Genomic DNA, 481,562 nt, shown 5'->3' on the forward strand with positions numbered 1-481,562 from the left:
ATAAAATTTCATCAATGCAATCGACTGGGAATATAGTTATTACATGAGGACGGACGAACGAACGAACAGACGGATGAATATAAAATAACAATTGTCGCTTTATGCATTTACGCTAACGCACCTAAAAAAAGTTTAGCCAATATGCAATGTGTGCACTGAGTTACGCATTAGCATTAGCAAAGGCATATGATGCAATAAAGCAAGCTTATACTGCATCAGCCAAAAAAAAAAAAAAAAAACCTCCCATTCCACCTATCCATTCTCTCCAAAAGTTTATCCATTTTTCCCTTGAATTTATTTAAGCTATCAACTTCCACAACGACAGATGGAAGTTTGTTCCAGCAATCAACTACCCGCTGGCTAAAGGCAAATTTCCGTATATCTATTCGACAACTCTCTTTCCTCAATTTCAGTTTATGCACCCTCAGGTTTGTAATCTGAGCAAGAGGAAGAATCCCACCAGCACTAAGCCTGCTCAATCTATTCAAGGCCTTATATGCCTCAATCTGATCACCTCGCAGGTACCTAGTCTCCAGACGCTGCAGTTTGCAGAACTTAATAAGTATTTCTTAGTTAAGAGCACCCCTTTGTTTCTCTCACCAATCTTGCTGCCCTTTTCTGTACTCGTTCTACAAACTCTACATCCTTTCTAAAATGAGGCCTCCAGATCTGTACGCAGTACTCAAGGTGTGGCCTGACCAAAGCCTCATACAAGGGGATAATCACCTCCTTATCCCTGCTAGAAAAATTGCTGTATATCATTGACAAGAGTCCATGACCTGCTATGGCAGCACCTGTCTGCACTGCTCAGAAAACTTCATATCTGACTGTACAATTACCACAGGTCTTTTTCATTCTCCACTACCCTGAGTGTAGTACCAAACAGTTGGTACATTTCTCTGGGGTTACTGCTACTCATATGCATATGCAGTACTTTGCATTTGTTAATGTTAAACTTCAGATGATGCCACTTCTCAGCCCATCTGCCCAACTTTTCTAGATACCGTTGTAGTAGCATACTGTCATTAACAACCCTGCCAACCTTTGTATCATCTGCAAACTTCGACATGAAGCCTGATATACCTTCATCAATATCATTGATAAATATACAAAACAACAATGGGCCCAACGCCGAACCCTGGGGAACACAATTAATACTATTAGTCCACGAAGAGTGTTCACTGATTACCAATCTCTGTCTTTTTGCCATCCTCTCCCACTCAACCATCACTTGTGTTCCTGCCCCCTCGTATGTAATGTACTGTAACTAATAGTCTATACAGGACCGACAATACGAGCGAGAGAAGAAGGAATCTCCCAAGGGTGCAAACACATCTATGGTCGACTATCAGCATCAGCGAAACCTAGGGAAGCCCCTAGCCTGTAGCACAGTGGCAAAACTGCCCTACCGCCATGTTGGCCACGCAGCAGGGAGAAGACGTTCGAGTACGCCGTGAGAACCTCAAATTTGTAATTTAACTTCTTCCGTAATGTAATTTAGGTTAACGCCGATCTCGCATATACATGATTAGTAATAAAGAATATTTACCTAATATATATGATCTTTTAGTACTATGTTACGTAGATATAATATCTATGGTCTTAAAATAAATAAATGAACACTTCTTCCTGCGTTAAAATAGATTTGTGCTTTGTTTCCGAAGAAATATGTATATAACATACGTTTCGTGGCATGATTCTCTACCACTACTTCAGTGTCTTATTGCTGTCTTTATGTTCACCCAGTCTGAATTAGTTTGTAAGTGAAGGTAGAGGTAGAACCAGATACTGAAGAAGTGGTAGAGAATCATACCACGAAACAGTTTTTGTGTATATTTCTTCGAAAATAAAATACAAATTTGTTCTAAAGCTGAAAGAAGCTTTGTTTGTTTGTTTGATTTGGATTTTATTGGCGTATTAGCATCTAAGGCTATAATGCGCCAAGACCAGGTAATATATAAAAATTTATTCTCTCAGTGACCTAAGTAGTTAGGCCACCATGTCCAGATATATAATAAAAAGTATATCAATAAAAGAAATAACAATAACGTATAAATAAACCTTTATTGATTTAAAAAAGCTAAAAACAGCAGACACATTGTCATTGTTGCATAAAATCTGAGTGTATACGGTTCAGTCAGATGCTTAAAAGCGGTAAAACAGATATTGCTAAAATCTGGACAGTCAAATAAAATGTGTCTTATTGTTAAAATTGTGCCACAGGACTCACACATAGGAGGGTCATCAGCCCTTAGCAAAAACGAATGAGTCAAATGACTATGTCCTATACGGGTCCGGGCAAGAACAACTTCCTCCTTACGATTCCTGCGCAGACTAGACTGCCACTGAAAAAAGCACACGTTGTCTTAACTGCAAGACATTATTTATTTCAGGCCCGTTCGATTATTGATTAAAAATCCCATTCGGCTAGGGCTATGAAGCATTAGTATATTTTGCTGGTATTTGCATGCTCTTCGGTTGGTTTGCCTATTTGCTGGAAGAAAAAAAAAAAAAAAACTCGAGTTTCGGGAGGGGAACCATACAACTTACCACAGCTGAGACCGCCGAATTCGACCATAAAAAAAAAAAAAAAAAAAAAGTATAAGAATTCCTTCTTTCTCGATGGGATCGAATCCAGTCAAAGAACAATGATCGTAACTGTATCAGCCATTAGGGCAACATTTGCCTTCAATAGAAAATTCAGTCTTCTTCAAGGCCCAAAAAAGCAAGATAACCTCGATGAAACGTGGAGATCATGTTCCTCGTATATTTTTGACTCACAGGATTTGTTCATTATGAATCTGTCCAGAAAGGTCAAACAGTGGACCAGAAATAATACAAAACAGGTCTATGGAGACTGCACGATGTTTTTCGAAGAAAACTACCGGAAAAGTAAGCTTCATGGAATTGGCATTTGCATCATGACAACACCCCTTCACACTCAGCACTTACCAATCAGAATTTCTTGTGAAGCACTCCATTACTCTGGTGCCTATCTGCCAAACTCATCTGATTTAGCTCTGTGATTTAAAAGAAATCTGTCAGGAATACTTCAAGAAGTTGTAAGCTTTGGAATTGGTTGTATAGTGGGTTGTATAGTGCCAAGGAGATTACTTCGAAGTAGATTTTTCTACGTTTTTATTTATTTATTATTATTATTATTATTATTTTTTTTTGGCAGATGCAGAAAAAGTTTGTTTCTTTGCATCATTTAGCCGTTCTAATTCTGATACCCTCCTTTGAACTTAATGAGTGAGAGGTAATTAAACGCAGTTCCTGCTTGTAGTAGTTTAGAAAACAAAGTACGTTTCGTCATCGATGATCCAAACCACATTTCACATACCTTAAGACAAAGATGTGTGATTGAGCGTGACGTTAGAAATTAAGGCATCATTATCTTGGTAGCGGGAGTATTTGAAGAAGGGCGAGGCAATCATGGACCGGTCCTTCCGTAGGAGAATTATGTTTACCAGCCTTTTTTGACGCTAAACTATTCGCAGATTTAATCGGGTAATCCCAGGGAAAAAAAAAAAAAAAAAAAAAAGGCTAGGGATGTTGAATAAGTAGTGGTCTTTGCTCTGGGATAACACCAGACAGCCTGTTACATTTGTGGCACGAGAGGCTAATGGCCACTGGAAGTTGTAATAGGGTTTTAGGAGCATAAGCAACTAAGGTCATATTGCTCCATGTCTGTAAATTGCGTGTGTTCTGTGGTCAATTTTCTGTCTTTTCCACCCGGTGTGGAGAGGATAGCGATTCTACCCACGAGGGTCCACTGGAAGTACACCACTAAAACATATATCCTATAGTTAGATCTTGCCTGATTCGATTTATAGACGTTCCTATCCTTAAAACATGAGCTAAAGGACACAGATTTGGTAGCAATATGGGGGTAAACGTGTTTAAGGGGTGGCTAGAACATTATAAAAAATATAACACACGTGAAGGCCACTATTTACAAAGAGCAAAAATTCATAAAACTCCAGACAGTTCGAACTCTGAATTCTGATTCTTTTCAAAGTTGGGCAGTTCCGTTTCTTCAATCACTGCATGTTTACAAAGTTCCAGACAGTTCCGATTCTTTTATCTGTGAATGCTAACAATACCAGACAGTTCCGATGCTGAATCCAGAAAGTTCCGGATATATCCGATGCTTTTCAACAGTTCCGATCCATAAGTTACAATAATTCCTCTTTATTCTAATTTTATCAAGCATCTAATATAACAAGTAAATGACCAAATTTCACTCACAGAATTTAATAAACCAACCTTATTTATAAAAATACGACCTGACTTAAAGATGCTAATCACAATGAGTTTACTCTCCATTGAGCTTATTGTTTATACCCTATCAAAAAGGTTTTTTTGTTTCGATGTTCTGAAAATGTAATGAGATATTGAGAGAACATCAAGATTGTTTGTCCGTCAGGGAATTACTCCATTAGGGTAAACTTTATTGCAGTACATTAAACAGGTCATAATAAATCCGCAGCTGCGATGAACCTCATCAATATTGTTAAAGGTTATTTTCGTACTTTTAACAATGTTGAGACGTGTCTTCGAGAAAAAGATATAGTAGGATTAAGCATGTCTGTGTCAGCTAATTTATCACGAAACACTGGCGTAGAGAAAGATTTCACCTTGTACAAACTAATCTTGTGAAGACAGTCATGCTTTCTTATTTTATTTATAACCTTCCAGTACGAAGAAATCGAATGATATAGTTTAAAATATTGCATAAGTAACTACTAATATCAAATTCAAATGAGAGTAACAGCTATTAAAATACATATAACTGCCAAAATATATACACTACTCGACAAAATTAACAGAACAAAATGTTTTTCATGAATATTTTATTGTGAACAGTCGCCGAATGCGAATATTTGATATAATAGGCATCGTGGCATGCAAATTCCGAGTATCCAATAGAAATCGATCTACTACTTTACATAGCAGCACATTGTGCAAATTATTCATGCCTATAAAAACACGGGTTGTGACCACATCACTTCATTCCCGTTTTTTTGGCTTGCCCAGTGACAGCTCCAGTACTCAGGATGGCAAGTCTTCGTCGTTTAGATGATTTTTTGAGATGGCGGGTCGTTGGACGACTTGAATCTGGGCAGTCGCAGGCAGAGGTGGCACATTGGCTTAATATGTCAAGCAGTGTCGTCTCGGCACTGTGGAAGCAGTTACCCACGGAACATTCTAATAGGGACAGCAAATGTCCCGTGTATTGTAGTAAAGGGAACATACCAAATGAGATTCGACTATGGCAGCACGCCTTAGACCGTTCCACTTAAGCAGAGTAAACTTCATACAGCTAAACGCTCAACGTTCTAAAGCAGTTGCCGCACAGCTTACCAAAAAGGCAAATGAAGAAAACCTGGACATCTTCCTTATCCAGGAACCGTATGTATACAACAGAGAGGTCAGGGGATATCCCCTGGCCTATAAGATTGTTCAGGACAGCAGTGAGACACCTTGGGCCTGCATTCTAGTGAGGAATCCCAGTATCACCACGACAAAAATCTCCAATTACTGCACGCCATTGGCTATTTGTGCCCACATCTCTGGGAGATTTCTATGCAGTTTCGATATATTGTCGCCAGGGAGAGGATATCTTACCTGGAACAAGATACCTGCAAAGCTTATATATTGACTTCCCGAATAGTAAGATCATGGTGGGAGCGGATGTCAACTGTCGGTCCCCACGTAGTTCAGCGAGATCCAGGAGAGACGTGGAGAACACAATGGACTGCGACTGGAGAACTAACTGGCAAGTAGCCCATACATAATACTAAACCAGCCAAATAACTCAACCACCTTTTCCAGCTCGATGTGGGAGTCTACTATTGATGTCTCCCTGGCCTCAAGATCTATTGCTGGACACCTAACCTCTTGGACCGTCCAAGAATACTGGACCACATCAGACCATAGGGGAATTACATTCGAGCTCAGACGGTCTCTGACCCGACAGCCTGCGATTAGATATATCCAACCTAGATACCCTGTTGATAAGGCGGACTGGCCTCTATTCCAAACCTCCCTGACCTCTGCAGCCCAATCCCTATGTGTTGCTAGACTAACTCCGGATCAGCACCAGATTTCAGTGGTTGACCTCATCACGGCAGCTGCAAACAACTCTGTTAAAAGGAAAAATATTTCCCCGGAAGCTGTTCCCTGGTGGTCCCCAGACCTACAACGCCTGAGGAAAGAAGTCATTAGGACAAGACAACTCTTGCAGCGAGCGCGGCGCTCCTGGCCAGCAGCTGAGATAGAGGCACTGAGACAAAACTTCCGCGCGGCCAGAAATCAGTACACCACCACTATCCGCCAGCGCAAACAACATTCCTGGGAGAACTTTGTACCTGCAACTGGAAACGTTGATCCCTGGGGTGTTGTCTACAGGGTAACTACAAACAAACTCCCCAGGGGTGAAGCTATCCCTGCTACAAAAACGTCGCAGGGAACTTATACCCGAACTTGGCAAGATTCTGTGACAAACATCCTGGATACTCTGTTTTTGGAATCCCTAGCTCCTTCCAGTCAGGAACAGAAAATCCTATGTCAGGATAATGACACCTATCACACAACTACCTACCAAGAACCCCTCACCAAAATAGAACTGGACATAGCAGCACTGAAGATCAAGAACCAGGAAGTCTCCTGGCATTGACCACCTAGAGCCAGAGATCATTAAAAGGGCCGTCGAAGCCATTCCAGAGGTGATACTCAATCTGTTCAATCACTGCCTTAGGGAGGGCCTCTTTCCGCAGGCTTGGAAAACTTCAAACCTACGTCTCATTCTCAAAAATCCCAATAAGAAACAGACCTTCCGGAGTCATACAAACCAATCGCACTCCTTTCCGTACTGAGCAAGCTGTTCGAAAAACTTCTGAAAAATCGGATTGAAACTCATTACAATGCAGCGGGATTACAGTCGCAAAATCAGTTTGGCTTTAAGAAAAGCTGTACAACCCTAAATGTCCTCGAAAACATCAACGAAGCTGTAACCTCAACAAATCGCAAATATTTCCTTGTTATTGCAATAGACTTTGCCAGGGCGTTTGACACCTTATGGTAGCCAAGCGTCCTCGGCCGGCTCCGGAAGGTCAACCTTCCAAAAAAACCTGTTCCAACTTATGGAATCATACTTATCTAACAAATATGTAACTGTTCGAGCTCCATACTCTTCCGTGACAAAAGAGGTGCTCAGAGACTGCCCACAGGGAACATGGTTCTCGACGGCTTCCTGAACCTTGATCTCGGCGACGTCTATGGCCTATGCGGATGACTTGGTTCTGGAGCTTCCTGGGGATTCCAGAGCCCAACTGGATACTACCGCTACTCTAGCAATTGACACCCTTGAGAATTGGGGTGCCAGCAATAATTTAAAAATTTCATCACAGAAAACAAGATCCATTCTGCTCAGAGGAACATTGGATATCAGAAGACCGCCCCAAATCAGGATTCAGGGTGTAACTATCAAGATGACTACTGAATTGAAGCACCTCGGAGTGATTCTTGATAAAAAATCTATCGTATACACCACATATCAAGAATATACACAAGAAAATCAGTCTACTCTGCACTGTTTACAAGAATAGCACGCAAGGACTGGGGTCTGAGGAGAAAAAACCCCCAGACTCTATTATAAAGCCATCTTTCTACCGGTAATATCGTAGGCAGCTGGAATCTGGTTCCACAAGGCCACAACAGCTGTAAACAGGAGAAAGCTGGAGACAATACAAAGGTGTATATTACTAACCGCCTCAAGAGCTTGTAACACAGTCAGTACTCACGCACACCAAGCCCTTACAGGATCCCTCCCCATGGACCTGGAGATCGTCCAATGTGGACTACTTTATCATCTGGCAAAAGGCCGGGTGGCCACTTGCCTTGACTTTACGATCAACTCTTCGTTTGTTTGTTTGTTGTTTGTTATTTGGTTTTTAGCAGCATTAGTAACTAAGCCATATTGCTCCGGGAATATGCGGTGGTCATTCCCAGACCTTTCCGCATCCTCCGTATTTGGTGGTGAAGGGCACGAACCCCGGTCTAATCAAGAAGCGTGTGCTACGCACTTCTGCTCCTTCCCACCTGGCTACGGAGGCTCCCATCAACCCTTCAAATGATCTTAAAAATGAAAGGAAACGCTTCTCTGCTCACCTCCAGCTGACCTGGCAAGCCCGCTGGGAAGCATCCAACAAAGGAAAAATCACTCGCAAATTTCTGCCTACAATCCAAATGGTATATCCTAAATACCCATCATGGCTCGCCCCTGGGCTCTATACCACCTTTAGAGACAAGCTTCAGGGTTTTGGACTAGCAATACCGCACTGTGTCACTGTGGCTCCCGAGAAACGTCAGAACATTTACTTTACACCTGCCCTCTCTATGATGAGCATCTGCACCTCAGGCTAATCACTAGGATCTGTCTCTCCCTCCGAGACCAGGAGCATTTTGTAATAACAGAGGAGGACACATACTGAGCATTTGCTCAGTTTGCTAAATATCTCTTTGAAAGGAGAAGGACATTCCCGCAACCTCAACTGCAGCAGTGACCAAAAGATTGAAACCTTCCATCAAGAAACGCAAACGTGGAAACATCAACTAGATCTGGTAGCAACAAAACTCAAATGTGACAAATCACCTAATCCTAACATCAAGGAATGCAAAACCGTGAAATGCACTTTCTGGACACGTCCCTGCATATCATTGAGACCATCTCAACGCAAGAAAACTGAAACATGACTAAAACCTAATCACCTCAAATATAAATGAAATCTATGAGAGGATTGCTGTATACAACAGCCCACGCATTGACGCTATTGTACCATCACCAGGAGCTAGACAAAGTACCATCCTAGAGCAAGAAAAACGGAACGTGACAAACTAGGACCGAACTGGACTAATACTTGACCACGACTGCAGCAGTCGGCTGTCACCAAGCCATTAGGTGACCCAAGGCTGAACATTAGCATTAGTAGAGGCATATGATGCAAGAAAGCAAGCTTATGCAGCATCAGCCAAAAAAAAAAAAAAAAAAAACACACTCCCATTTCACCCCTCTGTTCGATCGAAATACCTATCCAGCTGAGCCTTAAATTTATTTAGGCTATCAACTTCCACAAGGGATGGAAGTCTGTTCCATCAACCAACTACCCGCTGGCTAAAGGCAAATTTCCGGACATCTATCCTACATCTATCTTTCCGCAATTAGAATTTATGCCCTCTCAGGCGATTATTCTGAGCAAGAGGAAGAATCCCATCGGCATTGGGCATGTTCAAACCATTCAAGGCTTTATACACCTCTATCAGATCACCTCGCCGGTGCCTAGTCTCCAGACACTGTAATTTGCAAAACTTAAGCCTTTCTTCGAGCAACCCTTTGTTCCATTCACTAATCTTGTTGCCCTTCTCTGTACTCGTTCCAGCAGCTCTACATCCTTCTTGAAATGAGGCCTCCAGACCTGTATACAGTAATCAAGGTGTGGCCTGACCATTGCCTTATACAAGGAAATAATCACATCCTTATCCCTGCTAGAAAAAGTACTGTATATCATTGACAAGACACCATGAGCTGCTCTTGCAGCCCGTCTGCACTGCTCAGAGAACTTCATATCTGCCTGCACAATTACCCCCAGGTCCTTTTCATTCTCCACCACTGTCAGTGTAGTACCACAGAGTTGATACGTTGCTCTGGGGTTACTGTTTCCCATATGTAGTACTTTACATTTGTCAATGTTAAACTTCATTTGCCACCTCTCAGTCCATCTGCTCAACCTTTCCAGATCCTGTTGTAGCAGCATAGCTTCAGTAGAGTCCCTAACAACCCTGCCAACCTTTGTATCGTCTGCAAACTTGGAGATTAAGCTTGATATACCATAATCAATATCATTTACAAATACAGAAAACAATAATGGACCCAACACTGAACCCTAAGGGACTCCTCTAATAACATTAGTCCACAATGAGCAATGTCCATTGATTACCACTCTCTGTCTTCTCCCCCTCAACCATCCTTTTATCCATAGCAGCAATTTGCCTCCAATGCCACACTGTTCCAATTTGTGCAGCAGTCTTCCATGTGCAACAGTATCAAAAGCCTTTCTAAGATCCAAATATATAATATCAAAGTTATTCCTAGCATCCAGTTCTTTTGTGACTGCATCATAGTATTCAATCAAATTGGTCAGGCAAGACTTTCCCTTAACAAAACCACGCTGTGTCCGAGCTATAACTGAAGTCTTGTCAAGATGATCCTGCAGTGCTTCTTTAACCAGTGCCTCCATTAATTTTCCGGGAACAGAAATTAAACTCACACGTCTATAATTACTTGTGTCAGCCTTTGATCCTCCTTTGTGAATTGGGGTCACATTTGCACATCTCCAGTCTATGGTTACCTCCCCTGAGTCCAAAGAAGTTTTCAAAATTATGGCTAAACGTTTGCTTACTTCCTTTGCTGCCTCCTTTAGTATAACTGGGTAGATCCCATTCATCCCGGGTGCCTTTTTTATGTTATTCTCAACAATTTCTCCTCCACTTTACTCTCAGTTATTACAAAATCATCTAGCTCAGTGCCACAGTTTACTTCACTCTGGCATTCCCCTTCCTGAATAACTCCTCATGTGTGAATGCAGATGCAAAATACTCGTTTAGTTTGTTAGCCACCTGAGCAGGATCCTCAACTGTTGAACCATCAATATCCAGTGGACCAATCTGATTCATCCCTTTCCTTCTAGAGTTTACATAGGTAAAGAACTCTTCTCTGATTTTCTTTGCATCCTTTGCCAAGGATTTCTCATAATCTGCCTTTGCCTGCCTAATCTCCTTTGTGACTTGGTTACAGACCAGCTTATATCTATCACAGGCTTCCATATCACCCATTAATTTATATGTGTCCCATGCATTTTTCTTCTCTGCCATATATCTCATTAGTTCATCTAGCATCCATTTAGGCCTAAACCTTGAACAATATTTCTTAGTTGATATGTAAAGCCCAGTAGCTTCCAAGATAAGTTCTTTGAATGCTTCCCATTTTGAATTTGTTGTTGGTAACATCATCAGTTGGTCCCACTGTATAGAATTTAAATACTGTCTCAGACCATCGTAGTCGCCTTTACGAAAGCAATAACACTTCCCTTAACCCCTGATGGTAGTTACCTCTTTGAGTAAATCCCACTTCAGCACACTGTGATCACTGCCACCTAGTGGTTCCTTTATCTGCAGATTTTTAATGCATGAAGAATCACTACTGATAATCAGATCAAGAGTATTACTCACTCTAGTTGCCTCACGAACATGCTGATGTAGAAAACAATCATCCAATAAATAAATCCACAAAAGCCTTGCTAGTGTGTGAGTGACAAACCCACAAATTCCAGTCAATATCTGGGAAATTAAAATCCTCCATTATAAGACTCTGATTTACTGGCCCACTCTATTTCCCTGTACAGTTTCTTATTATACTCATCAGAGTCATTAGGCCTATAGCACACTCCTACTCTCAATTTTGATCTCCCAATGCTTATGTCACACCAAACTGACTCGACACGGCACTGTACAGCGATGTCGACTGGCTTCACTTCCTTTGATTTTACGTGTTTCTTAAATAATAGCATAACCCCTCCACCCTTCCTATCCTGTCTATCCTTTCTGTACACATTGTACTCCCCAAATTCCATTTCTGCATTCCTTATATCTGTGTGACACCACGTCTCTGATATCCCAACAATATCTGCCGTTGATGTTTTGAGAAATACCTCAAATTCATCAAATTTATTTACCAAATGCCTAGCATTGATGTACACGCAAGTATACATGCACCTGTTCCTATTCTTAGCTACCCTAACACAACCCATGTGTTTATTTGTACTGCAATGACTCCCAGCAGTCTCTGAACTATCCTGCATCTTGTTTTCCAGGCTTCTGCTCATTCCAATAGAAGCAGTGCAAGAATCACTTTCACCTCTGCCAGTGGCTACTGTCAATCTATTAGTCCTTGTATCCCCCCAAGCTAGCAGTTTTCCGACCCACCTAACACTGCCTCCATAGCATCAGCACATATTCTTGCACCCTTTCTATTTAAGCATATCCCATCCCTGTAGAAGCAGTCTCTCCTGTTAACAAGTACAGACCAGGCTGAAAAATATTCTACCCCTTGAACCTTGCACAATCTTTCCAGGGCCGAATTGATCGACAAGGTTCTCATCTGGCTCAGCCTGCTTTTACTCCTTTCCCTGGCAGGGGGAGGTGACATTTTGCTGTCTCCTCCCCTACTGCCAATACCCACGCCCCACTTTTCCTTCTGGTGGGGCATGGGCTTGCCCCACTACCTCATTGGGGTCTTCTTCTATCGACCCCTTTCTTCTGTTTTCCTACCCCCCCAGCCTTCCGCCTCCCCTCCCAACACTTTCTCCTTACACAGTGTATTGCCCCACGAGTCTAAATTTAAATAACATCAAAATTCCTGCCCAACCTTATAGGCTCTTAGAATTTATCATTTTAGCGTACAAACAACGACCGCAATCATTTTATCTTTATTTTATTTTATTTAGGTCCTAGCCACCGAAATCTCAGGAAAATAGGTGGCGTGAACTGCCAGAGTAATATATTGACAACTGGTACACCTGGCTAGCCTCCCCGTGGCAAAATATGGAAACGCTGGTTCCCACTAGGGGCCCGGCAGCTAATAAGTCAGGCGAACAATGGGCACAGCATACTACACAACACATGATCCACACACTTTTAAATCTCTGGCTTTGATAGCGTACTGTCCTCGATACAATGAACATACGCGGAGATGGGAGAAGTCCCTGGTGCCGAAGCTACTTCATACTTCATACTTATGGAAGCAGTTTCAGACAGGAACCATTACAAGAGCTGACAAGGTCGCCTAAACGTCAACCAGAACAGACCGCTGTCTGGCTCTAACAGCAAGATGGAACCGTACGAAGTCCTGTCATCTGCTGTCTTTTGAGATTGCTGCGACTACAGGTGAAAACATTTCCAACCAGATTGTATTAAAAAAGCTCAATTCAAGTGGACCCTACGCAAGGAAGCCAGTGGTTTGTATCCCATTAACCCCAAACCACCGCGACATGATTTGGAGCCCTGAGAAATGGGGTACAGTTCCGTTTTCTGATGAATCTCGTTTTAGCCTACAAACAAATTCTAGAAGCTTTTCATCTGGAGAGGAATGCGGTACCATCCCTCCAACAGCAGAGAAAAGGACATTTACGGTGGAGGGGGTGCCTCCACCGTAAGCGCCCCTCTTCATGTTTTTTATAGGGGTAAAGTAACTGCGCAGAGGTATAGAGATCCTCGAACCCTAAGTGCGATTTTTTATGGGTGCTGTTGGCCTAGGTTTTCTTTGCATGCACGACAATGCTACTACACATAGAGCTCAAGTAGTGGAGGAATGTCTTGAAACTGAACATATAAACTGAAAACTGCTGCAGTGGCCAGCAGAATCAGACTTAAATCCGATCGAACATGCATGGGACGCCCTTGGGCGTCGCATTCCATGCCGACAGCCAACTCCTCGATTACTTGGTGAGCTAAGGTCTGTGCTGGTGGAAGAAATGGATTTGTTGCCACAGGATTTTATTGACACTCATATATCGAGCATGGTTCATCGTTGTCAGGCCTGTTTAGCCGTTGTGACCATATTATCGAGCATCTTGTATCGACTTCTGTAATGTGACTTTTTTGGTTATTCTTATTCAAACCCTATGAATGTCCCTAATACCTGTCCTTTATTTCAGAACTGAACAGGCTTCAACAAATGGACAAGCTATTCCCCAATTCTGCACTTCTACTAATTAATCAACTCAGAATCGACTGATACAACTTTGTCTCAGCAAATCGTACAGAAAAGAGATAGCCAAACTGATTAAAAAATTGCAGAAGGCTCACCAGTCCAATGCTACAGAAGTGTGTGCAAATGCAACTGAGGACTGCGTGCCAAAGTTTTCTAATTCGTAATCAGTTTATTGCAAATAACTTGCAAAAATTTATTTGCAATTTATTGCTTCTGTAAATTTTGTTCATGCCTGCCCCTAGCCATAGGGCTGTGATAGGCCTGCCTGTATTTTTGGCAATAAATGATTTTATTTATTATCATTTATATGCAGTGCAGTAAAATTTCTGTGAAGTGAAGATTCCCGTGTCTGAACCAGGAACAGAAAACTTTGCAAACTCGATGCAGCACCGAATGAAACATGAAAAGGAAGTTAATTACTTCTCCAGTGGCACAATGACTGTGGATGTCATATTGACAAATTAAATAAAATTTAATTTAAATAAAAAATTCTTCTTTTCATTTTGTAACATGTAAAATTATTTTGAATGGTCCATAGATAGAATTTTTCCATATAACTTATTAACTCCAAGGCTTATCCTTTGCAGTTCACAACTGAATAAATCTTCATTTTTCAGTCTTCAGGCCCGAACGTAACCCAGTGATCAGAGTAGAAGTCCCGAGTTAGGCGTGTCGAATGAACCCACATGTGACACACAAAATACAACAATAATCTTGTAAACTTCTCTGTCTATATGGGAATGCCTTTGAATGTAAACAGAAAATTTATTTATTCATGTCGTCCACGTACAAAACTATTTTAATCAATAAATTAAAAAAAAAAAAAAACGGCCCAACGCCGATCCTCGAGGGACTCCTTAAAAAAGAAGGCTGAGACTGAATTCAGTTTACCAAAACTATACTCTACATTCTATTACTTAAATAGCTTTTTATCTAAGCTAACAGTAAGTTTCTAAGCTCATGAGCAAATAATTTTTATTTTTCGATCGATTTTTGAATTAATAACTCGTACAATATGGAATCAAAGGCCTTTATTATTTTTATGCACACCAACAAAAATTTTCGCCAGAATGCAAATAACGGCTCAAATTTGTCATACAATGGAACCCCCCATACGGACTCCTCGTATTACCTATGAACTCAGCATATTATTAAAAAAATTCAATAATAATTCAAATACTACCTGCTTAGTAGTAGTAAAGCCATGTGATGCAAGAAAGCAAGCTTATGTAGCATAAGCCAAAATTAAAAAAAATAAAAAAATATTTCACACATCCATTCCCCCTAAAAGTTTGTCCAGTTCCTCCTTGAATTTATTTAAGCTATCAACTTCCACAACGATAGATGGAAGTTTGTTATAGCAACCAACAACTCGATGGCTAAAGGCAAGTTTCCGTACATACTTATATTCTACAACCGTCTTTCCTTAATTTGAATTTATGCCCCCCTCATGTTCGTAATCTGAGCAAGAGAAAGAATCCGATCTGAATTGAGCCTGCTCAAACCATTCAAGGCCTTATACACCTCAATCAGATCACCTCGCAGGTGCCTAGTCTCCAGACGCTGCAATTTGCAGCACTTAAGCCTTTCTTGGTAAGTGGACCCCTTCGTTCCCCTCACCAATCTTGTTGCCCTTCTCTGTACTCGCTCAAACAACTCTACATCCTTTTCGCTCAAGCATCACCTCCTTTTCCCAACTAGCAAAATTCTTATTTATCATTGACAATACCCCATAACCTGTTCTGGCAGCACCTGTCTGCACTACACAGAAAACTCGATATCTGACTCCCAGGTTTTTTTAATTTTCTAGCACCATAAGCGTAGTACCACACCGTTGGTACACTTCTCTGAGGTCACTTCTGCCCATAGAAGTACTTTACACTTGTCAAAGTTAAACTTCGGTTTCCACTTCTCAGCCCATCTGCCCAACTTTTCTAGATCCTGTTGCAGTAGCTCACTGACATTACTGTCATTAACAACCTTGCCAACCTTTGTATCATCTGCATACTTGGACAAATATTTCAAATACTTTCACTAATATACTGAAGGACATAATAGATGTATAAATAAAGGCATATTCTCTTGTCCCTTCCTTATAAACAGGATACAAAAACCGTGCCCCTACATTATCAGGACATATCTCAGAAGATAAAGATTTAATATAAGAGCAAAAAGTCGGAGACAGACATTGCTTTGTCCTTCCCTCCATGGAAACCTCTCGTGGGTAGCACAGTTGGTAGGATCGCCGTCCTCCCCACACCGGGTGGAAAGACCTGAATTCGAGTCCCATCGATGATATGAGGAATTTTTACTGACCTTTTTCACAACGTGGCTGAGTTAGTCGGTCTCAAGCGAGGGTAGCATAGTTTTTTTCTCTCCCAGAAACTCGGGTTTTTCTCCAGCAAACAGAAATTCAACCACAGTATACACGCAATTTACAGAAATATACACGGAGCAATATGGTCTTAGTCCCTGATGCTCTTGAAACCCTACTACAACAACATGGAAACCTGAGTTTTTCATTCCTAAAACTGATAAATTAACCAAGAAGACGCAATTTACAGAATCTCCTGATGCCTGTAGTTGCCCCAGTGCTTATTCTAGAATCCAGATAACCCAAAATAACTCTTTTACTTCTTTTTGATGCTTCATGATAGAAACTTAAATCATGTCAGTATTCTTGTGAGTATCACTGGCTCCTGAAAATGCAGATGATTGCCAAGCAGGCAATTGTGATGTAGCCGAGAGGTCAGGGGCAAGAAAGCAGAATCCCACGCTCTTTGTGTGGAGCTTCGTGGTTCAATTCCCCGTGACTGCTATTAACGATTGTGTTCGTGATTTATAGAAAACTCCTCTGACCTGCTCGTAGTCCAGCCAGATTATAAACAAGAACATAAAACTTAAAGGATCGTTAAAATATAAATTTTACATTGCCAATTGTTGTGATTTGGATCTTTTTTTCTTTCTTTCTTTCTTTTCTTTTTTAATGAATTCGGTTCTTTTGAAAATATAAAGTGATAATCGGTAAAGCTTGCTCATCAAAAGTTCAGACAAAGTTAACTATATATTGTCCATGACTGTTATCTGTTTTTCATGGGCAGTGATGTCCTCGACAAATATTACACATGGGCAAGAGAGCGTGGTCCTTTTTAAGCGCTGCGCTTTCTAAAACTATCGTTACTAAGGGATACAGGAATGTAAAAATAACATTTTTTCTGCATTCACCAAAACAAGTATTCAACATTTAGTTTGATTGAATATTTCAACCGGAATGAAACTTCTCAGTCATTCCAACATATTCTGGACATCATCATCACTGTAATCTAAAAACTGATACTGGCTACTGAGTTAGACGGTTCTTTTGAAAATATAAAACGTCATCACGTTGTGACATCCAGGCTTGTCAAGATAATTCTAATTTCCTCGACTGTAGAGTCACTGGAGATGAGTGTTGGGTGTTTCAGTATTTCAGAGAATGATGCATCTGAGCATGCAGTGTACCTGAAGGGGAGAGAGAGAGAGAGAGAGAGAGAGAGAGAGAGAGAGAGAGAGAGAGAGAGAGAGAGAGAGAGAGAGAGAGAGAAGAGAGAGAGAGTCAATGCTGTGTTTTACGTACTGGTGTGTCACAGACTATTTGAAGCGCATTTCTGAGACTAGTTGAGGCGCAATTTTGAACAGACTAGTTGAGGCGCAATTTTGAGAGAAAGTCATCTGGTGCTCGTTGCACTACAATGTCCCCGCCCCTTCTGCACTTGTTGTGAAGACATTTCTGACGAAACATGGAATTATACAGTTCAACCAACCACCTTGCTCTCCCCCGATCTAGCACCAGTGGACTCCCTCTTTACAAATGTGAAAAGAGATTTCAAGAGGACAGTTTGAAATATCTTTACTCAAAGGAAAGAGATTTCAAGACATAAAGGACATAAAGAAAAACGTAACCGACGAACTGAACATCTCTTTGGGCTCCTTCGCTGACTCTTTTCAGAAACGGCAAGACAAATTGCACATACTACGCCACCTTTTCAAGGTACAAAGTTAGTTACAGAACTTTCTGATCCCACCTTATGTCCTAAAGCCAGTTTGATTCCAAGATGAAAAAAATCCACAAAAATCATTCTTTTGTGTATCAAAAACGGGAAAATTTAATTGAATGACTCGACCACATAATAACCTGATATTATAAGTTCACTCCGTTTGCACAGCCATCGCAGAGAAACTTCTGCTTGTTTAACTTAGACAGATTCGACATATTAAGTGGTACAAATTTTCCTCTTTGGTCTAATCCAAAAATGCCTCGAGTTTATTTAGATGAATCAGCAATTCACAATGGCTAATGTATTCATATACGTAAGGATTAGCTTACAGTTAATTATGTTACATCTAGCAAAACGTGGCTAAGATTTATCCACACATTTGCTAGATGTAATATAATGCGATATAATTTAGTCATTCCCATCGTAAGTGGTAAAAATGAATCTGAAGTTTTCCCAACAGGGAATTCTATGGTTAATAGTATCTGCTGCCATATAATTGTCCCATTGCAGCAACCAATTGTTCTCCGCGTAAATATTCATATTGCGGTTGCCTTGAAGTGCTAATTACAACGACCACCGTTATCCCGAGGTCATTAGACAACGGTAATCGAAGCATTAGCACCATTTGTTGCATTGGGAAATGGATAGCAGCAGAAATGACAAAGAATAATGACACCAAACACTAACCAAGTGTGGAAAGTGCCTGCCCATTATTATACCAGAACTGCATGTGAGATTATACTAACTAAAAAAAAATGTCCTTGTTAATAAATCAGCAAATTACTTCGGAATAATAGGCTCTCTTCTCACGGCGATGAGAAAGATATTACAAGAGAGACACCTCATTGTCATTCATCAACTATTCCAATGCTGCAGCCATCGCGAGTGGCACAGTTGGTAGAATCGCTTTCCTCCCCAAAACCGGATGGAAAAGACTGGGTTCGAATCCCGTTGATGATGCGAGGAACTTCTCTGGACCTTGTAGGCCTTTTTTCACAACGTGACTAAGTTAGTTGGTCTCAGGCGAGGGTTGCATGGTTTTTCCCCCTCCCGGAATCTCGGGTTTTTCGTCCAGCAAATCGACCATTGAACACACACACAATTTATAGTCTAAGTCGCTGAATCGCCCAAAATTCAATAAAAATAAATAAAAGCGCGAAGGAAGTCAGGAAGCTTGCGACGATTGGTATGGTATGCATGATTCAGAAATCTCGTAAAGAGAGTCCAGGATGAGTAAAAGCCTCTGCAATCAATGTCCAAGGCTTCATTAAAAAAAAATAATAATAAATAAATAAGTGATCGTTTTATAATTGCGCAAAACCTAGCCACAAGATTTGGAATTAACAGATAATTATTTATTTACTTTGCATAATCTCTCGAGCATAATGTGAATGGATGAATATGTTGTTTTTCAAATGGACGTTGTTTTGAGGTTACGAAATAGGTTGTTTAATTTGCATTTTCTTTGTGTTCATCCCAAGATTATGGGAATATCTGTTGCTTGCATCCAATTATTAGTAATTCACGAGGACATTCAGTTCAGTTACATGCAAATACATCAATTACACTAAAAGGTTTGTGAAACTGGTCTAGCTACGAAGTCTAACGTTAGGTCCATTTTCGCGTCTCATTAAGGATAGTGGTTTAGAAGAACAAGCAAATGTATACGACGCTTGGCAGCTGCTAAAGTATTTTCCTATGATAGAGGGATTTTCTTTTTTTTTTTTACGCTGTCACTAAACAAAGACAACGTCCATATATTTATAGATAGTTGAATTAGATGTGCTGTTACTAGCTACAAGAAACAGAAAGAGGATTACATGGGTTGCGCTTTTCAACAAAAACATAAACTACGCGTCTGAAAATTAATCAGACAAAAATTCTAAAAAAAAAGCAGATATTCAGAAAAAGAACCTAACACAAAATAGTCCCAGTGGTACTCTATAGCTTAGTTACACCTCTATTTTAATCTTAGAAAGCATTCTCGAAATAACTATTGGCACACCCAGGGTCCTGAGCTGGATATCATCATTCTTCTCTTTCTTGGTGATTCCCTGCAACTTCTCCATCCCTCTCTCTCTCAGGGTAACTCAGAATTTTTTTTTTTTTTTTGGCTGGTGCAGCATCTGGCTTCTTTGCACAATATGGCTAATAATAATAATAATAGGTCACATTCTTTTAGATGTGAAATTGTTTCCCTTTCGCCTTCATATTTATAATCAGAAAGAGCAAAAAAAAACACAAAGCAGCCAAATTTTCAAATCAGAACATTTGTCTGCTTTGTTTTATCTGCCAAAAACAAGAAGGCATGGCTGTACAAATCAGGAGCTGATTTGCATAAATATGTAAATCGACTTCTGAACGCACAACGAAAGCTAATTAGAGAACATACGCAATATTCAGACTACATACTGTGAGTGGATGGCTCTAAGTTGGAGAATCCCCTAATACAAAATGTTTTTTTTTTTTTTTATAAACACAAGAGTCCAAAATTGGCGGAACTTGAAATCCATAAGGAGGCCATCTTTGTTCAAGATAGTTGTTTCTAACAATATCTTTGTTAGAACATTGCAGAAAATCAACCTTCCGAAAAAAAGGACTGTAAGTTTGTTTCGGTTGGAATGTAAAGTACCAACTAAACTCACCCACTAAACAAAAGTCCAAAAAAAAAAAAATCAGAAACTTTTATTCAATATCCAGTAAAGCCACCTTTTTCCCAAATTACGGAATGGATTCCGTTGGGTGTCTAACGGGCGTCTAGCTCAAGATTTGACCATTCTTCCATGTTTGTCAGCTGTTGTATTAGAGTCGGTAAAGAACAGCAAAGAACAAGTTCCCTTTCATCATATTCCAGAAATTCTTAGCTGTATTCAGATCTAGAGAATTAGGCAACCAGGGTAGATATTGGAAGTTTTGGGAATATTTCTCGAACTATTTAGATAGTTTTTGCAGGGACAGTTGCATTGTCATATTGAAGGAATCAATCGAAATCTGGGCAAAAATAAACAACTGCAAGGTGACGTTGGTCCAATACGACAGGAAGCTATTCATTGGAGCTAATGCAATCTTCTAAAGGTATGAGCAGACCAGTTCGTATCTCGTACCGTGATACTGCTAAAGTGGTGGACACGAGACAGTCTGGATGCATGGCTTCATGAGGTTCACGCCACACTTTCACCCTGCCATTGGTGCAAAAAAAGTGTAAACCGAGACTCGTTAGATCACGATCTTTTCACTCCAGTCGAACCTTTCGATTTTTTACAGAAAGAAGTGACTTTCGTATGGGCACCCGACTACCAAATCCCAGATTTTTCAATTCCCTTCACATAGTTCAATAATATACTTTTCACATGGATTCTTTTGATACACAAGTGATTTATTTTGTTTTCTCAATTGTGGCTCCTGCTAAACGTGTTCCAACAACAATAACTTTCTGAAAGATCACCTGTCTTTCCCATGAGTGGACTGATTAGGAAGCCCCAAGAAAGTGTATAGTATTTATCTAATACCAAGGAACTTGCGATCATATCACGCCAATTGCAAAACGTTTTTTAATTTCCTGGCCAGTGAGTGTAATTAAAAAAATAACACACGACTGAGGACCAACTGTACGTTTTGATTTGTTTATTGGATGAAAAACATTTAACGACTGAAACGCCCACTGGTGTACTTGTAAGGAATGAAGTTTTTCCAAAATCAATTCTCGTGCACTTTAAAATAATAAGAAAATAAAATAACCGGAGTGCAGGTCCTCATCATAAAGGGCGAACTTCAACTGCAAGTTTGCGCCTATTCTTCTTTTCTTTTTTCTCAGTTTATTGCTAGTGAACATCCAGTATACGCAAGCGTATTGTTAGTGAGATCTAAGAAGTTTTCGCAAATTTTATTTTGCCTCTTCCGAATCAGACACATTCGCTTCTCTTTTGTCCACAAGACTCTCAATAAACACTTAAAATGTGTACATCTGCGATGAATAGTAGAATGTAGCATCGAACGTCCTTCGGGCAAAAAGCTATTGTTTTTCTCTGGTTGTGTCAAGAAAATTGCTCGCCTACACAGAAAACCCTCTCTTTATTTCTTTTTTTTTTTTTTTTTCTTTTTGCGTGTGCTTCCTCTTCCAACTGTTTTCAAAACAGAAATATACGTTGCATTAAGGGGTGAGAAGTAAATACTTCGGTTCTGGTAACTAAAATGTAAGGGCCACTACTCACTTTTCAATCCCCAAAGAAAACTGAAGACTAATAATAATTTATTATTATTATTATGACTTTTTTCCTTTTGGGATTTTTTTAACTCCGTGACGGGTGCTGGTACTAAGTGCCTGGGTTATTGGTGGTGTCCGGTTACTATTATTAATAACTATTAATACTGTAATGGTAACTGGACACTAATAATTATAATAATAATCAGAGACTAAATAGATGACTTCCAATGCATGGCTCACGAGTGGGAAGCTCTCCCCCGAGAAAGAAGGATTCATGTTCGCAATCCAAGGCTAGGTAATCAACAACTAGAAAATAAATCGCCAAAGGACCTCTGGTATCAGATGACACGTGTCGACGATGCTACGTAGATCTGGCTACGTGGCCCTAGAAACAATCCGACACATTACTGCGGGAGGTGAATCACCCAGACGGAGCACACGACCACGTCGCCAGGATTAGCACTAAAATACCAGCTGATCAAAGAAAATGTAACGTATTATATGTACAAACCCCAGGCTGTACTAGAGCCACCAACCCAGAAGATGTACTGGGACCGCGCCATAATAAAGGATAAAACGATCCCACACATCAGACCAGACATCGACAAGAAAACAGCTACCTACCTGATCGACATAGAGGTGTCAAACACCAGTAACCTCCAGTACACTACGAGGAAAAGATTAAGAAGTACACAGACATAAGACAGGAAGTCAAAGAATTGTAGCATAGGGAACAAGTAATGACCATCCCGATCACCGTGTGAACCACCGACATGGTACCAAAGAGCCACCATAAGGACCTAGCAGCAATAGGCCTACAAGAGTACACTTACATAGAACTCCAGAAAGCCGTGATTCTGAACACCTGCACCTGTAAGATAGTAGGGAATTCCTCCACAATACTACTAATAATATTAATAGTAACCGGTTACAATCAACCACCCCATGCACTTGGCACCAGTATCCGTCATTGGGTGATGAAATCCCATAATCAGAAGTAAAAAAAAAACAAATAATAATAATATACATTGGTCTTTCAAAACTTAAGCAACAGACTTGAAAGACTCATAAAGGGCTTCACATACAGGTCTAGGATGTCATCTTTAAACTTCTGTGTAACCATTATGCTTATTGAAAGCACATACTGGATGGTACGTCCAGGGCGCCCGTCAATCGAGGGAGCCATCAAAGTCTCAGCATAAATAAAGGAGGCCCCTTAACCCCTTTTTTCCCCAAGTACCTTTGCACGGCCCTGCTATATTGTATTCTTAACTAATCACTTTCGCTGCCAGCTTTTCCGACCGCAGTTTCGAAAGCCGGGATTGAGTCTATCTGGATTGAAATGGGCAGAAACATTTTTGGGCTTTCTTGACACTTTGACTGAATTAATCAGCATCCAATTAAGGCTGCTTGACAAAAATATCCGGTTTTTCTTCTTCTAAATTGGAAGAAAAAGTCCTAAAAGTAAGATGGTTTCCCTCCAATTGGATTAAAATCCGATATTTGCGTACAAGAAGCAGTGAACACGACACACTGGCAACCTTTTCGCGGCTGATGGATCAACAAATTACAGGAAAATGAGGGAAAAGCTTACTTTTCTGTCGTTTCTGAAGAGACTACGTCAGGGAATTGGCGTTATCTTTTGCAGAACCGCAACCAGACGCTCACACTAAAGGGGGGGGGGGGTGCAAACTCATATTGATGTGTATATCTGTCATATTAATTTAATTATTAAGTCGTTCCTTTTTCTTTTTTTTTTTTTTTTTTTTGAAAATCTTAACTTGGACAATGATTAAATTACCAGTAGGGCGTTTTTAATAATTTGAAGTGACAATAGTAAAATAAATGAATATCTTTAGGTAGTATAACCTCCCCCCCCCCTTCCTTCGGTTGCACTACTGCTGTTTGGGAATGTAATGATCCGTTCATTGTACGCTCTCAATATACGTTACACAGTGAGGTGTGTTCGCAAGTTTTGAAAACCAGTGTATATGCTTATTCTAAAATATTCAAACATAGCCGGTTTTAAATCTGCTGCTGTTAGCTTTCAGTGCGGCATCCTTTCCCAACTGCACCACGATGAGCAGTCCGTTAACTGCACAGAATTCTAATGATGGAAGACATCATGAATGCCTTTTCGATTTTCAATTAACTGCTCAGAATTCTAACTCTGGAAGACGTCATGAATACCGATTTTCATCTCAACCTTTTCAACACTTCAAAAACTAAGTTGGGCTGTTATTGACATAAGTCATGGCTTACCGAATGACATGGAAGCTAAAATTTCTTTCAATGAATGGATTTTTTTATTCATATTGCAAAACGATCAACAGGCTAGTTAGATTTCCAGCAAAATAATCAGAATTTTTGAAAAGTTCTGGTTGTAAACTCATTTAAATACTAACATAAATAATGGATTTCTAAAATTTATATATTATATAATTATTATATATATAGTTGTCTTTATTGTTTCCCTTTTTTAAAATTAATTATAGCACGCCTAATATTTAAATAAACATTTCATGATGAATAATACAATGTCTTCAGTTTTTTTATTATTAAATACAGTATAACAATTTTAATTCTAAAATATTAGACATTACAGTAAACATAAATCCCACAGCGCCTACCAAGTGCGGTAACACCCTTTAGAAATAAAATTATTGTACACATAAGTAGTTAAATTAGTAAATGTACTTACCTAACTCATTCGAGAAATTATTGTAGATATACATTAACCCAATTCATAATTTTTAATAGATTCCATTACTGTCTATCACGCGCCATTACGATTATTAATAACTGTATTAATCATGGTTATATAAATGTACTCCAGATGGCACTCCTGGAACCTTTAAATTTAGATTTGTGTAATCTCAACTTTAATAAATCTTTCAAGAAATAAAATCTAATTTCACTTTAAAGAAAGAAATAAATACAACCGGTGGATAATTAACAGATCTAAATTTTCTAACATCTTTATGATTTCATCGTGAACTTTACCGTTGGATGGCGCTTATACGCACACAATTTCTTACTTAAATTTATCTGAAAAATAATTCGGCCAGACTTACAAGAATCATTCTACGTACTGATATCACTCGCACGCAACATCATGAATGATCAGTAGTAGATGTACGTACAACACGCATTATATTTCACGAAGGCGCCATCTAACAAAGCTTACGAGATAAAGGAGCTACTTTTTTTTTTTTACATTCTTAATGGTTTAAATAAAACTTGGTTGAAGAAATGTCAGCAAATGTTATCTGAAAAAAGAAATGCAACGTCAGCATGCTCTTTTATATCCCACTTTGACGAGATTTTGTCGATAATTACAGTAGCGACTGAAACATAAAACTGCATGGCGGCTGCAACAAAAAAAAAAAAAAAAAAAGAAGAAGCCTTCGGTGGTGGATGAATTATTAACATTGCTTAGTACAAGGCAAGTAGCTACACTATGGGTAAGATGAATTGACCAATTTGTCTTTTTTCTAGCAGCGAAACATTGCAACTTACATAGTAATGCCGTACTTTGGACTGGATAACCAATTGTCATTCTAAGAAGATGTAGTTAATTTGTCTTGAAGGATCAGAAGGTCCCCAGCAACTCATCAATTGTATTGCGGACTCAAACAATGATCTGAACAGTTCAGCAAAATAAAACCAGCCTTTTGAAAGCCTTGAGAGGACCACGTCATTGTAGAAAATCGTGAGGCTGTTAGCGTAGAAGAATCGATTTAGAAGCTAAATTGCAATGTGCAGCTAGCGATTTAAACACCTGTTGTTTAAAGTTACGAAATGGAACGAGTAAATAGCTCAGAAACTATAAAATATGTTTACAAGGAACAGGCGTAATATTAAATCGACGTTAGATTTTATTTCATTGTTTATTAAGATTTATATTCAAAATCAGTAATGAATGGAGAGTGATTTATACTGGAAAAAAATGACATATAATTCGATTCAATTCTAAGAGGGATTAAAATATTTTACGAATATTCTGCCCTGCCAGAATATTTGAGAATACAACTAATAACTAGTTGCACCTCCTTTGGAAGAAATGACAGCAGTGATACTACTTGGCATTAAACAACAGGGTGCGCAGGAGATTTTGATCATTAACGGTCAAAATCCTTAGCGTTAGCCGATGTGGGCTTACACCAGTAAAGACGTGATTACACTAAAGAAGGCGTTGTTTGTTAGTGTAGGCTTTTAGTTGAAAGCAATTGGTTACAGACCCTTCACAGTCAAAAGCAAAACAAATGTCACATCCTCTGCTGCTTAGGGACAGTCCCATTGCATGGACACGACAATCATGGATCTCGTGTGCTATCAAGTTCACATAATTGAAATTCATTATTAGTAAAGTGCAGGAGCGGACTGGTAGTTACAATGGAACCCAGGAAATGGTTTGAGGAAGCCACAACGTCTTTTTAACTACGAGTATCCCTTAACAATCGTGAAGATTACGGACTGACAAATCCTTGATTAGCAAATTCTTCTAACCACGTAAGGAAATAAAAGATACGGAAAGACAATTTTAAAATATAAATAGGAAAAAATTGTAATATGAATTATACATACAAAAATGCCCTCGTGGTTGGCATAGTTGGTATAATCACCGTCCGCCCCACACCAGGTGGAAAAGACCCGAGTTAGAATCTCGTCGATGACACGAGGCATTTTTATCGGTCTTTTTCACAATGTGGCTGAGTTAATTAGTTTCAGACGAGGATAGCAGGGTTTTTTCTCCCTGAAACTCAGGTTTTTCTTCCAAAAACCAGCAAATCGACCACAGAACACACGAAATTTACAGATATGTTATATACCGCGCAATACAGCCTAAGTTGCTGATGCGCCTAAAATATGTTTATTGATTGATTTACACCAGTAAATCAATCAATAAACATACAAAAATGTACTAGTTACATGTTAGATTGATTTATCAGTAACCCAAAGAATACCGTACATCAGACTTGACATGCATGATAGGAGCAATTTGTTGATGAAAGAACTCATGCAAAGGAAGTAAACTCAGTGGAGCTTGATGACAAAGGAGGTAAAAACCGGCTTCAAGAATTGTGTGGATTATTCTTTAATCCACACAGTTCCTGACAATTCGGAGAGTACGAAAATTTGGTGTACGCGCGAAGTTTGGTGTATCCAACAGAGATCAGAACTTAACAAAATTAATGAATGAAAAGTTTTCTTTAGTCGCTTCCGGATTTTCATTCACATTGGCTATAACACACATGTGTGCAAATAATGCACGATTTTTTTTTATAGATTTAAGAATAACATAAGAGACGAAGTTCAAAAATAGTGTGACTATATACAGTGAAACTTCTCCTAACGGACACCTCTCGTTAACGGACATCTCTCTACAACGGACATTTTCAAATTCCCCAACTCACCTCTATTGGTTTTAACGTGTTTGTAGCTTATGTCTAGCGGACATTCCCTGTAACGGACGCGGACAGGCAATCTGCACTGTTTCGTTTAGATTAGCACTTAATTTGATCGCCCCATAACGGACAGCGGGCGAGCTCACGGCCCTTTTGCTAGGAACGTTTCTTCTACATATTGCCTCAATTGTGTGTTTATTTGCTATTTCCGATTCTCTGAATTTTATCAAGGTTTACGTCGCGGTTCTAAACCCTTTTTCAAGAATTTTAAGGCACGTGTAAAACTTCTGATGAATTCGGTGTGTGCAGGGGAGGGGGAATATGGTCGGCCTTTCGTCTTTTCAGTTTCAGTTTTCAGTTTTGTTCAGTGTCGTGTGAAGTGCACAATGTCTTCTCGTAAACATTTAACTTTAAAAATGAGTGGAACTCATTAATGCGTATGATCGGCAAAAAAAATAGTGTTCGCAATCTCGCTGCAAAATTCAAAATCGGGAAGACGCAGGTAAGCGACATCCAAAAGAAAAAAAAAAACATGAACTGCTCAAACAATTTTGGCAACACGGAAATGATCAGGTTCAAAAATCATTCCCGAAAACTGTTGGACTTCAAATTGACAATGTTACGTATAAGTGGTTTTGTCGCGAACGTGCTAAAAAAATTCCCATTAATGGGCCTATTATTAGGGAAAAGGGGAGTAAATGAGTTCAAAGCTTCTGTGGGATGGCTAGACAAGTTCAAAACTCGGCATAAAATTTCTTGGAAAACCGTAAGTGGTGAAGGTGGATCTGTTGCTACTGGGGTTCTAACAGAGTGGACCGTCAAATTGGAAGATTTATGTCGTGATTTTGAAGCTAAGGATATTTACAACTGTGACGAAACAGGGTTGTTTTTTAAAGCTGTTCCTGAAAAAACAATGAGTCTAAAAAACGAAAAGTGCCAGGGCGGAAAAATTTCTAAGGAACGATTGACTGTACTATTGTGTACAAATATGCTGGGAGACTTTGAACAACCTCTTGTTATAGGAAAACCACAAAATCCTCGTTGATTCAAGGGCATAAAGTTGAATCTTTTGAATGTTGACTGGAAGTCTAATAAAAAAGCGTGGATGACACGAGATATCATGAGCGAATGGATAAGTCACTTTAACCAAAACATGATTCGTCAAAACAGAAAAATTATTCTTTTCATGGATAATGCTGCATCTCACCCGCACATTGAATTGTCCAACAATCAAATCGTTTTTCTGCCACCAAACACATCTGCAGAGTGTCAGCCCTTGGATCAAGGGATAATAAAAAAATTTAAACTTCACTACAGAAAACATGTTTTAAGACATCTCATTGCAAACATGAATGATGTAACATGTGCGAGTGACCTTGCAAAGAAAAATCAGCATCCTAGATGCGATTCAATGGATTTCCTCTTCAGTAAACGCAATTAGAAAACAAACTGTCGTGAACTGTTTTGTAAAGTCTGGCTTCTCAAACGCAAAAATTGAAGTTGTGAACAGCAATGTGGAGCACCAAGAAGAACAAGAACTTCAACATCTATTGATAATGTACGATATTTCAGCTACAAATGACCCTGGCTACAAAGATATAGACTCGAACCTCACTACAGAAGATGGTGCTATAGATCTCAACGACATTATCATCGATTTTTTTTAAGAAGTTCCTCATGAGGATGAAGAAATGGAAGGAGGTCGTTCTGTCGAAGAACATATTAACGACGAACCACCGATGAAAATAAAAGAAACGCTCATACAAATCAATCGTTTAAAAATGTTTTTCGCCGCTGAAGAAGATACTGAAGGACTTTCGATGGTTTCTTCACTCCAAACAAATGTTGAAAACAAAATTATCGGCCGGAAGAAGGTGCAGAAGAAAATAAGTGATTACTGTATGTATTTTTCTTAAGATAAAGTCATAATATGCATAGCACAATTGTATGTATATTATTTACAAAAATATTGTGCAAAATCTGTATATATTTTAATTTAATTTTACATTAAACGTTTAACGATTTTTCTTTATCTCTTGTGTATGTAATTGTATATTATTTACAAAAATATTGTTCAAAATCTGTATATATTTTAATTTAATTTTACATTAAACGTTTAACGATTTTTCTTTCTTTCTTTTTTTTTTTTCTCCCTCAGACTTCTTGTTAGCGGACACCTCTCTAACGGACGCATTTTCGTTCCCCATGGCTGTACGTTAAAGGGAAGTTTCACTGCATTCGATAGGTCTTCCTGCTTGGTGCTCACGGGCAGAAGCTCCAACGGGAAATAGGCTAATCATATACTGTATCATCATCGTCATTATCTTCAGCCATTGTCGATCCACTGCAGGATGAAGGCCTCCTCGACACGTTTGCAGCAACTACGTTCTTGTGCTTTCTGTTGCCATTTACACAAGTTCATCGCTCCACCTCATCTTTGGTCTTTTTCTTGTGCTTTTAAAGCCAATGGGTATTCATTCCAAATTTCGTTTGGCCCATCTATCATCAGTTGGAATATACCGTATTCCAAAATACAGCTGCAATATACGGTATATTGCAGCTGAAGCACTAGATATCATGTTCGTTGCCGTGCGTTGATTAATGGTTGGTGGTTGGCTGGTTGTTGTAGGGTTTTAGGCGCATCAGCAACTTAGACCGTATTGCGTCGTATATAATATGTCACTAAACTAGGTCCATGTCACTATTTTTCAAGACAATTTGTTGTACGACAGTTCTGTGTACGAGACAATTTGCTGAATGACATTTCGCTGTACACTGCCCTACCATTAATATCCGGACACCTGCCTTTAGCCAAAAAAAAAAAAAAAAAGAGATTTTATTGTGTCATTTAATATTTTGTGCTGAAACCTTTTGCTTTTACGACGGCCTTCAATCTTCGGGTCATACTCTCAACCAGCTTTTTATAAACGTCTGGTGGTGTGTTCCTCCACTCAGCCTTTAACGCAGCCGCCAGTTCGGCCTTGTTCTTTGGGCGATATCGACGTGCACGTATCCGACGATCTAATACATCCCAAAGATGCTCGATAGGGTTAAGATCACCCCTCTGTGGGCTGGCCAATCCAACTTTTCCACGTCCATGTCCTCAAACCACTCTGTTACGACCCGAGCAGTATGGCATGGCGCGTTGTCTTGCTGATTCAGGTATGAGCCTTCCCCGAAGTATTACCATAATGTTGGAAGTGTATAATTGTCCAGGCTGTCCTGGTATTGCACAGCATTCATGATTTTGTCGATAACAACTAATGGGCCCAAGCCAAACCACGAAAGGAATCCCATAACATGACACTGCCGCCACAAACTTCATTGTTGGGATGATACAATCAGGAAAGAACTGTTCCCCCTGGCATTCGCCACACTTAGGAACGGTCATCAGACTGGTAGAGTGCGAATCTCGACTCGTCTGTCCATAGGACTGTTTTCCACTGCTCTACAGTCCAGGATTCGCGCACCTTACACCATGTTAATCGGCGTCATTCATTTTTTGAGGTGATCAATTCTGTTGAACTGTTGAGAGAATTCTTGCATGCCCACTTTTGCAATTGTCTGTTCGAAGCCCAGTCTGCATATTTATAGCAGGGTTCTGTGAAGTGTTGCACGCATAGGATCTGTTTCCTTATCCATGGAGAGGTGTCCGGATATGTAGGGCAGTGTTTGTAACAATTTGGTGAAAGGCAATTAGTAGGTGGCTACGATAATTCGACCAGTACAACAATTTGATGTATGTATAACAGTTCGGTGTGTATTCCACAGAGATCAGAAATTAACAAAATCAATGAAGTAAAAGGTTCAGGAAAGAAGAGAGATTTTGGCGACTTAGAAAGTAGGAATGCAGAAATTTAGAAAAAAGAAAATAACATATTTTTTATCCATTTATTTTGTACAAAAGGATTTTCCGATCCTTCTCATAGGCCGGTCAAAAAGTGGGAATCGGATTACAATTCCGACCCCTACACAATCTCCAGAGAGGTTTACCCGCCTTCTTTTAACCCATCCACAGTGCTAGCCTACTATTAACTTCTTTCAATAAAAACTACAGTCGGGGTTGCGAGCCAAATTTCAGAAGATGCGCATTATCCAGCGAGCATCCATTAATGATCTCTACTTTTGGTGTCTGGAGCAACCCCCAGCCCATGCGTATTTCCTAAAAAATGTAACTTACAGTAGTGAAAGTAAAGTGCGATTCAATTTTTTTTTTTTGCGATTCAAACAAGGTTCAATTGTATCCCAAAATTTAACCTGTCCGTCGAACTTTTTATTAGGATCTCCTAAAAAAAGTAGAATGTGGATTAAAAAACGTGGACAGTACAATCCATCAAAAATAAAAAATATCAAGGACGGTGTCGTGATCGCTGAATTATGATTATTATTCGAATATGGTGCAAGGAAACCTAAGGCTTATGCTGCACTTCACCATTTACAGAACGGCATATTAAAAGTATGCGTTTTATCTTGCTTTGCCATACGCCGAATTCTCCCAGAGAATTCACCGAATTGTCGTACCACCAATTGTGTTTCACCAAAATTGTCTCATACACCAAACTGTCATGCACAAAATTTCCAATTTACAAATTGTCGTGGACGTAATCCCGTCTAAATTGCGGGTGTTCTCTGGTCTGTTTGCTGTTTTCTGGATGAAAACCCATGTTGCTGCGAGAAAAACCCAAACTACTCTCGCCTGAGACCGACTAATTCAGCCACTTTGCAAAAAAGCCAATAAAAATTCCTTGTATCATTTGATGGGATTCGAACTTGGGTCTTTTTTTCAGCCGGTGTGGAGAGGACGGTGATTTTAACAAGAGCGCTACCCAAGAGGGTTTGATTGTTGGAATGAATGGACAAATGTAAGGAGATAGGCAGAAAACAAATGTGCTCCATAAAAAGTCGTTCGTTTTGCTCGTTTTTTTTTTTTTTTAATTTTCAATTATTGCTAACTTGTTTATTTATTTACGCAATGTGTCACCGTCGTGGGTAGTGAGGATGGTAGGATCGCCCTGCTTCCCACACTGGGTGGAAAAGAGAGTTGAGTTCGAGTCCATCGAAGACGCGAAGAATTTTTATGAGCCTTTTTTACAACGTTGCTGAGTTAGTCGATCTCAGGGAGAGTAGCATGTTTTTTTTTTTTCTCGAAATTCATGTTCTTTGTCCAGTGAACAGAAATTCGACCTCAGAATACTCATTGATGCTCCTAAAACTTTTCTATAACAATGTCATTGTGTTTTAACCTTAACTTTTCAGCCATTAGTTTATACCGCAAAATAAATCTTCAATAATTCCATTTTAATGATCCCAGAAATCAGCAATGAAACCAAGCTAATACGTAAAGTAACTGATGTCAGTCTCCTTGGTATTACGTTCTCTTCTCTTAGGTTTATCTATAATAAATATGTCATAACACGGTAAGAAGACTGGCAGATTTAGTTAGACTTTATATGTGTCCCTGCTGAGTTCGCATTTATTTTAAAGGCCGAAGAGCCGACATTTATTTGACATGGACCTGCATTGTATGAAGAGAAAATTATTGAATTGCCACCAAGTCAGAAAATGGCAGTAGTAAAAAGACAAGTAACTGGCGCTAATCTCTCACTCTTTTTTTGTGGTAAAATTCATTCTTTTGTGATGAAATTTTCAGTTAAGTTATCTGAAGTTCTAAAACTTTTCTCTTTTATGTAAGTCACGTTTTCTTAGTGGAAGCGCCTTACGTGTTTTCAGGCACTTTACGTAGAAGCACGCCTCTTGTTCATAGTGGTAACCATTACAAGCACGGATGTATTTGGAAAATGGATAAAATGCTTCTAGTTTATGCAAGCCATGGAAAACAAAGTTGTTTGTATGTCTAACATTATGTGCAGAGTTAGTAGGGTGGTTCTTTCGAATAATCAGAAAGAATTAAGGTTATTAAGTCTTAACAAATGGTGTATGCAAAGTGTGTGTGTGTATGTGTTCGTTATTGGTTTGCTTGCTTTGGGGAATGAAAAAAAACCAAAAAAAAAAAACAAAAAAAAAAACAGAGTTTCCTGAAGAGAAATCTACGCAGTCTCTTTCCTAAAAATATCTTCACTTTGAATAAACTCGTTAAGTAGCTGAACTATATGTGCAGGAGCATTATTGTCCATGAAAATGAATTCAGAGGATGATGGTAATTCTCAGAAGACTTACATAAGACTCAGAGATCTTGCCCAGGGCGCGAAACTTCCTGCCCTTGGTGGGTAAAACAGTTGGTAGGATTGATGTCCTCCCTACACCCGATGGAAAAGACCTGAATTCGAGTCCCGTCGATGACAGGAGGAATACTTATGGGCCTTTTTCACAACGTTGCTAAGTTCGTCAGGCTCAAGCGAGAATAGCATGGTTTTTTTCTCTCGGAAACTCTGGTTTTTCATCCAGCAAACAAAAAATCGACCTAGAACACAGACAATATACAAGGAGCAATATGGCCTTAGTCACTGATGCTCCTGAAACCCTACTACAAAAATAACAATAGCGAAACTTCCTCTCCATACCTTCCACTTGCTTTTCCATTCATTATACTCTATTAGTTAAGAGAAAGAAAATGCTTAGTGTTCAGAGTTAAATTTCCAGAAATTACCTTTCTTTCTCTTACTAGTCATAATAAGCTTAGTGCCGTTCTCGTTTAAAATACATTTCATGATTTTAATTTATGGAACACTGTGAACCTCCCCGCCATGATATTCTTCAAGATTCAAGAATCCCTGGAAATGCAACCCATTGGATGAAAGTTATTGTGGTATTAACCTATCGTATAACGTTACATACTAGTTTCCTTTCTTGATATCTCAGATGTAGTTATAATGATTTTAACAACAACAAAAACCAAATAACAACAACAATGGCGAGGTGGGTGGAGGAGGTCAAACCTTCAGGTTTATAGATTAGGCTATTCTTTATTTTTTCATTGGCTTAGGTAATAGAGCGTTTAATATTATCTTAACATCTATACTACTCTCCAAAGTAGGATGCATCTGTGATACTGTGGTGTGTGTTAGTGTCCGGTCACTTCGCCACCAGGGAGCAGCCAATACAAGGGTAGCCGCTGCCTGGCGCCCGACCCCTGACACGAGGAGCTGGGCCCGGGTCTACTATCTCGTCTGTGATACTGACGAATAAGGTTCATCTCATCGGATAAAAAGCAGAAACAGCTGTAAAAGTGCCAATGAAGCACCACAAATGTCAGTAGCAGCCAGCGTGAGTAACAGTGTAGGAGTAGGAAATAGATTTGTTTATTGGATGGCATATCTGTACAACTTACAGGAAAAATACCATAATGAACATTACGTTTAGGGGTAATCGTATTAGGAATAGGTACATAGTGTAGTGTGTATCTGTCAGCGATACCAGAAGTCTCCCACAAAACCGCGTAAAAGTGTCACTGTGAAGTAGTAAAATCTTCCAAGACCAGATGAGGGTGTGAGTAGTGTGCGTATCGTCGATATGGTACAAAAAAGCAGGAACAGTAGTAAATAAAAGACACCTGGACACAATCCAGCGTAGCAGCAGCCGCCGTAGCCTAGTGGTTAGGCGCGTGGGTGCATAAGTACACGTGCCTTGAGTGACCGGGGTTCAAGCCCGTGACTACTGAATACGGTGCTGTTTCTTGTATTCTGTCTATCTTGTGAACTCCTCTGACCGTTTGGTCGTCCCGGAGTATAAACAGAAAATTTATTTATTCATTATGCTCATCATCTCTCGTGCATGCAGAACAGTGAGCACGCACGCCCTCCAGGTCTTGACAGGAGTCCTCCCACTGGACCTGGAGGTGACTCGCTGCGGGCTCATGTACCACCTGTCTAAGGTAACACCCACTACAATCTATGGACTCACCCTAAAACCAAATAACAACCGCAAAGCAGAAAAGCATAGAATCGTGGCTCACCTGCTACAGCTGTGGCAGGACAGATGGACAGCATCAAACAAAGGCGAAGTGATGAAGAGATTCATACCATTGGTTGCCAAGACGTATCCAAACGCCCCCCACCCGTGGTTTAACCCGGGGTTAAATGCAACGTACTTACTAACGGGCCATGGCCCATTCAAGGCAAAATTGAACAAGCTGGGTATAACGGAGGAGCTAACTTGCACCTGTGGTGAGCCTGAAACATGGCATCATATAATGCACGACTGTGAGTGCTATGAGGAACACAGAAGCGTGCTATTAACTAAAATACAGTACATACCAAAAAACAAAGAACACTATCTCTTGGACACAGAAGACGACTACGCGGCTTTCAGCCAATTTGCACGAGAAGTCTTCGACCGAAGAAGAACGGAAATTGCCATCCACAATATATGAAAGTAAATTACATACTCGAAGAAAATCGACCACCCCACAAGACTGCAAAGAGTAAGAGGAAATCAAAATGAGCGTGAAAGAAGACAACCCCGACCAAAGTGAGGCCACAAACGGATCAAAGGACCCAACAGGATCCTACAAAGATCAAGAAAATAGCAAAGTGACAAGGAACCTGGTCAGACACAGCCACAGGAACTAACTGACGAAGATGAGTACATGCAAACAAGCCAAGTGACAAAAAGCCCGGACTGGACATAAATGCAGGAACTACTTGCATTACGCCATATGGCGATCTGAATAGGACTCCCTAGTCCTATTCATCTTTAATTCCCAATCCCCAGGCAGGGGGAGGCGGTTTCCTGTTTCTCCCCCTGACACTCCCCGCTTCTGTACCTCTGGTGGGGCATGGGCCTGCCCCACTGCTTTTGGGGACACCTACTCTATTGTCCCCATACTCCTGGCTTTTCCCCCCCGTCTTTAGCCTCCCTTCCCTACTCTGTCTATACACCAGCGCAGGTCCCACACAATGTTAAAAATTAAAATATGTCCAAATTCAAACCGCGCACGCAAAACTCTTTCGGCTTAAACCTTTTTCAGCGATTATTTTATTTTATTTTATTATTTTATTTTTTTAAGGCCTTAGCCACTGAAATCTCAGGAAACTAGGTGGCAGGGCCTGCCAGAATAAAATATCAACTACTGGGTACCTGGTCTGCCTCCATGAGGCTAAGTGTGGACAACGTTGGGCCCCAGCACGGGTCTAGCGGCTAAATGGCCAGAAGAACAATACACAACACTACACTTACAAAATCCATACACTTTTAAATCTCTGGCCTTTACAGTGAACTGTTACACCTACAATGAAAGCAACGCGGAGTTGGGGGAAACCTCCGGTGCCGCTAGACACGAATACACTTTACACTTTGTGCGTATCGTGAATATAGTGTTTTTGTTTTTTAAGTGTTGTTCATCTGGCCACTTAATTACTGTAACTCCCCCTCACCAGGAAGGGGCATTCTAGCATCCGTCCACGGCACGAGGAGCCGGGCCAGGTCAGTAGAGGAAAGCCTGTCAGGGTCTACCCCTCCTGCCAAGGAAGGAAGGAGATGATGCAAAGAATGAACTAAGGATAGAGGGAAGGGGAATAAAAAGTGTTGAGAAATGGTGGGAACCACGCGAAGAGGGTCCTTCAGGCGAGCAGGAGATCAGAAGCTGCTAATGGGAAAACACCCTTGAGAAGAAAGTAAGGACAGCAAGAGTCCAAGTTGATGACAGAGACAGAAACAGGAGTGAGCGCCGAGAGATCGACAGAGAAGGCACTCCTTCCTAAAAGTTGGAAAGTGCAGGCACAGAGAAGGCCTGCACAGAAACATCCCACACCAACACAGTGATCTGCGACGAAATCCTAACCCAAAGTGTTTGCAATGATCTCGAGGTTTAATGCCTGATTGTGCAAAAGTTTAGGAATAGGCGCCATACCATTTGTGGTTTGCCTAATTGTTCCAAGTGGTACGCGAATTCATAAGAAAAAAAATTGACAGTTAATTACAAAATAAAAGCGCTTATAATTTATGGTGGTACAAGAACTTTCTATTTTTTCTAAGTACAGCAAGAGTCCTAATTCTAATTATTCTAAGTATTCTAATCCAACAAGAGAAATAATTTCAACTACAAATAAAAGTCAAAAATGCTCCCAGATGTAAGAGCCTTGTAGATATTTTTCAGAAAGCCTCTGAAACATTGGTAGAAGATATTCTAAGTTCTGTTTTATTAGACTACAACTGTCAATTTCTCGAATACCGACATCCATTCTCTTGACAAACGGTATTCGAATACTTCTGAGAGTATACTGTACATTGACTGAGAAATTTGGATAAATAGAATCACCTCTGGTGCCATAATACTAAACCATGTAATTGTTTAACCTTTTTTAACATGTGGTGTGAAAATATATTTCGGACAGATTGTAAAAATTTTCTTTCATTATATTCCATCGGAAATAACTCTCCGCGGTAGCTTAGTCAGTGTTTTAATGTCGCTGTTGTTGTTGTTGTTGTTGTAGGGTTTTAGGAGCATCAGCGACTAAGGCCATATTGTTACGTGTATAGTCTCTAAATTGTGTGTTCTGAGGTTATTTTCTGTTTGTTGGACGAAACACCCGAATTTCAAGGAGTAAAAGCCATGCTACCCTCGCCTGAGACCGACTAATTCAGCCGCGTTGTGAAAAAGGCCCATAAAAATTCCTTCCGTCATCGACGGAACTCGAACTCAGGTCTTTTCCAACCGGTGTGGGGAAGACGGTGATTCTATAAACTATGCTAACCACGAGGGCTCTTATTTCTCATTCGCAAAGCGAAAATCATACAGGATTCCACTCAACGATGTTTCCGTTTTTAGATTTCAGATATCCAGAATATGTTGGAATGACTGAGAAGTTTCTTCGTTTCCATTCGGTGTGGGGAGGACGTCTAGGCCAGAATCATCAACCAGAATCCGTTAACTGCGAAAAACATTCTGTAAATCTTAATACACAGTTTTTTTTCACCTACTCCAAGAAACACTGTGTTTTTACTTATAATTTTACATAATTTACTTATGTATTTTTATATATATCTTCTAGCGGAAGATTGAATCTTCCGCTAGAAGTTTCTGGTGGATGGGTTAAAGCCTCCTTCCAGACGATCGTATTCTCTCAAAATTCGTTGCTAGCTGCCTTTATTGCATGATGACCAATACAAAAATTGTTGTTTGGGCCGTTATGGCAAATTGGCCATATTATACGAATGTAAAAAGGTACCAAGAATGTTATTGTTATTTGGTTTTTAGGAGCATTAGCAACTAAGGCCATATTGCTCTGTGAATATGCGGTGGTCATTCCTGACCTTTCCGCATCCTCCGTATTTGGTGGTGATGGGCTCGAACCCCAGTCTAATCAAGAAGCGTGTGCTATGCACTGCTGCTCCTTCCCACCTGGCTACAGAGGCGCCTAAAAAGGTACCTCATACTTTATATTACCATGCGAGATTATGAGAATAATTATTTTAGGCAGTCCATAGAAAAAAAAATGAAGCTATAATTGGTCACTACCATTAATGACCAAGTTTAATCGTAAAAATACTAAAAAAATTTCAGAGGTTTAAAGAATTTCATTTCGATTCACTTCTAAAACGAGTGGCATTATTTCGTGGTTGGCAATCGTGTATCCGACTATTAATTTGGTATCATAAGTAGCAACCGTCGTCCCATGTAGTCTAGTGGTTAGGATACCTGGCTTTCACCCAGGAGGCCCGGGTTCGATTCCCGGCATGGGAAGTAATTATTTTTCCTTCTGCATTCACTTATTCTGCACATCTACTGAGCTAACCCCAGTGAATTATTTTCTCCATATACTGCATAATGAACTTCGATTAATAAGTACTGTATTTATGACATTCCAGAACTATTACTTTCGTTCCTTCCGTTTTGAATTCCAAACTGTGCCGATGGAACAATTTAATTCTAAATTTTATTCTTGGTCAATGACCAAGAATAAATCAGAGTTGATATAGTTAGCCAAAATGATGTCTTGCTGAATGACAGATTTGAAAGTGGAAACGAGGTGCTTTGTTTTTTAAATCATTTGCTGATTGGGATTACAAAAAGTAAGAAGATAGCGATCACAGAATTTGCCTTTAGCCAGCGGGTGGTTAATTGCTGGAACAAACTTCCATCTGTCGTTGTGGAAGTTGATAGGTTGAATAAATTTAAGGAGGAACTGGACAGGCATTTGGAGGGAATGGTGTGATTTTTTATTTATTTATTTTTTTTTTTTTTGGCTGATGCTGCATAAGCTCATACACTTGTTTTCTTGCATCACATGCCACTACTACTACTACTACTACTACAGAAGTTAAATTTATCTACAAGTCTGAACTTGTAAAAGTACTTAATATTTCCTCTGGAAGCATTTTAACAAAAATGCACGAGTATTAGAAAATGTCCAAAGTTTATGCAAGATGGGTTCCCAGAGATCTTTTCGATCATAACAAACGTGGGGAGTTGGATTAATCAAAAGATAATTCAAAATTATTTCTACGTAGTCTAGATAGATTTTTATCCCGCTTGATGACTGGTGATAAAAATTGGCTACATTTTTATGATCTTGAATCTCAATTAGAAATACGGTCTCAGGCGGGGGCAGCATTGTTTTTCCTCCCGGAAACTCTGGTTTTTACTCTAAAAAACAGCAAATCGACCACAGAACACATACAATTTACAGACATATGCAGCGCAATATGGCCTAAATTGCTGATGCGCCTAAAGCCCTACAACAACCGATCTGGAAGACAAAAGAATTGTTGTTAAATACCTTCACCAAAACTCACAATAACGGGAGAATATTAGGTTAGCTTTATGCCAGAATTAAAAGCTGCAATCCGGAAGAATAAAGGATGAAGAAATTTGAGTCGTTTTGCTTCCCCATGCACAAAATCCCGGTTTTAGAGGTTAAATTTCATGAATGTGGATTTGTAGAAATAAATCGCCTCCGTGTAGTTGTGATCAGACCCCAAATGATTGTTATTTGTTTAGAAACCTCAAGTTTCTAACTTTGAGTTCATCTTCGGAACTCATTTTAAAGATGATCAAGAGCTAAGAGCAACTGTGGAAGCCTGGTGTGATGCCCAACTAGAACCTTTTCTCTTTTAAGGATTAAACTCTTTACTGATTAAATACTATAAGGGTATTGAACTTCGGCGTAAATCTGTTGGGAAAAAAAACAGAATTTTGTACTTATTTCTTTTATACTCTGTTATCATGACTTTTTGGTCAACCATTGCAGAAGTGTAGAAAAATTCAAACATTCCTATTTCGTCTCCCTCAGACTGACTAAGTACAGCCTCGATTAAAGAGGACTGTAGAAATTCCTCCTGAAGGGAATCGAAACCAGACCTCTCCAAATGAGTGACAAGTGGTGAAACCATTATACTCTCACGGAGGAGGAAAAAACGAAAGAAAAAGGGGTGAGAGAGAATGAAAGTGCGAAGAGCACTAATAAGAGAGCATGAAAGAGAAAGACAAAGTGATAGGAAGAGAGAGAGAGAGAAAATAATATAAATAAAGAGATAGGTAAAAAGAAAGGGAAGAGAAGATGTTTTTATAAAATAATAATCATTAATACCTCTTTTTTCACGTCTCGTCGGCTGTACAAGTAACTTGAGAACGCTGCTTTTAAATGCCAAGAATTTTCTTTCTCCTTCAGTTCTGAAGAGGAAGTTTCTCATAAGTACTTGAATGAGGGAAAATTGTTATCCCTCTTTCCAGGAAAACTGATTGCAAACGAAGAGCTTTTTGTACTCTGTTCACGCGAATAAATCCACTCTGTATTTGCTGTTACATTGAACAGCGAAGTGCGTTATTAGTGCATCGTCCAAATATTGACGAAACTGATAGCGTTAGTGGAAGGAACAGCCGAAGACACCGCCCTGTCACAAAAAAAAAAAAAAAAAAAAAAGAGAAGCACAGAGCCGTATAATCACTGCTGGACAAGTCCAGTCGAATCTGAATGAGTTCCACAGACCACATAACATTATTCAAGATAAAATCTCAGATCCAGAAATAAATCTGCCACCATTCCAAAATAAAAAAAGATTTTTCTTAAAATTCCAGCCGAATATTAAGATCAGTCCATCGTCTGTTTAAGTACTACAGTCCATTCTGAGCATGCGCCTTATTAATAATGCAAATGGCATATTACATTTTGGTTTGACCTTCAGCACGCAGGCTCATAAGAAAGCCTTTTGAATAAATGCAATTGCCTGAAGAAAGTCATTTACAATGTTGCAGTGCGGGGACAATATTACACTCACTGGCTAAATAATTAGAAACATTTTGTAATTTAGCGCCAACAGATAATTAAACGCACAGTATGCAAATATAAGTTGTCACGTGGTATGATCACAAGTTCCTTAGTATCAGATAAATGTCATTTCCTGGGGCTTCTTAGACGATTGGGTCTTTCTTGGGAAAGACAGGTGATTTATACGATTTTCAGAAAGGCGTTTTTTGCTGGAGCACGTTTAACACTAGCCACAATTGAGAAAACAAACAGCACACAAAGGAAATCACTGGTGTGTCGAAAGTAACCATCTCAAAAGTACACAATGAGTAGAAGATGAAAGGAGAATGCAGCTCTGAAAGGAAGAAATGCAGCAGAGATTCGGTACTTCAAGAACCAGACGGCATGAATTTCAAACAGAGGTTTTTCATCCAGGCAAATCAACCACAGAATATGTGTAATTTACGGATACTGTATACTAATGCCTCACAACCTTAGTTACTTTGCCACTTAACACACACACACGGACTTAAAACCAGGTAAGGGATATGAAAACACTGTTAAGACACATTTTATTAATACAACGTGCGGATAAAAAGAAACGAGAAATATTTTTAAAATCATTTATCATTTTAAATACAACAATTTCAATGTTTATTCCCTTCAAAGTACTCTCCAGTTGCGCCTGTGCAACTTTCCATTTGCGATTTGAAGGATCTAAAACAGCAGCAGAAATCCTCGGAAGACAGCGCATTTAATTGCTGCGTTGTCTTCTTCTGAATGTCTAGTGAGAACTCAAAGACCCTCTAGTTAGACCCTCGTTTTCCTTTGAGATGGATTTCAATTTTTCAGGAACAGAAAAAAAAGTCGCACGGCACCAGATCTAGCAAATAAGGCGGGTACTCCAATGACATGTTTGTCATGGTGCAAAAACCATTTGTCCGGCCTTAAATTGAACCGTGTCTTTCGATTTTTTTCACGAAAGCTTCCTAAAATGTCAATGTAGAGTGCATGATTTGGCGGGACAAATTCATGATTAACAATCAATTAAAGAAAACGTCAAGCATGGACCTGATCTTCGATCGAGACATCCTTGCTTTCTTTAAACGGGGAAGAGAGAGAGTTTGCCACTGTATGCTTTGACGCTTGGTTTGAGGATTATACTGAAAGACCGGGATTTATCTTCTGTTATCACTGGATCCAAAGAGTCGAAAGTTTCATGTTTTTCCAAAATTTACACTGAAACAATGAAATAAAAAATAAAAAAATAGAAATAGTACAAATCTCCTGAACGAAATGCGACATGTGAAACTGCGTAGTGCGCATGCGAATCTCAAACACATGATTGCCATCTAAGTTATTTTATAAACGTACAGGTCTATCACAAATGACACCATATCATGACAAAAGTTGCTACTGTGCGGTACAAACCTTTCTCTGGAGATAAACGTGAAACAAGTAAACATTATGTTATTATTATTATTGTTTTATTTAGATACAATATTCTATGGAATAACCGGTGATGGGTTAACAAAAATCTTCATCTCATCATTTAACATGAAAAGGATGCTAAGATGATAACTCTAATAAGTTTAATAAGAGAGAGAGAGAGAGATCTAGCACCAGCGGAGTTCAACCTCTGTCCTAAGGTGAAAACTGCCCTCAAAAGAAAGAGATTCCAGGATGTTGAGGACATAAAGAAAAACGTAACCGCCGAACTGAACATCATCTCTTTGGACCTTCGCTGATCCTTTTCAGAACGGTGTAAAAAGTGCATTCAATCAGGTGGTGATTACTTTAAATAAAAATAAGACCATTTTTGAGCTCTTTCACTTTGTGTTCTTTTTATCGCAGCAGTCCGGGAAATTTATTGCCACACCTCGTATGTCTGTAAATAGGGTGTGGCCTATGATCGATTTGTCCTTTTTTGCTAAAAAAACCCCCAAGAGTTCCCGGGAGAAAACTATACTTCCCTCCCCTGAGACCAAGTAACTCAGCCATGTTGTGAAAAAGACCCATAAAAGTTTTTTGCGTTATTGGCAGGATTCGAACTCAGGTCTTTTCCACACTGGGGAGGTGGGGGGGGGGGAGTGGTTATACTAACTGTGCTCTCCCCGAGGGTAAACGTGTACAAATATTACGTCGGGAGGTATATGCAGATCATCGTAGTCATGGAAACAAATCCATGACAAGCCAGTTGCTTTCATGGACTACAATTGCTTATCTTTCTCTATCTGTTTTCCCTTTTTTTCTGTCTTAATTGTTTTGTTATTAAACACCAAAGCAACTAAGTCTATGAGGCACCGGTATGTTGTGTGCATTCTTTGATCGGTTTACTGGATGAAAAACATCATTAATCGGGAGAAAACTGTGCTATCCTCGCGTCATTGCCAGGATTCGAACTCAGAATTCAATGGGTCTGTATTGGCTTGGGAGTGTTGATTGTTGGTGCTTAGGAAGAGGCCGGATGGAATACCTGTTCCACTGTGGTGGAAAGTAATGATCTTCAAGGCGGAAACAATTATCTTCATATATTTTTAGTTAGTCAGTAATTAACTAAACAAGATAATTAGTTATCCAATATTGCTAATTAATTTAAGACCTAAAGCACCTGAAATGCAACGCATTACGCTGCATTTCAGACACGTCTAACTAACTAAACGATTGATCTGTTTAATCGATTAGTTCCCACGACTTTTTAATCGTTAGTTCCTAAGTATTTATGCACTGCGTTTTTCTAAAATCAACCACAACAACAACAATTTCCTTTTAAAAAAACAAATCTGTGGTCCGTGTAATTGAACTGACCCTCTCATAATTTTAATTAAAGAAAAAGCACAAAACTGCTTCTTAAAATAACGATTTGTTTATTCCTGCAAATGCTGTTATATAATGGCTAGCTCTCCTAGGACACAAACATGAAACCATTTTTTCCCTTTTAATTACGGTTGTCATGGAAACAGCATGTTTCCATTTTCTGTGGAATTATGAGATAACACCTGATACACAGATTTCTGACGGTAGGCGGCGCTGAAAGAGAACCAAGACGTCGATCAGAATTTTACAACCGATGAAAAATACGGTACTGGCGTCTTTTTGACTTTTCTGGCTCTACAGTTTTCATCATTATTTTGCATTCTTTTTAATTATTAAGATAGTTTAATATTACTCTATGCCTAAATATAAATCCATGGAAATATGAAAATTTAGATTTTATTTTAACTTATGTACTATAAATTACAAAAAGCTTTGTATAAATACATCTAACATGCTAAAAGGGTTTAAAAAATTTAAAACTTTTAAACTATAAAAAGGTATCAATCTATTTGGGTTCACTATCAAACTATTTTACTCAAAGGGTTCGCAGAAATAAACTATTACTTAAAATAAATATACATTAAATGGACATTGAAATAGGAACCCCTTCCATCCGATCGCAGTCATGGAAACAAATCCATGACAAGCAACTTGCTTTCATGGACTACTATTGTTTTTCTCTCTCTCTCTCTGTTTTCCCTCTTTTTTTTTTGTCTTAATTGTTTTGTTATTAAACACCAAAGCAAAGTCTATAAGGTACCGGTAAGTTATATGCATTCTTTGATTGGTTTACTGGATGAAAAATTCAGTTACCGGAAGAAAAACCCTGCTATCCTCGCGTCATTGCCAGAATTCGAACTCAATCCGTTTCCATGTGACGTTGATGGCGAATCTAACCACTGTAATACTTACTACGGCGATTTATTGACTAATTTTCGTAATAGACTTTGTAATACAGTACTAAGTTTCGTAAAAAAAATCACTGTTCGAATCCCGTCAATTACGCGAGAACCTTTTATGGGCTTTTTTCACACCGTGGCTGAGTTAGTTGGTCTCAGGCGAGGATAGCAAGATTCTTTCCCCCTTTACTGGAAACTCGGGGTTTTTTGTCTGGTGGTTCTAATAAACTTTTTTCGTTTTAAATTTATATATATATTTTTTTTATGAAAACCCCATATATAATTTAAAATATAATTTTAAATTATATATGGGGTTTTCATGGGTATATATAATTTAACATTTATAATTAGATGTTTTGAGGTGTAATCAGCATAATCGCTTCTGCTCATTTATCAGTAATATATGGTAAAAATATGGTAGTATTCGTATTATATGGTAAAAATAAAGAATAATTACACTGAAAGGAAAATGAAATACGATCATCTACCCAGCGGTTCCCAACCAGTGGTTCGTGAACCCCTGGGGGTTCGCGAAAGTGTTCCAGGGGGTTCGCAATAAAAATTCTGTAATGGTGTCTGCTCAGATTTACATAGGTATATTATTGTAAACTACAAAATATAACTAATAATAGACAATACAATAAAATAAAATTAAATTAAAAGTAAAAATTGCCAAAGAAAGAAACCACATCTCCCATAATAATTAGTTTACTATCTTACAGTATATCATATTAAATAAATATGTTTTCCATACTAATTTTTTTTTTTCATTCTCAAGGATCATTGTTATGCATAGGTACTTTTTTTTCCTTTTTTTTTTTAAGAACCTATAGTACTTAGTATCGTGAATGGGTTGAAAAGTTGAAAGAAAATCCTTGTTGACATTAAACCTGAACTTCTGTAGATTGTAATTTTCAGGAAATACATATGAAGGAAGGTGGTTCCAGAAAACAGAAGTTGAATGAATAAATGAGGAAGAAGAAAAGTTGGTTCTGTGAGTTTCAATTTGGACAGTAAATGGATGTTGGCTGGTTGCCGCACGTGTTTGGATTGCTTTGAAAGAGAGAGGAGGAATTATAGAAGCCAATTCAGAAGAACAGTGCCCGTGGGAGTATCTATAGAAAAGGCATGCAACAGAAACAGAAAGTCTATGAGACAGAGAGTGCAGAGACTCTGTTAGAGATGAGATATTAATTAACCTTCGTGGACTAATGTTATTAGTGGAGTCCCAGAGGGTTCGGCGTTGGGTCCACTGTTGTTTTGTATATTTATCAATGATATTGATGAAAGTATATCAGACTTAATGTCGAAGTTTGCAGATGATACAAAGGTTGGCAGGGTTGTTATTGACAGTAATGGCAGTGTGCTACTGCAATAGGATCTAGATAATTTGGGCAGATGGGATAAGAAGTGGCAACTGAAGTTTAACCTTGACAAATGCAAAGTACTGCATATGGGTAGAAGTAACCCCAGAGAAACGTACCAACTGTGTGTTACTACACTTAAGGTGGTAGAAAATGAAAAAGACCTGGGAGCAATTGTGCAGGTATATATGAAGTTTTCTGAGCAATGCAGACAGGTGCCAGGGCAGGTCATGGGGTTTTGTCAATGATATATAGGAATTTTGCTAGCAGGGAAAAGGAGGTGATTATCCCTCTGTATAAGGCAATGGTCAGGCCACGCCTTGAGTACTGCGTACAGGTCTGGAAGCCTCATTTTAGGAAGGATGTAGATTTACTTCAGCGTGTACAGAGAAGGGAAACAAGATTGGTGAGGGGAATGAAGGGATCCTCTTACCAAGAGAGGCTTAAGTTCTGCAAATTGCAGTGGCTGGAGACTAGGCACCTGCGCGGTGATCTGATTGAGGTGTATAAGGCCTTAAATGGGTTGAGCACGCTGAATTCTGATGAGATCCTTCCACTTGTTCGGATTACGAACCTAAGGGGGCATAAATTCAAATTAAGAAAAGACAGATGTAGAATAGATGTGCGGAAATTTGCCTTTAGCCAGCGGGTGGTTAATTGCTGGAGCAAACTTTCATCTGTCGTTGTGGGAGTTGATAGGTTGAATAAATTTAAGGAGGAACTGGACAGGCATTTGGAGGGAATGGTGTGATTTTTTTTTTTTTTGGCTGATGCTGCATAAGCTCATACACATTCTTTCTTGCATCACATGCCACAGCTACTACTACTACTACTACCTAACTGCCCTCTTCTGAATGGAATCTAGAAGCCTGAGAGATTTTGGGGGCCCCGCCCCAGATGTGGGAACAATATTCCATGGTAGGGCGGATTTGCGATTTGTACAGAGTCAATAACAGTTGGAAGAAAAGTAACGTCGAGAACGAAAGAGAAAACCCAGTTAATTAGATGCAGAGGAAGCAATATTCGTAATGTACTTTATGCCAAGAGAGATTAGTCAAGGTAATCCCCAAGCTCTTGCCTAGAAATCGGAGTGTCATCGAAGATAAGCATAGGAGCAAAAGAATCCTTTTTGCGAGATATAAGACAGCACTGAGTTTTAGAAGTATTGAAATTAAGTTATCTTTTCCCCACTGGAGAATTATTTGGAGATCAGCATTTAAGGATTTGGCAGTGGATACTCGAGAAGTTGAAGCTGTTTGAGCAGGGCGAGATTTCTCAAACTGGAAGGCGGAATGCAATGTGCTATCGTCAGCAAAACTATGGATAGGATTTCCAGTCAATGGAAGAAGGTCATTAATATACAAGAGGAAAAGAGTGGGAGAAAGAACTGAACCTTGGGGAACACCAGCATTAGTGGACAAGTTAGAAGACAGAGAGCCGTCTACCATCATCTGCAGTGAGCGGTTAGAGAGAAAACTGGATACCCCGTTACAAAGAACAGCTGGAAAATCATAGGATGGAAGCTTATTTAGAAGCCCTTTATGCCAAATGCGACCAAAAGCCTTTGAAACAAAAGAAATAGGTTTGAGTTTCACCAAACGTTTCCATTGATTTTGTCTATAGATGGCTAACATAAGCCAGAATATCACCAGTGGAACGACACTGACGTTATCCATACTGGCGATCGTTAATCATATGAAAGATTTCCAGATTGTTTTAAGAGTTGGCGGTTAATTGATTTCTCCATTACTTTGGAAAGAGTAGAAGTCATCGCAATGGGACGATAATTGGATGGAAGGAATTTGTCACCCTTTTTAGGAACTATCTGGATATGAGCAAATTTCCAAGCAGAAGAAAAAACACCCTTAAAATAAGAAAGTGAAAAAAGACGGACGACACAAAACAGGAGTAAGCTCAGGAGAGCAGATTTAGAGAACAAGTGGAGAAATACCATCAGGACATGGAGTTTTCTAAACATCAGATTCATCAAAATCCTTCTGACATCCTTTTGACGGAAGCCCCCAGGAGGCATTGAATGGAGTGTGCTGGGAATGGTTTGAGGTGATTTACCAAGATCATCAATACATGAGTTGGAAGAAAAATAGGATGCTAGTAGGTCATCCTCATCTTTGGCTGATGTAGCAACAGAACCATCTGATTTTGTCAGAGGTGGGAAAAGAGATGGGCAAAAATTGCGGCCAATAGCTTTGGCAAGAGACGAGAATGCTTGGCTACTATTTGGACTAAAAGCTAGTTTTCTACCTCTTAGCCTGTTCGAAATCTAGTTTGCATTTATTAATAACCGCCTTACAAAGTTGTGGATAAATAATACTTAATAATAATTTTTATTATTATGCAATGTCGCTTATAAAAACGTAGTACTGGAAATATTTTATAATAAAAATTCAGAAATATTATACGATTTCAGAGAATATAAGCTTAGTGGTTCGCGATAAAAAAATATTACATTGAAAGGAGTTCGCGAGTCAAAAAAAGTTGGGAACCGCTGAGTCCTACACTAATGGAGTAAGTGGCCCACACGACGGGAATAAAAGATCGGCTGGTTCTAAACGGTCAAGAGTTGATGCGTGGGTATGTATACAGCTAACACATGGTTTTAAATGTGACGAGCATGAGCTGAAGCCGCAATGTGACAAACTTACTACGAGGCATGATTGTTCGAGCATAGCGTCAACTGTTATACGAGCGTACTCGGAGTGACGGCTAATTGCGAAAGCAAGGGCAATTACAAGAGGCAATGGGACTCACACATGGTGCACACAGCGCATGCTAGTGGAAATGGTGTTCTAGTCTAGTGAATGTTTTACTCGGATACCCTAGGTCCTCTGGTACGTATAAAGGATTTGACTGCAGAGACCTATCGCATCAGCATTGCCAACCATGTTGGTGTCTTTCTGTTTCCTGTTGGGATGGCGTCCTCCTGCAGGATAATACACTGGCTGGAACCCTTCCACTCGACCTGGAAGTGGCCAGAATCGGAATCCTCTATGAATTATCTAAGGGGAACGCCTGCATCTTCATGGGCTTCAATGCAGTTCCCACTGCTAACCGAGTGACCGAAAACAAAAGACTCACTGCCCACCTCACGCAAATATGGCAATCTAGATGGGACAACTCTTCCAAGGGAGAGATCACTAGGAAATTCCTCCCCAACGTGAAGAATTTACATCTGAAGGCCCCGCTGTGGTTCTCACCGGGCCTCGGTGAATGCTCAAATGGCATTCAAGGCAAACTCACAGCTCTGGGCATCACAGATGAAGTAACGTCTAGAATCTGTATGTAGGCTAAAACGGGATTCATAAGAGAAAAGAACCGTTCCCCATTTGCCAGAGCTCCAAGCCACATGTTCTTGGCATCAGTTTCGACGAGCTGTGCGGTGGTTTGGGATTAATGGGATACAAACCACGCTTCCATGCGTAGAGTCCACTTGAAGTGAACATTTTTAACACAGTCCGGTTGGAAATGTTTCATCTCGGGCGACCTTGACCAGCTGTTCTTGTAATGGTTATTGTCTCCTGAAACGGCTGCCGTAAGTGTAAAGTGTATTTAGTGTCAAACGGCACCAGGGGTTCCCCCCGTCTCCACGTTGCTTTCATTATGGGTGTACCAGTTCGCTGGAAAGGCCAAAGATTTAAAAGTGAAGTGCATGGGTTTTGTATATGTGTAGTGTCGTGTACCGTTGTGCTTCTGACCGTTTAGCCGCTGGACCCCTGCTGAGACCCAACGTTGCCCACACTTCGTCCCGTGGAGGCAAACCAGGTACACCAGTATTTTATCTGGGTCGTCCCGGAGTATAAACAGAAAATTTATTTATTTATTACTGTTGCAGGTCCTGCCACCTAATTTCCTGAGATTTCAGTGGCTAGGACCAGTATCAAGACGACACTGGGTCACACATTAAGCCGCCCGGCTTCAAGTCGTCCAACGGCTCGCCATCTCAAAGAATAATCTAAATGACAATGATTTGCCATCCTGAGTACTGGATTTGTGGCTGTCCCACTCAGCAAGCTAAAAAAAAAAATAAAAAGGGAGTGAAGTGATTTGGTCGCAACCCGTCTTATCAACTGTTTCAAAACAGTTGTTCGAGACCGAAACTCCAGTTGCAATGGGAAAATCTATTTAAAATTGACTTCGAGTCTTTCAGCTAAACATCTACGATGTGAATTGAGGCTTCCCTGCATTTGTTAAAAAACATAGCATAATCTGATCATATACATTTTTTAACTAGAATTTATCCTTTAAAGCATAGCTGACTGAAAATACAATACTATTCATCGTACTGAGTACTGGACAGCCATAAGGAAAACATTAGGTAAACATAAACATGATTGCCTCTTTGCAATGATCATCGTTTGAATGATAGTAATTGCTACCACCAACCAGTGCGTCTGTAGTATCCGGTAACCCGGCAAGCTGATAAATTAGTTCCACTATAAATCATAATAATGTTTATCGGAAATATGAAGCTAAAATCACAGATATCGGGTTCTTTCAGAAATCAATTAATTTCTGAAAAAAGCACAACAAAGAAATGAAATTAAAAAACCAATTTTACTAAATTTAGGAATCACAATTTACTACCTGTATAAAGAAAAATAATTAATGTTCAAATATCTTAGATGGCGTTGCTAGCAATAGAAGTAATGGATATTTACAAATGAAATGTTGAGTTGTACAAGATCCAGTAAACCGAGGAAATTCAAGATTTAAACGAATAATATACAAATATATCGTTCATCGATGTACTTCAGATGGAGGTTAGCGAAGAATTTAATGAGTTTTTTTTATTGGAATTGCAGAAGCATTATTAATACATGAGAAGACACGGAAGATAATGAAATCGGAATGAATAATAAGAATACGTCTGTAAAATGGCATTTTAAAGCAGGAAGGTAGAAGAAATTGGCTTCATAAATTATCTAGGTGAGTTTGATTTTTTATTTAAGAAATCGTTGATAAAAACATTGATAAGAAAATAAGTTCGACTATGTTAAAGGCGTTCCTTTTTAAATAGTTTTTTTTTTTTTTTAGAAAATGGCTGCTTTCTAATGTAATTGGAAAATGTAACTATTATAAGTATTTAAATAATAAGATAGCAAATTTGAAACATTAATTTATAAAAGTACAAGGACCGTTTACAAAAGTAAGGGAATGATAAATCGTCGATTTTTTTTTTGCTCTAAATTATAAATGTAAGGCTTTTGATAATACATTCAGGTAATGCATAAAATTTTGTCTTCTGTTTGCCTAACATTGTATTAAATTCACTTTTAGACAAATTCTGAATGAAAATACGTATACTGTTTCTTAATATTTAAAAAAGGCGTTTAATGCATTATTTATATCTATAATAGTATATAAATGAAGAAAATTAATAAAAACGTAACTGTTTTGTTGATCATCGAGGGAATTGAAATGGGAAAGATAATACGTTGCATGAAAAGGCATAAACCTAAATAGGAAGTTTGCTGTATTATGTACAATACTGGAATTTTGTGATAATGTGATTTCACTTTAATAGTATCTTTCAAATAGGTCTCAGTTGCTGTTTCGGCAAAAATTAAAAATCACCACATCAATCACAGTCAATATATTGAAATCCTCTTGTGCCCAGCCATTCATTGACTAGACTGACTAGCCAGTCTAGTCAGTTCTAGTGATGAGTTAATCGAGAGGTCATAATCGATTATTTCGGTTGTAATATATCATTCGATTACTTGATTATTTCGATTGTAGTAAATTTTATTATTATTATTATTATTCATTCGATTATTTGATTATTTCGATTACACTCATATCATTCGATTATGGAAGAATATTCGAATGATGTACAGTAATTCAATTATATCATTGGAATGGTATAATCCAGGAGTATTCAACCGCCGTCCACTCCTTCACATTGTGCAGTCCGCGGCCGTGTAGGCAGTCATCAAGTGTTGTGTCCTCCGAGTTTAAAACTAGAGCGTCACAAAATATAGTTTCCAAATTAACCTTTGAAAATATCCCTTTTAAATAATATTCGATTATTCTATATTTTGCTTTCTCATGTTTTATATATCTCAGAATTTATCAATACTATTATAACCACATAATAGTATGTTATTTCGAAATTAGTGGTAAGGAATTGATCTTGCTGCCCGAAAACAGCTTACCGCTACAATCCATGCGGTCTTTAGCAGTTTATACGTTTTGGCCCCCTAGTCTAGAAAAGGTTGGACGCCCTATAATAGCATTATATCATTCGATAATTTCAATGGATTATATCATTTAAATGATATTATTATTATTATTATTAGCTATATGGTGCAAGGAAACCTGAGGCTTTTACTGCACCAGCCAAAAAAAAAAAAAAAATCCTGAGTTACCCAGAGAGAGAGAGAGAGAGAGAGAGTCAGAAGTAGAAGGGAATCACCAAAAAAGGAAAGAAAAGAGAAGAATGATATGATGATATCCAGCTCAGGACCATGGGTGTGCCAAGCCCATACTCACCAGACATGCGCCCCAGGGGTAATATAATCTAATGATCAGTAGTTAATATCTATTAATCATTCGATTATTTCAATTATTAAAATATCTTGATTACTAATTATTCGATTATGCCTATCACTAGTCACTTCTGTCTCTTATCCCTTTCCTTTTAACCTCCATTTCAATATAACTTTATAGGTATCTCTTTTACATAAGAAATTTATTTAGGATCAATAATATGTATATTTACAAAAACACACCATAACTGTATCTGGTCCACCGAATAATTTAACTTATTTGCTTATTGTCAATGAGATCTTATCAGATTAATTAGAGAAATTATTGATCATCGATTTGGGTAGAATTTGTCAAACGCATTATTCCTGAACAATAATGATTTCTTCTTTATGGAAAACATAAAGAAGAAATTATTATTTTATATGCCATGAATAGTTATTCGCTACTTAAATATGAAACATCTGTTTACAGTTCTATCGTAGTATCCCGAGGCTTTTCCTGAGATATAAACAAAATCCTGTTTGGATTCTTCTGCCTATATCCGGGATTTGAGTAGCACGGCGAATGGCATTAAGTACGATAAGTCATAACTCCTGATGTTATTTTTGTTAGCTGTCGTTGTGTTTGGTCCATCATCATCAAATACGAAAAAAAATCATTTTTCTTCTTTCTCTCCTTTCCCTTCCGCCTTTTCCCTCTTCTGCAAGAGTTGTTTCTGTCCTTAGTTTTCTACACAATCTGTTGATCTAGGAGGAAGCAGCACTGTCTAGAACAAACAACGGGAAGCAATTGGCTCTGTTTCTGTAATAGTGGTTGGATGTTCTGGTGGTGTGTAGCCGCCAGATAAATTCGACAAATGCTGTTTCTGTTAATGGCACATGCTGTATTTCTGAAGCTGGGTTTTTGGAACCCTCTGTTATTGCAGTATATCTATATATACTGCATGAAAGAAAAACATGAGTAATTTATTCTAGATTAAAAATATCATATTTCGGTTGTGGATTTGAAGTCTAGCTTTTGTCTAGAGGACAACGCAATGACGTGTACTAAACACTTTTTCAAACAGTTTGTCTGGTCGTTTCTGTAAGTAATTTCGTATTACAATATAGTCATTGAATAAGTTTTGCAATAACCTAGTGAAATTTTTTGTAAATTTGTTCACACTTTCCCAAACTGCAAAATTTATAAAATTTCATTTTACAAAACTTTCAAGGGATCTTCGGGGAATTTTTAAATATGCCACGAATAGTTCTTGTACTTGAATTTGGGCGAAACGACTAAGGCTACGAGGCTTCAGTTTATCGTCTCTGTAAATTGTGAGTGTTCTGTGGTCGGTTTGCTTTTGCTGGATGAAAAAAAATCCCAGTTTCCGAGAGAGAAAACGGCTGAGCCAATTGCTGGAGACCAACTGACTTGGCCAGTGTGAAAAATTATTATAATATTTTTTATAACAGATATAACAAGGAATCATATACGTTCTTCAACTTCAAACATATATATATTTTAATGAAGGACTTACTTCTATTCAAAAATTTTTCAGGACAATTTATATGGACTTGCGGTGCTTTCTATAAAAAAAGAGAACTTTACGAATCACTTGGTTTTACAGAACCGATACTGGATTTTATATAAATATGAATTTTGTATAATGGAAGTGAAGAGACCATTATAAGTAATGAACTCATGATTATTTATTATTTTATGATAAGTATGTTCTTAATTCTTAGACGAAAGTTTTCTAAAAAAGCTATAATTAATTAATTTTAATGACTATTCTAGAATATTTTAAATTATTATTTATATACACTGATGGAGTCTGTCACAATACTATCATATAAAGTTATGATGATGTTAGGTTTACGCCTGATGAGATTAGCTATTCGACTAGGCCCCACCCCAGCTTAAGGCTGATTATGAATTTGAATTACTCAGGCGAAATGACGTCTTAAGCAGAATCCTCTTAAACATTTTAATTGAGACTAAATGGAACAGAAGAATGTTAGCTAATTTCAGGTAAAGGCAAATTTTCCTGATTTTAAAGAATAAATAAATTAAATTCGGTTGTGGATTCGTTCTGTGATCACCAAATGGATTAAAATATTAGCACACTAGCATTATTAACTATCATTTCGGAATCTCATTGAAAGCACAGACAAATTTTCTGGTAAACTTTCACATTTTCCTTGGGATTTTCTGTAAGTAAGAAATATGTAAGCTTTCAAATCATGGAAATATTCAGTTGTTGTGGTCATATTCATTGAACATTCTCTATAATACACATCTTGAATCCAGCCTTCAGTTCCACTGGGCATTCCTAAAACAAGAACATTTCTCCGTCAATTCCTTGGTTAATTTGCAAAAACAATTTTCATTGTTTTTGCATTCTGTCTATCAAGTGAAAAAAATAATATATCAGATGTGTACTGCAGGAGGTCCGGAAATGATGTAACACCAGCCACCACTTTCATTGATGAAGAATCTTATCACAGGAGAGTTTAGGATGCAACCAATTTTCTTAAAACTCAAGCTCAAAACTGATGTATTCAAAATACGCAAGGGGGAAGATAAATGCTAAACCCTAGCAACACGATAAAATCTCATTTGCACAAGTGCACAGGACATTGGTGTAGATTAATAAAAGAAAATACAGAAATAATTGTTATTAACATTTCAATAGGATCAAAATAAATAATGTGGTTTTACCTGTTTATTGAATAGTAACTGCAACACTCTGCCATGTCGCCCTCGCTGGTAGCGCAGTGATTATAATCACCACCTGAGTTTGAAACTTGTGGCGTGAGAAATTTTTACGAGGTTTTTTAATAACGTGGTTGAGTTAGTCGATCTCTGGGGAGGGTAGCACGGTTTTTCTTCCGGAAACTGTTTGCTGGCCAAAATTGCAAACACACACACACCTAACCTTAAAAAAATTACATTTATTCTGTCACATCTCTTTTATAAGGGAAGGAAAGGTTGTTAACATTTATATGAAGGTTGAATCGATTTCTAATACATTATAAAAATCTGCAGTTGGCTATATAATGATTGTTGTAAAAAAAAAAAAAAAAAAAGTTAAACGTCTCCAAGGGTGGGGTCAACATCTTAAAACCAAGTGCTCCTTGAAATATCCAATAGACCATTAATATTCACGTTGTACTATTTTTACTGTATCAAGAATAAGGAAAAGTATGTAATTATTATTAATAGCACTGATTTTAAATACCTGAAATCCTGGTTTCTGTGGACTACAATGGAGAAAGGTTGGGGCTTTTTTTCATTTCAAAGAATTACAGTTTATGAATTGAGAAAAGTTTATTCGTAAATTAAAAAGGCATATGGATCATGTGGTTTTGGCTGTATATACAGACGTAAAGATCATTAGCGTAACCAGGATTTTTCTTTGAGAGGGACTGAGCATCACATTGAGAAAATTATTCGATTTTATATTTTTTCGTTTTGCTCGAGTTCCTTTGTGCTGAAGACTACCAGTCACTACCACCTTGTTCGCTTCCCAGGAAAAATTTATTTCCGAAAAAAGTGATCTTCCGGAGACAAAATGGTCAGCATGGCCTGCGATATCTCCACTGCTGACTTCTTATAGCTTATAAATTATGTTGGGAAAGGGAGAATTCTAAAAGAAAGCCTTTATCTGAATAAACCTTAGCACTGTAGAAGCTGAAAGTTAGCATGCGATCTCTTATATAAAAACAAAGTTTTAATTAAGCGAAATTGCAGAAAAATTATGGATAGTGTTCTTCTAAGATCGAAACAATATGTTGAGGCTAACGATGAACATTAAATGACCTTACGTTTAATAAGTAGCCATAAATAACATCCTTTAAAATTTGCTAATTCTCAAAATATGCTCCGATTTGTCAAAGCCTAAGGGAGGTTTTCATTTATTTTGTTTATAATTTTTGCTTCATCGTGTAGGTATAAACATTTTAAGGAAAATTTGAGTAACTCTTATTTTATTGCAAATCTATAATAAGGCTCAAGTTTAATATTTTCAATTAAAACGCAGAGTGAAGTTATATAATTGTTATGGAAAAAAATAATGTTCGTTTTACTTTTAAAATACTTAGCATCATTAGCAATAATTTCACCGTATAAATTTATGAATCCTCTTTTAAAAATGTATTGTAGCAATGTAAAAAAAATTCAGATAAATCTTCAAGTACATTCTTTTGTAAAACTCTCATCCCATTTATAAACTCAAACGTTCCATCGCTGGAGGCTAAAGGAACCGAAAACGTGGTTGAAATATAGTGATAGATTGAAACATTGAAGGGAACGGAACATGCCAAAAATTGACCTCCGTTCCTGAGCGTTGTACGGCAGTCTATTATTTTCATAACGGTTATTGACTTTTTCAATTCTTTGCTTACAGCAGACAATGCGCAGTCAACATTTATACTTGTAAAACCGTAGCCTATAGCTGATCTACGGCCATTTAATAAACGATGGTGTGCCCAATGCAGTATATATCAGGCCTTGTCAATACTGAAGAATTCCAAAATTGTAAACCCAAAACGTATAAGGAATAGAAATGTTATTGGCTATCTAAAATAATAATAAGTATCCCGGATGTATACAATAAGAAAGGAAGAGCAACGGAGATGTCTTTTCATCCACATGAACTAGATTTATAGTGACGAGAGAGAATTTCCTGCCATTCGACACAGATAAAATCCTTAGCGAAAGGCCATTCCTAAGTTGCAGATAAACTGCTTATTGGACCAGAAACAACTTAGAATAAATAAATAAAAAGATGGCGTTTTTGTATTTTTACAGAGGTTAAAACGACACAAAAAAGACGATTTATTTATGTAATAAAATTAGGAGAATACAAAGATTTTTCTTTCGATTCTAGCATGTGTAATATTTTATATTTTATATTCTATATTTTATTTCGTTTTATATTTTATTTTCCAAGTATTTCATCTCTGCTGTAAAAGACATTTCTCTTTAGTTTCTGTAATCGTAAATAATTCGCTATTAAGAATTTGCCACTAGAGGGAGACAAACGTACATTATTAGACAACGTTTAAAAAAAAAAAAAAAAAAAAAATGTAGCATTAAAAGCGCAATTACTTTGAACGAGAAACAGCTTAAACTGCAGCTGTCTCCTTTAGCCTATACAGCTAACGAATGCGCATCATTTACTGAGAGTCTAACGAGATTTGCACAAAAATTGCTATTATTATAAAATACAGATTCGTTATTATGCATTTTATAGAGTTTTCAAAGTTTAAAGTGGAGAAAATGTTATTTTTCTTCATTAATAAAACAAAAGAAAAAAGGAAAAATTGGAAAACTGCAGAGGAAAAATTGGTATCTTTTCCCTGAATATTTGAGTCGATTCGTGCATTCGTAATCTGCATAGAAATTACAAACGAATATGTGAATATTCTTATAAAGATAAATGTAAGAAGCAACTATTTGAATAGAACCTAATTTTGTTATTTTTTGCTCTGCTATTGGGCGCCCTCGTTCGATCATTTAAATTTGAAAATGATTAGAAGAAAACATTTGAAAAATAAAATAATTAAAATAATTTGTTCTATCATAGACGTAACTTAAAAGACATATTTATAAAAACACGAAGGAAAGTTATTATTATTATAAAAACATTATTATAAAAATATTATAAAAAAGATATATCGAAAACATGAATAAAATTAATTAAAGCTGATGTTTGAACGCATATTTAATATACAATTAAGTAATTCGTATTTAGAATAAAAATAATTACAAATCATATAATTCAAATAAATATTACTGATTTTAATTAAACTTAAGGATTTGTAATTCTTAAAAATCTAGTCTATAATTATAATTTCATTGTAATAATTAAAAGAACTGTAAGTTGTTGCGACAGACAGTATGTACACGATGTTTGGAACAAAATTATCACGGATTCCAGCCTTTATATTAGAGAGCCTTGGAATTTGCTTTATGATTCTTCTGCAGCTTTAAGATTGCGCCAGACAAAGTGGTGACGTCTAAAACTTTTGAATTAATGATGCGTCCTACAGCTTTCCTTTCATTCCTAGTAAAAAGCAAAATTTCATATAGCTGAACTTTGCAAATATTGTGTAATAGTCTAATCCATTTAATCCATTTTGTGTCAGCTATACATACACTGTATTTTGCTTAATTCCCACAATGCCTTGCGCCGGTTTAATTAGGGTTGCAGACAGAAAACGGAAAGATAGGGGGGAAGCGAAATCTGTTAGCTCGTCTGCAGTAGTCTTTAGTTTAAGTGCTTTTTGGTGGGGTGTCGCTCAAGATAACATAAGATTTTAGGTTGCTATAAGTAAAGGTTAGAACAATATAATATTGCTTTACGCTTATCTGAATAATTTCTATCAAACATCTGGATACAATAATCGGAATAAAACAGTGGAGCAATAAAATTTTTGCAATATGCCCATGAAGCACTGAAAGTGAAACATGAGTCAGAAGAAACGTTATTGGTTATAAGCCAGACATAGAGGGCGTAAACATTGTCATGTTACATAATCAGCTTGACTTCTTCCCAAGAGCATTGCTGCTAGGAGTAAATGAAATGGTGTGTGTTGCTGTAAAAGTGAGCGTTACAAGAAAGATTAAATTGGATAAAACCGATTTATTTGAAAAAATAAACCGGTAGTCAGTTTTAGTAGACTAAAATGTGGAACATGGTAGACTCAATGGAATGGGGGGTTGCTTTGAATTGGTTATCCCAAGGAAGGCAATAACCAGTTATAAAATGGGAAAATTACCAGTAAATATTAAAAAAATAAATGAATAAGGGGGAGAGTGAGAGAAGATAAAGCAACAACAATAATAACAAAGAAAAAACAGTCCATCAATTTAAAGATAATAACGAACGTTCAGATGCAATGAAGTTTATATGTTAATTAAGTTGCAGTGTTCACTAACTACAGATGTAGTTTGTTTTACTGGAAAAATATATCAGAATAGAAAGACAATAAAAATAATATTGACTGTGCTGTCTGAAAGGGGTTAATAATATTATGTCTGATGTCTGAAAGGGGTTAATAATATTACGTCCGATGTCTGAGAGGGATTAGTAATAATATTGGGTCTGCTGTCTGAAAGACAAAATATTCGTTTTGAGTTTGTTTTTTTTATTATTATTTTTTATTTTCTTAGCTCTAGATCAGGACAGTTTTCCTAGCGTTCGCCCTTAATGGAAGGACAACACGGGCGATTACCCAAGGCGACGAAGCAGCAGGACGTCATTTTAGGGGCGCCTCTCTGCCCGTTTGTTACTTAAATGCTGTTATTTTGTAACATATCTTAAAAAGAAAAGGGGGAAAAAAAAGGACATTTTACTGACATACGTTTCCGTTAGCTTCGAAAGATATACTTCAGTGAAGACTACATATGTAGCTTTACGAACCTAACTTAACTACAACACCGTTTTTAGTTATAGCTGAAAAGTGCCATTTGGTAAGAAACGTTTGCATAAATCTGCGTTTACTAAATGTTAAAATTAAGAAAATAATCTTAAATTTAATTATACAAATTAACTTAAATAATTAAAACTTTATTTTGTGCTGCACCCTCGAAGTACGCATTTGAGCCGTACTACCAAAACTCCTAACAATGCATAATTGCTGCAATTATGCCTTGTTAGGGGCATTTGCGAAGTCCCTGTTTTGTAATTTCAATTTTCTTGGAACTCCAAAACTTCATGAAATTCATTTGAGCCAAATTTTAGTTTAGAGAATGAGATGAATTCACGTATCTGAAGATTTTTTTTTTTTTTTTTTTTTTGTAATAATCTTTGTCTAGAGATTAGTGCACATCTAGGCTGGGGTGAGCATTGTGGTGACAAAAATCTCCAGCGTCATTTTTCAGGACGCTTTCGTCCCAAATGCTCCTTTACACAGTGAAAAATTTCTTTACACAAATGCTAATTGACGATTTTTGACTGAATTTAAAATTCTTTATGGATGATCCTATGATGGGGGGGGAAACACCACTAACATGCTCTTGACATTCGAGCGAACCTGCCTAGCCTTCTTTAGATGTGGTAATGATAAACTCGTTTTGGTCCAATGATCCTTGCTCATTTCTGGACTGTTCTCGTAAACACAAGTTTCATCACCGGTAATGATCTTGGAAAGAAAATGCAGGTCATTCTGTACTGCAGAGGTTCCTAAACTTTCTCGGTTCGCGGCGCTCTTAGTGACTCAGTAATTTTTTTATGGCGTCTCTAGGCCAAAAGAAATAACTAACAGTTCAGTTTATTAAGTAGTTATGTCCAAACAACTTAATAAGTAATGTTGAAATTGTGAACTACCTCGAGCTAGTAGTTCGCGCGGTGTCCGACAGATGTCGAGTATCTCTGTGTTTTCCTCGAAATTTTAAAATATCCTGCGGCGCTCCTGTGAGTTCACTGCGGCGTCCTAAGGCGCCGCGGCTCACGTTTTTTAAACGCTGCTGTACTGGTTTCTGAAAATCCCAACACAACACCCGATTCTTTTGTCTTAATTAGTATGAGACTCAGATTTCTCTTAGCTTCTTTTGGGTCAGTCACATGTTCGGAACTGGAATCTCGATGCTTTGGCATCAGTCTGTGCTCTTCTGCATAGCACAGTTGATAGGATCGCCGTCCTCCCCCACGCTGTGTGGAAAAGTCCTTAGTTTGAGGTCCCGTCAATGACGGGAGGATTTTTTATGGGCCTTTAACACAACGTGGCTCAAGCGAGGGCAGTATGGTTTTTTCTCCCGGAAATTCGGGGTTTTCATCCAGCAAACAGAAAATCGACCTCATAACACACGCAGTTTACAGACAATACAATATACATCAAGAAAAATGGCTTTAGTCGCTGATGATCCTAAAACCCAACTATAACACCATCAACAACAGTCAGCTTTGTGGGAGCCTGACGAATATTACTCCTTCGGATGGACTGGATGTACCGAAATTGGTGTACTGGATAACGCTACTTCCGGTAATGCATAGAGGAACTAATATTGAAGAATCAAAACTTAAGATAAGCATCGCACCTACACAGAGAATAAAATCACCCCTATATGTGACACTGTAAGATATATCTAAAGAGACAGAATAAATTCTTAAAAGCTGGAATTTACAATTTAAGTTCTATTGTTTATATTTTAATTTAGCCGATCCGAAAAAAAATAATAAAAAAAATAAAGTACCGTTAATTGATATACGCTATTTATGGCTTTTTTTACGCAATTTATAATTTAATGTATGTAATTATAAATTGAATTTTATGATTTAATTATTATAAATTGAGTTTTGTTATTTAATAATTATAAATTGAGTTTCTGATGCGAAAACATCTAAAGCGGAACCTAACAATGGAATGTAACGGAAGTGTAACGAAAATGTAACGGAAATGCAAATATTGTAGTCAAATACGAGGGGGTATTTTCTGTCTGCTGTTTGCTGTTTTTGGATGAAAAACCCGAATTTCCGGGAGAAAAAACCATACTGCCCTCGCAAAAAGAAGTTCGTACCGTGACCTAGATAAAATATCAGTAGGAAGATGCCGTTTTTAATATAAGTTGATTACATATTCAATAATTAACATGTGAAATTTCCTTCCCGTACACCAGAGGTGGAGTCCGGAATCTGAGGAAGGACGCTATGGTTGAGAAAGTGGAGTATCGAGCAGTGATCAAGTTCCTGCATTTTCAGGACAAGAAAGCTCAGGAAATTAACGAAGAAATGAAAGCTGTGTACGGGCAGAATTGTCCATCCTATGACATTGTAAAAAAGTGGAAACGGGAGTTCCGGTGCGGTCGTACAAGTGTCTTTGACGAGCCAAGAGAAGGAAGACCATGAGCATCCACAGACAGTGAGACGGTTGCAAAGCAGCTGGTGCTGAGTGACAGATGTGTTACAATTAATTTCATCGCAAATGCAGTGGGAATTAGTTATGGGTCTGCCACAGCACATGTCTAAGGAATCCGCACGATGGGTTCCAAGATTGCTGACGCCTTTGCAAAGCAATGTCGAATGCAGTATTCTCACCAACTGTTGGATTTGTGTAATGTAGATGCTGAGAACTTTTTTGATCGGTTGGTGACAAATGACGAATGCTGGGTGTACCAGTATGATCCGGAGATTAAAGACATGTCAAATCAGTGGAAGCACACCTACTTCCAACCTCCCAAAAAGGCAAAGACCACTCCATCTGCAAAGAAGGTGATGCTCTCCGTGTTTTGGGACAGAAAATGTGTTATCCTGACAGATTACCTACTTCGTGGTTCTACACTTACCGGAGAATACTAAAAAAAACTTTTGAAAAAGTTACGCGATGTTTTGAAGGTGAAAAGGCGTGGAATATTAACAAAGGTGTCCGTCTTCTGTCAAACAAGACTTCGAACTACTGCAGCACCCACCCTATTTACCAGACCTAGCACCGTCAGACTTCTTGTTTCGAGAAATGAAGAAACCATTGCGTAGACGCCGCTTTGATTCATCTCAGGAAGTCATCGATGAAGTGGAATCGTAGTTTCAGGCAAAAAGTGCGGATTTTTTGTTCAAGGCATCAAACAACTGATCATAGATGGGAGAAATGTGTTACTATACATGGAGAGGATATAGGAAAGGATTAAAGTTCCTGTGAAGTTTCACTTTCTGGGGCTATTATTTCTAGGTAAGGGTACGAACTTTTTGATACCCCCTCGTATTTGTATTGTTGCAATCATACTATTCTACAAATGGATTTCACTAGCCTCTTCCAAGCCAAGGATGTTTTCCCATAAAAGTCTTTCATGCGTACAGGATACACACGCTTTAATATGGAGGAAGCATTTTTTAAAAAATATATTCTAAAATGTGCATTATTTAATAGTAACAAATAAAGTTTTATTATTTATGAATATTTTATTTATAAATAAGGTCAAAAAATCATCTGCAGTTCTTATAAATATAAGTACCGCAGTGTCACATTTAAGATTGCTCTTATCAGGAGGCGATGTTCCATTTTCTTACTATAAATGAGATTTTACATTTGGTCTCCTAGCAACGCACACTAATGGCGGAAGCTGTTAAACGTTTGCACGCTCTTCAAATTTTCAGTGCTGAAAGCGGAGTGCACTTTCTTTTTTTTTTTTTTTTTATCCTCAGGTTTTTTAAATCCCACTTTACTTCGGAATGACTCCTCTATATTGATATAAATTTACACTTGTCTGTAACTGTAAACAGAGAAGCAGTTTTTCTTTCTATCCTGCACGACAGTTTAAACCTAGATTTATTATTCGTGTTAGATTGTGAGAGAACTACAGGAAATTAGAAAATTACCGAACTGCTGAAAGGAGAAAAAAAAAAAAAAAAAAACCAGTCATAACTCTAGAAAAGAAACTACGGATTCAAAAATAAAACTTTTACCATATCAATGAAAACAAAAAATATAAATAATGGAATGCGGAAGAAAATTAAAAAAAAAAAAGAAAAAGGAAAGTGGGAGAGAATAAGGAGTATAAAGCATTTAGAAGAATTATAACGAAAATAGTAAAGTGTTTTTCTTTTATAATATAACATGTATTAATAATTAATTAGTACACGTTTTTAATATTAATTTTTAATTAATTATTAATTAAAATTATTTATTTATATAACACGTGTTATTGTTGATTTATATTTCCAGGGTCGGATATTGGTATCAGAAAATGGCGGTTGCAACTCTCGTTTTGATTTTTAAAACTTTCTAATTTCAAAAATAATTAATTATAGTTGTTAGTATAGTTAATGTTTGTGAATTTAAAACTAACCTACATGCCCAAAGCTGCTATAATGACATGATTCGTCCATAAGCAAATCTGATGAATTTTGCAGCTGTACTTCTATGAATTTTGTTAGACACATTTTTAACAAAATTCACTGAGGTACAGCTGTTCTGGCACCCAACAGAACTATAAGACCGCATGCTGCTGCTGCTGTTGTTGTTGTTGTAACAGGGTTTAGGAGCATTAGCGACTAGCTGCATATGTTCTGTGATCGATTTTCTGTTTTCTCAATGAAAAACCCGAGAAAAAACCATTCTACCATAGCCTGAGATCGATTAATCAGACATGTTGTGAAAAAGGCCCATAAAAATTCCTCACCCCCATCGACGGGACCCAAACTCAGGTCTTTTCCACCCGGGCCCTCGTGGGTAGTACAGTTGGAAGCATCGCCGTCTTTTCCCCCCACGGGGTGGAACAGACCTGAGTTCGAGTCCCGTCGACAATGACATGAGGAATTTTTATGGACCTTTTTTCACAACGTGACAGAGTTAGTCAGTCTCAGGAAAGGATAGCATGATTTTTTCTATCGGAAAGTCGGGTTTTTCGTGCAGTAAACAGAAAATTGACCACGGAACACACCCGATTTACAGGTACTATACACAGAGCAATGGCCTTAGTCGCTGATGCTCTCAAACCCTACAACAACAACTTTAGTCTTTTTATCATTGTATCAAAATAATAATTCTGTATTTATTATTTTACAGCAAAATATTTAAATTCGCCTAAACTAATATTTTGCTTATAGTCTGATTAAAGCCGTATGTGGCCTAGTTTGCTAAAAAGGAAAGACTAGTCTAGACTTTCTCTCTTTTTAGGTTTCCATGATGCTAGTACTTGGGTGACATTGATGAATGTCCTGTAACAAAACTTCCAGTAAGTTATTACTGCAAGCACACCCTGAATTTTCTGGCTGAAGGATTTTAGAAAAGCCTGGAGTTGTTTTGGACACCATACCGTTCCTTTAACTTAAATAACAGTAAAATGGAATTTTGACAACAAAATTCACTACTGCATGTATTCAAAACTCCCTTTTCGAAACTGTAGACAACCAAATTATGAAAAATAGGATTTATTGATTTCAGTCGTACATATATAAATTGCGTTCGTTTTTCTAACCACCTTAAAAAAAGGGGGGACTGCAAAGTATGTGACAGCGATCCACACAGCAGAAAACTCAACATGACATTAACTGCATGAATAAGTCTCTCCTGAGGTAGCTGTCATAACTCGCGTCTACCGGTAGTTAATATCGATGTCTGTCACAAGTTCTGCCATGAATAAAGAAGTCTTCAATTTCCTTGGATAGAATCGCCGTCCTCCCCACACCGGGTGGAAAATGCCGGAGTTCGATTTCTGTCGATGGTATGAGGAATTTTTATGGACCTTTTTCACAACGTGGCTGAGTTAGTCAGTCTCAGGCGACGGTAGCATGGTTTTTCTCCCGGAAACTCCAAGTTTTTGTCCAGAAAACCGACCACATAACACGCAATTTACAGAAAGTATATATGGAGCAATATGGCTTTAGTCGCTGATGCTCCTAAAACCCTACTACAACAACTTCGAAGCTGGCGATAAGTGTAAGTTGGCTGCCCACATAGGAGAGCATTTAAAAAATATATGTATTACGCTAATAGAGACTTTCATTATTGACTTATACAAACATAATTTAGTACATTATCAAATGGGCTAATTTGCAAAATGGTTTCTTTCTTTCTTTTTTTTTTTTTTTTTTACTCGCTATCGCTATTGGACTATGAGGATGAATCAGCGTACTCGGTTTCGAAATTGAGACCTTCCTGATCAGTAAACATATACAGAAAGCAACGAAGATCCTTCCATTGCTGCTGAGTTTTTTTAGAATTTCCGCCGAGGCAATTGAGGGTGTGAGGCTTCAATATATGACGTTTGTAAATTGTGTATTCGATGACTGGATTATCTGTTTGCGGGATAATCCAGGTGTGTGTACCCCGATACCGGAATACACACACATGTAAACCCTTAGAATGGATATATTGAGAATGTATATAAAATTGTATATAAATTTTGTATAAATCATGTATATAAATTAACTGTATGTTTATTTTGGAAATGAAAAGTTCCTAACGTACCTAAACAATGTTATTGAAAAAAAAAAGTGATTTAATTATTAGACTTAATTTAGGTTTAACAGCCTAAATTAAGTTGGGTTTTAGGCGCCTCAACGACCTAGGCCTGCGCCGTATTGCGCCATGTAATGATATTATACTTATAATGATATTTTAAAATAAAAGTAAAAAAACTGCTTTACAGAGAATATACTGCTCGAAATTTCTCCATCCTACCGAAAAAGAATGCATGCTTTGAACTCAAAACAAGTGGAGTGATAGATATTAATGTAGACAATAATTGATTTTTAAGCTTGTCAATCAGCAGTACCGTCCTTTTAATGTATATGTTTTTCTAATTATGTTTTTATAATTTTGTGTACACCCTTCTAGCCAACCAACTGTACACGGGTGAATTAAAACTTAATAAACTGAATAATAATAATAATTGCTTACAAAAATACGTTTGTACATCAATATGAAATATGGCAATAATAAACAGCAATGCAAGCTGCCAAACGTCGCTGAATGGTGGTGGATACCATTTTGTCGAACAGTAAGCCAAGCTTCTCAAATTTGAACAGTGGAATCGGGATGAGAGGTGGCAGTCAGCAAACGTTCCCCCATATCTCAGACTTGTTCGATGAGCAACAGGTCTGATGAATGTGAAGGCCAAAGAAGCATTTCCACATCATGTAGGCACTGTCGACATAGGAGAGCTGTATGTGGATGGGCATTACCAATGCTTTTGGGACGGAGCATATAAAGGGCAGAAGCGCACTGAACTTAAAATGGTTTCAGAATAATGTCTTGCCATTAACGTGGCAACAGTAACGACCAGAGATGGACGGCGATTGTAAGTGATGTTTCTCAGTTGCTGGATCCAAAACAGAAAGGTAATTGGTTACTAAAGACCACACGATATCATTCTCTTCTCCAAGTGGCTCTCTTCCTGCACCACTGCAGATGCTAACGACAATGAAATGGTGTTAGAGGCAGACGAGACAACGGATAGGGAGAATGCAGTCCCACTTCTCGTAGTTGTCTGCTAGTCGTGCTACTAGACACAGGCATAGACAGGAATGATCTCACGACGTCGAAAATCTGGGGGGGGGGGGTATTGTGACGGATCTGTTTCTTATCGCCAGTCAGTAGATCTGTCGATCCATACATTCTGACTTCTTTTAATGTCACCAGAACTCTAGCGACGGGTACGAGTACTTTCCTATACACATTGTTATCAACAGCAGCCAGCCGTTTAAGCATCACGACCCACACGAAAGACGTTTTGCCATGTTCACTATACAATTTCTGACAATCTAGTGATTCGATTCCTTTCAAAGTCCGTCAGCTGCACAGACCATCGCCGCGTTCTAAAGGCATTTTCGCACGCTTAGATGCCGTTCACTCACCTTTTTGTTCGCATGCCAACGTTTACAAAGCTTTTTTATAGCACCTTCAGATTTCTGTGTTAGGCCGGCTGATAGAGCTGACTAGCTTGTCATGCTAATCGTTTGCATCCATGTACTTCACAGTTATGTATGCAAATTTTCAGGTAAATCCGCCCATTCTCTCTCTCTCTCTCTCTCTCTAGATGAAGAAATATCGTTGATGAGCAGTAGATTTAATACTGCGCCTAAAGAATATAAATATGTTCAGATACTTTTTTTTGTTGTTTTACATCATTTAACATCGTGGTCCAATCAGGCGTACCAATGCGTAATGACCTGATTTTCCTCTACGCAAATTCTAAGCAATCCAACTTAGTGGTCATCATGGTACCATATATGAACATTATGTGTTCATACATGGTACGTGAAGTGATACAGAAATAATGTACGAGGGAAGGTTGAAAACTTTCATTTCATAGAAGGAATGTTGGAAAATTGTGAAAACCCATTTATTTTTCAACATAGTCCCGAGAAAGTTAAAACACTTTCTGGCACGATCCACTAACTTTCATAACCTGCTCGAATAAAATTCAGATTTTGACTCTTTTTTTTTTTTTTTTTTTTTTTTTTTTGTTAGTTGTTGGGGCATCAGCTTCTGAGCCATTAATGCACCTTCCAAAGTTTTTGCATTTACTCTGAACCAAACCCGAGGCGGGATTCGAACCCACCTGGCAGGCACTTTACTCACCCGGATAGTCCGGTCGGCAAAGATTTTGACTGAAACCAGTCGTTGATTACATCAATCAGCATTTTCACTGTCGAATTTCTATTCTTTCAAGTTCTCTTTTGAGATTTGGAAATAGAAAATAGTCTGATAGAGCCAAATCCTCTGAGTGGGGCGGATGCTCTAATAGGTCGAACCCACAGTCACAAAAGCTGTGTGCACCGGTGCATTGTCTTGATGAAAAATGATTCCGTTGGCCAATTTTCCACGGCTCTTGAGCTTCAATTCCTCGCTGAAACGTCTCAGTAGGTTAGAATACTCTGCACTGATAGTGGCACTTCGTTTCAGAATATCAAACATGATCACGTCTGCCATGAGTTTCCCAGGCGACCTGTGTACTCAAAACTTTTTAGGAGGGGGAGAAGAGGGATACTGCCACTGTTTCGATTGGTCTTTCATTTCAGGTCGAATTAGTGCACCCATGTTTCGTTCATAGTGACATATCACCCCCAAAACAACTTCATTAGCTTCAAAATGCTGCACAATCTCATGACAGCACCTCACTCTTTCCCGCTTTTGATCTACACTCAGAGCTTTAGGGACCCACCTCGAAGAAACCTTCATTCCTAAAACATTCCCTATAATATCGTGAGTTTGTTCATGGGAGATGATGAATGTTGTTTCAATATGCTTCAGTATTATTCTGTGGTTTTACACGATCAGGTCATGAATGGTATCCACATTTGCAGGTGTTGACACTGTAACAGTCCTCCCACTGCGGGGTGCATATTGAACACTGTCCCGTCCTTAAATTTTGCTACCTAGTTTTTGACCGTGGCGTAAATGAAGGACAAGGTTCCTAATGTTTGCTGCATGTGTTCATGACTTTCTTTCTGCAACATTCCCTTTGAATGAAGTACTTAATGACTGCACGGTGCTTGATTCTCCCAACAGTCTCCATCTTCGTTTACCTTCCACACTTCAACGCTTTCTGTAAAGGAGAAGAATATAGTCACAACACTAAAATTTTCTGTGAACACAAGAAGAGTCAAAGCACAGACTAGCAATATTGTCTTTCACGAAAACCTTTGCGATTTATATTGGGCTAAAAACTTTTCATCCCCCTCGTATTAATGTTACTTAAATAAATCCTGCAATAAATTAATACATTTTATTATTTTAATAACTCGATAAAAATGATATAGACAAATAACTAAATCCAACGAAAATATGGAGTGGCTTAATCCATATAAATTTTAATAATAAATTAGAAATTTTAAAATTATAAATAATTTTAAATATAATAATATATAAATATATTAGAATTACTTTTACCTGTAGTTTGAAGCACTAACTTTATATATTTATTATTTTTTTTTGTCCTAAAAGAAGTTGTTACAAGTAGAGGGCGTGACGGTGCACTCACTTTGTGTAATCATCAAGGTTGTATTTGTACTGCGTATAATAAGGCATATTTCTGACGATATTAACTCTTTTTATGAGCTTACAAACCTGATTTTGAAATTCAAGGAAAAGCATTGAAACAAATGACGAAGGTTAGTTTATTATTTTCTTTTTGCTTCCTGGAAATGAAGCTTAATGAACACAGAAAATTGATGTGGTGGGCACTCAAAATAAGGGGGGGGGGGAAATCATAGTAAAGATATGTTTTTTATTACAACAGTGATTGCAGTGAAAGTAATTATATAATAATAAAACCCCGACAACGATAATGTTTTACGCATTCATATTTCCTGGATATGGCAAGAAAACATATCATACACTCATATCATTCATGGTAAAAAGTGGCTATCTTATTCATTTCCTTTATATATTTCTTTCTTTTGTCATGGTTTTCTCCCATGCAGTAAACTGACAAGCAATGAGTGCTCCGTTGGATTCGCCCATTAAAAGTGAAATATGATGTTGCGTTTCCTTCATCTCTGTATTGAATAGAAACCAGACCTTGAGATTATCAAATTTCTTTTGTGCATAATATCTATTTTTCTAAACAACCTATGATTAAAACCCCATAGATGCATTTATCGTTAAAAGAAGCTTAAAAAAAAAGTGACCCAGTTGTATATTTATAAACAACGTGATTATAACCGTGATATATGTTATTTATTAATAATAAAGGAGGTATAAACGCACATTTCTACAAATATGAAAATAAAGCAGGTGTTAAAAATAATTAGAAAAAAATTGGTAACTGGATATTCACGTCTATGGAGGGGCCAATGGAGGCTAACAAAGCTTGTACAGGGTAACAGAAAGGCTACTTTCGCATTTCTGAAGTATGTGAAATGGGAGATCGATCAATAATGTCTGACCATAGGAGTTTATAACTTGATTATGATTGTGACTGCATTATTTCAGTCATTAAACCAGAACAAAACAGTTAAAAAGTAGCTGGAGATTTTTATTGCTTCGTACAGGCTAAACTCGCAATGTTCTTACACGTACGGGTACTCCAGCACAACAGCCAACCCCTTTTATTTTATTTTTTATTTTTTTTTTTTCACACAGAAGGTCCATCAGATAAATTCTCCCAGTTAAAGTGCTTTGGAGAATAATTACAGATTATAGAGCTAATTAGCAATAAGTAATTAAGTATTTAGTGGTACACACAATGTGACAAAATACATAAAGCTTTTTTGATGTATTTGATTATCCATGTTTACCAGACATTTTCAATATAGGTTTGTCTTCTGAGGCCATTCCAACAGGAATACAATTCGGATACTTGATTAAGAGTCATTATTGTAAACCAAAGCTACTTTTGTGTTTAATTAATTTCCACGACTGAGAGAATTTCTTTCGTTTTAGTATTTGCATTATGCATAATCAATATGGCGATTGGTTGTTGTAGGGTTGTTTTAGGCGCATCACCCACTTAGGTCATATTGCTCCATACACAATATGTCTGTAAATTGCGTGATTCTGTGATCAGTTTTCTGGATGAAAAACCCCAATTTCTCGCGACGGTAGCTCGCCTAAGACCGACTAACTCAACTACGTTGTGAAAAAGACCCATAAAAATTCCTCACATACTCAGGTCTTTTCCACTCGATGTGGGGAAGATGGTGATAATACCAACTGTGCTACCCAGAGGGCCACGTGGCAATTTATAAATAAAAAGAACTGATTAATTTCCAGTGGGATCTATTACAGAATTCATAAAATTTTCTGGCATATCAGAAATAATGGTAACCAAAGAATAGATAACTGTTTATTGAAATAACCTTTCAAACCACACTGGTGCTAAGGAACTGATTAGTAATCAGTTCCTTAGCACCTAAGAAAAAACAAAGGAAGAATCACAGAAAGGTAAATATATTGAAAACCTTTTATTATACTATGACAAAACATTTGTAAGACGTTTGTTTTGATGTCTTCATATGCACAAAGGGCTGACAAAGTTCGATTTGAAATTACAGTCATGCAAACAATAGCATGAGCAGCTGTAAATGGTAAGTCCATAATCCATGAAGATCACATGCTAATAAGGCATGCGATCTCCATGGGTAGCAGTACATGCTTGAAACGGACTCCTTACGATGATTACCAGGCATTAGTGTTTACTTTTTAATTCCTATTATTGAGTATGGGCTGACGCAAGCTCAGGTAGGTTACTCGGAGGAGAAGTCCGTGACTAGCAACCTTTCAGCCTAGACCATCCCAGGCATACTTTATTGGACTGAGATTTAGAGTTTCTTGCTGGCCGTTTCACATGAAGTTATACCTTCGGTATGAAGGAATTGATTCACCAGGAGAGCTCTCTGAGACTATGCGTTGTTGCTCATTAAAAGAACGTGTGGAATACTTTCACCTGCAAAGGGACAAATATAATTGATCGCTAGACGTTTCTGGTGTCCACGAACAACGGAATTTACTACCTCTCCTCGGAAATTATTTCCTTCCTGAATGTCCCCGATTTTTATGATGTGCCTCGGGATAGATAATTAACAAGAAATGTAAATTATCAATTACTTTGAAACCTCTTGCCTGTAGTTTTATACTGATGGACTTTTCAATAATAATTTAATTTTATAATAAATAATATTATAATTAATTAATTAAAACTGCTAATTAATATTATATAACTGTAATTTAGTTTTTTAAATTATTAATTAAATAAACCCACAGTTTCGTTTATTTAATAATAATAATAATAATAATAATAATTGTTATTATTTAATTCTGTTTCAGAAAATGCAGTATAGTATATACACTGAAAGGACAGAATTCATGGGATACCTGCTTTTCTGGGCAACGCAGCGCTGTCACCCCTCTCGCTAGTGGACGAACCCACCGCTTGGCAGGTATAGAGGTACACTGCATCACGGCAGTCACGTAGACAGTAATTCGATGTAAGTATGGATAAACGTCGTGCGTTAACCAACTGAAAGAGGGATGACAGTGGGTGCCCGACTATGGGGCACTCTATCGCGGAGTGGTACAGAAATTGCACTATTCCCGTTCGACGTTATCAAGAGTGTATCGGGAATACGTACGCAATTTCAGGAATAACATCTCATCGTGGACATTGCTGTGTGTCTTAGGCATCTGCCCATCTCCACCTAGTTCGCATTTAACAGATCAACTGTAAAATGGGCTTGACGTGATAGAAAGAGAAATAGGAATTTCAAAACAAGAAAATTTTGTCTAATTAAAGTTAATTTTAATAATCACATATTTTTGAACAGGAAAGTATAAATCTTGTGTTGAAGGAGTGTTTGTGAGCGTAGTGTGTTGTTAGTGCCATGCCACTTAACCACTACGGAGCAGCCGACACCTGGGCAGCTGCTACCTGATGTTCGGCCCTGGCGTGAGGAGCCGGGCCTATATCTACATCTACAAACTGTCGTGAAAAAAAGCACAAATCTAAATAGGTTATGGGAGCCGCCGACCCACCAGAGTCCCATTGCTAACACCATGACAGAGGACTCTACGCCTCAAGGAACATCTGCACTGGACCTTGGATGATTGGAGACGGATCTCCTGGTCCGACGAGATGGGACCTCTAGTACGTCTAGACGCATCTCTGAACGCTCCGAGTTACGTGTCCATTCTTGCAGACCAGCTGCATCCCTTTATAGTTATCGTGCACCCACAGGGCAATGGACTCTTCCAGCAAGACAGTGCACCTCCCCACTTAACTGTGGCGACTAGAACATGGTTGAAGAGCATTTCGCAGATTTTACCACCATGGAATGGCCTCCTCGTTCATTGGACATGAACCCTATGGTGCACTTTTGGGATGCTGTGGAAAGGTCTGCTCGAGCTTTGGATCCTCCACCCAGAAACGCGACGGGCAGCAAGCATGGATGGAAATAACGCTTTCGTGAAATAGTGAACTCAATGCCTCGGCGTGTGACTGCCCTTATTCGAGAAAAAGGTGGGCCTACTCGTTACTAGGTAGGTATCCCATGATATTTGTCCACTCAGTGTGTATTCAAAAAATGTATTCCTATTGATAAATTGAAAAATATATATTCAAAAAATGTATTCCTAATTTGTTGCTTCATTTTTGAGCACCAGTTCAGATAAATAAATGCAGTACTGCATTTATTTATCATTTAATTTCTCTATCTATATTTTAATTTATTTATGTATTTAATTATCTATCGCGCATCATTAATCACTCGATAGATAATTATTACTAAAGCCTCACACTTGTGGAGGCTTTAGTAATTGGGAGATTTAATCTTGAAAAATTAATAATTACACGTTGCAGGCATAAAGTGGCACTCACCGACAATCTCTCTCTCTCTCTCTCTCATCTAAAGTGCGATATTTTATCTACTATAGAGAATTAGTCAATGGGTTCTTCAATGACACATTTATCATACGACCTATTTATCTTACATTCAATTTATTAGTTGGAATATTTACTGTATAAAGATGGCAATCTAGTTATTATTCGCAATTTTTATTTTCCTCTAACCTTAAAGCAGTCTTTTCTGACTTTATTTTTATTTATTTTTTTGATACAGTGAAATAAATGTTTTTCTTTTTACCTTACACGATGACATTTTAACGTAATGACTCAGCAGACGACGCTAAAACAGCGACACCTGAGAAGTAGCGATACCACGAAAATCGATTAATTAATTATAATTCATTTTCACGCAACCATAATTAATTTCCATGAAGTAATTGTGTTCATGTGATCGCATGAGGTATCTATTCGTAAAATGGGGCCTCCGGCTTCGCTGAACAAGATAAAGGGTTAGGCTCTCGTGAATGAACTTATGCCCTTTGCTTACCGACAATGGGGAAATTATATTTCTGAAGTATATGGGTTTACCAAAATTGGTACTTAAAATACTATTTCGGTAAAATTAGCATTTTACAAAATAAATATTATTAGAATAAAATTCATTTTCATTTTTAAGAGTTGTAAAATTGGCGATTCCCCTGTTTGAAATTTAAAAATCTCAGCGAACTAATAAATTAATAAATTACATTTTAGTATATTATCATCCAAAAGTTAAGGAACAAATGTATTGTATCAGTAATTCCATAACAAATTAAAATAAAAATAATAAAACTCACTGTACATTCAAAAAAATATACTGAATATAAGATTGGATCAATCATATTATAATTATTGTAGGCTTCGTTGTCTAGACCATTTCTAGGAGTGCTGTTTGCTTTGCCAGCAGTGTGTTCAGTGATGTTTCAAGCGATCTGGTAAATTTTAAATACAAAAGGAAATAATTCTTCCTTTCATTTTTCTCACGTGCTGTCACTGAAGCAGGATAAAAGATTATCCGCTCTGCGGGTGATCTTTCATCCTGTCAGGTTTGAATTGCTAGCAAAAATAAATGGTCTCAACACCTGGTTTTATCGGATCTGTATTTTTATTTAATTATTTCGTTTCTGTTTTGGTGATCCTCTTTGGGGGTATCTGTCTGATTGTTGTATCATACTTTTCTATCCGTTTTCTAAAATGTATTGTTAAAAATACATTTTTAACGATATCTTTTTTCATCTCCATCACTTCCCTCAGTATTTTTATCCTATAAGACAGTTTCGTGTGGAAACGTGCATTTTATCGGAGAATATTAGAAGAAGAAGAACTCTTTATTGCATACACACAAGATAAAAAATACACTCAGTAGCCACTTCATTAGGTACGCCTACTGTTTTAATCAAATGGAACAGCCCTTTCAGTAACGGCATCACGTGGGATATAAAGTAAGTGGGCAGATACTTAGAAATATTGTATATGTTTAATTCAGTGCGAGATTGAGCAGGACGAAAGGTTTAAATGACTTTGAATGTGGCACCGTAGTCGACGCCAGATGCGCCGGTACGAGTATTTCAGAAATTCCAACCGTGTTCAGTAGGCCCACAGAAGCTGACAAGACTTGTTCAGGGTAACAAAAAGGCTACAGTTAATCAAATAACAACCCAGGACAACAGTGGTAACCAAAGAAACATTTCAGAACGCACAACTCTTTATACCTTATCAAGGATGGGACATCTCAGCCGACGACCGAATTGCATCTCACTTCTGTCGGGAAAAAAACTTGCGTACAATTATAGAAGGCTCAGGAACACCAACACTGGACAGTAGAGGGATGGAAAAACGATGCCTGGTCTGACGACCCTCGGTTCCTGCAGTTTCACGCTGATGGGTAGACTAGAATATAACGAAATCAGCATGAATCCATGGACACATCTTGCCTGATGTGTCCATGATCTCAGCAATGCAAGCTGTGTAATGGTGTTAGCAGTGTTTTCGTAGTGCACATTGGGACGCCTTGATACCAGTGGATCAACGTTTGGAAACTACAGGTTATCTAGAAATTGTTTGAATAGGCGCATCCGTTCATGGCTGCAGCGTATCCATCCGTGAATGCGTTCTTCCAACAGGATAATGCGACATGCCACAAGGACAGAATTGTATAGAACTGGTGCTAGGAATGTGAGAGTGAATTCTGCCTACTGCAGGGCGCACCAGATTCAATTGAACAACTATACAATGAGATGGAAAGAGCTCTTCGAAGTAGAGATTCACAACTATCTAATTTGGGTTAATTGTGGGAAGCAATTGATTCAACATGGACTAGCATTCCGGCGGCACGCTTTCGACACCTTGTTGAGTCCATACCACGACGAATGCAAACTATTCTGAGGAATAAAGGGGAACCTACTTGCTATTAGGTAGTTGTACTTAATAAAGTGACCACTCAGTGTATAGAGGCGATATTAAAATATTTGATTTCGAATATCTAATTCGGTCATACTACTGATGTTCTTTGCCTTAATATTTTTGTTCCAAAGAGTCATTGTGAGCGAATTATTGTCACTGAGTTCTTTATGCTGTTTTTAAGAAATGTTTTATTGAAGAACTCGATCTGTCGTATGCCCCACCAAAATATTAAACGGTGCAGTTAACAGCTTCAACGTCTTCAATGGAGATCAAAGCGCTAATTCTACATGGTATGAACAGGTACTGCCGGGAACGGGAGACCTGAAAAGCATGCTCTGACATCCCCAGGAGTACACGTGCCGTTATTCCTCACGATACGGCTTTCCAAATGTATCACAAGTTCTTCAATGGATTCAAGTGCAAGGACTTGGGTGAGGGGGATTAAGGATGAGTCCCATATTTGGTGTGATTTTCAGACCAATTTTTGAATAATCCTTGCGATTGCGCATTTACACCATCGCCCTGAAATATTTCATTATGTTTGAATAGAACAGGAAGAACCTGGTTCACTGTAAATCGGGTATACCCAAAAGGGTAGCACAATTGGTATAATCACCGTCCTCCCCACACCGGATGGCAGAGACCTGAGTTCGAATGACGCAAGGAATTTTTATAGGCCTTTTTCACGACGTAGCCGAGTTAGTTGGTCTCAGGAGAGGGTAAACGTGTTTTTCTCCCAGAAACTCGGGGTTTTCGTCCAGTAAACAACAAATCGACTACAGAACACACAATTTACAGATATATTATGTATGGCGCAATATGGCTAGGTTGTTGGTGCGCCTAAATCCCTACAACAACCGAAAAGTTAACGAGCCTTCAGATGATGAGAGGACCTCTACCGCGTCAAAAAAATTACCTACACACTTTTTTTTTTTCTGGTTGTTGGCGCATCGGCTTCTGTGGCCATAATGCGCTTCCCACGGTTTCTGCAGTACTTTGATCCAAGCCCGAAGCTGGATTCGAACCCGCGACCTTCGGGTTGCCAGGCAGGCACTTTAACCACCCGGCTAGCCCAGTTGGCTCTATACACCGTATTCGAATTATTCTATCTCGCACGAGGGTTGCATGGTTAATTTTTTTTTCTTCTAGAAACTCAGGATTTTCATCAAAAGGAAATCGACATGGAAAACATGCAGTATACCATTATGGATATACTGATGCCTCATTACCTTATTTGCCTTGGCGTACATTTCAAACAACCAAACCGAACTCCATTTAAATTGGACATGAGACACTTACAAATAGGGATACCTAATAGTATTTTTGTATGACAGTGCACCAGTACATTTACGAAAACTAGTGAAATATTATTTGCAAAATTAGTAAATGAAATTTTGAATTAGTAATAATAAATAATTTAAAATAATTGGAAATATATCAATCCATTTTATTTCATTATCAATAGCGAAATTTATTATTGATAATCAGATTGATGAAATGGATAATTCATAATGTTATTGGTAATAAAGATATTCATTATTCTGTTATTAATGAGACCCTTTTGGAGCCCACGTTGGAATATCTTTCATCCCGGTTTATGCTTATTGATCAGTCCAGATTATCGCTGAATTTTTTAACCGATTGCTACACGAGTTCATGATAATTTCTGAACAGTAATACATAATAATATTGCATTTCTTTTAAATTCAATATATCTACTTCTATATTATTTAGAAATAAATAATTATTTATTTATTATATAAATAAATAATATACAAGCAGATAAATGTGAGGGACTTTGCTTTATATTTGAACTCTTCTGCAAACTACCATACATGGCCACAAGATGTCACTAGAGTTGCACTATCTTGTGTATAAAAAAACACCAGTGAACTCTAAACTAGGTGATAACACAGTTAACAGCATTTCGTTGGAGTGTTTGTTGGCACTAGAAAAGAAGCGCTTTTTGGTTTCTTTTTATTACTAAAACAACAACAAAAAGTGTCCAGGTGACAAATTACAATCTGATTATGTGTTTTTTTTCTTGAGTCTAAGTAAAGAATACTTGTTGGAGTATCTGATAAAGTTAAATTAAATAAGTAGGTCGAGATAATTGACAAAAACGAAAAGGGAAGTAGTACAGTACATAGTACAAAGTTTCAGAAATTTGGGCATGAATACGTCAAAATCAAATTACTTTCTACTATCCATATTTAATAATTTCTTCTAGCTTCTTGCCAAAGAATCAAGCAGAACTTGTGTTATTTCACATCCTTTCATTTTAACTTTAGGATTTATGAAGTTTAATAAATAGTTTGAATAAAAATTTCTGAACAAAACTTCTTCCAGCATTCTCCAATATCAAACTATTTCATCTTAATTTTCGTTTTGTTCATGGAAGTTTTCTTTCACATAGCTAAACAGAAAAAAAAAAAAAGAAAAAAAAAAGACGAGAATTTTACTAACTATTTAGAATAAGTATCCACTATCCAGTCAAAACGTTATGACTGCTCCCTTGTTTTAGTAATCGGCCGTTCCGCTCTGCATGGTGGCACACGCATCGCGTTGAGAACCGGTAATGATATTGCAGGTTTGTGGCAAGTGGTCTCTACGAAGTACTTAATCGACATGGGCAAGGGACGTGATCAAGGACTTCGAAAAATGGATGATTGTAGGGTAACGGTTGAAGGGTAGCAGTATTACGGAAAGTGCAAATCTTCTTAGCTGTTCGTGAAGTGCTGTAGTCAAATTGTTCCAAGAGTGGATGGATAGTGTGCAGAGCAGCAGTCGCTGGGCGAATGGCGGGCGGCCACGCCTCGTGGACGGTCGTGGTGAATGTAGGCTGTTCTGCCTTGTGCGAGCCGATAGATGGAAAACGGTGGAACGGCTGACCATGGACTTTTTATAGAGTTGTTCATTGTTCAATTAACATGGATACGAGGCGGATTTGAACGGAATTTCTAGGTGCCACCCTTACATATACACTTGTCCACATGACTATGGACTTCCTCAGGCCGGTTATGCAGTTTCTACAGCAACAATAACTCAGGTTACCAAGGTGAAAATGGGCTTATGTCTGGGAGCCACCCCGATACAAGAAAATACACACTTACACGTGACCATGGAAGTGTATTACTTCCATAAATTGCTCATATTCTCTGGTCGATCTGCCTGTTTTGATGAACGAAAAACCCTAGTTTCGGGGGGGGGGGTGAGATCTTGTTTTTCACGCCTGAGACCGACTAACTCGGCCAATTAGTGAAAAAAGCTCATAAAAGTTCCTTGCGTCTTAACTGGATTCGAACCCGGGTTCTTTCCACCTGGTGTGGGGAAGACGATGACGATACCACTGTGCTATCCGCGCAGACAACTTACACTGGTATTGCACTACTTTCTGTGGGTGCCGTATTCGTGCAATATGCGCATACAACGATAGTAAACCAAGGCCCAGTTTACACTTTTATTCTAAATAATCCTGCCGGTTATGCAGTTTCTACAACAACACTAACACAGGTTACCAAGGTGAAGATGAGTTTATGCCTGGGAGCCATCCAGTACAAGGAAATACACACACACACTTGACCATGGACTCGAACCCGGGCTCTTTCCAGTCCAGTTAACGACGCAAGGAACTTTTACGAGCTTTTTTTTTTCATCCTTGGCTGTTAGTCGATCTCAGGCGTGGAAATCAAGGCCCCCTTCTTCCCTCCACGGAAACTAGGGTTTTTCGTCCATCAAAACAGGCAGGTCGACCAGAGAACACGAGCAATTTATGGAAGTAATACATATGAACATATAAGTAAGTTCTTGGGTGACCATGACATAACAGTTTTTTGACCATGGACTTTAGGACCAGCGGTTTCTTGGAAACACCTGGAAACAGCCATCCATTGAACCTCCTTCGTATGAGGTGCCTGATCAAGGTAGTACTACTAATGCTTACGGCTGCCCAACGGAAACGACGCTTTAAGTTTGCATCTGAACGGCATCACTGGACACATCATTGTTGATGTAAAAAAAGTTGCCTTTTCCGATGAATCATGTGTCCTCTATGCCTTGTGGACGGTAGATGGAGGATACGGCGATAAACTATGGCGAGGAATCACTCCAATGCCCTGGTCCAACTGAAAGAGGTAGGTGGTGGCAGTGATTTTGTATGGGGGTGATTTCTTGAGAATATCTTGGAACCTCATGCCCCGTAATCATGTAATTTATGGTTCTCTGATTAAGCAGCTTGATCATTTAGATGAAGTTTAAAAGTTCGAATAAAAGTGTGAACTAGGAATCATGCTAAGATTTGAACTGCAGTTAACTCTTTTGATAACTGTAATTCTTTTTATCTTTGTTTCATGTTGAATGTTGTTAATTGCAATTTTAATTATCGTGATTACCTAGGATTTATAACATGAATGCAAGAGAAAATTGCAGAGTAGAGGAGAGATGCAACTAGTCATTGGACAATAATTACTCGACGAGCGGTTCTACATAGGAGGAAGTTGTCACGAAATAAAAAGATATCGTCATCAGGCTTCAAGTGAAAACAGTGAATTAAGAGCTTCTACAAAACATAAATAAATCATTATTACAGCAGTGGACTTTATTCCCTAAGCCTCACAGAAACAGTTCCTTTGCGCCTTACGTAGTTCCAGCAAGATTGAACACTCTGCTAGTTCAAAAGACATGCGGCTTTTGAACTAGCAGAGTGTTTAATCTTGCAGTGTTCAATGGACATATTGCCGGATGGTGAGCGAAGGACATTTTAAAGAATGGCCAAGTTCCCGTTTCCTGCCTATTTGATTTTATTACACCAGTTTTTACTTTTCGTAGTCTTCTATAAAATTCATTCTTACTGAAGTTTGAGAAAAATCGACAGCTCAAGGTCACCCACTTGGTTTCACTCCGCACTAATATTGTGGGGAGGAAAGGCTAGTGAGTGACTTTGAGCAGCTCTAGCTAAGAACTTACCACAGTGAATGTTCCGATACGATGCATTGTGATCAGATTAAATAAGATAAAAAAAAAAAAAAAAAACTTGCGCAGTGTAATCTTCGTAAAGTCCATGGTAACGCAAATACGTTCTACAAAATGCTAATGCCCAAATATTGTTCATGCGCGCATTTTGCATCATTTATCCCGCTTGAATTAACTCCATAAAAATTCTTCTTTAGTAGAGAAAACAATTGGATGTAGTGTGGGTAATTCCACCTGAAGAATTCTGTTGCGTTGTGGGATTATAATCTTAAAAAGAAATGCTTCGCTAATTGGAAATAACTGATGACTTGAAAGGCAGCAATTAGTGCACTCCAAATGGGCGGGTCTATTCTGCAGAAGTTTCGAATCTTTTCATTCCTTAATCCCTGTTTTTGAATATATAAAAGAAAACGTATTTCTAAACGATTCCGATAAGTATCCTAATTTTCTGGTTTATTTACGTAGCAGGTAATTGAGTACTAATTATTTGCAAATGTTATGAAGTTTAAAAACGCACAATTATTTGAAGATAATAATCTCTTTCCTCTGTTGAGATTTTCTGTAGCTTTTTGTTTTTACATATTTTTTTTACGATTCTAAAACCGGCAGATAGAAAATACTGTAATTCAAATAATTGTTTTTAGTAATCTCTAAGACAAACACAGCACCACCTGAAGGCGAAAACAGAAAACGAATTAACGTTCTTGGAAAAGTAAATGTTTATTCATTTTTTAAAAATCATGATTTGTAGGAGTTTTAACGGTTTGAAAGAAAATGCTTTGCACGTAATGAGTGAATTAGTGAGAAATTTTTCAGTACTGAAATAGAATCGCTTAAATCTCATCTACCAAATAAAACGGCTCACCAAACATATTAATACAAACAAATTAACGTTATTTTAATTACGAAAGTGATTTAGGGAATTTTTGTTTCATTTCAGTAAATATGCCAAAAAGATTATTTGAAAATAAAAATTTTAAATTAATTTTAAAAGTAGAGGTAATGGGGGACCAAGGTATGTTCCAGAAATTGGTATGGTTAACTTCATATGCATTGATTGTCTTTGAATACATTTCCTTAAAGTGCCACATTGTAGGATTTTTTAAACTGGGTATTTTTTGTATCATTTATCTCAGATTAATATTGGTCTGGGTCAGGAGGTAAGGAACAATTGGACTTGAAGGAGAACGGGTTTTTTTTTTTTTTTTTTTTTTGTAGTGGATCTTCAGTTTGAAGATACTGGAACATAATTTGATTTGGTGTTCCACGAACTCAATTCAAAGACTCATTATTGTGTCTTTGAATTGGATTGTGGTCTGTCTCCTAAAAATGATGAATATTATTAAGTCTATCGATTCTTCGCTGAGTGACGTTCCTTTGGAGTTCCTCTAGTCTTATTATGGCTAGTTTTCTTCCCCACCATCTGTGTTTCGGTTGTTCTTATTATTGGGCTTTAGGAGTATTAGCGACTAAGGCCATATTGCTCCGTATATACTGTCTGTAAATTGCGTGTGTTCTGTGGTCGATTTTATGTTTGCTGGACGAAAAACAAGAGTTTTCGGGAGAAAAAAACCATGCTAGCCTCGCTTGAGAACGACTAACTTAGCCACGTTGTGAAAAAAGCTGGATAAAAATTCCTCTCGTCATTAAATGGACTCGAACCCAGGTCTTTTCCACCGGGTGTAGGGAGGACGGCGATTCTACCAACTGTACTACCCACGAGGGCTTGTGTTTCCGTCCATATTCACATTGAATTTCGTAAATTCCTCTTTCCTTGCTAATGGTAATTCAAATTGAGGAAGGATGGTTGCAGAACAAATGTGCGGAAATTTGCCTTTAACCAACGGGTGGTTGCTGGAATAGTCGTCTTGTCTATTGACTCCATATTTCTGCCTGTCTCTCCCCCAACTCTGTCTATAAGCAAGCGAACGCTCTACACTCTCCAACAGGCTTGACGTAGCTAAGTGGTCAGGAGCGCGAATGTAGTAACACACGCTCTTTGAGTGGACCGGAGTTCAAGCCCGTGACTACTAAATACAATTAACATTTGTATTGACTAATTTATTGTAAATTCCACTGACGACGTGCCGGAGTGTAAACAAATCTAAGTTATCGATCTTTTAATCCTAGCGCTATCCTCACTACCCGAAATTATTATTAATTTTTTTTTTTTTTTTTAGGTTCTTGCCACTAAAATCTCGGGAAATTAGGTGGCAGTACTGCCAGAGTACGTTACAAACTACTGGGTATCTGGTCTGCCTCCAAGGGGTGAAGTGCGCGCAACGTCGGGCCTCAGCAGAGGCCTGGCGGCTAAATGGCCAGAGGAACAGCGGTACGCGACACTACAATATCCATACTCTTTTAAATCTCTGGCCTTTACAGCGTACTGTACCACATCACAATGTAAACTACGCGGAGATGGGGGAAACCGGTGGTGCCGTTTGACCCTAAACACACTTTACACTTGTAAAAACACTGAGCAAACTATTTGAACATCTACTCCACAACAGAATAGAAACGCACTACCTGGAAGCGGGGCTCTCACCCCCTAAACAGTTTGGCTTTCGATGAGGTTGCTCCACCGTAGACGCTTTGAAACGCATAATAACCGCAGCTACCAACTGAAACCGCAAATACTTCCTGATCATCTCTGTCGACTTCGCCGGGCCATTTGACTCACTTTGGTGGCCAAGTGTCCTCAGCAGACTCCCGGAGGCGAACCTCCCCAACAACCTGCACCACTGTATCCAAACCTATTTATCCGAACAGAAGGATCTCAGTAAGTGCTCCTTACACTCAAATTGCTCAGCCTGTCTTCGGGGGTGCTCACAGGTTCAGTCCTTTAGCTATTCCTCTGGAACCTGGTGATGGACGGCTTCCTCAATCAGAATATCAATGGGGCAAATGCGCAAGCTTTTGTGGACGACTTGGTCCTGATGCTGGAAGCGGACAGCCGAGCGCAACTGGAAACCACTGCAAATCGAGCTATTGACACTCCGAAAACATGGGCACAACATCCTAAGGATATCACCGACCAAAACATCCTCAATACTCCCCAGAGACTCCCTCGACACCAGAAGGCCACCACAAATCAAAATAGAAGGAACCACGATCAAACTAACTACAGAACTAAAATACCTCGCAATCGTTCTCGATAAAAACTTATCATTTACCACACACCTTGCCTATCTCCAGAAAAATATCAGGAATTACTTAGCCCTCATAGAATGAGTCACACGAAAAGATTGGGGCCTAGGGAATAGGACCCTGTCCCTCTTTTACAAGGCGTTTTTCATCACGGACGTCTCCTACGCTGCAGGGATCTAGTATAACAAAGCAACCACGGCTGTTAACAAAAGAAAATTAGAATCAATACAACGTAGCATCTTACTCACCATCACTAGAGCGTGCTGCACTGTCAGCTCACAGGCGCTGCAGGCACTGCGGGATCTCTCTCCCTGGCCGTGGAAATTGTCCATTGCGGCTTGCCTTTTCAACTATCAAGGAGAAAAGCTTAATTTGTATCGGCTTCACTACCGATCTATCTGCGCGGGTAGCACAGTGGTATTGTCACCGTCCTCCCCACACCGGGTGGAATAGGCCGGGGTTCGAATCCCGTCGATGACGCAAGGAACTTTAATGCGCTTTTTTCACTCCGTGGCTGAGTTAGTCGGTCTCAGGAGTAGATAGCAGGTTTTTACCCCAGAAACTGGGGTTTTTCGTCCAGCAAACAGGCAAATCGACCATAGAACACATGCAATTAACAGACATAAGACACAGCACGGCAGATGAATTTAATTATTCGGGAGGCCTAAATATAAGAATAGTTCAGTACCGATCTAACCAACAATAGCAACATACAGAAAAAGCGTCTTATCAACCATCTCCGGCAAACCTGGCAGTCCCAATGGGCAGAATCAACTAAAGGCGTCATAACCCGGAAATTCATCCTGGATGTTACCCAAGTCTAACCCCAATAGCCCCACCGAGGCTCTACACCACTTTTCTTCTAACTGGGCACGGCTCCTTTAACGCCAAACGTGGCCTTCGGCATCATAGAATTACCACTATGCTATTGCGGTGTAAACCAGACATGGACACACTTTATGCATGAATGTCCCCTCTTCGAGGATATAAGATGCCATCTAATAACCAAAATATGCTTCAAACCGAAAGGTCGGGAGCACCTTGTGCTGCCGGAGGAGGAGCATTACAGAGCCCTCCAAACTTTGCACACGAGTTGTTCACTAGACTTCGAGCACTACCGCAACTTTCCTAGACTTGACACTGTAACTATAACTGACAACTGGAAGTCACAACCGGAACAAACAAACAACCACGACTACGACTCTATTGGACGGAACACAGGTCCAATGAGTGACACCATCCTACACTGATATCCTGACAATTTGACCAGTAGGATGGGATTTCATCCCAAGAATGCCTACCTTACAGATAGGATCACAAGGCATCACGGTCGGGACGCTGTCTCGACCGTGATGCCTTGTGACTTTGGCGAGGAGACGGTCCCGCGGTCTCCTCGCCACCTCTGGTGGGGCATGGACATGTCCCATTGACATCCGTCTTCCCTATTGATCTCATTCTTCTGTCTTTATCCCCCCACTTTGCACACGGGTCTACCTCTATCTGCACGTAAAGTGAATACCCCACACGTCAAAAATAACCATATTTAAATTACACCGTTCGCCCACCATTTTGGCCTTTCCAATCCTAGCGCAGTCTCCCCCAACGCCATATATATATTTTTTTTAGGTCCTAGTGGCTGAAATCTCAGGAAATTAGGTGACAGAGTAATCAAACTACTCTTTACCTGGCCTGCCTCCACGGGGCGGAGTGTGGGCAACTTGGGCCTCAGCAGGGGTCCAGTGGCTAAATGGCCAGAAGAACAACGGTACATAACACTACCTATTTACATGATCCACACACTTTTAAATCTCTGGCCTTCACAGGGAACGGGTGCACTCACAATGAAAGCAATGCGGAGATGGAGGAAACCCCTGGTGCCATTAGACGCTGAACACACTTTACTTGTAAAAGCACAAACATAGTATATTCTTGTCTTGACTCCTGGTAGAACAGTGTACATTGCTGTAAGAGAGACGAGCAAATTCGCCTCCCTCTTCCGAATGAAATATTTGTGTACGGCGCTATTTCACGATGTAAATACTCAAAGAAAAATCACAAAACATAACAAAATCATAAAAAGAACTTGAGCAAGATGTCACCATAGAAACAAGGTCTCAGTTTTCTCCTTATCGTTTCGCCAGCTTTTTAAAAAATTACAAATCCAGGAAACAGTCAATAAATATCAAATCCGAATGGATTAATATAAGCAAAAACGTTTTGGAATGTATTTTGTGTATAAACCTGCTCATCTCTGAAGTTTCAAAAATTCAAATTTTTGATATCTATCCCAATATTACATTAAGCCGAATCACCAAAAAAAAAAAAAAAAAAAAAAAAAAAAGACTCACTAATTTCTGTAGGAGATTTCATTATAACGTCGCGACTACTTTGTTCTTATTTGTTTTTCTTCGACAATCTATGGACCAGTCAATACGCACACCGTCGTTTGTAGTACAGTTGGTATAATAACCGTCCTAGCCACACTGGCTGGAAAATACCCGAGTCCGAATCCCTTCAGTAATGCCAGGAATTTTTGTGGGTCTTTTCACAACGTGGCTGAGTTAGTTGGCCTCAAAAACGAGGGTAGCATAGTTTTTCTCATGGAAACGCGTGTTTTTCGTCCATCAAACAGAAAATCGACCGCAGAACATACGTAATTTACAGGCATATTATATAAGGCGCAATATGGCTTAAGTTTCTGATTAAAAATGGATTTTAAACTATGCCTCCAATAAGAAATATAAATTAATAAGCCGTTTTAATAAGCCCACACTGCTTATAAGCCTAACTTATAGGTAGTGTGGGCTTGTTAAAAGGGATACTTACAGGTTCAGGGACCTTAAATTTTTACTTCTCTTAGTGAAAGATTTGGTCTTACCTTTAACACAATTTGCTTACCCTGTCTGGTCTCTGTATAGAAAATGTCCATCAATATGCTTGAAATTCATCCAGCATCTCACCTTTCGAAACACCACACTCTACAAATCTATATTTTATCAAGAGCTTGGTGCCCTCGTGCGTAGCACAGTTGATATAACCACCCGCCTCCGCATCTCCCGTGGGTTCGAATTCTGTTAATTACGCGTGGAATTTTTATGGGTTTTTCTCGCAACGCAGCTGAGTTAGGCGAGGGTAGTATGGTTTTCCTCTCGGAAACTTTGGTTTTAACTCCATCAAACAGCAAATCGTTCACAGAACACATGCAATTTATGGACATATACGGCGGAATATGGCCTAAGTTGCTGATACGCCTAAACTCCTACAACAACTAACCAAGCGCTTGGAAATTATTTTCACCTCCGACCCTTCACCACAGCAGATAAACTTCTGATATCAAAGTCACAAGATCATTTTTCATCACTCACAAGACAGAAGCTTACATTTTAACATTGGATATCAAGGATAACATTGGATATCAAGAAATTCTCTTTATTACCAGAATATCTGCCTTCGTCAAGACGCAACACCTGGATATCTCTCTCTCTGAAAACTTCTGCCAGCTGTCCAAAGGATTTCTGTCTGCAGCAGAATGACTGATGTCTTGCGCAATTCATTGTAGTTAGGGTAGAGGCTCTGTGGATGCCTCTAACCTAACTGAATTTTAATTTTATTTTGAAATAAAGCAATAGAAATTTTGTCCTTTCAGGAAAATCCTAGTTAACAATGTTAATTAAAGTCAAGGTTGAAATTATAATTACCACGATTGTTTTTTTGTATTTAAATTTTAATTATAATGATTGCTTTCTTAAAATGTATTAAAATTTAATATCCACTTTTAATATTTAAAATTAATATCCACTTAAACAATTTAATAATAATAATGAATCCAGAGCGCACAGGCCTCTTTAATCATATTAAAATTTTAATTACTATGGTGTGTTGTGGAGTCGAGACGTTCGACAGGGTAAATAAGATGGCACTCCAGATGATAAAAGAGTGTTTTGACGTATAGTGGGGATGGACGTTGAGTGTGAGACAGAAGAGTCGTATAAGAGCTGTGGGGATGGTTGGTTTATGACGGAGTCTGCGTGTGTTTCATCTTGAAAGAGTTCGGAATGAGACCATCATGGAGAGATCGAATGTGATGGATCGCTTGGATTGTCGATCTTTGCAGTAGTATGGGCACGCACAATGGATGTCCCAGGAGAGATGGCCTATGAGTGTTATGAATTGGTCGCTGCCGGAAGACGGAAAAATGGACGGTCTCGACTTACGTGGAGAGGAGTTGTGGAGGCGATGCGAACTAGAGGGTTGCACGAGGGATCCTGGGTCAAACGTTCACAATGGAGAAGGGGATTACAAGGCAACCACTAAGCAGTGGAGATTAAAAGTAAGTAAATATTAATTACCATGGATTGGAATTTTAATTACACTGGTTATATAATAGAGAAAAAAATCACATTTATGTTTCTTCCTGCTATATACATTTTGATTTTAATAAATAAACAAATAATAACAATTTTTTTTACTGTTCATAAAGCAATTGTAAATGTATTCGTACTTAACTGATCTTTTATCACTTAAATGATTTATTTTCAGATAATTAGTTAAGTTAATTCGCCAGTTAAAAGTAACATTAGATAACGACCGGAAGTCATTTCTCTGGGCATGCATATTTAAGTAAATTCACTAATTAATTAAACATAGATCAATATAAAGTTATTTAATGGATTTATTGTGCAATGCATAGAAATTTGAAGAAAGCTTAGACAGTTGGACTTCCTGTATAACGTACATTTTCAAACGCCAAAAATATGGATACAATTGCTGATAATTAAATGTCCATTTAGGGTAATGAGATCTAAATATGTTATCTACGAAATTTAGCGGAAACCTTTCATCTTTGCTTTCATTCAGCACTGGAAATCCGTTATTTAAAACGCCATAACACAGATGACATAGAAAACAGCTTTGAATGTAATTTTGCTCCATAAATGAATGCTGTTTGCTAATTAGGTACGTATTCATGTGAACGTCAAACGTGAAATTGTCTACGTTATTTAAAAATAAGTAAAGTGCATCGTCTGATTATGTAAAAATAAGTGACGTACATCGTCTGCATCAGTTTCTCAAATATGGTACCATTTAAAACAGGGCGGACCAAGCTAGGTTTAAGAGAATTACAGTGATTTTAATTCACTTCGAACTATGATACAATTTCATGAATCACATAGGAAAAGTACGAATTTAAGAAATATATATATCTTATTTTATTGTGAATTTTTTGACTGCCTTCGTTGTGCTCCTTGCATATTTTCTGTAAATTGCGTGTGTTCTGTGGTTGATTTTGTTTTGATGGATTAAAAACCCGAGTTTCCGGGAGAAAAAAACCATGCTACCCTCGCCTGAGACTAACTCAGCTACGTTGCGAAAGAAAACCATAAAAATTCTTCCCGTCATCGACGAGATTCGAACTCAGATCGTTTCCACCCGGTGTGAGAGTAGGGCGAACCTTCAACTGTGCTACACACGACAGCGTGCCGTTTGGTTGGACTATTCTGACTAGCAGGCTAAAGAGAGATTTTCATCCAGTTCATACACAAAAGAGGGCGATACATAATAAATAAAACACAATAGTATATATAACTATATATACACTTACTGCATTTATGTTTAAATACGTTATTATGAATTAAATATGATCCCATCGTCCTTGAAGAGTAGACCAATGGAAAGCTGTCTTTGAGTTACAGTACATGGTTACTAGAGTGATTGTTGTGCCCGGAAAAGGCTATCTATCGGACTGTATCGTTCCAAAAATGAAGGTTTTGTGAGGCAGTGTGATGGTCTGGGGCTGTTTCTCATGATTTTGCCTCGAACTATTGGTTATTTTGGGCAAATATATGAATTCTGAGGTCTATCTACATTTCCTAGATTTGGGGTATTACATCGGAAAAGGCTCATTGGTGTATCAACAGGACAACGCGCCATGTCACACTGCTCGCGTTGTGACGAACTGGTTTTAGGACATTCGCGTCGAAAAATTCGACTGGCCAGCTCAGAGCCCTGACCTCAAGTCTATAGAGAACTTCTGGGATGAATTGGATCGTCGGGTGCATGTGAGGAGATACTGCCCAAAAATAAAGCTGAAACGGTCGCCGCTTTGAAGGTGAAATTACAGAAAATATCAGAAGGACATTTACAATAAACTGGTGGAGGGCATTCCATGGAGGCTAGAAGCTGTTATAAAGCTAAAGGTTTCGGCACACATTATTAGATTTCCTGTTAAAAGTTATTTGTAGATATGCAGGTTGGTTGTTTTGGGTTTTATTGGCGCATAAGCGACTAAGCCTATAATGCGCAGATATGCAAGATGCAGGTCTCCGGATATTAATGGGTGGCCTAACAACTAAGGGGTGTCCTACTTTGGTGGCCGCCACAGTCACCAGATCTCAATATAGTGGGATGAGGCGGAACAATCTCTTTGCAGTAGAGACCCCCAACCATCCAATTTATCAAAAATGTGGTAGCAATTGAGTCAACATGGACCAGCGCTCCAATAACACGCTTTCAACATCTCATTGAATCCATATCACGAACGAATTTCCAGGCTGTTAGCGGAAGGACGACCTACTCGCTATTAAATAGATGGTTCCCCCAGAAACAGCAAACAGACAAATCGACCATAGAACACACGCAATTAACAGACATTAGACACAGCACGGCAGATGAATTTAATTATTCGGGCGGCCTAAATATAATAGTTTCGTTTTTTTTAATAAATAGATGGTCAAGGAGCAGATGAAAACCTTAAAGATCAAAAGAATAAGAAAAACCAGGATGCCTGGTGTTATCATCGAAACGGATACTACGGATGAAGCAATTACTATACTAAAGAATTCAGAAATCCCCAACATACGACTGAAGGCGGAAACTCCAAAACGAAAAGGACCTTCCATTATCTTCTTCGGTCTGGACAAGAGTACTACTCCTGAAAAGCTAAAGGAGGAGATATACTATAAAAACCTTAGCGCACATACAGCAGAGGGCAACGTTGATGCTTACATTATACCGAAGCATATCACAAAGTTTAAGTCAGCTGCTACAGTTAGCATTAGCATTAGTAGAGGCATATGATGCAAGAAAGCAAGCTTATGCAGCATCAGCCAAAAAAAAAAAAAACCACTCCCATTTCACCCCTCCGTTCGTTCGAAATACCTGTCCAGCTGAGCCTTAAATTCATTTAGGCTATCAACTTCCACAACAAGGGATGGAAGTATGTTCCATCAACCAACTACGCGCTGGCTAAAGGCAAATTTCCGCACATCTATCCTACATCTGTCTTTCCTCAATTTGAATTTATGCCCTCTCAGGTGATTATTCTGAGCAAGAGGCAGAATCCCATCAGCATTGAGCATGCTCAAACCATTCAAGGCTTTATACACCTCTATCAGATCACCTCGCCGGTGCCTAGTCTCCAGACACTGTAATTTGCAAAACTTAAGCCTTTCTTCGTAAGAGCACCCCTTTGTTCCATTCACTAATCTTGTTGCCCTTCTCTGTACTCGTTCCAGCAGCTCTACATCCTTCTTGAAATGAGGCCTCCAGACCTGTATACAGTACTCACGGTGTGGCCTGACCATTGCCTTATACAAGGGAATAATCACCTCCTTATCCCTGCTAGAAAAATTCCTGTAAATCATTGATAAGACACCATGAGCTACTCTTACAGCCCGTCTGCACTGCTCAGAGAAATTCATATTTGCCACCACAATTACCCCCAGGTCCTTTTCATTCTCTACCACTGTCAGTGTAGTACCACAGAGTTGATACGTTGCTCTGGGGTTGCTGTTTCCCATATGTAGTACTTTACATTTGTCAATGTTAAACTTCATTTGCCACCTCTCAGCCCATCTGCTCAACCTTTCCAGATCCTGTTGCAGCAGCATAGCGTCAGTAGTGTCCTTAACAACCCTGCCAATCTTTGTATCGTCTGCAAACTTGGATATTAAGCTGATATACCATCATCAATATAATTTATAAATGCAGAAAACAATAATGGACCCAACACTGAAGCCTGAGGGACTCCACTAATAACATTAGTTCACGATGGTCAGTGTCCATTGATTACCACTCTCTTCTTCTCCACCTCAACCGTCCCTTTATCCATAGCAGCAATTTGCCTCCAATGCCACACTGCTCCAATTTGTGCAGCAGTCTTCCATGTGCAACAGTATCAAAAGCCTTTCTAAGATCCAAATATATAATATCAAAGTTATTCCCTGCGTCCAGTTCTTTTGTGACTGCATCATAGTATCCAATCGAATTGGTCAGGCAAGACTTTCCCTTAACAAAACCACGCTGTGTCCGAGCTATAACTGAAGTCTTGTCAAGATTATCCTGCAGTGCTTCTTTAACCAGTGCCTCCATTAATTTTCCTGCAACAGAAATTAAACTCACAGGTCTATAATTACTTTTGTCAGCCTTTGATCCTCCTTTGTGAATTGGGGTCACATTTGCACATCTCCAGTCTATGGGTATCTCCCCTGAGTCCAAAGAAGCTCTCATATTTATGGCTAAGGGTTTGCTTACATCCTTTGCTGCCTCCTTTAATATAACTGGATAGATCCCATCCATCCTGGGTGCCTTTTTTATGTTTATCCTCAACAATTACTCCTCCACTTTCCTCTCAGTTATTACAAAATCATCTGGCTCAGTGCCAGAGTTTACTTCGCCTCTGGCAATCCCCTTCCTGAATAACTCCTCATGTGTGAATGTAGACGCAAAATACTCGTTTAGTTTGTTAGCCACCTGAGGATGATCCTCAACTGTTGGACCATCAATATCCAGTGGACCAGTTTGATTCATCCCTTTCCTTCTAGAGTTTACATAGGTAAAGAACTCTTTTCTGTTTTTCTTGCATCCTTTGCCAAGGATTGCTCATAATCTGCCTTTGCCTGCCTAATCTCCATTGTGACCTGGTTACAGACCAGCTTATATCTATCATGGGCTTCCATGTCACCCATTAATTTATACGTATCCCTTGCATTTTTCTTCTCTGCCATATGTCTAGTTCATCTGACATCCATTTAGGCCTAAACCTTGAACAATATGTCTTAGTTGGTATATAAAGCCTAGTAGCTTCCAAGATAAGTTCTTTGAATGCTTCCCATTTTGAATTTGCTGTTGGTAAGATCATCAGTGGTCCCACTCTATAGTTTAGTGTGGTTGCGTGTTTGTGATATATCTGACGGGCTTCTTAGCAACTATTCAGCTACAGTCACCAGTGGAGTTGCTGATTGGTTCTGTCCATGGCATGAGGAGGCGGACCGTCTACTGTACTGTGCAAAGAACCGCTAATGGATCTACCTGTACGCTTGCGTCAACAAGAGTGCAGGTAAGTCCTTGCAAAAAAGCAAAGGGAGATTAATAGTAGGAAGTGCATGACAATGTACCAAATCGTAGTAGTAGTAGTTCCCCCCCCCTAACTCGCCACGCTGTAGTTAGGGGGGGGAACAATAAACGTTCTTCGCGTCATTGACGGAATTCTAACTCAGGCCGTTTTCCAGCTGGACAATATTTATAATCACTGTATTACTACAAATATAACCCTTGACAGTACACTATTGCATCCATTTCACTGTTTGTTGCATCAGAAACTTAGGCCATTTGCGTCGTACATATGTCTGTAAATTTCGCGTGTTCTGTGATCAATTTGTTGTTTTTCGTACGAAAAACTCGAGTGTTCTAGAGAAAAAAAACATGCCTGGACTGAGACCGATTAACTCAGCCAAGCTGTAAAAAGGCCTATAAAAATTCCTCGCATAATCGACGGGATTCCAAATCAGGTCTTTTCAATCCGGTGTGGAGAGCCCGGCGATTTTACCAACTGTGCCATCGACGAGGGCATTACAAGGAGAAGGACTATGACCATTATGAAGATCCTACTGACTGGTTATATACAGGGGATTCTAAAAGGTTGAAATCGAGTTGTTAGGGGAGAATTTAATCCTCCACTCCAATAATCATTGACAGTTTAATGAGATCTACGTGGATTTTTCTTGTAACAGTGATTACGCCTTTGATAAAAAAAAAACAAAAAAAAAAAACACAAAACCGGTATCCTAAGTAAGTATCTCTTTAGAGAATTTTTCCCTTTTGAAAGTTTTCTTTCTCCTAACTAAAGAGTTTTCAAGAAGTGAATGAAGTAATTTCGGCATCATTCATTAATTTTAAACCATAACCTATATAAAAACAATTTGTTAAAAAAAAAATTTTTTTTTTTCGTAGCTAAAAGGAAAGGTGGATTGCCATCAGTTTTTCTTTTCTCCTGGGGAAAGCCTCTGGTCAAAAGAAAATTCAGTAGAAATGATTCTGTGGACTCCCAGCGGATAACAAAATGTTTCTCTAACTTTTTATCTTTTGTTCGGAAGGTTTCTTTGATCATCCCCAGAAAAAAATCATTCAAGTTGAAAACAAGTTACATTGTTAACGATGTTATTCCTAAACTTCACAGCAATATTTCTTTCGCTGTCACTGTTATTTAAGCTATGAAATGATTTTGTTTTACAGAAAACATGAATACCCTCGGGGACGAAAAAAAAAATTGTTTTGGAACCCAATATAAAATCCGTAATTTCCAGAGAAGGTATGTAGAAAAACAGACATTGATTTTATTTTTCAATCTATTTATTTAATATATAAAGAATTAATGGAAGTATTTTTTTTAATTCTTATAAAATTCATTCGTGTTCTTAAAGTGATTCGTGAATTATGGAATACTAATTTAATTTTTTAATGTTTGTAGTTACCAAAAGCAACTCGTTGTAGGATCGCCGTCCTCCCGAAGTCGGGTATAAAATACCTGAGTTCTAATCCAGTCGATAACGGGAAGGATATTTATGGGTCTTTTACACAACGTGGCTGAGTTAGTCGGTCTCAGGCGAAGGTAGAATGGTTTTTCTCCCGGAAACTCGAGTTTTTCATCCACCAAACAGAAAATCTACCTCAGAACATACGCAATTCACAGACAATGTACATCAGCAACATGGCCACAGTCGCTGATACTCCTAAAACCCAATAATAACAATAACAACCAACAGCAAATTTATTTGTAGAACTTTTTGTTTCATAAGGTGGTGCCTTGTAATTACCAACAAGAATGCCCTCGAGAGTGGCGCATTTCGTAGAATGGCCATCTTCCCTCACCGGGTGGAAAAGACCTGAATTCGAGTCTTGTCGAAGACGTGAGGAATTTTATGGGCCTTTTTCACAACGTGACTGAGTTAGTCGGTCTCAGGCGAGAGCAGCATTTTTTTTCTCCCGGAAACTCGGGTTTTTCGTCCAGCAAACAGAAAATCGACCACAGAACACGCAATTTACAGACAGTAATACGGACCAATATGGCCTTAGTCGCTGATGCTCCTAAAACCCTACAACATCAACAACCACCACCACCAATAAGAATTCTTACGAAAAACAGTTATAGAAGCGAACGTTTTCAAGAAATGTTTGAAGTGTTATTTATTTTAAAGTGGTGTTTATTTTATAGTATTACTTATTTTAAAGTGGTGTTTATTTAAAAGATTTCACAGCTACGAAGTTCAGCTGAGTTGTTTTTTTACTGACACCTTACCATGACAGATCTCTGGCAACGAGTTAGGTCGGCATTGCACTTCGTCTAGATGTATATTTAGTTGCCATGAAAGTAGATGGTGGAAGGGTAGTTTCCACCGAAAGTTTTTTTGTTTAATATCTACGAGTTTTTAAGTTGTACGATTCTTATAATAACTTTTGGTCACCAATAAACCATTAAAATTTACAATATGGTTTTCGGATTATCAAAATCAGTGTTTGATTTTTAAAATTCTCAAAGATTAACATTTATCGAGTGCATTCGTTAGAAGCTCCAGATATGAATGGTGTTCCAGCAACACACATTCGTAAGTAGCATTATAGCCGAAGTATATCGCTAAATGGCACTCTTATTTTCGTTTTTTTTTTTTTTCTTTTTTGCATTAAAATAAAATTTGACAAATTTGTGTTTCAAAAATTCATTTGTTTTGTTCCGAACTACCTTTTTAGGCGCATTAGGATATATATATAAAGCGCCTATTATTTTCACCATGACTGTCTGTTCGTCCACATGAAACTACTGGATTCCAGTGGATGGATTTTCATGAAATTTTATATTTGGATCTTTTATAAAGATTAGTCAAATCAGTCCAAATTTCATTAAAATAGGACCAACAAAAATCAGTTATTTTTTTTTTCATATTTCTATCCATATATCGTATTTTGTAGTTTAAGTAGAGGTTATTAGGTTTGTGGGCATGCGCTGATTGCAGGAAAAATGGCCAAAATGCACAGAAACAAAATATTTTTTGTTTCTGTGCATTTTATCTTAGTTTGCATATAAAAGTGGTTGCATTTTTGCCGTTTTTTTTTTTTTATCAGTTTACTAAATGTATGTCATGATTTAATATTATTTACTTATTATGTTAATTCCAGAAATGTTAAACACCTGTTATATTAAAATTGAGGAAGAAGTAAACTGCATTACGAAAGCGGTGCCAGTATACAATTGTTTTTTTTTTATTAAATTGATTAATTGTATTTCACGCGGTGCTGATTATGAAGTACTGTATTACAAAACGTGGAGTGAACACGTCAGGTATCTGCAGTAAAGTGAAAATTTCTTTTATATAAGTTAACCAATTAGTAATTAACTGGTAACAAGATAATGTTATTTAATTTTGATATCTATTATTCATAGAAAAATAAAAAATCAATTACTGTAATTTCAGAAATAATAAACTAATGCGTCTGAAATGTGTTTACAATGATTTACAATTCTGACGTATTGTAAATCATCCATTTAAGTTAATAATGGCAGTAGCTAAAAAACCCGTTATAACGCGGTCGCGTTATGACAAGACTGCATTTCTATATTTTTTTTCTTTTTCAGGATACAATAGATCATCGATTATCCGAGGATGGATTAACCTTTATAAATATAAATACAGTAAATTCATGAAATTTTATAAATTAACGAAAACTTATGAATACGTGAATTTACGAATACAGTAAATTTACGAAAATTTTTGAATGCAGTAAACTTGATTATGAATAATACAGTATTTACATGGTAGTAGTAAATAAACTTAAATAAATTTACGTTTCTGTTATGTTTACGATTTTTTTTAATTTTGCGAATTATCAGGACAAATTTATTTCCCAGCCATTCCGAATAATCGGTAGTCTACTGTATGTATTTTGTGTACGCTAGTAATGGAGACAAAATTAAGCAACGTAAATTGAATACAGGCGATATGTATTTAAATATACGTGAGTCTGCTACAAAAAAACTAAATTTTAAATATCAGTTGAAAAAAAAATAATAAACATTTAAAAAAAAAGAAATAAAAAGAACAGGAGAAATTAAAGCAAAAATATCCAACAGAATTATGACATATCCGCTGGTGAATAAACTCCTCTAAGCCTATGTGATCGTTTCGAAATATAAACAGAAATGCATTTATCTATTTTATTTATGTACTTTTTTATGTTAGTAAAGGACGATCTTATTGTTTAGAGAATACGGTAATAAATGCAATTTCTTTTGGATTTTTCGTGATGGTAGGTTCTTCAAGTGACATTAAGCTTTTGGTTTTAGGAAGCCATTAAATTGCAATTTAACCTTCACTAACCGGTGTTTAAAGCAAAAAAAAGTTTATTTCCGACCACTAAATCTGGGAGAAGGGAAAACAAAATTACGCAAAAATAGCACTTAAACGTCACCACGTTACTTAAAGTTGTTTTATCAGTACGACATCAATACTGTTTTTTGTAACGATGTATGCTGGGAAATGGATTGACTACTGTTTACGAAGCAGTCAACCCATTTCCTATGGCTTACAACGACTTGCCACTTTCTTATACTGTAAGAAGAATTGGCGAGCCGACTTAAGTTAGACGTATAAAAACCAGAAAGGCGCCATTGGTCTGCGTTCGCGTCTCTGTCATTAGTCTAAAACAGTTTAAGTCTTCGAAGTAAACATGTACAAAGATTACTGTGGTAGTTCCCAGATTCTGCACTTTTCGTTTAATCCCAAATAAACACATTGAAATAAAATGACATAGGTCGATAATGCTTTCATTTTAGAAGTAAAGTAAAGCTTAATAAGTATATATATATATAAAACTTTAAAAAAATATGAACAGTTTTTAACGCCATATGAATAATCTTCTTGTGCGTAATTGTTTTACATATAATCTATTTTTCATGTATACAGCGCTCTCTACTGACGAAGTGCTTTATAATCCGACTCCGAAACGTTTTTATTTACTGCATGTTATTTTCTTGTAGTCAGCAGGTGAACGGATGGGGGAATAGTATTAATGTTCACACTAAAAAAATGTTCTTTTTATAATCCAGCATGACCACGTAGGTCAGAGGAGTCTGTAATTACTTATTTGGGGAGGATATTATCATTAATGTATTTAGCAGTTATGTGGACTCAAACCAAACGCGTGTGCTACTATTGACCTCTCGCGTTGTTGCCATTCGACTGCTCCAGGACAGTTTTCACTAGAAGAGGTGGGAATTCTCCCATCGAGAAAAGTGAGGCGAATTTTAAAAAAATTAAAGTAAACAGATAATAGAGAAGAATGTATCCCATAAGAACAAAGGTTAGGCAAATGACTTCAGAAATAGTGTGATCACTTAATCCCCTAAATTTTTTTTAAGGTGGTGCTCGTTAATATAATTGGGAAAAAAAGAAACTGCACCACGTCAAAGGCGATTCATGAAATTTTAAGTTTTTACTCTGTGTTTTTACTAAAGACATTTATAGAAAAAAAAAGAAATGGCACAATGAAGACACATTAAACTTACCACTCTTCAACGTAACCACCCGTCACACTGAGGCACTTTTCCACCATGTAACTAGAAGAGTGGTTATACTGTTGTCACAATTCAAGGACGTGCCCATTCAACCAAATTTCAATGCATTGTCTAACTAACAGAACATCGTCATCACTGAATTGGTTTCCTGCCATATGGTGTTTAAAAACTCCGAACACTTCAAAGTTAAGAAGCAGCAAGATTGGAGTATGTTCAGTAATAAGACGAAAAGAAAAGTTACGTATCACTCGACGTTCCACTATTGGAATATACACAGCCCTGCCATTAATATCGAGACACCTGCCTTTAGACAAAAAAAGAGCTTTTATTGTGTCATTTAATATTTTGTGCCTAAACCTTTTGCTTTGATGACTGCCTTCAATCTTCGCGGCCTACTCTCAACCAGCTTTTTATAAATGTCAGGTGATATGTTCCCCGACTCGGCCTTTAACGCAACCACCAGTTCGGCCTTGCTCTTTGGGCGATCTCGAAGTCCACGTACCCGGCGATCCAATACATCCCAAAGATGCTCGATAAGGTTCAGATCACCCCTCTCTGGGCTGGCCAATCCAACTTTTCCACGCCCATGTCCTCAAACCACTCTGTTACGACTCGAGCAGTATGGCATGGCGCGTTGTCTTCTGATACAGGTATAAGTGTATAATTGTCCAGGATGTCCTTGTATTGCACAGCATTCACGGTTTTGTCGATAATGACTAATGGGCCCAAGCCAAACTACGAAAGGAGCCCCTATACCATGACACAGCCGCCAAACTTCATTGTTGGAAGGATAGAATCAGGAAGGAACTGTTCTCCTGGCACTCGCCACACCCAGGAACGACTATCAAACTGGTAGAGTGCGAACCTCGACTCTTCTGCCCATAGGACTGTTTTCCACTGCTCTACAGTCCAGAATTCGCGCTCCTTACACCATGTTAATCGGCGTCTAGCATTTGTTGAGGTGATTCTGTTGGACTTGTCATCTTCATGCCCACTTTTGCAATTGTCTGTTCGAAGCCCAGTGTGCATATTTATAGCAGGTTCTGTGACCTGTTGCATGCATAGGATCAGTTTCTCCATCCATGGAGGGGTGTCCGGATATTAATGGTAGGGCAGTGTACATAAATATACACTGACTGGCCAAAAAAATTGAAACCTTTTGCAACTGTCGTCAACAGATAATTAAACGTACAGTATGCAAATGTAATTTGTTACGTGGTGACCATAGGTTCCTTGATATCAGATAAATACTGTACGCTTTCCAGGTACGTACTAGTCAACAGGTGATCTAACAGGTCACCTGTTGACAACAGGTTCATGGGAAAAACAGGTGATCTTTCACATTTTCTGACAGGTGTTATTGTTGGAGCATGTTTAGTATCAACAACTGAGAAAACAAAGGAAATCAATGGTGTGTCGAAAGCAACCATCTCAAAAGTGAAAGACGAAAGAAGAATGCAGTTCTAAAAGGAGAAATGTGTCAGAAAGTCAGATATCCAAGACGAGACCGCAGGAATTTAAAGCGAATTGTGTGCGTCAGAATAGAAGCTCCAGTGTGCAAATTTCAGTTTAGGCAAAAAAAGACCCATTTCCAACTGAAATATGCGGCAGGAGTCGAAGAATCCGGGATTCGATAGTCGTGTACCAATACAAATGCCACTTCTTTCTATAAAAAATCAAAAGATTCGACTGGAGTGGGTGCCACTAAGGCCAAGCCTGGACTGTGAAACAATACAAAAAGATCATGTGGTCTGACGAATCTCTATTTATACTTTTTTTGAAACAATGGTAGGATGAAAGTGTAGCGTGAACCTCATGAAGCCATGCATTCAGACTGTCTCGTGTCCACAACTCAAGCGGTTGGAGGTGATATTATGGTATGTGATACGGACTGGGTCTGTTCATATAAAGAGAAGGTTGTGTTACCTCTAATGAATATCTTTTTCTCGAATCGAACCAACTTCACCCTGCTGTGATGGATTCCTTCAAGATGACGAACTATCCACCGTACAAAAATCGTATCTGAATAGTCCGAGGAACATTCCCAAGATTTCCAACATATACTCTGGACTCATTCTCCAGATCTGAATCCAGTTGAGACTGTCTGGGATACCTTGGAAAAGGCAGTTCTGCTTCGCAGTTCTCTATCGACCACAATACAGCAGCTCACAAATATCATCTGATGGAAATATAACCTTTTATGATTGATTTTTAAATCAAAAATCGCAAATGAATATATGAAATCCTTTGTATGATGTTCAATTATTCATTTTCCCAATCCACGAATAATTTCAATCCAATTTTTAATTAGAAAATTAAGCTGAACGGGAACTTGCAAAACAAGCCGATATAAAACAAGCAAATATTTTAAAATGATCACAGTCATTACTGTCTATTTAAATTTCCTCTTTGAATAATTTAACGTGACTTATGTTATTATTATTTTAACCAAAATGCCCAAAAAAATTCCATTTGTAATTACCAAAATTAGTAAGGAAAAAAAAAAAGTAAAAATATGATGTATTACCAATCGATTGACTAAGACGTTACTTAGATATAAGATGCGTTCTAAGTTTTAGCTGTCAGATCTGCTATCTATAGTAATTTCTGTAAAATAATTTGGATTATTCGCTTTGCTCAAATTTCCCTTAGCAAGTTCAGTTTGAATTAATCTACCAGTTTTAAACTTTAAAATTGAAAAACCAAACACAAAAAACCAAAATAGTTTGCTAAAGAAACGAAGACATGAAATGCAACTTAAAAAAATACAATTCCTTGTTTTCTTTCTTTCATTCCTTTCTTTTAAACATGTGCAACCATTACTCATGATATGACAAATATGACATACGATATATCATCCTTGCATTTGAGGAAATTGATCTCACAGATAATCCATTAAACTACTGGGGTTCTTATCGACTACTTTGAAGCTTCATCACTGAAACAGAAATTTATTATCCGAAATATCTAAAGGAAGGTCGTGTAAAAACAAAACAGCTGGTTGTGACCATTCTTGTATAGCTAAAATACCAGACTTACTATCTAGTAAGAGAAATTACGAATCTAATTTCCCTTCAAATTCCCCACATGGGATTAAAATCCATTGTAATTTAATCGTAATTTGAATGCTTCCTTTCATCTGAATTGCATTTGATAGTCGAGTAATATAAGTGGGATCACCGGGGTATTCCACAGAGGAAAATAAATAGCTACTGCTATTTGGGCATTTCTTCTTGGCATCTGCTTGTAGCTCCTCTGCATTTCTCCGTTTATGTAATAAACCTCAGTTAATTTCGTTTTCCAAGATCAGATCCGTTTAGTAATACTAACGAGATGACACAAAACAAAAAAATTCTGTTTATTGTAGCGCTGAAGTCTTCATATTAACCTCTTGGGTAAACATTTATATCATTTAGAAGGGTAATGCAAATTAATTCTTTTGGATTTTTCATTAAATTCTCAGTTGGTCATTTAATTACACTATATTATCAAACAGGAAATTGAGATTCTTTAACTTCTTTGTGGATCCAAGAAGTTAAAGAATCAGTTTAAAGAAAAGAAGAAAAATAAATTTTTGGAGAATAAGTCTAATAAATCCTTACTGCGATTTAAAGAAATGTGCAATTGATTCAAGATATATGTGATGAGGCTAAAAGACAAATATTGCGGAGATTTTGAGAAATATATGGGAAACAATTAACAATTATCAGGAAGGTAGGAAAACATTTTGATGTTTTGTTAAAAATCTCAGAACAAGGAGAAAAACCATGACCAGGTATTCACAATGATTACCTTACACTCCATACTTTTTTGATTTCACTGAAGAAGAGTAAAAGATTGAAATCGAGAAAATTTTGGCTTCTATTTCTATTACTGAGGTAGGACAGTTCATAGAAAATTCAAAATAAAGTATCGAAAGGCAGCAGGTATAGATGAAATTTTACTTGAAGTGATCAAAGTTGAAGGAAAAATAGTGTCACAGTTGTTACATCAACACATTTCCCAGAGATCCTTTTCGAAGAACAAGTTCCAGAATACTAGATCGAAGTATCAGTTGTATCAATATGCACCCAGTGATTATTGAATTATGACCACCCCATCCGTAATGGACGATGCTGCTTAGCTCGCAGTATAAAAAGCCGAACAGATTCGTTCGCACAGCAGTGGTAATTTGCATCTGGTCGTGCAAGTCCAAGCGGGAAAGTAGCAGCTGTGGGACGTAGTAAAGATATCACGGAGTTTCAGAAGGGTATGATTGTGGGAGTTTTTTTCGTCGGATGCTTCCATATCGGAAATAGCACGTCTTGTAGGTTTCTCACGGCCTATGACTAAAGTGTAACAGAGAATAGTGTGGAACAGGTAAAACCACTTCCCGCCGACGGAACTGTAAAGGATTATTATATTAGGGTTACCCGTAATTGAATACACGAATCCGTATTTGTGTCTGTAAATTGCGTGTGTTCTCTGGTCGATTTGCCTGTTTTTCTGGACGTAAAAACCCAAATTTCTGGGAGGGGGGAACCTTGCTATCTACGCTTGAGACCAACTAACTCAGCCACGGAGTGAAAAAAAACCCATTAAAGTTTCTCGCGTCATCGACGTGATTCGAACCCTGGCTTTTTCCACCCGGTGTGGGGAAGACGGTGACGATACCACTGTGCTATCCGCTCAGACACTGCAAAGGATTAAACAAGGTGGATGTTCGTGGTAAGCGAAGGGTGCAACGTGTTGTACGCCAAAGAACAGATTGATGTAGTATTTTTAGACATTAAATCTGCTTTCGATAATGTCTCAATCAATTCCTTGATGACAATACTTGAAAGGCATTTCAGAATACAGGGAGGCTTATTAAAAGTCATCGTTTCCATTCTCAAACAAAGGCATTTGAGAGTAGAACATAGAACCTTCCAATCGAACCACGTCGTCTACAGAGGAGTCCCCCAAGGTGGCGTCCTTTCCGCACTATTTTTTGCTGCCGCTTTGGACCCCTTCCTCTCTACGCATCGTGACTGCAGCTCTTACGCAGATGATATGAAACTCTTCATCTCGTCAAAACACGCTGACAAATCTGAAGCAATCACCGCCCATGCCACTGCCCTAATAGAAGAACTTGACCATTATCTTGAGAATATTGGCCTATCCATAAATCCGACCAAGTCAGCACAAATGTCATTCACCAACTTGAAGAAGAAGATGAACATAGACATGTACATAAATGGTATTAGAGTCCAAAAGGTTTCTCATCCCACTGATCTAGGGCTCACCTGGGATGAAGGCCTGACCTTCCAACAGCACTTCGCCAACACTAAAGCAAAAACTCTGTCAGCAATGTGGGCGATAAGACAGGAACTTACTGGTGTAAACAACCAAAAACTTGCCACTCACTACATACAAACATGTCTTGTCCCGATTCCCATGTATGCCTCGACGATCTGGTCCTCTGCTTCCCTCACTAACATCAAAAAATTCATGGGTATCGAATACTGGATTTTAAGGTGGTTGAACCGTGTTAATGGCCACCCTTTCACCATCTCGAGATCAGTCATGTATGCTAACCTTGGTTGCAGCCCTTGGAATCAGTTGCTCATCACAGGAAATTTGCGTGATCTCTGCCAACTCCTCACCGATCGCTTTGACGCTCCAAATGTCCATAATCTTGTTGCAGGCCCTAGGCTTTCCCGCGTCCTTTGCAATAGTTCATGGATTCCCCTAAGAAGCTTAGTACAGAATTTAACTATGCTTAGAAGATGTTTTCCGTCTAACATCCTCGAAACGTACAACACCCTGAAGATTGATCCCCACAAGTTCTGTGATGAGAAAGCGTACAGATCTGAGAAGATACAGGACATGTACCACCACATACAACTGTAGAAGTTTCCTTATTATCTCCTTCAGGATGGAATCTCCCATGAACTCTACTTGACTGATGAATTAATTTGTTTTAAATCGATGTGTGTTTTGTAGGTACAGATGTATTAGCTGTAAATGCATATATTAGGACGCGTATGTGTTTATATGTCTCTGTCTTTTGCTTGTGTCACTGTATATATTTGTATCTGCTTTATTTGCTCACTTTAGATGTACGATTTCTATGTTTGCTCTCTAACTTATAATGTATAAATGTATATAGGCACCCTCCAAGCTGAAGGCTGTTCAGGGGTGAAGCATATGTAATAAAATGAATAAGTAATAATAATAATTGTATGGGCTCAAAGGCAGGTCACTGCGTGACAGTTGACATCGCAATACAAAATGGGAATGCTAGAACAATGCCCTAAATGACGATGCGCTGCACACTCAGATGTATGGGGTTCCACAGCAGACGATCCAAGAAACACCCTCTCCTGACCGCTGATCATCGTCGACGGTGAATGCTGTAGTGTGGACAACACGCTGGTTGGACAGTGCTGGAAACGAGTGTGCTTGTCGGATGACAAGCACACTCGCACAAGCTACACGATTCCATGGATCCATCGTGAATGGTGCCCACTGTCCAGGCAGGGGGCGGTGGTTGCTTAATGTGAAGCATGTTTTGCTTGCAAGATCTAGTACCCCTGTAGCGTATGGACCAACGTTTCACTGGTGAAGCCTACCGGCAGCTCTGAGGAGACCATATGCACCCTGCCGCGTTGCATTTTTTTCCCAGACAGTAACGGGGTCTTCCAAGACGATAATACGCCGTGTCATCAAGCCCGCACTGTGCACAAGTGGTTCGAGAAACACAGTGAAGATATCATCCATCTTGATTCGCCTGACCTCAATCCAATTGAACACCTCCAGGATATTTTGGAACGGGAAGTGAGGCGTATAGACACGCAACCGTCATCTCTACCGACACTGTGGAAAGCTTGTAGGCAGCATGGCTGCAGATCTTGACATATGATGGAGTTAATGCTTAGGAGAATAGCGGCTGTTATCTGCGCGAACGGTAGCCCGACACGGTATTAGGTAGGTAGTGATAATTCAGTGATCACTGAGTGTATAACACGACAAAAAAGCTGAATATGAAAATTAGAGGATTTTCGCTCTTTGGTGTACCAGGTAAAATATATTCACGTATCTTAGAGAAGAGGAATAAATAGGAAGTCAGGTTTTAGGTTCAACAGGAGAATCAAAAATCAAATATACTATATTGCCAAAAAAGTAACCAGAAACTTAATGTTTTAAGGAATTATTGACACTATATTTAATAAAGTTTTGGTCTGTATTCTTGTCGGTAGGCTCCGAACTAATTTTTGTAACAGGAAGGCAGTATTTTGGTATTTTTCTCCTTCAAAGCAGCGGTCAATTCAGCCACTGATAGCAGCCGTGTTGGCCTGACCCGAAGCAGACGTTTCAATTCATCCCAAAGATGTTCAGTGGGGTTAAGATCGACGTACTGGCCAAACAGTAGAACTTTTGCTCGCCGCGTCTTCAAATCAAGCTATTCCAGGCTGTACAGTATTACATGATGCATTCTCATGATGAAACAGAAAAGGATTCTCCCACACTGCTGCCAAAATGTAGGAAGAGAGAAATCGTTGTTCTAAGAACAACGTCCAATGGTCCAAACCCACACCAGGGAGACTCCAGATGGTGACAGTACCGCTAAATTTCAGTTGGAAGCCCTGCATTGTATCCAAGTATCATCGTAAGGGGGAGCGGCAGTGTTTTTTTTTTAGATAGACCTAGGAACACTTATAGGCATGGTTAAGGGGGGCATATGCCCCTCTGCTCCTCCCTGAATACGATCCTGGGCATCCCTGAGACCCCAACACGCCATCAGATTGGAAAACCGTGTACCATGATTCATCACTCCATAACACAGCATTCGGGAGACCAATTGCGATATAACAGAATAGTATATTATACCTTGCGATCAAATTCTTAAATGTGTAAATTGATTTGATGAATACTTTAATAATTCCTAAAATTACTTTGGAATTAAAAACTTCGTCAAAGTTTTTTTTATTGTTTTTTTTTTAAATATATTTTTATGAAACTTGATGAAACGTTTTCAGGGTTATGGATTATGACACAATCAGTGAAATTTATCGTGCAGTGTAAATCGGTAACCAGGAAGGCACACAGAGCCCTGTTTATGATTTATAAGACCTCTGCAAGCAGGGAGGATATCACTGTCTCTCTGTAATGAAGATGGTTAGTTCTCACTTAGAATACTATATTCGGGGGAAGCTGCATCTGAAAAAAAAAGAACTTCTAAGAGAGATCAAAGGCAGAACCATTAATTTTTGTCCCTGTGAGGTGCTCAGGAGGTGCGACCTTAAAGCATCGCAACTAGACATCTTAAGGGAGGGCTTTATACATCACAATCTAGTTTTGATGTATAAGACCCCTTAAGGGATAAGTAAAATGAATGAGTGGGGCTATATCCTCTTTTATATTTGCATTAGCAAGTATAAAATATTAGGAATAATTTTGAAATCTAAACTGATGACGGCATTAGCAGATACTGTCTCCGCCCTGTGAGTAGGAAAGCCGACTAGCCCCTTTGGGAACCTCATATTCTCGAGTTCACAGTTCCCCAATAATATGACATGTTTGTGTGCGAGAGTACTAAATTAAAAGCAGATGATGAGTTTATTTTAAGGAAGGGCAGTAGATAATTTACGATACGTCAACATCCTGACGAGATGCTTTTTATCCATCTACGTTACTTACAACCCTGCTATCTTTCCTGCAAGAAAACGTCACTGTCTGAATTTTCAATTTAACAACTCTCTGGTCTGCACTTTTACCGTATAATACCGATCGATCATGTGCAGTTGTCCTTGATCACATCTGGGACATTATTCTGATAGTCTCACTTTCGTCAAGAGTGAATTGCAACCTTCCTCCAAACTTCGATAGTTTGTCACGTGAATTCCGTGGGTGATAGTGTGGTCCATCTTATATCACTTATCTTTGAAAATAAACCTGCTAGTTGATAGAAACAATTTCATCCATTTCCGTAATGACATAATCGAAAATTAAACTAGTTTTCTTTCTGGTCTGGACATCTGTTTACGTTTCCGAAGTTCCAGGTTGCGTTGTACGCGTTAAATATCCGATGAAATTCAATTACAAGTCAAAATAAAATCGATTTGTTACTAATAAAAGCAACTTAACCATATTAGTCGACTTAATTGATTATTTCGTAAACAAGTGGCATATTTGCTCAGCGTATAATGTAGGTTTATTCAAAAAAATAAATAAAATAATGGATTCTTTTCTTTACAATTTCTTTTTAACTCTATAAATTTTCCAGAGCTAAGAATGACGTCAGTGAGTTAGTTGAAAAGTGTATTTTTTTCTTTCTTTTTTTTGTAAGAATCTTTCGCAATTGATAATTTCAGTTGCTATGACAACTGGAATTGCTACATGAAAAAAATGTTTTGTTGGAATATTTGGATTGAATCTACTGACCTTTTGCCACTTGTCACATGAAATAAAAAGGTACACGTATTTTTAAATTACGTTTCTCGAGACAATACAATTTATGTAGATACTAGAGCTTGTCATTAGAAACACTGCGGTAGCTGGGAGAGGGGGGGGGGAGATAGCAATTCAAAAAGCAGTCGAGCGTTTCAAAAAATTAAAGCACATACTTCCGGTAGTAGTAGTACGAGTCGTAATTATGTCCATTAGTACATAATTGCATATCTTAATTGGGATTATGGAATGGAAGTTTAACTACATTATTTACCTTCATTTAAATTGCAGAATGTACAATCACATAATAGAGATACTTAGCTGAGAATTAGCAGCAGTCATTTGGCAAAACTTTTTTCTTTCTGAAAATAAACCTATAGCATTTTAATCACAGAAATCGTAAATTTTGTAATATACGTTACATTTAAAAAGGCTTACCGAATTTTTATTGCAAATAATTAACCGGTTATTATTTAAAATCAATTTACTAAATGTGCACTACGAATTAACATTTTATGCATTTACTTAATCTGAATAATCTCGTTCTCAAATCCTTGCTCTCTTCGACCTCTCGTGTTATGATTACAAAATAGTTTGCTTCAGTAAGATATTTTTAATCCGTTGTATTTATTTTACTAATAGCTCCCAAAGATTAAGTATTTTTAAGCAATTAAGCATTTAGTAATTAGTTAATGCAAGGTAATTGCAGTTCATGCTCCACAATGTTTATTAATCGTCTTAAACCACGTTTGTTAATCTTCGTGGTATTTTTGATCCAACTACTCAGCCGCTTTATTCGTAATTGCAAGGAAAATTTGCTATCAGTAGTTTAAAAGGGCAAAACGATTCAAGGAAATAAAGTATCTTTAAGTCTAGAGAAATTGTAGATTTAAAGAGAGATTAAATAAATATTCCACAAGACGAGCTATTAACTTTTTGTTCCACCAGCCGATGACACCTTGACCAAAAGCAAATTTTCTTTCCTTAATTTGTATCTATGTCCTTTTGTATGCATCATCTTAGAAAGAGAAAATATGCACCCATCTTTAAGTTTACCTTAAACCCTTAGTCATTTCCTCAACGATGATACATACAAACTGTAAAATTTGAAAACTAGGCATCTATCTTACCTAACTGGAGCTCCTAAGCCCTTGTCAACTTCAGCAGTATTGATGTGTTGCCTTCAGTTTTATCCAGTTGCAGGACGTTACATTTACTAGCATTGAGTTTAATTGCTGTTATTGGACCAGCTGAATGATTTGTGAAAATTTTAGTATAGCAACATTCTTTGAATTTCGCTGTTTGCAGGTGCATGAGTACATGTGCCTTGAGTGACCGGGGTTCAAGCCCGTGACTACTGAATACGGTGCTGTTTCTTGTATTCTGGCTATCTTGTGAACTCCTCTGACCGTTTGGTCGTCCAGGAGTATAAACAGAAAATTTATTTATTTATTTATCATCATCGGCAAACGGTACCCCGGGAAAAGTGTACTTTAGGCATTCTGTACGAATCCTATTGGTATAATAGTACTGGAGTCAAGTATAAGATAAGAACAACATATAACATGAAGTAGTTTTAATGTTTATTGTAAGAATGCAAATTAAACATACACTAAGTGATCACTGAATTATGACCACCTACATAATATTTCCCTCAGCATGAATTGTTGAGGAGGCTTCCATCCTGCAGTGGGTGGATAATGGCTGCAGTTTACTTTACTTTAGCTAATACTTCGTAGGTCCTCCTTTTGCCCTCAGTACAGCAGCTATTCGACGTGGCATTGATTCAACAAGATGTCGGAAGCGTTCGGGAGGTATGGCCAACCAGACTGTGTGTAATGCGGTCAGAAATGCAGGTATGGAGGTGATTAGTGTATCCGGATTCCTAATATGCCTTTGCATAGTGTCCCACAAATGCTATGGGATTGATATCGGGGGAGTTCGGAGCCCAATCGATATGCTGGAAGTCAGAACTGTGTTCCTCAAACCATTCCTGCACAACAAGTGCCCGATGGCTCGGCGCATTGTTATCTTGGAAGACACCATAGCCATTCGGAAAAAAAGTGTAGCATAGCGGGGTGTACACAGTCAGCAAGCAGTTGACGATAGCGGAAACCACTGATGCGTGTTCCACATGCACCAAGGGTCCAAGTTCCTGCCAGTGAAACATTCCCCACACCATACAACCGCCCCACCGGCCTGCACTTTTGATACCATGCTTGATGGATCAAGAGCCTCATGTTGTTGACGCCAAATCCGTACACGACCATCCACGGTGTGGAGTAAATAACGTGACTCATCCGACCAGCACACCTTCTTCCAGTCTTCTAACGTCCAACTTGCATGCTCTTTGCACCAGGCTAGTCTTTTACGCTGATGAACCTTGGTTAGGATAGGATGCTGTAGGGGTCGTCTGCTGGTATAGCCTATACGTGCGAGCGTGCGACTCATGGCCATGCCAGATATTGTTCCGGGTTAGCCCATGTTGTATTGGGTAGACAAGTCTTCAACAGTGCTGCGCCTGCTCGCCTGTACGAGTCGTCGGACCCAGCACTCACCTCTAACATCAACGTTTCGCCGACCTTTGCAGTTTTGTCGTCGGGTCGTTGTTTGACCATTTTGACGGCAGTCCTGGTACACTTTAACTATGGCGGCTCTCGAACACCCCACCAATTCAGCCGTTTGGGAAATCGAGGCACCAGCTCGTCGAGCACCCACAATCTGTCCTTTATCAAAGTCCGATAAATCCTTTCTTTTACCCATCGCGCTCGGAATTTTACTACCTACTGAGCCACTGACACCTTATCTATGCTACGTAGGTCGACTAACTGCGCACTCTCGTATCTCACGTGGTCAACGGGGCGCATTCAATTTTTATAGGCGTGGTCATAATTCAGTGATCACTCAGTATATATAAAACACTATATATATATATGATTGATCTATACAATGCCATGTTTCATCAGAAATATCTTCACAACAAGTCTTCACTTAATGAAATCCCCTCCTCCCTTAAGGCATCTAGTTGCTAAACTCAGCAGACCACACATTCTAAGTCTTTCTTGCAGGAGTAATGCATACCGCTCGTCACCAATCTGGTAGACCTTCTTTGCACCTCCTTTAGAATTTTGTATTTTTCCTTAGATTTCGCTTCCAGGTTTGGACACGATATTCCAAATGTGGTTTTACTATCGTCTTATAGAGAGAGATAATGACCTTCACTGCTTCCACAATTCCGATAAACCATAGATAGATCGCCACGTGCTCTTTTTTTTGTATAGAGTACACTGTTCCAGGGTTGCTATTCCCAAAGTACAATACCTTGCATGAAGCAGCAGCATTAAACTTTAGCTGCCATTTTTACTATGCTTTCAGTTGGTCCTTTTGAAGCAGCAAACTTTAAGTCGTCAGAAAACTTTGATAGCTTTCCGCGTATTTCATCATCAGTACCCTTTAGGAAGATAAGAAACTAGAAGTGAGAAATACTTATTTATGACTCTCTCTCTCTCTCTCTCTCTCTCTCTCTCTTCCTCTCCGAGGAGTGGAACAGTCCTACTTCCAGTCACTGACGCGAGGATGTTTTATGATTTCTTTTCTCTCCAGTCTGTCTCAGGCGTGGACAGCAAGGATTTTCCCCCAGTAACTCGGTCTATCGTCCAGACAGAAAACCAGACAGATTGAACACAGAACACTCAATTTATGGACATAAAACACATGGGCAAGTTAGGCCTTGTGTGGCTGTAATATGACAGGTTTTTTCTTGCCATTTCAAGCAACCCATAATATGGCAACCCTTCCTGTTATCCTGACCTGCTCTATGTTGTTGTCTTAGCATTTGCTTTATGCATAATGAAAATGGCGATAGGATGGTTGGTTGTTGTCCGTTTTTAGGCATATCAGCAAGTTATGCCATTTTGCGCCGTATATAATGTCTATAAATTATGTGTGTTCTGTGATCGATTTGCTGTTTGCTTTACGAAGAACTAGAGTTTGCCGGAGAAATGCTATCCTCGTCTGAGACCGACTAACTCCACCACATTGTGAAAAGACTGACGCATCATTGATGGGATTCGAACTCAGGTCTTTTTCGCCTGGTGTTGGGAGGAGAGTGATTACACTAACTGTCTACCAAGGAGGGCGACCTGCTCTAATGGATACAATTACATCTCATAAGGACCCATACAAAAAAATCGACGTTGGCTCCATGGAGCCGAACCGTGAATAATGTCATGTGAAATGAAAAAAAATAATAATAAAAAATAAATAAAAAAATACAATTTAAGCTTAATAAAATCAGTTTTATTTTATTCTGTATTTTAATTTACAATCAACAATAAAGGTTTGTGGTAACCTTTTTTGTTGCATGTTTGCACTGTTCTTTTTGATGGCCGGACATCTGTTTCTAATTGATCTTGCTCGCGTTTACACTTACGACTCTCTCTCTCTCTCTCTCTCTCTCTCTCTCTCTCTCTCTCTCTCTCTCTCTCTCTCTCTCTCTCTCCCTTGCGTTCCGCCGCCGACTTTGGTGCTTGCTTTTCAACGTTAGATTTGTAATTTTGTCGAAATATTTGAACACGTTTAGTTGATGTAACCTTCGTCATCGTCACAACTTAACTAAATGAAACACAACCGCACTGCTCGACAAATGCGAAATAACTGAACGAAGTAGTTACTTTAACGAGTTGTTCAACTCTCGAAAACTAAAAACAATTTGAAATCTAGTTATATATCCTTGTAGAGTCTCAAATGGCAACAATTTTGTTGCTTACTGTTTTTGTCTAACATTTATAGTTTTTAAGATATTGCGAAAACAAACTTGAAAATGCTCGAAATTTTCAACTCTCTCAACTTTGCAACGCTATTACTCAGAACCATAAGAGCTACATCAAAACTATTTATAGATGTAAAAACTACGTTTCCTACTGAACAATTTTGTCCCTTACTGTTTATGTCTATCTATCATAGTTTAGAAGTTATTGAAAGTGAAAGTAACCAAGGCAATGGCAAATGACCAAAATGTGGCCTTTTTAGTTTTTTCGAAAAAAATTATATTAAATATCATATTTTCTAATTTTTCTTGTATATTCGTCGACGGCATTATATACCCGAAAAAATAAGTATAAATTGTTTCTACTATTGTCTATTAATTTCAGAGATATAACAGCGGTTAGACGTTTGACTTTCCGTGACAGCCTGAGCGCCGTAGGGACCCCCAACATCTTCTAAAATCGAAATATATGTCAAAGTTGTTTTTTGCTTCCAACTGCTTTATATCTTCATCATAGTAAATTACCACATTTGAATTACAAGATCTGTGTTCTTGCTGTGCATTTTTTTAAATAACGCAATCCAATCTGATATGTTTTCAAATTCGGACTAACCATCACGTTGCATTACTGAAAGACAAAATGCTGTATAATTTTATAAAGAAATGAGAACCAATTATAATTAAGTATTCAGCTGAAAAGTTTGATTTCCTTGTTTAAAAGAATGGATATGATGATAAGTCAGAACAGCAAACAGCTGATATCAGTTTGTAGTTCGCCCCGTGGCAATTTTTAAGTGCCTGCGAGGACGAATGGATCTGGGTCGAGATCTTTCCGATTTCCTACATGGAATGATTGTGTGGGCAAGACGTGCAGATGCCAGTATCTTGAAAACCCCACATGTGGTTAAGTGCTCCCGTTCTGTGGTGTCACCAGTCTACTGGATCAACAGCGGTCGAACAACCAGTCTAAGGTTAATTGTTCAACCACATGTGGTAGTCCCACGTTTTGTCTACGCCTGTAGAGAGTACCATGTCTCGTCTAGTTGCACAGCAACAACGCAGCACAGTGGTCCAGCTAACGACCCAGTACAACGTAGGAACAGCAAAACCAATATTCACATGGACTCTGCACCGGATATTAGCTTGTATAGGATATAGCAGTCGATACTGCGCCTTGCATGGGCACGTCAACACCAACACTGGACCGCCGACATCTAGAAATCTCTCGCATGGTCAGATGAATCCCGTTTCCAACTCTATTATGCTGATAGGCGTATTGGCATCTGGAGAGAGCAACACCAAGCTATGGCACTTGATGCCCTGTTGCTGGTCGGCGGGCTGTGTTATGGTTCGGGGACTTTTCTTGGCATGTCCTGGGTCCTCTGATCACCGTTAATCAACTGCTCGTTGCATTGTTAACAGCTACCTTTCTATCGTCGCCGACCAAGTACACCTCTTCATAATGACAGTGTATCCAGACAATTCCGGCATCTATGAACAAGACAACGCACCATGTCGCAAGGCCCAGCAGTTTGTTAACTGGTTTTTGGAACATAGCAGTAAATTCTCCGTTCTCGAATGGCCTACAAACTCATATAATATCAACCAAATTGAGTATGTTTGGGACCTACTGGAAAGGGACATTCGATGCCACGTCCATTCTCATGGCAATGTGCGGGCATTATTGGACACATTGTACAACATATGAGCAGCAGTTCCACCGAACAGCCTGCAACATCCTGTGAATCTATGGCAAGACTTGTACAGGTTGTATTATAGACCAAAGGTGACTCCACGAGATATTAGGTAGGTGTTTCTGTGAAGTCAATTCGGTGTGTGTATGTATGTGTGCACACTGAGGCTGTTAAGTGTTTATACTTTATACGTTGTTCCTGTAAATTGCTATAACTGCTGTGGTCGGTTTGCCTGTTTTATGGATGGAAAACCAAGTTTCTGTGAGAAAAACCATGGTACCCTGGCATGAGTACAACAAACTCATCCATTCTGTTCAAAAGCCCATAAAAATTCCCTACATTATTGATGGGATTCGAACTCCGTTCTTTTCCACCCGGTGTGCGAGGACGGTGATTATATCAAGTGTGAGGCAACAAAAGCATGGAACCTTTCACCACAGTTGCTACATATTCACACAGTATATCCAGTAATGGACATTAGCAGTTCTCAATGCCCAAATGAGAATTTTCTAAGCACCGAACTTTGCATAAAATAGGAATTCTGTGATGATCTGTCATTGATAACCTATCGTGAAATTTAATGCACAACAATGAGTGCAGAGGTCAGTTTCTATGAGGATGACTTCTGGAGAAATGGAAAAGGATTTACTGGAATGATGAATACTACTGTATTCCCTTTCTATTGGACAGAAGAATTTGTTTATGGCATGATTCCAGAGAACGTTTAAAAATGACTGGAATCATTACTACGGAGGCAGTCAGATAATTTGGTATTGTGCTATTTATTGATGATTATGTACAGGAGAAATATTATGAACCCTTGACAATTTCATCCTTCCAACAATGATGCAGTGTTATTAGACAAGACCTTACGTGTTTAGAAGACAATGATCTGTGTGACATTATTTGATGTGTGTGATTACCTGGGTTTGAAAAAATAAAGTTACCGATGACATAAAGAAAACGATGAAAAGAATTCTCTCAATTGGCTTACTCTGAGCCAAATAAATAGACTGTAGGACAAGAAGCAGAATTGGTATGAGGTATTTCTCCGCCCGAGATATGTACTTGGATGTGGCCTCCTCTTCTTTCTCTCCACCAAATTAGAACACGGTAATGTTATTGTATTTCTACCTCTTATTTCTTACTGATGAAATAATCAAAATGATGAAAAGAATGTTCCACCCCACTGACCTAATGTGGTCATTAGATAGCAGCATCATTTAAACAAACAGCCTTCTAGTTATTAAATTTCCGAAAAAAAAACCTTATATTCTCCGGGCCGATTGCAATTTCGAGCACACTACTAATGACTATTAATCACTGTGTTAAATTACCTCAAGCAAAAAGAATTATTACATAATGTACACTGCCCTACCATTAATGTCCTGGCATATCTACAAATAACCTCAATTTACAGGAAAGCTGATAACCTCGGCTGAAACCTTTATCTTTTATAACAGCCTCTATTCTTCATGCTACACATTCCACAAGTTAAAACCCATGGTCAACCCCTGGTAACCTACTGTGATGAGAATAGAGATTATTTAAGTTTTTTTTGCAAATGTCTTCCGATATTTTATACCATTCGCGCTTCAAAGCTAGGTGCCAGACAATATCATTCCATTGTTGGACTGTCTGGCATGTAGCTTTCTCCAGGCATCTGCCATATACAGGCAAGACCACTAGACTGGTAGCGACCAGTTCAGTTCTCTTTTTGGGTAGTCTCTCCTCACACGAACTCAACGATTCAGTTCAACCCAGAAGTTCTCTGCATTATTGTGGTGAGGGTTCTGGGCTGCCCAGTCTAACTTTTCGATAGTCATGTTCCCAAGTCAGTTCATCAATGCAAGCAGTATGATATGGAGCATTGTTCTGCTTATAATGTATGGGTGTTCGCCGAAGTGCTGCCAACGCAGGTAACGTATAATTGTCCATGACGTCTAGATCGACCTCACCATTTACGGTTTTGTCCAAAACAATCAATGACCTTAGGTCAAACCATGAAAAACAGCCACAGACCATTAAGTTGCTTCTGCCATTCTTCATCGTTATAATGATACTGTTTGGCATGTAGTTTTCTCCAGACATCTTCCACGCGCAGGCAAGTCCATCAGACTGGCAGGCCATGAGCCATGACTCGTTACTCGAATGCACAGCTTTCGATTGGTCTATGGTTCAGCAACTGCGGGGCTACACCAAGCTAGATGGTTTGTGGACGGTAGCAGAGCAGTAGTAACCCATATCATGTAGCATGCTGTACACTTTACTGGTGCTGACATGTGTCTCAATTGTCTCACTGAAGACCTGCGAGTTCTGTGACTACGTCAACCTGCGTTCTAAGCAGATAATTCATTGCAGTGGTCTCCTGTCACGTTCCGTCAGCTTCGGTGGTGGTTTTTCTGGTAGTTTCGAGACCGTTTCACACTACTCGGGTGGTTAATTGCTGGAACAAACTTCCATCTGTCGTTGTGGAAGTTGATAGGTTAAATAAATTTAAGGAGGAACTGGACAGGCATTTGGAGGGAATGGTGTGATTTTTTTTTTTTTTTCTTTTTTTTGGCTGATACACTTGCTTTCTTGCATCACATGCCACTACTACTACTACTACTACTCCGCATCCATTTGCAAACCACATCACCTCAAGTTGTCGACCCAGGGCTATCTTCAATGCCGTTGAAATGTCATATATAGACTGATTACTTAGGTGGCACTGTATTATCATTCCTCGCAGGAAGTTTGTTAACTCCAACGATTGCGGCATCTTTCATTCCATTCGTACTACTGCGTTCGCGAAAGCCTCTGAGCATGGAGCTTAGGTGCAGATACATCCATTTTTCTATAATTTATGGCCTTGTACTTTCATATTCATACCTTTCAATATGGTTGTGCTCCAGTCCAATCTTTGCAGTGACTAATGCAGATGATTTTTTGAAGTTTACTTCATTTTATTGCGCAGACTGGCCAAAAAAATACGAACCTTTATTGAATCGGGCTGCCTCTGTTTGGAATAACAGCAAGTGTGCGGCCGGCATGGATTCTATAAGGTGTTTTAGTGCGTTTTGGTCTAATTGTAACCATTCTTCCAGCAAAATTGAAGGAATTCGACTTCCTGGCCGATTAGCTCTCTCCAGCTCATCCCACACATTTTAAGTAGGATAGATCAAGTGATGTAGAGGTCAGGGAAGATGGCGTAAATTGGTGTCACGTTCTCTAAACCATTCGTGCACGATTCTGGTACGATGCACTGTTGCATTGTCATCCATGAATTGCGCATCACACTTTTAGCAGGGATCCAGCGACTAAATGGCCAGAGGAACAAAGATACACAACACTATACTTACAAGATCCACACACTTTTAAATCTCTGGCCTTCCCAGTGAACTGATACACCTACAATGAAAGCAAGGCGGAGATGGGGAGAACCCCTGGTGCCGTTTGACACTCTACACACTTAGAGATAAAGTTAAAATTGCAGAGTGCAGTAGATTTGATACAAAATTCAGATACTCTCTGGATGACATTCGACCTGCTCACCGGCATTAACCCACCCAATCCTTGCCAACAAAACGTTCCCAATACCATGTACCACCTTCATATGTGTGGGCTGTCTTAACAAGACAAGCAGGGTTCGTGGCTCCATGAGGTTCTCCCCTTCTGCCTACCATCAGTGCATAACAAAGTGTATCGTGATTAGTCTGGCCACATGAATTTCTTCCAATATTCCACTCTCCAATTACAACGACCTCGACACCACTAGAAGCAGAATTTTCTGTTGTTCTCTGAAACAAGTGGCTTTCGAATATTCAGGTGACTGCCAATACCCGATTCCTTCGATTCTCTGCGCATGGTACTGGTTGAAATAGGGCATTTCTAGGCTTGGTTGAATGCAGATATTATTTGCTGGACACTGGATGTCTTATTTCTTCGTACTTAGAGCATACGAGACTTCGCTTTTGAAGTATTGTTTTTATGCCACATTTACGCCTTTGAGAGGTGGAAGAACTTCTTGCTTTCCACTCATTAAAAAACCTTTGAGATGAATGCTTTTGAGAAACCAGTTATGTCTTTCATTTCTTGAATCGTGGCTCTTGCTAAGCATGCACTCACGATAAGACCTTTCTCAAAGTCTGATAGATCACGAGTTTTCCCTTTCTGGCTTCACATTACTGCTGTCGAACAGCTTGTGCAGTCTTTATACTCAACTAGTTAAAACGTCATCATCCCACGTCACACTTTGCTTTGGGTCTGTTTGGATTTATTCGGATTTCTTCTGTCTGACTGTCTTGATATAAAGGTTCGAATTTTTTAGGCCAGTGTGTAATATTACGTTAGAGAATTAAAATTATGGTACCAACTTACGTTTTACTGATCCAGCTTCAAGAGATCTGTTAATACATACTCTCATGGATACACTTGCACTGTGTGACAAAAATTTCTCTTCGAACTTCTTTGGCGTCGTTATCTCACTTCCAGAAACTAGCAAATGATTGTTTTCAGTTCCTCTAAAAGACCTAACTGGGAAAGCAGAACGTGAACCAGAACCGTTCAATTGAATTGAACCCTTGTTAAATAATAGACCTCAAACAAAAAACACTCCCAAAGACCAAACGAATTTAGAAAAACAAAAAAAGAAACAATAAATTGGATGTTGAACTGGATAACCTTCATCCCTTGTGTCATTTTTTTTAATTGCATCATCGAACACTTTCTTCAGATTGATTTCGATTATCCTAAAGGCTGACATGTATTTTCTTTGTGAAGAGTAGCTTCGACCACAACTACTACAAATTTAGAAATGTATGACATGGTGAGACTTTATGCCAATGCATGTGATGAGGCCCCAAATTGTGTAATTATACCGTAAATTTTTCTCCTTACAAAAGGAAACGGTGAGGCATCAAGCCGTGGCTTATGCATAAATCCATCTCTTCTCCATCTCATTACCTTTGGGTGCGTCGCTAGTGTATGCACGCAGATGGTAAAGAAATTTGTTATTCTTTCCATACCTAAAGTTCTTGCAGTGTGCCAAGTTCACTTCTAGATACGGTTGATTATAATAAAAAAGCAGGTTACTTTTTATTCTTCAATATATTATTCATATTAGCTAATTAAAGACATGGAATAAATTTTTGTCATTGAGGTCGTTCTGAAAGAGCAGACTTGCATAACTTCTAATAACCCACTTTTAATTCCGAGATATTGACCCACTCTGTTATGACATTACTCCTCCAGTGACAATTGGTCAAACTGAAATACAGTATATATTAACCATGGTGACATACTGCGCCATCTACCTTAGTGTGCTATAGTTAAAAATCCAGAAAATGAAAGTTGCGTACAAGTATTTTGTCATGCGTGTATTTATCTTTATGAGTGTATAATGCCGGTACGTGTTTCAAAATTCTCTACTTGTGATACAGAAGCATGTGATGAAAAGCAAAGAAATTCAAATATACTAAAGTAACGTTTGAAAGTTGACAGCCAATCATCGGTCTTCTCTTAGCGACCTTCAGTGTTATCCAAGATTGAAGGATTTATTTCTTAATGTTATGTTATGAAGCTTGTCTTGTGATGCGGTGTAGAAAGTTTCAGGAATAAACACTTATTGTTTTGTGTGTTTAATGAATCGTCGTTTTTGATGAAAATTATTTATGTAAGGTTATTCGAATGATCTTGACAGTGCTTAATTTAGGGCCAGTTTCGTTCATCGGCCTTCAACCGGTAATACGACAAACCGCGGTAAAACTAAAACTGGATATACAAATATTTAGGGTTAAGTCCTATGTCTAGACATTGCTCTGGCTAGGACGAACTCGAGCTATGGCTTCATCAACTAAAAGAGCATGGAAATTGCGTAAGTGTAAATGTTCAATTTTTGATGAAAATAATTAGTTGAATAATTGCACATTGCTGGGTTGTTACTGTAGTTTAATGTCATGAAGGATGCTGTAAGGTTGCCTACCTGTTCAATGTGTACCAGTGCACCATAAACAAGAAATGGCTTCTTGTCACGTTGATATTTATACTTGTGGAGATGTAACTCGTATTAAAAGTTTTATTTCATGATATATTTTGATCGCTCACATGCATAGGGTGTATACATAATGACATATTGAATAATTCAATATAAACGGTATTATTCTTTTTAAATTTTTGTTAGTCCGTTGTAGTTGTTTTGTAAATGAGTACCACGCTGTGTTTATTAATGCCATTTAAACACAAATAATTATACAAAATAATAGAATTTATAGGAAGTTATAGGAGGGTGAGATTAATTTATATATGTATAAAACGAAAGGCCTAAACTGGAAAAATGAGCGGTACGAGCTTGCAAGTTCGTGCATCATTTATTTTAGTAATACAGGTTATTTATTTTTTTTAATTAGTCAGCTGATTTTACTGCAGTAGTTATTTTTTAATTTTTCCAGAAACTTTAAGTGTTCATTTTGAACTTGATTATCTATATTTTCATTTATTTCATAATTTAGAATCCTAGTCATTTTTCAGAAATTATTATATAGACTTTTTAAGCAAAAATGCACTCTTTTATAGTGTATCCCTGTTACTATAGTAGCTTTGTTTTATTGAATGCCTCCCCCCCCCTAGTATTTGAAAAGGTTTTTTTTTTTTTTTTTTTTTAGCAGGGAGATTGGTAATGCTAAAACAGTATGTTATTTGGGGCACTGCACAATTCTTGTGGATTTATTGTTAAAAAGTGTTGGGGGTTGAGCATACTGAAGCAGTTTTATCCTGTTTATGGCTAGTTATTTTATCACACATTTCAATAGTTGGTTTGTATTAAAGTGGTTTTCCATTTCTATATCTTCAGCCAGTATTTTTCCTATACATCATTTCAAAGGAAAATGGAATGACTCACTATCATTCCGAAATCTTTATTTGGTTAAATTTCCTGCCTTCTGTCTGGGAAATATGTGAAGCCAAATGAATAAATAAAATGAATAATTGGAAAATAAAATAATATTAAAATAAAAGTTATTCTGGTCATTTCTCTTAATATCTATTTGAACATCGCAGTTTAAGTGTTTTATTTTTTATTGACATTATTTACCTTTTTAGTTTTTGCTTCTTGTTTCTTGAAATTGTTATTGTTAGCATACACTACATAATCTTACTAAGGCTACGTGTTATTTTTGGGCAACAGGGACTCCTAAATTTGAAGTGGGGGAGGGGGTCTTAAATTGTTTCATTCTATTTTGTAATTACAGTAAGTGAAAAATTTTCCTTGTCCGCCCCCATTTAATTGTTATTTTATTATCTGTGAATTGTCCAACATTATTGTTATCCACTGTTAGTGGATGGTAATTAACAGTGCTATACTGCCTTAGATTTTATAACAGCTATAATCGAAGTCATATATTAGTGAAAAGCCAAGAATAATTCTGAATATAAGTGGGTAATTTTGTTATCTGGAATAACATCATGATTATTTTCTATTCATTTTGTTGTACTATCGGATGTTATTTATTTTTGATGCTTTGATCAAATGTTGCTTTGGTATGGTAACATTTCTGAAGCAGTAATATCTTGTGTAGAATTCCTAATCTATTGCCATTGGCTTGTTTCTAAAATAGGGGTTGGCAACTTTTTACCATAATTCGAGCTACGATAAAGATAAACAAGGTCTCAAGATTGGTCTAACTCAGTTGTTTTTACGTTTTTTTTTCTCAGTCTACTTTTTACTAACAAAAAAATTGTAAATAACATTTTATAACTATACTTATAAAAATATATTTAAATATAAGTATATGTTCTTGTATATTTAATATTAATATACAAGAAATTTTTGTAATACTTACCAAAGCTTTTATATTAATTTTTAGTGGAATGTTTAGCTTGTTTTTAGGTGTAGTATATTTTTGTTTTATGCACTTTAATCAACCAGTTGCTGGTCTCTGCTCTAAAATGTTTGTGAATTAAGTTGTTCTTTATAGCAAGATATATTAAACTTATACCTTCCTTTTTTTTTTTTTAAACTTGTTTTTGAGATACCCAAAGGCAGTCAGGATTTTCTAGAGGGGTAAGGAGCTAAAGTAATTTTGGGGTGGGGGGGGGGTGCTAAAACAGCATTCCAGGAAATCATTAAGCTTTAATCGTCATCTAGCAGTAGAAAAATACACATCCACCTGGAGAACATTACATCTCTGCTCTTTCTTTCTTTCTTTCTTTTTTTTTTTTCTTTTTTTTTATAATGAGAACCCCAAGTATTTAGTACTTGGGGTTCTCATTATAAAAGGTTGAGAAGATGAAAGAAAATATTTGTTGACATTAGACTTGAATTTCTGTAAATTGTAATTTTTAGGAAATGTGTGTGAAGGGAGCTTATTCCAGAAAACTGAAGTTTTTAATGAATAAATGAGGAAAAATAAAATTTGGTTCTGTGAGTTTGAAGTTCAATAATAAAAGGATGACTGGTTGTGGCACATGTTTGGACTGATTTGGAAGAGAGAGTGGGAGTTATAGAAGACAATTCAGAAGACAGTGCCTGTGGAAGTACTATAGAAAAGGCATGCAGAAGAAACAATGTCTGTGAGACAAAGAGTGGAGAGACTTTGTTAGCGATGAGTCATTAATTAACCTAACCGGCCACTTTTGAATGGAATCTAGAAGCCTGAGAGAGGTTTGGGGGTGGGGGTCACTGCCCCAGATGTGGGAACAATATTCTATGGTAGGGTGGATTTACGATTTGTACAGAGTGAACAGCTGTTTGGAAGAAAAGTAATGCCGATAGTGAAAGAGAAAACCCAGTTTTTTAGATGCAGAGGAAGCAATATTTGTAATGTGCTTATGCCTGCTTGTGTATTTTGCACATTAAGGTGTTATCTTCTAGAATGCACTTTAAAATACATATTAGTGTTAGATATTAGTGATAAAGTACAGTTTAATAAATCAAATAATCTAATACAATAATGTATCTAAGATTTATTCGCTTTCAACTTTTGCTTTTAAATACCTTCATGCAGTCCTACAGTGTTCAAGTAGAAGTAGCAGCCTTAACTCAGAATAAAAAAAAAGGTAAAGTGCAGCCATTATCAACCCACTGCAGGATGGAAGCCTCCTTAACAATTCATGCTGAGGGAAATGGACCATAATCTGCCACGCTGGTCTAGTGCGGGTTGGCAGATCGACCGTATTCAGCAGTCAGGGGCTTGAACCCCAGTCTACTCAAAGAGCGTGCGTTACTGCACACCCGCTCCTGACCACTCGGCTACGGAGACAATCTGTAGCCGACAACTCAGAATACCTAGACCCAATTTTATTTTTTTATACTTTTATTAATTACTTGATTAGCTGCTCATTTAAAAGCATTAAAGAAGGAAACAAAAAAAAAAAAAAAAAAAAAAAAAGCTTCCAATTCATTTCCCTTTCAGCAGTGTGAAGCCATTATGATAGTATTGTCCTGATTTGTGTGTGTGTGTGTGTGTTTTCAGTAGTTAAACAGTGATAGCCAACTGTTGTAGATTTGAATTTGATAGGACCTGTATGGGATATAGCTTACCTCATTTGAAATAACAAGATAGTTACATTTTAGAAAATATAAATATCATATTTTACAAAAGTTTTAGACATTAAAAAAAGCTAAGGAAGTATTGATGTGTGTGCTCTATAAATTACTGGGTCATTTGCAAAAGGCATGTTATCTACCTGTACACATACAATACCATTTACAATACAATATCACACAGTTCCATTTTCTGGCTTGTATCTATTTGAATGAATTGGACTGCACCTTTTAGAAATTAAATTAGACTGCACTTTTTTACTGTATTAAAGTGTACATATTTAAATTAACTTATAAAAATATCATGTTAATTTGAAAGTGCATTAAATTATCCTCCAGGTGAACACTGTTCATGAATATTTAACAGATATGCTGTGTATGATTGCAGATTAGCTACACCAACTTATAATATCAATGTGGTTTGCTCTTGAGGCAGTGATAGCATATTGTTGGCAAGCTCTTTCCATTGCATTTTGTGAATAGTGTTTACCCTCATCATGGACATGGCTTTGATATTTTAATAGAATGAAATTAGCTCTAATAATAAACCAAAAATTTATAGACGTAACTTCATCTTTTCATTTGTTTAGGTTCTGTTTTTATTCTTAATGTAAACCGTTATCATTGATGTCTCCAGCTGTTTTAAAAAATCTTCAGATTGAATCTGTACATAATAATACTTTTAATCATATGTTGCTTATGTGATGTAGCGGTTTCAGGCAAAATAAATAAGCCGCAAACTTAGATATAGCTTTATCATTATTTTTACTTCTGGCACAGAAATTTGAAACAGTAATTATTTCAGCTTGGAGTCATATTGACTTAAATTCCATGAGACTTTCCTCTGCAACATGAAAAACTGACTTGTTTGCCCTTTAAATGTAGTACAATAAGGCTAGAGAAGATAGTTTAGCTTTCATTTTCTGTGTAACTTCAAGTTTCTAGTTTTTTTTTTAAATATATATAATTAGTGTATTTAAATTTACTAAATAATATGCATCCATTAGTCATTAAAAGGATTAGTTCTAGAATATTTATGTAGCCATTTCAGAATATTGCAAATATGTAATAACTCTTACAATGTTTCATAATTTGAGAATTTAGACAGTTATTGGTGTAAAAATTCCTGTCAGTAGTTGAAATATAAATAGAATTGAATAAGATTCAAAATGTTTAAAACAGTTATGAAGAATATCTTTAATTCATAATAAATGTTATGAGAATAATAGTATGCTGTCTTTCTAGTACACTTTGAAGAAGTGGATTTGGATCTCATCTGTGAAGCTTCAGTGTTTTTTTATTGAATGGTTTGAGCAAGCCCAATACTGATGGGATTCTTCCTCTTGCTCAGCTTATACACCCAAGAGGACATAAATTCAAACTGAGGAAAGACAGTTGTAGAATAGATGTGTGTAAATTTGCCTTTAGCCAGCAGGTGGTTAATTGCCGGAACAAACTTCCATCATTCATTTGGAAGTTGATAGTTTAAATTCGAGGAACAACTGGACAAAATTTTGTAGCGAATGGATAGGTGAAATGGGACTTTTTTCTTTTTTTTTTTTTTTGCTGATGCTGTGTAAGTTTGCTTTTTTGCATCCCATGCCTCTACTAACACGATCATATTGTTTCAACTTTCTGTATCTAGAACTGGAATAAACATTAATTTTTCACTACTTGCAGGTTGTGCTTATTTAATTAGCCTTTGAGTTTGTACAGCAGAGATCTTCCAGTCTCTTAGTAGTAGTATTGGCGACTGATGCAAGAAAGCAAGCTTATATGGCATCATCCCAAAAAAAAAAAAAAAAAGCAAAACACAGTTCACCCATTTGTACCCCCCAAGAATTTGTCTAGTTCCCCCTTAAATTTATTCAACCCTCCACTTCCACAAAAACAGATGGAAGCATGTTCCTACAATCAACCACCTGCTGGCTGAAGGCAAACTTTGCACATCTATCTTGCAACCATCCTTCCTCAACTTGAATTTATGTTCCTTCATGTGTGTAGTCTCAGCAAGTGGAAGAATACCATTAACATTCGGCTTACTGAATCTATTCAAGGTTTTAAACAGCTCAGTGAGATCTCCCTGTAGGTGCCTGGTCTCGAGACACTGCAGTTTGTAGAACTGAAGCTTTCTAGGAAAGAGCACCCTTTTATTCATTTCACCAATCTGGTTGCCCTTCTCTGCACCAATTCCAACAGATCTACATCCTTCCTAAAGTGAGTGCTCCGGACCTGTATACAGTACTCAAGATGTGGCCTAACCATGGCCCTATACAAAGGGATAATCACCTCCTTATCCCTGCTAGCGAAGTTTCTGTATATCATTGACAAAACACCATGAGCTGTCCTGGCAGCATGTCTGCACTGCTCAGAGAATTTCATGTCTGACTGCATAATTACCCATTAGTTGCTAATGATCCTAAAAACCAAATAACAAAAATAACAGCATAATTACCCACAGGTCTTTTCATTTTTCACTCCCCTGAGTGTAGTACCACACACTTGATAAGTTACTCTGGGGTTATTAGTACCCATGTGCAGTACCTTGCATTTGTCAATGATAAACTGCAGCTGCCATCAAGTCATAATTAATAGAATACTGTTTTCAGTTCAGTAAAAAGCTAAAATTTATTTTTTTTTTTTATAAGTAAAACAAAACAGGGATTAAATAGATGCCATGCAAGTGGCATTGTTACAAGTGAGGGTGCGAGTGAGTGAAGGTTAAGGTAAGTGATTAACAGCAGCTTTGCTTTTATAAAATACTAATTCATTCATTTACTATCATAAAAGGTTTTGGATCAAATTTTGCAGACTTCACCCATTTTGTTATTCTGAAATATACAAGATCAGGCAGAATCAGCTAGCCCCTTAAAACACATCTAATATTGACTTATATATGGATCAATACTTTTTCTGACTTCCTAATGTCCCAAACTAGCAGTTAGTTTATCATCAGTCTACTTGTACTCAAGTATCTACAGTAAACATTAATAGGATAAGTGGCCAGTTAAGTGTCTCCGAATTTAGGGAACCTCAAGATTACTATATGTATGGCAACAACATTCAGATATTCACATAAAATATATTTAATACCTGATTTGAATCATTTAACAAAATCTTTTTGTTATGCATTCTATAGGTAAAATATACTAAGGTGATTATTTTTCATAAAGCATGAGACTGTGTAAGATTCACTATTAAACGGGTTAGTGCCATTGCATCATGTTTTGCTCACAGTGAACTGCTGAAGTAGATTATTGGCATCATTTTAATTGTATCTCATAGTATTGTGAATACCTTCACTATGATATGCCATGGTATTGCGCTTCCTCAAATAAGTAACACTTCACCAATGGAGAAGATTAATGTTACTTATTCTCTGCGGATACTACTTCCCACATAGCACCGTTTCAAGGCTTGTTGGCCTCTCCTTGGTGGGCGTGTAGGGACCCTGGTGTTTTAATCATGACAATCCAATTATGAAGTATAACTACACAATATGAGAGATGCCCAATGGTGTGTAGTAGTATAAACTAAGGTGATTATTTCGCATAAAGCATGAGACTATGCGTAAGATTGGGGTTTAACAGTGATAAATGCAATGTATTGCATTATCACTGTTAAACCTCAATTGCCATTATCCAGCCAATCTGTTTTATTTATCATTTTAGTTTCTGTTTTAGGCAAAATTGCACAATTGCTGATGCCTGCCAAATACTCTATAGAATATTTATAACCTATAAGTATTTAGTTTGGGCACTACAGTCTGGCTGTGGTCCTAGTGTAGTGTATACAGGATCTCTTGTGTGTATAATGTGAGTTTAAATCTGTATGCTGACACACACACACACACTGCAGCTTATTGTTAACTGTGGTGCTGACTGTCCTTAAGTAGGTACAATGAATTTGTAAACACTTGTGGCCATTGGTATGATGTTAAAAATAAATTTATATTTCATGTGTTAGAATGCATAATTATAACAATAAGTGGCATGTTATTCACTGTTTTGCTGTTCTTTTGCATATTTCTGTATTGTCAAAGAATGTAATAAGGATCCTCTGTGACAGTAATAGTAGGTCCTTCATTTTTTACTTATTTGGAGAGCTTCAGGTTTAAATCCATTCAGAGACTGGAGGAATTCTTAAAGGTCTCTTCAACTGAAGCTCCACAGAGGGAGTTGGATTTCTCTGTGAATTATTCTAGGTTTTTTACCCTGGGAACATATACTTGTATAGCTAATACACAAAAACTATATGAACTGGTGCACTGTGACCAAAGTAGTCTGTGTCAAAAAGTACTCAAACAGCAGAAGTAAGCCTCTTTGAAATATGGTAGTTATTGTTCATATACATAATAAATTCTGTATCTCTGTTATAAATTGTGTGGTTTCCTGTTACTATAAGAGTTTTGGAGCTAACACATGGCTAGCTCACTACTGTTTTGTCCCCTCTGTAGTGGGTAATTGTCAATTTTTTTTATGTGCATCCTTAGGATGTGATTATTGCTTTTGGATCAGAGGTCCCAAACTTTTATACCATGATCGCCTCCCTTGATTTTTATAAATTTAATGTGCCCCCCACCCAAATTTCAGACAAGTGCAAAAAAAACAATTTGACCTAAACTTTACATACTTTTTAAAATCGATATCTATATTTCAATATATTTAATCTCAAAGAAATAAACAAAAAATGCTTCATACCTGGATTAGTAGGATGATTTGTTCATATTTTATTAACGTGCTTCATGAAAACAAGCTTCCCCCTCAGGGTGGCATGCCCCATACTTTGGGAACTTCTCTTTTGCAGTAAAAAATGGAGTTTTGCTATATAGGGGAAAACACAGCTTGAGCTGTGAAAGCCATATATACGGTGTGAGTTAAGAATCCTGAGGTGGGTGTCCCAGATACTACCCCCCCCCCCCCCCCGCCTTCTTCCTCAACAAAAAAGATAGAAAGATAGAAGTCACTCTTTAGACTAGAACAGAGCACATTAGTTATCTCCAGAATTACTGTGTGTGATGAAGTAAAGGTAATATATTTTCTAACTTTAAATGCTTGGGAAGCAGGTAGGCAAAAAAAATGTTTCACTTAGAAAATTTTAAAGCATGTTTTTATTAGTATAGGAACATTATTTCAAAAATGCTTATCTCCAAAATTTAAAAAAAGTATGAATTAAAAACACATAGCAATGTAGTTTGCGTATACTGCAGGAAAAAAGCTGACTACAAGATAAGTAGTAGTGACGAAAACTGTTCTTATAGAAAAATGCTCTGTGTTTTTCCATAAGAATAGTTTCTTAATTTGCCTAGAACTAGATCCCATAGTTGCCTAGCAAGTCCTCAGAGCATTTCAGTAGAAACTGTCTTATGTTTTTTCACTTAGTAAATGAATTCCTTTAGGTTTCCTGTAGTACACTGAGTGCATTGCTTATGCACCCCCTGTTTAATTTTCCCCCCTTCTGGAATGGTTTTGAAGGAATGGTAATTTTTTAAGAAACTGTTTTGGGCTAATTAGGACATACTTTATAATTTAATTGTAATTTTTTTTTTTTTTTTTTTTTTGTCTATTTCTCAAGATTTCAAAGAATTTAAACTAATTTTTGTGGCCATCCTAGATCAGTGATACCCTTTTTCCTTTAAGCAGAAAAGCAAAATAAAACCAGAAACTGGTTAGTACTGTTAAGTTGTGAGTTAAAAGATACAACCACTGTTGATTTTGCTTCGCAAAACAGAATTATGGAAATTATTTATTCATTTTTGCAGTACTGTTTCACATAACTTTTAGTTGTCATTCTTGAGTGAACAGGTAATTTTGCAAAATTGACTATTGATTTGCTGCCATTAAAGCTGCATGCCTGTGTTGTAGGCAAAAATAACGTACGTTTTTGTGATCTCTTGCTAATTCGTGGATATTGCTAATTCTAGAATAGTGTTTGAAAAACACTATTCTAGAATTAGCAATATTCACGAACACTATTCAAACATTAACACTATTTTAGAATAGTATTTGAAAAATACTATTCTAGAATTAGCAATATGAGCAATCTAGAGTGGTCTCTAGAATAGTTGTTTTTTTGGATACTGTTCTAGAGGCCACTCAAATTTGGTACTCCTATTAGTGCAGATGGTTATTTTCAACCCTTTTTATTTTATTTCAGTGGGAATCTAATATAGGGCACCTCCGTAGCCAGGTGGGCAGGAGCAGCAGTGCATAGCACACGCTTCTTGATTAGACCGGGGTTCGAGCCCGTGACCACCAAATATGGAGGATGCGGAAAGGTCAGGGAATGACCACCGCATATCCCCGGAGCAATATGGCCTTAGTTGCTAATGCTCCTAAAAAACCAAATAACAACAATCTAATATAGATTATAAACCTCTTCCTCTGTGTTGTTATTCGAGTATAATCAGTTTCCTTTATTGAATAATTATGTGGCTTAGCATTACATCTACAAGCTTACTTCACCACAATCACTGCTGCATTCTGCAATTATTGTAAAATTTTTACAGTGACTGTAGAATGGCTTTGACCTTTCTGACTTTTCACTTGGTGATATTTTTTTTTTACACAAAGAAAAAAAATTTAGTTGTGTGGCTTATTTGCAGATTTAATCTGAACCTTGAGATTTTTCCTAAAGCTATGGTAAACAAATAAAATTGTTGTTCTTTTATTAAGTTCAGAATTTTTATTTGCCTATCTGGGCATAGTTTAAAAGGAATGTATTATTTATTACCGATATTTATTAAAATGCAACTTGGAAGGTTGCTGTGCATAAAAAGTTAATTTCTTTCAGAAGTGAATATTTTTATGTTCTATCAATGTGTGTATGATTCATTCAGATATCATGATAATGTGATTTTTGATAGAAATGAATAGCTAACAAGACCAATATTGTTTATTGCTGGAAGTGAAAGGCACCTTCCCTTACCCATTACAGAAATTGCCTCTCTCACTTTCTTTCTAATTTTGGTGGGTACCCTTTATTAGTTAATGTACTATGTTTTATGGACCATGCAGCACACTTTTTTTTTTTCCTGGAAAATGTTTAAAATTTTGCTTTGCCTTGTGGTCCGAAGTTGTACTTATTGCAGGCAGTGATATATATATAACATAGTACAGTATATATATATTTTGATAAGATTGTAAGTTGGTATTGCCTAGCTTATATGAGTGAAGACTTGTGCATGCTTGTTAGAACCCTTTCTTTGTTCCCCAGAAAAAGATCAGTGAATCCTACTTCCTTCTTGAAACTGGGTCTTTCAAGAAATGTGGAACCCTTGATAGCAATGAAGAAGATGCATTTTTTGAAGAAAGTGAAAGTTCAAATCATAATATTGATAGTGAGGAATATGACAATAGGAAATTTTTGGGATTCTGCAATGAGTAAATTTCTTCCACACTGATTTTTTTAGTAAGCACGTGAATTTGTGTTTCAGATATGCGCAGAAAAATATTTTTTCACAAAATTCAACTTCAGAAAATTGGATGCATCTTACAGTCTGGACAATATAGTTAATTGTTGACAGTCCAGATTTATTGAGGTGCAGTGGTGCACACTCCAGAATCCTAAGGTGACAGAGGACTAGACCAGTAGGATGATCATTGGCTTGAGGGCTCTAAAATTGTGCACAATGGTCCCAGACTAGCTATGTCATTATATGATTATTAGTAGTGGCATATGATGCAAGAAAGCAAACTTTTAAAGCAGCAGCTTTAAAAAAACATTAAAAAAAAAATCCTCCTACATCACCCATCCATCCCCTCCAGTAATTTATTTAATTCTTCTTTGAATTTATTTAGAGTATCCACTTCCACAACAACAGATGCAAGTTTGTTCCAACAATCACCCACCTGCTGGCTGAAGGAAAACCTCTGCACATCTATCTTTTGACCCTCTGTAAGGCATTGTGTGTATGTTCATGAATACTTGTAAAATAATAAGAGGAATTTACCTCAATATAGTACGTAGAACACTTCCGTATGATACTCCCCAGAAATTAAAACGAAAAAATCGACAACTTACATTAGAGTAAAATATAAATAATTAAAAACCAATTTAACACAATTCAAATCAATTTAACGCAATTAAAAAGAATCTAATGAAAATATTCAAAACGATTTTCAATATCAACGTAGAACATATTGAGTTGTTGTTGTTGTTATTTGGTTTTTAGGAGCATTAGCAACTAAGGCCATATTGCTCCGGGATATGCGGTGGTCATTCCCTGACCTTTCCGCGTCCTTCGTATTTGGTGGTGACGGGCTCGAACCCCGGTCTAATCAAGAAGCGTGTGCTACGCACTGCTGCTCCTTCCCACCTGGCTACGGAGACACCACATATTGAGTATTACAACTCTGATTCATACTATCTAGTTCATGAATACTAAAGGTATGCAGTTATGATCTTTCAGAAATAGGGAAAAACTTGAAAATAAAATCAAGAGGCAGAGAAAAAAAATCAACTTGTTCTGTTGAGCAGCTTGTAGAAAATAAATTCACATTATTTTATTTTATTTTTTCTATATATTAAAAAATAACATGAACTGGTTATCCAGGGACATTGGGTATTCTAGAAAATATAGTATTCATTTAGGTGATATGTAGCTTCATTCTCTTTCCTTCAGTTGAACTAGTGTTTTAAATCCGAGCCTGCTTGCTTTGATCATATCACTAAAACTCATTATTCCTCACTTCACCTTCTACTCATGAACTCTAGATGAACTCTGGTTTTATAGCAAATGTACCAAGGATGTTTAGATTAAAAAAACAAATTGTTCATGCCTCAGGATGGCCACATAGAAAGAAGAGTATTAATAACTTCATGTGGCACTTGTTTAATATTGGACTACATGTTTTTTGCAGAAGCATGCAGATTTGAACAAACAGTGTATTTATCTGTAATAAATACAGAATCATGGCCAGCCTCAAGAATAAAGCATATCACAACTAGTCTCCATCAGCACTGGAAAGCAGTCATTAGTAAATCCAGTCCTTGGTTTCACAAGTTGAGAATAGAAAACTTGTCCAAATGGAAGTTGGGTTTCTTCTTTCTTGCTTAAACCATTTCCTGTGATTTTTTTTAATCATCTGAACTTCCACTTTTGTTACATCCTAATGTTGTCTTCATTTAAAGATAAAGCAACTTATTAGCAGTGTATGTTTCTTCAAACTCCTGTATAACTATCTTGTGGTAAATATCCTTTTGTCATGCTTAACACACCCTACTGAATACCTTTTATCTTTTGGCAGAAAGATGTTAGAAGAATCTAGATCCTGATAGCATTCTTTCAGTAAAACCACTGCTACAGATTTAATTTCTGTTTTGTGTTGCTGTTTTTAAAAATTCTCTTAGATAAAGATAACATATTATATTTGTATGTATTTTAATGTTTAAAGTTAAGTGCTGGCTTATCCTTTCAATTTTTCAACTTTTTTATTACGTTATTACGTGTTTAGTACTAACTATTTAGTAGTAACTAGTTGTTTTTTTTTTTTTTTTTTTGTTGTAGGTAGTTAACGAGTGTCACATTTAACATTTTGTTAAAAAAAAATTTTTTTTTGCTCGGTCTTATTTTGGGTTTCTGTTATTACTACACTTAATAGTAATATGATCTGCATATGTTATGAATGGGAAGAATTGTGCATATAAATAAATCAGATCAGATCGGTGTCTATCTGATTTAATTTGATCAGTTTATACCCTCATATTATGATCATTAATTGTTAATTAATATATGTTTATTGTTCTCTTTGTTATACTAGTTATTGTTAACTATTTTGTGGCAGCCAGAGAGGCAGTAAACATCCTTCAAAAACATATGGCAGAGAGAGTTTCTGTACCCAGTACTATAATTCCTATGTATTCAGAGGTATCAAAAAGTATATTTAGATTCTCTTATTCTACTGGTTATTTATTTTTTTTTCTGCATGGAAATTTAAAATATGCAACTTTATACTATCTTTAAAACCTTCCTTTGCATTATCATCAGTGGATTCCATTATTTTTAATTTACAGGAAATCTCTTAGGTTGTGCTATTTCCTTTGGATCATTCTTGGTAGTTGTAAGTGTATGTCTTTTACTATATCTTGAATATGGAGAATCCAAAACCAATATGATGACTGCTACTTTTGTATGGTGAATATATTGAAGTTTTAAAAAAGTCTGTGGTGTATCCCAATGTGCAATCTTCTGTTGCTCTGGTACCATACCAGGAAGACCTGTCAATTCCAATTCACCCTCCAAAGGAGTCATCAGAATTGGATGAGGATGATTGAGGTTACACCTCAGAAGCCTGTTCAGGTAAGGTGCCACATTTCCCTAATTAGCAAGAATTGGATGACTTACTGAGAGACCTGGATCTATCCAAATCCACTGCACAGATCTCATTTAAAAGAGCAGAATCTGCTAAATTCCAGATGCAAGACTTGTATATACAGAAAATACATGTCATTTGTGCACATTTTTATGCTGTTGAAGAATCCCTACACAACTGTTTTTGTTGATTGGTCTTTATGAAGAAATCAGTATTAGTCACAATCCAGAAGAGTGGCACCTTTTGATGGCTAATTTGAGTAAAAGTTTGAAAGAATGTTTAATGTGAATGTACACCCATCAATTCCTGTTGTGCACTCTGTTTTTATTAAAGAAGAATATGGAAGTGTGAAGCACATGTTAGAGAAGATCAAATACAACGAATATAAATGAGAACTTCAAATGCTGGGGTTCCTTCTGGGTTTGCAAGGTGGTTTCAATACTTTCTCTGCCTGTAGGACAGCAGGGCAGTAGATCAGCGCTATAGGTAAAGAGAATGGTCTGCCAGAATTGAGTTGCAACCTGGCACATACACACTGTAGTAAACAACCTTGGTTACAAGAAAAGTCTTGCTTCTGCCACTCCATATTAAGCTGGGTATGGTCAAACAATTTGCTAATGTTGATCAAAGTGATGCCTTCAAGCATATATGCAGTATGTTTTCAAAATTGTCTGATGCAAAAGTGAAAGATAGGTATATTTACTGGTACACAACTGAAGCAGATGTTAGCTTCACAAGAACTAGAAGACAAAATGGCTAATGCTGAGTAAAGTGCCTGCCAGTTGTTTTTCCTTGCAGTTAATAGCTTTATTGTTAACATTGGGTGTGAATACCTTGGCTATGTTAGTGAAGAGCACGGGAAGAGATTCCAGTAAGACATAAAGTCAGTAGAGAAGAGGTACCAAGGAAGGCGGGATGAAGCTATGATGGGTAACTGTATTTGATTCTTTGTTTGGGATGATTACACTGATGACAAGAGACTTTCAAATGTAGTTTTTTCTTTTTGTTATTTGAGGAGGGTTCGTACTTTTTCATTTTTATTTTAGCTTGTTTACTTGCAACAAAGATTAATACTCCACTCGAGCATTTCTCAAAGTGTGGTCCATGACCCAGTACCAGTCCTTGAAAAAAATAATACCAGTCTTTAGAAGATATACAAATAATTGCCTGAACCTTTTGTCACTGTTATACTTTTATGAATGAGAGAGAACTGATCATAAGTTTTGACATTTAAATTGACCCAGTTTTGATTTGGGTTAGTTTATCCAGTACCTTCCAAATTTTTGGTGCTTCTGTTAAAGTGGATTATGAACAAACCATCTATGTTCATTATTTTATTCTGGATAACTGATAATATTCTAGATCAGTGATTCTCAACTAGAGGATGTTGAAGGATTTTCTCTACAGGATGGCCGAGGTTTAAGAGGTAGAAAGAGAGCATGTTGAATTGTGACCAGAGTTTTTGCCCATCTTTCATTGAAAGAATAGTTCTTTTTTTTCACTTAAAGTGCCCCCCCATCCTGTACTGTGCACAATACAGTAAATGAATCTACTATACTCTTTTTTTTTTTTTTTTTTTTTATTAATTATCAGATGTATAGGTTATAACTCATGTTTTACTTCACAGTTCAGTCCAACTTCTTAAATGCTTGTTTACTCACTGCAACATTCAGATCAGCAGTTCTCAAATATAACGGACCTTAAAGGGCTTAGGCGCCTCCGTAGCCAGGTGGGAAGGAGCAGCAGTGCGTAGCACACGCTTCTTGATTAGACCGGGGTTCGAGCCCATCACCACCAAATACGGAGGATGCGGAAAGGTCAGGGAATGACCACCGCGTATCCCAGAGCAATATGGCCTTAGTTACTAATGCTCCTAAAAAACAAAACAAACAAACAAACTTAAAGAGCTTGCAAACGTAATGTCCTTAAGGACTGTTAAACTTAAGCATTCTCAAACATAAGCTTATAAATGTTTCTGTGGCTTTTTTAATCTTAAATGAGTCTGTGAATCCCTATGCTTAACAATATCCTTTTTATTCTCTGAATTTTGTCAATTTTTAAATATTGATAACAAATTTTGGACTCTATTTTTGGACCCCATGGGTTTGCAGACCACACATTTAGAAATGCTGATCTAGATGATTTAAATGTGCATTTGTGACAGTTCATTTTAAACTATAGCTAGTATTGGAAATACAAGAAATCGTCTATATGGAATTTTTTATTGTTAGATATAAAAAAAAGTAAGTGTCAGCAAAGTGGCAACTTCTAAGTAATAAATGTAGAGTAGATATATTGATAGAACTGAACTGAAACCTTGTGTTTCGTGTAGTGAAGGATAAAAATATAATACAGTATATCAAAACTCTGATCTCTTCTCTGCTCACTTTCGATTGTGACAAAAGGATTGTAAGACAGCATGAACTGCCAGTGTTGCGATATGGATATGGGCAATCAGATGAGATACTGACACTTAAACAAGTTCTTTGCTTTATTTCATCATCATAAAATGGTGTTCCACTAGTCGGTGTGTATTTCGGAAATGCTAATACTTCTGGTAGTTGAGAGCATGAACTAACTTGAAAGATCTTGTTTGTTTTTGTTCACGTTACTTAGAATATCTTAGCTAAGCATTTGTTTGACAAAACCATTACACTTGTGGATGAACGGTTACACTTCAAGAAGTAAAGTGAACCCCATGCTACCTGTTTTATGGTGGCAATCGCAGAGTGCGGGGGGATTGATTATAAATCGATACGAAATAATTGTGTTAAAAATATGTTCATTAATGAACTCCTTGATGTGATGGAATGTCTGTCAGCATTTGCCACAAAACCATATAATTTTTGTTTATTTTACAAACAGGATATATTGCAACAGCCAGTCTTCAGATATTAGTATTTATGAAGGTCAAAAGATATAAGAAAAGTAGGCTTTTTGCTGCAAAAAAAAAAAACCTTTTGTCTGTATAACCTCTATCCATCTTATCATACTCTTCCCACTACCAGAAAGTTGATCCAGCTGCCCTTTAAAGATTGGAAACTGCCCAGGAAGGCAGTTTATTCCAGTGGTCAGCAACACTTTTCCTGAATGTAAATTTACTGAGGTCCAGTGTGTTGGTTCCTCCCAATTGTGTGTGTGCCCTGTTTTTTTTTTTTTTTTTTTGTTGCATTTCAATGTGAAAATGCTGTCAATCCCCCTCCACCCCCCAAATTAGGTTAGATTATACATCAGAATCTCCTCTCATGCCTGTTTTTTGTGTCTTTCCTTGAACCCTTTCAAGAGGCTGTCTTTTTTTTAAGTGACCTCTGAATCTGAACACAGTATTCCATGTGTTGTCTCTTCATTGACTTATAACAGAACTGCAACTCTCTACTCCCCAGATATAAAAATAAAGGCGCACAGTGTGTTATCTTATCAATAGTTTGATTGTCAAATACTAGTCTTTTCTCATATACTCCTTTCAGCTGAAAACCTCACCTCATATATGTTATTCTTGGGTTATTATTTCCCAAATGTAGAACATTTAGCAGCATTAAAATGTAACTTCCGTTTCTCTCACCATCTGTGAATCATGTCAGATTATTCAGAAACTCAGCCTAACTTGTATCAATAAAATGATAAAATAAATCAACAAAGTAAATCAATAAAATGATACTACCCTCTCAATCTTCATATCATCTGTAAGTTTCAACATTGCACCCTTTATTTCCTCTGCTATACCATTCAGGAAGATTAGAAAGAGGAGTGGCTCTAGCACTGAACCTTTAGGACCAAGCTTACAGCCTTGGTCCTCTAAAGAATAATCATGTGGTCTCCTGTCATTTGTTATCAGGATCTGCCCGTGACAAGATCTTCAGATCAAATGACACTGATCCTTCCATATGGAACCATCTCAGATGCTTTGCCAAAGTCTAAGTATACAATGTCAAAACAGTTTTTTTTTACACCTAACACCTCAAACCATATCATAGTTGTTTATCAGGTTTGTCACATAAGATTTTCCCTTTATAAAGCTATGTTGTGTTCCATTTAAAGTTAAACTTTTCATGATGATCTTGTATTTCATCTTTGACCATCTTCTTCTTTACCTTCCTTGCTGATGAGGCTAATTTTTAATGGGATTCTTCACTCTACCTTGTGTGTTGGCAAGACATTGATACTTCTCCAGTCCAATAGGATTACACCTGAAGTCAACAGTGATTTCTTAATTAACCCTAAAGGCTTGGTGCATTCCTTTTGCAGCTGCTTTAAGTATGATTGGGTAAATACCATCAGTTCTTCAGGCCATGTAATAATATTGCATGTTCTACAGTGCTCAGGTACGTATAGTATCCTCCATCCCAAAGGGGATTTTGACTGTAAAGATCGATACAAAATATCCATTTGCTTACTAGCAAGACCTGCTGGATTATCCATGATTCTGCCATTTCTGTAAAGCAAAGGTCATATATCTGGTTCATTCTTTTCTTCTTTGTATTTATGAATTGCATATATTTTTGAATGCCATTCAAAAACACAAGTTAAGTAGGTCCAGAATTTAATATTTCATAATTGTACACCGTAGTGTAAAAACTAATAAATAGGCAAGGCATCCAGTGTTTATTCACATGAATTACTTTTATCATTAGGCAAATGTTTGCCAATTCAAACTCTGTAATCATTTTGTGATCCCACACGGGTAATAGTAAGCCTAGTTTCCTTCTTTGGTTGAGGCTCCGTTTTGCATTTTTAATTTATTATGACATGTTGCAATCCTTGGGTTACTCTGGGGGGGGGTCAAACCGCTAGGTCAGATTAATACATACAGTCACAGGATGATAGTTTTATGGAAGGTGTTCATTCCATCTTATTCAATGTACTGTACTGCTGCTATATCTCAGCTTTGTAGGTGACGTGGAACTTTCTACAAAGTGGAACTTAATTGGTGCTCTATGGGAAGTTGTCTGCACCAGAAGAGTATCTGATGCATGCTTTGCACAATTTCTTAAATCTATGCTTGTAATAAGTCTTAATTACAAGTGTATTAGTTCTGTTTTGAATGATTTTTATTAAAATTGTTAAAATGCTGTAGCTTTAACAAAAAATTTTTGAAACACTCTAAATAAAATTTGTCTTCTTTATGGTTTTTTTTCATAACATACCAAAATATAAAACAGTGTTTTCCGTTGTCATTTTAGCTCAGTTGAACTTAAGGATAGTTGATAACAATACATATCAGATAAAAAGAATCCTCTTCTAGTCTTCAAATGGGATCAGAAAAATGGAATTGTACTCTAAATTCAATGTCTGATTTTTAATTTGTAATATTAGGAAGAAGGGTTGTAAACTATAACTTTGAATGAACACATTTAGAGTTATAGTTCATAACTTACACATTTTTTTTTTTTTAGGTTATTGAACATCGAGCCGTAATGAAATAATCTCTACAAAAAAGGGTGTTCAATCAAAGAAATCCGTTGTTCAAAGACATTCATTAGGAGAATTTGCTGAACTTAAACATGGCAGAAGCAGCATCGAAGATGTATAGCGACAATAGACTCCCTCAACGGCATCCACTCCAGAAAACATCCAAGTTCATGGCTTGGTGTGATAGATAAACAGCGAGTAACTGTAAGAGAAATAGTAGAGGCTACAGTCATCTCTGCTGAAGGGATGCAAAACATTTTCTCTAATGAATCGGTTAGTGACAAAGGTTACTGCACGATCGGTTCCTCACAATTTGACACTCGATCAGAAACGTCTTCGATTCAAAAAAAACTTTAAAGCAACTTTTTCTATAGTGGTTTCAACAATATGAGCATTCTGATCCAACATTTCCAAAGAAGGCAAAGTCAGTCCCAGTGGCAGTCAAGGTCATGTCACCTCTCTTCTCGGATTCAAAAGAGATAAAGAATAATTGTTGTCATTGTACTGTAGGGTTTTGGGCTCATTAGCAAGTTTAGGCCATAATGCACCGTGTGTATTAATATGTCTGTAAATTGCGTGTGTTCTGAGGTCGGTTGCTCAGCGGAAAACCCGTTTCCGGAAGGGCGGAAAGAAAACATGCTACCCTCGCCTGAAACCGACTAATCAGCCAAGTTGTGAAAAAGACCCATAAAAATTCTTCGCATCATTGATGGGATTCAAACTTATGTCTTTTCTACCCTGCGTTTGGATCGCGGTGATTATACCAAATGTGCGACTCACGAGAGCAGAATGATAGTAGATTATCTTCCAAAGAGACAAACAAACGGACAGTACTATGCTAACTTAGTAATTAAAATACGGGATGCAATCAAGTCAAGAAAAGAGGCCCGGAAAGCTGTAGTCCTAGAGAAACAGAGCACTAAAGGTGTTCTGCTTCACTAGGACAACACACCTGTTCATGCTGTTAACATGGATACAATTCAACAGGCTGGCAGTGAATTGTTGAATATGCCTCACCATACTCTTCGTGTTTAGCTCCATCAGATCCGTCCGTTCTCAAAACTAAAACCAACTTGCGTGGAAGGAAATTTGGGACAGATGATGAAGTGATAGTGGCCACACTTATTTTTTTCGGAGGACTTTCAAGAAAGCGACTACAAAACTGGAATTGTGGATTTTGTGCATCGCTGGAAAAAGTGCATTGAGTTACAAGAAGACTACATCAAAAATACTCAGCATCAGATAATAAATGAAGCCCATGCCAGGCTAGAAGCTTATCAAACAACCCTCGTAGTTGTGTAAACCAGTGATTTTCAACTTTTCTACCGGGGTGACCCACCATATGAACTGTTGCATCAGTGGTAACCAACTGTTATTATTATTATTATTTTTTTGTTTATTTTAGATTGGTCTTTCGAGCACTGAAGCTGCTTTTTGGATTTATGTTCTTTTTTCTGGAATAAATTTTCTCTCCCCTCCCTAAATGGATGATATCATTTCACATAAGATCAACCCTTGACTGTATAGGCTAAACCATGACGCAGCAAACAAGATTTGTAATTACAAATGCAACGTTTGGATAAGCATATTCTGGTTATAATTTTTTTCGAAACTTTAAAGGTGATTCATAGGTGTGATTTTGCACATTTCACGCCTTTATCTCAGCATTTTTTTTTTTTTTTTTTTTTTTTTTTTCGGCTTGTTTTCAGCGTGTCTGTCCATCCACTCGTCTCTTGGTGACTCAGCTTTTCAAGAAATATTAAATTTGGTCTTTTATTTTATTCATTTCATGGTATATTTCTTTCATGGTTATAGGCCTAATGGGAGTGATTCCAATTTAAATAAACCAACGATGCATGAAGTTTTAATTTTCTCTTATTATGACATCATTTATGTAAAATAGTCAATGCCGCATCTTTTTCTAGTGCTGCATTACTCTCTAACAAATGTATAAATTTTTATTTTTATATATATTTAAATTTTACTAAATTTTTTTCAAGGAACGCATCTATCATTTTTAACAAGTTAGCACATGTGAAATTACTATTCACTTATCGTTTATTTGCTTAACGACGTTTTCGAGGAACCCGACCATGACGTTAAGCTAGGTATAGCGGTTCAGTTTCATTAATCAGTGTTTTTGCAGTTAGGCCACTGTTAAATATAATCTTTAAAATAGAATTATTTTATATTTGGGACTTTTAAAAAGATTTGATGAACTATTCGAAATTTCATAATTTTTTTATTTATTTATTTTTTTTTTTCGCCCTCATGTAATAATTCAACTTTCAATAGTTGGAGTTTTATGAAATTTTATGTACATACATGTATTTTAGCCTTTTAGTAAGATTTATTGAGCTATCCCGAATTTCATTAAACTGTGATCATTAAAAATTAGACAATTATTATTTTGTCTTTCCATCTGCATGAATAACTCGAATTCCAATGGATGAATTTTTATTAAATTTTATATTTCGCGATGTTAGAACGATTGCCGACACTTCCCATATTTCATTAAAATCGGACTAATAGAAATTCGGTAATTATTTATTTTTTTCATTGCATGCTCTTTTTTTATTATTATTATTTTTTTTATTAAAAATCATGAATTATTACTGTTTGATAACGCTCCTGAAATGTAACTTGCTGCCTAAATTAACAAAGTTGATATTGGTACAAGGTGCGACTGAAAAGAAATCAGAAATATTTTTAAAATCATTTATTATTTTAATACGTACAATTTCAATGTTTATTCCGTTCAAAGCGCTCTCCAGCCGCGCCTATCAACGCTCCATTCGCGATTTCCGGGATCTAAAACAGAAGCGGAAGTCCTCCGAAGATACCGCCTTTAATTACAACATTGCCTTTAATTACTACTTTTATTAACATGGTATTCTTCTGAAAATAATCAATGTTCCTTTTGAGGTGAATTTTAATTTTCGTAAACAGAAAAAAGTCGCACGACGTCAGATGTGAGAATAAGGCGGGTGCACCAATGTTGTGATCTTGTTTTTGGTTAAAAACTCTAGACAGAGGAATGACACTGCGCATTGTCATGATGCAAAACCATTTGCTTGGCCATAAATTGGGATGTCTTTTGAATTTTTTCAGGAAATCTTCCTAAAATCTTCATGTAAAGAGTCTGATTTAGCTGGAAAAATTCATGATGAACAACACCACGACAATCAAAGTAATCGAAAAGCATGTACTTGATCGGGACATCCTTGTTTTTTTTTTTTTTTTTTAAACGGGGAGGAAAGGAAGTTTGCCACTGCATGTTTTGACGCTTCGTTTGTGGATCATACTGAAAGATCCAGGATTCATCTCCTGTTATCACTGAATCCAAAAAGTCGAAATTTTTACGGATTTTATCAAAATCTTCAACCTTCCACACGTCTGTCAGGACGCGCGGAACCATCCGCGCGCACACCTTTCTCGTGCTCAACTGCTCTGTCAAAATTATTCTTCCTGTTTCTTTGTCAATGTATAACTATTCTGCGATTAGCGGAATGCTCATCGCGTGGTCTTGGCGCACGATCTCTCGAATGTTTTCAAGATTCTCTCGTCTTTCGTTGAAATTGGAAGTCTCTTGTCGTCGTGGACATCATCCCGCCCCTCTCTGAACAGTTTATGCTAGGGATTGGCATAAATGACGGGTCAGATCTATAAATGGCGAGCCAAATAAAATGTCTGTGTAGTTCATGCGGGCCGTTTTGCTGTATAATGAAAAAATTGGCAAAGTTATGTCATTTATTGTAATATTTATTACAATAAATACTTATACTTATAATTAATTTTATTAATAAGAAAAGCGAAATACAAATTCAAGATAAAAATACAATTATAGTAACAAAATACAAACAGTTTCAGTAACAAAAATTGCAATATTTTATTTTTATAATATTTAATGAGAGATTTGATACTGTTTATTTTTATCAGTGAATCGATATCTGGATCGATATTTGTAGTAGTAGTAGTACAGGCATGTGATGCAAGAAAACAAGCTTATGTAGCATCAGCCAAAAAAAAAAACCATTTCACACATTCAAAAAACTGGACAAACTCAAAAAGTTTGGCCAGTTCTTCCTTGAATTTATTTAAGCCATCAACTTCCACCACAGATGGAAGTTTGTTCCAGCAATCAACTACACGCAGCAAGGCAAATTTCCGCACATCTGTTCCACAACTGTCTTTCCTCGATTTGAATTTATGCCCCCTCCGGTTCGTAATCTGAGGAAGAATCCCATCAGAATTGAGCTCGCTCAACGCATTCAAGGCCTTATACACCTCAATCAGATCACCTCACAGGTGCCTACTCTCCAGACGCTGCAATTTGCAGAATTTAAGCCTTTCTTGGTAAGAGTACCCCATCGTTCCCCTCACAAATCTTGTATCCATTCATACACACGTGAGTGACTCAGTTTCGCCACCGTGCGTTTTTGTACCATTTTTATCCAGTTTCAATAAAAATTTAATAACAATTCTTTGCTCTAAATTACGATCTAAAAGAGACAAGTTCAATCAAAACTTTGAGGATTGCAACGAAACGAAACCTGATCTGTACAGGAAAAAAAACGTAAAACAAGCTACAGAACGATATGAATGTTGTTGACATGCGCAGTAGTAAGTCTCTGGTAAGCAACGATTCTCGTTTCATTTTAGTCGCTTATGTATGATAATTTTAACTTGTATGTATGATAATTTTGTGTAATTATTATTATTATTAGTCAGTATGGTGCAAGGAAGCCTGAGGGTTATGCTGCGCCAGCCAAAAAAAAAAAAAAAAATTTCTGAATTACCCTGAGAGAGAGAGAAGGGAATCACCAAGAAAGAGAAGAATGATGATATCCAGCTCAGGACCCTGGGTGTGCCAAGCCCATACAAGTTTATCCTTAATAGAAGCAGACTGCATTGAACAAAATTTTGGTCAGCTGTGTACACCAGTGATTCTTCCCAATATTTTGTCACTGAAATCACACTTTAAGTTAAAAGACGAATATTATCGGCACACTGAAACAGTGGTCGCCATTGAACTCAATGGAATTTTTCCTAATCTCGCGGCACACCGGTTAGGAACCACTAGTGTACATGATTAGAATACATGATTAATATTGTAGCATGACTTGAGTGTTACTAGTATATGGTCGATTTTGCCTTTATGTACAGTACAAAGGAGTTATTTTGCTCTATTAAAATCACGTGTTTCGTCTAAGTTTACATTATTGAATGAGTTGCTGTTTATAGCAGTTTTTATTTCTCTTATTTTTATTTTTCGCAGTGTGCGCGCTAGTTGAAATACAGTACTGTATATAGTTGCTGCTGGGTACTCTGACAGCAGGGTTGCTATGGAAACGGCTGACCTGCTTTGGTGCATTTTCTTGCATTCATGATTTGCAATTTATAGTTTACTTTTCGAAGCAGTTGTAAGATTTTGGATGTACTGAACAATTTTTGCTGAATTATTTTTTTATTTTTTTTTTTTTTGTAAACTAGATGATATGTTAAGGTTTTAGAAATTCTTTACCATCTGTGTTGATAGTTTGGTGAAATTTCCCGCACTGTGAGGGTTATATTCCAGAAGCAATCGATGTTGGCAGATCTATAGGATTTGGTTCAAGATCGAAAATACACTGAAATGGAATTTTGTGTACAATGACAAATAAAAATGCAACGTAGGTTATCCTCATAATGTAATTAGCTTAGAGCTGAAAAATTCTATATTTAGCACTGCGCATATAAAGTGTTGCATTTTTGAGTTCATGTGTTCGTTATTAATTTACTACATATATAAATGAATTATTACTGTTTTTTATTCTGTTAGTCACCACAGATCATGAAATATATCTTATTTTAAATTTATTAAAATTCAGGAGGAAATAAAATGTCACAAAAAGTTGATTGCATATTACCTTGTGAGGTACTGTTGCTTGTTTGTTTTATTAAATCACTAAAAATTTAATTAATTAAAAACAATTAATTAAAAAACAAGCCTGTGATAAAGAATGAAGCTGCAGCATAACGACGCATGTATTCTGAAAAGAATTTATTTACAAATTAAAAATAAATAAAATTAAAATAATATAAAATAAATAAATAAATATATATGCGTTTAAATTATATCCGACTGTGTACACGTTTTTGCCTGAACACAGGCTATTTTTAAAAATAAATAAATAAATAAAAAAGCCACCACACAGGCGAGCTTCTCTTAATTTTAATGACTCCCCCCCCACAAACTATGCAGGTATTGCAACTTATATTATTAGTACCGTGCATAGGCTGAAGGAATCGGTGGTGGATATTTGAGAAATTGAGGCTGTCTGTGCACGGCAAGGTTTCGCAAACTGAAAAGTGGAACATAGTGCGCTATCATCAGCTAAAAACTATGGATAGGATTTCCAGTCAATAGAAGATGATAATTTACAAGAGGAAAAAGGAGGGAGTAAGAACTGAATATTGGTGAACACCAGCTTAGTGGAGAAGTTAGAAGACAGAGAGAAAACAACACCGGCAGTGCGTGGTCAGAGAGAGAGAGTAAACTGCACACCCAGTTGCAAAAAACAGTGGGAAATCCATTAGATGGAGTTTCGAAACCTTTATGGCAAACATGGTCACAAGCCTTAAAAGCGTCAATGCTTGAGTTTCATTACACGTTTTCATCGAATTTGTCCAAAAATTAATAACATAAACCAATATATTATCAGCAGATCGATGCTGACGGAATCCAGATTACTGATCACTGATCAGAGGGAAGGTTTCGTGATAATTTAAGAGTGGATAATGGATGGATTTCTCCATTACTTTGGAAAGAGTTTAGATAAGTGCAGTGGGACGCGTTAATTGGATGGGAGGGATTTGTCACCCTTTTTAGGCACAGCTAGATGTGAGCACATTTACAAGCAGAAAGAACAATACCAGTGAAATAAGAAAGTTTAAAAAGGCTAATAGAACAGGAATGTGCTTAGGGAGCACAGGTTAGAACAAGTGAAAATTATGTCATCACGACCTGGAGCTTTCTTGGCATCAATATTTATCAGAATTCTGTCGAAAGACCTTCCTACCATACCCAAACACTCCACTGAGTGGAATGTTTGGGTATGGTAGTAAGTTTATCTAGATAATTGATGCAGAAATTAGAATTAAAGTAGGATGCTAGTAAATCGGCTTTATCTTTAGCTGAGGTTGCAACAGAACCAATTCTATTAAAAATTTAATATTTTTAATAGAATTGGGAGTATTGATGGACAGAAGTGGCTACCAGTAGCTTTGGCAAGAGACCAGAATATTCAACTGCCATTTTGACAAGAAACAAGTTTTATACTGTTAGCCTGTTTATAATGGAGTTTGGATTGATTAATAACTGTTTTATAATTGTTGAGAGGTTTAGTTTAGGCAGAAAATTAAACTGGAGATTTTGGAAACAAGCCAATTGAGGTATGTTTACATTCTTATTTGAAAAGTCTTAGCACATTCATTGGAAAACTGAGGTTTGGATAAAGGAGATTTTAGGGTGGAAAGCAGAATACTAATTTTAATCTCTTCAAGAATACTTACACTGACATGATTTGAGCAAATATTATGAAAAGAGAAAAGATTTAAAACATTAATCCACCAAGAAAAAGAAGAATAGAAATGAAATTAGCCATGGGAGAGAGGTGTTATTGAAGAAGAGACGGTCACCACGTTGTGATTTGCGGTCCTTAGACGGCCACTCATTACATTAACTGTGTACTTGAGTGTCCCAGGTGAGTTGAGCCATTAATCAGGAAAATTATCTCTCTTGATTGCCTTGTATTCTGATGGGCGAATGAAAAGCTGCGTGAGGCCCTTAGTAATTGCATCACGATCAACCCAGCCCGTGTAACTGTAATACTGATGCCAGGTGGAGTTGAGCATTAAAATCAAGGAAAATTATCTCTCTGTTAGGAAAGTTACATTAGTGAAAGTTGTTTCAAAGAAAGAATTTTCGAGCGATTGTAATGATTAATGTAATTATTCTTCTGTTGATTGAAGGACATCATGCGATTCTTCATAAATGATTAAGGGTTAGAGTTTACCGATAGAATTTAAAATTCCCACGAAACAGTTGACGATTTCTGTATTCTTTGTTGAATGCTGTCATCGGACCCACTCAAGAAAAAGGAAATTTTGGAGCAATAGGGGAGAAAACTACTCCTCCCTTCAGAAAAAAATGTTTTATTTCATGTCTATTATTCCACTTTTTTCTTTTCTTTTCTTTTTTTTTTTTTTTTAGTATCGTTAAACTGCAACCCCTTTCCCCCAATAAAGTTAACTTTATAACAACTCACGTGATTTAATTATTGCCATCCATCTTTCATACTACGTGTAATCAAATATCTGAAACTTGAGGGATCAGCCGAACACATAATGAATTCGTAGGTAATATTCTTATAATCTCTTGTAAACTTCTGATTTTGTGGTCGTTCCATGAAAAGAAAATGGTGGGTGTTGTGACGGAAAAAGGGTTAAGAACCGCTGCTGCTTTTACTTCTTTCAAAACATCTTGATTTTAGTTAAGATTAAAAATAAGGATTTCGTATCCTTGGGGCGATTTGTTTATTAGGCGGGCATCGCACTAAACGGGTTCGAGATGGCTAATGGTTTGAGGTTATTGGCATATGTAACGAGCTGATGATTTATTGATGATGTATAACGAGCACATTGATTTATGTGTATAGGATGGTTGGATGAATTATTTAATTCTGCAAGGAAAATTCTGATCAAAATTTGAGACTATAGATTAGTTTGCTACTTTAATAGCCTGTTTACTGAAAACCAGATGGAATGCACAATGTCTTTTATGAACTTAGACCCTTGAAGGCCTTGGCTATTTCATAGTGAAATACGAATTGTTCTGAAAGCTAAATGCGAAAGGAGCCGAAGAAAGTTTTATCCAGGTGCAGGGTCGTACCTAGCTAATTTAGCACCCGGAACGAGAAGGTTCATACTCCGTCCCCTACAACTTAAAATGTGTTTCATTTTTGCGCACCTAGCAGAAATTCCAGTGTTTTTTTAGCTAGGTCTTACTGAAATGCTCTGCATATTTCCATAAATGGATTCCAATAGTTATTGTACTTGATATTATTTGGTTAGTACCTGATATTATCATCTTTATGATAATTAAAGACGTTAATTTTCTTCAATTTCTGCTTCCTCACTGTCTTCTGTTTTTGAAGAAACCTTTTACTTCTTTCTGCCTTCGTCTTGTAGATTTAAGCCATTTTTCATCAACGACACGAATTCTTATTGCCCCTCTCTTTTAAGTAAGGTTTGTCCATTGCCCTACTTAAGTAAGTAGGACAGTGAATAAGCCCACTGTTTTAAACCAGTATTTCGCTAAATTCTCAATTTGCGGAATATTGTCCAGCGAAAATTAACCCACAAAAAACTAGTTCTGTACTTAATGATGTACGATGTAAATTTACTTAAATGGTTGAACAAAGGAATTATTCTTAAGGGGAACCTTAATTTTTTAAATGCCATTTTGTACATCTTTTTATAACGAGAGAATGGTTGACTCAGACTGCAATATGTTTGTGACGTACTGTCGCTGCTGTTAGGAAACCTTTACAGAAAAAAAAAAAAAATCCTTGGAAATGTCACTTGTGGGCTAAACGTTCAATATTTATGACTGTAAGTGTACAATCGAAGAAAAGGCAAACGTATTAGTTTCTCTGAAAGTCAATCCGGGAACTTTTCTGGTATTGCATCTCTATCATTACTTTTTTTTTTTTTTTTTTTGTATGTCAGGATGAAAAGAATTTTCAGAACGTGGTGAGGTAATAATTAGGTTTCCAGATAGTACAATCCATTATGCACTAGTGGCAAGAGGAGAAAGCTAATTTTGTGCCTGGGACCCTCATTAATTCAGTAGAGGGTCTCCAGTGATATTCTCTATTGTACAAAGCGTGAGTAGTTCCCCATAATTTTTATCCATCAGTGGATAATGAATTTCGTTTCCTATGTGGTTTGAAAGTCTGCATTTTTGAACTCTGTCTGATAAAATTTGCAATTATCCTTTGAGAAGACTGCAAAGAATGCAGTCTGTACCGAACTTCTGTTTCGTTAATACTGTAGTTATAAACACACATATGCACACGAATTTCATTTTTCCCTTGATGGAAATGGTGTAACTGCACTATACTTTGGGGGATAGGTCTGTGGGGAGGAAGAGAATTTCGTAATTAAACTTTAACCAGACTGCACTGTTTCATAGAATAAATACTGACTTTTCAACTTTCTTTTGTCTTAGTGTGATTTCTTATTCCACCTTGTTATTGGTTGTTTGATATATACTAACCCCTAAAATGTATTGGGACGCTAAGCGTAAAAACATCTGGTTGGGGGGAGAAAAAAAAGAAAACTTTTAGTATCAGTTATGGCCGCCACTGAGTTTAATGCATCGCTACTTGAACGTCTTGTTCTGGCTGTTGTTGTTTCAAAATATTCGAAATTTTAGTTTTTTAAATTTTATTCTTATACAAGATATACATTACAGAGGAAACTCCAGTAACAATGCATATATAAATCTTTATTTGTCGTACCAAATTTAAATATAGGTTTACATTGGTAAGTGACAAATTCCCTTCACGGCAGAAAATGCCAGGGGATATAGTAGTGGGTAATAGTAAATATAAATAAAATTATAAATTTAAAAGCATAAAAATATGTTTTTGTTTGGTTTTTAGGAGAATCAGCGGCTTAGATCATATTGCTCCATTGTATTGTCTGTACAAGTGTATGTTCACGTAGCAGTTTGCACATTGCGCAGGTTGAAAAAACCTTATAGAAACTTTGTCTTCTGCCCGACATTGGCTAACTACAATCCTGATTGAAGAGTCCATTAAAATTTTCCTCAGTCATTGACGAGATTTGAACTCAGACCTTCCAAACGAGTGACAAGAGGCGAAATCACTATACTGTCACGGAGAACTCGTACGTGTTCTACTGGATTGAGATCTGGGCTCTGAACTGTAGGTGGCAGGGTTCACCACATTATTCTCTGTACGGTGGTGAACCCGCCATTTCCAGTTCAGATTGATTGTTTAGTTTCGTTATAGACAACTGCATTCTTGGGTTCATTGATGACAACCAGCGGACCAAGCCTACTCCACTTAAAACAGGATTATACCATCACGCTGCCTCTACCAAATTTCACCTTGGGATGCAGTTTGGATGAAGCCGTTCTTTGGGCATATACCACACCCAGGTACGTCCATCTGATTCTGACTGTGTAATGCGATTCATCATTCCGCATCATATTCTGCCACTGTTGTAATGTCCAATGCTTCTCTTCCATGCATCATGATTAGGCGCGACGTACGTTGTTGAGAGACAGATTGGGATTACAAGCTAATGCACTACTATGTAATCCATAAATTGAAGTGTTTTTCTGATTGTTTTTGTCCCACACTTATCCCAATTCTACCAACTGTCTTTCGAGTCAGGTGATTATGGGTGCTTTTACGATTTCCGCTCACTATCCGTTTCAACTCTCGGCATGCTCTAGGGATTATTAGTAGTGATCTACGTGGCTTGGAATGATTAATCCCGTTACCTTCTGTCTTCTATTGCATTCATTGTTTTCTAACAGTTGATTTTGGGTACTCCATTGTTTCTACCGTGTGACTACATAATATCGCACCTCTTATGAAGTGATAATATCAAATTGTGTTACTCTGTACAATGGTGGTGGAAGTGGGCCTCCAGTTATTTCCGGGACTTTCGTTGATAACTTTCGCCGGCAGGCCTAGAATTTGTATCCATTTACTTCACTGGGTTGATGGAAGGAGGAAATATATACGGTTCTAACCCGATAATGATTTAGTACATACTGTAATTATTCATTGCATTTTACGATTACGGAATAAACAAGTTTTCTGTTTAATGATGAGCGGTGGTCAAGGTAAATAGAATCAAATTTCCACATTGCTGTAATAATCTTTCGTAGTAATTAAGGGGGAGGTTGATAACCTCACCGAAACCTGTGCATTCCCTACTAGTAAGTTATTTTCTTGATAAATGTTATTAGAGACCTGTTACAGAATCCTGTACCTCTTAATTGGTCAGCATGATGATGATAATTACAATAGACATTGAGAGCGTGCGGATGGAAAACTTTTACTGGTAATGAATGTTTTCGTAATGTTCTCGGCGTTTTGAGTTACAAAAGGAAACAATTATGTAGCCTTGTCGAAATGCGTGCAACCTGTTTATTTGGATGTCGAGTCAAGTTTTTGTATTAAATATCAGGGCAAAGGGGATGCAGGTCTCTTCCTGCTGGCTAAATTACAGTCAGTTGGATTTTAATTACTTTTAAAGAAATAGAAATTTCTCCTCATTTCAAAATGAGTAGTTATTCGCCAAGAAATTTGCATTATTTTATTTTCTCTGGAAAATTCCGAAGCGAGTTGGAGGTTGGTTGGAATGTACACCAGCATGTTTAGCGTGTATTGCGCACGAAGAATCCTTTGTCGACAGGATTTGAGGGAAATCAAGAACGGCTTCACTTGTTTTCTTATTTACGAGTTGAGGGATTTCACACAGGGCCCGTAATTGTCAATTAAGCCGAGTCTGGATGCCCTCATAGATAGTACAGTTGTCCCTAAGGATGTTTTATAACTTGTGCGCCGTACTTTCAGGATCGATTCTATATAGAGTGACTATCAGTCTATTCAGGATCTGAATCGAGTTGAAATCGAAGCCTTTCAGAATTAGATGCATACCGTGTACAAATAACCGAAATGTTTATTTAGGCCGCCGTAGCCTAGTGGTCAGGCGCGCAGGTGCATAAGTAGACGTGCCTTGTGTGACCGGGGTTCAAGCCCGTGACTGTTGAATACGGTGGTTTCTTGTATTCTGTGTATCTTGTAAACTCCTCTGACCCGTTTGGTCGTCCCGGAGTATAAACAGAAAATTTATTTATTTATTATTTATTGTTTTTCGATACTTTGGCCGTATTGTTATTATGGCTTTCGCAAATTAAGACGCAGTGATTTACAAGCAAACACAGAAGCAGTTGTGTTATCCAATAAATTGTTATAAGAGTCGCAGACCTAGCCGATGATGGCATTCATCATTGGATCGGGTGCTTGCATATGTAAATCGAGATCATGGGACACACACGCACGTCAACGTCTCTCTCTCTCTCTCTCTCTCTCTCTACCCGTACATTATACATCAAGTGTCAGTGTAGCATGATTTGCTGCTTGACGGGTTAAAAACTGGTCCAGTTTTAAATTTGGACGACTGTCAAATGTCGCCAGCCGTCGTTAGCGAACTGTGGAATTTGGTTCCAGTTTGTAAGGACGTTTTGTCGGACCATTCGGTCCGACAAAACGTCTCGAGACAATCGTTATCTGACCCAGTTGACTATTTCACCTTGCGCAACTTCTTGGGCTGTTTCCTATAAAAAGTACCCTTTAAATTCCAAACAGATCCATGAGATGGTCGTATGTATGACTAGTGCAGATATACGCCCAGAAGCGTGATTTTGGACAAATATTTCATTTATTTTAACGATTGATAAATGAAGAATTACAAGACGTAACTCACATGCAGTAACAGTTGTCATTCTCTTTCATTTTTTCTCATTCATTCATTCATTCTTTCTGGTGATTTGTCTACTGAGTGACAGCGGGCCATAATTTTACTCCGAAAAATAAAACTCAATAGTGTTTTGGAAGTCTAGCAATGTTGCAAAAAGAAAAAAATAATTTTTTAGTTTACAGTTAGCGGAGATTTGGACTATTGCCAGAAAATAAGTGGGTTAGTTGATAAAAGCCAGCTCAACGAAGCCGTCGGAAGGGCTAGCATTGAGGAAATGAAGAAAGACAACAGAGAAAGTGCTCTATTCAAAGGAGTCAGCAACAGCGCCTTGGTTAATACATCGTATGGTATTAAGTCTTAGATACTTTGGCTCATTTGAATAATGTACAAAATGATTACTTAAATCATTTTTTTCCACATACCAGCAGTATCAAAGTGGTTCATACTTTCAACACGAAAGAGCTGTATCATTGTGGAAAACAAAGTTGTAAATATCTGACGAAGTCTAGTTTTCAATCCCAGTAGCACAGAGAATCATCCGAATTTCCAACTCTAAGTTGGAAACAATCGTAAAATGTCCAAACTAAAGAAAGAGAACAAGTTCGGCTGAGGGTCACAGTAAAACCCAGAGGAGGTCAACTCCGACTTTTGCTACTCCAACGAGTTAACGTTTGGTGTGGAATTTCAGCTAATGGACCATGCGACATTGGCAATGGTAAACATGAATTGAGAGAAGGTAACTGGCAGTGTTCTTATAAAAGTTCAAAATGATGTTAAATGACATCATTTTGTATTAGTCTTTCAGCAGATATGAGTTGCTGATTCAGAAAATGGCAGTTCATCTGAATCCCAGTGTGCCATTATTATTTATTTATTTAGAAATAAAATGGATTTAGGACTTCTGTGCCTTCTGTAAAACTTCAGATAAACCTAAGAAAAAACAAAAAAACCCCATTACTCTAAGGATATCATTAGCTTTGCTGCAATCATTTTTCAAATTCAATACATATATGGGCGCCTCCGTAGCCATGGTGGAGTTCTAATTAGGAATACTTAAAAAAAATTACGCTAAAAATCAATTCGTTATAATTTTGACCAGTTGCTATAAGTTGAGAAAAAAAAGTTTTGTCCCATATTTCCGTTAATTTCTGCAAATTTTATTCTAGATACAGTAAGGCTCAGAGCTACTACCTGTCCAAAAAATTAGAAGCCTTTTGCAGTTAGCGTCATCAGTACGGTATGCAAATATTAGTGGTCACGGGATATGATCACAAGTTCTTTGGTGCCAAATAAATACTGTGCTCTGCCCTGGGGCTTCATAGTCGATCCGGTCATTGGGAAAACGGGCGGATCACTGGTGTGTCGAAAGCAACTATCTCAAAAGTATACAGTGAGTGGAAAACGAAAGGAGAATGTAGCAGAAAGTCAAAGTCCGTACTCCAAGAACAAGCCCGCAGGAATTGAAAGCGAATTGTGCGTCAAAATAGAAAGTCCAGTTTGCAGCAAATGACTGAAAGATTCAATTTAGGCAAAGAAAATCCACTGAACTGTGTGCCGGAAGTTGAAGAATCTCGGGTTTCAGTCGTGCGTCATTACGGAAGCCATTTCTTTCAGTAAAAAATCGAAATAATCAATTGGACTGGTGGAACAGTGGAAAAAGATTATATGGTCTGACGACTGTTGATTTGCACTTTTTATGCGCCAGTAGTAGGATGAAAGTGGGATGTAAGCTCATCAAGCCATTCATCCAGACTTGAGTGGCGCATATTTGTCCGCTACTCAAGCGGCTTGTAGGTGGTATCTTGGTTTAGTATTTTCTGTTGGTACGAACTGAGTCCGCTCATATCGTTAAAAGGTCGTGTTACCTCCAGTGAATATCTTTGTGTCGAATCAGACCAACCTGCAACGCTTCCTTTTTATTCGGATTGCGATGGATTCTTTCAAGACGACAACACAACTATCCACCGTGTAGAAATTGTATCCGAATGATTCGAGGAACATTTCCAAGAATTTCAACATAACCCCGGCTGCCAGTTCTTCCGATCTGAATCCAATTAAGAATGTGTGGGCTATATTGGAAACGACATTTCGGTTTCTCAGTTATCTACCGATCAGAATACAGCAGCTGACAAATGTTCTAATAGAAGAATAGTCAAATCTGGAGATAGACTACCCCTAACGCCTATTAGAATCCACGCCACGTGTACTGACTAACTCCTTTAGAGCTGCGTGATCCGTGCTGGCTCCAGTATGGTTGTTTGACTAATTTGGTTCTATACTGCATTTCTGGCTATTACGGCTAGCGTATAGAAAACCTTTGCGTCCGAATCTGGGGCACAAAGATGTGAGTTTTTTTTTTTTGTTTTTTTTTCTGGAACCTGCCAAGTCAGTCAGTCAGTCTTGAGCTTGTTCCTACCCCCCCCCCCCCCCCCCGATACTTTGGTTTGTCATAAAGCAGTCAAACTAATCGTAGAAAATACATGCAGTTCAGGACATACTACGTTGATACCTTATAGCCTTAGTTGCATTTGTACAACAGAAAGAATACAAAAAATTTGGATTGTAATTTGGTGGCAGGGGTTAGTAATCAAGTTAACACAACAAAGATAAAGGTAAATTTCATATTAAATGAGATCCTAGATTTTTTTTTTTTAAATCAAGTTGTTTATTTTTTTCTTAGTGGCTCTTAAAAATATATTTATTCTAATATTAGTCCATTACACGATATGGGTTTTTATGATCAGTTGTAGATAACAGGGAAACGCTAGTCTTACTTTGCCCTTTCTAGTACATATTTCAGACATGCTTTGGTGTTGTTTGGTACGTTATCAAGGAGTGGCCATAAAGATTCATTCATTCATCACTGAGATACTGCAATGTCTCTATTAACTGATAACCCTGGCTACAAGATGTATGAAGTAAAAACTAATTTGCTCGCGTTTAGAGCTTATTCACTCATCTCCTGCAAAGTATGAACATTAATTATGGCGAACAAGAAAGCTTTAGACAAGCCTAGCTGACATCTTTTTTGTGTGGCATAATTAATGTTGTCCTGACCCTTGTTTTATTTTAGTCTTGTTTTCAAGCGTTTAATGAAGAGTGGGAAGTGTAAATATTGTAGAGCACTAAGTGAGATAGCAAATTTATCAGTAAATGTTTACGTTCTGATGTTGAAGACAGCTTTATAGGAATCTCTTTTCTTGATAACTTGCATTTCTGGACCACGCGGTCATTTAATAGTTTAACCCTTGAAAGAGAATTAAATTTATAATTATTTACGTTTTCCGATTGATAAACTAGACTTATAAATAGCGTTATTATTAGTATTGATGGTCGCAAATGATGCAAGGAAATAAGCTTATATACGCAGAATAATAAAGAAAGAAAGAAACTTAACGCCCCTTTCCTATCTGCCCATCCTCTGTAATAATTTATATAATGCTTCCTTATATACACTCCACAACACCAGATGGAGGTTTGTTCCAAAAATCGCTTTGGTGGAAGCAAATTTTCGAATATCTATCCGCGAACAACAAACATAAGGACAAACTGAAAAGTTTGTCCTTATGTTTGTTGTTCGCGGAAGAGTAAAGGATGCCATCAGCATCTAGTTTAATCGACTCATTTAAAGCCTTAAATACTTCAGTGAGGTCTCCTGCACGTGCTTGGTTTCCAAACGCGTCACTTTTCAGAACTAGTCTTTTGACAAGAGAACCATTTTGGGTCCTTAACTAATATAGTTGTTCTCTGCACCTCTTCCAAAAGATTCGCGTCCTTAAAGTGAGGGGTCTTCCATACCTGTATGTGGTACTCACGATGTGGCTTAACCATTCATTGCCTTATACAATGAGAAAATCGAATCTTTGTCTCCATTGGCAGAGTGCCTTTATATCATTAACAAAACTCCACCAGCTCTCCTGGCAGTCTGTCTGCACTATTCAGAGAGCTTCATGTAGGACTGTACAATTACCCCCTCGTCTAAATGGTATATTATTCTGGAATTATTGCTGCCCATATGCAGTGCCTTGCATTTATCAATGTTAAACCCAAATTGCCTCTTCTCAGGCCATCTACGTAATTTTTATAGGTTTTGTTGCAGTAGTACGCCTTAATTCCTGTTATTATCCTCCCTTCCTACGTTTTTATCATCTGCAAGTCTAGACGGTAAGCTTGATATGCCAACAGCAGGATCGTTGGTAAATATTGAAAATAGCAAGGGGCCCAACACCAAACCCTGAGGCACTCCACTAATGGGGGATGGGAACGCCTCCCTGCGGTTCGCCTTGCCTTGCTTATACTGCTACGATTTCAGTTGATTGCGCTTTCTTTTATATTAACATTTTACTTCTCAGTAAACCTGATCCAGTTATTTCATATTATTGTATATTGAATCGTTACACACTGAAATATTCCATCATTTGAGAGCTACCTGTTAGTTATCATATAATGGGAAGCCTCCCATTTTAAAGAGTTAAATAATCTTGAGGCTTAAGTAATACCTACTTAGTGTTCCTGAGTAGTTAAATTAATCGAATTCTTATGTATTGTCATGTATTTGTTTAAGTATAAAACATATTTATCAACATTTGCTCTTTCAAGTTATGCCATTAATGATAAATAAAAGGACTTCGGTGTAACAATAAACTGGTGATTTCAGATAGGCAAGATATTACGTGAATATTACGTTTCAGATATTACGTGAATAAACAAGTTCTTCGATCATTGTCCCTGCTCTCCACCTTATGAAAAGACTACTAAAACGAAATTATCTGTATAAAAATAATGGCCATTAGCTTCAGGCGTAAAATCCTACTGAGGAAGCTTTCTGTAAAGCCGAGAGACAATTATGAGATACCCTGTGATACCTGTCTCTGTGTAAGGATGTGGAACAACGGAGATGCTTGAAATGTTATGTAGCGACATCTGCCGTCACGAAATTGCAAACTTGGACGTGTATAAGAATTTTTAAAAAGGAAATTCGTTTTGGTTTATCTTACAACCAGTTTTTTTTTTTTTTTTTTTTTATTTAGAGTGATGAAAAAAAAAAAAAAGTTCCTCCACCCCGAAATGGTCAACATTTTATATTTAACCTTTGTATAGTAGAAAAGAATGAATTTTATTTATTTATTATTGCTTAAATTTTTAAAATTATTTCATTTTTATATTTTTACTTTTTATTATTAATCTATACTGATTAATAAATAATAATGTTATAAAGCTTGGAGCTTTCGATAGTCGCCAAATTCAGTAAGCAGTGCGCTACGAGTTTTCGCTCTAGTTATCTTGTTATGGCCATGAGACCCATCGATTTCTCTGCCAAGGGAATGCTTATCAATAAGTGCATACTTGGGTTTAATTAACAAAGACTATAATCAGTGCACTTCAACTCGTCAACTATTCATTGTCTTAAAAGCCAATAGAGGAGGTTTTTCATTTTCATGCTTACGTGACGTTGGTTAATGTCATAACAACGTTCACTGTCGCCGTAATCTGCGAAGGTTGATGTCTAGGAGACATTTCGGGGAAGTTGCTTTTATCAAGGCATTCATCAAGTCGTGTCACTTTTGTGGATGTGGTTGCGTGTATTTTCTGTTGTTTCAACCGCAGTTCAGCTTGTGAGTTAGTAAGACCGATTTCGACATCAGCAAGTAATTATTAACGAGGTGATTTTTGCCTCCGTAGCCGAGTGGGCAGGAGCGGGAGTGCAGTAGCACACGCTCTTTGAGTAGACCGGGGTTCAAGCCCCTGACTGCTGAATACGGTCGGTCTGCCAACCCGCACTGGACCAGCGTGGCAGATTATGGTCCATTTCCCTCAACATGAATTGTTGAGGAGGCTTCCATCCTGCAGTGGGTTGATAATGGCTGCACTTTACTTTTTTTGCTTCTGTACACCTTCACATCCATGTCGAAAATCACTTTATTAATAGAAGTTATGGCAAAATTTGTTTTCATGATTGACAATCATTTTCATAATGGAAATATTAATAATTTTCATGGAAATATTAATAATTATCATCCTTCCTCTTGGGAAGGATGATAATAATTATTATCCTTCCCAATTAGAGCCTACAACCTATTACTCTTTCAGTTCTCGTTACCACGGTGTCATGGTTATATTGCAACTAATATCCATATGGCCAATTAAGACCTTTCACATTTTGCATGAGTTTACCTAGTGTTTAAGATTTTGGCATACTCACTTGACCCAAGAAAGTTAAACGATACGTAGATCTTCTGAAAGTGGACAAAATTGACACATTTTCAAAATGTGGAAGGATCACGACCCGAAATATTTTTTTTAAAATTGAAGCTTCGTAATAATATTGTCAGGTGGTGCTGAAGCGCATGACCTCAGCAGCTGATATGCGCTGTGATTTTTTTTTTTCATTTTTCCTTGTGAAATTAAAAACTCCAGAAGGCTCATATGACAGGATTGTTAAAATCCTCATTGTTATGGCCAGTCCTCGACAAATTTGGTCAGTATCTAGGTGCCATCTGTGAAAAGATGGTCGCATTAAGGGGGGTTAAGCTGCATAAAAATGTCGTTTATCGTTACATAGTAAACTCTCTTCAAGTCATTGGATGAATAAAAATATCTTTCCTAAAGCAGTGTCTGTCAGTCAAATTTCATGCTATTTTTAGTCTGGAAAAGGTGATCAGCGGTTGCCTGGAATTAATTTAAAATAATCCTGTGGTAAAAGATTCATCTAAGATTTGATTCTTATCAAAGTTTTAAATGGTAAAAATAAGTAACAAATTCTGTAAAAAAAAAAAAAAATTGAAAAAAAGAATGGATTCGATCACTGGAAGGCAAGAAATGTCTGTAGTTGGTTTGGGGTTGCACACCTCTAATATAGGGCACAGTCGGTACTTGGGGGAGAGTGGATTCAGTGGAAGACAGCTCCAAATCCCAACAAATTTCTTCTCTCAATTCATGCAAGGATAACTTGTTGCTGTTCTTTTCCCTAAAATTAATTCTAAGACTGGCCCATGTATATGGTACGTTTCTGTAAGATTATATACACACTGGCCAAAATACTATGAACCTTTATCCAGTGTCGAACCGGGCCGCCTTCGTTTCGAATGACAGCAAGGATGCGGTGCGGCATGGATTCTAAAGGTGTTTTAGTGCATTTTGGTCTAATTGTAACCATTCTTCCAGCAAACTATCGCGTAGCTGATAAAGTTGAAAGAAGAGGACTCATTTACCTTATCTCAATATGATTGAGATAAGGTAAATATGGGGACCAAGGAAGATGGTGGAAATTCATGTCATGTTCTCCGAACCATTCTTGCATGATGCTGTGTTGTATTGTCATCCAAAGTCGCCATCACTTTCGGGATGAAATTGCAGGGTGCAGTAGATCTGATACAAAATTCAGATACTCGCCAGATGACATTCGACTTTCACACTAGCATCAATGGACCCAGTCGGTGCCAACAAAACATTCCTCATACCATGATACCGCCTTCATATGCTTGGTTTCTCTTTTTGATGGTCCATTGTTCCGTGAGGTTCTCGCCACGCTCTGTCTACCATTAATTCAAAACAAAGTGTGTCGTGATTCGTCTGACTACATGACTTTCTTCTGTTGTTCCACTGTCCGATCACAACGTTCTCGGCACCACTGCAAGCAGATTTTTTTTTTTTTTTCCCTGGAACAACTGGCTTCCTAATAGGCAGGCGATTGCCAGTACCCAATTTCAATTCCCTCTGCATGGTACGGTTTGAAATTGTGTATTTCTGGGCTTGGTTGAATTCAGATGTTATTTGTTGCACATTGAATGTTCTATTTTTTCGTACTGCACTCTTTATAGTAAGAGGCTTCGCTCTTGAAGTACTGTATTGTTTTTATGCCACATTTACTCCGTTGAGATGTGGAAGAACCACTTGCTCTCCTGTCATTAAAACCTTTGAGATGGATGCTTTTTGAGAAACCAGTTATGTCTTTTGTTTCTTGAATCGTGGCTCCAGCTAAACATGCACCCACGACAAGAACTTTTTCAAAGTCTAATAGATCACTAGTTTTCCCCGTTCTAGCTTCAGATTATTGCAGTCGAACAGCCTGTGCAGTCTACTCAACGAGGCAACACATCACATCATACGTCACATCTTTCTTTATATCTATATATTCATTTATTCGTATTTCTTCTGTGTGCTTGACTGTCTTAATACAAAGGTTCGTATATTTTTTTTTTTTTTTGGCCAGTATGTAGTTCGGCAGTATTACACATGATTACGAGAGTCATAAGTCCAATGTAATTTACCATTTCGTAACCTTCGCTGCGTACTGGAGGTTTTTTCGCGACCTAAGATAAAATTGTTCCCAACACGATACCTCTGTAGTTGTAAGGTGGTCAGTCCAGTTATTACCAATTTGTCATGGGGTTGTCAACTAAAGACGCTCACAATGAGATGTCAGTTCGAGTATTTCATTTTCCCTGTCACGATTGCTACTTATTGAACCAGAAACTGGCCCCGTTAACCATAGTTTGCCCTAGCCAATTTAGCGGAATCGGTGTGAGCACTTCGCTGTGTCGCAGATTTGGAACTGGTGTGCTGCTCTTTATCTCTTGTACTTTATCAATTGAGGAAATGGGTGCACTCGCAGCATACTGTGATAAATACGTTCTCTGGCTGAAATTTAACCTATAAAGTATTAATGGAATTGAAATGAGGTCTTAGTTGACCCCAAATAATTATTTTCAGAGGTTTCTTATTTTAACAAACGCGGTTCTAGAAGATTTTAACTATTGCTCCGAACTTATGGATAACTATTTTTCCACCATGGATGGGAAATGAAGAGTTCTAATTAAGACCAACCAGATAATTTAAATTAATAATTGACCAATTAGAATATCATTAGTTGTTATGCTTCGAAAGGATTTCAGCTGCATTTTATGTGGAGATTTTCCTCAGCAACCAAACTTTCAGATATTCTTTCTAGTGGTTAGGAATATTATAAATATTTTAATATAATATATATCAAAAGTAAACTTAATATTTTCCAGCAAGTCGATCAAACTAAATAAGTTTTATTTTATTGATTAATGTTAATCAGTGATTTGTTTCGGGTGGCTATTTTATTAGATATACTTATCCATTTTCATGAAATTGAGCTATTGTCCGATGAAAGAATCGCTCACTCCCGATTCGTACCATGGGATAGAAAGCAGACGAATAGAAAAAATATTTAAATGAGTTTGAACGTGCCATGGTAGTCAGCTGCAGTATCTCGGAAACTGTGCCCTTCTGGGTAGTACAGGCGGTAGAATCCCAGTCTTCCCTTGGCGCATTATAGCCTTAGTAGCTAATGCGCCAATAAAACCAACCAACCAACCAACCCAGTCTTCCCACACTGGTTGGAAAAGACCCGAGTTCGAATCCCGTCGCTGACATGGAGGAATTTTTATAGGCATTGGCTGAGTTTTCGGTCTCATGTAAGGGTAAAATGTTTTTTTTGTTTTTTTTTTTTTTTTCCCCCGGAAACTGGGATTTTTCGACCGGCAAACAGAAAGTCAACCACAGAACACTTGCAATCAGAAACAGCTCGTTGATACTAGAGGTTGAAGGAGGCTGATAAGACTTGTGCAGGGTAACCGAATGGCTAGTCAGTCAGTCAAATAGCCAACTAATACGACTGTGATAACAAAGTCATTTCAGAATGCAAAACTCGTCGTGCCTTGTCACAAATGGAGTATTGCAGCCAAATACCGAATTGAATTCCACTCATGCCAGTAAAAAAGAAGATACTGTTACCGTGGGCTCAAGAACAGCAGCTGTAGAAGGAAGGAGAATTGGAAAATGGTGCCTAGTCTGTCGAATTCCGGTTCCTGCTATTTCACTTTAATGGGACGACCACAATATGATGAAAGCAGAATGTACTCACCCTGCCAGGTGTTAACAATGCGGGCTAGTGGTGCAGTGCAATAGTGTGGGTAGATTTCGTGGAGCAGTAACGCCCCCCCCCAATAACCTGTGGTATCCAAACGTTGGTTCATTGGTATCTGGAAATTATTTCTAACCAATTGCATCCCTTCATAGCTGCAGTGTATTCATCTGCAAATGGGCCCCTCTAACAGCATAATACGATATAAAATAAATAAATAAATTTTCTGTTTATACTCGGGGACGACCAAACGGTCAGAGGAGTTCACAAGATAAACAGAATACAAGAAACAGCACCGTATTCAGCAGTCACGGGCTTGAACTCCGGTCACTCAAGGCATGTGTTTTGTTACATAGCCAGAATTAAACAGAACTGGTTCCAGGAACATAACAGTGATTTTTTTTTTTTTTTTTTTTTTTTTGCTGCAGTGGTTTTCCCATTCAACAAAGAAAAGCGTCTAACATGGTATGGACATGTAAAACGGATGCAAGAAAACAGATATCCAAAGGCTATCCTGGAATGGATACCTCCTGGAAGAAGGAGAAGAGGAAGACCTAGGAGGACATGGATGGATGGATGGAGTACGGGAGTGCATGACAGCCCGAGGCTTAACCGACCAAGACACCTTGAACCGCACTTTATGGCGGGAAAAAATTTCTAACAAGAAATAACTTGTAGGCTGAGGAAAACCCATTGTAAATGGAAACACTCCACTTGAAGAAGAAGGAACGAGCTCTTTGGAGTAGAGATCAGCAGCCATCCATGCAACGACCTTACGAAGCAGTTGAGTCAACATGGATCATTATCTCTGTGGCACAGTTTTCGACACCTGTTGAATCCATACCCACGACTAATCCACTCAGATTATGTTCAATATATGCTAATAAACTCCATAAATATGATTATTATGAATACTCAGAATATTCATATGCTTTAACTGCTTTTTTAAAATTTCTTTAATTACTTAGTTTTTTCTGTTAAACATTTTGGGACTTCGAAGTCTGGTTTACTTTGCTTCTTTCATGAGAGAAATCTCCTGTTTTCAGTTGATTGAAAAACTCAGCCATAATTCTGTTCTGGTTTAATATCTTGCATAAACGGACGTTGCATTCGTACATTGATACAGCTATTCTCTTTAAGGTTCCTTCTAGATTCTAACACTACGTTTTCAAAAGTGTCTCCATGTTCGATTTATTAATTACCATCCTACATCTATATGGTCATACGCTCCTTTCAGGAGGTTTGGTTCTGATGTTTCTAAGAACAGTTGTAGTCTATGTATTATTTCAAACTAATTTCATTCACTGATATGAAAAAATGGTGTTGTACCAAGCAGTTTTGGAGATGTGAAATGCTGACTTGCACATAAGAGGTCCGATAAGTAAGTTGGAGAGTCCTAAAATTTTCTCTTTTTGATGGGAGAACTGTCTAAAGCTACTGATACTAGCTTAGAGAGATGGTAAAAAGAATGGTGTGTTATTGGTAATTTCGGGTTCCGTAAATTTTGGGTTTAGTTGACGTTATTGTGTTTTCTTTCTTTTTCTTTTTAGAAATTATGAAACTTTGGACTTCTCTTCTTCGCTCATGTTTTTGTGGTCAGTAGGATATGAACTGTCTAGTAAATACGATGGTCCTACACTCACGGCAGAACGAACCTCACTTTACTACGAGTTGCCTTGATATTGTGCTACGTTTTAGCAATCACATCGCAAAAAGTTTAAATTCCCTCATTTAAAAGCCGAGACTTCACTCTGATAGCCTCTTTGGGGAGTTATTGGTCTACCATCGCATTTACTAGGAAATTTAAATCCTGTCGTCCATAAAACACAAGAGAGAACGAGAAAACCATCTTACTTTTTGGCATTTTCCTAATTTTGAAAATGCCAAGATAACCTTAGCTATTTTATATAGAATTTCTAAATTGATATACGCATGTAATAAATTCATCATCGCTGAGTAAGTGAACCAGGGTAAAATTGATTCGCTGATACTTTTACGTCTTTCTTTTCCGTTCCACGAACGTTTTGCTTGCTTTGTCTAGTGTCTATAAGAAGTTGAGTTTATACAATCCAAAATTGAACAGGCTGTTTTCATTCTTTAAATAAATGGCAACGTAATCTTTTGGTGATGCCATTTGTTTAAAAGTAGCTCAGTAGCAAAGCAACTCATGGTAAAGTGAAGTTTATTCTCTTGAAGCAACAGAAACACGAGTAAGCCCTCCTAACGTTTCATAATTTAGGATACCATGTTGTGGAGCCCCATATAATCCATTAAACGGCAAATTTGAATTTTTTTTTTTTTTTTTTAACCGCATATTTGAATTCTTTATGATACGTAATACTTTTCTGTTGTATAGCAATAACCCTGAATTCACACCTGTGCTCATCATTTGGGATTGTTAATCTCACTGATTTCCATTGGTAAACAGCTTGACATACTTAAGAAAGAAAAACACCTCCACGTTTTTGAGGTCAACTTTGGTGACCGTGTGTTTGCCCACACAACTGGGTCCAACCCAGCCAATCCATCTTGGCAGGAAGATATTTCCAACGAAGCCACTCCTTTTCTAGCTAAGGGTTGGACGCTCTGAATGATCGAAAGCGCGTTATATTATCTTCTATGGACAATGACAGAATATAAAATGCATCTAGTTTTAAAATCTTCCACGGACTGCTGTTGTAGGAATTCCGAAATTATATTTCAGAAATAATAAGAAGTAATTTTTTCTTTTATTTTTTCTAATACTTTCTTATAATATTTCAATTATCTTGATAATCGGTATATTGTATTGTTAGGACCAGCCTGACAAAATATTCTCGAAATTCTTTTGCAATCAGGCATAAAAGCTCTTAATCTTATCAATGCACACAAAAGCTGCAGTAATAGGATTGAAATTTAATCTCCTTTTTTTAATCATTTAATTAGGAGTATCCACCTTTGATCACAGTTAATGCAACTTGTAATGATGACCATACGGTGGGTGTGTGGGCATTTTTACCTCCGTCAGCGGTTTCCCCTGTGCAGTAAAGAAGTTTGTCTGATTTTGTTTTGGTTACATCGTGTTAGTAAGGAAGTAACTAATACTTGTAATTCGAGCGTAGTCTTATATTTTTGCTATTTTTCTCTCTTTAGAAAGTGTATAAAGATTCATTTCAGTGTAATTGCACATTGTCTAATCACACTCTTATCATCCACATCCAATCGTCCATTCACATTATAATGTGAATTACAGCCCTTATTAATATAACACTTTAAAATAAACGTAAAAGTAACCGATCAGTTGATCGGGTTACGTTTATTTTCTTAATGGCGAGGAAAAAAAAAAAAAAAAAGAACAAAAAGCAATGACTTTTATGTTTTCGGTTATATGCGCGGCAAAAAAATGATATCCAAAATTTGAGAAGGGTCAACAAATCGGTCTAACAAAGCCAAATATAAAAATTCATGAAATTCCATCCATTGAGACCCGAGTTATTACGTGCGGCAGGATGGACAAAGGGATAATAATTGCCAGGTTTCTGTTGGTTTAAATTCAGGACAGTGCGACAAATCTTTCGAAATGAGACAAATCTAAAATTTCATCAAAACCCATTGAGTAGAAGTGGAGTTGTTACATGTGGACGGACAGACGGACATGGTAAAGACAATTGGCCCTTTATGCATATATGCTAACGCGCCTAAAAAAAAAAAACAACATTTTACAATAAGAAAGTTGGCCGGCACTCGTATCAGTGAACTCATTTGTATTTTAAGAATCCATACAAAAAAAAAAAAAAAAAAAAAAAAAATATGTGACATTTCTGTGTTTATAAAGTGTTGCCGGACTATCTGGTTCTTAAATCTGAATTTGTGGCCAGAAGGATTTATACTGCATAGATAATTAATATTATCTTTATTATTATTAATAAATGTAATAATATAAGATAATTTTATCTTATAGTATTAATGTTATCTGTATTACAACTTTGAAAACTGATTTCATCACATCGAACAACTGTTTTGTCTGAGTATTGCCACTAGAGACCACCACCAATGTGATTGACGGACCACTTAGCCATGAAACATGCTGTCACTGCAGTCTCATCTTTTAAACAAATGGCTAGTCCACTGTTTGGTGAGGCCATTTGTTTGAAAGTAGTTGCAGTACCGCTGGTTACAGTTGTTAGTTCTTTTGTGAGAATTAAGACCAATACTTAACTGGACAAGATAGTCGTGCAGACATCTTAATTTCTCCGAGGCTCTATGGCTTTAGCTGTATTATAACTTTGAAAATTTCCTTTTAGTGCTCTCCCCTATCAGAGTTCAGCATTAGTATAGTAGAGTTTTTCTCAGTTGTTTCTACAGTGCCAAGTGGCATTGTAGCATAGCCATAGGATATTATGTTTATTGCCGTGAGCTAATTGGAGGAATGAATGGGCAATACGGCAGATATTTCTCATTCGCACAGAAACGAAATGTTCTTGGTTCGCGCATAAAAGTCGTTGCTTTTTGCTCTTTTTTTTTTTGTTTATCAGTTTACTAAATACATAAATCATGGATTATTACGTTAAAGAAACGTTAAATACGTATTATATTTAAATTGTTATTAAAATCCAGGAATAAATAAGTAAAGTGGATTACGAAAGCGTTGACAGTATACTACGATTAATTTATTAAATCACACAGCCTGAAATACGTGGAGTGAATATTACGTTGAGGTATGTGCAATGAATGGAAAACAATTAATTTTTTTATTAGTTAATCAACTGGTAACAAGATAATTAGTTACTTTTCGTTTCTATTAATTTCGGAAACAGTTTAAGAAATAAAATGTAACACACTTGTAATTAAATAACTTGTTACTAGCATGCAATTGTTATTTTATTCTTTTTATTTCTTTAAAGCATTTGATACTCGTAAGTACATCTTTTACATTTACATATAAAACTAAATATATTATAGTACATAAATTCAGAGTCAAAATCATAAGCAATTAACCATATACAACTCAGAACGTATCATTACAGATTAAAATGTTCTTTGGTAGTTGTGACGTAGCTTAAATCAGTTGCTCTGCGGGTGCATATTCACCCCCCCCCTCCTTTTTTTGAACTACGAGAGGGGTTATGCCCTCTCGTCGTTCAACGTCCTTAATTTCGAGAACTATTAACCTGCACGAAGAAGTAATAGAGATTATCACCCTTCCATCTGAAGTGAAAATAGTAGATTTTGATCTAGTTAAGAAATTGTGCGTGCGAAACACACATTGGAAGAGTGTTGCGACCTTCCTTTATCTGTCGACTGATATCACATGTGCTTATTTATAACGAAAATTGCACCAGGTAGGTCGGTGCAACGGTCTGGTGCAACTAGTGTATGGTGCTGTTGTGTTGGCGGTTGATTATAATAGACTTCTGTCGAATTTTTGTTCTGGCCTTCGGCTATATATAGTTGACATATCTTTTCATTTAGCGTTTCTAGCTATAATATATTCCTGTGTCCTTTCTGTATTGTTTAGATGTGTTTACCTGATTCCATGAAGTCGGTTCTTTTGCTTGTCTTCCCCCTTTCCTCCTTTGTTCTGTTTTGTATTGCGTGCGCGTCTAAACAGAGTAAATTCATCCTGCAAGATTACATTTTATGCTCATGGCTTTTGAAAGACTGTACACGTGGTTTTTGAGAAAGGGTCTTAAGGAATAATCCTTAAGTCTTCGCAGTCGAACTGACCTTAGCTTTTTTTTTTTTTTTTGGTCTTTTTAAATTGTTGGTGTGTGGTGTCTGTTATACAGCTGTTAAGTACTCTTCTGGAATGGTTTTAAAGTTTTGTAAATAAGACTCGTGAAAAGTTTCAAGTCTTACTACCCATCCGTAAAAATTTTCAGAAACTGACGAACTCGCATTTACAAATTCTGCTTCAAAAGCTTTCACCTTGGCGAAGTAGATTTTTTGTTATGCTAAAAAAAAAAAAAAAAAGATAAAGGGTTTCAAAGTTACAATATAACAGGATTTTAACGTACTACACTCACTAGCCAAAAAAAATTAGAAACTTTTATTCAGTATCTAGTACGGCCACCCTTTGCCCGATTTACAGAACTTACACGTTGAGGCATTGGATTCTATTAGGTATTATGGCGATCTAGCTCCAGATTTCACCATTATTCCATCAGCATATTTGTTAGCTGCTATATTGTGGATGGGTACAATTGCAAAACCAAATTGCCGTTTTCGACATTTCTCAGACCTCAATTACATTCGCATCTGGAGAATTAGGCGGCCAGAGTAAATGTTAGAAATCTTGGTAGTGTTTCTGGAACCATTAGGATGCAATTTTTGCATGGCGAATAGTTGCGTTGTCTTCTTGGAAAATAATCCATCGCAATTTACAGAATCAATTCAGGATAGTCTACTTACTCACAGAGATATTAAACCATTCTGGAATTTCATGAAGCATAAGGATATAACCAGTAAAAAGTTACAACTGCATAATGCAGGTGGAATCCTCTTATCGGGCGAATTCAGTATTGCTCAAGAGTTTGCCAAACATTTTTCCAGAATCAAAACAAACGATACATTGAAACCTGCCTCATTCACAGGTGTGAATGAGGCAGGTGTGAATTCACACCTGTTAAAGATGATATTCTCATCAACATCTTTATCACAGATGAAGATTTAAAGTCAGCATTAAAAAGCACGAGAAATGACTATACTAGAGGTCCAGATAACATTCCTGGCTTATTAAGGTAGCGATAGTCATTTGGAAAATGACTGTCGCTACCTTAAACCCCTCATATTGCGGATCTTCAACTTGTCTCTCAGGCAAGGGAAGTATCCTAAGCACTTTAAGCAGGTCAATATAGTTTCAATTTTCAAGAAAGGCGATAAAAATGATGCAACTGATTACAAACCCATATCGTTGCAAAACAGTCTGGCTAAACTCTTTGACACAGCAGTACACAAACATCTCTTCGAATTCTTCAGGCCTTTCATTGATCAGAACCAACATGGTTTCTGCAGTGGCAAGTCAGTAGTCACAAATTTGCTTCCCTTCTGGCAATACACCTCTGAAGTCCTTAATAACCACCTTCAAGTTGCAGTCTACACAGATATATCTAAGGCATTTGATAAAGTCCTGCACGAACAACTTATGGAAAAACTTAAGCTATATGGTTTCCATGACCCTTTGCTCTCATGGCTACGCAGCTATATTACGCATCGTTCCTTGAGCGTTCTCATCAATCAAGTGAACTCAGACCGTTTTATACCACTAAGTGGAGTACCTCAAGCCTCTCCCCTAAGTCCTCTGCTTTCATTGTTTTCATAAATGATCTTCCTTCTTTCATCTGCACCTCCAATATTCAAGTTGCTCTCTGTGCAGATGATCTTAAGATCTACTCAGTAGTGAAGGAGACAACGGATTCTCAACAGCTTCAATGCGCCCTCAATAAATTCTCCCTGTGGCTATCTCTGAATGCATTGTCTGCTAACCCCTCGAAGTGCAAAGTAATCTCTTTCTCATCCTGCAGATCTCCACAACTAATAAATACGGAGTACACTATTAACTCTGTGATCATCGAAAGGTGTGACCAGTTTAACGACTTGGGGATTCTCTTCTCCAGCAGTGCTAAATTTGATGCCCATGTCCTTAAAATCACCAGCAAAGCATTGAAAACACTGGGATTTATCAAACGGAATACCTACAAGTTCAAAAACTACAGATATGCTGTCATTCTTTATAAAACTATAGGTCTCCCAATTCTTGAATTCAGCTCACCCATCTGGAACCCTCACACGAAAACTTTAATTAACAAAATTGAAGCAGTCCAAAAAAATTTTGCCCGTTACCTTACGCTCAGTAATCCTCTATTTTATCACAGTGTACTATGAATCGCTGTGTGATTATTTTCATCTGAGGCCTCTGTGCACTAGAAGAGTTATTGCTGACATCACCCTTCTAGCCAAAGTAATCACTAGAACTTATGAAGCATTGAATATCCTTAGTAAAATAAACTCCAGTGCTCCTTGTAGACAAGTTAGGAACTTTACACTGTTTCGCCTTGACTCTGCCACTACGGACTTTATGAAGTTCAGTCCACTGAACAGAATCAGCAAATGACTCTCATTGACTTCTTTGACAACTCCCAATCACTGATGAACTCCATCCACAAGTTTGCCTCTTCTCTTCAAATACAAAATGACTAGCTCTCATCTAATTATTGTAGTTTATTATTATTATTTTTTAAATTATTTTTCTATTCGCTAACTAATTAATTAATTTATTGTTTATTTTACCGGTAACTTAACTAAATGCAATCCTCTTTTGTACATACGATTTTAATTTTTAAATCGATATCAATGTTCATCTTCCTGTTGGATTTCATATTATTATTATCAATTGTGTTCATTATTCTGCTCTCAGATACACTGTTAATGGTTACCTGTTCTGTATCTTGTTGTTAATAAAATAAAATATGGCTAAAAATGAAGCATTGCAGGGTGGTTTTGTTCTGATCCTACAGAAAGATATTCATTGCTGTAACACTACCTTCTAACGGTATGAGCAGATGCAACCCGTACCAACGGGCGCCTCAGTAGCCAGGTGGGCAGGAGCAGCAGTGCGTAGCACACGCTTATTGATTAGACCGGGGTTCGAGTCCGTGATCCACCAAAGACGGAGGAGGCGGAAAGGTCAGGGAATGACCACCGCATATCCCTGGAGCAATATGGCCTTAGTTGCTAATGCTCCTAAAAACCAAATAACAACAACCGTACCAACGGAGCATACCCCCCATTCAGTGATACCTCCTCTAGCCTCTTGAGTGGTGGACAAGAGACAATCTGAATGCAGTTTATGCCACCCTTTCGTCCTAGCATTGATGCAAAGAAGCGTAAACCGAGACTCGTCAAACCACATGATCTTTGTCCACTGTTCCATAGTCCTGTCTTTGCGTTGGCAGCAATACTCCAGTTGAGTATTTCGATTTTTCAGAAACGGCTTTCGTATGTCATACGACTACTAAATTCCAGATACTTTTAACTGCTGCTGCATAGTTCGGTTGAAAATGGACCTTTCTCTGCCTAAATTGAATTTTTAAATTGTTTTCTGCGCACTGCATCTTCTGTTCTAATGCACGGTTCGCTTTAAATTCATGCTATCTCGTTTCTTGGTATACTGACTTTCTGCCGTATTTCTTCCTTTTAGAGCTGAATTCTCATTTCGTCTTGCAGTCATTGTATATTCTGAGATGGTTGTTTTCGACACATCAAAAATTTCCTTTTTTTTTTCTCAGTTAGCACTTCTGCTAAATGCTCTCCAACGATTGCGCCTTTCTAAATATCGGAAAGATCACCTGTTTTCCCCATGATCAGATCGAATAAGAAGTCCCAGTAAAGCGTACAGTATTTATGTGATACCAAGAATCTTATGATCATGCTACGCGACAACTTCTATTTGCATACCTTACGTCTAAGTATCTGTTGACGCCCTTTGAAAAAGGTTCTTAATTTTTTGTTCAGTCTCAGAAGTTAAGAAATTTGCAGGATATGTTGTCCTTTCATGTGTTTTTGAAGCCAGTTGGATTTGAACGCTAATGCAATGGTCGTAATGTGAGTTTGTTCTGCTCATGGTAGAACACATATGGTCTGCGATGAGTTTCCATGGTATTATTAGGCTACTTTCAGACAAGCAACTGCACCGAATGGTTATTGTATTACTTTCAAAAGGATTGAAAGTAGTACAATACCAAGGCAACTTGTTGTAGAGACGAAATTTATTCTGCTGTGAGCATTCAGATCTTTGCATCGTCTAAGCATTTTAAATCCTGGTGGCTGCAGAAACATAAAAGGACAATATAGTCTTAAAAACTTCTTACAAGAATAAAAGGGACGACACGAGAGCAATGTCGAATAATATTTTAACATAGAAAAAGTGTTTAAATTTTAGTTGACTATCTGGGGATAATTCTACGTATGTTTTGTGTGTTATAATTTATTTTAAAATCATAATTTTAAAATAAATTATAAGACATATAAAACATACGTATGTCTTTACAGGGTACGTGGTGTGATCAAAAAGTTCCCTAATCGTATTAAAAAAAAAAAGAAAAAAAGTTAATTTGATAGAGCAATTCAGTCAACGTCCCAGTTATTTTCCGAGCCCTTGTTTTTAATTTATAGTACGACTGTCGTTTTTTCTTGATCTCTACCGCTTGAGTATTGCTTAGGTTTTGGGAACAAGGAGAAATCGCAGCGATCACAATCAAGTTCATCTACTGTTTGTGGTAAAAAGGGACTAAGGCCAAAGGCAATTCATGAGGATATGGTTACAATATTAGGGGAGGATGCCCCTTTCTATTCCATGGTTAAGAAGTGGGCAGCAGAATTTAAACGAGGGAAAGAGAACCTGGCAGATGACCAACGCTGTAGAAGAACTGCAACGCCCATTACTCCAGAAGTTGGCAACGTGCATGATCTGGTGATAAGTGATCGACGAGTGGCAGTTCGATACATTGCCATCGTCTTCGGTATCTCATTTGAACGTGTGTACCAATAATAACAGAGGTTCTCGCTATGAAAAATATTTCAGCATGATGGATCCCAAAGTTGTTGACAGCATATCAAAAACGCACAAGAGTTGTAAAGTCAAGTGAACATTTGCATTGTTTTCAAGCAGATCCAACAAATTTCCTTGCAAGGTGGAGTCTATGGTGTAGATCTAGGTACATCATTTTCAGCCAGAGACAAAGGAAGAGTGCAAACAGCTCTTCTCCCCCTTCAAAGAAAGCCAAGTCGATTCCTTCTGTTGGAAAGGTGATGACTTTGGGTGCTGATGGAGTGTTGGTAGTGAATTCACTAGCCTTCAGAAAGGCCAGGCAGTCACGACGACATATTATGCAGACCTTGCGAGGCGTATGCATGAAAATATCAAACGCTGAGGGAAACCGAGCAAACGAATCTTGATCCACCAGTACAACGCGCCTGCTCACAAGTCTGCCATTACGATGCCTGCACTGCATGAATGTGGTTTTGAAATCTTGGATCTAGCACCATTTGACTTTCACTTATTTCCTTATTTGAAAAAATACGTGCCTGGCATCCATTTTCCCACCGACAGACCTCATTGCCGTAGTGGATGCATTCCTGGAGGCTAAGAGAAAACTTTCTTAACGGCTACACTGAGCATCGGAGGCAAAAGTGTATTAATTCCTATGTTAAAGTAACATGTTACCAGTCTCCTCACATAAAATCTTCATTCTCAGTTCACGAACTTTTCAAACTCCTGTCGTATCTGTGATCTCTCATTCTATTTCACAATGATTTCTCCTTTTACTCAAATTCGAATATACAGTTGGACATTTTGCTTTTTTTAAGGCAGTCAGAGAACTTTTCAATCTCCCCTCTTATAATAAAGAAGCAACACCGTCTTAGGCTTCTGTGGGCAATCTCTGCACTGGCCAAACTGCAATAATGGTGACCCATTAATGTTTTGGTGGGCTTAAATGGATCGAAATGCAACTGGTTTTAGATTATCAAGACCATTCATTCTGTGTAGGTATTGGCGTTATAACAGTCCATCTTATTGTGAAGTAAGGTTGACCTTATTTAAAAGTAGGGCATAGCCTATTTATGTAAGTAGCAGCGAGCAAACTAGGTTTGCTATGCATCGATCTCATATTGTGGAGGACATTTTCCATTAGATTTCCTGGTATTGTACAGCTTTTTAGCAGTATTATGAAAAAATGTCTTTCTATCTACAAAAGCAAGTTTTTTTCTGCTGTGAGAATTAAGACCATCGTTATTATCTATGCAGTTTAAATCTGGCCACAAACAAATGAAAAGACAAGGTGGTCCTGCAAACCACTTATTTCTCTGAAGCCATGTAGCTTTACCTATAGTAAGACCACATTTGGAATACTGTGGTCAAGTATGGAGACCTCATCTGAAAAAAGACATTGAGCTTAAAGGATCCAAAGATGTGCAACTCGCATGGTGAGATCGGCAAAAGGGCGACCATATGAGGAACGAATATGTTGGCTACAGAGCTTGGAAACCAGGCACCTCAGAGGTGACCTGATTGAGGTTTAAGAGGCTCTGAGAGGGATTAGTAAAATGAATGAAGGCGGAATTTTCACTGTTATAGAGAATTCCATAACTCGGGGGCATAAATTAAAATTACACGTAAAGAGGTTTAGACTAGACTGTAGGAAGTTATCTTTTAGCCAACGAATCGTTGATTACATACATACATACGTTTAAGATTCCACTAATGCTAAAGGTCGCAGCCTATCCGTGGCTATCAACTACAATGTTGTGTTGTTAACTGAATCGGAGTAGTTTACAGTGGATTGGTATAGACAATGAAAAGAGCTCAATACATAATTTCCTTTCTTATTTTTGTTTTTGAACTTTCAAATTGGCCACTAGGCCCCAAGTGAGAAAAATCGACTTTATACTTCCTATCTGTAAATTTTAATCAGGTGGATTCCTGTCCCTTCTACGAGGAGGTGGGCCGCCACTATCTCGCATTAGTCATTAAAATATGCAAATAGGCGACGATCTGTGAACAGAACCCAGAGTCGCTCTTTCTCTAAAATACGAACTGATGTTTCTAATTTAGATCTGACATTCAAATAACAATGACAATCCAGCATAACATGTTCAGATGTTTCCGGTTCACCACAGACATGACCCCCTGCTCACGTAATCTTAACAATGACAATTTATATGTCAATCCATGTTCAGTAATGAAGCTTGTGGCATGAAAACCAAATTGAAGCCATGGTTTTAGCTTTGGATTGATAATTTTATTGTTGGGAAATAGCAAAGGTCTGACGGCCTTTTTCTGGATTTCCCCAATCATCTTGCCACATGTCCATTATTTGCAAGGCAATTGCTTGCTGGAACAGGTGCCTTCACAGGTAGTTGAGGCTGGCAGTTTGAATAAATTGAAAGGTCAACTGTATGTGGCCAGTCATACAGCGCTTGAGTGAGCTTGTGACCAATTTTGTCACTTTAGAATATCTGAGCTTGAAGAGAGATAGAAAATGTACAGTGTAGTTACAGCTATAAAAATGTATGCTTAATTAAATTTATGGTTATCTCTTCGATAAACAGCTACTTACTGATGCGTACAAATATTAGATTCAATTTGAGACAACCAAAACTTTCGCCGCCATTATAACTAGTCATAGAGTTAGTCAGCTGTATGGCGCAAGCAGAGAAAGACCATGGGGGAAACCAAGTCAGTGATCAGGTCACTTGTCTAGAAATCTGAGTGTAGTCAAAGATAAGCATAGGAGCAGAAGAATCCTTTTTGCGTGATATAAGTCAGGACTGAATTTTAGAAGGATTGAAGTTAACTAAGTTATCTTTACCGCATTGGAGAATTACGTGGAATTGGTAGCGGATATTTGAGAAGTTGAAGCTGTTTGTGCAGGGCAAGGTTTCTCAAACTGGAAAGTGGAATCAATGTCGTCAGCAAAACTACGGATGAATTTATAGTTAATGGAAGAATGCCATTATTATACACGAGGAGAAGTTTCTGAACCTTGGGGAACACCAGCGTTAGTGGAGAAGTTACAAGATAGCGCAGGCGCCTCCGTAGCCAGGTGGGAAGGAGCAGCAGTGCCTAGCACACGCTTCTTGATTAGACCGGGATTCGAGCCCGTCACCACCAAATACTGAGGATGCGGAAAGGTCAGGGAATGACCACCGCATATTCACGGAGCAATATGGCCTTAGTTGCTAATGCTTCTAAAAACCAAATAACAAACAAACAAGATAGCGCCATCTGCCACCATCCGCAGTGAGCGATCAGAGAGAAAACTGGATATCCAATTACAAAAAAGTTGCAAACCATAATTTGTAAGTTTATTTAGGTCTTTACGCTAAACGTGCTAAAAAGCCTTTGGAATGTCAAGAGCAACTGCTTATAATGGCAACAGAAGCGAAACTTAGCGATCTTTGCATGCGAAAAATTGATTGAATTTCTCCACAGTACATCAATAAAATTAAAATGTCACTTAAAAGATCGCACATACATCATTATAATTATTTCTTAAGAATAATAGTAAATTTTATTTTACTTTCCCAATACGAACATATTTTTACTCTGAAGCATATTGATAATCCTCTCTGATACTGTACCAAGCATGCATTTAAAATTAGCATTACAGTACATCACATTTCCTGTAACTATATTTATTTTAATTTTTTCACAAAATTGAACTGTAATTTAAATTTTTAATCACCATCATTACCTTTTTTTTTTAGACATAAATGTTTACAGGTGTAAACATTTGTGGCCTCACTTGGGAAATACACTTCAGTAATCTTTTAAGCACCTGTATGTTCAGTTTTTAATGCTTAATATTGATTGAAATGTGCATCTCCGAAACTAATCAACCACTACGTATACTGTACTTCTCTAACATCCGACTCTTCTGAGTCCCCAAGGATGCTTGATTTTAAAATGTTTTAAAGTATATACGAGGTGGCAGTAAAGTTCCCGGCCTTGTGCAATAAAAAGAACACGAAGTGAAGAATTTCAAAAATGTTATTATTATTTTTTTAAGTAATCGCCACCTGATTGAATGCACTTATTACACCTTTCTAAAAGTTTCTGTAAAGAATCTTTTTCGTCTTCCAGCAAAACAGCAATTTACAGAATACATGCAGTTTACTGACATGTTATATACGGCGCAATATGGCTTAAGGTGCTGTGCGCCTGAAACCCTACAAGAGGAACATCAACTGAAAAGAGTCAGCGAAGGCGTCCAAAGAGCTGACATTCAGTTCGGTGGTTACATTTTTCATTATGCCCTCAACATCCTGAAATCGCTTTTCTTTGAAAGATTTTTATTTTTTAACCTTAGGAAAGAGGAAGCCCACCGGTGCTAGATCGGGAGAGTAGGGTGGATGCTTGATGTGTGTGCAGTGAAATGTTTCGTCAGAAATGTCACAAGTGCAGGAATGGCATCGTCATGCACCAAGAACCAGATGCCTTATGTCACGAAATTGCGGCATCATCTGGGAAATACGCTTCACTAATCTTTGAAGCACCTGTATGTAGAACGCAGCATTGACTCTAATCTTTTCCCTTCAGGTATAGATTCCTTGTTAATCACACCCAGTTCGTTGAAAAACATGATCACCATTAGCTTGATCCTCGACTTCTGTAAACAAAACTTTGGACCTTGTGATGATTTTGAAAACCACTGCATTCTCTGATTCTTCTTCTCTGGGTTCTACTGAAACATCGAACACTCATCGCTAGTAACAATACAGTCGAGGGAAATTAGAATTGTCTTGATAAATCTGGGCCAAGTCTTCGCATGATGACACTCTTCGTTGCTTCTGCTCAATCGAAAGGCACACATTTTGCGCAGACCCTCCTTTTCCTTAACCCTTCATGCAGAATTTGAATCATCTCCTTATTCATATCCAACTCATCAGCCATCATTCTGAGGATCAAGCGACGACCCTTGCCACGATTTCCCGAACTTTTGCAGCTCTGTCCTCATTTCGAGAGGTTGACGAACGCCCACTTCTTGGATCATTGCGAACATCCTCACGTCTGTCTTTGAACTGCTTGTACCATTCAAGCACATTGGTACGACTTAACGTTTCATCACCATAAAAATTTTTTAACATTTCGTACGCTTCTGTCGTAGATTTTCTTAGTTAAAAGCAGGCAAACTTTGATATTCGTTTTGCTCCATTGCAAAATCGTGACACAATGTTAACGCTACTGACGAAATGGGTTGTTGCTTGCAACCTGTTAGCTTACTGACAATCTCTGTACCACCATCTGTTGGAGGAAGATGGTTGTATAGAGATTGTTGTACCACCAAATGCAGCTTACCACTTCCGTTTATTTTCAAACTCTTCGAAGGTGACAGCACCAGTCCGGGAATTTTGAGATGTCTGTATAGACAGTGACTGTCCACAGAAAGTTATACGGTATATTTATTTCAGAAAAAACAAGTTTTAATGTAGATAGTGCATAACTTAAAAGAAAGAAAAATAATAAAAATAAAACAGCTACTTTTATGCACGAATCGAAAAAATTTCGTTCCTGTTCATCCATTGCCATACTGCCTATTCATTCTGTTCAATCCTCCAACCAGCGTTTTTCAACAAGTATATCAAGCGGTTCAGCTACAATATATGGTATGTATTGCTGATGCGATATACAGTGGCTCACAAAAAAACTGCATCACTTGTGAATTTTGCAAATAATGTTTTGTGCTGCATTGTGGGTTGCAGAAATGTTTGAAATGCATTTCTTAGATGGGATATACATCTCTGTGAATGAAATCCAATAAAAAAATACTCCACCTGATATACTAATTGCCATAAATATCTTCCCGAAGGGTAAAATGAGTAATTAATATGAGAAGTCATGACAACCAGGCATACAATTTAATGCATTTACGTGTTTAAGTTAACGCAATAGTATTGTGTACTGTAAATCAGCAAAATAAGTCCTCAATATTTTGTTGTTCCTCCTCGAACTGCAATTACAGTCTTACAACGATCTGGCAATCAACTTCTGGATATACGGTTGCCCAATTTCGTGGTACCACACCCTTACAATGCTCTCCTGCAGCTGAATCTTATACTTGTTGGCTTCTTCTGAGCAATTTTAGACGACATTACGTACCAGCAATTTTCAGTAGGGTTCAAATCTACACTGTTGCCGGACCAGCCCAATACTGTAATGTCAGCATTTCTGAGGTATGACTGCAACTTAAGGGAGAAAAACGAGGTAAAACATTGGTATGTGTGTTTTAAGCCTTGTGAACAAGAAGACAAACTCATCATTAAATCTAAATAGCATAAAACTTACCAATTTTGCTGTGTGGCAAGGTGCTGAGTCCTGTTGGAAAATACAGTTTTGGACGTCTGTGTGGTGATCCCTAATAACAGATTTCAGGCACTTCTCCAAGATAGCAATGTAGGTTTATGCATTCACCGTTCCGTTAATAAACTTAATTCGCCCCACCCCTTTGCTTGTTATGCATCCCTAGACCATCTGACCGGCGGGGAACTTTACATTCGGTGTTACGCAGTCAGGATGGTATGCCTCCGATTTGCGTCTTCTGACATATCGCTTCCTGTCTGAGCCATGCAGGTTGAATTTCGATTAATCGGAAAAGATGACGGTGTCCCATTACTCTTTTTGGCCATGAAACGTGCGTTTTAGCCTAAGCAAGTCGCTTCTTCCTCATTTGTTGGGTCAACAAAGGCTTCTTCTTGGGCCGATAGGCATGCACACCACATTCCGAAAGTCGTCTTTCGATAGTTCGTGCACAGAGGCCATCTCAAAGTCCACTAGCATGGCGATTACGAAGGCATTAGCCGTTTCAAATATCGATCTTGGGAAGGCGTAGTCACTCTCTTGCAGCCTGATCCAGGTCTTCTCTTTATTTGCTCTTCTCCTCTCCTCGCCTCCTCATATTTTCAGTCTCGTGGGGCATGGGCATGCCCCACTGAAAATGGGGATCACCTTCGTATCTGACCCCTCTTCTTCCTATTTCATCCCCCCCCGTCTTCACCCTCTCTCCCATCACTTTCTCTTGTAAAGCGACTGCCCCACATGTCCAAATTTAAAACCCCATCAAATTTTGCCCTACCCTTTAGGCTCTCCAGAAATAGTTCTTTCAGTGTAAAACCCCACGCAGCGCTTTCTAAATGCAATTTTACTTAATTCGACCGCGATAGCTCCTACCTTTATTTTAGGCCCTAGTCACCCTAGTCACCTAAGTCCCAGGAAAGTAAGTGGCAGGACCTGCCAGAGTATAATTAGTCTCTTGGTACACCCGGCCGGCGTACCCGTCGCTAGGTATGGTAACGCCGGGTCCCACTGGGAGCCCGGCGGCCAACAGGCCGGATGAACAATGGGCACAACAAACTACATACCACATGACCCATACATTATTTTTAAACCTCTGGCATAGACAGGGTACTGTCACTCGATACATAGAATATACGCGGAAATGGGAGAAATCCCCGGAGCCGTCAGACCCTCAACATATCTATACCTACCTATCGCTGGTTTCACACTTTAATTTCAGCACCAGGTATCTGGTGGCCGCCTATTTTATCAGCGGTAGTACGCGCAGAAAGCCCATCCTGGGACAGGGCAACAGCTACGCTTTTTTTTTTTTTTTTTTTTCTTGGTGTCAACTGAACATATGGATCCATGCCTTCACCTCCGCAAAGCTGGATACTAATGGGCTTGTGTACCCTTCCAACGCCGTATTTATAGAAACGGCTGATGCAATAGAAGCGTTATCTGACGCAATACCTTTGCAAATTAAAGAATGCAACCAACTGGTCACTTTTTGCTGGATTCCAGCCCATTCCGGTATTTTAGGCAATGAACTGGCCGATAAAGCTGCAAAAAATCCAACTACCTTAGATTTAACCAACATCCCTGTTCCAGCATCAGATTATGCACTAACCGTTCATGCTACTTGCCTATCACAATGGACAGCATTCTGGCACTCTCAGACTAATAATAAACTCCTTCAGTTTAAACATGATCCGAAAATTTGGCGCTCCAGTATCCGTACATCGAGACGAGAAGAAGTAGTCCTTTCAAGGGCAAGAATAGCACATACCCATCTGACCCACCTTCATTTACTCACAGGAGATGATCCACCCCTATGTACACATTGTTCTAACAATTTGACTGTAAAACATATTCTTATTGGCTGCCTCTATTATAAACAAGCCAGAACTTCATCCTTGATCTCACTGGTTAATCTTCATAAACCAATAACTCTTGAAAATCTCATTGGTGATAAGGCAAATATTTCTGAATTTTTTGACTTTCTCAGGCAGACTGGGCTTTTTAATTATTCCTGATTTATGGAAAACTCATGTTTTAATATAATAAGTGAATAGGCACATTATAGCCTTAGCAGCTTATGTTCCATTAAGCCCCCAGAACAACAGCAACAACAATACCTTTGCTTTGCGACAAACAAAATTACTGTAATCAAACAATATCTTTTACGTTTCACTACAAATGTTACTTTTTTTAAGGTGATGCAGTTTTTTGTCCGCCACTGTATATGAAAAAAAAAAAAAAAAGAAGAAGAAATAATAATTATTGGAATTTAATGAAATTTGAGAAGACTGGACAAATATTTTTAGAATGCCTGAATATAAAATTTCATGAAAATATCGATCTTGAAGTGGAGTATATAATATAACCTATTGTCCGTCTGCATATCCACTGGGAGTGTATAATGCTAACACTCCTAAAAAGGGATGCACGGTAGGCTACTATGCATATAACTAGGATTCTTCTTCAGGTTCCGTGTTCAATTTGAACGTTGGAGACGAACATTTTCCAGCAAACTCTGGCTCTTGCTTTGTGAAATAGTTCTTGTGTCGTAAAACCTCCTGCCCATTCTTTGATATTATCAAGCCACGTTCTTCTTTGTTTTTCTTTTGCCTTTAATCTTCCCTTGCAGGATTAGTCTCTGCAGGTCGTATTGTAGGCCTCTTATAATATGCCCGAGGTAGGCAGTCTTTCTCTTTGCAATTGTAGTTAGTAGTGTCCTTGTCCTCTTAAGGATCTACTCATTGGTGACCCGATCTGTCCACGGAATTTTGAGCATTCTTCTGAGCGTCCACATCTCGAAGGCTTCCAGTTTCCTGATTTCTGCCTTCCGCATGACCCCAGGTCTCATATCCATATAGGAGAGTGCTCCATGTGTAGCATTTGGCCATTCGATATATTTTCTGAAAATCCAGTTTCGTGTCAGAGAGGAAGTTCTTAAGATTCTTAACTCGGATTAGCCAATCATATTAAATGTCACCATGATGCTGCTAATTTTCACGTTCTTGTGGAAACTGGGCCATCACATTAACAGCGGATTGAACGGGGTTATTTTCAACACTACTTTTATTTCCTATAAAATGATTCCAGTAAGTTATTACTAAATTATCTTATCTAAATATGTGTATTAAAAAAAAAACTTACAAAACTTACTGTAGCAAATTTTCTTTCCTTTCCTAATCTTAGACTTGTAGTTTCCACACTTCAGGGGATGCAGTTTAAGTCGCCTGAGGTATTAGACATGATATTAAACCTGAAGTATTAGTGAAATTTTCGAAACGACGAAGTGCATTTCTGTTTCGCCCAACTTTTCGCAGTATCGGCTTTTGCTTATTTTATTTTTTTCCCCCTCGACATTCTATACTCAGTTACTCCCAGTTTGATGATCCAGGTGTGCATAGTCGGATGTTGTTAATAGGATCACGGAAAGTGCACCATAAGGAAGCTTCAACAGGTTCTTGTGAATACACCAGAGAGAGGAAACTAAAAATCGATCCCGCTTTGAAATTGCAGAAAAAGCAATAAGTCATTTTGTATGGAGAAAAGGAATTCAGTTATTGATAGGCCTGTTGAGGGAAAGTGCGCTCTGCCTACAGACATACCGGAACTTCATGCATAATGGATCTATCTTGAGTGGTCGTTGAGAGAGAGAGAGAGAGAGAGAGAGCCTGGGTAAACACCTGCTCACAATGGGAGTAAGTGAGAGGAAATAGTGAATGGGCGAAGTACAGGTGAGGAGGGGAATTTCCTGCGCCTACTGAAATGTTTATAGAAACGTGCATTTTTCTGTATTTGGATAGGATATTTATAGGAAAGATTAAGGTTGACATAAAGTAGACATTGATCAAACTTGCATGTGGAAGACATAGACCCACATTTCATGCCCCTTGAAATTTGACGTTTTGTGTATATTATGGGAACTGTAATATGCATCAAACACGTCTCCTTAATTGTTTAAAACCATCCATTCTGTTGTTTGATTCTTATTTTAGTTATAAGCAATTATCGTAGTCAGGTAACTTCATTTTTTATGAAATTTGAAAATGTCAAGCCGTATTCGCAGGTAGTCTTAAAACTGAAATGTTTTAAGACTACCAAGTCTTAAAACATTTCAGTTTCTAAAATGCCTAAATATTCACTTCAAACATTGACTTGGATTGTATTCACTTGAAACCAACCGCTGGTCAGTTCTTCTGAGTGACGGCCATCCATCCATGTTCCTTTTCTTTATTGTAGTGTGCCCATTCAAAACTTCAAGTACGGTTGTGGAAGGATTTGCTTGACAGAAAAAGGGGGAAGTTTTTAAAAGTTGCTGTAAAAAAATGCATTATCATGCCCTTTACTAAGTTTTCTATTTTTCTGACTGATTATGCCTTTTTTTTTTTTTTTTTTACGCTTTAGCATATATGCATAAGCTAATATATGCATTTATTGTCTCACCATGCCCATTCGTCTCTTCGCATGTAACAACTCCACTCTCACTGGACCGATTTTCATGAAATTTTATATTTGGACCTTTTAGACCCAAATTTAATTAAAATCAGACCAATAGAAATTCTGCAATTATTATTTGTCTGCCCGTCTGGCTTTCCGCATGTAATAATTCGACTCCCATTAGATGGATTTCCGTGAAATTTCATATTTCGCTTTTTAGAGCGATTTGTCGAGCTATCCCAGTTTTAATTAAAATTCGGCAATTATTATTTATTTATTTTTCATACATCTCAACTAGTTTGAGGAATAAATGTGTTGTTTTTTTCATAAGTCATTTTTTTTTGTTATAAATCATGAATTATTTCCATTTGCGCTGAGATGTAAACTGTGTCCATTAATTTTTAAAATTTTTTTTTTTTTTTTTTTACTCCTGATGTACCCACATTCTTGATTGCACTAATATTACAATTTTGTATTAATGCGGAAAAAAACAAAGAAAAGCAAACACAGTTTATTATGATGACTCTTGAAATACCGTATATTTCGGCGTATAAGTCTACCTTTTGAAAGAATAAAAATAATCGCCTAACATTTTGAGGCCGACTTATACGCAAGTATAAATTCATGGAATTCTTCGAAAGTTAAATTTTTAGTTTGAGTTCTCGAAAAGAGATGGTTAATATATAATAGTAAATTCGCTTCCGTATTGAGGCGTTGTTTACAGAGAAACCTGTTTGATCTCTCTGTGAACAATTAAAGCCAATGTATGCGTAGTGAGCGAAGTCACGTTGTCACCTATGCCTGCAGGTTTGGTTTCGTGACTTGCTACATTTAAGAGCAATGTATACGCTTATTATTTTCTGTACAGTATACTGTGCAGTGTAATAAAATGACGTTACAATTTGGACTTTCAAAGTAAACTAGAAATAATTTAATTACAAATAAGAGAGTGATTCTTTGTGCAGTTGATTCGCATCGAGGACTGACTAGAAAATAAGAGAAGGTCGACCTTTCTTCGTGGAACACTCTCCACCAATTTTTTATTATATTGTCCGTCGATATTTTCCGTCATTGGATGTTCAAAATGGCAACCAGCCCAGTCAGAGGCGGATTTAACGGCGGGCGCACCGGGCGCGCGCCCTGGGCCCCGACTTCTGAAGGGCCCACGCAAAACCCCAACAAATTAGTTGAACATATTAGTTCAAAACTTTGTGATTATTATTATGCTATTATTAATTATATTATACATATATTATATTCAAATTTTATTGGAAATAAAACATTAATAGTACATAATATTTTTATTTTCCCTGTCTCTCTCTTTTTTTTTAAGGGGCCCAATATTTTCTTCTGCGCCCGGGGCCTCAACCGACCTTAATCCGCTCCTGAGCCCAGTTCTGTTTTTTGGGCAGTCTCTCCTTAAACGCACCCGATGATTCAATTCATCCTAAAGATTCTCTGTGGGGTTGAGGTCAGCGTTCTGGGCTGGCCAGTCCAACATTTCGACCGGAATGGCCTCAAATTGACCAGTCCGCCACAACTCGAGCAATACGACTTGGAGTTGTCCTGTTGATATAGGTATGAGAATTCCTCGACGTGCTACCACAATGTAGGTAACGTATTATTGTGTAGGACGTCTAGCTAGATCTCAGAATTCATAGGTTTGCCCAAAACAACCAATAGTCCTGAGCGAAATCATGAAGATCGATCAATATGAATGTCAATATGTTTGGACGATCCAGTCTGGCAGGCAGCGTTTTCTGGGCAACCGTCCCACCATGATCGTCAGACTAGTAGACCATGTATTGTAAGTCGTCACTCAAAAGCACAGCTTTCCACTGGTCTGTGGTCCAAGGATGGCAGGCCTTATGCCAAGCTAGACGGTGTCTAACATTACTCGAAGTGCTAAGTGGCTTGTGGGCGGCAGCGCTAACGTGATAACCCATATCATGCAGCGTGCTGTGCACTCTACTGATATATTTCCCAGTCGTCTCATTGAGAGCCTGTGTGTGTGCGCGCGCGCTGCGACAACGTTAACCTGCCTTTCGTGCGAACGATTCTTTACAAGGCTCTGCTGTCACCTTCCCTCAGCTTTGGAGGTTTTCCGAGTTGCTTTGATGGTTTCAGCACCAGTCCACTTAGTGGTAGGCCAATGTATGGCTAAGCACGAGTTTTCAAGGTGAATACGAAGGGTCCACTTATAAGCCGGAATATACGGTAAAAATTAAGCGATGTTTATTAGAACAAAATTTCGGTACAACAAAGTGATTCAGGCATCCCAGAAATGTTCGCTATAGCGGGACTTTGCTGTACTTACTTACCAAGCTTCTCATAAGGTTTTCTTGTTCGTATGGTTTTTATTGCGTCTGGACGAGTGTGTCTTTTATCCACTGAATTTTGACCACTTTTATTTTTGCGGATCACTGTAAGTAAAAAATGCATTTATTGACAAATTTATGGATAATTACTTGTGATGGAGATGAATATGTTTACTTTCTCTGATATGTTTTCCGGATATCATTTCCGTGGTTTTACCAATTCCTGTTTCAGACTTGTTACTGCCTGGGATTGAGTGTTGTTAACTGGTGGTCACGTAGTTACTAATGGACACTATCTCTTATGAAAATAAACTAACGATCTCGTAAACCACTTTCTCGGGTCATCTCAGTCAGTGTTCTGAATGCCTCCTTTTCTTTTTACTCTCTTAAAAAAAATTGTGGGGCAGCCAAAGTAGACAGGTGATTTGCAGGTAAACATATTGTCGACGCTTTCGTGCTGTGTCAGTTGCAAATGTCATCCAGGTATAACAGCCTTGGGGGAATCCAAAGTACTGCTGTCGTTACGCTATTGGAAATGGTGTGGTCATTTCCGGTACCATTGTGTAACAGAAACGCTACTGGTCTTTATTGATTATGGCAAGTCCTTGGGGCCACTTTTATGACCTACTTACAAGGAGACGTGATAGTGGTGTGTTGATGCTTTCCGACATCACCTTCGGAAAAGCAATACTTCAACCATTTTTGTTCCCGCCCCATACTTAATCGTAATGATATTCCCTAGGATACTAATAACCAGGTTCTTAATAATAGGATTGTAGAGTATCCTTTATCTTCATCTGAACAATTAAGTTCATATTTCAATCTGTCCCCCTCTCTTTTCAAAAGACTTCTTTTTTGAAAAGGTAGATGCGATATAGGGCGTGGCTATCTGTTGACTTGAGAACAGATCCCGCCTGGCATGCAGTTATTAAAGAATAATTACAAATTGTAAACTGGAAATTGAGAGGAGAGGATCTGAGTGGTTCTATTTGTGCAACGCAGTTACAACCATGTCAATTCTTGTAATCCTTGCCTGTAAATGCGAGTGTTCTAAGGCCAGTTTGTATGTTTTGCAGATTTTAAAAGAAATGGAGGGATGGGGTTAAAAAACCTGTACGTCCATGATAAGTTCTTTGCGTAATGAACTGCATTCGAATTGCGGTTCGAGAGAGAGAGAGAGAGATTTGTGTTTACTGATCATAAGTTCGCACATTTTGAATCAAGTGGAGCGTAAAAATCACAGAATCACCGGCTGTCTATTGGAGAAAGGGTTTTTTACTTAATGTTGTTATTCGTAAAGAGAGTGAGATGCAAAAAAATCTGCACTTGGTATTATTGAAGGTTCCTTTATGTGCAGTAAAATTTGAAACGTTTCCCATCTGTTATCTGAAATATTTATAAATAATCTCCTTGGGCAATTTGGAGGTCGTTCCTATATAAATGACATCCATAAATGATGTTACGATTTTAATCTGTTTTGTAGAGCACGTTTAATAGATGGTTACGAAATGCAAGCCATCTGAAATACCAACCTCGAAAGTGTATGACAAAAGAATGAAGTTCAGTATGGTTTGCACAATGCCAACCGATATTCAACCCCCTGCTGCACTTCCTGGGACGTAGCATGGTTCTCGTTGTGTCTGGAGCTCTTCGGCAATAATTGTATGTAGACATCATTTTTAACAAAATCACCAGGAAAATAAAAGAGAGAGAGAGAGAGAGAGAGAGGAGTGTCGCTTCGCTGGTATAGTCTTTTCACCCGATCCAAATTTCCTTCCAGACAAGTTGGTGTTTAGTTTCGAGAACGTGAGATTAGGGTACCATTTCATGCCGACCTGATGAATTTTAATGATGGCAGAAGTAAGTGTGAACAAGTGCATTGTTCTGGTGAGATAAAACACCTTTAGTCAGTTTTACTGGTCTCTTTGACTTGATTGCATCTCGTATTTAGTTACTAAGCATAGTATTGTTTGATTTTTCCTTTGGAAAATAACCTACTATTATTTATCCCTTTGGAATTCCAGAAGACATGTTATGACCTTGCATGCCTTTTGAACTGATTTAGCATTCTTTGCAGGTGATGGAACGGCATGCTTCCATTGTTCTTTATCCATAGTTACATATCTGGCCAGAAAGTTTTGAGTGGATGACATTTTTGATCAGGTGTCAAAATGCCGCTGAGCAGAAACATTTGTTATACATAATTTATCTTATAGATTTAACGCTTTGCATCTATGCAGTTGAGCGATGTCTGTAACGTCTACTGTGTCTCTGACGGTTACTCTCCGATTGACCATCACCAACTCATGAACTTTATTGATGTTTTCTGGAGTCGTTGCTGTTGATTTATGTTCATTGCTGGTTCTGCCGTCTTTAAATTTAGCCACCCAATTTTTGAGAGTTGCATATGATGAGGGTAGATTCTTGTAATGCATTTATCGTGTCTTCTTGAAAACCCTTGCTCGATAACCGCTTTTTATTAAGCACGTCGATGAAGTTCTAGATTATTACTTATTTATTTTTACTTTAGAAGAAAGCAATATGCCCTACCGCATCCAAGAGTTTTTTGCCTTGTCGATACCAAATTCCAAAAAAAATTTGTTGGTTTTCAAACTGAATCTACAAACGTAGCAGGACCGGCTATATTATTTTACTAGTCCTCTTGGATTATTCAGTATATTAGAATATGGTGTTATGTAACCAGCTTGAAATAAATACAAAAGGCGAACAATGCATTTGGTATTAATAATTCTTCTATCAACATTTTTTTTTATTTATATTATGGTTTAGTGTTCAAACAGGTTCAATTTTTTTTCGCTTACGCTAGCTCGAACTTTAATAACCTAATGAAAAAAAAAAACAGATTGTAAGTTAAATTTTTGCATGCGCTCATATAAAGATTCAAAATATTGGGGGGGGGGGGAAGAACTATGCATTAAAAATACATTTCCATTTTGTGAGTTGCTGGAAACTTTTCAGTCAAGCCTCGTATAGAAGTGTTTTTTTCTTTTCAAAGGGAAATTTTTAATTTATATAGCAACTTATATTTTAATTCATTTAAACATTCTGTTGAATGGACCACGTCTAATTCTAATAAAAGTAATCGTTTCATTTTGCATTAAATACATAAGAACTATGCATTAAAAATACATTTCCATTTTGTGAGTTGCTGGAAACTTTTCAGTCAAGCCTCGTATAGAAGTGTTTTTTTCTTTTCAAAGGGGAATTTTTAATTTATATAGCAACTTATATTTTAATTCATTTAAACATTCTGTTGAATGGACCACGTCTAATTTAATAAAAGTAATCGTTTCATTTTAAGAACTATTCAAGTGGTAAATAGAATTTGTTACTGAATCCCGTTCAAAATTTATTTCGTTTTCTGTTTAACTTTCGCTTGACATCACTGTCATTAGCTACTGTTTTAAAGACTGAAATTTTAGAGTATTAATCGTGGTGTGCTTTAAAGAAGATATAATTTCAGAATCATTGAATGTCCAGGGTCTTCATCAAAGAGAGAAATTTACGTAAAAAATGGGCGTCTCCGTAGCCAGGTTGGCAGGAGCAGCACTGCGTAGCACACGCTTCTTGATTATACCTGGGTTCGAGCCCGTGCCCACCAAATACGGAGGATGCGGAAAGGTCAGGGAATGACCACCGCATATCCCCGGAGCAATATGGCCTTAGTTGCTAATGCTCCTAAAAACCAAATAACAACAACGTAAGAAATAAAGACAGAACAGTGTTATAGGAATGCATGGATATTTCAACGCAATAGCTTAAATGAAATCAGAATTCGTAAACGTTAACCAACTTTTATTTCGGTCACGGAGAAATATTCAGTTCTCAGAAGGCCGTGTATTTGACCTTTTGACTTATGTTCAACTTAGAGCCAAATACGATTATCCACCAAATGTCCATCAAAAAATTTGACAACCCTACAGATGGGTAGTACTTGTGCAGAATATTCCTTATCACCTGTTAAAAAATGTATGAAATGAACCTATTCTTCAAGGAATTTTTCATCGGAGGGCCTATTCAGTAAAATTCCACGAACTATTTTTTTTTTTTTATTGTGTATGGTGGAAGGGGGGTGTTTTCGTTCGTAGTAGTTTCGAAACTGCTCTGGTATTGCTTTTATTTTTTGTCACTGCGCGCCTACCACGACATGTGGTTTACATTTAAAATATCCTGAGCCCTTATGGCCTTAGTTGCATCTGCATAAATTCTGAACAACTCGGGCCTAATTAGTGTGAAAAAATCTCAGATATATAGAACATGTTTTGAATCCAACTATTTTTTGGGGTTTGGCCGGTTGTGCCAAAGTTCGTCGGGCCGGGTAGGATAAAATTCGAAGATTTCAGTCCCCGTGCAGACATCTGCTCCATATCTAAGATCACACTAGCTGCTATTGCTGAGTCGGTTTCTTTAAATTCCTTGGTCGATTGCTTGGCCCGGTTCGTCACTGGTTCTGACATTATCTTGATGCAACTGCTAATTAAACTCTGCGTCATACAAAAATTGGCAGCATGGAATTATTGAAAGTTAAAACATTTTAACAAAATTAAAACAAAAAAGAAGAATCTATCCATTTGAAGATAGCAGCTATCATCCTGAACATTTAAGCCACAAGCGATTTAATAAGGTCATAACGTATACCACACAGCGGGTGAAATCTCATATGGGAGAACATTTTTTCATTAATGCAGAAGACTTTGTTCAGTCCTCCAAATTAGCATATCGTATCATGTTGGCGGTGGGTGTAAGAGTTGAAGTTCATAAAGGAAATGAAGTAATTAAATATTAGGAACAACACTTTATATCTGAGTAATTGAGGTCTGAATCTTTAGGATGGGTTTATTGTGTAACCGCGAGGTCGCTGTTAGAAATTGCAGTGCTCAGAAATTCTCGACAGGACTATCTCTTCTAGTACAATATACCCATAACTGTTGCCTCACCACTAAACCAATGTACTTTTTAAGGCTAAAACACCTGCCATGTCTTAAACGCGAAGGCGCAGTATTTCAAAAGGTTAGAATGACTGTATGCGTCAGGATACCATGAAGTGGGTGCTGAAGGTAGTTATTTTCATCTTAGGCATTCCTAGCTTTGCCTACGATGAAATATCTCAGCCCATAAACGGGCGTATTATGTTCCGGATCATCTTCGCTGTGATTAGATCTCAAGTACTACCATTTCTCGTTTACACGCGTGTAGTAAAGAAAGTTTCATATTTTAAATATTTCTTTTGTTGCTTCTTCGAATCTTCTGTATTCATGCATAAGGGTTTTCATATACCAGACCTTTTTTTTTAATTGAAAACAATAACAAAACCGCATTCTCTTATCTCTGGAAAAGTTTACCGAAGCAGATAACTCATTCACCTGTATTTGTAAGATGTACTCTCACTTTCAAAAACTGAACTTTCCAGCTAGTGTTGGTTGCTTTAAATCTGTCAAGCAAGTTTTTCTGAGGAATTTGCAGAGGCGTGGTGTAGGATGGCCCAGCGACATTTTGCGTAGGTATTGATGGTTAGGCAACCACCTGCAAAATAACCTTTGGCGGTTGATCTCTGTACCCTTTTCGAGGCAATACCTTCGTCTTATAATCTTTTTAAAAACTATATTAAAATTTTTCCTTGCAGTGGTAAAATTGTATTCTGTCGTATTTTATAAAAAAAAATTCCTTCGATTGGATTTCTTGCTTCCTTCAACGAAATACCTTGAATTATATTGAAATGGTTGAGAGTTGTTTGGAATTTTTATCTCACGAAATTCCCGAAATTAAGAAAGTGTTTGTTTTTTAATATAAATAAAGCTTATTTCATTGAATCATAACGTGCATCATATTGCAACCTGGTTATGACGTCTTGGTTGCTACAAGGTCACCATTAGGTACGCTATAGTGCATACATAATGTTCCTTTTGACCGTGACAGATAGATAATACGTCATTACTATTCAAGAGACATTCCAAAGAATTACAGACCTTCGGACGGATCTGACATGCAGAGGTGGTCCTGTGTTTTATGTACCGGTTAGTGATAACCGGTTGGAATAGCTAAAGCGATGAAAATGTTATATACAGTATATGAATTGTGCTTAACGACATTGCATCTTATTATTTTGAGGACATGTATCGATTCTGGGCAAATGTAGTTTAAGAACAGAACTAGTATGGGTTTTCCGCCTAAATAGTCCACGTTTTGAACTCAAAAATCGAAAAACCAACCTATAGAACACAGACTTCTCCAAACAGTTAGACGTACCATCATTGCAAGGAGGTAATTATTGCATAAGGCGAAAGAAATGTCTTAATTTTATTGCGTACACTTCTTACGGGGGCAGTTTTTTTTCCCCCTCCTTCTTTCCAGGAGCCTTTTAAATTTTGTTCGAAAGATGCAGCCAGAAGAAATAATTCTAATAGAGAACCTTTTCTGCAAACTGAGTAGTGTGATTTTTATCCTATTAGGAATGGCCAAAACATACTCTGCTCCACCATTAAACCCAACAATTTCAAGAAATTTGAAAGTGCCCAGAATATGGAATATTCTGGGCACTTTCTAGAAGTGGTAGTTCACTAATTATATCAAGCCCTGAATGATTATTAATCTTGACCATATGATGAATTTGCTGTTACTCTTATTCAGAATATTGAGAAGGATGAATTTTGGACTAATAAGACAATGGAAGGAACACTGGAATAATGAATTTGAATTCATCTGAATGGATTCAGATGAATTCAGATGGCTTTCCATTCAGATGAATGGAAAGCCTTTTCAGTTGAATATCAAACTGAATGGCAGGTTAAATTATCATAATTTTGTTTATTGGACACATCTAATTCTTATGTACAAATTTAAAGTCAGTTAAATGCCTCTGGGATTGGTTGTGTTTGCAGGGTGAATCTGTTCTGGACTAGTTGGAGCTTTTTTTTTTTTTTTTTTTTTTTACGGCGTTTTCACTTCATCTTGCAAAATTACAGGAATATTACACATTGCTACACATTATTCTCATATTGTAAGAGAATTTTTTTAAAGCAAAATTCTCCAGCAAATGGATGGATTTCCGCAAACCATTGAGTGACCGTCAAGGTCTATCGATTGATTTTTCTCCCTGGGGATATTTACAAAATTGAACAGTGTTGGAAAACATTTGTTTCCTTGCAGTTTTGTTCTTTTTGTTGTTTAATAGCCGAGTGGTTAGGAACGAGGGTGCATAAATATACGTGCTTTGATTGACCAGGATTCAAATCGTGACTGCTAAATACGGTGCTATTTCTTGTATTCTCTCTATCTTATGAACTCCTCTGACCTGTATCATCCCGTGTGGTCGTCCTGAAGTATGAACAGAAAATTTATTTTTAATCAGTGATATGCAAGCTAGTTTTCATTATTTCTTTTGAAGTATTGAAATCAGTGTTACGTCACTTAAGACTCTTCCCATTCTATGTAGAAGAGGTCAGAGTTCAGTTTCGTAGAGATGGCGAGAACTTTGTTTGAGCTTCTTTTTATTTATTTATTTATTTTATTTTATTTTTTTTTATTTTTTTATTTTTTTTGAAGAAACTAAGTCCTTTTTAGCTAAACCTACAGTTGCGGTTCCCCTGCCCATATTAGTTTATTTTCTTTTGCCCAAGTTTGCAGTTCGTCCAAGGGCAAGGAAGTATTGGACGACCTGCAGACGTGGGCAAAAGAAAATAAACTAAAAATATCTGAAACGAAGGCAAAACTGTGATTTTTAACCACCAGTTGGACTACCGTCGACCTCCAACTGTTAAAACAAGCGACGTTCAGATCCCTTATATAGTAGAAAATAAATACTTGTGAATGACCATTGCTGACACAGGCTATTATTTTTACCACATGTGAAAAAAATTGAAAGATAAGATTATGCGTTTTATGGCGAATGTAATAAAACTGACAAGATCTGATTGGGGTTTAAAGCTAAACACCCTGGCTTTATGCTATATGACTGTATTTCTGCCTATTGTTTCCTATGCAGCCGGAGTGTGGTTTTTAAGCTTTACCCATGTTAAAGTTGTCCAAGCTGTCCTTGCAACGAGCGATGCTATTAACCACACATCGTTGCTGTCGCACTACCTCGACGAATGCTCTACTAGATTCCACTAGATTTATATACTGTATAACATACAAAGGTATGCTCCATCATCTCAAGAAAGGAGTATCTACCAAAATTATGGACATTGAGAGTAATCCTGTTATGAACCTGAAGAAAGAAAAGTTAAATCTTTGGGCAAAGTTTAATGAGATTTTTGCAGGCCAGATGGCTGGAAAGTGAGACTGGAAAAACTACAAAGAAATTTATTGGAAATGCTATGTTTGCACAAGACAAGAAGAGGATAGCATGGTTCTATCCTTCAATGACTACCTCCTTCATTATAACTGGTCATGGGTCCCTAAATGAAAAATTTTTCAACTTTTTATTGGTGGCCATTCCCTTCTGCTTTTGTGTAGAAAGAAGATTGGCAGCACGTACTGTTTTATTGTCCAGCCTATCATGAAGAAAGGGCTGATTTATTTAGTTCCTTCCGGAGTGTCAGTGAAGAAAATGCTTTTGTAATTGTTGAGATTGTCGAACACTTTGAAGCTTTGCAGAGATTTTCTGATAAAGTGTTTAAGAAGAGATGGACGTTTGTGGTTAATAGTACCTGACACGCAAACTGCCTTAGATGACCTGAACTGTAGCAATATTTACTGGTTATTATGGCCGAGTATATGTATTGTCACGGCCTTTGACCAGCATTTACTCACTGAGTTGGATGAGTTTAAACCTTTGTAAGATACAGTTAATATTTGCTGAATTATATGGTATAATTATATAAAAATGATATTATTTTTTTCTCAATTTTAAAGTATTAAAGTATTTGTCAGTTCTAACTGAATATATTTGTATATTGACTAATTATAACATCTAAGATTGGCGTTGTGCTGGCTCTAGTTGGAGAATGTTCCTGCTAAAGATATATTTTCTTTTGTCCTGTGCTGGGTTAACTTTGTGGCCTAATTTATTTGTCTATAAGCAGAAACAGAGTATTTCTGAATATTTTAATTATGCCCTCAAGCGGGAACTTTAGAAACTACAGAAATTCAGTTTTGGGGGTTATATTACTCCTTTAACAAAGTACCAACTCTGCTAAGTCGGCCACAGGTTCTAAATCCTAAATTTTATGTGCAGTTAGAAATAATGATTCCAGAGCCTACAACTACCTGCCTGAGGTTAGAAGATTGATGACAGTCACACTTTTGATATTTTAGGCGTCAGTAGGCGCTTGTATGTACAAGCTTCAATGAAAGCATGAGAATACGTTCTAGGTGAATACCTTGAACGGTGAATACAAGTTTGATAAAACACTTTAATCTCAGACCTTTTAGATCATAAATTGATCGGTTTTGTCTCAGTTTTTAGCAGGGATCTCCGGAGCCGTCGCACTTGTTGAATTTTAATGTTTTTTTTTTTTTTTTTTTTAAATCCTAGTGTATATTATTTATAAATTTTGGATTAACAGGACGTAGTAATAGAGGCATGTGATGTAAGAAAGCAAGCGTATGACCTTATGTAGCATCAGCCAAAAAAATTCACACAACTATTCTCTCTAAAAGTTTGTCCAGTCCTTCCTTGAATTTACTTACGCTATTAACTTTCACAACGACAAATGGAAGTTTATTCCAGCAATTTACCACCCGCTGGCTAAAGGCATAATTTCGCCCATCTATTCTACAATTGTCTTTCCTCAATTTGAATTTATGCCTCCTCTGGTTCGTAATCTGAGCAAGCGGAAGTATCCCATCAGAATTCAGCGTGCTCAACCCATTCAAGACGTTATACATCTCAGTCAGATCACCTCGCAGGTGCCTAGTCTCCAGCCGCTGTAATTTGCAGAACTTATGCCTCTCTTGGTAAGAGGATCCCTTCATTCCCCTCACCAGTCTTGTTGCCCTTCCCTGTACACGCTCAAGCAAATTAACATCATTCCTAGAATGAGGCCTCCAGACTTGTACGCAGTACTCAAGGCGTGACCTGACCATTGTCTTATACCAAGGGATAATCACCTCATTTTCCCTGCTAGCAAAATTCCTATATATCATTGACAAAATCCCATGACCTGCTCTTGCAGCCTGACTGCACAATTACTCCCAGTTTTTTTTATTTTCTACCACTCTAAGTGTAGTACCACACAGTTGGTACGTTCCTCTGAGGTTACTTCTATCCATATGCAGTACTTTGCATTTGTCAATGTTAAACTTCAGTTGCCTCTTCTCAGCCCATCTGCCCAAATTTTCTAGATCCTGTTGCAGTAGCACACTGCCATTACTGTCATTAAAAACCTGCCAATCTTTGTATCATCTACAAACTTCGGCACTAAGCCTCATATACCTTCATGAATATATATTTTTTGTCCTCGCCTTTTTCCCATTATATATATGAGGTCAGCGTTTTTACTGTTTTGGCGTGAAATTTTTACGGCCGGATGCCCTTCCTGATGCCAACCCACACCCTTTATCCGGGCTGGGGACTTCATCAATATCATTGATAAATATACAAAACAACAGTGGGCCCAACACCGAACCCTGTTGGACTTCACTAATAACATTAGTCCACGAAGAGCAGCGTCCATTGATTACCATCCTCTGTCTTCTCCCACTCAACCACCCTTTTATCCATCGTAGCAACTTACCCTTAATACCATTCTGTTCCAATTTCATGGAGTGTATAGTGAACACCTTTGGGACTATTAAGGTTATGGCTGATTTTAGAAATTTAATGGTTTGAATTTAAATATATTATTGGGTAAAAGTAAGTCTTCAGGGTTTTGGGTTAGTCCTTCAAGTTTCTTTGTTGCATATTTAAATCTAATCTTTGTTTGTACTTTGATGTTCCTCCCTTGAAGCTAAGGGAACGATTTTATTGCAACTCATATTTTGATAAGTAATGTCTTGCATATTACACTGGTGTGCAAAACTTAAGGACCAGTCATGTTTTCACCTGTAGCTTCTCATAGGAGTGGTCTGGATATGGGAAAAGCATACCAAAGGAAGCTCGTGAGGAACGGAAATGATGAAGGAAACAAAACCGACACAACATCGGAAACAAAACGGTACTGAGGGACTTTATTCAAAAATGGCAACATAGACTGGCTGTCACGATACCCATGCGTCACTGCTAAAGATGGAACAAAGGGAAGAGGTGGTCCTCAGTAGGAGATATGGCCACCCATAGTGACGATGCAGGCTTTGCATCCCCTGTCCATACTTAGAACAATGTTGTTAAGTTTTTGAGGTAACATCATCCATTCCTCTGTCAGCGCCATCTTCAGCTGGTGAATATTTTCTACTGGGAGTGGACGTGCCGCTAGGCATCTCCTCAGAGCGTTCCATACGTGTTCGATGGGATTTAGAATGAGGGAACGGGAAGGCCAATCCATACGAACAATGTCCTCACTTTCCAAAAGCATATCAACAGCTGCAGTGCGATGGGGTGTGGCGTTATCATCCGTAAACACGAAATCGGGGAAAATGGCACCTCGGAACAGAAGCACATGAGGAAGGATTACCTCAGAACAGTAGCGTGTATCTGTTACAGTATCGCCTTCCGGTATCTGGCATTGTGTACGTCGATCCAAGATAACGCCTTCCCAGACGAGAACACATCGACCACCATATCGATCCCTTTCAGTGATGTTTGCGGAGTGATACCGTGTGCCAACCTCTCGCTAGATTAGCTAACGTCCAGAATCGCTGCTGAGACTGAATCTACTCTCATCAGTAAAGGGTACCTTAACCTCATTGCGCTGCTGTCCAGTCCTTGTGTTCGATGCACCAGTGTAAACGGTGTCTCCGACGAGCAGGTGTTAAAGGGACACAGCGTACTGGCCGTCGCGCAAACAGTCCACTTTTGTGCAGTTGCCTGGCCACAGTAAACCGCGATATCCTGCGTCCTATGCTCCTGTTCAGCTGGTTTGCAATGAATCCATTTGCTACCATGTAGGAAGGCAAGGCAATTTCCTCCGGGCCGGGGGGCCCGGCGTTTTTGGCTGTCTCCTGTTTTTGCAATTTTCATTATTATTTATTTTATTTTATTTTTTTATGTAAACCCCAAACATTAGAGGTATTAGAACCTATAGTACTTAGTACCGTGCTTGGGTTGGAGTTTGAGAAGACGAAATAAGATATTTGTTGACATTGAACTTGAACTTCTGTAGACTGTAATTTTCAGGAAATACGTATGAAGGAAGGTTGTTCCAGAAAACGGCAGTTGAATGAATAAACGAGGAAGATGAAAAGTTGGTTCTGTGAGTTTGAAGTTGGACAGTAAATGGACGTTGGCTGGTGGCGGCACGTGTTCGGACTGTTTTGAATGAGAGAGCGGGAATTATAGAAGCCAATTCAGAAGAACAGTGCCCATGGAAGTATCTGTAGAAGAGGCATGCAGCAGAAACAGTACGTCTATGAGACAGCGAGTGGAGAGACTCTGTTAGAGATGAATCATTAATTAACCTTACTGCCCTCTTCTGAATGGCATCAAGAAGCCTGAGAGAGGTTTAGGGGTCACCACCCCAGATGTGGGAACAATATTCCATGGCAGGGCGGATTTGCGATTTATAGAGAGTGAGCAACTGTTTGGAAGAAAAGTAACTCCGAGAGCGAAGAGAGAAAACCAAGTTTTTTAGATGGAGAGGAAGCAATATTTGTAGTGTGCTTGTGCCAAGAGAGATTAGAAGTCAGGGTAATCCCCAAAAGAGATATATCATTTTGCCTAGAAATCGGAGTGTCACTGAAGGTAAGCATAAGAGCAGAAGAATCCTTTTTTGCGAGATATAAGACAAGACTGAGTTTTAGAAGGGTTAAAATCAACTAAGTTGTCTTTGCCCCACTGGAGAATTACCTGAAGATCGGCATTAAGGAATTGGTAGCAGATTTTCGAGAAGTTGAAGCTGATTGAACAGGGCAAGGTTTCTCAAAGTGGAATGCAATGTGCTATCATCGGTAAAACTATGGATAGGATTTCCAGTCAATGGAAGAAGGTCATTAATATACAAGAGAAAAAGAGTGGAGGAAAGAACTGAACCTTGGGGGACACCGGGATTAGTGGAGAAGTTAAAAGACAGAGAGCTATCTACCATCACCCTCAGTGAGCGATCAGAGAGAAAACTGGGTAACCAGTTACTAAAAACAGTTGACAAACCATAAGATGGAAGCTTGTTTAGAAGACCTTTACGCCAAACACGATCGAAAGCCTTTGAGATGTCAAGAGCAGCTACTTGTGTTTCACCGAACCTTTCCATTGAATTAGTCCATAAATGGGTAACATGAGCCAGTGGATCGACACTGACGGAATCCATACTGGCGGTCGTTGATCAGACGGAAGGTTTCTAGGTATTTTAAGATTGGCAGTTAATTGATTTCTCCCTTGCTTTAGAAAGAGTAGAAGTAATTGCAACGTGACGATAATTGGATGGGAGGGATTTGTCACCCTTTTTCGGAAGTGGCTGGATATGAGCAAATTTCGAAGCAGAAGGAAAAACACCTTTGGAATAAGAAAGTGAAAAAAGGCGGCAAAGAATAGGAGTAAGTTCAGGAGCACAGGTTTTGAGAACAAGTGGAGAAATTCCATCGGGACCTGGAGCTTTCTTAGCATCAAGATTCGTCAAAATCCTTCTGACATCCTTTTGATGGAAGACCACAGGAGGCATTGAATGGAGCGTGTTGGGAATGGTGGGAGGTGTTTTACCAAGATCATTAATATATGAGTTGGAAGGAAAATGGGATGCTAGCAGGTCAGCTTTATCCTTGGCTGAAGTGACAGCAGAACCATCTGGTTTGGATAGAAGGTGGGAGCAGAGATGGGCAAAAGTTGCGGCCAATAGCTTTGGCTAGGGACCACAATGCTCGGCTACCATTAGGGCAAGAAGCAAGTTTTAAACTCTTAGCCTGTTCAAACTCTAGTTTGGACTGATTAATAACTGCTTTACAATTGTTGCGAGCTTTGGTGTAAGCAGAAAATGAAACTGAAGAATTAGAAACAAGCCAATTACGATATGCAACATTCTTCTCTTGAACAGCCTTAGCACATTTATTGGAAAACCAAGGTTTAGATAAAGGACGAGATTTTAAAGTGGAGTGTTGGATAAAGGATTCCATTCCTGCAAGAATAATTTCCCTGACACGATCTGAGCAAACGTTGACATCAGAAGTTTTGAAACAGTAATCCGACCAAGGAAAAGAAGAAAATAAATCTCGCAGGTCATCCCATTTTGCATTCTTGTAATGCCAAACAACACGAGGTTGGGAACAGCCATGAGATAAAGGCTCCATTGGAGAAGAGACAATCACCAAGTTGTGATCTGAAGTGCCTAAAGGACCTCTCACTTCGACCGTGTACTTAGAAGTGTTGTTTGAGAGAAAAAGATCAAGCGTGTTGGCTGTATGATTAGGATCGTCCGGTATTCTTGTAGGTAAATGAACAATCTGTGTGAGGTCATTAGTAATTGCAAAAGCCTCAGCATCTCGACCTGCTGGGTCGGTGTGACTAGAAAACGGAAGCCAGCTGGTGTTGTGAACATTAAAATCAACAAGAAAATACCTCACTGTTAGGAAAGTTGGACTGGAGGAAGTCAAGTTGGAAAGAGAGGAAGTCAAAGAGCTCCAAGTGATTAGTGGAGTTGGGAGAACGGTAGAGACAACAGATGAATTTTACACAATGAGGTAGAGAGATTTTAAGCCAGAGAAGATCAAAGAGAGTAGATTCCAAATTGTCAAGTCTCTGACAGGGAATATCAGAACGAGCATATACAGAAGTACCACCTTTGAGGCGAAAGGAATCATACAGCGAATAATTTGGGCATCTGAGATGAGCAACAGTTGAATCAACCGATAACTGAAATTCTGTCAGAAAAAGTACATGGGGTTTGGCAGACTGCAAGTGGAAATGGACATCGTTAAGATTAGAATTGCGACCACATATATTTGTGAAATGAATTAGGAAGTGCTTAATTAAGTAGGAGTCCGAACATGTTCTTTGCCTCCGGGCCCGAAAAAGGGTAGCTACGCTAGTGCCTGTATGAGTATATAGCGGTCTTCATTGGGCGTTGTTTTTCGTGGACGACCACCACTGGTCCTTTGAACGGCTGTACCTGTTGTTTTGAAGGCCGACCACGCACGTAAGACGATGCTATGGGCAATATTGAACTCTGCAGCCGCACTTCGAGCTTCCCAATTATTCGACCCGTGTAAAGTCATCCAGATGTTGTCTGCTGGCCATTTCGTTGTCTGTAGCACTGTATGAAACCAATCGAACGTCTGTAACAATCTTGGTCACTATTCGGTAATTTTCACATAACTGCTGAACTTTTATCTGTTTATGTGAGCTCTCTCGTCACGATTCAAATTTTTGCATGTGCACCAGCTTTCTACTGAACGGCCACAGTTATGCAAATCGCCACGGCTGTTTCGTTTGATTTTGTGGTTTTAACCTTTAGAAATAGCGATGTTTTAAGTCCTTAAGTTTTGCACACTTAAAACTGATGTATTAAAACTGGAATTATCTTGAAAAAAAAAAAAAAAAAAAAAAATATATATATATATATATATATATATATATATATATATATATATATTATTTTTATTTTTTGAAATTATGTTAGTTTCAGTTTAAATACGTATATCTCAAGCTGTTTCAGACAGAGACTGGGGTTGTCTTGGCCTCCCCTGGGTTCTGGGGATGATATTGCTGTTTATTGTAATAATGTATAGGACTTGCTATTGATAGGTGTGTATTGTGTAGAGATGTTCTAACACTAGCTTTTTTTTTTTTTAATTAATTTATTTATTTTATTATTATTCTTTTTAATTTTTTTTTTTTTTTTTTTTAATTCTGCAGACTGAGCAGCCTGTGGAAGTAATTGCATCCATTGGTATTGCACTACGTCCAAATGGATGCATTCACTTGTGCACTTGATAGTAAAATCGGCTTAGGGATGGGCGCCAGGAAGCGATTGCTCAAGAGCCAGCCGCTCCCTGGTGGCGTACAGGCCTGAAACAAATATGTACTTAAACAATACACAAAAGAAGAAAATCTTTATTGTACAGTAAAAATACAATAATGTGTCCGCCACAGCCAGGAGGCCAGGGGCTTGACAATGATATAGGGTAATATAAAAATATGTACAGTATAAAAGATAACATAACAATTAAAAACGTAGCATTAACCATTCAATAGATATGGGTATGTACATAGTTGTGAGGTAGACAGTACACCAAGGTATGTACACGTTCATATGTACAAAGCACATATTTAAGCATATTCACACAAGTCAGAATATTTCACAGTGCCAAATTGATGTTCAGTATAGCATTTTCTTGTGAAACAGTTCATCGATTTGCCTGCGACGTGCCGTTCTGCGTTTCATAGCAGGTGGAGGTATCGGTATGAGTCGACATCAGGGGCCAAACAAAAGGGGAACAAGTTCGGCCAACGAGCGCCTGTAATTGCAATCAGAAGCGAATTTCTGGAGGTCAACTCCGATCATTAGCAGGGCTTGTACTGTAGGAAGTACTTGGCCAGGTAGAAATCATCTGTCACTGGTCTTCAGCCTGTTCCGTTGTAGCTGAAGAAGAGGGGTGGCTCGTAAGAAAGGAAGTGGAACATGCCACTGGCATATATCCCAGAAGTCAGGGGAGTTGATTTTGCCGACCAGCATTTTGACTGTGGTCACAGTTCTCCTCATGCTGATTATTTGAGGCAGCCGCGGGATTTGGAGTTGGTCGGCCATGCTGATGGTCCTCTGCTGGGGGGGGAGTCGATGTTTGTGGGTTGCCCACTTCAATATCCAGTATTCACTGGCGAGGATGGGCTTCATGAGAGAAGGTACTGCGGATGCCTTTTGACAGAATACTGTTTTCACCACAGTTTTGCAAGGTGGAGCATGACTTACGCCTTAGGTGCCACACAAAACAAAAAATTTATACATACGTAATTTTATTTACATGTTTGTTCTGCATTGAGATAGTCTTATCACACAGTATTATGGGGTAAAACTGTATGTAATATGTGATGCCAATTAAGCAAATTATTAATTAAATAAATAAAAAATTTTAAAAAATCTAAATATCTAATTTCTATCTATATAAAATTTTTTGTATCTGAAATACATAATGCAAATGTAATCTTGTTAACCCCCAATATGTATGTCAGTTCCTGCGTATATCTCAACGTGTTTTATATTTTTGATATTTCTTATATCTTGAGAATGTATAATATTATATGTTTAAATAAATAATGAAATGAAGTACCCTTCCCTAAAAGTGTGACCTTAACTAGTGATGAGCATAATCGTGAGGTTGCAATAGATTATAGCAAATCATTCGATTGCAGAAAATCATTTGATCAACACATAATTATTCGAATGATTCATTCCGTTATTTCATTCGAATGTTTCATTTGAAAGATGCTCCTTAATCTCACTGGTCTTCAGACGGAGTCAGGTTGCGACTTCACAGCAATTTGTCGTATTATTTTGGTTATTTAATTGGCAGACAATCATACTTGTAAACCACTTGCGAGACATCCCCGAAATTTTCGTTTAAATTTTACTCGCCGGTTAATTGGAAACCTCTGGTCTAGGTGGGATCAGTTTTCTCAGTTCATAAACGGAAGCCGAAACATTTCTTTGGATAAACCGTGTCCAGAGAAGCTACTGTTAATAGCTTTGATAGTGGTGGGAGGGCATCCGCAATCTTCTGACATACTCTTAGTACGTCGATGAAGTTCTAGATTATTATTTATTTATTTTTATTGTTTTACGTTAGGAGAAAGCAATATGCCCTACCACATCCAAGAGTTTTGCACTGTCGATACCAAATCCCAAAAAAATTCTGTCGATTTTCAAACTAAATCTACCAAACGTAGCAGGACCGGCTATATTATTTTACTAGTCCTCTCGGATTATTCGGTATATTAGAATCTGCTGTTGTGTGGCCAGCTTGAAATAAATACAAAAGGCAAACAATGCATTTGGTATTATTAATTCTTCTATCAACATTTTTTTTTTTTTTTTTAATATGACCAATTATTTCTGCTTCATGGTGATCAGCCGTATGATGCGCTGAGAAAATATCCATCATTCAAACAGTGTCTTTTGCGCTTGGCTTCCACTAAACTGCAGTAATTCTATGCGCACGACCTACCAATTATTCAGGGGCACACCAAATATACTTAAAGGGCTTTTGTTTAAATTTGTCACGTTTCCCTTTAAAAATAGTTATCAGCCGTGAATATCAAACATTGCCGATGGGAAAACAAGAAAATTCAGTAATACAATAGGATGATCTTTTGCGAGTTTAGGATAGCGCATGTTTATGTACATATAATTTCATTTGTATACAGCAGAATCCCGGTTATCCGGGACCGAGGGTATTTTGCATAGCCCATTTTAAATGCACTGTGTGTACAGTATAAAAGGGCTAAATGCTCTGTCACTAGCTTTGTGTAATGATATTAAAATGTCGAACAATTTATTACCTCACATCGAATTTTAAGAACAAGGCGTATCAAAAAGGTTTCTTCTAAATTTAAAAAAAAAATGCACTGAAAAGTTTGCCTGAAAAAAAAAAAAAAATTTCAAACAGGCAAAAAAAAAAAAAAAAACGTTTTCTCAGAAAAGGGCGTGTCTGAATTTTTTCTAATGCTCATTTCAAAAATGACTTTCGCTTGTTTCTATCATGTCAGGTTTCTTCAAAAATCGAAAAAAAATTTGATTTTTCGCAAATTTTTATTAATTTTGGCAGAATTTGTGCACTGAAATTATAACAAAATGAAAATGCAGCTTCTACTAGACTTTTTCTTACTAGACTTTTCTATTATTTAAATGCGTTTTGAAAACTATTAAAAAGGGCAGTGTGGTAAGAAGTCCACTAGACACTCAGCTCATTTTATAAACTGATCTACAATGGGTTGAATTTTTTTCTTTGATTTTCTTGTAGATCCTTCTACTTTACGTGTCCCTCTTCAGCATCCAGCAGTAGTCGGCCATCATGTTGACCTTCCACTTCCCCTGGTAACTCATCTCCATGTCTTTAATGCTTTGGTGAAACTTCTCGCCCTGTTCTTCACGAACACTTTCTAAATTTTCTGGGAAGTAGTCGATGTGGGAGTGTAAAAATTGTTCCTTGACACTCATGTAGCAGCCCAGTTTCTTGAAATTTGTCAACATATTTTCAACCCTTCTTTTATTCTTATATTCTTTTATTCATCAGTTTGCGAATTTGAGGTCCAACAAAAAATACCTTGTTTTAGCTTCTCTTGGGTGATCGATGGAAATTAGTACAAAAGTGGTTGAAGCAAGCACCTTCCTGAGATAAAGCTTTCACAAGCTGTTTCATGAAACCCAGTTTGATGTGCAAGGAGCACAGTTTTGGAGTCTACGAGTGGTTTATGAATTATGTTCTTTGATCCAAGCAACAAACTTCCCCTCTTTGGCCAGACCTTGACATCCTAGTGCTTACTGTTTGCCCGCCAAATCATAGAAATTACAAATCACAGCCTTCTTTTTACCAATTTCTCACAATTTCAGTGCTTCAATACAGGTTCGACAAACTTTATGTGGAGTTCATTGTTCATCTTGGTCACTCCAAAGTTTCACTCCAAAATAAACACAATAAGCTTTTTTTACAAATTCCTTAATATTTGTTTTTGCTTGAGGACTACATAACTTCTACAAATATAACAAAATAAGTTCGGATTGTTCAAACGCTCGCGTGAAGGCATTTCATTCACTTTTCAATATAAGTTTTACAAGGTAGCCTCAAAAATAAATGAGCTCACACACAGGTAAACGCTGCTGCACGGAGCTCTCAAGGTCAAGAAACAAATGACTGAAGGCAGTGGTGCCAACATGTGACGATTTAGTTCACAAATTCCCAGCATTTACTCCTAACTTAAGATATTCAGTAATACAACTGCTGACACCGACTTAAGTGATTTGTGAAAAATACGGTACGTGTTGGGGGGGTGACGAATAACATTTCTGAAACCAGTTTAAAAAACTTGGTTAAAAACAGCTATTAGTTTATAAACACCGAAACCATGCAGAGTAGTGTTATCCATGTCACTTTCGTATAATACCAACTACATTCATGGGATCTGTAAAAAATAAATTTTAATAATTTTTTTTTTATATTTTCAGAAATATGTGTAATGGTGAATTTGTTAGATTTTTATTATCAGCATGTATCCTTAGGGTGCATGCCATAAGGACACATGCTGATAATAAAAAGCTAACAAGTAACCTTTTGGGAGACATGGCCTAAAGGTTTTCAGCATCTTATGAACTAGAAATAACTTGGTATTATACAGAAATTATATGGATGAAATGTTCTCTTATTGCTTCATTCATAATGATTTATGTACACCGAGTGGCTACTCTATTAGACACGCCTGTTCATTTCCTGAAATAATGCTTCTTCAGGAATAGCAACACGTGTTCGAACTATACCATGTAAATCATATGGGCAGACATACCGATGAGCCAAAACATTATGATCACCTACCTAATGTGATGGTGGTCCTCCACGTGCAGCCAAAACAGCTCGTACCCGTCGAGGTATGGACGCGAAGATCTTTTTGCCATGAAAGGGTGCACCTGGTCAGCAATGATGTTTAGGTAAAAGTGTAAAGTGTATTTAGGGTCAAACGGCTCCAGGGGTTTCCCCCCATCTCCGCGTAGTTTGCATTGTAAGGTGATACAGTACGCTGTAAAGGCCAGAGATTTAAAAGTGTATGGATAATATTTTAAGTGTGGTGTTTTGTACCGTTGTTCCTCTGGCCATTTAGCCGCCAGACCAAAAAAAAAATATATATATATATATATATATATATATATATATATATATATATATATATATATATATATATATATATATATATATATATATGTGTGTGTGTGTGTTCTACGCGTGCAGTTTATGTTCGATTGCGGGGTGCAGTGCTAGGTATAAAGGAGGCCGAGTAGTTGGCGAAAATTTGGTTTTGGGCTAAATTTTGACGTGTGGGGGTTGGTATGCTAGTTTGCAGGTAGAGAGGGGGGGAGACTGAAGACTTGGGGAAGAATGGGGTGAGTAGTGGAAACGACCCCAGTGGAAATCAGTAGGGCATGGCCATCCCCGCCCCACCAGAGGGAAAAATAAGGGGGGGACTGTCGTCGGGTGGGAAGAAAGTGGTGAGCCTAGCAAGGGAGCTGGCTCAAGAGGTCGCTAATATGGCACAAAGCAGCATGTATACTGCAGGTCGCATCAAAAATGGTGAATGTTATTCTTCACGGCTGCCATTTGTGGAGAGTAATCTTTTCATGGTAGCTTGATCAGTTGTTGCCAGGCAGGGTATAGATTCTGCTCTTGACTGTTGTCATACACAGTTTTGTGAGGTGGTTATGTCATTTTCAGCAGGGTTCGATGTATTGTGTAAAGTGTATTGATGTCTAACGGCACCAGGGGTTTCCCCCATCTCTGCGTTGCTTTCATTGTAGGTGAACCAGTTCACTGGGAAGGCCAGAGATTTAAAAGTGTGTGGATTTTGTATATGGGTAGTGTTGTGTGTCGTTGTTCATCTGGCCGTTTAGCTGCTGGACCCCTACTGACGCCCAACGTTGCCCACATTTGGCCTCGTGGAGGCAGACCAGGTACACAAAATGAAATTTTTACTCTGGCAGGCCCTGCCACCTAGTTTCCTGAGATTTCAGTGGCTAGGGACACGTTACTCTCGTTACCAGCGAGTTGCACCACAGTTGCCCTTCTGTTGCCACGTACCATCCGGGAGAGCCTTCGCTCACCGCGAACATCGATGAACCATGGTCGTCCAACAGTTCGCCGGCGGTTCGTGGGTTCCCCCTCCTCGGACCACTTTCGGTAAGTACTAACCACGGCTGACCGCGAGCATCCCACCCGCCGTGCCGTTTCGGATATGATCTGACCCAGTCGTCTGGTCATTACAATTTGGCCTTTGTCAAACTCGCTTAAGTCTACTGCCTTTCCCATCTGAAGAACAAGAGTAACACTGATTAACGGAGCTCAGTATCAGGTGTTTTTTTATACCGTGTCCCAACCCGCGCACGCGCCGTAGTTCACCTGCAGTACCGAAGTAGCACAAATAATTTTTTGGCTCATCGGTGTATGTAGGGATACTGTATGTGTGAAATCCAGTTAAAAATTAGAGAGATGCCTAAATGCTGCAGCAAAACAAAGCCATCGACAATATTTCTCGAAAATATTGGAAATTACACGTAAGTAGTAAATTAGTGATGTTAACTGCTTTTGTAAAAGCCAAATTTTTGAACTGCAGTAAAGCACAAGGTGTGATCAAGAAATTCGGGAATTGACTTTGTATCTTTGGTGGCCACTTATTTCTATATGTTTGGTGACCATCTAGAAATAGCAATGCATGAATCTCCGGTTGTTCTGTAGTCGGTGTGAATTACTGCTGATTTAATTGTAGTTATGAGTTTCATCACATTATAAAATAGGTGATTTTACTGTAAGATATGATACAGCAAATTTGTTTCAAAATAGCAAAAATGCAACAGAAACATTACAAAACGGAGAGGTAGCATGCGTTGTTTGAAGACTTCTCAATGGTTTGCAAAAATTTAAAGAGTGGCGCTTGTCCATTCAATTTTAACACAAGATTTAAGAATGCGACACGTTTCAGCCAATTTGTGTTTTCCATCCTCCCTAATAATAACAGAGAGCGCCTTGTCCTTGCGCGTCAGGATCTTTGTCGACGTGCTGCCTCTTACTATATGTCCCTTCCATTATTTACTATTGATTGACGAATGTCTATGACCCGTAAATAAATACCCAGCCGTCTCAGTGAAAGACTTCTCCAAAGCCCAGAAAAGCAAGACGGTCTCGATCAAATGTGAAGGTCATGCTTATTGTATTTTATTTATTATTATTATTATTTATTATTATTATTTTTTTTTTTTTTTGACTCACGCGGAATTGTTCATTATGAATTTGTCCGCCTAGGTCAAACTTGGGAACCAGGAATACTACAAAACAGTGCTAGGCCATTGTACTATTCTCTTTGGAGAAAAAAAAAAAAAAAAAAAAAACGGAAAAGTGGGCTTCAGGAGATTGCCACTTGTATCTTGCGAAACAGTCTATTACTGTGGACTCCATCTGCCATACTCATCGGATTTAGCTCACTGTGATATTTTTTTTATTTTCCAAACTAAAAACACTACTTTAAAGACTTTAAAGGACACAGATTTGCAGGAACTTTTGCAGTTACAAAAGAAGTCCGTCAGGAATGCTTTCAGAAGTTGCAGAGGCGTTCCATGTGTATGTTATGGAAACTACTTCGAAGGAGATGCATCTGAAGAGCCGGTAAGTTTCATCTTTTCCCAAGTATTCAGTGCCCGAACGTTTTGATCACATCTCACAACTTTCTGAAAACACCCTGGCCATTACTGAATACTTAATCTTCCACAATGTACGTGTAATGTGTACTATTAATATTTCTTAATCCGATGATTGTGAATTCGTGAATCATAACTATAAGCAAGGCACTGTATTAGCTTTGTAGTTGGGATAGGAGTAAATAATCTTAAATTCCCCGTAGATTTGCAGTTTTGTTAGATTTTATATGTACAGTATTAGTAACGACTTTCAAAAGTAAATAAATTTAGACTGTGCTTCTCACAGATTTATTTTAATTTTTTTTTTTTTTTTTTCCTATTTGTGTCGGTGTGTTATCCTTAGAAAGCATTTTCTGGCGTAGTCTCTGTTAATGTGGTAGTGTGTGTTTAATAGAAATGAAGCGCGAATTCATTAACAAGATCGTGCTTGCGCAACCTAATAGAAATCCTTTCTACATAAATTGATTTAATGGAATGTACAGCGATGAATACCAATTACATGAGGGAATATCTGAGATTGAAAGTAGCATTTTGAAGCGGTGAATTTAGGCCCTCGTGGGTAGCACGTTGGTAGGATCGCCGTTCTCTCCAAACAGGGTGGAAAAGACCTGAGTTCGAATCCTATCGATGACAGTAGGAATCTTTATGGGTATTTTTCACAACGCGGCTGAGTTAGTCGGTGCGAGGGCAGCATGGTTTTTCTCCCGAAAACTCGGGTTTTTTGTTCAGCAAACTGAAAATCGACCTCAGAACACATGCAATTTACAGACAATATACACAGATCAATATGGCCTTAGTCGCTGATGCTCCTAAAACCCAACAACAACAATATTCAATTTGGTGTTAGTTAATTTTTGTTTTTTTTTACAATTTAGTTTTTCGTTAAGGAGTGTAAACGAGTTCTGTGAAGCGAAATCCTTCAAGGCCCCACAAAGTAGAATTAGTGGAGCCTTGACGGATCGAAAAACACTTCTATGAAGGGTACCTTAAGTCTTTCAAGGTGTGGCTAGAAAGTTGTTTCAGAAATTACTTTATAAGTAAGTTAAAACTGAACTTGTTATTGTCTCCTTCAACGCGTACACTACCTATCGTTATCTCGGAATTCGCCTCAAACTTGTACACCGAACGATGAGCCTTTCAATCCTTTAAAACTCAGTCCTGTCACATCTCAAAAAAAAAAGTCTCCTGCTCTTATGTTTATCTACGATGACGCTCAGGTTTCTAGACAAGATAATATATTCCTATCTCTAATAGGGATTACCTTGACTTCTAATCTCTCATGGTATAAGCACAGAACAAATATTGCTTACTCTGCATCTAACGAATTGGGTTTTCTCATTCGCTCTCGGCGTTATTCTTCTTCTAAACAACTACCCACTCTATGCAAATCCCAAATCGGTCCTGCCATGGAACATTGTTCCCACATCTGAGTGTTGCCCTCAAAATCTCTCTGAGGCTTATAGATTCCATTTAAAAGAGGGCGGTCAGATTAATTAATGACTTGTCTCATAGACAGTTTCTGCTACATATATTTACTATAGATGCTTAAATTAGCATCTGTAATTCCTCCGCTCTCTTCCAAACCACCGCAAACATGTGCGACAACCGATCCGCATCCATTTACTGTCGAACTAAGTAGATGGTTAGCAGAGTGCTTAAAAATTGAAGTTCAGAAGTGACACCGAGCCTAAGAAAAGAATATGTAATCGTAAAATACTGACTGACATAAACCGGCTAGACTTGAGATGGCTAATTCATTGATCAGACCTACTTCACTGAATCTGGGAAGCTGCATTATCTGAATTTTCACGGAGATATCCATAAGCTTATGATAACAAAAACTGTTGGTTGGCATGGTGGAAGGCACACCGAACCTACACTATGGATCAGTGTAAATCAGGCTTGTTGTGCGACGAGTCACGCTATGCGTTTTTCCGGTCTTATCGAAGTGCTTCGGTTTGGAGGATGCCTTACGAACGCTTGCTACCTGAGTGTATTCTTGGGAGGTGTCATTGTGTGTGTGTGTATGTGTGGGTGGGTAGGTAGTTTAGGCCCATCTGTCTCATCATTGGGACCACAAATACTGCACCTTGCATGGACAGTTCCGGACAATTCTGTATTTCCAGAATTATGAAAATTTTATGAATGTTGACTTCAGAAAGTAAGGATTGCGGATGCGTGGTTTGAAGAGACTAGCGTTGGAACATTGCACCTGGGATGAATTTGAATGCAGAATTGGGGGAAGGCCGAGACGATCCTATTCGTTAGTGGGGCTCGCGAATGTTTTAAACGAGTAGAGCACAGTACCACCAGATATTAGTAGTCTTCCACGATACGATACATCGAAGCAGTTATTATGGTTTGAAGGTGGGCAAATATCTCTGCATAAAGTTATTCTCTTCTGCTGTTACCGGAAGATTTTCTGGAACTCGTTTATAGTTATACGCTTCTGGACTTATTCCAAAGATCCAAAATATGTCCATTTCAGCCAAAGTATTGGCACTAAGGAATAGAACGAAGTTCGATGGGGCAGTTTCTGACAAAATTAATTCTTTAGATGGAACATCGACTCTTTTTTCCTATTTCTATGATTTGGCGTCATCTGACTTTCTGTTCCCAAATATCAAAATCTCCCTAAAAGAAACGGAGTTTGGAGAAAATCCAAACTCTTCCAAAGTACGTCTAGGGTATCAGTAATGGAGTGGCAAAAGATCGGCAACCTGCGGCTCTTTAACTTTTAGCCTACATATACTACAGAGGACGTATTTCCGCGAGCAAATATTTTCGAACGTGAACTATATTAAAAATAAATCAAGAAACCGTCTGAAAACAATGCGAATCTCTCAGCATGTTTAAAGATGAAAATTACGGCATACTCGCATGATGTTGAGAGACTCGCTCAAGTAGGTGGTAGATGACTTTCATCAACCGGTGAAATACCACCACTTTGCTTATTGGAGGCTTGAAGTGGTGAAACCCATGTTAGTCTCTAGAGCAAAGTTTCCGGCATCACCTTCCCCCCATACTTCTCCTTCAACCCATGCACGGTACTAAGTACTATAGGTTTTGATACCTTTCGTGTTTGGGGTTTTCATTAAAAAAAAAAAAAAAGAAGAAGTTCAGTAGCAAAAGTCATATTAATTCGTACCTAATTGGATATTTGTTACGCTTTTTCCGTATCAATAAATAATATTTCAAAAAATATGTTTTTTAGCAGAACACCTTCCCGCATATTCCATTTGACAAAAAAAAATTCCCCCTCCCCTTATCCCAGCTTGAGCTGAGGTGCGGCTTTTCGGATTTTTTTTTTTTTTTAATTAAATCAAAAATTGCTCTTCACTCAAAAAAAGATTGCCAACCCCTGCCCTAAGGGAATTAATTTGAAAGATTCCAAAACAAACAACAGCAATTTTTGTTTTAAGTTGCTTATAAATTCATTTCTGAAACTTTCTAGCCCCACCTAACATATGTCCTTTAAATTTGGTTTTAATCGGCACCGAGAACAGGAGTTATTGGGTGGGCAGACAACATGATCTCATGTGCTCACGCTTTCATTTTTTACAAAGGCTGTAAAAGTATAAAATTTTATGAAGCGTAGGCTAATAATGAAATCACATTACACGAACCCATGCAGACTGTGCCATAAATTTCATATGGTCGTTCTTTTTGAATATTACTCCTAAAAAGTCCAGGACATACGTAATGCTGACTTAACCACACAACGGACTCTTTTTAATACGGTTAAGTAATACACGTAATTCACAAATAATAGCTCATAAAAACTCACTTAGCTCTCGTATTTAATGTTTACCCCAGCATGGTAACACAAGTGAGAAACCAATTTGCCTTTTATTTTGTTTTAATGGAAAAACTTTTGCTTGTGTAGGTATATTTGCGCTTCTAAAGGTCGACCAGGAAAAGTCTCATTCTTCTTATAACACCATTTCCCCATTAAACTTCAATTTATATGTTTTGTCTGGTCGAAGATTCCGCGAATTTTTCCTTGGAGACTGAAGCAAGTGTATTGTATGCTTTCAAAGGTGAATGCAGTTAGCTAGTGCATTAGAGAGTTTCCGGTAGTGGTTTTCTATTATCTGACGCTTTCCTATTTTAGGTCGACTTGCTTTCATCTATAAACCAAGTTCTTGAAACACTTAGTGCTGTTTATTTTGTTATATTAACCGGTGAAGTCCGTCATACTCTGCTTCAAACAGCTAGTTGGCTTTTAATTGCTACCTGCTCTTTTGTAAGTACGTGTCATTGGATTCTCTTGTTGATTCTGAGAGGTGCGTGTTTCCCATATATTTGCATTTAAAAAGAGTTTCTTTTATGCTGCGAAATTTACTTTAGCGTAATTTGATATATGCGATCATTTTCTCCGTTGTCTTACACTGCAGTGAAATCCTTTATTACCTTTTTTTCATACTATCGAGACAATTCACCAAATGATTTTATCCAACTCGGAACAGAAATTTGTTTGTTTTTTGTTTTGGAAACCAAATTGGAAATGTATTTGAAAGTTGGTTATATTTGTTTAGATTAACATACATTTAAATTCAGACAATGAGGCATCAATATATTATGCAATATATTTATTATGTAAATTAGGCGCGTTCTGAAGGTAAGTTTATTTGTTTTTGGCGATAGAAAAGTCCCGGAGTATAAACAGATTATTTATTTATTTATTTATTTATTTATTTATTTAATGGGAAAATGATAAATTCATAATTTTTTTCTTAGCTTTGCATACTAGGCTGTCTCCAAAATAATGTGTTTGAATAACGCAGTTGAACGTTTTAGGCGCTTTAGCGTATATGCCTAATGCGCCTATTTGTCTGGCTGTCCATCCGTCCGCATGTAACAACTCGACTTTCATTGAACGGACGGATTTCCATGAAATTTTATATTTGCCTTTTAAAAAATATTTACTGGTATAAAGGATTTCAAAATTAGGAGCTATAAATTCAAATTACGGGAAAAAGGGAGGAGGACTGGACGGAGGAAGTTTTTATTTAGCCATCGAGTTGTTAATATTCGATTAAGTTGCCTCCATGGGTTTTTTAAGTATACTTTTTTTTTGTATATTGCCGAACGTTTTGTCGATTTATGTGGGTGATGGCTAATTTGTGTGTTCAAGGCCCTAATTGTTTAATGATAAGACCTTAAAATGATCAAAATAAATCGAAAGGAGCTTAGGATGTAAGATATTGCTCCCGGCTTGATAAATTGTTTCAGGGGACGAATCATGAAGTATGTAACAAGGACCAGCCACGACCCGGTCCTTGTGGCAGGTAATTGAGGTGTTCGGAAATGTAGAAAGCAATGTGTATCCTGCCATGTATTTTTTCTTCTTGCACAGAAACGAGATCTTCCAAGAAGATAGATAGTGCGCCTTGTATCGAGCCCGCACTGTGTAAGAGTGGTTCGAGGAACACAGGAAACATATCATCCATCTTGATTGGCCTCTAAATTCGCCTGACCTCAATCGAATTGAAAATCTGTGGGATGTTTTGGAGCGGGAAGTGAGACATAGGGACAACCGTCTCTGTTCCGACACTGTGGAAAGCCTTGCAGGTAGCGTGGCTGGAGATTCCTACTGACGTCTTCACAGACCTAGTGCAATCAGTGTCTGGACGAATAGTAGTTTTATCCCTGCGAACGGTGGTTCAACACAGTATTAGGTAGGTGGTCGTAATTCAATGATCACTGAGTGCATAGTCTAAGTCGCTGATACACGCTCAAACAAAGAGTTCAAAGTTGCGATTAACATTTTCGTACCAGTTAGAGTGCGCCTATCCTGAAGCAATTAAATGATCTTTTCAGTCGGTCAAGAACTTAACAGTATACTTAATAAATATTCGATTTATTGTTATAGAGGGGTGGGCAAAATAATGAAAACATCTGTGGTAAGAGGTACAGGTATGCACTAATACGGTGTTGGGCCACAATTTGCTTTTAAAACATCTTGTAGTCTACGTGGAACACATTCAAATAAATCTTGAACTGTGTTTAAGAGGAACATTGAACCATTTTTTTTTATGTAGGAATGCAGGAACATTTCAAGCTCCTTGAGTGTTGAAGGTGGAAGAAATCTGCTTTTCACTGTCCTCTAAATATGCCCACAGTGACTCAACGTTTAAATCTGGTGCAGGCAATGGGAGATACTTAGCCTCAGTTTCATACTCCTACAATCAAGATTGGACTCATCTTGCTGTAGGTATTGGAACATCTTCTTTCAGTCACATGGCTCCCTGAGGAGCTGTTGTGGCCACCAACAAATTCCTCCAACTGCGTCGATCGTGTGCTATACGAGCAGCATCGCAAAGTGTCATGCCCAGAAGTTCACTGATCCCATCCTTCCACCTAGTTGCAGGTCTTCCTCTGCTCCTCTTCCCCTCGGTTTTTCCTTCCATCATATTCTTCAACAAACTTATGACCAAAAAACTTGAGTTTTCTTTTGTTGATGCTATGAAGAAGAATTTTAGGCCTGCCAATTTTATTCAATACCCACTCATTTGTTCTTCGATCTAAGTAAGAAATACGCAGTATTTTCCTGTAATACCACATTTCAAATGCTTCAATTTTCTTCCTGTCAACTCTTTTCATATTCCATCCTTCACATCCATAAGTGGCAACTGGAAAAATTAACGAATCAATGATTCTCAGCTTCGTCTTTAGGGGCAAATCATGATCTCTCCATGATCAGATCAGCGACCAGCGTTTTATTAATTGCCTGTCGTCTCTTTACATTGTTTGAGCAGTCACTATTTTTATTTATTCTTAACCCTAAGTAAGTAATCAAATTCATCAACTTCTTCGATATATTGCCCATTAACCTTCACTTTACTGGAATCAAGATAATCACCATAATTTTAGTTTTACACACATTCAGAAACAATCCTTTTTCTTACTTGCTTCACATACTCTCCTCAGAGTTTCTTTAAGATGATCCTTAGAATTACAAATTAGCACAGTATCATCTGCATAACGAATGTTGTTTATCTTCAGTCCTTCAATTTTGATGCCAGTCTCTAAATCTTCCAAAGCTTCATGCATGATATCTTCGGCATAAAGATTAAAAAGGTGAGGTGACAAAATACAGCCCTGCCTGACACCGTTACCTGTTGTGAAAAAGTCCGTGTTTCCCATGTTCGTTCTCACAGTTCCTTCCTGTTCCTGGTACAATAGCTTAATCAGCTGAATTATGTGGATTGGGAAACCCATAATAGTCATCGTTTCTCATGTTGAACACAATCAAATGCTTTTGCATAATCTATAAAATACAAAACGACTGGAACATTGAATTCTTTGCATTTTTCAGTAATCAGTCGTAGGCTTAAGATCTGATCTCTGCTTCTTTCAGAAGGTGTAGAGGTTGAAATATGGCATCGTTTGTGGGAAACAATGTTTTCACCATAGGATGAACTTTGTCACTCAGAATATACTGTTTTCTATAGCAGTATGTTAGAGGCAACAAGAAGAAGCAACTCTTGATCTGATTATCAGCAGCAATTCTTTATTGCATTAAGAATCTTCAGGTAAAAGACCCACTGGATGGCAGTGATCAGTGTACTGATGCGTGATTTACTCAAGAGTAAAGGGAAGAGCTTTTGTTTTCATAAGGGTGACTACAGTGGTCTCCGACAGTTTTAAATTTCATACAGTGGGACCATCTGACGTTATTAACAGCATATTCTAAATGGGAAGCATTCAGGAGAGTAATCGTAGAGCTACTAGGCTTTTCACACCAACCAAGAAATACCGTTCCAGTCTTAGACCTAAATGAATGTGAGATGATCTAATGATACATGTTGCAGAGAAGAAAATTGCATGAGATGCATATAAATTATCAAGTGATACAGAAGCCTATGTTAGATATAAAGTAGTCTGTGATCAGGTCACAAAGGAGGTTAGGCAAGTGAAGGAAGTTGACACGACGTTTCTTGCAAAGAAAAGCAGCAGAGATTTCTTTATTTATACTAATAGTAGAAGGAAGCGGTTCAATTTCATTGATCCACTTGATGTCGATTGTTCAACTGTTAATTATCCTGCTCGGGTTGCTGAAAAACTGAATGGGCATTTTTCATCTACATTCATAGATGAGGAATTCCTTAGAGAAGGAAATCAAACTCTGAGGAGCTAAATTACTTTGTGATAACTGAAATTGTTGAGGATGGACATAAAAAAGGTACCTGGGGCAGGTGGAATCTATTCAATTTTATTAAGGGAGGCAGCAAAGGAGGTAAACAAACACTTAGCCATAATCATGAGAACACCCTTGGATTCAAGACGGGTCCCGATTGAATGATGACGGTATATTAGGCTTAATGATGAGCAGTGATGAAGGTATATCAGGCTTAATGTCTAAGTTTGCAGATGATACAAACGTCGGCAGTGTGGTGAACGACAGCGAACAGGGTAAGCTACTGCAACAAAATCTATAAAAATTGTACAGATATCCTGAGGAATGTCAGTTGAACTTTTAAGAATGACAAATGCAAGGTACTGCATATGAGTAGCAGTAATCTCAGATTAACATACCAACTTTGCGGTACTATGCTCAAGGTGGAAAATTAAAAAGACGTGGGGTAATTATGCAGTAAGATATGAGGCGCCTCCGTAGCCAGGTGGGTAGGAGCAGCAGTGCGTAGCACATGCTTCTTGATCAGACGGGGGTTCGAGCCCGTGATCTACCAAATACGGAGAATGCGGAAAGGTCAGGTAATTACCACCGCATATCCCCGGAGCAATATGGCCTTAGTTGCTAATGCTACTAAAAACCAAATAACAACATCAGTAAGATACGAAGTTCTCTGAGCAGTGCAGATTGGCTGCCAGGACAGCTCATGGGATTATGCCAGTGATATATACAGGAACTTTGCTAGCAGGTATATGGTAGTAATTATCTCATTGTACAAGGCATTGGTTATGCTGCACCTTGAGTACCGTATACAGGTCTGGAGGCCTCATTTTAGGAAGGACGTGGCCAAAAAAGGCTTCGGTTCTGTCTTCAAATTTCTGCGTCTGGAGACTAAGCACCTGCTAGGTGATCTGATTCAGGTGTTTAAGGCTTTGAATGGATTGATCAAGTTCAGGGCTGATGGTATTCTTCCTCTTGCTCAGACTACAAACGTGAGGGGACAGAAATTCAAATTGAGGAAAGGTGTGCGGAAGTTTGCCTTCAGCCAGCGAGTGGTTGATTATTTGAACAAACTTCCTTCCGTTGTGTGAAAGTGCGTAGTGTGAATAAATTCAAGGAAGAACTAGAAAAATTATTGGAGGTGAAGTGTTTTTTTTTTTTTTTGCTGATGCTTATAAAATTTCTTTCTGACATCATTTGCTACTACTAATACTAATATGAAGATAATCAGTGACAGTAATTCTCCAGTTCGGTATGATGATATGACTTAAAGAATACCAAAATATTGCTGCCCAAACCATTGTAGATCCTCCTAAATGTTTGATGTTTATTACAAGGCAATCCGGATGTTTAAAAAAGTATGGTTGATGATTTGCCTGAAAATGTTTCTAATCATAAAGTGTCCATTTTTGTTCTCCTTGCGCCATTGCATACTCTTTCTAGTATTATCATCAGTAACGAGTGGCTTGGTAATAGGGGCTCTGCCATAAATTTCAGCCTTAAGAAATTCTTGCCGAACTATTTTGCTAGAATCTGCATTGTTGATTCTCCCATTGAATTCTGCAGTTCTTCTTGAGGCAGTAGTTTTATGTTTCCGGGCTATAGACCTTTTTCAGTGTCCGGGGGGTCACTTTCAGTCAACATCAATTTTTTTCCACAATTCGTCCTATCAGATTTTGTTTTTCCCATACTTGAATGCTGACATCACTTTCGATACATTAAACAAATCAGCAGTTTTAGTCACCGATGTGACTAAAACTGCATTCTAAACGTGCACTAGCAATTTTACCTCTTTGGAAAACAGGTCGGTAATTTTATTCATGTATATTTTTATGCTGCCCCTAAATAAACAATCTTTTATCGTCTTTCCTTCACAGTACTACTGCAAAAAATAAAAAATAAATAAATCATTGCCCGTTCATAAAATAAGACAGTACAAAAACTACTGCCAGGTTTTTCCATTATTTTGTCCACTCCTATATTAAATATCAACATATTGGTTGCGATATATCGCTAGTACATGGTTTTCGTTTTTCATAGGATCCCTATATCGATTTTTTAAATTATTTTTTATGATCCCTACTTCCAACCAGTGTCAGTTGATAACTTTAGCATTGAAGGATTAGATCTCTGCTGTTTAATCCTGCCCCTGAGATTTCTACAAGGATAACCAATATGTCGATATTTGACATATATTAATACATCTAACATTTATGTATTATACTGTTTAAGTTCTTGACCGACACGCAAGGTCACTTATTGCTTCAGAGTATGTGCAAGACAGAGTAGTAATTCTCTGTGGTGCAAGACGTGACACTCTTACTGAAGGAATAGTCCATTTCATGAAAAGGAAAGGCGTACCTAATGAAGTGGCCACTCAATGAAGATTAAGAGGTGGTTCCCTACAAAACTTGAAGCTCTAACTATCGTCATTAACTTTCCTTTAAAGCATGTTTCGGGTTACCTTAATTATACTTTCATTAATTTTATAACACATCCATTTAAATGCCACAAAAATAATTAAATAAAAGTAATTGAAAAATACCGTATTGTTAATTGAAGACATGGGAAAAAATTAAAATGCTCCGGAATTGTACTGTAATGGGAACGGTAACGCCGGATTCCAATATTAATTAATTTCTCTAATTGCCATCTAGTAGGTAGTGTATCAAGATACAGCAATTAAGCGTATAATAGTGTGTGTGTGTGTGTTTGTTTTTTTTTTCCCCTTCAGATAGCGAGTCTTTAATTTTCCTTAAATTTAACGTTGAATTCACTGTTCTTTGCATGAAGCCACGAGATGTTTTTTGAGGAAGTGCACAAGCACCCAAACGTGTCATATCCTTTCCTCATGTTTACCATAATGGAGCTCTTTATTTGCTAAATGAAATCGCGTTGTAAAACGGTAAGCGGAATTCGTCCTTGCCATCTCTTTAAAAGTGTACAATTTCCTCTTATGTCCTTCCGTATTTGCTTTTTGTATTATTGCTGTGCTTTCGTGGATAGTCGTTAGAGGGCACGCCACGCTAAGTTTCCTAGGTAACGGTTTCTGGGTGTTTTAGTGTCGTTGTGAGAAAGCATGGGTAGCAGAGCGCATTGTGCCTTCTAGGCAGTTTAGCCTTGACATCACAGGGAGAGAGAGAAGAGAGACTGTTGAAACATGTGACCATGTACATTAGTTAGACTGCCTCTTTGTGAAGGTGGCGCCGACTTTTTTTTTTTTTTTTTTTTCACGTGGTACATTATATGGATAAAAGTTAATCTGTTTAGTTTGTAAATAGCGTTCTTTATGACGGAAAGGATGAGATATGTGTCGCCCTCGTCCGTGTTTTTCAGTGTCCAGCGCTCCCTACAGCAGAACGTGGAACTGGATATCAAAGAGTCACCGTACTCAGTACGATGGGGTAATGTACCATCTGTTAATTCTTCCCTTGTCCCTTCATTTATCCGACAATAAAATTGACCCCCGTTGTGAACTTTGTTTATCATTAGTTGTAAGAAAGCTGTTTTCCATTTCTTAAACTTTTAAATGAGTTAATACTTTTGTTTTATCGGGCGGCGATTTAAGCTTGCGCATGAGTCGCAGATCATTAACCCTAAGCGACATTACTTTTACGGCGTTATGAACAACCGTGGAGGTTTCATTATATTTTTTTATTATTATTTTTTTAATGCTCAGAGGTTTTATGAAAAGTTGTGTGTACGATCCAGAAGAACCGAATAAAACAGTTCGTTTAAGTTCAAAAGTGCTTGTGAATAATCCCGGCCAATTTCATCAATTCTTTAGGTGTACAAGTAATATCATTTATCACGAAGTTGAAACACAATCTGATGTCATGTTGTAAATTTGCAGATAATTAGGAGCTATTTTAGATCAAGTAGCTTCAAGTTTGGACTGTGCATGATACACGATCTTTATTCATTGAAACTAAAATGTCGGCATAAGATCTTATTTGGACCAGCGGGGGAACTTTAGTTACTGTGAAAATAACTTTCAACTTATTTGGTAACTGAATATTGCCCGTGAACTTCTAACATGGTTTCCTCACGTTATGGGGTAACCAAACCCTGAGCGATGCTGATCTTTGTTGCTGTGCTATGAATAATGTGTGGTGTTTGAATTTCAAGGGACTTGGTGCAGGTGGCAATATGTAGCCGGCTAATGCAAGCCGAAATAAAAATTAGTAACATTTATACCATAGGATCAGAGAATTTCACAAGATGGAGCTATTGTTTCGTGCCAACGAAAGTAGTAATGTAGTGATGATAATCGATATAATTTAATGATGCTATTTCATAGCGTCTTTTTAGTAAAATTGTTATTTTAATAAAATTAAGACTACATAAATTTCTTTTAGATAGTTACAAAAATAGACAATTAGTAATTGTATTCAAATTTGTAACCGTTTCTATTTTTGTTCCCCAACAGCTCGGTCTGAGGATGGGTATCGGTAAGATACCTGAAACTTTACCTTAATGCATAGTAGTTTCGGCGAATAGCTTAATAAACTATATTATTAATTTCACTTGGTATAAGGGTAGTACATATAGTAATAATCTCAAGACAATTAGAAAATTTTACAGCGAGTAAAATTGTCTGTTTTCGCCTACAGCGGAAGGCGTTGCTTTACAACAATCTGAAAACTCCATTTACTTATTTATATGGTTTTCTTAAATGAGATGGACTATTTATTGTATCTGTGATAAATCGTATCTGTAAGTACATTGAAGGTTTTTTTTTTAACTAGAATACCCGTGGCGAATATCTAGTTAAAAAATTATCAAATTGCAATTTGATAATTTTTTACATGTATGATTATATCGGCCTTTTAAAATAATTACAATTATTGCACAAAAATTAACTGGACCTAGAAATTGCTGCATAAAGTTTTCCATCAGAAAAACAGGCAACTTTGTTGAAAACAATAATTAGACAAACTAGTCAAGCAAGCAAACAATAATTAGTCAAACTAGACAACTTTGAAAGTCTGACCTGAGATTTGTTGATTGTGATGATAAAATCTAAGAAATTGTCTTCTCTTCAAAGTAAATGGCAAGTTAGTTTCACTGGGAGCTAAATCAATTCATGGGATTTGAAAATCGGACAAAGTTTTTTGGATTTTTTTTTTTCTCAATTTTACTACTAAATAAAAGTTATTGCAAAAGGAATCAGCTCAAAAGCCTGTTTAGTCTTTGAGTTATTCAAGTTCAAAGTGCCTTCTGGATGGAGGAACATAAACAAATTATTATATAGATAAAAAATACAATTTTCAAGCAACCATTATTTTCTTAATTGCAAGCACTTTTTTAGAAAGAAAGTGTATGAATAAATTTTGATTTAGTAACTGCTAAAATTAATAAGGTATTGTACATTATTTATGTTATTATTCACAATGAACTTAAAGAATTCAAAGGGTTTTTATAAATAAAAATCATTAGATAGTAAAAGCAGCATTGATTTTTATTAACAACTTTACACTGTAGCATGGCATTGCATCTCCAAGAATTGAAAAACAAAGGAGAGAGAGAAGGGGGGTGTGCAAGCAAGGGTGATGAAGATATTTGATAATAGTGTTGTAACACTCATTTTCCAGATTCATAATACCATATCAGTAAAACTGATAATTGGAATTTGGAGGGGGGGGGGACTTTTTACCTCAAAGGATTTTGCATACAAAACTTTTATTAAAAGAAAAGCAGTGAAAGTGTTGTCTATTTAAATGGTATACTCATCTGAGGGGCATTCGAAAAGTTGTTTCCTGAGTATGAAGGATTTATTTAAGGAGTCTGGTAACATGTTACTTTTCAGCATACTCTCCTTGCTGCAATGTGTTAATTCCAGCTACGAAGAAAGTTTTCTCTTGGGTTTTTTCTCACTGCTGCAGTGACATCACTGTCAGTGAGGAAACAGATGCCAGCCTGGTATTTTTTCAAATTAGGAAATAGATGAAAGTCTGATGATTCTAGGTCTGGTGAAAATGGGAGATGGTCCAAGATTTCAAAGCTACACTCATGCATTGTAGCCATGGCAATGACAGCCTTGTGAGCAGGCACGTTGTCCTGTTGGAACAAGACTCCTTTGCTGAGTTTCCCTCAGTGTTTGTCTTTGATGTTTTCATGCAAATGGCTCACAAGGTGATATGCCCTGTGATTGTCTGGCCTTTTTGGTGTAACCTACTAGTAAACTCCATCAGCATCCAAAAAAACCAATGCCATTACTTTGCCAGCAGAAGGAATGGACGGTTTTCTTTGCAGAAGAGAAGAGCTATATTTCTATTGTTTGCACTGCTCTGTTGTCTGGCTGAAAGTGATGGACTCACCTCTCATCCATGGTCACAAACTTTGCAAGAAAATTTGGATCTGCTTGAAAATGATTCAAATGTATGCTTAACTTCAACTCTTGTGCATTTTTAATATGCTGTCAACAACTTTGGGAGCTATCATGCTGAGACATTTTTCATAACAAGAAACTCTATTATTATGTGGTTCAGATGAGATGCCCAAGACACTGGCAATGTAGCAAACTGTCACTCATTGATCACTCATTACCGAATCATGCACATTGAGAAAAACTTCTGGAGCTACAGGTCTTCCACACTATGGGTCATCTTCCAGGCTGCTCTCCCTACCTTATTTAAATTTAGCTGCATATTTCTTAACCATGCACTAGGAAGGGGTATCATTCCCTGATGTTGTAACCTTATCCTCACAAATTGCCTTTAGTGTTAGCAACTTTTTCCCCCCCCCCAAATATTGGATGACTGCCCAGCAATTAACTTTGTCCATATTTTCTCATTCACACAACTTTGTTGACTTCAGGACCTGTAATTAAAAAAAAGACATTGAAGCTGCATGAAACTGCATGACTAAGCTATGGGGGGGGTCAGATGGTATAAGAATCAAGCAATAACATATAAGTTATAAGGCATATGAAATTATAAAAAAAAAATAAAATGAGAAAAGTGAAAAAATAATAGATTATAAATAAATAATAAAAAAATGAAATAAAACTACAGTTCTGTGTAGTGTAGCATTATGTTTCTACATTGTTGTGAAATGAACCATTTAAAGAATTTTGAAAATGTTAAAAGTCTCATTGATCTATAATTGATCAGTTTCATCCTAGCATTTTATTCTTGGGCGCCTCCGTAGTCATGTGGGCAGGAGCAGCAGTGCATAACACACACACTTCTTGATTAGACTGGGGTTCGAGCCTGTGACCACCAAGTACGGAGGATGTGGAAAGGCCAAGGAATGACCACCGCATATTCCCAGAGCAATATGGCCTTAATTGTTAATGCTCCTAAAAACCAAATAACAACAACTTTATTCTTAGGTTTTTCTTTTCATATAATTTTTTTTTATTTAAAAAATATATATATGTTTTTTGAAGAATCGTGCCCCCTCCTCCCAACAACCTTCATTTTTTTTTTGTGTTGGCAAGGTTATATCCCCTCTCTATCCTAATCAGCTTTCTGTGTTTTTTTTTTTACCTTTCTGTTACCTTACTGCATTTTCTCCTTCCCCCTCTACTTTCTGCATTGTTGTTAATTTCCCATTTTTTTGTATATATGACTCTGCTTCTTTATACAGCAGGGGTTTCAGATTTTCATCCTGCATGTGGCCCAAATGATGGAAACTCTTTCAGGTTCATAATGTTAAAATAAAAAAGACGTGCGAAATTTTATGAAATTTCAATAAAAATTCTTAAATTACATTAATCTTCATATGCACCAGTGTTGTTTTTCCACTTGTCACTCATTTGGAGAGGTGTGAGTTTGATTTACGATGACAACATCTGAAGGAATTTTTCAAGTCCTCTTCGGTCAAATTTAGTTAACCAATTGCAGGCAGAGTGATGGAGTAGAGTTTTCCTATGAACTATTCTGGGTTTTTGCCCATGAACATGTACTTATACGGACATGATGCAGAGTGGTGCAGTATATATAGAGTAAGTCACTGATGCACCTAAAACCCGATGACAGACATGCTTGCTATTTAGTATTACTGGTTTTATTTCTGTCCTACACATTTTGGATATTAATTTTAGCAGTACTCTTTTGTCTCAACTTGTCACCCTTCTCTCCCTTTCCCCTTTCTCCACTTTAGGTTCTAAATCATCTTCCCAGTTAATTAAAGACTCTTTTGTTATTTAAATTCAAACAATATTTAAACCAAAATGCTTTTGTGAATCTATTAATTTAAACATAAACCTTATTTCTGTTGCTTCTCTTGTAGGCTATATTTTAAAATTTAGTTTTATGAAAGAATGAATATATTTTTGAATATTTTTATAGTATTTGCCACATATTGCAAAGAAGCCAGTCTTTCGCTGCACTGGCAAAAACAAAACAAAAGAAAAGGGGGGAAAAAAAAGAAAAAAAAAAAAAGATAGATAGATAAGAAGACAAATTATATTCTTCCCTCCTCATATAGGTCACTATCCAGTTGACCTTTGAATTTATTCAAACTGTCAGCCTCAACTATGTGTGAGGGAATTTTTTCTAACAATCAATGACTCGTTAGCTGAAAGAAAATTTCCCACAATTTAATCTAACCTCAACCCCTGTAATTTGAATTTATGCTCCTGAGTTCTGGAATTCTCTATAACAGTGGAAATTCCACCTTCATTCAATTTACTAACCCCTCTAAGAGGCTTATAAACCTCAATCAGGTCACCTCTGAGGTGCCTGGTTGCCAAGCTCTGTAGCCCATATAATTGGAGTCTTTCCTCATATGGTCGCCCTTTTGCTGATCTCGCTGTTCAAGTTGCCCTTTTTTTTTTTTTTTTTTTTTTTTTTTCAGATGAGGTCTCTATACTTGAATATAGTATTCTAAATGTGGTCTTATATTGGATCACTGACCTTTTACATTTGGTTCTTTCATTCATTTTTGCATTTTAATCTTTGCTGCTAAAGAAACCTTTGCACTAGATACTCACTTATTTTTTCATTCCTTTATGTGTATTATATACTTATTTAATTTTGATTTTTTTTCCCTTTTCCTCTTTCCAGAGGAATTTGTTGCCCATGGTGCCAGTGTTACATGTCTGGCCCTGGGCAGAAAGTCTGGCAGGGTGATAGTTACTGGTGGAGAGGACAAGAAGGTCAACCTATGGGCAGTAGGAAAACCCAACTGTATAATGGTGAGTAGTGTTGTTTGTGAACTATTTTTTGAAGCAAGAAAAAATATTGAATTAAAAAAATATTGGATTGAGAGTTATTAGATATTACACACTGCTGTTTATGTTGTTAATGCCATTTATAAACTCATCATTGAGGTAAAAAAAATACAGCACCCACTGCATAATAGAATCACTTTTTAAAATTCTTTTTGATTGTATTAAACAGGGATTCTATTAACTGAAAATCATGGAAGTGCCTTGTTTAATGCAACTATGTAATTTGCACAAAGCTAGTGCAAATTGCATATAGTTCCATATCTTTCAAAACATATGTCTGTAATAATATAACGAATAAAGTTTTATCATATCATATTTTAAGAAAGTCAGAGTTCTATGGGAAAAGAACTGTGCCATGCAACTTGTGAAAAATTACCTGAGCTTCAGTATGAAAATGGCACACTGAAAACAGCAGTTGGAAATGTTGGTGCAGAGATATTACAATTCCCCCCCCCCATCCTACACACTCTTAACGTGACACCATGTGATTTCTTATTTCTGAGGTTGAAGGACTACTGTATAGACAAAGAAGTTCAGGGTATCACAGTCACAATGCTAAATTGTATATTGTATGGCTTGTAGAATACATTTAATGATTAGGTATGACAACAGCAAAAATGCATGCAGGACAAGCATTTTGAGAAGCAAAAAGCAGCTGCTGGCCTTGAAAATAACAATTGTATGGTATCTTCAGTCTTCAGATTAAAGGATCAGCTGTCTTTACGTTCTAAAAAGCAGAGGTCTGCATTAGAATTCTGCATGGTGTGATTAATTTTTTTTAAAATTAAAACTCACTGTAGACTTGTCAGAGAGCAAATGCAAATTTAAAAACCCCACCCTTCAACTTACTTTGATTTGAGGAGAGCACATCACTCACAGCAATGCTCACTACATGAAATGTGAAGTGTATGCATAAATAGTTTGATTCGAGATGATGCATCAATGTCATGAAGCCAGAGAGCATTACTGATTGGAGGAAAGTGTGTGGCAGTAAAGCGAAATTACTATCTATAGCTGTTCATGACACGTGAATCAACAGATGCATGTAATTAGGTTTAACTTAATCATGAATTTTTATTAATTGTTGATAATTAACAGAATTTTCTCCAACCAATTCAAAGAAACCATTTTCAACAACAGGTATTAGGAGTTTCAGCGGCGTTGATGGAATAGATGAAGCACAAATCGCTTTTAATCGTGCACAGAGGCAGACTGGCCATAAGACTTATTGGGGAAACCCCAGTGGGCTGGAGGCCAATGTGATTTTCAATATTACACTCTGACCTCTGATACATTTTGTTTTCTCCTGTAAGAATTTTTGACCCGGTCTGCCTCTGATCGTGCAGGGTCAATTTGATGTTGTATGACAAATTTGGGGTTAAGTTTTGCTGGAGTTTGCCTAATGCTAACTCCAGCCAGTCTTAACCCCAATACTATAATAATGATGCATTAGGCATCATTATTATGGCATCTTATATTGTGAAATCCTTCACAAGTTGTCTTTTTCTGTTAAGTTGAGTACCATCACCCACCCAGTTGGCTGTTTTGAAGTCATTAGGCTTCTCATCAGTGGGCAGATAAGTGCCAAGAGGTATAAGAGATGACCCAATTGTCACAAATTTTAGAGTAGAAAGCTACAAACTATAAAAAATTCAGGCTCTAACATTGTTTAGTGCATTTGCACCATTACTACATAGTTGAATTCTAAGACAAACTGAAGTTTGTACATTATGCATCATTAGTATGATTCCTCATATTATGAAATGCTTTGCAGTGCATGCCTTTTGGCATCTCTCAGATTATATAAAGGCATCACATCTGCATCATGAGCTCTTACACTTCTGGGTGACCTACCCATGTGCTGATAATTTTTAATTTTGATAACTTTTTCTTTTTTTTTGTTTTGTACAATACAATTTCACTAATTTGGATTAGAAGTGGAAGTGTGCATTAGTGAAAATTCCAAATGATCAAATATAATTTTATGTAAATAATTTAAAGTTGTAATTCATAAAAGCAAGCATATTTCCTTAATCATGACTCAAAAAAAAGTTGTGATTAAGGAAAAACTGCTATTACTCCATGATTATTGCCTTTGTTAACAACTCTAATATACTGGAGAAGGATGTTATGTGGTGGTTTTCCATGAAATTTAGTTTTTATAATGACCACTCTTATACCACGTGAATATTCAGATAGTTTATTTAGCTAATAATTAAATCCCTATACATTAAGGTAACATTTTGGGAACCTTGCCAGAACCCATCCTGAGACCATACATACATAATCATCTGCAGACCATACATACATAATCATCTGCAGACCATACATACACACACACACAAACAGGAGGCTGTTGCCAGCCTTCTGTTTATGTATGATCTGAGGATGGGTTCTGACAAGGTTCCTGAAACATTACCTTAATATATAGGGGTTTAGTTATTAGCTAAATAAACTATTTGAATATTCATGTGGTATAAGAGTGGTCATTATAGAAAACTAGATTTGTTAAGAGCATCATGTTCTGGTACCTTGCCAGTCCCTTTGTCACATGCACCTCTGCTCTCCTGAATGCTTCACAATTGCACACCTTTTGGCATCTCTCATATTGTATAAGTATGTCACAACTGGGTCATCAGCTCTTACACTTCTGGGATACCTACTCTCCCACTGATGAGAAGAGCTTTGAAATGGTGTTTTCTTGGGTGGTGGTACTCAACTGAGAATAAGTAACACCAGACTTCATTAATGGGGAAGTGTTACTTATTTTAAGTATAAGAGGAAGGAAACTCGTTATGACAGGGTCAGGTCCAAGTGCAGGAATTAATGTTAGGGATCACTAACCTTAATAATAAGGCTTGGTCTTATTCTCGGCTTACATACTGTTATTCATAGTTCCGTCTTAGTTGCTAATAACCTTTTAACGTGTATTGCATCACCTGAACAGATGAATTTGTTATTCAATGAGCTTCAGCTGTTGGGTGGACTCTATTAGCAAACTTAGGCTGAAGCTATTCAGCTTCGGAATAAGTTTGCTCATAGAGTAATTCAGCTTCGGCATACGTTTACTAACAGTGATATTTTTCTCGCAGTCTAACATAAGCCCAAATGCCTTACTCTTACCCAGTCTTCAGTGGAAACAGAATGATTCCATGATCGAAAACCAAATGCATAAAGTGTAGGAATTTCGTTTCATTCCAGCCGCTGCGTCAAAATATCCCCCTGTATAATCCTTTTAGATTAGTGATATGTTCATTTTGCCTTCATTTGATGGCTTTTATTTTCCAAGAGTTGTGTTTATTGGTAACATGTTTCCTACTAATTCATTCCATTTCATTTGTTTTCTAAGACCGTTGGTTGTGTCCTTGATTCTTGGCTTTCGTGTGATTAGATTCTTGGTTATATCCCATGTTTTTTTTTTTTTTTTAAAAAGAGATTAGTTTGGCCAGTATAGTAATGCTGCTGTGTGCACACTTTCGTTCGGTTTCTAAACCAAATGTGTATCTAAAGATGGTTGGACCGAACCCTGTTGGGATCTGTTGTCATTAATAATGACAACGGATTCAATAATGACTCATTATGTACTTCAGGATCTACTACATAATGACAACGGACTTCTCCATATGACATTTTCTCCATTTAAATAACATTTAGAATTTTATGTTGAGATAAACGCTAGATATGAATTACATATTTTTTTTTGTTTTTGGTTAGACCATTACGCGGTTAATCACACATAATTACTTCCTTAAAAAGATCAAAAATTGGTTCTGTATTTCAACTGACTAAAATTTACTAGGTAACTAATTAGTTGAAATTTTAACTATCCAGAATAATCACGATTAGAGATAAGGTAATTGTTAAGCGCAAAACCATTATGCGACCTGAATAGCGACACGTTTGTCTTGGCTGTATCGCATTTCTCATATCTGGTTGACTTCAGACCGTTAAAGTATTGGTTCGGTGTTTAACTTGCTTCTATTATTATTATTTATTTTTTATAAGTTGTTCTGGAACATTACCAAGGTAGCGTCTGTGTGCTAGGTATGTGAATTTGGTGGATTCTAAGGCAGTTTATCAGTTTACGGGATGAAAAGCTCCGCCATTTTGCCTCCACATTAAGTGGGCTCCTTGGAACGGATTCAGGGAAGTTATTGAGTGATCAGTGTGAAAGAATAGTGCTGTTATTCTTCCACGGAAGCCTTTTCTAGGTATAGATAAGATTACTTGTCTAAATGAGATAGGCAACGATCCATCTGTTAATCAGCCTTTTGCAATCCGTTCTACAGCATCACCATGCATCAAAATTTTGTCTCTTAATCGCATCTACGTATTCCAGTATCAAGTTCCATACATAGGAGAACCCTGAAGTGCACACTTCCATCCCGGTCGTGTTTCGGGGAATGGCGTTTGTAATGCGATGATGCGTTGGCCACAAGGCGCATTTTCTGTGGCAGTAACTGTACGTTCAGCAATGTTTCTGCTCTGATAAACCCATACGACCGAGAACCATAATCCTTTTGTTACGGTGACCATTTGATTCCTTTGTTGCGTACAGGGTTCATTGACCTTAGCCACTTTCCTGGAACCTTTGTAACTGTACTTGCCACTTGGTTTTATCCAGGTGCTCCGCCTACTAGCTTCCGATCATGCGTTGTATGAGACATAACTGTTGGAAGAAGCGTTTCGGTCGTAGAACTACAGTTTTGGCTAATGACTCCCATCGATTTGTCCGTTGCTAAGTTACTTGTTAACCGTACTGCTGAATAATAGTGGTGTTTCACAGTAGTGCCATTGCCCTTGACGTTTTCTGTGGCTACTTCGAAAAATCTACTCTGCTCAAAGTGGTTATCAATGCAAGAATTTGCTTACATATTTTCCTCCGATGTTGAGTAGCGATACAGAATATTTTCCCTGGAGATCTGCCTCAGTAGCAGCCGAGACTGTGCGACCAGTTGTTACGTGACATGCGTTTTAAATTTCAAACATCTAACCCTCCTGGCACATAAGGAACTCGCACAGCTGTGACCGAGAAGTGTCGCATGGGAAAGTGGCGTTTCACTTTCCAGACAGACGCACAGTAAATGGGACGAGCACATCTTCAGGAAAACGACTTCTCATTATACCACTGGTGTCTTAGTTCTAAAAGAGAAAGTACCATAATTTAATTGGGCCATTCATTTATCGGTTGAATGTATCCAGACACTTGAAAGAACATGCAGATTAAAAAAAAAAAAAAAAAAAAAGAAAGAAAAGAAAATTCATCCAACTATTGATGCGCAATCTCTTTTACTCAAATCGGTCTTTTATGGCCATATTTTATGATTCTGATAATTTTCATAGCCCAAGATAATTTTAATATTTTTCCGAATCGGTGCGTTGTATCACAGGTTGGATACACACAGAGAGAAAGAAGCAGGTGGGGAGGGGCGTAAATCATCTGAACCCACGTTCCTTTCCAGGTGGATATTAGATTTGAAACACTGCTGCAGCAGGCTCTAAGTAGATTTCAGGTTGATGGCACAGCATACAACATTCTGTTTACTTCAAATAGTAACCTGTTGTTAATGATGATGAAGTTCATATATGTGTGGCTGTCTCTCGAGAGGCGAGTTAATGCAGAGTTGGAAAACCATGGGCGTTGCTGTTAAAATTCTGTTTACGGTAATCACAGGTGTTGAAGCGTAACCTGTTTTTTCCAATCTTTCCAATGTTACTTCAAAACAAATTACCGTATATTTCGTCGTATAAGTCGACTCGTTTTTTGTTTTTTTTTTTAATCACCTTTGCATCTCGCATAGTGTTGTATTACAGTAACTGTTAACTTTTTAATCCAGTTAGTTTGCTTTTTAAGTTTCTGACTGGGATTTTTGCTAACTTTCACAAGAAAGGTGGTAGATGAAAGAGCTGTTTTTTCGTAACTCTTTGAAGGCCACAGTGTTTCGCAATATCAAATGAGAATGCTTTCTAGGAGGATAGTTGATATTTTTTTTGTATGTATACCTTTCCTGATCTATGTTTATATATTTTTCCCTTTTGGATTAACGACCTTATCATCATTTATATGATAAAGTCGGTTTATTTTTATATATTTTATTTCTGTACGAGTTGCGTTTGAAAAGTTCGTGGCCTTAATATGAAAGGATGGCAGTACAGTGTTAAAAATTTCTGTACTTGAAAGAATAACACTCAAATAGTAAGCCACCAAGTTTCATCCAGTTTAAGTTACATCTATTTTTTAATTACAGGCCCTGGAGTCGACAAAATTTGTGTTAATAAGGAAAGAGGAACAAAATCATTCACCGCGCAGTCATTCAATATTTGGACAAATGGGACTAACGCCAAAGCCAATTCATGAGGATATGATTACAACATTTGGGGAATTCTGTTGGCTTTTCCATGGTTAAGAAGTGGGCAGCAGAATTTAAACGAGGGAGGGAGAGTCTGGTGATGATGAGTGATCGATAAGTGACAGTTGGGTACATTGCCAGTATCTTGGGCGTCTGAACGTGTGTGCCACATTAACAGAGGTTCCTGCTATGGAAAGGGTCAGCACGATGGGTCCCAAGAAAAAACGTTGTCAAGTTAAGTGAACATTTGCTTTGTTTTCAAGCATATCCAGCAAATTTCTTTGCAAGGTTTGTGACCATGGATGAGATGTGGGTCCATCGCTTTCAGCCGTAGACAAAGGAGCAGTCTAAAGAGTGGAAAGAGTTCTTCTTCCCAAGGTGATGGTATAGTGTTTTTTTTTTTTTTTTTTTTTTTTTTGGGATGCAGATGGAGTGTTGCTAGTGGATTACTTTCAGAAAGGCCAGAGAGTTACAGGGACATATTACGCAGACTTTGTGAGCCGTTTACATGAAAACATCAAAAACAAACTCGGGGGAAAACCCAGCAAAGGAGTCTTGTTGCACCAGAACAAGTCTGTTATTTGTCATGGCTGTGCTGCTTTGAAATCTTGGACCATCCCCCATATTCATAAAATCGAGCATCATCGTACTTTCACCTATTTCTTTATTTGAAAAAATAACTGGTTGGCATCCATTTTCTCACTGATAGTGACGTCATTACTGCAGGGGATGCGTTCCTGGAGACTGAATAGAAAACTGTTCTCAGATTGAATCAACGCATTGCAGCATCGGTGGCGAAAGTGTATTGACCCCAAAGGGGACTATGTCGAAAAGTAACATGCTGCCAAATCCTGAAATAAATCCTTCATACAGGCCACGAACTTTTTAAATACCCTTGGTATTTTTTGCTTTTCTCCAAACCTATTTTTTCTGGTAGGTTAGTCTTGCCCAAAGCGGTACTTTTTAGGAACGTATTTCCTGCTAGCCCCCTTACTTTATTTATTTATTTATTTATTTATTTTTAAATATAATATAACGGCGTTTCCCGAACTGCGGTATGAAGATCCCTGAAGGCGTTTTGATATATTCAAGGAGAACCGAAATGTGTTGAAACATGCTTAAGCAATATTTCATTGCGATTCATTTGGGTCTGCGAAAAATTTTTTTAAGCTGAAGGTCACTAAAAGGTCCCTTATGTCACTAAAATTTGCGAACTACTGTAATATAATATGTACAAGTCAGTGATGCACATCAGAACGAAAGTGAAAATAAAAATGAGAAGAGAGCCCCATCTATAAGTTACTCCAGTTAGAACACAAACGCATGTTTGTGTTTTAAGCATATCGTATTGGCCTCTGAAATACATTTTGTGTGACAGGAAAGAGGCGTGGTTATTGATAGTCCGTCTCTAAAATGCGTAAAAAAACAGAAATTTTCTTGACGATTACAAAGCTTTGGACATAGCTTATGAGAGAATTAACGTTGGTAGTAACTCTTTATTTCTTTGCTGATAAATCCCGAAAAGCGTAAATTATTTGAATAAACTCCACAAGGATTACTGTTGTCGATTTTTAGGTTGATCAGCCACTTAGGCCATATTGTACAAGTGTGTGCTAACCATACTTCCAAGGGTGGGTATCATACTTCCTCCTCCTGGGATTGGCTAACTGTAACTCCGATTGAAGCTTTTAAAAATCTTCCATAACTCGATTTCGGACATTTTTAAATAAACAAGTGGCGAAACCACTATGTTTAAAGTAGCCATCCGTGCTGCCACAGAGGGCTACTTAATATAAAGTTTGCTACCTGGGTGTGCAGTTTGTACCTCTGTACCAGCTGACGACAGGTAGTCAGTAATACAAAGGGTACTAGGAAAGTTTTGCAATATGACGCAACAATGAATCACAGGAAGCTGCTTGTTGCTGCATGTTGAGACATGTTCATACGTGCATAGTAGCCGCCGCGCCAAGTCGATGGGCTCAGTTATTCATTAGTAGTGAGAGTGTAAAGTGCTTGCGATGGCATCGTGGTCACGAAATGAGATAAGGACAGTTTTGCGGTATAATTTCGTGCGTGGTTTAACCATAGACCAGTGCTTAGAAGAAATGACTCTTGCACTAGATGATGATTGTCCACATCGTACAACGATATTCAGGTGGTATAGAGAATTCCAAAGGGGAAATTTCACTCTGGAGGATTCTGAGAGGCCGGGAAGGCCACGAACGTCAGTTACGGAGGAAAACGTTACTGCTGTGAGGAAAATGCTTGACGAAAACAGGCGAGTGACCTACCAACAGATAGAGGATACTTTGGGCCTAAATGCACCAGCAATTCGTTCGATTCTGCAAGATCATTTGCACGTGAAGAAACTTTGTTCTCTCTGGGTGCCGCATCAACTGACTGAAGAGCAGATGACACGACGTGTGACTTGGTGCCGGGAGATGTTAAAAAAGTTTGATAAGGGACAATCTCGGTATGTGAACAACATCGTGACAGGTGACGAGACTTGGCTGTACTATTACGATCTGCCGACCAAGGCTCAAAACAAAGTTTGGGTCTTTGATGATGACGACACACCCTAATTGTCAGAAAATCCCGATCTGTAAAGAAGAAAATGATAGCTGTATTTTTCAAATCGAGTGGAATTGTGGAATGTGTCGTTTTGGACACGCAGAAGACAGTCACAGCTAAGTGGTATACTGAACAATGCCTGCCTAAAGTCATTGGATCTATGAAGAACCTGCGGCCAAAGTCAAGAATGGACACCTGGTACCTCCATCACGAAAATGCTCCAGCTCACCGCGCCAAAGCCTGCACCGAATATTTGACCACGACAGGACTGAAACTTCTGGAGCACCCTCCCTACAGTCCAGACCTTGCTCCCTGCGACTTTACACTGTTCCCGCATGTGAAAATGAAGCTAAAAGGGAGGCGGTTTTCCAGTGATGAGGACCTTCTACGGGCTTGGGACAACAAGTGTGCTTTACTCCCTAGTGAAACTTGGCATAACTGGTTTAAAGATTGGTTTCGGAGGATGGAGAGGTGTATTGAATGTAGAGGAAATTACTTTGAAAAAATTAAATAAACAAAGCTGTATTGCAAAACTTTCCTAGTACCCTTTGTATATCCAGGAATCTAAGTTTCTTAAAACGTGTATTTGGAGTTGGAGATCTTCGTAATGCGTTTTTCTCTCACCAAAAGTTTCAGGCCTTCTCACACTCAAGTTCAAAACGTTTTGATCGAAGGATCCAAATAGAACTTAGTTAAAAATATCGTTTAGTGTTTTTTTTTTTTTTTTTTTTTATAGAAATTCGTGTGGTGGTGCATTGGTTGCCGTTTTTAATTTATTGAAAAGCCAGTGTGGAGCTTGGATGTTCTCTTTTGTTCATATGAATAGTTTTTTGGTATATAGCTGTTCTGAGCTGCACGAGTACTGCAAGGGCATCTAATTTATGTAATTTTGCCAGTAAAGTACGTGTGTCTGAAATGGAGAATAAAACCGGAAGAAAATGTTACGACCAAGGTCTGAGACCGACCATTTCCTGTTCGAGAAAAAAGAAAAAGAAATAAAAGTCCCATAAAACATTAATTTGCATTTGTTAAGTTAGCGAGCCGATATCGTCGAAATTGTAATACATAGGAAAGGCAGGTTTTCTGATAGTTTTATTCTTTAACGGTATTTGGAACAAGTTTTTAAATTGCAATAATTTTAAACTAGTCAGTTTTTATTTATATTGATCTACAGATTGATATATACGAAGTGATCGCCTGACTCAAACAAGCAGGTTTGTAGCGAACAAACGTTTACAACGTTTTGGGGGCGTACACCGAACATGAGACTACTTCCGCGTGCCTTTCCAGTCATACTGGTTTTGTTTTATTTCTTCAGCTGGTGAGCAACTGAAAAAACGGTCACTCTGATTGTTCCCGGCAACAGGCATAACCACAAATCCTGTTTGATGCTTCAAACTGGAATCAACTCGATGGCGTAGTTTCCTCATATCAGGTCATGATTGACTGCTCACCTTCGAACTCGGTTTCACATGTTTTCAGCTTTTCATATTTACTAGGACCAACTTGTTAGCAATGTTATCGGTGATCCGATGGGTTAGCTTTTGTCTGGTGCTGGTATTTCTAAAATGCATCTCGAAGTTAGATTAATAATAACTCATCGTTTGTGTGACAGTTTCGCATGGATCGGTGGCTGGTTCGGAGCACGAGATGCGTATCTAAGTGGCATAGCGAATGTTTGTGTAAGATTTGTTACGCATCGTGCTCGAATTAAGCCATTCGCCCCAGACTAGTGCATTGATTGATAAACCCGTGCCGTTGGTCCTTTTAATTACGCAGTAGGTCAGTGCTATTCCTCGAAGTTCGAACCTCCCACAGTTATTTAAAGACTGGGACGACATGTTATCGATTCTTGGTAGTCAGTTGTTCGCTTGCCAAGTATAAAGGTAGTTTGGCAGAAAATCCCGAATCATCAGAACTAGACGACCTTCGTGAAGTTCTCACTAACGACAAAGAACTTTTTTCCCTCCTTGATCGCTCATTAAAAATTAATCGCCAGACAGCTGATTTACTTTCATATCTGCAGTCACGCTTGTGTTGGTTACTATTCACCAGCATTGCGTTGGTTAGCCATGTGCGGCACGGATAAACCGGAGCAACCCTCTTGTCTTACAGAGGCGATAGGTTATTCAGTACTTTGGCCTTTAATGTGAGGAACTGACGAAGGAGTTTGTCAAGATAAGATTTACCCACGAAGTTTTGCGGATTATTGTATTCCTCTTTATTGGAAGACCAGCACAATATAAAGCTTTTCATTGTTGTCCGTGACACTAAGTGATTTCAAAGTACCTCGTGGAGTTGAAAGTTGTGTATGTGTCTACTTTGTCCACTATTGCATTTCGTGTCACGTACAAACTTGTTGTCCTCCACTGCTGTATAGTGGTTTCGTTGTTTTCGCTACCCTTTTAGAAAAGTCTGGGTCGGGGTCTCGTCAGTTGCAGGAAAGTTTTTGTTCTGTTCCTCAGTACGGCCAAATGGTCTGTTGTCCTTGACTGGAGTTCTTACATCCTGCTGGTTGAAGGATATTATGACGAGAAAGTTGTCAACATAACTGCAGTCAGAATTTTCTCCTAGCAGCCACTGTTTTACTTTAAAGACAACATAGGCATCGATGAGAGCTTAGTTGGTGTCTGGATAGGAATATACAGGAGGATTAGGGATTCACCAATACGAAGAAATTTTTAAGATCGACTCCCATTTATTTTAAATGTCTGGGTTTGTTGATTTTTAATAGCCCTCCCCACATTGAATCGCCTTCTCGCTATATCATTAACTCTGTTCTGGTTTTTCTATAATTCTGTGAACCTTCCGATTCGGGCATTTTTTTAAGAAAATTGGCACACCCGGAAAATCACTCTAGAATCGACAAATTGAATTCTTGAATTGCCGCTCTTCCATTTGGCGCTTCGGAACTTTCGCATCAGTTGAAACTGTGTTACTCAGTTTTTGCCTTTCGATTTTTGTTCGAGTTGCGAGCAGTCAGTCCTAATGGGGAAGCACTTTATTTTGGCCTACTTTGTGCTTATTGAGCCACTATTTATAAACACTTAGTCTGTACCAATGCATGCTGCTTTCTTTGTTGTCCCTAGAGATGCCCCGATGCACTGGAAACAATCAATCACATTAGTCAGGGTTTATTTTAGTAATTATATGGTAGGTTTTAATATGAAGTTTGAATTAGTATTATTGATATGCTTTATCTTCACTGGATACGCTGTTTGTGGTATTTGAGTTGGCGCGTTTTCCATTCATTTTTACAGCTACGGATGCTTCGCATGTCAGGGATCTACCACTACGTTCTTTCTTCACCCGCTCTTCCTTGTAGTTTACTTGCGGAAATGGGCATTAGGGATTGAATTTTATTTTATTTCTTCCTGGGTAATTTCATTTTCTTTTATACACTGAGTGGCCGCTTCATTATGTACACCTAACTAGTGACGAGTAGGTACCCATCCCCCCCCCCCCCAGCCCTCAGAAGAACTTATATTAGCCATGGTATGAACTCAACGTGGTGTTGAAATTGCACTATAGGGAGGCTGAACCATGTTGACTCCTAAACCTGTTGCAGCCCATAGTTTTTCCAAATTGGAGTTGTGGATCTCTACTTAAAACCATCGCGGTAGCATAGTTGGTAGAATCTCCGTACTCCCCACACTGGGTGGAAAAGACCCGAGTTCGGATGCCGTCGATGATGTGATTAATTTTTATTGGTCTCAAGCGAGGATACACTTAGTTTTTAATCAAGGAAATGCGGGTTTTTCCTCCATTAAAGACAAATCGACCACAGAACACGCGTAATTTAAGGACAATATGACCTAAATCGCTAATGCGCCTAAAAATTCTACAACAAATAACAACTCTACTTTGAGGAGCTCGTTCGATCTCATCCCACAGGTGCACAACTGGATTGAGATCTGGTGATTGGGGAAATCACCTCTTTAACTGAATTTTCGTGTTCGTGGAACGAGTTCTGTACAATGCTGGCCTTGTGACATAGTGCATTATCCTGTTGGAAGAACCCATTCGCAGATGGATACATGAAGGGATGCTCCTGGTAGGAAAAAAATTCCAGGTAACCTGTGGTATCAAAAGTTACACCACTGTCTTAATACTAGTGTTCCTGAGCCTGTCGTGACTTCACTTTCTTGGTTTTTTTTTTACACGAGTTGAACCCAGTTCGGTTGTCGGCTGCGATATCCCGTCGGTGCCCAGGTACGAGGAATTGCACATTCTGAAATGCCCCGCTTTGGATATCACTTTTGCACTTAGTTGTTACTTAACTGACTGTAACCTTTTATGTTACCCTGCACAAATTTGTCAACCTCCGTTGGCCTCTCTTATGAATAGGCTGTTTCCGATCGCCATTGGCTAGATGTTATTTGGTTGTTGGACCAATCTCGATACGCCCGGGGCTCAGTCGTACGCGAAAGCCCCCAACAAAGTTGCACTTTCCGAGATACTCATACCGGTTCATCTTGCGCCAGCTACCACGCCACATTGAATGTTATTGAAATCTTTGGTCTTGCTCATTCTCGCACTGACTTGTACACATAATTACAACCCTACACATGCATTCAACTGCTGTATATCTCTATTTCATAAAAAGGTAGGTATACCTAGTAAAGTGGCCACTTAATATACATGTACGGTGCACAGCTGCCATCAATATTTTATTAGGCAGATTTTTTTCTCTCGAAATGTAGCATTTGGAGTTTTTCGCCTCTGAAATTTCTTTTTAGAAATTCTTCCGTGTTCTAGTCACTTCTGTTTTGTCGGTAGTTGAAAGACTTTACCCACTTATCTTACTCCCGACCTTTCTTTCTGTATTTCAATAACTTTGAGAGGGGAAAAAAAAATAATAATAAAATAAAATAATGGATCCTTTCCGATTTGCTCTCGTGCTTAAGCGAACCTTTCCTTCTTTTTTTTGAGTGATTTATTTTCATGTGTAAAAGTTTAAGTGTTTGTGATTTCATCAAACAGCACAGCAATGATAGCATATTTACATGAGAGAGAGAGAGAGAGAGAGAGAGAGAGAGAGAGAGAGAGAGAGAGAGAGAGAGAGAGAGAGAGAATTAACAAGTAATATGCACAGTCATGTTTATGTATGGAGTACTTGTAGAGCTGAAGGAAAGTTTTTAAACTATGCCTTTCGTGCATTCGCTGCCCTTGAAGTAAAGATTAATTTCTATACCTTTCCTTATTTGAATATATTTATTGATTTATAGACCAACTGTACTTCAAACACATTTCTATTACGAAATATAATCTGACATGTTTTTCCACTTAAAAAACATAGGCATGCGCTCACAATTTGAGTTTAGTGCTCAGCGATTGTATCTCGGGAGAGCATTGGAGAAATATGTAACACCACGCTTTAAATGGACTCGTCTTACCGTTCTTTCTCAGTGACACCCTATGCCCTACTTTCTGAATCTCCTGATTCGTGCTTCATTCTTCTCTTTAATTACAGGTACATAATCTCTGTTTCTTGTTGAAAATTCCGACTTATCTAAGTGCAAGTCTTTCTCGCCCAGTCGTTATCATAAATAAGCGATAACTTTCTCGAGCGTATTTTGTATTTCATTTGTATAAGAGAAAATTAAATTTGCGAGTCCGAAGATAGTTTAATATTATATGCGATCTTCTTGATGAAGCCGTGTTGTTTGATTTGGGAAGTTAATACGATTCTGAGGCCAATAAAAGATAGCTTGCATCAATCGTTAGGACAAAAACCCTCGTCTACATTCATGTTCAGAAATTCTACTAGAATTTATTAATGAAATACGCCCTAGTTATTACTGGACTGATAGAAATGGGGCCCTCGAGGATAGCGAAGTGGAGATAATCACCATCCTCCCCACACCGGATGGAAAATGATCGTGTTCGAATCCCCTCACTGATGTGATGGATTTTTTTATGTGTTTGTTTTCACAACCTGATTAAGTCAGTCTCAATCAGGAGGAATTTTTCTCTCTTGGAAACTCGAGTTTTAGAGTTTCCAAGAGAGAAATAGGCAAATCGACGACAGAATACATGCAATTTACAGACATAATATATTGTTGCCACATAGTCTTAGTTGCTTTAGCGTTTAACACACACTCGCGTGCGCTAGAAGCAGTTTTTAATCGATGTGGGTCGTAACTTATACGTGATAAGATGGGGGACGTCTTGATTCCATTGGCTTATAAACTACGTTCATTGGTCAAAAAATTAGAAAAATATCTAGCAGAGCCACCTTTTACCAGAATTATAGGTCGCATGGATCTCACTAGGTCCAAATTTGACCATTATTCTATAAGGATATTTGTCAGCTGCTGTATTGTGGTCGGTAGAGAACTGCGAGACCAAACTGCCCTTTCAAACATATCTCAGACATTCTCGATTCGGTTGAGATCGGCAGAATTGTGTGGCCAGGGTAAATGTTGGAAATCTTGAGAATGTCCCTTGAACCATTCGGATGCAGTGGATACTTGTGTTGTCATCTTTAAAGAATATGTCGCAATCCGGGAAAAAATGAATCATTGAAGGATGATATTATTTCGATAGGACAGAAAGATATTAATTGGAGGTAATAGAATATACCTCATACCATGATACCACCTCCAGCCGCTTGAGTGGTGGACAAGAAACAGTCTGAATGCGTGGATTCTTGAGGAACATGCAGCACTTTCGCCCAGCCGTTGATGCAAAAAGTTTAAATCGAGACTCATCCAACTATGTGATATTTTTCCATTGTCACAGTCAAATCTTGCAGCTAACGGCACCTCTCCAGTTGAATTTTTTACAGAAAGAAGTGATATCGTATAGTTACACGACTACCAAATCACAATTCTTAAAATCCTGCCGCATAGTTGGTTGGAAATCGATCTTTGATTAAATTGAATTTTTCAGTCATTTGCTGCATACTGGACCTATTCTGTCTCGCAATTCGCTTTGAATTCCTGTTGTACTTTTCTTATACCGACTTTCTGTCGCATTTCTTCCTTTTAGAGCGCTATTCTCATTTCGTATTCCACTCATAGTATACTTTTGGGATAGTTCCTTTCGACACTAGCGATTTCCGTTTTATCAGTTGTGGCTCCTGCTAAAAGGGCTGCAATAATAACACTTTTCGGAAAATCAGAAAGATCACTTGTCCTCCCCATGACCTCATCGACTATTACGCCTTACTCGCAACATCTCTCTTAATCAGTTGGATCAACTCTTTTGCAGAATTTGCCAATTCCAAACTTGTAAGGATCTCATCAAGATCGAGAGCCTGGTGGAACTCAAGCCTTACTGTCTTGTTTACACTAAAGCAAACTCTGCACAGAAAATGGAAACTGTCAAATGATACACAACAGAATTAACTACTCATTGGCCAGAGCAATATTTAATAGGAAAAAATCTAAAGCAACTCTAAATCTTAACCGCCACATGAAAGATACACTTGATAAGGGAAAGCTATCCAGATGCAGGCATAAGAATGACACATATCAGCGAATTGACAGTGAAGCTTGGATGGACCACATCAGTAGATTCCCCAATATGCATCATCAGTCACAAGTCATGGAGTTTGAGTCGGTTTCGTTGATTGGTAATGAGCTGGAGTTTGTTATTATCACAAAAGAAGCACTGATACAGAATATTAACTCCCTCAGGGCCATTAAGACAGCTGGAGTTGATCGGGTTACTCACTTCATGGTAAAATGTCTCAGCTCATATCGCCGTAGCCTATTGGTCAGGCGCGCGGGTGCATAAGTACACGTGCCTTGAGTGACCTGGGTTCAAGCTCGTGACTGCTGAATACGGTACTGTTTATTGTATTCTGTCTATCTTGTGAACTTCTCTGACCGGTTGTTCGTCCCGGAGTATAAACAGAAAATTTAATTTAATTGAACCACTGAAAGCTATTTATAATTTTCCTTGCTAACATAGTTTCCTCTGAAAAGTGGAATAAGTATGCTATAATCCCTATGCCAAAAATTACAAACCCTAACCTCATGGAGCACTATAGGACTATATCTACTGCATTTATACTCTTGAAAATACTGGAGAAAGCTCTACTGCCAGAGTTGGCGGATTAGATCCTGGCCAGTCAGCCTCAACAAATTCATTATGCAATATCTAGTAATCAGCAATTACCAACCTCCTTACAGTGCAAACCGCGATACTGAACGTTTTCCAGGCCGAAAATGAAGTGCAATAATATGCTGATATAAAGGCCGCCTTCGATAGACTTGAACGTACATTCCCTACTGCATATGCTGCAACACGCCTTCCAAATAAAAGGAAACCTGTTAAAGTTCCTGCAGTCCCTAGTAACTTGTCGCTCCATTTATTTGCATACAGACAGTCAGATCCTCCAACGACCAGTCCATGCAGGAGTTCCACAAGGTGGGCTCTTATAAATAAATAAATAAATAAATTTTCTGTTTATACTCCGGGACGACCAAACGGTCAGAGGAGTTCACAAGATAGATAGAATACAAGAAACAGCACCGTATTCAGTAGTCACGGGCTTGAACCCCGGTCACTCAAGGCAAGTGTACTTATGCACCCGCGCGCCTGACCACTAGGCTACGGCAGCCTCCTCTTTACCGCCATGATGATCTCGTTCTGCAAGGATAGGGATGATGTATGTACGTATGCACGCAGATGTTATTAAGATTCTAACGACCATCCAACCGGCGCCTCTGTATCCAGGTGAGCAGGAGCAGCAGTGCGTAGCACACGCTTCTTGATTAGACCGGGGTTCGAGCCCGTGACCACCAAATACGGAGGATGCGGAAAAGTCAGGGAATGACCACCGCATATCCCCGGAGCAATATGGCCTTAGTTGCTAATGCTCCTAAAAACCAAATAACAAACAAACCGTCCAACCGTCTTTGACTAATAGTGCATTGTGTGACAAGGTAAATCATAAACTCCTGGGGTTATATATGTACATAAATAAATTCGGCCTCTCCCTAAATCTACAGAAGACTGCAATGATGGTGTACTCTCAAAAATTACCTACTCTTGTACATCCAAAACTAAATAGAATGCCTATCCCAATTGTCAGAACTCATAGAGATTTGGGAATAATATTTGACACTAAACTTACGTTCACGTCGCATTTTGACTTGTTTGTAAAGAGAATGAAGCATCTACAGTGACAGCCAAATACCTCTTGCACGTGAAACAAACTGCGACAACCGCACGATATTTAACAACCACAGTGTATTCGGTCATATTGTATGCTGCTGAATTGTGGGCGCAAGCCACCCCCTACCCACATTAGGAGAATATATGCGACTGAATTCTGGCTGCTGAAGTGGGTCAACAATAAACACCATCTTCCCCATCAGTTAAGGACTACGCAGCTTGCTAAACAGCTGAAGCTACAGCGTTTACCAGACATCAACTTTTTCCTTCATTCATTCATTACACACAATTTACAATTTCAAGATTATATACATCAATTTATATACATGATTTATTATCCATATATATTAATATGCTCTCTGTACAAATCTTAGTTCATGAATGTGTATTTTCTTGTATCGGGGTGGCTCCCAAGCATAAGCTCATCTTCACTTTGGTAATCTTTGTTGTAGAAACTATATAACCGTCCTGAGGATTATTTAGAATAAATGTGTAAGCTGGGCCCTGGTTTACTTTCACTGTATGTGCATATTGCACGAATACCGCATCCACAGGAAGTAGTGCAATGCTAGTGGGTGCCTGCAATCTCGCTCTCTGGCCACCAGACGTCAACCGGAAACGACTGATAACTACGATCAAGATGATGACTGGCGTGATATTATCACCGTGGCAGCTTTGTGAGTGGCACATCCCGCCATCCGCCTTAAGAGGCAGGAAATCCCTGAGGATGGAAAGCCAACAGACTGAAGATGGCCGATAAGTTCATACCAGCCAGGGCGTTGGAATCAATCCACAGCTTATCTCAAATTGGAATTGACCTTGAAAGGCCAATAGAAGATCCGAACTACAGGAAAGAAACCGCTACGTGTCTCGCTCAGGCTACTGTCGCCTAACAGTTCTGTGCATTTTTTGAACAACTGCATGTACTCAATGGTGAGCTTATGTGAACAACTGTACCAAGTCTTCAGTGTATTCACTGTGGTGGTATACTGAGCAATTTGTACGTTAATTGCCAGGACTCTAGACAGAAATGCAGTGTAAATCTAATTACAGTACAGTACTGTATATTTTGTATTCCTGTATATGTTATGTGTGAATCATGTGGCATTTGCTGCCACTCACCGTTGTAACACTATTTAATTTGGTAGGACAAATAAAGATTTATGAATTTTCAGAAAGCGACTTCGTCGACTATGAATTCTCAGGAAAGCATACAGTATTTATTTTATACTAAGGAACTTGTGATCATGTCATGTGACAACTAACATTTGTGTACCCTGCGTTTAGTTATCTGTTGACGCCAATTGCAAAAGGTTTCTAATTGATTTTGGCCAGTGAGTGTACGAGTCAGCAGCTGTTAATTTTTAAAATGGGGATTTTAATGCCCGCTGTGCTTGTTACAAGAAATGTGTGTTATGGAAGCATTGTTAGATTTGCTGAATGTTACTCTTTGAGATATTCTGGTTAATATAGAGAATGAAAACATGGATCCAGGGCTGGCTTTTGGACGGGAGCTGAAGCGACCTCCCCGGGCGCTAAGTGATTGGGGTTAGTTAATAGGTTGATGAGTTAGTATTTAGTATTAGTATTAGTAACGGCCGTATGGTGCAAGAAAGCCTATGGCTTATGCTGCACCAGCCAAAAAAAAAAAAAAAAAAAATCCGAACAAAACAATGATAAAAACAAAAAATAAATAACTAAATAATAATAATTAATAAATAAAAAATAATAATAAAATAAAAAATAAATAAAAAGGAAATGAATCCTATCATCCTATGCGCTTCCCTACCCGAAAGTACTATCCAGATGACCTTTGAATTTCCCCAAACTGTCGGCCTCTACCACCCATGAAGGCAACTTATTCCAGTAATTTATAACTCGCTGGCTAAAATAAAACTTCCTGCAGTCCAATCTAAACATTTCCCCCCGTAACTTGAATTTATGCCCCCTAGTTCTAGCATCATTTATAATCTTGAAAATTTCGTCCTCATTCATTTTACTGATGCCTTTCAGAGCCTTAAACACCTCAATCAAATCTCCTCTAAGGTGTCTAGTTTCCAAACTCTGCAACCCACATATTCGAAGTCTTTCTTCATAAGGACGCCCTTTTGCCGATCTCACCAGGCGAGTTACCCTTCGTTGCACCCTTTCAAGAAGCTCGATGTCTTTCTTTAGGTGCGGTCTCCATACTTGAACACAGTATTCCAAGTGTGGTCTAACATAAGCCTTATATAATGGGATTATCACGTCCCTATCTCTACTTGCAAAAGTTCGATAGATCATCGATAGGACACCATGGGCCTTCCTTGCAACCTGTTTACAATGCTCAGAGAATTTCATGTCTGACCGTATCGTAACACCCAAGTCCCTTTCCTCCAGTACTGGGTTTAGTTGAACTCCACCAAGTGAATACGTTATTTTATATACGTTAAACGATTAATGTCGTTTATGAAAATTAAAAACAACAGTGGCCCTAATACTGATCCTTGGGGAACCCCACTTCTTACATCAACCCAATCTGAGGAATAGCCATTTATCACAACCCTCTGCCTCCTGCCCTGAAGCCATCCTTCTATCCATCTAAGGATTTTCCCAGTGATTCCAACCTGTTCCAGCTTATAAAGCAACCGCTCATGTGGGACTGAGTCAAAAGCTTTGCTGAAATCTAAATAAACAATGTCGAAATTATTCCCTAAATCCAGCTCGTGAGTGACCCTTTCGAAATAGCGAACCAGATTTGTTAAACATGATTTTCCCTTTACAAAACCATGCTGAGTATCCTTGAGAATTTCAAGTCGATCCAAATGATCCTGAATTCCACCCTTGATCATTGCCTCCATGATTTTCCCTACTACTGAAGTCAGACTGACAGGTCGATAATTTCCCACTTCACTTTTAGAGCCACCCTTATGTATGGGAGATACATTTGCACTTTTCCAATCCAAGGGAATCTCCCCAGAGTCTAGTGATGCTCGCATAATTAGCCTCAATGGTTTAATGCACTCGCTTGCCGCCTCTCTTAAGATTATAGGGTATATTCCATCAACTCCAGGAGCCTTACTGGTCTGTAGGCTCGAAAGTTTTTTCATTAAATAATCTTGCGAAATTTCAATATCATTAATTACATATTTTTTAACTTCGCTCCCACAATTTCCTATTGCCACAAAAGGCTTTTCATTTGTAAATATCGATGCAAAATAACTGTTGAGTTCATCTGCAACGGCAGCTGGTGTATTTATTACTATCCCCTTTCCCTTACGTAAAGGTCCGATCTGGTTTGTCCTGCTCTTCTTGACATTTATATATGTGAAGAATTCTTTGTCCCCCCTCTTTGCTCTGTTTGCTAGTGATTTCTCATAAACTGCCTTTGCCAGTCGAACCTTTTTCCTGTGTTTTTCCTGTGTATTGCCTTCACATTTCCTTGATGTGTTGTGATGAAATCTCTTGAGACATTCTGCTTTCTTGGGTTTTTTTCCCTTTCAAGATACCGCTTAAAGAAACAACCAAGAACTTTATGTATTGGTTTTCCTAGTAGAGGACTGATTTCCTGATAGAACTCTGCTATCATTAAAATGTTGTATATTCACTTTTAAGCTTCCTTTATTTATAATTTATTCATATGTGGAGTACTACTCTTCTGTACTGGAAATATGGATTGGATTATAAAGAGACACTAATTCAAGAGGATTATAATGCTTCAGTAATTAAGGAGTTGTCAGAAGAAGCTCTCGGCACAATGATATCACATGGTGAAAAGTGACGTAGTTGGCAGTTTCCGCTGACACAAACCTCACTGTAATGATTTCTTATCACAGCGACGCATATTCCTTACGTAGGGCAGTACCTGCTTAGGAAAACTAGGCCAGCGTTCGTACTCTTTGAAAATGCATGTTGTGCTCGTGTAAACGCTTTCTCCCTAGGCCACTTCTTTTCGAAGCCAGGCCTTAAAAAGACACTTCGGCTATTGAAATCGTCTCGTTATTTAATAGCCCGAGGTTAAAGGTGTGTTGGGAGCCTTATATGGCTAGTAAGGAAAGTATGTCGTATGGACACGAACGTTGTTTATGGGAGGGCTGAGAAAGTTCGTTTCTCAAGGTCTCCTAAATGTGTTAATGAGTTTAATTGGGAAGTAATTTTCATCCTATTAAGCATGACATTTCACAAAGGAGATTGCCACTAATAAACTAATTGCCTTTGAGAAGATGCCTGTGTAGCCAGTTTACTCTCGCTTTTAGGATTGTTTATTAAATTTCTTTTTAGAATCATTCTACAGTAGAACGAGATGTCCAAATATAATAATCGGAAATGACAGAGAAGTAATATTTATTTCAATTGCAGAAGATATGGATGCTATTAATTTCGAGGTTACGATAGGGCCAGGAGTTAAAATCCCCCAACTCTGTAGGATTCGTGATCATTAATGAAAATTTAAATTTATAAAATCGTAAACAAACAAACAAAAAAAATAATAAATCAATAAATAAAATAAAACTCTCATGGAAAGGAGGTCTGATGGAAGTGACCACATCAAGGTGAAGAGCTCTACTCAGGAAGGAGAAGCTGATTTGAAGAAACACAATCAAGTCACCTGTATGAGACTCTGAACAGGTTACCGAAGGTTATGTGCAGTTATATTCCAAGTGCAGCAGCCTTGCTTTCGCCCTGTTCCTGAGAGATAGTACACTGGCTGGTCTTTTTTTGGCGGTCTGAAGCCTTGTTTCAGGTGAATTACAGGAGATTGGACCTGTCATTGAGAATCTTTCTTCTGCAACTTCGATCACCAGCGAATCGCTTTAGGCCAGCATCAAGGTTCTTTGTTTTATTGACCATTTGATAAGGTTTTTTTGAAACTAATTTGAAAGATGGAGCCTTGTTGAACGCGGGTACACTCGGGATTGGTCCTTGTAGGTAGTACAGTTGGTATTGCTGTTCTCCGCATACCATGTGGAAAAGACCACAGTTCGAATCCAGTCAATGACGCGAGATATTTTATAAGCCTTTTTTTCACAACGTGGCTGAGTTAGTTGGTCTCAGGCTAGAGTAACATGGTTTTTCATCCTGGAACTCGCATTTTTCGTCCAGCAAACAGCAAATCGACCACAGAACACACGCAATATGTCATAAGTTGCCGATGCTCCTAAACCCTACAACAACTAACCAACTCGGGATTGACTCCTTAGGGGAGTGAGAGGAATCATCTAGCCACAAGTCTACCAGAATGAGATTATGCCCGTTATCATCTTAACTGCCACTAGGAGACGTTAGGCATCAGAATGGTCGGGAGCCGTTGGAAACCCCAGAGTGTTAGCGAGCTCTGTGATGCGTATTTGAGCAGGAAAGTTGTCATTCAAAACGTATTGAGATGCATTTTGATTGCGTGATATTTGAGCCAGTTGAAAAGGGGCCCGTACTCTTGATAGGAGATACGATGTTGATCATTGACATTTTGTGACTGCTTCCATACAAATAATATTTTTGTCGACATCTGCCAGACAGGAAATGTGACTTAAATTTTTTTTTAAAAAATAGTAAAATAAAGTCCGCTGCGCTTATATAGAAGAAAGGAAATAATAAGAACAATTTTTATTTTACTACTTAAGATTTAAAATGTTGAGTAGCAATTTATTTTACCACTTAATTTTTTTTTAAAGCTAGATTTCCTCTCTGGTCGGTACTGACAAAAATATTATTTGTATTTCACTCCCGATCTTTAAAAGGAGGTGTATTATAGACTGATTTTATGTTCTGTAGATCTGTTGTATCAGCTTGAAACTCATTTGAAGTCCAAATTCCACTAGGGTCTTAGTGCCTGGAGTTGATCGTTATTCTTGTAGAAGCAGAGTATTTGACAACCGTGTTGATTCAGTTTTTGAGAAAATTCAGCTAATTTCGGGTCACAGTTCCCTACCACCTCTCAAAGGATGAAGTGAGAGGGGCTAGTAATTTCAAATTAAAAAAAAAAAAAATTGAAATAGTTGCCAGCACTCAGGTTATTCATAACTTGGGTTTTGGTAGTAAGCTAGCACTTGTATTGGCTCGTGATCTGATTCAAATGAAGTTTCTGCTAATCGAGAGTGCAACGGGCAGAGCCATGGACGAGCTCTAAGAAGTTATTCTCCTTGATTGATATTTCATTAGTGTTTTAAGTCAATGCAGCGAAGGTGTGTAAGAAGATTCTTTTTCCAGTGAGAGCGCTCTGGAACCAGATTTAAATTCATCAAAGATCGAGTTGGAAGCCGTGCAGTGTAACTGATTGATTATCCATTTGGAGATTTCATTGATTGTTTCTTGAGGCGTTGGAATGTAGATCTGTAACTAAAAGTTGCTGGAGCACAGGGCAGTTGTCTTCTAATGGGACGAGCCAGTCGCTGGATTTAGTATTCAGTAGCTTGAATGCCTAGTTTTAAAAAATTGCGATGCTGCCCACCTCATGTACTATGTTGATTGACCACAATTTTTGTTTGTCGATTGCTGCTTAGTGATTTAAATAAGATATCACTATTCCGATGACTGAGAATATGTGGGCGAAGGATCTTAGTTTCATCTCCAAAGTTTGGCTTCTCGACTACTTTATAGTGTTGGCGCAAAGTATTCGCTTACAGAAATAAATAAGTTGTCAAATATTGTATTAAAATGGCTAAATTAATGACTTTTGTTGTTAGATTTTAGATACATCATTAACCTAAACTATATTGCGCCTTTTAGTGTTGTGTATGTTCACGGCTCGATTTGCATGTTCTGCTGATTGAAAAGACCAAAAATAACATGGGGAAACCTCATTCCTCCCTCCTGAGATCGGCTAATTACATTCCTGATTGAAGAGGCCTTTAGAAATTCCTTCAGTCATTGACAGGACTCGAGACAAATTTGTTCAAATGATTGATAAGTAACGACAAGAAATGATCAAAAGATTTGTATTCAGTACGGAAGCCAGCATGTATCAGTAAAAAGTATAACCATAACTGGTAGCAGTGCAAGCTGTTAATGCATTTTAACACCGATTCAGAAAGGTATGTAATATTCTCTTGAAGAATGTCCATCTCTGTTTGCTTGGGTTGATTAACCCCTTAATCCTATCGACGTTGCCGAGAAGCTACCGGGCACAATTAACATTATGGAGGAACATTGTTCTGTTCCTGTTAGAATAAAGGATTATGCAACTGTTGAGGTGGTTAAAAAAAAAAAAAAAAAAAAAAAAAAACAACCCATGTTAGGGCAAACCGAGGATTACCTCGTCTACTCGTATGTATTATGTCTGAAAGCCTGATTTGCTGGGCGAAACCCGAGTTTTCAGAAAAAAAACTTGGCTGTTTCAGAAAAAAAACTCGCCTGAGACCGGCTACCTCAGCCACAGATTAAAAGGGGGGGGGGAGCCAATAAAAGTTCCTCTCATCATTGACAGGATTCGGGCCTTTTCTGCCCGGTGTAAGAAGGATGGTGGTTATAACCACAATGATACCCGCGAAGACTGAGTGGCAAAAGGATAGGCTTATTCAGCTTGATATCGAGCTGAGAGATTACTTTGAACAAAAGCACTTCACAGCTGTCATAAGAGAAGGTATTCGATTTGTATTCCTTTGTTGAATAGAGGTAGATATATACCTTTTTCATTAAGACGTCACCACACCTGTGCCCTTCTGTCGTCGCATCCCCAAACAGAACCTTGATCCATCACTAAAGAAAATCGGATACTATTCTTCATTCGAAATGGCTCTATCTTTGCATCGCTGAAGACAATTCACGCAATGCTTCCTTGAATGCAGTCTTCTCTTTGCCAGTTATCTACCAGTGGTCTTCTTGCTGTCTAATGCTCTGAAAAACAAATCTGTCTGCTATAGCCTTCTGCCAAATTATTCAGTACTAACGGTTGGTTGGTTGGTGTAGGTAGGGTTTTAGGAGCATAAGCAACTTAGGTCATATTGCGCCGTATATATTGTCTGTAAATTGCATGTGTTCTATAGTCGATTTGCTGTTTATTATACGAAAAACCCGAGTTTCCTGGAGAAGAAACCATGACTGAAACACTAATTCAGCCACGTTGTGCAAAAGACCCATAAATTCCTCTTGTTAATAGAACCTGGACAGTGGTTCTATTTTCCACTAATTCCAGCATGAAATAGCTGTCATGGGGATCTCGTCCTAATATGAACAGCAATTGCCGGGTGTTTTCTCGTCTATTTTATGGCCGATATAAATCATCGTGATATGCTGATCTTCAAACAGTTCCAGATGATAGTTTTCTCTTCCTCACAGTTCTGTTTTTATCCTGATCTAACCAGTAAAAATTATTCAGCCAATGCCAAAGTTTTCTCACACTGAACGGATGTTTTGTTACTCTTTTTTTGCAATGCTTCCATCTGAAATTCGAAGCTACCTTAGCAACAGAGGCGGATTTAACGGCAGGCGCACCGGGCGCGCGCCCTGGGCCCCAACTTCTGAAGGGCCCATGCAAAACCCCAACAAATTAGTTGAATATATTAGTTCAAAACTTTGTGATTATTATTATGCTATTATTAATTATATTATACATATATTATATTCAAATTTTATTGGAAATAAAACATTAATATTACATAATATTTTTTATTTATTTTAAAAAATGGTTAACATGTATTTTTATTTTCCCTATCTCTCTCTTTTTTTTAAGGGGCCCAATATTTTCTTCTGCGCCCGGGGCCTCAATCGACCTTAATCCGCTCCTGCTTAGCAACTAATGATATCACGAACTGTTTCTTACATTCCGCCCCTGCAAACATGAATTCAATTTCTAGAACACGCAAGTGTGACGATAAAAATAATAATAAAATAAGCACGATACAGTGCATGCTTGTTCATTATTATTATTATTATTATTATTTTTTTTTTTTTGCAAGCCAGAAGTTTTTGCGCGGAAGAGGAGGTGTTATTGAGGTTCATTAACATATCAAAGTGTATACTTTTTTATTATTAGTTGCCTAAGAGTAAACTTTTTTTTATACCCTTTTTTATATGTATGAAGTGTAACGAATTTTCAGATTGCAGAACATCTTGGCAGCTGCGAATCGTGCAAAGAGGTATCTGTTGTTGGAGCAATCGATACAGTGTAATTTCCTGTACACACCGTTCAAGAACTGCTGTAAGCTCAGTACGAACATTGATTGTATCCTCCAGAGAGTAGTATCATCATTTTTCTAGCGAAAGTGGGTTTGAAGTTTTTAGAACAGGAAACATGACGAAGGCAAGACGCCATTAAACTGAATCATGTGACGTTAGTATGGAAATTACTGACCCATAGCAAGCCGCGCGTTTCGCAGAAATTTTATTTTTCCATTACACGTAATTCACTGTCTTCTTTGCTAACTGCCATTTGCCTTTGGAGTAGATTATCAGAATGTAAGTTGCTGTATGTACTGTAAAGTTTTCTGAATCGCTTTTAACCAGAATATCTTAAGTAACTTGATATATTGGACATGCGTGACGGAAGCTTATGCAGCTTTATTTTGTCACCTGACGTACTAATATTAGAGTTGAGCGCGTAATTCATTAGATTATCAGGGATAATGAACACTTCGGCACGCACATTGAAAATAAAGTTACAAGAAACTTTGTTACCGAAATTTGTTTATAAAACTAAAAATTTTAATAACTTAAAGAAAACTGCTCTCTGGATTAACGTAGATTGGATTGACAAAGAAAAGCAAGTAACTGTTGTAGCATTGTACAAAAGAGGGCAGTCCTCATCCCACAAATCAAGTTGCTCCACCCATTAGGAATTAGCAGACAGTTTGTCTACCATGCCTTTAAAAGATTCAGTTGACACCCAAAGAATAATTACTAGTAATTATATCTGTGGGTGGTTATTATGTTCTATTTTGTGTTCCTCTTGTTCATCTGGTTGTTCACACGCTGCCAGAACTCCGGAGACGATTGAGGAGGTTTTGCAACCGAATGTGACAATCCTTATCTTGAACAAAAGGTGATGGAAATAGGAATAATTCATCAAACCATGTCAAGATTAATTAAATCAGATCTGTGATTTGCTAAAATCTTCTATCTGGTGGGGGGGAGACACCATAAAAACGAAGGTGGTGATCATATTTGCATAATTTGTGACACATAGTTTTAAAGTCCGATGTCATTAACTTAAGACTGCCTATGTGGCCTGGGTCGCACAATACGAAGAAATGGGCTGCAGATTGTCCATCGCTGAGTCAAATATTCTGCATAGTGCTTTTCAGTTATTTCAATGACCATAATGGAGTGGAGGTCATCGAACTTTTCAGCGGGATTCGGTTTCTACTCTTAAGGCTAGGACTCCACAAGCAGGACATGCCCCCGTTTCATCACGTTTTTAAAATGGGTCTTCTGATAGTACCAACCTGAATTTGCTGTATTACAGAGTTAGTCCATAACATGGTTTCACCACTTATCGCTCGTTGGAGAGATCCGGGTTCGAATCCCTGCTACTCCGTTGGCACTCGACCAATTGGCCTATCATGACTCTTGTTCTTCTATCGGCTGCCAAAGCCTTCTTTCCCATGCTGGCAGCTCCTTTTTTTCGTTTATTTTGCTGCTGTTCTCTCGTTTCTCTTCGATTGATCCTGGTAGCTACTACGGCACACTACGGATGGCCTCCGACCTCGCTTCGTTGTTATTGAAGTGATTTGGTATTATTTGCTGATGGAGGTGGTCTGTGGATTGCCACGAGATTCTATTTAATTACAATATTAACAATGTTGATGTTCTTTGTTCCCGTATGGCTTGAGTCTTTGTGGGGTCCATTTCTTCGAATTATGTCAGGGCCTTCTTCCTCTCTCCTATGGTAGATATCATGGCTCTTTCTGTTTCCACTTCATCTGCTTTTGGTTGTATTTATTCTTGCTGTTTCTTGTCTGTTTCGATATTGTCCATATTCTTTGTTTATTGTAATTGGTCTTCCACATCCTGCTTGTTTTTTTTTTTTTTCTTTTTTCTTTTTTACGATTTGAGGAGCTGTCGGGTTCTACGTGACGATGGGCCTTCTCTGGTCTGCTATTTGCCGTTCCTTGGCCTAAACAGTCGGGAATCTTTCCAACCACTGGGTATGTAGTCTTGTCCTGTACATTGCCATATTGGTCTCTAGCTTAGTTACATCGTAGTATGTTCGCATGATGAACGTGTTCATTTCATGCGATGGCGTTTCTTCTCATCCTGGTGGTTACTGGCGGAGTTACTCTGAAAGCACTTCCAGAGTAACTGCGCTAGCATTGTTTAACCTTTTACTTAATAAAGGGAATTTGTTAAAATAAAAAAAATTGGTTGGGCGGGATGGTTTTTCCCTTTCCTTGTGGTACCCGTAATGCCTTCACAACGAGTTGCCATAGTATTGTACTACATCGAATAAATAACACTTCACCAGTGGAGAAGACTACTGTTATTTATTCTCAGCGGATACTGCAACAGTAAATAACTGTAGTAAATAACAGTAGTCTTCTCCACTGGTGAAGTGTTATTTATTCGAGGTAGTACAATACCATGGCAACTCGTTGTGAAGGCATTCACAATATGAGATATAACCAAAACGATGCGAATTATTTAATTAATTAAACTACTTTGGTAGATGGTTACGTTAAAATGATGCTTTTGCCCTTAAATATTTTATAGTCTACAACATGTGTGCTTAACCTGAAAGATATTTACATTGTTATTTACATACTTGTTGTTCCAGTTTTAGGGCTATCGAAGTATCAAAAATTCAGTTTCATATATAATTTTATCTAATCTTGTACTGCACAGTAATATGAATTGTTGCATTTTATTTCCAATTATCTTTCTATACATTGAAATAATTTTACTTCAAGTGATTTTTATTCAGCCAATGAGAGAAGAGGGATGCGGATTACGTGGTAATACGTAACAAATACTAAAATAGGTAACAGAAGCTTTTACTGTGGTAAAACAAGCTTCTATTTTAGCGTGGTCATGCTAGATAAACCTCGTCTTGAATGTTTTCTGTGGTTCGTTTTGTAGTTCATGGCGCAAAATGTATGAGACAGATATTCGAATGTGCGTGCATTTTTATTTCATTACTAAAAGAGTATTGCAGCGAAAAACAAAAAAAAAAAAAAGTAAAAGACGTGTTCCTAAATATGTTACACAAGGTTTTAGCCACTAGTAACTAACTGACCGTTTAGTTTCCAGTGTTGCAAATACATATTAAGCCTTACGTGCAGTAGTTATCTGACTTGGAACATTACTGTGATATAGTATTTCTTAGAGCAAATAAATACTTGGAAGAAATTCTCGACAAGAAACCAAAATTGAGGTTAATGAAAAATGTCCAGACAACCCTTTCCATACCGGCAAGCAATTGCCCTACAAAATCTCTATTTCTGGGATTTGCGTAGAACTGCATCAGTAAATTGATAAGCATTTGAACTAACCTTTCATGACCAAATTTATTATTTCCGAAATTACGTAGAGAAGTCATTATTCTTATACAGAGGCTGGACAAAATAATGAAAATACCTGATATGAAAGTAGTAGGTTTTGTACTGCCTGATATTTATGAACATTCAATTTTTTTTTTTCCCCCTTTCAAGTAGTACTAGACAATAAAAGGTGATGTTTATTTAAACTTGATATAAAAAAGGTACATGAATAAAATAACCGATCTGTCGAATTCCAAAGAGGCCAAATTGTTGGTGCACGTTTAGCAGGGTCATCGGTGACTGAAACTGCTTATTTGTTTAATGTATCCCGAGCATCTATCGAAAAAAAAATTATCATATTAGGCCACCCGAATATTTATTCATCTGCCGTGCATTGTGTATTATGTCTGTAAATTGCATGTCTTCTGTGGTCGATTTGCCTGTTTTGCTGGACGAAAAAACTCGAGTAGCCGGTGGGAAAAACCCTGTAGCACAGTGACGTAATTCGAACTTGGGCCTTTTCCACCCGATGTGGGGAGGACTGTGACGATAGCACTGTGCTACCCGCGCAGACAGCAACCATCGAAAGTGATGTCTGAATTCACCAAGTATGGAAGAATAAAATCTGATAGGACGAATTGTGGCAGAAAATCGGAGCTGACTGAAAGAATCCACCAGACGGTGAAAAGGATTATAGCCCGCTAACATCTCCCCTGGCCTGCACAATCACCAAACTTAAACGTTGCTGAGCCACTTGTGGCCATATTTGGAGAGGAGAGTGAGAAGCAGATTTCTTCCACCTTCATCACTCAAGGAGTTTGAAATGTTCCTCCGTGAAGAATGCGCCAATATTCCTCTTAAGACTGTTCAAGATTTATTTTACTGTATTCCATGTAGAATACAAGCAGCTTTAAAAGCAAAGGGAGGCCCAGTATCATATTAGTTCATACCTGTAAATCTTAAACACTGGTGTTTCCATTATTTTGTTCACCCTTGTGCATCTTTCATATTGATTTCATTTGTATCTCTTTTATGTACTTATGTTTTTATTTTTATCATTAAGCGATGTTACTGCACTATGTAAGACTTGAGAAACTTGAGCGCAGTGGTTAAGGTATATTTCTTTTTGAAAACTAGTTTAAAATAATTTCCTTGTAATTATTGCCATTAAAATTGCAACGCCTATTGATATCTTGTGATTTAAATTCGTCATCGGGTTAACAAGTGGGAAGCAGTAGTGCCTGGCCTTCAAACAAGCAGTGAGTCAGATGCAATTACTTTCTGTGAATAGCTATAACTGTCCTGTCAAATTTGAATAACCAATTAAGCCAGAGTTAAAATTCCATAGAAATGCCAAACAGTATGGGGGGGGGGGAAATACATAAAGGAAATCCCGCAGAACATGTTATTAGGTCTAGGAAGTTCAGAAATATACTAAGAGATATTCCAGAACATTTCTCAAGGGTAAACAGCTTAGTTTAATGCGTAGCTGGCAACTTTTCTTCCCAGTCCCCTCCGGAAAGGGCCCTCGTGGGTAGCACAGTTGGTATACTCACCGTCCTCTCTACATCCCTACACTGGGTGGAAAAGACTTCAGTTCGAATCCCATTAATGACGCTACAAATTTTTGTAGGCCTTTTTCGCAACGTGGCTGAGTTAGTCGATCTCAGGCTAGGGTAACATGGTGTGCCCCCCCGGAAACTCAGGTTTTCCGTCCAGAATACAGCAAGTCGACCACAAGAACATGCACAGTATAGCCTTTTTTTCTAATGCGCCTGAAACCCTACAATAACAACAATAATAATTCTCCGGAAAGTTTTTTTTTTTTGAGAAATGCATATCTTTTCTGAATTATCAGAAATAAATTCATGATTTAAATTAAAAAAAAAAAAAAAAGCAATTTATACGCGAACTAATAACATTTCGTTTCTGTGGATCCACAATATTGCCCATTCGTTCCTTCAAACAGCGCATGGCAACAAACGTAATATCCAGTGCTTCAGCTACAGTGTCACCTAGGCTGTCCATTATATGGATTTATATTCATCGGATTTAAGTGAAATTTGGGAATGCTGGACAGATCGTTATAAATGAGGAATTATAAAAATTTCTTGAAGATCCATCCTCTGGGAGTCGGGAATTACATGTGAACCTACTGATAAAAAAATAATAATAGATCTGGTAGTCTGATTTTAATGACTCGGCAAATCTTTTAAAAAGGCGCAAATATAAAATTTAATGAAAAGCTGTGCACTGGGAGTCGAGTTGTTACTTTGGACGGACATAGTGAAGACGATAGGTGTATTATTCATACATGCCCACATATGTAAACATCAGAGAGAAAGAAACTTGTTAGGCAAGTCAGTATATATAGTCTGTCCCCAACGTACGTAAGAGATACGTTCCAGGACTTCTTATGTAAGTCGATTTTTACGTAACACGGGAATGTCTAATAAAATATTGCTGCTATATCCCTGATATGCCAAAATTACAAAAACTATATAATATCCTCAGAAGAATAAAGAAAAATAGTTGTATGCAATTAAAAACTTTATCTGAGGATAGCGGTGAAGTAACTGGAGTGGAATATAAGAAAGGAAAACAAAAGATTAAAAAAAAACAAAAAAAAACCGCACGTTATTGTACGGTTAAAACTGATATGTATTTTATACGCTGTGTAGGTTTTATAAGGGCTACTAAGAGAATCAAAACCAAAGTGTACATATTTAAGAAAATTGGTCTAAACCGCACAATGAATCAAAGTCACCTGAAGTATACTTCAGGTGATGAACTGAAGGTAACTTAAAACGAACCTGAAGCATTAATAAGTCACGTTAATCACAGGGCGTTGGGGCTGAGTAGAGATTAGGGAGGTAGTACGTGATATGAACTCGGCGATCTTCATCTGTTTTGTATGTTTTTTTTTTTTTTTTTTTCTCTCCATAAATTTCGCGATAAGCAATCTTGAACTTTTTTTTTTTTTTTTCTATTTTCAAGAAACGTTCGGTGTTTCCATCCATTCCATCAAACATAGATCTTCCTGAAAGCTTCTGTCATTTCCTTTAATTTGAAGTGCTTCTTGGGTTGCTCCGATTCCTCTAGGCCTTCTGTTGTTAAATTTCTTTGGTAACAGAAGACATCAGCTCATCTTTGTTGAAGCCTTCGTTGTTAAGCTCAGATGTTTTAGAAGTTTTTTTTCCCCAAATTCCGCTCATACAAGTTGTTGTCACATCATTCCAGGCTCTTGAAATGTTGCGTGTTCTATCAGGGACGTTAAACGTCTTCCAAAATTTCCGCAGATTCATCTTCTCTTGCTCTGTTGCATTTACAGTCTCAGAAAATGTAGCCTGTATGTAATAAGCTTTGAATGCCCGGATAACTCCCTGATCCACTGGTTGAATCAAAGCAGTTGTATTTGGAGGGAAATATACCACCTTGACGTTGTCGTGCAGATCATCTAGATATTTAGGATGACCTGGAGGGTTGTCAAGAAGCATTAATATCTTAAAAGGCACTGACATTTGTAAGCAATATTTTTCAACTTCAGGGACAAACACATTTAGAAACCATTCTTCGAACATGGTTATTGTCACCCAGGCCTTTGAGTTAGCCCTGAAGTGCACAGGAAGCGATTTCTTGTCAATGCCGTATAAAGCCCGCTGGTTTTCTGGGTGATAAACCACTAAAGGTTTAAGTCTATAACCCGCTATGTTACCCACCACTAAGAGCGTTACCCTATCTTTGGCAGCTGTAAACCCAGACATCGACTTTTCTTCAATAGAAATATAAGTTCTACTAGGAATTTTTCCCAAGAAAGGCTAGTCTCATCCACATTAAATATTTGTTGCGGAAAATAACCATTTTTTGTAATCTCGTCCAATTTGTCCTTGAATTTTTCGGCAGCCTCACCATCTGCACTTGCTGCTTCACTACTTATGGCGACGTTATGATATCCGCTTCTTTAACAGAACCTGTCAAACCAACAAAGGTGTTTTCCGTATCATCGCTCTTCTTAAGATCCTCAAAAATGGCATGAGCCTTTGCTTTGATGAAGTGGAGGCTTAAGGGGATGTGTTTTTGGATCTGGTCTTTCATCCACACAATAAGTAGCTTTTTCATCTCGCTTATGAGTCCCGTTCTAGCCTTGGTTATTATAGTTGACTTCTTTGGTACCAACGCTTCACGTATTCTGTCTTTATCCTTTATTATTGTGTTCACTGTTGACACTGACAAATCTAACTTCCGCGCGATACTTGTTTGACCATTTTCATACATCCTTATTATGTATTTTAATTTTCTGATCCAAATCGATTGCTTTCCTTTTCTTGGTAGATTTACTAGTATCGCTGTCACTTATTCTCTCAGGCGGCTCCATGATAACTGTCAAAATGAAATTTTCTGTAAAGAACTTCAGAGTTAAGGTACAAGAGATGCTGTCATATCTTACGAAATGCGAATGAAGCTCGCACTACACGATGATAGTTTAACGCGAAGTTGTTGAAAATGGTAGGACAACATGAATTGCAACTTCACCACAATAATCCGACATGTGTAACAAATATTACAATCAAAATGCAAACAAAAGCTCCCACTTCGCTCTCAAACAAAACTGAACGGACTCTACAATCCGGAAGGAAAGGATGTAGAGGTGAAGGACTGAGTGTAATTCTCAGAAGAAATAGCCAATGAGACACAGTCCACGTGGCTTGAACGTTGTGAGGGTTTCTCTGCAATGCTTCGACGTATTTCACCTGTCTCAAACACATGTCGAATCTTTCTTCAGAATTTTTAAAGCAGAAAATGAAATGGTAACTCTTAAGTTATATACCTAGATTCTAGTTACGCCGCAGGTTATTATCCAGCATAGTTTGTATGGGAACGAAAATAAAAACTTTTATTGTTCCTTCATTCGAATTCACTCTTAAAAATTATAGAGAAAGTAGCATTACGATTTTACCAAAAAAAAAAAAAATTCAAGTCCGAAGTTACGTAACTCGGGGACTAACTGTATATGCATAATACGCCTATTGTCTTCACCAACATACCCCCATGTAATAACTCGGCTGTTAATGGATGAATATGAATTTTCATTAAATTTTATGTGGGAATTTCAAGAAGACTTGCGAGTCATTCCAGATTTAGTTAAAATCGAACTAAAATAAAAATCCGAAAATTATTATTTATTTATTATTATTATTATTATTATTATTATTATATATATTTATTTATTATTATTATTTTTTTTTAATCCCTATGTAATAACTCGACTCCCAATAGATGGATTTTCATAACATTGCACCAATAGAAATCCGACGGACGGACAGTCAAAGAAATCCGAATTTCTTTGACTGTCCGTCCGCATGTAAAAACTCGACTTCCAGTGGTAACGCAACTTTTCACGAAATTTTATATTTCGCGTAGCCGAGTGGTCAGGAGCGCGAGTGCAGTAGCACATGCTCTTTGAGTGGACCTGGGTTCAAGCCCGTGACTGTTAAATACGATTAATGTTTGTATTGATGATTTATTGTAAACTCCACTGATCTGATGGTCGTGCCAGAGTATAAACAAGAACGTTTTTTAAAACGATTTGTCGAGTCATTCAAAATTTCATTAAAAGCAAACGAATAGAAATCTTTCAATTATTATTTTTTTCATAATATCGTATAGTCTATCCATATACTGTGTATTGTAGCCGATGCACTTGGATATTATGTTTGCTGCCATGCGCTGGTTGTAGGAATGAATAAGCAGTGTGGAAGATATGCAGAAACGAAAGGTTCTCGGTTCGTGCATAATGGTCGTTGCTTTTGCTCTCCAAGTGTTTTTTATAAGGTCATAATTAAAGCTAATGTTCTTGTTCCTGTATAATGCTTTTTTTTTTTTAACTGAAAAAAGAATTGTGGGTATTAATCCTTCCGCTTATCTACGAACCATTTCAGAATATTAAAATCTATTATTTTTGCATCTCTCATTGTCACCCCATAGTAACTTATCCTAACTCATCCTAACGAAAACATAGTGAACCCAACGTCTTGGTTTAGCGTCTTTTTAAAAACTGTTATTAAGACAAGAATCCTTACAATTTTTATATTAAACGTTGATAACTAATGAACTGTTGAACCTCCAATTTTAGTGAAGACTTGCATTAATTTATTTAATTTAGTTTTTGTGTGTTTGTTTAGTTTAATGTATTAACTAGGGGGCTTCGCTCGCCAACCCCCAGTCAATATCAAATATGCAAAAAAATTTCTTAACCTGCTAGGCATCATTTCGGAAAGAGTTTCCTTCACATAATCGACCGATTTGCTTAGACCTGCTGCTCGAGCAGCTTCTTGAAAAGTCTCTTACACTACCCCATTCACAGTTCTCATGTCTTTGAAAACACCTTAGACGTTCGCCTCGCGTAACAATAATTTCAAATGAAACCTTTCGACATCTCCCGGTGAGATGCTATTCAACCTAGCGACCACTTTATACACATTTTTACCTCGACGCCATTTATTTCCCATTTTGTCCCACGTAAAATGTAGAGGTGTAACGGAGTAAGTCAAACCTTCTACACCCTCTCTATTTATGCTAACATAACGCACTGATTGAAATCTAATCAGGAAATCACCTATGTAATTATTCACCACATTTGTAGTGACGTAATTGCTCCGCCCACTTGTATCACGTCACCTGCATCCCTCTTTGGCTCGAATAAATAGCACCAGGAGGAAATATTTTTTAAAGTATAGATAGATATAAACATTTTCTAACTTAATTCTCTTTTATAAGCTGTGTGTGTTCCTGTTTGCAGTTTTCAGTACGTTATTTTGATTTTGAGACTGCTGTTTTTTAGCATCTCGGTTTGTGTGTTGCATGCACGTTCTGTTCCATTCCGATTGAAACGCTTGTCGCGTTCCATTAAAATAACGCATCCCATGTTCTTCTGTCGATTCTCAACCCGTAATATAGCGTTACTGGCTAGAAGGAGGACATTGCGGTCTATTAAGTGTCGTGGTCTAGATGGCCGGATTGATCGATCACTCATAAGACACGCCCGTTGGCCGGAAGCGCAGACGAATATTTGTGGTTTTTGCGAGTTCGAACCCTCAACGTGTAGAATTATACCTGCACATTATCATTACGATAAAGCGTTCGCTATCAACCGTTTTATAATTTATTATGTGGACAGTAATTTTTATATTAATAAAAGTTAAATTTTACATTCCGTTAATTAAATATGGGAGGGTTAGAATTCATTTTATGTTAATGTTTGTCATGTTTTATGATTTTATAATGGGATACATCTAGGTCGATGTTCTAGTATTATTTTACAATACCATTGTCAGGTTTTTTCCGTTCCATTTAAACAGATCTGTGTCATTTATCTTATTCAAATTTGCTCGTTTCTTCTGCCATTTAAGATTGATTCTTAGTAGAATCTCATTCAATCTCTTTTTTCTATCGTTTCTAGCATAGTTCAGTCTCTTGTACTTGCCCCTTTCTTTGCGTGAGTTGGCTACGTGGTTTAGCTCTTCTTTCTTAAAATTCTTCGGGATTTTCCGTACTTGTTCTTCATCACAAAGGAAAGGCAGGGGTAAAAAAAAAAAAAAAAAAGAAAGAAAGAAAAAGAGAAAAACACCGGTTTGTATGTATTACTAAGATTTCATTTATCAATATTAGTAACGTTTATTTGTATGGCATCTAACATTTTTACCTTTTTAGGCACGTTAAACACATGCATAATATATTTGTCTTCACCATGTCCATACATACATACGCATGTAACAACTCGACTTTCAGTGAATAGATTTTCATAAAATTTATATTTTAACCTTTTAAAAAGATTTGTCGAGTCATACCAAAAATCATTAAATTCGGATTAAGAGAAATCCGGCAAATTGTTGTTATTTTTCCATCCTCATTGTAATAACTCGACTTCCAGTGGATGAATTTTCATTAAATTTTATTTTTGACGCTTTTAGAAAGATTTGTTGAGCCGTCCAAATTTTATTAAAATCGGACTAATAGAAATCCAACAGTTATTTCTTTGTCTGTCCATCCGTCCGCATGTAATAACTGTACTCCCAGTGGATGGATTTTCATTAAATTTTTATTTCGCACTGTAGCGATTTGTTGACCCTTCTCAAATTTCATTAAAATCAGACCAGTAGAAATTCGAATATTATTATTATTATTATTTTTTTTTTTTAAGACATATCACATAGGCTGTTCATATATCGTAGCTCAAGCACTGGTGGCCCACTGGTTGGAGAAGTGAATGGGCAATGTGGCGGATGTGCAGCAACGAAATTTTTTAGGTTTGCGCATAAAAGTCGTTGCTTTTTTTTTTTTTTTTTGTTATAAATATTGAGCATTAGCAGGAGTTGAGTAATAATAACACTGGACAACTAATTTTTTTTTTCTTTCTTTTTCCTCCCTCGAAAATAGTACAATTCATGGATTTTGATGAGTCGAATCTAAATTTGAAGTCAGATATAGCTTAGCACCCACAGATTTAGAGGCAGGTTACGTTTATTAAAATTTTTAATAAAATTTTAACTCTGAATCTAGTATAAGAATAAAAGACGTTATAATAGCCATTTATTTTTTTCCGTTTGCGTTTTATTTTTTAATAATCAGGAGCCTCTATTAATGTCCAGCAAATCTTGTTCTTAGTGTGGCATGAAGGGCAAGTTACTGCTATCTGTAAAGGGGTGATTGAGTTGGAGAAGACAGAGTAGTTATCAATGGGCACTGCTCTTCTATATCTATTAATAATATTGATGAACGCTTATCAGTTAATTTATAAGTTTGCGGATGATACGAAGATTAACACGTTGGTTAAGCGCATTGATCAGAGTATGCTACTGCAGCAAAATCTAGACAAATTAAGTAGATGGGCTGAGAAGTGGCATTTGAAGTTTAATATCAACAAATGCAAGGTACTTCATATGGGGAGCAATATATAACATACCAATTGTGTGGTAACACACTCAGCGTAGTGGAGAATTAAAGACCTTGAGGGGCTAATTGTGCAGTCAGATATGAAATTGGTTGGTTGTTGTAGGGTTTTAGGCGCATCAGCGATTTAGACTATATCGCACCATATATATTAAGTCTGTAAATTGTTTATGTTCTGTGGTTGATTTGCTGTATGAAGTTCTTTGACCAGTGCACACAGGCTGCCAGGATAGCTCATGCCATTTTGTCAATGATATACAGTACTCAAATTTTGACAGCAGGGAGGTGATTGTCCCAATGTATAAAATGGCTTCGCCACTCATTTGCCAGTTTTACTGGCAAAATGAGTGGCGAAGCCTTTTTTTTTTTTTTTTTTTTTTTTTTACGACCATAACTATGTCATTGACCCATATACCATTGCCCGGGTTTATTTTGCAGAAGTCTTTTTGCCGCGATTCATTCCATAATAGGCCTTTTCAAGGAAATGCGATTTCATATGGTTATGGAAAAGGTGTTCAATAGAGCTTCATCGAACGTAGTGGGCACGTGATTAATCGCCAGTGACTGCTACCATAGCGAATTTCATCTATTTCAAGAAAACTCTTCCCTAGGTCAGTGACTTGGCTGTCACTTATTGATTTTTTTTTTTTGTTTGGACTTTGTGGAGACATCTTTTCGACGTATCGTGCAACTCTTAAACTTCACTCATAGGTCAGTTACCCCGCTTTTTTTTGTCGTATGTCGTTGTACTTTTCACTTGATGTGCTACTCGATTTGTCGTAATGCTCGGGAAAGACAATGCGTGACACCGGAGATACTTGTGCGATGATCATACCAAGTGGATTGTCGCGATGAATATTATCTGTTATAAATGTAATGACCTGTTACCAATCTTTCTTCGAACTGTTCCGGTGGGTTTATTTACGTTAGCATCGTTTCCCCCCCCCCCTAAAACTATATTATTGCAAAGTAAACGCTGACCGAAAAGATAAACTGCCACTATTAATTTTTCTTTTTTTTTTTTTTTTTTTTTCATCGTGTATCTGTCAGTGAAGTTTGTTTCCTCTGATCATTATCTCTCTGTACTAAATTATTCATTTCCTTACTTAATTACGCCTGAAATAGTGAAAAACAGCACACCGCTCTTAAATTTTTGAAAAAAAGATGAAGATAGACCTAATATAGGCAACAGCAAAGATCAATATAGTCGTATGATAAATGACTATATTGATCAAGTACAGTATTTGTATCCAAGATAGATGCGTCTCTGGCGATGGTAGCATGGATTTTTTTTCTCCCGGAAACTCTGGTCTTTCGTCCGGCAACCAGAAAATTGATCTCAGAAAACACGCAATTTACAAACAATGTGCATAAAGGTGTGACGCCTAAGCAGTGGAATAATGCAATCATAGTTTTGCTGCATAAGAAAGGAGATAAATCAGAAATTGGAAATTATAGACCAATTAGCTTGTTATCCCACATCTACAAGTTGTTCACAAGGGTCATTACTAACAGATTAGAAAGAATACTTGATGAGAATCAACCGAAAGAGCAAGCTGGCTTTAGGACAGGATTCTCAACTATGGATCACCTTCACGTAATATCACAGCTAATGGAGAAAGCAAATGAATATAAAACACCATTATGCCTGGCATTTGACTCCATACAGCATAAGGCAATGTTTCGGGCACTGGAAAGACAAGACATAGATACCCCATATATTATGATTTTGAAGAAAATATATGAGAGTGCTACCGCCTTTATTAGACTAGACAAAGACAGTAGCAAATTTAAAATCGAGAAAGGAGTTCGACAAGGAGACACAATATCTCCGAAGCTGTTTACTGCTGCCCTTGAGGAAGCTTTCAGAAGATTAGACTGGTCGCAGAAAGGAGTCAATGTGAACGGAGAGTACCTAAACCATTTACGATTTGCAGATGACATTGTGGTCATAAGCCACGATCCCAAAGAATTAGAGGAAAATCTTAATCAGTTATGCACAGTTAGTAAGGATTTTGGACTAAAGATGAATATGGCTAAAACAAAAGTAATGATGAACAAGTATGCCACAGAAAGGGAAATAATGATTGAAGGAGCAGTAATTGAAAAGGTGGAGTCATATACTTATCTGGGACAAGTTATTAGCTGTAATAATGATAAATGGCTGGAAGTCAAGAGAAGAATAAATTTTGGATGGATAGCATTCAGGAAATATAGTCACATACTGAAGTGCAATATCCCAGTTTGTCTGAAACATAAAATAATGAACCAATGTATACTCCCCACCATGACTTATGGAATTGAAACTTGGGCACTCACCAAAAGAATGGAAGAGAAGCTGAGAACTACACAGCGAAGAATGGAAAGAATTATATTGGGAATCAGACTGTTAGATAAGAAGAGAAACACATGGATTAGGCAGCAAACTCGAGTAAAGGACATTCTTATCAAAACTAAAGAACTAAAATGGTCTTGGGCAGGACACATAGCTCGAAGACATGATGACAGATGGACTAAGAAAATAACAGAATGGTACCCAAGAGGAGCTAGAAGAAAATCCGGAAGACAAAGGCGGAGATGGATAGATGAAATTCATGAGTTTTTGGGTAGTAAATGGATGGCCAGTGCTCAAAACAAAAGGAACTGGAAAGTTGCTGGAGAGGCCTTCATCCTGCAGTGGATTGAAAATGGCTGATGATGATGATGCATGGAGCAATATGGTCTTAGTCGCTGATTCTCCTAAAACCCAACAATAACAATAGATTGAGATGTGCTTCTTGGAGATTGAGAAAAAAAAATGTCGCTGTAGGTGTTGGTGACTTTTTTATTAGTATTAGAATAGCCAAATGATACGAGCAAGCGGATTGCATCTGTCAAAAAAAAAAAAAAAAAAAAAAAAAAAAAAATCCAGCCTTCTGCTACTCTTAAAAATTTTGCATTTGTGTCCCCCTGGTTCTTCTCTCTTCTGTCACTGAAATTATACCTTCCTTGTTTATATTACTGATTCCTTTCAGGGCCTTATTTACTTCTGTCATCCATCCTCACCCACGATTTATAGTTGCCAAACTTTGCAGTCTGCACCTTAGCACCATCACCAGTATGATTGCCCTTTGAACCCTTTCTAGATGCTCTGTGTCTGTCTTTAAGTGTAGTCTTCAGATCTGAATACGATATTCTAAATCCGAACGCTCACCATCCTTATATAAATGGAGAGTAACATCCTTTTTCGCCCTCGTCGGTAGCACAGTTGGTATAGTCATCGTCCTCCCCACACCAGATAGAAAAGACTCGAATTCCGTCAATGACGCGAGGAATTTTTATGGATCTTTTTCACAATGTGGCTGAGTTAGTCGGTCTTAGTAGAGGGTTATCTCCCGAAAATTCTATTTTTCCGTCTAGCAAACAGCAAATCGACCACAGAACACGCGCATTTTACAGACATTATAACGAAATATGGCTTAAGTTGCTGATGCGCTTAAAAAAAAAATATGCAACCCTACATCTTTTTCCAGTACTTGCGAAAGCTCTATATATTATAGACAGGACATAATGTGCCTTCCTAGCCACCCTTTTATACTGCATAGAAAATAAATTTCATGTTTGATTGAATTGGAAGCCCCTGTCTTTTTCATCTTGAACCACTTTTAATTATATGTACTCCTAGCCCATTAAGTTACCCCTAGATTTCTGTTCCTTGGGTTTTTTAAAAACCTTAAGATTTTCGAAGCATTAAAGTTCAATTGCTATTTTCCAGTCCATTGGTGCAATCGATCTGTAATTTTTGAACAAAATGGCCTGGTTCTTGTTTGTAGCCACCACCCACACTTCCTACCTTTTAAATCTTCAACAAACTTTGACAACTCCTCTTACACTCCCTAATGAGGGAGTTCAGTGGAGGTTGTTGAGAAATCATTAGAGAATATAAGAAACAAAGTTTCCACAACGCTGATTCCTAAAGGGGGGGGGGGACCTTACTCGTTACACTGGTCCACCCAGGTATGTCCATTTATGACTATTCTTTCTCCTAGATTTTAGCTAGCCCTTGATCAAATGAAGGACCTTTTTAAAATTAAAAGTAAAAAGAGAGAAAAGTAACTCAGTAAGCTATGATTATAAATAAACATTTGGAGCGACAATACATAAAGTTCTCTGGCAGTATAATGCTACTTGTCGCTCATATGGGGGAATTCGAATCCCGTTGGAAACTAGAGGTATATTTAAAGGCATTTGAAACTGCAGTTAGCAGATCCCGGGCAGATAGTGTGTCCTCCCCGTGAGTTTATTCCGGTTATTTCAGCACATGAACACACTTGCATAGACATATGCACTGGTACAGTACGGCCAAAAGTGCTGATGCGCCTTAAATAGCACTACCGATGTGCCATTACGCCGTTTGGGTTACTTACATAAATGCTTCAACATGTTCTCCAGTTAGCTTGCTATGTAATGCATGTCGATGGCCCTCTTTCACTAAAAATTGTGTATAGATATTATATTGTCAAAATGAAGTTATAAGCATTGCTGTAGGTATTATATCTTTTATTTATTTTGAATAATTAACTAGAAATCACAATCTGCTAAGCAGACAATTGCCTATATGTAACTTAATTGTACTCCGGCTCTGTCGGCAAATTGCATTTCCGATGATGGCTCATTAACTGATTTGACTCACCAGTCGGTTAATCGTTTTGATGCGCGATTTTATTCCTTGAATTTAATCCTAGGACTGTTTGGGAATATCTTAATTTACCCATCACGCGTACAAATAAATGATGGATAACAGAACAGCGTTTTGCTGATAGATATTTGGGGAACTGTTGAGTTACATATAACCGGCAATTTCAGGTATACAAAGGGTACTAGGAAAGTTTTGCAATACAGCTTTGTTTATTTAATTTTTTCAAAGTAATTTCCTCTACATTCAATACACCTCTCCATCCTCCGAAACCAATCTTTAAACCAGTTCTGCCAACTATGGAGTAAAGCACACTCGTTGTCCCAAGCCCGTATAAGGTCCTCATCACTGGAAAACCGCCTCCCTTTTAGCTTCATTTTCACATGCGGGAACAGTGCAAAGTCGCAGGGAGCAAGGTCTGGACTGTAGGGAGGGTGCTCGAGAAGTTTCAGTCCTGTCGTGGTCAAATATTCGGTGCAGGCTTTGGCGCGGTGAGCTGGAGCATTTTCGTGATGGAGGTACCAAGTGTCTATTCTTGACTTTGGCCGCAGGTTCTTCATAGGTCCAATGACTTTAGGCAGGCATTGTTCAGTATACCACTTAGCTGTGACTGTCTTCTGCGTGTCCAAAACGACACATTCCACAATTCCACTCGATTTGAAAAATACAGCTATCATTTTCTTCTTTACAGATCGGGATTTTCTGACAATTACGGGTGTGTCATCATCATCAAAGACCCAAACTTTGTTTTGAGCCTTGGTTGGCAGATCGTAATAGTACAGCCAAGTCTCGTCACCTGTCACGATGTTGTTCACATACCGAGATTGTCCCTTATCAAACTTTTTTAACATCTCCCGGCACCAAGTCACACGTCGTGTCATCTGCTCTTCAGTCAGTTGATGCGGCACCCAGAGAGAACAAAGTTTCTTCACGTGCAAATGATCTTGCAGAATCGAACGAATTGCTGGTGCATTTAGGCCCAAAGTATCCTCTATCTGTTGGTAGGTCACTCGCCTGTTTTCATCAAGCATTTTCCTCACAGCAGTAACGTTTTCCTCCGTAATTAACGTTCGTGGCCTTCCCGGCCTCTCAGAATCCTCCAGGGTGAAATTTCCCCTTCGGAATTCTCTATACCACCTGAATATCGTTGTACGATGTGGACAATCATCATCTAGTGCAAGAGTCATTTCTTCTAAGCACTGGTCTATGGTTAAACCACGCACGAAATTATACCGCAAAACTGTCCTTATCTCATTTTGTGACCACGATGCCATCGCAAGCACTTTACACTCTCACTACTAATGAATAACTGAGCCCATCGACTTGGTGCGGCGGCTACTATGCATGTATGAACATGTCTCAACATGCAGCAACAAGCAGCTTCCTGTGATTCATTGTTGCGTCATATTGCAAAACTTTCCTAGTATCCTTTGTACTAATAGCGATGTATCTGACAGCGACGAAGTACTGTATTTCGTCGCAGTCAGAAACTCAAAAATATTAACGATTTTTAAAGATTTCCTGATCAGTCGTCACTTCGAAATCCTTCCATCCATTTCCCCTGAGTAAAAATCATTGGACTAAATAAATTATTAAAAATGACGTAGAAACTGGCCTTGAAGGTAGAATATTGATAAATTAATGCTCAGTATTTAGATAAGAGTATTTCTAGGGAAAAATACTCTTCCTAGAAATACAAACTGAACTTGGTTGAAGATGAGAAAAAAATATGGAAAATATGTAATGTAGTCTGACACTAAGTTGCTCAGAAACTCATACAACCTGCCAGGACATCTCATGAGGTTCTATCGCATGAGGCTGTTTCAGTAAAACATTGAAATACCGGAACTTTGTCAGTAGAAATAGTGCTGAAGCATACAGATGTGAATTTACTAGAAAGTATGCAGAGAAGTGAAACCAGACTTAATTAGTTTGTTTCCTGTACACATTTTATATCATTCGATGTTTTTACATGCTAATTGAACGATTGTCGTCACTTGACCATTATAAAGATTTATTCGTATAGAAAAAGACTTTTCTATTTCTGTTAGTTAAAGTTCTCGTAACTTTAACTATATAGTTAAAGTTAGCTGCGATAAGGTATTTAAGACTGAACAAGGTATTTAAGGCTCTAAAATAGTTAAATAAACTAAACATTGAGGGACTTTCTGAATTTGTCCGCTAATGCTAGGAGCATAGTAAAGAAATTTGACGAATTTGAAGTACACTGTACTTAAGTCGGACATTAGAAACTTGGGGCAACACTCAGTTGCTAGGTTTTTTTTTTGTTTTTTTTTTTAGTAGCATAGGAGCATTTGGTCCTTGGGGTTGTCACAGACATTCTCTCAGATATGCTAGAGAAGCTGTACTTGCTACCTGGGAGTTTAAAACCTAATGGAACTGATATTCGGGTGACACTCAAGTCAAGTGGATCCAATTTCGGCGAAGTCTGGACGGTCTGTGACAGCCAAATCCTCTGCTTGCACCTTCACGATGGTGGGACTGTTAGTAATCTTGTGTATAACTTCCATGCACAAGTACATGGTGGATGACCACCCAGGTGTGAACCAACGTAAGCAGGGGTCGAGGTGTGGCGCCCACACCACATGGAGGAATGCCGCCCCTCTATGTTACCAGGCAGTACTGGGTGGTAGATGACTCATCAACCGGTGCAATACCACCACTTTGCTTATTGGAGGCTTCACGTGGTGGAACCCATGTTTAGTCTCTAGAGCTAAGTTCCAGTCAACCCTTCCCTATCTCTTTCATCATGCCGTATGATTGATGACTTTTGAGGTTATAATGAACATCGCGGCGAGATCCAATATTCCTTACATTTCGAGGGTACAGCTCTAAAACGGTGTTCGCAGGCCGGCCGCTTAGTACCCGGACCGAACCTATTGTAACTCTCTAGGAGGCTTCCGGATCAGCTAGTGTATAATCTTGCTAACTCTACTCTGCCAGATAGTGACTGGAGGGAGTCCGAATAGTGTGTATGCGGGGGCATTGTCGAGGCCACGTTATGTCAAGGATCTGGGTATATTCTTACCATGTGTACACCATATCCAAAAATTTCATTACTTCATACATCATGTCCCACCCACTTTTCTTACTATTGGATACACCATTGAATTGTCAAATTAATAGAGCAAACTTATCTGCGAAAAGATCTAAACCTCCCAAGCACTTCCTAATTCATTTCACAAATACACGTGGTCTCAGTTCTAATCTCAACGATGTCAATTTCCAATTGCAGTCTGCCAAACCCCATGTACTTTTTCTGACAGAATCTCAGTTATCGGTTGATTCAACTACCGCTCATCTCGTATGCCCGGGTTGTTCGCTGTGTGCTTCCTTTCGCCTCGAGGGTGGTACTTGTGCGTATGTCCGTTCTGGTGTTCCCTGTCAGAGACTTGGCGATTTGGAATCTCCTCTCTTTGATCTTCTCTGGCTTAGGGTCTCTCTGCCTCGTTGTGTCGGGTTCATCTGTTGTCTCTGCCGTTCTCCCAGCTCCACTGGTCACTTGGAGCTCTTTGACTTCCTGTCTTTGCAGCTTGACTTTCTCCGGTCCAACTTTCCTGGCAGTGATGTGGTTTTCCTTGGTGATTTTGATGTTCACGGCTCCAGCTAGCTTCCGTTTTCTAGTCACACTGACCCAGCTGGTCGAGATGCTGAGGCTTTTGTAATTTCTGATGACCTTGAACAGGTTGTTCGTTTGCCTACAAGAATACCGGACAATCCTAATCATACAGCCAACACGCTTGATCTTTTTCTCACAAACAACCCTTCTAAGTATACGGCGAAGTGAGAGGTCCTTTAGGCACTTCAGATCAAAACTTGGTGATTGTCTCTTCTCCAATGGAGCCTTTCTCTCATGGTTATTCCCAACCTCGTGTTGTTTGGCATTACAAGAATGCAAAATGTGATGACCTGCGAGATTTATTTTCCTTGGTCAGATTACTGTTTCAAAACTTCCGATGTCAACGTTTGCTCAGATCGTGTCAGTGAAATTATTTTTGCAGGAATGGAATCCTTTATCCCACACTCCACTTTAAAATCTCGTCCTTTATCTAAACCATGGTTTTCCAATAAATGTGCTAAGGCTGTTCAAGAGAAGAATGTTGCATATCGTAATTGGCTTGTTTCTAATTCTTCAGTTTCATTTTCTGCTTACACCAAAGCTCGCAACAATTGTCAAGTAGTTATTAATCAGTCGAAACTAGAGTTTGAACAGGCTAGGCGTAGAAAACTTGCTTCTTGCCCTAATGGTAGCCGAGCATTCTGGTCTCTTGTCAAAGCTATTGGCCGCAACTTTTTCCCATCTCTGCTCCCACCTCTGTCCAAACCAGATGGTTCTGTTGTCACTTCAGCCAAGGATAAAGCTGACCTGCTAGCATCCCATTTTTCTTCCAGCTCATGTATTAATGATCTTGGTAAAACATTCCAAACACGCTCCATTTAATGCCTCCTGTGGTCTTCCGTCAAAAGGATGTCAGAAGGATTTTTGACGAATCTTGATGCTAAGAAAGCTCCAGGTCCCGATGGTATTTCTCCACTTGTTCTCAAAACCTGTGCTCCTGAACTTACTCCTATTCTTTGCCGCCTTTTTTCACTTTCTTATTCCAAATGTGTTTTTCTCTCTGCTTCGAAATTTGCTCATATCCAGCCAGTTCCTAAAAAGGATGACAAATCCCTCCCATCCAATTATCGTCCCATTGCAATTACTTACTCTTTCTAAAGTAATGGAGAAATCAATTAACCGCCAACTCTTAAACTACCTAGAAACCTTCCATCTGATCAACGATCGCCAGTATGGATTCCGTCAGTGTCGATCCACTGGTGATATTATGGCTTATGTTACCCATTTATGGACTAATTCAACGGAAAGGTTCGGTGAAACACAAGTAGTTGCTCTTGACATCTCAAAGGCTTTCGATCGTGTTTGGCATAAAGGTCTTCTAAACAAGCTTCCATCTTATGTTTGCCAACTGTTTTTAGTAATTGGTTATCCAGTTTTCTCTCTGATCGCTCAATGAGGGTGATGGTAGATGGCTCTCTGTCTTCTAACTTCTCCACTAATGCCAGTGTCCCCCAAGGTTCAGTTCTTTCCCCCACTCTTTTCCTCTTGTATATTAATGACTTTCTTCCATTGACTGGAAATCCTATCCATAGTTTTGCCGATGATAGCACACTGCATTTCACTTTCCATTTTGAGAAACCTTGTCCTGCTCAATCAGCTTCAACTTCTCGAAAATCTGCTACCAATTCCTTAAATGCCGATCTTCAGGTAATTCTCCAGTGGGGCAAAAACAACTTAGTTGATTTCAACCCTTTTAAAACTCAGTCTTGTCTTACATCTCGCAAAAAGGATTCTTCTGCTCCTATGCTTACCTTTAGTGACACTCCGATTTCTAGGCAAAATGATATATCTCTTTTGCGGATTACCCTGACTTCTAATCTCTCTTGGCACAAGCAGATTGCAAATATTTCTTCCTCTGCATCTAAAAAACTTGGTTTTCTCTTTCGCTCTCGGCGTTTTTTTCTTCCGAACAGCTGCTCACTTTGTATAAATCGCAAATCCGTCCTGCCATGGAATATTGTTCGCACATCTGGGGTGGTGCCCCCAAAACCTCTCTCAGGCTTCTTTGATTCCATTCAGAAGAGGGCAGTTAGGTTAATTAATGATTCATCTCTAACAGAGTCTCTCCACTCGCTGTCTCATAGACGTACTGTTTCTGCTGCATGCCTCTTCTACAGATACTTCAATGGGCACTGTTCTTTTGAATTGGCTTCTATAATTCCCTTTCTCTCTTTCAAAACAGTCCGAACACGTGCCGCCACCAGCCAACATCCATTTACTGTCCAACTTCAAACTCACAGAACCAACTTTTCATCCTCCTCGTTTATTCATTCAACTGCCGTTTTCTGGAACAACCTTCCTTCATACGTATTTCCTGAAAATTACAGTTTACAGAAGTTAAGTCCAATGTCAACAAATATCTTCTTTCGTCTTCTCAACCTCCTCCAACCCAAGCACGGTACTAAGTACTATAGGTTCTACTACCTCTTGGGGTTGGGGTTTACATAAAAAAAAAAAAAAAAAAACTAAGGCCATATTGCTCCGGTGATATGCGGTGGTCATTCCCTGACCTTTCTGCATTCTCCGTATTTGGTGGCTCACGGGCTCGAACCCCGGTCTAATCAAGCAGCGTGTGTTACGCACTGCTGCTCCTGCCCACCTGGCTACGTAGGCGCCAGGGCCACTCAGATATAGGGGATGTCGATATGGGTATCACATTTGGTATGTGATATATATACCAAAGGTGATTATACCAAAATGATAACTCATGAGTAGCACATTTGGTATACTCACCATCCTCCGCACACCGGATGGAAAAGACCTGAGTTCGAATCCCTTCGATGACGCGAGGAACTTTTATGGTTTTTTCTTTCTTTCTTTCTTTTTTTTTTTTTTTTTTTTTTTTGCGTACAGAACAGCACAGAAAATCGACCGCAGAACACACGCAATTCACAGACAGTATATCTGGCCTTAAACCCCTACAACAACTGAGGATGAGGAACTAAGTATTACTCATGTAATGCAAGGAAGCCACATTTTTGCTGTTTTGCCAAAAAAAAAAAAAGAAAAAAAAAGTGTAATAAGTAGATAAGAAAATACGAATTATGCGCTTTCCTCCTCATGTAGGTAACTATCCATTTGACCTTTGAATTCCTTCAAAATGTCAGCCTCAACCACCTGCGGAGGCAACTTGTTCCAGTAATCAACAACTCTCTGGCTAAAATAAATCTTCCTACAGTCTAAACCTTTTTCTCTGTAATTTGTTAATGCCCCTCGTTCTGAAATTCTTTCAAACAGTGAAAATTCCTCCTTCGTTCATTTTACTAACCCCTCTCAGAGCCCTGTAAACATCAGTCAGGTCCCCTTTAAAGTGCTTGGTTGCTAAACTTTGTGGCTCACGTAATCGATGTCACTCCTCGTACGGGCGCCCTTTTGCCAATCTCACCATGCAAGTCGCATGCCTTTGGGCCCTTTCATACTTGGACACAGTGTTCGAAATGTGGTCTTACAATTGCCTTATATATGGCGCCTCCGTAACCAGGTGAGCAGGAGCAGCAGTGCGTAGCACACCCTTCTTGATTAGACCGGGGTTCGAGCCCGTGACCACCAAATACGGAGGATGCGGAAAGGTCAGGAAATGACCACCGCATATCCCCAGAACAACAATTGCCTTATACAGTAAGATTGACCTCCCTGTATCTACAGGATATTTTTTGATAAATGATCGAATTTGAATAGGGAGTGTTTATAGAAAAGATATTATATTTGTACAGTGGCGTGCGAGGGTAGAATCAGCAGGTACATTGTACCCCTGACGCTGAATCTGGTATTGTGACTTTTTAGCATTAGGCAATTGGGGCCTTTTTTTTTTTTTTTTGTGAATGTACCAAGAAAAAAAAAAAAAAACCTGGCTAGGCTACTGTGTTTGTAGAATTGTGTTGACGATCCAATTTCCATATTATGCTGGCTGAAAAACGCCGAGTTATATTCGTGGTTAAAATGCATATAGAATCGAAGGCAGTTCACCCGGTTGGCGTGGGTAGTCAGGATAACATTTGAGTCAGATTGGTGTGACATAAGCCCTGGGGAAACAAAGGAGAGTAGGAGTGCGTTCTAGGTCAGATGAGTATAATGAACAGCTATGCAGACAAATAGAGTGGGCCATTAAATGAGAATGTTTTATAATGAGGGTTTTTATCTTTCCAGATATTGATCTCATGAGTTTGGCCACTCACATAGTAGCAGAACATTTCTGATTTATTGGATGGCTACTGTTTTTTATACCAGTATGTTAGAGAGACAACAGGAGAAAGCAATTCTCTTCTGTTTATCACAGTAACTCTTCGTGCATTAAGAATCTGCCAATAAAGGAATCACTTGGTGGCAGTAAATGATCATAAATTTATTGATTTATGGGATTTAAATATATAATTTCTGTCAAGGGCGAAGGGAAGGGATTTTGCTTTCGTCAAGATGACTAGTGTTCTAGTTTTTAAATTCTTTTCAGTGGGACTAACTGGTGATGTTCTATATGGAAAGCATTCAACAGAATTCCTCTTTCCTAGCAAGAGTGCCCTTTTGTACCCCTGATTGGTCTTGTGCTTTTTTCTGCACCCAACAGATTTGCTCTTCCTAAAATGAGGCCACCAAACGTGTATTATCTAATTATAAGGAAGTAAAGTGGGGTCAAACGTCACCAGGGGTTCCCCCCTATCTCTGCGTAGTTTACATTATGTGGTGATACAGTTCGCTGTAAAGGCCAGAGATTTAAAAGTGTATGGATCTTGACATGTGTGGTGTCGTGTACCGCTGTTCTTCTGGTCATTTAGCCGCCAGACCTCTGCTGATGTCCGACGTCGTCCCATTTTCACCCCGGAGGCAGACTAGGTCCTGCCACCTAATTTCCTGAAATGTCAATGGCTAGGACCTTAAAAAAAAAAAAAAAATTTCGCGCCCGTTTGTATGTTTAATACATATATATTGTATTTTCTCGGTTTGGTGGGGGTGCGTTGGAGATTTAGTGGCCGAGGAGTGGGCGAAATAATTTAAACAAGTTAAAATTTTGGTGTAGGTCGTGCGCTGGCGTGCAGATAGAGAGGGGGTGGAGACTGAAGGCTGGGGGGGATAGTTAGGAAGGACTGGGGTCAATAGAGTAGACGACCCCAGCACGTGTCAATGGGGTATTCCCATGCCCCGCCAGGGAAGAGAGTAAAATGTGCCAGGCAAGAGAGCTGGTACAGATCGCCAAAAGGCTTAGCAGCAGTGTCTGCTGTTTGGTCAAATCCTTAGGTCGAATTTGGTCAATTCCATGGTTGTCACTCCCAGGTGTTTGGTCCAGTCTGTGGTGTCACACAGCAGCAGTGTGGCTGCTTCTTGGTCAAATCCGTGGGTCAAGTCTGTGGTTGTCAGAACCGGGTGTTTGGTCCAGTCTGTGGTTGTCAGAACTGGGTGTTTGGTCCAGTCAGTGGTTGTCGGATAGTAGCAGTGTGTCTGCTTTGTTTGTCTGGTCCTTGCCTTGGGTAAAGTCCGTGAATTTAATATGTGGTTGTCATATCCGGGTGTTCGGTCCAGTCCTGTCGCTGTTATCCGTCCTAGGATGTGGTCCTGTCCTAAGTTGTTTTGATTCAGTCAGTTGAGAGTCCGGCCATGGACATTGTGTGGTGATTTTCATGATCAGGCTTAGTAGGTTCCAGTAGTACCTGATAGTGTTAGGTTGTGGTTTCATTGGAAGAAGAGGCGGAATAAAGATTTACGTTAATCATGATTGCTGTGGCACGGGAAAGGTCCATCTTTGGTCAAAGAGGTCCTGTGCATATTTTGTAACTGTTCTCCTCTTCCAGTACACGGTCCTCCTGGTTTTCTAATACTTATTGAATTTCAGTAGTAGGGCGGCATCGAAGGTCGTCATAAAGGTAGCAGTGATGCATAAGATGTTCCCACGTTTGTTATTCCACAGTGGCAAAGGGGGATGTCGCTGAGTCTGAAGTTCGACAGTTTGAATCTGATGCTGCCGTGTCCAGTAAGCAGGTACATAACTAACAGTCCTGGAGAGAACCAGTTTGGATATTCCGAGTAGACGGTCTGTACTGTTGGCACGAATTTTCGTGTTATTTGTCCTTTAGTTGAGTTCTCCCAGCGTGTCTGCCAGGTTTGTTGAAGATGTAGGGTGAGTCTCTTCTTCTCTATTTTCTTCTACAATGTAGTTTCTTCTACAGTTTCTACAACTGTAAATTGCGTGTGTTCTCTGGTTGATTTGCCTGTTTTGCTGGACGAAAAAAACCCAGTTTCTGGGTAGAAAAACCTTGCTATCTACGTCATTGGTTAGATGTATCGTAAAATTTTGACGTATCAGTTTTGCCTTTGGAGAGGTTGTAGAGGAAACCACAGCGAACTATCTCCAGGTCCAGGGAAAGGGCACCCATAAGGACCTGGAGCGTGTGAGTGCCGACTGTGTTACATGCTCGGGAGATCATGTAACACAGTCAGCACTCACATTATAAGGAAATAATCAACTGGGTAATCCTCTTTTTCAGAATTCATGTGTATCTTTGAAAGACCGCCGTGTCAGCATAGTAATTTCATCACTTTTCGCCTATCGTTTAGAAAGGTTTGTTGCATTAAGACGATTTCTTTCCTTTGTCCACTGCATTGATGAATGAAAATATACACTCAACATTAGCATTATGTCCTGCTAAAGCAAGAAAGAACATTGAAACCTTTAACAGTTCTGAAAATAATTCAGTATTTTGACATTCATTAAAAAAGTAACTTCATTTTTCATGAGCCAATCTTTCAGTATCACTACGGAAAGTATCATTGCTTTCATGAAAGATCTTAAATTGCAACCATTGATTAAAATATTTTGAATCATCAATATCAACAACACCCTTTTGTTTTAAATAAGTTAACGAGGGCAAAATTTTATCCCAACTCAACACTTTAATATCAATTACTTTTAAAACAGAATTGTGTTCCTTTTCTCTTTCTTTTATGTTACTATGGATGGATGACATAAGAGAATGTACTACCCATTAAATAGCGTTCTCCAAAATCATCCTAAAAAAATTTGGAGAGAATTAATGGGGTACTATCTTGTCTTAAAAATAAGATTTTAAAGGATCATATAACTGAATGGCTGGAAATAAATTAAGCTATCTTGTTTTGCTGTGAGAGAGAAGTTCCTTGTATTTATTGTCCGTAATTTGACAAAATTCTTTTAATTCCTCAGTCCTTGCCGTATAACAACAGAAGTAATTATATATTTTTAAACAGATTCTATGTCAAATGGAAGAGTATTCGCAATGAACACTTATTCAAGACGTGAGCAGGACAACCAACACCAATTAAGGAAGATGCAAGACCGTTTTTCAACGTGGAAAAAACATTCTTCCCAGTTTTTTTTTTTTTTTTTCCCCCATTCGACTACCAAAATTAGTGTTACAGTTATCACCTGTAAAAGACACATTTTGATGCAATTCCATGTTCATTCAACACTTCCAATATGGTCGTGATGTTTGATATCGTGGTCGACTTCGTTTGATGCACTTTTTAAATCTAGTAATTTGAATTCCTCCATTCTTGTAGTCGAAGTATTGAATACAAATTGGAAACGATTTTACTGTACCATGATTACTTGCATCTGTTTTGAACACTTGAGTATTTAATATTATTATCAGAATTTTTCCATAGAAACTGATTGAATAAATTGTAGGGTTTTTTTTTTTTTTTTTGTGAAATACAGCTGAGCAATCCATTGATTTATAAGATTGGCGATGTTTGATTGTATGGAATGCTAAAGCTCCTTCAGCAGCCCAAACAAAGTTCATCTCTGAACTATTCTATCATAAAAATGCCACCCAAACGTGAATTGTTACTTTGATTCCGAACTTTTTTTTTTTTTTTTGGTGCTTATCTGACTCCAAATGACACTGTAGACCAGCACCTTTGTTGGCAACGGATATTGCAGAACTACATATACTGCATTTAGCTTCCCAAGGACTCTTCCAAGGTGCAAATGCAGGAAATTTTCTTTGCAATTCACTACTAAATTGAGATTTTTCTCTTTGGCATTTTGGATAGGGTATTATTCTTAAATATGAAAAATATTTACAAAGTTAATAAATCTACATTTAAGTTTTAAAATTTTAAATATTCAATATAGTTTCTTATTATTATTAGCTCAGGATTTTTTTTTTTTAAACAGCTACCTTTATTTTTTCGTTTCAACCTGTGAAAATATATACACTTGTAAGTATTAATAGAAAACTTAGGATGCGACGTCATGAAACGTACCTGTTAGTAAAAAATAGATATAAACACAAACTGGCAAAATCCATAGGAAAATGGATTCTGAGGACTTGTGAGGGACGCCCTTTGAAAGCAATGTAAGCAGAGTTATTAGCGGGCCGAATAGTGTGGCAATGATTTCTTGTTTGGACATTTTTCATTGTCCGGACAGTGATCAAAATCTCTTCCGGACCTCCTTAAAAAGTGGTCATGTCCGAAAAAACTGGACGTCTGGTTCACCTAGATGAAGCCAGATGTAATGGTTACAGTGGATGTGGAATTTAATCTCAACCAAGCCCCTGCATTTTACCACACATGAAGCTGTACGAGGATGCTCGTTGTTCTGATGCAACACAACATTTAAGATTCGTTGAAGAAATATATATATATTTATTTATTTTATTATTCCCTGCAACCTAGCAGTCGAAATTTGGAAGTTATAGATTTTGGCTGTGATGGTTTTGTTGGCCTGATTAATTTGATTTTTGTAGGCTTTATGAGCATATAAAAAGTTTTCATGTCGATCAGGAATGGGAAACTGATTTTTTGCCATCAAAATAGACTGGTGCAATTTCAGACAGGTACTTGTGATTGCAAAATCATTTCAAACTGTGACACTTGGTGGAAGCCTGTTTAAAAGAATTTTCCAATTGCGTTTGTAGAATACATCAAAAATAACGAAATAACCGAAGTACGCTGAAGGATAATTTTATCGAATTCTATAAATAAGTGCGCGTACTTCGAAAGCAGACCAGTTACTTCGCGCTCCATTTCCTTCACCTCCCGTGATCATACACAATAACGGTACTCAATATGGGGTGCTACCATGTCGAATGCAATCGGCTTTTCTCCCCTTCCCCCACCATTATGGCATATCCCGTATAATAACAAATCGTAGATGGATGACATGCTGATTCCATCTTTAAAAAGATATACGGTGCAACATGAAGGTTCAGACGAATAAATTTTAACGTTAGAAGCTCAAGATTACGACCATAAATGAACAGCATATACCAGCCCAAGATTTCGTGTCGACTTTTCTATCAGAAACTTAATTTTTTTAAAAAAATGTTACTTTCTATCCTGTATATTCTATAATATACAGGATAGAAATATAATTTATTTCTATAATATTCTATTCTAATTCTATAAAGTTGAGCTTCGTTGTTTGTGATTTTAATTCCGTTTTATTATAAAAATTGCCTCTTTTGTTCGATTTGCTTAATTTATTTGAGATTGCTGTACAGGAAAAGTTAAGTCGTGGCTGGTTGCGCAATAAATGGCAACGTCGTAGACATTCTTTTTCACTAGCAAAAGACGTCTAGAATCATTAGCGTGGGGGAACCGGGAAATTTTAGAAACTAAACTGGCATTATGTTACGAATTCATCGTAATTTTCCCCTTCACATTATTCCATTTCTTTGCTCATAAAACGTTTACCTGTAATGGAATGATATTACCCTTGAAATGATCGAAGTTTCACTAATGTAATTTCTTTTATTCTCTCACCGAATTTTAATAGCCACTTCTTTAGCAGTTATTTCTGGTTCGATTTACTGAATATAACGAGAAACATGAGCACTTCCAATATCATTTAATGCGTTTAATTTCCTCCACTCTCCCCTACCCTATAAAGCTTATTTTAAATACGAGAGAAAACCATTGATTGTATTTTAGACATATATGTTTTTTTTTTTTATGGTTTTTGCATGGCAAAATTTAGTAGTATTACTGAAGATGTTTCCCAGGATATTGTATTTGTATTTGAAAATTTGCAATATTGTCTAGGTTTGATATCAACGTTGTGAAATGTTAAATAAAAATAAATAATTCGGCTGAGAATCGTTCCCACAATTCCTTACTCCTAATTATGTAGCTGAGTAGTTCGTGCCAGCAATTTTTATCACACCAGTGGAGGGTGGAATTTTGTAAATGTTTAAAATTTCGTTATGCAGAATAATTGCAATCTCTATTTTTTGTTACCAGATTTTCAACAGAGCCAATTTCACGTTTTTTTTTATTTATTTACCTTTTATTTATTTATTTATTTATTTATTTAATAAATGTATCTTAAAGTATACAACCCCCCCCCCCAAAAAAAAAAAAAATTGAACCGTTTACTGAAAATCAGATCTTGGAATTGGCTAGAGCACACCAGAACACTACTATGGTTCATCACACATGTCGGTAATGTGATGTGCATACACTCCCACCTAAAAGTGTGGAAGCACATTTCATATATATATATTTTTTAATTTTTAAAATTTTTATTAAAATAGGACCAACTTGTTTATCAATTTTTATTAAAATATTTTCTGTTATTATATGTATAAAAATATAAAACCTTAAATAATATTTAAGAAATTTCTAGAATATTCAAGAATTTACTTTGCATTGTCATAGTTAATTTTTAAAAAAAATCAAAGAAAGCTGTTGTCATACGCTGTAATTCCAAAATTTTAGGCATGAGTGTGCTTGATTATTAAAAGTAATATATATTTTTAAGAAGTGTTCCATTTCAACCCCTCTTTTTTTTTTTTTTTTTTTTTTTTTTTTTTTTGTGGTCCCAATTACTTTTGACTGAATTATACTTAAAAAGCAAATGAATGATTGCATGTTTAGTCGTCATTTCTTTGTGAAAAATTTCATGTTTTGAGAGAAATCTCTTTTATCAAGACTACGTTGATATTTTCCTTAAGTCCGGCCAACCCATTTTCTCTCTTCCCTTGTAGTGTCAAAGACTACTCTTGGAGAAATTTTCATAAAGTTCCAGATTTTTGATATTCTACGGCGTTATAAGTATTCATAGGTCATTTGGTATGTTGCACTGGCTGAAAAATCCAACAAAATAACTCAGGAAAGATCCCTGAACTTTTTATATTGTCATGGAGGACACTGTATAAAGTATGTATTAAATTTCATTTCATTCATGGCCTGTCGATCCCTGAGAAGCTGAATACTGACCTGTAGGAGTCCACAGACCTGTTTGAACAAAAACATGGTTAATAACCCTATAGTCTGTATATAACAGTGGAATATCTACTAAATATGCTATTTCATTTAGGAATAGTGATTAATTGTGTAATATTATTTATTAATATAGATTTCATTCTTAATCTCTTTCAGAGTTTAACAGGCCATACTACTCCTGTTGAATGTGTAAAATTTGGACAGTTAGAAGATATGGTTTGTGCAGGGTCCATGTCAGGGGCCTTAAAAATATGGGACCTTGAAGCTGCCAAAAGTAGGACATAATACTGTTTCATGAGTTTATCATAATTATATGTTGCATTTTAATAAAATAATGCTAGACTTCTTAAGGAATGTAAGCACTACTAATAGAGTTAATTTAGAATCTGGAAGCAAAATATTTTTTCCAATTGTGTGGTAATAACCCTGCAATAATTAGATATCTTTTCTGTATAACTTGATTGTTTGATACTTAAAAAAAAAAAAAAAAGTAACCCCCCCCCCTTTTTTTTAACTGATCAAAATCAGGGCATCAAACTGGAAATTTGCTTCTGGTTTTGCTTCAGAAATTGCCAGTGAACTGGTTCAGATTTCTAATTTGTCATAATTGCTCTATAGGCCATGGCACAGCTTGGCTCCCTTTGTTGTTCAAATATCAGCACCATATCCAGTATAATCAATAAAGAAATTGTGCACATCATTAACCTCTTTATTGATTATGTTAGACTTGTTGTGGATTCATGGGATTGCAATTACAGTTTCTAATTTTTGAATAGCTTGATATGGAGATGAATTAGTGTTCTCCCCATATCTTATTAGTACAAATATTGAAAACAATTATTAACTGAGACTGCAGTGCTCCTACAAATACTTTTCCCCTGAAATATGATATAAGGGAGCAACTCACATTGCTGTGTGGCAGTGTAATGCAAAACATACTTCCTAAGGCTTCAGTACTAGAGGAAGCTAAGCCATGCCAGTGGCCTATACAGTAATAATGCCCTTAATTGAATCAAATAAATCTTTACTACTGTATCCGAGTGGTCATGGCAAAAGTAGAGAATAATTGTGCATACCACATTTTAAATCCATGAAATATAATATTCTTGTAATCTCTAAAGATGGAGACTATGAGAATGAATTATTTTTAATAAAATAACAGAATCTTTTACAATTAAAGGACTATAACAGTACTGATTTTAAAAACAATTACTAACTTTTTATATATTTTTAAATAACATGCAATTTTTATAACTAATTTTACAGGATTCTGTATTTTTTTTTTTTTTTTTTTGGTGATTCACTGTAGCTCTGAGTTGAAAGAAATGCTTTAATTAAACTAAATAATAATAATAAAAAAAAACCCTACTTGTTTTTAAAGTAAATTTTTTAAAAAGACACCCACGGTGGATGGGATCTATCCAGTTATATTAAAGGAGGCAGCAAAGGAAGTAAGAAAACTCTTAGCCATAATTATGAGAGCTTCTATAGACTCAGGGGAGGTACCCATGGACTGGAGATGTGCAAATGTGACCCTAATTCAAAAAGGAGGATCAAAGGGCGACACAAGTAATTATAGAATAGACCTGTTAGTTTAACTTCTGTTCCAGGAAAATTAATGGAGGCACTGGTTAAAGAAGCGCTGCAGGATCATCTAGACAAGACTTCAGTTATAGCTCGTACACATGGTTTTGTTAAGGAAAAGTCTTGAATGACCAATTTGATTGGATACTATGATGTGGTCACAAAGGAACTGGATGCAGGGAATAACTTTGATATCATATATTTGGATCTTAGAAAGGCTTTTGATACTGTTGCACATGGAAGACTGCTGAACAAATTGGAGCAGTGTGGCATTGGAGGCAAATTGCTGCTATGGATAAAGGGATGGTTGGGTGGGAGAAGACAGAGTGGTAATCAATGGACACTGCTCATCGTGGACTAATGTTATTAGTGGAGTCCTTCAGGGTTCAGTATTGGGTCCATTGTTGTTTTCTGTATTTATAAATGATACTGATGATGGTATATCAAGCTTAATGTCCAAGTTTGCAGACAATACGAAGGTTGGCAGGGTTGTTAAGCACACTAATGACAGTACACTGCTGCAACAGGATCTAGAAAAGTTGTGCAGATGGGGTGAGAGGTGGCAAATGAAGTTTAACATTGACAAATGTAAAGTACTACATATGGGAAGCAGTAACCCCAGAGTAACATATCAACTCTGTGGTACTATATTGACAGTGGTGGAGAGTGAAAAGGACCTGGGGGTAATTGTGCAGGCAGATATGAAGTTTTCTGAGCAGTGCATATGGTCTGCAAGAGTAGCTCATGGTGTCTTGTCAATGATATACAGGAATTTTTCTAACAGTGATAAGGAGCTGATTATCCCCTTGTATAAGGCAATGGTCAGGCCACACCTTGAGTACTGTATACAGGTCTGGAGGCCTCATTTTAAGAAGGATGTAGAGCTGTTGGAACAAGTACAGAGAAGGGCAACAAGATTAGTGAATGGAACAAAGGGTTGCTCTTACAAAGAAAGGCTAAAGTTTTGCAAATTACAGTGTCTGGAGACTGGGCACCTGCGAGGTGATCTGATAGAGGTGTATAAAGCCTTGAATGGTTTGAGCATGCTCAATGCAGATGGGATTCTTCCTCTTGCTCAAATGATGACCTGAGAGGGCATCAGTTCAAATTGAGGAAAGACAGATGTAGGATAGATGTGCAGAAGTTTGCCTTTAGCCAGCGGGTGGTTGGTGGAACAGACTTCCATCCTTTGTTGTGGAAGTTGATAGCCTAAATAAATTTAGGGCTGAGCTGGACAGGTATTTGGGTCGAAAAGAGGGGTGAAATGGGAACTTTTTTTTTTTTTTTTTTTTTGCTGCTTTCTTGCATCATATGCCTCTGCTAATGCTGATACTTGTGTACAGTTAAAATGCTGAGTTTCTAAAAGGAACAGTGTTTGGTTATCACCGTTTTCCTTCACCCTTAATTTCAGGATGAGTAGTGCTGGATTTAAAGTTCTTGCCTGGTTGGTGCCAGCAAGAGGGGGGGGGGGGTGCCACTAAATTTTAATTGACTTATTCTAAAATATTATTGTTATTTGGTATCATTTTTTGGCTTTTCTGAATTACTTTAGGAGTGTTTCTTACAATACCCCCCCCCCCCTTTTTTTTGTTTTATTATGTATGGTTTACTTTTGCTCTACTGGTTTTCCATGGTACTGGCATATGTTTTGTTTATCTTTATTTTAGTTTATTATAAGCAGCATGCTGTGGATTATGCATTAATATAGCCACTGATGCTTGCGATACTGCTTTTTCTTTTCTTTTTATCATAATTAGTTAAAGTTCACAATTTATTACATCCGCCATATTACAACTTTCTCACTAGTGTCGTTTTAGCTTATCGTAATGATGGACATAACTGAATGATCAATAATTGATTAATTCAGTAATCAATTACATGCAAAGAAGTGACAGCAGAGGGATTGATCGAGTGTTATCATAACTGAAGATAGTTTTCTTTCCCATCTCACTCACTCATTACTAGTTTATGGTTGTCTGCAAGTGCCTTTTTCATTTTTTATATATTTTGTGTGTAAAAAATATATAGTTCCTATATACGTATTCTTACTACCTGTAATGTAAACATTGAGTGCAAAAAAAAATGGAAAGCATTAGATATTGAAATCAAAATAGAAGTTTTGGTGAAAATGTTTCTAACATGGATTCAGACATTGAAAGAAGCTGCACATTTGAAACAAAATTGGATGATATGATTTTAGAACAGAAAAAAGAGCAAGCTAGGTAACCGACCTTACATTCATTCTTTTAAAAATAACCATCCTGATATAAAAAGGTTCCCCCCCCCATTCTTCTGATTAAAAAATTAGCTATCTAAAATGAAACAATATTGCTGATATATGTTTTATTTCAATAAATTTTTATTTTATAACATTAAATAGTGAGTTTTAATTTGTTATTTCCCAGTTAGAGCATAATACGTATTGATAAAAATAAGTTTGAAAATGGGGAAGTAATGATAATTTATAGCTTTTATGGAACCTGTCACTGATTGCTGTATGCAGAGCCGTGCCAAGGGCAAGACAAATGAGGCATTTGCCTCAGGTTAAAAGCTGAAAGGGGTACCAAAAGAAAGATAAATAATTGGCAACTTTTTTGATTTTATGTTTTAATTATTCCAATCTTGCTTTTGCAAGATGAAAATCTTTGTTGTGCCACTGTACAGATACCAAGTTCTGCATGGCAGCACTATCTTGGGCACTGCTGCTTTTGAGATGAATGATGCATAAATAAATCTGTTATATATTTATAATAAATACTGCTTATGAGAATAAAAATCACTTTAAACAATTTTTATTTATTTATTTTTTTTGTCATCCTTTTATTTAAATTAAAAGGATGTTTTATGTTTTAATTATTCCAATCTTGCTTTTGCAAGATGAAAATCTTTGTTGTGCCACTGTACAGATACCAAGTTCTGCATGGCAGCACTATCTTGGGCACTGCTGCTTTTGAGATGAATGATGCATAAATAAATCTGTTATATATTTATAATAAATACTGCTTATGAGAATAAAAATCACTTTAAACAATTTTTATTTATTTATTTTTTTTGTCATCCTTTTATTTAAATTAAAAGGATGGAATTAAGCTCTGGAATTCTCTTCCCTCCCCTTCAATCCCTCTGCTATCACTTCTTTGCATGTAATTGATTATTGAAATAATCAATTATTGGTCATTCAGTTATGTCCATCATTACCATGAGCTAAAATGACACTAGTGAGAAATTTGTAATATGGCAGATGTAATAAATTGTGAACTTTAAATGTCATATTTTTTTAATAATTTTTTTTTTTTTTTTTTTTTTTTTTTATATTTTAGGGGAGGCACAATTTTTCATTCTTGCCTCAGGTACTGAAATGGTTTGACACGGCTGTGGCATGTATGAAAATGTACATGCTATACCATGCATTTCTGCTATGTGCTACTTTTTTTTGGAACATATACCATATGTTACAGTAGGATGAGCTGTACATGTATTTAGTTTTTATTTATATATTTTTTTACTTTGTTTATTAAGGATAACCAGAATTGAAGAACAGTCAGCTAAGTAAATAGGCACAGACTGTTACAAAGTATGTTAATTCATATAACAAGAAACATTACTCTGGTTACAACTTACAACAAACTCAGTCAAGGACTATGACCTGATTTTGAAAGGCTCTGTGTGTGGCACTGTTTGTGGGCACAGATTTTTTCTTTGAATCTTTAAAATTTTAGGTTTAATATATGGCCTAGAGAGAAAGAGAGAGAGATGAGATTATAGCTCTGGAATTCTTTTCCCTTCCCTTCAAAAAATTTTAAACCAAAAACTTTTCTGAAATTATATTGATATATCATCTCATATAATTTATGCATGCATTATTATATTTGTAATTTACATATTTAGATTTTCATAAACTAGATCTCTTATTTCTGCTCTGTACTGTTTCTGTCTGAATTTGTATATCATGCTTTTGGAAAGACGGATACTATTCAAATTTCTAAACTAATAATTTTATTTCATTCTTTAGTTGTTCGGACATTAACTGGTCATAAAGCAAATGTCAAGTGCCTGGACTTTCATCCTTATGGAGACTTTATAGCATCTGGTTCCTCAGATTCAAATATAAAGGTTTGTTATTGCGTTTTCACTTATATGTATTCTATATTACACATTTGAAGTTCTCATCATTATCAATTATTTTAGAAGTATTTTTAAATTCAGCTTTCTTTTTTTTTCATTTTTTGTTGTACATTTAAAAATAATTTATTTCTATAATTATGGCCATTTTGGAAACTTAAGAGGCATTAGATTTATGACATGGTAACAGTTGGATTAAAATTTTAATATAATAAAATAAACATTGTTTATACTTCTAATTCAAATAAGCTGGAACTAATATAATCATTTTATTATTTCAAGCTATGGGACATAAGAAGGAAAGGATGTATATATACTTATAAGGTATGTAATAGAAATTAGTTATAAAGTAGTTATTATTATCATCATCATCAGCTATATGGTGCAAAGAAGCCTGGGGCTTTTTCTGCACAATTATTTTTAATTGTATTCAATTGATTTTTAATTATTTTTTTACTGTAATGTAAAATTTTCGATTTTTTTTTTTTTTTTTCTTTGTTTTAATTACTGGAGAGTATCATACAGAAGTGTTCTACATATTATATTGAGGTAAACTTCTCTTATTATTTTACAAATATTGCATTTTAAAATGAGTAATTTCACCGAGCAGCAAATTTCCATAAAAGTTTTGTTTTAAGGTAGGAAAAAGTGCAACAGAAATCCACCAAATGTTAAAAACATCATTTGAAGAAGATGTTATGTGTCGTTTTCAATGGTTTTAAAAGTTTAAAGAGTGCTGCTTGTTCAGCCAAGATGATCCTTGCTCTGGCCACTCATTCAACTTCAAAAATTAATGATTCAATTGCTTATTTGTATGAGCTGACTAGGAGTGATTGACATATAATTATCTTATAAGTTGATAGTGAAATTAGTATTTCTTATGGGACACTTCAATCAGTTTTAGCACAAGATTTGGGAATGCAACATGTTTCAGCCTAGTTAGTTTCTGTCTCTCATCCTCATGATGATCATGGATGGCAGTGAGTCCTTGCATGTCGGGATCTTCATCAGCATGCTACTGCTGACGGCGCCTCTGTAGCCAGGTGGGAAGGAGCAGCAGTGCGTAGCACACACTTCTTGATTAGACCGGGGTTCGAGCCCGTCACCACCAAATATGTAGGATGCGGAAAGGTCAGGGAATGACCACCGCATATCCCCGAGAAATATGGCCTTAGTTGCTAATGCTCCTAAAAACCAAATAACAAACAAGCTACTGCTGACCATCACTTTGTTTCTTCCATGAATACTAGTGATGAATCATAGATGTATAGCTGTGACCTGGAAACAAAAGGCCAGTCCTCTCAACAGAAGATTACATCTTCTCCAGGGCCCAAAAAAGCAAGACAATCTTGACAGAATGTGAAGATCATGTTCATTGTATTTTATGACTCACAGGGCATTGTTCATTATGAATTTGTTCCATATGGTCAAACAGTGAACCAGGAATACCAGAAAACAGTTCTATGGTGATTGCATGATGCTGTTTGAAGAAATTGGCTAGAAAAGTGGGCTTCTGAAAATTGGTGCTTCTATCATGGGCAATGCCCCTACACATTTGCTGCTTTCCATTCAAGAATTTCTTGTGAAGCATTCCATCACTGAGCTACCCCATCCACCATACTCAACTGATTTAGTTCCCTGTGATATTTTTTAATAAAGAAATTGGAATTGTATTTGATGCTGAGGAAGATTACTTTGAAGGAGAACCATCTGAATAGCTGGTTAATTTCACTTCCTAAATATTAATTTAGTCCTTTAACTGTTTGATCATTCCTCATATGGCGCCTCTGTAGCCAGGTGGACAGGAGCAGCAGTGCATAACACATCCTTCTTGATTAGACCGGGGTTCGAGCCCGTGACCACCAAATACGGAGAATGCGGAAAGGTCAGGGAATGACCACCACATATCCCCGGAGCAATATGGCCTTAGTTGCTAATGCTCCTAAAAACCAAATAACAAACAAACAAAACAATTCCTCATATAGTGTGATGATTATGGTCTTCCAGTCTCTTCAAACATATCCTATAAATTGAATAGTATTGGTTGATAGGACACCAGGAGCCCTCCTGTCTGCAGTGTGTAGTGAGCTTAATGTCTGTCTGAATGGTAACTCCCAAATCTCTCTCCTCTTCATTTGCTGTCTTTAACTCACTTCCTCCTAATATATGGAGTATTTTAGTTTGCTGTTTTCTAAATAGAAAATCTTTCATTTTGCAGCATTAGAACTTTTTTTTTCTGATATCATTCCCTTTCATCCCTTTTATCAGAGCCATTTAAGAAAATAGATTATAAGATATTAGTAATATGACATAATGAAATTGAGAAACTTAATATTTTGTTGATTATAAATCATTTAGATCTTATTTTAGAATTTATATCAATAAACCTCCTCTTATATAGATTTTTTGTTTTTAGGGTCATAATAAAACTGTTAATAGTCTAAAATTTAGCCCGGATGGTCGATGGATAGCTTCAGCAGGAGAGGATGGAACTGTGAAAGTGAGCATTTTATATGTGCTTTCTTATAAACATTTGCAACTGCAGTCTTTATTATTTTCTAGAAAATATAAAAGTTTTATGTGATCAAATAAAAGAAATAATCATCACCATATATGTTTTGTAAAATATCACTGCTCTGGAAGAATCCTTTATCCTAGTGATGGTTTATATATATGGGGCAGTAGAGGATTCTACATATGTGTGATGGAATTGTGATTCTCATTCTTTATACTGACATGTTTTCAGTATGTTGCAATTCTGAAATTTTTTTATCTGGGATGGGATTGATCTCATTTTATGACTTGAAAATATTAAACTGATTCATACATAATTTGAGCAAAATTTTGAAAAGTTCTGCAATATCTACTCATTTTGATTTCATTGTCTGGTAAAGAAAGGGTGTAACTTCAAAAATAGCAAATTGATCTGTGTAGCTTAATATGTACTGATTTAAAATATTAGTACAAATAATGCAATACAGATTAATTTATTATATTGTGCTTAAATTTTTCTGAATAACATTACTCCAGTTACCATCAGAAGTGTGTATGCATATATCTTTCACTGGTAAAAAAAAGTCTACAAACTGTGGGCTGAAAAATATTTTCAGATCATTAAAAATTTCTGCTTGTACAATTGTAAAGAAAATGCTATTGAAAGTAGGAAATTGGGTGCCACATCAAATTGTAAAGAAATGAAAAAGCCTTTAAGAAAAATCCCATTTCAAATTTTTCATTATTCAAACATATGCTTAAGCAGCTTCTTAAATATAGTCCGTACACAAACAGTCTGGTTTTTTTACACGGTTGTCTAATATGGCCATAAGTTACCCGTATATTTTGTTGGTCATATTAGAGTAGAACCCCATAAATCTACCAACACTTAGACTTGGCTCTTGCTGAATATTTTAAATTTATGGATTGCTAGAATCTAATACTGTAGAGAATTGCCAGTAGTGAAGTGTACAGCTGCTGAATGATTAGGCAATGTTCTTACAGAAAAGAATTATTGCCACTATGACAATTATAATATATTGCTCACTGCAGTAAAGTATTCTGGGAAATAATTAAACATAAATATCAATAAAGAATGTCAAACTCTTATCTCATGGTATTGTTTTGGAATCCCCGATTGCTATGGCTACTGCAGAGTTCCCCAGTAGTGGCCATAAAGCTCTGTTTTCAGTGTGTTTTTGCTATATATAGCTGCTCTAAGGCTCCAGTATGCATTTCCTATGTGTATTTTTTGTAAATTATGGGCTACTAGGATTTATTTTTAAAAAGATGCTGTAGTGGCAACTGTAAATTATATTGCAACCATGGGAATGTTTGTGCCATGATCGAACAATTCATTGAAAATTGAACTTTGTATAGTATGAATGATAGCATCTATGACATCTCATAAATGCTATCATTCACACTATACTTCACATAAATTTTAAAGTGAGCATGATAAGGAGGCTTAGGTTGTCATGCCTGGGAAACTTTTCTGCAGCCACACTTCCTTGGGAATTTTTCCCAGTATCGATGATATATCATAATTGCTAAGCTCATGATTGAGCAATATTTTCACAATGCAATTGCCAGAATGATTCTCAGCACTATATTCTACACGAAGTTCAATTATCAGTAAACTATCCAGTCATATCATAGCATGAGTTTGATTGCACTGAAAAGCTATAGCAAAGTATTTTATGAAGAATTTTTTAATTTTTGTTTTACTGTGTTTATACAAATATCTTTTTAAAAATGTTTAAGGACAAAGAAAAGGAAAAACAGTAAACATCTATCTCTCAAAATAGAATACTTGCAATAACTTGACAGTTATTGAGATTGTTTGGTTCCTGCAATTCAAAGCAAAATATTTTAAAGCTATCAATTGTTATGAAATTTGTGGATGGAAAGAGTTCTTAAATTTTAAATATTATTATTAAACTATTATTGTAGAATATCAAAAACAGGATAATTATATTTATTTTTCATTGATATTCATACTTCCATTTCAGTTGTGGGATCTACCGGCTGGGAAATTATTAACAGAGTTCAGAGGTCACTCAGGTTCAGTAACAGATGTTGAATTCCACCCAAATGAGTTCCTTTTAGCAAGTGCCAGTAATGATAGGTAAATGAATGAAACACGTACAAAGAGATCTCTTTCATTCTGCATGCGTTTGTACATTTGTTTGTTTTTAATTTCTGTTTTTTAAAATTTCTTAGCAGTTTTCACATTTATTTTTCTCATCTTTTTAGATAAGAAAAATTATATGTCACAGGCATTACATAGCATTTGAGTATTAACACAAGTATTATACAATTCTCAAAGCTGGTATAAATTCATATTTCTACTGGTATAAAATACAGGAAATTTTTAAAAATTATTTTGCATTGGTACTATTTGGGTTTCTATAAGAAATATGTATGCAGACATGTTAAGAATATATTCAGGATTACAAACTACTCAATTTACACCACACTGCATTGAGTTTTAAAGACATTTTTAGAAGCACTTTATGAAAGTACATCAAAGACTTGCTGAAATAATCTTGTCTCCTCTCCAGCTAGTACTTTTGATTCTGATTTGTAAAATAAAATGGCAAAATGATAAGGAATATAGCATGCCTGGACCCATCAGAAACTACTACAATGCATGGGCACTTTAAAAAAACCAAGGGGCATTCATTTCAATAACCTCTAAACCTATGGTATCAGGTTTGAAAGGCTGTGCGCCAACTTCTATGCAACAGTAAGTTCTTTGGGAAGGTGTGGTTGCAACCACACAGTGCCCTGGTGCGATGACATTGTTTTTCACAAATCAAGTTTGAATGCTTGTTTCATACTCCACATATTTACCAAACTTAGCTCTGAGCAGCTTCTGGCTTTTGAAGAACTAAAAAATCATCTTTTTAGATGCAGATTTGCAGTGTAGTATGCATTAGAGTCAGCAATCCATCAGTGGACTCAATATAATCTCCTTTTCCCAAGGAGTTTTCAACACAGCTTTCTGGAAGTGAATAGAACATTTAAGGAAATGTGTGGTCATTGTTGGAGATATGAAAAAACAGCAAATAAATAATAATAACAATAAATAAATAATGCAATAAAAATTAGCAGTTAGTGAATTAATCACTTATAATTTAACAAATCACAACCTATTATCTAAGATAAATAAATGTAGTATATGTAGTTGAAACTCCCAAATTTTGGCAATCAGTTATCTGGCACCACCATTTCTGAGTTATTTTTAGGACCTGGGTAAGTCCAGCAAAAATATGTCTAAGAATCAGAAAATTTAGTTCTTTTGCTGTTTGCTCAAGCAGTATGTCAGAGTTGGTTGCACAGGGTGAATATTTCACTTCAGGGCATAATTTTACTGTGCTAAAACATAGACAAATTTGCTAGATCCTAGGATTGTCTACTGTTATTTGTGAACCAGATTAACAACTTCGTGATAATTAGCAATGGATTACTCAGAGTTCATAGGTCTCTTTATTCATTCATTCAGACAAAGCCAGTAAAAGGCTTTGTCTGAATTCCTGTCAACATAACAAACAGTTGTGGTGTCATGTCATTCAGCATTTAAAATCTGGCCTATATGCTTTTGTTCATGTTTAATCCAATTTAATTTTGCAATGTAGCATGGCATTTGCTTCATTCACATAATTCTCTTGGTGCATACATCCACTCTGATCACAAGTTAACTAATATATAATGATCACACTAACTACAATTCTTTTCTGAACTTCGGTTAATGTAACATACTTACTTAATGTTACTTTCTCATTACACAGAACACAAATCTTTTATTTTTATTTGATATGGTAATACTGAATTTCACAACATTTCTACATTATTATTATTATTATTATTATTATTAGCCATATGGTGCAAGGAATCCTGAGGCTTTGAGGCTTATGCTGCACCAGCCAAAAAAAAAAAAATAAAAAATTCCCGAGTTATCCTGTGAAAGAGAGAGAGAAGAATGATGATATCCAACTCAGGACCCTGGGTGTGCCAAGCCCATACTCGCCAGATGTGAGCCCTTGGGGTTATGATATACAAGGCTACCATTTTAATGTAGAAAGGTTGCTCTGATCTGGTTACCAGATCCATGAAGTAAAGCATTTGATATGCTTAAAACCCTGAAGATCTAGGTTAGATACAAGTGCAATTTTTTAGTATGATTTGGAAGTGTGTGATGAAAACATTCAAGTATACACCAATGAGCCAAAACATTATGACTAGCACGTGCACAGGTCGGGACACAGTATGAAAAACACCTGATACTGAGCTCCGTGAATCAGTGTTACTCTTGATCTTCAGATGGGAAAGGCAGTGGACTTAGTGAGGTTGACAAAGGCCAAATTGTAATGGCTAGACGACTGGGTCAGAGCATATCCGAAATGGCACCGCTGGTGGGATGCTCGCAGTCAGCTGTGGTAGTACTACTGAAAGTGGTTCGAGGAGGGGGAACCCACAAACTGCCGGCAAGGTGTTAGACGACCATGGATCATTGATGCTCGAAGTATATCCCAGATGGTACGTGGCAACAGAAGGGCGAATGTGGCACAACTCACCAGTAATTGGAATGCTGGTGACAAGAGTAATGTGACACAACACACAGTACATTGATCCCTGCTGAAAATGGGGCAGCATAGCCGCAGGCCGCTCAGAGTGCTCATGCTAACCACAGTTCACTGATGGCAGTGCCTACAGTGGGCACACAAGCATCAAAACTGGACCTTGAGTGATTGGAAGAAGGCCGTCTGGTCCGATGAATCACATTTTCTTGCGCGATGTGGACTGCCAGGTACTGTGCGTCGTTTATCTGGGGGAATTGATGGTGCCTGGATGCACCATGGGACGAAAGCAAGCCGGTGGCAGCGATGTTCTGCTGGGATACCCTGGGTCCAGTTATCCATGTGCCGGGCACTATGACGTCTACCACCTACATAACATCATTGCTGACCAGGTGCACCCTTTCATGGCAATGGTCTTCCCCTCTGGCGGTGCCATCTTTCAGCAGGATAATGCACCATGCCACACTGCCTGAATTGTTCAAGACTGATTCGCAGAACATGAGGAAGACTTCCAGGTATTGCCCTGGCCTCCAAATTCCCCAGACATCAATCCCATCATCGTTTGTAGTTTGTGTTGGAACAGCAACTCTGATCTGCGGCGTCTCAACCACAGACCTTACAGGAGTTAAAAGATCTGCTGGTTACATGTTGGTACCAGTTACCACAAGACACCTTTAGAAATCTTGTGGCATCCATGCCTTGCCGGGTACGAGCTGTTTTGGCTGCACATAGAGGACCAACATCATATTAGGTAGGTGGTCATAATGTTTTGGCTCATCGGTGTGTATAATAAATTTTTTGCGAATGATCTATGAAAAATCAATAAAATATAAATATATGGTCAAATATAATATTAGATTGACACAATACTTTTTTCTTATAGTTGTATGTGTAGTAAATAAAATCAACTCTCCTGTGTAAAATGTTGCCCATATTTTGAAATCAAGTTTTAAGGTTCTTTTCACAAGAAATTCAATTGTTTAAATTGACTGAACTGAATATATTTCTTATTTATAGTATTTAAATAGTTGTTATTAATTTAGTATTTATTTCTGTTAATATAAAACCACTTTTATTTTCTTATTAGGACAGTCAGGTTCTGGGATTTAGAAAGCTACCAGATGGTTTCTGCGACGGATGGTGACTGCGGACCAATAAGGCAAGATTAATGTTAAATTAATGTCTTGTATAATTTCTGGACTGAAGTTTCTACTCTGCTGTTTAATTCCAGAATATTCAGGGATATAAATGAAGTACATACTTTTAAAACAAGTTTCCGTTATTGTCATTTGCAGAACAGTGACATTGAAGTAATCGGAATAATTTTCTAAAAATGAAGGTATTCTCAATGAAAAGTGATCTGCATACACAAAGTTAGTTAATTTGATACAGGTTCCTTTTTAAATTAAAGAAATGTAAAAGGGAGCTTGTGTTAGAATCAAAAACTATTGAGTATTTTTCCCCAATGCTGGTTTATCCTAACACATCATCAAAATTATTGGCTGCAACGACATTAAACTAATATTAATGATCACTGTGAAAAATGGCTTTGATGTTAGGGGAAATTAGATATTCAGTGAAGGAAATTCAAAAAGTTTACAATCATTTTTAAAATTGGAGAAGCAATAAAGACAGTAAATGAATTTGACAGAATGGAGATGAAGAGAATTTATCCAAAACAGGTCAGATGAAGAGCATCTGTTAGAAAGTCTCTGGCAACAAATATGAGAGCAAACATATGCATAAGTACTAGCATTAAAAAAGAGATAAATGTGAATAATTAATGCGAATGAAATGAGCAGTGGCTAAGGAACGCTAGTAGCTGAGGTTCTGTTAGTATTAGTCTTAGGCTTATTCTGCACCTGCCAAAAAAAAAATAAAATAGATAAGAAAATACAGATTATGCATTTCCCTTCTCATATAGCTAACTATCCGGTTGACCATTGAATTTCTTCAAACTGTCAGTCTCAACTACCTGGGGAGGTAACTTGTTCCAATAATTAACTTTCTGACTAAAAGAACACTTCCTACCTTCTAGTTTAAACCTCCTCCCCGTAGTCTGAATTTATGGCTCCTAGTTCTGGAATTCCTTATAACAGTGAAAATTCTGCCTTCATTCATTTTACTAACCCCTTTCAAAGCATTATAAACCTCAATCAGGTCCCCTTTAAGGTGTTTGTATGCAGCTCTGTAAACCATATAATCAAAGTCTTTCCTTGTATGGTCACCCTTTTGCTGATGTCACCATGCAAGTTGCCTGTCTTTGGCCCTTTCAAGAAGTTCATTGTCTGTTTTTTCTGATAAGTCTCCATACTTGGACACAGCATTCCAAATGCAGTCTTAAAATTGCCTTATATAGTGAGATTGTAATCTCCCTATCTCTACAGGATATTGTTTAATAAATCATCAATAGGACATCATGGGGCCTTCCTGGTCACCTTTTACACTTCTTGGAGAAGTTCATATCTGCCTGTATCATAACTCTCTGATCCCTTTATTCCTCTACTGTTTTTTAAGTCAGTACCACTAAGTATGTAAGTTATTTTGGGGTTGCTATTCCTCAAATTTAAGACCTTACAATTTTGCTTCTCTGAAACATAGCCATCACTCTCTGACCATCCTTGAAGTCTGTTCAAGTCCCTCTGATCTGAAGAAGCACTGCTTTGCACTGATCGTTAATAACACTTCCAATCTTTTCATTGTTTGCAAATTTTGATGTCAAGCCCTCTATCCCTTTGTTGATATGACATCGACAAATTATGAAAATCATCAAAAACAACAGTTGCCCAAGAACCGATCCTTGGGAGACCTCACTTCTGACATTACACCAATCTGAGGAATATCCATTAATCATAACCCTCTGCCTTCTGCCCTGCAGTTCATCTTAGAATCACACTGCAGTTCATCTTGGAATTTATTCAGTAATCCACCATTTCACAGCTTATACTGTAACCTTTCATGAGGGACTGAGTCAAATGCCTTGCTAAAATCCAAATAAACTTTCAGAATTGTTCCCCACATCCAGCTCATGAGTAACTGTGTCAGAATAGCTTACCAGGTTAGTTAAACATGATTTTTCCTTAACAAAACCATGTTGTGTGCCCTTCAGAATGCCATATCTATCTAAGTGTCCCTAGATTGCACTCTTAATTGTAGCTTCCAAGATTTTTCCTACTACTGCAGTCAGACTAAGTGTCTGTATTTGCTAATTTCATTCTTTGAACTGCCTTTATATACTACTGATATGTTGGCACTTCTGCATTCAAAAGGAATCTCACTCGAGTCCAGTGATGCCCTCATAATTAACTTCAGTTAAATATAAGGTTCAATATACTGTTTAGCTGCCTCCCTCAAAATTACTGGGTATATGCCATTAACTTCAGGAGCCTTACTTGCCTTCGGGCTTGAAAGTTTTCTAATAAACAGTCATCTGTAATTTCAAAATCTAATTTTGTATGTCTCAGCCTCACTCACACAGCCATCTCCTCAGAATATAGGATCTTTTATCAGTAAAAACCAATGCAAAGTACCCCTGTTCAATTCATCAGCAACATTAGCTGGGTTATTTAAGACTTTCCCAGTGCACAAGGATTCGATCTGATTCGTTTTCTTCATCTTTGTATTCACATATGTGAAAAATTCCTTATCCCCATTCTTTGCTTTCTTAGCCAGTGTGTTCTCATACTCAGCCTTGGCTTCCCTGACCTTATCTATGGTACTATTACAGATCAACTTATACCTGTTGTAGGCTTCAGTACTTTTCATTTTTCTGTAACTTTCCCATGCTATACTGGCCAACTCCATATTAATCCATCTCAGCATCCTCCTTATGCTATATGCATTTGAGGCTTCTGTGATTATTGCTTTAAAAGTATTCCATAATTCTAATGTATTTGCCCTCTCTCCGCAGTCTGCTCAATTAATAGATGCATGTAGCCTTAAACTCTCACAGAGTCATTTTCTGAAATTAAAATCTGTGCCTTTATGCATGATCTTATTTCATCATCATAATCTTAAATCTATTCAGACTTCCCACTCCCCCAGTTCCAGATGGAAGGTTATTTCAACAATCAGTCACTCTCTGGCTGAAAGCAAATTTTCACGCATCTATCCTGCGGTGACCTTCCCTTTCCAACTTAAATTCCTTATTTTACTGAGAAAGAGTAAGGCTGCTATCAGCATTTGGTTTACCCAAACCAGATAAATCATTGAAAACTTCAGTCAGGTCCCCCTGCATGCTGCAATTTACAGAACTCAAATCTTTCTTAATAAGAGTACCCTTTAATGTCCCTGACTAATCTTTGTTACTCTTCTCCACATGTTCCAAGAAATCTACATCCTTCCTAAAATGAAGTTAGCCAGTCTAATAGAGTAGAAAAAGATAGCATGGGAAAGTTACAGAGAATGAAAAGTACTGAAGCCTACAACAGGTACAAGTTGATCTGTAATAGTACCATAGATAAGGTTAGGGAAGCCGATTGTATTGCCGATACAATGGATAATTACCTCCTTTCCCTGTTGGCAGAATTCCATTGGTAGAACTCCATGTGCAGCCCCAGCAGCCTGCTTGCACTGCTCAGAGAATGTCATGTGGAACTGTACAGTTGTCCCATTCTTTCCTGCCTTGAGTGTGGTACCACCTAATTACAGGTAAACCTCTATATATGCAGTTAATTCATGCAACAAGTGTACCCTATATCTCGAAACTGCATATATAGAAGTTAAAAACAAATGGGAAAAATTCTAATTCATCCATGATGTTTTGGAACATTCATCAGAACACTTAATTTAGGCCTTTAAAATATGTTTCAACTATGTACATAGATAGAAATATTAAGAATAAAGAAAAGCGAGTAAGCTAAAAGCCATTTATTAAAGAAATGAGTGAAAAATGCATACGCTACTTTCTAGAAAAATATATTTCAAGCATCGTTTGAATAGTTGTACCCTTCTTTTTTTCTTCATAACATTTACAATAGCAGCTAATTCCATTTTTAACAGTTTCCAAATTTCGAAACATCTGCTTTAACAAAATTTCCTTAGAGACACACCCTCTCCTTCAGTCACAATTTCTTCTTTCTCGTCGTACGCATGCTGTTGCTCCAATTCTATAAGATCCGTGGCTGTGAATGCAAATCTAGGCCTTCTCTGACATTAGGGGAATCAACATCTTCAATGCCAAGATTCTTTCCAATGACGTTAATTTCTTTAATAACGGTGTCAACTCGATTTTTGAAGCCACAAAAGTCATTTGCACAGTAAGGCAGAAGATATTTCCACACAGCCCTCATTGTACTAGCCATGACTCACATTTTCGATAGCTTGCCTAATGTTAAAATTCTTCCAAAATTCAGTTAATGAAGTTGCGCCTTTCCCCATTGTAGCTTGCACTACTGCACAAAAGTTCTTTGTAGATAATAGGATTTGAAATTATGCCCTGGTCCATTGACTGCAGCAAAGATGTAGTGTTCAGAGGTAAAAATAGTACTTTTACATTTTCACACAGGTCATTCAGTGCAGTAGGATGGCCAGGGGCATTGTCAAGAGCTAAGAGGGCTTTAAATGTAAGATAATAATCTTACATTTATTATTGTCCAGCAGTCAAAAAGTGGGCTTTAAATGTAAGATTATTATCTTACATTTAAAGCCCACTTTTTGACTGCTGGACAATAATAACTCTTAAACCAGCCTACAAACAAAGCTTTTGTGACCCGTGACTTTTTATTTGCCTGCTAAATTCGGCTGCACTATTCGAAATTTTAGGGGGTATACGTATAGAGGAATGGTATAAATGTTTCTGACCTTATTAACCGAAACTCGCATTGATCGAAAATGCATATATCGAGGTTTACCTGTAGTATGCTATTCTGGATTTACTGCTGCTCATATGCAGTACCTAGCATTTCTCGCTGTTAAACCCCATTGTCATTTTCAGCCCACCTGCATAATTTTTCTAACTCTTGTTGTAATATGATTATTTTTATTAACCATCCTGCCAACCCTTATAATAACATTTGCAAATATTACTTTCTCTGTATATCTTGAAACAGTTATAGTAATGATAAAGGCATTCACAGGTGGATATTATGCACTTAATGATTTATGCTTGCTGTTTCCAGAAAAGAAATTTCCAAAATTTATGCATAATATAGCAGAACATCTTATATTTTATAATATTAATGTATATTTTTAAATATTAAATTACGATTGTCAAGTAATATACTGGAATTAGCTTATATATTTGTTGGTATGTCGCAAAGATGGCTGCTGAAATGCGTACATAAGTTTTGTAATATATATTTACTGCATATTTGGTGATTAGCAAAATTTTGGGATATGATGTGATTTTTTGGTTCAGCTTCAAATTTAAATAAGATAAATTTTTCACAAATTACATAATAAAATTTTTAGTTGTACACATCTCTTAGACATAGCAGCCTATCTTCTGCATACCACTGCTGCATCCTACATCCAGCCATGAGATGGCAGAGGTAGTATTATCAAAGATGTTTGCTTGCTAACTTGGAAACCTTCTAAAATGTGATCATTAAGTACAGTGTGGTCCCACTTTATAGTGGCTAGTCTGAAAATCCATTTAAAAGCTGTGGCCTTGATTATCAGGGATCCATGGTTATCACTCATAGTTATCAACTATTAAAGTCTAAAGTGTCCCATCAAACTAACTATATCCATGATAAATAACATAATACTTCTCTCATAATAATTCTTGTTTTACATTCTATTTACTTCATTTTATATACATTGATTGTCTTTTACATTGCAGGTGCATATTTTTTAATCCAGATGGCGAATGTTTGTTTGGTGGTGCACAAGACCTGCTAAAAGTATATGGTTGGGAACCTGCTCGAACATATGACACACTAGTCATGGGTTGGGGTAAAGTGGCTGACATTGCATCTTCCCAGAACCAGCTGGTGAGTAGCATTATTTTTGTTTTTATAGAATATTTCTAAATAATAATGATAGCCATTGTTTACAGCAACATACTGTCCTTTATAGTATTTATATAGTCTTGTACATCTTTCACAGCTCATAAAGAAATATTTTTCTATTACTATACCATAGTCATAATGCAAAACAATATTACAATATTTTATATTAATTATTTTTATTAAGCTTTCAAGTTTGAGTGTTTTCAAATGAGATATTGCTATTTTTAGAAATAGAAAGCATTTAACTGAGAATAAGTATTCCAGTTGCATTATAGCCAAATTTTACAAACAATACAAGGTGCATTAATTCACAGTGTAAGTGCTGTTCAACTTCATGTTACTGAATGGATTATGCTCTCAATTTGAGAGAGAATGATAATATGTTTTCTCAAAGATGGTGCATGCTGCTGCTGCCTTAAAGCTGTTTGATTAAAATTACTGCCTCATCAGCGGGCACTTGGGTACTCACCGGTACTTGTAGCCCATTTATAACTCGAGCCTCACTGTGTTGCCAGCTGGGTGATGGCAAAGTTGTTATAAAAGTAAATGGGTGAAAAGCTTAGAGCATATATTATATTACTAATATAATGCCTAAAGCCTATAAAGATATTAGCATTAGTAGAGGCATGTGATGCAAGAAAGCAAACTTATGCAGCATCAGCCAAAAAGACTCCTATTTCACCCCTCCATTTGTTCCAAATGCCTGTCCAGCTCAGCCTTAAATTTATTTAGGCTATCAACTTCCACAACAAAGAATGGAAGCCTGTTCTACCAATCAACTACCCGCTGGCTAAAGGAAAATTTCTGCGCATCTATTCTACAACTCTCTTTCCTCATCTTGAAACTGTGCCCCCTCAGATTCTTAATCTGAGCAAGAGGAAGAATCCTCTTCCTCTTACTCTATTATTCCTCTTATAATATTACTAATAATAATAAAAACAAGACCTGAATCTGTATGCTTTAAGAGGCTTGTCTTGTCTTAATGCATTACTTTTTTTTTAAACAAAACTTTTCTGCATGATGTGCTGGGCTATATTTGAATTGTCATCATATTAACATGGTCACAGGGTCAGTACTTGAACCTATAAACTGCACATAATCTGAGGAGTTTCTTTGAAAGATGAAAAGACCATGAAACCTTTCATCTCTGTCCAAGACAAGCTAACTCAGTCCCACATGAGAACTTCGTAAGCTTGTCTGGATTTTTACCCGATCCTTTTCATTATGGGTGGCAAGTTTTAAGTGAAAAATCTGAACTACAACAGATCATGTTTTCATTAGTGATGTGCATAACTAATTATTTGATGTGCATAAATAATTATTGAATGATCAATAATTGTTTATTTCAATAATTTAAATGTAATTGATTGTATGCAAATTAGTTGATTATGAAATCAACTAATTGAGGAAATGAAAAGAAATTAAGGAAATGAAAAGAGCAGCAGTAGAGGGATTTGATCTGATATTGTCAAAACCAAAGATAAGTGCTTTTCCTATTTGGGTAATAGTTGTCCCCCCCCCTTTTGCCCATCGCTAGTTTTCACTGAAAAGCAGAAACAACAAAAGTTGTACAGATGGTATTTGAGGGTATCAATTGATCAGAAAAGTCTACATACTTGAAGCCTTTAACATTACTACTATAAGATCATTATTTATGGTAGTTGAAGTTTTATTTAAATGGGGTCCATGCTGATATCTGTGATAATCATGTTTAAGCTGGTGAAACAGTGAAGGACGCCTCCATAGCCAGATGGGAAGGAGCAGCAGTGCGTAGCACACGCTCCTTGATTAGACAGGGGTTCGAGCCCGTCACCACCAAATACGGAGGATGCGGAAAGGTCAGGGAACAACCACCACATATCCCGGAGCAATATGGCCTTAGTTGCTAATGCTCCTAAAAACCAAATAACAAACAAACAACAGAAACAGTGAAGAAGCAGGCTGTTTTCTAAATGTTAATGTTTTACTTTATTTCCTTGTTTCGTGTGTGGGAATAATTGAAACAAAACTTTCTTGAACAACTTGTGTCCCTGTAGATAGTGTTTCAGGTAGAGAATTTGTGTGAAATCCTGTATAATGATCCCAAACATTGTTAACTTGAGTAGCGATTGTTAAACCACTGTTTGTAATGCCTTCTCCTTTGCCCCTATAATTGATGAGAAATTTGCTTACTCTCAGATGTAAGCAAATATTATTTAGATTTCACATGAATGAATAATCCCATCTGTTATTTACAAAAAATTTTACAATTTTGAAATTCATAAAAATATTAAAATAATAATTTAGATTGCAGGTGCATTCTTCCTGACCAATGTGTCAGTCTATGTGGTTGATCTGAAAAGGGTTCAACCATTTGGATGTGTACCCAGTCAAGGCAACATGGCATATATTACACAGTCACCTCTCTCTAACACCGGGTAAGTTTATAAATATTTTTTTATCACTGAAATATTATTAATATATTTTGCAGCATATGGATCTTTTATTCTTCAAACAGGCCTCTGAGGTTGGGTATATTCATATTGTAGTTTTAAATGTTTTTCACCAATCTTATGTAGAAATAAAACACAACGAAAACGAAAATTGGAATCTTGATAACTATGTATTTATAATAAATTATATTTAACTTTACAACTAAAATATATGAAATGAACATTTAAAATATACTGGGTTAAGAACAATAAAACACATTAAATATACTAAATTAAAAGCGATAAAACCATAGCTTTCGAAGGCTCCTGCCTTCTTCTTCAGCAGTATTTTCTTTGTTCTGCGGTGCATCTTTAAATACCAGCAGGTTCACGGTACTCATCACGGTAGTAGATTTTTCTACTATTCTAGTGGGCCTGCAAACTGTGGTGGGGTGGGATCACTTTGTAGCTGATATAGAGCTGAGACTGTTGGAGTTTTGGGATCCTAATTGGAGTGGGGGGAGGTGTGAGATGAATAAATTGGAGTCCAGAGTAGAACCATGTGGTCTCAGGGAGAAAGGAGAAAATCAGGTGGGAAGAAAATGGAAAGGTTGGATGAGGCTAAAAATACTTGAAACGGAAAACACTGGTTGAGAAGACTTGACTTTGTTGATATAAGTAGAAACAAATTTTTGACAGAACTGTCACTAATGTTGGACAGTCAAGTAAAACTAAGAACTGATTAATGTTTGTATGTAAAGAGGTTTCATTTTTACAAAATTTTAAAATGAATCAAATTTACTTTGTAGAACCAGTCAATAACAGAAAATTGACTTGTTAGCAAAAAGCCTTGTGTGTCAAGAATAAGCATACTGAAACAAATATTGTCACTATTGATGAAACGATAGAGTAAAAAATAAGACTTTATTAAAATACAGTGAAATTAAAAATAAATAATAATAAAAAAAAAAAAAAAAAAAATATATATATATATATATATATATATATATATTATATTAGTGATAAAAAAGAAAAGAAAGTTAAAACGACAGTAACTGTACCTAATATTTATGGGTCAATGCAGTTGCAAGCAATCATACAATACACCAATAATGTCTATAAAATATTATAAAAAATTATAAAATATTAAGGATAAGGATCAATCAAATAATAATACTATCAGGGACTTAAGAAAATGCAAAAAAAAAAAAAAAAAAAAAATTTATCGCTTTTTACCGACAATCTAGATGACTTCAACTGGGGCTAACCACCCAGACTGAAGGCAAAAAATGACAAGAGGTTCTCTGTTTCTGTAATGATCAATATATGTTAAGTAATTTAAATCTAAACCAAATATAAACCAGTTAGGCCAAATATAAATCAAATGTAAATAAATAAAATGTAAATAAATTTTAGAATTATTAGAATCAAATGTAATAAATATAAGTAAAATATAAATGTAAGCATATATTAATCATTGTTGACCCGACAGAGAACGTCATTTAATGATTAAAATAAGATTAAATATATACATACATATTACATACTACATATTTACCGTATCTAGGACATAATGTAATAGTCGTAAAAATAATATGTGGTGCCCCCTATGTGATGGATACGGTAAAAATAAATATAAATAAATAATTAAATATAAGTTAACGCAAAGAGAAACATGCAGATAGTAAAAAAAAAAAAAAAAAAAAAAACATTATCGCTTTTTACCGACAATCTAGATGACTTCAACTGGGGCCAACTACCCAGACTGAAGGCAAAAAACGACAAGAGGTTCTCTGTTTCTGTAATGATCAATATATGCTAAGTAATTTAAATCTAAACCAAATATAAACCGGTTAGGCCAGAATTTGGAATGTGATTCTACAGAGTATAGTAGTGCGTATATTCTTCTGAATAACCTGAAAGCATGTGAGATTCCTTTAAAATACTGTCTAGCATTTAGTGTTGATAATATTTCTGTTATGGAATATTATCAAAAATTGGGGAATTTGTAACCAAATTAACACTGAAGCAGATTTTCATTTTTTGTTAAAATATTACATAAAAACTGATCTAATTGATAGACTTGAAAAACTAAAAATTTCACTTATAATTGAATCTAAGCAACAAACAGATCATATGTCTTCATCTTCTTTGAAACATTACTAAATTATAAAACAAATACTATGGTTACTTTTTATTATTATAATTATTAATTTTTTGTCTATGCATGATATGACCCTTATGAAAGGAGGTATAATTATTTGACAAAAACTTTTATAAAGTCTCTAAAAGTTCATTGAAAGTTGGCAGGAGTCAGGAAGAAGCCTTTGAGCCCCATAAATTATGAAACCATCCATAAGTGATTATGTAGCAATAGATTGAAAGCCAAATGCCTGTTATCCTAGGCAGGAAAACATCTTCAGATGAAAAGGCACACGAAGCTCATTTAAGTTGGGAAAAATAATACATCCATCTAGCAGTCAGTGAATACAGTAGTGTTATCTTCTCAGATGATTTTAATTTTAACCTTTATGGCTCTGGTGAGTAAAAAGAAAAATCAGCAGCTTCACCTTTATCCCCTTCAAGAGAGTGTAGGGATACATTTTTCACAAGATTGTAAGACAGATTCACTTCCATCAAGTGAATAATTGAATTTTTCGAGTTTTCTGTGTATATTATAATGCAAATATAACAGCTCTTGTTTAATAACGTTTTACAATCATTTTCTAGTAATGTCATTCATTTGCAATTTGTTTTAAGTCAGATTATCTACACTAATATTATTCTCACAAAAACTGGATGCATAGGATAATGTCAGTATAATTTTCTTAGATTTTAGTAGTAGTAGTGAAAAATGATGCTAGGAAGCAAGCTTACATAGCATTAGCAAAAAAAAAAAAAAACACTACACACTTCACCCATCCGTATCCTCCAAGAATTTGTATAATTCTTCCTTGAATTTATTCAAACCCTTCACTTCCACAACAACAGATGGAAACCTGTTCCAACGATCAACTACCTGCTGGTTAAAGGCAAACTTCCACACATCTGTTCCTCAACTTGAATTTATGCCCCCTCATTTGTGGTAGTCTCAGCAAGAGGAAGAATGGCATCATGAATTTTGTACATGAATACCTGGTACATGAATTTTATACATGAACAGGCGGCTCTGTCAGCCTGTTCATGTATTTGATACAGATCTACAAATAATATGTTCAAATGGCATGAATGCCATTTTTGCAGTGTCAAGAAACATTTAATAATAATAAATATTCCATCAGGCTTGTAATATTTTGCTTCTGCCTTAACTGGTACAGGTCTGATGGAATATTTATTATGGAATGTCTCTTGACACTGCAAAAATTATTTGGATACAAGGTAAATGTTCCAAAATAAACATTTTTCTTGGTGGAAACTTAGAAAATGCACCAGACTAATAAATACTGTACTACTCTTTGAAAGCACTGCTGTTACAGTGAAACTGCTTTCTCCCACCTGTCTTAAAAAGTATCTCACTCTGTGTACCTAATAACATAATGTGCTGTGTCCATAGTTACCCTGGTACACACCAGTGATCTCCCGATGACTTGTACATGTTGATCGTTGATAATATATATATGGCAATTTGTAAATATGAAATTTTTTTTATAGTATAATATATTTGACATCTGGAACTTATAAAAATATATCCACCAACTAAAGCTCCTACATTCTTGCAGTATAAATATAGTAGACTCTCAATTTTCCGGGATAGATGGTAAAAAAAATTCCCGGATAATCAATTTCCCATTTAATACAAAAATACATGTATTGAAAAATGCTCAGCAACCTACGTAAAAAGTATGGCAATAGATAAAAAACAAAAAAACTTGCTACGCTCTACTTGCGTGTTCAATATGATGCTTCCCTTTATTTTTTACGATGTTGATTTTAAATCTGATAGCTTCCCTTTATTTTTTACAATGTTGCGTATGGTTTTGTCACTAACATTATAGTAGTTCCTTAGAGATTTAACGGATGCACCATTTTTAAACTTTTGAATAATTTCAAGTTTTTGTTTAATTGAAAGCACAACTCTTACATTTGCCCATCATTTTCGCAATTTCTAAACAAAACAAAAAAAAAAAAAATCCAACATTCCTGACATGCATGGCGAAACAAAATTTGTCCTTCTGTGGTGAAATGGAACACAACAATTGACAACGCACTAAAACAAACTAAACATTTGGTCTCTTTTTTTTTTTTTTTTTTAAGCGGCAGGTGTGAAGCAGCAGGAATTGCAAGATAATAGGCACACTAATCTCCCAATGACTACTTATAACACTGCTTCTTGTTGCTTATTTACAACTTTCAAAACATCTGTTTATACCTTTATATTTATTACTTGAATTTTATGATTTCTGGTTGGTTTGTTTGTTTGTTTTTTTTTTTTTTTTTTTTTTTTAATTTGGAGTCTTGAAGTGTTCCAGTTAATTGGATCCCAATAAATCGAGAGTCTGCTGTACTTAAGTCTGGTCCATATGTTCAGGAGGACTGACAGGTGCAAGAATTAAAGTTTGGCCCATCTGGGTCCCTTTATCCACACAGAGTGCCCCCAATTGGGCTTTGGGGGCCCAGATGTGTTATACTTATGCTCCTTGAAGAAGTGGTCCTCCCATGCATATCAGTCAATTTCTTAAATATCCAAAATTCTGTATCAGTTAAATTGAAATTCAGCAAAATGCATAATATTGACTTTAAAAAAAATCCAATAGCTGTTTCCTTTAAAATTCTAAATTGTACAATTCAAACTATACAAAATATATTTAAATTAAATATTGTCTAGAAATTATAGAAAATTAGTAAAATAGATAATACTCTGTGATTTAAGTTAGTAATAAAACTGCTTTCCCAATTTTTTTCATATATAGAATTCATATGAGAAGAAACTTTATTAAAGGGCAACCAACAAGCAAATATCCTGAGTAAGGAACATTATTTTATTTTTCTTACCATATGATATTTAATTATGTAATGTTTTACTTCTATAACCAGTGTTTCTTAGATTCATTTGTATTAAAGTTTTATATTGGGAAATAATGTTAGTTGAAATATCATCATCACCAAGATATGTTATACCCACTGGGTGCTCGTAGTAGTAGTAGTAATGGAGGCATATGATGCAAGAAAGCAAGCTTATGTAGCATCAGCCAAAAAAAAAAAAAAAAAAAATTCACACATCCATTCCCTCTAAAAGTTTGTCCAGTTCTTCCTTGAATTTACTTAAGCTATCAACTTCCACGACAGATGGAAGTTTGTTCCAGCAATTAACCACCCAATGACTAAGGCAAATTTCCACACATCTATTCTACAACTGTCTTTCCTCAATTTGAATTTATGTCCCCTAAGGTTTGTAATCTGAGCAAGTGGAAGAATCCCATCAGAATTTGGTGTGCTGAACCCATTCAAGGCCTTATACACCTCAATCAGATCACCTCACAGGTGCCTAGTCTCCAGCCACTGCAATTTGCAGAACTTAAGCCTATTTTGGTAAGAACACTTCGTTCCCCTGACCAATCTTGTTGCCCTTCTCTGTACACACTCAAGCAAATCTACATCCTTTCTAAATCGAGGCCTCCAGATCTGTATGCAGTACTCAAGGCATGGCCTGACCATTGCCTTATACAAAGGGATAATTTGTGATATCACAAATCATACCTCCCAGATTATTAGCCTTGCATTTGCTGTGTTCCTCTATTCTGTACTGTTTCTTGTTAGATCTTTAGCCCTAGATGGGGTACTCTTTCTTCTGAATGATGCCATCATGCTGCTTTTCTCTTGGTCTGCCTCTGAACCTGTTACTATTCATTTCTGTTTAGCAAATCTTCCTTCTCCCACCATTTTAACATGCCTATTACGTCTTAAGTTTGTTTCACTTACCTTTGATTGGATATTTGTTATCCCAAGATTTTTTTCTTATTCGTTATTTTAATAGTCTTTCCATTTGTGTATTCCATTCATTTTTCTTAAAATTCTCATTTCTATCTGAATTTTTGATTAATTTGTGTATTTGTTCCTTTATTTCCTACCCAGCTCATTAAATATTAACTTTTCTATCATAAATGTTTCATTTTTTTAGTTTTTAAAAAATAAAACTAGTGGTGCACAGATTTCTTATGTTGAGAGATCCTAGAATTGTCTCTTTCCAACATATTAGTTTTGATCCTATTTCAAGTTCACCATTATCATTTTTGAACATCAGTGTTAATGTTTATAATAATTAAATTAGTCGATAACTCAGCTGATAAGATTAAATTAACATAGAAATACTAAAATGTTTAAATTTTATTAGCTTAGTATTTGTAATGGTAAATAATGCAAGGAAGCAAACTTATATGGCATCAGCCATAAAAAACTGTCATTTGTCCATCACTTCTAATAATTTGTGTAATCCTTCCTTAAATTTATTAAAATTATCTACTTTTACAACACTAGATTAAAGTTTATTCCAATAATTTCACATGTCTGTCCTGCTGACATACTTTTATGTTTCCTTATATGCATTCTCTGTTTTAAAATAAATCCTCTTAATAAATAAATCAGCATTTAGTCATCCTAATAATGTAAGAGGTTCAGGTCTGAATAAAGCATTTTTGATTTTGAATTCTGTTTTTAAAAATCTGTTAAATATGGGTCATAAATATGATTATTCCATTTAGTTTTGCAATGAAAAATAATATTTTATTTTTATTAATTTTTTAATTATAAATTAACAATTTTTGTCTTGGTTAATTTAAATTAACGTAATTTTGTAATAGTGAATTTTTTTTTAGTGATTTTTTTAAAAAAAACCTTATTTGATTAAGTTATGAGTTGTACTCAGTTAATTTTTAAAAGTTGATTTCAATATTATTATTATATAGCAACCAGAATATTTAAGCTGCTTAATCCTCCACAGAATAAGTTTTTTAATGTCCCCAAATTGAAATGTTATCACACTGTTCATGATGGCGCCTCCGTAGCCAGGTGGGAAGGAACAGCAGTGCGTAGCACACGCTTCTTGATTAGACCGGAGTTCGAGCCCGTCACCACCAAATACGGAGGATGCGGAAAGGTCAGGGAATGACCACTGCATATCCCAGAGCAATATGGCCTTAGTTGCTAATGCTCCTAAAAACCAAATAACAATAACAACAACACTCTTCATGATTCAGAGAAGTGTTCATTGTTATATTCATTGTACTTGTTACAGTTCTTTTCTGTATTATATAATACTTTGGCTGTTTCATATATGTCCTGTGGTTGTAACATAATCGATGAATTGTCCATAGAATTTTCAAATCCTTGCCATTACAGAAGTTCTATCTAGGGATGCTTACAAAATATCCATTGCAAAATTTATCTCAAATTCTTCCAGCTCTTCTTGTACAAATGCCACGGCCAATTCAGCTGGAAATATTCCTTTGATGTTAACCACTTTTGGGTTTTCATACTCTCCATTTGGGTAATGCAAATTAATACTGCAGTTACATTTTTTGTCGCTTTGTTCAGTGCGAGATATTTGGGTTCAGTGTAATTCAGTTTGTTCAGTGTGTTCAGCATGTCGGTTTGTTCAGTGTGAGAATAAATATTTAATCATTTTTAAGTTTTTGTGTTATAATATTCTTATATTGATGAAACAGTGACACCTTACCTCACTTTCATTCACACTGTGGTAAAATAAATCCTCTTGCAGAAATTGATTCTCTTATAAAATTAGTTCTCATTATTGCTCAGTGGATATGCCATAATAAGCAGCAGGATGAAAATTAATCTTATAATTACTACCAATAACAGTTATGAATGTTATAAACAGTTAATATAAAACTCTTTCTTAGATATACAGCAGAACCCAGATTAGAAGTTTTCCAAGGGACTGGAGGTTTAGAACTTCTTAGAAGGGAAAATGACATAAGGGTGTGAAATATTAAGTACACAAATGAAAATGAAAAGATGAACATACGTAAGCTAAAGATTATTTTTAAGTACTATTTCAGGATTTATAAACATTTTACTCTATCTATGGAAAACATTTTTAAACTGAGGATTTTTAATTGCTTAACAAGCTAGTCATTAAACTCATTACCAAGTTGGAAGGGTGAGCTCCTTTGGAGTTTCATCATACCTTAAAAGGTCGCAATTACAATAAGACAGAGAATAATCCCCTAAGTAATTCAGAACTGTTCAGAAAAATCAGAACTTAACAGCAAATGCTTCACTGTGCTTTAAGTGGTTGAAGCTACCCAATTATGGATATCGATGAAAACAACTGCAATATATCACTTCCATTGTATCCAAATTTTTATACTAAAATGGTTTTAAGGCTGAAAGCATCGGACTATGGAAAATTGACTAATCTAACATGTTAGTGCATAGCATAATTTTAGTTGGTAGTAAATCACCGAAGTAGGTGGCATCGTTTTTGTTTTGTAATATCTCATATTATGAATACCTTTTTTTTAATCATAGATATTAGCATCAGCAAGGGCACACGATGCAAGAAAGCAAGCTTATACAGCATCAGCCAAAAAAAACTCCTCTTATTTCACCCATCCCCTTGCTCCAAATGTTTGTCAAGTTTTGCCTTGAATCTATTTAAGCTATCAACCTCTACAACAACAGATGGAAGTTTGTTCCAGCAATCAACCACCCACTGGGTAAAGGCAAACTTCCGCACATCTATCCTACAACCGTCTCTCCTCAATTTGAATTTATGCCCTCTCAGGCGATTATTCTGAACAAGAGGAAGAATCCCATCAGCATTGAGCATGCTCAAACCATTCAAGGCTTTATACACCTCAATCAGATCACCTTGCAGGTGCCTAGTCTCCAGACACTGTAATTTGCGACGCCTCCGTAGCCAGGTGGGCAGGAGCAGCAGTGCGTAGCACATGCTTCTTGATTAAACCGGGGTTCGAGCCCGTGACCACCAAATACAGAGGAGGCGGAAAGGTCAGGGAATAACCACCACATGTCCCTGGAGCAATATGGCCTTAGTTGCTAATGCACCTAAAAACCAAATAACAACAACAACAACAACTGTAATTTGCAAAACTTAAGCCTTTCTTTGTAAGAGCAACCCTTTGTTCTGTTCACTAATCTCATTTCCCTTCTCTGTACTTGTTCCAACAGCTCTACATCCTTCTTAAAATGAGGCCTCCAGACCTGTATACAGTACTCAAGGTGTGGCCTGACCTTCACAACAAATTGCCTAATATTGAACTACCTAGAATAAGCACCACTTCGACACTGGATTCTGGAATAGGCAATACTTCGCCAGCGTATTCTCGGCGGATATCCGCCGAGAATAAGTAACATTAGTCTTCTCAGTGGTGAAGCGTTACTTATTGGAGGTAGTGTAAACCACCGAAGTAGGATTCACCTACTTCGGTGGTTTACTATGAACTAAAATAATGCTTGGAAATAACTTGTTTGATTACCAAATGTTTATATTGTTTAATATTAAAAATAAAGAATTTCTATATTTAAAACATTAAGTGGGAAAACATTATAAAAATACGCTGTGTATTCTTTACATGATCTTTTTATGCAGGATGACTTTTTACCCGAGAAACTTCTTATGCAAAAATATAATACGTTACAATACAGTGGTACCTTGGTTTGCGAGCATAATTCGTTCTGGAAACGTGCTCGTAATCCAAAGCACTCGTATATCAGAGCGAATTTCCCCATAAGAAATAATGGAAACCCAGATGATTTGTTCCAAAACTCAAAAATATTCATATACTGTAAAAATGATTAATACAAAATACATACCTTTTTATATTTTTAATATTTAAATTTAATATACATAAAGCAATCGAATTTATTAATTATTGGGTAGGACGACTTTCACTGTCTCTAACGGAATCACTGCTATCTGTTGACTTTTTCTTTTTGTGCGACTTTAACAAGGAATCTTTCCAGTGACACTTGCTTTTGCCTCCTTTTGAGGATTTCACGGAAACCAGATTCATCGCTCGCACTATTACAAAATGAGGAGGCACGCTTGATACACATAAACAAAGCTGCGCGCGTGTAGCAACTGAATAAACAACACCGTAAAGGCAGAGATACACTATTAACACCTCACATTTTACTAAAGCACATTTCTAGGGGTTACTACCATAAAACAATAAAAACAATTTCCAGTTGCGTTCCTGCTAGTTGAATCTGTTATAAACTAGTAGTAAACTCAATCTAATTGCATTTGCGATTATACTAGCTGGAATTGTTGGTTTTTACGTTATTATGGTGAAATGTGTTTCCCCTTCACTGAAGGGGAAACACATTTTCAAAATCTTCTCTTCATTCCTATCGGGCTGCGTTCGGTTGGGGTGATTCTGTGTTCGACTGCCATTTCTTGTAAACACAAAGGCGAATCGTGCATAAGCAAATTCGGTTCGTGTTATATAAGATATCGTTCCCGTATTTATAAATCATGTATGATCGAATTCGTGTAGTGTAAACACGTGTTATACGAGGACTGACTGTACTCGTATTGCAAGACCTCGCTCATTTATCAAGTTAAAATTTATTAAAAATTTTTGCTCGTCTTGCAAAACACTCGCATACCAAGTTACTCGTAATCCAAGGTACCACTGTATATAGAGGTGAAATTGGACTTAAGAAACCAAACCTAGTACAGGGAAAAACTTCTTATGTGGGAATTTCTTATCCTGGTTCTACTGTATAATGTTTATAATTCATATCACAGAATGCCATATTGGTCAGTGATTCACAACCAGTTTTCCATTGAAAATAAAATTTTAGTCAATTTTAAAAAGTAAAAACTACTTGCTGCTTAACTTCTATATTTCAACCAGATGAATTTATGTTATAAAAGTCTTTTGCTTTTATAACTTGATAAACGTAGCATTTAATATTGTACAATGAATGAGATGTAATAGTGTGAACAGCACATTTACATAATTCAGTTTTAGTGCATGCTTATTAGCATTAGCAGAGGCATATGATGCAAGAAAGCAAGCTTATGCAGCATCAGCCAAAATTAAAAAAACACTCCCATTTCACCCCTCCCTTCATTCCAAAATACCTGTCCAGCTGAGTCTTAAATTTATTTAGGCTATCAACTTCCACAACAAAAGATGGAAGTCTCTTCTGCCTATCAATTACCCGCTGGCTAAAGGCAAACTTCCACACATCTATCCTACCTGTCTTTCCTCAATTTAAATTTATGCCCTCTCAGTTTTATGCATGACAGTGTAGTAGTTTTGTTACTTGGCACTCATTTGGAGAGGTCTAGGTTTATGTCCCATTGATGACCAGAAGAGATCCTAAAAGCCTCTTCAATCAGGACTGTAGTTTGCCAGTCTTGGGAGGAGAGAGTAGGGTTCCCCCATAAGTTATTTAGTTTTTCAGCCTGTACAATATTCAGATTGTGTGGGCGAGTGCTTACACTTTTATAGACATAATACACAATGGCACAAATGTTGTAAGTGGCTGAAGTGTCTGAAAATCCATGAAATGTAGCAATTATTTAATTGTGCTTCATAGTTCCTTAATGCACGAATGCTTATTAGTTTCTGTTGTTTGAAGCTTGATAGCTCTAAACTTATACAGATGTAAATCGTCTACATCCTTTGGCATCTATCATAGTGTAGAAACTTAACACATGGCTTGTGAGCACTTATACTGAGGATGCCTAGCTACTTACAAATGAAGGAACAATAATCCCTAAAGCAGGCCATCTGAATAATGACACTCACTGAGAATAAATAAGAATATACTTTTCTTCACAAAGAAGGGCTATTTATTCAAAGGGTTAATAAGAATAAGGGAATTCATTGTGATTTGTTTCTTAATATGAGATAGATGATTTTAAGGACATTCAGTTTGTACCTACGTATTATTCTATACGTAGGTATAAATTGACTTATAGAATGATGCATTTGTGCCACTTGAACAAAATTTATAATAAACCCCAGTTATGTTACAAAACAATTCCAGGAAGAATGTAGAGCTGCTGGAATGAGTACAGAGAGGGGCAACAAGATTGGTGAGGAGAACAAAGAGTTGCTCTTACCAAAGAAAGGCTTAAGTTCTGCAAATTGCAGTGTATGGAGACTAGGCACCTGCGGGGTGATCTTATTGAAGTGTATAAAGCCTTGAATGGTTTGAGCAAGTTCAGTGTTGGGATTCTTACACTTGCTCAGATTACGCACCTGAGAGGACATTAATTCAAATTGAGGAAAGACAGTTGTAGAATAGATGTGCAGAAATTTGCCTTTAGCTAGCAGATGGTTGATTGCTGGAACAAACTTCCATCTGTTGTAAAAGTTGATAACTTAGATAAATTCAAGGCAGAACTAGACAAACTTTTGGAGCAAATGGAATGTTGAAATGGGAGGGTTTTTTTCCTTTTTTTTTTTTTTTTATATGCTGTATAAGTCTGCTTTCTTGCATCATATGCTGCTACTAATGCTAATACTAATAATACAAGCAAACTTTCCACTTAATATTACAATAACCTCACATTATTTTAACAGATAGCATGTGTTTTCTTATGTTCACACATAATTATTTGTGCTTTTATAATATTATTATTAGCTATATGGTGCAAGGAAGCCTGAGGGTTATGCTGCAACACTTTTGGTTGCAGCATAACCCTAATCAATGGACACTGCTCATCGTGGACTGATGTTATTAGTGGAGTCCCTCAGGGCTCAGTGTTGGGTCCATTATTGTTTTCTGTATTTATAAATGATATTGATGATGGTATATCGGGCTTAATGTCCAAGTTTGCAGACGATACAAAGGTTGGCAGGGTTGTCAAGGACACTACTGACACTATGCTGCTGCAACAGGATCTGGAAAGGTTGAGCAGATGGGCTGAGAGGTGGCAAATGAAGTTTAAAATTGACAAATGTAAAGTACTACACATGGGAAACAGCAACCCCAGAGCAACGTATCAACTCTGTGGTACTACACTGACAGTGGTAGAGAATGAAAGGGACTTGGGGGTGGTTGTGCAGGCAGATATGAAGTTCTCTGAGCAGTGCAGACGGGCTGCAAGAGTAGCTCATGGAGTATTGTCAATGATATACAGGAATTTTTCCAGCAGGGATAAGGAGGTGATTATTCCATTGTAAAAGGCAATGGTCAGGCCACACCTAGAATACTGTATACAGGTCTGGAGGCCTCATTTCAAGAAGGATGTAGAGCTGCTGGAACGAGTACAGAGAAGGGCAACAAGATTAGTGAATGGAACAAAGGGGTGCTCTTACGAAGAAAGGCTTAAGTTTTGCAAATTACAGTGTCTGGAGACTAGGCACCAGCGAGGTGATCTGATAGAGGTGTATAAAGCCTTGAATGGTTTAAGCATGCTCAATGCTGATGGGATTCTTCCTCTAGCTCAGAAAAATCACCTGAGAGGGCATAAATTCAAATTGAGGAAAGACAGATGTAGGATAGACGTGCGGAAATTTGCCTTTAGCCAGCGGGTGGTTGGTTGGTGGAACAGACTTCCATCCCTTGTGGTGGAGGTTGATAGCCTAAATAAGTTTAAGGCTCAGCTGGACAGGTATTTTGAACGAACAGAGGGGTGAAGTGGATTTTTTTTTTTTTTTTTTTTTGGCTGATGCTGCATAAGCTTGCTTTCTTGCATCAAATGCCTCTACTAATGCTAATGCTAACAGCAAAAAAAAAAAAAAAATTCCCTAGTTACCCAGAGAGAGAGAGAGAGAGAGAGAGAGAGAGAGAGAGAATTAGAAGGGAATCACCAAAAAAGAGAAGAATGATGATATCCAGCTCAGGACCCTGGGTGTGCCAAGCCCATACTCACCAGATGTGAGCCCCCAGGATTAAATTTAGTATGCTCCAGAAGATGGCTGGTAATAATATCCAGTTGGTACAATTGAGATTTAAGTTGTACATAAGCAGTTTTTCAATGGGGAACTAGTATGAGCTATTGACAAAAATTTAGATCATATTATAAGTCTGTTCTTTCTGTTTTCAAAATTTTTAAAGCATTTTGATGCTGCATATGTTTTGTGCTAGTGAACTATGCTAGTAAAAAAAAAATTTTTTTTAATTCTTTGGATACTTTTTGCAGCTACTGTTATAGAGGATATTATACAGTTTGAAAGAAAAATGCAAATACTTTCTTGATGTTAAGTACAGCAAAGTGAAATTTGCAATAGTTGAATACTGAAAAATGCTTTGAATATGGAATTTATAAATGTGGAAAGGGTTTCCTTATGGAAACATAGTTGTATTTTGATATAAAGGATGAGGAGAACTAAAGCATCTTTTATTTCAACAATAATACTATGAATCCAACATTATGGTGTGTTAAAGCACAATTTTTACATGCACAGTTAACAAAATATTTTGACTAAATTTATTCACTGTCACTCCCTTTTAAGGAGATACCCAGTGATCTAGTACAAATAATTTTATTAGTAAATACTAGGGGGCTCTGTCCCCTGCTCATTTAGCTTGCCAGCCCCCTCTGATGTAAACTCAAACGAGAAAATGTTTCTACATCAGTCCTTTTCACTCTTTTAGCTCTTTCCATCAATGCTTCTCCGTCGTCATAAATGTAGATTTGGCTGAATTGTGGAACTTCTCTGTCGGACATTAAACTCGGCATCCTTTCACCATGGCACCTCCTGATATTTGCATTGTATAAGGGCCGCCGCCACCTTGAAAGTCTGGTATTTTCGGTATTAAAATACATGAAGGTGTAAATATTGTTGTAGACTCAGACATTTTCTCGGAAGTGTCTCCTTTTTTCCATGTTGTCAAACAACAAAGTCTTTAAAGCGTCTGAATAGGCATCTGCCGTCGGCAAACATACCTTCCCTCCATGACAACACGAATGCATGGCTCTTCCGAGTGGAATTTGCCATGAAAAGATAATCTGTTGCAATGTTGACATTCATCTATCATATCACCTAAATCACAATATGATACTTCAGTGGTTTCTTTGTTATCAGGATTTTGTGAAGATCTTACATTACATCTGAGCTGTTTAACGGTTCTCTGAGTTTCAGCCTGTTTTTCGTCCATATTAACTATCTGCTTCAATCAATGCTTCCTGTAGCATTGATTTTCCACTTACTCCGTCATCATTGAGCTTATTCTGTGATTAGTTCATAACCTTTCAGCATGTTTCTCTATATATTTCCATGAAGATTCGTGAAGTCATCATTCTCTCGGAATTGGTGATTGCCAATCTAGGTCGTGGCATTGTGTTAATTCTACTTTTAATCAGCAAATCGAACATCACAAATTCCAGACACACCTGTTGAAACGCACTGATCAATATCTAATCAGGAAATGACCTATGTAATGCAAGAGCAATATTGTTGCATTCAAAAGAGCAGGCCTAAAATATTTACAAAATGCTAAATTATTTACAAATATACAAACTATATTGGGTCCCTTCACCAGCTGACATTACAATGGAACATCAAATGATGCCGTGTGTGGTCATGTATTAGAGGGTGAAGCATGTGCAACAGGTTTGTGTCCTGTAGGCAATTATGGCTCGAATAAGTGACATAATTGCCCTGCCCTCTTCTCCCATTGGCTTGAATAAATATCACTAGGAGGAAAACTTTTTTAATGTATAGAGAGATAATTAAAACCTCATTCAGTTACAATTTAAAAGACCAAATAGAAATAATTTTCAGTAGAATCATTTGTATTTTTGATTTAGTGTCCAAGGTTGCTGCTTCTACTGCTCAATAAATGTTTATTTTAGTATTGGCAGAAACAGACTAAGATGGAGGCATGCTGTGAGATGTATGTGTTTTTTTTTTTTGTTTAATTGTCACAAATGCTGTATTGTATGTACTGCTTGTTTAATGCTGTGTAAACTGTTTCCAAGACACAAAAGAACAATATAAGAATGTAAATCATTAGTTTACTGCAAGAATTGCATGTGTTGCAGTTTTTATTGTTGTGTAATAAAAAATAAATATATTGGTTCTAGTTTTCTGCAAATAAATTGTAATCCAATGATAAGATGTCAGTAGCTAGTAGAGCTTCTAGCATGTCAGTTAATTGATAACTGTATTGAAATCCAAATTTACTGTTGTTTATTCTGATATGTGTTGACAGAAATGTTGAAATGAAAACTGTGGAAGATATGGATCCTGTAACACCAGACATTGATCCTGGAGATGATTCATCGTCCTTTGCTGATATTAAAGATCATGAGGATTATAATGAAATATTCCATCCAGTGAGAGAATGTAAGTACATTTTTTACTATCCAAATTTTTGTAAAAAATTGTTGAACTTCAATTTATTCCACAATCTTGCAACAGAATTAAAGTACACTTCCTATAGTCATTAAATATTTTGAGTTATTTCATATACTTAATTTTTATTAAAGCTAAAATAATAAGTCAGCTTTGGCCTTATGCTTCTCTTATTTAGTTATTATTCATAGTGGTTATTTCTAATTTTAATTTTAAATGAAACTGAGATTGACATCCTTTTTATCCTCATGTGCCAGAAAAAAAAAATTTGAAACTTTTTCAGTCCTTTCACATGCCATTAATACTTTTTATTTATTTATTATTATTTTTTTTTCTTTCTATACTAGCATGGCAAAGTTAGTCTCAGGTGAAGGTTGCATGATTTTTCTGCCCAGAAACTGAGGGTTATCATTGCACAAGATAAATCAACCATAGTGCACACAATTTGCAGATACAATCTAAATGATGCCTCATAACCCTGTCACATTCCAAACAATCTAACCCTTTTCAGATCACTAATGAAAAGTACAATTATTTTTCTAGCTAATAATAATTGTAAAATTTAAGTTTTGTTATATATATATATATATATATATATATATATATATAACTTTATTAAATTATATAATCTTACCTGGAATGATATCTTGCATTTATAAATTAAATGAACAAACCAACATGTGTAAAGAAACTATAAATGACTGTATGCTAAATTATGCAAGTTAAGATAAAAACAAAAGTTAATCTAAGTTGAAAGTAAAGAGAGGTTATACTTTAGCTAACCTGTGAGTAAAGAAACAACTCTGCATCCTTTTGAGTTGCCATTGATGTGGACAGAATAAATAGGGGAGAACATTCACTGTCTGAATGTATGATTGCAACCAGTTTTTTGGTGAGGGCCACAATATAAGATTGCTGCTGGAAAGACTGATGAAATTCAATGTGATTTTTTAACAGGCACAGAACAGTTAACATAGAAAAAGAAAAGACAATAATTGCTGCAAAGTTGGAAGGATGGAGTGGCTTGCCTAGAAAATTAATATTAGTCTTGAAATGACACTGCAAAACCAGATTTTAGTATTGAGAATGCAAAAAGAAGAATAAGTTGGACAGATGTTGATAACTTTTTTTTTTTTCTTCCATGGATATTTGACTTGGTGCATTATAGCCTTTGATGCTAATGTGCCATAAAATCCTAAAACAACCAACCAATCATGGATGTGTAGTAATTAAGTTAATTAAGACTAAAATAATAAGCATTCAAGAAATATTAATTTCGTCTTCATCAATTGTGGCTGGCTTACAAAAAATTGGACATTGCTCAGGAACAATGTGAAATCTACAGTTCCCTTAGTGCTGAATGCATAGTTCTGTGTATTATTTTTTATCAAAAAATTGGTTAGACTTTTTTGGCAAATGGCAAATCATGGATTGGTTGTGGGGAAATTTGATTAGATAACTGATGTTAATAGGCCAAAGATTTTTCTTTAATGAAACTGTGCTGCATTTCTCTCTTGATGAATTTCTTGCCTGTTTGGACAGTTCTCCAGTGAATCCTTATGATTTTTTTAATTGCTCTTGAACCACTTGTGTGATGGTACATTTATACATTCTCTAGTCTGTGGGGACTCCCCAGATTTGGGCAAGAGTCCAAGCCAAAATCGAGCAGTCTTTCTCTTTCTTTTAATATTGTAGGATAAATTCATTACCATGAATTTTTTTGTTTAAATGTGATAATTTTGTTTTAGTACTTTTTCACATAAAATCATTTAGATCACATAACTGTTATCTAAACCACTAACCCTTTAGATTCTGAATAAAAAGGACATTAAACAATCTGAGTATTGTGATAGCTACCAAAGTAAGAGGAAAGATTTATACCTGTGATAAGTTATGATGGAGATACACACACACACTGTGCTGCCACTTTATTGGGTACACCTACCTAGTAACGTGTTGAGCCTCCTTTAGCTACAAAACAGCCTGAATTCATCTAGGCATGGATTGAACAAGATGTTAAAAAGATACAGGAATGGAGTACCATGCAGACATGAGTGTGTCGTGTAGTTCCTTGAGATTCGACAGAGGTGTAGGCCTGCAGTGAACAGCCCTTTCCAGCTCATCCCAAAGATGTTCAGTAGGATTGAGATCCAGGGACTGAGCGATTGCAGCAAAGAAAAGTCATTGTCATGTTCCTAGAACCATTCCATAGTGATTCGGGCTTTGTGCACCGGCACGCTATCCTGCTGGAAGTAACCATCTGACTGAGGGCAAACTGTCATCATGAACGGATGCACATGGTCAGCAACGATGTTTAGGTACGATGTGGCATTCAGATGTGAATCTATGGGTATCAATGGACCCAATGTGTGCCAAGAAAACATTCCCCCACACCATAACATTGCCTCCCAAGCTCTGTTATTAAGTTATGCAGCAAAAATCAGAAGTTTCCCACATCATCCTATAAAACAGTATTTATTCACCCCAAAATGGCATAATTTGTACCAAAATAAACCTTTGCAGAATAAACCATGTGGCATTAGATTACAAAGCATAACTACGTGCAGGGAACTAAATATGAATGACATAATTCTAGATATTAGCACGGCTATGCCACCATGGCAAATACCCTTGGCCAATGTTGACCAACATTTCCAACAATGGGGAAAGAATGCACTTCCAAATTTCAGTATTCAGCAGATCCATGCAACTCACTCTTTTCAGTTCTCTAGTTTTACCCAAATTTACACTGATGGTTCCAAGACAGATAGTAAAGTTGGAGCAGCTGCAGTTCTACCAAACAATACAATATCCCAGCAGCTTCCTTTGGAGTACAGTATTTACACCGCAGAACTGTATGCTATCCTGATGGCTCTAGACAATGTGAAACAGTCATTATATCCTCAAACTATTATCTACACCGATTCATTAAGTGCTGTATCTGTTCTTCAGTGTAAATTTCCTTCCAGTCATCCGTTTCTACAACAAATTCAAACCAAGTTAGTGCAGCTTCTTGCAAACAGGCAAAAATTAATTTTCTGTTGGATACCTGGACACTCTGGAATCAGAGGAAACGAACAAGCAGATCTTGCAGCCAAGAACGCCAGTCACATAAAATCAGACATGCAGATACCTTACACAGATTTAAAACGCATCATACATACCAATGTTAGAAAAAAATGGCTATCCATTTGGCAGGGAGAAAAAAGCAATAAGCTTTTTCAGATTAAAAACGATCACAAGAAGTGGCTATCAAGCCTAAGAGGCAACAGAAAGGAAGAAGTAGTACTTGCTAGAATTCGAATAGGACATACTCACCTAACTCATAGTTTTTTACTCACTCAGGATGACCCTCCACTATGCAGCAACTGTCAAACTCAACTCACAGTTAAACCACTTGATCATTGAATGCCCATTATATCTGAGAGAAAGAAAAACAGCTTTCTCTTCACATCTGTATTCTTCTAATAAACTTACCTTACAACAGATTCTCGGAGACCAACAAGATATTAATGATGTTTTTACCTTCCTCAAATTGATAAACAAATATCACCTGATCTGAATCCTTTTATTTAACATAACAATCATGTATCAAATAAGATTGAAATAGGTGCATTATGGCCTTAGTAGCCCTTGCACCAAGAAATCCAACAAACAACAACAACATAACATTGCCTCCACCACCTTGCACAGCAGTCGTCAGACATGATGGATCCATGGATTCATGTTGGTTTCGCCAAATTCTAAGCCTTCCATCAATGTGATGCACCAGGAACTTTGACTCATCAGACCAAGCAACTGTTTTCCAATCCTCGATAGTCCAGTGCTGGTGTTGCTGTGCCCACAGGAGGCATGCTGTCTTGTTCTTCACTGATAACAAAGGTATGCGATGTGGCAGTCGGCTGTTGTAGCCCATTTGTGACAAAAGTGCGACTAGTGGTCCGCTGCAATATTTTGTTCTGTGCACCAAAGTTGTATTCTGACGTGATGCATGACATTGTGGCCTGTCTGTTTGCTTGCACAATTCTAGCCATCCTCCTCTGACCTCCCAACCTTGTCAAAAAGTGATTTTCTTCCACAGGAGTGCCATTGAGAGGATGTTTTCTGTTTGTTGCACCATTCTCGATACACCCTTGAAACTGTGGTGTGTGCAAAATTCAGGAGAACTGCCGTTTCAGAGATGCTTTGTCCAGCACGTCTTGCACTTACTACCATGCCACGTTTGAAGTCTGTTAGATCACTCCTTTTCCTCATTCTTGCAATGGTTTGTACACTTAACTGACACTAGAAAGGTTGTTCTGCTGCATTTATATCCACAACTGTGGTCGTGTGACTTGCAACGTTATGGGACAAACCATTTGTGTGCACAGCAGGGATGTACCTAATAAAGCGGCAGCACAGTATATATATATATATATATATATATATATATATATTTTTTTTTTTTTTTTGTGTCTATTTTTATGGAGTTACCATGTAAATTAAGTTTTGCTGTAGCAGGCCAAATTCTGCTACTTAGTTCCAAGATAGGTGGGCATAAAATTGAGTATGAGCTCAGTCAGGATGATTGTTGATAATTATTTCATAGCAGAATTTAAGAGACTTCTCAGCCACTTGCAGAGATATGCTAAGTTGAACAGGGAGCAGTAATCAAAAAAGCATTAATAATCAATATTGCATCCACGCCAAGAGTTACAGTTATGTCCACATTTAATGGAGTCAGAGGAGTGTGACTGAGCATTGCAATCTGCTTGTGAGCCAGAAATGTCTGCATGTTGATCCCTGTGTCAGGAGGCACATTGTCATGCAACATCTGCTAACCAGACTCTTCCTGGTCTGGATGCATGTGCTTGATTCTCACCAGTAAATGTTTCAGTACCTCTAAGTAATATTTGCTGGCAACAGTTCATTCCTTCTGGAATGATTCCTTTTAGATTATACCTTTGTGATAAAAGAATATGATCAGCATGGTTTTGATACGTAATTTCTGGAAACATTTTTTGGTCTTAGTAAGCTTTGTGATTGTCATTCTACACTTTATCTTTTGATCTCGGGATCATACTGGGTTCACCAACTCTTATGCCCAGTAATAACATTTAGGAAACCAGGTTTGCTCTCAGATCTTTGCAAGCATCCAGTCATCTGAATCCTCGTGCAAACAGTGTAAAAAAAACTTTGTGCATATTTGTATTTTTCCCAAGTCTGTGGTAATTTATGAATGTTATAGCTGCTTTATTCACATTTATATCACTTGCTAGAATTCTGAGCATTAAACAACAGTCATTTACTATTAAATTGTGCACTTTGGCTACCAATTTGGGGCTGCAGGTTGTTGTTTATGTTTGTCCATTTTGAGGATTGTCTGCTGCATCCTCTTTGTCCTCTTTAAAATGCCTAAACCATTGAAATTTTTCTGCTTGGGACAGAGTGTCATCCAGAAACTGTTCATAACATTTTGTGTTTCATTGGGACTTTCCCCTGACTTTACACAAAACAATGTTGATCCATGAGGACATTAGACTTGATGAACAAAAAGCAACTTAAGGCAATTAAAAGTTTAGGCAACTAAGTTGCTTAAAACTTAACTTTGGTTGGCAGAACTACCAATATCACACTTCTGTGTGTCTCTATTGCCACTCTCCTAGAGTGGTGCTCATGTTATATTTTTGTTTAAATTATTATTATTACTTTGCTGCACTGTGTACACTTTTTTCATATGCAAGTGAATTTCTATTAGAGGGATGCCCTCCACTCTAAGAACTGAATAACACTATTGCACTAGCTTGAATTTTCCACATTGATTGTCTTGTATGTACTGGGAGTGACAAGCAGTAGAATCAATGCACCCTATATTTTAGAAATATTAGTGCCAATCATGAATTTACACCCATTGGTAGTATGTCATTTAAATTTAGGCACTAATATTTATTTATTTTTTTTTTACTCCCTCTCATATATAACAGTGGAAAATATCTGAGCAAGGAAAAGTATTTTGCAAATGGCAAATAAATTTGGAAATTTTCAAAAAACAGAAAATTCTTGAATTACTCTACTTACATGTTATAGCCTTGAAATATAGGAAATATGAGATTGGCCAAAAGTAAGAATCATAAGAAATTTATATTTATTTTAAAGTAAATAGTTATGATTTTTGTCATTTTCAGCATATGAGATTACAAGTAAATTAAGTGAATTGTTCACTTAGCAACAGTTACTTAAATCCACATTATTGATGAAATTTGAAATTTTTAAATGACTGACCATTGTGATGATCTTATTTTTCCAGTGAGAGAAATTATGATGATCAGTATATATTACTATGTAAAGCTACAGATGAAGTTAGGCACTAGGTTTGCAGCTCATTCGGAATCTTTAGAGACCTTAATCTGTGAAACTATCAGCTGACAAGAGGAATTACTCATTGAATGCTCCCTGACTTAAAACAGTTGATGGGTGAGGAGAGGATGCCGGGATGACTCTCCTGTTGCAACATTCAAGTTATCTTGAAAAGAATAAATTTTGAAGATTAAGCATTTGTTATGAAAAATTTAAATCCTTATGGATTGATACTATTGGTCATCCACTCTTGTATATTTAATTGCATAATATTGGTAGTAGTATCCTTATTATAATTGGTAATGTACTGTAAAGATTTGTAAATTTTAAAAATTTATTGGCATTTTACTTATTTTCATTTGTTGTATACAGTGTCACGCACCCCTCCCAAGGCAGATCCTTTTCCAGCCCCACCTGAGGGTATGCATGTATTTTCATTTCTTTGGTTTTGGTTAATTTCTTCCTTTTATTTTAACTTTTATTTTTCAAATTCTGTTTAACCACCCTGCTAGCCAAGTTTTTCTGTAATGCATGAAAAAAAAATCTGAAGTTACTTGGTTTTATTTTGCAAAATTATATGTAGGTAAAAGTTACATTTATTTTTATTATTCCTTTAAAGAACATGTTAAATTTTATTTTTCTTAAACAAAAGTAATGTGTGATGTCATTCATTTTTATGTTTGCAGAACTGATTGTCTGAAAATACCTTTATTATTACAAAAATCAGTTGTTCTGTAGCTATAAGTGCAAAACATTTGTGGTTTGTATTATAATTTATTTCTATTTATTTATAATTTTCCAAAATTATACTTCTGCTGCTTTCTTGTTTTTTCTGTATTCATATTTCTTTCACACCAGCACCTGTGTACAAAATTATCAATCACAATGATGACCCTTTGTTATAAAGACGTAAATCTGATATTATTTCACACTTCACATATCAAGTTGTTAGAGTTAAGTGGTATTGGCAATTTTGGCATTAGCAAATCAGGCACAGGTGCATGGTAATACCATTTTTCACACCTCCAAACAAAATGTGCCTGGTGGAATTAGGTGGATAGAGGAATTTCCAAAGCATTTACAGCAAAGACTTCTTTACTTATATAAACTATAAAAGAAAGAGAATGAATCAGATTGGTCCACTTGATATCAATGGTTTGACTGTAGATGATCATTCTCAGATAGCTGCCAAACTAAATGAGTATTTCCCATCTACATTCAGAAGTGATTCAAGGAGGGGAGGGCCAGATGTTTATCAAACTCTAACAGGAAGTTAAATGACTTTGTAATAATTGAGAGCAAAGTGAAGGAGAAGTTGTTGAATGAAGTTAAACATAAGAAACACACCTCGGGTGGATGGGATCTATCCAGTTATATTAAAGGAGGTGGCAAAGGAAGTACGCAAACCCTTAACCATAATTATGAGAGCATCCTTGGACTCAGGGGAAGTGCCCACAGACTGGAGACGTGCAAATATATCACCAATTCAGGAAGGGGGTTCAAAGGGCGACACAAATAATTATAGACCTGTTAGTTTAACTTCTGTTCTGGGGAAAATAATGGAGTTTCTGTTTAAAGAAGCATTGCAAGATCATCTAGACAAGACTGCAGTATTAATTGAGACACAACATGGGTTTGTTAAGGGGAAGTCTTGTCTGACCAATTTGATTGGATACTATGATGTGGTAACAAAGGAGCTGGATGCAAAAAAATAATTTTGATATCATATACTTGGACTTCAGGAAAGCTTATTGGAGCAGAATGGTATTAAGGGCAAGTTGCTACAATGGATAAAAGGATGGTCAAGTGGAATAAAACAGAGAGTGGTAATCAATGGACACAGCTCTTCGTGGACTAATGTTATCAGTGGTGTCCCCCAGGGTTTGGTGTTGGGTCCATTGTTGTTTTGTATATTTATCAACCATATTGATGAAGGTATATCAAGCTTAATGTCGAAGTTTGCAGATGATACAAAGGTTGGCAGGATTGTTAATAACAGTAATGACATTATGCTGCTGCAACAGGATCTGGAAAAGTTGGGTAGATGGGCTGAGAAGTGGCAACTGAAGTTTAACATTGACAGATGCAAAGTACTGCATATTATGGGTAGCAGTAACTCCAGAGTAACATACGAACTGGGTGGTGTTGCACTCAGGTTAGTGGAGAATGAAAGAGACCTGGGGGTAATTGTGCAGTCAGATATGAAATTTTCTGAACAGTGCAGACAGGCTGCCAGAGTAGGTCATGGGGTCTTGTTAATGGTATATGGGAATTTTGTGAGCAGGGACAATGAGGTGATTATTCCCTTGTATTAGGCAATTGTCAGGGCACACCTTGAGTACTGCATATAGGTCTGGAAGCCTCATTTTAGGAAGGACGTAGAGTTGCTAGAACGAGTACAGAGAAGAGCAACAAGACTGGTGAGGGGAACAAAGGGGTGCTGTTACAAAGAAAGGCTAAAGTTCTGCAAATTGCAGTGTCTGTGAGGCGATCTGATTGAGGTGTACAAGGCCTTGAATGGATTGAGCACGATCAACGCTAATAGGATTCTTTCTCTCGCTCAGATTACAAACCTGAGGGGGCATAAACTGAAATTGAGGAAAAGACAGGTGTCGAATAGATGTGCAGAAATTTGCCTTTAGGCAGCGGGTAGTTAATTGACAGAACAAACTTCCATCTGTCGTTGTGGAAGTTGATAGCTTAAGTAAATTCAAGGCAGAACTAGACAAGCATTTGAAATGAATGAATGGATGGGTGAAATGGGAAGGGTTTATTTTTATTTTTTGGCTGATGCTGTATAAGCTTGCTTTCTTGCATCATATGCCTCTGCTAATGCTAATTTGGTTATTGTTGGTAATCAAGCAGTCAGGAAATGCAGCATTCGGCAGTTTAGATATGTTGAGGCTCCACTGTAGCAGTTCATCCCATGGGAAAATGACAATAGATTGTTGGTTCTCAAGTTGTGGCAAAGTGTGTGTTATGGTAACTGTTTACTCTAAAATATGGTCACCTAAGGTGTAATGGCCTGTTACGAAGTAGTCTATATCATGCATAATTGGTTTTCTCTGAAAATTCTCACTTTGGGTATATCAACAGAGTGAGAATTTTCAGGTAATTAAATGTAGACATTGTGATTTTGATACACTTTTCTTGATTTGAAACTTGTTGCTCCATCATGAAAACAGTTTTTGACAGATAGTCTGTCATATAAATTTGTTCCATTATGATGATGGCAAGCCGTTTTTGTTATGGAAGGTCATTTGATTACAAGTTTTGTATCAACTACATTTGATAGGTGCATAAACATAGACTTCTATTGAGGACTAATGGATTTTTGACCCTTACAGTTACGGTTGGCAGGAGCATGCCAGAGCCTTTGTATTTTTTTGGATTGGCATCTTGTTTTATACAAGATCTATAGGACCATGAGTTTTGAAGCCTTGTGTATTCTTTCATGTACTGCCCACTTCTCATTTCTTTGAATTTATTTACTCATGTCTATCATGATACAAGTAAAGGTTTGCATTCTTGTGGTTTTCAAAAAAAAAGAAAGAAATTGAACTGAAAAACAAAATGCCATTTGTTTTCACACTTAAAAACAGAAATACTTGTGGATGGAGTGCATGCAACTCCTGATAGCAAGGTGGTTAACTAGTTTTGTATGATTTTGTACCTTTATGGTATTATTAATTTTTCAATAAGTAAACCCATTATTAGTAATTTAATTTTGATTTTTTATTTCTTTTAATGTGCACATCACATAACTAATGTGGTTCCTGAATTCAGAGCATTATTTTATTAAAAATTTCTCTTATGAAGTATACTTTCAACACAATGCAACTATTGGTTTATTTATGTTAATGAAAACACTTTAAAGTTAGAATGATTGAATGTAAGGAAAGGACACAATGAAAAAGATGTGGGGGAGCAAATAATCCTCTTGTCTGGGGAAGGGGAGAATGGATACTTTTCTATAACAAGATTTCATGATTACTACAGCTGATATCAATATTTTTAATTGAGTTGCCTAAAGTTTGTTAAACACGGCATTAAAATAGAGCAGCTATGATTACTTACCAGAAATGAAGTTAGCCATGTAACTAGGGAAGGCATCAGACTAAAGATTGGTAAAGTTAAGTTTCTGAGGCTGTTATGAATTATGTTCAGAAGTAAGGAATGTCTGTATAGTAAGTTTACCTAAAAAATAGCAGATAGGAAATTCAAACAGTGCCGTCACTCAAAGCCAACAAAATGTAAAGGAAACAGAAATATAAGAAACTACCATCATTCTATTGAGTAAAATCCCACTTGATTTGTTTTAAAATATTCATAAAATTTTTCATCTCTGACTTTACAGATATCATGTAAATTGAATAAGCAAAATGGGAGAAAAAAAATAAGACAGAGAAAGACAAACTGGAATTGAAAGAGTATTCCATTGTCTTTTCAAAGCCAATTTCTAATTATAATGCAGAATAATCAACAAAAAGTAGTCACTGCTGAGTGGATTGTACCCAATAGAACTTCTTGTGTCAAAACCGTGCTTCTGAATTTTTCCATATGTGCAGAAAAGATTGGAATATACAGTAAACCCCCGCTATTCGCGGGGGTTACGTTCCTGAGAAATGCCGCGAATACCGAAAACGCGAATACTGAGTAATGGCTCCCATAGTAATAAAGGGGTTCCGTTCCAAAGTATGAAATATATAAGAAAAAGTAGTCTAAAATTTTGTCTATGTATGTATTATATGTACCTTCATAATATGACTATGTACATAGACAGTACGTAGTGAAATGCAAGCATATGGCATCGAAATGAAAATAAGAAACAATTTAATATTATTAAATGTAATATTTATTAGAAATTTCAAACAAATCTTTCAATCCAGGGCCTTTGCTATAGCTTAAAAACTTATCCTGCCAGTTCTATCAACAGTTTCGTTAAAGTGTTGATAAAGGTGTTTTGCCCTTTCACGAATGATGAAAAGGGGAATTTTATTTTGAGTTCCGTCTTCTATCCACAGATTTAAAGCTTTTTCCATCTTTTCTAATTTAACATCACGAGTTACAGAGCAAATTTTTGAAGCAATTAGTGCGTTTTCACGAACACTACGGCGGATTTTTTCTTCCGATTTCTTGATTAATCGTACCGTTGACTCATTGATTTTATAATGTTTTGCCACTGAGGAGACACTTTCACCATTAGAAATTTTGTCTAATAACTCAATTTTATTCGCTAATGTCATCACCTTCTTTGATCTTTTCAAAGAAGGGTTAGAAAGAACTTGTCCACAATACGTACGGGTTAGAAAGAACTTGTCCACAATAAAGTCACTTTCTTCCATTAACACACTCGAAAAAGTCTGTTTTACACTGCAAAATGGTAGATTTATCACTTTTGTAAGCATATCAATTTATAAATTGATAAATTTATTCAATTTATAAGCATATAAATTTAAAGCAAACGACGAAACTCGTGACAAGCGCAGAGCACATACTGAACAAGGATTAGCGAGAAACATCCACGCTCGCGATTTTGTCACCCCTCTTCCCCCACCCACCGAGCGCTGTTTTGACCGGGAAAGATGATTTTAGCCACGCCCATGTTTTTTTATGGGGGAAAATGTTCACGGCGATTTAAAATTCACATTTTTTTAGGTTTCATTTTATATTAAATCAGCGATCGCGAATACGCGAAACCGCGAATACAGATACCGCGAATAGTGGGGGTTTACTGTATTATAAATATATTTCTTATAATTTTTGAAAAAACCAAATATTTTGTCAGTAGATATTTCAACAATGAAAGTCTGAATGTTAAACAGTAGTTACAATGGTAACGAAGATCAATCTTTCTCCATAAAATTTTCACAGTAGTAAGCATTCATAATAGATAATAGAATTCCCCCCTTTAATTTCCAATTGGTTTTGGTTATTCTGTTACCCACATATGCCGCTCCCCGGATATAACGCTGTCGTTTATACTGCAGGTCTTACTGCCTTTGGTAAAAATTCCTAGAAAAATATTAACATTCTATTGCAAACCTTGCACTGCAGGAGGCTTCCCCACTGAAATGACCCAGTATTTGCGATAGAGAGGGAAAAAGCGGGGGTCTTGGATATCCCAGGGACCATTACCCTCCCACCGAGTTAAGAAGCAAAAAAGGATGTTTATTGAACAAAGAAATTCCTGCTCAGTTAGAGTTTTATTCTTTCGATAGCATCCTGTCCTACCTTACCCTTTCCTTGGGTAAGGTAGGTGGCAGGATTTGCTAATCTTCAAGGTCACTAACCACTACACGCATAGCTTGCGTTGTGCAATTTGCTTATCTCCTCCAACACAAAAGAACAGTTTTCCCAAAACTGAGTCAAATGGGAACAGTGTATTGAAAGATGTAAGGTTGTTTTAGCCTCTTCAGTTAGTATCAATTGTCTTTCCTTGTGTAAGGATTGTCACTGGAAAAAAAACAAGATCCATAGTTTGAGACCTACCTGTGCCAGTTGTGTTTTTTTTTTTTGACTATTCAGTATGTATCGGTGATTTTTTACATTTTTGCAAGTTTTAGAGACGTAGCTATCTTTCATAATAAATTAAAATTGATTTCAGGGATTATGACGAACGTTAATAAAAGAAAGTCATACACCATCAAGGAAAAGCTGACTGTAATCGAACAACTAAAAAGTGGTGTCTTGAAAGCACAAATAAAACAGGAGTTAGAATACCCAACTCCCGTTTTATTTTTAGATGTTTTTATAGAGGGACCAATACGAGGATGGATTGCAGAAGAAGGAAGACTATGTTCCTTCTTGGATAAGTTGGGCAAAACCCCAAGGCTGGAAAGGAAGAAATCAAGACAGCAAAAACGAGGCAGTGGATGATTGTTTATACATGTGGTTCGTTCAGAAACACAAATTAGGATTTCCACTGTCAGGTCCCATGCTGAAGATGTAAGTGAAGAAATTTTTTCTATGCTTAAAACTTGATGGTGAATTCTCTGCCAATGATGGATGACTATGGCGTTGGCAGAAACGTCATGGCATTGGGGAAATAACAGTTAGCGGTGAAGCAAAATCATCAGATGCTGATGGTGCAAAGCAATTTATTAGTGACTTAATTTGTGTGTGAAGGTTTCTGTGATGAGCAACTATACAATTGTGATGAGTCAGCCACTGTTTTACAGACTGTTACCGACGAAATCTTTGGATTTAAAATCAGCTCCGAACAGAGCAGGATTGAAGTTAAGTAGGGATCGTGCCACCATTGTTTTGCTCGAATAAAACAGGAACCCATAAGCTGCCTCCTGTGGTAATCGGGAAAAGTAAGCATCCATGACGTTTTAAATCCATCAACCGAAAACACCTCCCTGTAGGATACGTGAGCGACTCAAAAGCATGGATGACTGAAAATTTATTTTTGACCTGGTTCCACGAAACATTTGTACCATCAGTGCAATGCCATTTGAGAAAAATAAGCATCAAACCACGACCATTATTGTTTCTAAGATAACTGTCCAGCACGCCCAACTGCTGACAGTCTCGTATTCAAAGATGGAAAGATTCAGGCCATGTATTTACCAAAAAATATCACAGCCTTAATCTAGCCCCTTGATCAAGGAATCATTTATAATTTTAAAGTAAATTACAAATGCAAGCTACTTTTATCTCTACTGCCCTCCAATCGTGATGTTCCTGAATTTCTAAAGATGTTAAATTTAAAGGATACAAAATTGGTCTTGCTTGGGAGAGTATTTCGGGATATACAATTCAAATTTTTGGAGAAAAAAGTGGTTTTCTGAGAACAGCTAATGGAGAGAATCAAACTGTGACCGATAAAGAGCAAAACAGTGGACAAATTGCTATACACTGTGATATTCAAGCAGTTAGAGATACCCTCAAGGAACAAGAACTCAGAAAATATGATCGATCAGTGGGTTGATATTAACAAAGAAGAATTAGTGTGTTACTTATTAACCGACGAAAACATCGTTGAAAGCGTCACCAACTAGAAAAGGACTGATGAAAGTGATGAGGTAAATGGAAGAACTAGAGGAGCAGCCTGTCGATTTTCACATATTAGGAAGCAGTACAAGGCTTAGATAACTGTGATTGGGTGGTTAGAGGTACAGCAGGAGATTGAGCAAGTAAAGATTTTGCAATTAGTGTCTTTTAAAAATATGATCTTGCAAAAACGATTCTCCCATAAAAAGCAACAAAAAATTAGGCTTTTTAAAGAAGTGATCAAATAAACACAGAGAAGGGCAATGAGATTAGTGAATGGAACAAAGGGTTGCTCTCACGAAGAAAGACTTAAGTTTTGCAAATTACAGTGTCTGGAGACTAGGCACCTACAAGGTGATCGGATTGAGGTGTATAAAGCCTTAAATGGTTTGAACATGCTCGATGCTGATGGGATTCTTCCTCTTTTTTTTTTTTTTTTTTTTTATGAAAACCCCAAACACGAAAGGTATCAAAACCTATAGTACTTAGTACCGTGCATGGGTTGAAGGAGAAGTATGGGGGGGGGATGCCGGAAACTTTGCTCTAGAGACTAAACATGGGTTTCACCACTTCAAGCCTCCAATAAGCAAAGCGGTGGTATTTCACCGGTTGATGAAAGTCATCTACCATCTTGCTCAGAATAATTGCCTGAGAGGGCATAAATTCAAATTGAGGAAAGATAGATGTGCAGAAGTTTGCCTTTAGCCAGCAGGTGGTTGATTGCTGGAACAAACTCCCATCTGTCGTTGTAGAAGTTGATAGCTTAAATAGATTCAAGGCAGAACTAGAAAAACATTTGGAGCGAGTGGATGGGTGAAATGAGAAGGTTTTTTTTTTTTTGGCTAATACTATATAAGCTTGCTTTCTTGCATCATGTGCCTTTACTAATGCTAAATTCTTTGAATTTTTTACTGTAATTATCTATTGCTACATGTTTTTTGTAAAAATAAATAATTTTTGAAAAATTTGTTTGTTCACACATTAGTATTAACCCTTCCCAAGTGGATTTTTTTGGTCTACAGTGGGATTTTTAAAAAAAATGCACGGAATTGCTGAAATAGAGCATTGTAAATATCATAAATACAGTTGGATTTCACTCGTGTATATATTCAAAGTCTGTTTGGAGTGAGAATCAATGAATTGGAGAAGATTTGTAGGCATTGGTTATAGCACGGTTATCTTATAATGCGGGTCACAATCCCCCCCCCCCCAAAACCCTGTGGTATGAGTGGGGAGTGGTGTACTTGTGAAATTTTTAATATCCATTAATTGGAAGGTGTATGAAATTATTGGTATTAAAATAAGCAGATAATAGCACGGGGTCTTTCAAGTATGACTCAGCATAGTAAAAAAATAAGCAGTAAAGGTGTACAATCACATTTGCGTTTCAGAGTGGTAATGGTGTCGCCTGCATCTGGCACTCCTGTGCCCTGCTTACCATGTTCCACCAGCCCATGTCTATAGAAATTTACCATTACTGTAGCTAGTTTTTCTCCAGGTAAGCTCTCCACAGTAGCTCTGACATTGCTTTCAGTTCTTTAACTGAATACAGACAGTTCTTCTCCCACTGCTGCCTTTTTTGTTTTTTCCCTGTTTCCTATATATTTGAATCATGTTCTATATTTCCTATAATTTTCAAAATTTGAAACTAGCGAGCACATTAATATTAAATTAACAAAGTATCTCCTTTTTATATATCTTATTTCTTTTATCTTTGGATGCAATGTCATTTTTTTTTTTTTTTTTTGCTAATTTGTCATATTTTTAATCATGAACTTGTACACTGTGTAGATTATTCCTGTAACTGCTTTCCTTAAAAGATCTTGATTAGAAATAACTACATAGATTCAAATCTATTGAGTTCAGTGACCACAACACTCAGACTTAAGGCATCCAGGATAGCAATTTGAGTGAGATGATCCTATCACGAAAATGTTTGCTAAGGAAATCAGAAGTTGAATATGCTGTATGGTCTTTTTTACGTCTCATTTGGAAAAAGCTCCTTGCACATTAATTCCCATTCCTCAAAGATATGGAATAAAGCAGTTTTGAATAGTATTTACTGTGTCATTGTCACTTATCCAACAATTCCAGTAGGTGAAGAAGAACCACACCTCATTTTAAGACATTTTTCTGTTTCTGTGACTGTGGGAGAATTTACTGTGCCCTAGATGTGCTTTTTTTTTTTTTTTTTTTTTTTTGTGACTGAAACATCAAGTATAAGTTTTCTTTACTGATGAATTAAACATAACTGTTGCATTGTCTTACAGAAATTGCTTAATGGACCACAAAATAGGTCAGTTGTCCATCTTTGTACATAATTTGAGAAGTGTGTATCTGAATTTTGTAGGAAGTAGTTTCACCTTGTTAACAAGTTAAAGTGGATGTTTTAAGCCAAGTTATTGAGAATATTTTATTTAAATTTTTTTTTTTTAGAATTACAGGTAGTAATTGCTTCCTGTACATGTGTAATGTTCTCATGCATAAACATGTATAGTACAGTCTCCTGAAGCTTTTTAATTAACTTGTTAATTGCTGCTAACATTGATTTCATTATTTTTTTCTTGGACATTCTTTGTCTGAAATATTAGCAGAAACTTGCATTGCACCTAAAATAACACTACTAGTTGGAAAAAACTTTTGTATAAATATATACAATAAATTAAGTGAATTGGAGTAAAGCTATCCATCCACTAATGCCAGTTGTCCATTAATCTTTTCCTGAATGAGTTCCCTGGAAGTGTATGGACTCCAGATTAGTGAGTTTTCTTATATTCCAAAGAGACTGGAATATTCCACTATTCCAATACTCCATTATTCCACAGAGACTGGCTCTATGGTATGTTTTTACATGAAATTTTTAAACTCCATAAAAAATAAATCAATTTTTTTTCATAAAGGCTCTATTTAATTTTTATCTAATTTTTATATAAAATCACAAAAAAAGCATAAAAAACTTATTGTTTTATTTTCATTTATTTTCTATGAGAACTCTGTAAGGCTCATCATACCTGAATATTAAACTTTTTTTTTTTTTACCATTCAAGTATACCTATAATTTGTTTCAGTGTAAAAATAAGTTAATAATTATTTTTGAAATTAGAATCTATTTAAGGTGTTCTAATTTTAATAATGATTTATTGATTTTATCTGCAGAATTTGTAATCTTAAATTTTTAATACTTTTCAAAATATATCTGACCTCAAATAGTTGATAGAACAATGTGAAAATATATAATCTACATACTTATAAGTTATTGTGAAGTAATTGATTATATTTTTATTTTATCTTAGATATGATCAAACAACCAGATTCTATAAACAGGATGGTACAAGTGGTTGATAATTATCCTCCTGCTCCCTTTCTGCCCCCTCTAGAAACAGCAAGTCCTGTAATGACAAGGAGTGTTGAAAGGAAAACATTTAATACAACAGGTTCAGTTACCATGTCATCTTCTGCTGCACCGCTCAATGTGACTTTTACCAAAATACCTGAAGTGATTGGCAGGCCGGTGATTACCACATCTACATCAACTTCTTCCACATTAACTAATCCTGTCAAACCTGTCGAAAAGGCAACCACATTAATAAGGCAGCATTCGTCAGAGCATTCTGCTGTGTCTGTTGTTCGACCAGTGCCTATTGTACCTGAAAAAGAGACTCATCCTCAGAGAGCTATAATTTTTCCTGAGCTTCAGCAAAGGACTAATGCAAATTATCTAGATTTTGTTCCTGATCAGAGAGATAGACCAGCTGGACTGGAACTAGAGGATTTTCTTCCTGTAAGGGTTAATACTTTGTTTAACTTTGCTTATAAGAGATTAGATTTTATTAGTAAGTTAATAATAGAAATGCAGGAAACAGTTTTAATTATTACAGATAATTAGCAATCCAGTCTTAAAATTTAATTTAAGGGCTTTATGTTATTTTATTTTAAATATTAAATATTAGCCAGCCAAACAATCCCCAAAGATCTGAGAACGAGGTTAGGCCATCCACCTCGAGGCTATAATCCAACAAAAATCACAGATTCCAGAACAACCTACCTATTGGACAATTGACTGAAATCCTCTTGTATAGATAACCTGTTGACAGCACCTCTTGCCCGAATGCACAGTAGGGATCGAGACATTAGGCAAGCAGGGGGCTGACAACAGGTAAGGCCACATGTTATAATTCTGTTTAACCTTAATTATATGTTTAATTGCAAAAAATTTAACCTGGTATTTTTTACTTACCGTTTGTATAGATAATTCTTACATTGTATTAATAATAATGTATAACATATAATATCAAGTATAATAAGTAACAGTTATATGTGAAGTTTTGTAATTTAGCCCACAAATTAGTATTAGTATTAGTAACGGCCGCATGGTGCAAGAAAGCCTATGGCTTATGCTGCACCAGCCAAAAAATAAAATAAATAAAATAAATAAATAAATAACTAAATAATAATAATTAATAAAAAAAAAAAAAAAGGAAATTAAACCTATCATCCTATGCGCTTCCCTTACCCGAAAGTACTATCCAGATGACCTTTGAATTTCCCCAAACTGTCGGCCTCTACCACCCATGAAGGCAACTTATTCCAGTAATTTATAACTCGCTGGCTAAAATAAAACTTCCTGCAGTCCAATCTAAACATTTCCCCCCGTAACTTGAATTTATGTCCCCTAGTTCTAGCATCATTTATAATCTTGAAAATTTTGTCCTCATTCATTTTACTGATGCCTCTCAGAGCCTTAAACACCTCAATCAAATCTCCTCTAAGGTGTCTAGTTTCCAAACTCTGCAACCCACATATTCGAAGTCTTTCTTCATAAGGACGCCCTTTTGCCGATCTCACCAGGCGAGTTACCCGTCTTTGCACCCTTTCAAGAAGCTCGATGTCTTTCTTTAGGTGCGGTCTCTCTCCATACTTGAACACAGTATTCCAAGTGTGGTCTAACATAAGCCTTATATAATGGGATTATCACGTCCCTATCTCTACTTGCAAAAGTTCAATAGATCATCGATAGGACACCATGGGCCTTCCTTGCAACCTGTTTACAATGCTCAGAGAATTTCATGTCTGACCGTTTAGTTGAACTCCACCAAGTGAATAAGTTATTTTGGGATTACTGTTTCCCAGGTGTAATACCTTACACTTTGTTGGATTAAAGGATGTGTAATATCATTTTATTTTTCTGCCCTTTAACAGCTAATATATGGTCTGTTGACAGATACCAGTAAGGTTCCTGAAACATTTGCCTTAATGTATAAGAATTTAGTTATTAACTGAATAAACTATCTTAATATTCATGTAGTATAAGAGTGGTCATTACTAAAAGTGTAATTCTATCATTAAATTTATAATCAAAGAGAAAATAATCATTATATGCCAGTACAGAGAAATTTTTCTAATATATAATAAAACTGCTTAGTGTTTTTGAAAGGACTAACCAGCATGGACACATCAGCTTTAGGTCTAACTTTTTTTTTTCTTTCTTTTTTTTTTTTTTTTTTTCTTTCATAATCTGTTGTTCATCTTTAAAGAAATTGTTGTTAGGATTACTTATGAATAACCAGGATTTTCAGCTTTCCCTTATTTGCTGAATCAATTTCTATAAACATAGGCTGTTGGCAATAATGAATATTAGCTGAATTTTGGAAGTGAAATTTGTGGTTTCAGCTCTTAACAGTATTTCTCCATAATTTTATCTACTTTTCACATCTTTAGTACCATATCATTAATTTCTAAAATCACTGGGAGTGATAGTGTCCTTAATATTATTGTCATCTGTAACCATGATACTAAGCATCATATCTTCAGAGGAGCGATGTTAGAAATAAAGGTATAGCCACTGCATTTGGCACTTGACATGTACAAATGGCATCACATGATTCAGGTATAGCAAAAGGGAAAGAAGTAAAAACAGTCATGATATGCCAGTACGGAGAAATTTATAGACACACAATAAAACCACTTAAGGGACTAAAGATGTTTTAGAAGGGACTAAACAATATGTACTTGTTAAATAAGGAAGTATTTTTACAACACAGTAGAGGTAGGAGGGATAAATTTGATAATGATAGTTACACATAGGTCCTTTTTCTACTTTAGGCTTAGGGAAAAGGCTGTGCTTTGCAGAACTTTTTGGAATTCTACAGAGGGCTTTTAGGGATTCCAGAGAGTTTTCATGATTGATTTTCTTATTTAATTTGTACATGTATTACATATATTACTGATTTTAAAGATATTTTGTATATACAAAAAATTTAGACTTTGCAAAATCCTAATACAAATATTTCATTCGAAAGAAAAGTAAATGGTATAGCTGTCTCTAATGGAGCACACTTCCACATCACACTTAGTTATTTTGGTGTTTCACTACTTTATCTGAAGGACCAAGATTTGTATTTGAGAGGAAAACCTTTAGTTTCTGTAAATAGCATAGAATTCTCATCTCATATTGTTCACTCTCCTGCATCACAGTAAGTTGCCTTGATCTTCCACTACCTCATACATTGTCTATTGCACAACAGGTTTTTTTTTTTTTTTTTTTTAATTCTGAGCACAATGAATATGCTTATAGGTCTGTTAATCTGTTTTCTGTGGCAGTGAAAATTATGGAATTGATTAAGTATGCATTGCAAAGTGATCTTGGCTGGAATGACATTACATTAATATCCTGATTTAGGAATATACAGTTTGTTACAGACTTCTGATCTTAAAAAGAAGTATTTGATACAACAAATTTGATTTACAAGCCCAGAATTCAGGCTTGCAAACTTTCATTCAGTTTCAGCAACTTCGCATGTCACTGTCTAAAGTAAAATGAATGAGAATCAAATACTTTATATGTTTATGCATTTCATATAATGTTTAAACATATACGATAATATTGTATACATTCAAGCAGCAATACTGTGTATGTTTTTATCAACATAGTTGTATCAAATTTCAGTCACTGTATGGCATAATACTGTACCGCTTCATTTTTTACTGTGAGCTACAGGTTATACTGTATATAAAGAATAAAGCGTGCCATACGCATTAAATAAGGAATGAATTAAATGCATCAACAGTTCTGTAATAAAGACATAAAAGTTTGTTTCGGTTCAGTTAGAGTAAGCATAACAAGAAAGCAAATATGTCCCCACAGATTTCAAGTGTTTTAATTTTGTGGCAACATCAAGATGGAGTAGAGTAGATCAGGGGGGGGGGGGTTCCACCACCACAATTTAAGTGTTTTTTTTACTTCAGGTTAGAGATCTATCACACTGTTGGGGAAGGGAGATAGAAGTCTCCAAAGATGATGTAGGATTAGTGGATCTGATCTAGTATGCTGATGGCCTTCTTCTTGCCCAGACCACACAGGGGCTATAAATTCAAGTTGAGGAAGGATGGTTGCGGGATATATGTGTGGTAGTTTGAATAAATTCAAGAAAGAACTAGACAAATTATTGGAGAGGATGGACAGATGATGTGGGAAGTTTTTTTTTCTTATGTTGATTTTCTAAGCTTGTTTACTTACATCATTTGCCACTACCAATATGTGAAGTTATAAATTACATTGGGGCTTCGGTAAACAGCAATAATGTTCAGGAATTTATTTTTAAGCATAGTCAATAATGTGGATAGTGCTTCGAAATTACAAGATTTTGTAAGATCAGTTTAATGATTTTATAGTTCTCCTGGATTAAAATTGTTATAGGATTATTCAGTAAAATTAGTTCTGAAGTTAAGATTATTTAGTAAAATAATGAAGCTAAAATAAAAAAGTCTTTATTAGTAAAAAATCAAATAATATTTTGATACTTATTCACAATAAATGCAGAGAACAGCTCTGTGTGCCTTTCAGAATTATTTCTAACAGTGATGATTGCAGCAATATGTGGTGAGCAGCTTTCCTTTTTTTTCTTTTTTCCGCTGGACATATTGAATAATACATTTTCCACAGTCCTGAGTTGTCTTAGTAGACTTGACTATTCAATATTTAATTTTTTTCTCACTAATGCGTATAGAATGATATAATCCTGGGACAGTTAATACAGTGAAGTTACCGTTAAAATTACAAAAAGAAGTAAGCGGCCATGATTTTTATGATGGGGTATCAAAAATACTGATGTATAATCACTCTTTGAACTAAATGCACACTGACTGTTTAGCAGTGGTTTGGGAGCAGTGGTTGCTGGTAACACCTATATGAATTATGTATGTTATGTGTATTACTCATCTTTGAACAAATTCATGGATAAGTCTTGAAACAGTCAATTTCCCTTGACATTTCAGTTGTTTGCATAAAAGTCTTTTAAACGAGCTTTTCTTATAGTATGCATTCTTATTTTTGCAACGTTATCCAGTATTCTCTTTTTGCAATGTATCCACTCCATGTGTGATGGTGGATAGCTCTAAATTTCTCAATTAATGTTGGTATCATACAAGGTTCTGTCTTTCTTCCACTCTTTTTTATTTTCCTGTATATTATTATTAGCCATATGGTACAAGGAAGCCTGAGGCTTATGCTGCACCAGCCAAAAACAATTTCTGAATTATCCCGAGAGAGAGAGAAGCAGAAGAGAATCACCAAGAAAGAGAAGATTGATGGCTCAGGACTCTGGGTGTGCCAAGCCCATACTTAACAGATGTGAGCCCCTGGGGTTATTAATGACTTGCTCCCACTAACTGGAAAATATTGTTCATCTTAGTTTTTCTTATGATAGCATACTACCTTCCATTGGCCAGTTTAATTCTGCACAAACCGCCACAACTTCTTGAATATCAACCACTTTTTTTTTAAATGCTTATCTCCAGGTAATTCTTCAGTGGGGAAAACAAATTTTAGTTAACTTCAGTCCTTCTAAAATCAAGTCCTATATTATTTCTCATAAAAAACATTATACAGGGTGTCTCAAAAATATTGGTACAAACGTTTAGGGGAGTTAGGTAACATCTAAAGGAATGTGAATCACATAGGAACCCATAACCGGAAACGTCACCGTAAGTCGGTACATGGCGCTGTTCATCAGTTCGGGAAAGGGAAAATTTCTGGTTTACTCATTCAAGCAGTAGTCACCGCATGAAGAGCATTCATCGATATACGAACTGTGAGCTGGCAGACATGCACCTAGTGTATTGATTAGCAGAGGGCCCACACGGTGTGTGCTCCCATGCGGCACAACATCGCTTCGCAATAAATGTGTGGGCAGGTATGGTCGGTGACTGCTTAGTCGGCCCTTATCTGTTACCATCCCACATGAACTCCGCTAAATATCGGATCTTTCTTGAACAAGTTTTACCAGGTTTACTTGATGATGTTCCAGAAAATGTGAGACGCAACATTTGGTTTCAACATGACAGGGTGCCTGCCCATTATGTAAGATGTGATCGTGATTATTTGAACAGGTGTTTTGGGCGTCGATATTTTGGCCGTGGTGGACCCGTTGCCTGGCCCCCACGCTCACCTGATTTATTGAGCCTTGATTTCTTTCTGTGGAGGCCCTCAAATCTATCGTGAATGAATCGCCTGTGGAGACGGAAATGGATCTTGTGGCGAGACTCGTCTGCACTGCTGCTACTGTCAAAGAAACTCCAGATGTGTTCGACCGTGTCCGCCAATCCATGTTGCGTTGGTGTTACGGATGCATTGCGTCTCATGGTGGAACCTTTGAGGATCTGTTGTAACATCATGAAATGCATCCATCTTGTACTCCATTGTTATATTATGTCAAATAAATATTTGCCACTAATTACTGTCTTGTGTCATTTCTGCTTCTTGTGCCTCTGCTACTACTTTCCCGTGACGTTTCCGGTTATGGGTTCCTATGCAATTCACATTCCTTTAGATGTTACCTACCTCCCCGAAACGTTTGTACCAATATTTTTGAGACACCCTGTATTTTCCATGAACACTCTGAATAGTGTTCATGCAAATGAACACTATTACTGAATAGTCTTCTGAATTCTATAATTCCACTTCTTTCTTTGAAACAAGTCAAAACCTGTTCCTCATTTATCCTTTCTTCTGTTCTTTGGAACATGCTTACTTCATATGTATTTACTGAAAATTACAATTTAGAAATTCAAGTCTAATGTCAAAAAGTGCCTCCCATGTTTCTCAACCTTCAAGCTACACATGGTACTAGAATTAAAAATAAAATAATAATTGTATCATGATTTTCGTGTGCCTTACATGCTAGGGCTAAGTATGATAGTGAAATATGACAATAAAGTCAGATACACAGTAGGTTTTGTTTAATAATTTGTTTCAAATTAGTCAGTATTAATAGAGCCAAAGCAATGTGAAAAGCAAGCTTATAACAGCTTCAGCAAAAAAAATATATAAAATAATAATAATAAACAAGCACCACCCACTTCATCATCCTGCCCCTTCCAAAAATTTGTCTAATCCTTTAAATTTATTCAAATACCCACTTCTACAACAGCAGGCGTAGAAGTATGTAGTTTGTTCCAGCAGTCAGTTATTCTGACATATATCCTGCAACTGTCCTTTTTTCCAGTTTTAATGTAATCACTCACTATACATTATTACACATTAATTTACTCAGTCCACTTAAAGTCTTAAACACTTCAATCAGGTCTCCTCACTGGTAACCAGTTTCCATACACTGAAATTTACAGAACTCAAGCCTTTATTGGTAAGAGTAACCTTGACTAACCTCTTCTCTCCACCTGTTCTAATAGATCCACATCTTTCAAAAAATGAGGCTGTCAAATCTGTATACAGTATTCAAGATGTAGCCTAATCATTTCCTTATACAATGGGATAATCATCTCTTTGTTGTTATTGGCAAAGTTCCTGTATTGAGAGAACCCCACGAGTTGTCTGCGCTGCTTAGAGAACTGTACATTACCACTTTTGTCTTTTTCACCTTCCTTGAGTCCCAGAATAACAAACCATTTGGGTTTGTTATTCTAGGACTTTCTCAGTTGCTATTTTTCAGGCCACCTGCTTAATCTATTTAGATCTTATTTGAGTAGAATACCCTGATTGCTCTTATTAATTGTCCTGCCTATATCAGTATTATTAATATATATTAAAAACAGTAAGGGACTAAACACCAAGCCTCAAGGGATTCCACTTGTAACATTACTCTATCAAGAGCAATGCTTTAATAACCAGTCCCTGGTTTCTGCAACTTGTCCCTTTATCCAGAGCAATAACTCATCTCCAGTGCCACACTACCCCAGTTTTTACAGAACCCCTTTGTGTGTGTGTGTGTGTGTGTGTGTGTGTGTGTGTGTGTGTGTGTGTGTGTGTGTGTGTGTGTGTGTGTGTGTGTGTGTGTGTGGAACAGTATCAAAAGCTTTCCCCTATCCCCTTTTGGGGGGGGATGTTTTTCAGATTTCACCAATATTGTGGTAGATAATGTTTTTGAAGCATTTATGAAGCTGAGGATAATATGTAAATTGAAATATGTATGCTTGTTTTTTGGCACCCCCAGTGTTTTTTATGCTATTAAAAATAATGGAATTTTTTTGAATATATTTTATGAGCCGACCGGGCTAGCCGAGTGGGTAAAGTACCTGCCCGGCAACCCAAAGGTCGCGGGTTCGATTCCCGCCTCGGGCTTGGATCAAAGTACTGCAAAAACCTTGGGAGGTGCAATATGGCCACAGCAGCCGATGTGCCAACAACTACCAAATCAAAAAAAAATATATATATATATATATTTTATGAAATTAAACTAAACATATCTTGAGGGATATTAAACATGGTAAGTGTAATATTAACATAATAAAAATGCTGTCATTAATGAAATTTATTGTTGCCATGTTGAACACATGCATACAAAAAAAAAGACTGATACCAGCTAGGAAAGTTAAAGAACAATGTTGTCTCTATTACTCATTTCCCAAAACTAGAGGTAGGAGGATTATATTCTTCTTGGGGCCTTAAAAAAAAAAAGAAAAAAAGTGATATAAATGGAAATGCATTTTCATTTATATCACTTTGTTTTAAAAGCACTCCTGAGTGCTTTTAAACAGGAGCCCTTAAAAAAAAATTCATGGTACTTCATAGGCTTGACTATGAAGCCAGAAGAAAGTGTTAAAACCAAGTGAGTTCTGTAAGCAAGTTATAATGGAGTTTATTGTATGTGTGGAAAAAATTTATTTTTGCATCACATATTGGATGCATATATTGGATGCAAAAATTTATTTTTGCATCCAATTCATCATAGTAGTTAATTAGATTAGTCAGACAGTATAGTCCCTTAACAAATATGTGTTGTGATTGCTGTAAAACTGTGTTCTATTAAAATAATTCTTCATTGCTTCTTTAGCCGCCGACTCTTATTTCCTTGGTACAGACGTTACAGGTCTGTAATTACTCACTTTGCCTTTGATCCTCTTTGTGAATAGGAGAGACATTTGCACATTTTCAGTCTGTAGGAACCTCTACTGAATCCAAGGATTCTCTCATAATTAATTATGGCTGAAGGTTTGCCTACTCCTTTTACACTTTCCTTTCAGTTATCGTAACATTATTTAACTTCCAGTTAGAATTTTAGCATATTTTTAGTATCAGCACCTCTAGTAATTCATGTGTGATTGCAGATGAAAAAATGTATTCAGTTGTTTAGTGACCAATATGGTTCATCCCCGTGTTAACATAAACAAAGAATTCTTTGTCTTTTTTTTTTTTTTTTGCATTCCTGGCCAGCTACCTCATAATCTGCTTTAACTTGCTTAATCCCCTTCATGACTTCATTGCAAGCTTGTATTAACTTAATGTGAGGCCTCACAGGTAGGACAGTGCATGTAAGCACCATCCTCCCTACACTGGGTGAAAAAGTCTGGTTCAAATCCTGTCCATGATGTGAGGAATTATAATGAACTTTGGTGAGGGTTGCATGATTTTTATCTCCCGGAAACTCTGGGTTTTCATCTAGCAAACGGACAACTTGACCACAGAGCACATGCAAATTTTATAGACATAATATATACAGCACAATATGGGCTAAGTTGGTGATGTTCCTAAAATCCTATAACCAGTGTGGTTGTAGGATTTTAGAAACATCAGCAACTTATTATGGATTTCTCTGTGCCCTCTGACAATTTATAATCATCCCTTGTATTTTCTTTCTTCTCTGCTGCTAGTCTCGTCAGTTCATCTGACATTCATTTAGATCTAAACCTCGAACAGTATCTCTTAGTTGGTATAAAAAAGCTTAGTATTTCTGCAATTTCTATTTGCATTTGGTAACAATATCGGTTGGTTCTACTGAAAATAATTTATTATACATTATCAAAACTATTCTTAAATAAATGTTTGTTCATGATATTGATCTGAAGTTTTGCACTTACAATGATAAATCATATATAATTTTATGTCTTACACAAACAGAGTTTGTGATATTAACTAGAATTTAATGATTGAATTTTTAAATATGAAATTAAGTAATTGTTACATTTGTGCAAATGACTGATGTTGTAAATCATGGTATATTATTAAGCACAAGAGTAACACTTGAACTAGTAGTGTAATGGATAAAAAAAAAGTTTCATTTGTATTTTCTGTAATTCATGTGTACTTCATAAAATCTCAACGTATCGTCCTCTTCCCCATCTGTTCCTTGATTCATTTGACAGAAAAATTGAACAGAGTAACATAAATTAAAAAATATATATAATAAAAAAAAGCAGCATATCACAAGAAAGAAAACTTATTGATTAAATCAACTGACCACTGAATGTTAAAGTGGAACTTTATTTTTGATGTATATATTACTCATATCTTTAATTTGTTAATAAAATATTTTTCAAAATTTGATTTCATTGAAAGATATTTGAGAATAATATTTGCTGGTAACTTAGGTATTAGTACTATAAGTTTAGTATTATTTAAAAAAAAAAAAAAAATCCATATGTAAGGCAGTACTTTAAATCTTATCTGGTGGTATACCAAGTTAGGTCAGCTTGTTTAAAAACGCTCCAAAAACATTGCAATCACCTTTGTGAAAAAATACCTTCCTTTTACAGTGGTTGTATCTTTAAGTAAATCCCACATCAATACATCATGTTCATTGCCACCTAGTGGTTCCTTTACCTGAAGATTCTTAATACATAAAGAGTCACTGCTGATAATCAGATCAAGAGTATTGCTTTCCCGTGTTGTTCCCTCTAACAGTAAATTTACGATTGTTCTGCTGCCGAGTGAGTGATCAATGTACAAGTTCCAATAAGTAGGACATTCTGATTTACGCCCACTCTATTTGTATAACTTTTTATTATATTCACACAGTCATTCAGCCCATAACATATGCCTACTCTTATTTTTGTTTTCCTAGTGCTTATGTCACACCTGAGTAACTTAGTATTACACTGGAGCTCATGTCAATTTGGTTACTGTTGTAAAACTTATGTACTTCTAAACCAATAGAATAACTTCTGTTTCCCTCATCATGTCCCGTTTGTCCTTTCTATACACATTGTACTCACTATATTCAAATTCTGCAATCTCCTACATGGAACTGTGTTTCTGATATGCCTATAATGTTCACATTTGTTAACTTAATCAGTACTCTAAATTTGTCAAATTTATTTACTGTGCTCCTAGTACCAGTGCACAAACAAATATATGTGTGACTGTTTTTACTCTTAGTATCTATAACACAGCATTTATTTGCTTCTAACACAGCATCTATTTGCTTGTCCAAGCAAGTCTTGTAATCCCTGATGTAAAGGTTCTTGCACTTCTTCTGAAGGGTGGGCCAATAAGTAGTAGTAGTAGTGGCATGTGATGCAAGAAAGCAAGTGTATGAGCTTATGCAACATAGAGCCAAAAAAAAAAAAAAAAAAAAAAATCACATCATTCCCTTCAAATGCCTGTCCAGTTCCTCCTTAAATTTATTTAACCTATCAACTTCCATGACAGATGGAAGTTTGTTCCAGCAATTAACCACCCGCTGGCTAAAGGCAAATTTCCACACATCTATTCTACATCTGTCTTTTCTTAATTTGAATTTACGCCCCCTTAGATTCGTAATCTGAACAAGTGGAAGGATCCCATCATAATTCAGCGTGCTCAACCCATTCAAGGCCTTATACACCTCAATCAGATCACCGCGCAGGTGCCTAGTCTCCAGCCAGTGCAATTTGCAGAACTTAAGCCTCTCTTGGTAAGAGGATCCCTTCATTTTCCTCACCAATCTTGTTGCCCTTCTCTGTACATGCTCAAGCAAATCTACATCCTTCCTAAAATGAGACCTCCAGACCTCCATACAGAGGGAAAATCACCTCCTTTTCCCGTCTAGCAAAATTCCTATATATCATTGACAAAACCACATGACCTGCCCTGCCCTGGCAGCCTGTCTGCATTGCTCAGAAAACTTCATGTCTGACTGCGCAATTACTCCCAGGTCTTTTTCATTTTCTACCACCTTAAGTGTAGTACCACACAGTTGGGGTACTACACTTAAGGTGGGGTTACTTCTACCCATATGCAGTACTTTGCATTTGTCAAGGTTAAACTTCAGTTGCCACTTCTTAGCCCATCTGCCCAAATTTTCTAGATCCTGTTGCAGTAGCACACTGCCATTACTGTCATTAACAACCCTGCCAACCTTTGTATCATCTGCAAACTTCGACACTAAGCCTGATATACCTTCATCAATATCATTGATAAATATACAAAACAACAGTGGACCCAACACCGAACCCTGTGAGACTCCACTAATAACATTAGTCCACGAAGAGCAGCACCCATTGATTACCACCCTCTGTCTTCTCCCACTCAACGATCCTTTTATCCATTGTAGCAACTTACCCTTAATACCATTCTGCTCCAATTTGTACAATAGTCTTCCATGCGCAACAGTGTCAAAAGCTTTCCTGAAATCCAAATATTTTACCCAGAACAGAAGTTAAACTCACAGGTCTATAATTACTTGTGTCAGCCTTTGATCCTCCTTTGTGAATTGGGGTCACATTTGCACATCTCCAGTCCGTGGGGACCTCCCCTGAGTCTAAGGATGCTCTCATAATTATGGCTAAGGGTTTGCTTAATTGCTTTGCAGCCTCCTTTAATATTACTGGATAGATCGCATCCACCCCAGGTGCCTTTCTTATGTTTAACTTCAACAATTTCTCCTCCACTTTGCTCTCAGTTATTACAAAATCATTAAGCACCCTGCTACAATTTGGTAACCTTCTGCCATTTTCAAACCTTAATAACTCCTCGTGTGAATGTAAATGCAAAATACTCATTCATTTTGTTTGCTATCTGAGCAGGATCATCAACAGTCGAACCATCAATATCAAGTGGACCAATCAGATTCATCCCCTTCCTTTTAGAGTTTATATAAGTAAAGAAATCCTTGCTGTTTTTCTTAGCATCTTTTGCCAAAGATTTCTCGTAATCTGCCTTCGCCTGCCTAACCTCCTTTGTGACCTGATTACAGACTAGCTTATATCTGCCATAGGCTTCTGAGTCGCTTGATAATTTATATGCATCCCATGCATTTTTCTTCTCTGTCACGAGTCTCATTAGTTCATTTGATAACCATTTAGGCCTAAACCTTGAACAATATTTCTTAATAGGTATGAAACTTTTAGTAGCTTCCACAATTAATTCCTTGAATGCTTCCCACTTAGAATTTACTGTTGGTAACATCATCAGTTGATCCCACTGTACAGAATTTAAAAATTGTCTGAGACCACTGTACTCACCTTTACGGAAGCAAAAACCCTTTCCTTTACCCCTGATGGTAATTATATCTTTAAGTAAATCCCACATCAGTACACTGTGATCACTGCCACCTAGTGGTTCCTTTATCTGCAAATTCTTAAGTAATGCACTATAAGCTGTAATATCTTTATTATCTGAGATATTGTAACCATACTTCACGTACATAAAATGCAATCTTTAACTTTATGAAAATGTCGCTCAATGGAAGAACCAAGGCTGGAGAAAATTCACACTTGCTGAATTTTCTCCAGCATTCTTTCTGGGTAGTGAATGCACTTAATCAAAATCAGAAGGTTGACATTTACACCAATGTTTAATGTCAGAATTGAGTTCCATGTTGCCCTCAAACAACTTACATGCAGGTATGGCTTCAAAAAATACCTGATGGAGCAGGTCAGAGCTGTGAGGCATTACACTCCACCCCATCTTGGTGATCTTTGACAATATCACTTGTGCTGTGTGCAGCTTTGCATTATCCTGATGAAACTTGACGTCTGCTGATTCAGTTCATGTCTTTTGGTTTTCAGAGCTCAGTTAAGCTTTTCTGGGAACAAGCACTATCTTTCTTTGTTGCTGGTTGTTCCACTTTTGAAAAATGATGCCATTTTGATCTCAGAAGAAGGTCGCCATAAGTTTTATCAACAATTTGGAAATTTGCTTTTTGTGTACAGGTGATGTGGGTGTGCCCATTTCATGGATTGTCATTTCATTTGTGGGTTATAATGGAGGAGCCATATTTCATCACATATGACAACCCCTTGAAAACACTCAGGACCACCAACACATACCTTTCTAGATCTTTAAAGATCTCTTTCCTTGCAGCCATCATTTCTTGTGTGAGCAGCTTAGGTACCCACTCTGAACAGATTTTTCTGCACATCAGTCTCTTGATGATGGTCAAAACACTTCCTTTTGATATTTTTGCAGCATCCATTGCTGGTCTGGTGATTAAGCATCTGTCATTTCAAATAAGATGGTCAATGAATTCTTAGTTTTAACTGTTTTTGACAGACATTGGATTTCAAGCTCTTGGTTGTCCTCAATGTCATAATCACCTTCCCGAAACCATTGGAGCCACCTCTGGACATTTTTTTGATCAACTGTCTGGTCCCCATAGACTGCCAGCAGTTTTTGATGGATAGATATGGCCAACTGATCACCAGATTTGAACACGAACTCCATTCCACACTGTTGCTGGAAATAGCTGTAACTTTGTCTATTCATTTCTTCAGATCTAAAAACACCAGAAAAATGATATTCAGTGTGTTAATGGATAATTTGTAGTACAAGTGTACATCATAACTTCTCTCTCCCTTATGCAGGCACGTATAAGTAAATGAGCATCACTTTAGCATTAGCTGAGGCATATGGTGCAAGAAGGCAAGCTTATACAGCATCAGCCAAAAAAAAAAAAAAAAAAATCCCTTCCCATTTCACCTATCTGGTCACTCCAAATGTTTGTCTAGTTCAGCCTTAAGTTTATTTAAGCTATCAACTTCCACAACAACAGATGGACGTCTGTTCCAGCAATCAACCACCTGCTGGCTAAAGGCAAACTTCCGCACATGTATTCTACAACTGTCTTTCTTCAATTTGAATCTATGCCCCCCTCAGGGTCTTAATCTGAGCAAGTGGAAGTACCCCCATCAGCATTGAACCTGCTCAAACCATTCAAGGCCTTATACACCTCAATCAGATCACCCCGCAGGTGCCTAGTCTCCAGCTGCTGCAACTTGCAGAACTTAAGCCTCCCTTGGTAAGAGCACCCCTTGTGTTCCTATCACCAATCTTGTTGCCCTTCTCTGTACTCGTTCTAGCAACTCTACATCCTTCCTAAAATTAGGCATCCGAACCTGTATGCAATACTCAAGGTGTGGCCCGACCATTGTGTTATACAAAGGGATAATCTTGATTGATCCACCCTTGTATTTAGCACGTTTTCTGCTGGAATGCAAATATACATTCATTCAATTGCAGTCAATAAACGAGCGCTATAAGAAGAAAGGCACATGAAATGAACAACTGTTTTGATAGCAGAGCACTCATTGAACCATGAGCTATTTGCATTATGGCTGGGGTATTGCTTGGTATCAACTGTGCCCTGTTTGATGAAAGCACTATAAAAGCTGTATACTTGGTTCTCGGTTTTGGCCTCTTTTTTTTTTTTTTTTGCTTATGTTGAAGATATTTTATCTTGTTGAGTATTTTCCACAAGAAAAAAGGTAGATATTTTTTTGAAGATTATGCTTGCTGAATTTTAATTGCCTTTAGTTTGTGGGAGGGTTTAAAAAAAGCCATCATCCTTAGTGTCTACTGATAAAATTTTGTGCATAAAATATTTTCCTCTAAAATTTTACCCTAAAGGGTTTGTTATAATGGATCCATAGCCTGGGACATCGAGACTGAAAAGAACAGGGATGGACATTGTTGAAGCTGATGACTTTAGATCAAATGCATCTGGGATCCATAGGATTAGAGACGCATTTGAATATGGGTAGAAACTGGGATCCATAGGATCCCAGTTTCCACTTTACAAACAACAGATGCAGTTGTTACTTGGAGTGTTGATTCTTTACAGATGAAATCCCTTCCATTTACTAAAAAGCAGTGCCTGCTTGTTTCAGTGCCCTTTCCATCTGGAAGTTTGTTCCAACAATTGACAGAAGTTTGTAGAGATTGGTATAGTTTGTAAAGATGTACAGTAATTGTAAAAGCAATTACTGTACATAGTACTGTACAGTAAGTTGTATATAAATGCAAAAAGCTGGAACCAGCTAAGCATATTTTTTAATTTAATAGCATTGTGTTATCAATTATCTATAACAATTTGAGGATTTAGTGTTAAACAACTACAAAATTGCATTTTTGTTTTCAGGCAACTTTAGTTTTACTTTATACAAATAACAATGCAAATCATATCATAGAACTGTATCTCTCTAGTACTCAACAAGTTAGCTTCGGCTATAAGCACATTTCCAGTAAACCAAAAAAAATGGCAAATGACTTTTCTTGGTTAATTACAAAAACATTTACTGCAAAATGATTTTGTAGTTAACATTGTTTGACACTAAACCCTCGAATTGTTCCCATTATGCATAATGATAAAGGTACTTGATATAGCATGGAGGATAGTGTGTTCTTTGTGTATACTTGCCATTTTCATTTTGTCTGCATACAAAATGGCCATTTAAAAAAAAAAAAAAAAAACATCCTACACGGATAATGTCTTTAGCTTATACCAGAACTAAGGGTCTGGGCCTTGTCTGTTCTGAATCTCATATATGTGTTTCAGCCTGTGAGTATATTTGTATACAGACATCTCACACACACAAAGACCTTGGGAACTGGCATGATGATCAAATCAGTCAATATGTCAAATCCACAATCAGTACACATAAATGATTAGCAATTGCATCTAGTTTAGAATTTATCCTATCAGAGATTTTTAGACTTAAACAATCAGCAAACCATGCCTACTAATTTGTTAAACAGTTAATTTGTACTAAAATAATTTAAAATATTTTTTTGATATAATTGTACATTACATTTTTCAGAGGCATCTTCAGGAGTCCTTAAGGTTTGGCATTCAGCCTCAGCCTGAAATATCTGAAGCAGAAGCTATGTCTGCCATTTTCCGAGGCCACCAGTCTATGATGACAGTTTTATCTCATCGGCGTAAGAATCTCCAAATTGTTCTTGCACTCTGGAGTAGCAAAGATATTAGGGTAAGTTAAATGTAGTATTATTTTTCAGCTTACAATATATTACATCAGATATTTCAAATAACAATTTTTATTTCCCTTTTAAAAGTTTAAATTGTTTTAGAGAAGGTTAATACAGATTCTCCATAGAGACATAGCTGTTTTTCTACAAAATGGAATGCATCTCCCCAATCCATGTTAAGATGAACATCTTTTTAATGAATTGCTGTCATATTCTGCTACCTAAATATAGCAATAAAGTAAAGTGCAGCCATTATCAACCCACTGCAGGATGGAGGCCTCCTCAACAATTCATGCTGAGGGAAAATAGACCATAATCTGCCACGCTGGTCCAGTGCGGGTTGGCAGATTGACCGTATTCAGCAGTCAGGGGCTTGAACCCCGGTCTACTCAAAGAGCGCGTGCTACTGCACATGGCCACTCGGCTACATAGCAATAGTTGTTCAGAAGTAAGATCAGAAATTCAGACTTTTATTTCTGAATGTTAGTTTTGTTGCATGGTTAGGTCACTGTATAAGTTGTTTTAAAAGCAATTGCTTTGAAGAATAAATTGGGCATTACTCAAAAAGTGAAAATAAAACCTGGATGAACAGAGGCATGACGCTGTCTCTGCCAATATTGAAATGAAGACAAATTCTCTTAAAAAGCAGTGGAAATTTCACCAAATTGCAAAGAAACAGAGTGAGAAGAGTGAGGAAGTCAAAAGCACTTTGCTTTGCTTGTATAGTTCAAGCAACAGAAGTAAAAATTTCACTAAATGGACACACGTTGAATATATAGTACAAATAGCTTAATACTGATATAGTTCAGTGTGTTGCCTTCTTTAGTGGTTGAGGTTGACAGTAGGATGGTGAGATTTAAGAAGCAGTGATATCTCTGGCAGCAGTTAAGAGTATGATAAAGAGAGAGATACAGGTTGTGTGGTTTGTTTGTTTTTTTATGCAGAAAAAGACTGTTTGGCCTTTACTAATACAAAAGAAAACTAACAAAATTTCATATGCAGTAGCTTCTCCACAGCAACACTTTGATCCCACAGCCACAAGTTGTTTTGACTGGAATTTTCAGAATTAAACATTTTGAAAGTTATGCCTTCTGGTGGCCTTTTGTTTCTTAAACTTGAACATATATGGTCTCCTCCCTCAACCAAATTCTGGACCCAATGAAGCTAAACTGAATTACAGACTCCAGTGTGTCATGTTTATCAGTATCATTAATAATGAAGTAGAATGAGGGCAAAGTTGGGTAGTGGTTACATCTAAAAAAAAAAAAACCACTTTTATAGCTGCATCTCGTTTATATTCATGCAAATGGCTTTTCGAGTCAGTTGTTTATTTTTGAATATCAACAGTATTTATCTTCCTGTAGCCTTCTGAAAGGTCTTTTAAACTGCCTCTAAAATTAATAGATTTGAGATTGTTTTATAAAGAATTTTTTTAAATTAAAAACATGTTTTTATATCTGTACATTAATATTTTTTGCAATGTCATCTCCTTTATTTGCTTTCTTTCAGACAGCTCTGGAGTCAGCAATTCATATGAATGATGCTGCAGTTCTAGTTGATGTATTAAACGTTATTACACTAAGGCCGTAAGTATATTTGTATTGGGCTTTTATTGTTTTTTTAAATATAAGAATATTTAATTTTTATTAGATTATCTCAAGACATAAAATGTTATTTTTTGTATATTATATTTGAGTATGCCTCTTTTTTATATAAGTAGTTATATTCCTAAGTCTAGTTGTATATATATTATGAGGATGATAGATTTTGCAGAATATACATAGTGCAAAAATAGATTTTAGGGAAACTCCAGATCACATTAGGCATACGATGCAAGAAAGCAAGCTTATGCAGCATCAGCCAAGAAACCTCCCATTTCACCCCTCCATTCGTTCCAAATGCCTGTCCAGTTCAGCCTTAAATTTATTTAGGCTATCAACTTCCACAACAAAAGATGGAAGTCTGTTCCACCAATCAACTACCCACTGGCTAAAGGCAAATTTCTGTACATCCACTCTACAACTGTCCTTCCTCGATTTGAATCTATGCCTCCTCAGGTTCTTAATCTGAGCAAGAGGAAGAATCCCATCAGCATTTAGCTTGCTCATCCCATTCAAGGCCTTATACATCTCAATCAGATCACCTCACAATTTTCAGAACTTAAGCTTTTCTTGGTAAAAGCACCCCTTTGTCCCCCTCACCAATCTTGTTGCTCTTCTTTGTACTTGTTCTAGCAACTTTACATCCTTCCTAAAATGAAGCCTCCAGACCTGTACACAGTACTCTAGGTATGGCCTGACCATTGCCTTGTATAACGGGATAATCAGCTCCTGTTCCTGCTAGCAAAATTCCTATATATCATGGCTCCGTGACCTGTCCTGGCAGCCTATCTGCACTACTCAGCGAACTTCATATTTGACTGCACAATTACCCCCAGGTCTTTTCACTTTCCACTTCCCTGAGTGTGTAGTATCACACAGTTGGTACATTTCTCTTGGGTTATTGCTAACCACATGCAGTACTTTGCATTTGTCAATGTTAAACTTCAGTTGCCACTTCTCAGCTCATTTGCCCAACTTATCTAGATCCAGTTGGAGTAGTATACTGTCTTTACTGTCATTAACAACCCTTCCAACCTTTGTATCATCTGCAAACTTGGACATTTTAAGCCTGATATACCTTCATCAATATCATTGATAAATATACAAAACAACAATGGACCTAACACCGAACCCTGGGGAACTCCACTAATAGCATTTGTCCACGAAGAGCAGTGTTCATTGATTACCACTCTCTGTCATCTCCCACTCAACCATCTCTTTATTCATTGTAGCAACTTACCCTTAATGCCATACCTCTCCAATTTGTACAGCAGTCTTCCATACGCAACAGTATCAAAAGCTTTCCTGAAATTCAAGTATATGATATCAAAATTATTTTTGGCATTCAGTTCCGTTGTGACCACATCATAGTATCCAGTCAAATTGGTTAGACAAGACCTCCCTTTAACAAACCCATGCTGTGTCTTAACTATTACTGCAGTCTTGTCTAGATGATCCTGCAATGCTTCTTTAACCAGTAATTCCATTATTTTCCCCGGAACACAAGTTAAGCTAACAGGTCTATAGTTACTTGTGTCACCTTTTGAATCCCCTTTATGAATTGGTGATATATTTGCACACCTCCAGTCCATGGGGATCTCCCCTGAATCCAAGGAAGCTCTCATAATTATGACTAACTTGCTTACTTCCTTTGTTGCCTCCTTTAATATAACTGGATAGATCCCATCCACCCCCGGTGCCTTTTTTATGTTTAACTTCAACAATTTCTCCTCCACTTTGCTCTCAGTTATTACAAAATCACTTAGCTCCCTGTTAGAGTTTGATAAACTTCTGGCACTCCCCTCATTGAATACCTCCTCATGTGTGAATGTAGATGCAAAATACTCATTCAGTTTATCAGCTACCTGAGCATGATCATTAGGGTTCGGATTTTTATGACCTTAAAAATGTCAAAACACAATGAAAATATGTCATTGAATTTTACAAAATATAACCTTAAATATGACAAAATAATTTACCTTTACATACCGTACAAATGATAATATTTACTTTATTTATTCTTTTAAAGTTGTACAATGACTTTTTATACAAATTTCTAACAAGTAATATAATGAAAATATCACAATTTGCAATTTTTTTTTTTTAAATATAATCACTAAAATAAAATTTTTTAAACATACCAAAACAAAATGTATAGGCTAAGGTACTAGGCTACTAACACTTAAGTTGCCAAATACTTTCCATAGCATTGCGATACCTGTTTGCACTCCAAATGTTTTGGAGTTAATCTGCTTCTATCATCTTCTGCTAATGTTCACTTGTGAGCAGAGAAGGACCTCTCAACGTCACAAGATGATATCAGGGCAAAATTGAACACCTTAATGATATTGGAAGCTAGAGGAAGTCCCTTAATGGCCCTACCCTCTAAAATTTGGGAAATTTTGCGTATGGTGGGATAAGCCGGGTTTCTAGCGAAAACTGCATCTAGTTTATTAACAATTTTCTCTTCGATCTCCCCCAGAACTTGTTTCATCTTGTCCTCTGGTTTTCGAATGATCTCTATAGCCTTAATTATAGGCATATCTTTCACCTCCAGTTTAGTAATCGAAGAAGATAGGGAGAGAAATTACTGTCAATATAAGCAAACATTTCCTGTGCTTCAGATATGGATTTAGCTTACTCGGGTACCAAGTTGTCAATTACCTGTAAATAAAAATAAAATTATTCATGGCTTTAAATACCGTGTGTTTATGTTTTATTTAAAACGGTAACTGACCTCCTTGATTGCTGTAAAATGTTGGCCATAATACGACACAGTGTCGAGCGAGGTGCCCCATCCATCTCATGATTACTGGATCGGGTGGAAGTGGCAGATCAGGGTGTATTTCTTTTAAGAGCTGTACTCTTGAGGGCGCTTTATGGAAGACCTTTTTAGGCAGTGATATGAGCTTGTCAACATCTTTAAATTCCGAATGCACTTGTTCTGCTATACGGTGGAGACCATGGGCCAAACAAATAAGATGTACCATGTTCGGAAAAAATATCTACAATGCTTTCCTGGCTTTGAGCATGTAGGCTGCTGAATCTGTTAATAAAAGAAGAAAACGGTCAGCTTTTACACTGTCCAGCCACAAAATACCTGTAACAAATAAGTAATTGTATATTAATTTAATTTATCATTTTATAAATTATACATTTATAATTTTAAATAATTAAATAATAAGTAAAAATACAAAAATATTTTTTAGTTTAATTTTAACCGTGTAGACTCCCATTCCAATGTAGCAGCGATCGGTCAATCACAGAGAGAATCATTAAGAAATCTAGCAAAGGTTGCACGATTAGTTTTATCCAGACCCTTTGATGCAAGGAGATACGATTTAGATGGTTCATCTGAATCAATCTTTCAGACAATAAAATTAGCTACATATCTGCCTTCACAATCCGTGGTTTCAGCTGCTTCCAATATCTTCTCAGATATTGTTTAGACACTGCAAGTAAGTAAGTAAATAAATAAACTAATTAAAATATTGCCTACACAAGGCATTCAGTCTTTGGTCACATAATTTAATAAAATCAATGAGAGCATACTGATTTATTGCAGTCCTCAAGGTCATTTTTCTGTAATGTTGATTCATCAAGAATTTTTTGGGAACAATATTTTTCCAAGAAGCTTTTGAAGACCGGATTGTTCACTTTGTTCCAAGGAATGTCTGCAGCAACCATTGCTTGGCATAAATTGGAAAAGAATGGATCTGGTGTTTTTTGGTTTTCTGCAGTAAGCAGCTGCTGCGTAGTACGCACCCCTGAAATTCTCCTTCTCCTTACGTTTGCTTCATGCAAAGCAGTAACGTTATGCTATTGTAATTGGGATACTTTTGCACATGGAACCTTAAATAAGTATTTATATATTTATTTATAAAAATTATTATTATTTTCCGATTTATATGAAAAATTGTATGAAAAAACTAATATGCATGAGCATTAAATTTGGAATGTACATATATCGAAGCATCCAAAAATAAAAATTATAATAGATCTATTATCAGGTAATTAATTAATTTACGTGCCTCTTTATTGCATGTGTTGCAATATATTATTTTTCCATCTGTTTGGTATGTGTCTTTAGACTCTTCTTTAACCACAGAAGAAATCCATTTTCTAAGAAGCTCAATTTTGGCCTCATTTCACAAACAGCTGAAGTTTCTATTGTATAAAATAAGTTGAGCGAATAATTCGTTAAACTCATTATAAGGTAAAACTACTGTAAAGTTTTAAATTATAGCTAAAATTACGCTAATGTGTCATTGTGAGTGACTGACCAGCCAATAAAAATAACTGGGATTTAACCGCTCTTGCCCGCCCACGCTGGTGTGAAATGATTAAATGTAAATTCCCACAGTTTTTTTAGAAATATTTTAAATCAATTTGATAAATAATTTGTCGATTATTGTAAGATGAAATATGAAAATTTTATGTTGACAAGTATAAAATATGCTCTTAAATATAATATTTCATATTTTTTAAAAAATTATGACCTAATGTGTAAAATATGATGAAATATTAAATTACAAACATGCTTCTTTATTATCCTCAGACCATGTAACATCGACTCACTAAGTTTCTTGCCTTTATCTAAACGAAAAATGAATATGATAATACATAAAAATCCGAACCCTAATGATCATCAATAGTCATTCCATCTATGTTAAGTGTTCCAATCTGATTAATCCCTTTCCTTCTAGATTTTACATAAGTAAAGAACTCTTTGCTGTTTTTATTTGCATCCTTTGTCAAAGATTTCTTGCAATTTGTCTTCACCTGCCTAACTTCCTTTGTAATTTGATTACAGACTAGCTTATATCTGCCATAGGCTTCTGTGTCACCTGATACTTTATATGCATCCCATACATCAGTTGATCCCAGTGTACAGAATTTAAAAACTGTCTGAGACCCCTGTAGTCACCTTTACAAAAGCAAAAGCCCTTCCCTTTAGCCTTGATGGTAGTTACATCTTTAAGTAATTCCCACATCAGTACATTGTGATCACTGTCACCCAGTGGTTCCTTTATCTGCAAATTCTTAATGCATGAATAATCACTGCTAATAATCAGATCAAGAATATTACTTCTTCTGGTTGCTTCTCGAACATGCTGCTGTAGAAAACAGTCATCCAATAAATCCAAAAAAGTTTTGCTAGTGTGCAAGTGACCAACCCATAATTTCCAGTCAATATCTTAAAAGTTAAAATCCCCCATTATAAGACATTCTGATTTACTGGCCCACTATTTTTCTGCACAATTGCTCATTATACTCATCAGATCCATTAGGCCTATAACACACACACACACACACACACACACACACACACACACACACACACACACACACACACACACACACACACACACACACACACACACATTTTTCCTTTCCCAGTGCTTATGTGACACCAAACAGACTCAACATTGCATTGTCCACCAACATCAATTGGATGCACTTCCTTAGATTTTGTGTGTTTCTTAACTAACAGCATAACCCCTCCTCCGTTCCTGTCCTGTCTATCCTTTCTGTACACATTGTACTCTCCAAATTCCAATTCTGCACTGCTTGTGTCTGTGTGACACCACGTCTCTGATACCCCAACAATATCTGACTTTGATGTCTTAACTAGCACTTCAAGCTCATCAAATTTATTAACTATACTCCTAATATTGGTGTACATACAAGTATACATGCACCTGTTCCTGCTCTTAGTTACCCCAACACAGCCCATGTATTTACTTGTTCCACTATGACTCCCAGCAGACCTGGAAATCTCCATTGCCTTGCTTTCCAGGCTGCTGCTCATTCTAATAGAAGCAGTGCAACAATCACTTTTGCCTCTGCCTGCAGCCATTCGTTAAGAATGTATTAAGAATAATTTTAAAAACATGTATTAAGAATAATTTTAAAATGCAGTTGGCATTTATGATGCTGTTTATTTATTTTTATTTTGCCAAGTTTTGCATTGATACACAAAAGCAGCAGAACTCTCCTTCTCCACAGAACTGTCTCCTGGAATTTATCAGAATGTGTTCCGTATTTTTAATTATTAACATGGGCACATTAGTTTGTTTCACTATATTTAACTCTATCAGGTACATTGTAGCAACCAAAAATAATAATAATAAAAAAAAACCTTAAAAATAAAATATCTATTAGAATTATGTGAGCAAGAATCTTTGCTGTTCCTCCAGTATGGTCTTCAGTTTCAAACTGCATCATTGATTATTTTTGTATTAGTAAGTTATCAGCAAAAAAAAAAAAAAAAAAAAAAAACATTCCCTTTCCATTTTTTGTATTCCCATAAGGTAGCCTTCCAATTCTGCTTTGAACTTAGCCAGTCTCACTGCCTATGAGAAGGCAACTTATTCCTGTGAGTTTGCTGTGGGGTGGTGTGCCGCACAGTTTGTGAACCGTGGTCCTAGTCATTCATTTTACTCAACCCCTTCAACATCTTATAGAACTCAGTCAGATCTCCTCTTAAATGTCTAATTGTCAAACTTTGCAGTCCACATCCTCGAAACTGTTCTTAATATGTGCAGTGAGTTGTGCTAATCATCTTCAAATCCTCTCCAGAGGTTCTTTTTTTTTCTTTTTTTCTTTTTTTCTTTTTTCTTTCAGGGGTAGTGTCTAGACTTGAATGCAATATTCTAAACGTTGTCTAACATTTATCATTTGTAAATCACAGAGAGGAACTCCATGTGTCTTCCTAGCCACCTGTTACCATGGAATGTTTTGTGTCGGTTGAATTGTAACACCTCTCTTTTTCATCATGGGCCACTTTTAAATCACCTTCCCCCTAGCTTATATATATGGTTCTAGGATTTCTGTTCCACAGATACATAATGCTTACATTTAAAAGTGTTAAACTTTAACACTTTTAAATGTTAAGCAATGTGGTGGCCTGCCTCAAATTTTTAATCCTTTCCACCTTCAAACCATCAGAAAACTTTGGCAGTTTCACTTAGATATATGATTCAATATCATTTATGAAAATTAGAAAGAGGGGGTCCTGTACCAATCCTTGAGGGGCTCCACTTGTTACACTGGTCCAACCTGAAAACTGACCATTTTTGAAAGCCTTCTTGTCTCTCTCTTTTTTTTTTTTTTTTTTTTGGCCAGCCTGCTGTTCAGCATGGGATCTTACCAATAACTTCTTCCAATTTATATAGCAGTCTTTCACAAGAGCCATTATCAAAAAATTTACAATTTTTTTTTATGTAAACCCCAAACACGAGAGGTATAGAACCTATAGTACTTAGTACCGTGCTTGGGTTGGAGGTTGAGAAGAAGAAAGAAGATATTTGTTGACATTGGACTTGAACTTCTGTAGACTATAATTTTCAGGAAATACGTATGAAGGAAGGTTGTTCCAGAAAATGGCAGTTGAATGAATAAACGAGGAAGATGAAAAGTTGGTTCTGTGAGTTTGAAGTTGGACAATAAATGTTGGCTGGTAGCGGCACGTATTCGGACTGTTTTGAAAGAGAGAGAGAGCGGGAATTATAGAAGCCAATTCAGAAGAACAGTGCCCATGGAAGTATCTGTAGAAGAGGCATGCAACAGAAACAGTAAGTCTATGAGACAGCGAGTGGAGAGACTCTGTTAGAGATGAATCATTAATTAACGTAATTGCCCTCTTCTGAATGGAATCAAGAAGCCTGAGAAAGGTTTTAGGGTCTCCACCCCAGATGTGGGAACAATATTCCATGGCAGGGCGGATTTGCGATTTATACAGAGTGAGCAGCTGTTTGGAAGAAAAGTAATGCTGAGAGCGAAAGAGAAAACCAAGTTTTTTAGATGCAGAGGAAGCAATATTTGTAATGTGCTTGTGCCAAGAGAGAGAAGTCAGGGTAATCATCAAAAGAGATATATCATTTTGCCTAGAAATCGGAGTGTCACTAAAGATAAGCATAGGAGCAGAAGAATCCTTTTTGCGAGATATAAGACAAGATTGAGTTTTAGAAGGGTTGAAATCAAGTAAGTTGTCTTTGTCCCACTGGAGAATTACCTGAAGATCGGCATTTAAGGAATTTGTAGCAGATTTTCGAGAAGTTGAAGCTGATTGAGCAGGGCAAGGTTTCTCAAAATGGAAAGTAGAATGCAATCTGCTATCATCAGCAAAACTATGGATAGGATTTCCAGTCAATGGAAGAAAGTCATTAATATACAAGAGGAAAAGAGTGGGGGAAAGAACTGAATCTTGGGGGACACCGGCATTAGTGATATACAGGGATAAGGAGGTGATTATTCCCTCTGTATAAGGCAATGGGCAGGCCACACTTTGAGTACTGCGTACAAGTCTGGAAGACTCATTTTAGGAAGGATGTAGAGTTGCTAGAACGAGTGCACAGAAGGGCAACAAGACTGGTGAGGGGAACAAAGGGGTGCTCTTATGAAGAAAGGCTTAAGTTTCTGGATTTCTGCAGATTCTGGAGACTAGGCACCTGTGAGGCGATCTGATTGAGTTGTTTAAGACCTTGAATGGATTGAGTAGGCTCAATGCCGATGGGATTCTTCTCTAGCTCAGATTACAAACCTGAGGGGGGGGTAGATTCAAACTGAGGAAAGAAGATTGTAGAATAGATGTGTGGAGGTTTGCCTTTAGCCAGCGGGTAGTTGATTGCTGGAACAAACTTCCATCTGTTGTTGTGGAAGTTGATAGCTTAAATAAATTCAAGACAGAACTAGACAAACATATCGATGGGTCAACTGTTGATGATCCTGCTCAGGTAGCTAACAAACTAAATGAATATTTTGCATCGACATTCACACATGAGGAGTTATTCAGCGAGGAGTTATTCAGAGTTATTCAAGAATCTATCCAGTTATATTAAAGGTGGCAGCAAAGGAAGTAAGCAAACCCCTAGCCATAATTATGAGAGCTTCCTTGGACTCAGGGGAAGTACCCACGGACTGGAGATGTGCAAATGTGACCCCAATTCACAAAGGAGGATCAAAGGGTGACACAAGTAATTATAGACCTGTTAGTTTAACTTCTGTTCCTGGAAAATTAATGGAGGCACTGGTTAAAGAAGCACTGCAGGATCATCTAGACAAGACTTCAGTTATAGCATGGTTTTGTTAAGGGGAAGTCTTGCTTGACCAATTTGATTGGATACTATGATGCAATCACAAAAGAACTGGATGCAGAGAATAACTTTGATATTATATACTTGGATCTTAGAAAGGCTTTTGATACTGTTGCACATGGAAGACTGCTGCACAAATTGGAGCATTGTGGCATTGGAGGCAAATTTCTGCTATGGATAAAGGGGTAGTTGAGGGGGAGAAGACAGAGAGTGGTAAGCAATGGACACTGCTCATCGTGGACTAATGTTATTAGTGGAGTCCCTCAGGGTTCGGTATTGGGTCCATTATTGTTTTCTGTATTTATAAATGATATTGATGATGGTGTATCAAGCTTAATGTCCAAGTTTGCAGACGATACAAAGGTTGGCAGGGTTGTCAAGGACACTACTGACACTATGCTACTGCAACAGGATCTGGAAAGGTTGAGCAGATGGGCTGAGAGGTGGCAAATGAAGTTTAACATTGACAAATGTAAAGTACTACATATGGGAAACAGCAACCCCAGAGCAATGTATCAACTCTGGTACTACACTGACAGTGGTAGAGAATGAAAGGGACCTGGGGGTGGTTGTGCAGGCAGATATGAAGTTTTCTGAGCAGTGCAGATGGGCTGCAAGAGTAGCTCATGGTGTATTGTCGATGATATATAGGAATTTTTCTAGCAGGGATAAGGAGGTGATTATTCCCTTGTATAAGGCAATGGTCATGCCACACCTACAGTACTGTATACAGGCCTGGAGGCCTCATTTCAAGAAGGATGTAGAGATGCTGGAACGAGTACAGAGAAGGGCAACAAGATTAGTGAATGGAACAAAGGGGTGCTCTTACAAAGAAAGGCTTAAGTTTTGCAAATTACAGTGTCTGGAGACGGCACCAGCAAGGTGATCTGATAGAGGTGTATAAAGCCTTGAATGGTTTGAGCATGCTCAGTGCTGATGGGTTTCTTCCTCTTGCTCAGAATAATCACCTGAGAGGGCATAAATTCAAATTGAGGAAAGACGGATGTAGGATAGACATGAGGAAATTTGCCTTTAGCCAGCGAGTGGTCGGTTGGTGGAACAGACTGCCATCCCTTGTCGTGGAAGTTGATAGCCTAAATAAGTTTAAGGCTCAGCTGGACAGGTATTTCGAACGAACAGAGGGGTGAAGTGGAAGTGGTTATTTTTTATTTTTTTTATTTATTTACTTATTTTTTTTTCTTTTTGGCTGATGCTGCATAAGCTTGCTTTCTTGCATCAAATGCCTCTGCTAATGCTAACATTTGGAATGAATGGATCAGTGAAATGGGAAGGGTGGTTTTTTTTTTTGGCTGATGCTGTATAAACTTGCTTTCTTGCATCATGTGTGTCTACTAATGCTAATTTCAAGTTACGGTGGGGAGATGTTTAGATTAGATTGCAGGAAGGTGGTGTTTTTTTTTTTTTTTTTTTAATAGCTAGTGAGTTATAAATTACTGGAATAAGTTGCCTACATGGTAACTAAGTTAACCATGTAGGTAAATAAGTCAACTATATGGTAATTACCTACGGGAGAAGGGAAATGCACAGGTTGTCTCTCCTGTTCTCTTATTATTTTTTTCTTCTGTTTATTATTTTATTTTATTTTATTTTATTTTTTTGGCTGGTGCAGCATAAGTCATAGGGATTCTTGCAACTTGTGGCCATTGCTAATACTAATACATCAATTTCACTCATCTGCAGGCTAAAATTTACACATAAAAAGTCAGAAATTAAAATTTTTGGTTGACAAAATTGCTATTACTAAAGATGTTATTTGTGCTTGTTATCTAGTATAGTGTCAATAAAATTTTATTACCTTTTTTCCATAAATACTGGTGTGTTACTGATGTTGCTACAATGCATCTGTTGGTGTAATTTTTTTTTTTACTGTACCTTCTAAAGGATTAATGAAACAAACAAATTGTACACTGTAATGTAATTAGTGCAGTTTAGTACCTGTCTTCCACCATAAGATCACTAAGAAGAATATATGTATATCTGTTTTGATTCATGCTATTTGAGAGAGTGAAATAATTGATATAAAAACTGCCTGGTTTGAAACCCTTAAAATTAAAAAAAATATGAAATTTTTTTGAATATTGATATTATTTCAAATTGTTTTATTTATATTTCACATAAGTATAATCATAAATATTTGAATCATATTTTTCAGTGCTCTCTGGAACTTAGATATATGTCAAGTATTGCTACCTGCCATTTATGAACTGCTGCAAAGCAAATATGAAGCGTAAGTTACAATACATTTTGAATATATTTTACCTACATGCTTATACAAAAATATATGCTATAGGATATTGAAATTAAGAATAATAAAATACAGGTAACCATCGTACAACACAGTAGTTTGGGTCCTACAAAATCTTGTATAATGCGAAACTGTGTTATACTGGACTAAGAACCAGTACAAAAAGGGAGGTTACGTTCCAAAAGCTAAAGAAAATACACCTTTTTTTTTTTTTTTTTTATAACTATCGGAAACTTAATTTTTATAGTAGTAATAACTTAATATTTTAACTTTATTTTTATAATAGTAGTAACTTAAATAGTAATAACTGAACAAACGTCTTACCTTACAAACTGTGATACTTATATGAGATAATGTATGTTCATTTAATTTCTTCCTCTTCATCACCGTTAAGCGCAATCTGTTTGGCAGTATCTAGATTTTGTGTACTTTCTGCTCTCTTTAAAAGTCACGAACTGTATACTCTTCGAAGTCACAATTATTTTTTATGGTCTCAAACAAGGACAAATTCAATAGCACAGAACCTAACCCAGGGATCTCCCAACAAAATACAGTGGACCTTGCTTTATGATACATGAAAATCAGAAGAATATTTTCTAGTTAGCAAAATAAAAATAAATTTATGCTTACATACATAGCTTAATTAATACGTACTGTGATATGTACATTCTAATTGATATTTCTGTTCACTGACTTATTATTTTCCCACCAAAAAAAAAAGTAATTAATAACAAAGAGCACAGCATGCACAAATTGCAACAAACACGATACGCACAAGTGAGATATGGAGTAATGAGTTCCTGAAAATTTATTTATGTTTTTTATATGACTGAATATTTCATGGAAGGGGAAACACATTTCACCATAATAACGTGTAAACCCACAGAATTCCAGCCATCGGTACTATAGCAAATGCAAGAAGATCGCGTTTACTACCCGTTTATAATTGATTACACTAACAAAGGCCCAATAAACCAGAAAGTGCAAATTGTTTTTATTGTTTTATGGTAGTGACCTCCAGAAATGTGTTTTAAAAATATATCACAAAGGCAATAACAACTAGCGAGTCAACAGAAGGATTCACAAAAAGGAATGGAAACATTGAAAATTACATCTAACATAATAGCAAGGTTTTTCCCAGCACAAAAGCTCAAAAATACCATGTTATGCGAGATTTCCAGCAATTCTCAAACTGTGTTAGAGCAAAACCTTGTTGTAGAAGTACTGTGTTGTATGATGATTGCTGCAATTTATCAATCATGTTAGAGCGAAACAGTGTTGTAGAAGTGCCATGTTATATGGGGGTTGCCTGTATATAAAAAGAGCAGTTAATCAAAATAAGTAAAGAGTGATAAGACTAATCCTACCAAAATATCAATTACACAGTATGTCATTTATAGCAAATATTTAAAGGGGGAGGTCCTTAAAGGTCTGTGTATATAATGAGTTTACAACATACTGGGCATAAGAGAAGTGAGAAATTCTTAAGGCTTCATCAATTTAAATCAAAGGTGTGTAGTTAGAAAATTTCAGGTGGAGGGAATAGGATTTTCCTGTCGAGTGACTCCAGGTGTTTCAACCAGTAAATATATGTTGTGCTCCCCCCCGCTCTCCCCCCCTCACACACACACACACACACACGCGCGTGCACACACACACACGCGCGTGCACACACACAATAATGATCAGAGGAACAGATGGATTAAGACCAAATTAGCTGATATGAAAAAACTTATTAAATAACCATTATTAATGATTAGTAGCCTGTTTCAGAATGTATTGTACAGAAATTGGTTAAATAACCAGAAAACTATGGCTACTAATTGGCTAAATTAATAATAAAATAAAATTATTTGGTGGTGGAAAAGACCAAAAGTGTGTTTGTTTTTTTTTTTTTTTTTTTTGGTTTTTTTTTTTTTTTTGCAGCAGTCTAGTAATGAAAGGCTAGCCCTGCAGGTAGCACAAAATAATAAGGATGAAATGAAGAAATATATTGAAGCGACCATATAAATTATTTCCCCACCATTCAGAGAACACCTTTTAAAAAAAAAAATGTTCTGTAGATCTCCTTCAATGAAAGTTTATATTTTTTGATTATATATAGTAGAACTATTAATTGGACAACTGTGGGAATTAGATATTGCTGAATTTTTGAAATAGCACATCATAGGTATGTTTCCTGTGATAATAAAATGTGTGGATCTTCATCTACTGCAATTATATCATATTACTCACTGCGGAAAGTTTCTGAGTATCACATTCTAAGACTTAAATTTAAAAAAAAAGAACTGCTGGAATATTCAAAATGACATCTTCCAATACCATCAAGTATGCATTACAATATAATGAGGCAGTTCATTCATACCCAAACTCTATAATGTATCTCTCGTCAGTTGCTCCTAATCACAACTGACATTTTGTGTTGTTCATTTTCTTTGAAACATGAATTTCTCTAGTGTAGCTTTCTTAATGGTCCAATAATTTCTTGGTGATTTTATTGTTCAGAAGTCCAGCTGGGTGGTTCAGTTTTTTAATTGTGTGGACATTGCTACCACCTTGCTCCAATTGGTAGAAATGCTTAAGCTTTTGCTATATTACTAATGTCAGTGAAAGTATTCCTCATTCCTTTGTAAACTCTTTGTTTATCTGAACTGTCACTTTCCAGTATATTTGCTAAGGATATTTCAAGAAAGAAAATAGTACATCATAACTGACTTGTAACTAAATCTCATGCTCCATTTTTCTTCTTGCACTAAAGGTTGCTGTTGTTGTTTATTTGGTTTTTAGGAGCATTAGCAACTAAGGCCATATTGCTCCGGGGATATGCGGTGGTCATTCCCTGACCTTTCCACATCCTCCGTATTTGGTGATCACGGGCTCGAACCCCGGTCTAATCAAGAAGCGTGTGCTACACGCTGCTGCTCCTGCCCACCTGGCTATGGAGGCACCCTAAAGCTTGCAGCAGTCATAAGTTCTTATTAATGTGGTAAAACCTTTACCCCCCCCATCATAGTTAGGGACCAATATATTAGAGAAAACAAGACAATAAAAAATTTACTCTGTAAAAGTACAAGTAAAAACTAAATGCAACTGGGCCTAATATTTTTGAGTTATAATTATCTATATAATAATGGTGTAAAAACACCATAGACAACTCTTAAAAGAAAAAAAACTACAATAGGCATCAAGGGCATCATTTCATGTGTATCTCATATTGTGCTCATCCTTCACGAGTTACCATGTATTGCACAACCTCAAATAAGTAACCCTTCACTAATAGAGAAGACTATTGTTACTTATTCTCAGTGGGCACCACCACCACCCAGATGGCACCGCTTCAAGGCTTATTTGCCTTTCATTAGTGAAGGGTTACTTATTCGAGGTTGTGCAATGTATGGTAACTTGTTGTGAAGGATGAGCACAATATGAGATACAGTTGAAATGATGCCCTTTACACTACTATTGTAGTTTTTTTTTTTTCCTTTGAGTTGTTTTTGTTGTTTTTACACCGTTATTATATATCTGTAAAAGTACATATTAGGTTATACTGTACATATATATCTGCCCAATCTAGTACATACTCTCATGAGCCAAAACATTGAAAACCCCTGTCTCTATGAGTGGATGCATCTGACAACACCTATGATTGATGTCACCAACTAGCACATCATTATATATTGATGGCATGGGTAGTGCCAGGCAGTTTGTCAGTACAAAGCCCAGCAGTGTGGAAAGGGAAGAGCCTGATGGAGTCTGAATGGGAGATGATGGAATGTAGGATCTTTGAACAACTAATAAAGTCTGCAGTTAGATTTCAGAAACTGCAGGCATTATCTGCTGTTCAAGGATTGCCACGGTAAAGATGCGGCAGGAATGGTCTGAAGAGGGACACAACCATCCAATGTGCTAGGAACGGGAGCTCAGTACAAGTTGACAGTCAAGGTGAATGGTGGTTAGCACATGCTGCCTGCGACAACAGATGATCATGATCCCACAAGAAATGGCAGACTACAACCAGCGCACACAGAGAAACTCTTCCCAGCACACCATCCTGTGGGACACTTTTGTGGATAGGCCTACAGAGTAGGTGATCCATTCATGTGCCCACATTGACCAACCATGATCGAAACCTCCTGTCCCAGGTGCTGAGTGATTTCACTGGGATTTTACTGCAGTTTTCTAAAAATAAAATTCTAGTTCCTTTACGTTCCTGTCCTTAAATCTTTTTATTTAATAGCAGCTCTTCTTTCAAAAGTACTGGTAGAGAGCAAGGAAGGAAAGTTGCCTTTCTTTGTTTTTCATTGTTTTATTACTGATGCCTACTAATTTTCAATTGGTCACACTGAGCACTGTTCCTTCCTCCCTGTGGTGGGGCCAGAAACCTTGGCAGAAAAGTTAACCTACCAAGGGCTGACTGAAAGGAGCTGATATGGATCATGAAGAAAGTTATTCATCACTTGAGCCTCTGGGCTCTGTTTTTTGTCTCTTAGGATGGGATGTGTTAAAGCCAAACTTTGACACATCCCATCCTAAGAGAAAAAAAACAGAAATATTCCAAAAGGAATTACCACCATTCCTAATAATACATTCTCAAATAAGCCAATCAGTAGGTGCATGTTCTCCATTTCTCATTCAGAAATGTCTCAAGAATGCTTCTGGGTCACCTAAAATGGTGAAAAGACTCCGCTTTTGAGATTTACTTATAGAGACCATGAACTATAGAGACTCTAAAGCCTTAACTCAGAATTTCAAACCTTGCAGGTATTCTTGTCACACTCCATGTGCCATCCTAAATATCTCTAAAGGGATCCTGTCTGAATGGAACTTTTTTACTGAATGTTTCTGAAGAAGAATTAGTCTAAGAACTACAAGAACAGAAACTTGTACAGGCATACAGAATTAAAATTGAGAAAGATGAGATTGTACCTACATAGTGTTATACTGACCTTTTTCTACAACCCTTCCAACATTTAAGGCTGGATACACTAACTGCTGTATATGACCTTATATCTCCCTAATCCTGTTAGGTTCTTCAAGATTTGGCCACACTCTGTGTTCCCCAACTGTGGATCCAAGGAACACACACACACACACACACACACAGACTGCACAGCACAAATGCCTGTACGTCCAGACTTTAAGGGTAACTATCCAACTTATTCGAAAGTCTGGACATACAAAAGTATAAAATAGAACATAAAGTGAATTACCAGGAAGCAAGGAAACAAGTTTTGCTCAGTCAGCCCAAATACACATATGCAGTTGCAACACAGAAATACATATCGGAAGGAACACAAAGCTGAAGTATCCATGCCACCAGCCATATCCATCTCTGATTAGGCTCAGGCTGTTCTGGTGAACCTGTAGCAATCTCTTAAAGAGCACATAGAAGATGAAGCAAATAATACCCCAGTCATGGTACCACCAACTATTACTCCAACCCATTCAGATACCGAGACTGAAAAACCCTATCTCATGAAAGACTTTAACCACAGCCCTGGAAATCAATAACACCATCAACATTGACAAAACCGTCTTAAAAATACATGCAGAGAAGGATGTAGATAAAAAAACATCTACAATGATAAACAACATCTACAATATGGATTATCCATATTCTTAGTTTATTCCATATTCCCAATAAAGGGAATATGGGATAAACTAAAATTGGAACCCTATAAACAGATTGACTCTACAAAGCAGTCAGAAACACTTTCTTCTTCCAAAGTCAAATAATGGACTAGTTTGTTCATTGGTATTGTTGAAGTCTACGTGCCAATATTGATAAAAACCACAACTTGATAAATCACTATCATCCAGTAGACATCTGTCTACAAGAAACGAAACTCTCTCCAAGTGATTCTTTCAGTTAAAAACTATACACTGTACAGGCATGGTAGGATCACTACTTATAGTTCACAAGGTGATATAGCTATATTGGTTGGCTCTAAAATCCCTTCCAGACGTATTTCCATACACACCTCTTTAGAAGCAGTTGCAGTATGCCTTGTGCTTGGATTAACTCTTATGTCCACATATCTTATCAAATCAGACATGCTCACTGATTGAACTAGATAATCTTATCCTACAACTGTATGTTTGTAGGCTTTACAGTGCAAGGGCAGCAGTGCCAAAATACGCCTTATCCTACAACTACCAACCCCTTTCTGTGAGTTGGATGATTTTAATGTGCATCACCAATTATGGGGATTGTTACAGACAAACAACCAGGGATGCATTCTTTTCTTGAAAAGCATAACATCACATGTTATTTCACAACATTATTTCAACTTGTATTGGAGAGTTTTAGACACTCCATTAAATTTTGACTATTTTCCTGTAAGCTTTGCACATGGAGAAACTTACCAGTAAGCACTTGATAAATGGAACTTTTTTTAAAGCTGACTGGAATAAATATGCATCCAACATTACACTAGGTAATCATATCATTCAGCATCAGTCTATAGATAATGCTGTGGAACACATTACAGAACAGATATTAGCAGCTGCTGCTGCTACTGGCATACTCGAACCTCAAATAAAATAATCAAACACTTCAACTGCTGGTGAAATACAGCTAAGAGAGAAAAGAATTAAGCCATGGAATTAGTCTTGAATGATTCAACCACTACCAGTCTTATAAATTATAAGAAACTTAAAGCACATTCTCGTTACATTAGGTGGAAAGCTGAGAAAGAATTACTGATTTGGTTTGCCTCCTCTGTCACCACAGACACACATACAGGATTAATTTGGCAAAAAATTAAATGCTTTACTGAAAAGTTTCCATCAGCCTCTTTCCCAATCGTCATCTGCATAGGCTATTATAAGAGAGGACTGACTTCATTCCAAAATAAATTTTGGAAAGAAGTCAGCCCTCTCTTATAATGAACCCCTAACAATGTCCACATCAGAATCATAAAAGAAATCAGCCAACAGTGCACCTGGTCCAGATAGCATATATTACATAATGTTAAAGCATCTTAGGAGCCGTATACTTTCTCCTAAAACTTTTCAACTGAATTCTTGTTATGCATTATTTTCCTATTTCCTAGCATCATTTCAAAACTGGAAAAAAGACCAATCAGATTCACATAATTATAGACCAATCTCACTTACTAGATTCTCGAGTAAGACTGAAGAAAATGATACACAGTAGCCTCACACGGTATCTAGAAACACCGAAACTATTATGAACAAAGATCAGTTTGGTTTTCATAAAAATATAATTCCATCCTAGACCTTATGATCAAGGCTGAGACAGAAGGTACAAAATATATTCATAAAGAATGAACAATTGGCCATGGTGAGCCTAGGTAGAGAAAGCTTTTAATACTGCATGTTATCTTGGCATCCTTCATGACATATTTACCATCTTTAATTCAGAGCTTTCTCCAAGATTGAACCTTCCAGATCTGTTATTGAAGTGTATTGATTGTAATTTTGTGATACGAGTACCACCAGGATCAGTCCTCAATGCCACATTCTCAGTTAGATTACACACTCTGATGATGGCCATCTTGAATTCTGTAGAAACTTATCTTCATGCTGATGACCTCACCATATCCATTCATTCTCAGAATATGTATTCCACTGAAAGGAAACTCCTACTATCAAGAAATAAAATGCAATTATGGATTTTGCAAGGGCAGCATTGCCAAAATACGCCTTATCCTGTCTCTATGGAGACAGTTGCTAAGACTTATATGCCTTAGCAACTGTCTCCATAGAAAACCTTTTCTATATACTTCTGCAAGAAGCACAGAATGCATCTGACCCAGAATTGCATTTGCAGAATTATACTATACCACTAAATGACAACATAATATTCCTAGGTTTAATATTAGATAAGAAACTAAACTTTCTAAAACACATATAGTTTGTATGAACTGTTTGTCTGAAGAAAATGAATATCCTTAAAGTACTCTGATGTCCTGGGAGCTGACCTCTACTGAACCATAATCTGATCCCAAGATTTTCTAGCTGTCACATACAGGTGCACTATGGTGTACCTTTATGTGACAGCTAGAGAATCTCTATTACAGTGGCTCAGTCCCATTCAACACAATGCCCTTAGAATAGCTTTAGGTGCCTTCCGAACATCACCAGTCCATAGTTTATATATTGATGCACAAGAACCTGGCGCCTCCATAGCCAGGTGGGCAGGAGCAGCAGTGCCGTAGCACACGCTTCTTGATTAGCCTGGGGTTCGGGCCCATGACCACCAATACGGAGGATGCGGAAAAGTCAGGAAATGACCACTGCATATCCCCGGAGCATATGGCCTTAGTTGCTAATGCTCCTAAAAACCAAATAACAACAACAACAGCTCAAGAACCTCAATTATTCTTTTTGGAGATGATGCTTTTGCTTACATATATATGCAGCCAAACTTTGGAGTCTTCCCTCTCATCCTATCTAGCCTCACCTCTTTAACCTCTCTTTGGTAAACTACTATAGGAATAAATCTGCAAATAGGATTTAAAAATCTAATGCAGAATAATTGGAGTATCCCACTAGACAATATCCACTCAGACACTGGAAAAATGGAGCCACCGTGGTCTACAATCAAACCATTATGTGATGACTTTTTTTTTAGCATGGGAAAAAGTTGCTGTACAATCAAAATATACAGCAGCTACATTCATCTCGTGCAAGGTCTCATGTTACATTTCTCCAAATGCAGATGCACCCATCATCATGATACAGTTGGAAATGGAATTCATCAGATCAGAGAAATCCAACAGTCAACTCTTGCACTATCTTGAAACTTTATTTCTGATTAATACTCACCAGTATTAATTACAACAGCATCTATACGCTGGTGATATCTTGTTTTATTACTCAACTTTGATAAATTCCAGGGAAAAGTTTTGAGAAACTAACTGAAGCAGTTTCTAAACAAGTTTCCATCTTATGGTCTGCTTTTTGTTTTTTGCCCTTGGGTAACCAGTTTTGTCTCTGTCTGCCCATCTTGTGTGATGCTGGATAGCTCTCTCTCTCATATAACTTCTGAACTAATATCAGAGTCCCCCAAAGTTCTGTTGTTTCACACAGTTTTACCTCCTGTATAGTAAAGACTTTTTTTCCATTGAACTGAAATCCTGTCCATACCTTTACCAATGAGAGCATACTACATTCCACTTTCCAGTTCAATAAACACTGCTATGCACAAAGAGCTACATCTTTTTGAATATCCAGTACCACTTCCTTAAATGCCAATCTCCAAGTAATTCTGTTTAGTGGAGAGAAGAAAATTTAGTAACTTCATCCATTCTTGAAATATAGTCTGTATTTTTTTCTCTCAGGTAAAGAGACCACTGCAATACTCATATTTCTAGACATGATCACATATCTTTCCTGGGGATAACTCTGACTTGTAACATTTCTTGTTATGTAAGCAGATTATGAATATTGCTTCTTCAGCATTGAAAAAACTTTCTCTTGGTGCATTGCATTACATTACTTATAAACAGCTACTGACTACAAATATCAAATCTCAACTGCTGTGGAGTGTTGTTCCCACATCTTGGATGGTGTCCCTGAAACCTCTCCTAATCTCCTACTCTCTCCAAAAGAGGAAGGCAAGTTAATTAACAAATCCTCACTAATCAGACAGATATTTAGTTTCTGCTGCATACCTTTCTACATATATTTCCATGGGCATGAAATTACAGAGTAATTCAGAAAAACTGTTCTTCTGTCAAACATCAATAATTATTTCTTTTGTCCTCCCAACCTTCAGCCCATGTACAATATTTTGTGGGGGGGGGATAAAGTTTATATAAACATGTGTGCGATTCTGAATGATTATAGAGCTATTGCTGTTTCAATTTTAAAAAAATGGCTATGGAGTTTTTAGAGGTAAAAAATAATAAAGGAATAAATAAGCTGACACATAGTAAAATGTTCATTCGTTCTAGGTATGTGGTTATCTTTTTTTTTTTTTTTTTTTAATTATTATTATTTGAGCAACCATGGGTCTGTATCTGCTTAGAATGGGGCACATGTTTATATATCCCCCATTACTTTCAGGTCCTGAATTGATCCAATCCTGAAAGGTATAAATTACATGTTGGAAGTGCCCTTTATACTTTTAAATAGTTGAAGTGCAGGCACTTAATGAAGTAGAATAATTTGTATGTTGTTTATTATCTCCTTCTCATTTGAGGTTTTACTGTAGATATAAATGTGGATATTTTAGAACTAAAGTAATAAACAGTAAAATTTTAAAACTCTTGTTTAAAACTTAAAATCTGGTTCTCACACGAGAGCTTTGGTTGTCTGGTAATTATCTATTGTGAGGGGCCCCGTAGCTGAATGGTCAAGTGCAAGGGTACAAAGGTGCACACACTTTGAATGACCATGGTTCAAGCCACCTGACCTTATGTGATTGTCCCACAGTATAAACAGAAAATTTATTTATTTAAAAGCTGTAAATATTCGTAAGGAGATTCTGGCTAAGGTATTGGTCTCATTCAAATTTTTTAGTTGCTTATTGTAGGCTGTTTGTAAAGAATAGCATACATGCGAATCACCACATCTGTACATTAAAAATTTACTGTAGATAATAATAATTGATCAAGTAAATGTGCCATTGTTACAAGTATGAAAACTAGGCTGTACAAGACTCTACTGGGACTGTGCTCCATAATAATAGACAAGACAGTCCCACACAGCAGACCAGACATAACCCTCATTGACAGGAAGGAAAAGGCCATCTTCCTGATCAATTGTGAACAGTCAGCAAACGTAAAAGTGCCACCCCTTTTACAATCAGTGTTAAAAAAACTTTTTCTGAGAAAATTTTATAAGACAAAGTATCTTGTACAAAGTAAAGCAATTCTTTCAACTACTGTGGAAATAATTTTTAAAATTTTTCACTCAGAACATTTCTTTGGATGAAATGATTAGCTACTGTGTCAAACATTCCAGAAAAATGTTTTATTTCCCCTCCTCAATTTTCCAATAATCGTTAAGCTTTATTGCTATTCACAGAAAAATTCAGGAATGTAACCATCACAGACTACACAAGCTACAATACTCTTGTAGTTAATTCCCTGTTAATAGATGGCGCCACCACCTGCCAGTATTTTTGTGAGTTGTGTTCTAGTCTAACAGACCTTTCTTTATGAAAGGTAATTGTAGTGATTAAATTTACATAATAAGAATAGCATCTATAAATCAAACTATTTCAAAAAGCCTCCAAAAATAATTTTATTAATTAATTTTATATGAAAATTATTTCTGTAATATTTGAAAAAAAATATATATATATATGAAAATGTCATGGGAATAGGTTCATATTTTTATTTTCATAGTAGTATATCCCCCCCCCATTTTTAAATTAATGGTAAATTCATAAAGGGATAAATGTAACATAAATCAATCATTTTTGTCAAAGCTTAAGTAAAGAAAAACAATTCAAAAATATTGAAATATTCTTTGTTCTCTCAGTTCATATTTGTAAATAACTGACAGATTTAAGATGACAGCACACACTACGGAGGAAATAAAAAATTCAGTAAAAAGATATTTCAGTAAATTGTGGCCAAACAGTGATCATAAAAGCTTAAAATGGCTTTTGTGTAATTTCAGAAATTTTTTTGCTAGTTTAATGTATTATTCACTGATAAAGATGAGGTCATAGTGTAGCTACAAGTAGATCACAGAATTCCTGGCATTTTACCAGGAATGGTTATTAGTATTAGTATTAGTAACGGCCGTATGGTGCAAGAAAGCCTATGGCTTATGCTGCACCAGCCAAAAAAAAAAAAAAAAAAAAAAAAATTATTAAGTAGTGTACAACATTGTGGTTAATTTATTTAATCTGTAAACTCTATTTGTCAAGAATAACTTAGTTTTGCTATGCATATTGCATGATAGAGCTGTTACATTACCACAAAAATTGCACAGCCCATTGTTAACTGTTGTGTTGATATTTATTTTATTATAAGCTCCCCAACCCCAGTAACACTCATTAAATATGGCCAGGTGATAATGTTTGTGTTGTTCCAAGTCACATTTTGATGCTAAAACTAAAGTTTCATTCTATCTTTGCTGACTTTAATAGCTGCTCAGACTTTACATCTGTGTAACTGGGTAGCTCAGTAATTTTTTTTGGCTGGTGCAGCATAAGCCTCAGGCTTCCTTGCACCATAAGGCTAATAATAATAATAACTGCAAATCTAATTTAAGAATAGCATGTATAATCAGTGTTAGTGGTATCTTTTCTGAGAAGTTTTATTTCTATTACTCCTGTGGCCATTCCTTTAGAGCAGTGGTTCTCACACAAACGTTTTTTTTTTTTTTTTTTTTTTTTGTTGGTGGCACAGTATTCTTTGCCAGTTGGACAGACAACCTGAGTAGTCGAGACCGCTAATTTTTCGTAAAGTCGGACAAATACTAATAATTTATTGTAATTTTTCCTTGCAGTGGATCTGTGATCTCATTATGGATTTAAAGTAAGCTGTGGATTTTTTCCAAAAAGGATAATATAGGCTATTTTTGGAATATTAAATTTTAGAAATATTACTTTTTAAGGCAGAAGAATTCTCTTATCTGGGGTTTTCTTCAGGAACGGCTGCATCTGGGTGAGATGTAATTTGAAAAGTGTTGAAATAGCATATATCTAGTAGGCGACGAAGGAAAAAGCAAGCTTTTGTCCTAAATCCTTGCATGGATTGTAATTATAAGTATAAAGGGAGATGATGTCCTGAAGCCTGATGGGGACTTTTCGTTAATACCATCTTCAAAGGAGGGTGAATATGTGTTGTGGGCCATCTTTTATAGCCTGAAATTTTATTTTACGAAAAGTAGTGGGTCTCAACTACTCAAGTTGTCTGTCCAACTGTAATAAAGTTTCGAGACTTTAGGACCTCCATAATTTTTTTACACTATGCCAGTATTCTTTGCCATGAAGAATCGCAGCACTGAACATTTACATTATCAGCACTATGGGGAATCAGGACACACACACACACACACACACACACACACACACACACACACACACACACACACACTCTCCCTTCAATAAGAGTAGCTGTTTGTGTTGAGTTCTTTGTGAGTGCGTATATGTTTTGGCAATTTTTTTTTTTTAATTTATTAAATTTAATATGGATAAGTTAATTAAATGGAAAAAGGTGAAATGACGAGTCAGTAGCAGACTAACTCAGCCACAGAGTGGAGGGGGAAGCCCATAAAAGTTCCTTGTGTCATTGACAGAATTCGAACATGGGGTTCTTCCATCCAGTGTGGGAAGGATGGTGATTATAATCACTGTGCTACCTGTGCAGACAGAGATACAGTAATAGCAAGATGCAACTGAATCTCATTAATCTGCATACCTCCCTGACATTATAATGACTATGCCACTTATGTCTGGGTTTAAATAAGAATTTGTATTTTACCTGCATATGAATTTTGATTTGATTTCAGCTACTGCATTGAAATTATCCCTGCAATCCTATAGTACTGTCTAGATTTAATATCCCTCACTAGTGATTTATTTTTGTAGTTTGAGGAGGGGAATTTGTGACAGCAGGAACTCTAATGAACCTTAAAGTAGCTCATTCTCCAGAATGGCAGTATGGGCTTTATTTCTTGGAAACTTTTTTTTTTTTTTTTTTTTTTTCATTCAGCAAATCAGGCAAACTGACCATAAAATATATGCACCTTACTGATACTGTTGGCCTTAGTATCTTATTTAAATCAGCCTAATCTTATTTTAAACTTCCTGCTACATTATTCCAAACATTTTGATCCCTTCCAAGATTATTTTCCTTTTCTTCACTAATGATACCCTCTCCCATCCTTTTGTGGCAATTTCTTTAAAAGAGTTTCTTAGTACCAATGTTTCAATAATCCTGGTTGAAAAGCTTTATGAACAGAGTTTAGCCACCATGAGTTCTGTAAATACTGTCTTTCTTTATTAAGCTAACAGATAATTTTCTGAATGTTTGCAGCTGCCTTGAGAGCTGTCTGTGATTTAATTCATTTTTAAATTCAACTTAACCCTTTTATAGTCAACCTCAGCAATTGTTACACAAAGTAGTCACCAGGGTTAAAAAAAACTCAGAAGGAAACTCGAAAGGAAACTAAATATTACTGCAGCATTTTTTTAAAATTCATATTTAATTTAATTTAATTTCATTTTTTCTTTTTTTTTTTTTTTTTTCAATTTGATGCTGCTTTTTAGTTTATAATAGCTTCTAATAAAAATTTGGCTTAAAATTTTATTGTCAAATGTATATAACAGAAAGATTCTATGATTATACAAATTTCAAAGACAGTTGATTGTGAATAGCATGCTTTGTTCTTTTTCATTCAGTGAGCAATGTGGTGTTTTCTGTTTGACACCAGTTTTTATAATTTATAATGAGGCTGCCAATAGATTAATTTCCTTGAAATTTTTTCCCTCTAAAAATAATTCATTATGAGGAGCTTAAACTATTATAAACGTTGTGCTCCTCATAGCAAACTGGTTATAGCTACCACATGCCAAGGAATATAGTGTTTCTTGTCTAGCGGAACCAGGGGTTGCCCCTAAAAACCGGAAATAGGAGTAGCTGATTTGTTGAGAGCATGCAAACTGCAAGTGCAGGGCCGTGTTTACCACTAGGCAAAATAGGCACATGCGTAGGGCCCACACAGAGGTATTTGTCATTACTGCATGAAATAAATAAATCCACTGGCTTCGACTTCTAAATTTAATTTAAAAATATATACTAATAATAATACTTATTGCAGCACCAACGTCATATTTGGTGGCAGGGGGAAACATACGCGACAGCTCAGCTGTGCACTGTGCATAAGTATACATTGTTTTTCACGAACCACTAGTACAGTGTGATAACAATGAGAACAACGTACAATTAGGAGGTGAAGCTTTTAGAGTGAACATATTTTTAACCGTTTGTGATAGAATAGTTACAGATTTGTGTAGAAGAGGTGGTGTGTATAAAGATATAAACAATAAATTTAAATTTATATATGATTATAGGCTTTATAGCAAAGAAGCATTCATGCATTTTAAAACTTATATTGAGGGAATTTATAGTAAAGATGTAAATGTTGATGAATTGAAAGTGGAAATGGAACAGTTTGATATATTAAGTAAGACTGAGAATGTAGTCACTGCTTCTGAAAAATTGAATTTTATAATCAAAAACAAAATTATGTCCACATTTCCTAACGTTGGAATTATTTTAAGATTATTTTTAACATTACCAATTAGCAATGCCGAAGGAGAGTGTTCATTTTCCGTACTGAAACTGGTAAAATATTATTTACGCAGTACTCTTTCGGAACAAAAGCTTAACACACTGGCAATACTGTACATAGAAAAGGATATTCTAAAAACTCTTTGTTATGAGGATATTATTAATAAGTTTACAGATGTCAAAATTAGAAAACAAAAATTTTAAATTTCTTAAAATAATTTAATATTAATTTATTTTCATTTTATATTTTTTTGTAATCTCAAACTAATAATATAAATTAACACAACTTCAAAAATTGTGATTTTTTTTTAAAACAAATATCACTCTCATTCTTGTTTATATAAGAAGGGCCTCGACTTTCATTTGTATGACTAGGGCCCGAAAAGCTCTAGACGCGGCCCTGTGCAGGTGCTTTAAAAATCCATCAGATGTGATAACTCTTTCTGAAGCTGGCTTAGTAAGGACCACTCACACTTACACTAGGAATAAACTGCAAAAGGCTTAGCAGAATTTCGTAATCGATCCAACATTTTTCCTGTTTGCTCAATAAGTAACAAAAACTTGTAGAATTTTAAATGGGGGAAATCAAAGAAAATGTTTTTGTTGAAAGGCATTGAGAGTTTCAGCTATGTGAATGGAATAGATAATAGCACAAAACTGCTGAAATTTGATTTGGGTCTAATGAGCCCACGTCGACTACTGAATAATTAATTAAATGAAGTTATTATCTCTAGTTGCTTCCCAACCATTAAATACTGTACTGAGAGTGCAATCCATGATTTAACTTGGTTATTTGATGTCAAAGAAAAGTGGTCTGAATCATATATTACTGATAATACCATGTTTTCTAATATGGTGGTTATGTGATAAATTGAAACTGTAAGTAAAAATTAAGGTGGAAAAATATCCTTTTCTGCATGTGACAAAAACAGATCATTAATTTGGACAGAAATTCCTACTGTCATCAAAAAAGTTTGAACTGAAACCTCTCCAAGCAAGTAACAAGTAGCAAAACTCCTTGGAGAACTACTATCATGAAGGACCGTGAAGTTGAAGGAACCTTTGATCATAAATAAGTTAAGGTGCCATAGCAAAAGCTCTGCCAAAAGTTGACTTGAACTGCCCAATACATTAAATTTAAAAAAAATAATAATAAAAATGTAATTTTACCTTAAAATCGAATACTCTTGTAAAGTTTTAGCCCAAGGCAGTGTCTTGGACTAAAACTTCATTAAACCTTAACTTTGTCTAAATAATACTAAATGATACAAAGGTTGGTAGGGTTGTAAATAACAGCAATGACAGTATGCTGCTGCAGCAACAGGATCTGGAAAAGTTGGGTAGATGGGCTGAGAAGTAGCAACTGAAGTTTAACATTGACAAATGTAAAGTACTGCATATGGGCAGCATTAACCCCAGAGTAACATACCAACTGGGTAGTGTTACACTCAGGGTAGTGAAGAATGAGACTTGAGGTAATTGTGCAGTCAGATATGAAGTTTTCTGAACAGTGCAGACAGGCTGCCAGAGTAGGTCATGAGGTCTTGTCAATGATATACAGGAATTTTTCAAGCAGAGATAAGGAGGTGATTATCCCCTTGTGTAAGGCAATGGTCAGCCACACCTTGAGTACTGCGTACAGGTTTGGAAGCCTCATTTTAGGAAGGATATAGAGTTGCTAGAATGAGTACAGAGAAGGGCAACAAGACTGGTGAAGGTAACAAAGGGGTGGTCTTACAAAGAAAGACGAGGCACCTGCACGGCGATCTGAGTGAGATATATAAGACCTTGAATGGATTGAGCAGGCTCAGTGCTTCTGGGATTCTTCCACTTGCTCAGATTAGAAACCTGAGGGGGGCATAAACTGAAATTGAGGAAAGACAGGTGCTGAATAAATGCGTGGAAATTTGCCTTTAGCCAGCGGGTAGTTGATTGCTGGAACAAACTTCCATCTGTTGTTGTGGAATTTGATAGCTTAAATAAATTCAAGGCAGAACTAGACAAACATTGGAACCAATGGATGGGTGAAATGGGGCAGTTTTTTTTTTTTTTTTTTTCTGGCTTGATGCTGTATCATTACTTGCATCATATGCCTCAATATGATATGTAGACATTTCCGTATGAAACTCTCCAAAAATTAAAACGAATAAAAGATTAACACAAAATGATTACAATAAAAAATCAATTGAACACAATTCAAAAATTAACTAAAATTCAAAAAACAATTTAAAAAATTAATTTAAAAAGTCAATTAAAGGTAAATGTAAATTATTTTGAAAAACTGCTTGAAAAAGGGAAGAAAATACGTTTTTCAGAATTTATTTAATTTTAATCGAATTTTTAATTAATTTTTTAACTTGTTTTTTGAATTTTAGTTAATTTTTGAATTGTGTTCAATTGATTTTTTAGTGTAATCTAATTTTGACTTAATTCGTTTTAATTTCTGGAGAGTATCATATACGGAAGTGTTCTACGGTATACTGTCAACGCTTTCTTAATGCAGTTTATTTCTTCGTGGATTTTATAAAAAAATAACACATTTAACGTTTCTGCCATAATGATTATATTAAGTAAATATTGATGATTTATGTATTTCGGAAACTAATGCCAAAAAAAGCAGTAACTTTTATGCATGAATCGAGAACATTTCGTTTCTGCGCACGGTAATAGACATATCCAATTACAAAATATTGATATATGGATAGTCTGTGTGATATAAAAAAAGAAATATGTGAAAAATAATAATAATTGCCACATTTCTATTGGTCCGATTTTAATGAAATCTGGGATGGCCGGAAAATTTTCTTAAGAGATCCAAATATAATATTTCATTAAACGGACGTACATAATGAATACAATAGGCGCTTTATGCGTATATAGTAACGTGCAAGAGTATTAGGAGCGCAGTTACTAAAAGAAAGAATGATAAACAAATAATTGCTATAAATATAGGCGAATTTATTTTATTTCTACGAACTACGTATGATTGGAGGTAAAATTATCAGATTAAGAACTGATACAGAAAGATGCGCAACCAGGTTAATTTTCTCTCTTTTTTTTAAAATTAATTAATTCCGGATTTATTAATCGATGTACTTTTAACCCTTTAAGTGTTATTCACACACCAGCTACGGAATGCGAGGGTAGAACTACGGAGTTGGTAGTTGAGTGACACCCTGGCTGTTTGTTTCCGAATTTAGGTGTGTGCTGGGCTGCCTCGCTAGACGGCAGTGTCACTGGGCTGCCGTGGCAAATTAAGCCGTTGTCTGGCTACTGTAGTCGCTGCGTGAGTGGGCCGAACCCGGGGTATATCACATGAAAGAGTTCGTTGGGGCAGAAGTGACTGTGAAAGATGGACCTTTTGTGCAGCCCCTGGTCGCTTGTCCCACAGCAGGTGTCTAAGGCTAAGAGGCACGGACGACGGCCGCTTTGTCGAGCGGCAGCTTTTTTCCCCCTCCCCTCCTCCCCTAAGCCTTCATCCTTACCCAAGTAGAGCAGGGGTCGCTTTCACGTGTAATGGATCGGACGGAATGATCGTCCACTCTCCGAAAAAAGTAATCGATAAGATCTGGACATCGGAACCTTTTTTTAAAGCTGTACGATACCGGAGCTGTTTGTGCACATCGCTGACGTTTTGTAGTGATGGGAAAAATCCGCGCACTTTTGTCTGCATTTTGAACAGTACGCACAGGAAATGCATTAAGACAAACGAAAAAACAGAAAACAAAGAAGAGCTTAGTCCGTTTCGGACAGATGCTCGTGGACTTGTTTGGATTATGTTCATCTCTGATAAAATGGGAAGCCACATTTGCTATTTTATCCTGTTCGATGTTCTTCGTCTCGTGTCTTTCTTTCAAGATATGCAGATTCTGGAACTTCGGTACTATCCCCAGGGTCGTACAAAGGGTGGGGGGGGGTTACACTAGGCATCGATAGAAGCGGGCTTCCTAAATTGTTATATCAAAACTATAATATGTAAGAGGAGCAGGCGTAACTAGTGATCCATCATATCTTTACCCGTCGGCCCTCTTTATTGAAGAAATTCGAAGTGCTTAGGTAAACCTCTTTTTCTTTTTTTTTTCGTGTTGTTGTTCACATAATTCCACTGATTTCAAATGACGCTAAATCAATATTGTATTAATCTTTCTGTTTATTGTTGAATTATGCGTTGCGTAAGTCTACTTGAAGTTTATCTCACTAGTTTAAACCAGACCCCTCATTTGTTGTGCGCAGGCATTAAATACGAAGAATTACTTCTGACGACAGAAACGATTAAGACAGCTCATTTTGATCTGATTAGTTAAATAGAACGTACATAAGCTGGTTGGTATTCTTAGGAAATAGCTGGCTCTGCAGCAGACGATTTCAGAGTCCCTAATTTGTGTTGCTAGGGTTACGTTCGTCTGTAATTTCTAATTCATTCGTTGTTTCTGTTAGCATTTGTTGTTAAGGGAGTATAGTCTGTTAATTATTTCATACAAGCGTTTGAATTATTTACTTATTCAAGAGCGAAGTTTGTACATGCTTCCTCGCCAGAGATCGCTGTTTGTTTCGTTGGTTTTGTGCGCCACCTATTTGTAATTTGCCCAAGTTAAATTGGGCGTAATTTTTTTTTTTTTTTTTTGCTGTGTTTACAAACTTGCTTGCAAACATCGATTCTGTTTAAATCACTTTTAAGTCAAGCTGATAATTTTTCCCTTGTACTGTACTTAAGAACTTCCCAAGATTCACCAAGGAACTGTTTGGGAGAAAGGAAAGTAGCTGATGACTGCGTGTTATTTAGCCGGCTTTACTACTATGGCTTTACTCCAGCTGGATGGTTGAACGGTCATAGTTTTTCTGAACTTTGACTTCCCTTCAGACTTGTCGTATGCACCCCGCTGGGCCCTTGTCAGGGGCTTCGTGTTCCTTACTGGCCGATGTGGAAATAAAGCCATTCTCTCAACAGCGGCCCACCAGCACCCTGCGCTATATTTGTTACCAGCGATGACTACTTGTGAAAAGCTAGAGCACCCCCTGGTGGGCTTGAGTCGCGCTCTCCGTGCAGGTGAGCGCTCTGGGGAAGCAGCGATTGATGGCAAATAACATTTATCTTTCTCCCTCTCTCGGGCTCGTCCCCCCTCTTTTTTTTTTTTTTCCTGTGCGAGTTCCTTCCCCCTATCCTTCTTTACAGGATAGTCACCCTTGATAATCCCCGAGTTATACTTATATGGGCCATGATAATGGCTGTCCTACACAGAAGGGGGGAGGGGGAGACACGGTGTCTAATAGACACGACCGTCCAACTCCACGCTCCTAATAGAGACATCATAAATCTTGAAGACGGAATGCGCAACCAAGGTGTGTAAAATTCGTCTTGTATGAAGGGGAAAAGCACGGAACACTAACTTTGTCCAACCTTTTTTCTTGCTCGAAATTCATCTGAGCGTTCCAAGACGATTTTTCTACTGTTGCCAATGTCGGCGTTAATGGAGTTGCAGCTTATTCGCGACGATGGAACTGAGAAGTTGGATATTTCATGCGTACTTGAGTTCAAAGAACGATTGTGTCTGTCTCGTACCTGTGCCCTACGACAGCTAAAGGGGCTACTCACTCATTTCTTTAAGATCGAAACAGAACGGTTGAGAAACTTTCGGTACCATTCACTCTCCTCCGACAAAGATGTAGTCTTAAACGGAAACATTTGGAATATAAAAAATAAATAAATAAAATAAAATAAAGGAAAATGGTCTTCAGATGCAATCGTACAGTCATTTGCAGAAATCTGGGTTTACCCATACTCGAACAACAATGCTATCAATGCTTTTCCATTGCTGTTTAATTCGCGACAAAGATCCCAGTATCCGCTGCTGCTTGCTATTCAGGTGGGTGTTTGTGTCTCTGTCGGCGATAGCTGTAATTAGCGAGATTTATTAGTTGTCAGCTCAAGTTCAATTGCCGCGCTGGTTTTATCTCTGTTTGCATCGACGCGATGCTTCCGTCACGTAGCTGAGTGAACCGCAGTTTTTAAAATCCTTGTCAAAACACATACGGTAAACGGTGAACGTCTGACCTTTTGGCATATTCGTCATTAACAGACAGTTCGTGATTAAAGTTGTTAAAAGATGAGCTTGCCATGACCTTCGCACATTACTGGCTACTTTGGTTCCTCTGGAAATACAGCTTCTTATAGCCCCAGATGGATATGCCGTGTGGGATGTGATTTAGACGAGTGTCATCGAAATTAAACAGGGCCAGTTTGTGGTGGAGGGGGGACCACATCAGAACCGGCCCATGCTTCAAAGTGGATTTGATCGATGAAATGTACAGATCTGGACTTTGCTTGAAATTCAAGGAAATAATTTATCAATTTCGAATTACCAATTCAAAGCATTTTGGCTGATGGCTGCCCTTACTGGATAAAGAAAAAAATATATACAATCTATGGTTTTTTTTTTTTTTTAATTTAGTAATGCCCAAACATCTGAAATATACTTCTATTTCTGTACAAGAGGTAACTTTTGGGATGGTTCTATAAATATTGAACAATCAACTTAATTACATCTGTAAATACGTATTTATAATGACTGTCTTCTCCTTTCATCTGTTTTTCCTGACGGTAGAATTTAGGCTGCGTGGATAACGCAATGGTCTCAGTTCTCACAGCAGTACGAACTTGCCTTTGTAACGAGTTGCCCTGGCATTGCACCACTTTCAGAATATAGCTTTAACTGTATACAACTTTGAAAACTGATTTCGTATGCTACATGGCAGTTCACATCGAACAACTATTTTGTCTGTGTACTGTTTGTGAGAGACCAGCTATTCCTGAAACAGGCTGTCATAGAAGTCCATCTTTTAAACAAAATGGCCAATTAACCTTTTGGTGAGGCCATCTGTTTGAAAGTAGTGCAACATCAGGACATCCCGTTGCAAAGGGAATTTCGTTCTGCTGTGAAAATTAAGACTCAGACATCCGGGAAAGACTGGAATTCACTTCTGTACAGCTGTGATCCGAAATGGGTGCTTATAGCAATTAAGGGTGCGTACGTTTGTGGTTTTTATATAGATATGTGTAGGTTAGCATAAACCGATCAAGCATGCTTCCCCCCCCCCCCCTCTTTACTGCATGAAAAATATACAGTAAAGAGGGGCCGACCGGGCTAGCCGGGTGGGTCAAGTGCCTGCCTGGCAACCCAAAGGTCGCGGGTTCGAATCCCGCCTCGGGCTTGGATCAGAGTAAATGCAAAAACTTTTGGGAGGTGCATTATGGCCACAGAAGCCGATGCGCCAACTAACAAAAAAAAAAAAAAAAAAAAAAAAGTAAAGAGGAGGGGAAGAACATTGTGTGAAAATTCAACGATTACTTTCTGTAATCACAAAGATGTCCCGATAATCCGATCTCACTCCTTACAAAGCAAGTTATGCCTATGCAATAACTTCAGAAATCCACATAGATTTCAAAACAAAATATGTAAATTAAGCATTTTTCTTTAGAGCTTAAAAATTTTGAAACACTTAATTGTATAACTTACTATACAGCGAAAGTACGAATAAATTATACGTTACATAATTTTATTATTCTTTCATTACTTTAAAGGGATTGTAATAAATAAAATTACAAAATACACTTTTTATTTTAACATTCCATATAATTCGAGTTAACTCTGGTTCCTACCACGAATTATCGAGTCTTTAGTATACTAAAATTCAACCTATATTCGCCGTAGAAAAGGGGGAGGGAATATAAATGCGTTTTTTGTTTTTTTGTTTTTTAACTGCATGAATTAAATAAAAAATAAAAAAGTCTGCCACCCAAGAATTACTTCATCTACGCATGTGCAGTATATTATGTCTATAAATCACTTGTGTTCCTGGTCGGTTTGCCTGTTTTGCTGGACGAAAAACTCAAATTTCCGGGAGGAAGAAAGAAATAAGAGGAAAACCACAACCATTCAATTGTGGTTTCAAGAAAATTGTTCAACGTACTTGCTTCCCTTTAAGGTATTTCGGAGTATCTAGTGGGGTAGCTAATTGGACATTGTGTATTCACCCTCCACTTATTCTTTGATGAGATTAAGTTATTATGGGAAAGTGCTTATATTTGATCAGCAAAGTGTAATATTACATTGACGGCATTAAAATGAGTACTTATTAGACAGCCTCTAACATTGGGGGCTGTGTACTTCCACGTGTTCGTTGTCGCGTTTAGTACCAGCGTCCCGACTGCATCCTCGCTGCAGGTCAGATGGCAGCAAAGCTACCAATCACCGCTACCCTTTCGTACAGCGACTCGCATATTTATCTCTTTCAGCCGTTAATAATAGCACTTTGAAGCCGCCATGCTTGTTCGAAAGAACCTCTAACCCGAAATCGTCACCTGAATAACTGATGAGAAATTGTAGAAATTAGCCCGGAAATTACAGGTTCAAGCCAAAGGCAATAAATCAGCTCACTGTCCCTTCAGCAGGCAGCCATGAACCAAGGACAGCAGGCTTATTTGGTGCACGAGCTTTCCCTGTAGGCAGGAAGGGATTCATCTCGACTGAGGAAACTTTATTTTTCCTCCAGATTTGTGCTTTCTTGCTTAACCTTGGGGACTTGGGTTGGGCGACAGTATTACTCAACGTTCACCACCCTTCTGGGTGCCATATGGAAAGAGGAAGGGTCCGTTCTCCCCGTGTTTTTTGGTATTTCTTAATGATAGACCTTTTGGGGTGGGACTGTTTACAAAAAGTAACGTTTATCCCCAAAAGTAGTGGTTCCCGAATCTCCCTCCCTCCTACAAACTTCCAACTTTCTCTTCCTCCTTGCGGCAGTAGGAGCTATGTGCACGTGTGTGTGAGACCTACCTTTGCAACCTAACCTACACCCTAGAGCTGAAGGTGTGGAGAGAAAACATTGCATGAACATCATTTTTCTGGAGAAAAAAAGGAACTGAACACTTGTTTCGAAACGCGTGGCGTGTCAAGTTAATTGCGCTGATCTGTTTTTAAGGGTCCACTGGCATGCAATTTAGAGTAACTGACATTATGATGCCACATTCAATGAAACAAAACAGTTAAACATCTCCACAGAAAAATTGCTCCACTTTGTGAATCAAGTGGGTGTGCGGCCCATATGTTACAATTCGATCTTTTTGGTAAACAGATAAAATTGCTTACCCTCTACTCAGAGTAGGGAGGGGCGACGGTTATCTGTAATCTGAACTGCAACTAAAAATAAGTAGTTTTGAGGGAGCTGTTTCCACTCCCTTTATGGATTATCTAGCGCAATACGAGGATTAAATCATGTAAATACCGATAGTGTAGGATATGTGTAATGGATTGCACGTGTATGATTGGTTCCCGATCATTTTGCAAAACATTTTCTAAATATATTGCGAATTTTAAGTTGTTTAGATTCTGAATGGGATTTAATCTCAATTAGGAGATCCTGGTGTCTTCTTCGAACATGCAATTGTATTTCGTATTCCGGGAAATTTAAACTTGATATTGATATCAACAAAGTTCAGCTAAATATTTGAATCAAAAAATATTTTTTTTTTGCTCTAGTGCAACTGAGAATATGAGGTCAGTGTACTATGTAGTCGGTTTGCCTGTTTTTATTGGAAGGAAAACTGTGGAGCATCAGCCGAGATCGACTAAAATTCCCCGAAAGAGGGGGAATCGTGACAGGTTTGAGTTCAGCTCTTGTTAACGCGGTATAGAGGGAGAGTAACCTTAAATGTTTACAGCTACTATAGCATATCTATAAATCGGTTGTGGGCATATAAACATGTAATTCAGTTTACGAGAGAGGCCGATTTACTAATTTTAAAAAGTTATAAAATGTACTTAAAAAGCAAATTTACGAATTAAGAAACCAATTTAAAATAAATAAGATAAAAAAAATATTAATATAAAATATATATATTACAATAATACAGTTTTGCACAACTTGAACTTTTTATTGCTGTAAAAATACCTCAGGAACGTGGGTTTTTCATCCTGCAAAACAAGCCATGAAATAAACACAAATGAAACTCTGCTTCGGTACCAACAACCTAACTGAGATTTGATTTCGGAATAATAGTAGGCTTATAAAACTGGATTTACTTGTATTTATAAATTGCATGGGAGTTGGATTAATTTATTAGGATTCTACGAGTATTTCGAAATCTAAATAATCCGCTTTTTTTTGGAGATATCCACAGAATTTGATATATTTAAATCCTTGTTTTGGGTTTTGCACAACTTGAACTTTTTATTGCTGTAAAAATACCTCAGGAACTTGGGTTTTTCATCCTGCAAAACAAGCTAAGATTTGCATTGATTTGAAAAAATTGGTCTCCAAACCAAAAAATACCTGCGTATGAATTTTATACGTAGAAAAAAGGGGATTCGGTATGATTTGTGAGATAGCTACTTCTAATAATAATCCAGTTCGCTTAACCTCTTGGCAAATCCCTTATCGATTGTGATATTAAAACTGAAGGAATGCCATGGAAATTAATTTTGATTAATTGCTTTCAAACGACCTAGAAAAAGGAGATATTTTTAGAATAAATTTCTAATAAAACAGTTTCCTTTAAAGGGAACAGTCTGAGTTCGGGGTGCAGGTTTATACATGTTTATTATTCCTTTGGTTTACTCTTTGGTCTAATGCTATGTATGTTTATCACATAAAACTCGCAAACTTCGCGAACATCCTGAACGATAAGATGAAGAGTTCTCATAAATAAAACTACCGTATTTTCCGGACGATAAGACACATCGGGCCATAAGACACGCCCACTTTTTTAGAAAGCAAATTATGGTAAAAAATATTTTATTGCATGTATTTCACACACAAATTCACAAGCACTCGCTAAACAGCCGACCGGGCTAGCCGGGTGGGTAAAGTGCCTGCCTGACAACCCAACGGTCGCGGGTTCGAATCCCACCTCGGGCTTGGATCGGAGTAAAATGCAAAAACCTTGGGAGGTGCATTTTAAAAAGAGAGAAAAAAAAAAAAAAACTCACTAAACAAAATATCAGAAAACGAAGCTTTTATTCATGTATAACGCCAATAACCCGTCTTAACTACTGTCACGCTTATCATTACCGATGAGGACATCACCGCGTGCACCTAGCACACCTTCAGACCATAACGCTGAGGGAATTTTAGGTGATATTTTACAGGAGAACAGTTCGTCTTATGGTTCGGAAAATACGGTATTTGTCGTGTATTATATTATTTTTTTATTTTTAATAAGACTAGTTTTATCTCTGTTTCACGTGTTCCTCCCTTTAATGCCATTCACATTTCACTAGCTGTTTCCTTCTTTACTATTTATGCAAATATTTCAGGCAGTAAATAATTTTTATTTAACTAAGATGGCTTATTTTAGAGCAGATTTGTTGAATTTAAGTGTAAAGAAATAGTTATCGAAATAACTCGAAACAGAAAAACCGGGACCTATTCTGATCCCATTTTATAACAAATTTCTCACAAGTAACTCTATCTAAAGATTGATTAATTCTTAGCATTAACCCTTTGAGTTTAGGCTTAAATTTTGGCAATGAACATCCAACACGATAATCAAACTACTATTATTTTGCCAATGTGTGCAGACTATTACAGCTTGCCTGCTCAGTGCCAATTTTTCAGCACGCGGCCAGTTTATCGTGTGCACGATTTGTGTCGTTTGAATTACAGGGTTGAGAATTAGCGACCGTAAATCTCTGTCACGGGTAATTCCAGAAATAATTTTCTAATGCATTATGTTTCCACCAGGTGCTTACTTGCCTTTCTATCACAGTTGAATTTGTAATTACTGAGGTTTCGTTTTAATTGCGTCTTTGAAGTTCATTAGCTTAGCATAATCCGTTTTGAAATACACTGCCCTACCATTAATATCCGAACGCTCTTACGTTGATACTTGGTCATGTCCTACCCAATCACTACATGTCAGGCCCAACTATAAATATATTCGTAGGCCTTCGAGGAGACAGTAATATGATTGTGAATGCAACATGCCGCAATCGGTCTGTACGTGGTATTTCAACGGCACCGAAGATTCCTAGGGCAACTACTGGTGATGTGATCTGAAAATGGAAGCGGAGTGGTGCTGATACCGTCATGAAACGACTCGGAAAACACTCCGAATCTGATAGAAATCCCTACAAAGAATCGTCCGCTTGGAACGTAGGTCGACGTTGTCGCAGTACACACGCACTCTGTCAGTACCAGTACAGGAGGCTTATAAAACTAAATTTACTTGTATGTTTAACATGGATGGGAGTTGGATTGAATTATTAGGATTCTACGAGTATTTCGAAATCTAAATAATCCGATTTTATTATTATTTAATTATTTTCATGTCCACAGAATTCATGATATATTTAAACCGTTGTTTGGATTTTGTTTAATATTTCAAAGGTCAGTGCTAAGATTTGCATTAATTTAAGAAAATTGGTCTCCAAATCGTGGGAGAAGCCACAACTCCTCCTCCCGAATGCCAGACGCTGTCTAGCTTGGTGTAAGATCCACCATTCTTGGACCGTAGATTAGCGGAAAGCTGTTCTTTGAAGTGACAAGTTGCCATAGGCTACCGGTCTGACGGTTGTGTCTGGGTGTGGTGGATGCTCGAAGAAAGCTACCTGCGGAACTGTGTCCTCCCGACAGAGAAGTTGGGAGGAGGCAGCTTGGCAGAAACCATTGGTTTCTGTGGACAAAACCATGAATGCTGAGGTCTGTCTAGCCGTTCTGGACAGCAGGCGCTTCTATGCTACAGTAGCACTTCAAAGAAAGACCCATAGCAGCAGGATCACGCTCCATGTCGTACTGCTCAAGTTGTGACAAACTAGTTTAAAGACACGAACGTCGAAAAGTTGGAGTTCTAGCCCAGAATCCTGACCTCAATCCTATAGAGAACCAGTAGGATGGAAAAGAAAAAACCGACTGAGTGTTCCATGGAGACCAGAGGTTGTCATAAAGGCTAAAGGTTTCAGCAAAATTTATTAGTTTTCTTGTAAATAAAGTTATTTGTAACTATCCAGGTGTCCGATATTTAATGGTAAGACAGTGTAGGTTTTTGTCTCCCTTGACGAGTTATTGATTACCCTACATTTTCTGGTTATACCTTTTAAGAACTCCAAATAGAACTTTGCACCGCCAATTCTCAGGGCTGTTTTAGGACTATTTGAGAATTTATTCGTTCATTTACTATAAAAATAAATTGGCGTATGAAGATATTGTAGTAAAAGCGGTTCTTCTAAGAACTGCATGAAAACACTAGGTGTTATTCCACTGAGATAAATTGGATCATTCTTTGATCTGGCAAGTCCTGATATTGATAAGGATATTGTATAAAGGAATGTTAATTGGGAGTTCATGTTTCCCAGTAAAACAACGAGGGGTCTTCCTCCACCCCTCTGTCTGAGTTATTGAATTAATAAAAATAATCACGGATCATGGTATGCTTTCTTTTTATGAAAAAATAAAATTTTTGCTTGATGTAGATGAAACCTGTAACGATTTTGAGTTACTGTTAGATGAATGCGTTGAGCGATTATGCATTTCGTTTTGATTTCCGCAATGTTTGAGGAAATCAAAGGAACTTGATTCTTCTGAAAGTTATTTTGATGTAGATAGTTTCTTTATGTTGTACAGAAGTCCTAGAAAGTCCCGAGTAAATTCCTTTAACTGTTTTTATTAAGAATTCTTTACTACATTGCAACTACAGAATTATCGTATTCGTGGAAAATTGGAACCACCTGTTGAGAAATTAGTCACGATTAAGTTCATTGGGGAATTTTTTATTTTTTTCTTCATCCAGAGGGGGCTGCACCAAAAGGATGATTGGTTTTTGTGAATGTGAGCGCCTGTACTTTATTTCCATGTTTTATTATTTAGATGCTGTCTTTTTCCCTCTCTTTCTTTAGGTACATGGCAGTTGGCTGTTCTTCCCTCAAGCTAATTCTCAAGAATTTTGCTTCTGTGATAAAGACAAACATCACTGCTCCTCCCGGTGTAGGCGTGGACATCACACGTGAAGAAAGGTGAGTGATTGTAGTGGTCTTATAAAAGTAAGGTGAGAGAGAGAGATGATTTCCTTGGTGTGCTTGCTGGAGTCTTCTAACTGAAACTCAATCCATCACCCCTTCCTCTCAGCAAGTTAATTAGCACTGACGGCCGGAAGTGATATAATTAGGCAGACGGAAATTACGAAGTTATATGATATGAGCGTCTGATAGTTCACCTCCACAAGACGGATCGTTGAAGGGTTCTAAACTGTCCACTGAGTGAGATGCATCCTGCAGATTGGGACATAAGCTTATACATGCACGTGATTTTCTCATTACTCTTGTACCTGACGAACGGGAAGGTCGGATCAGCCCATCAGACTTATTCTGTTCATGGGAAACCTTGCCTCATGTACATTTCCCATTCAGCTTAGCAAAGGGTCAGGACAGCACTGCACCTTGGCAAGGGTGGCAGATATTGATGAGCTGTCGGGACGAAGACTGTAGTGCATGTAGGTGGCGTTTTCAGGGTCACGACTCGCTGACATCTTTGCATAAGATGAAGTAATTACGTTTGCGTTCGTAATGAAGTGGTGACATTACTACATAACCTCAAAAAAAAAAATAAATAAATAAATAAAAAAAAATACATGGAATTGTTCAGTCATTCCATCCCTGACTACAGAACATCTGCTACACGTTTTTTTTACTAGCCCCCCCCTCTCTCCCCTCCCCCTTTTTTATTGTTTTTGTCCCATCTTGAACAACGGGATTTACTCACAGCAGGGTTGACACTTTCCCTAAGTCGACCAAGCTCATTTGCTTTCTGTTTTCAAGTGCTAAGTGGAGCGATGTTAAATGATTACCTAGTCGAGAATTTATTTAGCGTTTTGGCATCCGTTTCCTGCCCCTTGTGGGTAGAACAGTTGGTGTAATCGCCGTTCTCCCCACATCAGGTGTAAAAGACCCGAGTTCGGATCCCATCAATAACGCGACGGATTTTTATGGGTCTTTTTCACAACGTGGCCGAGTTAATTGGTTTCAGGCGAGGGAGCCGACCGGGCTAGCCGAGTGGGTAAAGTACCTGCCCGGCAACCCAAAGGTCGCGGGTTCGATTCCCGCCTCGGGCTTGGATCAAAGTACTGCAAAAACCTTGGGAGGTGCAATATGGCCACAGAAGCCGATGCGCCAAGAACTACCAAATCAAAAAAAAAAAAAAAAATCAGGCGAGGGTGGCATGGTTTTTCATACAGCAAATCGACTACAGGACACACGCAGTCGACAGACATTATATACGGCGCAATATGGTCCAGGTTTCTGATTCGCCTAAAACCCGACATCCAACCAATCCGTTTCTTGAATTGCAAATTCAATAGAATTGTAGCTGGTAATGCAGACTCCAGTTAGTTAGTTTATACCTGAACAGTACCTTGTGTTCTGCTCAAGTATAGTGTAGCTAGCCAGTCACAAAATCCAATGGTTCAGTTTTTCTGGCGTTAATTTAAAACCTCTTAAGGAGAGATTGCGGGTGGGGAAAAAGCTCATACTCGTGTAAGGAGTCTGCCAGCTGAAGGAGCAGATTCGAACCGACGCTGTGCATAACCTATTGCCACGGACTGAATGTTGGTGTAATCACCGTCCACAAGGAAATTCCTCAGGCACAAATGATTAACGAACGTTGCCTTGTAGGAGAGGTTGGTAATTTTATCTTCCTCACTATTAAAATTAGTTAAATTAGCATCAGTTTGATCTCAAAATAGCTAACAGTATCATGAAGCGGCAAGTTAAAATTTCTGTTCCGAAAGGGCTCTTTCATAGCTGGACCTTTTTGCATCTTGAAACTGGTGTCTTTCAGCAAGATTGATGATCAACCGACAGGTCCTAAGAATACAGCTGTTACGAACGTTGGTTCTCTTAGTGGCCTGTTTAATTCTCTGTAACTCATTCACATATACCTGAGCGAGTTACGGGAATCAAGTCCCCTCAGGGGAATAGTTTCCTTGGTTTTCGCTCCCTGTGCGTTCGTAGTTTCTTACGATGGAAACTCCGGATTCTCATTTTACACAGCAAAAACAACCTCTACAACGCATGCAATTTACAAACAGTAGGCTAACGCATGGTACATTTTCTGTAATCCAAAACAGTTAACCATCCCGATGAGCACGGTCTTCGGGATAGGCAACGCTGGAGCCACCCACTTTTTCATGTTGCTATTTTCCACGGGAGCAGCTGAAGCCGAGTGCGATTTATTATTGGAGAGGTAACGAGCTCTTTGCACCGCTACTTGTATTGCGCGCGCGCACACATACACACACACACAACCATGCTCTTCAAACGGTCCGGGTCTGGGTGGACTGGTTCCACATCAAGACCGGTAGCTCTTATTAAAGTGTCCGTGTTCTGCATGCAGGCCGACTCTATTCCCACGTATGCGGTCGGTCCCGAGCCCCGCTCCGCTGTTCTGTCTGCGACCCACGTCCTCGGCGTTGCTTCCTTCGCTGTTCACCCAAAATTATGTCTGCGGCGCTACCTTGAAATTACCACATCCGCTCGTGAATTGACGTCATTAACAAGCCATTTCTGTGATAGATTGCGAAGCTAAATGGCTGCACGACTACAAATTAATTTCCCTGTGTTAGGGCTGCGTGCTTACCTGGACTTACACGAACACGTCTAATCACTTCTGGCTTGTGGCGTCGGGTCGGCGGACCCACCAGGGCTACCAACGGCCTGGACTACGGCACAGGTGCCCAAAGGGAGTTATTGCGATGTCCTTCGACACGTCATGCACCTGACACACGCTGCCCAAGGTGTGATAATGTCTTTTAAGACATCGCAGGTCGCTGATCTCATCACCTACCAATACTCTTGGGTCGTTTTATTTCTTTCAACGGACCACATCTTGCAGTCTTCATTTCATGAAATCTGTCCACCTACTTGGAGTGCATCTGATCTGCAGCTCACGATGATGGGTAGTTAATACAGGTTGAGAACGCTATAAAAGCATCGACTTCGATTTTAAGGACAGTAAATATTAAGAACGAACGGCCAGGGAAAATTGCCGGATTTCCACAACGTGCCATCTGTCTTGCCAACTAAAACAGACACACGTGTCTGTTTTTTTTCTTCAGTTCGAACCTCACCGCAGAACATCTAGGCGCTAATCAGGTATACATTATGTTCACAATACCAGTATGCGCATTAAACACTGTTAATGACTTTGAGTTCAGTTCCACAATTATCAGATTCATTAGAAATGTTATAGGGTATCTTAAAATACCGTTATGATTGGACTAAGTTCAATAGTCTAATTGAACTACCGTCTAATTAAGCTTTGCTATTGAACTTATCAAATTCATTTAATAACACATCACCATGTTTCGTTGTGGTAACTGTCCCGAGTATAAACGCATAATTTATTTAATTATGCTAGTGAATTAGAGGGCGGACCTCATGGCCACGTCGAACATATTGTGGATATATCTCGTCACTGGGTTGTTCTAGTCTTCCCAGTGCTTACCCACCAATGAGACTCCAAGTAAAGTCGAAACTGGCTACCTGGGTAGTGACATAAACCTTAAATAAATAGCAGTTTACTTCTCCATTGGTGCATTGCTTTTTTAGGCACGTTAGTGTGCATGCGTAATGCTCCTATTGTCTTCACCATGTCCGTTCGTCTGCATGTGGTCCTCATGGGTAGAACAGTTAGTTTAATCATCGGCCTCCCCACACGAGGTGGAAACGACCAGAGTTCGAATCCCGTCAGTGACGCGAGGAATTTTATGGAGCCTCTTTTCACGACGTGGTTGAGTCTCGTGAGAGGGTAGCATGATTCTTTCTCTCGGAAACTCGGATTTTCATCCAGCAAATCGACCACAGATCACGCAATTTACAGACATATTGCTGATGCGCCTAAAACCCTATAACAACAATCGTCTGCGTGTAATAACTGGCTTCCTAGTGGGTTGAGTTTATTATGAAATTGTATATTTGGGATTTTTAGAAAAATTTGTCGGGCCATCCCTAATTTCACTAAAATCGGGTCAATAGAAATACGGAAATTATTATTTTCATACATATCACCTAGTCGGTCCATATACAGTATGTTGTAGCTGGCTAAAGTAATTGATATTACGTTTTGCCATCCGCTGGTTGGAGGTTTGAGAAGGCGATACGGCGGATGTGCAGAAACGAAATTTTCTGGTTCGCGCGTATAAGTCGTTGCTTCCCTCCCTTAAATTGTGAATTATAATTCTTGGAATTATAATTAATTATTACTACCTGCTAACGCGCCTGAAATGCAACGCACTGCCTTTATTAACTAATTTGTTATTTAATGCTGAATTAGTGCAATACCAAAGAAACTCGTGGACAAGTGCCACCACAGTATGAGATCTGTGCACTAAGTAGCAAATATAGTTTGCTAATTGCTACGTACAGATTGAGGTACAGTATAAAATATTATTGTCCGTCTTGTACAATAATACTGTATTTATTTACTTACTAAGGCTGAAAGAACAGAAAACTAGAAAATAGCAATGCGTTGTGTACAAATAATGAAAAAATAATAAGAATTCTCCTAAGGGCTGGTATATTTATTTAATAGGGTCACCCGGAAAGTTACTTCAACTACCCATGTGTATTGTGTCTGTAAATTGCGTGTGTGCTCTTGTTGATTTGCCTGTTTTGTTGAACGAAAAATCTCACTGTCTACGCCTGAGTTCGACTAACTCAGCCACGAGTGAAAAAAAATGCTCATAAAAGTACCTCGCTTCATCGACGGGATTCGAACCCGGGCCTTTTATACCGGTGTGGGGAGGACGATGACGATACTACTGTCCTACCCGCCCAGACCCCTAAGGGCTGGTCTGGCATAGTAATGTATACATGAAAACATACATTGCCACGGACATATGATGAGTGTCCTTGAAGTAGGAGTTAAAGGTGAGGTTATTCGCCGGTAGTACCAGGACCTGATATTGCATGACTTCAACTTGAAAACAATTGGCCATTATTCTCCTGTTGTGGACGTTGTCTCTCTGCAGATCAGCCTCCTCAGGTTGATAATTCCAAAATTAATCTGGGATAACCTAGCCTAGAATTAAAAAGGAGCATAACAATCGAAAATACGACGGGCAGTAGCGTACAAATGCGAGGTATGGCAACATGGCCAGCGATAGTTTCGGGTGCTTTTCTCTTAAGGAATGCAGTGTGAACTCCGGTTGCTTCATAGCTACCTTTACATCTGGATAGTATTAGCTGTATAGTTCAAAGAAGTCCATGCTTTTGTTGCACCAGCCAAAAATAAAATAAACCACCATATTGATTCCCTCCTCGCTTATTCAGCTGGACTTTGAATTTCTCCAAGGTGTAGTCTTCAAACCCCCATGGATGCTGGCTAAAGATAACTTCCTACCATTCAATCTAAATTTTCTCTCCCCCACCATAATTTGAATTTGATTAATGTCCCCCTAGTCCTGGAATCATAGCAGCGAAAATTTCATCCTCATTCATTTTAGTTATTCCTCTCGGAGCCTTATAGACCTCAATTACGTTCCCTTTAAGGTACCTATTTGTTGCCCACATATTCGAAGTCTTTCCTCGTATGGACCAGGCGCATTTCCCGCCTTTGGACTCTTTTCAAGAAGCTCGATGTCTTTTATTATGTGTGGTTTCCATACTCGGACACAGTGTTCTAAGTGCGTTCCGTCTTGTACAGTGGGATTTTGACTTCCCTGTCTGTACAAGCATATATGTTCGATAAATCATCAACATGACGCCATGGGTCTTCCTTGACGCCTGCTCGGAGAATTTCACGTCCGCCCGTATCGTAACTTCCAAATCCTTCTGTTCCTCTACTATTTTTAATTCAGTTCCACCAAGTGGTTAAAGTTAATTTTGGATTGCTGTTCCCAAGTGTAAGACCTTGCAACTAAAACATATCCCGTTCCTAAAGGGTGGTCGTTCCTAAAGTCTGTCCAGGTCATCCTGAAGAAGCGCTGCTTGACGCTGATCATTAATCGCTCTTCCGATCTTGACATCATCTACAATTTTTATTCACGCTGCGATTCTTTCCTAGATCCAGCTTATGAAGTAACCTCTCACGAGGGACTAAGTCAAATTCTTTTCTAAAATCGAAATCAAGAATGTCGAAATAAATTTCCTGCATCCAGCTCATGAGTGACTCTGTCAAAATAGCACATTTTCCTTTTATAAAACCGTGCTGAGTTCCCCCCCCCCTTCGGAATGCCATTTCTACTGAAATGACCCGGTATTGCATTTTTTTTTCTCACTGCCGCCATCATTTTCCCTACCACTGACGGCAGTCTCCGATCAGTAGTTACCCACTTCACTCTTAGAATCGCCTTTATGTATTAGTTCTCCAATCCAAGGGATACCGTCATAATTAACCTTTAATGGATCAATTCACTCTTTTGCCGCCTCTTGAAATTATTGGATATATGGACATAATGGACACTCCAGATACATGTATGAGTAAAGGTTGTGATACAAATTGAATGAGATGAAATCTAGTAAAACCTAATATTTACCAATTTGCTTTGGTAAAAGTTCTAAACTTTTCCATTATGGCTGAAGTACAAAGTACAGCACAGTATGTTAGCTTTAAAAAATAGAGAATATTTTGTGTAGTCAATTCTGCGGGGGGATAGTAGATATATTCCCCTATGTCCTTGTTTAAAATTTGAACGCACTGTCCAATTATTACGTTTCCGATTTTTGAACAAGGGCATAGGGAGAATATATTCCCTGTCCCCAAAAGATCGTTGGTAACAATGCGAAAAGGGAAGCAATGATAATTTCCTGGTTCATTCACTTTTGTGATTTTTAAATAAGGGTATATGAGGAGGAATACACTGCCCTACCATTAATATCCGCACACCTCTCCATGGATGGGGAAACAGGTCCTATGCATGCAACACGTCACAGAACCTGCTATAAATATGCACACTGGGCTTCGAACAGACAATTGCAAAAGTGGGCATGCCAGATGACACGTTCAACAGAATTGCCTCAACAGATCACATCAACAAATGCTATACGCCGATTAACATGGTGTAAGGAACGCAAACCTGGACTGTAGAGCAGTGGAAAACAATTCTATAGACAAAACGAGTCGAGGTTCGCACTCTACCAGTCTGATGGCCATTCCTGGGTGTGGCGAATTCCAGGGGAACAATTCGTTCCTGATTGTATCCTCCCAAAAATGAAGTTTGGTGGAGGCAGTGTCATGGTTTGCTTAGGACCCATTAGTCGTTATCGGCAAAACCATGAATGCTGTACAATACCAGGACATTACTGGACGATTTTATGCACTTCCAACATTATGGAAATACTTCGGGGAAGGTCCATACCTGTATCAGCAAGACAACGCGCCATGCCATACTGCTCGGGTCGTAACAGAGTGATTTGAAGACATGGGTGTGGAAAAGTTGGATTGGCCAGCCCAGAGAGGGGTGATCTGATCCCCATCGAGCATCTTTGGGATGTATTGGATCGTCGGGTACGTGCACGTCGTGATCGCCCAAAGAACAAGGCCGAGTGGAGGAACATATCATCTGACATTTATAAAAAGCTGGTTGAGAGTATGCCGCGAAGATTGAAGGCCGTCATAAAAGCAAAAGGTTTCAGCACAAAATATTAAATGACACAATAAAAGCTTTTTTGTCTAAAGGCAGGTGTCCGGATATTAATGGTAGGGCAGGGTATATCTCCTATCGCTGAAAGGTTACCCGTGTTATATATTCCGACTGATTGGTCTTCAAACAAATGCGTTTGTTTAAAAATCGGAAAAGTTAATGAGCTATTGATATGGAAGATTTGGCATATCAGAGCGGTAAAAATCCGAATTAACGCGAATTGTTAAATCCTATGATTTATGAAGATCCAGACTTTTCAACTCTTGATACTGCAAATCCGCATCTAATCACTCAGGCAGAATTGAACGATTTGGTCAGAAATTTGGACCTCTCCAAAACCAAGGTTCAATTACTAGGATGACGACTTCAGTAGTGGAATTATCTTGAAAAGGGTGTGTCAAGGTGGTTTTTGTAGGAAGAGGCAATCTAACATAACGACCTATTACTCCATTGGATGATGCTTTGCTTTATTGTAACAATGTCCAGGAATTAATGAAAGAGTTAGATCTGGAGCATGTCCTCGAGCACTGAAGGGCTTTTTGATTCATCCAAGGTCAGTTTGAAAGCAATTTTACTCCATAATGGAAATAAGTGTCGATCTATATCATTGGCCCACGCAGTTCGCATGAAGGAAACGTACAAGAACCTACAGGTTCTTTTGCAAAAATTATGCTATCAAGATTACAAATGGAATATCTGTGCCATCCTAAAAGTGTTAGCTTTGCTGACTGTGTTACAAGGTGGATACACTAAATACTGCTTCTTTTTATGCGATTTGGACAGCCGAGTAAAGGATTGCCATCACAGGGTAAAAAAAAAAAGACCAGACCGACCGTTCAGAAACTACACCAGGCCAGAAAAATGTAGCACATCCTCCTTTGGTGGATAAGTCAAATCTGTTACCTCCATTGCACATCAAGTTAGATTTGATAGAAAAAAATATTTGTGAAAGCGATGGACAAAAAAGGATTTCTCTGCTTGAGGAAAAGTTCCCTCGAATCAAGTGAGGCCAAGATAAAAGATGGAATTTTTGTTGGTCCTCAAATCAGACTGCTGTTCCAAGATGAGGAATTCACTAAAAAAAATTAAATGCTACAGAGCTTGGAAGGCATTATTAAACATTTGCCGGAACTGTTAGGCAATGAGAAATCACAAAATTACAGTGAAATTGTGGATGAGCTAATTTTAGCGTACACAGGGTTGGGATGCAACATGTCGTTAAAGCTTCATTTCTTACATTCCCATTTACACTTCTTTTCTGAAAACTTGGGAGCGGTCTTCGATGAACATGGTGAAAGGTTTCACCTAGACATTTCTGAAATGGAAAAAAAGATACCGAGACAAGTAGAGTCCAAATATGTTGAGAGACTATTGTTAGAATATCCGTACGGAAGACACCAATGGGCGATTACAAAAGGCAAAATAAGTTTTGTTATCAGATAAACATTTTTGTAAATAGAATAAGATTAAGACCCATTAGTCAATATTGAGTACTGTATGTAACATTTTCTTAAAATATATGAAATATTTTTTTACCATAAACTTTTAATCCCTCCTGTCTTAAAATTGGTGAGTGTTACAGCAATATGGTTGCCAAATTTGAATTTAGCAATGTTAAATTTACAAGGATCACCCTTATTTTAACAGGAAGCGAAAAAAAGAAGTTTGTTCCCCTGACCAATGATCTACAGATGGCTTTTCATCCAAGTAATCAACAGTGATAATATATTCATGCTCATGTTCGGCTCAATCCATCATTTCTTTATCTCCAGCGTTGTTGTTAAGTCGAGTTCGTGCATCCGACTTGACCGGGTTCACACGGCAAAGCATGTTTTGCTTAATATTCCGAAAGAAGCTTCGACGTGCTCGGTGTAGATTATTAAGAAATGTTTTTCCAGATTTGTAAACTACTTCCCAATTCAGTAACGCACTTGTTTATGACATTATTTAGAAGACTTTTTCTTCATTCGCTGCATTTTTAGCTTTTTTTTTTTTTTTTTTTTTGTGTGGGGTTGGGGAAAGGATTTAACCGTAGGTGATTTTGCGTGCTTGTACGAAAGTCTAAATCCTTCGTGGGCTGTTAAACATTACAGTGCAACACCTCATGTGGACCGTGGCGACTCGGCTATAACGACACCGTGTCAACAGACGGCTGTAAGGCTCATTTGTCATCAGAGTTCCGCGCACGGCAACTTCTCCGACTATGCATCCTCTAATTAACGCACGACACTATTAATTTGAGCCCCTCACGCAATGTAGGCCCCCTTTCGTCTTTTCGGTTGTCACCGCTTGCGGTCCTGACCGCGATCACCCTGGACTCCGCCCTCCAGGTAAATCGCACTGCTGGCGGCACGCCTAATGCTCTGGCATTTTAGCGTAAACCATACAGCCCCACCCGTGGCCAGTCATCTTTGGCCCTTGATCCCGGTGACCTGCGTATAGTTAATCTTCATTCCCGTGTTTAGACTTCAGTGGTTGTTGCGTTAATAACCAGTTGGTGTGGAACTTAACCCTAGCTATGCAGAGATCTGGCCCTCGGAGAGCCCTTTCTTGCCAATTGCTGCCATCACCACAAACCACTCCATCATACGAAACCACAACCTGTGTCAAGTCGCGGTACCATTTTGTCTCTCGACGCTGGCAACATTGTGCCCAGTTTCTTTTACCCTTCCCCCTTCTTGGTGTTTTCTTTTTGCATGTGCCTTACTCGTTTCGCACTTTGTGAACTGTGTCGGCTATGATGTCGGTTGGAAACCTATTGTTAACAAAAGAAATAAACTTGAGTCCCGTTTACGTTTAATGCGCACTGAGCGAGTGCCAGCATAAGTAAAATCAACCGACTCTGCCACTTACGGAAAAATTTAAATAACGCCGCCTTATGGGACAGGGGGGGGAAATACGGTATGTTATGGATTCTAGTCTATACGGTCTAGTAAAACAACATTGTCTAAAATCCGGGGGGGGGGGGATTTCCTTCCTTCCATGACGCCCAGTTCTGTTGCTATCCAGATAAGGACTTGCCTATAATTCTTGATGCATGAGCTGATCCCCGAATTTCTGGCGTATGAAGGATTTGGGGATTTATGGCCTCCTTCTTAACTCAGTTATCCTCGCGAGTAGCACAGTGGATTCGAATTCCCGTCAACAACTGGAAGAATTTCTCAAATCCCCTTCATTCGATGCTGTAGTTGGCGATCTCTAGCGAAGGTGTTAGGGTTTCACTTACGATTATGAAAATACTCTTGTGAGCCGTTAATACCAATTACGAACTATATTGCCTATCAGTAATGCATTGGCGCTTCATAGTCTTAGTTGCTTTGAAACAAAAATCCGTACCCCTCCTATTGTTCAGCTTAGGGTGTTAATTATTTAGGCTCCTATAAGCTTGAGATGGAAAACCAGCGCAATGTTTTATTCATTGGTCAAACGGATAACCCGTTTGACCAATGAATTTATTTATTTATTTTTATTTTTTTAGTACAAGTTTACCGTAGTGAAACTTTCCGAATTTAAGATTATTACTAAACATAATACCACTCTTATACCACGTGAAATTAATAATATAGCTTATTAAGCTATTCGTCTAAACTACTATACATTAAGGTAACGTTTCGTATGCACATCAGGTTTCTGGGAGCATCGGCAAGAGGAGTCTGTCAGCAGCACGGTCTGGTGATGGGTATCGGTAAGATACCTGAAACGTTACCTTAATGTATAGTGTTTAGGCGAATAGCTCAATAAACTATATTATTAATTTCACGTGGTATAAGAGTGGTATTATATTTAGTAATAATCTTAATGGAAAACAGCCACGTAATTTCCCTAACTATATTTTCGAATTTAATTACATTAAAAAGCTGTATTGTGAAACGGGTAGGTTTTTATTATCTTTCTTTTATACATTAAACTAATTTTCCTCCTAGTGATATTTATTCAGCCAATGGGAGAAGAGGGATGCGGTTACGTGGTAATACGTAACAAATTTCCAAAAATGCGTAACACAAGCTGTTTTATCGTAGTCATGCTAGATAAACCTCATGCACTCGCTTTGTTTGTCTAGCATGACCACGCGGTACCATTCTTGATTTTCATATGTAACGTATTTATGTATTCATAGCTGAGGAAAAGACAGTGTCGAAAGCTGCTATAAGTATTTTATTTTCTTTTATCAAAAGAAGCGAGCTCAGCCCCCTAGTTGTTATTATTTCTAGGAAACCGAACTTGTTACTCAGGTTAGGTTTTTCACTGGGTAGATATCTTCGATCGTTGACCATTTTGACATGAATCGCTTATCAGTTAATCGTTTTGATGTACAATTTCATTCGCTGATATAATTTCTTGTCATAAGGCCTCCTCGGTGTACACAGGATATGCTTACGGCCCTGTTCATTGTTCGTATGCCTGGATAGTGGGTTGAGTTTACTAGTTATATGTAAAAAAAAAAATAGCTGGACATACCTGGCTATATAATTAAGACGATATATCGTGCCTTTATCTGTTTTTGATTATAACAATGCTTGACTGTGACACTATTCGTGCCCTAAAGATGGCAGCTGTATTTTTTTAATTTGCACCCACGTTCTGAAGGTTCAGGTATCCCGGATTTTCATCCCGCATATTGAGACATCAAGATTTGATACGGCAATCGCGCAGCCGGACAAGCTCTTTGTTTTCACCTTTCACACCACCAGACCGGAAGTCATTTAATAATAAGCGAATTTTTGTCCGGATATATCCAAACTGCCACAGGGCTTGCGCCAAAAGAGTCTTACAGAGGGAATGCAAAGGTTAACAGACATTGGCAGTTTGAGTGGACCATCCTGAGATCTAGGCGCAGTTCCTAACACTGACAACCAAAACACGGACTGGGTAAAAATGCTGAGAACGTTAAAACGCCAACACACGGAAATGCTGGCAAGCTCAGCGTGTTCTTGGGATTAAAATACCAAACGATCATGCTGTGTAAAATGTATATATACTGCTCGACAAAATTAAAAGAACAAAATGTTTTTCATGAATATTTTATTGTGAACAGTGTCCCAGAAAGCGAATATTTGATATAATAGTCGCCTTGGCATGCAATTCCAAGTATCCAAAAAAATCGATCTACCACCTTACAGCGCAGCACATTGTGCAAATTATTCATGCCTATAAAACACAGGTTGCGACCACATCACTTCATTCCCGGTTTTTGGCTTTCTCAGTGGGATAGCCACATTATTTTATTTAATTTATTTACATTTCCAGTACTCAGGATGGCAAATCATCGTTTAGATAATTTTTTTGAGATGGCGGGCAGTCGCAAGCGGAGGTGGCACGTTAGCTTAATGTGTCACGCAGAGCCTTCTCGGCACTATGGATGCAATTTCAGGAGACGGGAACAAGAAGAGCTGGTCACAGTTGCCCGAGGGCTACATCAACCAGAACAGACCGCTGTCTGACTCTAGGCGGAACCCTACAATGTCTGCCATCAACTGTCTCTTGGCAGTTGATGACAGGTTGCTGCGGCCACAAGGTGAAAACATTTCCACCAGGACTGTGTTAAAAAGGCTCAATTCAAATGAACTCTACGCAAGGAAGTCAGTAGTTTGTATTCCATTAACCCCAGACCTCCGCAGAGCTCGTCGAAACCGGTGCCACGAACTTGTGACTTGGAACCCTGACAAATAGGATACAGTTCTGTTCTCTGATAAGTCCCGTTTTCGCCTGCAAACAGATTATAGAAGTTTAGTTTGGAGACAACGAGGAATGCAGTGCCATCCCTCGAACATCAGAGAAAGGGACACTTATGGTGGATGCGGTGTTCTCGTGTGGGGCGGAATAATAATCAACGGCCATACCCCTCTGCAAATCTTTGATATGGGTACCGAAAACAGATCCTCGAATACTATGTGCGACATTTTAGGGGTGCGCCCAGATTTTATTTTAATGCGCGACAATGCCACTGCACATAGAGCTCAAACGGTGGAGGAATGTGTTGAAACTGATGATATTCAACGACTGCCGTGGCCTCAACTTTTGAATAATTCTCCCAGGAGTGCCAGGGGAGAAATACACTGGCCGAACTTTAAAAAAATAAATAAATAAATAAATAAAAGCGGATGCGAATTAACCATTACGTTTCATTAATAATTTCCGAACACTAAGTTCTTTCTGTTTTCTAGACCGAAACATTGGATAATCTTAACAATCCACACCGGAGGCAGCATTCGAACCCGCAACCGTAAATACGTTTCCAATTGGATCAATCCGTTTGTACGGGTTAACATTTTGGCTTAATGCTGGCAACTCTGGTTCTGTAAAGATTATAGGATAATAACGAATTATCCGTCAATACTTGGCTATATGCATACCCTTCGAAAAGTCGGATTTATGAGGTTTATGACGGGTGTATCCATCTGATGGGGTTAGAATAGTCTGGAAACTGAGCATTCTAGCAACGCCTAGAAAATTCCAGAACTCTCAATCAACAGTCCAACTAATATGAACTGACAGGCCAAAAAACTAAAATGTGAAATAAGTTGTGAACCGAGAGGGTGCCAGATAAAATTGGGCTGCACGTTCGAAATCAGCATTAAAAATAATTTAAATGAAAATCATTTATACGTATACGAGGGACAATCAATAAATATTTACCCTTACCTAGAAATATTGAAGTTAGGGATTTGGAATTGGCTGGAAATTCATCCTTCTCTGTGCGGATGAGGTCTTTCAGGTCTCTTCAATAGAACTCCTCACTCCGATCAGAAAAACTTTCACTTCTTCATTAAATACCTCTAAATCAATAGAATAAGGTGAGTGCCGCTGGGTTTTTTTAAAGCCACACCTGATTGCAAAGGCCACTGTGACAGCAGTCCTGTGAGCAGGGCATTGTCGGATAGCTTTCCGCTTTTCTTCAACTTGATAAACCTCCTTTAACTTTCCCAGGTGGTTTCTGTAGTACTTCCCAATGATGCTGCTGCCCTTTGGGAAGTAATCTGTAGGGATGATATCTTTAAAGGCCCAGAAGACTGACTGGTTGTTAGCAGACAATTGAACCTTGGGAGTTTTTGGTTATTGGCGAAGATGAATGTCTCTATTGTTTGCTCATCTGTTTTGTTCAGCGTCACAGTGATGTACCCAACATTCATCCATCGCCATTATTCAATGAAAACACCATGAATATTCTCTACAAAGCTCCAACAGTTGTGCAGAACATTTTTTTCCCCTCTGGAGCTTTAAGGAGATGTCAACAATCTCGGAGCCCATCGGGCCTTAGCTCTGCAAGTACTAGCTGTTTTACTTTAGCCACAATGGAAAGGTCTGTGGCTGAGATGGGTCTTCCTTCTCCTGGGTCATCGAGTAAACATCGCCCACATCTGAATTGTTTTTTACAATTTTTCAGTCTCGTGATGTATAGCCCTCTCTGTATACATCTTTAACCTCTTTGTTGGTTTTTTATTCATTTCCTTGCAAATGAAATTTTGTAACTGATCGGACCTTAACCTTCTCCAGCGTAATATCAAATCCCTAACTCAAATCTTTGTAGACCACCCCTCATAATGTGATTTTTCTGTTGCAAATGATACTATTATAATGTGGATGTTACAAAAGCCCGGTAGTAATTTTTCATTTGAAGTCTAGGGGAGAAAAAAAATATATAACTTTGAAGCATATTATTCTGAATTTTATATTTTAACGAAAATATAATTTTGACAATTTTTCCAGTGGGTCATTTTTGATTTTTGAAGTTAAAAAAAATCTGCATGAAAGGGGGATGTGCCATCACGCGGAATACAAGATCGGTTGATTTTGGGAACCATGCTACCCTTTTCTGAACACTGGGCGGTCGCCAGCCTCTTCTACTGCACAAAAATATATCTACTCGTAGTCTACCCGGCACTTGTCTACCCAAGGGTAAAGGTCATCTTGGTCTGGTGCTACTTTAAGACAGAAGATGCATATAGCGATAGACACTGTGAGTTGCAGGACAACCCCCACTTGAGAGACTCGTTTGAATTGTTCGAAGTGAGAACTCGTCCCCGTACCGAACCTTCACCGGCATCCGTAATTAGGGACTTTGCGACACTATAGAGAAATTAGCGTAGCGGAACTGTAGAATCAAGTGCTTGCTCGCAGTTCTCATAATTCGAAAATGCGACGCCACTTCCGTCCACCTTGTTACAAGCCGTGTACAGACATGCGCTCCCACCGTAGTTCCCAGTGAGATACCATCTGGCATGACCCCAGTTCAGCTGTGATCGTACGCGTGGAAAAAAAAAAAGGGGAAAAAAAAAAAAGAACATTGTGTGTATGTGGAAGCATACACCGTACAAACACAAGCAGATAGTAACAGGTGCGTTGCCGTAATACGCCAGATGGCATCTGTTTTTGACGCACACCGAATACAGAGTTCATTACGTAGTGTCCCCGCATGACATGTAACGGCCAGAACGGATTTTACCCCTCTCCAAAAAATTAAAATATGTTCCGAAGCCCACTTTTGATGAAAGTCCCAGAGATTTTGTTCAGTGCATAGTTGATTTCAAGTTCATCTAGAATTCTCGGCAAGAGTTAATCTTTTTAACGCTACTGACTACTTTCTCGTAACTTCGATGTGATTGATGGGTCAATAGCTCGACAGTCTTAACGTTATGATGTTCGTCTCGTATTGACCTCTGTCGATGACTGTTCTCAGTCAAAGTCTGTGACAGACTTCTAAGTTTTTTTCTTTAACTTAAAATTTATCAGTAACATTGCATTTTAAATTCTAATTTGAAAAATTAACCACCAATTATCATGTTATAGGTGGCCTGACCTAATTTAAATAAGGTTATGCTACCAAAACAAGATAACTGGACACTTGTATAGACATGCGTTGTCCTATGTACGGCTGCTCCTGAACTTCGCTTCAACTCCGCCACGGTACCCTCGTGGGTAGCATAGTTAGTAGGATCGCGATCCTCCCCACACCGGGTGGAAAAGACCCGAGTTCGAATCCCGTCTATGACGGGAGGAATTTTAATGGGTCTTTTTCACAACGTGGCTGAGTTAGTCGGATTTCAGGCGAGAACAGCATGGTTTTTTCTCCCGGTAAGGTTGGGATTTTCTTCCAGCAAACAGAAAATCGACCTCAGAACACGCAATTTACAGACAATATACACGGAGCAATATGGCCTTAGTTGTTGATGCTCCTACAACAACAACACCTACCATGGTACACTGTGATGATACAGAATTTGAAATGGCCAGAAATTAGTGTAGTGCAGTGCTGTTTGTGTTTGGCCACTTTTGTTTTCCTGTTTATACTCCAGAACGACCACACACGGTCAGAAGAATTCACAAGATCGAAAGAATACAAAAAAAAAAAAAAAATAGCACCATATCACGGATTTGATATTTTAGGTTACCCAAAATAGGATAATCAGTGATTAGCTTTTAATTATGCATTCAAGAAACATAATGTTATGAAATCAGGTTAGGTTATCTAAGGTGGATTTAAGAAAATAATAAAACCTTGGTAGTTTGTCATATTAAGTTTGATTTGCAGTAAGTCGTGATCAGTAAAAACCAACAAAAGATGAACACGATATAGTAAGATTGCAGACTATCGACCTTATCGTACGGTCGGTAGCTACGGAAGGTTATCCTTAGCGGTAAAAAGTCGTCTCTTGCCGGATTCTCTTCAACAGACAAATAGTTCTGGGCACCCTTTTTTCGTGTTAAAATTGTGCACAGCGAACTGTGTATTTTTGTATGTGTCTGTTCTGCGCACGTAAGTATTAGAATAAACTTAAATCTTGCTTAAACTTAATGATTAAGACAGCATAGAAACGAAATTGCAAAGTGTGTTGAATCTGTTTCAAGTTGGTCTTTTGTTTAATGAAGCGTTTGTTTCTTGCAGGTACAACAAGTGCATGAGCTGCTACAATCAGCTGCTGTCCATCCGAGCCTTCCTCCTGAAGAGGCAGACGCTGCAGGGCAAGCTGGGACAGTCGTTCAGGGAACTGCACATCCTCATGCAGAGTCTCGAGTGACAGCCTTCCTTTCCGCTCTCCCGCAACTACTCCGGCTAAAACCACCACCACCACCGCCGCCGCTCATCGGCGGCGTTCAGAGGTCATCGCAGAGCGAAGTCCCGAAAATGCCGTACAGACAACCAACCCTTGCTAACCTCCGGCAACGACGCGTTGCCTCTCACGGCTGCCTTCGATAGACGACTGGAGGAACACGCGGAGACCAAACACAAGGAGACACTCCCAGAGTGACTTGTATTTTTACTTACGGAGCCGTCCTTTTTACTGTGCCATGTGCTGCCACGAGGACACACTTTTTCAGTGGCCATCGGAAAGTTCACCTCGCCCAATGACCTTTTACCGATGACCCCTTTTACGACCTTAACCAACCTTTCTAACCCAGTGTAGCAATAACCGCTTTTCATGCTCGCTTCAATGGGATACCGAAACGTATTAGTTCGCGTGCGCCATGTATCCTACCGGTCTGAACTCCCCCGCTTTTATCGGCAATTACGAACGACCTGTGTTTCGAGCATTCGTTAATGGATGCCGCCCCATCGAAAATTCATTAAAATCGCGAAACAGCGGAAGCTGTGTGTGGCAGTGGAGGAAACCGCCCAATAATGAATTTCTAGTCTGCTTCCGTTTAATGTTAAAAATAAAAGAAAAAATTAAGATATTTCCAGTTAAAATCATGCTTATAATCATGCTCGACTTATTCCGATCACCAATCCAGCAGCTATTTCAAACGTTTCTTATTTTATTTTTTTTACAATTTTAATACATTGCTATATTGTTTTTTTTTTAATAAACAGATTCTCCGCCAGATGGCGATCAGTGGCAACGAATACAAAATCATGTTTAAAAAATAGACGTTATGGACGGTAGGATTTTGCTTGAAACTAACCTTCGGTACCTCACGAATCTTGTAGAAGGAATCGGCAATTGGGAGTCCTGAGTTTTTATTTATTAACCATCGTCTATGAGATGTGTGTGTTCATATTAGGTGCTGCGTCGACAGAATAGCGCATTGCAGTTGAAAATGCTTACTGAATGGGGGGGGGGGGTTACGACTGGAGGAAAAATGCTTCCATGAAATTTTTTTTATTTTCCCTAATTTCGAATTTGCAGATTTTTTTTTTTTTCATACGCGATGTGCCAAATGGGCCAAAATTATAAATCTAATTTCGGCTTTTTGTTACAACTAAAAGAGAATTTTGGTTGATTTTCGAAATAGGTTAGGCGACAGATGAGGCTATTTTGAATTGTCCTCCTCGACTCCGGTCGTGCCCACAGCTGCCATGCCCTTGTCGAATGTGGTTCCCATTCTGTAACTTGTTCGTTGGAACACTGGATGATGTATGGCCAATAAAGCGTTTTTATTAAGATTTGATGTTGTTTCTCCGTTCAATTTACTGAAAGCATCTTACATGAAGTTCCACTATTGCGATATCCATCGACAAAAAGGTTTATTTCCTCTGTACAAACCGTAAACTGTGAGAGGACCCCTTGTCAAGTCAGCGAAGCATTGCAATATCTCCTTATATTTGACTACAGTTTATCGTTCTTTCTTAACGATGTATTGTTTGGCATGTCCAGAAGTGCGACGTGATGATAGTTTTCCACCATTGCTTGTGGCCATAAAAATTCCATCGTGTATGTGGATACTTTAGAGAATCCGATTCGATAAAGATAACTCCGGTGAAAAGTGCAAATGGCATTTATACCTTTTAATTTAAATCTCACATAAGGAAATAACAGATAATTGAAACAGAAATCACTGGGCATAACTACTAGAAAATTCCAGGCAGTTGCTGTGCCGTTTGGTTTTTCCATGCAACGGCCGAATTAATCGATGATGGGAGATGGTTTCGTATCTGGCCTCCCAGAAACTCGGGGTTGTTCGTTGTGAAAAGCAGAAAAAACGATTTCCACATAATTGTACACATAATTTACAGAGTATATTATTTCACACCTTGGTCCCCTAGGTATAGCAACTACGAATTTGCACTGTTGCTTGGGACAAACTGAAATTGAATTCTTTTTAAGTTTCGCAACCCAACGATTGGTTTCACTATCGTATCCAGGTATCATCGTAAGGGGGGGATATAATGACCAGGTTTTTGAGTGTACTTTTTTAGATAGATCTAGGAACACTTATATGCATGGTTAGGGGGAATATATCCCTTTACCCCCCCCCCCCGCCCCTGGGTTTTTATGACAGATAGCATTTGAAGTACTGTACAATTCGAGTTATCCGAAAAAAAAACTTTCGGATAACTCGAACTCTACACTATTTCTTTTGCTTTCCCCCTAACAAACAAACTCACTCAAATAAATCTTCACTTGATATCTACATATAAAAAACAAGATTATCATAAATATAATGAAATCATGAACAAAACTATCACATAAATATGGTGAAATCATGATTCCGTTCATATAAAGTATTATGAATGAAACAAAGAAGAGTAAATTTTATTCGTCACTTCAGTATAAGAAAAGGTTGCAAATTAACCATTACACAAATTACTGCAAATAAAAATTTATGCAATGGTCAGTTAGTAGACATTTTTGTTTCAGGTGCCTCAAAGAAATCTGGGATTTTTTATGCATCGCCTCCGAGTGGAAAAGACACGAGTCCGAATCCCGTAAATGACTCAAGGAATTTTTATGGACATTTTTCACAAAGTGGCTGAGTTAGTCGGTCTCAGGCGAGGGTAACTTTTTTTTTTTTTTGTTGTCCAGAAAATAGACAAATCGACCATAAAACACGCAATTTGTAGAAATATTGTATACAGCGCGATATGGTCTGTCTCTGGCGCCCCTACAACGCTCACCCTGATTCGTGACGTCACTGACTTTAAAAGTAAATCATTAACATACATGATTTATCAGTTTTTCATAGCGAATTGCCATCCAAACGAGAATAAAGATTCTTCAACGTCCAGCTGTTTCTCTCCTACCACTGTGCACAACTTGCTCATTTGATTTCCTTTCCTTTTGGATGCCTATAAGTTTTTCTATCGGTGGTAGTGAGTGGTTGGATATCATACAGTCATCATTATTGAAGCTAAGTTTGATTTCAGAGATTCCACTCACAGTAAGATTACTTTGATACGCCGCTTGCGATTTTTTTTTTTTTTTTTTTTATGGTAATTATATACTGCATGTGTCCAGAAGTGCCATCTGGACGTAAATATACGTAACATGAATTTGGGAAAGTGCTACGTCCTTTGCTTCGAAATGAGACGTTGAAAGAACCATTAACAGGATAGTCCCATTCTGAATGAAGCTAAGGTTTTCAGCATTGTCTGGTTAGAAAATGAACGCTTTAAAAGCATTCCAAAGAGAGGTACAGCAGAATTATGAGAAACATGCAATTCATGAACCATTTACCCTAAAGCCTCCATTTACCTAGCAATGGCTACAAGTGTCCATTTTCTAACAGCCAATGACTCATTGTTATAGTTTGTAATTTCGACGCTTAAAGTAGGCCAAAACAGGTTCACTTTGGGAAAATGACTCTCCGTTTACGCGTTCTCACGATAGCAGCGGAACTATGAACGTTAGGAGAGAGAAAAAAAGCAAAACAATAGCATAATAGTCGACGGGGTCAGCAGACCATACCTGCAACACATATGTACACACGGACGCCATAGTTCTCTAAATATAATGTTGACTTCGAGGTCGAGTGGACCAAATAGTCCACACAGAGGCCCAGATGTGAATATATATGTGCGTGACTGCAGGATTGGCGTGTGTTCAAAAAATAACGGTAGCCTTTCGTGGTTACCATAGTGATGGGCTGCTCATTACACATTTCTCGCTTTTTGGTGAGAAACGAACTCCAAAATAGTACGTAGAACTCTAACATTTCATTTCACAAAGGAATTTGTGTACACAATCGCAGAAGAGTTTTAAAAAAAAATAAGGGTTGGTATCTCTGTCAGTACCATCTGTAGAGATTAGCCGATACTGTCAAGTTTACAGATGACTACAGGCAGGACCAATAACCACAAGTTCATGGCCAAATGTAGTTCAAAATCGCTGATCCGCAAGGACCTCTTACTATACTGTACAGTCCCGATGCCCTATTCAGCGCACTATCCACCCTATTTACAAGACTTTAATATTCATTGAACTGTGGGCTAAAACAAATTATAGTTGGGCAGAATGGTTCGGGGATCATCAAGCTATCCGTCCTTTCATTATACCAATCCCTCGAGCCTGTATCACCGTAATTTGCCAGTAATTGATACCTATCAGAGGTTAACAGTAGTGTTCTTTGATGATCGATCGCTTTGAGAAGATACGCTACTTAGAATCCAAAATCAGTCAAGCCAGAATCTGAAAAAAAAAAAAAATTCGTTGGCTTTTAGTATGGTTGCTTTCATTCGAAATGTCCTCCCCTTTCGAATGACCTTGCCTTAATTTCCCCCTCCTGAAAATTGATTTAAGCAAGTATTCCTGGCATAAATTACATCGAAACAGTAGAGCACTTACAAAGCTTACTGTTTTTATTTAAATTCAGTGTTCTGACTGCGAACAATTGGACCTCACTGATTGGTGAACTGTTGCTGATTTAATAATCAGTCCAAACTTTTTTTCACGTGGAATTCCATCTTTTGAAACAGTAATACACGTGTACAAATTAAATACAAAATGATGAAAAGAACAATTTCAAAATTGTGACCATATTGCACCGTTGTACTCCTATATTACGTCTGTACAGATGTGTGTTCACTGACCGATTTGCATGATGTGCGAGAATGAAAAAACCAGGAATAGCTCACGAGGGGAACCCCACTTCCTCCGCCTGAAATCGATTAAATACAACCGCGATCGAAAGGCCTTTAGATATTCCCAAAGTCATCGACGGGATTCGGACCCTGACCTCTCTAAACGAGTGACAAGTGAGGAAACTCCCACTCACAACAACGATGTGAGTGGGAGTTTCCTCGATACAACGATGCAGTAACCCAATACCAAAATATGTCGCACAATCATAAACAAATTTATGGATTATGCCGGTTACAGGAAAGCCATTTTAGTCACGATCAATTCTGTTGACCAAACCTGAACATGACTCTCCGGAACAGATGACCTTTTCAGCTGACGCTCAAGACATAAGGGGATGAGTTTTAAAGTAGAAAGGCAGTCTGCAGGTCCACACCCGCCCCTTCATAGCGCGCTGAACAAGGGCTGAAAAGATTCTACAACGGGCATTAATCCAAATAAATTTTGGAAGATGATTCCAGTTACTTTTGGCAAATAGTCTGGGTGGTACATAAGTAAAGAAACTAATTTTAATATCTGCTAATGTAAGTACGGTATGCATAAGTTATTTTAAAAATAGTTTATAATCTTTTTCATTATTTCAGATAAATTTGAACCTCATAATGGAGACGACTGAAATTATAAAGTGGCATGCAAAGTATGAAAATGCTGCAGAAGTTGCAAACCAGTTCAAGAAGCAATTTGGACATAAACTACCCACAATAACGAAAATGACGTACAGCAAATCAAAGTCTGCTGAAGTGAGAACAGTTCACAATCTACGAAACCATGGTACACCTTGTATCCCAAAAGACATCTGGTACTTGTAAGACAAGAAACCAAAGAAGTCCGAAAAATTCTGAGAGAACTTGGAATGAAAAAGGAACTTAAATACAATGTTTATCATTTCCCTCGTTCATTCAAAACATTTTTTTTTTATTCTGGTATAGAATGTAACTGTGCTTCATCCTATCTCTAAAGAGGTGTCTGTGGAAAACATTTTAATGATGCTGATGAAAAAAAAGAGCAATTTTTAAATTTTTGATGAGCTGTAAAGCCGTATTATATCTTGCTCTTTGACATGCCCTTATACTCTTTATATTTGCTACAGTCGGAGTGACATAATACGAAGCCCGTTACGGCTCGTAGTCACGCGGACAAACCACGTTCTGTAAAGCTGGACGAGGTGGTCCTCTCAGGATGGGAAGATACATTAAAGCACATCTTTTCTTCATTGTATCCGGTGATGCAAAGATCTACAAGAACGGGGAAATTTCTCAATAGCTAACAAACAGTCAATGGCAAACGGGGCCGGAGCTGATCTTCAGATTCAGTGAGCGATAACGTCCCATGGGATGTGCAGTAAGTCACGCCCAAGCTTAGTAGAAACATCCAGTGACGATATAAGAAAGGCGCATGAATCGATCAAACTGTGGAAGACAGGACAGCGGCTTACTGTGTCACAGTGGCCCTATTTGTCATGATAGTCTAACAGCTCAATCGTCTGCGTCGACAGCAGATGTATAAGGAGCCCGGCGTACCTCCCCTTTCTCTCAGCCCTCTATGCGGCAGCCAGGGGATCACAGACCACCTCCTAGTGTTCAAACGGTCCATTCAGACCCTTTAACTTGGCGAGGTAACTTTAGAAATTCGCCGTACAAAATCAACCAGGACCCTGTAAGCCTTCCCCGGGTTGATGGTCCCCATACATGTAAGCAGCTATTCACCTAACGTGACAAGTTTACCCCAAATATGTCCGCCCCTCTGACAGACGAGGGGGCACGACCATTTTTTTTTTTTTTTCCCGCTTCTCTTTATCCCTCCCTTGCTGTTCTCTCCGGCGAAGGAACTCAGCATGTGACGGCAGTGAAAGGTGGTGCAGAAGACGCTTCTGCGTATTGCGATGTTTTGTCTCACCGAATACTTCCTTGTCCACCCTAAGTGTGCAGGCAAACATATCACAGTTTGGACCGGACCGCAGGAATGTGACTTCTTTTGTGTTTTACGTTCTTAGCTAAACAGTGTGTAGATTTGGCTGCTCGATGTAACACGGTTGCTTGTTTGATGTCTTACTTAAGGTAGGAAGGGAAAGTGCTTAGTTATAAGTGTTTTGGTCAACAAACGCGTCAGGGGTTGAAATAGTGCTATGAAAGCGAATGAGAAAATTTGTTTAAGTAGCTTAGTGTCAGACGTGTACTTCTTCGAAATGGCTTGCGGTTTTCTTGGTTTCGTTTCTTTTTGCGCGTCTAGTTCGGTTAAGGTGATTTCTCATGTGATGACGCCTTTCAATCTCGGAAAAAGTTAATGTGAATGTCACAATGGTTTCGGACTCCCTCTATGGATTATTTAATAAAAAAAATGGTAAATGAAAAATAAAGGTTAGTTCTAAATTTCAATTGTTTCTGGGTCACCACCAATGGTGCAAGAAACTTAACTGAAATGCTGCATTCCCAAATCATACCAATTTCACTAGCAACTTCAGGGATAGTTGAACGTCGATCACGAACATTCAAGAGCATTGAATCGCTGGCTTTTAAAAATTGGAGAGCGGCCATATCGAACGTCATCTTCGACGGTCAAGAGGCACTCTTTAAACTGCCATTCACTGAAAGAGTCTTCGAATGACACTTAGCATCTTCTCCAAAAGCTATTTTCAACGTTTCGTGGCCGCTCTTTTCTAATTTGAAACTAAATTTAGATGCAAATTTCTACTTACTAAAATCGTTCATTTTAAAAACGCTCTGCAAAGCCGAAATTTCAAGATAAAAATCGGTCCCTGATTTTTTTTTAAATTACACTTCCTGTATATTTTGAAACCAGATATTAAACAAATATCATCTAAATGCCATCCTCCATGACAGATAGTGGATTCGACACGTATCACTCATTTCGGCAGATCTGGATTCGAATCTGGTAGGAGAATGAAGAATTCTTAAAGGCGTCTTCAGTTGAGGTTGCAGTTAACTGAACTCAGAGAGTTGGTATACTCGTATTCAGGTTTTTTTTTTTTTTTTTTTTTTGCCGGTCTACTAATACTGACTCAGTAGGATGAAAATGGGGTGTCGGATTTTAGAGGGATATATCTAGTGGGTGAGCAGTATCTAGTAGAGAAGAACATTTATGACTAAAAGGCAGTTCTCGGACTTAATTACAAATATAAATAACAGTTCAGTTTATTATACATAAGTAGAACTATTTCTTGTACATGTCAGTAAGTCTTTACGAAGAGATTATCCATAGCCTTAAAGAAGTACACATTTTTCCAGCTGTGCCCACACTGGGCATTCAATATCTCTCAGCTGTTTTAAAGTGACGTCAAACTGGTCACCAGTCATATAAGCGCTGTATGACCGGCCACAAAGTAATTTGAAAGAGCATTTTGCACTAAGTCAGTTTGCTGACCACTAGTGCGGCGAACCAGCAATTATGAAAAAAAAATTCATTAAACCTCGAAAGTTCTGATCCCTCCGACACCTGCAAAAGACACTGTCGCTAGGTACATAATCCATCAATTCTTTGCATAAAAAATATGCTTCAAAACATTTTAGCAAGAGTTTTAACCCAGAAACAAATCTATAAATTATTGGGTGCGAATCTTTTGGCTACAGAGGTTAGTATATCGAATACTGATTATACATTCACTGGGAAAATTATTAGACGTTGAATAAATAACTTTTATTCAGCATCTAGTAAGGCCATCGTTTACCCGAATTACAGCCCACACACATCGTGGCGTACATTCCACTAGGTGTATGAGGGAGTCGAGCTCCAGATTTGACATTCTTCCATCAGGATATTTGTAAGCCGCTGTATTGTGGTCTGTAGAGAACTGCCCTTTCTAACATCTCCCAGACAATCTCAATTGGGTCCAGATCTGTGGATCAGCAGGCCAGGGTAGATGTTGGAAATCTTGTGAATGTTCTGCGAAGCATTCAGATACAATTTTTGCATGGTGGATAATTGCGTTGTCATCTTGAATAAAATGGAGCATTGCAGGGTGGAGTTGTCCCGATACGGCTGAAACGTATTCATTGGAGATAACACGATCTTCTAACGGTATGAGCATACCCAGTTCGTACTAATAAAAAATACTCCATACCATGATACCACCTCTAGCCACTTAAATGGTGGAAACGATGCATGGCTTCATGAGGTTCACGCGAGACTCGTCTTGGCTTTGGCGGCACCACTCCAGTCTAATCTTTTGATTTTTTTACAGAAAGAAGGATATTATAATCACACGGCTACCAAATCTCAGATTCTTCTAACTCCAGCCGAACAGTTCGGTTGGAAATGGGTCTTTTTTTTACCTAAACTGAATTTTTCAGTAATTTACTGCATAATGAATCTTCTATTCCAGCGCACAATTTAAATTCCAGCGGTCTCGTTCTTGGAATTCCGACTTTTTGTCACATCTCTTCCTTTTTATTTAGGGCTGCATTCTCCTTTGTCTTCCACTCATTGTACATCTTTGAGATAGTTTCTTTCGACACACCAGTGATTTCCTTTGCTTTCTAAATTGTGGTTCCTGCTAAACGTGCTGCAACGATCATAAACTGCAGCCATTATCAATACACTGCAGGATGGAAGCCTCCTCAAAGATTCATGTTCAGGGAAATGGACCATAATCTGCCAAGCTGGTCCAGTGCTGGTTGGCAGATCGACCGTATTCAGCAGTCAGGGGGCTTGAACCCTGGTCTAAAAGACTGTGTTCTACTGCACTCCCGCTCCTGTGACCACCCGGCTATGGAGGCCAATGATCATACCTTTCTGAAAAGTGGCAAACATCACCTGTTTTCTATGACCAGATCGACTAAGGCCTGACATAGCCGAGTGGTCAGAAGCGAGAGTGCGCTTCTTGAACCCCGGTCCACGCGTTCTTTGAGTGGACCAGGGTTCAAGCCCGTGACTACTAAATAAGATAAATATTTGCTGACTTGGTTGTTGTGCCGGAGTATAAATGATTTTTTTTTTTTTTAAACCCCAGGAAAGTGTACAATACTTATCTCACACCAAAGAACTTGTAATGATATGTGATAACTTACATTTCTATACTGATTATTAATTGCAAAGGTTTCTAATTAATTTTTTGGCTAGTGAGTATATGTCATCATAAAAAAAAAAAAATGTGAAGTATAAGAGAAAAAGGTTACACTTTTTGTATAACACCGCGTAGTTTCTCTCTCTCTCTCTCTCTCTCTTAGGAGGTTATTAACATGTTATTAACATATTAACTGTTATTTCGGAAATAAAAAATAATAATAATAAAAAAGTTAAATTACCGGATATTAGAAACGTTTTAATATCCGTTTTGCCACTCACAGCAAAGCGGGAAACTGCTCGTTCAAATTATCAAAATGGAAATTTCCACCAACTCCCACCCTTTTCCATTACACAACAGATAATTGGGATTCTGATGAATTTCTCACAGCGGCCGCTTCCAGATAGAGACTTGACACCTCTTGTGCTCGGGCCGGAAACGTATTTAAGCGTTTGACAGCTAAAAGGAGCGAAGGAGAATCGTAGATGGGCGCACGCGTCATAATGCGTTGTGTATTTCCACGCAACCACTGCGGAAGCAGATCTCGAGTTCGTGTTACTTCCAAAGCACATCCCGACCTGGCGAGAGAAGTGTTTCCAAGTGACCCGCGTACACTGGGTTCCCATGACGACACACAATGCCGAATCCTCAGCCGTTGGCTTCCAGCTGAGTCGGTGAAAAGTTGTTTTCCCTACCTCACTTATGCGCGGCTCAGTTTAAAACCCGACGGGTTATCCCTTTCGTCTATTCGAGTCTCGCGTGGCCACGATGCCCCTCCATCTGACCGGATGGTATAAATCTCGATGACGTCTCTTATCGGAGTCGAAATGGTTCGCTTAGCGTTCATTTCCGACTGCATGGGTGCATCTGTGGATCCATTACTGCGTGATCTATTAACTAAACGAATTCGAAGTTCGTCAGGATGTCACGTATTTACCTGTCACGTGACACAGGACACTTAATCGGAAGGGAACGAATAAAGAGACAGAACAGGTTATCGAATTACCGTGATCCATACACTAATTCAGAAAAAAAAAAAAAAATACCCTTTGAATTTCAAATATTAAATACTAAAAGCGAGAATTTTTATCCAATGGTAATCTCCTGCTATCTTCATATCAACGGATAAATAATTGTAGACTCATTCAAATTCTGATGCGCTATTTCTTTACGCGTTTGCAATAATCAGCATGAATCTCTGGTGACCCGCCCACAAACATGATGTCACAACTAAGACGTAACGCGCATTGATAAACCCCACTTGAGGCAAATAGGCCTTGATTCTTTATAATCCGATAGACTGATAAGGAGAGTATTGGGTCGAATCTGAACTTTTTCCATGGTTTTAGAGAGTCTTCATGAACAAATCTTGGGCCTTCGTGGTTGCTGTTGTCGGGCTATAGGAGCATCAGCAACTAAGACCATACTGTCCGTAAATTGCGTGTTCTGAGGTCGATTTTCTATTTTGCTGGACGAAAATCCCAAGTTTCCGGGAGAAAAAAACCTTGCTATCTACGTCTGAGACCGACTAACTCAACCATGTTATTAAAAAGCCCATAAAAATTCCTCACGTCATCGCCGGGACTCAAAGTCAGGTCTTCCACCAGGTTTGGGGAGGGCAAGCCTTCGTGGATAGCAAAGTATAATCACCGTCCTCCCCACACTAGGTGGAAAATACCTAAGTTCGAACCCGTCGACGACGGAAGAATTGTGAGGTTTTTTTCACAATGTGGCTGAGTTAGTCGGTCTGAGGGTAGTATGGTTTTTTATCCTGAAAACTCGGTTTTTCGTCCAGAAAAGTGCAAATCGCCCACAGAACGCACGCAATTTCTAGACATATTATATAAGGTGCGATATGGGCCTAAGTTGCTGATGCGCCTAAAAAAACCTCAACAACAACAAATCTTGATTCGAAACCCACAGAATATCTTTATATAATTCTCCGTTTTATATTGAGGTTACAAGATTTTTTCCAGGGAGGAACTCCCCTGGAAAAATCCAGAGGCATGTTCCCCCATGGATTTCCCCCCCAGAAATAGACAAATCAACCTTCGTAACGCACGTGCAATGCACTGAGTCCTCAATGACAATCAAGCAGTTTCAACTTCTGAGTTCGAATTCTTAAAAGCCTCTTCAATCCGGGGATGTGACCCATTTTAGGCGGGGAAAGCAGTATTCCTCGTGATTGACGCAGATGTGTTCTAAAACAAACAACAACCACCTCGTAAAACAAAGAACATACAAAATCTTGAGCAGTATGTATCGAAAACTAAAATAGACCGATCTAAATAAACAAAATTCTTTTAAGATTTGGCTGCGCATCTAGATGAGCAAAGCCGTTACTGAAGGATAAACCCCCACAGACAGTAATCAAGCAACCGTGTAAAATAATTACTCTCATCTGGAAATTTCTGGTTTTTAATCCGAAATTTGGTATTGTTATCAGCTCGCGTGACTGGCAGATGTCAGTGGAAGTGCGTGGTATAATTCAATTTAGCCCCTTCAAAACGAAATACCGCGACTCATGACTGCCATCTTGGTACGCATGACTGCTCGAGCAAGTCCACACCGCTTTACTTCAAATGGGATTCTTTTTGTGCGACGCTGTTTTCGTTTTCTTCAAAACATTCTTAGGGACTAATGTTACTCGTCGGCTAACCTCAGTCAAGTGGATAAAAAAACGGATAATTATAAAGTACAGATCTCTGGCCAAACCCAACTGTGTGTTTGAGTTCTACAAATCGCAAAAGCTTGTTGATCTCTTTGAATTATCATAACAATCAGCGGGTACTTGAAAAACTAAAACGTTATAGTGTGAACAGGGTATATGCTACAAAGCTAAAACCATATCCAGGTGATAGAGGATATATTGAAGTTTTTCTTAGCCTACCAAAAATGTACGCGCTACAGTAGATGGCAGCATAATCGCAAAATCAATCGTGGCAGAATTTACCAAAGGCGCAGTGCGTACTTGGATTCAACGAGCTGGGGTCTGCCACCGCTGTTATGCGTTTTAAAACAAAAAAAAAAAAAAAAAAGCAGAAGAAGCCACCAATCATCCCAGCTGAGATGATGGCCGAACACACATCAGTAAGAGCACAATGGGACTGGTTTTAAGAAGTTTCAGAAGAAGCCCAGAGAGCTTTTGTGGGTTTATTGGATGATTGTTTTCTACAGCAGCATGTTCGGGAGGCAACTAGAGGGAGGAATACTCTTGATCTGATTATCAGTAGTGATTCTTCATGCATTAAAAATCTGCAGATAAAGGAACCACTAGGTGGCAGTGATCACAGTGTGCTGAAGTGGGATTTACTCAAAGAGGTAACTACCATTAGGGGTAAAGGGAAGGGTTTTTGCTTTCGCAAAGGTGACTACGATGGACTGAGGCAGTATTTAAATACTATACGGTGGGACCAACTGATGATGTTACTAAGTTTGAATTCTAAATGGGAAGCCTTCAGGGACTTAATTTTGGAGGCAACTAGGCTTTTCATACCGACTAAGAAATATTGTTCAAGGTTTAGGCCTAAATGGATGTCAGATGAACTAATGAGATATATGGCAGAGAAGAAAAATGCATGGAATGCATATAAATTAATGGGTGACATGGAAGCCTATGATAGATATAAGCTGGTTTGAATCACAGACCAAGTCACAAAGGAGATTAGGCAGGCAAAGGCAGATTATGAGAAATCTTTGGGAAAGGATGCAAAGCAAAACAGCAAAGAGTTTTTTTATTTTGGTGCCTCCATAGCCAGGTGGGCAGGAGCAGCAGTGCGTACCACACGCTTCTTGATTAGACCGGGGTTCGAGCCCGTGACCACCAAATACGGGGGATGCGGAAAGGTCAGGGAATGACCACCGCATATCCCCGGAGAAATATGGCCTTAGTAGCTAATGCTCCTAAAAACCAAATAACAACAACAACATTTCTTTATTTATGTAAACTCTAGAAGGAAGGGAATGAATCACATTGGTCCACTTTATATCGATGGTTCAACTGTTGATGGTCCTGCTCAGGTGGCTAACAAACTAAATGAATATTTTGCATCTACATTCACACATCAGGAGTTATTCAGCGAGGGGAATGCCAGAAGTGTATTAAACTCTGGCAGTAAGTTAGATAATCTTGTAATAACTGAGAGGAAAGTGGAGGAGAAATTGTTGAAGATAAACATAAGAAAGGCGCCTGGGGTGGATGGGATCTATCCAGTTATATTAAAGGAGGCAGCAAAGAAAGTAGGGAAACCCTTAGCCATAATTATGAGAGACTCCTTGGACTCAGGGGAGATACCCATGGACTGGAGATGTGCAAGTGTATCTCCAATAGTGACACGAGTAATTACAGACCTGTTAGTTTAACTTCGGTTCCAGGAAAATTAATGGAGGCACTAATTAAAGAAGCACTGAAGGATCATTTAGACAAGACTTCAGTTATAGCTCGGACACAGCATGGTTTTGTTAAGGGAAAGTCTTGTCTGATCAATTTGATTGGATACTATGATGTAGTCACAAAGGAACTGGATGCAAAAAATAACTTTGATATCATATATTTGGATCTTAGAAAGGCTTTTGATACTGTTGCACATGGAAGACTGCTACACAAATTGGAGCAGTGTGGCATTGGAGGCAAATTTCTGCTGTGGATAAAGGGATGGTTGAGTGGGAGAAGACAGAGTGGTAATCAATGGACACTGCTCTTCATGGACTAATGTGATTAGTGGAGTCCTTTAGGGTTCAGTGTTGGGTCCATTGTTTGCTGTATTCATTAATGATATTGATGATGATATATCAGGCTTAATGTCCACGTTTGCAGACGATATGAAGGTTGGCAGGGTTGTTAAGGACACTAATGACAGTACGCTGTTGCAACAGGATCTAGAAAAGTTGAGCAGATCCACGACAAAATCAAAAGGATGGAATTTTGTTAGTAAATTCTGCCATGAATAGAGTTTTGCGATTATGCTACCATCTACAGCAGCGTGCACATTTTCCGGTTGATGAAGAAAAACTTGAAGATATCCTCTACCTTTACGTACAATAACGTTTCAGGTTTGGAAAGGAGTTTTCCGGACAACCTGTATTTTAAATTAATTTCTACAGTCTAAAACAGGTCCATGAACGGACATATATTATTCAATATAGCTGCTCCTTCGCGTTTTTTAATGCCCCCCCCTACTGTAATTACACTCGCTCAGAGATATCCTCGTATTGCATTCACCCCGCGGGCACTTCTCTTACCCTGACAGAGCTGCAACGTAAGAATAGCCGACCGAAGTTCATGGCACGTGAGTATAATCAGCGCGTTCATTCATCTGTCAAGCGGCATGAATGGGAGATGACAAATTTTGGACATCCTCCCCTACGGGAATATCATTAATTAGCAGACCTAATTAAACTTTCTAGTTGCATTTATTCGGTCTTATTCCCCACAATAGGGGACATCGCCACTATTTGTACTGAGGCATGCGTTATAGGCTACAATAAATAATCGTCGCTTCATTCCCGGACAAATGCAGCCCCCCCCCAAATAAAAAGGTCTGGAGGCACTATCAGAGGAGAAAGTCTCAGCGCTGTTAAGGGGTCGGCAGTGGACAATTAGGTGTGTTTGTATACCTAATAGTTCGTATGCACAATAGCTACAGCATTCACGATGTCGCGTTTCCTCCCGTGCTAAAAAGAAAAATGGGGGAGTGGTTAACGCAATTTATAATCTCAAGGTTATTCAAGTTAAGATATTTTCCCCGTAAAGACACCCTTCTGACCTTTTCAGAGAAGGCGAAGAAAATTATAACGCCTGATGGTTATTAAAAGTAATTGGAATGGGGTCGACCATCGACGCCATCTTGCAGTAACCCCCCCCCCCCCCACGGTGGATAAATAATGCCCTGTTTCTTGTCTTCGGTGAACACTGGAGATAATTCAATTTGCAACACGTATTAATAATACCTTCCTACCATATTAAGAAACAGGAACTGGTTGCACTCCCAAGAAATCCCCTGAACTCCGGCAGGGCAGTGGGTCAGAGGATCCAAGGTGATAAAAATGGAAGGACCTTGAAAAATATACCTTCCTTTCTTGAAGCGGGGGTTTCCCTGCTTTAATGGTACGTTTCTTTACAATGATCCTCTGACTCATAGAGCATTTTCTATGAAATAAACAGATTGTGAACAAGGACAGTATCACCTACACTCACTGGCCAAAAATTTAGACAACTTTTACAACTAGCGTCAACAGATAATTAAGCGTACAGTATGGAAATGTAAGTTGTGATATGGTATGATTACAAGTTCCTTGCCGACCGGACTAGCCGAGTGGGTAAAGTGTCTGTCTGGCAACACAAAGGTCGCGGGTTCGAATCCCGCCTCGGGCTTGGATCAAAGTACTGCAAAAACCTTGGGAGGTGCATTATGGCCACAGAAGCCGATGCGCCAACAACTAACAAAAAAAAAAAAAAAAAAATTCCTTATTGTCAAATAAATACTTCTTGAGGCCTACAGGTGATCTTTCCGATTTTCAGAAAGGTGTTATTGTTGAAGCACGTTAAGCAGCAGCCACAATAGGGAAAACAAAGAAATCATGAATTGAAAGCAACCATCTCAAAAGTCTACAATGACTGGAAGACGAAAGGAGAAAGCAGCTCTAAAAGGAAGAAATCCGGCAAAAAGTCAGTGTTCCAAGAGGGGAAACTCCAGGAATTTAAAGCGAATTGTGCATCAGAACAGAAGATCCAGAGTGCACCAATTGATTGCAAAATTTCTTTTAGGCAAAGAAAGGCCCATTTCATTTCGAATTATGCGGCGAGAGTTGAAGAATCCGGGATTTGATATAAGTATGCCTATGTGAATGCCACTTCTTTCTGTAAACAATCTAAAGATTCGACCGGACTGGTACCGCCAACGCCAAGACTGGACTATGGAACAGTGGAGAAGAATCGTGTTGTCTCGATTTGCACTTTTCTGCACCAATGGTAGGATGAAAGTGTGGCGTGGGCCTCATGAAGCCATGCATCCAGACTGTCTCGTGTCCACCACTTAAGTGGCTGGAGGTCGCATCATAATATGGAATATATTCTGTTGGTATGGACCGTGCGCTCATACCGTTAGAAGGTCATATTACCTCCAGTAAATATCTTTCTGTCATATCGAAGCAATTTCACCCTACAGTTCATCGTTTTTACCCGGATTGTGATGGTTTCTTTTAAGACGACAACGCAGCTATCCACCATGCAAAAACTGTACCTGGATGGTTTTCGATGAACATTCCCAATATTTCTAAGATCTGAATCCAACTGAGAATTCCTGGGATATGTTGGAGTGGGCAGTTCGGCTTCTCAATTCCGTACAGATCACAGTACAGCAGCTGACAAATGTCCTGATGGAAGAATGGTCAAACCTCGAGCTAGGCTGTAATTCAGGCATAAAGTGGCCCTACTAGATACCGAATAGTTTTCTAATTTTTTGGGCCAGTGACTGGAGATTCAGAGGTGAAACAATAAATTGCACTTCCCTCCCCCGACTATTAACGACGATACAAAATCAGCCATTCCATCCGACTCCAGGTCCTCCCCCTCAATCGTGAGGGGTTTCTTGGAATTGGCAGACTTGGTGTTATGGTAGTTTCTCCACAGCCGAGCATTATCATCCATGTTACTCCCCAAACATGATTCCCGAATGCCGTTTAGCCGTTCCAAAAATCCTTAAAGCAAATATAAAAGGCAGCCAATACAACAGCGCCCAGTTAATGTATCCGAATGCACAACATACATACTTGCACTTTAAAGACGCTCATTTGGTTGCATTTCTTCGTGTATATTTAGAGTGGTGCTCAAAAAAAAATTGCATCATCCCCATTTTTTTTTAGGTTGTTTGCCCTTATAATCGCAACTAATCTTTTATAAATAGCTGGAAGAACATAAATATAGAATGAAAGAAGTACTTTCTACAGAATAACAGCATGTTACTTATGGTTCATATAATAAGAAAAAGTTGAAGAAAGCAGTGATTCTTTCATTACTTTTCCCACACCAGGGCAGCTATATAACCAAAAAACAAACAAAATGCACACTAATATTTCATTGGCCCACTCCTTGCTGCACATTGTCGTCGCATCGACTGGATAAGGTTCTGAATGTATTCCTGGCAAATCTCATGGTACCAAACATGGGTTAATGTCTCCTGCAGCTCTCTAAGTATCACCCATTTTGTTCCAACAATCTTCAATTGGATTGAGGTTTGGACTGCTGTTCCCAGGCCATGTTATTGTGCGAATTGATTTGTCCTTCAATCATTTTTGCCCCTGTGGACAGTAAAGACAGCGAAATAAATTATATTTATTTAAGCAAGAGTGCAATGTTTCACAAATTTAAAATTTTTGCTAATTTTATGAAGTAGTACTTAAGGTTTTGGCTCTGTGACAGGGAGCAGAGTTGTCCTTAAAAAATGCAATTGGTTGGCGACCATAGTCATCCCTAATTGTGGGACGTTGTCTCAAGAATGTCCTTGTACGCCTCAGCATTGAGCGTACCCTTCACGAATTAAAGACAACCAACTCCTCTATGTGAAATACGACCCCATATCATTTGAGATACAGAGTGTTTCACTGTGGACACGATACAGCCAGGATGAAATTCTTCTCCTCTTACTTCGTCTAACAGCCTGCTGGACATCTGGACCATGCAAGTTGAATTTTGATTCATCAGAGAAAATAAGCCCTAGTGGGTAGCACAGTTGGCAGATGACTGTCCTTCCCACACCGGGCGAAAAAGACCTGAGTTCGAGTCGTGTCGATGCCGTGAGGAATTTTCATGTGCCTTTTTCACAACGTGAGTTAGACGGTTTCATGCGAGGGTAGCATGGTTTTTTTTCTCGCGGAATCTCGGGTTTCTCATCCAGAAAACAAAATCGACCACAAAACACGCAATTTACAGACAATATACATGGACGAAAATGGCCTAGATGGCCTAAAACCCCAACAATAACAGAGAAAACATTTCCACTGATCCTCAGACCAACTGACATGCTCTTTTGCCAACTTTACACGCTGGACTTTCATTTTTGAGTCAAAAGTTGGGTTTTTTTTGGGTGACGTGCTACTAATCCCGATGAGAAAAAGCTTCTACGTAGCAGTAATTGCCTTTACTCCTCTATCCTCCACCCATGTTTTGAGATCTCTCGATGAGGATCTTCTGAAATCTGTTCTGCGCTGCAGAAGATATTCGTGTACGTCCACTTCCTTTCTTTCTGTTTAGACCGCTAGTTTTTGATAATTTTTACAATAAACGTGCCACTGTTGACCGATTACAGTGAATCCTTTTAGCTAGTTCATGAGTAGATGAAATAGCTCAAAGGATTCATGTATGACATGTGACATCATCTAAAAGAGCTTGCTATAGATGGATGATGCAATTAGGGTAATGCTACTCGTATTACACAACACGTACGATATACATGTTTTGTAATGCTTTGTTCCGTATTAAAAAAAAAAAAAATCGTTAACTGGGCGCTGTTGTATTGGCTGCCTTTACATTTGCTAGAAACATTTTGGAAACTTCTAAATCAGTTCTTAAATAGCCGCACGGATGAACTGGCCTCAGAAATGAATGGTGCTCGGAAGGCGAAGACAAAAACGAAGCGCATGTACAAAACCTATGACCCTTATTGTGCCCAACAAAGCGTAGCTTTGGTAACAAGTCACAATGTGACAAAAGTAATATGTTTCAAAGAAGGAGAATGAAAAAAAAAAAAAGAAATAAAAAAAATCTGGTCCAACCTCGCGTCTTAACGCGCATTTCCCACTGTAAAGACGAACGAAGGCACTCGTGCCGCGTGCGTCTAGTTTGTATCTACTCGCCGGGACGTGTGCCAACGTTTAATCTCCCGTACAAAAGGACCCCCAGAAAATCCTTTTTCATACAGCTTCCGAATTGGAGCGATGCTTTGAATTTTAATTGCGAGGCGCGTGCATTGTACTCCGTGACGACGCCATGCTGGGAGCTTGTTGCCGCCGTTGCAGACGAACCCCCGAGTGCCGTTGCTGAGGCACGAGTACCCATGAATTGATTAGTCGCCATGCTGAATAGACAGCGCTCCAATTAGACTGGGATTTGAATCGTGAGTGGAACATTTCTACTCGGACAGAATTTCCTCTCTCTCTGCTGATTTCAATAATCGCCGGACTCATTGTGTTTATAAAAAATAGTAAAAAGAAAAAAAAAAAGGAGGAAGAGATTTATTGTGAAAAGCCGGGAGCAAATAATTGAAACGCATCGAGAATGGGCATATGTTTGCAATATGGAGAAATAGAAAAGGAGTACGAAATCGGGCCAACAGCCTCGTTGACCTCTGACCGGCCCGACTCTCCCTTTCTAAATCTCCTTTCTAAGGTACCCCATCACCGCATACCCTCCCCTCTCTAGGTGCTTCAGACTCCTCCAGAGGATTCCTCCCAAGTGATAAACGGAGCGCGTGCTAAGTGATAGTAGATAATCCCCCGGGAATAAAAAACTTGAAAAAAAACCCTTCATTCTGTCCTTCTGGATAAAAAGACAGAAGGTGGTTGTTCCTGCTTAGCGCATTCTCCGACCACGTGGCTTTTGAAGTTTAACTGCGAAATGACGATCACTCGAATATTCAAAAGAGTAATACCTCAACAGTTTCACTTACCCCCCTTAAAGGTAATATGTAACGGCAGCCACTTCAACAGCGCTCAGTTAACGAATTTGACCGCTCACCAAGCACTCGTAACCACTTATGAAGTATTTTAGAATTAAATTTCCCTTTCTCATTAATCCTCGTAATCCAGGGACCTTTTGAAATGAGAGAGACATTTATTTATAATACTTCCGGACCTTTCATTGCTTATTCCACGTGTCCTTTTTTATGTACCAATCAACGCAGCTCTCAAATTCTTTTCCAAAGGTGGCAGTTTCTTTTTGCATCTGAGATTATACTTCCTAACGTCTGTTGATGCCACATTCAAGGTGTACAAACCTCTTAACTGTCAAGAGGTTAGAACAACTCGCGATTCGTAGTTTTCCATTTTTCCTTATACCGCAATAAAATTCAACCAAGCCCAGAACTTCCCTATTTCAACCCGTATCATGCGGACGAAATTGAATAAATTGGGTATTGGTAGTCTCCTGCCTATTCGGAAAAGTCACTTGTTTCAGAGAAAAACGGAGAAATCCTCTTCCGGTGATGTTGAGAACGTCGAGAGTGGAGCAATGGACGGACGGTACACTGTTTTTCACTGATGGTAGGTAGAGAGTGTGGCGAGAACCTCACGAAGTGATGGACCTCGCTTGTCTTCTCAAGCAACCCAAACATCTGGAGGTGGTATCATGATATGTGGAATGTTTTGTTGACACTGACTGTGTCCGTTGATACCGATGGAAGGTCGAATGTCATCCAGAGAGTAGCTGAATTTCTATCGGATCTACTGCACCTTGCAATGTTACACTTTTATCCCGAAGGTGTTGGCCATTTATGGATAACAATGCAACAGCGCATCGTGCAATAATTGTCCGAAGAACATGACACGGAGTTCTACCATCTTCCTTTACCCCCACATTCACCTGATCTCAGTCCTGTTCAGAATGTTGTGGATATGTTGGAGAGAGCTATTCGGCAACGATGTCCTCTTCCTTCAACGTTATTGCAGCCACGCGATATTTTGTTAGAAGAGTGGTTACAATTAGACCAAAATACTTCCGGACCTTCCATTGCTTGTTCCACGTGTCCTTTTTATTCTCAATATTCTCAAAGCGGAATTGGATGGATGGTATTAGTATCAGCTGGCATTGGTAACGCCAAATGACGCAAGGACGTGGACTTTTTCCATCAGCCAAAAGAAAAAACCAGAAAATAATAATACAACAAAGCAGAACATTTATACCATCCCGAATTCCCCTATCGTGATCAGGATACCATGTGCCTTCCTAAATGCCCTATTTTATTTATTTATTTATTACAGTAAAATTTGCAAAATCTGGCACTTGAAAATCAAGATTTTAAAATCCGATTTTTAAATCAGTCTAAAAGAGAACACACGCAAAAAAGGGTGACATCTTTTATTTACATAAAATAGACAATCTTGTCCTTTAATCTGTTTTTGCGGCCAGCATGATTTAAAAAGCATAGATAACGCAATTTTCTTATTTCTCACAGCAGAATGAACTTGCCTTTGCAATGAGTTGCCCTGGTATTGCACTACTTTCAAACAGATGGCTCGCCGATAGGTTAGCTGTCAATTTCTTTAAAAGATGATACTGCCATGGCAGCCTGTTTCGAGACTAACTGGTCCCTCATCAGATATATTAACGAACAAGTATTTTAGACAAATCAACAGCAGAGTTACTACTTGACCTGTACTATTTATCTCTCACTTATAAACTTTGAACGCAGCAATGCGAGGAGCTTTCTCATGAAGCTCCTCGCAGGAAAAATAAATCCGACAAAAATTGTTAAATACAATAGGAGTTATAACCCAAAAAAAACTTTTCTATTCCACAGGTCAAACATTAAATCAGGAATTCTTTTAAATAATTAAATAATAATATAAATAGGACTACATGCAGAGAACTGGATGTACTTAAGGTTAATAAACGATTCTTCGGATTGCGAGGTCACACCTGGCAACACCAACCAGAAAGTAAAACCAGGATAAACAGCCCACCGTCCTCCCCCCCCCCCCGCTTGTAAAACACGCATCCCAGCAGGTGAAAGATGTAAGGCAAACAGACACAAAATCTGCTGCAACGAAACAGAATAAAAACCAACAGCCAAAAGAAGAGGGCGGATAAACGTCAGTCATATGGCCTGTTGGACTACTGACTCCCCCGTAGGGGAAAAAACTCCATTATCTTGCTTCTTGCTCCCCTCCAGTGACATATTAAACAGCTCCTTATATACCCTCCAGGAGTCTACTGTTCAGTGCGTGCAGCTTGGCAGCCCTAATTAAGGGCGCCCCCTACGTGGGCACTTTTTTTCTGAAGGTGCTAGTTCTTTTATCCTTAAATTTGACATCGCCTGCTCCGAAGGAGGGAAGGCGGAGACAGGGGGGGGGGGGAGAGAGAAGAGAGAGAGAGAGAAATCGCGTCTGCGAGCAGCGGCAGGGTGTCTACGGCTTCCGGACAGTCTGACCTCCGTACGAAGAGAAGTAGAGAACACTCGTGTCCAAAAAAGCGTTTTGACGATCGCATAGAAATAATCTCCCCCCCCCAACCATGTTTTTTATCGTAGCTGCAATACGAGTGACATCACAGAGAAGAGACACTCCACGCTCATTTTGATGGAGTGGTCCTGACCTCTCATCATGTCTTTGATTAGAATCTCGGTTCGTAACCCGGGACACTTAAAGCGATCGGTCGAATTTTCGAGAAGGTCTTCAGTGGATATTAAGAGCTCTTGAAGTGGCAGGGAAAGACGAAATGTGGGTCACCCGCTGTCATTTTGTCCCGACTCTAAAGAGCAAATCATAATGTGTCAGTAGAGAGTACAGGTACGTTTGAATTAATGTGATCCAGAAACTCTCTTCAGATACAGAGCGACCATCGTGTCAGTCAACAGGAAATCACAGATTCTCCCACCACGGGAATTGCAAACAAAACTATCTCAAAGTCCTCTTTCTCTGAAGGCGGTCAAACAAGTTGGACTGAATGACCCCCGTCTGCTTTTGAAGATTGGCGTTTTTCATATTAACAAGGCGATGGAAGAAGAAAATATTCTTCAGGAATCTTAGCTTGACCTCTTGGGGGAAGAAGGACTTCATTTAATGATGAGAACAGAATTTTTTTTTAAATTTTATTGCGAGAGAGTTGAATGACACTTTATGATACCAAGAATTTTATTTTTATTTCATATTTATTATAAAATATGAAATAAAAATACTGGATTTCTTAAAATAGAAATTTTTTGGAAATAAATTTTTTAGCAAACAAACGAGGACACTGGTTCCTACTTAATGGCCAATAGTTCTTATTCAAAGCATGAACAGGGCGTCTATAAATCATTCATCTGATTAAAATTTTATTGTGAGGGGTGCCTTAAAATGGGTTTCCGCAGTTATCAAAGCATCAACTCAATGAGTTTATTCTGATGCGGTTGGCAATCTTGATCCCAGCAAGGCAGTGCAGCATTTAAATGGCGACAGTGTAGGAGAAAGCAACGTGCGTGTTGTGGCTGTTGGATATCAAATCTCCAGTGACTCTAAAGAGATGTTTTCAACAGGAATTCCTGAAAGATCCACCTAAGGAATAGCCAATGAGGAGGCGACTGTTGAAACAGTTTTAAGACACGGGCAGTGTGCTGTACCAGACAGGAGCAATTAGGCTTAGTGTATCTGCAGATAAAGTTTCCAAAATTCAGAAAGTGTTCATCCGAGGTCTTACAAGATCTAACCACTAGGTTAGCCTGCAGCTGTAAGTACCGCGGGCAACACTGGAAGAGATTGAAACTTTATGCTTACAAAGCGAACATCGCAAAGGAAATTAAGCCTCACGACAAACCACAATGAGAGGAATTCCCTGTCCACGTGTGTTCTATCAGCAAGATGTGGAACAATCACATTGGAGTTTGTATGTGCGCAATTTCCTCAATAAAAACATTTTCCTAAATGATGGATCGCCCGGGATGGTCCTATTCCATGGCCTCCTCGTTCTCCGGATATCACACCCATGAATTTCTTTGTATGCGGCTACGTAAACGACAAGTTGTACGCAAAAAAGTTAACGTGAATAGGCAGTGACCTCCATTTCTCAAGAAATGCTTCAAAACACTTGGCATGAAATCGTCTCCCGTCTTGACATTCTACGTGCTACCAAGGTGCCCACGAGGGGGGTTACTGAAGTGCGGCTGGGTGATAAGAAATTCTTTTAGTTGCTTTAATAATTTTCAAACCATCGACACATCACATGACTCCCGATACAGGACCGATACTGGAAAGCAAGTGCAACGCCCCCGTAACTCCAGATTGAAAATTCGAGTCTTTCGTTCAAAAAAACAGACCGAAGACCAATGTGACACGCAGTCACAGACGTAATACGCTGACACCTCATAGCCTTAGTTGCATTGGCGCTTAACACCCATCTAACAAAAATCAAAGTTTCCCCCAAAATTTAAGGGCTCTCTTTCTGTTAGTGGAATCTGAGCAGGAATCTTTCAAATGTAGATTTATGAACACGCTTTGGAGGGAGTTTGCTCAAAATAAGAACGATCAGTAATGGGGTCTAGAGAAAGAAAGGGGTCATCACTTGTTCTTGAGATAGATTTTCAAAGAGTGTAGTAGGTAACCTACACTCTACAGCTAATCCTTATGTAAAATACGTAAAAAAAAAAAAAAAAAAGGGTAAGCAACAAAAGGAAAACCCAGCTGTGCGCGGGGGTCTGAAGTTCCTATAACTCCTACCCACTAGGTAAAGCTACCCGCGCGTTCGTCACTTGCCCGTCTGCAACAAAAGGGACGCACTAAATCCGCACAAACTTTACAGCGAGCTTAGCACGGTATGCGAAGAAACTCAACACACAGAGTCGACCCCAAGGGACAGTAGTTTGTGCTCAGCAAACGATGATGGATGACCATTCCCCACTAGATGCAGACATGTCCTGTCACTGCGCATGTCCTGCTCATGATAACGGCAGAGCGTCGGTGCCATAGCTGGATGATGTATCGATTCTGTTGGTTTACCTACAACACAACTGTTCATTTGAAGACAACAGAACAAAGCTCTTTGGACCACTGCTGTTTGCTTGAGTTTCGAACGAAAGCATCCATCTTAAATCACCGAAGTAACACACATTGCGTTCTTGTAGGTAAATACTTTAAAAAGACGTTGGTTTTCTTGTTTCTTTATATTTTGCTGTACGCACTTCGAGAAAACACACACTTTTCTTTTGAAAAGGCGAGCCTCGTGACTCTCCTAAGCATGCAAAACAGCGAAATTTTAAATTATGGGAAGGTAACCTTCGAGGAAATGGGGAAATTGGTGTCGAAATAGATTAAAGCAATTTAGCTTGGAGATTAAATTGTCAGATATGTCAAAAAAGGAAAGAATCTGGCCTCTTAGGGTACTTCTGGTTATAAATTATTAATTAGGTGAGGGCTTCATAGAGATTATTAAGACAAGGCAGCCTTTAATGGAATATATTCGGAAGGATTTTAAAAAAAATACATATGTGGAGAGACAGTTCTTTACCGCAGGTGTTTCCCAGCCCTCGACCTACCAATGGATAAATGACAGCCTTAATTATGTGCATATACGAGAGATGAATGAAAAATATGAGCCTACAAAAGAAGTAAGCGAGAAAGATAATCTATCTCTTTATTGATGCACTTCCACCATCGTTTCAACAGAGTTTAACGCCATTCTCAAACCCTCGCAGGTACATAATCACCGCCCCACCCTCCACACACACACACACACACCGGGTGGAAAGAGCGCGGGTTCGAATCCAATCAATGACGCAATATATTTTTATAACCCCCCTTTTTTTTTAAAGCGTTTAAAACCCGAGTTTCCGGGAGAAAAAACCGTTCTTTCCTCACGAGGATATAACGATTTTTTCTCGCGGAAACTCAGGTTTTTATTCAACAAACAGGCAAACAGACGTTCACTGTGACACTGTGACAATCAGGTCGTTTTCTAAATAATCCATTAACATCAAATCCTCAAAATATCCCCGAAAGACTGATGGTAGCTGAAACTTTGAACTTTCTAACTAATAAGGCATGCAGGAGGAACTGGATCGAACCTTGCTTTCCAGACAGAGAGAGATCCCTCAGCTGAAATCTCCTAGCTCGTTCTGCCAAGGGATCAAATCAGATATCAAATCCATTACGCACGTTTATATTCACAATAAAAGCTCAAGTAATCAGACCAAACAGGTTGCTCATTAAATTAGAATTACATCTATCTCGCTCGGACCATAAGGAAATCTGTGACAGAGATTAGTCTGTTCTAATTAGCAGATGAATTATTCATAGAATTTATCACCAAACTGAGAAAGGAGCAGAAATACATAACCTCCTGGTTCATTATTTAAGAAGGCGAAACATACAGTTCTATGGTTAATCAAAGTGTAAGATGCAGCTTGCTAAGCAAAGGGAATTCGATTCAAAAGAGTAAACACACTACTTTTGTTGTGGTATTTTAAGCACATCAGCGATTAGACCATATTGCGCCGTATATAACATGTCTGTAAATTGCATGTTCTGTGGCCGATTTGCCTTTGCTGGACGAAAAACCCGAGTTTCCAGGAGAAAAATCATTCAATCCTCTTCTGAGAGAGACTAACTCAGCCACGTTGTGAAAAAGGCCATAAAAATTCTTCGCATCTCTTTTACAGGATTCGAAACCGGAGCCTTTTTCCACCCGATGAACAGACACTTCGGTCTGAATCTACTAACAAACATGCAATCAAAGTGAAATTCGTGGAAATAGTCATCCACGTTCACCCCGATGGAATGTAATTTAATACCTGTCGCCGAATAACTCAATATATCCACCAGTTAAGCTGTTACAGTTACATCCAAAGAAGAATCAAAAGCGCGATTTGCAGTTTAACCAGGATATACTGATTCCTTATGGGATCAGTTACCTTGGCACTTACCTAAAAACATCCTCAATCCAACTTTTGTTCAATCTTTAGGTTGTCCAAGCGTACAGTTTCTTTTAAGGTCTACAACGTTTAAAAATGTCTTGCGAATTCCATATAAATTTTCTAAATAAGAAATAAACACTTTAAAAAGAAACTGCTCTTTCTGTGCCCAAGTGTATGGCTAGTAGTCCTTCATGGATGTCTAGAAATAGCAAGTTATGTTCTTCTCCCCCCATACAATAAAATAAAAAAATCTTCTGAAAAAGTTCAATGTTCATTTCAGTTAAATCAGGCTAGTTCTAGTGACTGGCTTAACACACGGCCCCCTCCCCCTAAGAATATCCCTCAGTACCGATGTTGTTCGTTCTTTTCTTCACTGAATTTCTAAATATTCTTCTGACTTGTTTACATCTCATTTCTTCTAACTGACAAAGATCCATGCAATCTAAACTTGCCAAAAAATTAGAAACCTTTATTCAATATCTAGTAGGGTCACATTTTTCCTTAATTATAGCTCGTGCACGTCGTGACATGGATTCCATGGTGTCTGAGGCAGTTAAACTCCAGATTTGATCATTCTTCCATCAGGATATTTGTCATTTACTGAGTTGTGGTCGGTGGAGAACTGCAAAGCCGAACTGCCCTTTCCAACATATCCCAGACATTCTCAACTGGATTGAGATCTGGAGAATTAGGTGACCAGAGTACATGTTGGAAATCTTCGGAATGTCGTTCGACCCATTCAGATACAGTTTTTGCATGGTAGATAGTTGCGTTGTAATCTTGAAAGAATCCATCGCAATCCGGTGAAAATGAAGAGTTGCAGGGTAAAAGTGGTCCGATACGACAGAAATATTCATTGGAAGTAACACGATCTTCTAATGGATAGAGCGGACCCAGTTCGTACCAGTAAAATATAACCCATACCATGATACTGCCTTCTCCTTTCGTCTTCCACTCATTGTACACTTTTGAGATGGTTGCTTTCGACACACTAGTGATTCCTTTGTTTTCTCAATTGTGACTTCTGCTAAACGTTCTCCAACCATGACACCTTTCTGAAAATTGGAACTCACTAACGATGAATTCCCATTTATTTAATTCTCAGGAAAGCGTACAGTATTTATCTGATGCCATGGAACTTGCGATCATACCATGTCACAACTTATATGTGCAAGCCATACGCTTAATTATCTGTTGATGCCAATTGAAAAAGGTTTCTAATTTTTTTTACCAGTGAGCGTATTTATGGTCTTTAAGTTTTACGGTCTTCAAGCCAAGAAACAAACCACCTGACACTGATCTCAAAATTCCACTGGTTCAAAAAAATAAATAAAATAATAATGATATTTCCAGATAAGGTCTTCAAGCATTCGAAGTAAACTGAAAACAGAGTTGAATGAGCCGAAAATCTTGAATCAATTATTTGTTTTACTAATTACTTTTGAAAAAGAATGTGTTTTTGATCAAGCTTTTATATTTTAATGTTTTCAAAGTCGAAGTTGGCTTAATAATCCTGCGAAAAACGAACAAAGAACTTAATGTCATCCCCATACGTCAAGAATTGACCATCTGAAGGCTGACTATTCCAGTGGTATGGTATGGGAGTCATTGAGTCGCGATTTACAGAACGCCCCGTCCCCGAGGTACGTTATGTGAACGCACCTGCGCATTTGAGGCATTCCAATCGACCCAACATAGGCCAAACAGAGAGGAAGAGAAGAAGAGAGACGCTAGTGGGTGGTAACCAAAAAAATGTATGAATCAGAACCGTGACAACTGTCAAAAATATTACAGTAAAACCAAAGGTGATAAGTATCAGCTAGCGGACCGTACTAGAAAATTCAGAAACATCCGAGCTTCTCGAACATTAAAAAAAAATAAAGAAAGAAAGAAAGAGGATAGATCTCTTCTTCCTCCCTCTTTCCCACACGCACTACAATTCTGAAAAATAGTCTAACGAAGATTTATTTCCAAACACTTTCCTAAACTGAGAAATCAATGCCGTGGAGGCTGTTTTCGGAGACTGTCCCCAGCACTGACGATCTCGTAAACGGGCGTGCGCCTTCCGTCGTCTGCTCACGTGCCGGCAGGAGGGACAAGTTCGCTGACGCTTTCCATGCGCCGATTATCAACTGCGATAAGCGATAACGTGTTTGTAAAATCGACAGAAACTCGGAAGGGCAAATTGTTCGTTCCTGATTGAAATCATCTTGACAAGTATGAAACGGGAGGAGATCAGGGGAGGGGGGATTTAGGAGATTGGAAGGTGAGGGAAGGAAGCGTGAAAATGAAAAATACGTGCGTCCCTTTGTTGGTGTCTATTTTAATCGGATCTGACTTGGAGTAATTTGAAACTGTTTGATTCTCGAGGCTAATATCCATCGTGTTTGGCTGAGAGCACATAGAAGGCAGCCATTAAGGTAAAGGCTTGTTGAATGCGTACAACAGATGGGCCCAGAACAGCGGGCTATAAAAAGTAGTCGGGCAGTGGCACGCGACAACAGTGTCACGCATGAAAATACTTTCGTCGGGGAAGGTCTGTTTACTGCTATCACAACAAAGGACTTTGTAAATGTGATGGCGTGCATCGAAATCGGCCATTTTGTGTCAGCTGCCCAACCCTTGTGAAAAGTCAAACGTGCTCTTTAATAATATATTCGGCGCATGTTACACATCGCCATTTGTCCCTTCAGCGACTCGTCAGGGTTGATTGCAACTCTATCGAGATAGTAAGACGCGTTTCGGTTTAAGTTCGCGTGCACAGGGGCCAGCCATGGTGGTGGTGGTGGGAGAGAACAGTCTCCCAGGACACAAATGGTCAGTTAACCCCGGACTGACTACAAAAATGTCCCCAAAACTTGAGATAAATAACTCTGAGGATTCATTACAAAATCATATTGTAATGATACTATACCATAGTGATGGAACAGAAAAGGGCCCTCCCCATACCACTGCAAGAAGATTCGAACTGCCCACAATGTCAATGCACTAAATATCATTCACTGTTCCAGGAATGAGAACCAACAGTCCCAACCATGAGAAACAAATCCAGACACGGCCATCACACCAGAAAACTAGGTAGCATGATTTCTAAGGAGCAATTACGATGGGTCTGTGCACCAAGAAAGACGTCGCTGTGACGTGCGGTAGCTCTTCGGTAAATTCCGATGATATAAAACTCCTTACGTATGACCCTTGTATTAATATCACTTCCTGCAGCATCCCTTAATTCTTGGCTAACTGCACTCGACGAGGCCTCAAGGGTATCTACGTAACACTCTTGTCGAGTGCCCTTCGGTATCTTTCTGTCAATTTCTGCGGTCTACCCGAACGTTTCCCACTGTAGAGACACCAAGACCATTTGATGCAGTGACACAAAAGATTAATCTCTAAGATGGGATCCGTTTCGCAACCTCAGTCATTGCTCTAACAGTCAACGTAGGAAAACATCTTACAGAGATGACCTGAAGCATCCGATCGAAATCACATGAACAGATGATGGTACAATTATCAACAAAATTGACCATAATCTAGCAAATCTGGTAAAATGGCTTTTATAGTTTAATCTAAAAAGTAATCCTGTTAAATATGCACAAATACAATGCTATTTTCTCTCAAGCCTATCCACGCGATGGTTCAACTCACTCTCGATTGTTACGTTATTCCAGTTGTCGGGAAACCAACAGAAGATGGGGTGTAGTTTGACCCAAAGCAGTTTGAACTACCATCTCAAGTGTCTACCTACGAAGGATGGCCATTATATGCAAGACTGTGCAGCCACCAAAAGTACGATATTGTATCCGGGAGTCTTATATGCCTCTGAAATCTGTGGGATTACATCTCTTGAAATTTAAATTCAGTGCTGGAATAAAGATTTATTAAGTAATTCTCTACAGATTTATTCAAATTAGACTGAAAACTTATTGGTTCTATAGTTTGCCAGCTCTAGGGAAGGTACTTTTAATCCTGTATCCAACTTTCTAGAAATCAAATCTGCTAAAATGTTATCTCCTGAGATGGAGATAAACCATTTTTCCCTTTGTGGAGTATCGTTTAGAGGTTTAAAAGAAAATTCATACGTTTTTAATTAAAATATCAACTTTATTTCTAAGAACTTTATATTTATTTTTTATTTCCAGCAACATTTTATCCGATGCTGAGTCAGCAGATAACTTCTTCTTGTATATAACGTATTATTGAACCCTCAGTTGCTTTATTTTGTTTATACTGACCTTGAAAAAAATAGGAATCCATCTGAATTTTAAAAAAAGAATTTGGAGCTGTGTTTCATAGTATATTAGGATTACATGTTCCAAATAGTGAAGAAATTGGTTACAGATCAAGCCTGTCTACTACATAAACTGCTTAAGACTAGCATCACCCAACAACTACAGAATATTTAAATCCCCGCCCTCTCCAATACACTTCAAACTTTGCAAATCTAAATATATTTATTTCCTCTTATTTTACATTCGCCCCACCAAAATTACACACACGACATGATCTGTAATTCACAAAGGGGGATCGAAGGGTGACACGAGTAATTACAGACCAGTTAGTTTAACTTCTGTTCCGGGTAAAATAATGGAGTCACTGGTTAAAGAAGTAATGCAGGATCATCTAGACAAGAACGCAATTATACTTCAAACACACCATGGGTTTGTTAAGGGGAAGTTCTTGTCTGACAAATTTGATTGGATACTATGATGTGGTCACAAAGGAACTGGATGCAAAGAATAATTTTGATATCATATATTTGGGTCTTAGAAAGGCTTTTGATATTGTTACACATAAAAGACTGCTGTATAAATTGGAGCAGTGTGGCATTAAGTGTAAGTCGCTACGATGGATAAAAGGGTGGTTGAGTGGGAGAAGACAGAGAGTGGTAACCAATGGACACTGCTCTTCATGGACTAATATTATTAGTGGAGTCCACAGGGTTCGATATTGGGCCCATTGTTATTTCGTATATTTATCAATGATATTGATGAAGATTATTGAAGACATGTCAAGTTTAATATTCAGGTTTGCAGATGGTACAAAGGTCGGCAGTGTGGTTAGTGACATTGCTGCTGCAATTCGGGGAGGTCCTAGACATCTAGAAAAGTTAGGCAGATGGGCTGAGACATGGCAATTGAAGTGTAACACTTCAATTGCCACTTAACACTTCAACACTCCAATTGCAAAGTACTGCATGTGGGTTGCAGCAACCCCAGAGTGACATACCAATTAAGTGGTACTACACTCAGGGTAGTGGAAAATTAAAAAGACCTGGGGGTAATTGTGCAGTCTGATATGAAGTTCTGTGAGCAATACAGACAGGCTGCCAAGACATATCATGGGGTTTTGTCAACGATATATAGGAATTTTGCTCGCAGAGAGAGAGACAAGGAGGTGATTATCCCCTTGTATAAGGCAATGGAAGGCCATATTTTTAGTATTGCGTACAGGTCTGGAGGCCTCATTTTAGGAAGGATATAGAGCTGCTGTAACGAGTACAGAGAAGGGCAACAAGATTGGTAAGGGGAACAAAGGGGTACTCTTACCCTGAAAGGCTTCAGTTCTGCAAATTGCAGCGTATGGAGACTAGGCACCTGCGAAGTGATCTGATTGAGGTGTTTAAGATTTTGAATGGATTCAGCACGCTCAATGCTGATGGGATTCTTCCTCTTGCTCAGACTACGACCATGAGGGGGCATAAATTCAAATCGATGTTTGCGTTTAGCCAACGAGTGGTTGATTGTTGGAACAAACTTCCATCTCTCGTTGTGGAAGTTAATAGCTTAAATAAATAAATTCGAGGAACAACTAGCAAACTGTTGGAGGGAATGAATAGGTGAAATGTGGGGAGGAGTGTTATTTATTTATTTTATTATTATTTTTTATTATATATATATATATTTTTATTTTTTTTGGCTGATGCTGTATAAGCTTGTTTTCTTGGATCATTTGCCATTTCTAATGCTAAAAACTAATAACATTTCGACATTATGTCAAAACAGAACCATTGTTTTGACATAATGTCGCTCACAAATTGTACTGAAGATGCACCGGTCTGAGAACTATAAAACGTTCTTAATAAAAAAGAAAAACTCACGAAAATTTTAAGTATACTTTAAAAAAATAGAAAAATAAAATTATTTTATATTGTTAATGTTATTTTGATTTAATATTGTTAATAAATTTCAATATTATGGTACAATAGTCAAATCTTTCTTTCATTTTGTTTCGTGGCAGTGATGTCTCTTTATTCATTGAGGTACAAGAAGACTAATTTTATAATAATTTGTTGTCTGCCATCAAAAGAGGATGAAAAAAATCCAATGGTATAAATAAAGACTATCATTAAATAAGGAATATTTTATATAATAAATAGCTACGTTAATATTTTATATAATTAATATTTATAATAATTATTATATAATTATATATTATAATAACAAACATATAATTCACATTTTAATAATTAATATTTTATAATATTAACGTAGCCAATATTAAAGAATAAAATGTTTTCTGAAACAAAAAACGCAAAAAGCTACAAAAAAAGTAAAAGAATAAACAAAAATAAATAAATTTCTTAATTTACAGCAAATTGAGATGATCTTCGAATATACAAAATTAAATTTCAAAATTTCAAATTTCACATATCATTGGGGATATGTGTTAATTAAAAGGAATTTTGTTAATTTAGTTGTAAATAAATAAATAAATAAAGTTAAATAAGTTAAGAAATTTAATATATAAAATAGCAGAAATGTAATGTAAAAAAAATCACTGGAACTATCACTCAAACTATCGAAATAAAAAAAAAAAATCACAGATACTTCCTATTATATTATTGCAAATAAATATTGTATTATTATTATTTTTTATTTATTTTTCATATTTTGCAAAAGAAAAATAATAATTTAAAGCGAATTATTATAACTCAATATTATTACAGCGAAAAATTATAATAACTCAATTCAGGAGAGCTGTTACACGGTGAGCTGTTACTGTATTTATATCGGAAGGGCAAAGAAATGTCACTGGTGAAATACTAAACGCACTAACCTTTTAGAAGCCAACTTCCTGAATGTGAATCGACGGGCGTTTTTCGCGACCTCTCATGATCCGTCTGTTTTCTTCTGACCCCCGTGTATTCCAACACGGTACGAAAAATAAAAAAGGGGCCGGACGGGGACGGACACTGGCCATTCAACCGTGACACTGTTTCAATAACAGCTCATTCAAGGCTTAGCTCCGTTTACTGTCCATTTGCTCAGACGAGTGCTTTCACCAACAAACAGACGCTTTATGAGTTGTCAGAGAACGCACGTGAGTACAGTAGCGCGTTCTGGTTAAGCACAATTCACACATTTCGAGAGTGAAGTATTTACACATTTCGATAAATACCAAAAGCGCACAAAAACATAAAAAAGGAGCCCAAAGATTAATGCAATACGTTATATTTACGGTATTTAATTAATTTTCGTTGCCAATTTTTATTAGTAATTCCTTAAAATTAAATTGTTTGAAAATGTGTTTAAATATCTTGGTATTTATATTTACCAGTAACGTTACAATAGATTTTTCTTAATTAATTCGAAATGCGTAATATTTTTCTATTTTTATTAACTATTATATTTATTGCTTCTTTCGATTATTATTCGGACGAATTTGAAAAGACTTTCCATCGAGATCGGTGGAACTTTCATTGACATGTTTTCTCCCGGGTAGTCAAATAAAGTCGATCATAAAATTGCACATAATCTTCAGATTGAAGTACACATCAAACTGACACTTGACGCCCATTACTTTGACTTAAATTATAACAACCGAAGAATTTGTTGGATAATTGTTTTTTAAGTTTCATTCTATGAAATAGTTTCCTATTTTATTGGGCAAAAATGAGAAACCTAAAATAAATAATTCTGTCGATTAATTTTTTGGGATAAGAAGTAAGTCAAAATCTAGGACTGTCCTGGAATTTCCGGTATGTCTGGTCACCGTCTCCTAAATTTTCGTTCTTGCAAAGCAGATAAATTCCAAGGAAAGTTATGGGTTACACAGTCTGTCCGATAGTTACCTGAACATATGGACTCCTTATTGCATTTGCCTTAGCACCGCGCGTAGAGAGAGAGAGAGAGAGATACACCGTTTATGTGTATTAAGAACCAAAGCAACTAAGGCTATGCGGCGAGGCAACCATATACTCTGGTCTGCTGCATGTATTCTATGCTTGATTTTCTTGTTTGCTGTACGAAAAACGTGACTTCCCGGGAGAAAAATCTTGCAGCCCTCGCTTGAGAATGACTAACTCAGCCACGTTGTAAAAAGGCCCATGAAAATTCCTAGCATCACTGACTCGATTCGAACCCGGGCATTTTCCACTCGATGTCGGTATAACGATCATTATGTCCGCTGTTTTCATTTTTTACAAAGAACGGCTTGCTATGCCTTTAGGCCAATAGATAAAGTCCTATTATGAAAAGTGCAAAGTTTGTGACTAAAATGGCACATTTTAGTTGGCGCCCTCTTTCATTTATAATATGATATCGCGAATTATGTAAGTAAATTACTGGTTAATTAGAGACTGTCAGTTTTTATCATTCAATCCTTCTGTCCCCTTCCCTCCTTGCCACTTCTCTCGTCGCCTGGTGGGGCATGGGCCTGCCCCACTGATTATCTGAGGTCGCCTTCTCTATCGTCCCCATATTTCTGTCTCCCCCCCACTACTTAATACGCTAGCGTATACCTCACATAAAAAAAGTTGCAAAATTTAATAACGACTAAATTCAATTGCATTCACAATAACCTCATTTGGCTTTCTACTCAATTTTTTTAACCCCCACCGAGCGGAAAAAAAAAAAAAAAAATATATATATATATATATATTTTTTTTTTTTTTTTAAGGTCCTAGCCACTGAAATCTGAGGAAATTCGGTGGCAGGACCTGCCAGAGTAAAAATTAAACTGCTGGGTACCTGGTCTGCCGACACGGGCCCAAGTGTGGGCAACGTTGGACCCCAGCAGGGATCCAGCAGCTAAATGGCCAGATGAACAACGATACACAACACTACACATATACAATATCCATACACTTTTGAACCTCTGGCCTTTGCAGTGAACTGTACTACACCCACAATGAATGCAACTGGTGCCGTTTGACACGAACACACTGTACACTTTAACGCATAAAAATATAAAGTTTCTTTTTATACTCCGGTACAATATCTGCGCGGTAGCACAGTCGTATCGTCACCGTCCTTCCCACACCGGATGGAAAAGACCCGGGTTCGAATCCTGTCGATGACGCGAGGAACTTTAGTGGTCTTTTTTTTCACTCCGTGGCTGAGTTAGTCGGTCTCAGGCGCAGATAGCAAGGTTTCCCCCCCCCCAGAAATTGGAGTTTTTCGTCCAGCAAAACAGACAAATCGACCATAGAACACACACACACACAATTAACCGACATAAGACACATAGCACGGCAGATGAATTTAATTCAATCCAATGGAAAAGGAATTTTACGCCATCCCTGTAACTGTTTTTTTGGCAACCAATATAGGTACGTCCATTTAAAAAGGGACAGTGCATTTTTTTATGGCGTATGGAATTGAACATGCATATCAATGACCTCCTAATTATGTTTACCATCCCGAGGAATGCAACCTTAAGATACATTATAATCATGAATGTGATTTAGTAAAAATAATCGCCAATCCAGAACACAGTGATATTCTGATACATGAGTTGGTCGTTAGGAATAAACGAATGGCTATTAGCAGCCGGTATATCACATGCGACCTCGCCCGAGACCGATTAGCTAGACCACTGTATCCCTAAAATTCCTTCCATGGAGACAGAAATGGATCTGAAGCCTTTCCACACGGTGTAGGACTGCTAGCGCAGCCATTATGCTACCACGAAGGCTCTGCGTTGTGAAATCTTATATCGTTGCGATAGCATAAGTCTTAATAAAATGTTTTTAAAATTTTGTAGCATCATAGTTAGGTTACGCACGAAGTATTTCATTTATTTAATGTTGAATATCGCATTATTAATATACAGGGCCTTTTCTATAGTTCTAGGTTCCCTGGTGCAAGAATCAATATTGGGGCTACCTGCTCGTTCTTGCCTGGACTGAGGAGGGTTCCCTTTTTGTTTGGATTTGGAGCCCTTTTCAATATGAATCCCGGGTGGGTTGCTCCCGCTGCGTCTCCCTAAGAACCGGATCTATTAATATACGATTTTTAACATACTTATATACACTGTCTAGTAGCGTGTTGGGTCTCCTTTACCCTTCAAAACAGCCTGAATTCGTCTAGGCATGGATTGAACAAGATGCTGAAAACGTTGGCAAGAATGGAGTACCATGCAGACATGAGTGTGTCACGCAGTTCCTTGAGATTCGACGGAGGTGTAGGCCTGCAGTGAACAGCTCTTTCCAGCTCATCCCAAAGATGTTCAATAGGATTGAGATCCGTGCACTGAGTGGGTCACTGCAGCAAAGAAAAATCATTATCATGTTCCTGGAACCATTCCATAGTGATTCGGGCTTTGTGCACCGGCGCATTATCCAGCTGGAAGTAACCATCTGACTGAGGATAAACCGTCAACATGAACGGATGCACTTGGTAAGCTACGATGTTTAAGTACGATGTGGCATTCAGACGTGAATCTATGGATATCAATGGAACCAACGTGTGCTAAAAAACATTCTCCACACCATAACACTGCCCCACCACCTTGCACAGTAATCGTCAGCCATGACGGGTTCATGGATTCATGTTGTTTTCGCCAAATTCTGAGCTTTCCATCAACATGATGCGCCAGGAACTTCGACTCGTCAGACCAAGCAACTGTTTTCCAATCCACGATAGTCCAGTGGTGGTGTTGCTGTGCCCACAGGAAGCGTGCTCTCTTGTTCTTCATTGATAACAAAGGTACGCGATGTGGCCGTTGGCTGTTGTAGCCCATTCGCGACAAAGTACGACTAGTGGTCCGTTGCGATATTTTGTTCTGCGCACCAAGGTTGTATTCTGACGTGATGTGCGACATTGTGGCCCGTCTGTTTGCTTGCACAATTCTAGCCATCCTCCTCTGACCTCTCTCATCAACAAGCGATTTTCTTCCACAGGAGTGCCGTTGAGAGGATGTTTTCTGTTCGTTGTACCATTCTCGATACACCCTTGAAACTGTGGTGTGTGAAAAGTTCAGGAGAACTGCCGTTTCAGAGATGCTTTGTCCAGCACGTCTTACATCTACTACCATGCTACGTTCGAAGTCCGTTAGATCACTCCTTTTCCCCATTCTTGCTACAATTTGTACGCTTAACTGATACTAGAAAGGTTGTTCTGCTGCATTTATATCCACAACTTTGGTCATGTGACTTGCAACGTTGGGGACAAACAATTTGTGTGAACAGCAGAGGTGTACCTAATAAAGTGGCGTACAGTGTATATTCTTAAAGCCAGCAGTAATGGTGGAGGATAAAATGACAAAATTGTAATTCTTTAAAAAAAATAAATGGCCATTCGAATCTAGTTAGGAAATTAAAAATAACCTATTTTTAAGAATTCGTTAATAGCAAAAACTCCAATAAAAGGCATTCTTTCTCAATTAGTTCGGTTCACCGAGGTCTTGATATTATTAAAAGAGACCATTCTTCAACGTAGGCCCGCTTTCAAATATTTTCATTATTCCACGATGCATTTATTTTCTGATCCAAACCAAGCCATGCTGAAAGTAATTCATAACTCATGCTTGCGTTCTAGCATTGATTCCTGTAGCGAGATCAGTCCGTTCTTTTAATCTCTTCTTTGAGTATAGCAGCGTTTTTGAAATGTCCTACTCAGCACCTTCTGCTTAACCTTTCTTCCAGTGTTCGCACTATTAGGGATTATCCCCCGCTTTAAGCCTTGGACATAGTCTGAGAACAATGTTGGCATGCGGAAAAATCACACTTCTAGCTCAGCTCCCAACACAACGTACAATACTTCAGGAGGGCTTATAGAAAGGAATATAATAAACACAGGCAGGTGTTAAGGCATCCTGATGTTTCTTTATTCATTTTTCTATTAAAGTCATTCCACCCACAGGACAGTTCACAGTTGTACAGGAAAAGTATTATTGCTGGGTACCACAGGAACAGTGCGGTTGAGTCTCAGTTTTGGCAGTGCAGAAATATGCCCACACAATTGAAATTTTTTTGTTTTGTCTTCAGTTTCCTTAAACCGCCTTCCAGTATCTGGAGTTATGTACGTCCATCCAAAATAACGCTTCCCCTGACGAGAACACCTCGACCGCCATATCGATCCTTTTCAGTGATGTTTGCGGGTTGATACCGTGTGCCAACCTTTCGCCACATTAGCTGACGTCCAGAATCGCTGCTCAGACTGAATCTACTCTCATCAGTAAAGAGTGCCTTTGGGTTTCATCCTTATTAACAAAAAAAAAAAAAAAAAAGAAGAAGCTACGGTTACAGCAGTGTGCTCAGGAACATCAACACTGGGCAATGGAAGATTATAAAAATGCTGCTTGGGCTGACGAATCCCGGTTCCTGCTGTTACACGCTGATGGAAGACCAAATATGATATAAACATCACGAGTCCATCGATCCATGCTGCCAGGTGTATATTGTATTCAACCTAAGCTTTCTATAATCAGGTTCGAGCTGAAAATTTCCAGCTATTGCCGGTTGGTATTTGGGTTGGCTTGCTACTGGTTATCAAAATAACACAAGAAAATCCTCCAGTGAAAAATAAAAAGTTCAGTCATTCTCTAATAACAAAGGATTACTTGTTGAAATGTCCAGTCATGTGTGTTCAGTAGAAAAAGGTGTGTACAACCAGTTTAGGAGTTATCAGGAAAATTAACTCACAAGCTGCCGAATGTGGTTTCTGAAGTCCTTTCAAGAAACGAACAAGAAAATTGGTGAATTATTGAAGATTCTGGCTATTTATCTTTATTTGCGAAACAGGGAAATTGTGTCGAAGATAACAGACAATAAGAAATAAATGAGTGCTGAATAGACGAAAGGTTTAATAAAGTAGGCTGCTAGGAAGCGGCAGAAAAGTTTGAAAAATAAATAGATTTTTATCTCTCACAAAGAACCGTTTATAATGAAGTAGACAACCACAGAACCATGAACGAAGAATAAGGTAATTACTATCTGCCGTGCACTGAAAATGAATTATTATTTTTGAATATTTGAGGACTTAATCCACGCGGTAGATAGAGAGAATTGTCAGATATGCTCTGGTGGTCTGTCACTCGAAGATACACCTGGACAAAGTAATCCATTTTTAGAACATGAGATTAAGGTTTTTAGGAAGGAAGTGATTTGATTGATGGATTTGATTTCCTTACCCAGAGAACCAAGCAGCGTAACAAATGGAACTTAGCATAAAAGGTTGTGTTCCTCCTCTTTTTTGGCATTAACATTCCCTTTCGATGATCTTCGAATCTAAAATATAAGAACAGATGAAGAGGTAGCACTCGAGTTTCTTTCACGCTATTCAATTCATTTTTGTTCCAATAAAATTGTTTAATATTCTATTCCAACTTGTATCAATCATCCTGCTGCTGAAGGCTTATAATGATAAGAAGAAAAAAAGAAGTGTTCGATAAACTCGATGTAAGATATAAAAACAGAAGAAGGCAACTAGCTGATTAATGTTGTAGGCGAAGTCTAAGAGTGACCAAAAATATTCACGAGGTCTAAGTTTGTAATTATAATGACCACATATTGTCTTGTTATCATTTAATATGACACGCTAAGTACTAAATTGTTATTTATTATATCAAGGCTATATTATTACATGTTCGAACTTCAATGGACAGTAATTTTGGAGTACCGGTATCATCGAGTTGCTCGTGCTTGTACATTCACTAATATGAAGTGTTGTGCAACTTCTCTGAGACTATTAAACTAATAGTGCTCTTATGTGGGTCACTATTTCTAGGAACAAAGTGTCTAGCTACCGCATCAAGATGGTCATTGGTACATGGCTAGATCAAGTACGCGATTAAATTTAAACAAGATACCACGATGTGCCTAACAAACTTTATTCTCTGAAGAATAACCATGAAACTAGCTCTTGTACAAACGGATTTATTTAAATGGTTTGATTCTTTTATATTATTTTTCTCTTTTTTCTTTTCGACGGATAGTTTTTCTTCACTATTCATTCCTCTCCAAATCTCTGTCCATATATTTTACTGCTGTTTTGTTGCTCTTACGCATATCCTGCGCATTAATGGTTTTTCGAATTATTTGACATATTTCCGTAGTCTATATGTAGAATCGCCTTAGGCTGCAGAGGCTGATCTCAAGAAATCTCTTTGTTGGAAGATCAATAAGACATACGAGTGGAAGCTAATATCTTAGATTAATGAGGATTACAGTTAGCCTCTTATAAATAAGGAGCAAGCAGCTTGGTCTCGTTTTCTTCAAAAACAGAAAATGGCTTTGAAATTCTATCAATTTTATTTATTTGGACAATAAAAATCATCATGAGCCGTCGGTATCATAGATGCAAATTGCGTGTGTTCTGAAGTGGGTTTGTCTGCTTCAGGAGGAAAACCCTACACCCGTCTGTGACTGGACTGTTCAGGTTCTCTTGAGAACTTCTAAACACTGTCGTCTGATCGTCTATAATATTTGACCCTGGACCTTTCTGAATCGGAATCAGATAACAAATTTACTCAGCCACAAACTCCTCGAATTATAACGTTATAGCAAGAAAATAAAAATGTGGAATGTTATTTTTCTTGGTTGAAGATTACGCAGCTCTCAAAGAATGCTTCATAAATATATCTAAACCAGGAGTGGCTAATTATTTGTACGCTCCAGGCTGCAGAGCGTAAAAATAATTAGCCGCATTATTGCATTATATACATGAAGTACGATGGCGCAAAATTTCGCTGGCTTTGTGGTCCTTTAGCTTGAAGGACAATGACACTAAAATTTTTCAGTAAAAACATTAAGTAACATAATTATTTGCGTAAGAAATCTTTAGACTCAAATATAGAGACAACACCCATCATCTCTGTTGAGGCTTACGTCAATGTGAGACGGCTTTGAACTTGTTTGCTTCTAACAAAGATTTGGATATAATTTTTAATTCTCTGTTTTCGGTTATAGAATTCTGAGCTAATTTATAGGGATTCAACTGCAGGTCAATTGTTCCAAGGTCTTCTTCCAATCTTCCAATTTCTATATCGGAGAAGAAGCTTAAAATTTGAATCTGGGATCGATTATCAGAACGCTGGAAGAGCGCATCTTGACTCACACCTCTCTGTCCAATTCACTCTTTGAAACCAGAACTCTCTGAGAGACATAAGTATTATCAAAGACTTTTCTTATGATAACAGACATGGCCGTGCAAATGGTTGGGTACGCAACGCACTGGACTCAGACGCAGAAGGTACTCCCTTCCAAAAAATGTTTCATAAATGGTTATATTGTTTACTAGTTATACGTGATCTCGGTAGGAACCATCCATGCTAATTATATAAGGTCTTTGATCAGCATGCGATTATGAAGGACTGAGTACAATAGATTCATGAATATTCCTTAGATCTTATGATTTCAAATTAGAACTTTTGCTGGTTAAGTTAAGGTCAAAAGGCGTCAATATATCGTGTTTTGTTTGTTTTAATAAGGAACAAATTCTTTTTGAGAACTGCCACCTGATTTTTACGGATTTGAGAGAAAACAGAAAAAAAAAAAGTATGCGCCTTGTGCAGTGAGTCTGCAAAAGATTACAAGTTCTGTAAACGCGAACAGCCTAATGAGTTGTCCCCCGCTGTGCGGCCTCCAGCCTGTAACTGACGATGTTTTATGTCCCACCCTTCCAAATCTTCCGGCCGACTGAGTGTTTTTAGCTCTCCGATTGTATTAGTTACAATTAGCGCCTGCCTCCGTTGAGAGAATCGCGAGCGCACGTGCAAAAGTGACGCCTCCTCCGCTGCCCCCTGCCGCTTTCGTCCGCGGGTTTCCAAAGAGACAGGTCACTCAGCCGTTCCGTTTCGTATTCATACGAATCAGTGTCTCCTCCCTCACGAGCTGCCAAACTTTGCGCTTAAGGTTTTTCCGTAGCGTTCGTTTGTGCGTGTGTGAGTTATTTTGTGCATCTTGGTTTTATTTGCTCAAATCGAGTCTGGCTGAATGGTCCTGAAGAATGGTTATCCAGACTCTGTTGATCCCTTTGTATTTTTGAAGGTAGGTGAAAAAAAGCCTCTTCCGATAACGGTATCGATGGGGTACACGTTTCAATGGAACTGGCTCATAAAGATTTCTCTCCCCATCCCCCTCTGAAACCCATTTTTTAAAGATGAACAAAAGCGAGGCCATTTTTCGACTCTATTAAGTTCAATGTTTGATTGTGTTATTACGAAAATGGGTAATCGACATCTGCACGTGTTTTTGTCGCCCGGAGGTATTACTGGTGTGTTTGGATGTGTCGATGCACCTGTTCTCTAACTGGATTGTGGGCCGCTGAAAGCAAGAACAATAAAGCTCTAAACAGTTTAAATTCTTGAAATTTAAGCATTCCATGCCAAATTCAATAGAGATCGCCAGTTCTCATTCCAGTATTTTTGCATTTGTGGAGATGTTAATGTATATTCATAGAACACATCCACTAATGCTTCTTACAGGGACGTTGGTGTATGTTGATTAAATTTCTACCCACAGTTGTTGAAAATTGAATGGTTGCGGATCACTACTCTGAAGAGTGGTTTCATTTCATTTCAGAGATGCTCCTTGGATTCGGATCTGGTGATTGTAAAGCCCACCGCAGTAAGTTGAATTTACCCGTATGTTCCTGGAATCGCTTCTGTACAATTCTGCCCTTGTTGTACGGTTCATTACCCTTGTTTAAGTTTTCTTAATAGTCTCCTTATTGGGTATACTCCTTCTGGACATATTCCTTCTTACCGAGGGCCACCGAACCCCCTTTAAGCTATGTACCCGATGCTGATGCTATCTACATACATGTTTTTTTTTTTAGTTTTAACTTCTAACATACAATGTGACAACTTTTTTCCCAATATAACAACCTAAACATGGCGCACTATGACCATAGATTCCAATACGCAAATCCTGTTACATCCACTGGTATTAAGGGTCCAAATGATTACTCACGGTTGCCTAGGGACCTGACATTATTTTAGGGTATAAAAAATCACATGTAGTATGGTCGCAGACTACATAAATTTTGCATTAGCTACAGAACTTATTAAGGAAATGCACTAAAGACAAACAGGCAAGAAGAGAAAAAAAAGAAAGAAAAAACATGTCGGATTATTACCAAAAAACTGTATTTTTCCAATTTGCTGTTTAACAGCGAATTTAAGCTGCCACCACTAGCCTGCACGGTTGACACTTGGATGGATCAACGGACTCATGCTGGTATCACCATATTCTGGTTGTAACATCAACGTGAAACAGCAAGAACCGGCATTGGCCATTTTTAAGTTGTAGGGAGGGTGAAGTAACAACTGTTTTGTTCCTCAGCTCATTGTAACTGTACCTTCCTTTTTTTTTTGCTGACAGGAGTGGAACCCAGTTCTATCGACGAGTTGTGCTTTTTGAAATTCTTCTTTGGTTTCTGCTGTTGCACTGACTTGTTATTTGACTGAATGTACCCTTTCTGTTGCTCTGCACCAGTCTTTTTAGCCTCCATTTGTCTTCCACATCAACAATCTATTTCCGAGCACACGATCGCTGTTAACCGGATGTTATTTGGTTATGCGACCAATCTCGATACACCCGAGACAAGGTCATACGTGAAAACCCCAGTAGGCTGCAGCCTTTGAGTATCGACTAGCAGAAAAGAAATCCACCGCCACTAACTTTTGCAAGCGATGGGCTCTCGGTCCTGATCCGGGACTACAAATAAGCAACACTCCAATTCCACTTATTAATACCGTAAGATTTCTTCAACTGATATTAGAGGGCAAGCTAAATTTTCAAGCTCGCATCACTGATTTCCAAACTACTTTTGTAAAGCATTGGAATATAAATACTTTGACCAGTCTCCTGACCATAGGATGATCGAAGACCGAAAGAACGAAGGAAGGTGGGATTCCTTCTTTGATAGTAAGCCACATGAAAAGCGACCTGTCTCACTCAAAATTAAAGAGCTTGTTCAGACTTGGAATGTCGATTCGAGTAATGTTTTTCAGGACACAATTGCACCTATTCCACCTTGGGGGAGGAATGTTATATCTCCCTGCAGTATCAAACAGTTGCACTCGGCTCACACTATTTTGAACTCCCATGCCTAAAAATACATATACTGACAGGTCGAAAACTGGCAGTATGGTAGACGCTGAGACAGTTAGCCCTCGGGAGCATCGTCCTCCCCCCCACCGGGTGGAAACGACCTGAGTTCGAATCCCGTTGATGACGTGAGGAATTTTTATGGATCTTTTTCATTAGTCGGTCTGTAAGTTTTAATACCACAAGTAGCTTCTTGATCCCGCTGGTAGCAATCCCATATGTGCGCCATGCACCAACAACAATCGCCTGATCTGGCCTAGTGAATGACTGATCACTTGCGCTCACGTACGCGCTCTCCCAGTCATCTGATCACGTACAGCATATTTAGTATGATTTATTCCATTTCTAACGATTTATGTCATGTTTGCATTTCTGTATGTACTTGCTGAAGAAGGAGTTCGTTACTCCAAAAGCTACTAGCTCTTACAACATCGTCAGGTCCCTTACACTGACTGCAAGCCGTCACAAATCTGTAAAAGTAATATCAACGATTCACTTTACCAGATAAAGCCCAAGATCCAGGGCTCCAGGGCTGTGGCCCTCTGGGTTACGACGAAACAGACGAGAGGAAGGCATTGGCAGGGCTGAGAATTTGGCAAGCACATCCTTTCCTGTTATCGGAAGAAAACCCTCCCCAATGCTCATCCTGTCGATACTGAACTTACGGTCCGTCATTTACTGGTTGATTATCTCCTGTGTTTAGCCATCCCCTCAAGCACTTTCCAATCACTCTCCAGGTTGATTGGACATGCTACTTGGAAATAAACTATGAACAGACACGAGAATGTGAAGGAGTGCACCACTTCACGAAAAGAATACGTGTACCTCATAGTCTTTTCGATCCGATGTGGGAAGGACGATGATTATAACCATGGGCGGGGACTTTGCCCGTATAAGATTAAACCAATGGAGAATCGAATATCAAATTTCAGAATACAATAACGTTCCAAAAACTGTGCGTTGTGACTCTTTTACAGAGGTGGATCGGACCTTGGGACCCCTACCTGTAGCACCAAACGGAATTATTGAATATACAATAGCATATTTTTTTTTTTACAAACTGTTCATCCTACGTTTTTTTAAATTTATGAAAAAATGCTGGTAAAAAGATGAATTTTATTACGTTTTCTCTTGTTTAGGTTTTTGATGGACTGTTCCGATGCTGAGTTAACTCCCTCGAAAAATATTTTCCAGGTCCTCCTTGTCGTTACTAATCCCCAACGCATTTCTGCAAATCCAGATGTTCAGTGCTAAACATTAAGGTCAAATGGGCCTATACTTATTAATTTGTTCATTCAAACTCGTATTTTTCTAAGCGTAATGGTGTCCGAAATTTTTGATGTGTAGTGTACATAAATTTTATTACGGCAATTCTGAATTAATTCCAAATAGTTTTCTTATCCATTTATAATGTATCAACCTTCTGCAATATTATGCAGGTTGTTTCAAAAGTGATGGTCAATAATTTAAAGGTGAACTGTACAGACTACAATATGCAAAAAAAGTCTACTAAACATGGGTCCTGAAGTGAATCGTTTTCCAGATATTGCATATTTCTAGTTGGGATCCAGCACTGACTTGTTTGTTTAGGTTCGGTTGTGTTCATTCTCACCCTTTCACCTCTCTCAGTGCTCTGAGACGTAGCGGGCACACTAGTACTTGTCAAAGGATAGTCAACATGGAAAGAGGTTACAGCAACGAAGAGTATGCGGACATGCACTTCATGTGTGGTAAAGCCAACGGTAGTGCACTCGAGGCTGCACGTTTGTACCAAGAAGAATATTTCCCCGCCGAAGGCAGCCCAACAGGCGCACATTCATCAGGGTACATCAACGCCTTAGAGAACATGGGCGCTTCGCACATGGAGTACAAGCAGGTAGGCCCAGAAGCATAACACCTGATATTGAGGACAGGGTGTTAGAAAGAATAGAACAAAATCCGGGAATTTCAACAAGGAGGGTTGCTCTGCAAGAGCGTGTACTGAGTCATAGCAGTGTGTGGCGAATTTTACATCGCCAATTACTGTACCCCTACCATATACAGCGTGTACAAGGTCTCAGCAATACAGACTACCCTTCCAGAGTGAACTTCTGCAAGTGGATACAACAACAGTGTGTCCTGAACCCCCAATTTTTAAACAACATTTTGTTCAATGACGAAGCTGGGTTTACTCGTGATGATATTTTTAATTTTCATAACTGTCACGTTTGGTCCGACGAAAATCCTAATGCAATTCACGAGTCACGACATCAGCAACGTTTCTCGTTGAATGTCTGGGCAGGACTACTAGGAGACCGTCTAATTGGACCACACTTTCTGCCAAACAGGCTAACAGGAGAGCTGTACCTTCAGTTCCTGCAGAATGTTCTTCCAGACATCCTTGATGATGATAATGTTTCCTTTCAGCAACGCCAGAACATGTGGTTTATGCATGATGGTGCACCGGCACATTTTGCTCGAGTTGTGACTCGATATCTAACTAGAAGGTATGATCAACGGTGGATAGGTAGAGGTGAGCCTGTAATATGGCCTCCCAGATCACCAGACTTAAATCCTATGTATTTTAGTATCTGGTGTCATGTAAAAAGCTTAGTGTACACTTCTGACATTAACACAGTTGAGGAATGCAACGTCGGGTTGAAGGAGCCTTTCAGCAAATCAGAAATGACCCGGGAATACCTGAGAGGATTCGCAACTCAATGCAGAGAAGACTACAAAGCTGCGTACGGATGCAAGGACAGCATTTTGAACACCTTTTGTAACATCATGTAACATGACGGTTGTTACAAATGAACTAATGAACATAGAAGAGAAATGCATGGGATGCATATAAATTATCAGGCGACACAGAAGATTAAGGTAGATATAAGCTAGTCTGTAATCAAGTCACAAAGAAGGTTAGGCAAGCGAAGGCAGATTACGAGAAATCTTTGGCAAAGGATGCTAAGAAAAACAGCAAGGATTTCTTTACTTATATAAACTTTAAAAGGGGATGAAACTGATTGGTCCACTTCATATATCGATGGTTCGACTGTTGATGATCCTTCTCAGATAGTAAACAAACTGAATGAGTATTTTGCATCTACATTCACACATGAGGAGTTATTCGGGGAGGGGAATGCCAGAAGTGTATTAAACTCTGGCAGCAAGCTAGATAATCTTGTAATAACTGAGAGTAAAGTGGAGGAGAAATTGTTGAAGTTAAACATAAGAAAGGTACCTGGGGTGGATGGGATCTATCCAATTATATTAAAGGAAGCGGAAAAGGAACTAAGGAAACTCTAAGCCATAATTATGAGAGCATCCTTGGACTCAGGGGAGATCCCCACGGACTGGAGATGTGCAAATGTATCCCCAATTCACAAAGGGAGATCGAAGGGTGACACGAGTAATTACAGACCAGTTAGTTTAACTTCTGTTCCGGGTAAAATAATGGAGTCACTGGTTAAAGATGCATTGCAGGATCATCTAAATAAGACTTCAGTTATAGCTCAGACACAGCATGGGATTGTTAAGGGGAAGTCTTGTCTGACTAATTTGATTGGATACTATGATGGAATCACAAAGGAACTGGATGCAAAGAATAACTTTGATATCATATACTTGGATTTCAGAAAAGCTTTTGACACTGTTGCGCATGAAAGACTACTGTACAAATTGGAGCAGAATGGTATTAAGGGTAAGTAGCTACAATGGATAAAAGGATGGTTAAGTGGGAGAAGACAGAGGGTGGTAATCAATGGGTGCTGCCCTTCGTGGACTAATGTTATTAGTGGAGTCCCACAGGGTTCGGTGTTGGGTCCACTGTTGTTTTGTATATTTATTAATGATATTGATGAAGGTATATCAGGCTTAGTGTCGAAGTTTGCAGATGATACAAAGGTTGGCAGGTTGTTAATGACAGTAATGGCAGTGTGCTACTGCAACACGATCTAGAAAATTTGGGCAGATGAGCTGAGAAGTGGCAACTGAAGTTTAACCTTGATAAATGCAAAGTACTGCATATGGGTAGAAGTAACCCAAAAGAAACGTACCAACTGTGTGGTATTACACTTATGGTGGTAGAAAATGAAAAAGACCTGGGAGTAATTGTGCAGTCAGATATGAAGTTTTCTGAGCAATGCAGACAGGCTGCCAGGGCAGATCATGGGGTTTTGTCAATGATATATAGGAATTTTGCTAGCAGGGAAAAGGAGGTGATTGTCCCTCTGTATAAGGTAATGGTCAGGCCACGCCTTGAGTACTGCGTACAGGTCTGGAGGCCTCATTTTAGGAAGGATGTCGATTTGCTTGAGCGTGTGCAGAGAAGGGCAACAAGATTGGTGAGGGGAATGAAGGGATCCTCTTACCAAGAGAGGCTTAAGTTCTGAAAATTGCAGCAGTTGGAGACTAGGCACCTGCGAGGTGATCTGATTGAGGTGTATAAGGCCTTGAATGGGTTGAGCACGCTGAATTCTGATGGGATTCTTCCACTTGTTCAGATTACGAACCTAAGGGGGCACAAATTCAAATTAAGAAAAGACAGATGTAGAATAGATGTGCGAAATTTGCTTTTAGCCAGCGGGTGGTTAATTGCTGGAACAAACTTTCATCTGTCGTTGTGGAAGTTGATAGATTAAATACATTTAAGGAGGAACTGGACAAATATTTAGAGAGGATTGTTTGTAATTTTTTTTTGGCTGATGCTGCTTAAGCTCATACACTTGCTGTCTTGCATCACATGCCACTACTACTATTATTACTACATGTAACATCTGGAAAATCCTATGGTGTTGAAACCAAAAATTAAAAATGTATTATCTTATGTTTAATAAAACCACTCTTAGCAAAGGATTCACAGCTTTCTGCTAAACTAGTGCTCCCATAGTCGATGGCGGATGTTAACAGATGTTTGTTATCTCGAAAACGGTTCATTTGCGGCCCGATGTTCATTGGGAATTTTTTACTTATTTTAGTTTGTACTTTTCACCTTTAAATTATTAACCATCATTTTTGAAACACCCTGTGTATCTATAAAAAAAAATAACCGTTGTGCTTTTTTTGCAAAAAAATTATATTAATATCAATTATATTACTGCAGTAACAAACCGTATTTTAATTCTAATTGAAATAATGCTTATCAAAAGTTAAAATTGATTCCTTCCAATTTTTTACTGTAACTGGCTAACGTATGATTCATTAAATAATTTTTAAAATATTTATACTCCTTTTTTGAACAATATAACCACATTTTTCTTTAGTTACAGAATTATTGTTCACGTTATGATTATAAAATTAAATTTGTTATATAAAACTCATTACTTATTTTATTGTTTGTGATTTTGTTCATTTTATTATCTGTTTATTCAATTTCTTTATATACTAACATGAACCGTCAATGTGCAAATGGATGAGAAACTTCAGTGAATTCATCGTACACACACACACACACACACACACACACACACACACACACACACACACACACACACACACACACACACACACAAGAGGATTACTTCATGATGGATTCTTACATTAATAACCATCGGACGTCCTACTTTTTTAGCTGCAGCCGATTTTCTCTTGATATGCATTGTGTTCCATCCAAGCTCATTAAGAAAGACGCAGATTGCATCTGAATCCCTCAATAAAACCTTAGGCCAACCCACCCTGCCACCTAGTCACTGGCAGGTGTTAACTTGCCGCCCAGTTTCTACTGAACAGTAGGACGGGTAGACCCAGGGTGGTATAGTGAATCTTGTTGGGGCCCCCTGCCGTCACGGATAAACCCTCTAATTCCATGGGAGGTTCAGCTCCCGACAAGGGGCTGAGAAAGATGAACGCGAGGCGTGACCTCTCAGTGGGAATCTGCCTTTTGTCCAGGAGAAAAGGTGTCCTGGAAACATAGGGTACCAGCTTGCGCGATGACACCGAGAGACAATTTGTACATACAGTAAGGCGTTCAGTTTTTGAGATATGTATTTTATTTCTTATTTTAGAACAGAGGATGATTTGTGGATATCTGACTTAGAAGTAGCCATTAATTTAAACTGATAACAGGTTCTTTTTTTTTTTTAATCTAAAATTATGGCATAAACACGAAAGGAACAAATGATGGTTACATGTGCGATTTGATTTTAAGATTTCGGTTTTTGAATAGCATTTTTAATTATTTTCGATTGATTTTGATCTTGTAATTTGCACAAAAGTTTTCTGATAATTAAAATAGTAATTTCGATAGTATGAGGTTGTGTTTCATCGAATAAATGTGATGCTAATCAAACCAGTCAATTGATATCAGTAAACTTTATTGTCCACTCTGATCTGACTACAGAAGTAATACAATAATTTATATACACTAGAAGTTCCACTAAATGACAAGTGTAAATCCTTTCATAGTTATCGACTAGTCATACAATATACACACACATCTCTTATGATCGGAAGCCTTCGTTAGGCCAAAGCTACACAACATCAGGACAATAAACCATTATGGTTCGTTTTTTTTTAAATAAACACTCTTTACATTTCGTATTGTACACATGCATACATAAGTATACACACAAGACTGACAGCCACGCATATACAGAAAAAAAATTGCTTAAAACACAATTTTCTAAGTGGCATTATCAAAAACAGACACAACACTAGGCTTGAGATAGTTGCAATAAAAAATTGGCAAGTAGGTATGAGAATTATCACAAGAGTACCATATTTTTTGTATTGGTAACTGTAGTTTACTCTTCCCAACATATATGTCCATATATTAAGAAGGGTATTTTAAAATTAATCTCATAGTACACAACACTCTACATTTGTATATACAGCGGTTTATTAATATTTATTTTAACCAGAAATCAAAGATAATCCAATTGCTTACAATTTCGAATAAAAATGGATATAATATTATACGAATCCCTGATAACGTTCAAATACGCAGAAGGAAGGGTTGACCAAATCAAATTACCATGCATAATACTGGCACAATGTACTGAGACATAAATAAGATAATCGTAGAAATTAGTTTAAGTTGATCAGGATGAGAACAGATATTATTGTATACAAATCGGATAATATTAATTCACAAAGAAGGAAGGAAAACATTGAGGAGTGAATGATGATTCGTAGAAGAGATATTTAAAACATTTCAAGACCACTGTCGGGATATTCCAAGGTCAGTTGAGACGTGGATACTCATTTGCGTCTATGAATTTCTTAATTTTTAACGATACGATCTCTTTGGATTAAAATATTGGTTAAAAACACCCAAAGACGAATTTGAAGTGTACCCGATAGAAACTCTTGTTTGCACAAAATATCTTCATAACAACATCACTTTTTTTGAGGTAGACAACATCAAAATAACGCTAAGCAAATTAAACTGATAAACACGAGGTTAGAAACTTGACATGAGAACACGTATCGATAAAAATTTTGATCCACAACACAAAGTTTTTTGGGCTTTTTATTAATTCCATTAACTGTATTGAATGGGCAGCTGTATGATGCCAGAAAATCATTTCTGTTAGACGTTTAGAGCAGGAACTTGTGAAATAAATAAACAGTGAGGTAGCCTACATTTGGTGTTTGTTATATGGTAGGTATTTTTATGGATATGTGCTCTTTTCATGTCGTAACGAACGATATAAAAATTACTTATAAAATTTAGCAAAGATGATATCTAAAAGTTTTGTTCATTATTTTGTTCACTGAAGTACGAATACTACCCACTAATACACTTATATTGCTTGTAATGACTCGTACAAGAAGTTATTCTCGAAATTATTGATTTTTAAATGATCGAAATAAATTACTAACAAAATATTTAACAATGAACTTGAAATATATTTAAAAATGATAAGCGTCAGTACATTTATTTATTTTTTTCAAAAATATTGCTGTTAGTTAAGTAAAAAAAAAACTGTGAGTGAAAGCATCATCTCAGTTAATATCATGAAGTAAATGTGTTCCAATATTTTCGAGGCCAATTTCCTTTCTGGGTTTTTCACAGGAACCATGAATACATTGAGCAGCATACAAGTTCCATTTTGAAATTTGAATCACCAAATATCTATTTTCTCCGGTCAGAATTTGAAAGAATGACCTCATAGAAAGGAAAATTATTTTACATATATTGGTTGATTGAATTTAGGGAAAAAACTAAAGCTATATTCGCTGGTCAGCAAGTAAAATGAAAATCTGTGGTATAAAATTAATACTGGTGGTAGGTTTCCATGATGCATATCATCACTGGTGGCTGATAGTTTCTCAACAAATGTTCAACTTATACCAAAGGTACAATAACTTTTAGAGTGATATCAACTAGTATCTTCAGATCATAATAAATTTTCACGAAGAATATTTTTGAAATTTTACCATAGCTTTTTTTGATCTTCATCTGGATAAAATGATTAATGGTCATTTACATTCTTTTAAAATTTTTACTCATATTTTGACTATAAATGCAACTGCGTGTGATCTCCTATCATGTTTTTTCGTTATTTACACTACTTAATCAATATCACACAAACATATAGATGGCCACGTAAAAACACACCTTAATCAAGTGTTTTTCTGTCTTTCTTTTTTTTTCTAAGACCTGTGGAATAAAATCGGTTAATCTGTGAAGTTTAGGCAAGACCGATTTTGTAATGAACACAAACATGGCAGGTAACTCCACAGCATGCGAATGATCTTATCGTAATTTTTCCAATAGGTCGGTGGTGGGTCCAAGCGACTGAGGTTTCCCTCAACAGGACACCGGGAGGAGGGGAGACAATAGGAGACTGGGCCAATAAGGACGATATTTAATTACTGGCAGATCCCGCTCGGTCAGGACTCAGTTCTGCTTGCTTCTTACGGGCCTAAAAACAAGACAAAAAGAAAAAAAAAAATACTCATAAGAATTTAAACTATGAGAACTATACTGTTAAAACTATCAAATTATTCATGAAAACTATATGAAGTGTGACTATTAAATTAAAACAAAAAACTTTATAACATTAAATAAATAAACGAAATCTTATAAGCTATCCCCTTCAAAATAATTGCCTCGGGCTTGCACACAACTGTTCCACACGTTTCTTCCAAGCACAGAAACATCACTGGAGTCATCTTCTGTAAGCCCTTTTAACACTTCAGTAGTTTTTTCTCTGTCTTCAATGGGCCGAAAATGGCTTAAGCAAACTTTTCAGTTTAGGGAAGAGAAAAAGTAACAAGGGGCTAGGGTGCATGTTAACACGCCCAAGGATTTGTTTTTTGGCCAGAAACTGGCGAACCGCGAGCGTGTTATGTGCTGGAGCATTGTCTTGATGGAGCATCCAACCATCCTTCCACAATTCAGATCTCTTCCTTCGAATTTTTTCATGCAGCCTCGTTAGAACTTCAATGTAATAAATATGTTTGATTGGCAGTGTGATTTGATGGGACGTATTCAATCATAATAATTTCTTTACCATCGGAAGAAAACAAGAAGCATGGTTTTCATTTTTGATTTTCACATTCTTGCTCTTTTTTTTTTTTTTTTTTTTGGTATGGGGAATTGTTTTGTCCTGCATTGCATTGGCTGTTTCTTAGTTTCTGGGTCGTACTGGAAAAGTCAACTTTCATTGCAAGAAATTACAGTATTCAGAAAGTCTGGATCTGCTTTAATTTTTTTCAAAACAACTTCACAAACTTGGAGTCCTATCATTCATCGATCTTCATTTAAAATTTTTCTTGGCACACAGTTTCCTAAAATTTTCAGTTAAAATTTGTCTATTTCTTTGTCCATATTGAGTCTTGATGCAACCATTCTAATGTTTAAACGACGATCACTTTTAAATCAGTGTCCTTACCCGGTTCACATTTTCATCAGTTTTCATGGATACCAGACGGTCTGGTAGTTTATCGTCTTCTACGTTCTCTTCCTTCTAAAAATCTTTTATTCCATTCAAACACGCGAGCTCTTGATATATCTTCCCCATAAACTTGACGTAACAACTCATAACTTTCAGTTGGGTTTTTTTTTTCCCTTAGGGGCATTTTTTTTTGTTTGTTTGTTTGTTTTAATTATTTGAGGTTGATTGTCGTTCGATTCTTGTCTGTTAATTTACTGTCAAACTGCAAAAACACAATGTAATGAAAATCTGTCTCAATGCAAAGCGAAGAAGAGTGTGTTGGATCTTCACTTGGCAGACAACTAGGGAAAGATTCAAGGTCAACTGCTGTGCCTTTGTTTCGAGACTGCGCATGCAGTGGCTGCAGGCGCAGTCTCGTTATTTAATCGCCACACCTTGTACAATACTAATAAACTGGCCCATGTTATTGTCGCCCACTTTCATTATACTAAACCATTCTATTATACAATATCAAAGTAACAAACAGATATCGTGAACAAAATACAGTACTGTATATCTTTGTTCACGATATTCCTCGAGTTTTGTATCTACAGAGGTATATCCATCGACATCATTGAAAAATTCTCAACCAGAGTCTAGTTTTTTCACGTTAGCTAGAACTATAAGTAGTTAATTGGGAAGGGAATTTACTGAATAAATAAATTAACCACTGAATGTTAAACTGGAACCTTATTTTTGACTTTTATTATCATCCTTCTGGAATCTATGTGAATCACAGATATTACAGAGAATTCGATCACAAAGTCTGTCATACGTCCGTGTAAAGTAAAATTACTGTTTTGCCTTGCATATGTGTTTTTAAAGTACATATATCAAATCAGTAATCATAGTTCTAACTCTTAACAATTATTACACGCATTCTCAAATATCTTTGAATACGATCGTCTTTCCGAAAACATTCATCGTCAACTTAAACCTTACCCAGTGGTAGCATTTAAAGTCCTGTCGGGTTAGGTGAATTTGTAGTGTTTAAGTTTATTCTCATTCAGGTAGCATAGTGATTACAGTAATCGTGCACGGTGCTTCCTAAGCCTTGGCATGTCATTCACCTCAGTAGTTGAGTCTAGGCGAGATTCACTGTTCAATCCAGTATCCGGTTACGTCCTCCCCAAACTGGCTGTAAAAGACCCGGGTTCGATTGGAGTTTTTCATTCCGTGGCTGAGTTATTCGGTCTCAGGCGAGTGCCGCAAGATTTTTGTCTCCAAGATACCATGGTTTTTCGTTTACCAAAACAAGAAAACTGACGAGAAAACACACGCAATTTATTGATATCAAATGAGTGGATGAGGTTGTACTCGAGTGACCCAACATGATAATTTTTACAGTTCCATTGCTGGTAGCCTATGCACAAAGCAGCTGCCTTGTGAAAGATGTTTCAAGCACAGTTTGGAAGCCGTTCACGGTTGGGAGCAGGTCCGGCGTTAAGGGCATGCAATCACCGGAGGCTCCAGCACGTCAGGAAGTCATTTATGCACACCTCTCCGCACTGGCGTCATTTAAGCATTCTTTTCGGCTGTCGAACTGTTCGGGTTGAGAACAGAAATTTTCTTATATACAGAACGCCTATATACTAACAGTGGATTCTTCACTGAAAACTATGTATACAAATGTGAGGAAAAGTACAGTAATTATTTGTAATTTTATTTCATATTAAAATTATAAAATCGTTAATCACAAATCATTACAACTTGTAATTTGGAGGGACTAACAGGAATTTTTTTCAGATGGACAGGGAAATCATTACTTCCCCCTCCAGAAAACCGTAAACTTAGATGTCGACACAATATTTTACTCATATAGCATCATTTAAATATAAAGCAGCCACCTACATAAAAAATTGTACTTTAAAATGATAGCAGTAGACTACAAAATAAAATCCATATTATTATCTGAAGGTGTTCTCCATACTTTTATTATTTGAAGCATAATTAATTGCAAAAGGTTTACGATAATATAAAAAAAACAAAAACAAAGTAATAAAACTGTGTGTATTCATATAATAATTATTATGAAATAAAAATTATCACTATTATAATTGTCTTTAAGGATTTTAATGCGCCAATCAATCTACCACATTTTATTAAAAAACTTATGAACTTTCACAAATATTAGAAGTAATTAACTTAATATAAATATTTATTTATTTTAATTTTTTTTAGGCATTCTAGATATGCGGTTTTGTCTAATTTTATTAGGTGGCGCTGTTTGTTTTCTGGAATCTTACTGTGATTCGAGTTTAGATATAGGAAGGTGATGTGGGAATATATTATTGATTTTTAAAGACACTTTGAATGTAAACACTTTTGAATGTGAACACTTTGAATGTGAACTAAGTCAATACTAAAAATGAAGTATTTAAATATATTACAGTTTTGAATATTGTAAAAAGTAGATAATTATAGGTATTTTTACGTGATTAAAGAAGTCTTCCTCAAGTCGTCTGCTGTTATGCGCCATGTCAGGTAATTAGCATTGAAATTTTTCCCAAGTTGTAAATCTAAGAGTGAATAATTAAATTGAAAAAAAAAAAAAAAAAAGCTTTATTTATGTATTTTAGTGTACAAATAGTACGCTGTTTACTTCTTAGACAGCTCTATTAATTAAGCATCCATATTTATTTTTTAAAGGGAAAATATATTTTAAAAAATTAGAACAAAACTGCAATACTCGATATATTTGAATCTACACTTGTGCTGTATATTTGAATAATTTATATAGTTTATATATTTGTATTATTATTATTATTGTTAGCCATAAAGCGGAAAGAAGCCTGAGGCTTATGCTGCACCAGCCAAAAAAAAAAAAAAACTCCGAGTTACCCTGTGTGTGTGTGTCAGAAGTAGAAAAGAAAGCCCCTAATTGAATGGTTTCTATAGTTTATATATTTGTATTGAACAGTTTATATATTTGTATTGAATGGTTTGTATAGTTTATATATTTGTATTGAATGGTTTGTATAGTTTATATATTTGTATTGAATGGTTTGTATAGTTTATATATTTATATTGGATTTATATAGAGATATAAACAGTGCATTGTTTACTGCTCAAATGCCTTTATTAAGTATCCATATTTATTATTTTAATGGGAAAATATATTCAGTTTAAAGAATTAGAGCAAAACTACGATACTCGATATATTTGAATCTGCACATGCGCTGTATATTTGTATGTTTGAATAGTTTGTGTATTTATATTGAATAGATGTAGATTTATTTATTTTTAATATATAAACAGTGCGTTGTTTACTGCTCAAATCCCTTTATTAAGTACCATATTTATTATTTTTACTGGAAAATATATTCATTTTAAACAATTAGAGTAAAAACTACAATACCCTAATATATTTTAATCTGCACTTGTGCAGATTAAAATTGCATGTTTGAAAGGTTTCTTTTATTTGCATGTTTGAATGGTTTCTTTTATAATGATATTAAACATCATGTGGGAACTACTAAACTATAGTGAATAGAAAAAAAGCTGTTGCATGGCAAATATCCCTTAACGTACTTGCTGCAATACATATGTTATTGTGAATAGATGGTGGGGACCAAAGCTTTTCGTTCTTTTATTTTTCCATAAAAATGGAAAAATACTGCGAGGGAGGGAAGAACACGAGAAAGGGAGAGGAAACGTGTTAGAGTTCCCACACTTCATGTATGTCAAGTAGTCTTAAGCTGGTTCTAATCTACACTTGATATCATTTCTAATTGCGCGCATAGAGAGAGAAAAAGACAGACGTTTCTAAAAATCTACCACTGTTCCCCGGCTAAAGGGAAAAAGATGGGGAGATGTTTGAGAGCTGATGAAAAACTAAAACGGGATTTACTGCGGAGGAGTGTGAACAGAGCCAGTGGATGAGATTTAGTGCGCGTGTGCACTAAATCCGACTATTGACGTGTTAAATTCTGGTCAACGGTCCATATCGTCTAGGGAACAAATGGGTGCGTAGGATGCACGTGCCAGTCATGGGGGATTCGCTGCCAAAAACTGGCACGGGCTGAAACAGTAGATGATCGCAACTGATGTTAACACCGTCTTTTGCCCTGTCAACGCTGTTTTAGATGTAGTTATTGCTGTTTATACGAGCGCCCCCTTGTGTGGACGGTTTAGAGTTACACAATTACATAATGATGATGGAATAGTAACGAGGTTAACCTGCAAAAATGGCACGTGCTTTCCAAAGCTACAGGTGACGTCGATCGCCGTTTATCTAAGCGTCCGTCCGGTTTATAGAGGAAAGGTCACACGAGTCCCGTCTTAACACAGTAGCTAGGCGTTATTACGGATTTCCCTGGGCTGTGAGCGGTGTTAAAGGTGGATCTGATTACATTACAGTGATTACAGTGTAACTACGAGTTCGCGTTTCACAAAATTTGTTTTTCCTCCTTCTGACAGCATAGTATTAATGGCTTCTGATTGTAACAAACAGCGTTCAGTAACGGTACGGGACTTAACGTGTTAAGCCTAACTACAGCCATTCCCTTTTCCCTTATTTTTTTATTATTTATTTTTTAGAATTTTCTTTAATGTTTTCAAACCAAAACCAAAATATGCTCGTCATAGAAAATCTATCTGATTTTCTATGTTCCGAAAAATGATTAATTAATAAATTATTTATATTATCTTATTCAATTATAAGTATTGTATTAATTATATTTATTATTTAAATAATAAATTATTAGAATCTAAATTTAAAACAATAATAATAACTTAGCAATCTGATTGCTGAGGATCGCTTTTTATGATGAGTACAGTGTTTTCAATCGTTGGGTAACGCGAGCTAGAAATAAATATCAGTCATCAACTATGTTTTGTTTTTGTATGTTTGTAGGATGGGTGGTCTAATTTGGTTAAAAAACCTACAAGTAATGCCACAAATGGAAAAACCATTTTGCAG

The 481,562-nt window shown here is 37.6% G+C and overlaps 2 protein-coding genes and 1 non-coding gene across 5 annotated transcripts in view; 2 read left to right on the top strand and 1 right to left on the bottom strand.

Moving 5' to 3' along the window:
- Positions 1-39,049: 39,049 nt before the first annotated feature.
- Positions 39,050-39,121, top strand: TRNAE-UUC (transfer RNA glutamic acid (anticodon UUC)). The gene has a single exon. It is a non-coding gene; the product is annotated as a tRNA-Glu (tRNA).
- An 82,635-nt stretch (positions 39,122-121,756) lies between these two features.
- On the top strand, positions 121,757-422,151 carry LOC150082590 (katanin p80 WD40 repeat-containing subunit B1-like). Of its 3 annotated transcripts, none has more exons than XM_090377540.1 (19): positions 121,757-122,054; positions 229,070-229,200; positions 288,292-288,409; positions 293,732-293,832; positions 294,124-294,165; positions 296,258-296,341; positions 298,347-298,462; positions 302,005-302,076; positions 307,702-307,852; positions 310,157-310,287; positions 315,192-315,245; positions 326,389-326,522; positions 333,240-333,287; positions 344,159-344,646; positions 361,113-361,283; positions 362,791-362,867; positions 374,154-374,228; positions 403,357-403,473; positions 420,979-422,151. In XM_090377540.1, the coding sequence occupies exons 1-19, from the start codon at positions 122,021-122,023 to the stop codon at positions 421,109-421,111; spliced, it is 2,277 nt and encodes a 758-aa protein (XP_090233666.1). In that variant the 5' UTR covers positions 121,757-122,020; the 3' UTR covers positions 421,112-422,151. The 3 variants fall into 3 exon arrangements, with proteins under 3 accessions (XP_090233666.1, XP_090233664.1, XP_090233665.1); XM_090377538.1 differs by lacking the exon at positions 121,757-122,054 and adding an exon at positions 223,337-223,459; XM_090377539.1 differs by lacking the exons at positions 121,757-122,054; positions 333,240-333,287 and adding an exon at positions 223,337-223,459.
- A 53,139-nt stretch (positions 422,152-475,290) lies between these two features.
- LOC150082591 (protein big brother-like) overlaps positions 475,291-481,562 on the bottom strand; it is a 95,121-nt gene continuing 88,849 nt past the window's right edge. The window contains exon 6 of the mRNA XM_090378705.1: positions 475,291-475,627. Coding sequence (XP_090234831.1) covers positions 475,571-475,627 — 57 coding nt within the window. The 3' untranslated portion in view covers positions 475,291-475,570. The remainder of the gene's footprint in view (positions 475,628-481,562) is intronic.

This window comes from Mastigoproctus giganteus, chromosome 7 (assembly GCF_048544385.1).
Source record: "Mastigoproctus giganteus isolate SK-2022 chromosome 7, ASM4854438v1, whole genome shotgun sequence".
Classification (NCBI taxonomy): domain Eukaryota; kingdom Metazoa; phylum Arthropoda; class Arachnida; order Uropygi; family Thelyphonidae; genus Mastigoproctus; species Mastigoproctus giganteus.

Bases quoted from the DNA above. Each gene is read 5' to 3' on its own strand.
- LOC150082590 (XM_090377538.1), top strand. From the start codon at position 223,345: ATGACGGAAAGGATGAGATATGTGTCGCCCTCGTCCGTGTTTTTCAGT. The intron at 310,288-315,191 runs GTAAGTTTATAA...TTTCATATATAG, and splicing joins TCACCTCTCTCTAACACCGG to AATTCATATGAGAAGAAACT. The intron at 403,474-420,978 runs GTGAGTGATTGT...TGTTTCTTGCAG, and splicing joins GACATCACACGTGAAGAAAG to GTACAACAAGTGCATGAGCT.